The sequence below is a fragment of the Marmota flaviventris genome, chromosome 1 (assembly GCF_047511675.1).
Source record: "Marmota flaviventris isolate mMarFla1 chromosome 1, mMarFla1.hap1, whole genome shotgun sequence".
In the NCBI taxonomy this organism is placed as follows: domain Eukaryota; kingdom Metazoa; phylum Chordata; class Mammalia; order Rodentia; family Sciuridae; genus Marmota; species Marmota flaviventris.
In genome coordinates this window covers 176,899,328-177,476,043 of record NC_092498.1, presented here as the reverse complement: position 1 = coordinate 177,476,043, position 576,716 = coordinate 176,899,328, and the positions used below count along the sequence as shown (strand labels likewise).

At 38.6% G+C, this 576,716-nt stretch overlaps 4 protein-coding genes, 2 long non-coding RNA genes and 4 pseudogenes across 38 annotated transcripts; 3 read left to right on the top strand and 7 right to left on the bottom strand.

Annotated features, from left to right (window-relative positions):
• Positions 1-103,461: 103,461 nt before the first annotated feature.
• On the bottom strand, positions 103,462-105,377 carry LOC139705073 (uncharacterized). The gene is made up of 3 exons (XR_011706957.1): positions 105,305-105,377; positions 104,665-104,760; positions 103,462-103,593 (listed from the first exon to the last, which is right to left on the bottom strand). It is a non-coding gene; the product is annotated as an uncharacterized lncRNA (long non-coding RNA).
• A 417-nt stretch (positions 105,378-105,794) lies between these two features.
• Ankrd28 (ankyrin repeat domain 28) lies at positions 105,795-308,332 on the top strand. Of its 9 annotated transcripts, XM_071619269.1 has the most exons (31): positions 105,795-106,068; positions 106,864-106,923; positions 107,995-108,081; positions 144,524-144,596; positions 171,558-171,641; positions 201,993-202,071; positions 209,740-209,810; positions 215,988-216,188; positions 217,883-217,970; positions 222,878-223,020; positions 226,431-226,643; positions 233,915-233,993; positions 235,380-235,494; positions 236,814-236,896; positions 238,764-238,827; positions 241,049-241,117; positions 243,400-243,540; positions 257,973-258,084; positions 259,284-259,310; positions 259,649-259,723; positions 264,099-264,300; positions 265,868-265,955; positions 266,196-266,313; positions 266,847-267,066; positions 271,989-272,076; positions 272,168-272,251; positions 273,129-273,274; positions 274,146-274,228; positions 274,782-274,864; positions 276,130-276,221; positions 285,086-286,986. In XM_071619269.1, the coding sequence occupies exons 4-31, from the start codon at positions 144,579-144,581 to the stop codon at positions 285,370-285,372; spliced, it is 3,153 nt and encodes a 1,050-aa protein (XP_071475370.1). In that variant the 5' UTR covers positions 105,795-106,068; positions 106,864-106,923; positions 107,995-108,081; positions 144,524-144,578; the 3' UTR covers positions 285,373-286,986. The 9 variants fall into 9 exon arrangements, 8 of the variants coding, with proteins under 8 accessions (XP_071475370.1, XP_071475374.1, XP_071475366.1 ...); XR_011709138.1 differs by lacking the exons at positions 105,795-106,068; positions 106,864-106,923; positions 107,995-108,081; positions 144,524-144,596 and adding exons at positions 168,733-170,282; positions 287,282-290,411; positions 307,101-308,332 and having other exon boundaries at positions 285,086-285,533; XM_071619273.1 differs by lacking the exons at positions 106,864-106,923; positions 107,995-108,081.
• On the top strand, positions 247,964-254,211 carry LOC114081727 (palmitoyltransferase ZDHHC6 pseudogene; annotated as a pseudogene).
• LOC117794859 (biotinidase-like) lies at positions 287,314-325,408 on the bottom strand (annotated as a pseudogene).
• LOC139701366 (biotinidase-like) lies at positions 312,018-314,474 on the bottom strand. Its single transcript, XM_071619348.1, has one exon. The coding sequence runs from the start codon at positions 314,309-314,311 to the stop codon at positions 313,664-313,666; it is 648 nt and encodes a 215-aa protein (XP_071475449.1). The 5' UTR covers positions 314,312-314,474; the 3' UTR covers positions 312,018-313,663.
• Positions 325,409-326,983: 1,575 nt separating the features above from the next.
• Positions 326,984-353,752, bottom strand: LOC139707700 (uncharacterized). 5 transcript variants are annotated; one of them, XR_011709160.1, is made up of 6 exons: positions 353,669-353,752; positions 345,967-346,063; positions 340,537-340,595; positions 340,380-340,449; positions 337,235-337,653; positions 326,984-327,674 (listed from the first exon to the last, which is right to left on the bottom strand). It is a non-coding gene; the product is annotated as an uncharacterized lncRNA (long non-coding RNA). The 5 variants fall into 5 exon arrangements; XR_011709156.1 differs by having other exon boundaries at positions 340,577-340,595; XR_011709159.1 differs by lacking the exon at positions 326,984-327,674 and adding an exon at positions 333,577-337,135 and having other exon boundaries at positions 340,577-340,595.
• A 66-nt stretch (positions 353,753-353,818) lies between these two features.
• Positions 353,819-420,605, top strand: Dnase1l3 (deoxyribonuclease 1L3). Of its 21 annotated transcripts, none has more exons than XM_071619310.1 (14): positions 353,819-353,984; positions 354,144-354,223; positions 358,095-358,182; positions 383,514-383,549; positions 387,630-387,664; positions 388,378-388,498; positions 394,056-394,289; positions 400,922-401,010; positions 405,438-405,527; positions 406,088-406,200; positions 411,823-411,935; positions 415,292-415,449; positions 418,883-418,979; positions 419,285-420,605. In XM_071619310.1, the coding sequence occupies exons 7-14, from the start codon at positions 394,149-394,151 to the stop codon at positions 419,399-419,401; spliced, it is 918 nt and encodes a 305-aa protein (XP_071475411.1). In that variant the 5' UTR covers positions 353,819-353,984; positions 354,144-354,223; positions 358,095-358,182; positions 383,514-383,549; positions 387,630-387,664; positions 388,378-388,498; positions 394,056-394,148; the 3' UTR covers positions 419,402-420,605. The 21 variants fall into 21 exon arrangements, with proteins under 21 accessions (XP_071475411.1, XP_071475401.1, XP_071475412.1 ...); XM_071619300.1 differs by having other exon boundaries at positions 384,404-387,664; XM_071619311.1 differs by lacking the exon at positions 387,630-387,664.
• Positions 420,606-453,361: 32,756 nt separating this feature from the next.
• Positions 453,362-455,259, bottom strand: LOC139707666 (solute carrier family 25 member 36-like). Its single transcript, XM_071619264.1, has 2 exons — positions 454,719-455,259; positions 453,362-454,615 (listed from the first exon to the last, which is right to left on the bottom strand). The coding sequence occupies exons 1-2, from the start codon at positions 455,101-455,103 to the stop codon at positions 454,065-454,067; spliced, it is 936 nt and encodes a 311-aa protein (XP_071475365.1). The 5' UTR covers positions 455,104-455,259; the 3' UTR covers positions 453,362-454,064.
• A 4,462-nt stretch (positions 455,260-459,721) lies between these two features.
• Positions 459,722-460,632, bottom strand: LOC114083625 (U6 snRNA-associated Sm-like protein LSm4 pseudogene; annotated as a pseudogene).
• Positions 460,633-532,499: 71,867 nt separating this feature from the next.
• Positions 532,500-533,192, bottom strand: LOC114082385 (ubiquinol-cytochrome c reductase complex assembly factor 6-like; annotated as a pseudogene).
• Positions 533,193-576,716: the final 43,524 nt, after the last annotated feature.

The following is a 576,716-nucleotide window of genomic DNA, read 5'->3' as shown; positions in this document are numbered from 1 at the left end:
CCCATACCCCCCTCTCTTCCTCTCCCACCCCTCTGCCTTATCTAGAGTTTGACTATTCCTCCCATGCTCCCCATCCCTACCCCACTATGAATCAGCCTCCTTATATCAGAGAAAACATTCAGCATTTGTTTTTTTGGGATTGGCTAACTTCACTTAGCATTATCTTCTCCAACTCCGTCCATTTACCTGCAAATGCCATGATTTTATTATCTTTTAATGCTGAGTAATTTTCCATTTTGTATATATGCCACATTTTTTATCCATTCATCTATTGAAGGGCATCTAGGTTGGTTCCACAGTTTAGCTATTGTGAATTGTGCTGCTATAAACATTAATGTGGCTATGTCCCTGTAGTATGCGGTTTTTAAGTCCTTTGGGATAGTCCAAGGAGAGGGATAGCTGGGTCAAATGGTGGTTCCATTCCCAGTTTTCCAAGAAATCTCCATACTGCTTTCCATATTGGCTGCACCAAATTGCAGCCCCACCAGCAATATATAAGTGTACCTTTTCCCCCACATCCTCATCAACACTTATTGTTGTTTGTCTTCATAATAGCTGCCATTCTGACTGGAGTGAGATGAAACCTTAGAGTGGTTTTGATTTGCATTTCTCTAATTGCTAGCGATGATGAACGTTTTTTCACATATTTGTTGATTGATTGTACATCTTCTGAGAAGCATCTGTTCAGGTCCTTGGCCCATTTATTGATTGGGTTATTCATTTTTTTGGTGCTTAGCTTTTTGAGTTCTTCATATACCCTAGAGATTAGCGCTCTATCTGATGTGTGAGAGGTAAAGATTTGCTCCCAAGATGTAGGCTCTCTATTCACCTCACAGATTGTTTCTTTTGCTGAGAAGAAACTTTTTAGTTTGAGTCCATCCCATTTATTGATTCTTGATTTAAATTCTTGAGCCAAAGGAGTCTTATTAAGGAAGTTGAGGCCTAATCTGGCATGATAAAGATTAGGCCTACTTTTTCTTCTATTAGATGCAGAGTCTCTGGTTTTATTCTTAAGTCCTTGATCCATTTTGAGTTGAGTTGTGTGCATGGTGAGAGAGGCTTAATTTCATTTTGTTGCATATGGATTTCCAGTTTTCCCAGCACCATTTGTTTAAGAGGCTATCTTTTCTCCAATACTTGTTTTTGGTGCCTTTGTCTAATATAAGATAATTGTAATTTTGTGGGTTAGTCTCTGTGTCCTCTATTCTGACCCATTGGTCTACCAGTTTGTTTTAGTGCCAATATCATGCTGTTTTTGTTACTATTGCTCTGTAGTATAGATTAAGTTCTGGTATAGTGATGCCACCTGCTTTACTCTTCCTGCTAAGAATTGCTTTAGCTATTCTGGGTCTCTTATTTTTCCAGTGAATTTCATGATTACTTTTTCTATTTCTATGAGGAATGTCATTGGGATTTGGATCAGAATTGCATTAAATTTGTATAGTGCTTTTGGTAGTATGGTCATTTTGATAATATTAATTCTGCATTAAAAAAAAGTCAAGTACCCTGCTCAAAGTAATTTTTCATATTTAATAAATGTGTTTCCTTTGCTTCTTTTCCCTAAATTTCTCTCCCTCTTTATTTTACCTCAGTGCCTACAGATCTCATTTTTGACTCCTATTCTTCAAGGGACCTTCTATCTCTTAAACCCTCTAAGTCTGCTAATCATCAATTTTGTTCCAGTCCTTAGACAGCCAGCTTCCTGCTAAACAAGCACTGGGTATTACTGTGTATCACAGAGAGAAAGGCAGTGTGGAAAAACAGCATTTGTTTGTGTTAATGGAAGATGCTAAAGAAACAATGAACATTTGTAATCTCTTGAGGTGAAAGTTAACCAAAAACATCACCAAAATTTGGAAACTGGTTTATTTTTTCTGGCAAAGAGGTATTGGAGAAAATTCAGAAGCTTAGGTATTGGGGAAAGTTTTCTTAATTCAGAAAGACCATCTCTGGGCATGCATTGGTTTTCTCTGAGCAGGCTCTTACATCAAATGAGGGACATCATGTGGTCAATTCACTGTGAGAATGAAGCACTCTGGCAATTCTGGAAAGGCCAAGGGCAAGAACCACAGCTATTTCCAAGTTTCACTGATGATGAAGAGAGGATTCCAGTCCAAAGAGCTACCCAAAGTCTGCCAAAGGGAGGAGTACCAAAGAGCAGATGGACAACAAGCTCCAAACAGTGATAAGAATCATTAGGCTGGGAATATAGCTTAGTTGGTAAGTGCTTGCCTCCCATGCACAGGCCATGGGTTCAATCCTCAGCATAACAACAAAACAAAACATTATTTATTCTCACTTGCTTTGTACTCTTCAATAAATTTTATTCTCTCAATAAATCTCTGAGGTGAGTATTATAGATGGGGAAAATAAAATTCAGAAAAGTTAAACAGGTTGCCCAAAGTCACTGAGCAAGTAAGGGGCACAGTACAAATTTAATCCAAGGCAATTTCACTTGGCCTTAGCTCTGAACCATTGGACTGAACTTCCTCCCTGGACCACTGTTAGGGGTCAATAGTATCCTTACCAAAATTCACAGGTTGAAGTCCTAACCCCCAGCACTTTTGAATGTGAATTTATTTAGAAATAGGGTCTTTGCAGATGTAATTAGTTATGATTAGATCATACTAGAGTAGGGTAGTCTCATAATCTAAGATGACTGGTGTCTTTACATAAAAGGGGAACTTGGACACACACAGGAGAAGGCCATGCAAACATGATGGCAGAAAGCTGGGTCATGCATCTGCAAGCCAGGGAACACCAAAGACTGCCCATAAACCACCAAATGCTAGGAGAGACACAGGAACAGATTCCCTCACTACCTACAGAAGGAATCAATCCTGCTGATGCCTTGATCTTAGATAATAATTTTCTATTGTTTAAGGCACCCAATTTGCAGCATTTTGTTATGGCAACCCTAGAAAACTATTTTAGTCACTAATCCCAAGTGCATACGGAAGAAAGAAAACAAATATAAATAGGTCAAGTCACAGTGTTTAGGAGCAATGAACCAAAAGTTTAAACAAATGTTTGGGCTTCTACCAAAAGAAGACATATGTATCTTGAATTTGACTCTTTAGAATGTTCTCATCTGATCTCCCTCGGGGCTAGGGAAGCAAGAAAGACCTGTGGCTGCACAGTTATTTTTCATCCCTGGGGGTCCAGGACAAATTCACTACTCCCTTCCCATTAATCCTGAAGAAGGAATGTCATCTGGACATTGACTCAGAACACACTTCTTTCCTGGCAGGTGACATCAACTAGACACAGGGCAGCAAGAAAGAGTCTGTCCATGGAGCCCAACTGAAACACACAGCTCTTCATATCAGCTCTCCTTAAAATGAGGATTGACTACATATGAACTCTAAGTCCCCATCTCCTCTAAAATTTCTGCTCGGTCACTGGCTCAAGTCAATACCTTGTCTTTTATTAACTCCATTATTATTATTATTATTCAATACTCATGCACACATTTTGTCTCTACAAATCATCATTAGTTCCTAAGGGCAGGAGTTGTGAATTCTATGCATTATAGTAACCCTTCATTTTCCCCATTTTTTTCCTTGTCAATAGAATCCTAATTTTGTTCAGGTTGTCAATGTACCTAATTTTGGACAGTGAAGTCTATAGGTAAATCTGCTGTGAGGGCTTCTAGGAAAGCTTTTGCCTCCCTTATAAGATGTAGGCATAGCTGGTGTTGCCATTTCCCCTTTTCTACTTTTGTTGTTGTTTGTTCTTTTTTTTTTTTTTTGCACAGATACTGATATTGGTAAATCATGCACCAGCCCAGAAATTGCCTACATCCAAACTTCTTGCTGTATGAAAAAAATAAGCTCCTCCAAGTTTAAACCACTTTGGTTTGTTTTCTACTACTTGCAATTTAACAACCCTGCTTGACAGAAGAAAAAGTAGAAATAAAAAGAACATGACCTCCGCCTCACTATGCTCGTTTCCGCTTCCCAAATTCCACACAAGTACATCTGCTTGGCAAAACCTTCATTTTCTCTTTGAAACTTTAACTAAATAATTGATGTTTTGCCAGGCTCAGTGGCACATGCCTGTAATCCCAGTGGCTTGGGAGGCTGAGACAGGAGTTCAAAGCCAGCCTCAGAAATAGTGAGGAACTAAGCAACTCAGGGAGACCCTGTCTCTAAATAAAACACAAAATAAGGCTGGAGATATGGCTCTGTGGTCAAGTGCCTCTGAGTTCAATCCCTGGTGCCAAAAATTTTTCAAAAATGGATGTTTTGGAAATATCATTGGATTTTTACAGATTAACTTGCTCTCTACAAAGAAGTTAGAATGGAGTTCAGTGAACCAACCTGTAACATCTGCTATAACATTCATGATAAGTAGAGTATTCTTAAGTGCATGTATTTACACCAGGGACTGAGGATTTAACTCAGTGGTAGAGCACTTACCTAACATATATAAAGTCCTAGATTCAATCCCAAGCACTACAAATTAACAATAATAATAACTACACCAATTAAAAGACAGAGATATATCACAGTAGATCAAAAACAAAATCTAACTATGTTTCTTACAAGAAACCAATTTTAAATAAATAAGCATGAAAATGGAAAAAGATGTACTATACTGATATTAATCAAAATAAAGCAGGAATACCTATATTTCAGACAAAATATTTCTCAGATTAAGGAAAGTCATCAGGGATAAAGAGGGCATATCACACGATGATTACATGCTCAGTTCTCCAAGAAGATATAACAATCTTCCTAAAAACAAAATTCAAATACATGAGGCAAAAATTATAAAAGTGCAAGTAAAATATATGAATCCACTATTACAGTTGAAGTCTATAATGGACAGGTCCAACAGGCAGAAAAATCAGGAAATATTCAAACTCAACAACACTAATCAATCTAAATATAATGAGCATCTAGAGACTACTTCATCCAACATCAGAATACACATTCTTCTCAAGTTCATGTGAAACATAATTTGAAACACAATAGCATTTACATTAGCACCCCCAAAATGAAAACTTTAGGTATAAACCCAAAAAAGTATGTGCAAGATCTTTATAAAGAAAACTACAAAATTCTAATAAAATAAATTGAGGAAAAAACTAAACACATGGAGAGATATTCCATGTTCATGGATAGGAAAAATCAATGTTGTTAAGATGGTGATCCTTCCCAAATTAATCTATAAATTCAATAAATCCCAATCAAAACTCCAGAAAGCTATTTTATAGTTGTAAACAAAATTATTCTAAATTCTATACTGGGATATTAAAGACCCAGAAGGGCCAATACAATACTGAAGATGAGTAAAGTCAGAAGATTGACACTAACCAACTTTATGACTTATTATAAAGCCACAGTAAACAAGACAATGTGAGTTTGGTGAAAGCATAGATTAATAGATCAAAGGTACATAATATAGAGCTTAGAAGTAGACCCACATAAATATAATCAACTGAGCTTTGACAAAATAACAAAGGCAATTCAATGGAGAAGAGACAATTAATCAATGGTGATATAACAACTAGAATTCCACAAGAAAAAAGAAAGAATCTGTACACAAACTTACACTCTTCGTGAAAATTAACTTGAAATGAATCATACACATACGGTAAGCAAAAAATGATTAAGATCCTAGGAAATAACCTAGATAACCTATAGCTGGTGGTGATTTCTTAGATGCAACACTAAAGATGTGATCCATGAAAGACAGAATTGATAAGCTAGAATTCACTTAAATTCAGTTTTTTTCCATTCTGTAAAAGACAGAATTCAAAAGAATTAGTAGACAAGTCACAAACCAGGAGGAAAACCTTGCAGAAGACATTCTGATAAAGGGTTGTTATCCAAAATATACAGAGAAGTTTTAAATTCAACAATTTTTAAAAAATGATTAAACCCAATTAAAACTGAAACAAAGACTTTGACAGTCACCTCACCAATGACATAGAGATGGCAAATAAATACAGGAAAAGATGCTCCACATCACATGTCATCAGGGGAATGCAAATTTAAACAACAACGAGCTATCACTATGAACATTTTAGAATGGCCAAACTCCAAAACACTGACACCACCAAATGCTGGTGAAGATGTGGAGCAACAAGAGCTCTCTTTCATTACTCTTGGAAAGGTCAAACGATACATCCACTGTGAAAGACGGTTTGGCAGTTTCTTACAAAACTAAATAGAACTCACTGTCTCAATCCCACCTTATAAGATACAAGGGGCAGGGACATACAGTCCCTGGCTTGGCATCCACTTTTCAGCAACAAGTCTATGGAAGGAAAGAACAAACCTTTGGTGACAGCTAACTGTCTGCCATCAGCTAAGCTTGCTATAATCACTATGGATGGTTCTATCCCTAACATGGGGCATCGGTGTTCACTAAATCCTTATTAGGTAAATGGATCAATGGATGAGTCTCTGTATCTTGAGTCAATTATTCTAAAAGGACATTAAAATATTTTTAATGGCAATGTCTACATAAGTGATTTTTTACAGAAATAATATATTGTTAATTTTTGAAGCAAGGGAAATATTTGCAGATAACCTTGAATATATTTTTCTAAATCCAGTTTTTATGCCATTAGTAAATGATAGAAGACAAGAGGTTCTGTTGACCAGCCCTGGATAACTTTGGCCAACCCAGTCTGTGACCCTCACCCCCATACTCCCCATCTACTTCTTCCCTATAGTTCTCAGAGTAACTGTAGAATACACTGGAAATGTAATATCCTGAAACAGGGAGGAACCGACTGAAACAGCCCAGACTTTGTTCCTCTTTCCCCTGGAAGCAAGATGTCCTTCAAAGCTTTTCTCAGTAAGCCACATCACCCCTGAGGTATATAACCCAGGGAAGGATGCCTTCTGGGGGTGGGAGGGAGGGTTTCCCATCTGCTGTGCAAATAGAACACAAGCAGTCAAGACTCTGATCGCCCTGAGCAGCTTTCCTTGAGCCTCTGGCCACCAGTTCACAATGGATCCTAGACTTCTTTTGTCCCTTGCTGCCTATCTATAAGTAAAAAATCTGCTTCCTATAAGGCAATTGATAAACTGCAGCTAAAAATCAGTAGGCCTGGACTGGGGTTGTAGCTCAGTGGTAGAGCACTTGCCTAGCATGTGTGAGGCACTGGGTTCAATATTCTCAGCACCACATAAAAATAAATAAATAAAATAAAGGTTCATCAACAACTTAAAAATAATGTAAAAAAAAAATTAAAAAAAAACAGTGGGCCTATTTGTCTGGATTTCTATTCCTGATGGTTAGCATGGTGATAATCTCTGCCATTTTCATACAGCCAGGACTCTTCCCTTGGGATTGGTTATTAGTGAACCTGCTTCATAGGTTCTTTTTTTTTTTAATTATTTTTTAGTTGTAGTTGTACATAATATCTTTATTTATTTATTTTTATGTGGTGCTGAGGATCGAACCCAGGGCCTTGCGCATGCGAGGCGAGCGTTCTACGGCTGAGCCACAACCCCAGCCCCCTTCATAGGTTCTTAACTGGGAGTCTGTACTTAGAAGGGAGGAAATATGTAAATTTGAATAGGAAAAAAAATGCATCTTTATTTTCACTAACAACTAAGGTTAATTTTGCATTTCCTTCCATTGTGAATATAGTTTAATCCCATGGGAAAGTTAGCAACACCTGTGACTGTCACTAAGGGAAATCCCAGGTATTTTTAATATGACATTACAATTATTGCAGGTGCCTTAAAATACTGCCTATGTTCATTATTGCTTTGACATGATCAGAGCTATTGGGTTTTGATATTTCATGTTAGTAAAGAAGTGTAATTGCTACCATATTACATTTTAAGTAATTTGAGAGTTGCCTTTTAATATAATATTATATACCATATATTATATATTTAAGATTTTATTCTATTAAATAATAGTGTGTCTTTTTTCTCTTCCCTTTCTCTTGACCCCTCAGCTTAGCCCCCTTCTTCTGGTTTTTTCAGGGGCTTGGGTTGTCCCGGTCTCTCCTCGGAGGCTAGTAGGATGTCCCGAGACTGTACATTCAGAACTCATGATAGCCTAAATCCGGCAGTGCCCCAAGGAAAAGGGAAGAAGGAAATTTGTTCTCATCTGATTGCTCATCTCACATCCAGTCACTCCTCAAGCCTGAACTGTGTGGACACTTTTCCAGATGACCTGAAGGCACCAAAGCAGCCTTTCAGTTTCAGCTTCATTCTTCCCTTCCAGCAAGCCCAGTGTTTTTCGCCTGACCAGACATGCTTTTGCAGTGAGGTGCACAAGTGTTGCTTTCCTCCCTGGCAAACATTCAGAGCATCTCTCATTGCAAGGTGCCAGGAGATGTTAATAAGTGCTATTAACTGGGGCCTAATTTGCATACCTTGTGTATTTGTGGTTTGTAGCTAGTGGGGATCAAAGCTTGCATATACAACTTCTCCCCACCCACCCCTGCAGGGCCCTGGATTACCCCCAATCTGTTCCTCCATGTTTAGTGAGAGCAGGGGAATAACAGGTTTATCATGCTAAGGCCCAGAGCGCCTCTGGAAATGGAATTGACACACTCCCTCCAAATCCTGCATGACACAAAGAAAGCCCTTCCTCAGTGTATGATTGGGAGGGTGGTGCATGACGTAGGGGGCTTGTGTGATTTAGTCAGCAATGGGAGGTTTTTGCTGGCACCCCTGCTCTTAACTAGCAATCACAACCACGCTGGCATTAGAATTCTGAAGAGGTTTCTTTTGTGGGGGGCAGGGGGTTATTGCAGTCTTTAAGTGCTTTGTATTTATAATTAGTCATAAGCCCTGGGATGGCTCAATTCGCATCACTGTGCAGGCGCCTGCCCCCCCTTGCTTGTGCTGTTAATTAGCCCTGCAAAGATAGGCAAGCCTGATTGGCAGCAGCTTTTGCAAAAGGCGCCCCAGCCGGCCCTCTCAGAAACAAAGAAAACCATCCTAGCATCTCGGCATTATCGCTGTCGTCCGGATCCTTTGCTTTTTTCAGTCTGCCACTGCTGAGGATTTCATGGAGGCATTTATTTATTTTGAAATGTTAGCCCTGGTCTTTTGGTAGAAATTTGTAAATCTTGCGGGAAAGAGTAATGTCATGCTTGAGATTTGTCACAACTCTTAAGAAGGAACAGAATGGGGATGGGAGTGTTCAGTTTTTGATTAAAAAAACAGGGCTAACAGTTTGGAAAATGGCTTGGCAGGATCACTAAAGCAAAGCACAGGCCTTGCCTGTAACCCAGCAGCTCCATTGCTAAGTAATTCCCATAGAAATGTGGCAGGTGCTTTCCATTGACAAAAGTACTATGATGTGCCTTGCTGCGCTATAGATAATAGCCCCATACTAGAAAATGCCTAAATGCTCATCAATGATATAATGAATTTCTTTAATTGTGATGAATTCACACGATGAAACACTATACAACAATAAGAATGCAAATTATAATTACACATAGATGAAATCTTATAAAGTTGAGCACAAAAAAAAACTTGACACAAAACAGAACATACTGTATCATTCCATTTATACAAAGAACAAAAATTGGTAAAAACTAATCTATACTCTTAGTCTAAATAGTAGTGTTAACCTTTGGGGAGATAGAGCAGTAGTGACTAGAGGGTTTTCTGGTGGCTGGTAATATTCTGTTCCTTGATCTGTGGGTTGATTAGGTGAATTTCAGCATATGAAAATGTATAGAGTTGCAAATTCATACGAGCACTTTTCTGCATGCATTTTAAACTTCAGTAAATAGTTGGTGGTGGGATTTTCGGGGGGCAGGGGCAGGTACAGGGGATTAAACTCAGAGGCACTCAAACACTGAGCCATATCTCCAGTCCTATTTTGTATTTTATTTAGAGACAGGGTCTCACTGGGTTGCTTAGCGCCTTGGCTAAGTTGCTGAGGCTGGCTTTGAATTTGCAATCCTCCTGCCTCAGCCTCCGGAGTAGCTGGCATTATAGGCATGTGCTACCATGCCCAGCCCATGGTGGTGTTTTCTGTTTCCTTTTTTTTGTTTTTTGGTTTGCTTGTTTTTTAATGGGGCTGAGAAGCTTTCTCCAGTAGGAGCTTCAAGGTTGAACTGATTGGAGTACCAAGGTTGATTTTGCCTCTCTGGCCCCTGAACCCGCCTGGAATGTGGTATACTAGAGAGAGACATGATTTGCTTTCAGGGATGGAGTCTCTCAGCCACAGGTTGTGGTTCTGAAAAACCAAGGGAGTTGTCTTAGTAGCCACCTCTCAGGGAAGAACTCCTGTGACAACCAGAGAGATGATCTGAAGAACTTTCATTGTGTAAGGCAGAGTTAGGGATTAGAAGGGATGCAACTATATGCAGAATTTACCAAATACATCCCTGGAACACTCCTGACATGGTATCTAGGACCTAGGAGCATCTCAAAATCTATGAAAACGGTTAAAGATTTTTTTTTAAAGAATAGTGATCCCAAAAAGTGCATCAGAAAATTGCACAATCAAAATCAATAAATGTTTAATTAAATATCTACAAAATATATCATAAATCAAGTAATTAAACATTAATAAGCATAAAAAACATCTGGGAAGTATTTTGACTATGGATTCTGATTTAGTAGATCTGGGGTGGGCCAGAAATCCTACAGTTCTAATAAGCTTTCAAATGATGCTTCCAGCCCGAGGACTTTCAATAACAAAGAGTTAAATATAGCCCAACTCAATACTTACATACTTATCAGTATAACGAATGCTGCAAAAAAGTAACGTAAGTAATATACTTTTACAAAACTCAAAAAAAAAGGAATTTTTATTGTGGTAAAATACACATAAGAAAATTTACCTTTTTAAACAATTTTAAGTGTACAGATCAGTGGATCAAGCACATTCAAATGATTGTGCAACCATCATCACTATCCAACTCCCCAGCCAAAAGTCTCTATCCATTAAACAATATCTATCATTCCTGTCCTCTCTCCAGCCCATGGTAGCCACAATTCTACTTTGTCTCCATGAATCTGGCTGTTCTAGATACCTTATTGTTGTGGTTTGATATGTAGTATCCCCCAAAATCTCATGTGTGATACAACGCAGCAATGTTCAGAAGTGAAATGATTAGATTATGAGAATTGTAACATAATCAGTGCATTGAACCATTTGATGGATTAATGATTCGAAAGGGCTACCATACTGGGTGGTAACTATAGGAAGAAAGGGTGTGGCTGGAGGAAGTAGATCACAGGGATTTATATTTTGTCCCTAGAGTCAGTCTCTCTCTCTCTCTCTCTCTCTCTCTCTCTCTCTCTCTCTCTCTCTCTCTCCTTCCTGGCTGCCAATGAGCTGAGTGGCTTTCCTCCACCATGCCCTTCTGCCATGATATTGTTTCACCTGAGGCCCAGAGCAATAGAGTTGGCCCACCATGGACTGAGACCTCTAAAACCATGAGCCCCAAATAAGCTTTTCCTCCTCTAAGTTGTTCTTATTGGGTACTCTGGTCATAGCAACAAAAAGCTGTCTAACATACTCACATAAATAGAATCATACATTATTTGTCCTTTTGTGTCAGGCTTATTTCACTTAGCATAATGTCTTCAAGGTTCATTCATGTTATAGTACAGGTCAGAATTTTAACTCTTTTTTAAGGCTGAGCAATATTTCATTTTATATATATACTGGCTCTGGTTTGAGCACTTGTATACCCCACAAATTTACATGTTGAAATCCCAACACTCGGGGCTGGAGTCGTGCTCAGTGGTAGAGCACTTGCCTAGCATGTGTGAGGCACTGTGTTCGAGTCTCAGCACTGCATATACATAAATTGATTAAATAAAGGTCCATCAACAACTAAAAAATATTAAAAGAAAAAAGAAATCCTAACACTCAAGTGACAGCAGGAGGTAGGAACTTTGGAAGGTGATGAAGTCTTAAGGCCCATAAGTGGAATTAGTGTCGTTATAAAGGACAACTCACAGAGATGGCGCATCCCTTCCACCACATGAAGACACATTAGAAAGCAGTTCTCCACAAAGAGGGCCCTCACTACATGCTGAACTTGCCAGCTCCTTGTTCTTGGACTTCCCAGCCTCCAGAACAGTAAGAAATAAATTTCTGTTGTTTATAAGCCACCCAATTTGTGGTATTTTGTCATACCAGCCCAATGGACTAAGACAATACATTTTGTTTCTCCATTCATCCATTGAAGGGCACTGAGGTGGTTTCTACATTTTGGCTATTGCAAATCATGTTGCTATGAATGTGGATGTTCAAGTCCCTGCTTTCAATTCTTTTGGATGTATACCCAGAAGAGGAATTGCTGACTCATATAGTAATGCTATGTTTTGCTTAGGTGAAATACCAAAATAATAATTACCTTAAAACTTGTCATCACCCATTGTTTTGATAATCCAGAGGAATGCATTCCCCAGTGTCATGCTCTTATGTGATTCTCTCCCACGCTGACTGCTGGCCGGCCTTTTCACTGCTTTGATGTGAAAAATGTAAAGGAAGTGATACTATGCCAATTCCAGGACTATTTCTTAATTGACCTGGCAGCTTCTGTTTCTTCCTTCTTAGAATGCCTACTCTTGGAATAGACCTTCTTGGAATTCAGCCACCATGTTGTAAGGCAATCCAAGCAGCCACATGGAGAGGCCCACATAGAAAAGTAAAAGGCCTCCAGCTGACAGACCCTGCTAAACTCCCAGTTAAGATCCATCTGACTCCTGAAGATAAGGCATTCCAGACATTTCAATCTCAGCTGACCTCCTGGTGAAGACTTCACATTACTGCAGACACCACTGTCCCGATTAACACCACCTGAAGCAGAAGACCCACCCCACAAAAGATAATCCATTGTTATTTTGAACTGCAAAGTTTTGAGGTAATTTGTTACACAGCATTAGTAACGGACACAAATATTTTAGAGCCAGAACAAAGTGCATTATATCTAATATGAAATGTGGGTAGAACTTATAAGATATTCAACATAGAGGGAAGTAGGCCTGAGGTTTTCAAGGACCTTAAATATCTCAGGACTTCACAAAAGAGAAGATACAAGGCAACTAGTAGAAAATGGGCCTTCAAATAACCCCAGATGCTAAAAACCAAAAAACCAAAAGCTAGAGTCTTTCCTTCCTTCCTTCCTTTCTTTCTTTTTAGATGTTGTGGCAGTTGTTGTTGTTTAATATATATATATATATATATATATATATATATATATATATATATATATATATATTTTTTTTTTTTTTTTTTTTTTTTTTTTTTTTAAGTTGTTGATAGACTTTTATTTATTTATTTATATGTGGTGCTGAGAATCTAACCCGGTGCCTCACACATGCCAGGCAAGTGCGCTACCGCTGAGCTACAGCCCCAACCCGCAGTTGTTATTTTGCTTCAGGTAGAAGCCCAACTGGCCCAGAGCAGATGCCACTTAGCAGATGCCACTTATACCAGAGGAGGCAGCCTGGGATTGATTCACATATGTGGCTTGACATAGAGCTTCTGAGGGAATTGAACTCTTAATTACAAGCTTCCTTGTGCCCAGAAGTCATTGTGCAGCTGAGTGATAAGAATGATCTGATCTTAAGATTCCCACAGGTGGGGAACTCCCCACCTTAGGTAGGGTGGCTGAGAGGGGCTGAGGATGTAGCTCAGTGGTGGGCTGATTGCCTGCTTGCCTGGCACACACAACACACAAGGCTCTGGGTTTCAATCTCAAGTGTTTTTTTAAAAAAGTAGGTAGGAGCAAGGTGGCTGAGGCGCGATGCTCAAGGACCCAGTCCCTGAGTCCCCGATCCTCTCTCACTGCCTGACTTGTGGGGAGATCAGCTTCCGTTTCACTCCATTCTCCATAGCTGAGGCCCCAGGGCCCACACCTGCAGGAACTGCCCTGACCCTAGGCAAGAAGGACACCAGGCAAAGGTTCACTCATTATTCATTAACATATATTGAGCACATATCATGTGCCAGAAGGACACTATGCTGGGCGCTAGGAATATGTTGGGAAATAAAATAGACATTGTCCCTCCTAACCCAGTGGAGACAGATTTGAAAAAACAAGTATGCCAAGAAGACATTACAAAAGCTGTGTTTGTTCCTGCCTGGGAGGCCATTTGCATGACTGCCTCTTCTTGAAGTGCCCTTATTCTTACATTTTTTGTCATTTGGATGTCAGGTTACATATCACCTCTTAGCAAAGGCCTCCCCTTCCACCACTCTAGTCCCTCGCTATAATCTCCTTCTAGTACCTTCTATCATCAGGTATTTTATTATGTATTCATTGGTTTGTTTATTAACTTTCTTTCCCAAAGAAGGTAAACTCCAGAAAGAAAGGATCTGCATTTTATTCACTGCTATTTCTGGAGTTCCTGAAAGAGCCTGGCATGTAATAGGTGCTCTCAATAAACTTGAATAAATGAATGAGTAAAGACATAAAACTGGTGCCTCGGTTTTACCACAAAAAAATTTTTTTTGTCCTGTGCAACTTAGCCTGTAGTTCTATTTACTCCTCCTCACACAAAACAAAAATTAATGAACAAAACATATTATGCACTTATGTGATAATTTGCACATTAGAAAAAAAAAAGAACAAGTGTATACTCACAATACTCACAATTACATCTTCTCTCTGAGTGTGGTGGCACATGCCTGTAATACCAAACTCCAGAGGCTGAGGCAGGAGGATTTCAAGTTCAAGGCCAGCCTAGGCAACTTAGCAAGGCCCTAAGCAACTCAGTGAAACCCTGTCTCTAAATAAAATACAAAAAAGAGCTGGGGATGTGGCTCAGTGGTTAAGCACCCCTAAGTTCAATCTTCAGTACCCCAAAACAAAGGGAGGCGGATGTAGCACAGTGGAAGAGCATCCCTGGGTTCAATCCCCATTACTGCAGAAAACAAAAACAATCGCATCTTCTGTCCCTCATGAAAAAAAAGTGGGATCATCAGAGAGAGAGAGATGGTGGAATTCCAGCCAAAAAACAATGAGTGAACATTTCTGTCAGAGGATGAATGTGTGTCATCCAATGAGCATCTAGATATCTTGAAAATAGTGCCCAGCTGCTTACTACTATTGTCACAATCTCTTGGTGGGTTTGACACAAAGACCTCCAGCCAACGTACTAGAATTCATTATCAGGCATCTCAAAGTCATGTTCTATCCAGCCACCTATCTGCCTGCTGTGAACTGGGTCCTGTATTAGACCTAGGTGAACAAAGATGAACAAGACACAGCCTCAGACTTCAAGTTGTTCAGATACCATGGGGGACACTAAGCCCCAAACCAAAAATATTTTATATATATATATATATATATGGTGATTCATGAAAAGATAGAGCTCAGCAGAGAGTATCATTAGGAACCCACTGGCAGGACACCTGACATGGTTGGACTGGTACTGCCTGGAGGAGGCATTTCCCACGTTTAACGTTAAAGGATAGGAAGTGGTAGGGGAATGGAATGGCGACAGCTGGTCAGGAAGGATACAGGCACAGAGGGAAGAAATCACTTGAGCAGAGAGCAGCTCAGGCTGCTGAAGCAGAGAAAGGAAAGAAGGAAGAAATAGAGGATGCAGTTAGCCTGCAGCAGAAACCACTCGGAACAATGCTAGACCCCGGTTGTAATGATCAGGCTCTATCTTGTTCCTTGTATCCTCCCTGTCTTAATATCCCTCTTGGGACTTAAAACATACAGTATGAGTACCAGGGTTCAGATTTATGAAGACAAGCATGGGCATTTGTGTTTAAGATTTTGTCACCTCTATTAAAGAGACAGAAAGTAAAACACATTTTCCTTTTTTACTTCTTTTTGCCCCTAGTAACAGATAGCTTTTAAAAAGTCAGCATATGTCCATTAACCTTAAGAAAATGCAGCACAGAATCCAGGAAATTTCCATTGTTTGGACAACTGGCAAAAAAAAAACTTAAAAAAAAATAGCTCTCTCCCAGTTCCAGGCAACAATTTCACCCATACTGCAATTAGATAGAAGAATAGAGAGCAAATTAGAGGAAGAGATTAGCATTAATGGAAACTGTTTTTTTTTTCTTGGTTTATTAGAAACCTTGGAGACTCAAATTTTGTTTTCCTTTGTTTTAATTAAATTTGTTTTTAACCAATACATAAAAACATAAAAATTGCATAGATTAGTGGAGTACCATGTGATGTTTTAATACATGTATACATTGTGTAATGCTAAAATCAGATTAAACCCATCTATCTCCTCCAACACTTATCACTTCTCCATGGCAAAAACAGTCAAAATCCTTTCCTTTATTTTGTTGAAAACGAACAGTACATTATCATTGTTTCATTGTTATAGTAACCCTACTGTGCAAAGGCACATCAGAATCTCTAACTCCTATTCAGCTGTATAATTTAGTACCCACTAATCAACCTCTCCCCACTCCTTCCTACTCTCACACTGCCCAGACCCTGGGAGCCACCATACTATTCTCAATTTCTGTGAGATTAACTTTTTTAGAGTGGGATCATGAGTGGGATCATGTGGTACTTGTCTTTCTTTAACAGAACGATCTCTAGTTCTATCCATGTTGTCATAAATGATGGGATTTCATTCTTCTTAGGGCTGAACGCTATTTGTTGTGTGTATGTACCACATTTTCTTTATCCTCTCATCAGTTGATGGACACTCAGGTTGTTTCCACTTCTGAGCTATTATAAGTAATACAGCAATAAACGTGGGGAAAATGCAGATGTCTTTTTGACATACTGATTTCATTTCCTTTGGATAGATACCCAGGAATGGCATCGCTGGATCTTTTGGTAGTTCTATTCTTAATTTTTTGAGGAACTTCCATACTGTTTTCCATAATGACTGTACTAATTTACATTTTTACCAATAGTGTGTAAGGGTTTCCTTTTCTCCACACCCTTGCCAGCAGTTATTTTCCCCTTCCGCAATGAAAAAGTGAATATTTCTTATGGTTTCATCTGCTTTGTTAACCAAAAAACAATACTGTGAAATCTGAAAGAGAAATTTTGGAGGAAGCCATACAGGGGTAGATTTTTAACTACCTTCCCAGGCTGCTCACCAAGGATCAAACTAAATTCCCTTTTAACATGAACTATTCAGCAAGAAAAGTTTTGCACACATTTAAACCCATACCCAGAGCCCCTCTGTAGTCTCGAAATCTGTCTATCATGCTGGATTTACACACTCAGATCATGGATGCTTAGAGACTTGTATGGTCAGAACTCCAGAAGGCTAGAGTGGGGTCAAGTGCCATGGAGACTAAACATGTTGAGGAAACAGAGGCAGCAGGACCTCAGGTGAATGTGCAGCATCTTCTCCCTTAAAAATACAGGACTCTCAGATTTGAAATTGCAGAGTAATAGCAATAATGTTTAGTTTCAGTGTATATCATGTATTATATCAGATACACTGATACTGAAATATTTTCTATAGTTTATCTGCGATTCAAATTTAACTGAGAGCCCTGTATTTTTATTCACTAAATCTGGCCATTCAAATTTAACTGGATGTCTTTCCTGTATTTTATCTGGCAACCCTACCTTGTCAGGTCTCAGGCTCATCAATTCCTCCCTCTACCTGCCCAACCCACCCCCTACCTCCAATCGTTTCCTTTCTCTTTTCCCCTCTTCTGGCTCCTGTTCTTCCTCATTCCTGCATCAAAACAAGAAAGAAATCTGACAACAGGTTCAATGTAACTGAAACTCATTCAATACAAATATGTTCTCTTGCTTCCATTTGCACACTCTTTTGTTGTTATTGAAAATGTAAAGACTTTATTCCCTACTAAAATTACCCCAAGCAAAATGCAACTGGCAGGGGAGATCTAGGGGCAACCCGCTTTAATAATTCAAGTAGACCACTCTGAAATATGAGCAAGTTTGAACTGTTCTCACCAGGCCCTCTATCAGTACCTCCCTTGAGGAATGCAGCTGTCAGCTCCCAGCCACTCAGGAGTTTTCATTTGGGGAGCAGGGAGAAATGGAAAAGACTGAGAAGAAGGAGGCAGAGGCGAAGCATCTAACTGTCGCATGGTGCTAACTAGAATCTTTGTAATTTGGTTTATGTGAGTGTCAGAGTTTGCACGTGGGGTGATAATTAAATGGTAGGTGGTATGGGAGAAAGCTATGAACATGGAAGCTGTTGAGAGATACTGGCGACACAAACAAATAGGAAGAGAAAAGTTAAATAGATTTGGTTGTGTAGAAGTCATACTAATTATTGTCATTTCGGTGAGTTTTCTACCACATGGATGCCTAATTACCATATGGCGCCATAATACTTATGGGTATCATTATATAAGCCTTAAATTAACTTTCTGACGAAGTGTAATTGGATTAGAACAGGAGTCTCAACACAGACCCAACCGAGCCTTCCCAGTGTGTTAATCCATGTGCCAAACAGCTACCACTATTTCTAAAAGGTTAGTGCCACTATAGTGCAAGTCACAGCAAGAAAGGCAACTGTGGTAGGTGGCCTCAAAAACGGCTCCCAAGGACCTCTGTTACCTTGAGTCTGTGCTTTTGTGTAACCCCTTCCCTTTGGTAAGGGTAGGACTCCAAACCAATCCTTTTATACTCAGCTTTGGGATGCTGGGACAGGGACCCTGCAAACCAAATTCCTGTGTTGTGGGCGGCTCTCTTGCTAGGCTTAGCTGAGTGTGGGTTGAGAGGGAGGCTGCAAGGCTGGAGAAGGCAGGGACTAGCTCCCAGAATCCTTCCTAGGATTGCTTCCGTTTCTAACTATTCCTGTAAGCATCACTCCAACAACACATATTCATAGCAGCAACTGAATTTAGTTTGCAGTTTCTTCAACGCTCAAGAAAACCAGCCTCATGTTGACCAGGACACTAGCACCAGCTGAGTATCCTGTTCCTCCGAAGTTTGGGGCCCCAGTCATCAATGCCCTCCTCCGAATTTCCAAGTATTAATTATTTCAACTGCTTCCTTGTGTCCCCCAGACTCTACAAGTGGAGGCTGCTTCCTGGAGATACTATTTCCATGAGTCCTTAGAGGTCTAGTTTGTTTTTTTTCAGGTAGCCCATTTACAATGATTTTTCTTAAATTTCCTCTTTTAAAAAGCAAACTGCAGTGATTTGTCTCCTGGTTATTCTGCTCTACTCCTAGCCAGGCTCAGTCCCAGCTTCCCTGTTAACCATCTAGAGAGAGCTGCCCGCCCTGCAATTGCACAGCCTTACAAAGTGAAGGCATCCTCCTGGGACAGCCAAGCTGTGACATTCATGTCAACCTCCTTGATCAAGTTCACTCTGTTTCAGATCCTTTAGGCCCCTGGGGACTCTTTATCAGATCCCTCCACCATGCCAGGGAATGGGGAACCTTCAATCTAGCCTCCGTGCAAGCATTCATTCATGCCTGGAATGGTCTCCCGACATAATCAGCTCAATCCTTCACCTGATTTAGGTTTATGTGCAAATATCAGCTACCCGTGAACAACAATCTTCTCTAGTGCCATATATTACCTTATTTTTCTCCAAGGTTCTTATCATTGACCAGTTATTTACCATTACTTGTTAGCCGATTGTATGTATCTTCCCACCCAAGAGCAAGGAATTTGGTTTTTGTTCCTAGCTGTCTAAACACAGTACCAGTGTGTAGCACACAGCATGAGTTCAATCAAATTTGCTCATTTATTCATTCACAGAGTGTCAAGCCCTATGCCAGACACTGATGATGCCTTTGGAAAATTCTGGTATAGGACAAGTAGAAAAATAATTCTACACAATGTGGTGTGTGCTATTGAGCACTTATCAACTGATGTGACCAACACAAGCTTCTAGGGGAAAGCTTTAGAGAGCAGGTGGTAGGGGATTGGCCTTCAAGAAGCAGCTCTGGCCTGAATGAACCACACTGTGGTATGGGAAGATAGGCAGGTGACAGCACAGGTCTCAGGAACATCAGGGGTAAGAGGATAGTGAGGCAGGGAAGTCAGGCATGCCCTGGAGTCCAGCACTGCCCTTTCTGGAAAAATGTCCCTCAGGACACCAGCTGGCATGAATGTGCAAAGATTCATGTATTATGGACTTCCTTGTTTATAATTGCAAAAAAAATAAGGAGCAACATAAACATTGTCTAGGAGGAAAAGAATGAATAAATAAAAGAACTTCCATAATTTGGAATACTGCCACTATTAGGAGTTACGTCAGTCTATATATACAGACTTGCAACGAGGCACCTGATAGAATGTTAAATGAGAAAGGGGATCACAGAACTACATGGACATGTTGATACCCAATTTTTTCAAATAAGCAAGCTCACATGCGTGTTTGTATAAACATGGGAAATCATCTGGAAGGAAACTGAACTGCTTAACTGTTGACAGTAGAACTGGAATAAAGGTAAGCTTTTACTTTTGGGTATTGAGTTTGTAATAAACAATATGGATTAGCTTTCAAATTAAAGGAAAAAAAGAAAAAAAAAAAAAGGAGCTTTGGCCACCAAGCATGAGGGATAAGCCAAAGGTCCATAAGTCCAGAGAGGTCAGGATAGGTCATAAAGGTTAAGGCAAACAATAAACAGGAGTCAGGAAAGTGAGCTAATTCAAGACAAGGTCACTGGCAGGGTGTCGAGGAGCGGGCAGAAATGTAAGTAACCTGATTCCAGGAGAGGCACTGTTGACCTGCTGGCTTTGCAGCTCCTACCTACAGACCACAGACGGGAGCAGAGGCCTTGGAGGTCAGCGCCACCCCCAGTAATGCTATAACCCTGATGGAGAGAGGAAGAGCAGAATTCAGATGAGGAGAATGTTCTCTTGCAGGGCAAAGCCTTCTAGCTGTCACTAATCCAGTACTCCCTTCATGTACCCTTGAGAAAAGAGGATGGGTACCATTTCTGCCTTTTCTCTCCAGCTCTTTCCACACTGCCTAACATGTAATTCATGATACATGTATTATAAGGAGAAGAAATTGTGGAATATTCATACAATGAAACATAATAGTAAAAATGAATATTGCTACACCAAAAAAATTTTTTTTCTTTGCTCCTCCCAAGACTTCTCAGAGCCTTAAAGTTTTTTGTTTTTATGGGGGTGGTGTTATTGTTGTTGTTTGTGGGTTATTTTTATTTTGTATTGTGTGTTTTGCTCTGGGAATCTCCAAGAGGAGCTATGGGCAGCATTTCTCAAAAGTATGTGAGCACAGAGTATACCTTTGTTGGTTAACATGTCTTCATTATCACCGAGTTTTAGTTACACAAGTCTTACATAGATGCTTTCTCCTTGGAAAGAACTTCATCTATCTTGTTGGAAGGGAAAAAGAAGATCTGAAGAATGAGAAACCACATAGAGAAAAAAGAGGTGTGGAGAGTCTGGGGCACCCCAGTCAACACACAACACCAAGGACTCAGTCGACTCCAGCCCAGCCCAGTTGAATGCAGACATGAGTGAGGCAAATGGTTCAGTGTGGAACAGAGGCAAGCCAACCCCTCTCTGAGCTGTGCTGGAAGACTTGACCCAGAGAATCTACAGCAATAACTGGCTGTGTTTTATACCACCAAGTTTTGGGTTGGTTTGTTATGCAACAATAATTAACTGATGCATCTTTCATCTTATTCTCAATATCAATCTCTCCTTCCCCCAAGGAAGTATTATTTAGGGGAGGTACTTAGGATTGAACCCAGTGGTACTTTACCACTGAGCTACATCCCCAGCCCTTTTTATTTTTTTGATTTTGAAACAGGGCCTTTCTAAACTGCTGAGGCTGGCCTTGAATTGGCAATCCTCCTGCCTCAGCATCCCAAGTCACTGGAACTCAGGAAGTATTAACTTGAGGACAGTTTCTTTCATTACTTTCTGTTTAATGAGAGCTCTATCAAGTATGTCAATATCTTACACAATCTATTTTATAATTTTGAATTGTTTTTGAGTTTTACAAATATAGATTCATGTTACATGTATTAAAAGGAGAAGAAATTGTGGAATATTCATACAATGAAACATAATAGTAAAAATGAATATTGCTATGCACAATATCATGTTAGAAGCATAGTGTTGAATTATAAACAGCAAGTTGGAGAAGACTACAATACAGATCATCTTTACATATGATTATTGTCTATTTCCTCTTCTTTGAGCTTCTGTTTTATTTCCTGTGTCCATTTGTCTTTGTTTTTTTCTCCCCCCTTTTTCTTACTGATTTATTAGAGTTATTTATATATTTTAGGAAGTGTCCCCTAAGAGTAAAGTATTAGGAATTGCTTGAATTTTGAGAAACACTTTCTAGAATAGAGTTTAAAATTAGCAGACAAGCCAAAAAACACACCCTGGATGATTTTGGGAAAAAAAATGAATTAACAAAATAGTGACAAATTACACAGGCTCTTTGATTTCTTGCCTGAAAATTCCAAAGGTCAGAAACTCCACAGAGCTTTTAGGCCCTATTGCCCAGGAAGGAGCCATTACATAAACCCACAGTGCACAAAGGTACCTATTTCATATTCTTTGCTACCAATAGGAAATGCATCATTTAACTTGAGCTATGACCCCCCCTTTATATGTTCCTAGGATAGACCAATGAATTATTGCTCTTCCTAGCAGTGAATTTAGATCGCACTAAGGAAAAATAGACTCCTTTAACCTCTGAAGAGTCACATTTCTTTCACTCAGGTCACTTGATAGGGCCATTATAGACTCAGATAAGACATGTGGGACTCTATTTAATATCTGGCAATTTTCTTGTGCCTCTTCATTTATTAAAAGAATGTATCCATTAGCAGTCATTAGTATGTCCTGTCAAGATGGGGGTTAAATTATCCTCAGCGGCTTAAGAGAAAATGTGTTTTCAAGAAAAACAGTGGCATTAATTGCTCAGTGGAATAGATAGGGCTTTCTTTGCCATAACCTCCCAACCCTCCCCCCCGCCACCCCGGAGGAATCGGACACTGCTTACCTCTGTCAAAGATCCAGGCCATTTACTCCCTACCCTATGAGTCAGCTCCCTCACTCCAGCCTGTGGCTCACTGGTGGCAGGCCACTATCCACGGGGAATAAATAAAGCTCCTCAGTCTGTCACAGTGAGGATCCTCAGACTGATTCTTCTTGCTCTCTAATTCATCCAAGGGAGAAAGGGGAAGGAGATGCCTCACTTAGCAAACAATCTCATTTGAACAGACTGTGTTTTAGCAACAGGAAGCAAATCACATAGAGAAATAACTACCCTCCTGTAGCTTCAAACTGAAACTGATCTCCTTTTTGACCTTTCATTTGAAACACAGCTCTCTGGAAAATGCACTAGGAGTGGTTCAAGAGGGAGGTTGCCCTGTGTGTGTTGAGGGAAGGCAGGGAGAACATGACTTCAACAAGCTTTCTCTGTAGCTTTTAGAATTAAAAACTTTGGGCTAGGGATACAGCTCAATTGGTAGAGTGCTTGCCTAGCATGCACAAGGCCTTGGGTTCAATCCCCAGCACCACCGCCCCCCCCCAAAAAAAAAAATTGAAAACCTTAAAGTTTAATTAGCAAAAGTCTCCTGTTTCCTAAATCTGAGTCTATCTCCAGGCTTTATCTTACTCCTCCTCTAAGGTCACATCCATTCTCACAGGCATTAATAATTACAACAGTAAAGATACCTTCAGCCACAAGTAATAAAATACCAACTAACCATGAGTTCATAAAGGCATTTAACAAATACATGTAGCTATTTAGTCTGGAGGTAGGCAATTCCAAGCTTGGGTTGGTAGATCCACAAGGCTATAAGTGACCACGGTTCTTAAAGTTTTAGTGCTTTATCACCAATGTGTCTGTCATAGCCCTCAAGAAAGGGGAAGGAGATGGCTGTCCTCCACCCCAAAAGATCCTATGGTCCTCTGACAGGCTTACAAGCAGGAAGGAAAGAAATGGAAGCAAAATAGGCCTTTTCATGGAGGTATCACTTATTAGGAAGAAAAATCCTTCCCAGAAGCCCTTCAGAGACAACAACTCCAAGATCTTTTTTCCAGCCCTGACTGTTCTTCTCACCTCCAATTATTTCTTTTAGTCAGCTTTTTTGTTGCTGTAACCAAAAGATCTGTCAAGAACAATTAGAGGTGGAAAAGTGTATTTTAGGACTTACAGTTTCAAAAGTCTCAGTCCATAGAGAGCTGGCTCCATTCCTCTTGGCTAGAGGGGAGGCAAAACATCATGGCAGAATAGAGTGGCAGAGAAAAGCAGGTCAGGATATTGCCACCAAGAAGCAGAAAGAGAGACTCCACTTGCCAGGTATAAAATATATACCCCAAAGGCATGCCTTCAGTGAACTACCTCCTTCAGCCACACCTCATCTGCCTTCAGTTACCAATCAGTTAATCCTACTAGGGGATTAATTCACTGATTGGATTAAGGCTCTTATAATTTAATCATTTCTCCTCTAAACCTCCTTGCGTTGTCTCATATATGAGCTTTTGGGGGACACCTCATATCTAAACCATAACACTTCCTGAGCCATGATACCTCATTTTCTTACTATCACCTCAAACTCAGTCTGTCTGGGAATAAATCTCTTTTCTCACCTCCTAATTCTAACTCCCTTCTCTGAATTTCCTGATTTTTTCCAGTAGTGTTGTCCACTCATCATGGAGACTGCAAACTTCAGAATCTTCTTGGATTCCTTTCCCAGTTGGTCCCCAAGAGCTGCCAATTCTTTTCCTTCCTAATGTCTCCCATTCTGGCTCCTCCCTTCCACCCTTCTACTCCTTCAGTCAGGCTGTTCCTCTTGGACGTGGACCATGTCGTTTCATCTGAAATGGACACCAGCCCCCAGGACCATGCACTGTGCCACCAAATTCACTTTCTTGAAACCCTCAACCCTCCCTCTTGCCCTCTTGGGCTAGACTCCCATGTATCTACAGGAGAAAAAGAAATATAGACTTCTTAGTTCAGGTTTTAAGATTTTCTGCAACATTACCTTTCAAAAAGGATTCCCCATTATCCTCTGCTCCAGCCAGACTTGTGAACTGAGTGTTCCCTGAAATATGTTGGGTATATTCCCCTCCCCAAACACATATCCACACCATCCTCTGGATGAGAAGACCCCTCTACTTTCTCCCTCCTACCTGAATCCCATTAGACCTATAAGGGTAACTGCTAAAAACTTCTCAAGTACACTAGGGTTCAGTGAGAGTTTTCTCCTCTGAAGTCCTACATGTTTATTGTCCTCATGGAATTATGAGTCATTTTCTTAAAAGAAACTTTAGAATTAAGTAAGTAGGTAAGTGTAACTCTGCAGTGTTTTACAATGTACACAATAATACTTGCATGATAAACAGTGATAAAATACCCATTGTTGAACGCTGAGAAAAGTTTTTAAAAATATTCTGTTCTACTAATTAAGCCTCAGGAAGTTGAGAGCCTTTTTAAAAGATAAACATATAACACTCTAAAACAAAACGGCAACAGATTGTTCAAGAGAGTAGCAATGTATCTATACAATATGATGTCATCTACCCGTGGAGAGACCATCCATTTGTTCATTCATTTGTAGCCAGGAAACTGCAGTTGGATTGCCTGACAACTGCCACCAGAATTCTTGGCAAGAGAACTCTCTGTATTTAGGAAAATATCTTGACAAATTGCTCTGGGATAAAGAATGAGGTCAGATAGAATTGACTACCTTATTTGATCAGAGTGACACATTCATGTGTAGACAAGTGGAGGACTTAACTTCTTAACCATTTCTTCATAAAGAACCATGAAGCCACTTAAAGAAAAATGAGAAGATTATCAGGACAGAAACTTGTGTAGAAAAACAAGAAGACATCACAGAACTTTTTTTTTATTATTCAACTATTTCATAGGAATCATAGCAAAAGAGAAGGCCTTGGGCTTAGTTATTAAGATTAAGTGGAGGTAGGCTCTGATATGAGTTTGCCCATAGAGCTTCTCTGGAGGAATTTGTCCGAGTATAGCATTTTTTTTTTTTAAGCCTTGCAGGAATTCTGACTCTGCCATTTATAAGCTTTGTCAAACTCTCTGAACTTGATTCTTTATTTGGGAGAGAGAAGGAGGGAGGACTCTTGTTTTATTCCCTATATGCACCCACACTTGTATGTTTGTTTACTTCATACAATTGAGTTCCCATTTTATGATTCACATTTCTTTGATAAAATTATCTATGTTGGTAATGATGCTTTTGGCTCTGGGTAACAGAAAGTTTCATTTCAATTGTGTCATATCTTAAAGGGGATTTATTGGTTCATTTAACTGAAAATGTCTACATGCTGGGTAATCACCAGGTATAATTCCATCAACCTTCAACTCTGCTTCCCTTCTTGCTCTCCCGTTCTCACAATCTGGCCATAACAATGTCCACAGGGAGAGAGACCAGTTCATACAGTAACATCACTTTTTTTTTTTCCTTCGGGTTGGATATTCTGTTGCTGTTTGTTTAAATGCATATTAATTGTACAGAATGTTGTGTTTCACTGTGGCATATTCATATATGCTGATAACATAGGTTAATCATTATCAATAAATTAAATAATAAATTATTTAATTTATTATCTATTACCTTTCTTTGCACCCCCATTCCCTTCCTCTACCCTAATAGTCTTCCATTTAGTAACATCACATTTAAGAATAGGAACTCTCGGGGCTGGGATTGTGGCTTAGCACTCACCTAGCATGGGCAGGACCCGGGTTCGATCCTCAGCACCACAGAAAAATAATAATAAAGGCATTGTGTTGTGTTCATCTACACCTAAAAAAATTAATATTTTTTTAAAAAAAGAATAGGAACTCTCTTACCGTGAAGCTCCTACAAAAACCTTCCATTTTATTTCATTGGCCAGAATGGTCACATGTCCACTGCTGAAACAATCCATTGCCTGAAGAAGGTCATTCACTAATTATTTAAGGTCTTAAATTTCTAAATTAATCTCTGTGGCAAGGAAGTAGGGTTACCTATAGACCAATCAGGTGCACGATGTTGCAGGAGGCAGGGCCAGCTTCCCTGAATCTCAGGTCTGCATGGTATGGACCTCTTGCTGTTTCCTGGCAAGAGGAAATGGATGCTGAATTGCTCTTCAAAGTTCATTCAGCACAAAACTGTAGACTACGCAACTTCATCCCAGAGGCCACTGAACAGGATATAGCCACGTCTCTGATAACCAAAGGTTGGAATACTTACAAAGTTGGAGTCTGCCAGATCGTTATCTAACAAAGTCTAAGAATTTCCACAAGGAAATGAGAAACATGTAAACAATTACAGCTCTGCGGGTAACTGTACACCAGCATACGTGAAACCAATTGTTTCCACTCCATATGGGATACTAATCAGTTTAATTGCTTAGAAAGAGAAAAAAATAAAAACTTCAAGAACCAAAACTGCTCCATTGTATCGTGGGGGGGGGGGGGACTTTAAAAATATACTCTCTTCAAATGGAAAAATATGTAAAATGTTGGAAAGGATTAATCTGAAGTGAAATCATCTTTAATTGCTATTTTTTTCACCAGGGAAACATAGAAGTTGGAAAATATACTCTCTTCAGATAGAAAAATAGATTAAATGTTGGAGAAGATCCATTAGAAACAGAGCAGTTTTTAATTGCTATTTTTAATCATCGATCAGAATATCCATTTTCATTCTGTCACTGAGTTTATACTCAGAATTTACTTGTTTTTAAAATGCTATGCTTATCAATTTTGTGGGTGTGGTGGACAGTCTGTCATCCCTCCTTGCTTTGAGCTCAAATCAATTAGAAGTACCCATCCTTGCTGTGTCTGTTGAGGGCCTCTGATGTCCCAGGCTGCCCTGTGCCTATCACAGAGCCACATGGTCAGCCAGCTGTCCTTTCTCCCTTCCAGAGGAGGAGAGTGCCTTTAAGGCCATGTCCCTAAGGACATTAGATTCCCTAATTATGAGATTCTTTTTCTTTTTTTTTAATTATTAAGTCTCCCAAACCTGGCATATATTTCATACCTAGGGCATATCTGGATTTGGATTAGCAGCTCAGTCCTTCCTCTGATATCAGCTCACAAGGGTTACTGACTTACTGAACTCCCACTACCAAGAAAGAATTATGTGGAGAGTAAGACAGAAGTCATGATGTAGCTCTTGCTCCTGGTAACCTCACAACTTTCCTGGGGATAAAGCACCATCAGGAAAGAAAGAAAATCACATATGTATCAGAGAGTTGATGAACGGAGCCCTGAAGTGCAGGGAGAATGGGAATGAAATGCACCTTCTACTTCCCAGGTGGTGGGGTGTGTATGCAGGATGGGGAGGGAGACTGGCTTGAGTGGAGAACACTGGGAATGAGGATTAGGATAAAAGGTCAATTATAGATGGGCTTGAAAGTCAGAGAATAAGAACAACTAGCTAAAGGAAAAGGGGAATAGTCTATATATCTCAAAAGAGGGAGTGTGACACAAGTGCTTCCCCTCTGCCACTCAAAAATCATGCCCACTGATGCAGCCAATGTGGTGTAGTGGAAGAGCAACTTGGGGTTTAATCCTGGCTCAACCACTTACCATCCATGTGACCCTGGGAAAGCTACTTACCTTCCCTGAGCCTCAGAGTGGACACAGTTGAGTCTGTATTCTCAAGTTGAGCTGTCCAGCATGAGAGCCTATTGCCACATACAGCTGTTGCACTTCAAATGTAGCTAATCCAAATCCAGATATGCCCTAGGTATGAAATATATGCCAGGTTTGGGAGACTTAATAATTTTTTTAAAAAAAGAAAAATAATCTCATAATTCTTTATTTTGATTACATGCTGAAATGATAACATTGGATATTATGAAACTTAATTTTACTTATTTCTTTTTACTTCTTCATACTTTTTTTTCATAGATAGCACACTACCTTTATTTTATTTATTTATTTTATGTGGTGCTGAGGATCAAACCCAGTGCCTCACACATATGAGGCTCCACCATTGAGCTACAACCCCAACCCTCTTTTTACTTTTCTTAACGTAGCTATGCACAAAATTTTAAATTACTTAGCAATACTATTAGGCAAAGTGGAAAACAGGGTGTTTGGGAGGCTTGGGGGGGTTGTTTGTTTGTTTTTTCCTAATGGAAATTAGAAGTAGAATTTTGTTTCCTAGTGTCTTTAAAACCAGTGCATATGGTAATTTGTAATCAAGGCCACAATTTCATTCACGATCATTGACCATGTCCTCCCTCTCAGATTCTGGGCCAGGCTTGCTAGTTGCTTTACCAGTGGGATGTTAGCAAACACAAGACAAGCAGAGGTTGTCAAACTGCTTGCACATTAGGACTTGCTCTCTTGCTGCTCTTGGGAGCCTTTAGGCAATCACCACTTGACGATGTCCAAGCCAACCTGCTGGATGATAAAAAACATATGGCCAAGGATGTCCCCCACCCCAGCTAACATTTAACCAGATATATGAGGCCATTTTGAACCATCCTTAATTGTGCTGTCCTTCTGATATTTTTTAAAAATGATAAATAGTAAAAGTTTATTGTTTTAGCATAAGTTTGGGGATATCTTGTTCTGCTATTGGTAGATTGTGGATAGATCCATGATAATCCTAATATTAGCAGAACCTTCAGTGGAATCTGGGAAAGATAGAAACTGGTAAAATCCAGCTACTCTGATTCTACTGGGTAAGGACCTTTGCAACCCCTTTTCCTCTCTTTACCCCTTCTCCAACACGCGCGCACACACACATACACATACACACACTCAAAAGTGAATTAGAATAAATCTTGCTCAGGGTTTCCCAACTCTTTGGGATATAAATCAATATCTATCTCTCTCTATCCTCAACCCCCTCTCTCTGTCCCTTTCTCTCTCTCAGCAAAAATAACTTGGACACTTGCATTCTGGTAGCTGTTTGTTAATATTTGTTGATTGGAAATATACATAATACCTATAGACTCCCCAATGCTATTTGCATGTCTTTATGAAATTGAAGTAAAAGAGGACTGACTCTACAGATGGATCAATTAGAAGATTGTACAATTTCCTCTCAAGGCTGATATAGTCTTAAAGTAGGCTCGGGGGGGGGGGGGGGACTTGGGGCTGGTTTTCAGCCCTTGTTGAACCTCCTTCAGCTGAATGACCTTAGCCAGAGCACCACTTCTGCAGCCATAGGATGACCCTGATGACCCTAAAATGTTATGAATTCAGTAAGACTTTGAAGTGGAGTTCTTTGTGATTCATAATTGTACCTGTATGCATTTTTTAAATAATTATTCTTTATTCTACAAACAGATCTTTGGGGGTTGAAAAGGACTCAGACTCCTTGCCACAACTTTTTACCTCCCCAAGGGTAAATAGTCCACAGCTGGGTTCAGACTACTCCAAGTTGTATCTAATGACCACAAGTAGGAAGGATTCAGGAATAGATAGTGTCTATCTCTAGCCCAAACTCACAGTTCACAACTGCAGGTAAAGGGTGAAAACTGGGGTAGATAAGTGCCACCTTATCACTTTATTCCAATGAATAAATCACAGGATTGGGTGCTAAATGAATACCTTCACATTTTGTTCACACTTTTTTTAGTGCAAAAAAAATGCCTACAAATGAATAATTTTAACATAAAATTCGGAGTTATTAATAACCCTTAGCTTTAGCCAGGAGTTAATTTAGGTACTCAGTTATCCCAGGATAACCACAACATGCCACCTTAAAAGCTGCTTCAGTGCATCAATGATTCCCATAAGACACAGGTTCCAAACATGGCCACAAGAAAACCATCCTATCACTCCTCTCTTCCAGTCAGACATTGAGGCAAAGAATATAGCAAAAGTGAAAAACTTACATTTTTTATTTTCTAGCTTCATGTCTTCATATCTGCTAACTGTCCTCTTGAGACTGTATGATCCATTGCAACAATGGCTTGTGTTGGTATGAAGTATGAAGTACTTCACTTTTTGAAGCCCTTTCATTAAACCAAAACTCATAAACCACAGAACTATTTTTAAGAGCTAAAAATGAAGTATTTTGTCAATAATGCTATAGAATAACTGGGGAATGTATTATGCTTTTGCCTGCTTCAGAGATGGAAGAAATTGAAAGACAGAGAAAATCTTCTCAAATTATTAGAACTAGTCAAGGCAGAGCTCTCTCCACTGTCTGAAGTTGCTTTATACAAGGCAAAAACAAAATCCCAAATACTATATTTTCCAACTTTTCTGTTAATCCAAGCAAGTGGTATATGAAAAATGCTTAACAACTGGATTGCCAAGTGAAAAAGCACCACTGCACCTGACAATGTCCACAGTGTGAATACTCCCATTGCCATATGATATCACTGAATACAGAGTGGGAAGTAGGTAGCATATTATCATTAAGAGTTTCTAACACAGAGACATAATAGATGAGGCTGGAGATGCAGCTCAGTAGTACAATGTTTGCCTAGATTCAATCCCAAGACTACAAAAATCAAAACCTTTACTAGATGCAATAGATATAAATAACCTCGAGACAATGACAATAGCAGAATAATTTTAGAATTTATTACATTTGTTAATATAATTCAATTGTAGTTTTATCTAATTGAACTTTTAATGATGCTGCGTTTCACAAGCACTCACCAAATTCTTGAAAGTTGAACAATCAGGGGCTGGGGTTGTGGCTCAGTGGTAGAACGCTTGCCTTCCATGTGTGGGGCACTGGGTTCGATCCTCAGCACTGTATATATATATATATATATATATATATATATATATATATATATATATATATATATATAATTTTATTTTTTAAATATATATATTAAAAAAATAAAATTGAACAATCGACTCTCACCAGTCAATAAGAATCAACTCTACATGCCACTGATCCAAATTCTTCTTGAATTCTTTGAAAATTAAAATAAAATAAATGTCACCCCTAGCAGACCTAGCTATTTATATATCTTAATATCAATCACTCTCCCCTGTCAACACACACGTTTTGGAAATTTCTGGATTACACAAAGAAGTTTTACATATGGGGCAAGAGATGGTATGGCAATTTCTAAGTGGCCTGGGATAAAAGTCAAAGAAAAGTATTGGAGCTAGTGGGCATTGAACTGTTGATAAAACTAAGGTATAGAGTGACTGAGCATTGTCCTACAACTTTCCTGAGCTGCAGAGCAAAGAAAAATCTACCCTCTTATTGTGGAAAAAAGAGAGCATTTTCCATTTGCATGAAATAACATTTCATAACATTCCATTATTTTCATAAAGGTTATGAAATAACATTTCTGAACAACATAACAACTTTGACCAAACACAACCTGATAACTGTGAGTCTTATTTTGACTGGTTCTATGTTGGCCTAAGCTTTAGGTGTAGGACATAAAGTATAGCACTGGAAAAGATGATAGTCAAGCCCAACTCCTCACTTTACAAATTGAGCAGACAGTAAAACAAATGAGACACTGGGGCAAAATTTAAGGAGGCACTTGTTTTCAGGATAGAGTCAGTACAGTCAGCTCTGAGAGTGTCTCCTTAAATTCTTCACCATAGTCACCTTCCCTTACTTTTTGCCCTTGCCCGACCCTGAAACTAATGCCCAAAGAGGCCAAGTTCACAGGGCTAGTTGGCATCAGAGCTGGAATCATTTTTAACTTCTGGTCTGGAATCTTCCCCCTACTACAGGGTGCTGCCAGATTTGCACAGTACTCCAAGGAAAGCCTCCAAAACTAAGCATGAAGATATGTGCCCAGCTGGAATAGTGGTTCTCAACTAGTTGGCACACCAGAATAGTTTGGAGAGTTCTTTAATTTTCTAAGTCCTGGGTCCTCCTCTTGTGTGTTTTTATTCCATTGTTCTAGGTTGAGCCTTAGGATCATTTTTGTTTGTTTGTTCTCAAAGATCCTTTATAATTATTATATGCAGCCAGATTTGAAAACAAACATTATACCATCATAATCATCACCATAAGAACGTTGATAATAATAATCTTTAAGTCAGATGGGGTGGTGCATGCCTATAATCCCAGCAACTCGGGAGGGTGAGGCAGGAGGATCCCAAGTTCAAAGCTAGCCTCAGCAACAGTGAGGTGCTAAGCAACTCAGTGAGATCCTGTCTCTAAATAAAATACAAATAGGGCTGGGGATCAGTAGTTAAGTGCCCCTGAGTTTAATCCCAGGTACAAAAAAAAATCCTTAAAATGTAAAAATCCCACAAAAAGTTGAAACTATGCTAATAAAAGACCATGTTAGTTAAGAAGGGACAGATTTTAATTATGCAAGGAATATTGAAAACGTGCCTATTTCCATTGTTATTGCTGATTAAGTATATTTTCTGTATATACAGGAAACTATCTCATTTAAGAGAAAGGAAAATAAGCAGGGAGGAACAGGGAGCACCGTAACTTGGATTAAAGCCCTGGGCCCAATTTGGTCATAATACAGTGATCCATAAAGCATGGTGAGACCTCACCCACGACAAGGAAACCAGTGTGCAAACCAGCTGCCTCCAGAACGCTGAGTGGGAAAGATGCTCACAGGACAAATAAATGTGTATAAACAAGAGAGATGTTTATTTTCTTAAGAAGAAAAGCCAACAGACTATTTTTAAGTTCTTAAAAATTATTTTGAATGAAACCACTGTGAGCAAATGATGATTATGTTAATTTACAAATCCCTCCTCCTATTGATTGAAACACAAAGAAGATCCTCCAAGGCATAGAATAAATTTTCCCTTTATGTCAGTGTTTGTCATATGTATTATTAGTCAGGATTCTCCAGAGAAACAGAACCAACAAGAGATATATATGTATAATACTGCATACATTTGTATACTGTAAACTAGATAGATAGAGATATACATATACAGATATATGGAGATTTATTATAGGAATTGGCTCATGAAATTATTAAGACTTAGATATCTGCTGTCTGCAAGCTGGAGAACCAAGACAGCCAATATCCAAGAAAATGGAAGTCCCGGCTCAAAAAGAAAGTGCAAATTCACTGCTCTTCGTTCACTTTTTAACTCTACTTGGACCTTCAGTGGATTAGATCATGCTCCTCCATGATGGGAAGAACCGTCTGCCCTATTGAGTTCACCAACTCAAATGCTAATCTCTTCTGGAAATACCTTCACATTCACACCCAGAAACAACATTTTACCAGCTATCTGGATATCCCTTAGCCAGTCAAGTTGACAAATACAATTAACCATCACATCATAGATTTGAGAGTAATTGTTCTGCATTTACTTAAGAATATCTAAAATGTAGGTTTTTTGTACAACACAGGTAGACCCAGAAATCCAATTTTACTCAAAAGAAATGTAAGTTTTACTGAGTTGTGGTGATGTTTACCTGACTATATGCATTTGTCAAAACTCATAATAGAGCTGTACCTTAAAAAGGAGAGATTTCACTACGTTTAATTTATACCTACTGGGCTACTTCCACAATCATGTGTACCCCATGCTAAGCACAAACTATTCATCTTTGAGAATCAACAAAAGCTCATATTAGAAATAACATAGTAGAATAAATGGCTCTTAAATTTAAGTGCAACAATAACAGTTAACAAAATTAGAGTATTTGATGTGTAACAGACACCGTAATAGACACAAGAATCCTGAGGGATACAAAGTGATGTTACTAATCACTATGTGGAGAATTGGTTACAAGTGTGTACAGTGGGGATGGATAGCAGTGGACAAGAGTAGAAGCAGCGAGGCTTATTAAGAGGCCACGGCAATAACCCCATTGAAAGATGGTGGTTGGGTCCACAGTGGAGGTAGTGAAGATGGTGAAACATGTGGTTGCATCTTGGATATTTTTAAGAGAGTCCATAATCATTACCAATGGATTAAATTTGGGATATTGAGAAAGAGAGGAAGCAAGCATGACTGCTAGGTTTTGAGCCTCTGAGCAACTAGAAGGTCTAAGTTACTGTTTCCTGGGATGGAAAATATGGAAGAGGAACAAGTTTGAGAAGGCAGATGTTTATCTTAGCATGTCAAGTTTGAGATCACTAGCCATCCAGTTGGATTTTCAAGTGGGTGACTGGAGTTCAGGGGAGGGTCAGAGTTGGAGGTGACTAGATTGTCTATTGTCTAGATTGACAGTGGATAAATTACCATTGGGTGAGGGAAATAGGAAAGAGAAAATATCCAAGGACTGGAATCTGGGACTCTGCAACATTTGGAGTTTGTGGAGGTGTGGACAAAGTAGCAAGAGAGACTGATTAGGAGCAGCCAACAAGGTAAGAGGACAACCAGGAGACAATGGTGTCCTGGAAACTGAAGACCAGAGTATAAAAAACAGAGAAGAAATGGATGTATCTGAGATCAAACTGGTGATGACGCAGCAATAGGGTTTCTAAACCCCAGTTCAAGAGGTCACTTCCTCTAGGTCAACATGCCAGTTCCTAACTATCATAGATTTATTATACTCTTTCTGTAATTGTTAGCTCCTATTATCTCTCTCCAGCTTCTCTTGCTCATTTCAGTTACCAGCACATAACAAGTGCTCAATAAAAGCTGAATAAATAAAAACTGAACGAATGAGTGAGTGGTTATATCACAGGTTAGGGATAGGAGCTGAGCCAGGGAGAAGTTTAAATGCCTGCCATCACTGCCCCCCATCCAGACTATCCAAGGAAAACATGACCTTTTGTCTTTGAATTGTTTGGGTTCATATGAGTATGTAATTGTCAACCTTTCAGGAATTCAGAGAGTTGGCTGTTAAATTTAGCTATAATTAAAATTCAAATGATATAAGCTACATCTAAAACTTGTATTAAAAATAAAGTTAAGGGCTAAAAATAGTAGAGTGCTTGCCTGATATGCATAGGCCCTGGGTTCAATTTCTAGCACCACAAAAAAAGAAAGAAGGGAAGGGAGTTAAGTTAGGTGGGCACAGGGGCACACATCTGTAATCCCAGCAGCTTGGGAAGCTGAGACAGTAGGATTGCAAGTTTGAGGCCAGACTCAGCAACTTAGTGATGCCCTGTCTCAAAATAAAATATAAAAAGGCCTAGGGAATGTAGCTTAGGAATAAAGCACCCCTACGTTAAATCCTCAGTATCACCCCCCAAAATAATAATAATTTTAGGGATTTGGGGTGTTGCTCAGTGAAGAAGGCAGAAAACTTGCCTAGCGTCATGATGCCCTTGGTTCAGTCCCCATCACTGAAATAATAATAATAGTAATACTGGATTAATTATAGTTATCAATACTCCAAATGCATTTCTTTCTGATTATTTTACTGCATTTTATAATCTCTGCTCTTTTTTTTTTTTTTTTTTTTTGCCCTGGGGATTGAACCCATGAGCACTCTACAACTTAGCCACATCCCCAGTCCTTTTTTGTATTTTATTTAGAGACAGGGTCTCACTAAGTTGCTTAGTGCCTCAACATTGCTGAGGCTGGCTTTGAACTCACAATCCTCCTGCCTCAGCCTTCCTAGCTTCTTGAATTACAAGCATGCGCCACCACTCCTGGCTCATCTCTATTCTTGAGTTGACTCACATTCACTGTATCTGGGTGGTGGAAACACCATTAACTGCACATGCTCCGGGACCATGCTCAATGAAGTCATGCTGGTAGTGTTGAGAAATGAGCAATTTCTACAACTCAGGGGCCCCTACTCCTCAGAGTCTGTTGTTAAAAATTTGCCATTACACTACTTGTTATATTTCCTACAAAATCCTCCTGTTAGCAACCTTTCTTCATTGAGGAAAAAAAACCACTCCAACCTCCAAAAGAGAGCAGTTTCCTCTGCTAAAGTGAATGAACTGGATTTTTCTCTCACCCACTGGTCATTTGATGGTGTACAGACCATCAATCCGAAGGGTTTCCACATCACCACTGACGACTTCTCACCTGACCACCACCCGATAGCCTTGGGTTCTATAGATTTATGAAAATCTACTCTTTATTATTTAACTGGTTATGAAACATGTGTTTGGATCAGAAGTGTGGGTACAGAGTAGCAAGCTTTAAAGAATTAGGAGGAAACATATGTGGCAAATGTAGAACAGAGTAGAGTTATTCCCTTTGAAAGTCTCTAGCCTGATCCCTCTCAAGGTCCCTTTCCAGTTCCCTGATGATGCAATCTATCTCCCCACTGGGGTGCATTAAGCTCTCTTGAAAGACCTGGAGCTAATGGTTTACAGAGAAAAATCAATCCCTTCTTATTATGCAGGCCTGCTGTTTGGTAAATAGAAAGCAAATTCTTTTCTTCTCTTAAGTAGGCAGAAAGGATCCCTGGGAGACACCTTGATTACACCCTCCTCGTGTCCTGAATGAAAATCCACCCACCAGTACTGTGCTTAACATACATACATGTAAAGAAGCCAGGTGCATATCCATTCACAATTCCATAAGAAGGCAGAGCTTCTTTTTTGCCCCTTCCTCTCCCACAGAGAGGGAATACAGTGCTTTAAAATATCATTTTGTACACCATAAATATAATACCATAACACAATGCTTTTTGAATAGACATTTTCAATTGCTATCTAACATCCATAATGTTTGCCATTCATGAAGCATTTGTTCCATGCCACGCATCATGTTTTCGACACAATCTTTGTTGTTGTTGTCAAGGGCCTTATGAGATAAGTTTCTTTTTTATCTCATTTTCCAATTGATCAAACTAGTTGACATAAATGGAGCAAGATCATTTTAGCAGAGACTGAATTTGAACCAACTTCTCTTTGACTCTAAAACCAGGACCTCTAAATACTTTGTTTCTTGCTGATGATTATGTCTCCAAACCAGAACCAAAGGAGAACTAGGAGCAGTTCCAGGCTTAATATACAGTTGTCTACTAGGGAGGAGAATATCCAGATTTGCAAGATAAAGAGCTCTCTGACACTTGGCATCTTCAAGCAGAAATTGAAAGAACACTTCTCAGTGTGGTGGATCTCTTGCCTTAGGAAAATGGTTAATCAAATTTGCTGCTTATTGAACTTTAGTCGTTCACTAGAGAAATAGCATGTTTAGGTAAGAAAGTAGACTTGTTTCACAAGCCCAGATAAGAAATGAGGGACAAAATGACTTGGATCATCATAAGGAAAGGCTTCTTTAAAATTAATTTTTTAAATTAACAAATAAAAATTACATATATTTATGGTGTACAATATGATGTTTTAAAATATATACACATTGTGGAATGGCTGAATTTAGCTAATTAACATATACTCTACTTCCTGTACTTTTTTTTTTTAATAAGAACACTTAAGGGCTGGGGATGTGGCTCAAGCGGTAGCGTGCTCACCTGGCATGTGTGCGGCCCGGGTTCAATCCTCAGCACCATGTACAAACAAAGATGTTGTGTCCGCTGAAAACTAAAAAATAAACATTAAAATTTAAAAAAAAAAGAACACTTAAAATCTATTTTCTTGAGGACGTGTCAACAATATAATACATTGTTAGTAACTAAAGTCACCAAATTGAACTACAGATCTCTTGAATTTCTTCCCCAGTCTAACTGAAATTTTATATCCATTGACTAAATTCCACCCAATCCTTGCTTCCCCTCCAAGCCTGGTAACAGCCATAACTACTGTCTCCATGAGATCAACTTTCACAGATTCCCCACGTGAATGACATCATGCCACACTTGTCTTTCTGTGCCTAGTTTATTTTGCTTAACACACTTTCCTCTAAGTTTGTTCAACATTGTCACAAATGACAGAATTTCCTTCTTTTAAAGGCCATATAGTTATTCCGCTGTGTCTGTATGCCATATTTCTTTTATCCAATCATTCATCGATGGACACTTTTGTCCCATTTGGCCACTGCTCTAACACCAAGAATGAACAATAGTGCCTGGCACATAGAAGGTGCTCAGTGAATTAATGAATCAATCCACCGTTTTATGAATGATGACAAAACAAACATGGGAGTGTACAAACAAAAATGTAATCGCAGTACTGGTTACATTTCTTTGAATAGATACACAGAAGTAAGATAGCTAGATCATGTGCTAAGTTCTATTTTTAATCTTTTGAGGAACCTCCATATTATTTTCCATAAAGACTGTACTTATTCACATTCCTACCAACAACAGTATATCAGTTTGCTTTTCTCCACATCCCTACCAACACTTATCTTCTTCTTGATAATGGCAATTCAAAGAGGCATGAGGTGATAGCTCATGGTGGTTTTAATTTGCATTTCTCTGATATTAGTGATTTTTTTTCATAAATCTCTTTTCCATTTGTATGTCTTCTGTTGAGAAATGTCTGTTCAGGTTCTTGGATCATTTTTCAATCAGGTTAAGCACTTCCTGGCTCTAGGAAGTGCTTCTGGCAGATGACCCTTACTCTCAGCCCTTTTTTGGACTTTCTCTTTTCCAAGACATCTACCTAAGAGAGAGCTGCCTCTCAAGAAGGCAACTGCCTCGGCCAAGCTGAATAGTTCCAGGCACTATTGTTTTCTTTCTTTCTTTTTTTTTTTAATATTGCTATTTAGTTCTTTATATCACTATTGCTTTCTTAACATTGAGTTGTTTGAATTCCTTATATAATTTGAATACTAATCCCTATCAGATGAATGTTTTAGAAATATTTCTTCCTATTCCATAACTTTGCTTGGTTGCTGTTTTCTTCAATGTACAGAAGCATTTTAGTTTGAAAATAGACACCATATGTCTATTTTCACTTTTGTTATTTAGGGAAAAGGGCTTCTCTTTAATGACATGCTGAAGACTAGGTTCCTCTGGGAATAATGACTTTCTCTCTATGAGGATATATATGGAGAAGCTGATGACCACACATAGAGTTGGTTTTGCCTATATTCTTGTCCAGACTTCACTATCTCTCACCTGGAATCTTGCCCCAGTTTCCTAACTAATCTTTCCTCCAGTATCTTTCCAACTTAGACCATCCTCATACTGATCTGAGTTAACACCACCACTACCCAAACCAAACTTTTCATTCTCTTGCTTAAAGACTTCTTAGCTTCCACTGGCAGGCTGAGTTCCCAGGGAAACAATGAGACAGAGACCAGAATGCAAGATGTTCATTAAAGAGCATTCTTAGGATCAATACCCATGAAAGAAAGGGAGGGAAGGAGGCAGGACTGGACCCATAGAGAACTTGAACTCACAAGTTATCACAACAAGCTAACGCCATGAGAGTTCTGATCCTGGAGCATTCCATACTCCTATGAGGACCAGTCATTAAATGTAAGGTACCCTAGGGAGCTAGCAGGAGCTTGGGCCAGGCAACTGTGTGCGGAAAAGAGAGATTCCAGAGAAGGGATGAGAGTAAGGGTCATCTGCCAGAAGCAGAGACAGGAAGAAATGCTCTTCAGGATTAAAGTACAATCTAGATGGCACATCACAGCAGTCACTGCACTCACCCCTTTGCATGACATGCCAGGTCTCCACAATCTAGCTCCTGTTACCTCTCCAACCCCATCTTTCTCTACTCCCTACTGCCTAATCAAGCCAAGAACATTAAATTTCTCAGAAAATTCTTTCCTGCTTTATACATAACAATTGATTCCCTCTTACTAAGATTCCCTTTTCTTCTGTACTAGTTTCCTATGGCTGTTATAACAGATTATCACAAAGTTGGTGGCTTACAACAACACACGTTTATTCTCTTGACAGTTCTGGAGGTCAGAAATCTAAAGTCATTTTCACTGAACTGAAATCAAGGGGTCAGCGGGGACTTGTTCCCTCCAGAAGTTCAGGGAAGAATTTGTTTCCTTGCCTTTTCTAGCTTCTAGAGCTGCATTCTTTGCATTCCTTGGCTGGGGGGGGGGGGGGGGTTGGGGCTCCTCCCGCCATCTTTAAAGCCAACAACAAAGCATCTTGCTTTAGCATTATATTAATTTCTGCTGCTGTTGCTGCTAAATCTACCCTTATGAGGATACTTGTGGTTGCATCTAGGGGTCCCCAGGTAGGTAGAATTGGCATCTCTTCTCCAGCACTTTATCCTTATATTTACTCTATCACTTTCCTTGGTATGCTATAAATTTCATTCCGGTAATGGTGAATTCATTCATTCACTGAGCACCTTCTATGTGCCAGGCACTAATTGTTACTTCTTGGTGTTAGAGCAGTGACCAAATGAGACAAAAAGTCCTGCCTTTGTCTAGCCTCTATGTTAATGAAGGGAGACAAACATTTTTTAAAATGAAAAATAAATGTTGTGTTAATAAGAAATAAATGTTAAAGGGAAAAAAGGAGGAGCAGGGTATAGTTTAGGGATGTAATGGGAAGATGAAGGTAGTTATAGTTTAAAATAAATGGTCAAGGAAGGCCTGAAAGAGATGGTGACATTTAATAAAGCTTTAAAGGCAATTATAATGACTGACAGAAGACCCTCCTAGATAGAGGCAACTGCCAGTGCAAAGGCCCTGAGGCCTACATATCAGGGAACAAAGAAGAGATCTCCTGAAGGGTTTTGAGCAGAGCAAAGACACAATCTGACTTTAAAGGGCAGTTTCCTAGAACTGTCATGTATAGCCAGGTAGAGTATACATTCCACAGCTCAATGGGTGGGGCAAGAGGCAGAGATCCATCCTTTCAGACTATACTATGTAACACAGCAACTTTAAAGGCTATTTCCTGAGGGAAAAAAGTAGAGGAAAGGCCAGGAGTTAGATCTTTATAATAATACAGGTGATCCATCTATTTCCAGGATGATTGCACCCCCAACACTAGAACAGCACTTGGCACATAGTAGGTTCACTAAATGACTACATTTTCCCACTGCAGCATAAGCAAAAACCAAGGAGAAAAAAATCTTCTTAGTATTTCAGGGCATTGAATGGTTACTTATTAGAGTCATAGTTCTTGAACAAAGGGGTAGACCAGATGCTTTTTCAAAACTAAAATTCTGTCAAGCCAGCCTAATCTGGGCCTCTCCACTAGGACTTTCCACTCTCATCTCCAATTCCACGTGTTTAATATTTAATGCATTTCTTTCTGTCCTCCCCTCCTGAAACAACTTCTCCCTGGCCTTCCTCAGCTGTTGATGGAGGAAACATTTTCCCATCTAGGCAGGACACTTGTGATTATTATGAATCTTGTCCAGACAGGCTCCAGCCTTGAGACATCTTGTCTTTCCATTTTACTGCCCATTTCCCAAAATCCTGCCCTCACCACATCTTCCTAGGAGCCAGCAGTGGGATCTCATCTTAATCCTACTCTCTGTCTGCTACCACATTTCTGCATCTTGCTATCTTTTCCCCTTCCTGGGGTATTTGCTTATCTTTTCTCTACCTCCAGTCTGACTCATTTGTTAGTCTTTACTGACCCCATTTCTTCATGGGGTCAGAATTCTCCCATTCATTTTGATCTGGCTTTGGGCAATATTTAGGGAGGAAACAATGGATAAGGAAACGAATGCTAAGTTTTGGCGGCATGCAGATGTGATTCAAATCCTAGCTCAGCCACTTGGAAATTCACTCATCCTTCCTTGGCCCTAGTTTCTTAATACTGAAGATTTTTAAAGGATTAAAATCTTTAAAATTTCCTTCATTGATCTTTGTGCATATTCAGAGATAGTGTTTACAAAGCTCCTGGTAATATGCATAAGGTACTAATAAATGCTGCTTCCCTCTTCCCTGTCTACCTGTCCCTGGCCTATAGCTCCATGCCTACAGGTGGCATTTTGATTCTTTTCCCTATGGCCTTATTACATTTAGTTATTTTATTTCTAAATATATGTTATTAATACATCTTATTCCAGATCACAGCAGACCAAGTAAGAACAAGATTATGGGGAAACCCTTTTTGGGCAATTATCTACTTGGATGTGCATGAAAAGCTCCTGTATAATTGTTGACATCAATTTTTTAAAATTATTTAGAGTTGGTAAAGCACTTCCTAGCATATGAAAGACCCTGGATTCAACCCTCAGCATTGCTAAAATAGGTAAAATATATTTGGATATTTCCAAACACTCCATAGTAGAAGAGAATAGTATATGAACCTCCATGCACCTGTTACCCAGCTCCAATAATCATCAACTCCCAGCCAGTCTTTTTTATCTATCCAGCACCCTCTATTTTTGTTTCTGGAGTATTTTAAAATAAAACTTAGGCATCATATTGTTCCACTCATAAATTATTCAGTAACTATCTCGGCTATAAAGACTTGTCTCGGTGTGCTGGGACTGCTCTAACAAATACCACAGACAGGTGGCTTAAACGACAGAAATGTATTTCCTCATGGTTTCTGGAAGCTAGAAATTCAGACCAAGGTGCTGGCAGGATTGGTTTCTCCTGAGGTTTCTTTCCTCAGTTTGTGGATGGATGGCCACTTTTTACCCTGTCCTCACATGGCCTTTTCTTGATAGGATCCGCATCCTTCCCATGTGTCTTCTTCTTCTTATAAGGACACTAATCCTCCTGGATTAGGGCCTTACAGCTATGGCCTCTTGAAAGGCCTGCTATGATGTGCATATGATTAGTGTTTCCCAAAGATCCATCTGTTAAAAGCTTAGGTCCTCAGGTTGGCATTGTTGGCTGGGGCTGTGGACCTCTAGGACATGGGGTCTAATGGAAGGTCATTAGGGGTATGCCTCTAAAGGGGATTGTGGGACCCCAGCCTGTTTTCTCTCTCTCTCTCTCTCTCTCTCTCTCTCTCTCTCTCTCTCTCCTTCCTGGCTGGTGATGTGAGCACTGGCTCCAACTTTCATTCCTGCCGTGATGTGCTGCACTTGCCAGAGGCCTAAACCAGTAGGCCTACCCGATCTTGGGCTTGAACCTGCAGAGCCATAAGTCAAAACAAACCTCTCATATTACTTTATAAGTAGTCTATGTCAAGTACTTCATTATAATGGCACAAAGCTAATATAAAACCCTTCTCCAAATATAGTCACATTAGGAATTAGAGCTTCCAAATATGGACTGGGGGGGGGGGGGATACAATTCAGTCCATAAGAAATCTTTACAAAACACTATTATTATACCTAATATAAATAATAATAATTGCTTTATAATCTCCAGCATCTTATCCATGTTCAAATTTTCCGAATCAGCCACAAACTACTGTTTTTTTATTTGGTTAGTTTAAATTTGGGTTCAAAAGGTGAAGGATTTGTTTGGAAGTACAGATTCCCAGCCCTTTTCCAGATGGTGATTTAGCTTCCGCCTGGCTGCCTCTTCATCAGGCAGATCCTGTGGGGGCCACAATATTTTTTACTGTTATTTTAACCCAGTGTAAATTTGACTATAAACATTTTCATCGGAATTATGCCAACATTGATAGATTACCATCAAGAAAAGAGTCTCTAGAAGAAATGTCATTAAGTTACAAAATTCATTGACTAGTTCTCCATACAACACAGTTAGCTTCACATTTTTACCATTTTTGTTAATACTTCAGTGAAGTTATTTTCACTGGCATCAATTATTTTTCTGTCTAAATTTTACCACAAAACTTGATTATCAGGTTTTTGTCTGTATCAACTTTTACCAATTATAGAATCTGCTGTGGTGAGTTTACTTTGTGACCATTAAGTCTACCGAATCCAATTTTTCTTGATCAGATTTGAATGTCTGCATTTTGTCAAGATTTGGTTCTTCAGGGAATTTTCCATCAATAACCATTTTCTCTATATGCAGTTTTAACTGTTGTTAATCTTTGTGTGTGTGTTGACTGTGTCTACCAGTCATATTCATTATTACTTTGATGAAAGGCTGAAAGCTTGGCTCTATACCCATACATATCTATGAAAAAAAATGTTGTGTATCTAAGAGATAGAAGGGAGATGGTGTGGGAGTCAGAAAATGACAAAAAGGGACATGGAAACAGATTGAGAGAGAAGCAGCAGCTGTCTTGGGATGGTGTTTGCAGAGCTCTCTGAGGGACCCAAATGTCTTGGGGGTCAAAATGGCAAGATTAAAACAATATGGAGGCTACAATATGGTTGGTGAGGATGGACCTTACAAATAGTTCAAGGCTTTAAATCCTGGAAAGTTAAACACAGAGCTGTCACCTTGCCACTCCTACCCGCTCTGCTTCCCTTTTTTATTGCTCTTTATTTCCTTCCTATTTTTATGCCCCTCTTTTTCTATTGCCATAAAGTACCCTTAGGAAAGATGACCTCCTATTTGAGTTTAATCAGTGCCTAGCACAGTGCTCTGAATTCATGGAATGTTCAGTAAGTACTCCTTGACTGATTCATCTTAAAATATCACTCTTATGATTTAAATTCCCATAATCTAGGCTGCTGTTAACAAATCAAAAAACATTGAACTTGACCTACCACTTCCTGGGGAGTGGGGAAAGTGGGTGGATGGAGCCAGATTCAGCAATTCTGAACTGTTGGGAGGCCTCTCAATCTGTCGGCAGAATTGAAGCTTGAAAAGTTTTATTTTTTGCGGATGTTCCCTAGCAAAAGCCTGCTGCACACCCACACACTTAGCCAGCAAGAAAAGAGAAGAGCTGCTGGAAGAATTATTCCCTCTGAGACCAATAATCACAGAAGCAGTTATCCCCAAAGCTTTCATCCAACCTGGGCTCCCAGTTTCTCAAGTCCAGTCCCACAGTTGCCAGGGGCTGAAATCATAGGAGGGAGGTATGGAGAGGGGTGTAGGAAAAGGCTGCAAATGGGAGCCCCATAGGAGTGAAGTCCTGAGGGGTAACCCTGTGGAGCTCAGGAGGAGGAGGGCAGAGACCCAGCCAAGCTGAGAAAGAGAGACAGTAGATAAGGGCTGGGGATTCAGTGGTAGAGAGCTTGCCTAGCATGTGTGAAGCTCTATGTTCAGTCCCCAGAACCACAAAAACAAATAAATTTTTTAAAAAAAATCAGAGAAAGAGGGCTGGAGTTGTGGCTTTGTGGCCGAGTGCTTGCCTAGCATGTGTGAGGCACTGGGTTCAATTCTCAGCACCACATATAAATGAATAAAGTAAAGGTCCATCAACAACTAAAAAAATAAATCAGAGAGAGAAATAGATGAGTAAGAAACTATAGACTAAGTGTTTATCCAATGTCTTTAAATGGCTTGGAATGGTAGCATTCCAAATGCAAAGTATGTGGTTACAGCATTAAAACCTGAGGGTTAGCAAAAAGAAAAAACAGAGCAAGAGAAGATTCTAGCCTTCAAGATAATAGCAAACTAGAAAGAAAAGGGCTAAAGTCAGTGTTTCTTAAACTTAGCTGCAGACTGGAACCACCTAGGGAGCTTTAGAAAACTGAATGAAGCCTGGGCCCCACCAGAGACTAATTTCATTGGTCTAGGGTGGGTTCTAGGCATCAGGATTTTTTTAAGAGCTTCCTAGAGAATGTGCCTGCAGAGCTGAAACCAACTGGGCTAAATCACTGAAGATGGAAAAGAAAATGTCTTCTGTGCCCTAGTAATTCAGGAGAGCAGGACTTTGTGCCTGACAATCCCATGGTATCTCTGTGAATCAAGTGGTTCAGGGCAAGGACCTCGGTATGTGAATCTCAAGGCTTGAGTTCTAGTTTCAGATTGACCTCTAATCACTCAGTGACCTTGAGCATACTGGACAGAGAGGACCTGAGTTCACTAATTCACTGTGTGCTGGACTGGGCATTTCCTCTGCCTGCTCTGAATTCCCTCATGCAAACTAAGGGTGTTGATCTCAAGCTCTAAAACATTCTAAATCTCTACTTTCATTAAAATAGCCCAGTCACTTCTAGTTCAACAGATTTTTTTTTCATGAATTATTCAAACTTGAGAGTTGAATGTTGAAAATAACATGTTCGTGGTATCCTCATTAGGAAGCTTTCAGCTGTGAATCTCCTTTCTTCCACTATATTTACAAAGCCCAATTTCTGTAGAATTTGGAGGATGAACACAGTCAATCACTTACAAAATCTCTAAAAAATGCCAGTGGATATAAAGTAATAAACACCCACCTGCTAAACAGAGATGGTATAATAAAGGGAGCAAGAGAGAGCAGCTGGGACTCTCACAAGAGTTTCACAGCCTTCAATAAGTCTTCCAGCTACGTCCATAAACATCTACTTGTCTGACTTCCTAACAGGAGACATAAATGGATAATTTACCCGGTGGACCCTCCCACATCTGGGCAACTGAGGCAGAAACCTAAATACCAAAGATGTTAGAAAATGTGATTAAGAGGTGGAATATGGCACAAGCTTTTTGTTTATTTGTTTGTTCCTTCCTTTTAGATATACACAACTGAGAGTGTATTTTGACATATTAGGTACAAAGTTTTAATTTCTGGCTTTCCCCTTGACTTTTAACCATCAAACAGGAAATTCAATAGAAGCAGAAGGTAAGTCTGAGTGACAACACCCCTCCAAGGAGCCCAAAGTCTCTGCCTGTGGGACATCATGACAGCATTAGAGATGTTGCCATGACTCAAAACAACACAGGGCTTCATCTTGACCAATTCTAGAGATGGGATTGTGAAGGTGTGGAAATAAAGACCTAGTGATTTGTATAATTTTAATACATTTATAAGTATATTGTAACTCCAGCAGGAAGATATTTCTAAAGAACAGAACTGACAGCAGATTCATTTGCTTAATGTTCAAAATCATTCTCCTACGTTACTGCTTCATGATTAAGCAAATGCCACATAAGGCAGTTGGGGAAGTTACACCTGGTAATGGCTTGTGCATGGCTCTGCAAGAATCAGCAGACAACAATATCTGGGAATTTTCACAGTATGTATGTGACAAGGGGGTAAAGAATTTAAGATGCTAAGACATTTATCATTTTATTTTACTTTCCACTGGAAAAGGGAATTATAAACTGGCATGATGTAAACGAGTCATTCCCAAACACTAGCACGCATCTGAATCCCATGGCTCCATTCCTAGGGTTTCTGATTCAGCAGGTCTCGGTTGAGGTCAGAGAATTTGTACCTCTAACAAGTTCCCATGGGATGTCAATACTGCTTATCAGGGACCACACTTTGAGAACCACTGATATGAATCCATAATTTTGTTCTTCAAAATGCTGTTCAAAGCAGAAAAGTGCATTTAAGGACTCTCAGCACTGTGCTCCTTCTGCTCTACTGTATTCTCTCTCTCTCTCTCTCTTTCTCCTTATTCTGCCTTCTCAGTTCTATAACCCATAGCACTGCTCTGTGGCTGATCAGCTATAGAGAAATGTGTCCCGTCTCAGCCAACATCACTGCAAGTTATCATTACTATATAGGTGTTATTGTAAAATCTGACACATGGTTCATTACTGCAGACTCCATTTCCCTCCAGTTTCTTCAGCAATAAAGATGATCTTGTAAGAACTTGCCCGAGCCTAACATCCCATAATTTTATGATGCAGTAATTTTAAAAGCACTGTCCATTTGTTTTGGAAGAACAACAGTCACTTACATAGAGCATCTGAATGTTTGCTCATCCACTTAAATAAGTCTTGTTTAATTCTCTCAGAGCCCTTTGAAATAACAGTCATTTATAAGCAGAGGCACAGAAATTCAGAGAGAAATACAGAGGTTAGGTGCCTGGGCAGGCTTTGAACTCAGGGCTGTCCTTGCCCTGTCCAGTGTGCTGTACACTTTCTTGTTGTGAGGGCAAAGTGAGAATAATGTCAGGGAAATACTACCCCCCACAGACTGCTCTTCTGCTTCCAAATACCACTGACACTTGGGTGCTTGCAACCAAGAGGGAGGCTTTGGCGCCAGGCCCCCTTGTTTACAGATCTGGAATCCCACACACAGGAAGAGTGAATTCAGGGCCAAGAGGGCGGGAGGAAGGCAGGAACAAGTTTAGATGGCACAACTGTCAACACAGCAAAAATACAGGGAAAGGCAAAAGTGTTTCAAAACTATGATCAGCCATTTTCTTTTTTATAGAGTGAGAGAGGGAGGGAGGGAGAGAGAGAGAGATTTTTTTTTAATATTTATTTTTTAGTTTTCGGCGGACACAACATCTTTCTTTGTATGTGGGGCTGAGGATCGAACCCGGGCCGCACGCATGCCAGGCGAGCGCGCTACTGCTTGAGCCACATCCCCAGCCCAGCCATTTTCTTCTTGCTAAAAACAGTAGCATTTGACCCACTATTTGACTAGGTTTTTAATTTCCCTTAAAAAAACGATTCTATTTATAGCTCTCTTAATAATTAATTAATAATTAATGTTCTCCTAATGACAAGGTCACAGGGATGATAGGAAAAACCTCTTATGACACAGACAGGTCTTGCCAATCTTAACATCCAGTAATTCAAAATCACAGGCTTGAAAGACACTTGGGAAATACAAAGGATCTCTTACCCAAATCTGACCATTGGTGTGAGGGAAGTGACAGCTATCAGCTACTGCTAACAAGAGTCCCTTAGGGGCCATCTGGTTTTTCATAAGCGGTCTTTAAGTTGTTTGCAGAGTCAGAAAGCCCAGCGCAGTAGACCTCACAAGCTGCTAGAAACTGAACCAGGTAACTTCTTGGATAATCGAAACCAGAATACAAGAAGCAGATGCTCAAGAGGGATTTGAATGATGGCTACCCTAGGAAGAAAGCTACTCAAGAGCAAGTGTGCACACACAGGTTCTGGGGAAGGTCCCAGTTCTTAAACTTTAAGGAATTTTGTCCAGTGCATATTCTGCATCAGTTTCTACCATCTTATATATAAAAGTTTCTACCATCTTATATACCTAAGAAAGAAGGAGGTCAAAAGTTTTTTTAAGTTCAGTTTTTTTTTCTTATAACTTTATTTTATTCATTTATTTTTTATTTTTTATATATGATGCTGAGGATCGAATCTAGTGCCACACGAGTGCTAGGCAGGTGCTCTACCACTGAGCCACAACCCCAGCCCCTTAAGTTCACTTTTACAATGGATTTCTCTCCACCTTTACAGAGGTAAGGCACTCCTCTTTTCCATCCCAAATCTTATAATGGTGCATTTCCTCAGGGTGCAAAAACCCCAGGTTTCCAAAGTAAAGCCATGATTTGGAAATACTGGTATCATTGTTGAGAAAGTGACTAACTCTAATAATCGGTTACAAATCTTTTCACAAATCAAATGGCATTGGTTAATTGCTCTCAACAAAGTTGCAGGATATATGAATTCTTCCTGATAACTGTTTTAAAATAATTTTGAGGAAAAAAAGGTCACTAAATTCTTTTTTGCTTTTTAACTCAAAAATAATTCAAAGAGGGCTGGGGATGTGGCTCAAGCAGTAGCGCGGTCAACTGGCATGCGTGCAGCCCGGGTTCGATCCTCAGCACCACATACAAACAAAGATGTTGTGTCTGCCGAGACCTAAAAAAAAAAAAAAAAAATTAAAAAATTCTCTCTCTCTCTCTCTCTCTCTCTCTCTCTCTCTCTCTCTCTTTAAAAAAAAAAGAATTCAAAGAATGACATTTCTACAATAAAACTTCCAATCCCACTGCTTAAACATGAACAGAATTCCTCAGCATTTATATCTATTAAGGAAAAGAATGAGAATATAGATACTGAATTCTGTTTGGTTCTAGGAATAAGTGTGTTAGCTTTTCATTGCTGTGACAAATACCTGAGGGAAAAAAAAAAAAAAAAACATCTTAGAGGCATAAAGATTTATTTTGGCTCCCTGTTTCGTTCCATGGGTGGAGGGATCTGTTGCTTTGGGCCCAAGTGGAGGCAGAACAACATGAGAGAGGGTCTAACAGAGCAAAGCTCCTCAGCTCATTGCAGCAGAGAAGCAGAAAGAAAGAGACAGAAGGGAATTAAAAAATACTCTTCCAGGTCATGCCACCAGTGACCTATTTCCTCCAACTAGACCCTAAAAGTTTCTACCTAAAGTTTCTACCACTTCCTCAGAATGCCATCAAATTATTAACCCATCTATGAATTAATACACTGATGAGATCAGAGCCAAATGATCTAATCACTTCCCAAAATCCCACCTCTAAACATTACTGCATTGGGAATCAAGCTTTCAATACATGAGACTTGGGGTGGGTGAGTGCGGGGCACTTCATATCCAAACTATAGTAGTAAGTAATAGTCAATGATAAATATAACTAATCATCTTTTTTTTAAGGCGAGGAAAAGCTGGACATGGTGGCCCATGCCTGTAATCCCAGCAACTCGAGAGGCTGAGGCAGGAGGATGGCAAGTTCGAGGCCAACCTCAGCAACTTAGCAAGACCCTAGCCAACTTAATAAGAATGTCCCAAAATGAAAAATAAAAAAACAGGTGGGGATGTGGCTCAGTGGTTAAAGGCCCATGGGTTCAATCCCCAGGAACTAAATAAATAAACAAAAATGAAAAGCAAAACAAAGAAGAAAAAATCCTACTCTTCTCATTTAAGGGTCAACTTCCATAAAGGTTATGTCCACAATCATATATTTGTGTTGTCTTGACCAACTGTGTGCCAATTGTGATGATTCAATCCAGAGATGTAGAGCCTTATGGACTATGAGTTTTTGTTTTTGTTTATGTTTTTGTTTTTGGAGGGGTACCGGGGATTGAACTCAGAGGCACTCAACAACTGAGCCATATCCCTAGCCCTATTTTATATTTTATTTCGAGACAGGATCTCACTGAGTTGCTTAGTGCCTAGTTTTTGCTGAGGCTGGCTTTGAAGCCTCTCTTTTAAGACCCCTGCTGCAGTCTCCAAAGCCTCTAGGATTACAGGCATGTGCCACTGCGCCCGGCTTGGACTATGAGTTTTCATATATATTTTTTAACTACAGAGAAATATGACACAATGTGTGTTTCATAAAGATACTTCTATAAAATAAAGGAATGAAAATACAAATCGAAGAAGAAAGAATGATATAAAATTTAAGAGAAGAATTTATTCCATTTCTAAAGAATGATAATATCAAATCACTTAGTATATAGATTTCATTGGGAATCTTTTTAAAAAATGATATAAAAGTCTTATTTGAAAATGTCAATATTTTAAGAAGAACTTGTTCTTGTATTTTAAAAAAAGATGAATATATACCAAATTTCATATTACATTTTAAAACATTTAAAAAATTATATTCCAGGCTTGTTTTAAAATGTCAATGTATATAATAAACAGGGAACTGCATTCTTTATAACTACTTAAATTTTAGATGTCCACATAAAAATTGTGAGCAGTACATGGCTTTTCAGATTCCTTTAGTAATACACGACCAACCAAAATTTTGAAGCCCACATGTCTGAAAGCTTTTCCTCTCTTTTTTTTTTAATTTTTAAAATTTTTTGTGAGCTGTAGATGGACAGAATGCCTTTATTTTATTTTATGTGGTGCTGAGGACCAAACCCAGTGCCTCATGCATGCTAGGCAAACACTCTGCCACTGAGCTACAGCCCCAGCCTTTTTTCTCTCTTTTAAGACACATCAAAACACAGAGCCTCTTGCCTGTGGGGGAAGCCCTCTCTGGTCTCTGGGCAGGCAGAGAAAACTCCCTGTGACCTGGTGCCCAGTTCTGTCGGAGACCTGACTCCAACCTTACGCCATCATCCTGCCGGGCACTGGCTCTGACTTCTGTCCTTGTCACCTTCAGCATCTCCTTACCCGGGCATAGAGGACAAACTCAACAAATGTCAGAAGAAAGATAAAGAATGAATAGGTGGATGCATGATTGGATGTGTGTGTACATGGAGGAATTCCAAGCTATGCAGACAGCCATGCTGAGTTATTCTGAGCAAAAATCATTTACTGCCGGACTTAGAAAACAAAAACAGCAACCTCTTCACACCCTGATTCCATCCACTACCTTTCCCAGATTATCACCACCAGATGCTCATATCATATAATGCAGGGTACAAGTGGCTGTGAAGAGTCACTGTCATGGCTGAACATTTTCCACATCCTCTAGGAGGGTAATTTCTATTTGGTTTTACAGATCAATTTTTCAAAAAGTGGGTTTGCTTTTTAAAGGACTGATTCTACCCTTATTACAGGTTATTTATATACTTATTTTGTTGTATTAGGTTTTTGCAGCAGGATGTAGCAGGGATGGGCAATGTTGATACAGAAAAGAAAAAACTGGGTTGGTATGCCCAAAAGATATCACTTCTCATCTGTTATCTCCATCTTTTTCTGTATTTGATACTTATAAAAGCACATGAAATATCTAAGGTATTAATAATGATGATAATGTTATCCCCCACAGATATACAGCTATGCTCAAGAAAGAGAATATTATCATTTCTGTTGAAGACCCTCTGTGCCCTTCCTCCCTGCCAGTCTCCTGCCTTTCCTTCTCCCAAATGTAATTTTATGTTCATCATTACTTTTGGGGGAGACATATTAATTATACAGAATGGTGGATTCCATTGGGGTATGTTGGCACATGTATATAACATTATTTGATCTATTTCACTCCCCAGAAACTTTCCTTATTCTCCCCTCCTCCCTGACCCTTGGTCCCCTTTCTCTATTCAATCAGTTTCCCTTTCACTTTCATATCATTCCATCACTTTAAAAAAATAGATTATCACATCTTAAACAATACTCTACAGTTCACTTTTGCCTGTTTTTGCACTTTATATAAATGTTATATTGCATGTGTTTTTCTTTAACTTATTTCACTTGTCATTTTGTTTGAAAGATGTATCCACATTGATAAACACAACTGAAATGCATTCAATTTCACTGCTGCAAGGCATCCATTACATAAGTACAGCAAAATTACCCATTCTTATGTGGATAACAACTTAAGTTGTCTGCTTTTGCTACTACAAAAAAAAAGTTACTATGAACATTTTTGTATATACCTCAGGTTGTATATGTGCAAGAGTCAGTCTAGGATGTGTTTGTATAGGTGCACACATGTATGCATGTACATACAAATCCCTGGGAATTGTTGGGTCATGGAACATGGCTATGCTTATTTTGTTAGATAATGCCAAATTATTTCCAAAAGTGGTTGGAATAATTTATATTCCCACCAAAAAGTGCACAGAGTTTCTGTTATTCCAAAAATTCACCAACATGTTTTTAAAATATTTTACTGACTTGGGCATTATAATATCCATTCTTGTTAAACTTACACTTCCCTAATTATAAATGGGCTTGAGCACATTTGCATATTTATTAGACATTCATGACTTCTGTTCTGAAGAATGCCTTTCATTTATTTTCTCAGTCGAGTTTTGCCTCTGTCTGTCTCTCTTTCTCTCCCTCTCTTTGGTGGTACTGGAATTGAATCTACCACCTGAGCTACATTCCAAGTCCTTTTAAAAACTGTTTTTATTTTGAAACAGGATCTCACAGAGTTGCCCAAGCCTGGCCTCAAATTTGCAATCCTCCTACCTCAATCTCCCAAGTAGCTGGTATGGGCCACCAGGTCTACCTGAATTTTGACAATTTTTTCTTCTATACAAACATCTGATCGCTGAATGGTTCATATTTTCATTAACAATCTGCAATTATATATTCTGTAGTAAATAAAGTTTCTACCCGTGCATGGGCTGCCACTGTGATCTCTTCTGCTCCACTGATTTTTTTTTTTAATCTCTCTTTCCCATAGCTTCTTTCCTACTGTGCCTCAGTCAGTGTAGGGAAGTCATTCCATTATTCCTAGCTTGGCTAAGTGTTTTAGGGATATCTGGTAACTACCTATTTCATAGCATTGGTATAAAGTAATCAAATAAGATAGCATATATGAAGTACTTAATAAATTGCCTGGCATGGAATAAGTCCTCAATAAACTGCAATTATTATTATCATAATGTCTTATAAAGTCCATAATTTGTTTTCTTTAACATCACAATAGCTAGATTCCTTAAAAAGAATTATTTGAGCTACTTCAGGAAGGGCCAGTTATGTAGCATGAATTCCCTGCTTTGTGCCAGGAAAACTTATTAGAGAAAAATAGTTAAGCCATGAAAATAAATGTGTGTGTATTGTGAGGAGGGATGTGAAAAGGAGAGGTAAACTTCTCTGCCAACAACAAACTACAGGCCAGATCTGAGAGTGAGAATTTTGTCAAGATTTAAGTTTAAGTATCAGTGATTGGGGCAGTTTTAAAACATATCCAAAAATTCTTTAACACTCTTCTCTTCAAAAGGTAGAGGCGAGCTGGGTGAGGTGGCACACACCTGTGATCCCAGAGGCTTGCAAGGCTGAGGCAGAAGGATGGAGAGTTCAAAGCAAGCCTCAGCAACTTAGGGAGGCATTAAGCAACTCAGTAAGACCCTGTCTCTAAATAAAATATAGAAAGGGACTGTGAATGTGGCTCAGTGGTTAAGTTCAATCCCCAGTACCAAAAACAAAACAAAAGGTAGAGACTGATTCCTCTTTACTTCTTTGTAGACTGGACTTAGTGGCTTGGTCCTAACAGAATGTGCATCAAGTGATAGCATGTGACCTCTAAGACTAGGATTCAAGGCACTATGGTGTTCTTCTTGCTCTCTCTTGAATCATTCATGCTGGAGATGCCAACTGAAGTGCTGTGAGGACATTCACACAACCCTAGGAGAGTTCCAGATGGTGAGGAAATAAGAATCCCTCCAGCAGCCATGTGAGTATGCCATCTTGGTAGATCACTCAGCCCCAGCATAATCTTGATTGGACCTCATAAGAAACCCTGACTCAGAACCACCCAGATAAGCTGCTTCCAAATTTCCAATCTCCAGAAATTGTAAAATAATAAATGTTTATTGTTTGAAGCCACTAGGTTTTGAGCTGATCTGTTACACAATGATGGGTAATGAATACATGGGTCTTCTGCAAGGATGGAGAACTGGGATAGACAAGGCAGTGATGAATGTGAGGAATAACTTGTGTTTGGATCTGGACTGCAGGGCCAGAGATTTCTATATTCAAATGGTATTTGCCCCAAAGAAAAAGTACTCTCTCGTTTATTTATTTTTCTTTCTTTTCTTTCTTTTTTTTTTTTTTTTTTTTACAAAGGAGGAAGAGTAATGACTTGGAATTAACAAGAGATTTAATTTTAAAAATGCTCCTGGGCTCCATGGCAAATAGGAAAAGGGAAAATGAGCAAATTGTGTTCTTAAGTGTTACATGGCAGAGTACACTGAAAGGGAGACCTTCCTGGATTTCAGTTAAGATGTTTGAATGCATTTTATGTGCATGATGTCATTTCATCTTTATCAACGAAGATCTCTATGACCAGTAAGTGGGGGAGTCCTCCCAACTCTAAGGCCCACATTCTTAAATTTATGTTATACTAAAACCTTCTATGATATTATAGTCAGTCTCATCATAGAGAGTCAATTTCTACTGTCTAATTGCATGAACACTTATTGAACACAATGTAGGCACTTCACTACTCATTGTGATCCCAAATTAAATCTTGGGCCAGTTCTGACCCTTGAGATGTGCACAGTCTCAAAACATACCTAAGAGTTGTCCATTTAACTCCACCTCTGCTGGCACACCCTAGTCCAAGGCACTGGTATTTCTCATCCTCACCTCTACAAATAGCCTGTCTTGCTTTGCTGTGTTCCTGACTGGCTCTCATCTATTTTCCACATTGCAACCAAACTGTTTTTGGTTAATTTACCATTTGACCATGCCATTGACCTATTAAAACCCACTAGAGGATTTTCCTGGCACTCAGAATAAAATCCAATCCCTTCACCACACATGCAAAGCCCTGTGAGATTGAATCCCAGGATATCTATGACTCCCTTTTCTGCCCACTGCCCTCACCCTCCAGCCATTCCAGCCACCTCTACAGGCCCCAGCTCTCCCAGGCTTCCTTCTTCCTGAGAAACTTGTCTCATTTCTCCCTCTTTAGGATGTCTGCTGAAGTGTCACCTCCTCAGGAAAAGTTTGCCAATCATCTATTTCATTTGGGTCCACCTTACTCCACCCACCACCCCACAGCACATCCTGGGTTTCCTGGCAACACTATACAATCTGATACATTAATACACGTGCTTGTTTATTTATTGCTTTTTCATTTTCTGTCTTTCCCACTGCAATGTAAACTCCTTGAGGAAAAAACCTTGTTTATCCAGATCACACTACCTTGTGTCCCACCTAATTCTGTGCCTGCACACAGTGGGTGCTGAATAAATACGTGTTGAATGAATCAATCAACAAAGCAGGAGAGAAGATCAACAAATAATGACAATACAGGTGTCAATCTCAGTGGTTACCATTTCCCAAATGCTCGTGATGTGCATTTAAAATCTTGATTTATTATTCCTATAACAATTAACAATTAATTATTCCTATATAATTAATTATTCCTATAACAATTAATAATTGGCTGAGATCAAATCTTTACATCATTGTCACCCTTTTCTAACCACCAAATAAAGAACCAGCTATAACCAGAAGAGACACAAAGTGTCATACACTTAATTTCCTACATACACTTAATGAAATAGTTACATATCTACATGTATTTATGTACATGAAGCTCTTGCTGCACAGAAAACAGTCTCTCAACAAGTAGTTACTACAACTGGGAAACACTCTCAAAGTAGTCAATGGCATGAAGCTTGGCATAAAATAAATCTGAATTTAAATACTGATCTCTCCAATTTACTGGTTATGTGAGCTTGGATAAGTTATTTCACATCTCTGAGCCTAAATTTCTTCATAAATTCTCTGTAAAAATTAAATGCATTTCAATTGCTTAGCACAGAACCTAGCCCATGATAAGGAGCCAATGATCAATAACATTTATTCTGTTGGCTATTGAAGTGTCACAGAAGGGCTTAACTCTCCTTAGAGAAGCTGCCTGCTGTTACCTGATGTTAGCATTTCTGCAGTGCAGGGGTCACACATAGCACACAGCCCATAGATGCTGCTCCAATTTCCTTGACCTTGTCTTTTTTCAGTGTATTTCCTTCTTCATTATGATCTAGAGCATGGTTTGCAAATTGATGGTTTAATTTGGGCCACATGGGGTATTGAAACCTTTTGAGTCTGTTGTTAACATTTAAAACTTGGCAGATAAATATTAACACTGTTGAATGACTTCCACCCTCCTTGAGGTATGTTTTCACTAGAAGCATTGGAAGGCAGTAGGTATTGTACCCTATAAATTAAACATTATGGAAATAATTCACTTTTGAGAATCAGTACTGCGGTCCTCTCCTCTAGGAAGATATATTCCTGGGTGGCCAGATCATAATCAGGATTTCTTAGTAAAAAGAAAATCAAAATAAGGGAAATGTTGAACAATCCCAATGGCCAATGACATTAATCTAGGATGAACTCAAACTATCAGTTTTTCAAGTCTTTTCCTCTCTAATGGACAGCTCCAGAGACTACCACCAACCTTTTTTTATTATTCTTTACCCTTAACTCATTTGTCTAGGTTCCGTGCAGATGTACAAGTACAAAGCCCTTTTATTTAGCAAGATTTAGAAGTATAGCTTGTCAATAAAATTTTAAAAATTAAATTAAAAATATTAACTAGAAAACAATGAGGAAATCATTTAAAGATACACACAATATTTTATTCTAAAACATTTAAAGGCAACTCAATTCCTATCTTAGGTCTAAGGTTTTTTCCTTAAAATCTATCTCATTTCTCTTGCATAAAATCCATCCCTGTAGCATCCTCTATCATTTCCAGTTCCTAAACTTCTTTAAAGTGGAACAAGAACATGAATACCCCTATGAAGCCACTTGAGAGCTGAATCCTTCCAGATTTTTATGCTTCTTACCATAATCACAGTTGTCTTATATATTACGTATCATTCAAAAGCAATTTTATTTTAATCAAAATATTTTTGTCGACTCTTTTCATAGAACCCAACTTAATTTTCATAAAAACAAGAATTCGTGGTCAAAATAGCACAACTGGTATAAACAGGTTTGGGAGCAACTCCAGGAACCAGCTCTAGGAGAGTGTTTAGCATAATTGGTAGAAGCAGAAATTCCAGGCATAAAAGAGACTGAACTACCTGCCAGAAATTTTAGTGAGACGTGGACAATCATTAGTATATTTTACAGAGAAAACAGCACATCTGTTAAGCTGGCTAGTCTATTATTAAGTGGAAGTCAGTTCAAGGGGCACATTTTATAAACATTCTTATTCTCTGCTACCCCCTCCCCCCAGCTCCAGATCAAATCTCATTACTGTTTGGATTTAGCTCTCATACATAGAGTCACAATTCTCTCTTGTCTTCCTAAGACTACACCCACCTCTTTAGCCACCCAATGAGCCATTGTTGGGGAGATTTCCTCCGAGTTTATCAAAAGCTCATTTGATAGATCCAGGTTTGGGATTTACCTTGCTGTATAGTCTCCATATGCTGCCGCCAAGGACAGTTATCATGATCAAATGAAACTGTATATGTAAAAACACTTTGTAGACTCAAAAGTCCTGATCTAAGAACAGCCATTTGTGATGAGGATAGGAATAAAATCACAATTATATGTGTATGCCAGTAGTCTTGAGCGCCTAGAGAGGGTCAGGTTTACTTGGAGATTGATCTTATATGGATACACACAAATCTTCTTTTTGTCCTTATCTGCCAGGTAAAGTACATACCGACAGAGAATCCCATCTATTTTTCCTGTCCCGTGAATCCTGAAGCATTGTCAGTGAACAACAACAACAAAAGAATTGTACAGGATCCTCCACTTCAGAAGGAAACATGCTGACAGTGCCTGGGAATTAAAAAGGGATGACAATGCAGATTGACAAGGAGGATGAAAATGTGGTTTTGTCTGGGAGGAAAGGCAGGCAGGTTCACATAAAACCACAGTTCAATTTTTTTTTCCACATTTTTCTTTGCTCTCTTCCTATTCTATAAAAAGTCTGTTTTAAAAATCATTGAATATATATTTTTACGGTCAAATTTTCTGTTTTTTTTTTTTTTCAGGAAGGAAAACAACCTGTCATTAATGATTTATTTTTTACTGGTCACTGGTAATACCTTAGGATGCTTTGTTTCTTTGTCTTCTTCCCTCTCTCCCGCTTTCTCTCTTTTCTTGTCAAGGGTTGGAGGGAAAGGAAAAAAGATAAGGATGTCTATTACAGATTGAAAAACAAAAAAGCAGCTGAGCCAGGCATGGTGGTATGTGCCTATAATTCCAGTGACTCAGGAGGCAGGAGGATTGCAAATTCAAAGCCAGCCTTAGCAACTTATTGAGGCTAAAAGCAACCTAGTGAGACCCTGTTTCAAAATAAAAAAATAAAAAGGGCTGGGAATGTGGCTCAGTGGTTAAGTGCCCTTGGGTTCAATCCCTGGTACCAAATAAAAGCAGCTGAGTTCTTGATGTCCCAAAGGAGACTCAAGCATATCTTTTTCTAGGATCAGATACCCTAAAATAATGGTTCTCTAACTTGTATTAGAATTTCCTGGAGGCTTGTAAAAGCATGGATGCTTTATTCAACTTCCATAATTTCTGATTCAGTAAGTCAAGGGTGAAGCCTCAATAACTTGCTTCTCAAACAGTTCCAAGTTCATGCTGATATTCCAGGTCCAGGGACCAGGCGTTAAGCATCGCTGCCCTAAGTCTTAGAATGCTAGTTCAGCTACCATACGTTGAATACCTACAATGTACCTTCTAGAAGTTCATGTTCAAGATCAAAACACAGGCACGGATTTTTACTTGTTCATCAACAGTTAAAGGAACACAGTGTCAGTGTTCTTTCTCTGTACCTCAGTTTCTCTCCCCACATCCTACGCCTCCAGTAGTATTGTTTATTCTATCCCCCTTTTCAGCATTAGCTCTTCCCTTCTGATCTTTATATCTTCATGTTCAAAGGTCACCTTTAATCTAAGGCTTGTTTTAGATGCCATCATTTCTGTGAAGCTTTTCTTGACTCTCTATCCTGCACTGTTCCCAATGATAGCCCAACTCTGAACGGTTACGTTTTATTCCTACCTCTTCTGTGGCAGCTGTTGCTTCTTGTTTTATAGAATAATCCAGTCTTACCTCTCTTCCTGTGAGTCAGTCTATTCTCAGAATTCTCCACTGCACACATAGCACCATGTCTGGCATAGCACCCAATACACATCAGAGAATCAAAGTAATCTTTAATCCTGAAGAAGTCTCTGTTTTAAAGAAACAGAGAGTTCATGCTACAGAAATTACTTACATCCCCAAATCCACAGCGTGAACAAGAAAAAACAACAACAACAGAAAGCAGAAGGGAAATTGGGATAGAGAGAAGAAATGGAGCAGGCCAGTTCCAAAATTTGTCTGAAGACTATATAGAAGTGATTGCAGATTTTCCAGGGATCATCATTAACTAGTGGAGAATTATAGAAATTCCAAGATTCATTCATTTATTCGTTTGTTTGCTTAGTTTTCCCTTTATCCTCTAGTATTTCAGGGATAGCCAGGCTCCCTTAGACAGCATCTACTGTCATCCCAAGTCCTCCTTGAAAAAGAAATCAGCATTTGATGTATCCCTCAGAAGAGAGCCACAATGCATTAACAAAAGAAAGGATTTACTGAAGAATTTTTTTTGGAGAGACAGAAGAGAGGATTGACTTCACATACCACATATAGCAAAAATTTATCAAATTCCCTATTAGATTGTCAACCTAATAATAAATGGAGAGAGAGTCTCCAAAGATAATGAGTTTATTCCAGAATGAACATTGCAATGGGAATACATGTGGGCGTATCCAATAAGATAAAGGAAGACAAGGGCTTTTAAAGATAAAATGAAATGGTTTACATAAGATTTTCTGAAACATTTATTCTTGGCCTCAAAGAGCAATAATAAGGGTGGCATCAGCTCAAGATTGAACAGGCCGTTTCTAGGAAGATATAGTTGCAGAAGTATTTTTTTGTGTAAGTTTGCAAGGCTGTGGTTCTAGAAGTCTTTTATCAGAGTTCTTGTTATCAAGCATACATGCATGAGATACCCTTCTTAGTCATCACCTGGCTTTATTCATTTACTTATTTTTGTTGGGGTTTGAGCTAAATAACTCCATTTGATTCTGAAAACTTTTATCAGAAACCTTTGTCCCCTTCAGATCCTCTCACCTCTCTCTCATCCTATTTTTCTCTAAACAGCCCCTACAGCAGTACTTCAGCTCTTCTCAGATGCAACACTCTACCTTGAAAAATGGAAACCTAAGTTTAAGTGAAATCACAATTATCTATGAGTCCTAGATCAAGTCGCTTTGAGTACCTGAGCATCCCTCCCCCACATTCAGTGGACACAAATATATGAGCTCTTCTTAGCTTCCAAAGCTAACGATCACTGTAATCAAAAATAACTGAAAATTGGAGCACACCTTGGATCAGCAAGCTGTCTTTATTAGGCAGCGGTCGAATGGCACGTTTTCAGGGGAGAAGATGGTGACTGATTCCAAGAGGGAGAGGTCTGCTTTTGATAAGTTAATGTTTAGTGCAACTTAATCCTTAGAGACTTGGGACATGCCAGCTGGGCAGTCAGGAAACTAGTTGTGCAGGCTAAAAATCTAACTCGGGGCTGGGGATATGGCTCAAGTGGTAGCGCGTTCGCCCAGCATGCATGAGGCACTGGGTTCAATTCTCAGCACCACATAAAAATAAAGATATTGTGTCCACCTAAAACTAAAAAATAAATATTAAAAAAATCTAACTCAGGAAAACAGCTATAAAAACTGGAAACTCATTCTAACTCAGGGAAACAGTTGCAAAAGCTTGAAACTCATTGTTACTGGGATGAAAATCCAGAGCCCAGAGTGCATTTGTTTGCCTTCCCCTCTCCTGTTCCTGGACCACATTGTTCTCCTTTTCTCCCTGGAGGTGGTCATTCCCCTTTTCTTGGGGGATGCTATTTTTCATATCCTTCAATCATGCCTTTGGAAGTATACTTTCCAAAAAGTTGTCCCTGCGTCACTGAATTTGACGGAAGTATACTGTATAACTTCTGGAATTAGATCAAAATGGCCTTGAAACTCTCACTTTGTTCTCCTGGAGAACCTGCTTCTGGAGCCTGTACTGTAGGAGATGTCCAACTATACTGAAGTCACAATGAGAAACTTTACAGAGGGGCCCTGACTGAGTCTACATGAAGAGAGAATAAGATGCCATGTCATCCTAGTTGAGGTCCCATACATGGCATGAAGTGGGGCAAATCATTTCCTCAGCCTCTGCCCAAACTTCAGATTCCTGATTCTGCTGCTTTAAGCCACTAAATTTTGGGATGGTTTGTTGCACAGCAGCAGATAACAAGAATATTCTCCTACTTAACAACCCGCTCATTGGGCACTGGACACAGGGTACAACTTGGAAGATCCCACTGCTATCCCAAGTCCTCAAAGCAACTCCAGGGGCCCAGAGGGAAGATGACCCTCCTCCCTGCTCCTTCAGAGCCCTATTTACCTTCACACTTCCCTTAATTTCCACTCTAGTCCTGAAACAAGTTAAGCTCCTTGCTGAGACTCTCCAATGGATGCCATAACTCCCAGAATAAAATCCAAACTTCTTACTATAGCCTAAAAGATTTTGCATAGTTCTGTCCCTGTCTAGTCTCTAAGCTCATCCCAGATATTTTACTCCTTGATTTCTCAAATAACCACACTCAAATAATACTGGTATCTTCAGTTTCTCCAACAAACCAAACTCTTTTCCACTGTGTAGCCTTTGTCCATACTGTTCCCTCACCTGAACCCTCTCTCTGCACTGTTTCTGGGGCTGGCTCCTTTTCCCCATCTTATTGGTCTCAGCTTAACTGACAGCTCCTGCAGATAGACTTATTCTAGTCTCTATCTAAACAAGCTGATCCCAGCCTTTGTTGTTTTTACAGCAATTATTTTAACTCAAAAAGTAATTTAAAAATCTAATAATCAACTTGCTTTTAATCAATTAGACCAACTAGCATGTAAGCCATGAGGGGTCAGGGACTTTGTCTGTCTTGTTGGCAGTACCCAGGAGTATGCTTCTCTTACCAGATGCTTACTAAGTGTTTATTGAATATTAATGCCAATAATTCTTCTTGCACATGCATTCATGAGAGCTTCCATACATCCAACACGACCTTTCTGGCAAGATTGCACTTACCTATAAAATCTTGTTACTGCCAATACATTATAGATAGATTGTATTTTTTAGACATTTCTGAGACCAAGAGTAAACTATTTTTCTAGTTTTTGTAAAACCATTATTATTTTTTGTTTTTCTTTATTATGTACAATCTCAAACATGCACAAAAATTGAGCGAACAGGTTAATGAACCCATACAAACCCATCATCAGCTTCAACAACTATTAACTCATAGCCAATCTTGTTTCATTTATTCTATCATCTGTTACCTGCCTCCTTCCTATTATTTTAAGCATATTATTTTATGCATTTAGGCATCATATCATTTTTTCTGTAAAGATTTCACCATATAACCTAATACATTTTTACAAGCAAACATAACAACTTGGTTACACCTAAAAGAAATAATAAAATTCCTTAATATCATAACATATCCAATCAGTCTTCAAATTTACAATTGTCTCATAAATGTCATAAGTAGTGTATTTATCTCTTTCTGTCTCTACCTCCTTTTCTTCACACATTGCAACTGGTGGGTGAATCTTTTAAATCTCTGTAATCTTTGGGGTGTATTTTCACCTGAGGTTTTCTCCCCCCACCTTTTTTTTTTTTTTTTTTTTTTTTTTTTTTACTGGGGATTGGATCCAGGGATGCTGTACCACTGAGCTACATGCCTCAGTTCTTTTATGAGACACGGTCTCAAATTGCCCAAGCTGGCCTCAAACTTGCAGTTCTCCTGCTGCAGCCTTCAGAGTTGCTGGAATTACAGTTGAGCACAGCCATACTTGTTTATGCACTGGCTTGCTTTCCTTTTCACTGCAATTTATTTGTCAAAGAAACGAGGTTTGTCCTATGCAATATCAGTTCTGCCCTGGCCGCCATAACAAAATGCCACATATAGGGTAGTCTAAACAGCAGAAATTTATTTTCTCATTGGTATTGAGGCTGGAAGTCCAAGATCAAGATGTAAACTGGATTGGTTTGGGGTGAGGCTATTCATCCTGCCTTGCAGGACATTTCCTTTGTGGGTGCAAGCAGAGGGGTGGGGGGCACACTCTTCCTGGTGTCTCTTCCTCTTCTTCTAGAGACAATAGTTAGGTCAGACTAGGGCTCCATCTTTATGATCTCATTTAAACTTAATTACCTCCTTAAAGGCCCTATTGTCAAATACAATCACATGGAGATTAGGGCTTCAATATGTGAATCTGGGGGAAATACAGTTTAGCCCATAACACCTGCAATTTTGACTTTGTAGATTACAACCCCATGGTGTTCCCTAACATGTTCTAATATCTTCTATATTTTCTATGTCTCAGTGATTGATTTAAGAGTTGATATGGTGAAGATTTATTTTCTTGATAAGATGATTTTATTGCCATATTATATACCTTCATCTATAATATTGATGTATATAAATGAGTCCCACATATAAGCAGATTTATACATTAACTGTCCAAAAATGGAACCAAATTCCTCAACACAGTAACAATTCTGAGTAAATTTATTCATTATTTTATTTTATGTTAGCTACTGGGGATTCAACTCAGGGGTGCTCTACCACTGAGCTACACTACTAGCCCTTCTTAGTTTTATTTTGGGACAGGGTGTCACTAAATTCTTGATGCTGGCCTTGAATTTGTGATGTTCCTGCCTTAGCTTCCTGAGTTGCTGGGATTACAACTGGCTCTGAGTGTACTTTTTTTAATCTTGCAAATTTTTCAAAGTTGAAATCATACATAACAATAATGTTAATAATATTTATTGAGCATCATGTGCCACTATGTGTTTATTCTTCAGAGCAATCTTGTCAAGTAGGAATATTGTTCCCTGGTTTTTCCAAAGGAGAAATAAAATCTTGGGAAATTTTCTTTAAACTGTGTTATGGTTTGGATGTGAGGTATCCCCCAAAAGCTCACATGTGAGAAAATGCTAGAAGGGTTGGAGATTGGGTTACAGCCTTAACCTAATCAGTGAATTAATCCCTGATGTGATTAACTGAGTGGTAACTGAAGGCAGGTGGGGTGTGGCAGGAGGAAGTGGTTCATTAGGGGTGTGGTTATGGGGTATATATTTTGTATCTGAACTCTCTCTGCTCACTGATCAATGTGAGATGCTTCCCTCTGCTACACTCTCCCATCATGATGTTCAGCCTCACCTTGTGCCCTGAGGAATGGAGTCAGCTTTCCATGGACTAAGACTTCTGAAACCATGAACCATCAAATAAACTTTTTCTCCCCTAAAATTGTTCTGTTCAGATCTTTTAGTCACAGCCAAGAAAAAGCTGACTAAAACAAACTGGCTCTTTTAAGATAACTCAAATATTTAGTCAAGCACCAAGTAAACTGAATTCTTTTTTGAAAAAAATACTAATTTAGTGAAGCATTAAATCTTGAGAGACTTTCCCTGGGAGAATTACAGAAAGTTGTCAATAAATATTCACCAATTTAATATCAAATTTTACCATAGCAGATTGATTCATGGTGAAACTGAAATGCAAAAAATAGATGCAGATGGATACATCTCCTCCAATAGGATTCATTATACTTCCTGTTATTTGAGTTCCCACCACCTGTCTACATTTCCTTTCATTTTAATATATTTTTCACCAGTTTTTGGTAAAACAAAACAAAACAAGAACCCTCATTTGGTTAAAACAATAGCTTACAAGTTTTTGAAATTTTGTTTTTATATGGTGATTACAATGTACCAGAGAAGATTCAAAAATCTACCTTGTGAATTAACTCACTTTGTCCTCAGAACAGTCCAATGAGGTGGATACTATTATTATCCCCATATTACAGATGAGGAAAAGGAGGCTCATAAGAAGTTAAATAACTTGTCCAAAGTCATCCAGCCAAATACAATCACATGGAGATTAGGGCTTCACTAGGGCTTTCAGCCGAATGGTGGTATTTAGAGTTGAAGCAATTTTGGTTCTAGATTCTGTCCTCACAATGCCAATGGCTTTGAAACTTTTTTGACATTCAGATACCCAAGGTGTGAACCTTGTTTTTCAGAAGACCTTGGTGCCACTGGTATCACAGGTATCGTGGAACAACACCACTGCCTCTCTCAGTCTGAACTTCTCATCCTCCATCACCAGGCATGGCCCACATTCAGCTTTACACTGGAGCAATGCAAATCTTGAAGACTGGCTTAACATCCAGAAAATTGACATGAGAGCATTTCAGGATCCTCTTGTTGCCCAGTCCATTTTCTTCATAGCAGAGAAGCCTCACTGGTAAAAAGAACTTTAGGTCAGAAAACTCAAGAGTCTGAGAATGAATTATACATACATATTTGAGAATTACAGCCTAGCACATGGAACTGAACTGGATTGAAGAAGAAGGTCTGTCTAGTATTACTAGGATGGAAAGAAAGAACTAGTGTGATTCTGTGCTGATTACTCTCTTCTAGATCCCTGCCATCCTCCACATACTTTTTACATTTCTCTTTGCTGTTCTTGCTAAGGGAGGCTGACCCCACTGGATTCCCCAGTTCCCCAACTGGCATCTGGATTCAGCAATGAGAAGCACTAGCAGGTGACTAGAAGGTGAGAGGAGAGAGCATGCAGGGTATTTCTGCTCTCTTTCTCCTTTGCACCACATCTCTGGCCTTGGCAGTATTCCTCCACAGGTACACAAGCTCCAGTAACACTCTCTCTTCCCCTTCCCCTTTCCAAGTCTGCAAAATGGTAACAGCCTCTCACTGCTGCTAGTCTCTGGGTGCCTCAGCATCCTGTTTGTTTGCCTGACCTGGATCATACCACTGTAAGCAGTTCCTTCATTAAATACTTCATTTATACTGTCTGGGGTAAACTTGATTTTATCCTAGGACTCTAATCCAGCCACCAAAATGATGCCCATGAACCTGGAGAGACTAGGCAAAAAATGGTAGGAGGATCTAGCAGCTGGTGGACTGGGGTGAGAGTATAAGTGTGTAAGATCCTCTCCAGCTGTGGTGCTGCCTGGGCCTGACAGGTGATATTAAACAGCCTTATTTATCATCTACCCATGTTGACAGCCTGTTCCTCTTATATGAGAATGACGATCTCAAGCCTTTTAAGGCCCTTACTGTGTCTGGCAAATCCGTCATTATTCAAGGTCAAGGCTGGAAAAATCCTCACTAATGCTTTTGTTTTGGCCCTAAACATTGCAAGACACTCTTTCTAATGTAAAATTGTGATGACCTTTCAGTTCATCACAGGGACAACCTCAGTTCACACCATGGCTCTACCCCTTACTAGTCCTGTGATTTTTAAAAAAATATATTTTTAGTTGTAGATGGACACAAGAACAATGGTACTGAGGATTGAACCCAGTGCTCACACGTGCAAGGTAAGCTCTCTACCACTGAGCCACAACCCCAGCCCTAGTCCTGTGATTTTGAATAAGTAGGTAATCCCTCTAGGCTTCAGTGTTCTCATCTGTAAAATAGGGATAATAATTGAGTTGGGGCAGGGACTAAATAGCATAGAAAGCTCTTAGCACAGTATTCAACACCAGCAAATACTCAGAATTAAAACAAAAAGTTATCTTCACCAATTTTGTAGCCACACAACCTTAAGAAATTTACTTCAATTTTCTGTGCCTTCATGTCCTCCACAATAAACTGGGATAACAACAACAGCTCAGACTGGATTGTGTGGAGATGAAAATGAAGAAAATATCAATGAAAGTATTCTAGAAAGTAATAAAACATCTTATATGAATGCATGATTTTTAAAATATATATAATAATAATTATCAAATTTAAAACTAGCACAGTCCCTAAGCAATATTTCAATAAGCTTTAGCACCAATATCCATAATAAGATAAAGAAATTTAATAATAAGGTCAAAAGAAGTTGTGAATTTAAGAAGAGACAACTTAAGAAAAAAAGTCAAGAGAAACTTTGAGAAATGGATTTGATTTCATTCTGAGTCTAACAGCTTAAAAGTAACTATTTGAGCCAAGCACAGTGGCACATGCCTGTAACCCCAGCAGCTCAGAAGGCTGAGGCAGGAAGATCGCAAGTTCAAAGCCAGCCTCAGCAAAAATAAGGCACTAAGCAACTCAGTGAGACTCTGTCTCTAAATAAAATACAAAATAGGGCTGGGGATGTGGATCAGTGGTTAAGTGCCCTTCAATCCCTGATATTGCCCTACCCCTTAGCCAAAAAAGTAACTACTAGAAAATAATTTCTATCACAAAATACGTTATTCAAATTAAATAATCATTAAACGAACTATACAAACTGACTTTAAATATACTGGGTATATGCATTGAAATGAATGTAGTCACTCCCAGAAGAACTCCCAGAGCCCACTCTTACTTCCTAAGCATCCAGAGAAGGCCATTCTTCTCTTAAGAACATGAAGCCTCTCTGCCTGCACCTGTCCTCATCTCAGAGAGCATACAGCCACAGTCCAGGAACCATGACCATGACTTTATTTGGAAGATTAGACTCTCGAACTACACTGCTTTGGTTTCCCTGCCTTTCATTCTCTATCTTTATTTTCCATACCAAAAGCACTTGATTTCATAGCCACCTCTTGCTACTTCTAGCAGAGTTGTGGACCGGCAGTATCAGCATCAGCTGGGAACATATTAGAAATGTAAAACCTTGGCTCCTTCCCCAGATTTATTGCATCAAAATCTGCATTTTAGACTGGGGTTGTGGCTCAGACTCAGTGGTAGAGTGCTTTCCTGGCATGTGTGAGGCACTCGGTTAGATTCTCAACACCACATATGAGCAAATAAATAAATAAAGGTCCATCAATAACTAATAAAAATATATATTTTTTAAAAATCTGAATTTTAAAACTATCTCCAGGTATGCTCAGTAAGGTCTGAGAAGCACTTTTAATCTTTCTGAAATGCATACTTATCTTGCAAGACTATCTGAAAGATTAAATGCAGTCAAAGTACCTGGCAAACAGTGGGTGCTAAATGTTATTATTATCCTTCACCCAGCACCTGGCACTGCCTTTGTCAGTGCCCTTCTCCCTGGCCTGGGCTTCTGAACACTGACCTTAACTTGCTTTCTTAGCCTTTGCCACTTGGCCAACACCCCAGACTCTGACTTCAGCTCTTCCCTTGGAGTCCCTGGCAGGCTGGTTGTGGCCTATTGCTGTACTTTTCATCACTACCGGCTGACCTACACACTCCCCAAACCCCACTTCTCTTGGCTTGTCCCTTCTTAGGGACACTTAAGCTCTGTAGCAGCACTTATTTTAGTCAAACTGCCATTGCTCAAAATGGCCTTGGAACTACTCCTTGGAATTTGCCTTCACAGTCTCACACAGTACCGGGCCCAGCAGAGGCACTCAACTGAATGTTTCTTAGGGGAATGAATGAAGAACAAGGATTTGCTTCTCACAGAGCTGTGGTGTTAGGGTTTAGTATCTTCTTTGGGGATTCTTTTGCTTTACCTTATTCTGTGTGATACAGAAGGCTGATATTTAATGTCTTATCTAGGAAGAGAGTGTTATGGAGAATGCCTGACCTGTTTAAATTCTAGACTTTAGGCCTCTATGCAAGCAAGACTGTGTGAACCCACAGGGTCTAGCCCTGCTCACTATGAATTTGCACTAAGACTTGAGGCTAAATTGCTAGTAGGTAGTAAAGTGTTTCTGGTCCTGGCATGTTCCTCCATACTTAGGTCACTATAGGCTGTTAGTGTCCTGCCCAAATCACCTCATTAGACAGTAGACCCATCTCCCAGCTGCTGCAAGTGCTATAGCTAAGTTTCCACCTGCAACCTTCTTCGGATAATTGCTCTTGGATAAACTGTCTTAGCCAGAAAACCTTGGAATGCATCACCCCCACTTTCATCCCAAGTAGCCAATGACTGATGGATACAGGGGCATGAAGGCCTGGTCTCCTTTCCTCAAGGTGGGACAAATCAGTAGTGCAGTTTTTATTCCATAGTCTCCACCAAGTAGGCCAAGGCTAGAATTTGTCTGAGAATACATCCCTGCTCAGTTCCTTCCCCTGCCTAGACTGCTTCCCTTACTCTCTTACAACTTCCTTTCCAGAGCATCCTTCAACAAATTGTGTTCACTGAAACTGTCTCAAGTTCTGTTACTAAGGAAGTGTTAAGATAGTATCTTGGAATTTAGTGGATGAGTGGCAGGACAAGATTCCTAGATTCCAAGAACTCATCAAACACCATGTTAACACCACCAATGTGACTCACATGGGGGTCTCCTTCACTCCTCCATTCACCCCACATGGTACCAAAGCTAAGTTCAAGGGAAAGGGATGAGGATCCAAGGTTGCACTCTCTCAAATGGTAGCCACTAGCTACAGAGGCTGATGAGCACTTGAAATGTAGCTAGTGCAACTGAAAAACTGAGTGGTCAATTTTATTTAACCATAATTTATATTTAAAAATTGATACTTGGGCTGGGATTATGGCTCAGAGGTAGAGCGCTTGCCTAGCATGCATGAGGCACTGAGTTCGATCCTCAGAACCACATAAACAAATAAAATAAAGATATTGTGTCCACCTAAAACTAAAAAAATAAACATTTAAAAAAATTGATACTCAATTCAGTTATTGAAAAAATTTCAAGCATGTTTGGAACAAATCAAGCATGTAAATCTACATCTTTCTCAACTATAAATTTAGGAAGTCAAGTACAGATGAAGAATCTCCAGGGAAAATTTAGTGTTCAGGTTGAGATATTCTGTAAGTATAAAAAAAAAATTACTGAATTCCAAAGATCTAATGTTAAAAAACAATTTAAAGATATTATTAATACTTTAATATTGGTGTATTATTGAAATAATAATGTTTTAAATTAATTTTTAAATTTTTAAAAATTTTAAAAGTGTGGCTACAAGAAAATTTGAAACTACATATGTGGTTCATATTAGATTTCTATTGACAACTCTGGTTAAGAACCTCAGCCTGCACAGGCAGATGGTAAGGGAAAGAAAGCTTCTATTTATTTCACAAATATTTGACATATGCCTTTCTGGATCCTTCACTCCAGTTAGCATGTTAGGGAGCTTGAGATTCCTTAACTACTAAAGCCAGTAAGAATTAACACTGACTATCTAAATTTAATATTTTAGCCATTCTCTTAGGTTGTGGTTAGACTGAATAAACAAAATCATTTTTTGCAGCATTGTCAGGTGTGGTAGGCTGTTAATTTGGTGGTCCCACAGTCAATCATGGATCCCAATATGTGCAACCTTGTAGTCTGTTTCCCATGAATCTGAGCTGGTCATGTGACCTGCTTCAACCAATTGAAGTGATGGTGAGTCACTGGGCCTAAGCCTTAAGACGTCTCAGCTGCATCCACTTTGGCATTAAGCTAGCCACCATGTAAAAATTTGGAATCAACGTTCCTGGCCATTGACTCCCAAAAAGTCACCAGGCATGTGACTGTCAGGGATGTGGCTGAGGCCGTCTTAGAAATGGATCCATTAGGCTGGGCACACCTATAATCCCAGTGATTTGGGAGGCTGATGGAAAAGAGGAAGTTGGAGGACAACCTCAGCAATTTAGCAAGGCCCACAGCAACTTAGTGAGACCCTGTCTCAAAATAAAAAGGCTGTAGATATATCTCAGTGACAAAGTGTCCCTGAATTCAATTCCCAGAACAGAAAAAAAAAAGATCTGTCAACTCCAGTCAAGTCACCTCACTTGACACCATATGGAGCATACGGGAACCTCCCCACTGAGTTCAAACTATAGAATCATGAACAAAGAAACAAAATAGCTATTGCTTTGAGCCACTAAGTTATGGTGTCGTTTACTATAAAGCAGTAGATCAACTGAGACATTAAGCGTCCTGACAACAAATTTCTGTATATATCACTGATGATTTTGACCTGCCTTTTGAAAACCTGATGAACAACTCATGCTCTTGAACTAACACCATCTTTGATAAAAATTTCACTTTAGCATACCAAGGAGCCCATTTATATTCATACTATATATTCTATTGACCATTGCTTCAGGTACCTATTGCATGGTATCCTTCTTTTGTTCGTGGCCCCTCTGCTTCTGCAAGATACCCCAAATGAATACTTGCTGTTAAACTTTTGTGGACTCATAAAAGCTATATGTCCTCTGCTCAAGGTCTCACAAGGCTACAATCCAGGTATTAGATGAGGCTGTGGTTTCAACAGAATTTTAACCGAGAAAAGATCTGCTTCCAAGCTTCTTCAAATTGTTGGGAGAATTCACCTCTTTGGAGTTATAGGACTGAGGTCATGTTTTGTTGCTGGATGGCAGTTGAGGCTGCTGTCAGGAAATGTTAAGTCCTCCCAGACCTTGGCAGGTTACCTCTTCAAGGCAGCAATGGAAAGAAAGTCTCTTCTATGAACCCTGGGGGTGATTATCCCATTACCTTTGCCACAGTCTATTTGTAACAAGCAAGTCCTTGGTCCCACCCACATATAAAGGAAGGGAATTACATGAGTCACGAAAATGGGATCACACTAGGGTCTGTCTACCACAATAGTTAAGGAGGGAGGATGTTTAATGGGAAGCTTCATGGTCTCCTAACTCTTCCATTTACTACCAGACTATCTTAAGCAAGCAAGCCATAAGGTGTTTCCTTGTTTATCCTGAATGGCTTTGCTGCACTACCTTGCTTTCTGACCTGCCTTATCTCCGTGTATGTATGTATTGTCAAATACATACTTACCTGTGTCCTGACCACTGGTTCCATTGTGGGCTTTTCCTGCCTAATTATGTAGACTTGCTCTACCTCAGCATTCTTATAGTCACCTCTGGCCCCACGCTGATAACTTTTTAAAAATTTCCTACCTCAGTTTTCAAGTATTCTATCATATCTATAATATGGTAAAAGCTCATTGGGTCAAACATAACACATTGTAATAATTATAATTATAGTTAAATTAAAATTATAGTTATTAAAAATATTCTTCAAATTTATTTAGGTAAAAAGAAGTTATTTTAGATCATCTGTACTCAACCGCCTTGATAAATTTGTCATTATTTAAATTTATTTTTAGCCTAATGGTCATTAAAAAAAAACCTATAGAACACTAGCTTTAGGGAATTTGGCTGGCAAATCACATTTTCCTGAAAATGTGTTGGATTTGTAGCTCACATTTTATATAAAATTTAAAGACTTTGATTCTTAATGGCTCCAATTTATCATCTATTTTTCTAAGGTTTTAAAGTATCATTATACTTTATTTCATCAATGGAGGCAGTAAATAGTAAACATTAGGAACTGAATAACACGATATACATCCAGGATTATCAGGGGGAAAAAATCTAAGAATTCATCAGAGAAACAAAAGGAACTTGAGAGTGAAGATCACTTCAGAGACTGACTAATCAGGAATGGCAAATATCCAGCACAGATGCTTCAGCTCCCCATCCTGTGCTCATGACAGACATCATCAATCATTATATTCTTCCTCTGAGTCTGAATAAAGCTTCAGAGTTCTCAACTCTAGGAAACCACTACTGATTTAGAAAGGCCTCTTCAGCTGCAAGTAACAGAAACCAGACTGGGCCAGCTTGAGCAAATAAGGAATTTTATACAAATATACAAGAATGACCCAAAAAAAGTTCAACATAAGAATGTAGCTAGGCTTTGAAAATGAGAAACCAGAAAGTCATCAAGACTCTGCTCCTGTCTCTGCCTGTGTCTGCCTGCTTACTTCACTTTTTCAGTCTGTGGTCTAGCTTTCTCTGTATCTCCAACTTGCTTAATGTCTACAACCCTGCTTAGCATTCATTAATGTATTCCAGTTACACTCTTCTCCAAAGTCTGTTTCTGAATCTCAGCCCCAAATTCCTGAGGAAGATTGACTGTAATTGATTGTGCTTGCAATCTGCCCAATTAGTTCTAATTTAAAAGGAAGCGTCTAGAGGCTGGGGTTGTAGCTCAGTGGTGGAGTGCTTGCCTTGCACGTGTGAGGCACTGGGTTTGATCCTCAGCACCACACGCAGATAATAAATAAAGGTCCATCTACAACTACAAAAATAAAATAAAATAAAATAAAAATAAAAAATAAATAAATAAAAGCAAATGTCCAGCACTCAATATGGCTACCTAGAGTTCACCATTGTGAATTGGAGAGCAATTCTCAAAAAGGGCAGGGGTGGTTCACAGCCAGAGCAGACAACCCAGAGATGTTTTTCATTATTATTACCAATCTGTAGGTGGTGGCATTAAAGATACAACATATCAGGGTCTAGATCACTATAGATCAATGGAATTTTTGTGATAATGGAAATAATTTTATCTGTACTTTCCAATGTGGTAGGTACTTACCATATGAGCTATGGAGCCCTTGACATGTATCTGAGGAAAACAATTTTAAATTTTATTTATTTTAAATTATTTCAATTTAAATAATATGTAACAACTGGCACCATATTATATAATGCAAATCTAGACTTTTTGGGTTTAAAGAGAAGAAACCAATGTCCTAGATCCCATAGCTAATTAATAACACAGCAGAACTATAAGTTTAGTTTCCTCTCCCTTTTCAAATTTCCATCCTATTAATTGGAATTAAAGAAGTCCACATAAGTGTTTTCTTTTTTCTTCAGATAATTCCAATTTGTCATTTTAAATGTCCATACCTAACCATTCTTTGACATAAAAGCTTTCTAAAATGTATTACACACTTCCCTGCCTTGGAAAAAAGCCATGTACCCTTAATTGTAGACTGCTCTTAATGACACAGGGTTATAACTGTGAACCTCACTTGTCATTCTGGGTTATAATAATGATGCCCTTAAAACAGGACCTAGTGAGGCTTACAGGACTGTCTTCCCCACAATTACGGCTCTGCAGCTGGGAGTCATTTGGCTGCTTCTCTACCCTTGTCACATCTTGATTTGGTAGCTTCTGACAGCATCTCTGCTCCTTCCACTAGTTCAGCAATGAACCAACTACAGGAATTTGATCCCTCATTGGGCTTAATTTCACCCACAATTCCAAACCATCATCTGTGGGGAGGGGCAGGTATTCACTACAGAGTCAGGTACACAGAGTCTTGTGCCATAATGTAGAGATTTTTTTTTTTTACCATATGATTTATTTTTATTTTTTTAGTCATACATGACAGTAGAATGTATTTTGACATATAATACATACATGGAATGTACATACATCAATCATATTGTCTATTCTATTCTGCTGCCCTTCCTATCCCCCCTACTCCTCCCCTCCTCTCCCATCCTTTCTCTCTATCCAATCTAATGTGACACACTTTTTTTTTCTTTTTCTCATCACAACATCATATATGTATTCTGTATAACAATGAGGTTCTCCTTCCATATTCCATGCAACTCCCCTTCTCCCTCTTTTTCCTTCCCACCTCTCTTCCCTATTTAGTGGTAGTCTTCTTCTCATGTTCTTCCTCCCTATCCCATTTTGAGTCACCCCCCTTATATCAGAGAAGACATTCGGCATTTGTTTTTTAGGGATTGGCTAACTTCATATAGCATAATCTGCTCTGATGCCATCCATTTGCCTGCAAATGCCATGATCTTGTTATTTTTTAGTGCTGAGTAATATTCCATTGTGTATAAATGCCACATTTTTTTAATCCATTCATCTATTGAAGGGCATCTAGGTTGGTTCCACATTCTAGCTATTGTGAATTGTGCTGCTATAAACATTGATGTGGCTGTGTCCCTGTAGTATGCTCTTTTTAGGTCTTTTGGATATAGTCCAAGAAGGGGAATAGCTGAGTCAAATAGTGGTTCCATTCCCAATTTTCCAAGGAAAGATTTTTTTTTCTTATAGGTTTATAATGAATGACACAAGTCTCCAAAAAGCTGATTGTTGAAGACATAGTATGGTGCCTTATTTTACTTTAATTATGACATGATGGATATTCTGATACTGTGATGTCCAAGATACCCAGGCAGATCAGGATTGTGAGAAATGAGACTGAAACGAGGTACAGACTATTTTAGATTAGCTTTTTCACTTCAGTAACTCTCAACTTTATAAAGGTTAGATGTGCAGTAGTTACATCTATCCAAAACATATATAAGTGCCTGGGACCAGAAGGGACTCAAAATAAGGGAAATAGTTGTCACAAAGTCCAGGCACCATTAGAGCCCATGACCTATAGCCAGGCAAAACAAGACACCATAATGGCCTTAATGCCTGCTTTATGTCTGGAGACCAAACTGAGGATGTATGAGAAGGGCGCTTGAGAAGAAAATTCAGATTCTAGCTGGGGATATAGCTCAGGTGGTAGAGTGCTGCCTCGCATGCACAAGGCCCTGGGTTCAATCCCCAGCACCACAATAATAAATAAATAAATAAATAAATAAATAAATAAATAAATAAATAAAAAGAAGAAGAAGAAGAAAGAAAATTCGGATTCTATTACTGAATCCTGGACCACCAAAAGCCAATAAATGACAAGGCCCACTGTCCATCATCTCTAGGGAGAATATAATTTGTTTTAGAAAGGTGTCCCTGATGCAACTAAAATGTTGGAAGTTTTGGCACCAGCAAGGTTAGCTTCCAGTTATCTGGAAAAAGCATTTATGTAAAGACACTGCCACCAAACAGGTGCTCCTATATTTTTACTTGGACTTCTAGAACAGCTTGAGGATTTGCTCAAGGAAAGCACTCATTTTGTCTTATACACTGCTTTAGAAAATAACTTCACTAAACACATTCGTTGTTCCAATAGTTATTTATAGTCAAGTTTTGATTATCCACTAGGCAGGTTCCTGGCTTGGTTTTCAGCTCTCTGTTTGCCTTTCTCACTTCCCACTGACACACACTTGCTGCAGCTTGTAGCGACTTAGAATTTCCCCTGAGTCATAGCTCTCCTTCCCCCAGTTCCAGCTCAGTCACTACCCCCACCCTCACTGCCCAAGATGCCTACAAACCAAAACAACAGTTACCTTCCTCTGTCCCATCTTTCACCCAAATGGTACCAGGTCAAGGGAAAGAACATAGCTCTGGAATGAGGCTGTTGGGCACAGAGAACCCAGGGTCCATGTGTTCCCATAGCTTTGAAGGCTGGTAAGGGGGGACATCAACTAAGGCAGGTTAGAGATATTCAAAGCTTCCCATCTCTTTTCACAGCGTGGCATCCTTTTATTGTTTGAAGTGTATGCATTCCCAAGACATGTGACACACCCTCCCCTGCTCAAATTTCAGATGAGTACAAAAACACACTCCTAAGTCTCATCAGAATTATTTCTTTTCTGACTATCTGCACTTTGGACCTCAGTGAAAGTGGCGCTGGCAATTTTTGGACTCAAAGCTTTCTTCTAGATCTCTTAATTAACCAGGCGGTTTCCATGTTAGCTTAGAGCAGTGGTCCTTAACCTTGGAATTTTGATACCCTGGCTCAACTCCTGAGATTCTGATTTTAACTGGTCTGAGGTAAAGCCTGAGCACTGGGATTTTCAAATGTTCCCTAAGTGATTCTATTGTGCCAGCCAAGGCTGAGAACTACTGGCTTGGAGCTCCACTTGGCTTAATAATGATTTCGAGTGTGGCTTTTTGATTGTACAGCTGTGGCTCCACTGATTTAGAATAAATGTTTAAATAGGCAGGGAGAAGATATGCATACACATAGACCAATTCGGGAGTTGCTATGCATCATTGCCAAGGTCAACATTTCATTCACTTCTTCATTCAACAAACATTTATTGAAGGCAACTGCTAGGATGTGTGGATGTGAAAATGCATGATGAAGTTATTGCCCTCAAGACCTTTATAACTCCCTGGAAGAAACATTCGGACATATTCTCTATGCCCCTGATTCCCCATGAGCAAGGTCAACTTTAGTCCTTCTGTCTTCCTCATTCATCCCCAGTTAGTGTTTCACAATTCCCCTACATTTTCATATGATTCGACTGAATGTGCATAATCTGGATGTATGTAGTCTCTGGTTGCTCTATAGAGTGCAACTGCTTGGATTATGACAGTTATCTCTGCTAATGAAGTTCACTTTTTTTTTTTGCTGCAGAGTTATAAATATATATGCCGTTTGCATATTCGAGGAGGCATGTGGGAGGAAATGCTGAGCTGTGGGGCCCTTGTAGAACAGAAGCCACTCCCTGGCACCTGCACATACATAACTTTCCTGATAACCTCCAAAAAGGCTTGTTCTCGAGTCTTTCTTATTAAAAAGATTATCATTACACAGCCGTGGTGGAAAATCAGAAATTAGCATCCTTGACATTTGCATTCTTTCCTCAGGCCCCCAAACAGATTCATAGTCCTCAGCTTTCCTTTTCCTAAGGGAAAACTAATCCTGCAGTATCTCAGGAAACTGGAATGAAATGAAGTGGGATGTACTGTGAGGACCAAATGAAAATCAGGAAGATCAGCAGCAAGAGAGAGGATGGCCAGTCTTGTAAACTCCAGCCATGCAAATAAGTTCATTAATTCGAGGATGTGCTGGGGAGCTGGTAAGGCATATATTGAAGCAGCAGGCCAATAAATCTGGTCTGTTATCTGAAGAAGAGTTAATGGAGGAATTTTCTAAAGAAGCTTTAACTTTTAACTGAATAGTAACCCTATAAATTAACAATCAGCTGGCTATGATTTTATGATTTAGCCTGAAATTTGAACTGCTTGTAGGAGATTGTACCTTTTGGGTAATAACAGATATGTATGGTGAATGTTATAATATGTTATACAGCATATTTCTTTAAAACATATAGCTAGCTGCTTTAGTAACAAATATGTCTATTTGCAAAGAAAATTATGATTATGCTGTGCTACATAACTTTTTTTTTATATATAATGTATATAGCACTACTGGTTTTCTAACCAACAGCTTTTTGTTCATTTTCCTTGCTAGTCAGGACCTGATTTGGGAGAAAAGTAGGTGGGTCTCAACCATTCCCTATGTGACAGAGGTGAGACTGACCATACCCCATGTCCAGGATCAAGGGTAAATCCTGATGGATCCAACCTATCCTGGCAGATTTTCCCCTTGTTGGGGCTGGTTTAGTGGTGGATGTGCTGTCTGTTGCCATCGTCCTTCCCATTATCCTTCCCTCCTAAGTCTAGGAACTATGATTCCACAATCATAGTCTCTGTACCATTCCAGGTAACTATTCATGAGAGGAACTGAGGCAAGATTTGGAAAGAGAAAGGCATTATATCTCTGGATAGATATAGTCACATAGATGGAAAAGGAGAGACTCCCAGTAGCTTTCTAGCCCAAACTCGAGGAACCACACACCTAGGTGTTTCAGGCTAAAATCTCTTAGGGTTAACTCCTCTCTTCCACAATAGAATTCAGAAACTCTCCTCTCCCAGCCATCATGTATGACCCTAATTTTGTATTATGCCTTTTATATCAATAATGCATACTGATTGCTACAGTATTTAGCCAATAGGATGGGAAGGGAAGCTTCCCTTACTCCTGAAGAGGCTCTGGAAGAGCCAGCCCCTATCTGCATTTGGATGTAATGCCTGGTACAGCTGTCACGATTTGCTGCCAGCAGGAAATAGAGCCAATATGCAAGTAGAAGGCAGAGTCAAGAGAAATGCTCAGAGAGAGGAGCTGGAGTCCTGAGGTGTCTGTACTCAAATGACCTTCTAATTGGTGCAGACTCATGCCTCAAGGAATTAAATGTTTAAGATAGTTTGATATTGGCTGCCATATTTTCTGATAAAAGATTATAGTGATTCACGCCTGTTCATCCATTTTCAGGCAAATGAATACCCAGATAATCTCTGCCTCACATCTATCACACACCATTGTAATAGCTATGTGAGTTACTGCTTTGCATTGGCAGATGTGTCTACAATATTACAGTTCTTTTGCCATTTTTTCAAACTCCAAATATACTTTAAAATATACTTATGTTGCTAAAACACAGTACAGTTACGTTGTTTTGAATTTCTTCTTGTTTTACCTACAACCAGGTAGTTCCCACTTGGTGTGGTCTAATCATAAAAATGACCACACAAACTGAAGCTGTGCAAGGCAATCTTAGTAGGAGAAAGCATCAGTGCTCCATAAAAAAATTTGCCAAAACATTGAAAACTCTTTTATCGTCAGTTGTAAATGTATAGGGAATTTTTTAAAATATAGCTAATATGTATGTTATAAATTGGGATTTAAAATATTAACAACATTGATAAAATGTTTTATTTCTCTGTTCAAATCTTACCAAGAGTACTTTGAACAGCGCTTACCTTCAGAGCATCCCTTCTGTTTTGGCACTTTGTCATACCATTTCTAAGTTTGGAACAGCTTCCAACATTTTATCCTTTGCACATTCAACATCCTGAAATATCCTTGAGAGTTCCTTTAATGTGAAGTTTTTGTCAGTGTCACTTCCTCATGGACATCATCCTTTTTTGTCACAACCACTGATTTATGTTGATAGTTTCGCCTTCTGATTGCATTCTTTGATTTTTTTAAAATGGCAGCAGTGTCAGCATTCCCACTGTAGAAATGCATACCCATGTGCACAAATGCACATACACACATAGACTACTCAGGAGCTTGGGCCCTGGAGTCAGATCTGGGATGAAATATTTGCTTTTAGGATTTCATTAATCTAATTAACCTTCCTTATATCCCTAGTATCAACTAGTTGCTAGTCTTGAAGAATACAACAGGATACAATCATTGTCCTCCAACAGAAAATTATCTAGTGAGTTAGTTACTTATCTGCTCCGAGAAACTGTTAAATGAAGAAAGTATCTATCCTCCTAGAGTTGTGAACAGTAAATAATACAATACATGAAAAGTGCTCAGCAAAGTACTGGGCTCCTATTAACTGACCGTGGCGTTTAGTTGTCCACTCACCATCCATTATTCCCTTCTTTCTCATTAACTTAGTTTCAGATCATTGGAGTTTTCAATGTGCCCAGGTTTCTTCGCAGTCATCTGTGGTCATATGACTTACTTTTAACCAATGAGGTGAATTCTAGCTAATTTGCAATTGGAATTTTTGAGAGGGATCTCTGTAAAAACTTCAGTTACCTGTTTTCTATTGCTGCTGTAATGAATATTGCTGCTGTAATGAATTTACTGGCTTAATACAACATAAATTTATTACTTTGTAGTTCCGGAGATCAGAAGTTATCTTAGTCTGTTTGGGCTATTATAACAAAATACCTTAGACTAGATAAATTATAAACAACAGAAGTTTATTGTTTACAATTCTAGAGGCTGGAAAGTCCAATGTGGCAGTATCTGACGAGGTTCCATTCATCAAAGATGGTAACTTCTTGCTGTGTCCTCATAAGATGGAAAGGGTGAATGAGCTCCCATGGGGCTCTTTTATAAGGGCACTATTCTCTATCATGAGGGAAGAGCCCATATGGCATAGTTACCTCCCAAAGACTTCACTCCTTAATGCCATTACCATGGAGATTAAATTTTAAAATATAAATTTTGGAGGATTCAAACATTCAAACCATTGCATTCACCCCTGGCTCCCTCAAATTCATGTCCTTCTCAGATGCAAAAGACATTTATTCCATTCCAATAGTCCCCAAAGTTATAACTCCGAAGTCTACAGTTTAGAATCTTATCTAAAAGTCTAAACCAGATATAGGTGAAATCAAGGTATGATTATCCTGATGCAAACTCTCATCTAGCTGTGAGCCTGTGAAATCAAACAAGTTATATAATTCAAAATACATCACTGTGACTGGCATTATCATAAACACTCCCATTCCAAAAGGAAGAAAGAATTAGGAAGAAAGGTGTAACTGGTCCTATGTAAATCCAAAACAATAAGTGTTTAGAGCAAACATTAAGTCTTAAGATTTAAGAATAATTTTATTTGTCTTGATGTCCTACCTTTTAGAATGCTGGGGAAGAGGGTTGGGCCCCAAGGCTCCAGCTGGCTTCCCCTCAATGGCTGTCAAGAGACATATTTCATGGGTTGAAGTCAGGCTCTCCCAGGCTGGAGTTGTGCTGGGGGAGCTACAGTTCTCGATGTTGGGTGTGGTTCCACTTCCACAGCTCCATTAGGCAGTGCCCTAGTCGGGGTTCTATGCAGTGGTCCCACCCCTGTGGCAGTTCTCTACCTGGGCCATAAGGCTCTCTAGATATACTTTGAAATCTAGGTCAGGGCAGCCATACCCCCACAGCTCTTGCACTTGGTATGCCTTTAGAAGTAGCACCAAGTGGATACCACCAAAGTTTCCCTGCTTGTGCCCTCTGGAAGAGTGGTCCAAACCATACCTAGGCTCACTTGAGCTGCCGCAGTTGGGATTGAGGACTGTATTGGAATGTGGACAGCAGATTGCGGTCATTATGTGACTTTTACTTTCCTACCAACATTCTGATCATGACCACTTTCTCTCTCTTTTTTTTTTTTTTTTTTTTTAGAGAGAGAGAATTTTAATATTTATTTTTTAGTTTCCGGCGGACACAACATCTTTGTTTGTATGTGGTGCTGAGGATCGAACCCGGGCCGCACGCATGCCAGGCGAGCGCGCGAGCGCGCTACCGCTTGAGCCACATCTCCAGCCCCCATGACCACTTTCTCTACAGCTCTCCTCTTCTTCTGAACTCTTGAAACTGGATTTTCAGCTTCTGCTGCTGTAGTGTTGCAGCAGACCCCAGCTGCCCACCAGTGTCTCCTTTCTGGGTTCTTGTCTCACAAAATTAGAAATTTTGAAATCTAAAGTCAAGGAAGAGTGAGCATAAAAGGGCAGGATTTATTCCAGTGAGAAGAAAAGGGCAGAGTTCCTGCAGGGTAAGAGGGCCCTGATAGGGGTTGCCACTTAAATGTACTAGGCTAGTGACTTACATAGCTACTGGGTAATCAGGTCTTAGAAAAATACCAAGGATATTGGTTAAAATCTATGCTAAACAGGTATTGGAAAAGTATTGAGGCTATTGGTTTGGCCCATGACCTTCTAATTGGCTGTGCCCTTTTAGTTTTTGAGTTTGAACTTTTCTGTAACACCATTCAGGTCTGTCTCCACTTAAATTTTCCAGCCACTCCAGGACAAAGGCTTGGGGTGAATGTTTGGACTGTATCTGATTATTTTCATGGAGTGGCCTTTACATGTGAAAAAAAGCCCTAATTTTATCCATTACCTATTCTATCTTATCTACCCTCAACAGATTATGTATTCCCATTTATGGAAATACAGACTTTTTCTAGCAAGCACTTCAAATTTCTTCTAGCTCTGCCAATTACCCAGTTCCAAAGTCACTTCTACATTTTCAGATATTTGTATAGCAACACCACACTCCTGACACCAAAACCTCAATCAGTGATGGTTTCACAGAGAAATAGAGCAATAAGATGATAGATGAACAGATAGGTAGGTAGGTAGAGAGAGAAGATTTATTATAGAAACTGGCTCACACCAATTATGAAAACTAAGAAGTTCCAGAATATTCATTTATAAATGGAGAAACAGGGAAGCCGATTGTATAGCTCAGTCCATACCTGAAGTCCTGAGAACCAGAGGAGGTGATGATGCAACTCTCAGTATGAAGCCAAAGGTCTAAGAAATTGGTGGGCCACTGTGCAAGTCCTGGGGTAGAGAACCTGGAGTTCTGATTCCCACGGCAGGAAAAGATGGGTATTCCATCCCCAGAATATAATTTCATCCTTCCTCTGCCTTTTTATTCTATTTGGGTCTTCAAAATATTAAATGATGCCCACCCACATTGATTGAGGGTAAATGTTCTTTACCCAGTTCACTCATTTAACTCTCAATCTCTTCTGGAAACACCTTTACAGACATACCCAGAAATAAATACTATACCACCTTTTTAGATATCCACATACTAGTAAAGAACCCAGTTGAGTCGATAACTAAAATTAACCATCACAGAAGTCTAAAATGGGTTGTCAGGGCTGTGTTCTTTCAAGTCTCCGAGGAAGAATTTGTTTCCTTGCTTATTCAGCTCCTAGAGGGCACTTACAACTTCTGCTTCTGTTTTTACATCTTCTTTGACGCATGCTTCCCTTTTATAAGGACCTTTTGATTATATTGGGCCTACCCAGATAATGCAGGATAATCTCCCTATCTCACATCTCTAACTTAATCAAACCTGTGAAGTCATTTTTGATAAAGTAAAATATTCATTCTAATGGACATCATTGGATAGTCACTATGCTACCTACCACAATTTCTTAAATAGAGAACAGACAACTGGATAAATCTGTCCTTCCTTCTTTCTTCCTGATGCAAATGTGTTTTGGAAACTAACTTAGCCCATGAAGTGACCTACAAATAGAAGCTACAAACTAAAATGGTAATCTCTATACAAGTCTGATAATCTCTATACAAGTCTAACCTTACCTTCCTCTTAAGTTCTTTCACATGAAAGAAAAAAAAAACTACTATATTTAAACCATCAATTTGGGAGTACTTTCTATTATATACAGCTGAAATAATCTGAATATGGGAATTAGTGTTATTATTTTTGTAGTGAATCCTAGACTGAAACTTCCTGGTGAGTTCTAAAACACATATAGTATTAGAATTTAAAGGGACCTCCATGCGGACCTTTGAGCTTGCCTCTGGAAAAGTAGAAAAATGTCATCCTATTGAGACTTCCTAAAATGTTATTTTTCTTTCTCAGGTCCCCATTGTGTACCCAAACCTTCTGGATTAACATCAGAACCTATTTATCATTTGGGGAAAAAGAAAAGATGAGAGTGAGGTGAGGCTGGACATTGAGGAAGATTGATTTTGTTAGGTCACTACATAGGCCAGCAAAACCAGAGGGTCTCATCGGTCACGTGGTAGCAGCTTCCAGAGCATTGTGTCAAAAAGGACTTTGAGGCTATCTCTAGGCTCAACAGGAAAAAAAAAGTATTGAAATTGACTGACAATGTTGAAGAGTGTGAGCTCTGCAGCCTGGACTGCAGTGCATCTCTCAGTTGTTGGGTGAGATACCAAGTTTGCCGGTATATTAAAGGCATTTGATATCTCAGTGATGGACATATGCCAACCAAACTCACAAGACAATGATTCATAAATCAGAAGGCCAGTTTGTTGATCTAAATTAGAAATAAAACTAAAAATATGTACTTGTTATACAGTGAGAATCTGCATTTTCTTTATTATTATTTTTTTCTTTCTGTACTGGGGAGTGAACCCAGGGATGTGTTACCACTAAGCTACATCTCTAGCCCTTTTTATTTTTAATTTTGAGACAGGGTCTTATTACATTGCCAGGCTGGCTTTGAACTTGTGATACCTTTACCTCAGGCTCACAAGTAGCTGAAATTATAGCTGTATAATACTGTGCCTGGCAACAAATCTATTTTTCTAGAATTTGATAAACCACTTTGTGAGGACACAGATATAAAACATGTTTCTGCATGATTTTTTATGGTTTGTATTATTAAGCTATCTCCAAAATATAAACATAAGGGCTGGGACTTTGGCTCTGTGGTAGAGCACTTGCCTAGCAGGCATGAGGCACTGGGTTAGATCCCCAGCACCACATAAAAAAAAATAAACAAAATAAAGGTATTGTGTCTATCTACAACTAAAAATATTTCTTGAAAAAATATATAAACGTAAATGACATGGGAATAAGAAATGGTGGTTTGTGGTTCTGGATACTCAACTGCCTTGGTATCATTTGGTATTAATACAAGTATGAGTAGAAATAAAATGCAAATCAGAAACAGAGAGCTATATAGGCTATTTTATTCCATGTAGTCACTTAAACTAAGTGAAAATAAATAGACATGTTTTTATAATAATTTTATCAGTTTTATCATCCATAAATATATTGTCCTATGTACCCTCATTCATATAACGACTCTTTTAAAAACGTAACTACTTTTATACTTACTCTTTGGCCTCAGTTCTCCCTGGCTAAAGATTGGTATCTCAGAGAAAGATCCTACAGGCCTGGTCCCCATAAGTTTAGATCTCTCTGACCTGCAGTCACTCCTGGGTGGCAGACAGCAGCTACCCAGGCCGGTGTTTGTGGTTCTCTTTGTGGAGAATGGGTTTCTCCACAACCACTGCTCTGTCAAGATCTCAGTAAAGCTTAACTATTTTTTACCTTATAGTCTCTCAAAATTTCCCCTGTAATCAGCATTTTTAAAAAACTTGATAAGAGACTAGGCTTCTTTCTCCTTCTTTAAATTGCATTTATGGAATCCTGACTAATTTTCTCTAAACCAGAGGTTCTCAAACTAGAGCAAGCATCAATGCCACCTGGAAGGCTTATTAAAACATAGGCCTGTGGTCTACCTCCAGAGTTGCAGGTTCAGTAGGTCTGGGGTGGAGCTCAAGCATGTGTATGAACCACTTCCCACGGGAGGGTGATACTGCTGATCCACAGACGACACTCTGAAAAATGCTGATCTATGTTATTCATTTTGGTGCAGAGAGGAGAGGACAGGTATTGGAAAAATGAAAGAATTTTACAAACAAAAAGGCATCAGGTTACATCTTTCCTTCAAAAAAGTCAACCCTGATTCTGTTATTCTTTCTACCTCTTTCCAAAGGACAAAACAACCAAGCCCTTCCTCTGTCCTTTCAATGTCCTGAATTATGACCCTTGACTACTCCTTGGTTATTAGTTTGTTTTGTGTTGCAATAATACAATATTGAGTCTGGGTTCTCTATAAAGAAAATAGGTTCATTTAATTCACAGTTCTGGGGGTCCAAGTGCATGGCACCAGAGTCTTGGTGAACTCTCCATCCCATGCCCTGCCCAGCTGTGTCATAAATGACAGAAAATCAGAAAGAAAACCAGCTGCATGCAGTAGAGAACCAAGCTTTCAGCACATGAACCTTTGGAGGAAACACTCAAGCCATATCCAAAGCATAGCAATGGCACTGTAAGCATGCAAGTTTACAACGGTGTGTGGCTGAGCTGGTGACCCTTTTGGTAGCATCAGCCTCTCCTTAACACTAGGAAGTCTCATAGTCACTCAAAGGGTGTGTTGATTGAATGACAGAATTATACATGTTTGGAAGAGGATAAGGGGACTATGCACACGTTAGCTAAAACTTTTACTAAGTGTGCAAGAAAATAAAGACACTGGAAATTATTTTAAAAACAAAAATAAAGCAAAACAACAAAAACAGTTGATCCTCTTAGAACTCATTATAACTTTAATATCACTTACATGGCATCAATCACACACAGTTCTATAGACTCATCATGATTTTACTGATACAATCTCCAACTGATACAGACATTGTATCTGGAACAATGGATCAAGATCAAGAGATGACACTATAATGAAAAATGGATTCAGAGCCCTTTAAAATGTTGAGTCTTAGAGACCCTCCATTTTTTTTTTTTTTTTTTTGGTACCAGAGATTGAACCCAGAGGTGCTTGATCACTGAGCCACATCCTCAGCCCCTTTTATTTTTTGAGACAGGGTCTCTCTTAATTGCTTAGGGCTTTGCTAAATTGCTGAGGATGGCTTTGAACTTGTGATCCTTCTGCCTCAACCTCCTAGGCTGCTGGGATTACAGGCATGTGCCACCTGGTCCCAGACCTCCCTCTTTTAAAAAACTTTTTAATTTGAAAGATTTCAAATATAAACAAAACTAAAGGGGACAACAGAATGAACTTTCATGAACCAATCATTCAGATTCATTAATTGCTAACTCATGGTGAATCTTATTTTATCCATAATTTCACTAACCCATCTAATAATTATTACAATTATTAAAATTATTATTGCAGTACTAGGGATTGAATCCAGGGGTGCTCTACCATTGAGCTACCCTAGCCATTTTTATTTTTTTGAGTCAGGGTTGCATTAAGTGTCCAGGACTGGCTTCAAACTTGTGATCATCATGCCTAAGCCTCTTATGTCACTGAGATTGCAGGTGTGCACCACTGCTCCTGGCCCCATTTAATTACTGTGAAGCAACTCTCAATGGAATATTGTTGCGTTCCTCGCAACAAAAACACTAAAGATCACTCCAAGGGAACTGGGCTGCGGGAAATAACCACACAAGAGACAGAGGTACCTTTTTCTTTGGGGTCCTGTGATGGCTCCTCTGACCTTAAGGGTCCGCAGAAAGAGAGTGAGCAAGTATGTGCTAAACCCTTTTATTGAGAAAAAGCCATTCAAATGAGGCAAGGGGTCAGGTTTCAGAGGGCTGAGTCTAGCTTCCTGATGTCTGCTGTCAGCAGGCTGAATGACATCTAGGAAGGCCACACCCAAAGGCAGAGTAAGAGAAGGGGACACACAAAGGGTGTTTCCATGGAACATTCTATCCCAAACAGGGCAAAGGGGTAATATCACAAAGGAACAGGTAAGAGTAATTTGACCCATGGGGCTGCAGGAAGGCATGCCTACGTCTGAAGACACATTATGCTACTTCAAGGATCAGGACAATCAATATCCAGGTCACTACACAAGTGACCGACAGAGCCTCTTCCAATCACTGGAAGGAGAACGCCAGTCATTCAGTGAGACCACTTCCCACAGCATATAATTTCATCCATAAAAACTTCAATGTGTATCTCTAATATGTAAAGACTCTCTTAAAAGCATAACTATACTATCATTATTATAAAGAAAATAATTTCTTTATATAATCAAATACCTGACAAGTGTTTAAACTTCCCCCACTGTACCCTCAAATGTTTTATTTAATTAAAAAAATATAAATAAAGTCATAAATTACAACTGGTTGATATGTCCCTAAGTCCCTTTTCTTTACTTAATTAGAGACAGGGTCTCACTAAGTTGCTTAGTTCCTCCCTAAGATACAGAGGCTGGCTTTGAACTTACAATCTCCCTGCCTCAGCCTCCTGAGGCACCACATATGGACTTAAGTCCCTTTTTATATCATTATATTCCCACTCTATTTTCATTTTCTGTAAGTTTTATTTGCAGAAAAAAAAATGGGTTTTTAAGATACAGTTTTGCATAGTCTAAGGTTTGTGCGTTATAGTCCTATGTTATCATTTATCCTATTCCATCCCTCACCCATAGGTAATAATTACTTTTAAAATTTTTATATTTTGTCCTTTCATAAAAAAAAATAAACAACCAGGGGCTGGGGTTGTGGCTCAGCAGTAGAGCGCTTGCCTGGCATGTGTGAAGCCCTGGTTCGAATCTCAGCACCACATATAAATAAATAAAATAAAGGTCCATTGACAACTTAAAAAAAAAATCATCCTTTAAAAAAATTAAAGAAAGAAAGAAAGAAACAATCACATACATATTAAATGTGCTTTTCTCTGCCTTTTTTTCTCCTTCATTCAACTGTATATCCTGGTGATTACTCTACGGCAATTTGTTTGTTTGTTTGTTTTGGTACCAGTGATCGAGCCCATGGATGTTTAACCACTGAGCCACATTCCCAACCCTTTTAATATTTTATTTTGAAACAGGGTCTCACTAAGTTGCTTATGGCCTTGTTAAGTTTTCTGAGGATGGCTTTGAGCTTGCAATCCGCCTGCCTCAGCCTCCCAAGCCACTAGGATTACAGGCATGTGCCAACATGCCCCGCACTCCATGACAGTTCATAAAGGTAGTCCTTGTCTGTTTTTTATGGCTGCACATTACTCTATCAAATGAATGCTTCACAATTTATTCAACCAGTACTCTACTGATAAATATCTGAGCTATTTAAAGTTTGTGGCTATTACAAATGGTACTGCAAGGAACAGTCAATGTATCTCTTTGTAATTTTACCAGGTTATCTTTCTAGATTCCTAGAAGAGAGATAACTAGAACAAAGGATAATTGCTTTTTAAATTCTGCTCCATCTTACAGAAGCTGTTTTTAAATGCAATGTGTTTCTGAAAGATTTGTTATAAAAGGGATGCTAAAACAGACCCTACTTCAGTTGCCTACTGCTATATAAAAAATCACCCCCAAAGTTGTAGTTTAATAAAACAAAACAAATATTATTTTTCAGATTTACACACTTTGGGTGAAAACCTACAGAGTTGGCTCATTCTTGCTTCATATGGTTGGCTGGGACAGCCTGACTAGGGGTAGAGACCCAGGACTGTTTTATTCACATTTCACACCTCACTTGCAGTGCTGTAGTGGCTGAGCATTAGCTAGTCTTTTTTCCATGCAGTTTCACATCATCTAAAAGTCTAGGCTTCTCAATAAACATGATACTTAAATTGCAAGAGAGCAAAAAATGAAAGTTCCAAGATCTCTTCAGTCCCAGGCCCCAAAGTCACAAAACATTATTTCTTCTGCATTCTATTAGTAAAAGACAGTCACAAGGTCATCTAGATTCAAGGGGAGGGAAAATAGACTCCACCTCTTTTGGAAGGAGCAACATATCCATAGAGAGATGAAATAAATTGTTGATGGCTGTTTTTACAGACAACTACACAGACCATAAATATAAGCCCTATTTTCATCTATTCCAGTATCAGCAGAACCTGTGGAGGGTCCATAAAGGTAGTAAGAAGTAAAACACTTCTCCATATGGCAGTATTAGTGTCTGTAGTAGTCAAGCTCATAGGGATCAAAAGTGGAGGTTATACTTACCAGGGAAAAGGGAGAAAGTCTTTCATTGAGGCAGGACACCTGATCACCTATCTAGATTTATAATTTATCAACAGATATTGTATTCATTCATTCTGTTTGTGCCTATTCGAGAACACTGTTTCAGGCTCAAAGAGTAGAGTGATAGGGGGCTGGGGTTGTGTGGCTCAGTGGAAGAGCGCTTGCCTAGCATGTGTGAGGCACTGGGTTCAATTATCAGCACCGCATAGAAATAAATAAAATAAAGTCCACTGACAACTAAAAAGCATACAAACAAATTAAAAAACAACAACAACAACAACAAAAAAAAAAAAACCCAGTATAGTGATAAGTAGACAACCAGCCCTTGTGGTACTTACATTCCAAATGGAGAAGTTCAGAACCTGATAAGGGATAGAAAGATATATAAGAATATCCTGCCCTCCAGAAAGTTACAATGTTGTTAAAAGTAGGGATGATAAGCAATCACAACCTAGATAGATCCAAATAGAGAGAGTAGAAAAACAAAAACAATTTTGTATAAGGAAAGGGAAACATAGAGTAGAGCATTTGCTCTGCTCAAGTAGCTACAACATAGGGATAAATGTCTGCTGAGGAATACAGATGTTTGGAGAAAGAGGGCCCCACAGTGGCTTGGGGGAGTCAGGAAGACCTGTGATGGGAGAGAGAGGCATGGTAGGGACTGGAGCCTCTCCCCATGATCGTGATGACAGACTGGCAAGTCCTAGGGGCTGCCGTGTGATTAGTGCTTCACACCAAGATGGCTTCCTTCCAAGATGGCATCCTACTACTTGCCGAGAGAGAGGTAAAGGAAGTGCTGTTTTAAAACTGACTAATTTACCTATAATGTAATGCATTTCTGTATAAAATATTATATAATCCAAAGACAAAAACTGAAGTCCTGTGACAGATATTCAAGGAGTCCTTGGAGCTCATATCTGCACGCCCTCCCTTGGTGATCTCAGCCTTGTAGCTTTATATAGAATATAAATGTAATGACTCATAAAAAAGATAGCTTCAGATCTGACATCTTGTCATGTTCCTATGTCAACTATTTAATCTACATATCCACTTGGAGGTCTAGTAGGCACTGTAAGTTTCAGAGGGCCAAAAACACATTGTTAATTTTTGCCTGGAAAAACTCTGCTCCTTTCCCAGTTTCTCTGTCAGTAGCACCAAAACCACCAAGTTACTCAGGCCATACCACTGGAATCTTCCTTGTCTCTCTTCTTTTCTTTACATCCACCTCCAATCAGCTAGTCATGTTATTCTATCTTCAGAATACAACTCAAATTCAGCTACTTCTCAATACTTCTTCCCTTGCACTAGGCCCCACCATAACTTTTCTCCTCTTGACTGATCTCTTGCTTCCTCTCATACTTCCCTCAGTCTATTCCCCACATAAATTCTGGAATTGACTTTTTTTTTTTTGTACCAGGGTTTGAACCCAGGGGCGCGTAACCACTGAGTCACATCCGAGCCCTTTTTCGTATTTTATTTAGAGACAGGGTCTCACTGAGTGACTTAGAGCCTTGCTAAATTGCCGAGGCTGGCTTTGAACTCACGATCCTCCTGCCTTAGTCTCCCAGTGGAATCAACTTTTAAAAATAAAAATGAGGTCATATAACATCCCAGATTAAACTCTCCAATGTCATACCTTGGCTAAGCTATTATTCTATCCCTTGCCTCTTGTTCTAACCTCACTTTCTTTCCTTTATAGCTCTCCAGCCACACTGGCTTTCATTATGTTTCTCAAACATGCCAAACTTGTTGCTTCCTTGGGAATTTAACATTGTTCTTCCCCCAGAATTCTCTGTCTCTGGATCTTTGGCTAGAACTACCCACTACCCGAACTCAGCCCCTATACTGAAGATTGAACCCAGGGCTTCACAGATATAAGTACTCTACTACTGATCTACATCCCCAACCCTCACTCACATTTAAATTTTATTTTGAGGCAGAGTCTAATTAAGTTGCCCAGGCCGGTCTTGAACTTGAGATCTTCCTGCCTTAGCCTCTTGAGTAGCTGTGATTACAGGTGTATACCACCATGCCTGGCTGAAACTCCTCCTTTTTTATTTTATTTATTTTTTAATTCTGAGCTTAGATGGCACCTTACAGATACCTTTCATAATAATCCTACATAAACAATCACACAGTCAAATTCAATAACCAAGCAAAGTAGGTACACTGACAAATAGACAAGATTCTAGCTCTTGTGGTATTTATATTCTAAATGGGGGACCACAAAACCTAGTAAAAGATATGTTTTACTCTGTTCTGTTCTTCATAGCATTTGTATGCTGAAAAATATCTTATTTATTCATTTTATTGTTTATGTCTATCTTTCCCATTCAGTGTTCATTAGCAAAGAAAGACTTTCTCCACAATACTCTCAGCTTTCATAATGGTGCTCAGCATATGGTTGGGTCTTACTGAGATTTGTTCAATGTATGACTCAATATGTTTACATGTATTATAGATGTAGGCTTGGCATTACCTTTACAGAGGAAAAACTGTTAATGTTTCCTTCATCTGAATAATAGCCTTCCAAATCTTGCTCTCCAATCTGACCCTGACATTATTCTAATGTTAAGGGTTTACCAAGAAAATACAGGTCAGCCTAATTACATCTGAGCACCTTACATTTCCTGAAGGGCAACATACATCTTTGCTTCCTATAAAAATGTATTCTTTCTTGCTTAGCATGCATGAGGCCCTGGGTTCAAATCCCCCAGCACATACACACACAAAAATGTATTATTTCAAGGCTGTTTTCAACATCGGTATTCCAGTTAGGGATTCTTATGGTCTCTTCTTTGTTCCTTTGACACAAGCAATAATAACCTGATTAGACCCAAATAGAGATAATGAACAAATACAACTTCGTAAAAGTGAATGGAAGCAAATGCAGATTAGAATACATACACTGCACTCTATACAATCTAAAACAATAACCCAACTTCACATTCTAATGATGGATAAATCATGGTTCAGTTTCTTCTTTCTGGGAAATTTGAATAATTATGTGTATTCTTCCTAACTTCCTGGTGAAATAGTTATCATTTTATATCATAGAATTGTGGAGTGTTAGGATTTGAAAGGGAATCATCTCATCTATTTCTAATGTGGAAACTGAGACTTGATGAGATTAAATGATTTATACAAATTTACAGCTTGTTATTGGCAAAACCATAACTATAACCACAACTTAGTTCTTCTGTCCTTTAGGCAGGTGTTCTTTCTTCCTTACGATGCTGGTACATTTTTTAAAATATATATATTTTTAGTTGTTGATAGACCTTTATTTTATTTATTTCTATGTGGTGCTGAGAATCGAACCCAGTACCTCACACATGACAGGCAAGTGCACTATTACTGAGCCATAGCTCCAGCCCCACCATGTTGCAACATTTGCATTATCATTTAGTTTTTGATGGGTATATATGTATTATCTTCTAGTTAGCACATATAACCCTTGAGGGTAAGATGATAATTTTTTCTCTCACTGTTTAGTTAGTCATATGTAAATAAAATATTTATCAGCTGGGTATGATGGGACATTCCAGCATCTTCGGAGGCTGAGGCAGGAGGATCTCAAGTTTGAGGCCAGCCTGGACAACTTAAGTGAGACTGCCTCAAAATAAAAATTAAAAAGGACTGGGAGTGTGGCTCAATGGTAGAGGATGCCTGGATTCAGTCCCCAATACTATAAATGAATAAATAATAAAAAGGCACATATGATATAGTATCTCTTACTCAAAAGACAAAACCAACTTTCCTTAGACTTCTCATCCCTCTCCATCTCCTGACCCATTTCTCTGCTGTCCTTTAAAACAAGACAGCTTGGAAGAGTTGTCTGTTTTCCTTTTTCCCATTTCCTTACTTCAAATCTCTCCCCAACTTGTTTAAATTAGATTTTTACTTATACTATTTTCCCCAAACCTGGTCTACAGTTGTCAGCAATCTCCACATGACCTAATCCAATGACCAGTTCTCAATTCTCTTTTTGCTGGAATTAGCAGAACTTGCCCCGTTGAACATACCCTCTATCTTGAGATGCACTCTCTCTTGGCTTCTGTTTTCTCTTCCAGTTTCTTTCGCTGTTCTACTCAATTAAGAAGACTGTGTGTTTATGTTTTGACCCTTATTCTACTTTAATACATCAATTGATTTTCAGATGTCAAAGTCACCTTATATTCCTGTGATAAATCCCATTTGGTAATATAATTTAATTTTGTTTCTGTTGCTGAATGCAATTTGGTAATATTTTGTTGAGGTTTTTTGCATCTCTTCTCATGAATCTAGTTTTAATTTTTTTTTTTTTTAGCTGTTGATGGACCTTTATTTTATTTATTTATATGTGGTGCTGAGAATCAAACCCAGTGCCTCACATATGCTATGCAAGTGCTCTACCACTGAGCCACAACCCCAGCCCTTCAAGGTAATATTGAACCCATAAAATAAGTTGGGAACTTCCTGTTTTCTGAAAGAGTCTGAGAAAGACTTATTTTTATCTTGAAAAAATATTTTGTAGAATTTTCCAGTAAAACCATTTGGTCTTGGGTTTTTCTTTGTGACAATTATTTAAATCACTAAAGCAATATCTTTACTTGTTATAGGTTTTTTTTTTTTTTTGTCTTGAGTCAGTTTTGGTAATCTGTAATTCTAGAAATTTGTCCATTTCATCCAAGTTGTTTAATTTGTGGGCATTAAGTTATTAATATTTTCTTAAAGTTTTGTAGAGTTGGTTAGCAATATCCCTCTTTCATTCCTGATTTTGGTAATGTGTCATTTCTCTTGTTTTCTTGGTCTTGTCAATTTTATTAAGCTTTTCAAAGAACCAACTGTTGAGGTTTAAATTTTTTTTCTCTGTTCTCCTGCTACAAAATTAATTACTTCAAGGCTGGGGTTGTAGCTCAATGGTAGAGTGCTCACTTAGCATGTGTGAGGTCCTGGGTTTGAGCCTCAGAACCACATAAAAATAAGTAAATAAAATAAAGGTATATAAAAAAATTCACTACTTCATCCCCTTTGCTTGCTTTAGGTTGAACTGGCTGTTTGTCTTCTGGTTACTTTCTTTCTTTTTTTTTTTTTTTTTAAATAGAGTCCAAATTTATTCATCTCTCTCTTTTTTAATATTTTTTTTAGTTGCTGATGGACTTTATTGTCTTTATTTTTATGTGGTGCTGAGGATCGAACCCAGTGCCTCATGCAAGCTAAGCGAGCACACTACCACTGAGCCACAACTCTAACCCTGTCTTCTAGTTTCTTAAGGTGGAAGTTTAAGTTCTTGATTTAAGACCTGTTTTTCTCATATAAACATCTAAAGTTATACATTTCTCTTTAAGCACTGTTTTAGTTGTATACCATAAATTTTGATGTTGTATTTTTATTTTCATTCAGTCCAATTTAATTTACTTCAACTCATGGGCTATTTGGATGTGTGTTTTAAAATTTCCAAATATTTGGTGTTTTCTCAGATTTCTTTCTTATAGATCTATCAATTTCATTGTAATCAGAAAATATGATTTATATAATTTTAATATTTTCATTTTTGAGACTTATTTTGGAATCTAGCTTATGGTCTATTCTGGAGAATGTTTCACATATACATGAAAAGAAGATGTACTCTAAAGTCTAAAGTTGTGTGTTCTATAAATATCAATTAGGTCAAGAGAGTTGTCTGTTATCAAAGTCTTCCATTGTTCTATTAATTATTGAGAGTGGAGTACTGAAATCTCTTCTTTCAAAAATAAGTCTTATTGGCTGGGCACGGTGGCGCATGCCTGTAATCCTAGCGGCTTTGGGAGGCTGAGATTGGAGAATCGCGAGTTCAAAGCCAGCCTTAGCAACGGAGAGGTGCCACGCAACTCAGTGAGACCTTGTCTCTAAATAAAATACAAAATAGTGCTGGAAATGTGGCTCAGTAGTTAAGTGCCCCTAAGTTCAAACCCTGGTACCAAAAAAAAAAAAAAAAAAATCTTATTTTGCATATTTAAAGTACACAACTTGATGTTATGAGATACAACTATATAGTAAAATATAGAGGAGCAAATTAACTTACCTCTGATCTCATACAATTACCTTCCCCTTTTGTGGCAAGAACAGTTACAATCCATTATTTAGCAAGAATCCTGAATATAATGCACTTTTATTTATATATTTATATATAATATTTTTTTCTTAGTTGTCGATATACCTTTATTTTACTTATTTATTTATATATAGTGCTGAGACTCGAACCCAGTGCCTCTCACATGCTAGGCAAGCATGATACCACCAAGCCACAACCCCAATCCCTTGCACTTTTCTTAGTAATAGTCCTTGGTCAGGTGCAGTAGCACACATCTGTAATCCCAGTAATTTGGGAGGCTGAAGCAGGATAAGTTCAAAGTCAGCCCAAGCAAGGTATGGAGGCCATAAGCAATTTAGTGAGATACTGTCTCAAAAGTTTTTTTAAAAAGGTTGGGGGCTGAGGGTGTGGCTCAGTGGTTAAGTGCCTAGGTTCAATCCCCCAGTATCCCCATCCCCCCCCAAATTGTCCTGATGTTTCACATTGAAACTCTAGACATTTTCATTCTACATATCTGCTACTTTGTATCATTTGACTTAGATCTCACAGTTTCTCACCTGTTCCAGCCTCAGGTAACCACTGTTTTATTCTCATCTCCATGTATAGCAGTGGTCCACTTTATGCTTTGGTACCCAGAATTGAACCTGGGACACTAAACCACTGAGCCACACCCCCAGCCCTTTTTATATTTTATTTAGAGACAGGGTCTCTTTAAATTGCTTAAAGCCTCACTAAATTACTAAGGCTGGCTTTGAACTCACAATTCTCCTGCCTCAGCCTCCTGATCTGCTGGGATTACAGGAGTGCGCCACCGTGCCCAGCTGCAGTTTGTTTTCAAAATGGACATGCTTCTTTCTCTACCTCTCCTCCAGCTCCTCCCCAATCTCTGCTCCTCCTTAATCTCAGGGGAGGGGGAGAACAGTATTACCTTTCTTCCCTATCCTAGACAGTTAATCTGTCTTTGAGTATATACCCACCTTAGGTACGAAGTAATTGAGACTTTGGGGAAGGTACCAGAAGATCTTGGAGATAACTATCTTCAAGATTTCAAGTGAATTACAACTCCAACAGAGAACTTGTGGAATGTAACCTCTGAATTGAATCACCTCTTTAAAAGCCCCCTGTTTCTGCTGATGGGCAGAATCACAGCCTCTGGGACAGGAGTCTCTGTGTTTCTCCTTTGCTAGCAAAACAATAAACCTTCTTTTTCTTTTTTCTGAAAAGTGTGTCCTCATTATTGGATTGGCATCAGGGACAAGGACCAAGCTTTCGGCAACACATATATTTGACCTTTTTTTCCCTTAATTCTCTATATAAGTGAGACCATGTAATTTTGTTTCTTTGGCCCCTTTTCCTTAGCATAATGTCTTTCAAGTTCATCCATGACAAATGTCAAGATCTCCTCTTTTTTAAAGACAGAATAATATTCATGTGCATGTGTATGTGTGTGTGCTGTCATATTATTTCCAGTTTATTTATTTATCCACTGATTGATACTTAGATTGTTTTCATTTCTTGGCTATTTTGAATAATGCTTTAATGAACATAAGAATGCAGTTATCTTTACCAGGTGATGACTTTTATTTCCTTTGGGTATATGTCCAGAAGAGGGATCACTGAATCATATGGGTAGTTCTAATTTTTAATTACTTTAGGAACTTCCATAACGTTTTCCACAATGGCTCCACCAATCTACATTTTCATAGTGTATAAGGGTTTCCTTTTCTCCACATCCTCACCAACTCCATCTATCTTCCGGCTATTTTTATAATAGCTGTCCTCATGGGGGTAAGGCGGAATCTTATTATATTTGATTTGCATTTCCCTGATAGTGATTTTGAGCAGCCTTTCATAAACCTGTTGGACATATTTATGTCTTTGGAGAAGTATCTACTCAGGTATTTTGCCCATTTTAAAATAAAACATAGCAAAATATTTTAAATAAGAGGTGTGTGCACAGAGTTAAGCATACCTATAATTCCAGCAACTCGGGAGGCTGAGGCAGGAACAGTGCAAGTTCAAAGCCACCCTCAGCAATTTAGCAATGTCCCAAGCAACTGTCTCAAAATAAAATATAAAAATGGCTGGGGGTATGGCTTGGTGGTTAAGCAACCCTGGGTTCAATCCTTGGTACCAAGCAAAATAAAAATCAGGATATATATTTTCTTGCTGGTCTTATGCTCAGGTCTTTTATCCATCCTGAGCTGATTTTTGTGTACAATGTGAGGTTCCAATTTTATTTTGCATTTGGAAATAGGTTTCCCTGTGTCACTTATTAGACACAGTCTTTTCCAATTGTACCTTTTTGGTGCCATTTTCAAATATTACTTGACCATGTATGCTCAGATTTGTTTTTCAGCTTTTTTTTTGGGGGGGGGCAGTGCTGGGGGTTGAACCCAGGGCCTTGTGCATGCAAGGCAAGCACTCTACAAACTGAGCTATATTGCCAGCCCCATTTTTCAGCTATTTTGTTCCACTGGTCTGTTGTCTTTCTTCCATTACCCCAGTGTTTTGATTATAATAGTTTTGTAACATACTTTTAAGTCAGTTAAGTATGATGCCTCCAACTTTGTTTTTCTCTTTCAGAATTGCTATGGCTATTTAGTGTGGTTCTATGAAATTTTAGAACTTAAAAAAAATGTGATATGCCATTGGGATTTAATTTTTTTAAAGTTGTAGATGGATAGCATGCCTTTATTTTATTTTTATGCAGTGCTAAGGATTGAACCCAGTGACTCACACATGCTAGGAAAGCACTCTGCTACTGAACTACAGCCCAGTTCCCCCATTGGGATTTCCATAGGGATTGTATTGAATGTGTATATTGCTAGTAGTAAGGACATTTTTTTAAAAAATATTTTTTGTAGTTGTTAATGGACCTTTATTTATTTGTCTATATGTGGTGCTGAGACCCGAACACATATGAGGCAAGTTCTCTGCCAGAGCCACAACCTCAGCCCAGTATGGACATTTTTGACTATATTAATTTTTCCAATCCACAAGCACTGGACATCTTTTCATTTGTGTCCTTAATCTCTCTCATTGATATTTTAGAGTTTTCAATGTCCAAGTCTTTTACTCACTTGGTTAAATTTCTTCCTGTTTTTTGATGCTATCATAAATGGATTATTTCCTTACAAAATTATTATTAATGATGAATTATGTATTTTTCCTTTCATTTCTGCCAGCTTTTGCTCTACATATTTTGGAGGTACATTCTTTGTTTTTGTTTTTTTAATTTTTTAGTTGTAGATGGACACAATATCTTTATTTATTTATTTTACATGGTGCTGAGGATCGAACCCAGTGCCTCACACATTCAAGTCAAGCACTCAACCACTGAGCTACGACCCCAGTCCCTGGAGGTCAAGTTCTTATACAACTTTTATAACGGTTATATTTTCTAGATGTATTAACCCTTATCAAAATGTTTCCAGTAGTAATTCCTTATTTTGTCTGACATTACTATTAAGTTAAGTTGGAAGAAAATGTCTGAGAAGCACCTTCTGTGTCAGGATTCTTGGTGTGATTATACTTGGTTTTAGCCCCTTACTTTGTAAAACAAAATAGGGAAAGCATTTTCTCATTTGTTTGGATTCACCTATAAAATGACTGGACCTTGCATCTTGGGACAGTGATGTGTTGTACACTTTTTTAGTATAGATTATGTATGTGTGTGCATATAATATCACATGATGTCAACCTTATTGATTTTGTGGTATTCAATCCTTTTCAGGCTCATGCATTAATGTTTGAAGGTGCCTTTGCTAACTTCCTTAAATAGTTCCATGAAATTTTGTTTTATGTGGTTAAATGTACACAAGTTTGTGACTATGTCTTCTTAGTAGATAGTTCCTTTTATGATTATGACATATTTATTCCCATCAATCCTTCCTGCCTTACATTTTTATATTAGATAAGCAATCTTTTGATTAATATTTTATTGATACATAGCTCTTTTCAAAATTCTTTCCCCAAACTCTTAAAAGGTTTTAATCGTATATTTTGCAAAGAGCACATAGCTATTTAAAAAAAAAATCTAATTTGAATTTTTTTTTTCTTTATTTGTACTAGGGATTGAACTCAAGGGTACTCAACTGATGAGCCACATCCCCAGCCCTATTTTCTATTTTCATTTGGAGAGAGGGTCTCACTGAGTTGCTAAACACAGCTCCATTGCTGAACTGGCTTTGAAACTGCGATATTCCTGCTTCAGCCTTCCAAGCTACTGGGGATTACAGGCTTGTGTAACTGAGCCTGGTGTGTTTCTTGTTGTTGTTGTTTTTTAAATACAGTTCTAATCCATTTACATTTACTGTGATAAATTAACTGCCTTTTTTTTTTCCTTGCCTACTAATCCATTTACTAAGTTTTCTCTAGTTTTTTTTTTTTTTTTCCCTTTTATAGGTTTGGAAGTTACACATTTTACTCTCTTATTTCTGTATCTTTAAATGTTTTACATGCACATTAGAAAATTGTTGTATTCAAGGCTCTCTAATCTTTTAAATAGCCTTTCTATCATAGGATGATTCACTAATTATAGATCCTACCTCCTTGGTACAGAAGTCAGAAGTGAAATTCCCTGCTTCTCTTGCGGCTAGGATGTAGGCCTGTGATTCAGGCTCTTCTAACTAGAAGTACCCACTGAAATGTGATCCTGATGCTGACGTTAGGAGCAAATGAAGAAAAGCGGAACCCCTGACATTTGGTGCTTGGTGGGTACAGCAGCAGTTTATCAGACCAGTTCTTACACAGTTTGTGGCACTTTTTCAAGCTTAGCCTAAGCTGTTTTTTTTAGTTTTCCCAATGATTCTGCAAGCTGTTATCATTTTAAGAAATTCCTGCATGGATTCTTAACAAATATAATGGCTTGTCAAAAATCTAAAGTCAGAATATTTCACTTCATCTGAATAAAAGTTTAAAATACTTTAATTCTGAACTGCCTCTTACCCAAATCTACTATATTTCAAAGGCTCATATTTTAATTTCACCTAGTTTTAAAATTCCAAAATGCTATCACTTAAATACTACTGATTTACATTGACCAAGATATTTCCTAAATCATCTGTTTATCCTTCTCCCAACTTACTTCTTTCTTCTAGACTTAGCTTTTCTCTGTTGGAGTATATTCTTTAAGACTTTCTTTGATGAGCATTTTTGAGTCTAAATTATGAAAACATGCTTAATTTGTCTTTTCCCATGAAAGACTGTTTAGCTAGTTATAGAATTCTAGTTTCTCAGGTAAGTCTCTCAATACTTCAGGGATAGTTTCCATCACCTTTTGTCATCAAATGTTGCTGATAAATCTGCTGACCAGATGACTGTCATTCTTTTTAGGGGAATCTGACTTTTCTTAGTGGTAACCTTTAATATTTTCTTAGTGTATTTGACATGTTCTAACTTCACTACTATCTGCAGTGCTTTTTAAAAATTTATTCCTATTGAGACTTAGTTTAACTACCTTTTATCTGATAACTCATATTTTTCAAGTCTGAAAAATTTACAGAATTATCTACATGGATATTGCCTCTCCTTCATTCACTATATTCTCTCCTCCATAAACTCTTTAGATATATGCTGTGTCTTCTAATGATATCCTTTAAGATCTCTGAACTCAGCCTTGCTGCTTTGGCAGTCAACTGTATGAATTTTTTTTTGTATTTTAGGCTCTTCATAAAAATCATTTTTATAAGAAAGGGATTATCTGGCTCAAAACCCCTCAACAGTTGTTCTGTCTTTTACCATATAAGTTGTTCTTTTGGCTGTCAAGTACCTCATGCATCAAGGCCCTGCCATTTATTAGCTGGATAATCCTGGGCTAACTTAAATTCTTTGGGCCCCATTTTCCCAACATAGAGAGATTAATATCAAATTTACATGAAGTAAAGCATACAAGGTACAGATTAAGTGTCCAACATCTGTTAGTGCAGTAAATAAAATTTGGTGTGGTTGTGTATCTCACAGAAATTTCCCTGGTGGTCACATCTGTATTTGTCATTCATTTCAGTTATGAATTCTGAAAGAAGGCTACCATTACTTCCAAGATCTGGCACACGGATCTAGATCAACCAATCAGCTACTTGTTGAGACTTGATAGGAATACTGGCTCTTTTATGACTTCAGACTATTTAATGTATGAGCAGAGTTGCTGTTTTTTAGTATAGGAGAATAAAAGTGACATGTAGAAAAAAGGGAGAGATAAAGGAGAAAAAAAATTAGTGACATCATTTAAATACCTAGCACCATTGACTTCCATGATGTTGCACTTTGCAGTAATGTAGATTCCTTTAATACTTAGATATGTTATAATAAGCAGGAATAATCTAATAATAAAAAATTACCAGAATTTGAACATGAATCTTATATCATTTTATTGCTCAATTATATAGGTTTTTTTATTTCTATTTTCCAGAGTAGTTGTTACCCTCCTACCAGCCATGGAAATATAGTTGCTGCAATACTAATATGAAATTTGAACAGTCCCTCAGAGTTACCAGTCTTACATATCATTATCTTGATTGTGTGAGATGAGTAGGCCAAGTAATAAGCTTAATTCTTGACAAATGGTGACACTGAAACACAGAGAAGTTAAACAGAAGAAGGGTGAAAACCCAGTTAGATCTAAAGCATCCTCATCCTCTGTCAGGACAGCTCATAACTACCATGATGTAGAGATAGTGCACATTTTCATTAATTACTGTTAATTAGAAATTTTCAGAAGAGTACTGAAAAGTTTCATTAGCTCAATCACAAAACCTATTAAAATGTATATTCAGTCTATAATTTAAATTTATACTCTCAAAAACCCTTGTGTTCCTAAAAGTCAATCTTTGCCATGCTCCTAATCAAGCTCCTGTTGCACTTTTAAATTCTGGAACTTTAACCCAGAGAATACTGGAGTTGGGGGTGTGTTTATGTATGAATTCCTGGCTCAACATCCAGTGTCTAAGCATATGTATAATTGTGGGTGAATTCTTACACCTTCTAAGGTAGAATTCTATTGGATACAGCACATGGGTAATTATTTACAAAAGTGACTTGTAATCACAAACTACTCTAGTAATATTGTTACAATACTTTTGTTTTGGAGAACACAAATGCCTTCACAACAATAATTCATTCACCTTCACTGAATTGATAAGTAGAGGTTGGGTGACAAATAGTATTTTATCTGCCAGAATTGGCAAAGTAAAGGAGAAAGGAGTTAGGTATTTAAGAGAAAGCAAGAGCCATTTGACTTTCTTTTTAGCCTCATCATAATGGTAACATTGCAGTTAAGAGAATTCCTCCATTTTAATTAGGAAATATCTATGATGAAGAATGTAATTTTAGAAAAATTGTTTCAACAGAGTCATGACATGGATATATCAAAGAATAATGAAAGGATTGTACTACTAATCATTGGTGCTTTTAATCGTGTACTCTAATATTTTCAATTTTTATGGGGCTAAAGTTTATTTTTAAGTTCAGCATTACAATAAACTGACAGTCCTGGTATAGGTCCTCATTTCTCTAGATTGCCATTAAGCTCAAATCGATCCTCTAAATAAAGTCTGTCCCAAGAGACACAAGTGATGTAGGGAAAAAGGGGAGTTTTAGAAACCAAGCCTGACGTCACACTTTTGTGTTCTAACCATCTGTACCTTTTTAAACTAGGGGCTGGAGCCGCTCAGGCGGAGAGACACAGGCGCACAACAATCTTCTCCCACACAAGCCTGGAATGGCAACTGTGTGGCTGCCTAAGAAAGAAAAGCCGTTTCAGAGCTGTGGGGTGGCGTGGGGGTGTGTGTGGCAGGGTAAGAGAGTCATTCCTCTTCTCCATCCAAGGATGCTATTTATTGGAAATCCTGCCCATCTCCCCACCACCACCACCCTTTAAATTGATTTCTCTCGAGTAGGAGGCAAAACCGTTTTGATGTGAAAGAAGAAAGGAAAAAATATGCAAGACTGGCAGGGAAGCTTTGAGGAGGAGAATCACAAGCAGCATTGCTTTGGATATTGGGTCTGCGGGCAGAAAAAGGGTTCCGGCGTCCACAACCTGTTCGGCTTTAAAGACGACGCCCTTCCGTTCAGCGTGCTAACCCCCTCCCCTCACTCGCTCTGTCCACCGCCGCTGAGAGGGTAGCAGCCACCCTGTGGCCACCTCTCCCCCCACTCCCTTGGCCCCTTCATCTTCCACAAACTCAAAAGGCGCATTCTCACTGTCCTTCTACATGCGAGCCCGGCTCACCCCTCTCCCCTCGCAGCTCCCCCCAGGTGCCCATCTCTCACACGGCCCCTCACCAGGATCCTCAATCCTCCCCAGGTCTAGGGAAGCGTCTCCACTCAGGTTCCACGTGCAAATCCTAGGTTGTTACCCTGCTTTTTAGTTTCCCCCACCTCCAGCCACGGGCTCCGCCCACCCTGCCTGGGGCGCGCGCCCAGACGCCGGGACACCTGGCCGCCCCTCCCCCGGCCCCGCTATCCTCCCGACTCCCCCGCCCTTTGCACCGCAGCTCGGCGCCCACCCCTCGCTGCTTCCTCCTCTTCACCCCCTCCCTTCGCAGGAGGCGAGGACTGGGGAAGGGGGGAGGCAGAGGGAGCGCGGCGGCGTGGCCAATGGGCGCACGGCTTACTCTGGCCTCTCCCCCGCGTGGCCGCCAATCGCGGCGGGCGGTGGTGGTAATATTGTGGAGTGGAGTTTGGATGCCGCCGCTGCCGCGGGCTGGAGCGGCGCGGCGGCGGGGGCTGCCAGGGTATTTCGGGAAGGGGGCGTGAGGAGGCGGTGGCGGCAGTGGCGGGGACTGCGTGTGGAGGCAGCCCAAGGAGAGAGAAAGAAAGGAAGGAAGAGGGCGGGGAGTGCTTTGAGGAGGAGGCGGGACGGCCAAGCTCCTCACCTCTCGGCGGCGGCGGGTGTCCGGGGAGGCGGTGCCGCCCCCTGCCCGCGGTCTCTTCAGCGCAACCGGTCCCCGACCCGCTGGCATCGGGCAGCGGCCGAAGCTACTGGGGCGGGAGCAGTGGGCCGGGCGGAGGCGACCGCCATGGCGTTTCTCAAACTCCGCGACCAGGTAGGTGAGGGGCGGCAGGGCGGGATCGCGCCGCTTGGGGAGGAAGGGAAAGAGGCGGGCCAGAGGTGTGGGCCGCCAGGGCGCCCGCTCGGCAGTGTTGCTGCGAGGGAAGCCGGGTCCTGGGCCGGGGAAGGGCGCGAGGCTGCGGGCTGGGTCCGCGAGCGACTTGCTTGTCAGGGTAGCTCGGGCCCGGGTAAGCCCACGTGCCGCCCAGGGTCTTGCCGCCGGGAGAGAGGGGCGGGTTCCGCGCTCGCAGCCCTCGCGTCGGGCTCGCTGCCGGGTAGGCGCCTCCTCTTGCCTGCCAGGTGAGGCTCGGGCCTAACAGGTGGCTTTCCCCTGCCAGGCTGTAGCTGTGCTGGCGCCGTGACCTGGGGTAACGACCTTGCTCTCCTGTTTGCTTCGTGGTATAGTTGGAGATATTTACTCTCTCCGGGAAAGAAAAAAATAAAAACTGGTTGATTCAGCTAGGGACTAGTTGGTGTGTAAGTCCCCAGACTTGTTTTCTTTTGACATTTTGTGCACCATCTTGGTTACTTTTCTTGACTTAGGAAGAGCTGATCTAATACCCGAAGTGCTAGAGACACTTGGGGACTGAAAAGTACTTTGTGTCTAGGAATGAAATCGCAACTATACCTGAAAGATTAGTACACCTAAAAACCTGGGAAGAGATGCAGACGTTTTCTGATATTTGTATCTGTCTTTTAAGGAAATGAAAAATTAACACGTGAAATTTACTGAGTCGCGGGAACTTAATGATGCTGAAAACTTATTTTTGCTATTTGTTTTTCTGAACAGAAGATATTGAACAGATTTGAAGGGAAAGTAACTTGCATACGTTGGGAAACTGTTCTGAAAGTGAGTACCCCTTTTTACAGAAACAATGGGGTCTCTTAGCAAATAGCATACCTTAAATTATGAATACAGTTAATTCCATGACTTCTCACTTCCAAAGTGACTTTATCTTTAGAGTAATGATTGGCCCTGTGTATCATTTCGTATCAGGAGAGCTTTAGCTGGTGTTAATAACATCAGGGCAAGATGTTTTGAAAAACTGTTTAAAATTTATACTTTGTGTTTCAAGTTAGATATTAAAAGTCACTGTCCAGTATGTTAACCACTAACAACATGTGGCAACTTAAATTTAACTAAAATAAACTGAGTTCCATAGTTATACTATTCATATCTCAAAAGCTCAACCATAATAGCTATTGATTATTGTATTGAACAGGACAGGTAAAGAACACTTAGGGTGTTTCACAAAGTTTTATTATTTACCTGTTAATAACAGGTAAAGCACAGTTAAAGTATAAACCTTATCTAATTCCCCTACAGTCAGTACGCATTATACTCTTAACAGAATGAAACTCAAAGTGTAGGTTTTCTACTAACTTTTATCAATTTAGTGGGATTTTTGTGCTTTCATTTCTATTTCTAGTCCTTTGCTTTTGAAAGAGTTATTTTTGTGCTGTAGATTATTGTGTGCACTAGGAATGCAGTGGACTTTTAGGAGGACATCCTCTTTTATTTGCCATAAGATTTAAGCAGAAACAGGATTTCAGTTGGAAATGAAGTTGCATCTTTGCACTTGAGTATTTAGAAATTACAATTATAGAGCAGTTGTGATACTACTCCAGTTTTACATGATGTCCACTTACAGTGGTAATACTGTTCTTTAAAATATAATCTGTAAATTTGAGAATACTTGGACAAGTTAATTAAATGGGATGACTGAGAGAAAATAAGAGGTTTATCTCTATCCTATCTGGTTTCTCTTTTGAAAGATTTTGAGAAATGAGTTTGTTTTGCCTGGTTTAAAGGGAATAGCTGTTTCTAGCAATATCTTATATGTTGATATTTTATTAACTGTTAGAAGTGAGAATAAAAATGAAATGGAATGCAAATACTCTTAACTTTTCCCATCTGCAGGAAAAGCAGTTCAGCTAGATGAATTACTTTATTTGGAGGAAAGGAGGAGAAGATCTGGATAAGTACACAGAATTTTAAACGTGGAAGGTACTTGATACAGCTTCTATCTCAAAAGCCTTATATACACTTGAGATAGGAAGTAGTAGAATCTGCTTTTCTAGGTCTGTTTTATTATTCACCTTGTATTTTGTTTTCTTTTGGCTTGTAAAACATTGTTTAATACATAGAAGCTGCAAGTGGGGAAGAGTTTTCTTTGTGCAAGGAAGCCTTAGTTCTTAAATATGAAACAAATGAATAAATAAAGGAGTTCTCCTGTCCATTCAATTTGAATTAAAACAATATTCTCTCATTTTATGCTGACACATAATGGGTATAAGAAGTAATTACTGTCCTACTTTCTGTTTACCTGTAGATGGAAATAATTTTTAATTGTAAATAAAATGAAAATAATTTGTTTTCTGTCTATAGGAGTTAGGCACATGATTTTTTTTCCCCTGAATTATTTCACTTTGGTTTATACAACATGAATTAAGATTCAAATTGTAGGGTGTTGTTTCATTAGGTGTCACTGTCATAATTTTTATTTTTTCAATTAGTAAAAAATAATCATACATGATTACATTGAAATTTTCAGCAGTAATAAGAACAGTAGAAGGTTTTTGTTTAGATTAGGGATTACAAACTCCCAAACTGGGAAACTAAATGACAGCTAACACTTGGCTTTATTTAGTATTTAGAAGAAAATGATGAATGGTAGAGATGATGACCATGGGGATCAAGTATGTTAGTTGCTGCTCTGCTCCAGGCCTTTGTTGCTCTGCAGGTGTAATAGTAGTTTTAGAATACAAATTTTTTAAGAAGCCAGTAATCCAAATTGTTATGCAAAATCTGTAAATGTTGGCAAGTTGATAACCACCAATGGCAGTCAATTCTGTGATTCTAAAAAGGGGCCAGTAAGAACTAGTTTGTAACTGCTAATTTAGATCAGTTGGAGAAAACAAACTACAAAATAAGATTCCTATTAAAAACAGTTTTCAGGGCTGGGGAATGTAGCTCAGTGGTAAGAGTACTTGCCTAGGATGCACGAGACATTGGGTTCAATCCCAGCACCAAAAAAAAAAAAAGTTAAAAACAGTTTAAAATAGGAAGCCAAGCATGGTGGTGTCCTCCTATAATCCCAGTGGTTCAGAGGGCTGAAGAAGGAGTTTCACAAATTCAAAATCAGTCTCAGCAATTTAGCGAGGCCCTAAGCAACTTAGCAAGAACCTGTTTCTAAAAATAACTAGTCAGTCAAGGTGGCACACAACTGTAATCCCAGTAGCAGCTCCAGAGGCTGATGCAGGAGGATCAGGAGTTCAAAGCCAGCCTCAGCAAGGGTGAGGCACTAAACAACTCAGTGAAACCCTGTCTCTAAATAAAATACAAAATAGGGCTGGGGATGTGGCTCCGTGGTTGAGTGCCCCTGAGTTCAATCCCTGGAACCCCCCCAAAAAATATAAAATTGCAAAATGATCATAATTTTTTTTTCCCTTCTTTGTAATGCCTGTGATTGAACCCAGGACTTTGTGCATGCTAAGCAAGTGTTGTACCACTGAGCTACACCCCCAGCCCCATTCATAAACTTTTGTATCATATTTGAAGAGTTCTTTTAAAAAAATTCATGTATATGTTTTTTTACTTACAGCATATATGTGTAATCTTAGTATTTATTTCTGTTTTCACAGTTTGTTTTAAAACTGGAGTTAAACTTTGTTTGTAGTAGTACTAAAGGATTATAGCTTTTTTTTTTAATATTTTTTTTTTTTTTTAGTTTTCGGCAGACACAACATCTTCGTTTGTATGTGGTGCTCAGGATCAAACCCAGGCCTCACGCATGCCAGGCGAGCACGCTACCGCTTGGGCCACATCCCCAGCCCGCTTTTTTTTTTTTTAAGTGGGGGGGAGAGAATTTTTTTTAATATTTATTTTTTTCAGTTTTCGGTGGACACAACATCTTTATTTTATTTTATGTGGTGCTGAGGATTGAACCCAGTGCCCCGCGCATGCCAGGCGAGCGCGTTACCGCTTGAGCCACATCCTCAGCCCCTATAGCTTTTTTTTTTTTTTTGGATTATTTTTTTTTGCCCATTTGTATATAGTAAGTAGATTTCTTGAAGTCTTGTTTTTCCCCATTAAAATTTTTTTGATTGCTACATAAACTACATGTTTATGGAGATACAGTGTGACATTTCGGTGTATAGTACAATGTATAATGATTACGTCAGGGTGGTTGTGTAGCATTCATTCACCTTAAATATTTATCATTTCCTTGTGTTGGGAACATTCAGAATCCTCTCTCTTATTGGTTGTAGAAATATAGAGTTGTATATTTCATTTTGCTATAGAAATATTTTTCTATAGCAAAATAGAAATAGATTTATTATTGTCAACCTTAGCATACTGTTATGGAGCTTTAGGAGTCATTTCTCCTATTGAACTGCACTCCTGTACCTGTTAACCATCCCTTATCACCTCCCTTGCTTTCCAGTCTCTAGTAACTACTGTTCTCTCTAATCAAATCAGCTTTTTAAGCTTTCATGTAAGTGAGAATATGCAATATTTGTCTTTCATTTGATTTTGTGTGTGTGTGTGTAGGAGCCATCTTTGTGTGTTCCCTTCTAGATTTGGTTATTATGTGAGGATTCTTTATATGTTGATGGTTTTTTTGTTTTGAACAGGGTTGACGTATATCAGTGAGTAAATGTTGAATGAATGAGAATAGTAATTTAAGCACGATTTTGGATAGTAAAAAGTTCTCACATGATCAGGTACTTGCTAAGAGTGGAGACTTGTTTGACTTTTCAGTAAGGTGGCAGAGAGAGAAAGAAAAAAAAACTTGAGAAATCTTACTAGATTTATAGAATGCATGAAATGCTTGAAGAACACTGGTGCCCACCTATTTATCAAGTGTCTCCCTGCTTTGTGCTAGAGACTGTGCAGGGTCTAAAGAAAAAGCAGCTACCATCTCTGCCTGTAGGGGGTCTTATGGCTAGAAGAGGAGAAAGACATACATAAATATAGGGTGTAAGATATTTCAGATGAAAAGGTTTGTTGAGTTGAAGGAAAACATGGAGCCTGTTATTTGAAAATGTTGATGAACAAACATTTCAAAAGTAAGTACCTTGTTTTAGTCTGCTTTTTTGCTGCTGTGACCAAAAGATTGACGAGAACAATTTTAGAAGAGGAAAAGTTTATTTGGAGCTCATGGTTTCAGAGGTCTCAATTCATAGCTGGCTGACTTCATTCCTCAGGGTCTGAGATAAGGCAGAACATCATGGTGTTCTTCCTAGTGCCACTTCCTGAACTGCCTTCCTCTATCAGGTAGAGGTAGAGGAAGGCAGTTCAGGAAATGACACTAGGAAGCAGAGAGAAACCTGTGCAACAGGAACAATATATAAACCAAAAAGCACACCCCCAGTGACCCACCTCCTTCAGCCACATCCTACCTGCCTACAGTGACCACCCAGTTAGTGGATTAACATACTGATTATGTTAAGGCTCTCATAACCCAATCATTTCACCTCTAAACTTTCTTACATTGTCTTACACATGAGCTTTTAGGGGATACCTCATATCTAAACCATAACGTCCCTCCTGTTTTCTCACTTTTTGGATATCTTGTTTATATAATACAGATTACAACCTGGTGGGCTCCATAACTGATGGGGATTACATGTTTTAGAATTCAGAAAGTATCAGTTGTAGGGAGAGAAATCTTGTGGCAAAGGAGAGAGAGATTTTAGGTTCACCAGAAGGATTTGACAATATTGAAAGCAAATAGCTGTACTTGAAAGCAACAAGAGGGAACTGTGAAGTTAAGCCCGAAAAGAGGACGGTATTCTTGTTTTTTGGGTAATGAGGATATAGTCCTGACTGGTGTAATTGAATGGATGGGAGTTAGATTATCTCAGTACTAAGTACATTATGAAGTACTTTGACTATGAGGCTAGAATTTGATGATGAGAAGTAATAGCTGGGCCTTCTTAAATAGGAACCCATGGGGGTTTTAGCAATAATGTGCATATAGTGCACTTTTCTGAATAGGGTTTATGGGTTTTATTGGGTCCTCAAAGGGTTTCACAACACTGAAAATTTAAATAACCACTACAGGTTTTAAAAGGGTAGATTACAAAAGATGGACAACAGGGACCCCCAAAATCAGTGAGGTAAATGATTCTGTGGTTTAAAACACAAAACATTTTAGTACAAACTGAGCACATTAAATACTGAGCAGGGGGAATGAATATCTTGGAAAGATTCCTTATAGCTGTATTGATGGCTTACAGATCTGTATAAATTAGAGTGTCCTGTTTCATAGTCCCACTAGGTTAAATTAAACTTTGAAAATATACTTAAACATTGCTTATGGTGATTAAAAAATAGTAAATAATCCAAGTAATTAGATTTGGGTTGCACAAAGTTTTCTAGCATTTTGTCATGTCTTGTTTTTCTAGTCTTATCTAAAGTTTATATCCAGTCAGTGCTGGGATGGGATGAGATGCTCCTGGAAAATGCTCTGTGCCTGGAGAAAATAGTTCAGAATTAAGTCTTGATCTAGGTAATGTCTCCAGTAGGTCAAAGCAAATCAATCATACTACTCATTTACAGCCAAAATAATGAAATCTCCACTTAACTTAAACCAGTAAAACTTTAAACTGTTATTGGGATATGGTGTGTAACTATAGTTGAAATAATGAAAGTAAAATTTCCACTCCCATCCTCCACAATTAGTATTTAGTTATACAGGTGTGCCTTAAGTGATACTATGGATTTGGTGTTCCAGATCACTCCAGTAAAATCAATAGCTCAATAAAGCAAATCGCATGGATTTTTTGGTTTCTCAGTGTACATGAAATGTATGTTTACACTTAGTCTGTTAAGTGTGTATTATGTTTTAGCATTATGTCTAAAAAAAAAAGGTGTATGTACCTTAATTAAAATACTTCACTGCAAAAAGATGCCGATGATCATTTGAGATTTTGAAAAAATTGTGCCAATAGACTTGTTTAACGTAGTTGCTACAGACCATCAAAGCAGACTTTAGTGAAAAGACTAGTTTTGCCTAATAAATTTAAGTTCAAATTTTTAGTTGGCAAGGGTTTATTCATCTGAATTTATTATAAACTTAAAGGCATATCTTTCCTACACTTAAGAATTTAGGGCCATAGATAATATTAAAACATGTAGCACAGGACAATTAAAATACTTTAAAAAAGGAAATCTTCAATTGTGTACAATGAATCAAAAAGCATTCTGATGTCATATATGCCTTAATAAAATAAATTAATTAATTTAAAAAGAGGAAATTTTGTTTTTTAAGATTTTGACTTTTATAGGTTACTTAATTAATATTCGCATATTAAGTTTAACATCTGCTTGTCAGTTTCTGCCAGAAAGACAGTTGGAATTTTGACAGGTATTGTGTTTAATCTGTACATCACTTTGGGAAATATGTTGTCTTCTTACTATGTCTTTTAGTCTGTGAACATGGGATGCTTTCCATAAGATTCTTTAATTTTTTTTAATGATCTTGTAGTTTCTAGGTTATAAGTTTTGAACTGTTTGTTAAATCAGTTGCAAGGATTTTTTTTATGCTTATTGGAAATTAATTTTTAAAATTTTCACAATGTTCATTGCAATGTATAGAAATACAGTTCCTTTACATATTGCTCTTATATCTTGCAACTTTGTTGAGCTCATTTGTTAGTAGAAATGGGTTTTTAGAGGATACATGAGACTTTTCTATATAGAGAGTATGTTATCTGTAATTAGAGAGATAATTTTACTTCTTTCTTTTTGATCTCTGTGTTTTTTATTTCTTCTGGCTTACTTGCCCAAACTAGAACCTCCAGAATAATGCTAGAAATGGTGGAGAGTTGGACACCCTTGTGTTGATCATGATCTTCTGTCTGTCTTCTCTAAGTATGATGCTACCAATGAGTTTTCTGTAAATGACTTTTATTAGATTAAATAAATTTCCTTCTATTCCTGGTTTGTTGATTGGTAAATTCTTTTTTTTTTTTTTTTTTTTTTTTTTTTTGCGGGGAGACCAGGGATTGAACTTAGGGGTCCTCGACCACTAAGTCACATCCCTAGCCCTATTTTGTATTTTGTATTTTATTTAGAGACGGGTCTCACTGAGTTGCTTAGCACCTTGGCTTTTTGGCTTTTTGCTGAGGCTGGTTTTGAACTCTCAGTTCTCCTGTCTCAGCCTCCCAAGCTGCTGGGATTACAGGCATGTGCCACCATGTCTGGCTGTTGATTGGGAAATTCTTAAACATGGATATTAAATCAAGTTCCCATGTTGGGCATTGTAGTTTTTTGAATAAAATGAACGCTTAGAAAGGAATAGTATCTTGGTTTCAACCAAGATCACATTACTCAGAGAACTTTCCCATTCTGAAAACTTACAAATATTATTTCTTCAATGGCAAGTCCCAAATGTTATGTTTTTAATTAGGTTCAAATTTCTTTGACATTTGCCTATTTGATAATTTCAGTTAGCTATATGTATGCTACCACCCCAAATTTAACATGACTGTTTAGGCATTTATTTGATTCTGATTTTATTGTGTATCAGGTGCTATGCCAGACTCCAAAGGACCTAAAAATGTGTTTGAAGAATTGTCAAAGAATACCTAGGGTTGCAGTACAGGGCACTTGGTGTGTCAAGAAATTACCATGTTGGAGATAGAGTCAAAATCATGAAAATCCTGAGCTCTAAAGAGATAAATCTTTATTCTGAAAGCAGTAATGAGCCACTGAAAGATTCAAAGTAGGAAATCAGTATAAGATTTGTATTTTGAATGAATTCTGGAAAAGAGATAATATAGAATATGAATCAGTATGTTGAGAGTGAAACTGGAAGCAGGAGAACAGGTGGGAAGTTAAATCCATTTGAAAAGAGGTTTGATCTAAGACACTGGCAGTGGGGATGGATTCTAGAAATATTTTGGAAGTAAAATTGATAGGACTTGCTGACTGGATTATAGGGACTGAAGAAGAAGAATGAGTCTTCAGTGACAACTAGGGTTTTGAATAGGGGACCTGAGTGGATAGGGCATTGCTAGAGGAGGAGTTGGTTTGAAGGGAGATTAATTTGATTTTGGAAATATTGAAGTCCTTGTAGAACATCTAAATGGAGAAATATTGTTATGGTTAAATGTGAAACTGGACTCAGATAAGAGTATTTTAGGTGGTGATTGAAGTGAATGAGGTCACTGAGAGAATGGGAAGAACTCATGGCCAAGGAGGATATAATAGATAATATGGAATGAATAGATGAAAATATATGAAGTGCTACTAGAGTTAAGAAGAAAGCCTTGAGAGACTGATGTCACAGGCCAAAGGGGAAAAGAATTTCTCAAGTTGTACCTGTATTCTTTTAAGCTTGAAGGTTTAGTTAAATTTTCACCACTTTTTAGTTTTCCTTTTATCTCAGTACATTGTTTTAAGCTTTTCTGTGAAAATGTTTTTCCTATTTGCTGCATGTTCTTTACTTCCTAAGGCACTATTTCCCAATTTGGGCACACATCAGACTCACATGGCAAGCTTATAGATTCTTGGGGTCCAGTTAGACCTGCTGAATGAGAATCATCCTGGATAATGCTCTAGACTTAGTATTTTAAAATCTTCTGGGCTGGGGATATAGCTCAGATGGTAGGGAGAGTGCTTGCCTTGTATTCACAAAGCCCTGGGTTCTAATTCCCAGCACTACAAAGACAAAAACAGAGATGGGGCGGGGGTGCTGGGGTTATGGCTCAGTGGTAGAGCACTTACCTAGCATTATGTGAGGCACTGGGTTTGTTCTGTTCTCAGCACTGCATATAAAATAAGTGAATAAAATAAAGGTCCATCAACAACAACAACAACAACAAAAATCTGTGATGAAGATTAGTTTTGCTCTTTGCCAACTTTTTTCTTCTGTGCCCCAAACTAACTTAAGTTTACTACCCCTTTTTGGATTTGGAGGTGGCCATATGTTTGAGATCTGGTAATAGACAGTTAAGCAAAAGTGTTGAGTGTCACTTTAACCCTGGCAAATACAAACCTACCTTGAGTAAATTCTCTCTCCCCCCACCTATTGCTAGATAAACTTTGGAAATGATGAGTTAAGAGCACTAAACTTCTGTCAGCCTGGGTCATCTCCAGCCTCCTCAGGTCTTTAGGTGATCATTAACAAGGATATTTGGACTTTGTGTAAGCATGAAACATACTGTTGTGTTATATCATAGTTTGGGGATTTATTTATTATAATATCCACTTTTATTTTAATCAGTACATTTCCTTAGATTATTGTTCAAGGATCAGAATTAGGGAACCATTGCCCTTGGTTACCTTTTGTTCTAATGTTGTTTTTAAACTCGATATATAGGAAGTCTTCAGCTGTTGACTTTAGACCTTCCATGTGTTTTGTTTGTACTAAGTTTAATAGAAATGGTTATAATTAACATTCTGATTATTTTATTAGATAAAGATATCTATATGTTTACTACCTATTGAACCTTGATACTGGGGATACATTTATGTTTAAAACAAGGTCTCTACCTCTTAGTATGGAATAAGAAGGAATTAGATAAGGGAATTATTTTACCTGTGCTTTGGGGACATTAAGGTAGAAGTGGTTAATTGAACCCAAGGGTGAAGTTAGGAGGGTTACTTGTTTATCAAAAAGGGATTTTACTTACTAATGTTCTTGTAGTATTTTTCTCTTGTCTTTAGTGGACTGGAGCCATACATAGGCTAAATAAAATGTCCTTTTAGATCTACAAGTGCATTTTTTTGATAATTTTTATTACATGGGAATATTTTGATTGAGCATGTGCTTTTTCTTAATCTCTAACAAAAAAACACTGCAAATCTTAGTCCTGATGCAAATTATATTATTAAAATTTTCTTGCAATTAACTAAAATGTTGTTGTTTTTTTTGTTTTTAAAGAAGTATCTTATTGCATTTCCTTTTCTCCAATTACATTTCAGGGAAATTTTAGATATAGCAAAAGTTAGGAAGGTCCTACTTATTATCTTTGGTATTAAGTTCTTAATCAGTGTGTGTGTGGAGGTGGTTAGGTAAATTTCTATATTGAATAGCTTTAGGAATGGTGAGGTATTTCCCAACTTTTTTTTTGATAGGTTTTATGCTAGGCAGTGTGTAGCTCCAGAGTATTAGACTGAATGTGCCAAGAGTGAGATGAGAAATGTTAACAGCTGGGCAGTGGACAACCACATCTGAGAGAAATAGGTGTGTTCCTGGACTTAGTTTGACTTGGGTGTTAACAAATAGCTGACTTAGGGGATGTATAAACAAACTGCACCACTAGGGTAAACAGTGAAATTTAAACTGAGTGAATAGACCAGAAGAGCAAGTGTAGTATTGTCAAGTAGGTCTGATAAGTAACCTAAGCCAAGGTATAGGAAGGTAGTTAGAAACTAACAGGTCTGTGAGAGCTTGAATGATTCAAATAGAGATGTCTAGAATTAAGAGACTTCAGTAAATAATGCCAGGGAGCTGTAACCTTTCAGATATTCTCATTTGATGCTATAGCAAGGACAATGAGAGAAACCTGGTTGGACTGTTTCCAAATTGAGAAGCTTGTCAAGAGGGTCAAATGAAATACAGGATATATGTACTGTAGAAGGTCAAGGGTTGTAGGTTTTCTCTCCTTTGTAGAAGCAAAAGGGGGAAAAAAAGGTATGGGGGATCTCATGAAAATCTAAGGGAGATCAGTAGAGTAGATGAAAAGGAACTAAGGAGAGGGAGAAGGGGAGATACTGGGAAATGATATTGTCTAAGTTATATTGCCTTATTTTGTGCATATACAAATATGTAACTATGAATTGAACCATTATTCACAATTATAATGTACCAATAAAAAAACATGGAAAAATGTCTCTAATCAGTTTTTTTTTTTAGTCATTATTAACAATATTCTCTTTTCTGAGTCTTCCAGATTCTAAGTTATATGAACTCTTAATCTCCTTTTCTTGTTCCTTTAGCTCCATGGAGCCATAGTTTCAAAGTTGGAATTTCTTTTCCCTAACCACAGCTTCTTTCATTGCCTGTTCTCCCACTTCAGCCACAATGAACCTGAGCCTTGCTGTTTTGGAACCTATTGCATATAGTCTGTTAGGTTCAAGTTGGCCACATACTCACTTTTTAGAAAACTTGACCTCCTGATTTGTTTATAGTAATGTTTTTTAAAATGTGGATAGCTCTTATTTGTGTGTTTATTAAGACTTTATGTGGGTGACCTGTCTACTTTGATTACCAGATGTTAACTGACAATTCTTTGTCCTCGGTCCAGACTCAAGAGGATAGGTAGCCTGGTATGATAGACATGGTTATCCAACTCCTGCTTTATTCTCATTTCCATCGGGCCAATTTTGGGATATCCCAACTCATACTTTTGCAGTCCTTTATATTGATTATTCTGTAGCTTTGTTTTTTATTTTGCTTTCTTCAATACTCATTCCCCTTTCCTTCAACTGTCACCCTACCTTTACCTACCTTTTAGCTTTTATTTCTGCTTTCTCACTGCCGCCTCTCTCCCTTTAGTCCTTTTGGCACAAACTTAATACACACCTTCAGTCCTCTTCCTTTTATTTCCATCTTGTGCTACTGGCAACTTGCCCATTCTTTCAGTTCCTGCTCTCTAATTTACTAAGCAAAAAGAGTCTGCTGTTTATGTAAACTTTTTTATTGATCTTCTTTCTTGCAAATCATTTACTTCTCTGTGAACTTTGTTTTCTGCTTTGTTGTTGTTGTTGCTGCATATTGAATTTAGTGCCTTGTGAACACGAAGCACACCCTCTACACCACCAGCCTTCTTTTTTCTTCTTTTTGTCTCAAAAGAATTAACATGCATTTTTCTTTTGCAAGCTATGCTTCTGCTGTACTCCTAATTCTGTCCTGAACTGAAACTTAGAGATATTGTTTCTCTCTTGTTTTTATTTATTCCTTTGCATTGTCCTCTCTGACCCTGCATATTGTTACCTATTGGTGTCTAGGTGAACACCATCTAAGATTCTGATAACTCAGATTGAGCAAATCTGACCCAGACAGCTTTCTCTTTGAACCACATTGATTCTAAAATGTGCTGAGTTTATATAGTTTTTATTGGCTTCACCTTCCTCGGCACCTAATCTCCATGTCTAAAAATTATCTCGTTTGCCCAACTTAGTACTTTTCAATTACAGTTGTTTTCTATTATTTTGTCTATAACTTAAGATCCTGAATAGCTTATCAACTTTTCAAGTTGGGTTAAGGGAGCTCATGGTTGATAAGACCAATAGTTTATTTTTGTATAATTTATTTGTTAATTTTAGCACATTTGAAGAGTGGTAAGAGTAGTAAACTCATCACCATTATCCAATTTTAGAACATTTTCATCACTCCAAAAAATTCCTTGTACCCATTTTATAATCAGTCACTCCTGATCCCACTTCAAGCCTCACGCAACTACTGATTAGGAATCTATCAAGTGTTTTTCTGAACATTTCATATAAATGGAATCATAAGATATGTGATCATTTTTGTCTTTTTTTCCATTTTGTATAAATGATTTGGATTTAATTCATGTTGTAAACTTCATTAGTTCTTCATTGCTGAATAGTATTTCATTGTACGGATATACTACATGTTACCCATTTCCCAGTTGAAGGAAATTTTGAATTATTTCTCATTTTTGGTAATTATGAATAATGATGCTGTGAATAGTCACATGTAAATCTTTGTGAAGACAAAATTTTTCATTTATCTTGGCATGATTTCTAGAAGTGACATTGCTGGGCCATATGGCAAATTTTTGTTTCAAATGTTTTAAGACTAAACTGTATATGCTTTATTTAATGTTGCTGGATTTGGTTTGCTATTATTTTGTTGAAGTTTTTAATATCTCTGTTCTTGAGATGTCTTTGTCTTGCTTTGGTATTGTCAGAAGCATATTGCTGGCCTCACAATATGAATTTGGGAAGTATGCTCTCCTATTTAAATATCTACATGAGTTTGTGAAGGATTTTTATTTCTTTAAGTGTTTTGTGAAATTTACCAATGAAACTGTGTGGGCCAGTCATTTTCTGAGATTTTAATTACTAATTCAGTTCCTTTACTGATATATATAGTAGATCTGTTCAGATTTTTTTTTTTGTCTAGAGTCAGTTTCAATAATTTGTTTTTCTAGGAATTTGCTCATTTTTATCTGTTTATATTGGTTGGCATAAAATTGTGCATCTGTTCCCTTATAATCCTTTTAATTTTTCTGTTTTGGAGTAATTCCCTCTTTCATTCCTGAATTTGGTGATTTGTATCTTTATTTTTTTTCATGGTCAACTGATCTAAAACTTTGTCAATTTTTTGGACTTTTCAAAGATTCAGCTTTTGATTCCTCTGCTACTATTTATTACTTCTGCTTGCCTTGGGTTTCGTTTGCACTTTTTCTAATATCTTAAGTTGGAAACTTATTTGAGATTTTCATTTTTAATATTGGTATGTAGAGCTCAAACTTTCCCTCAAAACATTGTTAACTCTATCCTATATAACTTTTTGTATGTTTTGTTTTCATTTTCATTCAGCTAAAAATATATTCCTTTGTGATTGTCATCTTTGTCCCATATTTAGAATTATTTTAATTTCTTAAACATTTGTGAATTTTTCAAATTTCGTTTTGTTGTTATTTCTAATGTACTTGTATTGTGATTGAAGAACATTATTGTATCACTTCACTTCTTTTAAATTTGAGACTTGTTTCATGGCTGTAATGTATGGTCTATCCTGGAGAATATTCCCTGTGTACTTAAGAATAATGTGTATTCTGTTCTTGGATAGAATCTTTTGTAGGTGTCAGGTCAGATTGGTTAATAGTGTTGCTCAAGTCTTCAGTATCCTTGCCAATTTCCTGTTTACTTGTTTATACATTATTGAGGATGAGATATTGAAGTCTACCTATTATTATGAATTGTCAGTTTCACCCTTAATTATGTTGTGTTTTTGATTTTTCTATTTTGGAATTATTAAGTAACTTTATTATTTTTGTTATATCTTCCTGTTGAATTGATACTTTAATATTGTAAAATGTACCTCTGTTTTTAGTAACTTTTTTTTCATTAAAGTCTGTTTTTTCAGATATTAGTATAACAGTCCATCTTTTATGGTTATTGTTTACATGATACATCTTTTCCATCCTTTTGACCTTTTTGTGTATTTGAATCTGAAGTGTCTCTTTGTAGTATATAGCTTTTTAAAATGCAGTCCAACAATGTGTTTTTTAATGGAGTGTGTAATTCTTTTATTTTTAGTATTACTTTTGAAATGATTGGATTTATGTTTGTGCTTGTTTTTTTTCTATACATCTCCTATCTTTTTTGTTTCTCTCTTCTTCTATTAACTTTTATATTTTGTTTTATCATTTTAATTTCTCTTGATTTATAGAAAACTACATTTTTCTTAATTTTTGCTTTATGGATTTATTACCATCCACTTGAGATTATTATTAATAATGCTCCAGCTATTATTGTATATATTATGTTTATGTATGAAACTCATTGTACAGTTTTAATTATTGCTTTGTACAATATTTGTCATTTTAAAGAATAGGAGAACAAAATTTATAGTCTTATTAAGTTGGATAGTTACCATTTCTCTTGTAGATTCAGGTTATCATCCGGTGTAATTTCTTTAATGTAGCCCCATTCCCTCCTTCCTTTTTTGTGCTATGATTGTCATATATATTATATCTTTATATGATAAACCAAATGATATAATTTTGATTTTTTTATGCAATTACCTTTTAAATTACTTTCTCCCTGTAATCACCTTTTCCATTGCTTTTTTTCCTTCATGTGGAATGTAGTTTACTGTCTGGTGTCATTCTTTCATCCAAAAGAATTTCCTTTAGTAGTTAACTTTCATCTTTATTCTCTGAAGAATGCATGTTAGATTAGCCAGTTCTCTCCTATCTTCTCTGTTTGGGATCACGTACATCTTATGATCTTATACATGATATTGAGTAAGGATTAAGAAGTATGGCATAAGGTGAGTCTAGGAGAAAGTATGTAGGAACCAATTCCTGAACTATCTTAAGTTCTAAGCTGTAGAATTTCATCTTTATTCTTACAGCTGTGAGAACAACAGCAAGAACTGGAAGGTTTTATACAGTTCTTACATCAAGGAAGGTTTTATACAGAATTCTGTTATCAAATTTGAGCCTTTGAAAGGACTTTGCAAAGATTAGGTCCTGAAGGCTTATTTAGAAATGGGTGGCGACAAATCAAGCCTCCAAGAAGATGAATCTGCCTTTTTTTTCTCTGTCGCTTCTTTATTCTTTTAAGCAATCAAAAGCTATTTATATCCAAGTAGCTATTTTCTTGCAGGCTTAAAATATTCACAGGTTTGTGGAGAACGCTATATAGTTTGTAGAGGGAATCATGGTAGCCCTCTGTAAGGTTTGTGAAATAACAGTTTGGGAAATGCTGTAATAGGATGAACAGATTGCTTACTGTTTGTGTTTATGAAATGGGTTGTATTGAAAGATTAGAAAAACATCCTCTGGCATGCTCAATCTCTCTTAAAGGAATGCTAGGCATGTATCAGTACCTTTTAGTAATTTTAACATAATAAGAAAGTGTTTAATTCTTTTCTTACTCACTTGGTTCCCACACATAATTATTATTTTTAATCATAGGATATATAAAAGGCTTTATTTTTGCTTCTAAGGAAAAATTGAAGAACAAAAAACTTATTGATTCTTGATTTTTTCTGCCAGTTCTTTAGAATGTAAAATGAAAGAGAAAAAATAGTCCCTTCCTCCGGTCTTGGCAGATTTTGTTACACACAGTTCTTGTCAATGGGTTTTTTTCCCCCCTTTGAGTGACTACTGCAGAAGACCTTGTTTGGGGACTACACTCATTATTCTACAGTTGCCCTTTTGAATGCAGGAGCTGTTTTTATCCTTATTTATGAAGTCATTTAAGTGCTCCAGTTTTCAAGAGTTTAGCACAGTGTTTTCATTGAAATGCTAGAAGTTAGATTTGAAACTGATAGGAAATTACTGATTTAGTCTTGAGCCTAATATTTACCAAAGAATTGGAGGTCACTTTTTTTTTTTTTTAAGGTGGACACAATATCTTTATTTTATTTTTATGTGGTAATGAGGATCGAACTCAGTGCCTCAGGCATGCTAGACAAATACTTCACCACTGAGCCCCAACCCCTAGGGTCACATTTTTGCCCAGTGTCAAACACAAGGAATTTTGAATTTAGGTACATAATTCTGTCATGGGCTTTCTAAGTAGTAAAATTCAAAATAACATTTTCACCTACCACAGTTCATACATACATACATATTTATTTGTTTGTTTATTTATTTATGTATTTGTGGTACTGGGAATTGAGCCCAGGGGCTCTTAACCATTGAGCCACATCTCCAGTTTTTGTTTTGTTTGTTTGATTTCGAGGCAGGGTCTCACTAAGTTGCCAAGGCTGACTTTGAATTTGTGATTCTCTTTCCTCAGCGTCTTGAGTTGCTGAGATTTATAGTCATGTGCTACCATGCCCAACTCACATTCAATACTTTGAAGATACCTTTATTGGTAGTGTTGAGATGTAGGGAAATTGGTACCATAATTCTGTTTTATTTCCAGACAGCACTGTCTGAAGTGGTCATGTTTATTTGTCTACACTATGATCTGTCTCCCTCTGCTGGTGTGTGAGCTCTTAGAGGGCAGGGCCCAGCTGTATTCCTATCACCTGTAACAATGCTTTGCATATAGCAGACAGTCAAATAATTGCTGAATAATAAATACTGATTAGATATGTCTGAGATGGGTCATAGCATCTGTATTTTTTAAAAAGTACCTTTAGTTATTTTGTTAGCACTTTGTTAATATTCTGAAGGTTAAGAAATTGTCTTCACTCTGTGGCTTACAGTGATATATATAAGATGCAGAAGATACATATTGTGTCCTTACTGAAAAGTAATTGTTAGGGATTTTCTCTACTCTTCAAATGGTAACCTGATGAGTTCCCTAGAAGGAAGAGTTTAGTTCAACACTGTTACCCAAATATTGTTGGTAGATAGGACTCCAAATGAATAATCACTTTTCATCAAATAATTAAATTTAGGGAAGATGGAGCTAAAAATGAGTTTGTTCTTTTGTTGTTAAAATAAAAAGGCAAAGTCAGACTTCCTAGATGATTTTCCTCAAAAACATCAGTTCCCAATGTTGGAGGGTTGCTCTTCAGGTGTTTTTGGCAGTGTCTGGGAACATTTTCACTTGTTACAGCTGGGGAGAAAGAAGGGAAAGATGTTACTGGTCTCTTTTGGATAGAAGCCAGGGATACCGCTAAAATCTTGCTGTGACCAGGGCAGTCCCCCACAGCTGAGAATCATCTAGTCTGAAATGTCAGTATTGCCAAAGTTGAGAAACCCTGATCTAAAACGAGCTGCTTTAGAGAAAGGGCTACTAGTTAATACAGAATTTGGCAGTGCAGTCTGAATCCATGAATACTCTATGCATGTGCTCATGGACTTACACCCACACACCAGTTTTTAACCTTGGACAAAACTGAATGTTTTATGTAGAGAAATTTGCAGGTGGTGGATTGGCTTTTATGTACTGAGGAGTCTGATTGTGACTAACTCTGTACAGTTTGGGAGGGTCCTCAGGACCATTCAGTAATTTGCCAGAAGGACTTATAGAACTCAGCAAAACAGTTCAATTCATGGTGTGGCTTATTACATTAAAATGGTACACATAAAACCAGCAGTGACTAAAGTGCATAGGGCAGGGGTCCAGAACAGTTCCAGACACAAAATTCCCGTTGTCCTCTCCCAGTGAAGTCCTGTGGATCATGCGTACTTTTCCTAGCAGTAAATGTATGATAACACATGGAGTGCTGCCAACAAGGGATATTTTCCTGAGCTTTGGTGTTTAGAGTTTTTATTGGGGGATCAGTCACACAGGTATAGCCAGCCACCACCATGGCTAATCTCTATACCCTCCCAAGATCAGGCTGATAAGCCATGGCCTAAACATCCCACCATAACTCATACTATTAGACACTCTGGCATGTAGATCAACATGGCCAGGTAAGCAAAGACGCTTTTTATCAAACAGAATTTTCTAAGGGCTTAAGTGTTACCTGCCAGAGGTAGTAACAAGGGCCAGGTCTTTGGCACTGGTTAATTCTTTACACTTTGGATTTCAATGGATTCCCACCCCCTCCCGTTTAGAAATAAATAGCTACCTGAGTAATTAGAAGTAAATTTAAGGTGTTATAGAATTTAGGACCAGTAATTTATACCCAACTTTTATTTCTTAGAGACTTGTTTGTATATGTAAACCATTGTTTTCCAAACTGTGGTCCATGGACCCCTGGTCCATTATTCTCTAAGGTAAAAACTGTATTCATAATAATAACAATGCAATATGAGCCTTTTACATTACACTAATGGTATGAAAGTAGTGGTGTTTATTATGAATATCTTGATAGAGATCAAGGCAGTGGCACAAAACTGGCTGGTAGTCTGTTTTTCATACCCTGCATTCACAGTGGTCAAAATAGGCAAATGATTATGGGAGAAAGCATTATCTTATGGCAGTCTTGGAGAAACAAGATAATATTTAACAACTTCTTGAAGGTAAGAGATTTAATGTTAAATAAAAGGTAACACATTGGAGTGTTTTAATTATTGGTACATTACAACTTTAGTCTAACCTTAACAGAAAAAACTACTAGTTCTTTTTCTTTTCTAAAAACCCTGAAAATAAAATGAATTATTGGTAGGTGTTGTGGAATAATTTTCAGGCAACAGTTAGGAGAATGTTACAGGAAATGACTTGGAGGAAAAGAGACCTTTCCACAGATGATTCTTTATCTGTATAAAATTAGTCAGAATCACTGGCCTTATTACACCTTTCCAAAGGTTAAGTTTGGTACGTGTTTAGATAGATCTTCGAGAATCATCTGTGAAGTCATTGAATAAGTATGTTGTTGGAAGATCCAGAGAAAATAGGGAGAATTGGTCAACAGTTGGGTTAAAAACTTAAAGAATGACAATGATTTCTACCAAGATAATAATATTTTGATAAGCTGATTCTGTAAATATAGTTTTCATATGTAATACTGTAATCCATGGAAAGTTCATGGAGGTTAAGAACTAGAATAGTAGAAAAAGACAATTTTAAAATTTTTTGTTCACATTTTGCTTTTTTAAAACATTTAAAAATTTTCAGTGAATTACATTGTTTTTTCAAGTGCTAGCACAAATTATTAATAATTAACATTGATATTTGTACTTGAATATTTTTTACTAGTTAAATTCAGGTAAGTTCTTGCTTTAAGAATATGCCTAAATTTTTTTTTTTTTTTCTAATCGCCGGTATACTTTTTGAAACATTTGAGTAGATGTATTTATCTTTTTAAATTCCACATTAATTTTTCTTTCTTTTGCTCTCTACTTTCTTTGAGATAAAATGATTTATGATTACATTCTTATCCTATCTGAAAAATGACATGAGATTTTTTAGGGGCACATGTCTTGGGTTTTGTTTTTTGTTTTTTTTTTTTGGTGTGTGTGTGTGTGTGTGTGTGTGTGAGAGAGAGAGAGAGAGAGAGACAGACAGACAGAGACACACACACAGAGATGAAACCCATTAGAATACTATTTTACCTTAGGTTTAAAAAATACTTGCTGGGAATGGTGACACACTTGTAATCCCAGTGATTTGGGAAGCTGAGTCAGAAGAATCACAAGTTTGAGATCAGCCTCAGCAACTTAAGGAGATCCAATCTCAAAATTAAAAAAATAAAAAAAAATTTTAAAGAGGGAGCTGGGGGTATAGCTCAGTGCTAGAGCACTCCTGGGTTCAATCCCCAGTACCGCAAAAACAAAACCAAGCCCAAATAGCTCTTCCTAAAATTAATCAAACAAAAAATATTTATTATCCCACCAGGGAGTTCCACAAGAACTTCCTTCCAATGTTACATCCCCAGTCATTTAAGGACCTCTCAGTAAGGCCCCATCTCTCAACAGTTCCACCCTAGGGACCAAGCCTTTAATCCTTTGGGGGACACTTAATTCAAACCCAGACTATAACAGGTGTGTATTCAGAGTGGAATTGTCTGGATCCTGTGGTAATTCTGTGTTTAATATTTTGAGGAACCACCTTACTGCAAGGTGTGCATGAATGGCCATACCATTTTATTCGTACACTGTTTTAGTTTCTCTTATCCTTGTCAATATTATCTTCCCTCCTTCATTATGTCTGCAGAGAAATAGTTTTACTTCCTAATTTAGACCCCTCCCCCTGCCCTGCCCCATCTGTTAGTTTTAACTAAATAAGAAATTAAATAGGAGGTGCTGTTAGATGGTTATTAACTTTGAAATTGTTTATCAAAAATTTACCATGAAAAATATATATTGAAATTTTTTCATGTTATCTGGAAATCTGTGGAGTTTTTATTTACAAAGTGCTAAAGATGGTCAAGTTGCAATGAGAACTTAATGCTTAGTTTCTAGATTTACAACATCGTTTATTTGGGTTTTGTTTTTTGCTTTCTCAGATAAAAACCTAAGCACAGATACAGTTCTAGTCCTTGATACTGCATGCCTTTGATATTTCTGTTTCCTGTTTGCTTTTGAAGGTAATTGTTAGTATTTGGTTTTGGGGTTAAGATATTTGTTTAAGAGATAAGGATACTGAAATTGACATAACTACATAAAATGTATAGTCATTAAAGATAGATGATACAATGGAAATAAATTTTAATCATCAATTTCAAACCTTTGATAAGAAAACTGAGGCCTGAGGAGGTATAACTTACATAAATTTCTGCAGTGTTTAGTCAGAACCAAAGACTAAATATTTTTTGGTAATTTTTTTCTTATTTTATTGAAACTTGAATTATACTGGGTGTGTATTAACAGATTCCAAGCTTTTTATCTGTTGATTTCCCCCTTTAAATTATCAAGGTTGAGAAGTTTTTTGCAAACCACACAGAAAAATTTTAAGAAACTTATTCTTGCCAGGTGCAGTGGCACACACCCCTATAATCCCAGAGGCTCTGGAGGCTGAGGCAGAAGGATCACAGGTTCAAAGCTAGCCTCAGCACTTAGCAAGGCCCTAAGCAACTTGGTGAGACCCTGTCTGAAAAAAGTAAAAGAAGCTGAGGATGTGGCTGACTGGTTAAGCACCCCTGGGTTTAATCCCCAGTATCAAAAAAGACAAAAGAAACTTATTCTTTGAGGTGTACTTGGAGGATGATAATTTTTAAGCACGTCCTTACTTACTATGATTCATTTATGTATGCAGAATATCTGCCATTCAAAATAACCTTTATCATATTCAAAATACCTATTAAGTATATTTTGCTTGTATTTGATTTCTAATTTTAGTCCTCTCATTTTACAATTCATGTTTTTTATTTTAAATCTTAATTTAACTTAATTCTTACACTAAGATCATGGATATTCCTGTTTTCTAGAGACATCTCTTATGTCCCAATATAGTATTCAAATTTTACATGCCCTAAATTGAGTTTTTTGCTTCTTTTTTAAAAAATTATTTATTTATTTATCTTAGTTTAGGTAGATACAATATCTTTACTTTATTTTTATGTGGTGCTGAGGACCAAACCCAGTACCTCATGCGTGCTAGGCGAGTGCTCTACCACTGAGCCACAACCCAGCCCATTTTTTGCTTCTTTCTGAAAACTGCGTGGCCCTTGTTTTTTCCACCTTGAATTAGTTGTCCTCTCATTTGCCCAGTTCCATAAGTTGTAAATCTAGAAGTCATACTTTAACTCTTCTTTTTCCCTTATTCTCCCATATTGTTGACCATTAAGTTCTGTTGATCCTGTCTTACTATATTAGACATCCTTCCATCTCTCATCCTTTCTGCTTCCGTGAGCCATTGATTAGTACAACAGTCTTTTAAAAGTGATTTTCTGCATTTTAGGTCCACCCTTTGTCAACCTGATTATGAACTGTCAGAACTAATTTGTTCTTGCTGTTGAATTTAAAACATAATATTTATAAAATAAAAATTTCATTGGTCATACTTAAATTGTTTGAATTATTGAACACTTCTTTCAGGATAATAGCATTAAAATAGCTAAGTCCATTAGTTTTGTTGACTGATTAGTGCTTTAATAATCCTTTGCCTTTTTTTTTTTTTTTTTAATGTGATTTTTCAGATGAGGAAATTGAGACCAGGACCTAAATCCAGGACTGTCTGATTTTAGGGTTTATGTTCTTAGGCACTATATTATTTAAACTTAAGTAGGACAGTCATAACCTCTATTGTTGTCCCTTTTATCCTCTCTCTGGTATTTACTTGGCATTTTTAATTGTTAAGGTCCTTGAGGGTAGATTATGTCCTAGACCAAGCAGTTGCCTAATAGATAGTAAGTACTTGGTAAATGTTTTTGGAGTAGATTATTTTCAGCAGTGAGTGCATAGCAGAGAACAGAGAGACTGTCCCACTGACTGTAACATGTATATTACCTCTGAACTAAAGGATTTCTCTCTAACTGTGTTCATATAAGGTCTGCCTCTGGGTTAAAGCAGACTAGTGAGAGGTAACAGAATGAGGAAAATGAAATCTAGAGGGGTGATTAAATTTAGCAAGTGTTCTTTTTTTAAAATACATTTTTAGTTGTAGATGGACACAATACCTTCATTTTATTTCTTCTTTTTTATGTGGTGCTAAGGATCAAACCCAGTGCCTTACATGTACTGGGCAAGCGCTCTACCACTGAGCCCACAACCCCAGTCCCAGCAACTGTTTGTTCTTGATTTGAAAGAATTATATATCCTATGGTTATAAGAACTTGAAGTTTTTAAATCACTTTTAAAGTTTGTGGACACTGTTGAGTTAGGGAAACAGGTGCTGAACAGTACAGAAGGGAAGGATTATTCTGTTTTTCAGAAAGGGAAGAAAGTAGATTATGAAGCTTGATGTGGCTTAAAGTGAGACTCTAGAATAAATTGTTTCCAAGAGAGGTGAAGTTCTAATCATTAAACATTAACTTGAGGGGCTGGGATTGTGGCTTAGTGGTAGAGTACTTGCCTAGCACATGTGAGTCAGTGGATTCAATCCTCAGTACCACATAAAAATAAAAAAGTGAAATAAAGGCATTATGTCCATCTACAACTAAAAAAAGAAATTTTTAAAAGCTTAACTTGAATTCATCAAGAACAAATCAAAACAGCCTAACCTCTGAGCGTGTGTGTGTGTGTGTGTGTGTGTGCAGCACGTATGTACGTGTGTGCCACACTCATGGATTGCATTAGGTTTAAGGAATGTTCATCAGATTTGTAAATGGGAAGGATAGCATGTTAGCCAGGATGGGCTAGATTTTGCTGTAGTAAATAACAAATCTCAGTGGCTTAAAAACAAAAATGGTTTATTTACACTTCACAGTCAGGTTGACAAGATGTTCTGCTTTTTGTTGTATTCATACACAAACTGAGACTGGAGTTTTTATCTTCTGGAACATTGTAGCAGGAGAAAGGGACCCTGAAAAATGGCATATCCCACTCTCAAAGGCCTCATCACTTCAACTCACATTTAACTGATCAAATCAAATTATGTGGCCACACCCAGCCTTAGTGTTGGATGGGTAAGGAACTGTATTTCTTCCATACTCTTGGAAGGAAGAAAACCAGAAATACAGGTGGACAGCAGTATTGACTAAGATACTGAAGACTTTGGATGGCAGATTAAGGAATGAAGAGAATTAATTTTAATAAACCAAGTTTTCATGGAAATTTGACAAGGGAAAATTGAAGAGGGAAACGGTAAGATCCTGTCCTTCTATCCCCCAACTAATTCCAGTAGCATATTGTTGGGGATGAGATCACATCTTGTTACCAGTAGCATATGGTAAAAAGAAATGTAGAGGTTGGTGTAAGGAAAGTGACAAGGATGCCTCTATTTTGACATCTGAATTATCACACTTGGGGTAGAGAGGAGATATGGTTGAAATCATGTTCTATTGTATGGTTAGGACAATAAGGAACATAAAGCTGTGAATATTAGCCTAGGCATGGGAATGGGAGTACAGGCATCATGGCTGCTTCAGATACTTCGAGGTCTTTCACAGGGAAGCAGAATGGACTTTTATTGTATATCAAACTAGAAACTAATGGATGAAAACCACAGGAAGTGATTTCAGTTCAGTGTATGGAAGAATTTATTCTAGTTTAGCTGTGTCATAGACTACTTCTTCCAAGACATAATTAAGCATCACATTGGTTCCCCTTAAATTTTAAAGTTCTGAAATACAGAAGAATATTGTTGTTTATTAAAATGAGTTGATTTATTATCTGATATTCTGCATTTGTTTTTGGAATTTGCAGTATTTTTTTTACCTGTAATCTATCTCAGTTCTCTACTGAGACCAAATTTTGAGGTGCTGTAGTATCTATAGAGTTTTTTTCAGGTGATGATTAGAGATTAATTTTAGACCTTGTGAGCTTCCAGCTTTCATATGATAACACAGACAGTGAAAGTGACAAGTTTTGGTGCAAGGCTGACAAGGACATGCCCTTTGGTCCATTGTATTAGTAATACAGACATGATAATGCTGTGAATCAGGTTTAATAATTAGTATTGCAGAGTTTCTGGATAGAGGTTCGTTAGGCTTTGATTTTTTACTAAATGTTTTTGTAGAATGGCTTCCTAATTTCACTTAACTCTTAAGTTGATATAATTGAACCTGAATGTTTTGAGAAAACAAAAAGCAAACCAATATTGGGGACTTTTTGACTTTTTTTTTTTTTTTTAGTGTATCTGCAGAGTATTTCAACAATGTAATATAGATTTCTTATTTATTAATGGACAAATAGATGTTGTACATACTGATGATGTACAAAATGATTTTAAAAATATGTATACATTATTGGCTGGCTAGATTGAACTAGTTAACATACATAATGCCTTTCATACTTTGGGGTGTGTGTATGTTATGAGAACACTTAAAAGCTACTCTCAGCAGTTTTCAGATATAATATATCAGTAACTGTGGTAAACACAGTGTAGTAGATCTCTTGAAATTATACTTCCTAACTGAAATTTTGTGTCCTTTGACCAATATCTCAGCCCTCCTTTCCCTTTGCACCCCATTTCCCATTTATGTGAAACATACATGTATTTTGTGTTTAGAATCTGGTCCTATCCCCAAGAATCTCATTATGTATATATATGCAGATATTCCAAAATCCAAAAAAATCTAAAATCCAAAAACACTTCCAGTCCCAAGTATTTAAGATAGGGGCACTCAGCTTATACTATAATTTTTAATCATCCATTTGTTCACAGGCACTTAAGTCAATTCCACATTTTGGCTTTGTAAATAATGCTACAGTGAATATGAGGCTGCAGATCTTTCTTTGACATATTGATTCCAGTTCTTTTGTATATGTACACTATAGTAGAATTGCTGGATCATATAACAGTTCTATTTTTTTTAAAAAATTTTAAATACCTTTATTTTATTTATTCATTTGTATGTGGTGCTGAGGATCGAACCCAGGGCTTCACATGTGCTAGGCAAGCACTCTACTGCTGAGCTATAGCCCCAGCCCTTATTTTTAATTTTTTGAGGAACCTCTGTATTGTTTTCCCTAATGGCTATACTCACTCATGTTCCAACCAACAGTGTATAAGGATTCCCCTTTGTCCACATCCTCACCAACATTACCTTTCTTTGTCTTTTGGCAATAGCCATAAAGACAGGTGTAAAGTGATAGTTCATGGGTTTTATTTTCCTTTCCCTGATAGTTAGTGGGTTTTTAGCATTTTTTTCATATACCCAGTGGCCATTTGTATATTTTCTTTTGAAAAACGTTGACTATAAGATTTTAAAGACAGAAAATGATCCAGATATACCATGCTCACGTAACTGAGGAACTTTCTAGTCTTAATTCATATGTACATGTAATATTGATCTCCTTCCCACTTTGATAGCCATTCATGCTGCTTTCATTTTATACTTCAATTAATGCTGTAGTTGGTTCTCTGAGTGGTCTGCTTTTCTCCAGTCTTATTGCATTTCAGTTCAATCTTCTATACTCAAGCCAATCAGAATGTTCTTGAAAAATGTTTTAAATTAAAATGTTCAGATACATAAATAAAATATAATTCAATAAAAAACTAAGTATCACCTGGAATAAACAGGTGATGTTTATAGATGTTAAAGATGTCAATACTTTAACATATTTGCTTTATATATATATCACTAGAGCCATATTCCCATTTTTCTTCTAGATAGCCACCTTAAAAATGTCTTATATCATTGAAGCTTTTTCAGTCATGCTGTATTTACATATTCATAAACAATGTAATAAGCAATGTGTGCTATCATTTTTGTTTTCTAAAATTTTAAATAAATGGTATAGTTTGTGTATCTCTTGCAAGCAACACTGCTTTTAAAATTCATCCATGTTAAGATAATAAAATTGCTATGTATCCATACACATAAACCATAGTTTATTCCTCTGAAACACTGTAGTTAGGTAATGTCCAGTTTTGAGCTATTAAAAATAGTGCTCCAGGGCTGGGGATATAGCTGAGTTGGTAGAGTGCTTGCCTCTCATGCACAAGGCCCTGGATTCAATCCCTAGCACCACCAAAAAAAAAAAAAAAAAGTAAAAAATAGTGCTCTGGTAGAAATTCTTGTATATCTTTTTGTGTACAACATTTCTAAGATTGATAAATGAATTAGTTTCTTGTTCATAGGGAATATACATGTTCACCTTTACTATGAAATTATGATTTTCTTCAAGGTGATTTTATCAGTTATATTGGCTAGAAGCAATTATATTAATTCCTCTTTGCTCTCAAACTTGCTTTGAATTTTTACTTTACATTTGCCATGTGGTGTATGTGAAGTGGTATCTTAGTATAATTCCCTTTTCCTGTAATCCTATTGAGGTTTGATGTATTTTCATATATTTTGACCAGTTTGATTTTTTGCCAGTTGCTCATTTTTTTTCTTTACAATGCAGTCATAAGCATATATCTGTATCTGTCTGTCTACTATGAATCTTGTTGGTTTTGCTATACATCTTCATGTATGGCTAGACTTTTTATTTTGTTAGAGGTTTCTTTTAGAACGTTTTGATCTTAATGTAATTATATTTATAAATCTTTTGTGGCCCCTCCCAAACTTCTCATGTAATAAACATGTCAAGGTCTTTAAAATATTCCATTATTTTCCTTCTAAAAAATTTGCAGTTCCTTTTCCTAATTGGGTTTTTTTTTTTTTTTTTGGACTAACCTGGAATTTCCTTCCTGTATATGTTTTTGTTTTCTCCCAAACTGACTCTTTACCCTGTGCTTTTATATATAAAATTAGAAGAAAAAAAAAAATCACAGTGCTTTGAGAACTCCTTTTGAGCTTAACTGGTTGGTATTCCATTGAGATTATAGATTTAATTTAGAAAATTGACATTGTACATTATTGAGTATGGAAAAAGCAAGTGATTTTCATTTAACAAACCTAATGCCACTTCTCTTCGTATGCATTTACTTACAGTTATCATCAGACAGTAATAATCTGCTTTCATTTTCTCTTGCATGAGTGTCCCTTATTGGCTATCCTTGAATCATTCAAGAAAAGAGATTCTGGGAAATGTGGTTCTGGGTATCTGCCTTGTTGCAGACCGTAGAAGGGGTATTGGTGATGTAGATTTCCAGTGAAGCAAATTTCTTCTTTCTTTTCTCACCCTTTTAACACACAGGATGGCTTACTTGATTTTTGTGTACTTTCTTAACCCCCAGTTGATAAATCTTAGAGATCTTTTTCATTGGGGTGTATATGATTTTGTTAGTAGTTGCTGTTGCCCTCCACAGAGGTTGTATCAATTGATGTTCCCACCAGTAGTGTGTCACAATTGTTGTGGACACTAGCCCATTTTGCATCCTGCTCTCTTTTTCAGGAATAGCTCTTTACCAGTGAGTTAACTCTGCTGTATTAATAAAATGACATTAGACTAGCTAACAACAGATGGTGTATTTTCTCCATTTTAATAGGAATTAATTGCTTAATTTAGGATTGTTCATTGGTGGTGTATGGAAGGAATAGATTTTGTGAATTGACCATAAAGACTACAAATTTGCTAAATTCATTCATTAGTTCTGATGGGTTTTTATTCTAAGATTATATGTAAGGTCATACTTGCAACTAGAGGACTGTTTTTGTTTTGTTTTGTAGTTTTACTGCTTCCTTTCCAATTTGAATGGATTTTATTTCATTTTCTTACATAGTTAACTGGCTAGAATTTATAGCACAGTGTTACATAGAAGTGGTAAAAGTGTACATCCTTATCTTGTAACTGATCTTTGGTGGGGAAAAAGTCGTTGAGTTTCTTACCTTTAGGTGTGATATTAGCTGTACACTTTGTTTATAAATGTTCTTTATTGTGGTAAGGAAGTTTCTTTCTACTTTAAGTTTGTTGAGTGTTTTATTATGACATCGTATTTTGTCAGAAGCTTTTTCTCTACATTATTGGAATTATTGTGTGCTTTTTCATTCCATTCTATGAATATGATATAGTATTGATTTTTTTTTTTAAATGAAATGTTGAACCACCTTGCATTCTTGTGATAAATTCCATTTGGTCATGGTTTATAATTCTCTTTTTTATGCTGCTGAATTTGATTTGCTAGTATTTTGTAGATGTTTTTATATCTATTCATAAAGGATTTTGGTCAGTGTTTTTTTTTTTTTTTTTTTTTTTTTTTTAATAATGTTTTTTTCTAGCAGTGGTATCAGGATAATAATGCTGGCCTCAAAGAATGTGGCTGTCCATTTGTTCCAGCTCTGTTCATTGAAGAAAGTCATTCTTCTATTTTCAGAAGACTTGAGGTTAATTTTTGGTAAATTTTTAGTAGACATCATCAGTGAAGCCCTCTGGTCCTAGACTGTTCTTTATAGGGAGGCTTTTGATTACTTACTTGATCTCTTGTTGTTGTTGTGGGTCTGTTCAGGTTTTCTATTCAGTGTCAGGTTTAGTAGCTTATGTGTTTCTAGAAATTTGTCCACTTCATGTAGATGGATATATAGTACTACCCTAACAGTAGTAACTTTTTTCCTCTTAAGATGGATAGTAATGATTATGCCCACTTGTTTCTAATTTTGGTAATTTGAATCTCTTCCCCTTTTTCTTGGTTAGTCTAGCAAAAGGTTTTGTCAGTTTTGTTGATCTTGTCAAATAACTGGCTTTTTTATTCTCACTCTAATTATACTTTTTAGTTCTAGAATTTTTATTTGGCTCCTTTTTATAATTTCTGTTTATTGATATTGATATTCTATATTTGGAGAGACATTTTTCTGGTTCATTTTAGTTCTTTGTCCAGCATTTCCTTTAGTTCTTTGAGCATATTTAAGACAGTTGATTTAAAGTCTTTGTCTAATACATCCAGTATTTATTGCCTTCCTCAGGGACAGTTTCTATTAATCACCCGCCCACACACACACACACACACCTTTGAGCAGGATCTACGTTTGTGTTTATTGCATGCCTTAAATTTTCCTGCTGGAAACTGGGACATTTTGAATATTATAATATAGCTGGAAATCCAATTCTCCCCCCTTCCCCAGGGATTATTATTATTGCTTAAGGGTTTTTTAATGACTCCTAAACTTTTTTTGGTTTTGGCAGTCTATATTCTTTATTGCGTGTAATAACTGAATTCTCTGTTCCCTTCTCTGAGTTGACAGTTTTGACAGAGATTTTCTTAAACACCTGAGTCAAAAAACAACCAAACCTCCCCTGATCTTTGTGGAATGCTTCTGGGTTAGGGCATTCAGTGCTCAGCCAAACAACTTCTAGCTCTGCCTTATACAGAATTGAAAGTTCCCCCGGAAGTTAAAAATAAATAAATAAAAATTGGATTTTTTGGGTTTTTTTTTTTTTTTTTGATATTTTCTGGGCACGTGTCTAGCCCTAGGCATGTTTGTGCCTTCTAGATTTTATGATATATATAGAGTGTTTCCAGAGCCTTTATTCCCTTAAGTATCTATCTCCTATCCTATCCCCTTCCTTTCCAGGTTTTTAGATCTGTTTCTTACCCCAAATGTTATATCTTACCACATGTGGCCATGGCTAAACATTTCCCTTTAATACTTTGAACAAATACCATTGGGGAAGCTGCTTCAGTTTTAAGAATATCCAAGGCTTATGGAACTATAAGTCCTTGAGACAGTTCCCTATATAGTTCAAAAAACAACTACAGATCTTTGAGCATAAGGTCCACGTTGGTATCTCTGGAACCAACAACTGCAACAATGTGAGATGCTATTATCATGGCTGCAGCCATTTAGAGAAGTTTTGGAGTAGTAAGTAGGTAAGTAAAATGCCACAGAACTTGCAGCAGTTTCTTTTTTCACTAGGTGTTCTGATATTTTTTGTAAGATTTTGATTAGACTCTAATGTGTGAAAATGTTGATTCTGATGGTTTTTGCCAATTTATTCCTTGCCTTGGAGGGATGAAGTCCTAGAGTCCCTACTCTGCCATATTTTGTGATGTCACTCCCACTTTTTTAGAGTGAACTGAATGTAAATGGATGTATTGTTCATTTTCTCAAGTCATTAAAAGCTTACTTTGCTTAGTATATTGTGTTTAAAAGTAATGTATATATTTACACTTTTTAAAAAGGTAAATCTTAAACAATTTGAGTTTTGTACTGATATTAAGATAGAGAAAATACCTTGTCTGTTGCTGGCTAGTCTGATGTCGTTTTATTCAAGTTATATTTGAAATTTTTTTTGTCTTTTTTAATATTTTTATTTTGAGACAGGGTCTTGCTAAGTTGCTTAGGTTCTTTTTAAAAAATTTTATTTATTTTTTTATTAGTTGTTAAAGACAGTACAATGATCTTGACATATCATACATTTGATTCAAATAGGGTATGAATTGTCATTTTTCCACGTGTACAGATTGTTGGGAGACTCCCTGAGAACTCCCCGGGCCTTTCAAACATGGCAGTGGGCAAATTGCCAGTGGGCGGCTAGAACTCCCTGGGCCTTTCAGTTAAGGAGCCCCTAATGCAACATGGCGGCAGGCAAGTTGCCAGTGGGCGGATAACAAGTTGTTTTGAAAATTTTCTAATTGGTCTTCCCGTCTTCAGTGATCGTGGCCAGCTCGTGCCCCCCATGAATCTTATGCAGGGTGGACATGCGTGCACCGTAGGTGATGATCTGACCTTTACTATGATTGGCCCTGGGAGCTTCCTGGTTTAAGATAACTGACTCTCACTTTCTATATAAACTAGCACCAGCTTGCAGTAAAGTGCTTCATCTTTGTCACTGCTGTCTGTGTGTGTGCATTTTAATCTCCGACACGAACCTTGGCCTTTCACAGATTATATATTTGAAATTTTGAGGAACATAACTATTGCTTTTTTTTCTGCTTTTTATAGTATGACTTATTATTCTAAGAAATCATTAATTTAGTTTAGTGTTTCTCAACAGGGGGCAGTATTGTTCACTGGTAGCCTTTTTGTCAGTATCTAGAGACATTTCTGGCTACCATATTGGAATGAGTTATACCTTGTAGGTAGTATCCATAGATTCTTCTAAATACCCTACAATGTGTGGGACAAAATTCCATGACAAAGTATGTCCTAAAATATTGATAATGCTAATACTGAGAAATCCAGATTTAGATTTATCATATCTCTTAGATTATTTTAATTGGCTGATACATGCAATGCTATAAAATATAGTGAATAAATTTTGGACCTAAGTGCTTTAACATTTTTTTTTTTTGTCAGGGAAGGGGATCCCTTTATAAAATAGTGTTATCTGTGAGTAGAATAATTGTATTTTATCATATATAACTGACTTTCTTACTTTAATTTTTAATATAATTCTTTCTCCCCTCCCTCCTTCTCCCTTTCCCCCCTCTCCCTCTGTGTGTGTGTATGTGTGTGTGTCTCTCTCTCTTTCACTCTCTCACTCTCTCGCTTTCTCTCTCTCACTCTCACAGGGTCTCACTATGTTTTCTTGAGGGATGGAGGATGTGTGCCTGCATGCTGAGAATCAAACCCAGGGCTTTATGCCTTATGCATGTGAAACAGTGTTTAAGTAATCTTACTATTGATATGCATCTGACTCATCTGTATAACTTTTAAGATTAAATTTTAGCTGGACAAGGTGGCATGTACCTGTAATCCTAGCAACCTGGGAGGCTGAAACGGGAGGATCCCAAGTTCGAGGCCAGCCTCAACAATTTAGTAATACCCTGTCTCAAAATAAAAAGTAAAAAGGCATGGGGGCGTAGCTCAATGGTTAAGTGCGCCTGGGTTCAGTCCTCAGTACCCCGTCCCCTAAAAGAGTCAATTTTCACAATCATATAATTGCAAAGGAATAGGAAGGTTATGAATATAAAATTGTTCTCCTTCACTTCCGTCCACACTATCCCTGAGTTATCTGATTCCCCTTAATATAGCCAACTAAGTATAATTTGTTGATACCTAGAATTTATACAACTATGTAAGCAAACGTCTCTGTTATTCTTATTTTCTAAATGTGTTGTTCATTTGTTGGAAAAAGTATTCATTTTTAAAATAATTATTGTTGTACTTTTTGTCAAAAATCTATTGGTTGCATTTGTATGGTTCTATAGATCTATCTGTCCTCTAGTACCACAGTGTCTTGATTGCTATATCTTTCTGATAATGTGAATCCTCCAGCTTTATTTATCCTTTTTTCATTTTTGAACTACTGGGGATTGAATCCAGGGTTGTTCTACCACTAAACTTAAACCCCAGCCGTTTTTTGTTGTTGTTGTTGTTATTTAGATACAGGGTATTGCTTTGTTGCCCAGGTTGACCTCAAACTTGTGATCCTTTTGTTTCATCTTCTTAGGTCACTGGGATTTCATGTGTGTACCACCATGCCTAGCCTCCCCAGTCATTTTTATATTCAGATAGGGTCTTTTTAAATAGCTGAGGCTGGTCTTGAACTTGTAGTCCTTCTGTATCAGCCTCCTGAGTCACTGGACTTACAGTGCCACTATGTGCCTTGCTTATTTATTTATTTTTTAAAGATGTTGATGGATCTTTATTTTATTCATTCATTTATGTGCGTGCTAGGAACTTTCAATTCACACATGCTAGGCAAGCTCTGTACCACTGAGCCACAACCCCAGCACCCCAACCCCAAACTTTTTTTTTTTTTTTTAATTTGTTTTGGGCTCTTTAAGGTCCTTTTCCATTTAGTGTTTTGTTTTGTTTTTGGTGGTGCTTGGGATTGAACCCAAGGCGTTGTTCATGTGAGGCAGGCACTCTATCAGCTGAGTTATATCCCCAGCCCCAGTGTGAATTTTTGAGTAACTTTTAATGATTTCTTCCCCAAGAAGCCCACTGGGATTTTGAGTGGGATTGCATTTCATGTATGGATTAAATGAGGAAAAATTGACATTTTAAGAATATTGAGTCCTCCCATTCATGAGTATTATATTTCTTATAAACACATTTTCTTTGATTTCTTTCACCAATATTCTGTAGTTTTTTGGTGTTTGTTATTTATTTTTTTTTTTTCATTGTTGGGGTTAAACCCAGGACCTCAAGCATGCTAAGCAAAGGTGCTGTTTCACTAAGTTATACCCCCCAGTCTCTATTTTGTAGTTTTTAACATAAAGATTTTGAACACATTTTGTTAAATACCATAGTATTTCCAGGTTGGGTCTTTTGTTGTTTTGTTTGTTTTTGTTTTTTTTGGTGTTATTATGAATAGTATCATTATTACAAGTGATACTTTAAATTTTTATTTCTAGTTCATTAATAGTATGTAGAAATAAAAATTATAACCTATAAGTTTGCTAAATTTATGTATTTACCTATAGGAACTTTTATGTAGATTCCATGGAATTTTCTACAGAGACTCTCATGTTTACAGTTCTATACTTTACTTTCTAAATTATTGGTCTTTTATTTCTTATTATAGCTGTATTACAGTTCTAGATCTTCTATGAGCGGTAAGAGAGAAGAACATCCCTGCCATGTTTCCCATCTTAGGTTGAAATCAGTCAGTACTTTCCTGGTACTTTTATTATATTTTTTAAGTATGTAAATCTCAGTTTAGTGATCACTTGGCAAAGGAATTCTGTTGAAAGGAATTTTTTTTCAGTTGCTTACCAATTTCCTGATATCATTTGTTGACTAGTATATCTCATGATTTCTAATACACTTGTATGCATGTATGTATTTCTCCTTCTTACAGACGTGTATACATAGGACTTCTATGAAGGTACTTATTACACTGCTTTGTAGTTTTACCTTTTACATTTACTTCTTCCTGAGTAGATTGGATGGGCTTTTAATGGGAGTAAGTAGTGGTACCTACCTTCTGGGAATTTATGTTATAAATATTTTGTATTAGTTTGGACTGTGTGAAACTGATGATATTAGTTTATAACCTACAAGAATCTTGTTTCTAGTTGGGACAAAAAAACGAAACCCAAAAAAAGTACTTCTGCCAAGAAGGTAGAATCATTAGTATGTGAAATGTTCATTCATGAGAAAATGTTTGTCACTTGTCACATGTTTAAGCAAAATCATAGAGCTGTGTATACTGATGTGAATGAGATACAACCCCTCCTTGCTTTGAATGCTCACTCTGAGGAAGTTTGGGCTTTTACAGCCTTAGGATATGTTTAATTCTGTGATAAATCTATTATGTACAACTTTAATCTCAGTTTGAATTCATTTGTGATCCTCGCCTCTTGACACTTTCTTTGGCAGTAATTATATAAATTACTGAGGAGTGAGGCATACTTTGCTTTGTGATAATTTTGTGTGAGAAGGTTATCTGCATACTTTTTTAACTTAAATATTTTAGTTGAAGGGCACCAAACATTTTTCCTTCTGAAATAATTCAGTATTTCAGCAGAAAACTATTAAGGAAGTCATAATAGGGGGAAAAAACTGTTGTATTTCCTTACTCTAATTTTTTTCATGTGTGCTTGTTATTTTTTTCATTGTAAATTATAGGTGGAGGGCTGGTGTTTTACTACCCCATATTTCAAATCAGGACCAAAGACGTGAAGATTTTGTGTAAGCTTCATGAAGCCAGAAAAAATTTCTCCAGTTCAATGTTATAATCCTTGCACTTAGCAAAAAAGTAGTTATTAACAAACAGTTGTTGAATAAGTATTTGTGACGGTAGGATGCTAAGCTAGCTAGCTGTCTTTGGTTAAAGGGAGAAAAATGTAATTTTTACAAAAGAATTTTTACAAAAAGTTTAGTACAGAGGAAAAAGTCATTGAATTTACATGCTGTTTGATAAATGTCAAGAGTCCCATAATATTTGAGGTAATTAAATTTTATTGGTAAATGATGTTGTACAAGAAGGTTGATCAGAAATTTGCCCATGAGATTTCAGCTTAACTGTTAATATAAGATTAAAATGAATTGTGAAAACCTATAAAGCCCCCTTTTGCATTTGAAATTCTTGTATAAAATATGGAACTCCGGCAATATTTTGCCTTTGTGTTGCTAATAATGCAATAAATAGAGAGGAAATTTATTTTATATTTGCCACCACCAAATGGCAATAATTATATTACTTGGTGTATCACATACTGTAGAGCATATACTAAAAATAATATTCATGTGATTTTTTTCCATAAACTTAATTTGCTCATAAATAATTTTGACAAAAGAGAAATAACATATTTTAGTATATTTAGAACTAAAGCTAACCTTCTTTCTCCAGAGTGAATAGAATGGTTTCTTCTTATTTTGGAAAAGCATGGGAGGGCATTAGCAGATAATTACTATGATGAAGATGATTAAAAACCCATGGTTCTTCTGGACTAATAACTGTGATTGGAAGCCTCTTTTTTGTTTATTTTTAAATAGAGAATTTAATTCTGACATTTGTTCTTTTCAGGTCATTGCACCTGAAAATTAAGGCTTTATAATTATTTAAGGCCTCATTTTATTTATTTGAAAATAAGCTTCAGTCTGGCATGGTGGTGCATGCCTATAATCTCAGTGGAGGCAGGAGGATCATGAGTTCAAAGCCAGTCTCAGCAAAAGTAAGGCTCTAAGCAACTCAGTGAGACCCTGACTCTAAATAAGATACAAAATAAGGCTGGGGATATGGGTCAGTGGCTGAGTGCCTCTGAGTTCAATCCCCAGTAAAAAGAAAACAAACTTCACTAAAATTAGCTGGTATGAATTTTACTTTTATTCTGGGATAGTTATTGTATAAAATATGTTATTCTTAGAAAAATTATTCATTATATATTTGTTTAAATATTTTTTAGTTGTACTTGGACACAATACTTTTATTTTTATTTGGTGCTGAGGATCAAACCTAGGGCCTCATACATGCTAGGCAAGCACCCATATTTTTTTTTTTTTTTTTTTTAAGCAACCCAAATATTTAATCTTAGGAAATAAATTGGTTATATACAATAAGCCATTACCTTTTTTAGGGGGGTGGTAGTGATTAAACTCAGGGGTGCTTTACCACTGAGCTATATCCCCAGCCTTTTTTTTTTTTTTGAGACAGAGTCTCACTAAGTTGCCGAGGCTGGCCTCAAACTTGTGATTCTCCTGTCTCAGCCTCCATAGTTGCTGGGCTTACAGGCATGTGCCACCATGTTTTAGTAAGCTATTACTTTTTTTAAAAAATATATTTTTTAGTTGTAGATGGACAATAATACCTTTATTTTTATTTGTTTATTTTTACGTCGTGCTGGCACTGAACCCAGGGCTTCATGCATGCGAGGCAAGTACTCTACCACTGAGCTATAACCCTAGTCCAGTAAGCTATTATTTTTTAATAGAACTTTATGTAGTCATTCAGAGTGTTATAAAGGAATATTTAAGGACATGAGTAAAATTCACATTGTTGAGTGAAGACAGCTGGGGAAAAGCCCATTACTAAATAATACATTATCCCAGAATTTTTAAAAAGAATATACATAGAAACTACCAGTGTTTATCTGTGGGAGATGATATTGTGATTTATTAAATTTATGTATTTCTAAAATGAATGTTTTACATTTTGAGAACTTTAAAAATTGAATATTTTATTATACTTCATAGGCAGTTTCTTAGGTTGACATCCCATGGATAAATAAACAGTTGTTAATTAGTAAGTAGTTGCATATATTATTGAATACATTTAAATAGGTTTTTGTGTGTATGTGTTTTTAAGAATTTTGAGGACAATTTGTTAAGAATTTTAAGAAATTCACCTTTACAGTCTCTTCTGGGAATCCAGTAAAGATTGTTTTATGTATAGAGAAAGCCTTTTTTTTTTTTTTTTTTAAGTCTTACACAGAATAGTAATTTTCTTTCTTGATAAGAGGATAAAGTTAAATTTCTGAATTAGTAAAATGCAAAGTAAATTTTAAGTATTATGTAAAAATTCAGGGCTTTTAAAAGATAGTAGTTATTTGTAACATAGCCCTTCATTTCTAGCATCAGCATATTCTCGCTTTTGATATCTGTTTTCTGCCACAGGCCTGTGATTGGAATTGAAACAATACAACTACTGCTTCTACCAGAGGAAAATAGTATGGGAATTCCTTTTATGGTAGGTTATTTTCTAGTAGTCTCTGAAGTAATACAGGCAGCTCTTTGTATTTCATTAGTATGTTGCTATTTATGCCTCCTACAAGGTAAACTCATACCTAACTAAATGTGAATAATTACTTAGTATCAGGCAAAATCCTTTGTTGGAGACATTTTATTTTATGTGTAATAGTGGGCCCAGTGGTAATAGAAGACTTACTGATATATAGCAACTTTTAAATTCAAATTCTGTTTTCAGCGGAGGAGGTTTATAAAGCTGATATTTCTTTGTTGTGGCTTGGAGAATAAAATGTTAAATAGCTGAAAATGATGAATGGTATTACGACTAGTTGATTAGTTTTATTTTGTCCTGAAAAATCTAATAAGTTGCTAAATGTTTTCATCCTGTTATCCAATGAGCTTAAAGCTCATTCTCTCGCATGTTAAATGTTCTGTGGTGCACACACTTTATCAGTCATTTAGTAATCATTGGAGGACCTTGATGATCTGAATGACCCATGTATTTTTATGAAAGTAGTTTTAAACCCTAGAGATGTTAGTCTGAGAGCACTAGTAAAGACATCATATGTTTGTTTGATAGCTTGGGTATCATTTGTTAAGCTTCTCATTTGAAATTGAAACATATTCAAAGATTTATAGAATATGAAAGAAGGAATTATGGCCCAATAATTGGTTTCTCACATCATTACAAAGCTGTAGTCCTTTAAATTTAAGAATCTTATAATTGCCAAACAGTAATACCATTTGATATTAAATAGACTTAAAGCAAATTTTTTTTTTTAAATCACCTTTACTGGTTTTTGTTATAATTTATTCTTTGTTGTATTAAACTTTTTGTTTTTAAGAAGAGGTGATTAGAAAGCTTTTATGTTGAAGATGGAGAGATTTTATCCATCTATTGTAGGAAAGTATGAGATTATTGGAACATTAAATTGTAGTAAATATGATCACACTCAAGATTTGTATTAAAAATTCTAATGTCTGTATAACTGAATCTTCCTGACCTTTGTTCAAAAAGGCTTAGATTAACTACCACATGACCACATTTGTTTGTTTGGTTTGGTTTGGTTTGGTTTTTTAAAGTTCATAGGATAAAACTCATTTTTATTACCTGGGGTGGCTGTTGGGTTACTAGAAATCTATTGAAAATTTCTCTCCTAACACACTTTATTTTATATAGAAACCATTTTACAGCCTCTGTCTTAATAAAGGCTTTGGATGAATCTTGTAATGGCCCTATCCTAAAACTGGCATTTGAGTCATGAGTGGACAAGACAGAAAACCAAGCAGCCTGTAAAACTTTCAATAGTAGGGATGATATTTGATTGGAAAAATAGTAACAAATAGAAAACACCATCAATTTCATATAGCCCATTTTTTCTTTACTGATAATGTACGTTGAAGACCATTTAGAGTCCTGAGATGTAATTGCTTTTTCTGTCATCTGTGTATACACATTGCAGTTACCGTATTTTACCACTTGATGGTGCTTTTGCATTGGTTTTTGTAAACTAAACTTTGTTAAAGGGAACGAAAGGACGACCAAGAGAAGGTAGTGGGGAGGGTGGATAAAATGACAGCATGTGTGCATGTATGGAAATGTCACAGTGAAGCCTGTTAATCTGTACATTTAGTATGATTGAATACTTATGATTTTAAAACAAATTTCAGAAATTCATCATGCAATTAAGATTGTGGTTATATGCAGATAAGCAAATTCAACTAGTAAAATAATCAGCACATGTTATAATATGCAAGTTAAATGTATGTACTTAAAAAAAACACTTGTATATGAAGTGACTAAGAGCTATATCTGACTATTTTCTAATATAATCCTTGATCTCTCCTTTAAATATTTTAGATGTTTCAATTTTTTAGGCAGTATTATTTTTTTTGTGCTTGGTGTCAAAATCAGGGTGTTCACATGTGAAACAAGCACCCTATCGTGACTTAAATAGGTAATACTAAATGTCATATAATAAAACCACCATTTTTAAAATTTGTGATGTTAAAAAATACAATTAGCTCTGGTTTTGAAAACTGTCCTTGATGATTGATCATTTGTCTTTTTCTCCTAACCAGTAGCCATTCAAACTCCTTCATTGAAGCCTTGTTTTTCACAGATATTATATTCAAATTCTGCATTTTAAGCTACCAAATGACTTTTTGCCAATCATTCTGTTTGAATGAGTTGAATACTTAGATGTGTGTAGAATTCATTTGAGGTTGTAACAAGACTATGGAGATTTTCAGTTCAGGGAAGAAACAAAGTTATGAAAACAAGCATCTTAAGTTACCCTTCTTATAGTCTCTTCGCTAGCTATATTTGATAGCTTTGGAGGAATGGTTTTATTTTATTTTATTTTTTTGCTTGCAGTACTAGGGATGGAACCCAGGGGTGTTCTGCTGCTGAATTATATCCCCAACCCTTTTCTTTTTTGAGACTGGTCTTCCTAAGTTACTGAGGCTGACCTAGAACTTGAGATCCTCCTGCCTCAGTATTCCAAATTGTTGGGATTGTAGTCATGTGCTATTGTGTCTGGCTTGAGAAAGCTTAAAGGCCCAACAGCCTTGGTTTGTCTTCAAGGTTCACAGGAGCTCTGGGTTAAATAACTTTGGCTTTATCAGTTTGCTTCATAGCAGTAATTCTTAATATAGGCAATGTTTTAAGTTTTGGTAAAGATGGTAGAATGAGACGGACAAATGGTGCAACTCTGCATCCTGTAAAACCATAGAAATGAAAAGTTGTGCTCCATTTGTATACAGTGAAATGAAATGCATTATGCTATCATGTATAACTAAATTTTAAGAAAGTTTTGATAGTGGACACTTTTGTCATTTAACCCTTTAGGCTGTATTTTTCTTGCCCATAAGTGATTAAGTTTAGCAAATAAGAATCTTGATTAAGAACTAAAATTTCTTAGGAAAAAAACTAAATATGTGAACATATGAATGATAGAATAAATTACCCGTAATCTTGATGCTAGCATAACTGATCTATTGTTGCTTTTAAAAAAAACTTTGCAGTGCGGTGGCACACACCTGTAAAATCAGGTGGTTCAGGAGGCTGATACAGGAGGATCAAAAGCGTTCAAGCCAGTCTCAGCAACTTAGCAAGGCCCTGAGCAACTTAGATCCTTTCTTCACTACTTTGGGTGGGGGGTGCTGGGGATTGAGCCCAGGGCCTTGTGCATGTGAGGCAAGCACTCTACCAACAGAGCTATATCCCCAGCCCTAGTGAGACCCTTTCTCAAAAAATAAAAAGGTCTGGGGTTGTGGCTCAGTGGTTGAGAGCCCCTGGGTTCAATTTCTGGTACCAACAACAACAAACAAACCAGAAAACCTCTTTAATTATTTAACATAATTAAGATTATTTTGTATACAGAAGTATGATCCCATGGTTTTAGAAACCTTTTTAAAAAGTGGTTTATAGGGGCTGAGGGTGTGTAGTTCAGTGGTAGAGTGCTTGCCTAGCACATAAGACCCTGAGGTTCAGTTGCCAGCACTGCAAAAAAATTTTTTTTTTGTTTTATTTCTAAATATAATATGTGATTCCATTGTAAGAGTATATATTATATTTTAAATCATTATTTTATTGGTCAACATTTAGGTTGTCATTTAAATCTTGATTTATGGGCTGGGGATGTGGCTCAGTGGCAGAGAGCATTTGTCTGGTATGTGAGAGATCTTGGGTTCGATCCTCAGCACAGCATATAAATAAATAAGTAAAATAGAAGATCCATTGACAACTAAAAAATATTTTAAAAAATAAATCTTGATTTGTATATTTTAATAAGAAATTTTTTTCTTATATATATATATATATTTTTTTTTTTTTGCAAAAATTAGAGATAAGTGGGCTGAGGTTATAGCTTAGTGGTAGAGCACTTGTGAAGCACTGGGTTTGATCCTCCGCATCACATAAAAATACACAAATAAATAAATAAAAGGTATTGTGTGCATCTACAACTAAAAATACATATAAAAAAGTTAAAAAGATAAGATTAAAATATAACCACTAGCTTAATGTCTGACAAATTTATTGATGCTACTTATAGTTGTCCACAGTTTATTTCCCCCTAGAAAAGTCCCAGTTTACTCCTTTCATTATCTTTCCATGGGCCTTTTGTAAGAATTTTTGAAATAGCTTATGTAAGGCCTTCTTTGCTGTTAGCGTCACCTTATTTTATGTCACGATACTGTTTCCACAGTAATTTCTTCACTGTACAAGTTTGATTATGTCATTTTTTGACTTAAAATCTTTTAATGACATTCCCTTTATTCTGAAGGGTATGAAGGGAGTGAAAATGTATGCTTTACTGTGGCATTCAAAACCCCTTTCCAATTTATTTTATTCAAATACCGTATCTTTTGTACGTAAGGAGGTAAAAGGAGAGCACAGAGAACAATTTAACAGTTGCAGAGAATGGTATGTTATATTTGAATTGCAACAAGCACATTGCTGTATGTGAAACTTACAGGTATGGTAGTGGTGGAAGTCATTAGGATACTGTACTTTAATTGGCTAAATAAAGGCAGAGAAATAATGTAATCTCTATTTTAGAAAATAAACTTGTGATACAGAGTTGTTAATCAGCACCCTGGCTAAAAATAACAGGAATCTAATTCAAACTGGCTTAAATGTAAAAGGAATTTATTTATTGGTCAGGCGGAGGTAGATCCAGGACTTGATGATAGTGGTATTCTCCTCTCTACTTCTATGGGCAATTTAACTTACATTTTTGTTACCCACAATACCAAAAGAAAAGAGTATTTTTCATGACAGCCTTGGCAGGAAAGTGAAGTCCTGAAGAAAACCTTGTCTATTTTCAGTCATGTGCTCATTCCTAAAGTAGACATGACATGTGGATGAGGTTAGGTAGTATTCTCACCAGGCCTGGGTTTCTCGTGTGTCTGCAGACCAGAGGCACTCCTTAAAGGAAGGAATGCCACAAGGATGTATAGAAATAGAAGGACAGCCAAGAGTTGGGGAGCCAGTTAAAAGGTAGTTATGATAGCTCAAAAGAACCGAAGTGGGTGTGAAGTAGATCACTGTGAGTAAAGAGAGTTTAGGAAGATAATAAGTAAAATGCTTAAAACTTAGTGATTGGAAATAGGAGATAAAATTAAAGGAAGTATACTGTGTGTTGGATTATTGTGTATATGATAATGCCATTACTGTTAATCAACGTGGAGATTCAGAAAAAGAACACTTTGAAGGGAGTGAAATAGAGACGATAAGCTGAATTTTGGCATGAGATTTTCTAGAAGAAGATTGTAGATGAAAAGAAAGAAAAGCAGCTTTCTGAAAAGAACTGGTATTTTTGTTTGTTTATTTATTTTTGTTGTTTTTAGATATACATGATAGTAGGGTGTATTTTGACATATTATACATATGTGGAGTGTAACCCATTCCAATTTGTATCCCATTCTTATGGTTGCACATCATTTGGAGTTACACTGTTCATGTATTCATATATGAGCATAGGAAAGTTATGTCCAATTTATTCTACTATCTTTCCTGTTCCTATTCACCTTCCCTTCCCTTCATTCCCCTTTGTCTAATCCAGTGAACTTCTTACACTTTCTTACCCTCCCTTGTTGTGGATTAGCATCCACATATCAGAGAACATTTGGCCTTTGTTTTTTGGGGACTGGCTTAGGATAATATTCTCCACCCATTTGCCAGCAAATGCCATAATTCCATTCTTATTTATGGCTGAGTAATATTCCATGTGTACATATACCACATTAACAACTAGAATTTTAAAAAATGGGTGATAAAAGAAAAACCAAGTGAATGGATCCAAAAAAGAAGGCTTAGAAAAATAGGTGAAAAAAAGAAAAAGCATCAGGAAGAGAATTTATTAATAAAGGTCATTGATATTCAGTACTATAGAATAGTTGAGTAATAATAATTTTGCAGTAGATTATCATTGGTAACCTTAGAGTAATTTTACTTGATTAGTTTGTAGGAAACCAGATTATAATGGAATGACATTATTAAAAAATGTAGTGATAGCTTGATAAGGAGGCAGAAATTTTTTCTGTAAGCCAAGACAAAAGAACAGAGACAGCATTTAGGGCTGATTTTTTTTTTTAAGAGAGAATTTCTAAATATTTACTTTTTAGTTTTCGGTGGACACAACATCTTTATTTTATGTGGTGCTGAGGATCGAACCTAGCGCCCTGCGCATGCCAGGCCAGTGTGTTACCGCTTGAGCCACATCCCCAGCCCTGAGGGCTGATTTTTAAAATCCAAGTTATATAGGAAAGAAATCAAAATTAACAAAGTAAGATCTATAAGAAGTTGGATACTTTTTTTTTGTATGTGGTGCTGGGGATTCAACCCAGGGCCTCATCCATGCTAGGCAAGCACTCTACCCTTGCCAGCCCAAGAAATTGAATCCTTTTAAAAATGAACTTTCTTTTTTTCCCTGCAAATGGGGAGACCATTTGCAGATTTGAGTCTCCCTATCAAATCATTATTGGGGTTTGGTACTTGGCTTGTCCAAGAATTGTTTTAATAAATGACTGTTGAATAAATGAAAGAGCATAGGGGGAAAATTGAAAATACAGGCATGTTTGGAGGTAAAACAGAAGGAACTTGCTGTCCTTTTTCTCTCTGAAGTTTAGAATGCCAAGAATTAATGTTATCTAAACTTAGCTTAAATGAGAATAGATGTGAAAGCAGTTTTAAACTAGAAAGTATTAATACAAATGGAAGGAAGTAATACTTTTTTGTTTCTGGCATCTTAACTTTGAATGGGTCTTCAAATAGGTAATACTTGCTTCTCACCAATTTAAAAACTCTGCTTCTTTAACAGTGACTTATGTAACTTCTCTTAGTTGTGTGATGTGTAGAGACTGATAAACCTGGATTTGTTTTCCCTACTTCTTAGCTTTGTAATTTCAGTATTTAATTTGTTTAGCTCAGATTTTGATCCATGAAAACAGGATTAAAAACTACCCTGACCCTCCCCACCACCAAAACAAAAACAAAACTACTTTGCAGGCATGTTGTTACAAGTGCCTCCAACCATGGTAGCTATGGTTTATCTGGGATGTACTTTCCCCGTGTGAGTATCCAATCCTTTTCCATCTTCAGATTTTAAAAAACATTAGGAAAAAGTAGTGTCTTACATTGAACCAGATTTTTATCCTCTTGTTTGTTATTTGTGGATCCTAGTCTTCTCTTTAGAACTGTAGAATCTGGTATCTCTTTATTGTGATAATACTTAATATGTTTCAAAGCTGACATATTTCACTGACTCCTTTCCCAGCAAAACTTGTTTAACTTTATTGGCTCTTATGAAATATATGGTTTCTAGATTTCACTGTCATTCTGGCTGCCTTCCTTGAATATCTTCTAGTCTCATTCATCACTCTAGATGGGGTCTGGCCAATGTCTAGTAATTAGTCTTGCTTTTCATAGAGGAGAAAAAGAAGAATAAGAAGAAACATTTGAAGATAAAATCTTCATTTTAGTAAGTCAAATTAAGGTGTAATTTTACTATTTCATGCTCTAAAGTATACTGTTTTCTTATATTTGACATTTTATTTTTTATATAAGTGACATTTATAAAATGATTTCCTTTAGCCTGTTTTAAGATTAAGTATGAATAAGTGATTTTTCCCCTCTTTTAAAAATCTGCAGAGCCTTCAGAGTATCTTCCAGTGTTAGTGTGTTGTGATTAGTTCATAATGGTGGAGAAATTAAGCCATTGGAAGAAAATGCCAAGGTTTTGTTTTTCTGATATATGGCATGCTGTTTGTTAGGACCAAGTACAGATGATCACTGGGGTGGAGGTTGTTAAATAGATAGTATGATGTTCAAAATGTTATCTATAAGGAAATGAGATAACTTAGATGACAGACAGCTATGATCCAGGTGAACTGGGGAATAAGAAATGAAAAAAGGGTTACCTAGTCAGGTGGCGTATACTTAAAAAGAAGCAGTGTTTTTACAGGCAGACAGACAGGTAGCATTTTAAAATTAAAATGGAGGGCTAGGGGAATACTCATTCTTCTCCTTTCCTTCCTCCCAACATATACACATAGGCATTCCCAAGATATAAAGAACAGCTAATGCTAGAAAAGTATGTGCTTAGGAAAATAGTAAGTTTCAGTTAAACCAAATGTGGAATGGGCTTTCTAGGAAAGCATAGATTTAAGAGTTATGTACAAGAACTTAAGTAAGGTCTTATTCAATATTTCGGTGACTGTTTGCAGATTTAGGTCTTTAAAAGGTAATTCTTTCAAAAGAATAAAAACAAAAAATTTAACAAGTCAAACAGCACAAGTTAAGTTTTCTGGAATATAGCTAATATGCCAAAAAGTGAAGGAAAAAGGAGAAATATTTTAACAAGTATATATATAAATTAATATTTTTTAAAATGATTTTTTCATAATTTTATTACCTTAAGAGGTAGTTTAAACACAGTCACTCATCATTCAGACTGGATTGAAGGCCAGTTTGAATTAGAGGTTTCCTTTGATCTCTTTTAAATTAAGAATAATGTTTAGCTAAGGTTTATGTGATTAGCAGCACCTTTAGCATTTGACTTGTGTTTTATCAAACCTAGGATAAATAAAATTTAAAAATTTGGTTTCTAAGGGCTTGGGCGTGGGTATAGTTCAGTGGTAGAGTGCTTGTCTATGATGTATAAGACCCTAAAGTTCATTTGCCACCTATATTAGAGAAAACTTAGCCCCAATATTACAAATAATATAGGGTGTAAAATTATTTTAAAGAGGCAGAATTTTTGCCCTTCTTAAAAAAAAAAAATGAGACAAGGTTTTTTACAGTTCTTTCTGGTTTCTATAATGTGGTGACCCTGGGGTAAATTTAGTATCAAGTTACTGCACTATAAAAGCTGAAGGGAGAAAATCTTTAATTTAAAAATAAGTTGCTATGGTTACCCAGTATTTACCTTTATAAGCAATAATTATATGAGACATCCAAGAAGTTCTCCTGAGTGCAGAAAGATCAGTAGCTGAAGTGTACACTGGTTATTTCACATACAAATTGGGAGTGCATATATCATTTCTATTCCAAAGTAACTATCGTTTGGGAAATACTTATGATTCATGTCTTTCTGAACCTTAGAAGGGTGGAGACAAACACTGAACATACTATTTTAAAATTCAAATAATGACTCAGACTGTGTAGAACATTATTTATATTCTTTAGTTCCTTTTATCAAAGAGTGCTGTAATTTTATATAGCAATTTCTATTGTTGAAAGAAAGAAAATATGATTCTAATGTGCCTCAGGTGTGGAGTTTCTTTTTTTTTAATATTTATTTTTTAGTTTTTTTCGGCGGACACAATATCTTTGTTTCTATGTGGTGCTGAGGATTGAACCTGGGCCGCACGCATGCCAGGCGAGCACGCTACCGCTTGAGCCACATCCCCAGCCCCTGGAGTTTCTTTTTAAAAATATGTTTTTATGACCCTAATAAATACATTAAAAATCATGCTTGTAACTAAATGTCAATTCATAGTTAAGCTCTGCTAATTCCTTTTGTTATTTTTGTGGTGCTGGGAATCAAACCCAGGTCCTTGCATAGGCTAGGCAAAATCCCTACATCCCTAGCTCTGTCGATTACTTTATATGTAGTCAGTTTTGAATGTCTTTTTTTTTTTTTTAAATTTTTTATTGTGGGTTGTTCAAAACATTACAAATTTCTTCACATATCATATTCCACACTTTGATTCAAGTGGGTTATGAACTCCCACCTTCACCCCATACACAGATTGCAGAATCACATCAGTTACACATCCATTGATTTACATATTGCCATACTAGTGTCTGTTGTGCTCCGCTGCCTTTCCCATCCTCCACCCTCCCCCCTCCCCACCTCTCCCCTCCCCTCCCCTCCTCTCTCTCTACCCCCTCCACTGTATAACCCTGAGGGTCTCCTTCCATTACCATGCAATTTCCCTTCTCTCTCCCTTTCCCTCCCACCTCTCATCCCTGTTAAATGTTAATCTTCTTCTCCTGCTCTTCGTCCCTACTCTGATCTTAGTTACTCTCCTTATATCAAAGAAGACATTTGGCATTTGTTTTTTAGGGATTGGCTAGCTTCACTTAGCATAATCTGCTCTAATGCCATCCATTTCCCTGCAAATTCTATGATTTTGTCATTTTTTAATGCAGAGTAATACTCCATTGTGTATAAATGCCACATTTTTTTTATCCATTCGTCTATTGAAGGGCATCTAGGTTGGTTCCACAGTCTTGCTATTGTGAACTGTGCTGCTATGAACATCGATGTAGCAGTGTCCCTGTAGCATGCTCTTTTTAGGTCTTTAGGGAATAGACCGAGAAGGGGAATAGCTGGGTCAAATGGTGGCTCCATTCCCAGCTTTCCAAGAAATCTCCATACTGCTTTCCAAATTGGCTGCACCAATCTGCAGTCCCACCAGCAATGTACAAGTGTACCCTTTTCCCCACATCCTCGCCAGCACTTGTTGTTGTTTGACTTCAGAATGGCTGCCAATCTTACTGGAGTGAGATGGTATCTTAGGGTGGTTTTGATTTGCATTTCTCTGACAGCTAGAGATGGTGAGCATTTTTTCATGTACTTGTTGATTGACTGTATGTCCTCCTCTGAGAAGTGTCTGTTCAGGTCCTTGGCCCATTTGTTGATTGGGTTGTTTGTTCTCTTATTGTCTAATTTTTTGAGTTCTTTGTATACTCTGGATATTAGGGCTCTATCTGAAGTGTGAGGAGTAAAGATTTGTTCCCAGGGTGTAGGCTCCCTATTTACCTCTCTTATTGTTTCTTTTGCTGAGAAAAAAACTTTTTAGTTTGAGTAAGTCCCATTTGTTGATTCTAGTTATTAACTCTTGTGCTATGGGTGTCCTATTGAGGAATTTGGAGCCCGACCCCACCGACTGTAGATCGTAGCCAACTTTTTCTTCTATCAGACGGCGCGTCTCTGATTTGATATTAAGCTCCTTGATCCATTTTGAATTCACTTTTGTGCATGGCGAGAGAAAGGGATTCAGTTTCATTTTGTTGCATATGGATTTCCAGTTTTCCCAGCACCATTTGTTGAAGATGCTATCCTTCCTCCATTGCATGCTTTTAGCCCCTTTATCAAATATAAGATAGTTGTAGTTTTGTGGATTGGTTTCTGTGTCCTCTATTCTGTACCATTGGTTCACCCGCCTGTTTTGGTACCAGTACCATGCTGTTTTTGTTACTATCGCTCTGTAGTATAGTTTGAAGTCTGGTATCGCTATACCGCCTGATTCACACTTCCTGCTTAGCATTGTTTTTGCTATTCTGGGTCTTTTATTTTTCCATATGAATTTCATGATTGCTTTCTCTATTTCTACAAGAAATGCCGTTGGGATTTTGATTGGCATTGCATTAAACCTATAGAGAACTTTTGGTAATATCGCCATTTTGATGATGTTAGTTCTGCCTGTCCATGAACAGGGTATATTTTTCCATCTTCTAAGATCTTCTTCTATTTCTCTCTTTAGGGTTCTGTAGTTTTCATTGTATAAGTCTTTCACCTCTTTTGTTAGGTTGATTCCCAAGTATTTTATTTTTTTGAAGATATTTTGAATGGAGTGGTTGTCCTCATTTCCATTTCAGAGGATTTGTCGCTGATATACAGGAATGCCTTTGATTTATGCGTGTTGATTTTATATCCTGCCACTTTGCTGAATTCATTTATTAGCTCTAATAGTTTCTTTGTAGAGCCTTTTGGGTCTGCTAGGTATAGAATCATATCATCTGCAAATAGTGATAATTTAAGTTCTTCTTTTCCTATTTTGATGCCTTTAATTTCTTTCGTCTGTCTAATTGCTCTGGCCAGTGTTTCGAGAACTATGTTGAACAGAAGTGGAGAGAGAGGGCATCCCTGTCTTGTTCCAGATTTTAGAGGGAATGCCTTCAGTTTTTCTCCATTCAGAATGATGCTAGCCTGAGGCTTAGCATAGATTGCTTTTACAATATTGAGGTATGTTCCTGTTATCCCTAGTTTTTCTAGAGTTTTGAACATAAAGGGATGCTGTACTTTGTTGAATGCTTTTTCCGCATCTATCGAGATGATCATATGGTTCTTATTTTTAAGTCTATTGATGTGGTGAATAACATTTATTGATTTCCGTATATTGAACCAGCCTTGCATCCCAGGGATGAATCCTACTTGATCATGGTGTACAATTTTTTTGATATGTTTTTGTATCCGATTCGCCAGAATTTTATTGAGGATTTTTGCATCTAGGTTCATTAGAGATATTGGTCTGTAGTTTTCTTTCTTTGAAGTGTCTTTGTCTGGTTTAGGTATCAGGGTGATGTTGGCCTCATAGAATGAATTTGGAAGTTCTCCCTCCTTTTCTATTTCCTGAAGTAGCTTGAAAAGTATTGGTATTAGTTCTTCTTTAAAGGTTTTGTAAAATTCTGCTGTATACCCATCCGGTCCTGGGCTTTTCTTAGTTGGTAGTCTTTTTATGGTTTTCTATTTCCTCAGTTGATATTGGTCTGTTTAGGCTTTCTATATCCTCCTGACTCAATCTGGGCAGATCATATGACTTAAGAAATTTATCTATGCCTTCACTATCTTCTAATTTATTGGAGTATAAGGATTCAAAATAGTTTTTGATTATCTTCTGTATTTCTGAAGTGTCTGTTGTGATATTGCCTTTTTCATCCCGTATGCTAGTAATTTGAGTTCTCTCTCTTCTTCTCTTCGCTAGCATCGCTAAGGGTCTGTCGATTTTGTTTATTTTTTCAAAGAACCAACTTTTAGTTTTGTCAATTTTTTCAATTGTTTCTTTTGTTTCGATTTCATTAATTTCAGCTCTGATTTTAATTATTTCTTGCCTTCTACTTCTTTTGCTGTTGTTTTGCTCTTCTTTTTCAAGGATTTTGAGATGAAGTATGAGATCATTTATTTGTTGGTTTTTTCTTTTTTTAAGCAATGAACTCCAAGCAATGAATTTTCCTCTTAGAACTGCTTTCAATGTGTCCCATAGATTCCGATATGTTGTGTCTGTGTGTTCATTTATCTCTAAGAATTTTTTAATTTCCTCCTTGATGTCTTCTATAACCCATTGATCATTCAGTAACCTATTGTTCATTCTCCAAGTGATGTATGCTTTTTCCTTCCTTCCTTCTTTTATCGTTCATTTTCAGTTTCATTCCATTATGATCAGATAAGATGCATGGTATTGTCTCTACTCCTTTATATTGTCTAAAGAGTTGCCCTGTGACATAATATATGATTTATTTTTGAGAAGGATCCATGTGCTGCTGAGAAAAAAGTGTAACTGCTTGATGTTGGGTGGTATACTCTATATATGTCAATTAGGTCTAGGTTATTAATAGTGTTATTGAGTTCTATAGTTTCCTTATTCAACTTTTGTTTGGAAGATCTGTCCAGTGGCGAGAGAGGTGTATTGAAGTCTCCCATGATTATGGTATGGTGGTCTATTAGACTCTTGAACTTGAGAAGAGTTTGTTTGACGAACATAGCTGCACCATTGTTTGGGGCATAAATATTTATGATTGTTACGTCTTGTTGGTGTATGGTTCCCTTAAGCAGTATGTAGTGTCCCTCTTTATCCCTTTTGATTAACTTTGGCTTGAAATCTATTTTATTTGATATGAGTATGGACACTCCTGCTTGTTTCCGAAGTCCATATGAGTGATATGATTTTTCCCAACCTTTCACCTTCGGCTTGTGTATGTCTTTTCCTATCAAATGCGTCTCCTGTAGGCAGCATATTGTTGGGTCTTGTTTTGTGATCCATTCTACTAGCCTGTGTCTCTTAATTGGTGAGTTTAAGCCATTAACATTTAGGGTTATTATTGAGATATGGGTTGTTCTTCCAGCCATATTTGTTTATTTCTGTTACTAGACATGGTTTGTTTTCCTCTTTGATTATTCCCCCCCCCTTTACTGTCCTACCTCCCACTGTTGGTTTTCATTGTTATTTTCCATTTCCTCTTCCTGTAATACTTTGGCGAGGATGTTTTGAAGAGATGGTTTTCTAGCTGCGAATTCTTTAAACTTTTGTTTATCGTGGAAGGTTTTAATTTCATCTTCCATCCTGAAGCTTAATTTCGCTGGATTCACAATTCTTGGTTGGAACTCATTTTCTTTCAGTGTTTGAAATATGTTATTCCAGGATCTTCTAGCTTTCAGAGTCTGTGTTGAAAGATCAGCTGTTATCCTGATTGGCTTACCCCTAAATGTAATCTGCTTCCTTTCTCTTGTAGCTTTTAAAATTCTCTCCTTATTCTGTATGTTGGGCATCTTCATTATAATGTGTCTAGCTGTGGATCTCTTATGATTTTGCACATTCGGCGTCCTGTAGGCTTCTAGGATTTGGGATTCTGTCTCATTCTTCAAGTCTGGGAAGTTTTCTCATTATTTCATTGAATAGACTGCTCATTCCTTTGGTTTGGAGCTCTGTACCTTCCTGTATCCCAATGACTCTTAAGTTTGGTCTCTTAATGTTATCCCATATTTCTTGGATGTTCTGCTCATGGTTTCTTAACAGTCTTGCTGAGCTGTCTATGTTCTTTTCCAGTTGAAATACTTTGTCTTCATTGTCTGATGTTCTATCTTCTAAGTGTTCTACTCTGCTGGTAGTATTCTCCTTTGAGTTTTTAAGTTGGTTTATTGCTTCCTGCATTTCTAGGATTTCTGTTTGTTTGTTTTTTATAACCTCTATCTCCCTGTATAGTTGATCCTTTGCTTCCTGGATTTGTTTGCGTAATTCATTGTCGAAGTGATCTTTCATTGTCTGATTTTGCTGTCTAATGTCTTCCTTGATACTCCAGATCATCTGAAGCATGTATATCCTGAATTCTTTATCTGGCATTCCATCTGCTGCAGCTGTTACCTCTTCTAAAGTTGCGTTGACCTGCATTGCTTGTGGTCCTTTCTTTCCTTGTCTTTTCATACTGCTTGCGTATCTTTCCTGCAGGCGCGGGCGGCGGCTCTGCTCTCTCCTTATTCCAATTGGGGTGTCGTGGCTACCACACCGGCAGGTCACTGGGCCTGTTCTGGGCGCTGGCGGCGGCTCTGTTCTGCCCCTACTCCAATTGGGGTGACGAGTGTACCACGCCGGCAGGCCACCGGGCCTGATCCGCCGGTCGGTTGCAGGTTTGCCTACCCTGCAGGCGCGGGCGGCGGCTCTACTCTGCCCCTACTCCAAATGGGGTGACGTGTCTGTCGTACCGGCAGGCCACTGGGCCTGTCCCGCTGGTCGGTCGCAGATCTGCCCACCTTTCGGACACGGGTGGAGGCTCTGCTCTGCCCCTACTCCAATTGGGGTGTCGTGACTACCCCGCCTGCAGGACGCTGGACCTGTTCCTGGCACGGGCGGCGACTCTGCTCTGCCCCTACTCCAATTAGGGTGGTGTGTGTACCACGCCGGCAGGCTCCTGGGCCTGATCCGCCGGTCTGTTGCAGGTCTGCCTACCTTGGAGGCGCGGGCGGCGGATCTGCCCTGCCCCTCCTACCATGCCTGCGGACCCCTGGGCCTGATCTGCAGGTTGGTCACAGGTCTGCTCACCCTGCGGGCACGGGTGGCGGTTCCGCTCCGCCCCCACTCCAATTGGGGTCACGTGACCACCACACCGGCAGGGCCTGATCTGGGCGTGGGAGAAGGATCTGCTCTACCCCTACTCCAGTTGGGGTGACGTGTGTACCACACTGGCAGGCCACTGGGCCTGACCCGCCAGGCTGTCACAGGTCTGTTTACCTTGCCAGCGCGAACGGCGGCTCTGCCCTGCCCCTCCTACCACGCCCATGTACCACTGGGTCGCGGGTCTGCCCACCTTGCGGGTGCGGGTGGCGGCTCCGCTCCGCCCCCTCTCCAATTGGGGTCACGCGGTCACCACACTGGCGAGCCGCTGGGCCTGTTCCGGGCGCTGGCGGTGGCCCGGCTCCTCCCCTCTGGCTCGACGACAAATTGAGGAGACTCGGGTGTCTGTGCCTCACCCCCCCTACCAGGAGACCAACTGTTTATGTCGCCGCTGGTATTGATGAAGTTCTCTCCTCCGCCGCTTTCTGATGACATCAGATCTCTGCCATGTTGGTATCCTATGCGAATGGCAGCATTTCATTCCCCTTGCCGGGCAACCAAAGCACCGGGTGAGTCCTGACCGGCCCTCAGCAGGACCCGGACCGAGAAGCAGTTTCCGCTGGCTCCTAGCCCCGGGCCAGGGAAGTTCCGGGAGCCGGAACTCGGCCACTCCGTGCTCGGTGTAAGCTCCTATAAGTGTAGGCTCCAAGAAGCAGTCCCCGCGGGCTCAGTTCCGGGAGCCGGAATTCGGCCGCTTAGTGCTTGGTGTATGCTCTGATAGGAGCAGGGTCCAAGAAGCAGCCTCCGCAGGCTCCGCAGCCCTGGGCCAGGGCGGTTCCGGGAAGGTTCCGGGAGCCGGAACTCGGCCGCCCCGCGCTCGGTGTTCGCTCCGATAAGATCAGGTTCTAAGAAGCACCCAGGCACTGAACCCTAGTTATCTGTCTGCAAGCCACAGGCGAATGGCAGCCTGAAATTACCTGTTCTATGGCTGAATGAGCTGCGGTCAGTCGAAAACAGGGATGGTGACGTCAGCTTTCCAACATGGTGGCTGCTGGCCTCCTCTGTGGTCTGACCGGTGTGGAGAACCGAGATGGACCGCTTCCTTCCCCCGTCTCGAACCCAGAATTCAGCCCTGAGTACGGTGCTTGCACGGCTGGCAGAAACTGCAGCGCTGTATCCCTGCGTCGCTATCTCCTCCAGTTTTGAATGTCTTAAAAGGAAAAAAGAAGTTCCTGTCAGATTGCTAGTCCATTCCTGACTCATGGGGTTATTAAAGTTCCTATCAATTATTGTAGAAATTTTTGGACTTTTGTCTATATTCAGTATTGCAAGGATACCTATAAAACTTTTGACTCAGTATAATTCTGATGTTAATTCTGAGGCTTGGGGCACATAATCACTGAGCCACATCCCTAACCCTTTTTTACATTTTATTTAGAGACAGGGTCTCACTAAGTAAGTTGCTTTAGAGCCTTGCTAAGTTGCTTGAAGCTGATTTTGAGCTCCTTTTTTTTTTTTCTTTTTTCCTTTTTTGGTGGTGCTGAGGATTAAACCCAGGGTCTTGTTTATGCAAGGCAAGCACTTTCTCTACCACCTGAGTTATCCCCATCCGCTGGCTTAAAATTTTTGATCTTCCTGCTTTAGATTCCTGAGTCGCTGGGATTGCAGGCATGTGCCACTGCGCCGAGTGAGGCTCATCATTTTATCTTAATGGACTTTCCACAGAATGTCTACTTTTCTGTGTAATAGAATATTTCTTCTTTAATATCAGGACTTTCTAAACTGAAAATACTTTATAAAAACAATAAAAGGACTTATCATAAACAGCAAGATTTTTTAAAAGGTGACTTTAGAGTGACTGATTCATTTACTCAGTGCTGTCACACAGAATCTAGGCTTCTTTCAGCTTTTCTCTCTATAAGACCCAGCATAGACTGGATAGGATAACTCTTCACAGTCAGAAAATATCTGCCATACCAAGTGGCACCATCAAGCATACACCGTTGTTCAGGACAAGGGGGAATTTCTTTGTTTCCCTTTTTAGGTACAAGGAAGAATTTCCTAGAAGTTCTACAAGCTGACTTTCCCTGACTTATGTAGCGCCAAGCTGGCTCAGATCACATGTTTCTTCCCAGATGAGTTACTGTTGGGTTGAATAGGATTACTGTGATCAGCTTATATTATTCAAGATTTCCCAAAGTCTTATGGGATATAGAAATGGATATCCAAACAGACTTGGGGTAGTCTGTAAGAAGGAAGGGGTTGATGGCTGGTAATTAGATAACCAGCAGTATACTATGTATTATATAGAAAAATTAAATCTCAGCATCTCCCCACCATTATGAATTAATCTCAATACACTATTGGGATACTCTGGGGGCTGAGGAGATTTTTTAAAGGGGGAAAAGTCACTAAGCAGTAATTCATCTTAAAACTGACTAAAGAAAATCATTTCATAACAAGAAAAATGTAAGAAATGTCAAATGTAAGAAAACCATATACTCTAAGAATATGAAATAGTAAAACTACATCTTAATTTTGGCCAACTAGAAGTTGTATCTCCAGATGTTTCCTGTTGATCTTACTTTTCCCCCAATGGAAAGCATGTCCCTTCTCTACATCTTTGTGCTGTTCCTTTACCTGTCAGTCCACTTCTTTCTTTCATTTGTCCTTAAAAAACAAAACAAAAAAACAGTGTTATACCCTATGGTATTCAGTACCTAAATGTAGCTACCTAATGTAACTGAAGAATTTGATTCTTAATTTTAATTAATTGAAACTAAAAGTGATACTTGGCTTAATCTTTGAAAACTTTAAATACATTCAAACAACTTGGGCATGCATGTACCTCAACAGCTATAAATTTGTAAAATCTAAATACAGATCATCAGTTACGTATGTGAAAATTAATTATTAAGTGTTGAGATATGCCATACTTATAAAATAACAAATTTAAAAGACTATAAAACATGCAAAATATCTGATGATTTTGATTTGTAAAAAAACTTACAATATCTGATAACTTTTATATTGATTACAAGTTTAAATAATATTTTGAACATGTTGAGTTACATTAAGTATTGCTAAAATCAATTTTACCAGTTGTTTAAAATGTGGTTACTGAAAATTCAAATTATAAATGTGGCTGTCATTGTATTTCTTTTAGACATGCTGTAAGCTTTGGGTAGCTAAACATTCATGCTTTATAAAGCATAGTTTTAAATTTTCAACTATTTTCTTTAAAATGTGGTAATCAGGAGTGAGTTTTGATGTTAAATGGTTCCTCTGAGAAAGCATCTTTCCAATAAATTAAAGGAGGAAAAATAACAGTGAAGTTTACTATGGATAGCTTTAGAAAAGCATTCACTTTTTTAGAGAATGGACAGTTAGAAAGTGTTTTGTTGTGTTTTTTTTTTTGTGTGTGTGTGTGTGTGTAGTGCTGGGGATTGAACCCAGGGCCTTGAGCATGCAAGCCAAGCACTCTACCAACTGAGCTACATCCACAGCCCCTAGAAAGTATCTTTATATGCTGTTCTCTTTCTGATGATGGTGGAATTTGTGGCATATACAGTGTATATTTAATAATATGGTTTATTTTTCAATATATTTTGTGTATTTACTTCATATTGGTTAGTTTTTCTCTTATTATACCATTAAAGTTGGCAGAGGCCTTTGAAGGTGAAGATGATACATATTTTGTAATGGCTTGGTGTGGTGTATATAGTAGAAACACGAACATTAAATATTTGTAGAGTCAATGCTACAGTATTTTTGGTGAATATTTTTAAAATAAGATATTCTTGGCTAAGTATTTTCAGATTATTTTAGTGTACTAGACTTCAAATAAAATTGAGGAGGGTCTATAAGGGAGGCTGAGAAAGGTAGTCTATTCTGGGAGGCTCTATATCTACTTAAAAACTGGATTTTATAGTTCAATGGATGACCCCAAAAAAAGGATGCATAATAACAGTATTGCAAAAAACACATGTAATATTAATATACGTTGACAATATGCAATATATAATGGTAGTATTGGAAGGGCTAACAATCTGTTACTTATTACCATTATAATGTACCAATGAGATCTAATCACTTAAGATCTTTAAATGACATTACTTATTAGCCATTTGGGAAGTATAGCTTGTATAAAGTGGTGTAGTATTTGTGAATAACCTATGCACATCCTTGAAGTGTGCTTTAACAACTCTAGATTGCTTATGATACCTAATACAATATAAATACTATGTAAATAGTTGTTATGCTGTGTTATTTAGGGAATAATGTCTGTACATGTTCAATATAGACAGAATACCCACCACCCACCCTCCCTTTTTAATTTATAGTTGGTTGAATATGTAGATGTGGAACTTACAGCTACGGAGAGCCAACTATATATACTTGGAGAATAATTTGGCTCTTGGTACTGTCATTCATGACACTCAAGAAGTTTTGAATTACAGAGCATTTCAAAATTTGGATTTTGACAGTTTACTTTTGGTAAAATCTATGCAAATATTACAAAATCCAAAGAACTCTGAAATCTTAAACACTTCTGTTATGCTGTATTGTTTAGGGAATTGTTAGGTAACAGAAGTGTTTAAGATTTCAGAGTTCTTTGGATAGAGATATTCAATGTTTATTCCATGATTATCAGTATAGAATTTACAGATATGAAAGGGTAAGTTGAAGTTTAGTTTGAATCTTTTTTTTTAAGTTGTTGATGGACCTTTATTCAATTTTATTTATTTATCTTTATTTATTTACAGTGCTGAGAATCGAACCAAGTGCATCACGCATGCTAGGCAAGCACTTTACCACTGAGCTACAACTTGCCCCTAGTTTTAATCCTGATATAGAAAGGAAAAAAAAGAAATTTTAAAAATAATCTTTCAGAGGGCTGGGGTTATTATTCAGAGGTAAACCACTTGCCTAGCATTTGTAAGGCACTGGATTTGATCCTCAGCACCACATAAAATAAAAAATAAAGATATTGTATCCACCTGTAACAAAAAAATAAATATTTAAAAAATAATAATGTTTCAGAGCCTTGTGTTTTTATCAGTAAAATTCAGGTTTAAATAGGTACTTTAACATTACATAATTCTGTGAATAGTAGGAATAAGCTCCTGATAGGATACATTTTACATAAAGAATGGAAGGGTTAAATTATTTAAAAAAAAAAAAAAAAAAGAATGGAAGGGTTATGAAGTTGTTAGGATTGAACCTGTTTGTTTATTAAAAACTTAATCTGGCTGGGCACAGTGATCTATAGCAGTAGTTCCAGCTACTTGGGAGGCTGAGGCAGGAGGAGGTTCACTTAACCTCAGGAGTTGGAGGCCAGCCAGGGCAACATAGAAAGAACTTGTCTCCCTTCCCACCCCCACCCCCCCAAAAAGAAGCCTAATCTAATTTGACCTAAAGAAAAAACAATCACATTCTCCTGCAGTTTCACTCATTAGGGGATACAAAAATTGTTGGACTTGGAGTTTGAAAAATCTTTGTCAGTAATTTTCCCTCAGAAATATCTCCTTCATTTCTAATTTCTTGAATATGTATTCAGTACTAAGTAAGCACTTGCCTGGTTACTGGAGTCTTATGACAAGCTTTTAGCCGTCTGTTGAGGCTTCTGGAAAATGGAGGAAAGTTTTTAATTTCACAGCTATTATATTCAACAGTATGACAGTGACATACTGTTAATATTACTTAGGTGTTGAACATAGAAGTTAAGTAACTTGCTCAAGGTTGCAAGGTCAGGTTAGTTAGTGGGAAGTGGATTTGAATTCCAGGCAATTTGACTACAAAGCTTACATTCTCAAACATCATGCTATTAAAGTGTTTTTCTTCATAAAAATCTCTGGAGGTTGTTGTTATAAGTATGAAGAAACGTGGGCTCAGGGATTTTAACTTGCCTTAGGACACAACATAGCTAGTAAATGATGGAATCAGAATTTGAACTTGAGATCTAGGCTGGCTACTTATCCCTTAACTTTAGCCATTACCCTTTATTGTTTTTATTTTTTTGGTCTTTCACCTCTGAGATTTAGTTCACTTATTAGAAGTATTAAACTCATGGTTTTGCACTTTAATGCCTCCTATGTCTTCGGATTGCCTTTTTTTTTTTTTTTTTTTAATAAAAATGCCACTCTAGAGTCTTGTAACATCGTAGAATGAATTTCAATGAAATTATTTACAGGTGGAAGAAAGTGAGAAGGAACAAACATTATATATAACAAAGACCCTGCTTTTAAGGAACTTGCTTTTATGGTAGGCAGAATCTAAATACTGAAGTTGATCTAGAGCAAGGAATGGTTTGTACTTGATTAACCCCGAGTAGGTGAACTTAGGTTCTAGATACTTTGGAACAGGTTTAAATTATCTATACAAAAAGACATTCCATTTGGGGGATAAAAAACCCTGAGGTGACATAGAGGATAATGCTGTTATATGGTTTATTTTTAGATATTTCAAATGTTAAGATGATATGTTTGACCCAGCCAAGGTAGTATGTTAAAATATTCGTATATCTGTAATTTGGTTTAAAAGTATTTTAGTTACCTATTTATTTTTGGTACTAGGGATTGAGTCCAAGGGTGCTTTTCCACTGAGTTATATCCCCAGTTCTTCTTATTTATTTATTTATTTATATTTGAGACAAGATCTTGCTAAATTCCTGAAGATCTCATTAAATTGATAAAACTGGCCTCGAACTTGCTATTCTCAGCCTCAGCTCCCAAGTTTCTGGGATTGCAGGTGTGCACCATCAAACCTGGCTTCATTTTATTTATTTATTTATTTTTATTTGTTTGTTTGTTTTTTAGTTGTGTAGATAAACACAATACCTTTATTTTGTTTATTTTTAAGTGGTGCTGAGGATTGAACCCGGTGCCTCACACACGCTAGGCAAGCGCTCTACCACTGAGCTGCAACTCCAGCCCCCATTTTATATATTTTAAAATAGCTACTAGAGCCAAGTATGGTGTCAAACACCTGTTGTCCCAGCTACTTCAGAGACTGAGGCAGGTGGATCACTCCAATCTAGGAGTTCTAGGTCAGCTTAGGCAACGTAATGAGAACCCATTTCAAAAATACAACAACAATAAAAGGTAAAATAAATAGCAAACCCATAAGAATGTTATAGGTTATGTTATAGACTGATACTCTATATCTTTCAATGGTTTTTCAGTTCTTGGCATTTTTAATCTATCTATATTATGTTGGTTTTATTTATTTATTTTTTCTCATAGTTTGATAAGTAAACTAACTTAAATACATGAGATCAGATTAACTCTGAAATAACTCATTTAAAATAACTTATTTGGGAATATTTTTGCAGTAGATGACATTCTTTTGTTACCTAAAAATTTCACAGCCATTATAGGTTACCTGTCTTTCAAGATTACTTTTATAGGCTTGTATTATAGGTTGTAAAAATCGGGGGGTTGGGTATGGATGTTTGGGATAAGGCACAATTTTAGTAATTTGAATAACTTTGGGTAAGAAACTTTCTGGGTCTTTTTTTTTTTTTCTTCTTCTATTAAATGGGAGTATAATGGGGTTATTCTGAGTATTAAATGAGAAAGTACAGCCCTTGACACATAAAACTGTTAAGTTTATTAATAAAAATACTGATAGAAGAAAAATCCAGGATGAAGGTATTTTTGTGTTATTTTCCATTAGGGAATATTCCCATCATCTGGTAAACAGAGAAATGGTGGAGGAAGCCAACTACAAAATGGTTAGGCCTTGCACAAGCTAGGCAGGAGTTCTGCCACTGAACTATATACCTCCCCGCCCCCACCAAATAGTTTGAACACCTATTTGTAGTTTTGAGAATATTATTTTTATAGGGGAAGGAGAGTCTTTTTCTTTGTATTGTCCTGTGCCCTTTTGACATGTTGATAATTCAGGACTAAGAATTTTAGGCATTTGTTTTATAGCTATTTAACAGACATTTAATGCTTTATTACAGTTCCAGTTAGAAAGGTCGGATTATTTAATTTCTTCACTGAATTTGGACTTCTGTAAAGTTTGTATTTTTTTTTCTTTTAAAAATATGAGTCAGTTGGTAAATTCAACAAACTAGAAATTGGTAGAAAAATCTCAAATTTATTTTGTTTAAACTAATTCGAATCCTTTAAAAAAAAAAAAAAGGCATATATCTTGGGCAGGGGAGATCTTGGCAAAAATAACACCTTAACTTAGGTTCTTGGTTTTTATAGCCTCATAAGGTGTTTTTCCTTTGTCTCTAAATCTCTTTCTATGAGTTCACTGCGACATCCTTACTGCAGCCACCATTATAGGGTTAAACATTTGCTATATTGTAGCATACGAAAGCAGTTAAACTGTTTGAAATTGTTTACTTGCTAAAACCAGTGTTAGTCAGCAGAGGCAGTACACCAGATTTCCTTGTGGCTTTTAGTGGAAAATGTTAAAAGCACACTCATTTTTCAGTTATAGAATTTTTTCAGTTTGATCCGGATTAGTCACAGAACTGGCATGAACCTTCTAATTGTGAAGGCTGTCCAAAGGCACTATTTTTTTCTCCTGCTAGAGGAAGTTACATCCTGAGCAGTAGCTCAGCTCTCTTGGTAAGTGTAACATGTGAGCATTACTAGGCATTTCATCCTGCGGGTCTGCAGTCTTTGCTCTTCAGACTGTTGGAATGCTTCTGAGAGGCCGATCCTGAGATTCTGTAGATATTTTCTACAGACTATTCATTTGGGGATGTCATTGGCATTTTGCAAGATCATCTGAGGAAATAGGAAAGCATCTGAAATCGACTGAGAAGAATAACTGTGGCGGTTTTCTCTTGTGGAAGGAAACTATATTGGCACAGAGGCAGATGATTGAATAAAGTAGTTGGCTCAAAGAAGATGCACAGTCTGCTATTTTTTTTCCCTCTGAATGAAGACTGTTAAACGGAAGCTGTATTCATGTGGAGATCAAATGAAACACAGGAATGATAAACTGGTTTTTTTTCTTCTTCTCTCTCGTTTTAAAATGAAAACCCTGAAGCAGTAATTTGAGCTCAAATGCCTTCTAATTCCTTCGAACAGCGTGCTTGTTCTATTAGGATTCTCCACTATCACCATTTCTGCCTGGTGCCTGTGCCCTTTTGCTGGAGCAGCCACGGACAACTGCCTGATAGAGAAAGAATGAAAGCTCTGCCTTGCTTATTCTATCGATGGGAATAAAGCTATCTGTGTTTCTTCTATTATATGGGAAATCTGGATTAATCAAGCTGTATTCTAGTACCAAGAGTCCTATTGTCTCTTGTGGTCTGACTCATCACATGTAAATGTACTGCAGCTTTGCTATTAATGCAGAGTATTTTTCCCCCTTTTCCAAACACAGAAACAATTGTTAACCTCTGAGCTTCATTTTCAGGATTTGTGCTGAGCTCTAGATCTTTATTTTTTAAATTTCCTGGATAAGATCTTTATTGAATTTGTGAAACTGAAGAAATGAAGACAAATTAGAAGTGGAAACAGAATAGTGAGGTTTTATTTTTTATTTTTAATTGAAAGCAAGCCAACCTACTGGTTACTATATGACCTTGCAGGCAAGAGTGGGTATAGCTGTGATCATCTCTGTCATAGCAGTTGTTTCTTACTTCATTCTGTATCGTGTGGTGTTGTGTCACCAAAAACAATAATTGTTTTGTACAAGTAAATTTCAGAGAGCAATATTATTATTTTGGTGGGGGAAATATTTTAAAATGAGCTTGTACTGGACTCAGTTATAATTATTGACATGTTGATTAAAAGGTTTTTTAAGTATTATAGTAACTAACAGAAAACAGAATTTTGTTATTTTTAGTAAGTTTCAAGTTATATATCATAATTTTAAATTTCAGTTTCTGTGATAGTACTTAGTAACTTTATAAAACGAGCTGCGCTGTTCAAAGAATGTTTGTAAGTGTTGTTCAGAAGAGGAGGAAAAACTACTTGTGCTCTTTCAACTGTGGCTTTTATCACAAAACTTGGAATTTAATGTTTTAAAAGAGCGAATGAGTCGAGTGTGTATTGTTGTTTTGGAGGAGGTAGAAGATGAGTCTCCTGAATTCATTTCTAAATTGCCACAGGAAAATAAATCCCTGCATTCTCTACCTTCTGGAAATGTATTGGTAAGATATGAGAGTTTATATTTCCTATATTATGCTGAGCTTAAAGTATTATAAATTTTATTTTTAAGAATAAACTTGATTTAGTTTCCACTAGTTTCATTTTGTCAGTAGGATACAATATTCTGTATAAAATAGAAACATTTCTGATTTTTACTTTTTCAAGTGTTTAGATAACATTTCAGACTTTAGTATTTCTTAATCTCTTAAGACTTTTTTGAGAAATAGTTTTGGCAGCCACATTTCTGTTTTTATTTTGTGGGTTTTAGAAGTGACGTGACAAGAATCAGGAACTGCGTATTTTAAGAAAGGTTGAGTTCTACTAGCAACACCAATGCATAGTTGTTTCTATAAAGAATATTTATATATTTACATGTAAAGCTTTATATGAAAAAGACCAAGACTTTATCCTGAATCTTATTTTCAATACTGTTGTCAAACTGGTTTCTTATGTGACTAGTATAATATGATACTTTAGAGAGTCTATGTTGTTGATTAAGAAATTATATTTAGACCTGCATGTGTTTGTCTTTTCATGTTATTCACGTTTACAATATTTTTTGGTCTTTTAGTAGTAGTTATTTTTATTAGCTGTCAAGTTTACTTTCTTGGGATTTATGTCTTGTGTTGCTAACCCATGCATATTATTTTTATGCCCTAAACAGGCCTTTTTAAAGGGACATGCTTTCATGGGCTTCAGTGTGCGCTGGGTATTGCTATTTGACAAGTCTTAATCCACAAGTAGATGTTGAGATATCAAACTTTTATTTGGTAGTCTTTCTTTTGATCATATATAAACAAGAAGCTTCCACCAAATAAGAAATAAACCTGATTGTGTTTATTATACTGCTTAATTTTAATCAAACTGAATTGACATATACATTTTTGTTTAAAAAATTAAGCCCTCTCCCACCCCCAAGGATGAATTCTGTACTTTGATATGATTTGACTTCATGAAACTTCTGCCACTTATTATTAGAAGTTATGTGTCTCAGCATGGTGGCACATTCTGTAATCACAGCTATTCAGAAGTCTGAGGCAGGAGGATCACAAGTTTGAGGCCGGCCTGGGCTCAAATATAGCAAGACCTTGTCTCAAAAAATAAATAAATAAATAAGCAAATAAAAATAAGGACTGGGGATGTACCTCAGTGGTAAAGTGCTCCTGGGTTCAATTCCTAGTACTGCACCAGAAAGAAAGAAAGAAGTTGTTTATGGAATGGAAATAAAATTATTCATGAGGTAGAACTAATGTTTTTATTATTCTTTCATATTTTAGCCGTCACTGGTGCAAGCTATTTTTAATGGAGATCCCGATGAAGTTCGAGCACTAATATTTAAGAAAGAAGATGTTAACTTTCAGGTAAAACAATTAATTCCCTGATTCTAGCCTTTAAACTTGCTTTTTAAAACTCCTTCCTGGAATAGTGATTTTTGTTTAAAATATATAACCTAATTCTGTTAACAGCGGTCTTAAATGAGGACAGAGGGTCTTGCAGAAAAAAGGGAAGCACTGGGCTTATATTCAGGGCAATAAAAGTAAAGAGTACTGGACACCAGTGACAGTCCTTTGTTCTCCCAACTTTTTACTTTGAAATTTTTGCTTTTAATTTGAAACTCAGGAATGTTGAAAAAGATACTCTCAACACCTGTGTACCCTTCACTTAAGTTCAGCATTAATAACATTTGCAACATTAAATTTTCATTCATATTTGCAAAGATTTATATATATATACAAATATGTGTGTATATGTATGTACATTTCTTTTGTTGAAACCCATTTAAAAGTAAGTTTCAGAAACCTAGCGCTTTACCATGTATATTTCAGTTGAGGGTTCTTTTTTGTGAACTTGAGATACCAAACATTACTAATAAATTTCTAACATATGTGACTTGATTATGAGATTAGATTTGCTTTCCATAAATCATGGTAAGCATTTTACAAACACTTTTCAGTGCTTTTTGTCTGATTAATTTTTAGTTAATATATACATAGTAAATAGTATATAGTAAATATATATAGTAAATAGTAAATTTACTATATAATCAAATTTGTTAATGTGTATATTTTTACTGGAAACAAATGTACCTCTGAATTATCAAGGGGTGAATGCTTATGATTCATAAAGTTGCTATAGCAACACCAAAATAGATGATATAGAAATAATTATAGTTCTAAGAAAGCATACCCTGCAAACTCATCTTGAATTCATCTTTCTGTTTCATCCGGTACTACTGACCACTTAAAGTAGATATAAAAAGTTTTATCTTATTTTAAAATTTTGAATTATCTGAATAGATTGAAATCATTGGCTAAAATGGCTACTTCTAATATCGAATATTGACTAGAATGCTATCATTATATTTTTCCTTAAATCCTTTCTAAGTGAATTACCTCCAAGTTTGTATTTAGTTGTAGGAATATGCACCTAATTCAGGATTTTTGTATTTATTTTAAAAGTGCCTGTTCACTTTACCTAATCTGGCAAATCTGCTTTTCTTAAGACTGGAAATAGGTATAGGAGTATAGATTTATGAAAGAGAGGAAAACAGGCTTTCTCTTCTGTGTAACTCTTAGGGGTTCTTTTATTTTACTTTAATAATACTAACAAATCTTACTTTGAGAAAGTTTGAGCCATAATCTCATTTACTGTAGCTAATTTCTCCATTATTACAAAGCTTATTATAGCTTACACTGTTTTTCTGCTATAATGAAAGTATGTTAAATTTTAAAATATTACTCATTATTTTGAACATCAGTTATTCATTGATGGCCCTTCTTGAGGATGACTCTGTCTTCATGGATTACATATTTGAAAATAACATCCATCTTTTTGAAACTTAGCTTTGTGCATTGTTTGAAGTTTCTTTCTTTGTTGTTTTTTTTTTTTAATGTTTTTAGGATGGGTTTAAATTCAGATTTATCTACTATTTAATAGTCATTGTTTAATTTTCATTTTTTTTTAGTCAAATGCTTCATTGAATATATTGCCATATCTGGAGTAAACTGGGATTTTCATAGTAAGGAAATATATCTGGGAAAGTAGTCGATTTGGATTGGAAACTTATAAAACATAGATTATTGGTTGCCTAAAAATAATTGAAAATTGAAAGTTACTGGATATGGAAAAAAAAAAGCATGGTAAACCAAAAAAGGGAAATAGAGTTTAAACCATAGTGTAAAGAACATATTTGGACTACAATTTGAATCTTCTTACATATTGACTGTACAACTTGAGCACATCTATTTAATTTCTTGAGGTCTCTTTTTTTATTATTATTATTTTAGTTGTTGATGGACCTTTATTTTATTTATGTATATGTGGTGCTGAGAATCGAACCCAGTGCCTCACACATGCTAGGCAAGCATTCTACCACAATCCTAGCCCAGCACTCTTTTTTGTTGTGATATGTGGGGTCATGTAATAAATCTTTTTAAGATTTTTCTCCACCCCAAGTTTAGGATGCTTTAAAAATTAAAAATTATGAATAATTTTTAAAAAGTCATAATAAATTATGACTACCTGCCTTTATCTAGAAGCTTTTATTTGTTTTTCTTTCTTTATGTAGCCAAAATAATAATAACACCTTTCCTTAGGATTTACTAGAACTTAATGGCATGTTGTAGAACCCAAATAATTTAATCTAAAGTATTAATAATACCACATTTTGGGAGAAAGATTTGATTCTTCTGAGAAATTTTTTTTTTTTAATAAGTAGAATTGTTTTTCTCTATTCATAGTGATAAAATTGGTTTAATTATAGATTACTTCTGACACAGATATATGCCTGAGACTTTTTACCTCATGCAACAATATTGTAAAGTAGTTGAGTGACATTTCCATTTCATCAGTAGGTGACAAAACTAAAAGAGAGTTTTAAAAACATCAGGAACAAGAGGTATAGAACAGGAATTTAAACCTTTGTCTGAGTTAACTAACTGGGGAAATAAAGCAGGTATTTTTGCCAGCTAGTACTATGAAACAGAATGGTTCAAAATAGGTATTTTTCCCTCAATGAGGTTAACGTATATGCCCTGTGGATACCTGCCTTTTAGACAGTGACACAAATATGATCCTAATTTTCATATTACCAAGTACAGTTAAAAACTAGCATTGCAAACAAATGAATGCACAAGCCTCTGTTAGTGCCTTATTTTTTGGGTGAACAAAAATTTCATTCAAGGTAGTATTATACTAGGGGCAATTATAATCTGGCCAAAATGGGTTCTACTGTTTAAACAGAGGAAGACCTAGATTAAACTCAAAAAAGAGCTGATTTAAGTATGAAGCAGTAAATTTTTTAATATGTGCCTATTAGAAACTGATAATACCATAGGAAAAACAAGCTGCAAAATTTTAACAAAGAATATATATTTCTTTGAGTTTGTTTGTTTAGTTATTTTATTAGTTAGTTTATTTATTTATTTTAAGGTACAAGACCCAGTACTGCAAAACAAAACAAACCCAAATATAATAGCTTGCTTTTAAAAAAAAAAAAAATTTTTTTATTAGTCCCAGTGATTGAACGCAGGGAGGCTTAACCACCGAGCTGCATCCGCGGCCCTTTTGATTTTAAATTTTGAGACAGGGTCTCATTGAGTTGCTGGCTTTGAACTTGCCATCCTCCTGTCTCAGCATTAGCTTAATGTTTTTGAAAATGCTGCCTGTGTATTTTGCTCATTGGCTTCTGAATTTAAAAACACTTTTTATTCTAAATGTTTTTTTGCTCATTTTTCCCAAGTTGCCTTCTAAACTATTACTGTCCCCTAACTTCTCAAAAGTATTTTGTGGGATCCTTGAAATGTTGTTGATTTTACTTGTCATCAAATAAATGTGTGTGTGGGTGTGGTGTGTGTGTCTAGCATATCATTAGCTTTCTTTTACAATAACATAATTGGTAGTTAATATAAAATAGTAAACTCTAAGTTTCCACAGGTTCCCTGAATATCACCTACCCCATCCAATGTGTTCTTTGGTTGTTTCTGGGAATTAGCATTAAGTGTTCTAACCTTCAATAAATCTTTCCTGGAGGCCACATGCCTGTCAGTATACCAAGCTATTGATGTTCTGAGCTTTAAAAAGCCTCTTCGCTCATTACTTGAGATTATGTGCACTGTCTCCTGAAACCATATGTGTATAATAGTATTCTATAGCTATAGTAATTGAAATTGGAGCCCTTAGTCCCATATCAGATGTGTCCACTCAGCTTCCAACTACTTGTATGGAATACAGAGTATAGGTTGGGAGCATGGATGAAGAACCCAACTCTACTCTATCTAGGAGAGAATTCCAGGTAGTTCCCTCAGGCCTAGGAATGACACTTTCCCAACTTTAACCAGTGTCTTTAGAGTCCAGCTTCAAATTTTAAAATTTTCTTCACCAGTGTTAAGTTTTCCCCCAAGATCCAATAATGAGTGTGTGTCGCCTATCAGTATGACTAAATCACTTTTTTGGTGCTTCTAAAACAAAGTAGTTAGAAACTTTTTATAATTCATTTATATATTTATTTTTAGTTAACACATAATATATATATCCTAGATTTTTTTTTTTTTCATCTCTAATGTGTTTGGAGAATTGGGGCATAGTAGTCTTTAGAGTGTTCCCTTTTTATAGTTGCATATTAGTTCATTGTGTGCTTATACCGTAGTTTATTTAACCAGTCCCCTTTTAGAGGGTATTTGGATTATTACTAATCTTGCTCATTGGAAAATATGAGATATTTTCACTTATTGAACAAAAATTCTGCTTCAGTGGGTGAGCAAAAATCTTAGAATACTTGAATCATTAAACATATTATCAACTTCCCAGAGAGATTACACGTTCTCTACATGGTGTGTTATAAAGTAATTTTAGCATCCTTGTATACATGAATTGGCGAAGGTAATTGATCACCTTCAAGACAGTATTTTAAAATCTAGTGAATATGCCATCAGATCTTTTCAGGGATAGTTTCTGATTTGGGATATTTTTTGTCATTCTTTCCTTTAAATGTACCATACTATCCTATTTCTTTGTATGACGTGTGATTCCTGCTGTGAATTGGACATTTGAATCTAATTGAGTGTTAATTTTGGATGTCAGGTTGTCCCCTTTCTTCAGGGTTCATTATATTTGCTGTTCTTGACTTGCCCCTGCCCCCTTTCTTTCTTTTTTCTTTTTCTGGTTATAGGCTGTTATTGAACTTAGGATCAGGTATAAACTTAAGGTCTTCACAGGTCTTTTTCTGAGCCTGCATCTTTCCCTGAATATGTATGGTTATTTTCTAATTTCAACTGTGTATTTGGGTTTTGACTGTGTTAGTCTTTATTATCAGTTTCCTGAAAAGGGTGTGGAGAAAAATGAAGGGAGGGAGAAAAGGATCCTTTAAATCCTCTGAAAGTCAATAGTGTGTAAGAAGGCCTTATTTTAATGAGGCCATGTGCAACCATAGTTGCTACTGCCTTGTGTTCTCTGTGAACAGAATTGTCAGTGAGAGCACAGATCCCCACATATTTGGAAGATAGCTCATTTTTGCCCAGAGAAGCTCCAGGAAACTGTGTGCAAGCTCTTCCAAGAAGAGCACAGCTGCCTGTCATGATGTGGGGGATGGGTAGTCATTACTGCAATAAGGATTGAAATTAACCACAGTGTACCATAACCAAAATAAATCACAAATTATCCATTTAATCCTTCCCAGTGAACATTGAATATCTTCTATAGACTATAAAATCCAGTATAGTTCCATCATAGAAATTCTGCCAATATGTTTTTTATTTGGGGAGAAATTGTTGGTGCTTTCTACTCCACCACATTGCCAGAATTCACTCCACCCATTTACTTTTTGGAGTTCTGTCTGTGTCTTTCTATTTAAAAGGAATTTTTAAAATTTACATCCCATATAGTTAGATATTTGGGTTTTGATCCAGTCTGACTCTTTGTCTTTTAATTGGATATTTTAAGAACAATGGTACTCAAAGTGATTGTTAATATAGATGGATTAATATTTATGGGTTTTGTCAGCTTTGTATTTGTTGCCTTTGTTCTTTGATCCTAGTTTGTTTTTTCTTCTTTTTTTTTTTTTAACTTTTGTGATTTTAACTGAGTGTTTTATTTTATTCTATTTTCTTTCCTAGGATATCAGTTATACCTCTTTTTTAACTTGTTTAGTGGTTAAACTCTACTACTCTTCTCAATATACACTTAACAACAATTAAAGTATATTTTCAAATAACACTAGAACACTTCGCTGATAGTTTTAAGTGCCTAATAACAAAATAATCCTAATTCCTTCTTTTTTTAAAATCTTTTCTTTAGTTGTAGATGGACACTATGCCTTTATTTTATTTATACATTTTTTATGTGATGCTAAGGATTGAACCAGTGCCTCACACATGCCAGGCGAGCACTCTACTGCTGAGCCACAACCCCAGCCCCCTAATTCTTTCTTTGTAACATTGCTGTCATTCATTTCACTTATATATGAGTTTACATAAACAGATGTATACACACAAAGAGCAAATAATTTTTGCTGTTATTTGGAACAAACTGTTAATCTGTTAGATCAATGAAGAGTAAGAAAAATAAAAAGTTTTATTTTACTTTATTGCTTTCTTGAGTTTATTTTCTTCCTCCTTCCTGTAGAGCTAAGTTTCTGACTGGATCATTTTTCTTCTAAAATTGTTTTTGTTTTGCGGTATTGGGAATTGAACCCAAGGACTACCACTGAGTGACATCTACAGCCCTTTTTATTTTTATTTTGAGACAGAGTCTTACTAAATTGCCAAGGCTAACTTGAACTTGTGATCTTCCTGCCTCAGCTTCCTGAGTAGCTGGGATTATAGGCATGTTTGATATTTTCCTGGATATGTGATTTTCTGTTTTTACATTCATTTGGTGAAATTTCAGTTATAATTGCGTCAGTATTTCTTCTGCTTTTTTAATTCAGCATACTTGTTTTGAGATTCACCCATGTTGTGGCATGTATTAATAGTTGATTCCTTTCTGTTGATGAGTAACATTGCATTATAATACACACAATTATTTAAATCCATTCCCCTTCTCTTTTTCACCCATTACAAGTAAAGCAACTATAAACATATACATACAAGTATTTGTATGAACATATGCTTTACTTTGTCTCAGGTAAATATCTAGTGGTTGAATGGTTGAACTGTATGGTAAGTACGTTTTTAATTTTTAAGAAATTGCCCAGCTGTTTCCCAAACTGCTTGTACCATTTTACATTCTGATCAGCAGGATTGAGAATTAATTTTTTCACATCCTCACTAATAGTTGGCATAGTCTTTTAAAAATATTACATATTTTATTAGTGGTATTAAATATTATTTATTTGTATTTTTATAATGAGTAATGTTGAACATCTTTTCATGATATTATCAATTTATGTATCTTTGGTGAAATGTCTCTTTAGATGTTTTTGCCAGGTTCTCCCCCCACCCCCCCACATTGGATTATTTTCTTACTCTTTAGTTTTCTGCATTCTTTATATGTTCTGGATATATATCCACAATCTGTGGCTCTGTTTTCATTGTCTTGAGAATATTTTTGAAGAGCTGAGTTTTTAGAAGTTCAATTTATCAATTAACTCATTATGGATGTTGATTTTAGTGTTATATTCGAAAATCTCTATCCAGTGTCACATAGTTTTATTCTGTCTTTAAGCTCCACATTTAAATCTACAATGTATTTTGACTTCATGTTTCTGTATGATGCATGCTATATGTTAGAGTTGACTTTTAAACATGTGGATATGTCTAATTGTTAAAATCATTTATTGAAAAGACTATTTTCTTTATTGGATTATCTTTGCATCTTTGTTAAATTTCTTATGTCCATATGTTTGGATTAATTTCTGGACTATTATATACCATTGATGTACTTATATATCTTGATACCATTGCCACACTTGTGATTCTATAGCTTTATAATAGGCCTCAAAGTCAACAATTTTATTCTTCAAAATTCTTTTGGCTAGTCTAGGCCCTATAAATTTCCATATATATTTTAGAATTAACTTGTCAGTTTCCTCAAAAGAAGACAGGAGAGAAGGAGGGAGAGAGGGGTGAGGAAAAGGAAGGAAGATTGGGATTGGGTTGTATTTATACATCAGTTTGGCAAGAAATAGCATCTTAATAAAGTATTGTTTTTGTTTTGCGTGTCTGTTTTTTTGTTTGTTTTTTGTCTCCTCAAGGGCTTTACCACTGAGCTATATCCCAAGCCCTTTTTATTTTTTTATTTTGAGACAGGATCTCACTAAATATCTAAGGCTGGCCTTGAATGTGCCATCCTCCTTCCTCAGCCTCCCAAGTTCTGGGATTACAGGATTGTACCAATGATATTTTCTTCTGACCAATGAAAAAGTTATATCTGTCCATTTAATTAGGTCATTTTATATTTCTCTCACTAATCTTTTATAGTTTCCTTTATGCATGATTTGTAAGATTTATCCATATTCGAATTTTTATCCTAATATGAGTCTTATGTGATTTGAAAATAGCCCAGTTATTCTCTATTATTAAAATTAATTTTTCCTGAGTACCCACCTAAGTGGAACAGGGCACTTGGTTCCCTGTAATCCATGCATTCCCATTGGAGATTATATCATTCCCAACTGAGCAAAAATATATTCTTTGTAAGGATGTGTGTATATGTTTGAAAAATCTTACCATGTTTCAATAGTTTCTGGCCCTCAAAAGGGCCTAAGTGTACAAATTAGAAATAAGGCACATTTTTATTTTCATAGACAGGAGTTAGGAACAAATTGAAAGGGGTGACTGGAAAAGAAAGAAGATTGAAAATCACTACTGTAATGATTTTGGATGGTTCTTTCACTAGCCTCAGGAAGTATTCTTGCACACGTGCAATGTTCAGTACTCAGCCAAATACCAGTGGGAGTTATTCTACCAATCTTTGGGATTCTCTCATTCTACCAGTCTTCTTCTCTTTATAACTGAGAATTCTAGCCCTTTTGTTCTCTCCAGATTGTCTCTTCAATGCAGGAAATTTAAAAAACAACAAACAAAAAATACTTTGGCCATTAAGAATAATTTTATTTATTGAAGCAGCTGATATTTCACTGAATGTTTTCAAACTTAAACCTTATATTTTGTGAAATGAACATTTTTCTCTATATTATAGTCCAGCAGTATTTTTCAACTAGAAATTCTACACAGTAGTTTACCAAACAAGTATATTTCATAGCTCAGTTATAGATGGTGTCATCTCTACTTCCTCTTATTCTTTTAAAGGGCTGTTAATGCTAGTTTTAATTGGCAAATCATAATTGTATGCTTTTATGGGGTTCATTGTGGTTTTTGATAAATGTTACATTGTGGCATGCTTAAATCAAGTGGATTAACTTGATTAATTGATAAAATCCATCATCTGAAGTATCTTTTTGTGTGTGTGGTGAAAATTTGAAATTTACACTCAAAGCTATTTTGAAAATATAGCCAAAAACTGAATTATTATTGACTAGTCACCCTGCTGTGCAGTAGAACTCAAAGTTTCTAGTTGAAACTTTGTATCCTTTAACCAATAATTCCCTATCTACCCTTTTCCTCACTTTTCTACTTACATGAATTCAACTTTTTTAGATCATATTGTTCAAGGACTTGCCTTTCTGTGCCTGGTTTATTTAACTGAACATAGTGTTTTCCAGAATCATCCATATTGTCACAAATAACAGTTTTGTTGTTTTTTTTTAAAGTGGCTGAATAGTGTTTCAGTTTTGTTAGCATTCCATAATTGTAACAAATACCTGCCATAAATCAGCTAATGAGCAAAAAAGGTTTATCTTGGCTCAGAGTGATGCTGTTAGCCAGTGTATATTGATATACCTCCTTTGGCCAGAATGCAGAACTACCCACAAAGGTCCTCACACTAATTATTGTGAACTCACCAGTCCACTTATTTATTTGTAACTCACCCCGAAGGATCTGGTCCTGCTCATATTCCCAAGGTTCCTCAGGGTGTGAGACAGAAGTGGACCTCCTGACAAGAATCCTAAGATGCTGAAGAAGTTAATTGTCTACCTCTAGCTATAGAAAAACCATGGGCCCGGAGAATCTCCTGTGTGGTGCATTGCCATCTTGGCGGGGGCATGTTACAGGTAAAATGAAAATGTTCCTCTTACTTTTTTTTTTGTACTGGGGATTAAACCCAGGGGTGCTCAACCACTGAGCCACATCCCCAGCTCTTTTTTATATTTATTTAGAGACAGGGTTTTGCCAAGTTCCTAGGGCCTCACTAAGTTGCTGAGGCTGGCTTTGGCCTCACAATCTTCCTGCCTCAGTCTCCTGAGCCACTGGGATCACAGGTGAGCGCCAGCATGACCCCTCTTTCTAATGTGGCTTTTCTCAGTTTTGCCATCCAACAAGGTGTCTTAGCCTCACTACTGAGTTCTGGGATATTTACAAAGTTGGTATTCTCTGTGAATAGTTTTTAATAGTATTAACAACGAGACAGGTAGGTTTGGGGGCAGTCACCTTTGCTTTCTTACAGTTGCTGCCCCTTTAGATAGTTTTTAACACTGTCAAAAGTTTTTGTTTCAGATAAGACCTTCCAGAGAAACTTACAAGGAACCAAAATCACTAAGTCATTCTGACTTACTCTTTTTAGCTGACCAAGAATAAACTTTGTTTCTCATAATACTAAATTCAACCAGAGGCCATTGTTTCTGGGTGTTGTGTTTTGTTTTGAAGATGGGAAGCATCACCTCAGACCGAAGCATGACCTATGAATATGTATAAATTTCTCCTAAAAGTCCTTTGCTTTCTTTGTCCAGAAAGATACTGTCTTGAGAATTACTTCCAGTGGGCTCCTTACTTGCTGCAAATAGTAGACCTTTCTTTAGTCTTTTATCTCCTGGTTGGGCTTATTGGCTTTATATTCACCAAGGTTTGAATCCATTGTGATTGGTTGTACTTGGATTTCTCTGAGCAGAAAACTGGAGCTGATGTCACTCCTGCGTCCTCTTATTCTTATAGGACCCATTACTGATGTGTAATTTTGTGTTCTTCTAAATTTGTAGAATGGAAATGAATTCAGTATACAATGCTCTGTGTATTTGTCTTTAATAATATGAATAGTGGAGTAATGTCATAAAATATGAATTAATAACCAGATTTTCAAAATGCCTTTGAAAACTTTGTCCTAGGACATGGCTTCCATTTTGTAGGATAGTTAGCACTGGAAAGGGATCTTAGAGCTCATGTAATTAAATCATCTCCATTACAATGAGGCACAACTAACACTCTTGTAATTATTTAATTTTTGTCCCTTCCATTTAGCAGAGATCTCATAAGAACCCAATTTTCTTTTGTGTCCAATTTACTTTATTGTCATTGTTTTTGGCTTCTCAGTTGTTACCTCTCACTTTTACCTAGTGGCTTGGTGTTTTAAGAAATTTATTTTGTCTTGTAGCTCTAAGCATACAAACTCTTTATCCAGAGCTGGATAGTTTATTTGATCTAACTATGTTAGTTCATTCCCTTAACAGTATGCATCAGGTACTCTTCTTGGTCCTGGGAAGGCAAGCTCATTTATACTACAATTTTCCCAGTGCTTTTCCATGCTTGATTGGTTCCAGAATATCAGTTATGCCTATATTTATCCCAACTCCTTTGCCCCATTTTCAATCTTTGTTCATTGTTCTGGCTAGAGCCTGTGATAGGCAGAATTCTAAAATGGTCTACTGTATAATCTTTGGGAGTATATAGTTTGATGAATATTATTCATGTGATAAATTTATGTCATCTGACATAGCCAGTTTTACAACAGCAAGATTTGGGTGGGCCTGCCCTAGTCATGTGAACTCTTTATATATGAATGTAGAGTTAGAAACAAGGGGACCAAGAGATTAGAAGTACTAGAGGTATTTGATGTGAGGGCTATTCTCTTGTGTTTGTCTTTTACATTGGAGGGAACCACATGTCAAGGACTGTTGGTGTAGAAGGTGACCTCTTACTGACAGCCAGGTAGGAAAATGGTTATTTTAGAACCAAAAAGAATTGAATGAATCTTAGAGGCAGATCCTTCTTCAGTCATTGCTTCAGGTGAGAAGAAAGCCTATCAACACCTTTATTTCAGTTTGAGACCCTGAGCAAAGAACCCAGCAACACCATCTCTGAATATCTGCCCTAGAGAACTGCAAACTAAAAAATGACTTTTAAGCTGAGCTTGTGACAATTTGTTATGAAGCAATAGAAAACTAATACATGGTATATCTCTCTGAAACACCTTTCTTGGTCTCCTCAGTATTACTATATCAGTCTTTTAGATGCCCATTGTATTTTTTTTGTCAGGGGAGGGGGTACTGGAAATTGTACCTTGAGTGCTTTAACACAGAACTGTATTCTCAGCCCTGTTTATTTTTATTTTTTGTTCTTTTTGTTTGTTTGTTTTGGAAACAGGGTCTTGTTAACTTGCTAAAACTAGCCTTGAACTTGCCATCCTCTTGTTTCAGCCTCCCAAGTCTCTGAGATTACTGGCATTCACTCAGCCCCATTGTACTTTGAATTTCTCTTGTAAAGCATTTATGTTAATTGACTTCTGTCATGTTTAGTAACTTTAGGTCTCTGGAAACAGGCACCTTATTTGAATTATTTTCTGTATTTATATCCAATATGTGGTAAATAGTAGTGGATTAATCCGTTTTTCTTTTTTTATATTTGTTTTAATTAGTTACACATGACAATATGACATATCATACATTTGAATCAGATGGGATATAATTTCTCATTTTTCTGAGTGTACAGGTTGCAGAATCATATTGGTCATGCAGTCACATATATACACACAGTAATAATAATGTCTGTTTGATTCTACTATCCTTCCTATCCCCCCATCCCCTCCCCTCCCATCACTTCTCTCTACCTAGTCTAAGGTAACACTATTCTTTTTTTTTTTTCCTTACATCTTCATACATGTATTTTGTATAATGATGAGGGTCTCCTTCCACCATCCATGCAATTCCCTTTCTTCCTCCCACCTCTCTTCCCTATTTAGAGATAATCTTCTTCCTCCCTATCCCATTTTGAGTCACCCCCCTTATATCAGAGAAGACATTTGGCATTTGTTTTTTGGGGGGATTGGCTAACTTCACTTAGCGTAACATTTTTCTTAATATAACAAAATGCCTAAGTACAGATTAAGTTTATAAGGAAGAGGTTTATTAGCTCAGTTTTGGAAGCTGAAAGTCCGAATGGCATGGAGCATCAGGCCCTTGTGAGGGGGCTGCCCTTGGCTGTTTCACCTTATGGTGCGTGGCCATGGTGAACATGTGTGGGAAAAACAGATCATCTCTCAAAGGAGAGAGAGAGGAGTCCCATAGTCCCTTCTGAGATCATTCTTCCATTAACCTAAGGAACCCAAAGTAGGCCCCACCTCTTAAAGATTTCATCATTTCTCACATTGCCACACTGGGACATTTAACAAGAACCTCTGGAGGACAAACCATATCTAAATCATAGCAAGTAGCCATTTCAAAAGTGTTAGAAATGAATAAAAAGAAATTACGAAATAGACTGACTTTAGCAAGTTTATAATCTAAAGGTATTTGACTGTCTTGTCTGTGTTTTTGTTTGTGGAAGGGAGCTTTTTGGGTATGTATATAGTGGGTATTTTTGTTTTGTTTTCTTTTTTTGATTGGTAGAAGTCAAAGTCTTTATTATCTGTTTACACTGGTATATATACACAACTGTTTTGACAGCATGATCTGAAAAATAAAGCCCATGTTATCAAAAGTGTTGGTTGCCCACGTGCAATTAGGAGCTGAAAGTCCAAATGGCCTGAATACCTTATAAATTAACTTGATGTAGAGAGAGTGAGTTTTATTAAAACAAACAAAAGCAAGTGAACTGGAAATTCTTATGGAGATAGACAGTATTTATGAAGTAATACTTTGTTATCATTTATAGCTTTTTATTAATGATCTGTTGAAGCAGTGATTTTGAAGGGGTGAATGAGAATAAATCTATGTTAAAGGGACAAGTTATACTGAATTCCATTGTCTTCATTCATTTGTACTGCTGTAAAAAAAATAGAGACTGCATGGATAATTTATAAAGAACAGAAATTTATTTGCCACAGTCCTTAAGGTTAGGAAGTCAGAAGTCACTGGTTTGGTTGTTAGGTGAGAACTGTGTCCTCTGGGAAGAGGAACACTTTCCAGGAAGTGGTAAGGCAAGAGAAACACTTTGTGAAGCCTCTTTTATAGGGGCTTTAATCCCAGTCCTAAGGGAGGGGTTCTCTTGGCCTAATCTCTTAGAGGTTCTATCTCTTATGACCACCTCATTAGCAACATCTGAATTTTAGGGAGAACATATTCAAATAATCTTGCCTTCAGTATCCAGAACTGCAGCTGGTTCTAGGAAAGGCCTTTAGTAAAAATTCTTAGCATTAAAGCTTTCCTTACAAGTTAGAGTTGTGTTACAGATCTAAAAGTATTACAAGATTGCTGAAAATGGCACAAAAGCAACTCAGAAAATAATGGAAAACTCAAGGGTGAAGATGAAAGGGATGGATGCTAGATGCTGCCATTCATTGTGAACTGCTGTATAAGCCAAATATGTGGTTTCTGATAACATGTGGTTCACTTTTCAGATCATGCTGCTAAAATAGTAGCACATATGAATAAGTCTAAATAGTTGATACATTGATAATTGTGTAAATCAAAGTACTTATACTTTGAGACATAATTGAGAAAGAGAAGTTCTTGTCCCATCCAAATAATGTATTCACAAAGAAAATATTTTGTATTTTATTTTAATTACATAATTTTAGATTATCTATTATGAAATGTATAACTTAACAATAGATTAATTAGTAAACAAATATGCAATTTTCGTTAAGTTACAAGAATAATTAGAGCTGTTTTTAATATCTTTTTTTCCTAATATTTATTTTTTGTAGTTGAACACAATAACTTCATTTTATTTATTTATTTTTATGTGGTGCTGAGAATCAAACCCAGGGCCTCGCATGTGTGAGGCAAGTGCTCTACTGCTGAGCCATAACCATAGCCCTATTTTTCATGTCTTTATTGTAATCGTTGAATAAGTAATGCAACTTATACAAGCATTTTAAACTAATAATGCGCTGGCTTTTTTTTTTTTGGTAGTTATTATAGAGAATCAGTGATTTGAATATAATTCACCAAAGTGATATGAAGCATGTCATCTTATACCAGGTAAAAAATAATAATCATTCTAATACACATTAGTCTTTGCATATGAAAAAGAAAATAAGTTTTTATCATTGGTTTGAAAAATAAACAGTGAAGGTTTTTGGATTCTGTCTACATGAAAACTAGATTACTTTCTTTCCCCACTCCACCCCCAAGATTGCCTTGCACAGATCTCTTGTAATAAAATTTCTGCCTTTATTCTTAAGTTCTTTCTAGAACCAAATTGGTGGTTGGGGAAGAGAGGAGCATGGGTGCAAAGGGTGAGTAACTTCTTCAATTTTTAGGTGACTTTTTCATTTTCATTTTGAACATTAGTTCAAAAGAACCAATTTTCCTAAACCAACGAAGGAAGCTTCTGTTCTTAACTTGGAAATAACCATTTCAGTGACTCTCTTCTGTCAATACTTTGATATATTTTCCCCTTTAGATTTAATGTGTATTTCGTGATTTTTTTTTTTAGTTTTATTGATTTTTTTTTTAAATACACGACAGCGGAATGCATTACAACTCTTATACATGTATAGAGTACAGTTTTTCATTTCTTTGTATATAGAGTATGTTCATGTTAATTTATGCCTTTATACATGTACTTTGTTGTGTTTTTTTTTTTTGTATTACAATTCTTATTACACATTTTTACCACAATTTTTCATATCTCTGTTTATATATAAAGTATGTTAAAACCCAGTTTGAGTCTTCATACATGTACTTTGGATAATGATGTCCATCACATTCCACCGCCCTTGCTAATCCCTTTCCCCCTCCCATTCCCTCCTACCCCTCTTCCCTATCTAGAATTCATCTAATTCTCCCATGCTCTCCCTCCCTACCTCACTATGAGTCAGCCTCCTTATATCAGAGAAAACATTTGGCATTTGTTTGTTTGTTTTTTGGAATTGGTTAACTTCACTTAGCATTATCTTCTCCAACGCCATCCATTTACTTGCAACTTGATTTTTTTCTTTTAATGCTGAGTAAAATTCCATTGTGTATATATGCCACATTTTTTTTTATCCATTCATTCATGAATGACATCTAGGTTGGCTCCACAGTTTAGCTATTGTGAATTTTGCTGCTATAAACATTGATGTAGCTGTGTCCCTGTAGTATTCTGTTTTTAAGTCCTTTAGGTATAGTCCGAGGAGAGGGATAGCTGGGTCAACTGGTGGTTCCATTCCCAGATTTCCAAGGAATCTCCATACTGCTTTCCATGTTGGCTGTACCAATTTGCAGTCTCACCAGCAATGTATGAGTGTACCTTTTCCCCCACATCCTCTCCAACACTTATTGTTGTTTGTCTTCATAATAGTTGCCATTCTGACTGGAGTGAGATGTGAGATCTTAGAGTAGTTTTGATTTGCAATTCTCTGATTGCTAGAGATGATGAGCATTTTTTCATGTTTGTTGATTGATTGTATATCCTCTTCTGAAAAGTGTCTATTCAGGTCCGTGGCCCAGTTGTTGATTGGGTTATTTGTTTTTGTGTGTGTGTGTGTGTGTGTGTGTGTGTGTTTCCGTGCTTAGCTTTTTTCACTACTTATATTCAATATACTTCATGAAACACTGGCCAGAGCAATTAAACAAAAGAAATCGAAGAGATACATATAGGAAAAGAAGAACTTAAATTAGCACTATTTGCTGACAATATGATTCTATACCTGGAAGACCCAAAAAACTCCACCAGAAAACTTCTAGAACTAGTAAATGAATTCATCAAAGTAGTAGGGTATAAAATGAACACCCATAAATCAAAGGGATTTCTGTATATCAGTGACAAAGCTTCTGAGAAGGAAATGAGGAAAACTACCCCATTCACAACAGCCTCAAAAAAAAAAAGATACTTGGGAATCAACTTAAAGAAAGAGGTAAAAGATCTATACAATGAAAACTACAGATCCCTAAAGAGAGAAATCAAAGAAGACCTTAGAAGATGGAAAGATCTACCTTGCTCTTGGATAGGCAGATTAATATTATCAAAATGACCATACTACCAAAAGCACTATACAGATTTTATGCAATTTCGATCAAAATCCTAATGCCATTCCTCATAGAGATAGAAAAAGGAATCATGAAATTCATCTGGAAAAATAAGAGACCCAGAATAGCTAAAGCAATCTTTAGAAGGAAGAGTGAAGCAGGTGGCATCGCTATACCAAACCTTAAACTATACTACAGAGCAATAGTAACAAAAACAGCTTGGTATTGGCACCAAAACAGACCAATGGTACAGAATAGAGGACATAGAGACTAACCTACAAAATTACGGTTATCTTTTATTAGACAAAGGTGCCAAAAACTTGCAACTGGAGAAAAGATAGCATCTTCAACAAATGGTGCTGAGAAAACTGGCGATCCATATGCATCAAAATGAAACTAAACCCCTATCTTTCACCATGCACAAAACTTAACTCAAAATGGATCAAAGACCTAGGAATTAGACCAGAGACTCTACCTCTAATAGAAGAAAAAGTAGGCCCTAATCTTCATCATGTGGGATTAGGCCCCAACTTCCTTAATAAGACTCCTGTGGTGCAAGAATTAAAACCAACAATCAATAAATGGGATGGACTCAAACTAAAAAGTTTCTTCTCAGCAAAAGAAACAATCCGTGAGGTGAACAGAGAGCCCACATCCTGGTAGCAAATTTTTACCCCTCATATCAGATAGAGCGCTAATCTCTAGGATATATAAAGAACTCAAAAAGCTAAGCACGTGATGTTTTTTGAAAGGATGATCACTCACATCTGTTTCTCCTCCTCCTTTTAACCTTTTAAAAATAGTTAAGTATTGCATACTTAAATTATGTAAGACAGATATAGAATTTAATAAAACTAACCACTGTACATTACAAGAAATAGCATTTCGCTAACACCACAGAATTGCCCTTTATGGTCAGAACTTTATAATCAAAACTTTAAACTTCCATCCCCAATGTAACCAGTAATCTGACTTTTATAATAGTCTCTTTGTTGGTTTTCTTTATAATTTAGCCACCTAGTCATTCATCCCCTAAGCAATATAATTTCGTTTTGCTTACTTTGAAAAAAAATAGATCATATGATATGTTTTCATTTGGATCTGAATTATTCTCCTCAACAGTATTTCATATTGTCCTTATACAATTTAATTGCTCATATTTTGTTGGTTTGTTGGCTCATTTTTAGTTTTGAGAGTGTCTTACATATTCTGAGTCCAACTTTTCTGTTGGATATGATTTTGCAAATGTTTTCTCCCAATGTATGCTTTTGTCTTTTTATCCTCTTAACTGTGTCTTCCTAGGAGCGAAAGTTTCATTTTGATTATGTTTAATTCATCATCTTCATAAAATGTGCTTTTGGTGTGGCATCAAAGAGCTCTTTGCCCAGCCCACAATTCTCTCCTGTTTTTTCGTCTAGAAGTTTTTATCTTTTTAGATTTGACAGGTCTATGTAATCCTTTTTAATATATGTGTAGGGTATTAGGTATAGATTGAGGTATTTTCTGTGTAGGTCCTTGTCCAAGATCACTTGTTGCAAAGATTGTTTCTAAATTGATTTACTTTTATCAAAAATTAATTTATCATATAGTCACAGATCATTTCACAACAGGGTTATGTTCTGAAGCGTGCATGGTTAGGCAATTTCACTGTGCAAACATTGAGTGTTACATGAACTAAGGTTGCTGCATCATCTTATTGGGACTGCTGTCTATATACATGGTCCGTTGTTGAACAAAACATTGTTAATGGAGTGCATGACTGTGTAGTTTTATTTCTCAACTCTATTCTGGGAGCGTCTGTCATTTTCCTCATATCATACTGCCTTATTTGTTTCATAGTAGTTATTGAAATCATATGGCATGAGATTCCCAGCATTGTTGTATTCTTTCCAAATTGTTTTTGTTCTGGTTTCTTTACATAAAATTGTGTGAATTTAAATCTCTAAGGAATATGGTTGGGATTTTTATTGGAATTGCACTAAATCAGTACATCAATTTGAAGAATGTCTATACAATAATGAGTCTTCCAATCCATGAACATGGCATCTTGGTCTATATTTATGTTTTCTTTCTCAAATGTGTCAGTTTTCAGCATATAAATCTTGCAGTTTTTTGGTTAGATTTATGGCTAAGCATTTTTTTTCCTTCTACTCTTACTTTTTGGTGCTGCTGTAAATAATACAATTTAAATTCTTTTTTAAAAATTTCTACTTGTTAGTAGGTAGAAATGGGATTGGTGTACATTGGCTTTGCATTCAGCAACTTTTCTATACTAATTCTAGGATCTTTTTGTAATGTTCTTTGGGATTTCTCAAATAATATGCCATGTACAACTAAAGTTTTATTTCTTCCTTCTCCGTTTATATGCCTTTTAATTCTCATTTTACTGACTAGGACTTGCAGTGAAGAGAGTAGACATTCTTGTCTCATTATTGATTGGCAAAGGAAAGAACTTGGTCGTTCACCATTAAATAGCATGTGTAGGTTCTTATAAATACCATTTATCAGATTAAGGAAGTTTCCTTCTTTTCTGAGTCTGCTAGGAGTTTTTAAAATCAAGAATAGGTTTGTAATTTTATTAAGTATGATAATATCATTCTTAAATCTATTAATATATTGAATTAGATTAGTTGATTATAGTTGAATGAAACTCTCAATTCCAGAAAAAATCCCAGTTGGTTGAGATGTCCTTTTCATATATTGCTGAATTCAGTTCACTAATATTTAGTTGAGAATGTTTATGCCTTCACTGATAAGGGATATTGGGTACTCTTCTCAAAATATTTCTGTTAGGTTTTGATATTATAATGTTGGCTTCATAGTGTGGAAGTGTTTCCTTCTCTTCTCCTTTCTGGGAAAGATATACAAATTGGTATTATGTCTTCCTTAAATGTTTAATAAAATTCACCCTTGAAACTACCTGGGTTTGAAGGCAGGGGGGTTGTTGTTGGAAATAAAATTGTATGAATTTAGTTTCTATGATGATCATAAAACTATTTGGGTTATCTTTTTTCCTGAGTAGTTTTTGCATCTTATATGGAGTTGATCTTTTCCATCCAAATAGTTGAATTTATATGCATAGAATTGTTTGTGATATTCTCAAAATCTTTTTGTGTATCTGAGGTTTTTATTGATTGTGCCCCTTTTCATTCCTGGTACTGGTCCCCTCCCCCTTTGGTCATTCTGACTAGAAGATTACCAATTTATTGATCTTTTCAAAGAGCTAGTTTTTGGATTCATTGATTTCTTTATTGTTTTTCTGTTTCTCCTTCATTGATTTTTATCATTTCCATTTTTCTGCTTACTGGGTGGTTGTTTTACTGTTTTCTTAAATGAAAGCTTAAATCACTGATTTTAGACCATCTTTTCTGATTAAAGTATTTTATTGGTTAGTAATTTTCCTCTCAATACTGCTTCACATTCATTCTACATATTTTAATATGTTGTATTTCATTTTCATTTTTTTCAAAATATTTTTATAATGTTCCTTGATACTTTCTCTTCACATGAGTTTTTGTACTTTACTATCAACTTAATTTTGTGATTGTCAGAGAATATAATTATTACTTTCATGTAGCCTGAAGAACATCTTTAGAATATATACAGATGCATAGTTTATAGGTGATTAATGGTTCCCCTTGTATGTTTAGAAGCATTAAGCTAGATTAATATGAGCATATGCAACTAATTAGACTACAAAGCTTATTGACTTCTGGCAATTTTTGTGAAAATTTAGTTCTGAGAAGACAGTGTGTGATGTGGTAATGGCAGTAGTCTTTATGCATGTTTCTGTGACATTTTGTTTCATATGTAGTTTTATTTAGCCACCAGTGTATTTAAGATACAGAACTATTGCATCACTGCAAAGGAACTTCCTCATGATTTCATCTACTTGTGTACTTCTTTGATAATGCAGCAGCCTGGCATATGCCAGTGACCCAGTCCCAAAGTAGTTAGCAATCATTGGTGTTATTTAACCTAATGTTTTCTTTCAGGATAATCAGTTATAAAAGGTAAAGGTAGTTTTTGCTTGCTTTCATTTGGGGACAGTCACAAATCACATTTTTATGGTTCTAATCATATGTGCAAAATACCTTTTCATGGCATTTACGTGTAAGAAAAATGTATTTACATCTAACTAAGAAAATTTTTACTTTTTTAATGGTCATCAAGTACTTTTGAAATGCCTGACATAGGAAATTGTTTTAGGATTTTTATTAAAACGATTCTTTGTTGATTAAAATAAGTTATGTAAAATTTTGTTTTTATTTAAAACATTTTTTAGATGAGCAAATTATGTGCATGTGTGAATATTGGCATAATGAATCCACTATTATGTGTATTAAAATGCACCAATAAAAAATAAATGTTAAAATATGTAACATAATGTGCATATTTGTAGGTTCAGTGTGGTATTTCAATGCATGTATATACAGTGTGTAATGATCCAATCATAGTAATTGGCATATCCATCACCTCAAACGTTTATCATTTCTTTGTATTAGGGACGTTCACTACGAACTATTTCAAAATGTACTATTAATTGCTGTAAACTGTAATCACCCAACTGTGCTAAAGAACCTTAGAATTGATTCCTTCTCTATGGCTGCACCCTGTACCCATTTCCATTTCATCCTCTCTCTACCTGCCAGGCACCCACCCCTTTCACAGCGTCTGTTCACTTTTTTCCTATAAAATCAACTTTTTTTTTTAGGTTTCTGTGCTTGGTTTATTTCACAGAACATAAAATCCTCAAGTTCCATTCATGTGTTCTCAGATAACAAGATTTCATTCTTTTTATGTCTGAATGATAATCCATTGGGTATATATGCACCTCATTTTTAAAATTTATTTATCCATCAGCGATTGATTTCAGATCTCAGCTATTGTGAATAGTGCTGCAATAAATATAATAATGCAGATATCTTTTTGACTCTTATTTTTTTGCTTTGTATATATACCAGTAATAAGATTGTTGGATCATATGGTAGTTTAAATTAGTTTTTTTTTTTTTTTTAAGAGAGAGAATGAATTTTTTTTGTAGATGGACACAACACAATGCCTTTATTTTTATGTGGTGCTGAGAATCGAACCCAAGTCCCGCCCAGCGAGCGCTCTACCACTGAGCCACAATCCCAGCCCTTAAACTAATTTTTATCTTTGATAATGGCCATTTTGAGTGGGGTGAGATGATGCCCTGTTGTGGTTTTGATTTGCATTTCTCTGGTGATTAAGTGAGCATTTAATCACATACTCCTTGGTCATTTATATATCATCTTTTGGGAGAAGTCTCTTCTGATCATTTGCTCATTTTTAAATGAAACTTTTTTCCTGTTTTGAGTTTCTTATATATTCTGCGTATTTATCTCTTCTTGGATGAATAATTTGTAAATATTTTCTCCATTCTACAGGTTGTCTCTCTTGTTTCTGTGCAGGAGCTTTTTAGTATGGGATGTCTTTTTTTTTTTTTTTTTTTTTTGTTATTCCACTGTCAGTCAGTATATGTCTTTCCTGATGAGGTGTGTTTCTTGTAGGTAGCATGTAGTTGGATCTTGGGAATTTTTTTTCCTGTTGTTTTGTTTTAATCTAGTTGATCTGTTTTTTAGTTGGGGGATTTAACTCATTTACATTCAAGGTTATTGATTGGTAATAACCTACTCTTCTCATTTTGTTAATTTTCTGGATCTTTTGTATATCCTTTGTTTTTTTCCTCCTTTCATTATTAGTCTTTGTGATTTAATGGTTATTTGTAGCAGTAAAGCTTGATTACTTTCTCACTTGTGTATCTATTCGACCATGAGTTTTTTTGCCCGCCCCCCATAGTGGGGATTGAACCCAGAAACACTTTACCTCTGAGCTATATCCCCAGTCCTTTATCTTTTTTATTCTGAGACTTGCTAAGTTTCCCAAACAGGCCTTAAACTTGTGATCCTCCTTGCTCAGCCTCCCAAGTCACTGGAATTGCAGGCATGGTTTTACATGTTTACCCTTTCTTCCTTCCTTCCTTCCTTTCTCCCTCCTTCCTTCCCTCCTTCCCTCCTCCCTCCCTCCCTCCCTCCTTCCTTCCTTCCTCCCTTTCTCCCTCCTTCCTTCCCTCTCTCCCTCCTTCCTTCCTTCCCTCCTTCCTTCCTTCCTTCCTTCCTTCCTACCTTCCTTCCTCCCTTTCTCCCTCCTTCCTTCCTTCCTCCCTTTCTCCCTCCTTCCTTCCCTCTCTCCCTCCTTCCTTCTTCCTTCCTCCCTTTCTCCCTCCTTCCTTCCCTCTCTCCCTCATTCCTTCCCTCTCTCCTTCCTTCCCTCTCTCCCTCCTTCCTTCCTCCCTCCCTCCCTCCTTCCTTCCCTCTCTCCCTCCTTCCTTCCCTCTCTCCCTCCTTCCTTCCTTCCCTCTCTCCTTCCTTCCTTCCTTCCCTCTCTCCTTCCTTCCTTCCTCTCTCCTTCCTTCCCTCACTCTCTCCTTCCTTCCCTCTCTCCTTCCTTCCTCTCTCCTTCCTTCCCTCTCTCCTTCCTTCCTTCCCTCTCTCCTTCCTTCCTTTCTCCCTCCTTCCTTCCCTCTCTCCCTCCTTCCTTTCCTCTCCTTCCTTCCTTCCCTCTCTCCTTCCTTCCTTCCTTCCCTCTCTCCTTCCTTCCCTCCTTCCTTCCTTCCTTTCTCCCTCCTTCCTTCCCTCTCTCCTTCCTTCCCTCCTTCCTTCCTCCCTTCCTTCCTCCCTCCCTCCTTCCTTCCCTCTCTCCCTCCTTCCTTCCCTCTCTCCCTCCTTCTTTCCCTCTCTCCCTCCTTCTTTCCCTCTCTCCCTCCTTCCTTCCTTCTCTCCTTCCTTCCATCTATCCATCCATCCATCCATCCATCCTACATTTTTATGGAATCCATGGATGAAGAGAGAAAAATAAAAACAAGATGATGTTGAGGTGCAGGCACAGTCACTAAGGTGGTGAAGTTTCCAGGGAGGCGAAGTGGAGTTAAAGACCTTTTGCTTATATAATGAACATAGAGAGTGTGTTTGTGTGTTCTTGGAAATTATTCGGTGGAGATGGGTAAATGGGTCCCAGTTCCCTGAAGCAATTGCCTTTGATAGAAGCAGAGAGATACACAAGTGTACTTTCTGGGGAGAAGGTGGAAAGTAGCAGATGAATGTGGTGAGCTTGCGGTTTGGTGATGGGAGTTTTGGTTTCCTGGGAGGCTTAACTAGAGGGATCTGAGAAGTTATCTGATAGCGGGAGACATAGCCTCCTGGAGAAAACCACGAGATTGCTTGGGAATGTGAAGTTCTTATTCTGAGTTTGTGGTCAATGGTTCCAACAGAAGCTGGTCATTCTGGTTGGTGATGTTTCTCCAGCAGTCTCAGGAGAATGGCCAGACTTCTACAGGCAGGTGAGCACAATGCAGAGCAAGCTGAAGCCACGGAGCAGGAGTACTCATCCACATGCATTGGGGTACAGTGTGATATGACTCAGGGGAAGTGCAGAGTGTGAGTCCGATGTGACCCTCAGGCAGCAAGCAGAGGTGCGGACCGCCTCAGCAGGGTAGGTGGGTCTCCGTTCCCGTGCTTTTTCTCTCATTGTTTCTCTTGGTGTTGAAACAGGTCTGACTGAAGACCAAATGCTGTGCTGTAGTGGAGAGCTCCCGAGGTTTCATAACCTTATTGCTAGAAATATAAGTTAAATACAGTTTGTTTCCTGAGTCAAGGAAGGGGGAAATTTCAGATGCAGGAAGCTCAGCATGGTGCAGGCATGTGAAATTACACCAAATATACACCGGGACGTGCCAGGAATTACCCATATCATGAGCTGAGAATCATGGGTAGCCCAGGTGTCTTGAGGGCCCAGTGAGCGTGGTGCCCTTTACATGTTTTCCTGGCAGTAGTTACCATTGTTTTACTTCTAGATTTGAGTCTCCCTTAAGCATTTCCTGTAAGGCCAATCTAGTGATGATTAATTTTCTGTTCTTGCTTGTCTGAAAAATACTTTATTTCTCTTTCATGTCTAAAAGTTTTCAGTTTGGGGGGAAGTTTTCTGCTGTTAATTCATTAGATAAGTTTTCTGTGACTTTTTCCATTTATCCTCCCTCTGGAAATTCCCATAATGCAAGTATCCCTATTCCCTTAATTGTGTCCCAGAGGCTTTCTTTGTTTTTCTTCTTCTTTATTAACCTCTGACTGCATTAATTTGAAAGACCTACCTTCAAGTTCAGACATTCCTCCTTCTACTTCATGTAACCTGTTGTTGAGGTTCTTAATTGATTTTTTTTTTTTTTTGCACTGGGGATTGAACTCAGGGGCAATGGACCACTGAGCCACATCCCCAGCCCTATTTGTATTTATTTAGAGACAAGGTCTCACTGAGTTGCTTAGGGCCTAACTGTTGCTGAAGCTGGCTTTGAACTCTGCTCCTCCTGCCTCAGCCTTCTGAACCACTGGGATTATAGGTGTGCACCACCACAACCAGTGAATTTTTATTACATTCATTGAGATTTTCAGCTGCAACCCTCTTTTGGTTCTTGTTTGTTTGTTTCTGTTTTATTTATTTATTTTAATCTTTTGGTTCTTTTTAAAATAAAGTCTTTGTTGAATTTCTCATTCAGGTCATGAATTGTTTTCCTGATTTCATTGATAAATTTTTTTTGTCAGTTTTCTTTTATCTCACTAAGTGTTCATGGATTGTTTTGAATTCTTTTTCAGACATTTTGTAAATGTACTTTTTTTTGGCTTAGACACTGAAAAATAATCTTTGAAGGTGCCTTGTTTCTTTCTTATTCATGTTATCTGTTATCCCTACACTGTTATCTGTGCAACAATCACCTTTTCCGATTTTGTTGGTATTTTTTTTTCTTCCACAAGGATAGGGTTTTTTTTTTTTTTTTTCCTGGTATGGTATATAAACTTTGATTTGGGGTGAACTCAGTATTGTTGCCTCTGAAGTTTCTTGTAATTCTTAACAGTGATGCCTATAGTTACACTAATGGCCTGGGCTGCAAATGTGTATTTGTGGTGGAGCTGTGCTGCCACCTGGATGACTGTCAGACTAGGTTTGGGTGTGCATGGGTGCTGTGGTTCAACTAGCTATGCAGTGGGCTGTCTGGTCAAGCATAAGCATAAGCACACACAAGCCACCCCTGTGTTTTGACTTCTCCTCTGTGCAGTCTGCTGGCTCCCTGTTTGGAAACTGGGGGCTCACCTTCTCTACTGAGCCTAGGATCTGAGCAGCCAGGATTGTGGTGCTGCAACCCAATGTATGTAATCATGGTGGAATGATAACAGTCTCTAGTATGGGGTTATCCTGTGACTAACGAGCCCCTTGCAGGAGGTATGTGCTCTAGAGGTGGATCTGTTTTCATGATGATACCAGATCATAGCAGCTTATATCATGGTTGTAGAGGATATATACATGGGCTGTATTCTGTGGCAATACAGTTGGATGAATTCTCAGCAACTCTATAAACTATCCAGGGACATAAGAGTCTCCTGGGTAGTCTTCAGTGGCAGTAGGGACTTTTGGGGTCTCCAGCTTACCATGCCCCATAAGGAGACATCTTGGTTCCTAGCCAGTCTGGGGAGAGACAGTTTACCTCATTTTTCTTTCTGAGGTCCTATCTTGGGTTTGATGCTCCACAGGGATCTTGTCACTTCCCTGCTACTTTACAGTGTATTGCCTCATTCACACCTGTCAGAATATCTTACTCTTCAATATGATCTGTTTTAGTGAGCGGACTTTTGGGCCATCTTTATCTTTTACTTTTTTGAAGCATGTGCATTGTTAAGAAACCTGAACAGTACAAAATGACTCTCATACTTGAAATTCTACTCAACCAGCTTTCTGACTTCCTCAAAGTCAGTCACTGTGTTCGAGTATTTTTACTCAGAAATAGTTAATATATATTGAAGCTTAAGCATATATAAAACTTTATTTATATATATATATATATATATATATATATATATATATATATATATATATATATATATACAGTTGCTCTGCTACATTTAACACTGTGCAGTAGAGATTGTTTCATTGATAGGAATTTTGAGGTCTGTTCCTTATTTTAAATTAGAAGCATAATATTTCATTGTGTGGATCTACAGTCCTCTTATCTAATAATGTTAATAAGTGGTAGTTGGGAATCTTAAAAGTGATCTCTAAGCATTTCAGGGTAACAATGTATGTGCACTAGCTGATTTTGTTTTTGTGTGTATTTGTTATGTATCCATGTGTATACACTAGGGATTAAACCCAGGGATGATTTACCATGAGCTGTGGCTCCAGACTTTTTTTTGTTTAATTTTATTTCTAGACAGGACCTCAATGAGTTTCTGAAGTTGGCTTTGAACCTGCAGTCCTCCTGCCTTGTCCTCCCTTGTTGCTTAAATTATAGTTATGTGGCACCCAGTCTGGCTTGATTTTTTTTTTTAATTGATTCTAGACTTTTTCATTGATAATGTATTGTCCACTGATGGGAGTCCTTTGTCCTCTTTCTTGCTTAGATCATACCCACAATGCATTATTTGTGCCTTTTGAGTTTCTTTAAGTGATGTGAGAAATTAGGTCCTTAGGAAACAAACTTAAGGCAAACCCTTGAGACTTTTACTGTTTGTTGTTCGAATTAGTGTTTCCTTGTTTTAGCCATATGCAGTAAATAGCACTTTCTTTTTTTGGTAGCAAGTCTTTATTTGGTCTATTTATAGTATTTAGCCTGGGATAATGAAATAACAGCCTTTTTTTTTTTCTTTTAGGATTTTCATATCATCAGTTTGTAGGCTGTTAGATAAATTATATTGCTAGGATAATGGATCCAGTTAGCACAAACAAAAGTGTTCACAAACATATCTTACCCTTGATAAACACACAGCCATTGTGTCAACAAAAATGTGTGTGTTAATAATATACTACTAATCAAAATACTTAGTGTATCAAAAACATCATTCATTTTATTCAAGAGTATTGATTAATCATGTGGATCTGTTAAATGAAGATTAAGAGCTTCTTCTGTACCATAATTTTAGGTAACCATTTGAGAAGCATCAATATTGTTTCCAGCATTTTGTTTGAGTCAGTATAGTTAATCATTGATTCTGTGCACATGTAGAAATATCTTTTATTTTAAAAATTTCTTGACATGTAATTACTTTGTATCAAGAGATTATCTTTTTTTAAACTTTATCTTAACACATTTTGATGATGGGAATAATAAATATTTTATTGCCTTTTTTTTTTTTTTTTAAGTTGAGATAGACACAGTACCTTTCTCTTATTTATTCATTTTATTATGTGGTGCTGAGGATCAAACACAGTGTCTCACATATGCTGGGCAAGTGCTGTACCACTGAGCAACCCCAGCCTTTAATCAGTTCTCCTTTTTTAAAAATTTTATTTGTAAAGAGGAAAAATTATGTTCATGTGAGTCATAAAATACATTAATAGGATTTGAGGCAATGAATCACAGAATTCCAGACATCTCTCACATACAAATGACTCACTTTATGTGTCATTGTGTTATGTGTTTGTTTTCCCCTGTGTGATAGATATATTTCTCAATTTGACTAGATTGGATCATATTTAAACACTGAGAAGTTTGCTGTTTTAGTGATTAGCATTGAAAAGCCTAGACCAAGAATCTCTTTTTAAAAAATGACTAAATCAGTACTCAGCTTTGATAGCTAGATATTTCTGTTAGCTTTTTTTTAGTAATTATTTGTTGAATAATTTCTGTGCAGTGTATTCTATTTCTTGAGACATATCTTAGAATAAAAAACATGGTCTTGTTGAAATTAACTATGGTTAGACAAGAACTCTTTTTAGCTTACTAAGCAATTTAATGTTAATAGCAGTATACCAACCTCCCTTATAATATATCATCATTATTATTACCTGTCAATGTTTAACCCCTGTTTTGCCTGGTATTTTTTTTAACTCCTAATTTATTCTCAGTCTCTCAACTCTCTTAGAATAATTGAGTGATTCCCCAAATAGAAAATTATTATAAAATAAACTTTTTATTTTAAAACAAATCTTGAGCTATAATAATTATTCCCAAATGGTAAACTGCATAAGTTTATTTCTCTTAATAGTCTGGAAGTTAGTGGTCCAAACTGGTGGGCAATTTTGTTCTATGAGATCATTCAGAAACTTGTTTCTTGGAAGTCAGCTAGGATTTTGGTCTACATCTACATGGCCAAAGCGTGCTCAATTTCACATCTGCTTTCCAGCCTGAAGGAAGTGGGAAAATATTAGTCCACCTCTGAGGTAGTTGTCTTATAAGTTGAAGATGATCTGGAAGTTGTTTGCCTATTAACTTGCAAGCATATACCATTGTTCTGATCATAGGTAACTCTGTAGGGTAGGAATGTATCCTTTTCTGTGGCTGAGTGACTAGCTGAAACATTAGTTCTATGGACAAAGGGGAGACAAGGCAGAAAACAACTAATAGTCTGTCATAAAAGCCTACATCAGAAACATTGGATATGAACTTAAAAAATAAGTATTTCTAAATTAATAGTTTTCAAATGTAGTCAAGTCAGCAATACTTCATTGGAACTTTAGATGGGATCTGTTAATTATAAAATCCCTGAATGTGATATTGTCCTAAGACCTTGCTTCTCCAACTAGAAGACAGTATTGTTCGGGGGAAGGAGGTCCATGAAGCATAATAAATGTAATTTTCTTTCCTGGAGGAAGATTTGGAAGAATGTGTTTTCTTATGTTTAAAAATGACATTCATGTTTTGGCTGTAAAAGTTAAAATGGCAAGAACATTAAGGAAAAAACCTTAATGGACAAAAAAGATAATTTCAAATCTCTAGAAACAGTTTCTTTGTGCCACTGTGAGTATTCCTGTTGAAACATTTTGATAAGCAAGTCTCTTAGTTTGTTAAGATTTGTTTTATTAAGTCAACAACTAGACTATATAAAACTGAAATTATATTGGAAAGGGAAAAAAATATTGTATAGAAGAATTTTCCCGTGTATAATAGCAGTGTAAGAAAGACTGAGAAGCAGTTTTTTTGTCATCTAAATTTTTGTTTTTATTCTTTAATGCACTTTGTACAGATTGAGTGTTCCTTGCCAAAATGCTCCAGTGTAATTTGGATTTTAGATTTCCAATTTTGTAATGTTTGCATATACATAATAAGATTTCTTGGGGATGGGACCCACATCTAAACATGAAATTCACTTGCTTCATATAAACCTGAAACACATACCCTGAAGATAATATTTATACAACATTTTTAATAATTTTGTGCATGAAACAAAGTTTCTGGATATGAAATTTTCTATTTGAGTCATTAAAACCCTGAAAAATATTTGGTACTTGTGCACATTTTGGATATCAGATTTTCAACATAAATATGCTCAACCTAGACTATTGTTTCAAGGCCAAAAAAGAAAAATTTTAAGGCTTTTCTTATCAAGGAAATAACCTAATAACCTATGTTTTGTCAGTGGGACTTGCATGCTAGAGTTATTGAAATAATAAGTTGAAAATTAATAATATTTTTCTTCATTTAAGCTGTATAAAATAAACTTCATTTTGAAACCAATATGCTGTCTTTCCTTTTTTATTACAGGACAATGAAAAGAGAACCCCATTACATGCTGCTGCCTACCTTGGAGATGCAGAAATCATTGAACTCCTTATTCTATCTGGTATGGTCACCCCTATGTAATAAGAATACATTATGTGTATTTTTGTTATAATGTGTCTCAAAAATAGTTATTCTTCATATTTGTTTCATATCTGAAACTTATTTATTCTTACTATAAAAATTTTGATTACTTAGATCCAGTTCTGGGTGCTAAGAGTACATTAAAGAATGAAACAAAGATTGCTGCCTTTACAAAAATTTATGATCTAATAAGGATGAACAGATGAATATGAATAATAAATACAAATAAAGCTCACAGTATATTAAAAGATAAATACTATGAGAAAATGAAAAATATATCAAGATAATAGGAGTAGGGGATAAGCATTATAAATGTTATTATATAAGTTTCTGTAATAGGCCTCATTGTTACCTCATTTTGGTAACAAGTGCAGCAGTAGAAGTGGTTAAGATATAGTCTGATTATAAATGTATTTTTCAAAACAGTGCCAGTAGGTTTTCTGTCTTTGAGTAGTTTTTATCTAATTCTATTTGAGAGTCTATAATGTTCTTCAAGAAATTATGCTTTTTTTTTTAAATTTTTGCTCAGTTCTTTAACATTGTTTATAATTCGAAGTAATGCTAGAACTGTATTCAAATAGCTCCAATTGTGGTTAGACTGCCTACATTCCTAAAATAAGTAGTCAAATAGATCTTAGAAATATTTTTGCTAAAAACAAATTTAAAAAAAAAATAGGACAAAAATTTTGTTAGAGCTAGATTTTTATGATATTTGTTGGGAAAGAATACCTGCAGTTGAACAAATTTTGGTGTTGCCAGATTGCACAGATATATGCATAGTGAATTTGGAGAAGTAGTAGTATTCCTTTGATATTTTTAATTAGGATATTCCTTTGATACTGTACTTCTCTCAGTTCCTAAGAACAGAAATCTTACACAAAGATCCTGTTAAATAGTAGCTCCCATAGAATTTTGCCATTATAAACCCATAAAATTTAAAAGTCTATGCTTATAATGAACTTCATAATAATTAGAATCAATATGGGTGGGTATGGACTCAACTTACATTTTTTAGTTTATGAATTATTTCATTTGTGATGTATTTCCCTGAAGATATCTGTTCATCTATAGATGCTCGCTGGTTTTAAGCTAAAATTTAACAGAGATAAAAACTGAGGATATTAAAGGAAATAAATCCTGTTTCTTCTTAACTGGGGCATCTTCTCTAATAATGTAAATTGATAGGCCACAGATTTATATGTGAATGAAAAGTTTTGTCACAAATATTGTCCAAGAAACAGTTTCTTTTTTTACACGGAGAATTAGTCATGCTACAAACAGTAGAGTTCCATTTACTTTATTTATTCATTCATTCATTTATACCTTTTTTGGTACTTGGGGGTACTTTACAACTGACCTACATCTGCATCCCTTTTTATTTTTACTTGAGACAGGGGTCTCACTAAGTTGCTTTTAGGGCCTTGCTGAATTGCTGAGGCTGGCCTTAAATTTGCTGTCCTCCTCCCTTAGCCTCCCAAGTCACTAGTTTTATGGGGGTACAGCACCATTCCTGGCTTTCATTTACTTTAATGTTGATGACTTTGGTAAGAATTGTATTGCTATATTTCTTTATTTTAACATAGAATTCTAATTGTTACTTTTTGTTTTATCATAGACATTATTTTATTTGATTCAACATGAAAGGGTTTTTTCCCTCCGTTTTTAAGTTCTGGGGATTGAACCCCCAGAGCCTTGTACTTGGTAGCAAACACTCTGCCACTGAGCTATGTCATTTTAGATTTTTATGCCTACAAGAAACTTTCCATATGTTCATGGTCAACTTAATCCCCTCCTTTTAAATGTGAATGTTTGCAAAAGGATTTTCAGTTTTTTGTAGAAGATTGACATCCTTTTCTTTGTAAGTATGATAGATGAGTCCTGTGTGTTCAGATGTCCGCATTTGAGAGAATGTATAAAATTAACTGAAGTATGTTTATAAAAAGCTTGTTCAGCTTGCCTTTGAAAAATATTTTAATATGATATTTTATCAGTTTCATAAGGTAAAATAGCTCATGTAGCTTCTTTTCAAAGGAAAAATAAAGTTTTAAATGAATTTAGTTATTCACATTTCTCCTTATAAAAAGGTAAGTTTTTGCAATTGGCCTGAACATTTTGTATGTACCTCAGTTCCCTACCCCCGATTTTTTTACTTCAGTTTTTGTTACTCTCCTTTTTGCTTGCTCTGCTCTGACCCTCCGGCCTGCTTCTACCTTTGGTGTTTGCACCATTGTTTCCTCAGCCTCAGACTTTTACTTAGTTAGTCACATGACTTACTCCTTCACCTTTTTCATGTCTTTGCTCAAATGTCACCTCATCAGTGAGGCCTTCTCTGATCACTACCACCACCTCCACTGTCTAGTCTCTCCTTTGTTATCTTTTTTTTCCTATTATAGTTATCTGAGATCCTTTTACTATTATACCTGTTTTTTGTTATTCTCCGTACTAGAATGTAAACTCCAAGAAGTCAGGGATTTAGTCTGCTTTGTTTCCATAGCATATTTATTCACATACCTAGAAGGCTCTGAGTGAATATAATCACTTTGTACCAACAGGAGATTAGTTTCAAGACCTCTACCCCTATTATATATCAAAATCTGAAGATGCTCAAGTCACTTATATAAAATGACATAATATTTGCAATATAACATTTGTACATCTTCTTGTATACTTTAAACATTTCTAGATTATTTAAATAATAAAATATAAAAACCTATGTGCATAGTTGTTACACTGTATTGTTTATGGTGGGCTTTTTTTCAAGATATATATTCCTGTTTACTTTGTAAATTAGGCACAGTAAGAGATTAACAACAATGGATTTTAGCTGTAGATTTTAGCAACCTCAGCATATGATTTTTTTTTTTTAAATTATTGTCAATAACTTTGACTTTTTCACATTATGGCTTCTTTTGGCATATCCAAATTGTGAGCATCACTACTCTTGTAGTTTGGGACTGTATCAAGTAAAGTGAGAATTTCTTGAACACTAACACTGCAATACTAAAACACAGAACCTTTGATAATTGAGAAGTTGAATTATAAATTTGTGTTGAAACTATACACTTAATTTCTCTGAAACTGTTGATTATTTTTATTGGGACATAATGTGAATGTGCACTTAAGCATTTTTAGATTTTTACTTTGTGTGTGTGTGTGTATTTATGTTTATGTACTGGGATTGAATCCAGGGGTGCTCTATCACTGAGCTATGTTCCCAGGCCTTTTGATTTTTCATTTTGAGAGAGGTCTCACTAAATTGCCCAGGCTGGCCTCAAACTATCTCCTCCTTCCTCAAGCTTCCCAAGTAGCTAGGATTACAGGCATGCACCACCACACTGACTAGATTTTCTTCTGAGTGTCTGTGTATATACCCTTTAGGCCTTACTGTCAGGGCTTGCCCTTCTACTATGCATGTATAAAGAACCACTGAAGTCCTACGCAGATAAATGAATAAGACAATGAAGGACCTTAGTTTCTGTATCACCCTTTCACTAACTCTGGGACTCCAGGCTTCCATCCAGTGGGTATTTCAAATGTTTCTAGTATTTTTATTCTACCTCCTACCCCAAACAAATGCTGACCTTACTGTGTTCAGGCTATCTGTGTTTTAACCATCTTCTGTAAGATGGTTGCCAAAGTATTTATTTCATAAAGATACTACTCTCCATCTGAGATGTAGCTCAGTGGTAGAGTACTTACTAGCATATGTGTGGTTCTGATTTCAATTTTTAAATCAGAAAAATTTAAAAATTTTAATTTTAATAATTCTTTCTCTGGCTGGGTCTTTGTTTTGCTGATTTTTCTTTTCCCAAAGTCTAATTCTGAGCATTCTTTTTTTTTTTAATTGTAGATGGACAAGTACCTTTATTTGGTTTATTTATTTTTATGTGGTGCTCAGGATTGAACCCAGGTGCCCCGCACATGCTAGGCGAGTGCTGTACCACTGAGCCACAACCTTAGCCCCTCTGAGCATTCTTGAAAGCTCACTCATCAGTGTCTTCTCTGTTACTACCTACTTTGAGAATTTTCACTGCTTCATTTGTGGATATTTCCTAAACCCTCATTTTCTCTCATGTTAAAGGCTTTTAAGTGTACCTCTAATATATTTACACTGTGTGTACTAGTTTTATTACATGTTAATCTTTATAGCAAGATATAATAAAATCTGTTTTTTAGATGAAGAAACACAACTAGTTATTACTGGAGCTCTAGGCCAAAGTCCTGACTCTTCAGATACCAACAGATCAGGCCCGCCACTCAAAATGGAAAAAGTTTGGTGAAAAGAACTCTATTGATAGCCATATTGGAAAGACAGAGTGACATTAAGCATCTCAACCTTGTCTTTGGGGTATTGACATGAGTTTTAGGTTTAAATAGAAGAAGAATTGGGGTAGGGGTAAGAGATATGCATAATTAAGCATTATTGGTTAAACTGTGATCTGATCAATCATCATCTCAGGTCTCATTCTGTGAATCTCCAGAAGTCCTTTTTTTTTTTTTTTTTTTATTGTTGGTTGTTCAAAACATTACATAGTTCTTGATATATCATCTTTCACACTTTGCTTCAAGTGGGTTATGAACTCCCATTTTTAGCCCATATACAGATTGCAGAATCACATCAATTACACATCCATTGATTTACATATTGCCATACTAGTGACTGTCGTGTTCTGCTACCTTTCCTATCCTCTACTATCCCCCCTCCCCTCCCCTCCCCTCCCCTCCCCTCCCCTCTTCTCTCTCTACCCCCTCTACTGACCTTCATTTCTGCCCCTTGTATTATTTTTCCCTTTCCCCTCATTTCCTCTTGTATGTTCTTTTGTATAACCCTGAGGGTCTCCTTCCATTTCCATGCAATTTCCCTTTTCTCTCCCTTTCCCTCCCACCTCTCATCTCTGTTTAATGTTAATCTTCTTCTCATGCTCTTCGTCCCTACTCTGTTCTTAGTTACTCTCCTTATATCAAAGAAGACATTTGGCATTTGTTTTTTAGGGATTGGCTAGCTTCACTTAGCATAATCTGCTCTAGTGCCATCCATTTCCCTGCAAATTCTATGATTTTGTCATTTTTTAATGCAGAGTAATACTCCATTGTGTATAAATGCCACATTTTTTTAATCCATTCGTCTATTGAAGGGCATCTGGGTTGGTTCCACAGTCTTGCTATTGTGAATTGAGCTGCTATGAACATCGATGTAGCAGTGTCCCTGTAGCATGCTCTTTTTAGGTCTTTAGGGAATAGACTGAGAAGGGGAATAGCTGGGTCAAATGGTGGCTCCATTCCCAGCTTTCCAAGAAATCTCCATACTGCTTTCCAAATTGGCTGCACCAATTTGCAGTCCCACCAGCAATGTACAAGTGTACCCTTTTCCCCACATCCTCGCCAGCACTTGTTGTTGTTTGACTTCATAATGGCTGCCACTCTTACTGGAGTGAGATGGTATCTTAGGGTGGTTTTGATTTGCATTTCTCTGACTGCTAGAGATGGTGAGCATTTTTTCATGTACTTGTTGATTGATTGTATGTCCTCCTCTGAGAAGTGTCTGTTCAGGTCCTTGGCCCATTTGTTGATTGGGTTGTTTGTTCTCTTATTGTCTAATTTTTTGAGTTCTTTGTATACTCTGGATATTAGGGCTCTAATTGTAGTTTGAGGGGGCAGTCTCTGTTTGCTATTCAGGGTGTTAATCAGACCTGTGATCTTGGAAGGGGGCAATTCAGTTCTGTTAAGATGATTGCTTCTTAGTGGTGGGGGGGGGCAGCATTCTCATCAATCGGTGATCTGCCTGCAATACTCTGCTCTTTCCTTAGAAGGTGTAGGGCAGTGACTACAGACTTTTAAGTCCCACTCTGGTGTCTGGAACAGGATGTTGTAAAAGTTGGTAGGTGAATGTCCCTGCAAATCCTGAAAATACCTTAGTTACTCTTAGTTACTCTTTTAGAAAGATAGGTCAAGTTTGATAAAATTGGGGCTAATAAACCTTGTATTAGCAGTTTTTGGATGAATACTGCTTAAATGATTAGCATGCCTATGTACAGAGCTGAGCAGGAATCCAAAGACAGAAAATGAAGTCAGAGATATCAAGCCATTGAGCTTCTGCAGACCCAAATAAAGACTTGGTACTTTTAGCAAAAGCAGCTTTTAAATTCCTGTTATAGTTAGGGATCCATAGTTAATAATTGTTGGAGCTATAATATGGAAGTCACTGCACTTGATTATCCCCCAGATCCTCATACTCAAAACATAGATGTAATGTAAACATTAGAGGTATGAATTCTAGACTTGGTTCTGCTATAACGACTGATGTTGGACTGTTCATTGTACCTTTCATCATCCAGGAAGTAAGGATTTAGTTAGGGTTTGGGATGTAAATAGGATTATTTACAGGATAGGACCTGTCTGCCAATTCCAAGAGCCAGAACTGTTTCTTATCTACTTATAGAGTGATCCTGTGTAATATTTCTTTTTGACTGGGGCTTGAGTACAAATGAATGCATTTCATGTAAAAGGTAGATTTTTTTCCCTCATGATGTAACAGTGATCCACTTCATGCTTTTAAAATAGCCTTGCTACTCTGCAACTGAGGCTTGTTTTAAAATGTACATGTTTTCTTTTCCTCCTCTTCCTCTTCCTCTCCCTAACCTGAAGGTGAAAGGCCACAGGATCACCTTTGTCCCATCCTAGGCCTAAAGTTATCTGTACACACCCATAACAGGAAGGAGATGGCACCAGAAGATACAGGAAGTGACCTCTCCCAAGTTAGTATGTGAATTTCAACCCCCATCAGAGCACATGTAGAATCCCATCTTCCCCAGCCAGGACATCTGGAATGAATCCCTTCTCTAAAAACTTCTCTTCTCCCAGATAGGGAGAATTGCAGCCTCTGAGACAGGAATCTCCAATACTACTTCTTTGCTAGCAAAACAGTAAAAATTTCTTTTTTCTTTTTCTCAAAACCGTGTCCTCGTTGTTCAGTTGATATCAGGGACAAGGACCAACTTTTGGTAACAATTATGTAGTACACTTTTTGTCTTAATAAATGTGTTTGTATCCTGGTAAGGGTAATTTTTGTCCATTGACTTAATAATTTCTAAACAGTTGCACATACTTGATTTTTTTTTCTAATTCCTCCTTGAAACCTTAGTTAAGGTATAACCCAAAAAGACATGTGGATTAGTTCCTTTCTAGTCCAGACATTTTTAGTTATAGCTGTAGAAGTATTTTGATATTATTTTATTACTTTATGACATACTTTCATTAGCAAGAAATGTAATGAACACGTTGGAATAATCTGCTATTTATCTCCAAGTAGTATTATGTTCATTTATTTGAGTATTTCAGTTTTTAACTCATATTTCTAAGTGGGATCTGATCTTTCTTGGATATGCTCTGTATAAAGGTGGCTTATCTAGCATATAAATAAATGATTTTTTTATTTTTAATAAAAGCTATTACCTTGTTGGATAATTATATCAGTATTTAAGAGATGATTTTGTTTTATGACTTAAGGGTAATTTAAATTAGAAAGTATAAAAAAGTAGTTTTTCAATTGTTTTTTATTCCAGTTTGGATCATATATAACTCTTATTTCAAGAGATTTATTTTAAGTATTTTATGTAAAATATTTCAATTTATTTTTTTCTTGTTGCAGGAGCTAGAGTTAATGCCAAAGACAGCAAATGGTTGACACCTTTACACAGAGCAGTTGCATCTTGTAGTGAGGTATGAAATTTCTCTTAGTAAATGTACTGTATGTAAAAACAATCAAGTAGGCCTGCCTGAGTCCATATTCAAATAATGTTTTTAAGTATCTAGACTAGTCATTTTACTTGAGAATTTATACAAACCAAATGAATTGTTCCATATTTTAACTATTAGTCTTCTTCAAATCTTTTTTCTTCTGGTTCACAATAACCTGTTGCAAAGATTCTGTTGATTGTAATGAAGACATAATCTCATCAATGTGTAATGATTATTTGAACTGTTGTTTAGTTAAAACACTGAAATTAGTTTTAATACTACTTGATTGCCCATTTTACCAGTTTGAAATACATAACCCTAAAATGTATAAGGTTTCTTAAAAGAAGGAACAGTTCCATCTTGTAACTTTATATATTATATATTCTTCAAAATAAGTGACATTTTTAGAGAATGTTTATCGTTTGCAAAGTATTTTTGTAACTTTCGTATTTTCTGTCTTTCTTAACAACTTTATGGGGATAGACATTTAAAGGCAACTAGAAACTACTCAGCTGGTAGTGATGAGACGAAAGCCTGGACCTTTTGTCTGTCATTTTACTACTTTATAAAGTATACTGTGCCTTTCTAAAATACATTGTGTCCAAAGCACCTCTTTTACCTAGTTTGATATCAGGGCTTGTTTGAGTTTTTAAAATGTGAAAGTATGTGATTGTGTTAATTGATATTAACTCAGTGTTTCTTCAGTTATTCAAATTGAGAAAGATAAGAAAGGAACTCCTAAATGAAGCAACTGCTCCTGCTCCTGTCATGGGACCAAGTAGTTCTAGAGAAGGAAAGGCAGCTCTGTCTAGTGCCTCGGAAAAAACTGGGAGAATTCCTGCTTCTTTATTCTACTTTGTATTCCTCCTTGTAACCATATATTGAACCCAGTACAAGAGCCTGGCACAAAAAGAGAAGTAGAGGGAAATAATGACTGGGACAGATTACAAATCCTGTCATATGACAGAGGCATATAGTGTAGTGTATTAGCTGAAGCCTCCTGATAAGGAGAAGGAGGAAGGGTCCAATCTGAGACTTTGATGTGCTGTGGCTGATAAACTTATGGAACTTAGATTTGAAGAAGTAGCTTCAGATATCACCTCAAGTTTTTGTGTGATGTTGTTCTAGTTAGCTATTCTTCACTGTGACTAAAAGACCTGACAAGAACAATTTAGAGGAGGAAAGGTTTATTTTGGCTCTCTATTTCAGAGGTTTAGTCCATGATTGGTCATCTCTATAGCTCTGGGCCTGAGATGAGGTATAACATCATGGCAGAAGGGCGTGGCAGAGGAAAACAGCTCAGGACATGGGAACCAGGAAACAGAGAAAGAGCTCTGCTCACCAAGAATAAAATATAAAACCCAAAGACACACCCAAGTGACCTACTTCATCCAGCCATACCCTACCTGCCTATAGTTACTGCCCAGTTAATCCACATTAGTGGATTAATCCACTGATTAGGTTATACCTCTCATGGGCTAATTATTTTGCCTCTGAAAATTCTTGCATTGTCTCATGAGCTTTTGGAGGATATTTCGTATCTAAATCATGAACAGATCTGGGGGTTATTATGAAAACTAAGACATTAGCCAAAATAACTTTGAATTTGAGATTTTGTGAAAAGTTTACTTAGTGTCTTTCTGGGTTAGTCCCACATAAGGATGCTTCTTTAGCAATCAAAATAAACATTACTCTTAGTAAAACCTATTAATGTTAGCCATATCTACCCATTTTTCAATATGGCTTTTGTGAACATAACTATTAAAAGTAATGGAATTTACCAGAATAAAATAATCAGAAGGTACACTTTCTATTTTTGCAGTGGTTATAAAACAGACCAAAAGTTCTTAAAAAAAAAAAAAAAAAAAATTAGCATTTGAGCATTGTGGCAGATTCCACCCAAAGACTTTACTCCTGGTTTCTTAAAACTATATACTCGTACGGGCTGAGGTTGTGCTCAGTGGCAGAGTGCTTGCCTCACACATGTGAGGCACTGGGTTCGATCCTCAGCACCACATAAAAATGAATAAACAAAATAAAGATATTTCTTCCGTCTATAACTAAAAAATATTTTTTAAAAACCTATATACTCACCTGATCTTAAGTCTGCTTTTCTGCCTAAAAATGAATGAACTGTGTAGGATTAATACTCTTGCAGGATAATGGGAAACAGCTATAAAAATGTGGTTGATACAAGAAAATACCTTCTGTAAACGTGGAACATTTTTGTTTTAAAAAGAAAATCTCAGAATTAAAAGAACTGCTATAGGGTGGGGCTCTAGCTCAGTAACAGAGCACTTGGCTAGCATGTGTAAGGCACTGGTTCAAGCCTTAGCACCACATAAAAATAAACCAATAAAATGAGGCATTCTGTTCATCTATAACTACAGAAAATTTTTTTTTAAAAGGACTAATACAGAACCTACTCAAAATTATCAGTTTCACTGTGTTCCTTTAATTGTTTTGATTACATCCTAAGAGCAAAGTGAGTTATACTTACTGGTTATATAGCTGTGGGCGTAGAGGGATATGTAAAGAGGTGGGTCTTTCAGAGGCAAAATTTTAAGTAGCTTTTAGTTTAGGTTTTTGACATACCACAAGAAAAACCCTATACAAAATAATTGAAGTGATTGTTTTCTTCTCTCTCTCTCTCTCTCTCTCTCTCTCTCTCTCTCTCTCTCTCTCTCTGTCTTTCTTTCTCAGATTGGTAGTAGGAATTGAACACAGGGATGCTATACCATTGATCTATGTCCCTAGCCCTTTTTATTTTGAGACAAGTGCTCACTAAGTTGCTGAGACTGGTCTCAAACTCCAGCATCAACCTCCCAAGTTGCTGGGATTACAGGCATGTACTACCATGCCCAGTTGGATTATCATTTTCTTAATTTCCACAAGGACATGAATAGCTAACAACATGTTAAGATGAACAGGAGAGAAGTTAATTTATTACAAAAATTAATCCTTTATGGCTCAGTTTCTTCAGTGAACCTGAGTTGAGAATGACTGCTTCAGGGAAAATACTCTTTACTCTTCTTTGGTGACCTGGTTTCCAAACACCATCTCCTTACTGGCTACCTAAATCTTTGTCACTCTGATTTGTGACAGCCATGCTTTAAGAGCAGCATATAGTTCACTTCTCTATAAGTACTGCATATCCTTCTGAAAATAAATTTTATTAGTATTAAGGTTTCTTTTTAATTTTTTTCTTGTGTGTGTGTGTTTTTTAAGAAGCTACATCACACTCCTGAACCCTCTATAGGGCTTATAACTTATTTTTAACTTAAGACCAATCAAGAGTTCTGTCAAGATAGCTGAGTTTAAATTATATAATTATATTGTATGTTATTGGTTCCTCTAGACTTTGTATTTATTGTAAATCTGCTAACCCTTCTTTTTCCAGTGCCACCTTCAACTCAATGGTAAGAATTGCTTTTAAAAAAAAAAAAAGGCAGACAGAACCAAAGAGCACTAGTTATTACTGTGGAATCTTAGTCTAGATTGTTCCAAAGATATTAATACAATGAGGACAATTATATAACCTTTTACCATAACTCTATATTTTACAATGTTACTTAAATTTCGTTTATTTGTTGGTTTTTTCCCAATCAAGGCACACCAGCAGGCATTTCTTACACATACCCTGTAATAACTGAAAAATTAGAATTGAGGTTATAGTAATATTTATTGTTGGTGAAACATTTATGCCCTTTGTTATCCCCACATTATTGTCTTATGTACCAATAATATGATCTAGAATTTTAGTAGGATATGACATTGTGCTCTTTGATTTGTATTTCTGAAATTTCACCTTTTTAAAGGTCCCAGCCTTTAGAAATTTTCTTTAGTTTTCTCTGAGGTTGCTACTTAAATAAGTATTACTCTGAGTAGTAAGTAAATTAAACACTAATCTATTTTGATTATGAGTCTTAATTGCTTTATTTACAGCCTTTATTAGGTGCCACTTTACATATCCTTACTTTTCACAAACTGGATTTTTTTTTTTAAAATTGGTAGTTTAGATAGACAACTACATTGTAGAATTTTTTTATTTTGTTTGTTTCTTTGTTTATATGCAGTGATGAGGCTCAAACGCAGTGCCTCACACATGCTAGACAAGCACTCTGCCACTAAGCTCCCCATGAACTGGATTTATTCTTGCTTTCCAGTGAAACAATAGTTTTGATTTTACTGTTCTTCCTAATAGAGCATAAATATTTCTGCAGAAGTTTTAATGGTATTATTTCCAGCATCTTTACTAGGCGTGTTGGCCCTGCAATATATGCAGTAATAAATTCTTCATTTTATTTTTAATTATTTTCTAAGACATCCACTAACATACCTATCACCTTTTTTCCCCAATAAAGTGTTTATTTTATCCCCAAGTCATACTGTATCCTTCTTAGAAGTGGGGATGGGCAACCTCAGAGGCAACCAGTGTTTTGATTTTTCTCATCATGGAGTAATTTTCTGTATTATAGAACTTCATAAAAATGAAATCATTCAATGTGTATTAATTTCTTTAACATAACATTTTTAGATTCTATAATGTTACATTTATTATTGCTTCATTCCTTTTTATCTTCTGAGTTGTATTGCACAAATGTATTTCAGTTTGTTTTTCATTTTTCTATTGATAGACATTTGCATTTCTGGTTTTTGACTTAAGAAATGTTATGAGGTTTTTGTTTTGTTTTTTGATAGAGTCTCACTATCTAATCCTCCTGCCTCAGCCTCCCAAGTTGCTGGGATTATAGCATATACCACCATACATGGCTTGCTATGAGCATTCTTAGATGGATCTGGGGTGGGTTTTTTTGTTTGTTGTTTTTTGGGGGTTTTGTTGTTGTTGTTTGCTTTTATAATTGAGCAAATAAGTGGAGTGGAATTGTGGAGTCATACCTCCCCCATTTTTGATTAGCTAATTGGCTTCCTTAGCAGGTAGGATGCCCATGAATTACTACGCATCTCTTCAGTTTTTTGCCAACACTATTAGGTACTTGTGCTGTTTCGTGATTTTGATTACTTTTTAATTTAAGGGCTTAAAAAGCTGTTAGTGATTGATAGACAATAGTATTTTGTTTTGTCTTCCTTGATACTTTGTATACTTATAGCAATTTATACTTTAAACTTGATGTACATTAATTTATTATGCCTTAAAGCAAAATTGAGATTTATGATACCACCACATCACTCCCTACTTTTATAGATAAAATCACCAGGAGTCAGTTTTATAAGATTGACTAGTATACCTTGTAAGTAACAGAACTAAGATCCTATTTTGGTTCTGGTATTTTTTTTCATACATAGTTTGGTATTTATCTACCAAAGATAGGATTATCACTGTAAGGAAAAATTTTTTTGCAAAGTTTATTTCTGATTATATTGCTTAATATTGATTACATACTAAAATCCTTGGAATTCTGCCATGAGGCTCAATTTATTAATGTGGTGGTGTGGGGTTTTCCATGTACTTCTTGGAAAAAAAAATAATTTAATGAACTAGACGTTGTGATTTTTTTCATTTTTAAAAATGTAGCATGTGTAATACTTTGAGAAATATTATACTTCAAATTTTTATGTTTTCACTGGAAAAATAATAAATCTCCTAATACTGTTCAGTATGTAAGTTGTGTCTTACTAACAGAAACATGATATTAAAAAAATGAATGTTTTGAAGAACGCTTGTCAATCTTTAATTTTGTAATTTTGTGTGTGTGTTTGAGTGTGGTACTGAGGATTGAACCCGGGGCTTGCACATGGTAGGCAGCATTCTACCACTGAGCTACATCCCAGGTCCTTTTTTATTTTATTTTGAGGTAGGATCTTGCTGATTTGCCCAGGCTGGCCTCAAACTTGAGATCCTCTTGCCTTAGCCTTCTAAGTAGCTGTGATTACAAGGTGTGCCACCACAACCTGGCTTGTTTCATACATTTTGTTAGAGATTGTTAGTCCTTTAATGGAAACATATGTAAAGAGAATGTCTCAGCTGTAAATTCTGAATTTTTTTCCTTTAATAAATTTCATCTTAACATTAAATAATAGCAGAATTTTCTCATTTCCTCAGGAAATTTTATTTCCTTCATGCATATACATATATGTAAACAATTTCTAAAACTGTTAACTATTTTGTCTTTTATAACTTATCTTCATATGTTTTAGGAAGCAGTTCAGGTACTTTTGAAGCATTCTGCAGATGTTAATGCTCGAGACAAAAATTGGCAAACCCCTTTACACATCGCTGCTGCTAATAAAGCTGTAAAGTGTGCTGAAGCTTTGGTACCTCTTCTGAGTAATGTAAATGTGTCTGATCGAGCCGGAAGAACTGCATTACATCATGCAGCTTTCAGTGGACATGGTGAGGTAGGTGACATTTTTTCCTTCCACAGTACTGGGAATCGAATCCAGGAGTATTATACTCCTAAGCCCCATCCCCTGCCTTTTTTTAACTTTTATTTTGAGACAGGATTTCAGCAAGTTGCCCTAACCTCAAAACTTGGAATTCTCCTGCCTCAGCCTCCTCCCAGTCTCCTCAGCTGGGATTACAGGTAGGCACTACTGTGCCTGGCTGAATTTCCCTTTGTTAGCCATTTATAAGTCCATAGTAAAAGGAAATAAAAATATCTTACTCATATTTGTCAAATTTTGCCCATAGCAAATCTTCAAACTTTATTTTCCATGATAAAACTTTCTCAAATTTGGAAGTTTGTTTAGTTTGTGCTGCTTATGCACTTTTATAGTCAACCTGGAGTAACAGCCTGCTAGCTAACATAATATGAAAAGTGTGTTCTATTGTGGGAAAAAATGAATCTGGGAAGACAGCAATTTCTTTGTTCACTCAGAATGATAGTGGCAAAGAATTTTTTTCTTAAGAGAGAGAGAGAAATTTTAATATTTATTTTTTAGTTTTCGGTGGACACAACATCTTTATTTTTATGTGGTGCTGAGGATCAAACCCAGTGCCCCGCGCACATGCCAGGCGAGCACGCTACCGCTTGAACCACATCCCCAGCCCAGTGGCAAAGAATTTTGAAACATGCTTTCTTATAAATTAGTTTCAGCATTTAGTCAAGAGAGTTCTTCAGTGACAGACCATCAAAAGAAATCAATTTAAGCAAATTAGTATTTAGTTGTCTTCCAGCAAACATCACTTACAATAGTTGTCCTATCAAAGAGTGAGGTTTATAAGTACATGAGGGTCAGGGAAGAACCAAACTGTTACAGGAACCTTTGAGATGAACTTTTACAGCCTTTTTTTAAAAAAAAAATGAGACAGGATCTTGCTATGTTGCCCAGGCTGGTTACCATCTCCTGGGCTTAAAGTGATCCTTCTGCCTCTCCTGAATAGCTGGGACTACTGGCATATGTTACAATATTCAGCTCCTAGTCCTTCATTTTTGTAGACACAAAAATTCCAAGTGGTAGAGAATTATTCCCAAGATTCCATAGCTGGGGAGCTATCGGCTGCAGTGTTCTTTCCACTATACTTCTCTGATTTTGCAGCATAAATCCTTGCCTCCATTATAATTAAGGTCACAAAATGTGTCCTAATTTAAATCTGGAATTCCTTCAACAAAGAAAATATTGTAAATATGATTAGGTATAATTATTATTCTTGGTACTTTGTGAGATAAGTAGACTATGTAGTAACCTTCAAGTTTAATCATTTTGTAAATGTTAAGTTTGTACCTAAGTTAAATTTAAGACATTTCTGGGAAGAGTATTCACTTTGCATTTTAATAACAGTTGGGCTATGAATAGGAATAAAATCTCTTGTTAAATATTCTAACTTTAGACCTTCTTATTTATACCTAGTTGTTCATAAAATACCAGGACAGAAATAAATGGTTTCTAGAAAGATATTACCTGACTTCAGTAACACCCACAGTGAACACATTTTTCCTATTTTATCCTGTTATGTTAAAAGGCCTTAAATATTCAATCTGGCTCCTTTTCTATCAGAAATATAGTGCCAGAGAAATTAAGATAAGTACTCATCACAAGGCTGAACAATTCTACTTCTGAATTTCATTGAAACTGTGTTTATTTTATTGTAGATGGTCAAGCTACTCTTGTCCAGAGGTGCCAATATTAATGCTTTTGATAAGAAGGATAGGCGTGCTATCCATTGGGCAGCATATATGGGTATGTACTTTTTGAATTTACTTTTTCACATTATATATTTAGGAAAGTAGTACATTTTATTTTTTGCTATTTGTGTTAACATTTCTAACACAATTAAAAGATACACCATATCTGATTTTCCTGCTCAGGTGGAACCATCTTGGTAACAGCGAAATTTTGCTACAAATGCTATTTGAAATTATTTATAAAGGGAGGAAGATCTCAATTATGGGCCTCTGATTTTAATTTAAGATTGGGGTTTACTATGAGCCAGTTGTGGTTATGTTTTCATTCTAATATATAAGTTATGAAGATGTATTAAGAAATCTTATGTTGGGCCAAGCACTAAGTTTCTTGTGCATCTTCATTTTTTATTTGATTGCCCTCTAAAACTAGACCTCATGATAGAAATGATAGTAAAATGACTCAAACATTATTATTCTATGTACATATATGATTACATGGCCTGTATAATTCTATATTGTGTACAACCAGAAGAATGAGAAGCTGTACTCCATTTATGTATGACGTATCAAAATGCATTACACTGTCATTTATAACTCATTAGAACAAATAAAAATAAATAAAACTAGACCTCATGAGGAAAATTATCCTGGGATAGACCACCCAGTACTTTATGCAAATTAGTGATACAAGCACTAACAAAACATTGTTTGATTCTTGAGATAATTTGGAAAACTAAAGAGGCAATTCAGCCTATCGTAGAATATTTTTAAATGCATAAAAATAGCATTCCTACTCTGTTGTGAGTGCTGAGACCATGCAGATAGAAACAGATCTCTAAGCATGGAGGAAATATAACCTGCCATGAACCTTAGAAGTCTTATAAGGCTAGGTTTTACCTCTTGGAGAAAGTCATGGGTGTAGATATGTGGTTTTTGTTTTGTTTTTGCAGTACTGGGGATTGTACATAGGGCCTCACACATATTAGGCAAGTGCGTAGTGAGCTACATTCCCAGCCCTTGATTTTTTATTTGAGACAGGCACTCTATAAGTTGTCCAGGCTGGCCTCAAACTTGTGATTCTCCTGCCTCAGCCTCCCTAGTAGCTGGGATTAGAAGTGTGTACCACTGTGCTCAACAGACATTTTATTTTTGAAGTCCCTCCCTTTGCATCCATGGAGCTCAGGACTTCCTCTCTTTCTGCCAAAGGTTGTAATTCATTTTTAGGTTCCCCGCCAGTGCTGTGAGTTGAACTCAGGGCCTTACACATTCTAATAATTCTGCTTTTGCTATTGTGTCTCTTCTAATTTGGAAGAATCATGTGATAGTTGTAGCTTTTCCTCATTGTTTTTCTATTCTTGGTTTTGTCTTTTCCTATCTCTCATTTAAAAATTAAAGATTAAGTAGAAGATGATTAACCTTAAAAACCTATATAACATTGTAAAATGGATGCAAATCAGTTGTAACACTCCATGTATGTGTATCTTTCTGTATCAAATCTTATGTATCATCTTTATCAAATTTTAGTACAGATACTTCTAAGGTCTAGCAAAGTCCATTGTCTGTAAAATACCCAAAAGCAGAAGAATCCATGCTGAATTGCAATTCTGAAATTTTAGTATAGGTGCAAAGAATGATTAAAAATGAAGATTAACATTTTTGTTACATGTCACTATTTTGATAGCCAGAATAGGTATGGTAGCAAACTCCCATAATCCTGGTGACTCTGGAGCCTGAGACAGGAGACTTACAAGTTGAAGTTTAGCAAGGCACTAAGAAACTTAGTGATACCCTGTCTCAAAATTAGATAGATAGATAGATAAAATATTTTGATAGCCAGAGGCTGAAAACTTAGTGTTTCATACCAAAAGTATGTGCCTTTAGATATGTAATGGATATTTTTTTTTTTTGAGGTACAAAATGCAGAAGCAAGCCTTCTGTGGTATACTAAAATTTCTTCCTCACACCTGATAGTTTTCTACTTTAAGTCTTGGAAACTTTCTTGAATATTCTGTTGTAGTTTATTTTTCAAGATGGTTTAGAAACAATGCTGTGATTTAAAACTAATACTGTATATTAAAAAATTTACACATTAAATAGAATGCATCAGGCCTTTTACTCCTGAACGATTAGTCTTAACAGCTATTTGTATGAAATGGAAGGCCAGAGTAATTTTGTAGTTTCCTATAATTGAACTCCATAAATAGTTGATTATGTGTTTCTCAGGTTATCTAGCATAGCTTTGTGGTCACTGATATAGTATCATATTTTAGACCTTTCTATTATGGTTGAAAAAGGTAATTCAATGTTTCTTGGAAATCACTACATGTCTTGGTCCATTTTGTGCTACCATAACAATACCTGAGACTGGGTAATTTGTAATGAACAGAAATTTATTTCCTTACTGTTCTGGAGGCTGGAAGCCCAAGATCAAGGCATAGGCATCTGGTGTAGGCCGTGCCTCATCATAGCATGGTACAAGACATCACGCTGGTTAGAAGGGAGAGTTAAATTCAATGTTTATAACAAACCCATTCCCACACAAAATTATATCTTAACACTGTTGCATTAGATATTAAGTTTAAGTGCTGGGACACATTGAAACTATAGCCCTGGCCATTTAATTTTTGAGCATAAGCATTCAGATTTATAACTCTCCTTTCATTTGCAAGCATTGCACAAGATGACACATAGCTTCTAAAACTACTGTAGGCATATGGGATTAAAGAACTAAATAGTGAAAACAGGAAACTGCTGATGGGTCACCCATCTTAAAGACAAGCCTAAAGTATAAACATTGTCACCTCTAGATTATGTCCAGAGAATCCATTGACATTAGTGTAAGAAGCCTGGTATGGTGGTATATGCCTGTAATCTCGGCAGTTCCGTAAACTGAGGCAAGAGGATTGAAAACATGAGGCCAGCCTCAGCAAATTATCAAGATCCTAAGCACCTTAGCAAAAGATCTTGTCTCAAAAAATAGCTGGGGTTGTAACTCAGTGGTAAAGAATCCCAGGGATCAATCCCCAGTTCCACCCTTCAAAAACATTACAGTAGATACTAGGGATTACATGTAATCTTGTGATTTATTTCTCACAGGCTTCCTTTCATCCACTGGTTGAGGTTCCCTAAATTTTCCATTAGGTCCCACCTCCTTATACTGTTATTGAAGTCTCTATCAGTATTCTCTAGCCCCAACCCTGACCCCAAATAAATTGCCATTTCTCTCCTCAATTTATGCTTGCTTCTGTCATCATCCTTCCTCAATCTTTTCAGTACTTTTAGCCTTATCCAGGCATGTTCTGCCTCAAATCCTCTTACTATGGACTTTGATATTGAATAAATATTTCTTTTCTTTTTTGGGGGGTGTGAGTACCAGGGATTGAACTCAGGAGCACTCAACCACTGAGCCACATCCCAGCCCTTTTTATTTTTTGAGACAGGGTCTCACTGAGTTGCTTAGCACCTCATTTTTGCTGAGGCTGGCTTCGAACTTACAATCCTCTTGCCTCAGCCTCGCTCCTGAGCTGCTGGGATTATAGGCATGCTCCATCTTGCCCAGCTAATATTACTTGATTAGCAACTTGTTAACTTTTTTTTTCCTTCTTGAAGCAGTGCATAATTTAAATGAATATGAACTGTTTTTTTCCTCCTCCTTTCCCTGAAAATAAATTCTAACACAACCTGTTTTAGTTTTCTTGTCCACTCCTGAACAAAATTAAAATGTGGAAAATGTTCTTAATTCCTAAGGGAATTAAATTAAAGATGGTGTTTATTATTTTCTTCTGAAATCTATATACCATAATGTCTCATGGATGCCACTCAAAAAAGAGCTCTAGAAGCCACATATGGTAGAACATACCTGTAATCCCAGCAACTTTGGAAGCTGAGATATGAGGATCACCAGTTCAAGGTCAGCCTCTGCAATTTAGCAAGGCCCTGACTCAAAATAAAAAAGGGCATGGCTGTATATCTGGAGTAGAGTGCCCCTGGGTTCAATCCCTTGTACTGGGACTGAAAGGGTAGAGAACCCTATGGGAATTAAATTCTGGTCCTCAGCTTATCTTTCTATAAATTGACTTTTTTTTTTTTTTTTTTTGGCTACAGCCACCCAGGCAAAGTAATATAATTTGTTTCACTCTAGAACTTTTCTCCCCTTTTTTCTTTGAAATGAATCACCTCCAAACTGGCTATGGAAAACCCTTTCTTAATGTTTTTAGTGGTTCACTTCCCTATATATAACCCCCTTTTAAAATAGGGCTTTATCTGGATGCAGTGGCGCACACCTGTAATCCCATCAACTCCAGAGGCTGAGGCAGGAGGCCAGCCTAGGCAGCTTAGGAAGACCCTATCTCAAAATAAAAAGGAGTGGGGATGTAGCTCGGTGATAAAGCGCCCTTGGGTTCAATCACCAGTATCAAAAAGAAAACCTAATTTCTTGAAACAAGCCTTCCAGGTGCTATGGCATCCCCTTGAAGAGTCAGGAGGATCACTTGTGCCCATGCATTTGAGCTTTGGTAACATAGCAATGCCCCATCTCAAACATGAAAAAGAAAAATTAGAAAGAAACAAACCGAAGTCACTCCCAGATTTATAAGAACAAGATTCCAGTAAGGCTGAGAAATATAAACAAGGTTAAAAATTAAAACTAACTTAAGAATGCATTAAGTCAATCTGTGAGGTAGGAGGGGACCAGAAGATCTAGGCAAAAGATTTATCAGTTGTAGTGTTGACACTGGACAAATTAAATAAAGTGCATCATATTTAATCTTCCCTCTACCACTATTTATAGAAATAATTATGAAATCTTTTATTCTGTGCTTTTTCAAATTGTAACGAGATTGATTGTTGGTTATCATGCATTATGTGATGAATATGCATATTTGTCTTTCTTTAAATATATTCAGGATTATATTTAATATTTTATATATGCTCATCTCTATTTTTTCTTCAACACATTTCCAGGTCATATTGAAGTAGTGAAATTACTTGTGGCACATGGAGCTGAAGTGACATGCAAAGATAAGAAGTCTTATACGCCTCTTCATGCAGCATCTTCCAGTGGAATGATCAGTGTAGTCAAGTACCTTCTAGATCTTGGAGTAGATGTAGGTATATAGAGCAATATAAAATAATGGAATATTTTATGAATTTTATTACACTGGCAAACACTTTCAGATTTAAAAATATTTCAGAAGCCAGGCTTGATGAATCATAGCTGTAATCCCAGTAACTCTGGAAGCTGAGACAGAAGGATTGCAACTTCAAGGCCAGCCTCAACAACTAAGCAAGGCCCTAAGCAACTTAGTGATACCCTGACTCCAAATTAAAAAGAGCTGGAGATGTGGTTCAGTGATAAAACAGCTCTGGGTTCATTCTCCAGTACTCCCCCAAAAAAAGATTTCTTACAATATTTGTCATTTAACCAAATGATTGTAGTTCTTTAAACAGTGTATTAATTTATAATCAAGGTAATATGTCAAAGTATGTGGAGGTAAAGTAAATCCCAAAGGTGATTTTCCAGAAGGTTTTCTTTCCATCACGTTTCAAACTCTGTAGCTCCATTTCCTCCAGTTTTGCATAAACCAGCAGGTCAGGCACACTTGGATTATGTGACTAGGTTATTATTAGTCTTATTCACTTAATTAGTCAGATATTCCCTTTTAAATGGCTGTCACAGAACCCATTATAGGATATCAGGTAGGCAGGAAGACAAGAGACTTCTTGCTCACCAAGTTTAAGTGTTGATTAATATATAATTCTCTTTTTTGAGGAAGGGGTACTGCTGTATCAGGGTATATTTAATTTCTAAACTGAGACAACTAATAGTACCTGTAGTTTTCACAAGTGATCCTTTAAACACATATTCTTTAGTCCAAATATGTTTACTCTTATTTTTTATATGGTTAAGACAAACGTGGTTGTTTTTCAAAGCAGCAAATTAGGAGGAAAGAGAAGGCAAGGATCTACTAAAAGGAGGCAGTTTTCAGCTGCAAAAAAAAAAAAAGTAAGTGATATCCTGGTTTGACACTACAGAGTTCATTCAGTGCAATAGAGCTGAAAGGACTGCTAATTTAGGATATAGGGAAACACTTTGCTGAAAACAAGTAAGTATGGAAAATGTGGGATTCAGAAGAGGTTTAAAAAACCAAACATATTTGTGGGCTCTTGGAGAGGGCAAAGTAGAGAAGTTCCATTTCAGCTCAATAGTTCTTAATAGCCCTGTTTCAACAGAGTAACTTAGTGTCTTAAAAGACCCTTAACACAAATAAAGGCAAAATCATTTCTAATCACTTTTAAATTCATCCTAGCACAATTTAGAAGCTTATTTTATTGACAGTAAAACGAACATTTGTAAATTCTGGTGGCAGAATGTTCTTTAGAATAAATGGTCCAACTTGGGATCTTTTAGTGACATATGATCTCTTATTGCATGGTTTTTTTAGTTTCTTAGGAATACTGTAACAAATTACCCTGAATTAAAACTTTACCATGAATGAAACTAATCTCTAAAAATTCTGGGATATAGAAATCCTAATTCAAGGTTTCTGCAAAGTTAGTTCCTTTTGAAGGTTTTGAGAGTGGCAAAATCTACTCTGTTACTTTTTTATTCCTCCAGTTTCTATTACCAGTCATCTCATAAAAGAAAGTATCAAAATTATGACAAACTGGGGCCAACTACATGGTTAGAGGGATGTCTCTCTCTACACAAGTCTGCCTTCACTTCTGACCAACCACAAGTGGTGGTGGGGCTTCTAGAAACATTGAGGTTTAAGGTGAATATAGTGGTACATGCCTGTAATCCTTGCAACTTGGGAGGCGGAGGCAGGAGAATCATGAGTTCATGTCCAGCCTGGGCAACTTAATGAAATTGTCTCAAAATAAAAAATAAAAAGGACTGGGATAGGCTTAATGGTAGAGTGCACCTGGGTTCAATTCCCAGTACCAGAAAATAAACAGATAAATAAATGAAACCATTCAGTGACTAGGATGACACAAAAAAACTCAGTGAAAGTTATTACATTCACAATCATGGTTTATTATACTAGGAAAGTACAAATTAAGAATAGCCAGAGGAAGGGAGACACATAGGACAAAGCTAAGGAGTTTTCTTAAGTTGTCCTCCTCATAGAGTCAGGATGCATTACTTTCCCAGCATCAGTTTATAACAACATACACAAAGTTTTGTCAACTAGGAAAGCTCATCTGAGCTTCATTTTCACAGGTGTTTTTGTTGTTGTTTTGGGGTTATTTTGGATGCTAAGGATTGAACCAAAGAATGCTTTATCACTGAGCCCATCCTTTTTATTATTAATTTAAAAAAAATATTTTATTTGGTTGTTGATGGACCCTTATTTATTTATATGTGGTGCTAAGAATCAAACACAGTGCCTCACACATGCACTCAACCACTGAACCACAACCCCAGCCCCTTTATTTTTAATTTTGAGACGGGGTCTCACTAAGTTGCCAAGGCTGGCCTCAAACTTGCAATCTTCCTGCCTTAGCCTCCTGAGTTGCTAGGACTACAGATGCATGCCAGTGCGTACACTAATTTCTAGTTTTTTAATGGGGCCCCATCATAGGCATGATTAATTTGTTGCCCAAGTGGTTGATTTTAGTCTCCAATTTTGCTGATACCTAATGACCCAAAACCCCCCACCCTGAATCACAGTGTTGGTTTAAATCTGGTATGATCGGCCCCTACCCTAGTATCAAGTGTCAAACCTATTCTGTTTCTTCAACCTAACCTGAGGTATGGGATATGTCACAGATTATCTCCCTAAAGTCAAGGATAGACTAGATCTTTTTTCAATCAAGGTAAAACTTTACTACACAAAAGTTACATAAATGTTAAATTATTGCCCTATTTTATTTATTTGAAATGAATTGGTGGCGGTAGCCACCTGAGTTGGATGGATTATTTCTCATTATTGAGCATTCTTCTGCCTTTTGATAAAAATGTCAACATGTGAAACTGGAATGTATTTACAAGTCTATAACAAAAATAAATAGAATTTCATTTATTTTTAAAAATCCTGATCTCTGTTAGTAACCTTAGTCTTGTCACTGCAAAATGAAAAGCTGAAAATAACATGATACCGAACTGAATATACCTCAGTCTTCAGATTGTTAATTTTTTCATAATTATTAGAGTTAATTTCATATCAAGTCCCTAACTTTGAAGCCTTTTAAAAATAGATTATGCTTTTCATTCTCCTAAAAATATTCCTTTTGGAATCATTCAGTTTTGTCTTGATGTAGACATTTTATATGTATAGACATTGCCTATGTGAATTGCCTATCTCTAAATATACAGAATCCATTTAACACCAAAATGCTTGTTATATTCATTATTTTAAAGGAATTTTAGCACTGTAGATTTCATCTATATTTTTCCTTTTTTTTTTTGCTTTAATAATTTGATGACAACCACACGAAAATTCCTAAAATAGTTCACAATAATGATAGTCATCAAGACTACTTTAACATTTGCACATTTTTTTCCTACCAATAGATGAATGAACCAAATGCCTATGGAAATACACCTCTTCATGTGGCCTGCTATAATGGACAAGATGTTGTCGTTAATGAACTGATAGACTGTGGTGCTAATGTAAATCAAAAGAATGAAAAAGGATTTACTCCTTTGCACTTTGCTGCTGCATCAACACATGGAGCACTGTGTTTAGAACTTTTAGTTGGCAATGGGGCTGATGTCAATATGAAGGTATGAAATAAAATCAGAATCTTTGAGGTATTTCATTTACTAAAACTATCTCTAGCAAATACCATTTAGCAATAAAAACTATCTACTAATAAACTCAAGAACATGGATGAATTTTTAATATATGCTGCCTAAGGTTAGGAATATATATACTGTTTCCATCTATGTAAGGTTCTAGAACACAGGAAATTCCATTTCTGTGGGGTTCCAGAAGCTGTAGTTAAAATATCAGAACAGTTGTTGCTTCTGAGTAGAGGGATCAACTGGGAAAGGGGCATGAAGAAACTTTATGGAATAATGGTAATGTTTTCTATTTTGACAGGATTTTGTATTATATAGATAAGCATTTATCAGAACTCATAAGGTGATAATTTAAGATTTGATACACTTTGTTGTATGGAAATTTTTTCTCAGAAGGAAGAAAAACCCTAAATGTTGACTAGTGATACGCATATTGAGGTGTGTAGATGTGACACATAATGATGTCTGTGATTAACTTTAAAAAGCATCAAAGAATTAAATGGATGGATTGATAATGTGATAAAAAGACATAGTAAATGTTAGTGGCAAAATTCAGATGGTCCATATATGGAAATTTACACTACAATTCTTTAAGATTTTTCACAGTCTTGGGTGGCAGTATCTGTGTTTTACATACAAAGAATAGTTGGTTTTTGACTTTTTGGTCATGATCACGTTCGGTAACAAGCATTTGGATTTTATAAATTTGTCAAAATTTTAGAGCCAAAATATAATTTATGTATTTATTATTAGTTACATATGACAGTACAATAATCTTGACAGTTCACACATTTGAATCAAATGGGGTATAATTTCTTATTTTTCTGATTGTACAGGACCACCAAAAAAAAAAAAAAGTCAACTCTTAATTTACTGTATTTAATTCTGTGAGAAAGCACATGCGACCAAGATTTTGAGCATCACTATTATATGGTACATAATCGTTTTAGATTTTTCCAAGGTACTCTCACTTGTTGCTTGCAGACTATATTTTGTATTAAGAAGAAAAGAAAACCACAGAACCATTTAAGATTATTAAAAATATTTAAGCTTAAAACATGGTTTACAGAAACCCATTTGTTGTGGCGCTTACCTATAATCCCAGCAACTAAGGAGGCTGAGGCAGAAGGATCGCAAGTTTGAGGCCAACCTAGGCAGTTTATTGAGACCCTATATCAAAAAAGAAAAATGTGATTTACGGGGAGTTTTACATAAGTGCAATTTTAGATCCTTTGCTAGGTATGATGGAAAATGTCTTTCAGACTACTGATAGGAAGGGAATCCATTTTTTTACCTAACTTCATTGAGGCCTTTAATGATGGCACTGACTCACTCAGATAGCTGTAGCATCATCAAGCCCACCTATAATTAGATCATTGCTTTACATTGTCTGTTCCCAGCAAATGGATAAAATTTATTCATATCACACCCAAGGAAGGAGAGGCATGAGGTATCAGTAAGAACTTCTATTATGCTTGGAGCTAAGCTATCTTTTAAAAAAAACAAACTAAGCTGGGCATGTTGGTACACAGCTGTGATCCCAGTGACTCTGGAGGCTGATGGATGAGGATTGCAAGTTCAAGCCAGCCTTAACAACTTAGATAGACCCTGTCTCAAAAAATTAAAAAGTAGCTCAATGGTAAAGAGCCCCTAGGTTCAGTCCCCAATACCAAAACAACAAAGAATAAAAAAGGAATAAACATTTAAGGCTTTCAGTTTTTGAACAAACCAATAAGTGACACCTTTTTAATAATTTAACTAATTACTCTAAAATGTTTTGATAAGTTTGAACAGCTTATTATAATTTGAACAATTCTTGGTTTTTTGAATAATTGAGGCCCAGAAAAATAGCTAAGCTTTTTAGAAAAGGAGAATTGGTTTTTTGCCGCTGTCTGGCTGGGCACAAAATAACCGAGCCGCCAGGAGGCACTTGTAGGTTCAAACAGGAACTCCTTTATTTCCCGAACTCCCAGGGATGCCGGCTCTTCTAGGAACACCCCCAAGTGGAAATCCCTCCTCTGGAACTTCACCAACCAATGCGAACTCCCCAGGAATCCCTGCAAGAACTCCTAGCTGGCGCCCCAGGTGGACAGCAGGGGTCTATATACAACTGAATACGCAGCTTAACTTAACCATTATCATCTCAATGGCTTGCTGGAGTCACCTCTCAACCACTTCCTTCTGGCAAAAATGCCATGCTCATCCCAACTTGGCTCTGGCCCTCAACACTTCCCCTCGGCCGCACCCCAGCCCCCTCAAAGATCCAATAATTAGGTTATATCAAAAATTTTTAAAAATCTACATCATCTTAACATTCCTTAGAAACAAAGATTAAAACCAAATTTTGGTCTCTGTGGGACCTGTTTATGATTAAAATGGCTATAGTTAAAATCATCTTTCAGGTTGAACATTAAGTATCATGGAAATAATGGAGGCTTACCAGTATCATTAGGTATTATTCTTGTGCATGGAAGTGTGTGTGTAAGAGAAAGATAAATTGGGGATCAAACCCAGGTGTGCTTTACCACTGAGCTACATCCTCAGCCCTTTTTAAATTCCTTAATTTTGAGATAGGGTCATGCTAAGTTGCCAGGGTTAGCCTTGAACTTGTGTTCCTCCTGCCTTAGTCTCCTGAGTTGCTGGGTTTGCAGGCTTTTCCACTATGCCCAGCTATTATACATTTTTCTATTACATGGTGCTGTCTTTAAATAACAAAGATTAGGCTTCCTGATTTATACACTGACATTTAGGAATGAATATTTAGTATAATTTGATAATGAATCATTGGGTTCATATTACAGTCTACATAGTTAAGTTTAGTATCTGTGATTACATTAAGTGTATATTTTCTTTTGAAATTTGCAATTTGAGTGTCAGTGCCATAAGAGGCCAAGTTATGAAATACTCATAACAATGGTCCTATTTGAAGTTATGTCCTTCATGAATTTGAAAATTCATACATGACAGGGAATTTTTAGCAAAGGGTTAAGATTTATCCTTTAAGTAAATCTGAATGCAACAGCCTATGATGTTAATTTAGAAACAGATTTTATAAAAGTTGCTTTAATGTCTCTGAAGGATGTGTGACATCCTACTAACTGTCCAGTTATTTTATTGCCAAGTTCCAATGAAACACATCTACCATGTTGATGACTTTCCTCTGACAGAAATTGTTGATAGCTCTCCATTTTCAACCAGAAAGAATAAGTATTCATTTCTGAAATCTGTATTTAACTGCATTTGTCAATTAGTATTTATTAAATCATTGATTGACTAAAAGGCCTTGTTCTTAATACCCACATTTTTTTTCTTAAGCACTAGGGTTTGAACCCAGTACCTCACAAATGCTAGGCTGCTAGGCAAGCACTCTTCCACTGAGGCTACATCCTCAGTCCTTTTATTTTTTTATTTTAAGACAAGTTCTCCTTTAGTTGCCCAGGCTAGCCTCAAACATGTGATCTTCCTGCCTCAGCCTTCCACTTTTCTGAGATTATAGATATGCACCTAGTTTAAAATTTTAAAGTTAAACTTTTAACCTAAAATATAAATTTTAAAATTAAATTTTCTAATGTTCATGTTCTCTTTTTTCCCCTCTTCATTTATTCTGTCCCTCCTACGCTAGTCTCCATATTGTTTTTTTTTTCCTTAAGTTGTAGTTCACTAAAAATTGTAATCATTTAATTTATAAAAATTCAGTTTCTAAGGTTTTAAGTCAGTTATTCTACAAGAGTGGAAGAGGTAAATGAGTGGACTTTAAAAGGCAACATAGGTCTGGTTTTTATAAATTTGCTTAACATGAGCCCTTCTGTATTGATTGCTTTCCCCACCCACTCTGTTCTTTAAGAATAAAGTTGAGTCAGCTAAACGGAATACATCAAGTACTTCTTTTAATATTTAAACTTAAAAATTGTAAAATTTGTGGCCTTTTGTTATTACTGGGTTTTGGTCATATTCAATATCAACTCTTAAAATGTTTGTGGGTCTTTCTATTTATTTGCTTTGAGGGGTTAAGTAAAACTCCATGTTGCTTCTTCAGTACAGAGAGAAATAAATATGCCTTCCTAATATGTTAAGGCAGACTTCTTATTTGGTAATGCAAAGCTCTTCTTCCTTTGTATATTTAGAATACTTTTTATGATCAGTATGCAGAAAGTAAAAATATTACTCAAATGGTGCCTGTAGGCTTACAATAAAGGACTCTACCACTTACTAGATCAGACTTGGTTGAGTCCTTTAACCTCAGGGCCTAGTTTACTTTTTCTATAAAATAGGATCAATGGTATCTTTCTAATAGGATTGTGAGGATTAAATGACTGATTTTATATGTATATCTAAGTGTTTTAAAATTGACCTGAAATATACTGATTACTATGTGTATAAATGTTAACTAGTGAGATCATCCCAATTTCATCATTTTATGAATCCTAGGTTTGTTTTAAAATATTTATTTTTATTTACAATCCCTTTATTTTTATTTATTTATTTTTATGTGGTGCTGAGAATCAAACCCAGGGCCTTGCAAGCACCAGGTGAATGCTCTACCACTGAGCCACAATCCCAGCCCTGAATCCTAGTTTTTATTAGAAGTCTTTCTTTGTTTGGTGGTGTTTTTGTTTTTTGTGGGAACCAAAGCTGTAGAACTAGTATCCTATGCCTATAATCATGCCTATAATCTCGGTGGCTAGGGAGACTGAGACAATAGGATTGCAAGTTCAAGGCCAGCCTGTGCAACTCAGCAAGGCCCTGTGCAACTTCTAAGACCCTGTCTCAAAATAAAAAGTAAAGAGGATTACGGATGTGGCTTAGTGGTAAAGTACCTCTAGGTTTAATCCCCAGTACTTCCCTCTCTCTCTTTCTCACATATATACACACACCCCAAATAAAAAGACTGTAGATAAAATTGGCAACATAGGAAACATTTTCAAATAATGAATTAGAATTATTTTATTAAAATGGTTTTGTTTTTTGGTTGTTGTTGTGCGGTTTTTGTTTGTTTGTTTGTTTTGTTTTTTCCTGACTGAAAGAATAACAACTGGGGGGCTGCTGTTATAGCCCAATGGTAGAGCTCAGTGGTGAGCTCAGCACCACATAAAAATAAATAAAGATATTGTGTCCATCTATAGCTTAAAAATTAAAATTTAAAAAAAAAAAACTGACATACTTTAAAACATCAAGTAAATTGGGGTACAACGGATTATGCCTATAATCCCAGCAATGCAGACAGCTGAAGCAAGAGGATTGCAAATTCAAAGCCAGCCTTGGAAACTTAGTGACACCCTATCTCAAAAGAAAAAATGTAAAAGGGATGTGGAGGAAGTAGCTCAGTGGTAGAGGCCTCTGAGTTCAATCTCTATTACCCGAAAGAAAAAGAAAAAAGCTTGAAGTAAAAATGATAATTTTATATTAAAATAAGCATTTATAGTATGTATGGTATATGAAGTTTTCCAAAAAGTATCATATTTACTCTGAACAACAGATCTATGATGAATAGATGTTAGTTATTATCTTCATTTTCAGTTGAGGAAGTGAAGTCTCTAGTAGGAAACTTGTCCAAATTTTTGCTTATGGCAAGTAGCAATGCAAGCATGTATCCTCTCTCCCTCATCCCTTTTCAAATTTCCTCCAGGGTTGAAAATTTTTTTAAGATTACTTGGTTTTAAGATTACTTGGATCACTTGCTTGTATATGTGAAAATTTTATATAAAATTATGGACTTGGGCTGGGTTGTGGCTTGCCTAGCAATTGTGAAGCACTGGGTTTGATTCTCAGCACCACATATAAATAAATAAAAATAAAGGTCCATCAACAACTAAAAAAAATTTTTTTTAATTATAAACTAAAACACCTAGGTTTATGTATTTATGATGTGCTTTCGTAATAGTCCACATGGCATGAGGCTTTCTTGAGGTCTCCATTATAATGGTGTTAGTATAAACCTAGGGCTCTTGTCACATTTCAGTTTCAGTATGTACACAATCATATAATATGCTGGGTATTGCTCAGCAGTTAGAACTACAACACAGTTTCTTTTCTTTATATGTTTTTATTAATCAAAAGATTTTGTTTATTTATTTATTTTTTTGGTACCAGGCATTGAACCTAGGGGTGCTTAACCACTGAGCCACATCCCCAGCCCTTCTTTATTTTTTATTTTGAGACAGATCTTGTGAAGTTGCTTAGTGCCTTGATAAATTGCTAAGGCTGGCTTTAAACTAGTAATTGTCCTACGTCAGTCTCCCAAGCAGCTAGGATTACGGGCATATGCCACTGCACCCAGCCAACCTAAAAGTTTTAGGGGGAAAAAAGAAATTACCTAACTCTGAAGAAAAGTTATTACCTACATCAGGGATTATTTTTCTTCATATTGAGAATGCCTTTAGAATTTCTACAGTGTTCATAACGCACTTGAATCTAATGTATGAAATATGATATGTCAAGAGCTTTTTAATGTTTTGAACAACCAATAAAAAAAAATAGAATTTCTACAGTATATAAATGCGCAACCAGTTTAACGTATTAAGTGATTTGAGAAAATGATTAACAATGTTGATTACAAATAATTATAAACAAATTATTATATATAGTTTTTTAAATGATTTATAGTATCCAAGTTTAATTCCAATATTCACTTTTCCTTTGTCAAGACCCTCCTTCAAGCTAGACATGGTGGCACACATCTGTTATCCTAGTGACTTGGGAGGCTGACATAGGAGGATCATGAGTTCAATGCCAGCCTTGACAGTATAGCAAGACCTTGCCTCAAAATAAAAAACAAAAGGGCCTGTTAAGTGGTGGAGTACCTCTTGGTTCAATCCCCAGTGTGTCAAAAATGATAGGGCTTATGATTTCATAGAATGAAAGCATTGGAACTGTATGAAATTTTGAGTCTTAAACTTAGGAAGCACATCTTGATTGTGTCATTCATGGTTATGTGCCTCAGTTTCCTCACCTATGAAGATTAATATTAAGATCAGATCATATGGACCATATAGAGTTTTTTATAAACTGTGATTATGGAGTTTTTTGTACATTTGTATAGTATGATATTCATGCTTAAAAAATTATTTCATAATTTTGAACAGAACAGCTATTTTTATCTCCATAGGTTTCAACTAAACTTAATGCTTGAGAAATAGTTGTAGAAGATGAAAATGAGGATATTCAAAATAAAACTAAACATTACATATTCTAATAGTATTTTTTAATATAATAATAGTAATTTTTAAAAATTGTTTTTTGTTCAATCATTTCAGAGTAAGGATGGGAAAACCCCTCTGCACATGACTGCCCTCCACGGTAGATTCTCCAGATCACAAACCATTATCCAGAGTGGTAAAAAGTATTTCTGTTTGTTTTTTATTTCTTTATTTTAGTAAAAACATCCACAAAATGAGTGGTATTAATTGTTGTAATCCATAAATTTTTAATATTTGACTTCAGATCTCTTAAAAAATCAAGTTATAGAGTATAAAATGCTATGCATGTGTATCTTTCAGAATTTTAATTTTCTATTTATACATTTTCCATAGCAGTTAGTTTTCATTTTTTTTTTTTTAATCAACATTGCTTGGTAGAAAACTGCCTTTTCCATTACAAGTATTATATATATTAACATATATTATTTTTTTTTGCCTTTTGAATATTTTAAATTTTTAGAATTTTAGTTGATTTTTATGAACTTCTTTCATTTTGTGTTTGACTTTTTTATTAGGCAAGCTAAACTTTTAAATAAAAAACTTTTAGGTATGTTTAAGTCATTATTTCACAAACCATGTTTGAAGGAGCTGTTTAATAGTCCTCAAGATAGAATAAGTACTATAGGTTTTGCTTGTGTTTTTGTTTGTTTTTCTGCTTTTTTATTTTTGGTACTGGGTATTGAACCCAGGGGTATTCTACCACAGAGCTACATCCTCAGCTCTTTTTTTAACTTTTTGAGTCAGAGTCTGGGTAAATTGCTGAGACTGGCCTCAAAGTTGCAGTCCCCCTGCCTCAGCTTCTTAAATTGATAAGATTACAGGTACACACACTCAGCTGGTACTATAGTTTTGTAGGTAAAAACTAGGAACAAATTCATAATCAAAAAATTTTTCGAGCAGTATATACAATCTTCTTAATGGTGCAGAATGTGCACATTGAAGCTATGAAAAATTTTGCTCTAAAGAAGTGTGCTTGATTTTGTTCTAGCATAATGGTTTTTAAATTTTGCTAGACCCTTGAAGTCTTTTGTCAATTTTAAGTATATTAAAATGTTTTTTTTTTCTTTTAATAAGCAGTACTGTAGATTGAATCCAGGATCTTGCACATGCTAGACAAGTATACGACTACTAGGCTACACCTAGCCCTTTATTTTTATTTTATTTTATGATTTTGAGAAAGATTTTTACTAAGTTGCCCAGGCTGACCTCAAACTTGTGATCTTCATGCATTGGCCTCCCAAGTAGCTGGATAGCTGAGTTACAGGTGTGTACCACCATGCTTGGCTTTAAAGTATATTAAAATTTTATGCTCAATTTACAAAACTGCTTCAGCCATAAAACCTGTAACCCCAACTTCCTGACCCAGTAAGTATGGTATGAATAAAATTTAGTTAGAAGTGCTGTATCCATTAGTTTCTACTTAAGAGGTGTTTTATATTACATTGCACGTAATAAGTTGGACTTGATCTTTATATAGTCCAGGGTCTGACATTGTGCCTTTTTTTTTTTTTTTTTTTTACAGGAGCTGTAATTGACTGTGAAGATAAGAATGGAAATACCCCTTTGCACATAGCAGCACGTTATGGCCACGAGCTGCTGATCAACACTCTTATCACAAGTGGTGCTGACACTGCAAAGTAAGTAGTACTTACAGAGGTGTTGATAGCTATCACAGGGAAATACAAAAGGAGGGTGAAGTATAGTTTTCTAAATACTTCAGATGGAAATGTAGATTTTTGTCCTCAGTATTATACTTGAATTTTTCCTTATCCTTTTTATTGCCAGTATGGTATATAAATGTATAAATATAATTTTCTTGTCAAGTCAAGGTAGCATATTTTTTTTTTACATATTTTACATTTCTTTTTCAAACATAACTAATTGCAATTTTGATCAGAGATTTAATTTTTGAGATCTTTATTTTTAGTGTGGAAGTATTTAAGAGACTTGGGGGGAAAAGTTAACAGGTGTGGTGGCACACATCTGTAATCCCAGGGACTTGGGAGTCTGACAAAATTGTACACACTTTTTGTTTTCATCCAAATACTATCTAGATGATTGTTTTCAGACTGTTATGCAGAGCTCATGGATTCCTTGGTTGCTACTACAGTGTGTCCCCTGCTTCCCACTTTAGTCAGATCAGTTCACTTTTATTTATTTTACATAATAAGGTTTCCTGTGAAATTTTACTTGAAAGATGAGATCTTTTGTATGGACCTTGCAGAAATGAATATTGTACTTAAATTAGTGTTTATTATTTCTGTGTATCACATTTATCTATTCCTTAAGAAATTTTCTATCTTCTATACATTTATAAATGGCATGCTGTACATATCTACTGTACATCTTTTTTGCAACTTTTATAAAAAATTCACATTGACTTACTGTGTAAGATATAAATTTGGAGCTGATTGATGTCTCTACCAGTAGCTCTAGTTCTTTTATTTTTGTGGTATTTAATTATTATATGAATGTTTCACACTTTATCCTCCTTACTTGCAAACATAATTTGCTTCCTACTTTTTACTTTTAATAAGTGTGATGAACATTCTTGAACATCTTGCCTTGTGGGAATGGTTTTAAATGGTAGGGCAAAAATGGGAGTTAGTTTTGCTCCCTAAGCTAAAGTCCAGAGACATTTTTGGTTGAGAAGGAAGGTGTTACATCTAGTAAGTATAACCCAGGAACGCTGGTGAACATTCTGAACGTAAAATGTATACTCCAACAATGATAAAGTTTGTAATGACAATAGTGCTGAGGTTAAAAAACCTACTCTAGGAAAAATATAACTATGTGGTAAATTCTACCTATTTTCACACTCTGACCATATTATTCTCCAAAGTCTGGGGAGTTTTGACTCATCTGGTATCTTTTATTTAAGTAGTCTGTATGTAATTTATTTAAATGATTATATTTTTCTTGTGTTGTAATTAATGTATTATTCTGTTAACTTTAGGCGTGGCATACATGGAATGTTCCCCCTTCACTTGGCAGCCTTAAGTGGTTTTTCAGATTGCTGCAGGAAACTTCTTTCTTCAGGTAAATGGAGCCTTCACAGACCAATTCTTTTGTTTTTCTGTGGGTTTTTTCCCTCCCTTCCTAGTGTTAAGACAATGTCTTTATCTTTTTTTTTTAATTACTTATAAATAGATCCAAGTATAGATTACTCATTAATACCTCTTAGATGTTTGACTGTTCAGTTTTTTTGTTTGTTTTTTTGGTGCATTATAATTATACATAATAGAGGAATTCATTGTTCCATATTCATACATGCACATAATTTGATCAGTCATAGTTCCCAGTACCTTCCCTTTGCTGCTCCTCTTCTTTGCCCCATTTTCTTGCTCTACTGACCTTCTTTCTAGTAGTAGTAGTAGTACTTGTAACAGTACCAATATTAATGTTCTTACTTCAATTAGTGTATTATAGTTTTATATAGATGTGTACATACACAGAATTCATTTTGTTATATTCATACATAAACATAGTATAATTTTAAAACTTGATTTTTCTCATCAGCTAGAGAAAATATTTTATTTTTATAATTGTTTCCTCTTCTTTTTTAGCTGGAGTGGGGTATGGGATATTTTTAGATATTTCTTCTGTTCATTAGATGGCAGTCTTCTTGGATTGTCCTTTAATAACTGGAAGCAAAAAATCTTTATTTGTATGTCTTATTGGTCTTGACTTCCATTTCAAGAAACAAGTATGTTCTGTGATCTGATGAAATTATTTATGCAGTATATAATTAGTAGTTTAAATTCTAATAGTCTGTTTGAAACAAAACAGGATCTGGGTGCTATGTCTTACGCATGTAATACCAGCTTCTCAGGAGGCTGAGGCAGGAGGATCACAAGTTCAAGGCCAGCTTGGGCAACTTTAGTGAGACCCTGTATCAAAAAGGAAAAAACAAAACCAAGATGATAGATTTCTAAGTTATTACTACCAATTTATGATTCTTATTAAGTGCTTTCAATTATTAAATACATAATGATAATAAAATACTAAATAGTATCTCTTAGCAGTAATAATGTACAGGTAACAAACACTTATTGCTCTTTGAAAAAGCCTTATGATTTCCCCTTTAAAGAACATAGTTCGGGCCTGGGGTTATGGCTCAGTGGTAGAGCATTTACCTAGCATGTGCGAGGCCCTGGGTTCGATCCTCAGCACCACATGAAAATAAATAAATAAAATAAAAGGTATTGTGTCCAACTACAACTAAAAAATAAGTATTAAAAAAAATAATATAGTTCAATATATTTTAGTATGTTGGATAACCATCATAACAAGCCATTTTTAAAAATCTTCAATCCCTTGTTAAAAATAAAAAAGGAACATTAGCAATTATTCTCCATTTTTGCCCTCCCCTATCCCTAAGTAACCACTAATCTACTTTCTATGTCTTTAAATTTGCCCATTTTAAATAGTTCATAGAATGGAATCACTGTGTTCATAAGGGTCATCTTTGTGTCATTATCAGTATCTTTTTATTGCTGAATAATATTCCATGGTATCCTGTGGCCTTTTTAGAAGTCTGAGTTGTTTGTTTGAGATAGGATCTTGCTAAATAGCCAAGGCTGACCTCAAACTTCTGAAAAGTGATCCTCCTGCCTCAGTCTCCTACATAGCTAGGAGACTAACAGTTCATGACACCATGCCTGGTATGGCCTTTTAAAAAGAACACTCTAATATTTGTTTTGAAACACCAATCTAATACTGGTAAATTTTTTTTGGTAATATTGTACATTATTAAAAATATTTTCATTCATTTGTTCATATTCAGAACTCATAGTTTTTATTTAGGATTGGAGGAAAAGTTATGATTCTTGACATTTCTTGATATAATACTTTAAAGTAACACATCTATAATATTATATAATCGATAAAACATACATTCTTACAGGATTTGAAATCGATACCCCAGATGATTTTGGCAGGACTTGTCTACATGCAGCTGCAGCTGGAGGGTATGTAAATACTATTTTTATTTCTTTAAAAAAAAATAGGAGGGGAGGCTGGGAGTATATATAATATAGCTCAGTAGTAGAGCACATGCTTCTTGGAATGTGTGAGGTCCTAGGTTTGATCCCCAGCACAATGACAATGACAAAGAAAGCTGGTCATGGCAGTTTTTCTTGTTTTTGTTCCTCTTACTTATTTCTGGGTCACCAAAAAAATAAGAAAACGTAAAAGGAATGATTGGGGGGGAGTCCTGAGTGCAGTGGTACATGCATGTAATCCCATCAACTCTGGAGACCAAGGCAGGAGGATTTCAAGTTAAAGGTCAGCCTAGGAAATTTAGCAAGGTCCTATCTCAAAATAAAGAAAAGGGACTGAGGATTTAACAGTGGTGGAGTGCACCTAGATTCAGTCCCCAGTAACACACACACACACACACACACACACACACACATATAAAGGAAGTCCAAAGTAGCAGAAATCGCTTGCGCGCCCCCCACCCCCAATCCTCTCTTACCTAAGTCATAGATTTTAACTGGGGGAAGGAGAGAAAGCCTACAAAAGGAAGTATATATATATTTTTTTAAGTGAAAACAATTCCTGGATAAAAGAAGAAATGAATATAGTGATTCCTCAAGTAAAAAATGTCTTCTATAGTCAATGAGAACAACAAACCATTTAGAATGTTCTCTATAATACTAATGCTCGGGGCTGGGGATGTGGCTCAAGCGGTAGTGCGGCGTGCGGCCCGGGTTCGATCCTCAGCACCACATACAAACAAAGATGTTGTATCCGCCGATAACTAAAAAATAAATATTAAAATTCTCTCTCTATCTCACTCTCTCTTTAAAAAAAAAAAAAAAAACCTATGATGGAAATCAATGATGCTTTAGATTAAAAAAAAAAAGAATGGCAGTTTAAAAAAAAATACTAATGCTTTTCAGATACTTTTTAAACCATATCTTAAGGGAAAAAATGTTGGTGGTGTTTATGTCTTGATACTACTGGGAAAAGAAAATTTTGAGATTGGAGATTTTGGACTGTTTTAAAATAGCTTATGGGGAAACAAGGCAATTGGTTCTGTTGAATGACAAACTTCAATTAAAACCCTTAAGTCTCTGAAAGCATGTTGCTAATCTGATGCTTCTTTAGATATGTGATAAGCTACTTTTAATTTGTGATTGTTAGAAGGACATTTTGCAAGAACTTTATTTCCAATGATAATTCCTTAAAAATTTCCAGAGACTTCAGAAGACAAGTGTGCTCTAAATCAAGAATACCACAATCCATAAATGGATTGTGAGAATGTGACTGACTCCCTTATTCTTTTGTGGTCTCCAGAGAATGGTATGGTTAAAAGCTAATTTCCATGTAACTTGCCCTCAGAGAGAGGACCAACAGACTTGTCTGATTATTTGGCAGTTACAGTTTTCAACTTAATTGATGTTCAAAATTATAAAAATTAAATTTCAGGAATACCCATGAGTATTATGTTTTCTCCTGTTATTTTAATTGAGGCATGTAAGTAAGCATTAATGGTATAGGAGAAGAGACCTGGGGTTGTGGCTCAGGGGAACAGCGTTTGCCTACCATGTGTGAGGCCCTGAGTTTGATCCTCAGCACCACATAAAAGTAAATAAATAAAGGTATAATGTCCATCTACAACTGAAAAAAAAAAAAAATAGTATAGGAGAAGATAATGGAGAACTGACTTGGGTATGTTTTTAAAGTTTTTTGGTTTTTTAATCTATTTAAATTTGGTATTGAAAACCACTTAAATTTAAACCATTTAATTACAAGCATATGGTTTCCTAAAATTTCCTTAGGCCCTCTTTTACAAATGTGCTCTTCCTAGAAGGAAGAAAACAATGATATGAGTCATTTGTTATTTTCTGTGAATGTACCAGTATTTATATACATAATTTCTTAAATTTTAGATAAGATGAATTCTAATGTTTTATTCTTCACAGAATGTAAATCATGCTATTTTTTTCATATTTATCCTCATTTAAAAATTTTTATTTAGGGCTGGGGATGTGGCTCAAGTGGTAGCGTGCTCATCTAGCATGTGTGAGGCACTGGGTTCGATTCTCAGCACCGCATAAAAATAAAATAAAGACATTGTGTCCACCTTAAAAAATAAATAAATACGAATAAAAATTCTTATTTAAACTTACCAATTTTACTGCAAAATCTCTGACAATTAAGTTTTTTTCTTTTACCTAATAGGAATTTGGAGTGCCTAAACCTCCTGCTGAATACTGGTGCAGATTTCAACAAAAAGGACAAATTTGGGAGGTAGGTCATGTTATATAGTTTCTCTGTAGAAACTGATTTTATTTACTTAACAATTTGCTTTACCTTCTAATTGATTTCTAAAAATTAACAATTCAGAGATGGGCATAGTGGCACATGCCTGTTATCCCAGTGACTCAGGAAGCTAAAGCAGGAGGATCACAAGTTCAAGGATGGCCTTAGCAACTTAATGAGGGCCTGTCTCAGAATTGTTAAAAAACCAAAAAGAAGACAGAATTAAAGATTCCATATCTTTGGCTTTGTGATCATGATTCATTGAGAGTCCTATCTAAAGTCAATATCTTCTAAATATTAGTTCTCATTCAGTCTCCTTCCACTTGGTCCCCTCCCAAAGCCCTAGAATACTAGCCACAGTCTTACCCTTGTAAGTAAGTGCTTTTTGATACCACTTCTCCCATAATTATGGCGATAAAAATTTTGATATTCCTTGGTACCTATGGTCCTTCAAGAAATTCATAGTACCTAGGATACAGTAACAATTCTTGTCGGAAATCATTCCCTTGTGAGACATCCTACTTGCTATTTCTGGTTACAAAGCACTATTAAAGAGAGGAAATAGGTTTCAAATATGTGTGTGTGTGTGAGTTTTCTTTCTCTTCTATGTAAATCTCATACACCCATTCACATATCCCACTGAGAATAATCTTCAGAAAGTTAGCTATGAAATGACCAGATTTCTTTGTTGTTATTCAGCCAGTTTTCTTACTGTTCAGCCCCAGGCTTTACTGTAACTAGCATTTGTGGTAGTGATATTTGAAGCTACCATTGTATATTCCTGTCAAAGCACAGAATGTATTAAGACTCTACAGGAAAGAATTAATGGGTGGTATTTGTTTGAAAGATAGAAGTGGCATTATGAACAAAATTACGTGTCAACAGTTGAGAACTGTGCCTATCAAAGTCTGTGACAGGGAAGAGTGTGTATTAGAAGGAAATGTGCAAATATCAGTGCATGTGATTGGACCATTTCAGAAGAAAAGTAAAAATAATTATGTATGTAGGAAATAAAAAATGAATAGAAGAAAAAACTGCTTTGAATAACAAATTGATCTCATAAGCCTACTAATGGAAGGAACTAATGACCCACAAAATTATAATCATTTTGTTTGGCTTTGGAATACAATATTTTATAGTTAATTTGCTTTAATAATTATACTTTAATCTGTCTAAAATAATTTTATTGCATATCAAGTACTCTGTAGTATAAATAGCAGTGGGGACTTCTGAAGCAAATTCTGACCTTATAAGCTTTAAAGGAATTGAGGGTTAATTGCATTTTTAAATATATATCTATATAATGTACCATAGACAGAATAATATTTTACTAGGTAAAAATTGTACCGTGAAGACTAAACTGTACTTTACAATCATATTTCTTGGTTTGGGGGAGGGTAGTGAAATTATGGAATCATCAGTTTTGTGATCCTAAAATAGTTTACTCATAAATTTAGTAACATTCTCTTTCACTTTATTAACCACAAAGAAATAAACTACAGCTGGAAGCTAGTGGCACACGCCTGTAATCCCAGTCACTCAGGAGGCTGAGGCAGGAGGATTCTAAGTTTAAAGGCAGCCTCAGCAATTTAGCAAGGTGCTAAGCAACTCAGTGAGACCCTGTTTCTAAATAAAATACAAAAAGTACTGGGGATGTTACTCAGTGGTTAAACACCCCTTGGTTCAATTCCCGATGCCAAAAAAGGAATCAACTACAAATACTCAGTCTTTAGAAATTAAAACAGTACTCTAACTCTTCTGAGTAGTGAATAGTCTTCAAAATTGTCTTTATTGCATGAGAAGTCTGATACTACTACTATGTAGGCTTATCATGCAGTTGATATAATGGAGCATTCTTTATAATGCTTCTGTTTTTTTCTCTTATACTTTATTTCTCTACTGAGACTTGAGTAGAGACTTCTGCTTCTATTTTTTTTTTTTTATTAGCAGTAGGAGAAGCTTTGTTAAAATGAAAGCTTTCCAGTTTCTGATCAGAATATGAAGATTATAATCCACTCAGGGGACTGGATTACAGCTGTTTAAGAACCATTGAATAACTGTTTTGATTATATTTTTTATACCAAAACATTCTCTACCACTTTGCTTTCTCCTCCTAGTTTTATGTCCTCTAAAAAGACTTGGTGTATATTAGAAGTCATTGAAAGGCCCATCATAAACACAGTGTTTATAAATGTAGAGTAAAAGTCAACTATGCTCTTGTTTACTAGTGTATGTCCCTGGCTTTTATCTTTTATTAACTTGACACACAGATCTCCACTGCACTATGCTGCTGCCAACTGCAATTACCAGTGCCTGTTTGCTCTTGTGGGATCAGGAGCAAGTGTGAATGACCTTGATGAAAGAGGCTGCACACCCCTACATTATGCAGCTACATCAGACACAGATGGCAAGTAAGTATCATGGGGTAAGAGTGAAAGATGATTATTTCTGTAAACTGGCTTCTTCCATGTGGAAGACTGTTTTTATTGCATATTTGTATTTCCTTTTTATATTGTTTTTGTTGTTGATTACCTTTCCCTGAGTCTTTAGTTTAAGAAATAAGTTTGATTTTATTATTATTCCTAAATCATAGTTATTACTACCTACTCAGCTCAGTAACCTGCCTTTTTGACTAATGTGGTAAAAAAGATAAAGGTCCCTTCTTTTCTTCCTCAATAGTTTATAGTAAATAGTTATAGTAAAACAATAGTTTTAATGTCATTTTCATACTTTTTAGTTTATAGTAGTTTATAGTAAATAGTTATAGTAAAACAATAGTTTTAATATCACTTTCATACTTTTTCCATTTGAAAGGTTAAATTAGATGACAGAGTAAGTAAATGCTGGCCAAGAATGAATGAGAACAAAAGAATGAGTGATACATAAACTTCTATAAGCAATACTCAATTATCAGACCATTTTATATTACCTTAGTATAGTTTTTTCTTCTTGGAAGAAGTAAACTCATTGAAAACAGAAAAAAGCTCTTCAGTGTCTTTGGTATTCCCCATGCTATCTAAAGTCAGTGAAGAGTAAAAATAATGCTAGGAAAAGTAATGACTCCTTTGGAAAGATGTTTATAAACATACTTCCTGGAAGTTGCATTTAGCATAGAATTATTTCTTTGGCTTTTAATATTTACTTTCTATCCTCAAAAAACATAATTTGGGCCTGGGGTTGTGGCTCAGTGATAGAGAAGATAGACTGTAAATTAGAAAATACTTTGGTTTATTAATTTTGTAATTTCAGGGTTTGAATTATGAGCCTAGCACATGTAAGACCCTGGGTTCTTTTCTCAGCACCACATGAAAATAAGTAAGATAAAGGTATTGTGTCCATCTACAATTAAAAAAAATTTTTTTTAAAAAGGCGTAATTTGGTGATACAATTCATAAATGTTTATTTTTGTGTTTTGTTTTTAGTTGGTTGGTTGGTTGGTTGGTGAAGGTACTAGGGATTAAACCCAGGACCTCATGCATGCTAGGCAAATACTTTATCAACTGAGCTGTAGTCAACCCTGACAAATGTTAATTTCGTATATAAATTCTGTAACTAATTTCAAATCATTTCTGTAGTTAAGTTGTTGTTGTTGTTGGTTCTGTGGCTAAAATTCTAATCTTCACAGCATTAGTAAAATATACTTCTTATTTTCAGGAATATGTCATTTTAGACTATTTGATATATATGCAGAAAAGTTGTCAGAGATAGACTTTGGGAAGAGTATTTGAAGTATGTTTTTTGATAATAGCTATTTAAAGAAAATCTGTGATAAAGACTAAATTAGAAAATACTTTGGTTTATTAATTTTGTAATTTCAGTGTTTGAATTATAGCTATTTGTTGCTTTGTTTGTTTTTAGTACCAGGGATTGAACCCCAGGGGTGCTTAACCACTGACCCACATCCCCAGTCCTTTTATTTTTTTGAGATAATCTTGCTAAATTGCTTAGAACCTCAGCCTCTGGAGTCACTGGGATTATAAACGTGTGCCACCATGCCTGTCTAGATATTCTGAAAATAGCTTGTATCTATAGTGATTTTATCACCATCTATAGTTTTTTACCATTTCCACAGACTGATTATTAGATATAACTCAGCATAATCTAATTTCTACTGAAGGACAAACATACCACCCCCCTACAGATTGTGCTTTGTTCCTCTTGCCCTTAGACAATTGCATTAAATGTGAATTCTCTCCCAACCCCAAGGGACTCTGAGAGATAATGAGGTGTTTTGTTATGTATCAGTAGCAGAATAGGGTTTGATATCTAAGTCGAGTCCTGCATTATAAAATGACTGTGGCAGCAACTGGAATGTGGCCTTGGGGGAACTTGGTGGATCTTGAGGACCTAGTAATTCAAAGTCTAGCTATTAAAATCTTTGGCAATTGTGGAAGGGTCTTCTAACTGCAGTTTCAGAGGCCTCAGTTCATAGATGGCTGACTGTTGCTCTGGGCCTGAGGTGAGGCGGAACTTCATGGCAGAAGGGTATGGCAGAGGAAAGCTGCCCAGGACATGGTAACAAGGAAGCACAGAGAGCAAACCTGAATTCTTATGGCAGAAGAATAGCATATTTCAATGCATAGTATTGGGAATTTGTGGTTTTTAGCCAATATGCTTTTTCTATACAATTATGTGAGTATTAAAATAAATTAAATCATTAGTTTTCTTGCCTAATATAAACTTTTCTGAGTAAGTAGGCTAGTGGCTTTAATTATTTAAACATTTATTGTCAGAGTATCTGTTAAGCAGCCTGATGTAATAAAAGATTATGAACTTTCAGAATCAGAAAGACCCAAATCTTGTGATATCCATATTGAACCTGTTTGAGCCCAAGACAGGTAATTAATTACTAAGCAAAGGTTTCTTTCTCTACAAAATTAAAATGGAACTCACTTAAGAGTTGTAAATGAATCTAAATGAGATAGTATGTATAAAAGAAATTTGGAGCATCTGATTCATGTCTTTAAAGTATCAGAATTCCAGAGGTCCTGTCTAAAGTCATCATGTATTGATTCATTGATGTATTCATTAGGAATCTTTGTGAAAGTATAAATTCAGGTTTTTATTTTTTTTTCTTCCCCCCATCCTTGTTTTTTGGGGGAGAAGGTACCAGGGATTGAACTCGGAGGCACTCAATCAGTGAGCCACATCCCTAAACCTATTTTGTATTTTTATTTTAGAGACAGGGTCACACTGAGTTGCTTAGTGCCTCATTTTTGCTGAGTCTGGATTTGAACTCTCGATCCTCCTGCCTCAACTTCCCAAGCCTCTAGAATTACAGGCATACGCCACAACGCCTTATTTTTTAATAATCCCCTGTCAGCATCCCACTTCTTGCCTTTAAGTCACACCAGGCAAAGTTGTTTATATGTTCTTTTGGTAGTGTTGTTGTTGTTTGTATCAGGGATTGAACCCAGGATTGCTTAATCAGTGAGCCACATCTCCAGCCCTTTTTTAAATATATGTATTTTATTTTGAAACAGATTCTTGCTAAATTACTTAGGGTCTCACCCTTCTGAACTGCTTGGATTACAGGCATGCTTCACCATACTAGGCTCTTTGGAATTTTTGATGCTCTGACATTGATATTTTACTATTTAGATGGGACATATAGTAATTACACTTCTCTTATGCCTTATGTTCCTCTGTCCTCACTTTCAATAAGTATTGGAAACTACATGACATCATTTCTGATCCATTCTAATTATTCTGTTAGTTGCCCTCCTTATTCTTTGTAGAAAATTGTGAGTTAGCAAATCCTCTGAAGTGCCTTATTTCCACTTCATATTAGAATCCAAAAACAACAAAAAAAATCGACTCCTCTTAGAAACATAGTAAGCACATTAAATATTCATCCGGGTACGGTGACATATGCCTATAATCCCAGTAGCTAGGGAGGCTGACAGGAGGATTGCGAATTTAAAGCCAGCCTCAACAACAGTGAAGCACTAAGTGAGACCTTGTCCCTAAATAAAATACTAAATAGGGCTGGGGATGTGGCTCAGTGATCAAGTGCTTCCAAGTTCAATCCCTGGTACCCACCCCCCCAAAAAATGCAATTCTCTTTGCCAGTTGAAGAGAAGTAAAACTGTGCTTGAGCAAGAATGGTGAGGGTTCCCTCATTCCTATGTGTAATGTGTATTAGACAAGGGAAAGGTTGAGATGGTTTTTCTTTCTTTTGTTTTTTTTTTTTTTTTTTTTTGAGATGGTTTTTCTTGATTATACCATACATGAGGAATGAATCTTCCTTGTGCCAACTCTGAGATAACCATCATTAACACTTCTATTTATATTTATGTTATAGATTATTTCATGTTATCAGTGTTAAAGGCCTTGCATGTGCTTTGCTTTTTCATTTTTTGTATGGTGATTAAACCCAAGGTACTTAACCACTGAGCCATAACCCCAGTCCTTTACCTTTCTAGCTTCTGTTATTTAGCTCTATGGCCCCTTCCATATTTTTAGATATTTGTTATAGTACTTCTCAGTACCAGTTTTTTTAGTCTATTCAGGTGTTGTAACAGAATATCATAAATTGTGGGTGGCTTATATACAACAGAAATTTATTCTCACAGTTCTTGAGCCTGGGAAATCTAAGGTCATGGTGCTGGTAAATTCAGTGTCTCACTAGGGCCTACTTTCTCACTGACCACCATATTGCTTTAACCTCCCATGAGGGAAGGCAGTGAAAGAACTCCTTCAGGCCCTCAGATGTTTAATAAGATCACTAATCTTATTCATGAGGACACCATCATCACCTCCTAAAGGCCCCATCCCCCATCTCTTAATATTTTGGGGTTTGATTTAGTTAGCTTTTGCATCCCTGTGTCCAAAATGCGCAACAAGGAGAAAAAGTTTATTTGGGGTTCACAATTTCAGAGGGCTCAGTCCATAGATGCCCAAGTGTTTTACTCTGGGCCCAAGGCAAGGCAGCACTTGTCCGGGGAGGACCTAGCAGAGGAAAGCTACTCAGTTCTTGGCAGGGTCAGGAAGCAGAGAGGAAAGGAGAAGGGAAGGGGTCACAGGGAAGATGCGCCTTTGGAGGGCATGACCCACTTCCTCCAGTCATACGCCACCTGCCAGCAGTTACTGTCTAGTCAGTCCGATCAAACTAGGATGGACTGACTAGGTTACACCTCTTGTGATCTAATAATTTCACCTGAATATTCCTGCATTAACAGGAGCTTTTGGGAGACATATACCCAAATCATGACAGGTTGAGATTTCAGTATATGAATTGGGGCGTGGTGAATATAAACATTCAGACCACAGCCAATCTTATGAAATGGAATCACATTTGGAGGTCTAACACCATTGTTTGTCTGTTTTTAAACTTTATTTAAATGGAGTCACGCAGTTGTTCTTGTGTAGAGATTTTATAATTCTTAGATTTATTCCTAAGTATGTGAAATTTTATTGCCAAAACCTTTAATTTCTTTTTGTTTGTAATGTTATATAGAAAATATACTTTTGATTTTTATGTGATTTCTATCAGCAAAGCTTGTTGTACTCATTTTGTATATGTTTGTAAGAAAGCACTGTGTTTGATACAGGCTCTGCTGCCTACTGTGTGGACCATTGAATAGTTTACTTAACCTCTATGCCTACTTTGAAAGATGGAGATAATAACCTGATCACATTCGTAAGCCATGTGAGATTTAAATGGGTTTAATATATTAGCTGGGATGTTATAATTTTTCTTTGAAGGATAACTTTATTTTAAATTAACTGTTTGGTTGTTTTTGTAAGTACAGCCACTATTACACACCATTATAGGAAGGAAGTCCTCTGGGAGTAACAATGCTATGTCCCTTTATCTGGGTGGAGTAGTCCTTAGCCAAGACTTTGACCAGCCATGGGACATGAAGTTTTAAATCAGTTCAAGTTTGTACAAACTTGAAATTGTCGGGGTTCATGAGTGGTCAGGGGGAAAGTAGGAGAAGTTTAATCTGAAATGCATTCTTATTTATTTTATGTGCTTAATTGGGATAAAAATACTCAATTTGTTTAACATATTAAATGAGAAAAACAAAACTATAACAGCAAGAATAGTTGTGTTTTTTTAAGCCATAATATTCTTTCAGATTTTGCATACTTATTTTCATTTTAGGGGAAAGAAAGAATGTAGAGAATCTTCATGTCTTAATTATGTTGGCTTTATAAGAGTATGTGTTAATTTACAATCTGAGAAAAAAAGAACAGTCACTCACCTCCCACACTCATTTTCATGTTAAAATTTAAATCCAGATTTTTTGTAAAAAATTAGTAAAAAATTACTAATTTTTTAATTCAGTATTTTACAAACCACTTAGTTTAGCTTTATCATTTACTGATTAGCCACTGCACTGAAGTTTTATAGGACCATATAAAGAAAAAAATGGGTGAAGATTATAAGACCAGAGGTCTGTCTATTCCTTGCTTTACTTTATTCTAGCAAAAATTTGGGACAAGTCACTTAACTTTCCTAAGTGTCAGTAATTTTTTTCACGTGTTAAAGATAATGCTTACCCAGCATATCTAATAGTGATGAAAATGCATATTGCTTGGTGAAATCCAAAGGCATTATCAGTAAAAAGAGTTTTATTAATATTAATTAACTTAGTTCTTGTTTTGTAGCATAAGGTTTACCATCTGTGATAATGTGAATGCTAAAAATTAAAGAAATGTGGTTCATTAAGAACTACTGCATGTGTAACAATTATTTCAAACCATTTAGTGATATAAATTTTGAAAAGCGTAAATAATGCATTGGAACATAGTCTCCTACCTCTTTGTGTTTGGGGGGGCTTTGAGGAGGGGGGATTTGTTTTGAATACTGGGAATTGAACCCAGGGCCGCTGAGCTACATCCCCAACTCTTTATTTTTCATTTTGAGACAGGGTTTAAGTTGCTGAGGCCGACCTTGAACTTGCCATCCTCCTGCCTCAGCCTCCCAGGTCGCTTGGTTTACAGGGTTGTGCCACTGTGCCTGGCTGTCTCCTACTTTAGAAAGTAAACAAGAACTTGTTTTGATTTCCTTAAATAAATCTTTTATTCAGTACTCATATATCAGTGAGTTATCTTAAAATAGTTTGTTCTGCTGATAGACTGTGCCTTATACTCCGGTCTCACTAAGGGAAAACTATTTCCTCACATCTGGAAAACATAATTAAAGAGATATGGACAGAGATATATATCTTATTTATTTTGTTTTGTAATGCCTTCTGGTAAAATGTTTGTGCCTGGGATGTGATGAAACTAACCTACAGACTGGCAAGCCTTTTCTACATTTCAGTGAGCTAACTGGGCACATAGGAAGTCAACAAACAAACAACTTACACGTGGCCTGAAACATTTGCTGTTCTTGAAACTCCCTCAGGGCTATTTTATGAAACTGAAAAATAACAGTCTTGTTACTTTAGAGCCAGATTTGGGCTAAGTTTTTTTTTTTTTTTTTTTAAATCATAATGGTACCTATTTTAACAGTCTTCCTTATTCATCATCCTTGATTCCTAACAAGTTTAGCTGTACATAAATATCAAAATTCCACTTTAATGAATGAACATGAGGGTATTATATCGAATCAAAATTCCAAAAATAATTCTAAAGAGTTTTACGTAATTCATTAAAGAAATAAGGGTTTGCATTAAAAGGATGACCCTTATGTATAAATGTGTGTGAGTGTGTGTGCGTATGTCACACATATAGAGTTTATATAATTATACAATCAAATTTATATATGATAGAGTTCCTGAATTATCAGTTACATTGCTTTAGAGCTGCTTTTTTCCTATTTTTTAAATATTTTAGTTGTATTTGGACACAATACCTTTATTTTATTCATTTATTTTTATGTGGTGCTGAGGATCGAACCTAGCGCTTCATACATGCTAGGCAAGTGCTCTACCCCTGAGCCACAACTCCATTCCCTCCCATGTTTTATTATTAGTACATTAATTTTTGGTCTAATTCCTAGGTCTTTGGTCCATTTTGAGTTGACTTTTGTTCAGGGTGAGAGATCAGGATTTAGTCTCATTCTTTCCTGTACCATTTTTTTAAAAAGGTTATCTTTTTACCAGTGTATGTTTTTGGCACCTTTATCAAGGACCAGATGATTGCCAGTACCATTAAGTTTTTTTTTTTTTTTTTTTTTTTTTTTTTTTTTTTTTTTACTACAGCACTATAGTATAATTTGAATTTGAAGTCAGTTATTGTGCCTCTAGCATTGCTTTTTTGGCTTAGAATTGTTTTGGGTTTTCTGCATCTTTTCCAAATGAAAATAGAACTGTTTTTTCTAGTTCTGTAAAGGATATCATTGGTATTTTGATGGGGAGTGCATTGAATCTTTGTATTGTTTTTGGTAGTATGGCCATTTTAACAATATTAATTCTGCCTATCCATGAAAAGTGGGGGGGGGGGGGGGCAGGTCTTTTCATCTTATGTCTTCTTCATTTTCTTTCTTAACTGTTTTATATAGAGATATTTTACTTCCTTGGTTAGTTTTATTCCTAGAGGTGTTTTGTTTTGTTTAGGCTATTGTGATTGGGATTTTTTTTTTCTTCTCAATAAATTGATTATTGGTGTATAAGAAAGCTATTGATTTTTTTTATACATTGATTTTGTAACCTGCTACTTTGCTGAATTTATTAACTCAGTCTTCTGGTGAGGATTTTTGGGTCATCTATTATCATACCATCTACAAACAGTGAATTTTATTTCTTCCTTTTTTATTTTTACCTTTTTTATTTTCTTCTTTTTCCTAATTGCTCTGACTAGAATTTTTAGTATTATGTTAAATGAGAGTGGACATTGTCATCTCATTCTAGATTTTAAAGGAAATGTTTCCTGTTTTTTCCCATTCCCCTGATGTTGGTTTTAGATTTGTTGTATATATCCTTTATGATGTTGAGGTAGGTTTTAGTTTCTTCGGTGTTTTATCATGAATGGGTACTGACTTTTATTGAAGGCTTTCTCTGCATCTATTGAGAAGAGTATGATTTTTGTTTTTAATTCTGTTTATGTAGCGAATTACATTTATTGATTTGCATATGTTAAATTATCCTTTCATCCCTGGGATAAAACCAACTTGGCCATTATGTGCAGTTTTCTTAATATGTTGCCAAATACAATTTGATAATATTTAGTAAGAATTTTTGCGTCTGGGATAATAGACTGTAGTTCTCTTTCTTTGAAGTGTCTTTAACTGGTTTTGCTATGAGTGTGATACTGGCTTCATAGAATCAATTTTTAATTTCATGGAATAACTTGAGGAGCATTGGCTTTAATTCTTCTTTAAAGCTCTAGTAGAATTCAGCTAAAAATCTATCTGGTCTTGGGTTTTCTTTGTTGGAAGGCCTTTTATTACTTCGTCTTCTCATGCTAGTTATTGATCTATTTAGGTTTGTTATGTCCTCTTGATTCAGTTTTGGCAAGTCGTGAGTCTAGAATATATTCATTTCTTCTAGGTTTTCCAGCTCATTGAGTATAGTTTTTGAAATAGTCCCTAATGATCTTCTGGATTTCTGTGATGTCTGTGGTGATTTTTCCTTTTTCATCTCTAATGTTGTTAATTTGGGTCTTCTCTGTTTTGGGGTTAGTTTGACTAAGGGTATATCTTTTCAAAGAACCAACTGTTTATTTCATTGATGCTTTGGGTTTTTTTTTTTTATTATTATTATTCTCAAGTTCATTGATTTTGATTATTGCTTTCCTTATACTTTTTGGAATTGGTTTGTTCTTATTTTTAAAGACCTTGAGATGCATTGAGTTGTTTACTTGAGATTTTTCTGATTTCCTTATATACTGGAGGAAGTATGAACTTTATGCTGATAAATTGGACTGTTGAAATTTATAATTGCTTCAATGGAATGTTTTTAGTTCTGGGGATTGAACACAGGGGTGTCTTACCACTGAGCTATATCCCAACCCTTTTTATTTTTTGAGACAGGGTCTCTGTTGCTTAGGGTCTTGCTGAATTGCTGAGGCTGGCCTCAAATTTGCAGTCTTCCTGCCTCAGCCTCCTGAGTCACTGGGGTTACAGGCATGCATCACAGCACCTGGCTCAACTCCATGTTTGTCTCTCCCAGCTTTATTCCTTTGGGGTGGAAACTGGAAAACTCAGGTTAGCTTGTTTGCCAAACATACAAGGCACTGTCTTTATATCATTGCAGAACATGTAACAGATGTCTGATGAAAATGGACCATCACCATCCTTGGATCAATAACTGTTGTTACCAAAATCATGCTTTGTTCATACTTTTTTTTCTTTGAGCACCACTGTGTTTTATTCATGCTGCTTTCATTTTTGTTATGACTGTGTACATTCAACTTATAATTGGCTGTCCTTTGAGTGGAACACAGTAAAGATTGATATGAGTGCAGCCCAGACAGAGAGATCCTCTTCCAGTTGTTCCCTTCGAATTAGTTGCATTTGCTGCCACCTTGTTTGCCTTGGGATTAACTTTAGAAACAACCATAGCTATTAGGATTGTGGTTTTTATCCACGTGAAAACAAAAAATCAGAAACAAAACATTTTGAATCATGGACTGAAGAAAAGGCTAAAGATCAAATTCAATATTACCAACTAGATGCAGTCTTTTGTTTTCCCCTATGATGTGGAAAGTAGTTGGAAGAACTTTAAAAAGGTATTTACATAGTCAAGGGTCCCAGAAAATGAATTGGAGTAGCCAATAAGAGAAGACTGTTGCCACTACAGTTTAATAATAGAACAGTGGAAACAAAAAGTGTATGAGAGGGTCAGAAGTGTTTGCTATAAAGTCATAGAAGATTATAGTCATGCCTACTGTCCATTGAATAAAGGAAACAAAATCATCGCAATCTTTTACACTGAAAACCCTCAAATACAGCTACAAAAAAAAGGGAATTCGTTTTAGCCACAAGAGGGTTATGATGCTGCTTATGTGGAGACAAAATTCTGGGTGATTCCTTTGTAGATGTTCCAAGAATAAGAGGATGGTTCCCTAGAAACCATGTGGAAAAGTGTCCCTGTCATGCTGAAGCAGATCTAGCCCCAGAGGGCAAGAAGAAAAACAATATAGCCACTGTTAAAATGAAATTATTCTTTACATTTACTTCAACTTGAAAATTGTACTTATTACTAAAAACTATGCAATGAGCCTACTCTGTTTAAGGTATTCTTTTCCTCAGAGGTTCCCTGGTGCCATGATTTAAATATTTTTATTACCATTTTGAAATGGAGAATCCATTCTACATATGCCTTTGAATTCTTGCCTCTTTACCACTTCTTCTTTCTTCTTCCTCCTAAAAGGAAAAACATTTCACTCAAGTAAGCTAATTGTGTTTTATCTAGGTGTGTGTCATTGGTTGGTTGGTTTTAAATGTGCTACACATTCTGGACTTCACCTGCAGATTGAGTTCCCCTTTTACCAGAAGCATGTGATAATTTTGTTTGCCCCTCAGTTGGTATTTCTTATGTAATATTATAGATACTTAAAGAACTTCATTTGTCAAATTCATGATAAGCTCAATTTTTGTTACCTATCTTTCAATAATGTGGATTCTGTCAAATCAAAGATCAGTGGGTATTCTCTATTTTAAAAATTCTATCTTTTTTAATGTTAGGCATTTTAATTATAATGTGATATAGAGAAGTTCATTTTTGATCTTGTCTCTTTGGGGTTCTGAATGTGTCGTGCTTCTGGATGTCCATCCCATTCTCAAATTTTAGTATTATCTTTTCCCTGAAAAAGTGATCCATGCCATTAGTCTGTATCATACAGCCTCTTCAATAACAATAATTCTTAAATTTGGTCTCTTAATGTTGTCCCAGAGTTCTTGTACATTCAGATCTTGGTTACTTCTTTTCTTTAATACTGTTTTTGTGTTCATGGGCTGGCCACTATCTTTCTCTTATATTCTCTCCACTTCAATATCTTTAGAGTCAGTTGCTGGTAAATTATGAACTTTAGGAAATGTTGAGTTACCTGTTTCTTCATATTTCCTGTGTTGGGTTTTATGTACCTATTGAGGTGGATTTCTCTTTCACTCTTTTGTGTGGGCTTTTTTAGGGCTCAGCCTTCTCTTGCCACTGTTTCCTAGAGAGATCTAGATTAAGAACCCTAGTAGGTGAGGTATCCATAGCCTTTGTGTGTATTCTGTTTTTGCTGTAGGAGTAGACATCCATGAGTGGGAATTTCTGCTTGGAAATGGCTTGGAGGTTTTGTCTGTTCTGGTCTTTGTATTAAAATATCACTGAATTCTGAGTATGGTTAATTTGTGTGTGAAACAAATTGTGCTATCCTTTGGCTGGATTTTATTCAGCAGCAGAATCTCTATTCAGTGAACTTGTGATGTCCTTGTAGATTTCCAGAAACTTAAGAAAACAATATATAGCATTAAAATAAATACCTGATGCCTACTATGACATCTGCAACACTAATACCATAAAAAAAAAAAGCGATAGAGGGTCAATAATTGCCAACAGCAAAAATAAGAAATAGCTGTGAACTAGACCTGACATTGAAACAAACTGCAGGTGTCAACCATGTCATCCACAGTATTAATAACTGCAGCAACATAAATGGATGGGGCAGGAGTTTTATGAACCACGTAGTTCTAAAAGATGGTAAACATATAGATCATTTAAGAGAAAATAATGTAATAGGAAGGTTAAAAAATTTAGAATGTTCAGAAACAATGAAGAAAAGACAGCAAGTGAAACAAAAAATTCTAGCCCTCAAAAGACAAGGAAAAATAACTATTATAAAAAGAAAGAAATATGTATGTATGTCCACAAACCAATTAGCACAGCAAGAACATCTCCCACCTAAAAAAAAAAAAGATTCTTAATGAAAAATGAATTATCTCCATTGGTCAGCTGCCTATGCCCCACTGTCTTTCTTTCCTATTCTTCTTAGGCCATGTGCTGAGAGGATTTGTGGGGTGGGGATTGTTAACCCCTTTCTCTCTTTGTGTTGCCTACTGGGGTAACCTAAAACTGAAACTGGTTGAAATAACTGAGTTCCCTTCCCACCAGTATAAAGTAGAATGGCATAGGAAATACTGTAGATTGGGGGTTTGTCCACAAATGCCAGATTGATGAAATCACAGTGGCCACCTGTGCAAAAATCTGAGGTGGAATTTCTGGTGGCTGGGGCTTAGGTCTAATCAAACCTTAGGAACTTTGTTGGGTGGCTTAGTCTCTGAATGAATGTATCCATGCCCACCTCTTAAGTTTCCCAATCTTCTTGAGCTGTTCATGTGAGCCACCAGACTCAAAGGCAAGTTGTACTCCCCTCCATTTTTCTAGCTTTAATCCTCCTGAGTAGTTTTCTCTATGCCTGTTTCACTCACATTGTTCTAGGTACACCCTAGGCCACAATGTAGATGCTTGTGGAGACAGATTTTTGCTGTGATTACCTAGCTTCCTAGCAGCAGCTGCATGCATGCATACATGGCCACCTCATGATGGCTCCCACCTCATCTCTCTTCTTACCACTTGAGAAATGTGTGCACAGACACCAATTGGCTGCATAGCCTCTAGATCAGCTAAATTTATGCTATTTTCTGATGTACAGGTTTTTCGTGCTTAATTTGTCCATTGTTTCTATCTCTGTGTTATCTCTCCTTTCTGTGATGAATTAGTGCCACTGCTCCTGCAGCTAACTTGGCTCCAATATACTCTTTTGTTCTTTGTTCGTTGCACACAAACTTTTGAGTCTCTAAAAGACTCTGACTGCCTTTTCTACCTTGCTGAGAAGCAGTACTCCTGCTGCTTGAATCCCAAGCCATAGAGCAAGTGGAAATTCAGCCTTCCTTTAATCTGCCATCTTGAATCTCCTTGAGTTCCTTTCCATTTGTTTTTAGATAATCTCAGTGTCATTTTTTAATTTATTATTTATTTTTCAAACTGGGGGTTGAACCCAGGGCTCTACAGATGTTAAGCAGGTGCTCTACTACCAAGCTACATCCCCAACCCTTTGTTTTTGTTATGTTTAATTGGAACAGGATCTCACTGAGTTGCCTGAGTTTGCCTAGAATTTGGAATCCTCCTGCTCAGCTTCCTACATAGCTGGAATTACAAGCATGTACCACTGCACCGAAATGAACACTTCAGTTATTTTTTATTTATTTATTTATTTTTAGTTGTAAGTGGACACAGTACCTTTATTTTATTTAATTATTTTATGCAGTGCTGAAGATCAAACCCAGTGCCTTATACGTGCTAGACAAGTAATCTACCATTGAACTATTAAAATATTTTTTTTATTTTTTTATAAATAAAAATGAAGGCCTTTTTTGTTTCCTCCATACCATTTTTACTCTCTTTCTACCCTTCTTGGTTTTCTAATTCAAGATCGTTGAGTTCTAATCTTTGTTTCTTACAGGGGTTTTTTGTTTGTTTTTGTTTAAATATCCTTTTTTGAGCTTCCTGAGACATTATATTTACTCTGTGTTCTTGAGGAGTGGTAATATTACCATCATCATATGCTTAACACTACTAAGAGTTTAGTCCTGTTGTTTTGAGTAAATGGTGCCATAAATAGTGGCTATTTTAAAAATTTTCAGGCATACTGATCATTCTGATATACTTTAGAGTTATTCATGTTGAAGGATGGAGATTCTTGTATGTACATTACATTGGTATTTTTATACTTCCGTGAATGTCATTCAAATGACAGATTTTTATAGTATAGATATGGTTGTGATATTTGCATTAATCATGTGTTAGAAAAATTGTCATTTTTGTAGCTCAGTGGTAGAGCACTTGCCTCGTATGAGTGAGGCACTGGGTTTAATCCTCAGCTCCACATAAAAATAAATAAATAAAGATTATTTTTTATGCAGGGTTTAGAATTTTCATTATGTTGTTACTATATATAGGTGCCTGGAATACTTATTAAGAAATGATGCAAATCCAGGGATCCGGGACAAGCAAGGATATAATGCAGTTCATTATTCAGCTGCTTATGGTCACCGTCTATGTCTGCAACTGGTAAGATTTCTCAGTTGTTATTAAAGGAATAATATGAGCTTATGGTCTAGTTACATAATGAAAAGAGAATGAGAATAAATGATTCAAGAAACAAACTTTCTTTTGCTTTTTAAAATTTTCAGAATCCATGTAACTCTTAAAATTCATCTTTGCCTTCTTAGTAAGTTATCACTCATTCTCTTCCTTTTCAAAAAGCAAGGTGAAAGGATAAAATTAAGTCTCTGGTGAGGATTTGGGCACAGTGCCACACACCTATACTCACATCTACTCAGGGAGCTGAGGCAGAAGGAGCACTTGATACAGATGTTTGGATTCAGCCTGGGCAACAAAGCAAAACCCCCAACTCAAAAATAGCAAGTCTCTAGGCTTTTTAGGTTTCCGGTACGTGTGTTAAGAATTGTGTACAAAGTGAAATGTCTGTGTACTGATTCTCAATACAGCCAAATTCTCAATCTCAAACACGAAAAAAAAAAAAAAAAAGCAAATCTCTGGAAAAGTCTACTTATATCCTTACCTTATATTACCCCACATGTGTGTCTGCAGCATTTATAAATGTTTTCTGTAAGCTTCTAAAAAATTAACCATGTCTCATGTGAAAAATAAAAGCTCCAGTGAGAGAAAGCTCTCTACCCACTTATTCTTAGGAAATTCTGAAAGACTGTTTCCTTTCACAATACCTCTTAATAAGGGAGACTCTCCTCTGCCAAAGAAATTTTCATTTCCACTGTGGTTTATCCTGGAACATGTACCATTCACCTCACCCCACTTTGCCAAAAAAAAAAAAAAAAAGCTAAGGGATAAGTTAAAATGTACTCCTGTGTAATAGATGCTTCAGGTTAAAGGTTCCTTTATATAGACTTATAATTCAGATTACATTTAACTTTGCTTCCCTTCAAGAGGCAATAAAATTGAAGAAGAGAGGATATAAAAGAAAATCAAGGTTAATATATCTTTAACCATTTAGAATACTGAACAAAAATACCACATATTTTTTAGGTTATGGATCTTTAGACTAAATTCTTAGACATACATATGTAGATTTGTGATCTATTTATAATTGTTTACTTAAAAGGTTTAATCTTTTAGACTCAAAGAAAATATGGTTTTAGAACAGAAGTTTAAAATGCCCTGTGTAAATAGAGACTTCATATAAATATATTTCATAAACTAAATATTTTGTTTTTTAACCTTTATTTCAGATTGCGAGTGAAACTCCTTTAGATGTTGTAAGTATTAGTTGATTCTCCCCTACCATTCTGAATGTTGTATTTCTTTGCCTTCATTAGAATTGAAGCTGAAGATGTATTCACATATCCCTGAGAACAAAGATAGTGGCAGAAATTATATATATATGGGGGAATGGAGATATTTACTGGTGGAAGGTAAATAATATTTCCCCAAAGTCTTGGTTTTACAGCCTTCCTCAAAGATCTTAGTATGTGGTCCTTACCATACTTTTGTAATAATCCTATTAGCTTACTGAATTGTGGATTTGAACAGGGTGGTGGGAACAATAATTGCTATAGTTTCATTCCTGACATTAAAAACGCCCCTTCTTTTTCAGTTAATGGAAACCTCAGGGACAGACATGCTGAGTGATTCCGATAACAGAGCAACAATCAGCCCTTTACACTTGGCTGTGAGTACTACCTTCACAGCCAATTTGATGGCTGCTTTACTGAAATATCTAATATCTGTTTATGTTGACTCAAACTAGTGCCCTAAACTTTTTGGTCCATGTAGTAGTTTTCATGCAGTTAAAACTTTAAGAACTTTTTTAATCTAGAGAATTCTTTACTTAAATGTTTTTAATTTGCTGCTTGATTCTTTCTTTCTCCCTCTCCCTATCCCTCTCATTCTCACTCTCACTCTCCCCTCCCCCTCCCCCTTCTTCTTTTTCTCCCCCTCCCAGGCTTCTCCCCAGGGACTACTCTAAAATAAAAAGAATATGCCTGTGACATAAACTTTCAAATGCTGTCCTGGTAGAAGGACTTCTAACTTGCTAAGCAGATAATATACATAAATAAACAAAAATTCTATGGTATTTCTACAGTTTTTTGCTTACTTTGTGATCTTGGGGTTCTAACTAGTTGTGTGTTCAGTGCTACTTAAGTTATTCACACTATAGGATTTGACAACATGATCTATAATGTCCATTCCACTTTAAAGATTGCTCTGAATTTTCCTCTCAATATCAGTCACTAACAGAAAGTTAGGGAAGAATTTCACCAAAAAAAAATTTTTGATCAAATATGGGAATGAATTACCTTAGGAAAATCCGGTGGGAGGTGGAATGGGGATACTGGGTATTGAACTCGGGCACTTAACCACATCCCGAGCCCTATTTTGTATTTTATTTAGAGACAGGGTCTCACAGAGTTGCTTAGCGCCTGGCTTTTGCTAATGCTGGCTTTGAACTTGCGAGCTACAGTACCTTAGGAAATTTTAAGTAAAGCCCAATCTAGCTTTTTCTTTGAGGTTTTTGTATTATCGTTGCTTTTCTTGGCTGGTGCTGGGGATTGAACCCATGGCCTCATAAAAGCTAGGCAAGTGTTTTACCACCCAGATACATCCCCAGGAAAAAAGAATTTATTTTTTAAACTAAGTATATTATAGTTGGTTGGGTGGGGGGATCTTTTTGATAATTAGGAGACAAGGATACTATCACTAGATATTATGACACGTCTCATGTTAAATATACTAAAATGCTTTTTAGGATATATGACTTAATGGGGATCACTACAAGTTCAGTGACCCATTTGTTTCTTTTCATGTGTATTGTTAGTTTTCATCTAAATGTTCTTATATATGTTCTAACACTGACACACTGAATTTTCTGCTTTCTTTCCCAATGTACTATGAAATAAATTTATGAATATTTCCTATCCATATGAAATATTTTTACATTCATATGAAATTGTATAGAACTATGGAAGTAGTAATTCCTGTTATGGTCTAAGTAAGAAGGTATATTAAAGCTTTTTATTCCTTATCATTTGAGTCCTTGGAAACACTTATCACCTCTACCAAACTTGAAGAATAAATAATCCTGAAAAGGTAAAACCAGTGTAGAGAAAGTAGCCATTGGTGTCAAGAAATGACAAGGCAATTCTTTTATCGATTTGTAGGATTCTCTTAATAGTTTAATGATGTTATTTCCTTTGAAATTTCACATTTTTCTTTTCCGCCCTTCCCTGTATGCCCCACCAACTTGGCAAGTTTCTCTTTTTGTGCTTGTAGGTGAACACTATGTTCTGCATTAAATAGTGGGTGCTCCCTCACTCTCACTTTGTCTCCCCTCCACCCCTGTCTCATTTATTGTTTTTTGGTGGTAGTTAGGTTTGGTTTGGTACTGGGGATTAAACCCATGGGCAATTTACCACTGAGTTCCAAGCCCTTATTATTTTGAGACATGGTCTTTCTAGGTTGCCACTAATTTACCTAGGCTGACATTGAACATGGAATTCTCCTGCTTCAGCTTCTTGAGTCTCTGGGATTATAAACATGCAGTGACTGATTAGTGATTGGTTTTGTGGGGTGGGGGGGCACGAATATATGGTTTTTTTTGTTGTCGTTGTTTTCATTTGTTTTTCGAGGGTTGTTTGGTTTTTAATCAAGGGTTTTGTTTTGTTTGTGGTGGTAAGACAACAAAAAATAATATAAAGTTTATGGGGTTTTTTTGGTTGGTTTTTGTTTTTTGGTACTAGGGATTGAACCCAGGTATACTGAACCATTGAGCTACATACATCCCCAGCCCTTTTTATTTTTCATTTTGAAGCAGTGTCTCACTAAGTTGCTAAGGCTAGCTTTGAACTTGGGATCCTCCTCCCTTCTTCAGCCTCCCCAGTTGCTGGAATTACAGGCATGCACTACTATGCCCAGCACAATGTTCTGTCTTAGAGTACAGTTTTAGTGTTAAATATTTTCACGTTGAGAGTTAAATACTTTTGTGTTGTTGTGCACCCAGTCTCCCAGTCTCAATTTCTTACCTTGCAAAACTGAACACTGTATATAGTCATTAAACAATAGCTCCCTATTCCCCCCCTCCCTCTAGCTGTCCTATGATTTTGACTAATCTAATCTAGAAAACCCATATAAGTTGAATCCTAAAAATACTGAATCCAGTATTTTTTGTAACTGGTTTATTTCACTTAATATACCATCCTCCTCAAGATTTATCCATCTTGTCGATCTGGGGTCGTAGCTCAATGGTAGAGCACTTGCTTCACACATGGGAGGCACTGGATTCCATCCTGAGCACGACATAAAAATAAGTAAAATAAAAGTATTGTCTATCTAAACTAAAAAAGAAAGAAAGAAAAACAAAAGATTTATTCATGTTGTAACAATGGCCAGGATTTTTTACATATTTAAGATTAACAATACCCCATTGCATGTATATACATTTTGTTAATACATTCCTATATCACTATACACTTAGGTTGTTTCCATCTCTTGGCTATCTGAATAAGTACTGCTGTGAACATGAATGTGCTAGATAGTGTTTTAAGCTGAAACAGTAGCAGTTTTATAATTTACTAATTAGGCTCAATGAAATGTGATTGATTATACTACCACCTTTGCATTTCATGTCTAACCCTAAGACATCCTCAAAAATTAGTTGTATTATTTTTCACGCTAACCTCCCATTTGAGCTACTGATACAGTTAAAACACTAACCTGAGGTTACAGAAACTAATCTTGATTCCTAACTTTGTTGGTACCAGACATACACATTCTTTTTCCCAGTCCTTTGTGAGGATGTGATGGAGGGTAACAACCCTATGACCAAAGCCTCATAGCTCTTATTTTCTCTTTTTGTACTTTCTTCTTACACATTCAGCAGTGTTCCTCAAAGTTCATTCTTTTAGTAATGTAATTTCAGTGATTGGGTGTTTATGAAAAAAACTGGTGTGATAATAGAACCAGTAGTGTTCTATGATGTACAGTCACTTTAATCTTTGAGGTAGTCAAGCTTATATGTCATTGAACTTCCTACACAGAAGCATCAAAGAGATCACTTAGACCCAGAGCAACTTCATCTCTTGCTGGTACTTTCTAATATTTTGTATAAGAAATAGCTTTGTAGTCTTTTAAAGCGTATTATTGTCTAATGTCCTGCTCAACATCCAGTCCATTGTAAGTGTTGAGTACACATGTTGGCTTTTTAAATGAATTATTAAGAAAGCCCCCTATTATACTATATAAAGAAGAGACTTCAGCCAGTGTGTCACATGCAGGCCCAGCTACTCTGGAAGCTGAGGTAAGAGGATTATAAGTTCAAGGCCAGCTTCAGCAACTTAGTGAGACCCTATATCAAAATTTAAAAGAAAAAGGGCTAAAAGTGTAACTCATTGGTACAGTGTGTTCAACCTCCAGTACTGGATTGAGAAAAGGAGGGAGTGGGGAACCTTCAGTCTGACAATCTTCATATATAACTCTTATATAGCTAGGACAATGCCTGGCACAAGGCAGATGTTTGAGCAGAGCTTGATTAAGTATTTTTGTGCTAAGAGAAAAGTTTATTTTTGAACTATGGCACATTATGGGATGGAGTGGTCAATTAAATTTGAGAAATCAAAAGACTGAAATATTGATTCAATTCATTACTATAGCTGTCCCTCTAATATTAGTAAAAGTCTATCAGGGAATTAATGTGAAACACTGAACTATGATTAAGAATACTTTTTTGGAACCATAGACTTTAATTAATTAAACTTTTGTTAATTGCAGAATACCTGTTTCTAATCAACACTGTAGCGTGCTGTGTTGTTTTAAAAAATGTATAGTTAATTTTCTGAATTCTCAGTATAGAAGTTTGTATATCTCAAATATAATAATGATTGAAGACAACTTTGCTTACTTTACATTTTTCTAAAGTGTTTGGTCTTGAGGTTACAGCTCATTGGCAGTCAAGCACTAAAGAAAAAAGAAAAGAATGTAGAAAGTGTAAATATGTTAATTTTATTGTTTTTTAAATATGTATTTTTATTGACTTTTTTTTTTATTTCTAGGCATATCATGGTCACCATCAAGCACTGGAAGTGTTGGTACAGTCTTTGTTAGATCTTGATGTAAGAAATGGTAGTGGAAGAACTCCCTTAGATCTTGCAGCATTTAAGGGCCATGTTGAGTGTGTGGATGTACTCATTAATCAGGGAGCCTCAATCTTAGTAAAAGATTACATTTTGAAGCGAACACCTATACATGCAGCAGGTATGCCAAATTCTATGCTATTCATCTAATGTTCTTTTTCAGTTTCTGGTATATAATATTCCTGATATATATCTTGATTTTTTTTTAACTTAAAATGGTCAAATGATTGTATTTTCAGAGGAAAACCAACAGCAAGTTTAAAAAACTCAATATGTGCCTTAGAAATTGGATTTATGTAATAATCTACCTTGTGAAATATTTTATCACAAAACAGTACAGTATTTCTTTTTTTACCTTCTGACGGGAGCTATTTCAGATTGGTTTGTGCTTTCATTTAACAGTTGATAAACATTTTTAGTTATTTTTATCATTGTACAGCAAATTTATAGAGCACCTACTTTATGCAAGAACTACTCTAAGTTGTAATTTTTTTGTTTTCAAATGTAAAAAATGCTAAAATCTGTAAGTCATTCAGATAATTTGGTGCCAGGAATGTATCACTAGAAGATACAGATTTCACAACTCTGAAGGAATTCACAACTCTCTAAGGCAGTGTTTATTTTAAATAGCCAAGAGTAATACAATTGAAGAAATCTTTTACTGAAATCCAACTAGGCTGCCTTTATATTATTAGATTAATGCCACTAAGTCTTGAATTTTGCATATTTAACTTAGTTTCAAGGCTGCATGTTTTCTTTGAGCTACTTCTACTTGCCTGTTTTATGCATTTGGACATATAAAAATATTCTTTATAGATGTGTCGTTTTTCTTATATACACACACATGTATACGTACACAGCATTTGGAATTCTTTCAACTATGAATAACAGGGTACCCAACTGAAAGTGACTAGTGACAGGGGTTTAGTCGTCTCTCACATAAAGTAATCCAGAGGCAGATGCAGTTCAGAATTGGTTGATTCCACAGTGATGTCAGACTGCCACCAGATTCTCCGTTACTCCTCTTGTCTTTGTATTTATGTTGCAGGATGCTGGCTATTTCTTTACAGGGTCACATCCTAAATCATGAAAGAGGGGGGCTTTCCATTATCCAGAGTTAAAAAGGGTTTCTTAGAAGCCTTCTAGGCCTCTCAACTTCACAGTGGTCAAGTTGGGAAGTAGTACTCATCTTGCAACTGATCACTATCAGAGGATATTGGGGTTCTTATGATTGACTTGGTCTAATGTAATTTACTTCATTTTGGCCATTGACTGGAGGCAGTTCAACCTTCTCTTACTTAGAGCTAAGTGCAGTAAACGTTCTATTAGTATGGCACATGTTGAAGAATAGGTGCTGGTAGGCAGCCTGCCTGCTCTGATCAGGAATTCATATCTGTTCAGCTTTAATAACAAAAGCAAGTAGAAACCTACTTTGTACATGTAATTTTCCTTCTTATGTATTGAATTCAGTGAAATTATCCCAATGTTACATTATAGACTTTTTTTTTTTTTTTTTTAATAGCAGGGATCAAACGCAGGGTCCCAGTCATGCTAGGCAGGCATTCTACCACTGAGCTACATATTCAGCCCCCAAAGTTACATTTTAAATGTGCTCTAAAATAGAAAATGTTTAAGATGGACATTTTCTATTTTATTATTTACTGAATTTTTTAAATTTCACTTTACAGCAACAAATGGTCATTCAGAGTGCTTACGGCTGTTAATAGGAAATGCAGAACCACAGAATGCAGTAGATATCCAAGATGGAAATGGACAGTAAGTTTCAATAATTTTTAAATTACTTTTAAGGTGTTTGTTATTCTACATACCTTGGTAAGTCTATCATAGTAATGTAACTGAGTAAATCAAATAATAGTTTTTAACAAAAGTATACTTACAGTTACACCCAACAAGGAATATTTAGAAAACAGGCCAACACATTATTATTATTGTTGTTGGTTTTTTTTAAATATAGTACAGTCTTAATAGCACTAAAACTGTTCTGTTGTTGCTCAGGACACCTCTCATGCTGTCTGTGCTCAATGGGCATACAGACTGTGTGTACTCACTGCTGAACAAAGGAGCAAATGTAGATGCCAAAGATAAATGGGGAAGGACAGCATTGCATAGAGGGGTAAGCTATCTGTTTTCTTTGCCAAAAAAAACCTCTTATGACCTCATATTACCTAGAACTAAACCAGACTGTGTTTATTTTCTTTATTAAATTTCTACCAAACAGTAAGTGCTGGAGTTTCTTAATTAAATTTTTAAATACTAATTTGGAATACTTATAATATGTAACAGTCTAGAGAACAATAATGTTGTAACAACATTTTAAATACCTAAAACCTTGAATAAAATTAATATGTTTTTGGCATTTTTCCATTATCTTGACTATTTTCTTAGACTTTTATCACATTGACTCACAGGTATTTCCTCTGTTCTTGTTTTTCATATTACTAGTACTTTATAACAGAATTACTACTTTACCTGAATTTTTAAACCACTTCTAATAAAAATATACTGAATTATTTGGAATATAATAAGTGGCCCTAGTTAGCAGGAAGATATGAGGAGTATGTACTTCAAAACTTTTAAATTAACTAAAGTTGCTGTATAGCATCCAGCATAATACATTTGACTACAAGTAAATTGTTTTTCTTTTAGGCGGTTACAGGCCATGAAGAATGTGTAGATGCATTACTTCAACATGGTGCTAAGTGTTTACTACGGGATAGCAGGGGTCGGACACCTATACACTTGTCAGCTGCCTGTGGACACATTGGTGTTCTTGGAGCCCTTTTGCAGTCAGCAGCATCTATGGATGCAAATCCAGCCATAGCAGACAATCATGGATATACAGCACTTCACTGGGCTTGCTACAATGGTTAAGTAATAGATAAAAATTGAATTAAGTGCCTATTGTATATTGCATAGAGACAGTTAACTATAATACATTTTGATATTAATATATTTGTAAGCTTAAAATTTAAGTTTAGTAGGAAGCCTGGGAACAATCAGATATAGCTACGTCCTATCCTTTAGCATACTAAAAGCCAGGATAGTAGTTGTCAAAGTTCTTTGAGATAAGCAATGATAGCTTTTAAAAAATTGTTCTTAGACCTTCAATAATTTGCATTTTAAGAGGTTTTATATATTTTCTGTGTCTTTTGTATGGTATGTTTGTTTTTTTATTATGTACTTTTACTTTCTAAATGTTCTTATATTAGGAAAAAATTAGTAAAGTGGGGAAAACAATGAAATGCATCACATTCCAAATTGAAGTCTATGTATGTTTCCTGAGCACATCAAAAAATAAAATCCTTATTATCACCACTAACATGCATGCTCAATGTTTTAAAGCAATAAAACCCTAGAAGATGTTTTAGAAACTTTCATAGGTTAACTTTTCTGCATTATTAGAACAGAATATTTCTAGCTTTCTAGAGACTCAGTCACAGTCATCTCTTTTATAGATAGACCCACAAAAGGTCATTCAGGGTAGCAGAAAGCTATTTTTGAGATACTAATGTTAAATATGGAGTTTGGAACCAGGTGCAGTGACATATACCTTATACTCCAAACAGCTCAGGAGGCTGAGGCAGAAGGATCACAAGTTCAATGTCAGCCTCAGCTGTTTAGCAAGGCCCTATGCAACTTAGGGAGATCCTGTTTTCAAAATTTAAAAAAACGAACTGGGGATGGAGCTTAGTGACAGAGTAATCCTGGGTTCAACACCCATTACCAAAAAATTGTTCAAAAAGGAGTTTAGCTTATAAAAATGTTCACTAAAATAATTTACATTGTGAAGTTTATTGATTTTTTTTCCTTGTATAGACCATAGATTTGATCATCTTAGAAAACATTCAGATTTATTACATACAGTGTGATCATCAATCCTATCAAAGTTTGGGCTTAAGCCTTTCACAGGTAGAGAAGTTTTTAAAACTTGTTAGGAATTTCACTTATAACATTGAGATTAATGTTAGTTGTAACAGCATGTCCACAAAGCTCTAATTCAAGTATTGCATCTGTTCTGAAATCAGCTGAATATGTTCACCAAATAATTGAGGTTTTCCCTGCCTGTAATCTGTGGCCTTGTGGTTTTTACTGTGAGAGCCATTGTGACAATGCCACTGAATTATTGTAAAAGGAAAAATCTGAATCTTTAAAATTACAGTTTAAGTAAATGTTCATAGGATTTCCTAGATTGCATTTTTATACCAATTCTTGTGCTAGACTTGAAAGTTTCATTCTTTCACTGTCAGAAATTTTTAGATTCTTCTCTTTTTGGTGTGGAGATGGGGCTTATCCTATAGTTGGTCATCCTTCAACTTGGAGTATGAATAGAACCATTAAAAAAACTTAAATAATTAAATCTGTTATGAATCCCAAAAGCTTAGCTTGGTCTCTTTTTCTTTTTTACTACCTTTTATCTTTAACTAAAATAGTTTTGAAAACTATAGGCTTTGACTTTTCTTTTTCCCTTTCAGCTCACTGAAGTTTGTATTTAATGATTATACTGTAATGGCCAAAGATTAGTCCTAACTCAAAGAAAATACTGTAGTTTGACATTAAAATTTAATTTGTTTTTATAATGTGACTTGACATTTATGAATATGAGGAAAACCTAAAATAACTAATATAGTGGGAAAACATCTACCAATGTGAATTTTGTTTGTGTAAAAAGTCAAGGAGGAGCTGGGGTTGTGGCTCAGTGGTAGAGTACTTGCCTACCATGTGTGAAGTACTGGGTTCGATTCTCAGCACCACATATAAATAAATGAATAAAATAAAGGTCCATCAGCAACTAAAAATTGGAAAAAAAAAGTCAATGAGATCAAACTCTTATGAATCCGGTTTGTTTACTTTTTTTTTTCTTCTTCTTGTACTGGAGATTGAACTCAGGGGCACTCAACCACTGAGTCACATCCCCAGCCCTATTTTGTATTTTATTTAGAGACAGGGTCTCACTGAGTTGCTTAGCACCTGGCTTTTGATGAGGCTGGCTTTGAACTCTCAATCCTCCTGCCTCAGTCTCCCGAGCTGTTGGGATTACAGGTGGGTGCCACCGCACCCAGTTTATTGTTATTGTTTTAATGTATCGATGATACCTGTGATTTTTTTCCAAAAGTTATTTTTTCTCAGGTAATACATTTAGTCATAAATAGAAAGTTATTCTCTCGTAATATTTCTTTTCAGGTCTATATATAGACCTGAATTATTTCTATTCTATGATGGCTAACTTCAAGTCCTAAGTACATTTTTTTTATAAGAGATAGAATTTTGCACAAACTTCATGCATGGTTGCCATTTAAAAATCAACAGATGTGTCTGATCTTCAGATTGTAGAAAAATTGTGATTCTGAATTGAGTTGGAAGAAATTAAATGTGTTTTGGTTATATGTAATAAGACTTTACAGTCTAAAATTAATACCATATTTATAGCCAAAAGACTGCTTTATAATTCAACATTCTGAAAGTCAAATATGTAAAATGGTTTTACTTTGACTAGTAATTGTATGGCTGGAAACAAAATTGGGATCACTCCAATAGAACAGAAAACAACCTTTCTCTCAAAATTAAAATGAAATGATGGGGCTGAGGTTGTGGCTCAGTGGTGTAGTGCTCGCCTAGCACATGCGAGGCCCTGGGTTCAATCCTCAGCAACACATAATAAATAAATAAAATAAAGGTATTGTGTCCCAAGTACAACTAAAAAATATTTTTTTAAAAAATGAAATGATAGCCAAGTCTTAAAAAAGAATTGGCTGTACATACTATGCTTAGAGTTCTAAATTTCAGTTTATATAATTCTTTAATCACAGAATTTAGAGTACTTAGATTATCTCATTTATTCTTTTAAAAACTTATTGAAGCTGTAAGCTTCCTCAGAATTGCCCTCTGAAATATCAGGAGGCCTAGTTCTGTCATTGTTTCAGTTTGAATATTGCCCAATAATGATTTCCGAAGGAGCCAGAGTTCCCTTTTGTCAGGAAAAACCATTTGATCTATAATCGTGAGTTAAAACTATTGATAGTGTTTTTAGAAATTGGAACTGAGAAGTTTTAACTGTGCTTATTTTTTTTAAATAATAAATACATTAAATTTAACATAAGAAACATTTTCATGAAGAATGTTTTTGAAACTTTTTTTAGTGGGAAGAGTTGGCAAATTTCTTTAGTGTCTAGTTTAAGAGAATAAATGGATTTTCATCCTATACATCTGTTTTCACGCCTTTTCAAAATCACCCCACATTTGCCCAGGCCACACTTTAAGAACCCATGTGCCAACATAATGAGAAGCTTTTCAGTCAACATTGAACATCTTTCCATTGATATTTCTTAGTAATGAGTTAATATTCAAGGAGATGGAATTAAAAGCAGTGTCTCAAACTAAGCATTTTGAGTGAGATAATTCTTTGTTATGAGGGACTGTACTGCACTGCAAGATACTATAGTAGCATCCCTCTGCCCATTCAAGGCCCATAACACTTCCTACCCCCAGTTGTGATAAGCAAAAATGTCTTTAGACACTGCCAAATACTTCCTGAAGGGCATAGTTGTGCTGTTTGAAAACCACAGAATTAGAGAAAAGATCTGATAAAATATGGAGCACAATCACAGATTTCCTAACAGTTACAAAACAATTTTAAATAGTTGAGCTATTATTTGAGAGTGTTAAGAGTAATTAACCAAGTACAGCATCGCTTAGCTAGCCAACTATTAAACCATGAAAGTAGACTGTAGAAATCTAAATTTGTTCCTAAAACAGATCCCAAATGAATAACAGGATAAAAGAAGCAGGTTTTTTTGTTTTGTTTTGTCTTGTTTTGGGGTACTAGGGATTGAACCCAGGCTCGCTCTACCATTAATAACTCTACTCCTTTTTATTATTATTATTATTATTTTATTTTAAAATAGGGTCTCATTATGTTGCTCAGACTGGCCTGGAACTTGTCATCCTCTTGCTTCAGCCTCCCAAGTAGCTGGGATTAAAGACATGCACCTATACACCCAGCAAGAAGTAAAATTTCCTTTCACAAATATTACAGGTTGAGCATCTCTCATTTAAAAAGTTTGAAATTCAAAATGCTTACATTACAGTTCAGGTTTCAGAGCATTTTGAATTTTTGAGTTTCTGATTAGGGATATTCAATCAGTAAAATATAAAAGTATTCCAAAATCTTAAGAACTCTGAAATGTAAAGCAGTTTTTCAGATAAGAGATACTAAACCTGTACTACAGGTGGGTGGGTAGGTTATTTGTTTTACTAATCCTTGGCTTTGTAAAAGGGACCAGAATAGATCATACAGACTAGTTAATAATATCACAAAGTGTTGTTTTTTAAGTCATAGTTGGACACAATATTTCATTTATTTATTTTTATGTGGTCCTGAGGATCAAACCAGCACCTCGAACATGCTAGGCAAGTACTCTACCACTGAACCACAACCCCAGCCCAGATCAAATCATGTTTGATACACAGTGATACTGTGAAGTCTTTGAACTTTAAAGAATAAGATTTGTATACTAAAAAAGGACATATGTAGTTTATCAAGTAAAAAGAAAGTTGCAGGGAAAAAAATCTCAGTTTACATAAAAAAGAAAGTATGCATACACTTGTAGTCATATATGCCTAGAGATTTTCTGGAACTCTTAAGGGACCAGTGGTTACAGTCTAGAGTAGAACTGGGAGATGGGATGGAGACGGGGATTTGTACTTTTTCCTTTTAGACATTTCTTTGTATTTGAGATTTTTGCCAGTACTTTTTAGATTTTAATAACTGGTTCTTGTTTATCTACTTAGGCCATGAGACATGTGTAGAACTTCTTTTAGAACAGGAAGTTTTCCAGAAAATGGAAGGAAATGCTTTCAGTCCTTTGCATTGTGCTGTGTAAGTGAAGCCTAAATAAATCAAATTTATTTTGAGTGTTTTAGAAAATTTACCATTGCTGTGAGAGTGATCACCTTGTTACCTTACACAGGATAAATGACAACGAAGGTGCTGCTGAGATGTTAATTGATACATTAGGTGCCAGCATTGTAAACACCACAGATTCAAAAGGAAGGTAGGAATTCAACTATGTAGTTTTTCACTTAGTAAAGCTCTAAAGGAAAAAAATTTTAACAACTAACCAAGTGTGGAACAATAAATAAAATAAATTAATTAATTAATTAAAAAGCCATAATTAATTGAAAATTGAATTTCATATTTGCAAGTATAACTTATTATAAAATCCTTTTTTTCCCCACTATTACCAGGGTTCTTATAATTATTTTTGGATTTTAGTCAATCTTTTTTAATTTTTTTAAAATATAAAGATTTTCATCCTCTTTTAAGAAGTATGTTTTTACAAAGTTAACAGTTTCTGAACAGGAATAAAAGCTGAAAGAAGAGTCCAGCAGTTGAATATGTAGTAGTTTTGGGGTCAGGATCTATTTCTTTTTGAAGTTTTCTTTACTAATGTAATTTTATTTTAGTGGTTTTATTTTTTTTTTTTATTGTTGGTTGTTCAAAACATTACATAGTTCTTGATATATCATATTTCACACTTTGATTCAAGTGGGTTATGAACTCCCATTTTTACCCCGTATACAAATTGCAGAATCACATCAGTTACACATCCATTGATTTACATATTGCCATACTAGTGTCTGTTGTATTCTGCTGCCTTTCCTATCCTCTACTATCCCTCATCCCCTCCCCTCCCTGTGGTTTTATAATTGATGCTTATTTTAGACTAGTTCTAGTTTACTTAAGCCTCTTACATTACTGAAAGTGCAGATTTCTGTGGCAGAAATTAGTAAGCTCCATTGATCCTGTTTGTATCCAGGAAATGCCTAATATAAACCCTTAAAATTGCTTGTTATAAGTAAGGAATAAGGAATAATTTTTTCCAATGTGTATAACATTTAGTCATGCGTTTCAATTTCTCTGTGTTACAGAACTCCTCTGCATGCAGCTGCCTTCACAGACCATGTAGAGTGTTTACAGCTATTGCTCAGCCATAATGCTCAAGTCAATTCTGTGGACTCTTCTGGAAAAACACCTCTCATGATGGCTGCAGAAAATGGACAAACAAATACAGTTGGTAAAGAAACTGTTTAAGAATTCTGTTTTTCTAAAATATGTAAGTTGCTTATATGTAACTTAGGTCCCAACCCTGTTTTCCACTAATTATCTCACTATTCCTGAGATACGAAAGTCTTTACCTGCTTCAGTCCACATTTTCACTTAGGGGCACAATGTTTTACTTTGCCCTTATTGATATAAAGAGTTAGTTTAGCAAGGCAACATAACAAACCAGTTAAGAACAGTGAATGTCAGTGACCCGGCAGGGTAAGGCAGGATGATTGCATGTTCAAGGCCAATCTCAGCTACTTAGCGAGGCCCTAAGCAACTTATTGAGACCCTGTCTCAAAATAAGCACCCTGGGTTCAATCTCTGGTACTTAAAAAGAAAAGAAAAAAGAACAACTCTGACTCTGCTAGGCACAGTGGTACATGCCTATAATCCCAGCAACTTGGGAGGCTGAGGCAGGAGGATCACAGGTTCTGGACCATCTTGAACAACTTACCGAGGCCCTATTTCAAAATTAAAAGAGAGCTTGTGCCTTAGTTTTTTCATTTGTAAAATGAGAAAAATAATGATACCCACTTAGGATTGTTGGGGGGGGGTGGGTAACATAAATCACTATAAATCCACAGCACTTAAAATAGTATTTTAGTAAGCACTCAAAAATGTTAATTGCTGTTGGTAGTGTCTGATTTACACAAGAATATAATTGTTACATACAATTATATCACATTATCTTACGTATGTTATGAATTACGATATTTTTCTTGCACTTAAGATTTTGTGAGGGATATTTTTTGCTCTGTCTTCATCTCTCTACAGTGAGTTATTGATAATCTAAGAAACATATTCATAAACATAAGAACTGATGCACTTTTTCCTCCCAGAAATGCTGGTTAGCAGTGCTAGTGCAGATCTGACATTACAAGATAACAGTAAAAACACCGCCCTCCATTTGGCTTGCGGCAAGGTATGTACAGATTTTAAGGATATATTTTCATTGTTATAAATCAACAGTGGCATTAGAAGTTTTTCGACTTCACTTAAGTGAACCTCTGTAATGATGGCCAATATCATATTTCTTGAAAAGAAATATTGGCTCTGCCAGGAATTGTGGCACACTACCATTATCCTGGCAACTTAGGAGGCTGAAGCAGGAGGATTGCAAGTTTCAAGCCAATCCAGGCAATTTAGTGAGACACTATCTAAAAAGAATTAAAAAGTGCTAGGGGTGTAGCTCACTGGCAAGCACCCTGGACTTAATCCCCAGTATGGGGGAGAGGGAAAGAGGCGGGTGTGTATTAAATTTTGGAAGACAAACCTAACACAGTTTCTTAATTCTTCTTGTCCTTTCCCCTTACTTCCACTCCTAACAAATGTTTGGGCAAATATTTAAGCGATTGGCCAGGAAAATTCATATGTATAGTATTATACATAGTATGACCTACGTTTAGGAATTGTTGGATGTTTAAATTATTTTTAATGGTACTCAAGTTTTTAAGAGTTGCTTGCCACAATTTTAGGGTCATGAAACTAGTGCCTTGTTAATACTGGAAAAGATAACAGATAGAAACCTCATCAACGCAACCAATGCAGCCTTGCAAACGTGAGTACTTTCAGTATCTAGTGTAAATATTGTTATTTTTATAATTATTAAAATGACAAATGAATTTTTTAAGTATGTAGCCAATGTGTCTTACAAGTCATAGAAGCAGTTAAAAAGTGAAGAACAGTTTTTACAACTTACAAAACTTATTCCTGAAATCATCACAATTGAAAACCTTATTACATGCCAGGTGTGGTGACATATGTTTGTAATCCCAGTGGCTCAGGAGGCTTTTCTCAAAAAATATAAAAAATGGCTGGGGATATGGCTTGGTGCCCCTGGGTTCAATCCCCAGTACGAAAAAATAAAAAATAAAGCCTAATACTAGAAAAGCTATTGAACTGAAACTGTATTAGAACATTGGCAATAATGTATATTTTCACAACCTATTTAACCTGCATAATTTTCTGAAGCAAAGTAGTACTATTTTGTGTATTTTATTGAATTCCCCTGTAAAAATCTTATTTGACGCTAGGAATAAATGATAATCTAAAGAGGTTTTGGAAGTAGTCAGTCAAGTTGAGCCGGGTCGGGTGGCGCATGCCTATAATCCCAGCAGCTCAGGAGGCTGAGGCAGGAGGATCACAAGTTCAAAGTGGCCTCAGGAATTTAGTGAAGTGCTAAGCAACTTAGCAGGAACCTGTTTCTAAATAAAGTATAAATAGGGCTGGGGATGTGGCTCAGTGGTTAAGCACCCCTAGGTTCAATCTCTGGTACCAAAAAAGAAAGTTTATTTTCCTTCAATTATAAATATATCACTATAAAAGCATGTTCAAAAATCAAGTTCTTAATAATACAAACAAACCCACTTTTTGTTAAAGAAAAAAAAATCTTTAAGAGTACTGGTTCACATTCAGAGGTCAGTCAGATCCCTTGAGGGTCCAAAAATTAGTCACAGGGTCTGTGAGCTGTTTTCAAAGTCTGTGCTACTGCAGTTTCTGTTATGTATGTTTGTCAACCTTATGTTTTAGAACAACTTTAGAATGCCTTTTCATTGATTAAATCTTTTAAACATTGTGTTTTAGAGTGTAACAAAAGGGTTTAATGAAGATGGAAACCTGTGGCTAAGCTTATACTCATTGGGGGGGTATGACACTACATTGTACAGAAGATCTGCAGTCCTCACCCCCATTTCATTATGGTTAGAACTAGATATCTCAAGTTTATATCTCTGGGTCTTTACCACTTGGCAATAATGCTCTTTACAACCAGGCATGTGTCTTTGTGCACTGCTCATACATGTACATGTACGATTTTTCCCCCAGACCTCTGCATGTTGCTGCCCGAAATGGGCTAACAATGGTGGTTCAAGAACTTCTGGGGAAAGGAGCAAGTGTCCTTGCAGTAGATGAAAATGGTAAGTAGGCTCTGTATTTCTGTATTCTCTTCCTTTAACCTATATATTGCTAAAACTTTACATCTTTTTTGCAGTACTAGGGATTGAACCCAGGGCCCTATACATTCTAGACATGTGTTTTACCACTGAGCTTCAGTCCTAGCCCTTTTTATTTTGAGACATGGTCTTACTGAGTTGCCCAGGCCAACCTCAAACTTGCCGTCCTCCTGTCTCAGCCTCCTGAGTAGTTTGGTAGCTGGGATCACAGGTGTGCACCACTATGCCCAACTAAGCTTTTATCTTTTGATGGTACATATTTGAAGTAAAATAAACCTTGGATTTTTTTTTTTTTTTAAAGAGAGAGAAATTATTTTTAATATTTGTTTTTCAGATTTTTTTGGTGGACACAACATCTTTATTTTATTTTTATGTGGTGCTGAGGATCGAACCCAGCGCCCTGTGCCTGCCAGGCAAGCGTGTTACCGCTTGAGCCACATCCCCAGCCCTGTTATTTTTTTAATAGGGCAAAGAAGAAAGCTGAAATTAATATTGAGTTGTACTTCATGGCAAAGGAATAAGGGCAAGAGAAACAGGAAAAGTTTAAGAGATGAACCTCTGAATTTACATATTATCTGATAAATATATTATCTGTTAGTATTTACCATTTATACTTACCAATATTGTTCATCTTAGTAGCCATAGTTTTTGTTCTTTCCATAAATACTTATCAGGGCCCTACTTAAGGGTCTTATTATGCAAAGCCAGTCTTTCAACTCATACAAGTAGAGCGTGTACCTTTTCCTACCAGAGAATATCACCTTCAATAGTTCTTCCCTTTTGTGTTCTGCAAGAATTCTTTATTCTCTTCCTAGATATAATTGGTTCTATATTTATTTTTCAGTTATAGGTGGACACAATATCTTGATTTTTTTTTTTTTTTAGTGCTGAGGATCAAACCCAGTGCCTCATGCATGCTAGGCAAGTGCTGTACCACTGAGCCACAACCCAGCCCCTCGTTCTATTGTCTTTTGAAAAAAATCTTTTAATATCCTGTTGCTGCCAGCTGCTGCTTTTTCTGTTTTCCATTGCAGCAGAACTACTCAAGAATTGGCTTTCTATCATCAGGCCTTTGCCTCTACCACACTGCAAAACTGTTTTCATCAAAATCACTAATTGACCCCATGATGTTAAGTCAATTCCTAGGTCTCAGTACATTTAACAGATCAGCTTTTGGAAAAAAATTGATTATCTCTTTATTTACCTTTGGTAAACTTTCTTTCTTTTGGGGGCTTGATACTCCCTTGGTTTTCCTCCTACTTTACTGTTTACTCTAATTTCTTTTACAAAATTTCTCCCTCTTCCTAACTCCCCCTCTACCCCTGATGGGGGCTTGAAGCCAGAGCCCAGAAGCCTTTTTCCACTGAATCTCCAGTCCTTTTTTATTTTGAGATAAAATCTCCATAAATTTTTAAGGCCTCAGCCTCCCAAGTCACTGGGATTACAGGCATGCACCACAGCACCCAGCCTCCCTAACTTCTTAATATTGGAGGATTTTAGGAGCCAGTCTAAAAACTACCTAATGCTAAGAATTCCAAAACTTATGTTACCAGCCTAGACTTTTTATGTTCTCTATTTTCCTATACCCAGCTGCCTAATGGACAGTAGCACATATAGGTTCAAGAAATATTTCAAATCTAATAAGTCTAGGTCTCAACTGTCAAATGTTCACACACACAAACACACACATCACAAAGCCTGTTTTCCCCACAGACATGCTAATCTAGGTTGAAGAAAATTCCTCTCCTGGGCTGGGGTTCTTGCTTAGTGGTGGAGCGCTTGCCTACACATATGAGGCACTGTGTTCAATCCTCAGCACGATAGATAGATAGATAGATAGATAGATAGATAGATAGATAGATAGATAGATAGATAGGGTCATGAAAACAACGGTAGTCATCCTGGGGGAGGATTTCTCTCAACGCTACATATTAATTAATTAATTAATTAATTAGGTCATGAAAACAATGGTAGTCATCCTGGCGGGGGGGATTCCTCTCCTTAATATTGCTCTCAAAAATTTAAGAGTTGTCCTTGATTGCTGTAATACCCAGTGTACACTTTATCAGCATGTACTAGTGAGTCCATCTCTAAAATGTATCTACAATTTGCCTACTTTTTTTTCTATTTATACCGCATTGGTGGGTTGTTGCTGAGGTGTGTGTGTGTGTGTGTGTTTTGCAGTACTGGGAATTGAACCATGGTCTCACATATTCTGGACACATACTCTACCACTGAGCTACATCCTCAGCCCTGTTGGATCCTTTTTAAAAAACACGAGGTCCAGGTGTGGTAGCATATACCTGTAATCCCAGTAACTCAGGAGACTAAAGCAGTGAAGCAGGACGATCACAAGTTCAAGGCCAACCTTGACACCTTAGCAAGACACTGTCTCAAAATAGAAAATAAAAAGGACTAGAGATGTAGCTCAGTGGTAAAATGCCCCTGGAATCAATCCCTAGTACTAGGGGAAAAAAAAAAATTATACAGTAAAATATATATATAAGAACATGTTTTTCTTCTGGATGTCAGTTTACTCATAGTTCTTTTGTTGTTGTTTTTAGATACACGTGACAGTGTATTTTGACATGTAGTACATATGTGGAGTATTATCTATTCCAATTAGGATCCAATTCTTGTAGTTGTACATCATGTGGAGTTACACTGGTCATGTGTTCATATGTGAGTAAAGGAAAGCTATGTCCGACTCATTCTACTGTCTTTCCTATTCCCATCCCCCTTCCCTTTATTCCCCTTTGTCTAATCCAATGAACTTATATTCTTCCCCTCCCTACCCTCCTTTATTGTGGGTCAGCATCTACATATCAGAGAGAATGTTCAGTCTTTGGTTTTTTGGTACTGGCTTATTTCACTTAGCATGATATTCTTCAGTTCCATCCGTTTACCAGCAAATACCATAATTTCATTTTTCTTTATGGCTGATTAATATTCCATTGTGTATATATACCACATTTTCTTTATTCAGTCATCTGTTGAAGGACACATAGGTTGTTTCTATAGCTTGGCTATTGTGAGTTGAGCTGCTGTAAACATGAATGTGAGTATGTCACTGTAGTATGCTGATTTTTAAGTTCTTCGGTTTAGACCAAGGAGTAGGAGAACTGGATCAAATGGAGGTTCCATTCCAAGTTTTCCGAGGAATCTCCATACTGCTTTCCATAGCGGTTGCACCAATTTGCAGTCCAACTGGCAATATATGAGAGTACCTTTCTTCCCACATCCTTGTCAACATTTATTGTTACTTTTATTCTTGATGATTGCCATTCTGACTGGAACGAGGTGAAATCTTAGAGTAGTTTTGATTTGCAATCCTCTAATTGCTAGAGATGTTGAACATTTTTTCATATATTTTTTGACCATTTGTATTTCTTCTGTGAAATGTCTGTTTAACCCCATTGCCCATTTATTGGGTTATTTGGGTTTTTTGGTGTTGAGTTTTTTGAGTTCCTTGTATATCTTAGAGATTAATGCTCTATCAGAGGTGCAGGGGGTAAAGATTTTCTCCCATTCTATAGGCCCTCTGTTGGCATTCTTGATTGTTTCCTTTGCAGTAAAGAAGCTTTTTTATTTAATACCATCCCATTTATTGATTCTGGATTTTACTTCTCATGCTTTAGGGTCTATCTTATTGAAGAAGTTAGTTTCCAAGTCAACATGAAGGAGCATTGGGCACAGGGTCTCTGGTCTAATGCCTAGGTCCTTGATCCACTTTGAGTTTTGTGCAGGGTAAGATATAGGAGGTTCAGTTTCAATCTACTACATAGGGATTTCCAGTTTTCCCAGTAGCATTTGTTGAAGAAGCTATCTTTTCTCCAATATATGTTTATGGTGCCTTTGTCTAATATGAGATAATGAATTCAGCAAAGTAGTAGGATATAAGATTAACACCCATAAACCAATTGCATTCCTGTATACCAATGATGAATCAACTGAAAGAGAAATCAGGAAAACTATCCCATTTACAATAGCCTTAAAAAAATAATAATAATAAAATACTTGGGAATCAGTCTAGCAAAAGAGGGGAAAGACCTCTACAATGAAGATACAGAACACTAAAGAAAGAAATTAAAGAAGACCTTAGAAAATGGAAAGATCTCCCATGTGCTTGGATTAGGCAGAATTAATATTTCAAAATGGCCATACTACCAAAAGCAATGTACAGATTTCATTTCTATTAAAATTTCAATGGCATTCTTCATGGATATAGAAAAAACAATTATGAAATTCATTTGGAAAAATAAGAGGCCCAGAATAGCCAAAACAATACTTAGCGAGAAAAGTGATGTAGGAGGCATCACTATACCCAGACCTTAAATTATACTACAGAGCTATAGTAACAAAAACGGCATTGTATTGGCATAAAAACAGACATGAAGACCATTGGAACAGAAGACACAAAGACATACCCATATAATTACTTATAGTTTTTATAATGACCTACATGGTCCTTTACTACATTACTTTCTTATTCTTCCTTCTCTCTCATCATTCCATTACATCGATTCGATTGCAGGGTTCTGTGTGCATTATAATCTTTATTCTGGCTCTTTCCTTTGTCTGGAACACTCTGTCCTCTAGGCATTCTTTGACTTAATTTTTCACTTGTTTCAAATCTTAGCTCAAATTTCATCTTCTTAATTAAACCTCTTGTAACTACCTGTTTTTACTACAACTTGCTGCATGCTCCTATCACAACATTCTTGGTCCTTGTCAACCTTCTCTATTCTATCCTCTTAATTTCCTTAGAGCTTACTTTCTCACGTATTGTGTATGATTTATTTTATTGAGTAGAATGAATATAAGCTGCACAAGATCAAGGAATCTTTGTCATTTGTATTCACTAATGTATACTAAGTGCTTAGAAGAATGTCTGGACATAGTGGGAGCTCAGTGAATATTTTGTTGCATGAATGATTATGCCAAGCACTGCTAAGTTCTAAGGATGCAGTGTGGAATGAGACATATTCTACTTCTATAATGACAGAAGTATAAACAGGTTGTTACAGTGCACTTGAAGTTCTCTAATTGGAGTTAACCTAAAGTTCAGTGAGAATACATCAGAGGTTCTTCAAACCCTTTCTTATAAAATCAGAGAAAAGGCTTCCCAAAAAAAGTAATTTCTAAGCCAGAATGTAAAGGATAAGTGTAAAGTGGGGAGGGCAGTTTTTCAGCTGAGAGAGTAAGAGATATAATGCGATGTGAGTATAAATATTGGGTCAAATAATAAGGGATCTATCTGTTCATTAGAAAAATAGTAGTTAGTCTGAAGGGGAGCAAGACTAGAATGGGGAAATTAGTTAAAAGTTCAGATGTAGATGGTAGTCAGAATTAAGGTAGAGGCATCTGGGATGAAAAGATGTAAATGGTTTATAATGATATTATGATAGGTCAGGTGTGATAGCACAGGCCTGTAATCCCAGGAGCTCAAGAGGCTGAGACAGGAGGATCACAAGTTCAAAGCCAGACTTCAGCAAAAGCTAAGCAACTCAGTGAGACCCTATTTTTAAATAAAATACAAAATAGGGCTGGGGATGTGGCTCAGTGGTTGAGTGCCCCTTAGATCAATTCCCAGTACACCCACCACCACCAAAAAAAAAAAAAAAAGATCTTAAGATAGGCTCAATGCTCAATGGGTCTTGGTCAAGGAGAGAAGAGGTTTGGGGGATAAAAAATTCACAGGCCATCCGACTTGTGGTGCTTGTGTGGATAGACATATCATTAATTGAGTAAAGAATATAGGATAACAGTTCAGTTGGGGAAAATGAAGAAAAATTCAGTGGAAACCCTAAGAAGGAAATTAGATATTTGGATCTGGAGTCCAGAAGCAAGATCTAGGTTGGACATAGAGTTTGAGGCAATAGCATATGTACTTCCTGAAATCCATAGAGGCAGGGATGTCATCTACAAACACAAATTCAAACACACCTAGCTTTAAAAGAATCTTGCATTATCGGAATTAAGTTTTTGGAGATACAACTACTATATAGATTAAAATGAGAAGCCTAAGCCATGGCACATGCTCATGCCTATAATCCCAGCACCTATGGAGGCTGAGGCAAGAGGATCTCAAGTTCAAAGCAAGCCTCAGCAAAAAAAAGCAAGGTGCTAAGCAACTCTGTGAGAACCTGTCTCTAAATAAAATACAAAATAGGGCTGGAGAAGTAGTTCAGTGATCAAGTGCCCCCAAGTTCAATCCCTGGTACCACCCCCCAAAATAATATAAAATGAGGAGCCTAATGCTAACATATATAAGACATTTGGCCACATAAGGAGACACTGAGTCAATCACTGATGCCTGCTGATATGAAGATCTGCTGACCGTTTTTAAGATTTTGTATATCTGATTTTATCTTTTTATGAAATTAAAAGAATAATAAAACATGAAGGTAAGTGGTGGTGATGGGGATATCCTCTAACACACTTCATAGTATTTTATAGTAATTGTGGTCCTGAGATGACAAGTTATGGTAAATACTAGTCTCATTTTATAATTATTTCTAGTGATGTGGTTATAAATTGCTCAAGTAACCACTGGAGTTGATGATTAATTGGGCTCTGAAGTCTAAATAGAGATGAGATGAAGGGGCTAGTACATCCTGTGCCTGTTATTCACTCTCAGAAGGAGATAGTGACATTTTGGTGGTTTTTCTGGAGGAGAAAGAACATGTTACATTTGCACAGAATGTCCTCCAAGAGTGTGCTGCTTTTATATTTCTGTTTAGCAGACTACATCAAGAGAGGAGTGTGTTTTTAGTCAAATTCTGTTTAGAAAACACTCATGAGTCCGCTTGCCAGCAAGAGCATCAGCAGCCAGCATCTTCAGCTCTTCAGAAGAGCCCTTGAAAGAAGTGCGGGCAAAGAAACACTATCCTTCTCCTAGTCATTTGAGCAAATATGGTTTAATTAATTAAAAACATGTACATCCTTCAACTATCCCTGCCAGTCTTGGCAGGGTAATTAGTTGTTCCTTTGACAAAAATGGGAATTTTTTTAAAAAATGTTTTTTATACGATACCTCTTTATTTTGTTTATTTATATGTGGTACTGAGGATCGAACCCAGTGCCTCACTGGGTTGCTAGGTTAGCAACCCCAGCCTGACAAAAATGGGGATTTCATAAAGGGAAAAATATTATTGTGTTTTCTTTATCATGGCTAACATAGCATGAATGAAATAATATGTATTATCCAGTTTATATTAGATTTTTTAAAGCTCAAAACTAATAATAGTAGACTGAAATCGGACATTATTACCTTATGTGCATATATGATTACATGATCTGTAACTTTACATCATGTACAACCAGACAAATGAAAAATTATACTTCATTTATGTATGATGTGTTGAATGCATTTTGCTGTCATGTATAACTAATTAGAACACATTAAAAAGAAAAAGGTCAAAACTAGTATTTATGACCAGAAGTAACAAGAAAATGGTTAACATAGAAGGCTAGGATTGTGGTCACTATGGTGGGAGAAAAAAGGGGTAATGTTAGGGAGTAGGTATATGGGACTTCTCATCTGTTCATAATGTTCTCTTTCTTGACCTGTATTACAGTTATACAAAAGTTTATTTTGTGATAAATCAATCTGCTATTTAAAAAACAAACGTGGCTTTTGAAATAAATATGCACATATGCGTATGAATACTAAAATGTAAAAGTAGTAATAGGGAATATTTAGATGTGCAACAAATCATAATAGATTAAAATTTTTAAATATTTGCAGCTTAAATGCCTATTGACTTCACATAAGTTAAAACAGTAAATGTGAACTAAAACTTCCACGTGGAATAATTGAAACTGGCCATCACATAGTATAGTCTTTTTTTTTTTGGTGGGGAGGGTACCAGAGATTGAACTCGGGGGCACTCAACCACTGAGTCACATCCCTAGCCCTGTTTTGTTTTTTATTAGAGACAGGGTCTCAGTGAGTTGCTTAGCACCTCGCTAAATTGCTGAGGCTGGCTTTGAACTCACAATCCTCCTGCTTCTACCTCCCAAGCTGCTGGGATTACAGGCATCCGCCACCATATCTGGCCTTCACACAGTATATTATTAACATCTTCTCTCTTATTCCATCCTCAAGGCTGGGTTTTATACCAACAAAGGTACTAGATCTTTCCTCCTGCGTTTGCTGTATTAATACTTATAGGGCCTGTGTCTAATGTCAGTTGTCTTCTGCTTTAAAAAAAATAATAAAGTTATAAAAAATTCATTTGTCTTGGACTAGAGGTTTTTAAAGTTTACCTACTGTTTTGTTCAATGGATGAAAACTCCCAAGAGAAAAGTTAAATTGACAACCAAGTGTCATTCTTTTAATATATATTTTTCTAGTACCTGCCTAGTGCCTTGTTCATGGATCTATACACATTTAGATTTCTCAGCACATAAAGATTTACTTATATAATTCTGAATTAATAGTATGCCTTTGTTCACCATCTAATGAAAGATTTATTGATCTTGGGGATTGTTTGTTTTGTTGTTGTTTATTTGTGTTATTTGTTTTCCTTATTCTAACCCAATATTTCTGTGAATTTAGTTAGATATGGATATATTGTGAGATCTTTAGGAAATATGTATCTCTGGCTCAGCTTCTTCTGTTAGTCTGTAAGGTCTCCTCCCACCCTAGATTTTTACGGTGCTTTTCTTTCTATTTATTGGAAAGTTGCAAATCATTCTGGTGACAATTTATTATAAACCAAATACTTTAAAAATGTCCCAAGTTGGAGACCATTAGACATGTTCATATATTTAATGAAGTACATCTCACAATGTTAATTTTTTAATTTTATCTTTAATTCTAGGCTATACTCCAGCTTTGGCCTGTGCTCCCAATAAGGATGTGGCTGATTGCCTGGCTCTCATTTTGGCCACCATGATGCCTGTCTCATCTAGTAGCCCTTTATCATCCCTGACGTTCAATGCTATTAACCGTTATACCAACACCTCAAAAACAGTGAGCTTTGAAGCCTTGCCTATCATGAGGAATGAACCTAGCTCCTACTGCAGTTTCAACAATATTGGTGGGGAACAGGAGTACTTATACACCGACGTCGATGAGCTCAATGACTCTGATTCTGAGACCTACTGAGAGGCTAAGCAAAAGATCTAAGGAAGGAGTTCTGACACTAAAGCTGCAAACTGTGCTTTTTCAGGAAAAAAGCACTGTTATTCATATTCAACCTAAGAGGAAAGAGCGCACAGTGAGCAAATGTAAGAAATGCGATGACATTAGGAAGAAGAATTTTAAAGGCAAGTTTTGCAAAAGGAACTTCTAGATTATTGAAATAGACTTGACCAGAGGAAAACACATTGATGTCAGATTGCTTTGTGGAATTTTTAATTTGGCTTTGCAGTGCCAGAAATAATTTGGGACACTGTGCACCCTAACCTGCTTACACAAGCAACACTATTGTAAAAGAAGAGATAAGAACACTAGATTTAAAATTATCAATAAAAGTACAACTAAATTTAAAGGCAATAAAAGTTTGGTACAGTAGGCATTATGTGCACAGCAAATTGCCAAAGGACCAAATAACTTAAAGATTTTTTAATAGAATGCCATTTTGTGGAAACTGGAGTAGGTGAAATGAGACGTTACCTAAACCAAACTTCAATATTTCTGAAAATGAAGTCAAAATTTGGTTTTAAATGTGGATTTTTTTTTTTAAAGAAAACATCTTGAAAGCCTTCCAATACTGTATTAAACCATGAAAGAAAGCAGATGTATTTTTGCATTTTTTCTTTTGCATAAAAATTTTAAAATTCCAATTTTTATAATATTAGAATTGAAAACCAGCTGACTGGGTGCAGTACGGGTGAAAATACTTGTGAAATAGACATGAGATGGATTGGGGTTGGGGCTGTTGGACAGATTTCAGTGGTTTGGGTTCAAAATGGAACTATTTTTGTTTAAAAAGGTAAGGAATTTCCTAGAATAAAAACTTCATGGAATCAAAAGGTAGATTATTTCACCCTATTGCAATTAAGTGGTCCTGGGGAATGAAAGTCAACTTCACTACTTTGAATGACACTGATTCGTCACTTACATTACTTTTGTACCTCCATAATGGGTTAGAGGATTTTTGTTATCATTTATTTGATCTTTGAGTTTTGAAAAAGTACAGAATCAAAAAGAAATATTCCCTTGTTATTCATAAATTAAACATCATCAAGTCTCTTGGAAGGCATTTCTGTATTAGGCAAGGTTCAGATTTGGAGTAGCATGTTGGTAACTTGTTACTCTTTGGAGGGAGAAGCACTTGCCTGCCAAATTGAAGGCTACCTTTCAAGTAACAAAAAAAGAGAAAAGGCTGACATTTGGACTAATACTTTATGTGGTTCTGATTTTACTGTAACTGTCACTTTCCCAGTAAAAATGATTTCACCTATGTAGGAGGTCTTAGGGGTCTGGGTAAAGTTCATAAATTGCAGCAAAATGATACCCAATTTTATTTTATCCTTTTGTATTGTGAAACTGGAAACTTTATGACATTGTAAATTATCAGCTGGTTTTCTGAATATAAAGTGTGAAAACACAGAACAGTATTTTGATCTATTTGATAATTTTGTGGGTTTTTTGAAAAATTAATGAGCATGTACATAGAAATAGTAACTGCTTGAATACTGTATTTACTTGCACTCTTTCAGTACATCAAGATTCCTGTATATTTTAGAGTATAATAAAACACAGATGTGAGTTGTATTTAATGAATAATGTATTTGTATCTGTGAATATTATCTAAAAAAATCTATAAAGTTTCTAGGGCATTGATTACTAGATTTTAAGCCTTTTTTCTAAAATATTTACAAAGATTATAATCATCCATTTTTCTTTATAATAAAGAAGTCATAATTAACCTTCCTAATTATTAGTGGTAGGAAGGTAAATATGCATTTTAAAGACAGTAGACTACATTTTCTATTGTACCTTTTGAAAAATAAGAAAACTCAAGAGGATTCTAAAAGTATACATATGTGTGCTTTCTCTTTCCTTTTAGGAATTCTCTTCTGAATTCCCTGAGGGAGTTTTCTAGAATCTCAGAATTGAAAGAGACCTGAGGTTCATCCAGTCTAACCTCTTAACAAATGCAGGAGTCCCTTCTACAAGGGTGATCTTTCCACCTTGAATACTTCCAGTGACTCTACCTCACCAAGCAGTCCATTCAGTTGTTGAGCAGCTCTAACTGTTAGAAAGGTCTTCCTTAGATGGAGTTGACGCCTCCCTCCTGGTAACTTCTGTCCTTGGGCTCAGGTCTGTCCTCTGAGAGAATGTTGGAAGGATGAGTCTCCCTCCCTCTGCCATGTCTTCTCTTTCACAGGTTGACTCCTTTGCTGAAGTGATTTCCGAAGGACTCATCAGACACACTCTTAGATTTACCACATCTAATGAAATCCAAGGTGTAGCTATAAAGTAACGAGTCTTTTTCATTTATATTCACACATACTAGAACTAGATCCTGCATCACAGTATGTAAATGATGCCTTTACTGAAAACATTTGAGTAATTCTTGGATTTCCTGCCCACTAGGACAACTTTTCTGTTGCTTTTTAATCACACATGTGACAGTCTGTCCCCCAACTTGTGCAACCATTTTCTCTGATACACTCTTGATGAGGGGGATTGCAGTGTACTGTTCGAGATAATATTTAAACTGCATCAGTATTTGGAATAAGGACATGAGCTACTTGAATGAGCAGACATAGAACCACAGTAAGTTTCTTTATAGTTACACCTCATGTGTCAAAAGCATTCAGGCCCTGTTCTGTTGTGTTTCTTATCTCACACAGAATGGAAAAGCCTGTTTGCTTTTTTTAACCTCTGCATGAAAGGTGACATCTGAAATCTCTGATGTGTATTATAATACCAGCTTCTACTCAGAAACAACTTGGGGAAATGATGGTAAAAGCAAAGACCTCCTTTAAAAGGACATTCAACTCAAAACAGTGCCATTTAGTTCAGAAGACCTCAAAATGTAGCTGTAAATTTGGGGTTTAATTTGGCTTATATTGGATCTTTTAAATAAAATTTTTAATGCAATTTAAAAAAGTGTCTTTTTTCTTTACATATGAGCAACTTTTCCCTTGTCTTACTGTGTAATTAGTGCTCATTTAGGACAATTTTGTTTTTGTTGTTGTTTGTACCAGGGATTGAACCCAGAAGTACTTAACCACTGCCCTTTTTATTTTAAGACAGGACCTCACTGAATTGCTTAATCTGGCTTTGAACTTGTAATCTTCCTGCCTCCCAAGTTGCTAGGATTATAGGCATGCATTACCATGTCTGGCTGTGACAAGTTATATCTTTCTTTAAGATTTAATGGCTTCTCATTAAAGCTGTGTAAGACGTTAGATGAACCTAACTGAAATTTTCAAATATATTAATTAAAAAGAAATTTGTTGCTTACCTGCTGTGTACTTGAGGGGTGAGAATGGACAGAAAGTCTAAAAATTGTGATGGTGTCCTTTAGAAGCTTACAATTTTATCAAGGAAAGAGAAAAGTAATAAAAGTATGATTGAGGTAGAAATGAATTGCTAAGGAAGATTAGAAAATAAAAAGATAAAAAATATCACTTTGAGAGGGAAGAACAGAATAGGCATCATGGAAGAGGCCACAAAGGCTGGACATCAAACAAGATTTTAGCAGGTCGAGAAGGTCAAACAATATCCTAGGTGAAGAAACCAAAACCAGAAATTTTTAAAATGATTGGTGGAGTGTCAGTTTGTGATGGAGTACATACCAGTACCTAGCATTCCTTAGCATAGAAAAAATCATGAAACTTACAAAAGAACTGGTTTAAAATATGTATAGAGATTAGATAATAGAAGTAAGAACCCATAGATATAAATAGGTGATTGGAGGGGCAGGTGAAAAGAACTCTAATTACTTAAAATCATCTCTGTGCAAGTAATAATATGAAAATGCCTATACAGCATTTATGATGTACCAGGCAAGGTTGTAAATGTTTGAAATACATTATCTCTTAATCCACACAAGTGTCTTATGAGGTAGGTACTATTAATAACACCATTTAACAGATGAAGAAAGAGAAATAATTAACTTGTACCTAAGATCACCTGGCTGGTAATTTGTGAAACTAGACAAATCCAAGTAGTTGTTTCCATAGTCTGTTTTTAAGCTGCTGACGACTTCTCACAGGCTTTTTGGTTGAAATTGGTCATTTTGAAGTTGGGACACATAATCGACTACTAAATTATATAAGTTCCTTCTGTTTTATTCTCTGAGGTTACTGTCTTTAGAAGAAACACAAATCTGACCACAACAGATGTTCATTGAATACCTGCTGTGTACCAGGAATTGTTCGAGGCTCTAGGCATACAGTAGTAGAGCAGGAGTCTTAGCTCATCCTCAAAGAACCTACTTATGTTTCAGTTGCTGTCTAACCACCTGCATCTCAATTGCCTAAAATAATCATTCTCACTCATGCCTTTGCAGGTTGGCTGACATAGGCTTATCTGAGTGACTCTGCTTCAAGGTGGGGCTTTGCCACCCGTTAGAAGGTGGACTTCAGTCTGCTCCATCTGTGCACATCCTTGGACCTGGGCTGAAGTACAAAAGTTATACAGAAGCTCTCACGATCATGGTAGGAATCAGGAAGGCAAGCTTGACCACACACCAACATGGTTTGTACCTCTGTGTGCATCACCTCTGCTGATGACTTTGCTGGCCGGAGCAAGTCATGTGGCCAAGCCAGTCTCCATGGGGTGGGGCAGTATTCTTTACCATTTGGGGGAGGATAGTTTGGGTTCAGTTTCCACAATTTACATAGCCCTGAACTGAGCCAACCAGTTTGTTGCTGTTTTCAGTTTTTTCATGGGCATGCTCAGTAGTCTTTCTTTGTGCCTGTTCCTACCCTTTTTGTGCTATTCTTCTAGTGTGGGTGGTCCAGATATAAAGCATGATAGCAAAAATGTATTTTGAGTTGGAAAGATCATTCTTGGCAGTGCAGGACTGACTGATCAGTTAGTTGTTGAATCTGCTCTTTTCCTAAGGTAGAGGACCGACCTCTTGTCCACTTCGGTCTCCAGAAGAAAGTAACATCAGTCCCCTCTCTGGTGTCTTAACTGTGGCCATCCCTCCAAAGCAGATCCTGCTCTAAAGGAAGATGGTAAGGTTTGGCCAGTGACTACTTGTTAAGACCAAACAAAACAAAAAATGCTGATAATATAAAATTGTATGTTCTGTCTAGATCATTTCTTCCATCCCTCTGCTTCATTCTTCTTTTGTGCTATTTATCATTTCCTTGTGGTTATCCCCTCTTGATTTTGTCTGCTATCTTAATGAGAACTGAAATACAGAAAAAGTTAATTTGAGAAAGTAGTAATTCTTTCTCTCTTTACCCTTTTTCCCCTTACTGAGATTTAAACCCAAGTATGCTCTACCACTGAGCTACATCCCCAGTTCTTTTTATTTTTTTATTAGTGAGTCTCACTACCTCACTGAGGGTCCTGCTAAGTTCCCCAGGCTGGCCTTGGACTTACTTTCTTCTTGCCTCAGCCTCCCAAGTTGCTATAATTATAGGCATGCACCCCCATACCTGGCTCTCTTTGCCCTTCTCTAAACTTTCTTTAAATTAAATTTTCATTTTTGAAGCCTGTTTATTCCTTCAATAAACATTTCTTAAGCACATGCTCTGTGGCAGGCACTGTTTAAATATACTGGAGATACCCTGGGGACCTAATGGGATGAACCAGATAAAGTCCCTACCCTTGGGACACTTACATTTCAGTCAGGAATACAGACAAGATGATTCCAGGTGATTGTTAGGCAGAGAAAGATGACAGTAACTGAGAACTGTTTGGGTTCTAGTGTTTGGGAGAGGTCCTTGAGGATAAAACGATGGCTTGTGTTTATGCATTATAGGATTACACAAACACATTTCTGATGGAAGATGAAATGATTTTTTGCTAAGTAGAGTGTTTGAAGTAACAGACTAATAAAAGCAGGAAAGGACAGATGAGATGCTGAGCTTATTCACCAAAGCAAACCTGAGGATTCTGAGTGAGGTTAACCCAAGTACATATAATAAGTTAACCCCATAATCATTTGTCCTTTGACTAGAAAGGAGGACTGGTTTATTGGTTTAAGCACCAGTTTCTGTCACTGAGACAGCAGGACTTGGCATATGTGAAAGAAAAGTTACTTGTGCTTCTAATGTTTTAAGTCTCAAAAGGGAATGCTGAAATTCAAGAGAATGTGAATGAAGGAATTCAAGGAGAAGGTGCTACTGGAGGAGAGCTTTGTCCCTCCCTGCACCTGAGTAGCCAGTGTATGTGTTAAGGACATGGAGGAAAAAGGACCTCAGCTGCCTGCAGTTTAGTGATTAAGAGGAAAACACCTAAAACACCATAAATAGTCAGAAGTTTTTCCAATGATATCAGTGAAAATGACAGAGTAAGAACCTCAAATTTTGCCTTGCCACAAAAATAATGATAAACTAGTAAAAATTTTCAGAATTGGACCGGGGTTATGACTCAGTGGTAGAGTGCTCGTCTCACATGTGTGGGGCCCTGAGTTCCACCCTCAGCACCACATAAAGATAAATAAAGGTATTATGTCCATCTACAACTAAAATATATAGATATTCAGAATCTACTTTCACAGAAGTCTTGCACCTTAATGGCTGTCAGCAACCTTAAGACATTCATTTAAGAAAAACTTGAGAGACTGGGTTTATAACTTAGTGATAGAGCACTTGTCTATCATGTGTGAGGAACTGGGTTCAATCCTCAGCACTTCCTATGAATAAATATTTAAATAGAGTGTCCATTGACAACTAAAATAATATTTTTAAAAAACTGTTAAATATCTATAAAAATGGTCGTGGTATTTTAATTTGCACTAATTACATCTCTTACTCTCCAGCTCTGTAGTAGCTTTGAAAACCAACAACTCACATTCCTGGTATAGCATAGCAGCCACTAATGGGAGCAAAACAAAGTTAGACCTCTTTCACAGTCTGATTCCCAAATGTACCTCATTCCCATTCCCTTTCATTTGTGTGCCTCATTCAAATTCTCATTCTCATTCATTGGTCAATGCATCTAACAACAGAGCATTAAAATGTGTGATGTGCTGGGCCCAGTAGCATGGGCCTATAATCCCAGCTACTCAGGCTGAGGCAGGAATATCACTTGAACCTCAGACTTTTTAAAGACTTCGTCTTTAAAAAAAAAAAAATAAAGTGATTCAAAACCTAATACAACTGCAAGGAGAAATATATGAATATACTTTTATAATTGGAGATTTCCATATCCCTCTTATCAGTAATGGAGATAAAAATCAGTAACTCATCATCACCAACTGTACTTAATGGACATCTATAAACACAGTAGCAAAATATACATTGTTCTGAAGCTCACATGTAACATTCTCCCATAAAACACATTCTGAGCCATAAAACACACTTCAACAAATTTTAAAAGGGTAGAAAGCATACACTACCTGCTCTCAGACCATGATGGAATTAAATGAGAATAAGAGCTCAAAATATTGAAGATTAAATAGCATTTTTAAATACAACAAGTGTCAAGAAAGAAATCTTGAAATTTTAAAATAATTGAATTGAGTGCTGGGGGTATATATCAGTCATAGAGTGCTTATTCAGCATGCACAGGCCCCGAATTCACTTCCCAGCATCACAAAAAAAACTAAATGAAAAACTCATCATAATTTGTGGGATGTCACAAAAGCAGTACTTAAATAGAAGTTCATGGCATTGAATGCATATATTAGAAAATAAGGAGGATTAAAATCAGTTTCCTGGGCTGGGAATGTGGCTCAAGCGGTAGCATGCTTGCCTGGCATGCACAGGGCGCTGGGTTCAATCCTCAGCATCACATAAAAATAAAATAAAGATGCTGTGTCCACCAAAAACTAAAAAATAAATATTAAAAAATTCTCCCCCTCCCTCCCTCCCTCCCTCTCTCTCTCTCTCTCTCAAAAAAAAAAAAAAAAAAAGTTTTCTAAGCATCTACTGAGGAACCTAGAGAAAGAACAAAGTAAGTCCAAAGTAAACAGAAGATTTTTTTTAAAAGTAGAAATAAGTGAAATTGAAAACAATTTCATTATAGAAAGTTACTGAAACCCAAAACTGGTTGTTTTAGTCAGGTTTTTCACCATTATGATCAAAAGACCTGACAAAAACAAATAGGAGAGGTTTATTGGGGCTCATAGTTTAAAAGATCCAGTTTATAGATAGTTGGCTCCATTGCTCTGGGCCCTAGGTGAGGCAGAGCATCATAGCGGAAGGGTGTGAAGGAGGAAAGCAGCTCTGGACATGACAGTAAGGAAGTATAAAGAGCTCCCTTCAGGAGTACAAAATGGAAACCCCAAAGGCACACCCTCAGTGATCCACCTCCTCCAGCCACACCCTATCTGTTGCAGTTACCGCCCAGTTATTCCCTATCAGGGGATTAGTACACTGATTAGGTTATTGCTCTCATTATCTAATCTTTTACTCTCTGAACTTTATTGCATTGTCTTACAAATGAGCTTTTGTGGGATAACCAATATTTAATCATAACACAGATACTTTGAAAAAAGATTGATGAAAGCAATAATCCTCTAGCCAGCCTAAGAAAACAAAGAAGATATAACTTAAAACAGAAAATAAAGGGCTTCCACTCAGAGCCCAGGGACATTAATAAAAGGTTTCTATGACAATTTTTAATCCCACAAATTTGATAACCTAAATTATTAAATGAACCAATTCCTCGAAAGGTATAATCCATTAAAAAAATTAAACAAATCTATTAGAGAAATTTTCAGTAATACTTTCTAAAACACCACAACCAAATGGATTTTATCTCAAGTGTGCAAGTTTAGTTCAATATTTAAATATCAAAGATGCAATCCATCCCATTAATAGACTAAAAACAGTCACATGACTGTATCAATAAATGCAAGAAAAGTATTTGACAAAATCTAGCACCCATTTTTATAATTTTTTTAAAAAATCAGTTAACTGAGAATAGGGGAATTTCTTCAACTCAAAAATCCTACCACTGTACTAGCTGAGATGAGGTGGCATATGCCTATAATTCCAACAATTCAGGAGGCTGAGGCAGAAGGATCACAAGTTCAAGCCTAGCCGCAGCAAATTTAGCAAGATGCTGTCTCAAAAGGACTAACAATATACTTGTTCAATTTGCAGTACCCCCACCCGAAAAAATTCCTACTGCTAATATTAATAGTGAGAACCTCAAAACTTTCTAAGACCAAGAGCAAAACAAGAATGTCCCATCCCATCTCCCACTGCCTTTCAGTACTATCCTGGAAGTTGTACACAATGCAAGAAAGACACTAAAGAAAAGAGAAAGTATGCAAATTAGGAAGGGAAAATTCAAACTTTCTTTGTTTACAGATGACATGTTGATCTATGTAGAAAATCTGAAAGGCTTGACAAACTTCTAGAATCAACAGGAGTTTATAGTAGGGTTATAGGATGCAAGGTTAATCCACAAGTCATTCGATTTCATATACCAGCAATGAACAGTAGAATTTGAAATTAACAACAGTATCATTTACATTTGTATCTACTATAAATGGGAGGGAAAAGTACAAATATAACCTGTGTAAGAACCACATGAGGTAAATTACAAAACCAATGAAAGAAAGCAAAGAACTAAACAAGTGGAGCAGTAGTCCATGTTCACAGATATTCAGTATTGTGAAGATATCAGTTCTTTGAACTTGCTTATAGATTCAGTGCAACCCAACTAAAAATTCCAGCAAGTTATTTTGTTAATAAAGTGATTCTAAAGTTTGCATAGAGGCAAAAGACCAAAATAGCCAGTATCATAAAGGAAAACAAAGTTGGAGAACTAACACTACCTGGCTTCACAACATACTGTAAAGCTATAGAAATCCAGAGAGTGTGGTATTAGCAAAAAGAAAGGAATAAAGACAAATGGGTCAGTGGAACAGAGAACCCAGAAATAGACCCACAGTATAGCCAACTAATCTGGAGCAAAGAAGTAAAGCTCTTTAATATAGTAGAACAAAGGTAGACATGTCAACAAATGGTGCTGGAACAACTGAACACTTATCTGCAAAACAAAATGACTAGAAAAACTTCATGAAACATGATTCAAAATATGTCACAGATGCAAATACAAAACTACAAATCAGAAGATAACAGAAAAAGATCCTATATAGCATTAGGTTTGGTTATGACAAGACACAATCCATAAAGAATTGATAAGCTGGACTACATTAAGATTTTAAAATTATGCTCTACAAAAGATAATGTAAGAGAATGAAAGATAAGTCGTGAATTAGGAAAAAATATTTGCAAAAAAAGGCATAGTAGAAAACTGTTATCCAAAATATATGAAGAATGCTTAAAACTCAGTAACTCAACCCATTTTAGAAAATGAACTAAACACTATAACAGACACTTTACCAAAGAAGATATACAGCAGTCCTCCTTATTTGCAGTTCTATTGAGGGACAAATGTATTAAATGTAAAATCTCAGAAATAATTCATAAGTTTCAAACTGTACTATTTCTTAAGTAATGGTGAAATCTCTTACCAACCCATTCCATGCCCCTGGTTCCAGCATTTCCATGCAGTGTGCACTGCCCACCTTTTGTCACCTGAAAACCATCATGGTTATCAAATCAGTTCCTGCAAACCTGTGTTCAAGTAACCTTTATTTTACTAAATAATGGCCTCAAAGCACAAAGAGCAGCCATGCTAGCAATTCAAATATGCCAAAGAGATTGTGGGCTTCCTCTGAGCAAAAGGGTCAGTTCTTAACAGAATTAGAAAAGGGGGGAATCATATGCTAAGATTAACAATATTTTGAGAGAGTACATTCATATAACTTTTATTTCAGTAGGTTGTAATTGTTCTATTTCGTTAGTTGTAAATTTCTTTTTAAAATTAATTATATTTAAAATTAATTTATATTTAAAATTAATTATTTTAAAATTTCTTTTAAAAATTAATTATATATAAAATTTATAAATTAATTATAGATATGTAAATATAGGGGAAAAAAACATGAGGTTCAGTATTATCTACTGTTTCAGACCCATTGGGGACATTGGAATATATCCCCTGTGGATAAAAAGGGAATCACTATAGAGAGAGGAAATAAGAAGATATTATCCATTCATCTATTGAGGAACACCTAGGTTAGTTCCATAGTCCAGCTATTGTGAATTGAGCAACTATAAACATTGATGTGGATGGTGTCACTATAGTATGCTGATTTTAAGTCCTTTGGGTGTAAATCAAGGAGTGGGATAGCTGGGTCAAATTGTGGTTCCATTCCCAATTTTCTGAGGAATCTCCATACTGCTTTCCATGGTAGTTGCACCAATTTGCAGTCCCACCAGCAAAGTATGAGTGCACCTAATAGAAGAAAAAATAGGCCCAAATCTTCAACACATTGGTCTAGAATCTGACTTCCTTAACAAGACTCCTAAAGCACAAGAAGTAAAAGCAAGAATCAATAAATGGGATTTAAATTAAAAAGCTTCTTCTGAGCAAAGGAAACAATCGATAACATGAGGAGAGAGCCTACAGATTGGGAGAAAATCTTTACCACATGCACCTCTGATAAAGCATTAATCTCTAGGATATATAAAGAGCTCAAAAAACTTAACACCACAAAAACAAATAACCCAATCAATAAATGGGCTAAGGAACTGAACAGACACTTCACAGAAGAAAAAAATACAATTGATCAACAAATACATGAAAAAGTGTTCAACTTCTCTAGCAATTAGAGAAATGCAAATCAAAACTAAGATTTCATCTCACTCCTGTCAGAATGGCAATCATCAGGAATACAGGCAATAATAAATGTCGGTGAGGATATGGTGTAACATTATTTTTACTTGCTCTATTATAATTTTTTGTGTCAACACAGAACATACCTATGGTCATGTCAGTATCAAAATATACATTTGTATAAACACAAAATAGTAAATAAGCATGGTGCTTAATAACTTCCTGCTGTTCCATTTTGAGATACTGGATACATAGGCTGTTATATGGGTTTAAATTGTGGGAAATCAGAAGATCCTGTGTTCAAAAGCAAGACTAGAACCAAATCTGGCTAGGAAATCAGGGAAAGGTTAGTTTCCCAGGTTGAAAGTCCTTCCTTTCCTGAGTAGCAGCAAACGAAAGCAGAATTACATAAACAGCAGCTACAGCAATCACCTTTTCAAATGGCTTTGACAGTGTTATGATGAGTGGAAGCCAGACTGCCCAGCAGGAATTCTGACTCCTTCACCTCCCAGCTGAGTGAACCTGGACAAACCTTTTGATTTCTCTCTACCACTTTTTTCTTGGCTGTGAAACAATACTCCTCCACCGTAGTATTCTACAATACTCTCTCAGGTTGTGGTTAAGAATTCAATGAAAAGACATATTGGAGGTATCCAGCACGTAATATGCACACAGCAAATGTTAGCAATTTTCTTTTTTTTTTTTTTTTTGGTACTAGGGATTGAACTCAGGGGCACTCAAACCCTGAGCCACATCCCCAGCCCTATTTTGCATTTTATTTAGAGACAGGGTCTCACTGAGTTTCTTGGCACCTCACTGTTGCTGAGACTGACTTTGAACTTGTGGTCCTTGTGCCTCAGCCTCCTGAGCTGCTAGGTAGCTATAATTATTCTTACATAATCCATTGAATTATGGGAAGGATAAAGTATGTTAATGAATAGCCTAGAATCGGAACCTCTGCAACTTTCTGACTGCCACTTAATGACCTTCGGGCAAGTAATTTAACCGCCCTCCCCCCAACCTCAAATGTCCCATTTGTGAAATGAGAGAGATCGTATATGCATCCCAGGGTCATGGAGAATGAAAGAAAGGCTGCATAGAAAGGACCTGGCATGTGGAAAGCATTCTTGAAGGGCAGCTCAGAAAGGGCTTTGCTGCTGTGAAATTCTATTCCCTCATCTGCATGGCCTCCGAGGGAGTAGAACTAGTCTCTGTCATTAATAACAACCACACAAAGATTGAAATACCTATAGCATTAATCTGGGTCCTCCAAAAAGATGTCAAGATAGGGTTAAAGCTGCAAGAATTTGAACAGAGGAAATGCCTGTGTGAAAGAAGATAGGGATTGTGGAAGCAGTGATGCCTGAGAAGCTGTTAAACCACAATGCAAGTCTAACCTCAAAGTGATAGGGACCAACGGTTGATCTTTTGTTGTTGTTGTTGTTACTGGGGATTAAACCCAGGGTGCTTAACCCCTGAGCTACATCTTTTTTTTTTTTCTTTCTTCATTCATTACTTACTTTTTTAAAAATTATTTTTATTTGTTTTAATTAGTTATACATGACAGTAAAATGCATTTATGCACTTTGATATACATAGATGGGATATAATTTCTTATTTTTCTGAGTGTACATGTTGCAGAATCATGTTGGTTCATTATTGTACTTTATCCTTCCCATAATTCATGTAGTCACATATACATACAGTAATAATGTCTGTTTCATTCTACTATCTTTCCTATCCTCACATCCCCTACCCTTCCTTTCATCACTTTCCTCTACCTAATCTAAGGTAACACTATTCTTCCTTAGAGCCCCCTCCCCCCCCCCCCGCCTTATTGTGAATTAACATTCACATATTAGAAAAAACAATCAGCCTTTGGTTTTGTGTGATTGGCTTATTTCACTTAGCATGATTTTCTCAAATTCCAACCATTTACTGGCAAATGCCATAATTTTACTCTTCTTTAAAGCTAAGTAATATTCCTTTGAGTATATGTACCACATTTTCTTTATCCATTCATCTATTGAGGGACACCTAGGTTGGTCTTATAGTCTAGCTATTGTGAATTGAGCTGCTATAAACCTTGATGTGGCTGTGTCACTATAGCATGCTGATTTTAAGTCCTTTAAGTATAAACCAAGGAGTGGGATAGCTGGGTCAAATGGTGGTTCTATTCCCAATTTTCTGAGGAATCTCCATACTGCTTTCCATAGTAGTTGCACCAATTTGCAGTCCCACCAGCAATGTATGAGTGTACCTTTTTCCCCACATCCTCACCAACATTTATTGTTGCCTGTATTCTTGATGATTGCCATTCTGACAGGAGTGAGATGAAATCTTAGAGTAGTTTTGATTTGCATTTCTCTAATTACTAGAGATGTTGAACACTTTTTCATATATTTGTTGATCAATTGTATTTCTTCTTCTGTGAAGTGTCTGTTCCTTAGCCCATTTATTGATTGGGTTATTTGTTTTTGTGGTGTTAAGTTTTTTGAGTTCTTTTAAAAAAAATTTTTTTTTAGTTGTAGTTGGACACAATACCTTTATTTTTTATTAATTTTTATGTGGTGCTGAGGATTGAACCCAGGGCCTCACACGTGATAGAGTGCTCAGTGGTACAGCACTTGCCTATATAGCTTAGAGATTAATGCTTTATTGGAGGTACAAGTGGTAAAGATTTTCTCCCAGTATGTAGGCTCTCTCCTCAAGTTTTTGTTTCCTTTGCTCAGAAGAAGCTTTTTAACTTGAATCCATCCCATTTATTGATTCTTGATTTTACTTATTGCACTTTAGGGGTCTTTTTAAGGAAGTCAGATCCTAGGCTGGTGTGTTGAAGATTTGGGCCTATTTTTTTCTTCTATTAGGTGTAGTGTTTCTGTTCTAGTGCCTAAGTCTTTGATTCACTTTGAGTTGATTTTTGTGCAGGGTGAGAGATAGAGGTTTAATTTCATTTTGCTTCATATGGATTTCCAGTTTTGCCAGCACCATTTGTTGAGTAGGCTTTTTTCCAATGAATGTTTTTGGCACCCTTGCTTAGTATGAGATAACCGTATTTATGTAGGTTAGTCTCTGTGTCCTCTATTCTGTACCATTGGTCTACAAGTCTGTTTTGGTGCCAATATCATGCCGTTTTGTTACTATAGCTCTGTAGTATAGTTTAAGTTCTGGTATTGGGATGCTTCCTGCTTCACTTCTCTTGCTAAGGATTGCTTTATCTATTCTGGGTCTCTTATTTTTCCAAATAAATTTCATGATTGCTTTTTCTATTTCTATGAAGAATGTCATTGGGATTTTAATAGGAGTGGCATTAAATCTGTATAACACTTTTGGTAGTATGGCCATTTGACATATTAATTCTGCCTATCCAAGGTCATGGGATATCTTTCCATCTTCTGAGATTTTCCTCAATTTCTTTCTTTAATGTTCTGTAGTTTCATTGTAGAGGTCTTCACCTCTTTTGTTAGATTGATTCCCAGGTTTTGTTTTTTGTTTTTGTTTTTTTTTTAGGCTACTGTGAATGGAATAGTTTTCCTAATTTCTCTTTCAGTGGATTCATTGCTGATGTATAGGAATGCATTTGATTTATGGTGTTGATTTTATATCCTGCTACTTTGCTAAATTCATATATTAGTTCTAGAAGTTTCTGGTGGGATTTTTTGGATATTCTAGATATAGAATCATGTCATCAGCAAATAGTGATATTTTGAATTCTTCTTTACCTATTTGTATCCCTTTAATTTCTTTCTTTTGTCTAATTGCTCTGGCTAGAGTTTCAAAGATGATGTTGAATAGAAGTGGTGAAAGAGGACATCCTTGTCTTGTTCCAGTTTTTAGCAGGAATGCTTTCAATTTTTCTCCATTTAGAATAATGCTGGCCTTGGGTTTAGCATAGATAGCTTTTACTATGTTGAGGTATGTTCCTACTATCCCTAGTTTTTCTAGTGTTTTGAACATGAAGGTGTGCTGTGTTTTGTCTAATGCTTTTCCTGCATTTTTCTGCATCTATTGAGATGATCGTATGATTCTTGTTTTTAAGTCTATTAATATGATGAATTACATTTATTGATTTCCGTATGCTGAACCAACCTGGGATGAGTCACACTTGATCATGGAGCACTATCTTTTTAATGTTTTTGTATGTAATTTGCCAGAATTTTATTGAGAATTTTTGCATCTGTGTTCATCAGGGATATTGGTCCCGGTCTTTTTTTAAATATTTGTTTAGGGGCTGGGGATGTGGCTCAAGCGGTAGCGCGCTTGCCTGGCATACGTGCAGCCCCGGTTCGATCCTCAGCACCACATACAAACAAAGATGTTGTGTCCGCCAAAAACTAAAAAATAAATATTAAAAATTCTCTCTCTCTCTCTCTCTCTCAAAAAAAAAAGAATGGAAGTGAACCCAGATGGTAGCCAGGATTCCTTTAAAAAAATAATAATAATAAATAAATATTTGTTTAGGGCTGGAGATGTGGCTCAAGCGGTAGCGCGCTCGTCTGGCATGCATGCAGCCCGGGTTCGATCCTCAGTACCACATACAAACAAAGATGTTGTGTCTGCCGAGAACTAAAAAATAAAAATATTAAAATTCTCTCTCTCTCTCCCTCTCCCTCCCTCCCTCCCCCCCCCCTCTCTCTCTCTCTCTCTTTAAAAAAAAAAATTCATAAAGAACCAATCAAATACAAATTAATAGCCGAGCCACAGGAACTCTAATAGAGGAAGGAGAATGGGAGAGAGGAGGGAGGATGGAGGGAAAAGGGGATCACAAACTGAAATTGAATTCCAGGCGTGTATGAGTTTGTTGGGATGAACCCAAATGCTCTGTGTAACTATAAAGCTCTAATAATTTTAAAAAGTTTTTATTTAAAAAAACAAATTAATTTAAAAAAATAAATAAATAAATAAATATTTATTTAGAGACAGGATCTCACTGGGTTGCTTAGGGCCTCGCTAAGTTGCCAAAGCTGGCTTTGAACTTGAGATTCTCCTGCCTCAGCCTCCCGAGCTGCTGGGGTTACAGGTATGTGCCACCAGTGCCACCACACCCAGCCCAAAGGTTGTTTCTAATGAAGGTTTAACACAGCACCTGGGACTTCTTGAGCCAAGGTGGCTACTGACCTTGAGTGCCTTCTTTCCCAGGAATGAATCTGTCTTCACATCCCTGCTGTTCAGTCATTGATGAAAAGCAGCCTATGTGGCATGGTCCCATTGCAAGCACAGTGATGGATTTCAAACTACAGCAGTGGAAACCTGGGTCAGTTATGCTTCCTAGAGTAGGAGTTGTGTAAGACGCATCGACTTAACTCTGCATTAGAATTCTTAGACCATGCAGCCCTGGAGATGTTGTCAACTTAAAAAAAAAAAAAAAAAAACCTAAAGTCCTTTCTTAGGTGTTGGGAATCTTGCCTGGCACTAGGCCCAGCCCTGGTGGGGTTCAACTGCCTAATGGGGAACTAGGCTTGGAGACAGAACATGTTTTGTGCTGGGGCTGGGGGCAGCAAAGCTGTGTGACCAAATTCATGGATTGTAGAGGCAGGCAAGACTAATGGAAAATTCCCTAATCTCTCTAAGCTCTTATCAAGCCATCAGATGTGGATGGGCGTACTCCATGGTCCTAGGGAGGACTAGATAAGTTGATAGCCAAAAGTGTTCAGGAAAACGTGAGAGACAGCAAGGACTCAATAAGCCATCCTAGAGGATGCCTTGAGTACAGACTGCAGAGCAGTTGGTATTCCCAACGGGGTCAGGGAAAGCTAAAGGTACGAGGTAACTTGTAAGGTGGGAGGACTGAGCTCAGTTCCTAGAAGTGTAGAGCACTGTGGAGTGTTAGGAGACTGGGGATTAAAGTGGCTTGACTTCCATAAAATGCCATCTGAGCTGGGCACAGTGTCTCACACCTGTAATCCCAGTGACTTGGGAGGCTGAGGTAGGAGGATCACAAGTTCTAGGCCAGCCTGGACAACTTAGTGAGATCCTGTTTCAAAATAAAAATAAAAAGGTCTGGGGATGTAGCTCAATGGTACTATGCCCCTGGGTTCAGTTCAGAGTACTGCAAAAAGGAAATAAAAAATGTGATCTGAATATCGGATTAAAAAGTGATGCTTGCTAGCAGGTGGGCAAGGTAAAAAGTGGGCTGTATACGGAGGCTGTACTTGAGCGCCTGACAAGAGCATCTTGGTGCTGATCACTTTGGCACCCAAACACACTCTTGCTTTGTCTCTGGGGGGCAGCATGGCATTGCTTAGGTAACAGGTGTTGAAAGGAGACACTCCTTTCATTAACCAGGTAATAGCCATCAAAGGAGCCAGCATAAGTGTTCCATGCAGACCAGGGATTTGTTAGTTGTGCCATCTGTCACCTCTCTACAGGAGATCGTGACCATGAGTGTGCCAATGTAACTGGTATTCTCTCTAAAATATTCCCTTCAGTTGTTTTCTTTATCATACCAATTATATCCTAGGCCCTGGTACTCTTTTTTTTTTTTTTTACAGCTAGTTGGAGACTTTTTTATCATTTGCAAGATTTATACCTAGAGAAGCCAACAGATTCTGGTGGCAGATGCCCTTGAGCAATCCTTTACTAAACACTAGGCGTGACGCATGACTTAACCATGGCAAAATGGCAGCTGGGACCATCCCCACCTGAGAAAATATGGAAAGGCTACCTCCTTGCATAGTGCTCGTAATATGCTTTGATGATTCTATAATAATGATTCATATAATATATTAAAACTTTGTATTTGTTTTACAAAATACTTTTTTTCCCTAAACTACTGTAAGAATTGATAAAAATAAATAGCCTAGTTAATTCATTGATTTCTCATGTACAGTCTGCCCAAGCTCAAACCCTAGCTTACATGTAGCTGGGTAGTCTTGGGCCAGTAATGTAGCCTCTCTCTGTCTCAGTTTCCTCATCTGTAAAATGGGGATAATAAAAAAATGACTATATAGTTATTAAAAAGGTTAAGTGAGATACTCTGCCCAAGAATAGTAACCTATCAGTAAATAAAATGTGTTATCAGTATAGCAGCCAACTTTCAGGAAGATTTAAGATAGCCACAAACTCTTTTACATTCTTTCCACTGACAGTTGGGGTCTATGTTTCTTCCTCTTGAATCTAGGAATCTTTTGTGGCAATTTTAACCAATAGAATAAAACAGAAGTGGCACTGTGCCTGTTTCTGACCCAAACCTTACTTAATGCATTGGCAGTTTCCTCTTCTGTCTTTTGTAACACTGTTTCAGGGAACCCTGAGATGAGCTGTTAGAAGTCTGACCACACTGAGATCAGCATGCTGGAAGAGCACATGGAGAGACCCAGAGGAACGCCCCCACTGTCCCATCACTTGGAAAAACTATGCTGGGCATGCTCTCCAGCCCTGCCAGTCCAGCTGGAAATAGATGAGCAGTACAGCTGATCCCTTCCCAAGTTCAAGAGCAAAATAAAATGGTTTTGGGAGCCATTGTTTCAAAGGAATAACTTCACTTAATAGATAATCGCAACACTGATTGTGAAAATCGAAACATATTAAACAGATGAATGAGTTGGAAAAGAGTGGGTAGCCTCCAGACTGGAAGAGAGATGACTCATATAATAAGTTGAAACTTTGTTTTTGTTTCGTAAAATATTCTATAATAAGAGCCTCTCTGTCTGTCATATGTGATACTGTTTACCTCCTTTATTTACTATCAGAAAATACAGAAAGCTGGGCAATTGCACACGCCTATAATCCCAGCGGCTTTGGAGACTGAGACAGAGGGATTGCCTCAGCAATTTAGTGAGGCCCTAAACAACTAGTGAGACCCTACCTCTAAATAAAATACAAAATGGGCTGGGGATGTGGCTCAGTGGCCAGTGCCCCTGAGTTCAATCCCTGGTACCCACCCCCACAAAAAAAGAAAGAAAAGAAATCCAAATGGGAAAGAATGAAAACATCAGAGGGCCTCTGAGCTTGAATCATCTAGTTTAGTCTCCTCTTTCAGGACCTTAGGCCTAGGGAGGTAAAGGCATGTATGTGCCCAAGGTCACAGAGAAATTCAGGGGGAAGCAAGTCCTATCTCGACTCCCAAGCCAGCACTCTTAAAATCAGCACTCTTAAATTTTTAGACTTTTACTATATTTACTTTTTTGTAATGTTCTAGTTTAGATTTGTAGTGTCCCCCAGAGTCTCATGTGTCAGACTCAGTCACCATCCTGGAACATTATTGATAGATCATGGAAATGTTAGAAGGTGGAGCCTACTGAAAGGAAGTTAGATCATTGGGGATGTGCCTTTGAATGAGTACATTAGGACCTCTGCTCCTTCTTTTCTTTGCTTCCTGACCTTGAATTGAGCAGGTTGCTCAGCCACTTGCTCCCCACCTGTGCTTCACCACAGAGCCAAAAACGTCAGAGCCACCTGACCATGGACTGAGCCTCTGAAAGCATAAGCCAAAATAAATCTTTCCTCCTTTTAAGTCATTTACCTCAGGTATTTTGCCACAATGATGGAAAGATGACTAACAGGAAATGTATACCAGGATACCAGGAGTGGAGCCACTGCTTTAATTATACCTGACAGTGTGGTTCAGAAACCTTTGGAATTGATTTGTAGGAGGAATTTGGAGACGTTCAGAGAAGCAGACTACGACTACAGAAAGCTTAGAACTGTGTAAGCAGAGCTCAATGGGGGATTCTAGTTGGAGCTCAGGAGACAGGATGCTGAGAGGAATGTGAACAGTAAAGACTGTACTGATGAAATTTCAGATGGAAATGAAGGCTCTATTGGGAATTGGGCTAGAGGCCATTCATGTAATATGCTGACATAGAACTTGTCTACATTTTGTCCAGACCCTGAGACTTTATGAGAACCTGAGTTGAAAGGTCATGGAAGAGGAAATTTCAAGGCCACACAGCATTTGGGCTGTGGTATGAGTTATTTCTAGCTTGCTTTTAGCTAAATTTATAGTGAGAATTAGGAGCAAAAAACAGAGTGTAAAGATTTTAAAAACTCACAGTTCGGCCAAAAAAAGGAGTCCACTGTGGCCAGGAAGGGTGCATTTGCTGAAGAGATTAGTGCTTTTAAAAAGAAAAGCTGGACATGGTGATGCACGCCTATAATCACAGTAGCTCAGTAAGCTGAGGCAGGAGGCTTGCAAGTTCAAAGTAAGCCTCAGCAACAGCGAGGTGCTAAGCAACTCAGTGAGACCCTGTCTCCACATAAAATACAAATAGGGCTGGGGATGTGGCTCAGTGGTTGGGTGCCCCTGAGTTCAATCCCCAGTACACACACACACACACACACACACACACACAGTACTCTGCACTGGGGTAATAGGAAAGATGCCTTGGGTGTATTTCAGGAATAAAGACCACATCCACCTTAGGCTCCAAGACTTTCATTTGAGAAGACAGCCATGGAGGAACCCTGATTGCACAAGGCCTCAGGAACTGCTTCCCTGGAATTTGTTTCTGGTGTTCAGCCATCCACTCAGAGGCTGCTGCAGCCATGGCCCCAGTGGGCCTGGCTAGTGCTCACACCTGCAGCAGACCTCAGCATCATCCATCTATGCTGATTTTACAGACATGGAGTTCTGGGGTAGTGGAGTCTAAAACCAAGATTTCAAAGGAAAGTTTGTAAAGCCAGGCAGTGTGTGACTGGGGCAGTCCCTACAAGTAGCGCCTGAGAGGATGATAAGAAGCTGTGAGAGTGAAGACAAAGCTGCAGTGGAGACTCCAGAATATCAGAGATGCCAGAAATGTAGAACACCTGCTAAAGGAAGCCACAGGCAGCAAGCAAAGCCAGCCCAAGCAAATGGCCTTGTGGGCTGCACCCAGCAAGTTCATAGGGGCAGAGCTACCAAAGTTTTTAAAGGCCCACATCCCTCCACTGTGTGCCCCAGATGCTAAACATGGAACTACAGTATTTTAAGTTTGCCCTGCTGGGTTTCATTCTTGCTTTGGTCAGGTTTCTCTTTGTTATTTTCCTTTTTCTTCCTTTGTAAATAGGACTGTTTACCCTGTGCACCCATTGTATGTTGGAAGTATATAACTTGTTTTGTTTTGTTTTTACAGGGGCTCATAGTATCTGGGAAGAGACTAGATTTGGACTTTTGAGCAAGGCTGAAACTGTTAAGACGTTGGGGACTCTTGGAGATGGACTGAATGCATTTTGCATTGTAAGATGGACATAAGTCTCTGGGGGCCAGGGGTAGAATGTTACCGTTTGGATCTGGAATGTCCCTCAAAAGCTATGTGTTGAAAGCTTGGTCCCCAGCCTGTGACACTGTTGGGAGGTGGATCCTAGTGGAAAGAATTTAGGTCACTGGGTGCATGCCTTTGAAAGGGGATATCGAGACCTTGTCCTCTCTCTGTCCCTGTTTCTTTGTCTTTCTACCTCCCTCACCACCCCTTCCTGCTTCTTAACACCATGAGGTGAGTAGTTATATTTCCACCATGTGCTTCCTGCCATGAAGTTCTGCCTCACACAGACACATAAACAATGGAACCAGCTGACCATGGACTGAAAAACCTCTGAAACCATGAGCTAAAATAAAAATTTCCTCCTAGTAAGTTGTTTACCTCAGATATTTTCTCACAGTGACAAAAAGTTAATTGACAGTTACTTGGCAGGAAAAATCAGTTTTGTGGCCCTTGTCTGTTTTATATGTTCAACATAAACTACCCATTCCTACCTCTCGATAAGCACTCTAGCAAAGTTCTAGAAGAGTAAGTGGGACTAGAAATACTGTTTCAGGCATTTGGGGAAAATACAATATGCCACATTGTCTTTCACCAATTCATTTTGGGGTACATGTGTGTATATTTAAATCCTGTATTTATGTGAACAGTAGGTCTGAAATGAAATTTTTCAGGGGCTGGTATGATATAGGAGTCATACTGTGGTATGTTAATTGCAAAGGAATGAAATTCTTCACCCTTTCAAGATTCATTTATAATGCCAAAATATTGGCTCTCCTTTTAAGCATATCTTTGTCTTTACAGTTCATCAATCCAATAATTTTCCTTACATACGTCAAACTCCCAGCATGGTTCACCCTCTCCCCATGCACAGCAGTTTAGATGAAAAGCATATTCAATTCAGAGGACACAACCCTCTTTGTTCTTTTGATGGTTTCTGAAAGATTCGGATTGCAACTGTTCTTTGAAGATGTGTATTTTTACTGAAAACAAATGCCTTTCTGTTATCTATGAATGTAAGGGTTTCTTCTTCTTTTGGTTTTGATGTGTCTATTCATCTTTTTAAAAACTGACACAGGACTATATTAAAAAACATTAAGCTTAAATTGGCTAATTCCAAAGAACTACTGTCTTTTTTTAAATCTTGAATTGCTATTTATTATAAATTTTAACAAGTGCTATTTTTCCCTTAAGTTGCCATTCATTGCACTCCCTCGTGCTGCATTGAATGGTCTTGACTGGTCACGAGGTAAGACTTGGAGATGGGGTGTATGAAAACCCAACAGCATCCAGAGGAGTCATTTTAAATGACCATGTCATTCTCCTGATAAGCACCTCCAGTAGCTACCCAGATAGACCCAAATTCCTCCTCAGCCTGCAGGACCTGGGTGACACTGCCGCCTCCCTCCCCTGAGTTGGAGTCTTGCTAGCCTTTGATGTTTTTAATTTTTTAGTTCTTCAAACATGCCAAAACTGTGTAGTTGGTTGATACCAGTTCTGACTATTGACTGATATATAACCATCACAAAATTTAATGGCTTAAAACAATAATCACTTCTTTTATTTAGTGACATATCTGCAAGTCAGGCAATATAAAGTGGGTAAGGCTTGTCCTTGACCCTCACCTTAGGCGGGGCAGTTCATCTGAGGCTGTGGGACTCAAGTTCACAAGGATTCATGCAAAAGCCTGACGAGTTGGCTCTGTTGTCATTGAGGAGCTGACTGGGGCTGAGGGTTGGAGGCCATAGTTTCTTACCATGGGAGCTCCCACACATAGCCTGCATTTCCTCAGAGCATAGTGTTCAGGTTCTACGTGTAAAAGCCCTAGAGGACAGACTTGAATGGTTTGGAAGTCATACATCATCACTTCTGCTGCATTCTGGTCTGTGAGGCAGTTGCAAAGCCCTGCCCAGGGTCAGGAAAACAGTGTAGACTTCCTCTTAATCAGGACTCTGGCAAAGTTCTAGAAGAGTAAGTGGGACTACAAATACTGAAATACTAGAAATACATTTGGGGAAAATACAATCTACCACAGTGTCTTTCACCAATTTCTTTTGGGGTACATGTGTGTATATTTAAACCCTGTGTTTATATGAACACTGTGTAACAAGCTCTCTATAAAGGTCTTTTCTTATGTGAATACAGATTCCACATTTGTATCACAGTATTTAACACAGAGCTAATGCTTAATTTTCATACCTGTATACCTGAGTTGTTTTTTGTTGTTTAAAATAATTTTTTTAATTTGTTCTTTTTAGTTATATACATGACAGTAGAATGTATTTTGACATATCATACATAGAGTATAACTTCCTATTCTTGAGGTTGTACACAATGTGGAGTTATACCAGTGGTATATTCACATATGAACATAATAAAGTTATGCTCATTCTACTGTCTTTCCCATTCCCGTTCCCTTTCTCTTTCTCTCTCTTCCCTCTGTCCAATCTGATGAACCTCCACTCCTCCCTCCTCACCACCTAATGTGAGTCAGCATCCGAATATCAGAACAATCGGCCTTTGGGATTGGTTTATTTCACTTAGCATGATAGTCTCCAGTTATATATTCATGAGTTTTTGAAATTTGCAAAGATATCAATAATTGGATCAACAATTTTCAAAGAATTAACACCCCTACAGTTATATCTTAAAATCACACTGTACATAATTTAGCACTTTTTAATTTTTCAGGAATCACTTTAAAATCTTTTAAGTTCTTGCAGCTCCATTGTATGAATTTCATACTCAGAGAAAATGTAAAATTCTGGTCATCCACACCATCTAGGGTATAAGCGAGAAAGGTGGTATCTTTGCTTTTAGCAGAGTGGTTATCTTCAGATAACATATTAGAACCCTAGGGTGACAGACTTGAGACTCATGTGAAGATTAGAAACCACATCTTGTCTTGGGGTGATTTGTTATGTGGGAATGGACAATAGAAGGCTTGACAAGGACATAAGGCTGAAGCAGGGAGAGTGGGCCCTCCTCTGCAGGAATAGCAGCCTCCACAGCAGTCCTCAAGCACCTCCATGCCACTTCTAGGCCTTTTTGCACAATACGACATTTTAGACTATTCTAACTTCATTTCTATCTATCTTGCCATTTGTAAAGCAATTTTGTTGACAAACCGTGTGTTCCTTCTGTGATAATGTGAGCAGTTCTGAGTTTCACTGGGCATCAGGGTTACAGCTCATCACTGCCCCTCACCTCACAAGCTCCCAGCCAGCCCTCTTGTTAGCTGGTCTGAAATCAGGTGCCTGCTTCTAGTCCAGGGTACGGTGGCCAGAGGGTAGGTAAGGAATGGCCAGGTGCATTTCCCCTCAGCTGGGGCTATGTACAGTCTGGCCTTCTAGAGAGGCTGGCCAGTGCTGGGACTGGACAGTCTGTTAGAGGACATAGTTTTTACTTGATAGGGAGCAGGTATTTTAAGTGCAGCATAATGCAGCTCACTGTGGCTCTCACTTCCTTTGTGAGAAAAATTGAGAACCAGGCACAGCTGCACCTAATCAGAAACCACACGGACTAAGCTCCTTCCCCAAGTCTGATTCAACCAAAAATACACTTCATTTCCTGCCTCTGTGTTATGGTCAAGATTACCATTTGCTTCCTGAATTTTAGACTCACAGTTCACAAAAGCATGTCACAACCGTTAGTCATTATTTCAGTATATTTTTTTCCATGAAAATTACTTTATTCATTTTCCACTGTCCTGCACTTTGTTCTGCCATCTGGCAACCACTTCTTTCACTTATAAAAATTACTGTGTACCACCATTATTTGATTTCCCCCTTATTTCAGTTTCATGAGCAGTTCATTATCAATCATCAGGAGAAAACAACTTTAGAGACCACCCAGTCACCTTGCAATCCCAGTAATTTGTGATGCTGAGGCAGGAGGATCTTAAGTTCAAGAGCATCCTCAGCAACTTAGTGAGAACCTCAACAATTTAGTGAGGCCATCTCAGAATAGAGAGCATGAGAGGAGAAAGGGGAAAAAAAGCTCAGAGAAGGTGTGTGAACTTTGGGTGGAATATGGATCCAGCAAATGCTTACAAGTTTCTTATTGAGTAGAGTAGTTCCACCAAATCTGTATTTAGGAGTGGCTTTTCTCAGGCTGAACAGAATCATCTTGACATAAAGCATTGATATGCATTTTTTAAATATTTGGGTCTCCCTAGGGTCTGGGGCAGGGAAGCAGAATAGACTTGGACTACCACATCCGGCCTGCCAGCTCACTTTTTCTGGCAAAGTCTGCACTGGGAGGGCAAGGGGGACAGTCATCTGTGGGAGAGGTCCTGCTCCTGCTCCTGCTCCAGGGGAACTTCCCAGGGCACAGGGATCTCAAGGCTTCCTTAGGAATTCTGAGTCATGCTGCTTATTTCCTGAAAATGTGACTCATTCCCAGCATTTTCAAGGGAGCAGTGAGTTAGCAGGGGCTGGGGACGGCTTTGCTTCTTTCCCAGTTGGCATAGTCCATATGCATTCTGCACATGAGCAAAGAGGACACAAGAAGGTTTAAGTAAGTTGTCAAGGTCTACCCAGTGAAGACTGAACAGAGAGGCCATGTATTTAAACCCTGTCAGACTGATAGTATCCATGCTCTTAATTGTCCAAAAACCAGATGAGGGTTTGGAAGACTACACAGCCAGAGAATGGGGAGAGAAATTCATATTTTATGTAAGTCTGTGTTTTTCTAGCATACACTCTTTTGTTGTTGCACCAGGATTGAACACAGGGGCTCTCAAAAATTGAGCCAATCCCCAGCCCTTTTTTTTTTTTTTTTTTTTTTTTTTTTTTTTTTTTTTGAGACAGGGTCTTACTAAGTTGCTGAGGCTGGCTTTGAACTTGTTATCCTTCTGCCCCAAGCTGCTGGGATTACAACTGTGTGCCATCACACCCAGATCTAGCATATACTTTTTTTTTTTTTCAGTTGTAGTGGACACCTTTGTTTTTATGTGGTGCTGAAAATCGAACCCAGTGCCTCACATGTGCAAGGCAAATGCTGTACCACTGAGCCACAACCTCAGCTCCCATGTACTGTTTTAATAAACAACAACAACAAAAAGAGATAAAACTAAATAGCTACAACATTTAAGAGGCAAATAAGACTAATCATCCATTCTGCACTTAAAATTTTATCTGCAACAGTTATGAGGCACAGAATAAAAATCCTTTAAAAATGCCTTTGAAACACTGCTTACAAATCATATAGAAATCAATGGCCTAAAAATGTCTTCACCATACTGAATATAATTTTGCATCTAGAACTAATATCCTGTGAAGCCCCTCTGCAGCTTCATGGGCACTCCAAAACCACCTGCTGAATGACTAAATGCTTGACCAAAGTGGGCTTACCTCCGGGGCAGTTCCTGACACTTAAATTTATGGGGTGCTTTGCCTCCCTGCAAAGGAGACACCCTCTGTGGGACTGCAAACAAATGGAATTATACCAGTGTCACTGTGTCCTGCACAGTTGAACAGCTTTCCCAAAGCTAACATGCAATTTAAGAAGGCCCCTGGAATCCCTGGATGAGATGTGCTGTGTGCTGTACAGAAAAATTGTTACTCATTCCTCCCCCTCACTGCGCCTCTCTTCAACATTTTCCATTCCCCACCCCAGAGTGCTGCACTTTCTCTCCAGTTATTCCAAGTTCTGCCTACACATTCATTTACTGACAGAAAAGCAGACGAGAGGAAAACTTTTCTATTTTAAAAAGCGGTTTCCAGTTCTGTGTTTCTGATGTTGCTGATGGCTCTGGCATTGCCATTTCATCTGGATAGAGTTCAGCTGACCAGAACAAAAAAGGTCCCCACAGCAGCCCTCTCTTGCTCTTGAGAGTTTGTTTCTTATTTTAGAGAACATTCAAAGCTTGTGAAATATTTACACATCTGTGTGTCACTTGATTAAATAAAATATCAACTGACGTTTATTTTTTGTTTTGGCTCTTAAAACCAATTGTGTACTGAGAGATGTGCTAGAGGAAGACGTGGCTTGAAAAGACAAATGTTAATAGAAAATACCAGGGGCTGGGGTTGTGGCTCAGTGGTAGAGCACTTGCATAGCATGTGTGAGGCACTAGGTTCGGTCTCTGGCACCACATAAAAATAAAAAAACAAATAAAATAAAGGTATTGTGTCCATCTACAACTAAAAAAAAAATTAGAAAATACCAGAAAACATCTCAAGCACTGACGTGTAGGAGGAAGAAGGGAACCTGCCTCTCCCACCTCTTCCCACAGTTCCCAGGTAGGATCTGGTGCCCCATAAGTGGGTGGCAACCCCCAGGGGGAGGTGTTCCTATGTACATGCTCTGCGGCCTGTGGAGGGGCGGGGCTGCCATGTGACAGCCAGCGCCCACTCACAAATCACACACTTGTCCTAGTTCTTCTCATACAACCGCCCATAGAGAACCACTGTCACCAGACCAGAGGACAGTCCTCACTTCTTCAGGAAAGAGTGGTCATTCTCCCAGCCAAGCTGGTCAGAAGATTCCAGGGTCATCCCTGAGGTCAGAAACAGAGGAAAGATATAGGAAGTGCTGAAGTTGCCCCACAGGTGAAACTCCAATATCCCAATGGCCTCTGTGATCTCCTGCCCACAGGTGTGGACGCCAAGACCCCCACACTTGACCAGGGCGCACACTTGGATGTAGTAAGTGCCATTCACAGTGTGGAAGCCATCAAAGACCCCCAGGGTATACATCTCTTGGGACAGGGTGGGCCTGTCATATAGCAAATGGCAGCAGAGGCTGTTGGAACAGACTTGGAGATAGCCTTCCTTTCCCCAGATGGGGACCAGGGTAAAGTTGTCATACATCATCTCAGAGTGAAAGGTGGGAGGATCATCCATGTTCCACCTGGCAGCTTTGCAATGGACTTCCTGAGCATCCTTCTCACAATATGGCTCACCTGACACGATTTTTAAAAACCTACTGTGGGAAGGGTCTGTTTTACCTGTTGTGTTCTCCGTACCAGCAAAACCCAGTGGATTTTTGGCTACCTGGGCAATGATAAGGTGACTTTTGGGGCTTTCCATGTCATGGTACCAGAAGGACTTGAGAGGGGTGTGTATGTCACTCCCTGTCATCCCCAGAGATGGGTGGTGGATGTTGGCTGCCAGGACATTGACACCAAAGGCCAAATGGCAAAGGCTTTCTGAATCTTGATGGCCGCCAAGAGCAGGAGCTAGTTCATCCAGGCACTCGGGTACACCACGTGCTTCACCTCGGGGTCTCTCAGCAGTCTGACGGCAGGGTCGAAGAACAGTATGTCAAAGCAGGTGAAGATGCCAAACCTGCCAGCAAAGGTGGTATCGAAAGTGACGTGATCCACTTCAAGAGGGGTATCAAAAGCTGCCTCGAAGTAGAGATTGTGTTTTCAGTAGCGGTCAACAAGGGTTCCATTATTGCTGAAAATGACATTTGTGTTAAACTGGTATCTCCCATCATTTGGGCACCCTGGGTCATTGCTATGACATGGCTATTTTGTCCCAAGGTTGGCCACTAAGAACATCTCTCCCTTGATGGCCATGTAACTGAGGCACTGGAGGACCTTGGAAGGGTGGGCGGAAAAGAGCATAAATGTGGATTTTAAATATTCTGCCTTTTATCTCATATTTTTAATAAAAAATTCTTCTTTGGGTCCATAATATATAACAGCTCTCATAAGTCAATAGAAAAAAAATCACCACTGAAAACATGCAAAGGAGATGAACAGGTGATTCAGGAAGAACAAAATAAATGGCCAAGAAATAGCTGAAAAGAAGCTGAACCACATGAGTTACAGGGAAATGCAAATTAAAATAACAATGAGATATTTTTCACCTTCAGTAGATTGGCAAAAATTCTAAAAGTCATACTATTTGCACTGACCAAAGGATGGGAAAACGGGCCTTACTATTATTGGGGATGGAAAGTGAAAAACCTCTTTAGGGAGAAGTTTGATACTTTTTTTTTTTTAACATAATACCTTTATTTATTTATTTATTTATTTTTATGTGGCTGAGTATTGAACCCAGTGCCTCACACGTGCTAGGCAAGTGCTCTGCCACTGAACCACAGCCCTAGCCCAATTTGGTACTCTTTAATTTAAAATTTGCACAGCCTTCAAGACATGTCATTTCTAGGAATTTTATCTTACAGAAAAACTTCTATATGCTTACAAAAACTTTTACCTTTTTACTTCTATTTGGCTTGTTTAATAAGTTTATGTTCATGTATTTCTTGTGTAGATAATAAATGGAAAGATTCATTGATGGAAAATGCCTAATACCACCAGACAGTCTTTTAGCTGAATGAATATATGGCACATGGAATTTGGGTTTGATTTTTCAGGTCCTTGGGTCTCCTTTAGATCTCAGTTAGCATGCTTGGCTTTCGGGTGCTAGCTTGGTTCATCTCCCCATGCCCTCAGCCTGCTGAAGAGGAAGACTAAGGTCCTCACGTAACTCTGTGTCATTGAAACAGTGGGGCTCCAGGCACAGGTTCCACTTGAATAGCTGGGGGAGATGGCATGAAGTCCAAAAATGGGTAAATGGACGTTCTTGTGAAGTTGAAGCTGTGGATGCCATCTTCTGGAAACACTATGATCTGCACGCCCTGCAAGTCAGAACAGCACAGTGTAGTCTGGTATCAGACATCGAGAAGCACCACTTCATTCATTAGCTCACACCCTGGGCAACCACCGAGGCGTTAACTGTACCAGAGCCAGAGATACAGAGCTGGTGGCTGGACTTTCATCAGGGATCCTAGTGCTGGGGATGCTGGCTTGCTTAGTCCAACCCTAAAGGCACAAAGACAAAGTCCTCCAGGAACATGCATCATTTGTGCCTGAGTGTGTCAGGGAAGGAGGGTGAGTAAGCTGCTGAAGGAGCAGAATTTTACTCGGCAGGCCATTAGAAGGGGTCTGGAGTACTCAGTGGTGAAATAGGAGGTGGAGCTAATTACAAAGGGCCTCAAACTTTGGACCCATTAACAGATGAGGTGCCTCTCTACTCCAGTAGTTCTCAACTTCATTCTGTTCTAAATCAGTCAGGGAACTGGGTTTGTTTTGTTTTGTTTTTGGTATTAGGGAATAAACCCAGGAGTGTTTAACCACTGAGCCACATCCCAGCCCTTGTTATTTTTTGAGACAGGGTCTCACTAAGTTACTATGGGGCCTTGCTAAGTTGCTGAGGCTGGCTTTGAACTAGTGATCCTCCTGTCTCAGCCTCCCTAGTCACTGGGATTACAAGTAGTTGGGGAACTTCTGAAAAACCAGTGATCCTGGGGCCTGCCCCTAAAAAGTCTGATTCAATTAACTATGGATGGGGTCCTGGCAACAGCGTTTGTTTAAAGGACCCCCAGGTGATTCTAATGTGCAGCCAAGGTTGGGACCAATGGGTAAGAGTCAAGTGTGTTGATTTCAACATGGAAATGAGGACTCACTTGAAATCTCAGTTCCCAACTGGGAATTAGTAGGCTCACATTAAGACTCTGGCACCTTACAGGCCTTCTCCCACACCTGGGGGCACCCTGAGTTCCCTGTGATGTCTGCAGCAACCTAACAAAATACAAACGGGTCAACCCTCAGCTCTCAGCACCAGGGCCTCATTCTGCTGTTGCTCTCCATTCACATGGATTAAAACATCAAGCCTAGGACTGGGGCTGGGGCTCAGCAGTAGAGCACTCACCTAGCACGTGCGAGGCCCTGGGTTCAATCCTCAGCACCACATAAAAATAAATAAGTAAAATAAAGGTATTGTGTCTAACTAAAAAATAAGTAAAAAATAAAAATAAAAACATCAAGCCTAGAACACAGCCCCTGTGCAGAAGGTGGACAAGGTTGGTGGTTCTAGAAGGTGTGAAAATCTAACACAGCAAGCAAGTCTGAGACACTTATTTCTGAAGTGCACTGGAAACTCTGTTTTGTTTTCTGGTTATAAAAGCTTCAAAGTTTAACTGTAGAGAATTCAGAAAACAGAAAAATGAAGAATTTACAACCCTAGCCAGGGGCAGTGGTGCACACTTGTAATCCCAGTGACTCAGGAGGCTGAGGCAGGAAGCTAACAAGTTCAGGAACAGCCTGGGCAATTTAGTGAGACCCTATCTAAACAAAAAGCATGTGTGTGTGTACACACATATCTCCATATCCATTTGTAATGCCCACATTAAGAGGACACCATACTTCCTCCTTTGTTATTGGATATTTGAATTGTTTCCAACTTTTTATGATAAAAAGAAAACTCTGGTGACCATCTGCATACAGCATACTCAAAACATTTACTTAATGAGGTTTGTACACAAGTCTTAGAATCCTTGAATGTTTCTTTTTTTTTTAAGTTTTTGCATTTTTTAACATTTTTTAGTTGTAGTTGAACACAATACCTTTATTTTGCTTATTTATTTTTATGTGGTGCTGAGGATCGAACCCAGGGTCTCTCACATGCGAGGTGAGCGCTCTACCATTGAGCCACAACCCCAGCCCAAATCCTTCAATGTTTCTTTAGAATGAAGTTTTATAAGTTAAATTTCTGGGTTAAAGAGTATGAAAAATTATATTTTTTTCCTTTTTGGTGCTGTAGATCAAACCCAAGGCCTTTCACGTGCAAGGCAAGCCCTCTGCTACTAAGCTATATCCCCAGTCCCAATTTTAAGTTTTTACCAACACACATTGTCAAATAGCTTTCCAGAAAGGTTACACTAAGGTATAAGACCTGCAGCACAGTGAGACTGGCCATACCCTACCAGTTGATTGTATAAAGAAAAATTACTGCAATTTTAGAAGTAAAGCAAGATGAAGAATGAGTGCTTTTCCAAATTATACTGGAGTATTGATTAACAGGATCACTTAAGGCTTATTTATCTAGAGAATATACCACTATTATTTAAAAAATGACCCCAGGGACTGGGGTTGTGGCTCAGTGGTAGAGTGCTTACCTAGTATGTGTGAGGCCCTGGGTTCTATCCTCGGCACTACATAAAAAGATAAATAAAACAAAGGTATTGTGTTCATCTACAACTAAAAAAAAAAAAAAAAGTTTTTAAAAAGATGATCCCAGCAGCTAAGGCTGTGGCTTAGTGGTACAGCGCTTGCCTGGCTGTGTGTGAGGCACTGCCAGCACCCCATATACATAAGTATAATAAAAGTCTACCAACAACTAAAAAAACAATATTTTTTAAAAGATCATCCCAAAGATTACAATTGTGTTGTCCTATATGATTTTAGTCAGTTTTGTATCTATTAGCAGATTCATTTCACTATTCCATGGGCTGCTGATAGATACATTTTCATTCCTTATATTCTCCTTTGAACTAGCTTTACCATGTTACTGGTTACTTCATTAGTTAATGAGTTAAATAAATACTTTGTTCATTTATATTTGTAGGCATGCTTTCACTGGCCATGGTGGCACACATCTGTAATCCCAGCAACTCAGGAGGCTGAGGCATATTTGAGGCCAGTCTCTGCAACTTAGTAAGATCCTTTCTCAAAATAAAAATAAGGACTAGGAACTTAGCTCAGTGGTAGAGCACCCCTGGGTTCAATCCCCTGTACCAAAAAAAAAAAAAGGTCATACTTTAACTTTTTGAAATTTATGTGTAAACAGATATTTTCCTTAATGCAAATCAAAATTTTGAGAGCACTGGATGGTTCCTTATGGATTTTTATACATATTAGATTAATACAAAAATTAAATTGCAATCCCTGAGTACACAGCAGCCAGGAATGAGGCTAGGAACTAAGCCTGAGCTGGGCAGAACTTTGGGTCTGATGTGACAAGCTGTCAGCACTCCTGATGAACATCACCAGCCATTTTCTGATGATAGACTTTGCTGAGATCAAGAATTCCCTCTAAGGAATGAAGGAAGGTCACCAACCCAAGTGCCTGACCAGCTAATCATCTGTAAACTCCTATTTCCCCGAGTGCCTCCGCGAAGAGAGCAACACTTCAGTTGGCTTGTTTAGGAACCTGTGCCCTTAAAGCAAATCTGATGGACAACTCTGACACATGCTCCCCATCAGTTTGTCTAAGCAGCTGCTTTAACACACGCAGCCATGTAGAGCAGCTGAGCAACCAGTGAGCACCAAAGGGATCCTCTGATAGCTCCATCCCCGCCCCTGGACCACTAATAATGCAATGGTGCCTTGCAGCCTGTGCAGTCTCCTCAAAACCATGGCACCAGTTTCCATTAAAACTGGAAAGCTGGGGAATCCTACTCACAATCTCTGGGATTCAGTGTTGCATCTACTGAATGTCCCAGGACGGTCTTGGGAACAGGATGGAGAAGTAAGAGAGGGTGAAACTGAGGTGCTAGACTCAGTGCAGTGGAGCAAACACCTCCACCCAAGGAATGCTGCCCTTGACTGGATCGGGGGCAGCAGGTCGTCTGTGGGCATGGCTGGGATTTTTTTTTTTTTTTACACTGACTTCAGCAGAGACATAAATGAGGTATGTACCAAATGTGTGAATGACGTGCAGGAAACTGATATGTGGGAGGTCAAGTAAAGATCCCTAAATCACCCTCAGGCTGGAATGATGACATTTAATGACATTAGTGTGAAGGCTTGCTCTTGTGCTCAATCAGCTTCCTAAGTACAGGAAGTAATGGCAGCACATGTGTCTGTGTGAGAGAAGGGCACCGGAGTTTTAGTTGACAGCAAGAGCTCTTTGAATCCACAGAGAGAAACCACTGCCAAGTTTGCAGGGGACAAGGTCTGGAATGAGGAAGGTGAGAGTGTCCTGCAGCCTGCACTGTCAGCCAGCACCTGGAGAGCAGCACACAGCTGTGAGCACAGGGCTGGAGACGGAAGCCCCCAAGGAACTGGGAATAACAGCCTGGGGGTAAGATTCTGGGGGCCGTTGCAGCCAGTCTCAAAAGATGGCACTGTGGTAAGGGACTTGGGCTCTTCTCTTAGCTCCAGGACAGAACTGTGGTAGCCATTATAGTGCTACTCACTGAAAGGAAGGCCTATCCAGAAGTTCCCACCACTGGACGAGTGGACCTACGAACAGTGTGTTCTGGGCCCCTGAAGGTGTTCAAGGAGAAACGAGTCAGTTGGGACAAAAAGCAGTGTGTCACCCATCAGAAGCTCCCTTCCTATATCAGCTATGTGTACATACACATACATATCCTGTGTGTGTTATAGCACAGGAGTTTACTTCCCCTGGAGGCAGAGCAGGACCTTCTGAAGCAGCAGAACTTGTCCAGGGTTAAAGCCCAATCTCCTCTGATTATGGGTTTCCCAGAAGGGAATTGCTCACTTCTGACACTGACATTCCCCTCTGCCCTACGGGGCACCTCTCCTCCATCCTCAGGCTTCCTGGCAGGAGAGGAATGAGGCCAAGCAGTAAGCCATTACAAAGGCTGGCACTGACCTGCCATTTGTCTTGGAGTGAGCTCTGTCTGGGCGAAGGTCTCTGACTGTTCAGTCTGGCATAAGAGATGAAGTGAGCCCCAGATAATCTGCAGGCATCAAGTGGCAGTTCTTTGGACATTTGACTATTTCAGGTGATCTGTGAAAGCCTCATAGTGTGGGAGTTCATTATAGTCGGCAGTTTTCAAATTTTTCTGCATAAGAGAATCCCCAGGGAGCCTTAAAAAAATATTTCCCAGTGCCCCGGTGGTACATGCCAGCTCCTCATGAGGTGAAAAGATCATAAGTTGAAGACCTGTACAACTTAGTGAGATTCTGTCTCAAAAAATTTTTAAAAATTGGCAGGAGTAGGGGGTTGGACTGAGGATACAGCTCAGTGGTAAAGCACCCCAGGTTCAATCCCCCAGTACTGAAAATTTTTTTAAAATAAATAAAATGCCCAGATCATACCCCATCCAGACCAATTATATAGCAGATTCTCAGGAGCCCAGGCACCCACATTTGTTAACAACTGGCCCAGGCATTCCTGTGCACAGCCATATGGAGAATCTGTAACTGAGCCTAGAGCTTCTCAAATTTGAGGGACAAAAGCATCGCCTGAGGATCTTGCTAAAATGCAGATTCTGATTTGGTGGGGCTTGAAATTCTGCATTTCTAACTGAGTGCTGCTGATGCCACCGGACCACGGACCATTCTCCAAATAGCAAGACTCTAGCCACCTACGTCAACTCAGGCTTACATGCTGAAATGATTTCCACAGAGATTATAGAAAGTGTAGGGCCACCCAGCCACTGCTCCAAGGTCAAAGCACACTTTGTTCTGTTCTGTGACAGGAGCCCAGGTAATAACTTCTTGCCTTCTGGGCTGCAGTCATCACTTGCTTTTCATAGATGTCGAGGTTCTGGTTCATGAGCTCCAAGGCCTGCTGGTGGGTAGTGAGAGCTAGAGGGTTGGGACTCAGGACTGAGTGGTGCTCATAAAGGGCTGCCATGTAATATTAAGCCCCTGGACTCCCAGGGCATCAACATAACAGACGAAGAAGAAAAGAGCAAGTTTCCTACTGGCTCCAGACAAGATACAGGCCGTAAATCTGGAATGTAATGGGGCAAGGGAAAAACAGCTGAGTACGGAATCCTGCCAAGAATCTAACGTTTGCAGCTGTGATTTATTAGTCCCAGCAATTAAACTCACTCACATGATACTGTAGCTCAAAGAGTTTGTTTCATGTTCCTGAGGAGCGTGTTTCTTTCCAAACACGTACCAAGCTACGTTTAAAATGGCTCTGTGTTCACAATCTCATTTTAGAACATTTCCAAAACAGACTTGATGTTTGCCATGATTTTCTTACCCAGTGTTCAGCAAGGCTGTAATGGGTCACTACTTTCCTAGCTGTGCAGTTAAATTTTAAGCAATAGTAATTATTCTGTTTATTGGATATAACTCTGATGTATTTCATACTCCACCTCCTGCCCTCTGTGTACACACACACACACACACACACACAGTCAAATATCTATACCAGCTATGATTGTCATGATGATCCTAATAATACAGCTCTGCTTTCCTAGCTGTAAAAACCAGAAAGATTAAAATTCTCCCTTTGGTTAGTAATGAATACAATGGAAAATGCTCCCTTTAATCAGCACAACATTCTTTATTTGAGGCCAAGAAACAGCAGACTTCTACTTAAATGCCACTTGTACTCTCTGTTATGGATAGGCAAAAAGCAAAAAGCAGTCTCCTAATCAAAGCACAGCTTTGTTTTCCTCCTTGACTTAAGAAATGCTATCATACATACTCACTTGGAAATAAAATCCTTTTTTTAAATGCAATGATCAAATAGAATTTTCTAGAAAATAGACTGGAATGTTCTAAGAGGTAAATTCCATATTGTAGTTCCTACCATAAGAGACCAGAAGTGAATGACACTTCTCTGTGTTTCCCCACTCCTCCAAGAATAGGAATGTTTACTTCTAATAGTGTGTGGTACTAAGCATTTTTAATTCTATCCTGAATTCTAGCCTGGCCTCCCAGCTCTAGCTCCTCCTTCCGCACACAGGTTGACCAGGTGGTGTGCCATGGCCAGACCACCTGCCCTATGGAGATGAGCTGGGGCTGACCAACTATTGCAGAATCCAAATTAAACATCAAGGTAACAAAGACAAATCAAGGAATCATACTGCTGTCCTTTAAAAAAAAATAACTCTTTGTCCAAATCTCAACTCCTAACTCTAGTGTTTGCAGTTGAGAACAAACTTCCTAGGTCATAAATTTTTTTTTTTTATTTTTTTGTCCAAAGTTCTAGAAACAAATTATTTTCAGCAATAGAATATGACTAGGGATCCTCATGCAGAATTCTTGCAAAATCTAATACTTCTCAGGATGAGAAGCATTCTCCCTCCCATCCCTGCCCCATCTCAAACTGTTACTTCTTTCCCCAGGGAATAAATGTACCATCCAAACACCAAATGCCAGCATTTGATGCCATTCATCTGGGACACTGTCAACAATGTTTTCGGATAAGAACAACGAGCCTTTGAGCAGTGTTTTTTAGTAGAAACAAAAGTATAATTGATAAGCTCTCTTATCTGAATTTTGTCTCTAAAGACAAGTAAGGATAATTTAAAATGCCTCAAAAATGTATTTTCTATTCCATCTCTACTCTCATAATGATGACTGTGGAGTGGCTCTGGAGAGAACTTTCATCTTCAAAGTTATATTGACAGTATTGTTAAAGTGGAAGGCTATGGCCCCACCAGGAGACATGGAAACTGAGGCTGGGGTGGAGGCAGGTCAAGAGTTCCTGGGGCTCAGAGTGACATTCCCCCTTTCTCAACTGACAGTTCTGAACCACTCATTTGGGGACACAAAACATTTAAGAAATTTGTAATCCAGCAGATGGGCACAGTGGTACATGCCTGCAATCTCAGCAACTTGGGAGACTGAGACAGGAAGATCATAAATTCAAGGCCAGCAAGTTTGTGAGACTCAGCAACATAGCAAGACCCTGTCTCAAAATGAAAAATAAATTTTTAAAAAGGGCTGGGGATGCAGCTTTGTGGTAAAGTGCCCCTGGATTCAATCCCCAGTACAAAAGAAAGAAATTTAAAAATCTGTAATCCAGGAACATAAGGAAACTACCAAACCAGTAAGATATCACATTTCTTTCTATTTTGAGAAAATGAAATTTATATTATTTACAAAGTGAGCCTGGTAGGAGAGCAGTAAGTGGCAATCTGTGCGAGAACAAAGGTAGGTTGATAATAAGAGGTTATGCAGATTTTAACCAGGTATTCAGGCTTGAAAGATGGCAAGCTTAATAAGTTAGGAGAGAATGAATAATTACAATAAAAATAGGTACAACAGTTTGCTCTTCCCAAAGAGCGGTGAACCAGGAGACATTTTAACTAGAGCTGCAATTGCTGACTTGCCCTTTATTTGGCATCATATATACGTCCCAAGGGAAAAAAAAAAAAAAAAAGAGCTGGGGCAAAGACTTTGAAGGGCTCAGCAGGCAACAAAAGTGGGGGCTGCTCAATTTTAAAGTGGCAGGATTGGAGGGGGCTGAGAAGACCCCCACATTTGACACAGGTTGCTCACAACAGTATGCACAGGTGGACTGGGGTGTCTGACTCCCAGGGAACAAGGAGCTCTGGAGTCAGAGAGGTTTTGGAAATCAAGCAAATTGACTGATCTTTAGTGATGGTTAGGACCTAGATCCTAAAGCAAATGGTGAACAGAGGTGTGCCTGGCCTGATAAGGCAGTACAAAGTCTCCTTTATTGAAAGGCATTTGACATAGGAGACTGAACTGCAGGGGGACCTGAATGGATGCATAATTGAGGTGACGATGTGCTTGTCCTGTGTGAGCATGCTCTGCTCTCTGAGATGGAGTCCTTGGCTAAAGGTGTCCTGAAACCCACTGCCAGGAAGTGGCAGGGCCAGGAGGGCACTTGTTTCAGACATCTGCAATACCTGGCTCTGAGCCAGGCCCAGGTGTAGGCATGAGGGGATACAGCAGTGAACAGGTTCCCTCACAGAGCTCAGTCTACCTAGGGTGAAACCAAGCGTGATCAGATAAACATATGTATGTCAGATGGTGACAAGCACAAAGCAGAAATAAAGGCAGAGAAGGAGTAGGGAGGGTGGAAGAATGGAAGGGGAAAATTCTAAACACTGAGTGGGAAAGGCCTTAATGAGACGGTGATGTTTGAGCAAAGATCTGAATGGAAGGCATTCAGGTTTCTGGAATAGGAGGTTCTGGCAGAGGGCCTGAGGCTGCAAGGACAGCAGTGAAGGTGGGGTCAAGGAAACTAGGTGAACAGTGAATGCCAAATGGAATCACAGAGAAGTAATAGGTCAGCCCACTGGCTTCCTAACCCCTCCCTGCATAGCCCTTGTCCTCCTCTAGATTGTCTCATTAGAAAAGCCAGTGAGAGCCAGAGAAAACCTAGGTCAATCACAGTACCTCCTCATAATCTTCTAATGACTCCCACTTTTCCTACAGAGTAAAAGCCAAGGTCCTTGCAACATGCCAACAGGAAGTATCCAGTGGATGGAAGTGATTGACAGGGTTGGAGAAAATGCTGGAATGGCATCTTTAGGTGAGCAACTGATGTTTGCAAAGCCTACAGCTCTGCTACTTGGTTCATAAGGAAAAGTTTTCCTCCAACACCAATCCTGATCAGGGAGGTTCTTTTGATCAAGGAAAAGAGAAATCAAAATTGAAATTACATAAAAATCTATTTCATAGATATTTGGTAACATGTCAATCACTAGATGTTTTTATATGTAAGGGACATTTTTCCCTACCTTGCTAAATGATTCATCTTGACAATTAGCTGTATTTCCTTCCAAGCCACACTGTTACAATGGTGTCTTTAGCAATAAAAGGATTATTAAGTCATTCTTAATAAGACAATTTCAGAGGCAGGTATATACATTTAAAACATTATATATAGACCTATTAATCTTTGTAATAAAAGATCTTGTCACACTTTACTTGCCAGGTAGAATAAAGGTTCCATGATTGGAAAGGGAAACAAGGAAAAGTAGCACAGGAAAGGTCAAATCCTGGAAAAACCCTGATGGACCTGCTAAGACATCAGGAACCTGCACAGTCTATGTGTAGCTGGCATGATGCCAAAAAAAAAAAAAAAAAACACTACAGTTTAATTTAAAAACTATTCTTAATGGGTGCAGTGGCTCCCAGAGGCTTGGGAAGCTGAGCCAGAAGGATCTGAGTTCAAAGCCAGCCTCAGCAACAGTGAGGCACTAAGCAACTCAGTGAGACCTTGTCTCTAAATAAAGTACAAAATAGGGCTGGGGATGTGGCTCAGGGGTTGAGTGCCCCTGAGTTCAATCCCTGGTACTCCTCCCCACAAAAAAAACTATTATAAATTTTGTGATTTCCTCATCTAAGTTCTTTTATATAGGAAATAATGTCCATCACCACCTAATTTACTTAATCTGAATGTATAGAAGAGACTTTTTATTTCCCAGAAAGCTTTATAACTGCCTCTTGTTTTCTGGTTTTCCCATCTGAATATGCTGGTCATGAGCTTGTCTGTAACAGGCCAGCTTGGACAGCTTTATTCAGACCCCTCCACCAGCAAGACTTTTGACATCAAAGTTGGAAAGGTCAAATGTGAAGACTTGGGTGACTGGTAACTGATGATGATGAAGTCAAAATCCAAGGCTGAGCACACAGGAACCATAAGTAAATTACCAAGCCACTGGATTGAACTAATAAATTGTGCTTTCACTTAAAAAAAAAAAATACAGCTTTTATCTTCAAAAAAAAAGAATGATGTACAGAAGTAACTTTGTACTATGCCTTTAAGGCTAATTTCTACTGCATTAACTAGAATAATTTATCTTAAACTAAATAAATAATCAAAGGATCTTGAAATAGTAACTTAAATATCCCTCTTCTCAAGTGGGAAATTATCTTCATAATTTAAGGAAAATAAAACTTTTCCTGGGCTGGGGAAGTAGCTCAGTGGTAAAGCACTTGCCTAGATGTGCAAGGCCCTAGGTTCAATCCCTCAAATTTCAAACATTTTCTTAAAATTCCAAGGTATTTTACCAAAGGTTTTTTTGCCCATGGTAATTGGATAAAAGTCATGGTCTTTTTCACATTATACAGACAGAACCCCAGCTATGTCAGCCAAGATTTCACAGGTTTGCTACTGCCACCCTGTGGTTCAACTGAGTATCGTAATTCCAAGTGGGTATTTTAAGAATCACAATAGCAGAGCAAATTTTTTGTTGTTCTTTTTGTTATACCCGACAGTACAGAGCACAGAGATTCTTAAGCAATAAATAGAAATTAAAAGAAGGAAAGGAGGAAAAAAACCTAACACTTCATCTATCTCTTTTACAATAAGAAAACCAGAAACCATGTGCTTTTCCAAGATTTGGTTTCATGAAAGCTTTTATTATTCACCATATTCCACAATGATTACATCTTTTATTCACAACTTCTAAATTTATTGCAACTTCTTTTCTTATAGTTGTAACAGTCCATAGAATGTGACTGGATTTAAAAAGTGATCCTGATCACCTATACAGCACTGTTTAGGGAAATATGGCCAAGTTAAGCATCTGTAGGAACAAAAGTTTGTATCAAAGTTACATTGCAATTTACATGCCATGTAAACTATTAACATCCATCCTTCCTTCCTTCCTAACTCAACCACTGAGCCACATCCCCAGCCCTTTTTTGTATTTAATTTAGAGATAGGATATCTTTGAGTTGCTTAGGGTCTCACTAAGTTGCCCAGGCTGGCTTTGAGCTCACCATCCTCCTGCTCAGTCTCCAGAGCTGCTGCTGGGATTACAGATGTGCCATGCCGAGCAACATCCATTATTTCTTTTTATCTTCCTGACATGCAAAGCCATGAAAGCAGATGAGAAAATTCTATGTTCATGGTGAGAATGAGACTGGACTCCTGGCTTCTAGTCCATCCCTCCCACTACCTGTTGAAGAACTTTGGCAATTTATTGGTCAAATCTTTGGAGTCTTCAATGTAGGAGAAATAGAAATGCCAAGGTAGCACTCCTGAGGGAGATTCAGAACAGGACAGGGGTCACCTGAAGGAAAAAAAAACCCTTAAGCAACTCAAGGAAAAAGAGTTTACCTTTAATAATAAGGTGATTTGAGCAACAAACAGAAGCAAGATGATATATTCAAAGAGCTGAGAGAAAGTACCTTGATACAGAATGGCCTTGTTCACCTCCCATATAAACCTCCTGCAAATAGAGGGTACTGCTTCTAATAAAACAACTTGAGTTAATTTGAAATAATAAGCTATCACCTAAAGGACAGATAGTATATAATGTTGACTTCCAGTACTAATACTTACCCCAATTAAATCAAAGGGGAATCTGTAAATTATAGATATTGAAGTTATAACCTGTTACTCCCACTTTAAGGCTGGTGAAACTGGCCTGTGGATGTTTAAAACCAAAAACTTTGGAGACCAAAGACAAGGATGTAAAAGGACCAAGGAAAAAGCAGCCAACATTTTGTCCCTTACCCTCTAAAGTTGGCCAGGATCCAGAGAATGACAGGACCCCTCTCTGGGCCCTGAAACTCTGGTGAGTCACCCAATCTGCCAATCAGGGAGATTGAGAGGACCCTAGAGAACAGGAAGCCAACCAGTGCACATTCTGCAAAGAGAATCATTGGAGAGGGAAAAGTCCTCCCTGATGCTTCCAAGAGAAGCTATGTATGGTCAGCAAGACCCAGACCCATCCTGGCAGATAGCACCACTGGTAAAAGAAAGCTGAAGGAGCCAAGAAGCTTCACATATGTCCCAAAGAGTTATGCCTGAGGAATCTCAACTGACTCTTAAGAGTAGATAGGAACAAGATCAGTTTTGACCAACTTGGTCTTAAATACCCAGCAGGAGAGTATAACCTAAGCACAGTCCTTAAGATGTATACTTTTCAGCCCTACCAAAAATAAGTAAAGCTGGAGGCAATAAATCTTCCAGGGGAATGATATCGTATCAGGGGAATAGGGTCCCTCTCTGCTGCTGGCAAATTGGGCACTCAGCAGTGGCTGTAGCCAGATCAGTCTTGGTGAGTGGAAGTCCATGCTGCTGAGCCCAGGTGTAACCACCATCTCCGCCACCATGACCACTTTGTTCATGAGCCCACTGGGCAATGACAGGGGTAGCTAAGGAAAGAGGTTGACTGCTATCTACAGATCAGGTCATCCTATGTACCTGATTATATTAAAGTCCTCCTCTGCTGAGAAACCTTTTGGTGGACATTTACATGAGACACAGATATCTTCACATCCTTTGCCTGTTCAGAAAGGTCTATCCACATACCTCTTCCCAAAATGTCCTTGTCACCAATTTTCCAATTATATTCTTTCTAGGTTCCTGACCAGCCAGCCAAACCATTGTCTAGGGGCCATGAATCAGTATATAGTTGCACATCTGGCCAATTTTCCTTCCAGCCAAAATGCACAACCAGATTCGCTACCCAAAGTTCTGTCCATTATGAAGATTTCCCTTCACCACCATCCTTCAGGGTTGTTCCAGAGAGGGGAAGTAGTGCTGCAGTATACCCCATAAAGCCACAGGTTTATGCTGAGGGACATAAGGCACTGCAGGAGTAGGAACTGTGGGCAATTGGGCCACTTCTTCATGCAACCTACTTGTACCTTTGGGTCTGGCATACCCAATCATGTGTGTACCACTTCCACTTGATGATACAGTGCTGCTGTGTACATTCAACTTTATGACATGGTGAATCCAGTAACACCTAGTTCATGATGGGCACCTCAGGTCATGTAGTAACATGGTGGCCCATGGTCAAGTGTTCAATTTCCACTATGACCCAGTAGCAGGCCAAGAGCTGTTTCTCAAAGGGAGAGTAGATGTCTGAAGATGATGTCAGGGCCTTGCTCCCAAAATCCCTAAGGCCTCCTCTGTGATTCACCTAGGGAAGCCTGCCAAAGGCTCCAGAAAGCATCCCTATCTGCCACTGACAACTCAAGTAACATTGGGTCTGCCAGATCATATGGCCCAAGTGGCAGAGCTGCCTGCATAGCAGCCTGGAACTGTTGCTGAGCCTTTTCCTGTTCTGGACCCCACTCAAAACAAGAAGCCTTTCCAGTAATTCGGTAGATGGGCCAAAGTAACACACTCATGTGAGGAATGTGCTGCCCCCAAAATCCAAATAAGTCCACCAGGTGTTGTGCTTCTTTCTTATTTGTAGGAGGGGCCAGATGAAACAACTTATCCTTTACCTTAAAAGGGATATCTCAGCAGTCCCCATGCCACTGGACTCCTGGAAACTTTACTGAAGTTGAAGGCCCTTGAATTTTAGTGGGATTTATTTCCCATCCTCTGATACACAAATGCTCCACTAGCAATTTCAAAGTGGTTGCTACCTCTTGCTCAGTTGTTCCAATCAACATAATGTCATTGATATAATGCACCAATGTAATGTATTGTGAAAGAGGAAGGTGATCCAGATCTCTGCAAACTAAGCTGTGACACAGTGCTGGAGAGTTGACATACCCATCAGGAAGGACAGTGAAGGTATTCTGCTGGCCTTGCCAGCTGAAAGCAAATTGCTTCTGGTGGTCCTTATGTACAGGAACAAAGAAAAAAAGCATTTGCCAAATCAATAGCTGCATACCATATACCAGGAGATGCATTAATCTACTCAATCAAAGAAACCACACCTGTTACAACAGCAGCAAATTGGAGTCACCACCTGATTAAGCTTACAATAGTCAACCCTCATTCTCTGCTGCAGTCTGGCTGGGCACAATTCACGAGCCACTTGTCAAGCAGGAACGAACTTTATTTTTAGAACGCACGCTGCACCACACGAGCTCTCCAGGAATTTCCTGAGAGCCCAACTGCCACCACCAGCTCTTCTGGCGAGCACCTCAACCAGAACTCTTAGGTCCCCGCTTTTGAGGCAGATTGGCTGGGTCACATGGGTGGAGCCAAAAGAGTCCCCCAATGAGCAGCTCCGTGGTCTGAAAGGGCAGGGAAACAGCCCAATGAACATCACCGCAGAGGAGCCAATCATCTGGAAGTTTGCTGGGGCCGCTTCACTGCGGCTCTCAATATCTCCCCTTCTCTGTTTAATTAAACAACAAGCATGTGGCTTAGGGACTGTGCCTGTATTAGGTTGTCCAATACTACATATGGTCCTTACCCGTCATTGGATGAGCTGACCTCAAGGCATCAGCCTCCTGTCTTAGGTTGGTACCATTGCAATTGGATCTTACCCATCATTGACTACCGGTCCAGCGTACAGCCACACCTGTGGATAGGCCTTTGTACCAGTGGGGGGGGGGGGTGAGGTTCTTTGCCTCACCTCTGTTGGCCCCCAAATTTTAGCTGAATGACCATCACAAGCAGAAGGAAGAAGGATACAAAATGCCACGACACCAAGCCAATTGACGGCTCCTTTTGGAATAATTGTACCACCGATGACATCATCAGCCCAAATACCCCGGCACTACCACAAGTCACTGCACCAACAGATAGTTCACAATGCATACAAGTGATACATAGTCCAGGCAAGTTTTGCAAGCAGTTCAAAGCAGAGGAATCCATTAATAAGTCCATTTCCTCCCAAAGCAAATCATTTGTTGTGATAGCTATTGCAGAAGCTGTAGTTTGGTTTTATCTTTGTCTTCACTGGCACTGGGATGAAGATAGGAATTCTGGCAATGATGGCTAAAGAAAAAATTATGTAACATTCCAGCAGGCACTAAAAGAAAGCAATTTTCTGAACAATTTACATTATCCTGAACAGAATTATTAAATAAAATGAAAAGGAAAGATGAAAGTAAACAAACAGATCGGTTAACCTCCTTTTTTGTTCACATATTAAAACAATCCTCAACAGCTGTTTACCCAATTTAAATTAAACCATTTAAATCACGTGAATAAGAAAAAAATATTTGGATCCATTTTTTCATGAGCGCTCGTCATATCTGATATATGGACATACGCACATACAAACATACAACACAAAACACAAGTGTGCACATATAATATAATACATACAACAGAAAACATAATAGTAAAGGCCTTGTAACTTTTTACAGGTGAAATCTCCATTGCAATGTTTAAAAACTCCACAGTCAAAAAATAGAACTGATCAGCAAAACATTAACCTAGGTCTGTATGAGCTCAAAAAACAAAATAGAACTTCATGATGTGGGAAAGGGCAATAATAAAATAGATATTGAAAAAAGCATCCTGGTTAATCACTGTAGCAGATGTAAGAATAGCCAATCTGGAGCTCTGGATATCAGCTGTTATGAATTTGAGCCAAATCATCTTCTTTTTGGTCTGTAGAAATTGCTTTAGTTAGTCTCTCTGGAATCCAAATTGGCTGCTGTTCTCCCTGTGGAAACACACAAACAGACCCCCCCCCCCCCGACTCCAGACAATCACTGGGTCAGGACCTTTCCATTGTCCTGTTAGAATATCCTTCCAAAGTACCTTGGGCTTATGTACATTTTTTGGACACATATGCCTTTCCGCAGCACTAAGCCCTGATGAATCCAAATTTTAAAAGTTTAGAGTAAAAAGGGTTATTTTAAGTTTATCTTTGAGGGACATATACCCCTTCCCAATTCCCTCTTTTTGCTTTAATAAGTACATTTTAATAGTTTGATGAGCTCTTTCAACTATGCCTTGTGCCTGTGGATTGTATGGGATTCCTGTTATATGAGTAATGCCAAATGATGAGCAAAATTGTTTAAAAGAGGTAGAAGTATAACCAGGGGCATTATCTGTTTTTAACTGTTTTGGAACGCCCACAGTGGCAAAATTTTGTAAGCAATGAACTATAATATCTTTAGTTTTTTCTCTGGCATGAAGGGAGCCCATCAAAAATCCGGAAGAAGTATCAACTGTAACATGCAAATATTTTAATTTTCCAAATTCTGGCAAGTGTGTGATGTCCATCTGCCAAATATGGTTAGGTATCAGTCCTCTAGGATTGACTCCAAGATTAACTTGTGATAAAAAGGTCACACAATTTTGACATTATTTTATTATTTGTCTAGCTTGTTCCTTAGTTATTTTAAAACGCTTTTGTAAAGTATTAGCATTGACATGGAACCTTTTATGAAAATTTGTAGCTTCTTCTAGTGTAGAGAAAATATGTATGTCACATGTAGTTTTATCTGCTAAATCATTGCCCAAACTAAGGGCTCCAGGCAATCCTGTATGTGCCCTGATATGTCCTATAAAGAATGGATCTTTTCTGTCCCAGATTAGACTTTGTATAGTGGAAAGCAAAGAGAAAACAGTAGAGGAAGGGGAAATCCTACCCGCATCTTCAAGGGATACTATAGCATTAACTATATACTGACTATCGGAAAATAAATTAAATACAGAATCTTTAAACATCACAAAAGCTTGTAATACTGCATTAAGCTCTACCTTTTGAGCTGATTGTTTGGGTACTAAAAATGTAAAAGTTTTATCAGGGGTAACTACTGCTGCTATACCATTATTTGACCCATCAGTGAATATATTTGGAGCATTCATGATAGGTGTTTTTCTTGTCATTTTTGGAAAACCACAGGATGTGAAGGCCAAAAAGACAACAAAGGATTAGATGGTAAGTGGTTATCAGATGAAACATTAGATTTGCACATGATTATTGCCCAAGTATTTAACTCATTAGCTAATTCATCAATTTGATCCATAGTATATGGAGTAATAATTTTATTGGGAGAAATTCCAAACACTCCCTTTGCTGCTTTTATTCCTTTGAGTATTAATTGTCCTACAGCCTCAGGATACCTAGTAAGAATAGTGTTAGGAGAATAAGATAAATGTATCCATAATAATGGACCTTCTTGCCAAAATACTCCTGTAGGAATATTTTTTGTTGGTAGTACAATAAATAATAAAGGCAAACTTATATCAATTCTATCCAAATGCATATTTTCCATATATGTTTCAATGATTTTTAATGCCTTTCTTGCTTCAGGCATTAACATGCGGGGGGGAATTTGGATCTGATGGACCCTTTAGGATATCAAATAAAGGTCCCAACTCTCCTGTTGGTATGCCTAGATAAGGCCTTATCCAATTTATGTCTCCTAATAACTTTTGAAAGTGGTTAAGTGATTTAAGTTGATCTACTCGTATTTGAATTTTTGGTGGATGGACCATGGTTGAGGATAATAGAACTCCTAAATAATTAATTGGAAAATTTAATTGTACTTTATCTATTGCTATCTCTAGATTATATTTTTTAATAAGTTTGTAAGTGTGGCATAACATTCTAGCAATGTGTTTTTATCTTTGTGTGCTAATAATACATCATTCATATAGTGAAATATTTGTAGTTCAGGATTTTGATTTCTAAGTGGCTGGATTGCTTTGTTAACAAAAATTTGACATATAGTTGGGCTGTTAGCCATCCCTTGAGGGAGTACTTTACATTCATATCTCTGATCAGGACCTTCATGATTCAGTGCAGGGATAGTAAATGCAAAACGTGGGTTATCCTCAGGTTGAATTGGAATTGAAAAAAAAAACAACCTTTAATATCTATAACTAAAACATACCAAGTTTTTGGCAAAGCAGACAATTGGGGAATCTCCAATTGAGCAGGTCCCATAATAACCATCTTATTATTAATGGCTCTTAAATCTTGCAATAATCTCCATTTACCAGATTTCTTTTTAATGACAAAAATGGGAGTATTATGGGGAGATACAGAAGGTTGTATATGTCCCTCTGCTAATTGTTGTTTGACCAGGTCATGGGCTGCTTGTATCTTTTCTTTAGTCAGGGGCCACTAATTTCCAAAATTATTTGGAAATTAGAAAAACCCATACTGGTTTTTCTGATTTCCAAATAATTTTTATTGTCTCAGTGACCCCTCCTGAAAACCCAATCCATGTCTATCTATTTCTTGATCTATTTGTATTGGTGCCACTATACTTTGTCCTTTTTCTTCCAATCCTTTTCCTTTCCTAAAACCTTGTCTAGCCATAATAGTGGACGCATTTGAATTGATGTTATTTGTTAATGTTAGTCCTAATTGATCTAGGACATCTCGTCCCCATAAATTTATAGGAAGATGATCCAATACATATGGCTGTATAGTTCCTTCACATCCTTCAGGATCCTTCCAATCTAATACCATTGCACTTCTATGGGGATTAGTTGCCATTCCTAGGCCTCGAAGTGTTTGAGTGGCTCGTTGTAATGGCCAATGTTTTGGCCATTCTTGACGAGAGATGATGCTAAGGTCTGCACTTGTATCCAGTAGCCCATTAAATTCATGTCCTTGAATATTTAGTTTTAGCATGGGGCAAGAATCTAAATTTAAAGAAAGCATAGCCCAATCTACACCTGTGGAGCCTAATCCCCTGGAACCTCTTTCTACAGTACGACTGGAAAATTTATCATGTAGGCTGGGTATTATTAGTAACTGTGATATTCTGTCTCCTGGTGAAATTACTGATATACCCTTTGGAGAACTGGCTATAATTTTTATTTCACCTTCATAATCGGGATCAATTACCCCAGGACTTATCATAAGTCCTTTTAGAGTAGAAGAACTGCGTCCCAATAATAAGCCTACTGTTCCTTGGGGAAGAGGCCCTTTTACCCCTGTGGGAATGATTTGAACTCCCATCTCTGGAGTTAGTACTGCTCTGGCGGAGGCGCAGATGTCCAATCCTGCGCTTCCTCTGGTTTGTCTAGTGAGGGTCCAGTGAGGGATCTAATGGATAATGTGTCCTGGGTACTACCCTGATGGTGTTGCTGGGTTCCTCCAGTGCCCCGTATATTTGTGGTCGTGGGCCCCGGAGCATTGGGCCCCCCTGTTCGTTTTTTGGCAATGGAGCCCAATGCCTTTCTCCACAATATTGTGGGTAAACACCTGGTCCTTGTCCGTTTTTTGATAACAGAGTACCCTCTATAGTGATTTGAGAACGGCATTCATTAGCCCAATGTCTCCCTCTATGGCATCGTGGGCAAATACCCGGTATTCTACCCCTTTGATACCTAGTTTTGTTAAACCCTCCTCCTATGGGGCAATTCCTTTTAAAATGTCCTGTTTGTTCACAATTGTAGTATGTTTTTTGCCTGACATCTAAAGCCTGTTGTACTGCAGCTGCCAAGACTTGCCCTGGTTCATTAATGTCTCTACATAATTTAATATATGTGTTTAAATCTTTATGTTTCCCTGGTCTAATGGCCTCTTTGCACCATCAATTTGCTTGCTCAAAGGCTAGCTGTTTAATTAATGGCATTGCTTGTTCTGTATCCCCAAAAACTCTGGTAGCTATTTGAATAAGCCTATCTACAAATTCAGCATAAGGTTCATTAGCTCCTTGTATTACCTTAGATAACTGACCTTGTAAATCTCCATGTCCTTGTAAAGTCTTCCATGCCCTAACCGCATCTGCAGCAATTTGTGAGTATATGGCAGGATCATATCCAATTTGTTGCTGCTGACCCTCATAAGGTCCCTTTCCTAACAACATATCTAGATTTCTCTGAGGATAACTGGCTGCTGCATTTCGTCTAGCCGTCTCCTTGCAAAATTCCTCATTGGCAACCTTCCAATACAGGTATTGTCCTCCAATTAACACAGCTTTACACATACTAGTCCAATCTGCTGGCGTCATGTTCAAGTTGGTAATGGATTCGACCATGCTTACAGTGAAGGGTGCTTGAGGACCATAGGTTGTTACAGCCTCTTTTAGCTGCTTCACTGTTTTGAAATCTAAAGCATGGTGAATTCACTGCCCTCCTGTGTGCTCAAATACAGGGCATGCTAATCTTTGAGGTCCTGTCTCAGGATCCCATCTATCAACTACAGGGGTTGAGGGCCACTCAGCATATGTTGTCTCCATAGGTGGAGCTATTGGTCGGACACTTACGCCCTCTGGTGATAGAAAGGTGTTAGTAGCTGCCTCCTGTTTTAACTTTTCCCCTGATAGCTTTTTCTGCTCTAAACTTTCTTCGCCTTTCTGACTATCTCGAGAGGCCTCCTCTTTTTCCTGATCTAATATGTCTTCTACCATAATCTGCACTGAAAGCTTTGGACTAGGCAAACAAAGTCGTATCATCATCCACAATGTCAATGTGCCAACTGGCAGAGTTCCTGGGTTTTCCTTTTCTATCCTTTTAAAATCTTCACCATGATGGTTCCATTGTGATATATTTAATAACCCCTCTTTAATGAACCATGGGCTACACCTTTGTATCGTCTTATCGTTTGCCCTAACTGTTCTTGATTTTACTGAGATGCCTCCTTCTTCTAACAATTTACTTAACATTTTTTCAGTTTTTTACTAATTTTTAATTCCATATTTCCGACGAAGATACCCCTCACTAAGATAATGCAAAAGAAAACCAAGACAAAATGAAACAAAAATGGAATAAAAATTCATTATATCAGCCTTTCTATCCTCCTGAAATGTCCATCCATCCTTTCTCCCTATCTGTTCCTCAGACGCAAATAGTTTTTCCTCAGATGTGAGCAGTTTTTCTTCCATCTCACCCATCTCCAGGGACAGGCAACTTAAAACAAAAGCAAAACAAAATGAAAGAAGAATCTTTAAATGGTTACCCATCCTCTCACACTGCCCTCAGGAGCGAGCAGTTTACCTTATCACTTACCCTCAGTCGTTCCCCGTATGGGCCACCAAATGCCGCAGTCTGGCTGGGCACAAATCAGGAGCCACTTGTCAAGCAGGAACGAACTTTATTTTTAGAACGCACCCTGCACCACGCAAGCTCTCCAGGAATTCCCCAAGAGCCCAACTGCCACCACCAGCTCTTCTGGCGAGCACCTCAACTGGAACTCTTAGGTCCCCGCTCTTGAGGCAGATTGGCTGGGTCGCATGGGCGGAGCCAAAAGAGTCCCCCAATAAGCAGCTCCGTGGTCTGAAAAGGTGGGGAAACAGCCCAATGAGCATCACCGCAGAGGAGCCAATCAGCTGGAAGTTTGCTGGGGCCGCAGTGAGCCAATCAGCTGGAAGTTTGCTGGGGCCGCTTGGGCTGTGGCTCTCAACAATTCTCCAAGACCCATCTGTATTCTGCACAGGCCAAATAGGAGAGTTAAATAGGGATGCTGTGGAATCACCACCCCTGTATCCTTCAAGTCCCTGATGGTGGTACTAATCTCTACAAATCCCTCCAGAAATGTGGTATTGCTTTTCACTCACTATTTTCCCAGGTATAGGCAACTCCAGAGGCTTCCATTTAGCCATTCCCACAATAATAGCCCTCACTCGAGAAGTTAGGAGAACCAATGTGGGAGTTTTGCCAGAGTTCTAAGTAAATCTATCCCAACTATATATTCCAGGATTGGGGAAATAACTTCAAGATGAGTTTGGGGGCCCACTGGACCCAAACTTCATTGATCATCTGACTTTCATAAGCCCCTACGTTTACTGGAAGGCCACATGATGTTTCAGGCCTTCCAGAATCAATGTCAATTCAGAGCCTATGTCTAATAGTCCCCAAAAGGTCTGATCATTGCCTTTTCCCCAATGCAGTTACCCTGGTAAAAGGCCTTAGGTCCCTTTGGGGAAGGATGGGAGAAAGATTAACAGCAAAGATTTTTGGTACTGTACCAGGGTCCTTCCTCAAGGGGACCTGGCCTCCTCTTCATTCAAGGGGTTTGGGATTTGTACGTTGACTCAAATCTGGGAAGTGGTTGAGGGGCCATGATTCTCTACTGCTATGATCCAGGGCAGACTTTTGTACATTTGGAATTTTTCTGCTTATAAGTCAATTAAGAATTTGGTGGATTTCCCATCTATTTCCTTCTAGAAACACCAGAACATTTTGTTGATTTCTTCCCCTTTGCTGTCCACTATGGTAACTATGGCCACCCTGTCTTTGGTGATTGAGGGCTGCCACTTGGCCCCTTCCTCCCTGAGATCCAATTATTCCCATTGTATTTGAGTTTCCCAATTAATTGACTGCAGCTCCCACAGCAACGTCTGGCATGCAAAGAAGAGCAAAAACAAAAGCTCTTCAAGGATGCTGGCGCTCCACTCACAAATGTGTTTCTTATAGTTTTGGTAAAGGGCACATCATCTGGACGCTCCCAGTATAGAGAAGAAAGTCTTACAAGACAGATTCATTCCAGCATTCCAATCTCTCTGAGCCTCTGAACTCCTTCATCAACAATAAACCAAGGGATGTCAGGCATTTCCAGCTCATTCATAGTAGGTCATCTTTGGATCCACACTTCAGCCAATCAAACAAACTATTGGTAACTTTTTTAACACTGTGAGCTATTACATTAAATCTAGAATTTCTGCTTAATAGGCCAATATCAATAAATTCAGCCTGATTTAATTTTATGTTCCTTCCACCATTATCCCACACCCTTAAATTCCATTCCCACACATGTTCCACAGACCTCTGCTTTTTATATATTTATTTTAGTTGTGGTTGGCACAATATCTTTATTTACTTATTTATTTTTTATATGGTGCAGAGGATTGAACCCAGGGCCTCACATGTGCTAGGTGAGCACTCTACTGCTGAGCCACAACCCCAGCCCCCAGACCTCTGATTTTATGAATTAGAAAACTGAAGAATGCTGGAATGAATCTGTCATGTAAGACCTTCAGAGAGCAGTGTACCTCCTTGTGGGCCACACTCTGTACCTCACCTCTAGGGGCCTGCTTAGATTTGGATCTAGTTATAGCCTGGAGGCAAAAGTGAGTGGTGAGGCTGGATCCGGAGGAGTATCAACATTTTCAGCTGAGTAACTTAATCACAGAAGGCTGTTACTGTTTCCATAGGCAACACAGGATTTATTCCCTCCAAGGGAGGTGAAGAAGCCAAAGCCACAGAGGGTGGGAGTAGGGATACCTCAGTCATGGTTAAGGGTGAGGACTTGACAACTTCTGGCAGAATAAACTCATCAGAATATGGTAGTTCTGGGGCTATGGTTGTGGTTCAGCTACATAGCACATGCCTCACACAGGTCAGGCACTGGGTTCAATCCTCAGCACCACATATAAATAAATAAAATAAAGGTATTATGTCCACCTACAACTAAAAAAAATTATTTAAAAAAAGAATATGAGAGTCTCAATGTCCCCAGCCCCTTCAGGCGCTTCCCATACTCGTGGCCATCCCAATATACAGTATCCTGTTCTCCAAGAAGTGCCCTCACTTTAACCTGAGACACCTTTCCAGGCTGAGAGTTAAACTTTCATCTTAATTCAGCCAATTTCAGGATGAGGGTTTATGTTTGGTTTTCAGCTACCTCAGCCCTAGAACTGTAAGAAAGAAGATTTATCTTCAGAGCACTTAGCAGCTTTCGAATCAGTTATGCACATCTGCAGTTGAGAAACTGAATTTCTGAGCTCATCATTCTCCTTTGTTACTTTGTCCAGTAAAGGCCAGAAGCAACCAACCAACATCATCATATTTCTTAGTTTTCCAGAACTGTTCAAATGTATCATTTATAGAGTTGCTAAACTCCTTGCTTTTTACAAGTGGGCAAATTGGAAGCATCAAATGTATTTACTTTATGAATCTCTTTAAACAGTTCATACCATGGATTATCAGTGGTCTCCATAGTACCAGTAGGAGAGACTTTAGCAACTTCAGGCCTAACCAATTTAGACAGCCAACTCCAGAAACCACAAAACCAACTAAGGAAATTCATCCTTTCAGTTCTGTTACTCTAGAACCTCTCTGGTACCAATTTCTGTTTCAGTCAGCTTTCTCACTGTTGTGACTAAAAGACCAACCAGAGGGGCTAGGGATGTGGCTCAAGTGGTAGCGCACTTGCCTGGCATGCATGCAGCTGGGTTTCGATCCTCAGCACCACATACAAACAAAGATGTTGTGTCCGCTGAAAACTAAAAAATAAATATTAAAAAAACCTTAAAAAAAAAAAGACCAACCAGAATAACTGTAGAAGAGGAAAAGTTTATTTGAGGGCTCACGGTTTCAGAGGTCTCAGTTCAGAGAAGTCCAGCACTTTACCTTGGGGTTCCAGGTGAGGCTGAAGATGACAGAAGAATGTGGGAAGCGGTCCACATGATGATCAGGAAGCAGAGATAGAGATCTCCATTAGATACAAATATATACCCCAAAGCCACGCCCCCCATGCCCACCTCCCCCAGCCATACCCCACCTGCCTTAAGTTACCACTCAATTAATCCCATCAGGTGATTAATTCACTGATTGCATTAAGATTTATGTAACCCAATCATTTCTTCTCTGAACCTTCTTGCATTGTCTCACATGTGAGCTTTTGGGGGATACCACACATCCAAACCGTAACAAATGGCAAGAGGGAAAAAAAGAGCAGGGGAAGGAGGGGAGAAGATGGGGAAGGAGAAATGAAGTGTCATCTGTCAGAGCTCAGATAGCAAAAAAAAAAAAATAAGGCAAATATGGAAGCGGCACACATGAATCATATTATACTGTAAATAAAATGAAAGGGGTTCAGGAATTAGAAAAGTGAGCAACATGAATGTGAATAAAGAATTATAGAGAGAATGATAGGAGAGGACAGGTAACTGACCTCCATCATATATATAGTGGGATAATCGGTACAAGAAGGAGGAAACAATGTGTACTGGCCACACTGTGAGGACTCCTCCTATCAACCTTTCCTTGAGTACAGGTAAAAACTGCTTTGCTTTTAGCTAATGAGTATGGTAAAGGTGAAGGGATTTCACATGTGTAATTAAAAGTCTCAAGTCAGTTAATTTTGTTAATCAAAAGAGATTATCCAAGTAGACCTGGTTAAAAGCCGGGTCTGACTAATGTTCCTCCAAGCCAAAGATCTGCATCCCAACTCAACCACTTGTCTGTCATAGGCAGCCCAGCCTCCTCACAGTGTGTGGCCCATCTCCAGAACTCTCATCTGCAATTGGGAAAGGCTTCATACCCGGTGAACAAACAGCTCCTCATTTTCCCCTCCCCAACAGTTCTTGCTCATTGCCATTCTGTTTTCCATTTCTAAATGGATGGGGGGTTGGTGCTAATGTGGAAGCATATAATATCCATCCTTTTATGACAAGCTTCCTTCATTCAGCTGAGTGTGATGGTGCATATCTGTAATCCCAGCTCCTCAGGGACTGAGGCAAGCAGATTGTAAGTTTGAGATCAACCTTAGCAAATTTGTGAGACCCTGACTCAAAATTTAAAAAATAAAAAATTAGGGCTAAGGTTGTAGCTCAGTGGTAGAGCACTTGGCTCACACACGTGAGGCCCTGGGTTCACACCTCAGCACCATGTAAAAATAAATAAATAAAAATAAAGATATTGTGTCCATCTACAACTAAAAAAAAATCTAAATAAATAAATATTAAAAATTAAATTACAAAATAAAAAGATCTACTCAGCAGTGGAATACCTTGGGTTCAATTCCCAAATAAAATAAAACAGGGGGCTTGGTTGTGGTTTAGTGGCAGAGGGCTTGCCTAGCACATGAAGCACTGGGTTCTATCCTTAGTACTGCATAAAAATAAATGAAACGAATACATGCTGTCCGTCTACATCTACAAAATTTTTAAAATCTTAAAAAACAGGATATCATAAAATAAAATCATAATTTCCTAGAAAAATTATTTTACCAAAACTTCAGATAAAAGAGAAAACCAAACCAAGCCAAGAATCACAGAAGAAATACTTAACAAACTAATATTCCTTCTCATTCTTCACCTTCTAAACAGGCTCAGATAGGTTCTACAGGAATTCTTCTAACCTCAAAGGAACAAATAATGCTGATGATACTTAATGTGTCCCAGAATATAGTAAGAGAAGAAATGATAAAATTCTGATAACAAAACCTGACAGGTGGGAGCTCGAGGACTTCAGGTGAGACCTGAGTCCTCCTCTCTTTCTGCCTCATTGTCCTTAGCACGTGTCTTCATCTTCAGGGTCACCTCGTAGTAGCAAGATGACTATATAACTCCAGTTACCCTGCCGTGCAGAGGTGGAAGGGTATCTGCTAGCTCCATCAGCCTTCCACAAAGCCCTGCCTGGTGACCTTCATTTAAATTGATTTGATCCATGCAGAGACCCAAGACTACCTCTAGCTTCAGGGAGGGTTGAGGCAGGTAAACCCCCATCTTGAACAAAATTATGCTTTGCCAAATGTAATACAGGAGGCCTAATTAAATTTGAATTTCATATAAACAAGTATGTTAGAACATACTAAAAATTATCACTATTAATCCGAAATTCAAATTTAACTGGGAATTTGGGTATACTAGTTTTCTGATTTTGTTTGGTTGAATCTGACAACCTTACCCAGAAGTGACCAAGTAAGAATAACCCTGACTCTTATGGTCATTGCTTCCTTATTTTTAAAAAAATATCTTTGTTGTGGGCAGAGTGGCACATGCTATAATTCCAGTGACTCAGGAGGCTGAGGCAGAAGGATCATGAATGAGGCGCAACTCAGTGAGACTCTGTCTCTAAATAAAATACAAAATATGGCTGGGGAAGTGGTTCAGTGGTCAAGTGCTCCTGAGTTCAATCCCTGGTACCAAAAAAAGGACATCTTTGTCACCCAATATGTATCCCTCGATATTATTGTTTTATAGTCTTGCCCATTAAAAAAATTAATATTTCTTTTGTGTTTTAATCTATAGATTTCCATCCCTTCTATTTCCTTAAAACTAATACAAGAGACAAGATGTTTTCAAAAGAATAAAGCAGAGGAACTACCTATTTCCAACATCAAGACATTTTCAAAATAAACAAGATAGGTGAGGATAGTTTTACATATGGAAAGTACATCAATAGATAAATACATATGTATTCTTTATTTTTTTATAGAAACTAGATAGATAACATTATGTTTCATTGGAATAAGAATATACTATATTATCATTTTTATTATATACTTTAAGTATATTACTATACTTAAAAAAAATGAATGAACTATATTATAAAAGGTGCTTGGATAACTGATAAACTGACTATTACAAAAATGGCCAAAAATTCATCCCCTCTCAGTCTCCATGATTCCTTATCCATATATAAGGAATCATGGAGACTGAGATTTTATATATATATATATATATATATATATATATATATATATATATATATATATATCTTTAGTTATAGATGGACATAATACCTTTATTTTATTTATTTTTATGTGGTGCTGAGGATCGAACCCAGTGCCTCACATGTGCTAGGCAAGTGCTCTACCACAGAGCTACGACTCCAGCTCCTTCTCATATAATTTTAATGCCTTAACTCTGAGTCTGAGATCAGTCATGAAACTGCCATGGCTAATGGGATGCTACCACACATGACATACAGACTCTTACACAATGGGGCTTGTTCCTTTTTGCATTCTGCTGACATCATATGAACAAATCCAGGTAGCTGGATGATGAGGGATACATGGCAGATATGACAGATGCCCAGGAGGACAACCTCCCAGTTAATCAACCCCTAGTAGCAGAGCGATTTACAGGCAACTTCCCACAGACCCAGAAGTGAGCCAGCTGAGCCCAGCCTCACAGGAATGTAAGTTATATAAATGGTAGTTGTTTTAAGCCCCTAAGTTTTGGATAGTCAGTTAGCCAGCAAATCTAATTGATAGAGATATTATACTGGAATCCTACCTCCCATAATATAAAAAAAAAAAAATTTCAGGTAGACTATAGACTTAAGTATGAAAAATAGTGGCTCAGTGATAGAGTGCTTACCTTGCATGTGTGAGGCCCTTGGTTTGATACCTTTATTAATTAAATAAAGGTATCGTGTCCCTCTACAACTAAAAAAAAAATTTTTAATAAATAAATGAATATGAAAAATAAAATTTAAAACTTTTTGATACAGAAAAAGACTTCATAACCTCAGGTGAGAGGGTTTTCTTAAAATACAAAGAATTTAAAACAGAAAGGAAATTGTCACATGTAGCTACAAAAAACACATCTCAAAAATAACTGTAAACAAAAATTTAAAAGAATTAGTATTCTGAATATATAAATAACATCCATAAATCAATAAGAAAACAAATAATTTAATAAATAAATGGGCAAAAAATAGAGAAAATTCACAGATGAAGAAGACTGCAGGACTGGACTATGGCTCAGTGGTAGAGTGCTTGCCTCACACGGATGAGGCACTGGGTTCAAACCTCAGCAACACATAAAAACAGATAAATAAAATAAAGGTGTTATGTCAACTAAAAAAATTAAAAACAAAAATACAAAAAGAGGACTGCATACTAGAAATTAGAAAGAAACCATTTCACATCCATCAGAGTGGCAAAATAAAGTTTCCAACAGAGGACACACAAAAAGGGGAGTTCTCATACACAGTCTGCAGGAGTGATACTAAAAGCTTGGTCCTTGTTCCAAGTGCTGATTCAAAAACTAGGACAAGGTTTTGAGAAAAATGAAAGAGAAGTGCAGAAGACTCAGGTCTCAAAGCCTGTGATTCTAACTGCCAAGAGGAACACAGTACTTTTAAAAGAGGAACACAGGGGCAGGGATCCAAATATTATCAGTAGACATAATTAATTAAAGTCCAGCTGGTGTCCTTGAGAGAGCCCTTGCTCCAGTTCCCATATTTGGTTTCTTTATTCTTGGGAGCATTGAAAGACATGATAGATTTCCCTGGGACAGGAAAATGTTTGTCTTGACAATTTCCCCTATTGTTAGGGAGAAGGAGTAAGAAAGAAGGGGGAAAAAATGCCAGTTTTGAATAAGTGACCTGAGCAAGGTTTATATAAGCAGCAAGGTTTATACTCAAAGCCTACAGTGGACCCCATTATAGAAAGTATAAATTTGGAATCCAACTGGGCATTTTCTAGTAAAATTGATAATGAGCTTCCACCTAGATATCTATACATAGAAATTCTCATACACACAATAGGGAAACATGCTAGGACGTTCAGAGCACACTGGTTATATACTAAAAAGTTAAAGAGGATCTAAATATCTGTTACGGCTTGAGCATGTTCCCCAAAATGCATGAGTTGGAACCTTAATTCCTCACTGCAGCAGTGCTGGGAGGTGGGGCTCAGCAGGAAGTGTCTGCTCATAGGAGCAGAGCCCCCATGAATGGATTCATCCTTTTCTCTCATGAGTGGGTTCACAATCTCAGGGGTTCTGCCCTCTTTCCTTTTTTCCTCACATATCTGCTTTTTCTGTCATGAGGCCCTCATCAGAAGCCAAGCAGATGCTAGCACCATACTCTTACAATTTCTAGCCTCAAGAACCATGAGGCAAAATAAACCTCTTTCCTTTATAAATTATCCAGTCTCAGTTATTCAATTACAACAACAGAAGATGGATTAAGATAATGTCCATCACCTTAAATATGGATAATGTGGGAATTATAAACATCAAATTCAAGACAGTGGTTAATCTGCTGGGCCCAGTGGCACATACCTGTAATCCCAGTAGCTCAAGAGGCTGAGACCAGAGGATTGGAAGTTTGAGGCCAGCCTCAGCAACTTTTTGAGGCCCCAAGCAACTTGGTGAGATCCTGTCTCAAAAAATAAAAAAAAAAAAGGGCTGGGGATGCAGCTCCTGGGTTTAATCCCCAGCACCCCCCATCAAAAAAAAAAAAAAAAGAGAGAGAGAGAGAGAGAGAGAGAGATAGCTATTAACTCTACGGGATAGAGAAGGAGATGCAATGGGGGAAGAACACACCAGAGACTTATTGTATTTGTAATGCTGTATTTCTTAAGCTAGGTGCTGTGTATAGATGTATTAATCTCTGTTCCTTTCATTTGTCTAAAAGATGTCATAAATGTTAAATGTATGAAACAACAAATCACAGCTAAGCTCCAAAAAGAAACTCAAACTTTACGATGAAAAGACAAGTTTCTGGGCATAAATTCTTAACCATGAAGATGTCTTTCACCTGGCATTGTACCCTTTCACCTCCACACCCTAGGAATCACTCAGAGTCTGCCCTAGGGTTGAGTCTTGTTTTGCTGACACAGAGAATAGATGAAAAGCAAAACAATGCAATAAGGTACAATATTTTTTCAGGACTGAACCCAGGGCCTCACACATGCTAGGCAAGTGCTCTACCACTGTACACCCCCACCCCTTTTTTATTTTACTTTGAGACAGGGTCTGGCTAAGTTGCCCAGGATGGCCTTGAACTTATGATCCTCCTGCCTCAACATCCCCAGTAGCTGGGATTACAGGTGTGCACTACCATGCCCAGTAAAAAGGTACAATTTTAAAAATTGAAGAAAGGGGCTATAATGCATGCTAATGGCTAAACAGATGAAACAGAAAATATTTCAATACTGGTGATGCTGGTACCACATTTCATATGTGGCAGCTGTCCCCCTACCCTAAGGGCCATTCCCAAGTATGGAGTTCCATCACAAAAAGAGAAAATACTGTATCACAATTTTTTATTATTATTGTATTATTATTATTATTATTAGTAGTAGTAGTAGTAGTAGTAGTACTAGGGATTAAACCAAGGGGTGCTTCACCACTGAGCCATATCCCCAGCCTGTTTTTATTTTTATTTTTAAATTTTGAGACAGTCTCACTTAGTTGCTTAGGGCTCACTAAATTGCTGAGGCTGACTTTGAACTTGGGATCCTCCTGCATCAGCTTCCTGAATCACTAGGATTACAGGTATGCATCACCACACCTGTCTATATCATGATTTCTATGCCATTTGATATGAATCTCTTATGTCCTCACAACACAACATACAATTGCTGCCATTTCTGGCACACTTCACACAAAATAAATGTCCTTGTCAGTGACGTTTACTGCTGATGTCAAACTATGCCAAATGTATAGTTGAGGGTGCAGCTCAGTGGTAGAACACTCGCCTGGCATGTGCAAAGCCCTGGGTTCCCTCCCTGCCACCTAAAGGGGGAAAAATTTTGCTTAAAAAACAAAAATACTTAATGGATGAAGCAAAACTAAAACAGGGAAACAACATTCCTCCCATCTTATTCCCATAATGCTCCCTATTCCAGTCCTAGGTTTCACTGGTATTAAAATACAGAGCAAGGGTTGGGGCTGTAGCTCAGTGGTAGAGCACTAGCCTAGCGCATGTGGGGCCCTAGGTTTGATCCTCACCACCAAATAAAAAGAAATAAATAAAATAAAGGTGCTCTACCGCTGAGCCATAACCCCAGCCCCAGAGTTTCTTTCTTGTTGCTGGCTTTTGTTTTAAAGATATTCTACAACTAAAAAATATTTTTACAAAATTCAGAGCAGGGCTGGGCATGTGGCTCAATCGGTAGCGCGCTTGCCTGGCATGCGCAGGGCTCTGGGTTTGATCCTCAGCACCACATAAAAATAAAATAAAGATGTTGTGTCCACTGAAAACTAAAAAATAAATATTAAAAAATTATCTCTCTCTCTCAAAAAAAAAAAAAAATGCAGAGCAAAGGTTAAGGGCTTGTCAGTGTAAGCCAGGGGCAAAAATCCAACATTTCTCTAGGTTAGAGGGCACTGGGAAAAACTCTCAGTGCCTGTCACCCTGTAACAGGCATTGGGAGTTCTTATGATCCAGTTATTGTCCACTGTCACTGATGGCTCCATTATAAAGTTGCTTTTCACCCGTTTTGCTTCAAGACTATCCCTGAGCTTTCGTACTTTGCAGTCCATTAATGAGAAGAAAACAAAATCAATTAAACCTGTTTTATTCAAAGAACCATTTTATTGCATTATTTTATGTCCTGCTTTGTCTCTTTTTTTTTAATTTTTTTAATTATTATTATTTTAGTTTAGTTTTTTTAGTTTTTCAGCAGACACAACATCTTTGTATGTGGTGCTGAGGATCGAACCCGGGCCGCACGCATGCCAGGCGAGCGCGCTACCACTTGAGCCACATCCCCAGCCCGCTTTGTCTCTTTTGACATGTTTCCTACATCACATTTCCTGCTGTATAGTTTTAAGTGTTACTTTTTTAATATTTATTTTTTAGGTGTAGTTGGACACAATACCTTTATTTTATTTATTTATTTTTATGTGATGTTGATGATCGAACCCAGTGCCTTACACATGCTAGGCAAACACTCTACCACTGAGCTATGACCCCAGCCCTAAGTGTTATTTTAAAATACAGTGTGCCTCACATATTTTCTTTTTTTTAATTATTTATTTTTTAGTTGTAGTTGGACACAATACCTTTGTTTTATTCATTTTTATGTGGTGCTGAGGATCGATCCCAGCACTGCTAGGCAAGTGCTCTACCGCTGAGCCATAACCCCAGCCCCAGAGTTTCTTTCTTGTTGCTGACTTTTGTTTTTAAGATAATCCGTTTCAATTTTTTCATATTTCAGCCAACTTCATTTTCAGCCATTTTATAATGTCATCACAAATAACCCTGATTCATTTCTTCATTTGATAACCATACACTTCCCTTTAAAATATATTTTTTTTTAATTTTTGGTACTGGGGCTTGAACCTAGAGGCACTTAAGCACTGAGCCACATCGCCAGCACATTGGCAGTATTTGCATACTTCATTTTTATTTTTTTATTTTGAGATAGGGTCTCACTAAGTTGTGGACACTGGCCTCAAACTTATAATCCTCCTGCCCCAGGCTCCTGAGTCACTGGGATTACAGGCATGCACTACCAAGCCAGGCACAGTTCACATCTTGATAAAAGATTGTTTGTGAGGACATTTCCCATAAGTTCATCTAGTGTTATGCTTTAAAATAATCACAAGGATTCTTAGTGGAGTTTACTCAAATTAAGATGTATTATCATAATTTGTGGGTCTAAGCAGTTACTGCTTATAGAAGCTGCAGTCTTCTGATAGTATATTTTCTCTAGACACTGTATTTACTATTCTTACTAAATTACCTGGGGCCTAGATCTTGTCTCCACCCAGATGAAAGAGAGTTGTCAAATAGCTCCTTTCCTTAACTTGAAATCTATAACCCCAAATAATTAACATGCAGGTTTGGATGACTGGCTCTGCTTTTTGGAGAGGATGTTATCAATAACAGCCTTTTCTTTAGGAGAAAAAAAGGTTAGTCTTATTCCTTCTTTAAAAAATAAATAAGTCAACAAAAACAAATAAAAAACCCATGCCTATTGCCAACAAAAGTAATAAAGAACATGGTCAATGCTTATGAAGTCCATTCAAAGGGCCTTGGATAAATTCCAGATCCTAGGATCTTTTAACTACAATTGTATTGAAAAGGAGTTGCTCCTTGGTCCTGTTAATCCTGGGGGGTAGGATTCACCACTCCTGCTGAATCATCATAGGCCAGTGAACAGTGGATGGCTGCACCCTGAACTGAACTGAAAGAGGTAAAAGTAAAAGCAAGAACTATCTCAATGACTTTTCTCTTTGCTAACTGGCAGTATATAGCCAGGTAAGGAATTCTCCTTTTACAAAACCACTTAATTTGAATCCTAGGGAATTGTTTCAACTCAGAGTTCAGTTTCCATTGCACTTCATAGAGTATTTCTGTTAGTGATTCTTTTGACAGGAAAGCAGACACAAGATCCCATGAATTGACAATCATCTATACAGCTTGTGCTGCCAATGTGAAACAAGTTTGGTCTTGAACCTGTAAGTCCAAATTAATCAACAGTACTGCGGCAGAGAAAAATAGGAACTTTAGCAGCTTAAGAGCTGACAGGCTGTGGTTTTGCACACTGACACACAACAGCTCTGCTTATTGACATTTAACCATAGAGGCTTGCAGTGTCTAACCGATACCTGTAAAAGATAACTGCAGTAGCAGAAGCAGGAAACAAAGCAATGGGGACAGAACAATCCCCCTTTAGGCTTAGTGCAGTAAAGGTCTTTAAGTTGTATGAGCTAAGATTCCCTAGGCTGTTGACAAGCTTGCATCCATGTAAGGAATATAGAATGCACCCTCCAATAGAACTGCACCAACTCCCTTGCCTTGAGGTACTCAAACTTGCTTATGTATAAAAGTAAAAGCTTTGTGGTACTCAGGACTCAGACTTTGGAAATTATCCCTCTGGGCCACAGCAACACTAATAAAGTATTGCTTCCAGATCTTTTGTGTCCTGACCCTCATTCCCTGCTATAGTATTACTTGGTAATAGTTAGGAAATCAGACATTTAATTATAAACTCCTGCCTTCAGCATTAGTATAGAGGTAATCGTTCTCACCAAATCAAAATCAGGTAGCTGCTTCAACACACACACACACACACACACAGAGCTGCTGTTGTAGCTCAGTGGTAGAGCACTTGCCTAGCTCATGTGAGGCACTGAGTTCAATCCTCAGCAACACATAAAAACTAAATTAATAAAATAAAGTTACTGTGTCTATCTACACCTTAAAAATTAAAAAACAAACACACACAAACAAGTACCTAATTTGTCCCAAGAAGCTGATTCACAATGATATACCTAGCCTAATTCTCTCTTTAGATCAGAAGCCAGCTTGTCACAAGTTATGAAGGATTCATTTCTGTTTTCTGTAAAAATATTAGGATGTCTGTATGGCCTGGCCATTAGTTAATGTTGTAAAGCTGATTGGAATGCCTGCCCCTGCCCTGAACTCACCCATGCCCGGTTTTCCCTGACCAGATAACAACCCTTTCCTAAACCTTAGTGACGCCTCATAAATTCTGGCCTTCCCTGGCCGGATAACAACCCTCTATGAGTCTCTAAGACCTCCATAAATTCTGATGTTGGGGCCAGCAAAAATGTGAACTTGTGTTATGCTCCTCAGAGTTTTGTTATCTGTAACCCCCCTTTGTGTAACTTTTTGGGCTATAAAACTGGGCTGCAAGGAAGCTTGCCCGCTGTCCTTGGCTCCCACGATTTTGATGGGAAAGACAGCCCGGCCGGTAGAAATAATAAGCTTGCTTTAATTTGATTTTAATTGGAGTCAGTGGTCTTTTCTTGCGTCGTGGTCTAACAACAAGTCCTGGGGTAGGACCAAGCAACCATGTTTTCAAAAAAGGTTTCTAAGTGATTCTGATGCACAGAGAGTTGAAATTGTCATGCAATGCTGATATAAACAATTGTACATGATGGAGGGGAATGGGGTTCATGTATCTCAGAGGCAGGATAACCTGTGCCAACGATTATTCAAAGTACAGAAAAATATTTTGCATCTTTCTGGAATGTCAATTTTGCTTGAGAGATAAGCAGTTTAAAATATTTTTATTTTGGGTAGAAGTTATGTAGGTGTACATAACTGTCAAAACTCATTTGACTTTTGATAGTTTTACATTTGTGTTTATTAGATTTTAATAAGTATCATTTATATGTCAAAAATCACATTCTACTCTGGAGTAGAATGCAAAGTTTGCATTTACTCTTTAGATGAACTCTAGAGACTTAAAAAAATCTCCCTCTTAGATGGGCCCCTTATACAGGGTGGCAACCATTTAATTTTCCTCTGCTTAGGGTTGGGAGAAGAGTTTTTGAAAGGAAAAAGTTTTTGAAAGAAAAGTTTTTGAAAGAGGGGAAGGCTTTTTGAAAGGGCCTGAACTACACTTTGAAAATCTCTAGATTTAGAAATCCTTTCACTTCAGTGCTTCTCGTTCGTTTCACTGACCTGACTTGTCCCCCACTCATATTGGCTCTTTGCCCTCTATCACTGACGTTTTTGTTTAACAATATTACAAAATCTCAAAAAAATTGAATTCCACTTTTTGATATAATTGGAGACTTTGTTTGTTGGGGTTTCTTTAACTTTTAAGTGACCTTAATTTTTTAAGCTTTTTAAGCTTTTTTTTTTTAACTTTTTAGATTAGCTATTTTTATGTTTATTGATACTGAGGAAGCAATCTAATAACTGAGACAGCCTCAGAAATTGCACACCGAAACATCTTTCCCACTGTAGTGTTTTGAAAGGCTATGGGGATCAGAGACTGAGAAACTGATGTGATTCCATTTTTGAGAAACCAGCCTCTACCTCAGAGCAAAGCCTGTCTAAGGAAGGGGGTGTGGCCCTTGTCCTTGGAAAACCCCACAGAGCACTCCTAAGCACATACCCACCCTGCTGAGTTGTTTGTCTGCAAATAACAGGAGAGATCTGTGGTGCCAGAGGTCCCAGACTCAGTTAGGCTAGGTGAGGACCCATAGCAACCCCCTAGCAACCACCAATCAGCATGAGACAGGGAAAATACCTGGGATGCCAAATGACCCTCCCCTTAGTTTATGGTGGTTGATAACATGTCAGGAAACCATGTAATTCAGCAGTACTCCCCTCGTGGCTTAAACCAATCAGTTCGAAAGAATCCTCCTCTTGTACTAACCAATTACCCCTGACGAACTTGTTTGTGCCAGTGAATGTGCTAATCAATGTTAAGAGTTGTTGTTTGATTTTCCCGTGGTGTGTGATAATTTGCTAAGAGATGCTATGATGTATGTAAAGTCCCTGCCTTCCCCCAAAGAGTGTATAAAACTGCTGCAAACCCTGGGCTTGGGGGCCTCTCAGTGTCACCAGTTGCTGTGTGCGCAGAGGACAGAGCTAGCTCACAATAAACGCCTCTTTGCTGCTTACATGATCTTGGACTCTGGTGGTCTTTTTGTGGTCTTTTGGGGGTCCCGAACTCGAGCATATCAAGACTGGTTGTAGGTAGGGACTTGCCTAAAAATTGTGAAAAGCTGCATTTTCTGAATTGGAAACACAGTATTGGAGAGTAATGGGTCAGCAGCAAGGGTTGAATTTCTCCTATCCCAAGGGCCAAAGAGTGGGTAGCCGACAAGAGTAGAGTCTGAAGAGTAGAGTCAGGGCCTCAGGGCTTTGGGCTAGTTACTTTCTCTCCTCATGGAATCCCAGCGTCACCTACGAAACTGGGATAGAGTATATTTCTGCTTGCGGATTTAAGTAACGTGAATTACTATGATTTATGGAGTGCAATGGCACAAGCTATGAAGCCAGAGGATTTAGCAGCAAGACAACACGACCCACAGACCACTTCTCTGTTAGACGTGCTCCAGCCACTTGAGTTCCCGCAAGCTCTGCGCAGGCCTCAAACCCCTAGAACAGCCCAGGTGGGTCCGGGAGCTGGCTTGCGCCACGCCCCCTTCTCGGGGAAGCCCGGCCCTCCTTCCGCCCCACGTGCGCTTGCGCTACCGGTGCAGAAGCGTGTCAGGACAGTGGAGCGGGGTGTAGGCGAGAAGCTCCCGAGTTACGGCTTCTTACCTTCTCAGGATAGGCCGAGGCCTCCTAGTAGTCTTGCCTCCTTCTCACACCCTTACGCCGGGAAGAGGGCGGTTCATATCACACCTCGCCTGGAGCAGACTGGTTTAGACCCGCCTTTTCCGTCCCGTTATATAAAGCGGTTGGCTACCCTGCTGTCAGTCAGAGGCAGCAAGAGCGGCCTGAGAAAGGCTCTGGGTTTGTTTTGCTGGGCGACTTTATGTCAGCTTGGCTGTCAGCTGCGAGAGTGCTTTGAACTTTTAGGTGGAAAATGCCGGAAAGTAACTTCACAGAGTGGAGCGACATTAGCGCGGTGCAGGTGGCCGCCGGGTACCCAAGCGTTGTCTTGGAGACAGGAGATCGTGGGGGCGGTGTGGGTGGAGGCTTACAGAGGTTTCCTTTTGGCGTCCCCTAGGTAGGGGAGGATGCGGCGAAGTGGGTGGGACCGGGAGTTTATTCCCTGTTCTCTTGCCGGCAGGATGTGGAATTCGTGTTTGGCGTCCTAGGCATCCCGGTGACCACGGACATCCCCCTTGCATCCCAGGAGCTGGACATCAGGTATGTCGGGATGAGGAATTAGCAAGTGGTAAGGACTCTGGTAACCGAATGCATTATGGGAATGATAGATAATAGTAGCACCTGTTCATTGCAAACACTCAGTGTTTACCATTTCTCTAGTGCTTTCCAAATGCATGGTAGGCCAGTTCTCTCCCGCTGAGCTATACCCTTACTTCTAACTTTTAGTCTTCCTAGTTGGGAGAACCTTCTGTTCTTTTATCGAGAGAAGATGAAGTGATTGATCTATTAATACGAGCTATATTTTACTGTTTTTCTGGAAGTGAGTTTACCTGCCACTGCTGTCTTCATACAGAAAACATTTATTGAATGTGTACTGTGTTTTGGATACTGTGCTCCATAACTGGTGGAAGAGAGAAATATAAAGAAGGAATGAGGTGTAGTTTTGACCTTCAATTTGATCGAATTCTGAGAAGATAAAGGCAAGATATGCAGGAAAAAAACAAGATATACTTAAATAGGAAATGTAGTAGTACAGAATGGGTGACTGGTTCTCTTTGGGATTTGCTTGACTATGTGGACCATAGTGCCGCTGACTGAGACTGGGAAATATACAGGGAAGAGCCAATTTGGAAGGGAAAGGTTATGAATTCAATTTGAAATGTGAGTTTGAGATGCATGTGGGACATCCAGCACATATGCCCATTGGGCAACCAAGACTTAGTGCCTGAATTAAAGGAAATGACAGGATGATTCAGAAGGAATATGACAACAGGATCAGAAGACATTCAAGAGTATGTTTGTGTTAAAGAGAAGGGTGTAGTTGGGTATGATTTGATTGTCTTTCATCAGATTCTTGGAGTAATCAAGACATAATGATCATATTTGGCTAGCAAGTAGGCAGACTGTTGTAAAGTCAACTGTTACTGAGTTTACTGTGTTCAGACACTATTCTGAGTGTTTTACATGTATTAACTGATTTCATCTTCACAACAATGCTCTGAATTATGTTCACTTTATAGATGAGAAAGCCAATTTACAAGTAAGTTGCCAAAATTACACAGTAGAACCCCATAAAGTGGCACACACCTATAACCCCCAAGCTATTCTGGAGACTAAGGCAGGAGGCTTGCAAGTTTAAGGGCAGCCTTGGCAATTTAGTGATCCCCTGTCTCAAAAAGGAAAAGGTTGTAGCTCAGGGGTAAAGCACTCCTGGGTTCAATCCCCATTACCAAGAGAAAAAAAAGAGAGAAAGGTTTAAACACAAGTTAGGTATGGTGGTACATGCCTATAATCCAGCTACTTGGGAAATGGAAGCAAATGGTTGCCATTGGAGGCCATCCTAGGCAATTTAGGAATATCCTGTCTCAATTTTTTTTTTTTTAAAGCTGGTGATGTAGCTCAGTGTAGAGCACTTGTCTGGCATGCTTAAGACCCTGGGTTTCATCTTCAGCAGCACAAAAAGAAAAGAAAGAGAATATTCAAGCGTAAAGATGTGCAGTGCTCTTAATACCAAAAATTATCCAGCAATTGAAAAGAATATTTAATTGTGGTATATGTGTAAAAAAAATGTAGCCTTTAAAAATTTTAAGAACTAATGACAAAGTAAAACATTTATAATAAGTAAAAGTGTATGAGCCAGTATTATATAAACTCATTTATAGAAAAAAAATTTGCATATCAAAAAAGACTGTATGAAAAGAGCCCAGGGCACTAATAATAGCTTACAAGTTGACATTATTATGGGGTTATTTTGGAGTTTTCTTTATACTTTCACTATTTTTTTCCACATTATCTAAAGTGAAGGTGTTAGAAACATAATAAACAAATGAAATAAAATTTACAGTTTCTGTCCTAAGAGAAACACTACCTATGTGGCAGCTCACAAACCTGTTTGCCCTATGTGGTTTGGCCCCATCCCTTTTGATGTTTAATGAGTTATCTGCAATTGCTATTTTCTCCCCACCTACCATATTTATTCTACTTAGTTCATCTTGTACATTAGCATTTACACAGAGTAGGATTTTTATTACTTTAGTTTAAAAGATCAGATTTACCCTTTAAGCTAATTTGTAAGCTTAAAGTATAAATGAGCTCCAAACTATTTAGACTTCAGAGATAGTTGCAGAATAATTTAACTAAGAAATACAAATATGCTTTTTTGTGTTATATCAGATTTTTTTAAATGGGCCTCTGCAATTGGAGAGACTAAGTTGGATTTTACATTTGGGCTGCCTCCAACATAACAGCCATGTATTAAGTTTACACAGGTACTCAGAAGAGATTTCAAATGAGAGCTATTTGTGGTTCATTGTTCTCCTTCTCAGCCATTATCAGCTCTGCTTTCTTCTTGGCTTTTGTAAGGAACCTTTTCTATTTTTACAAAAGTAGATTTTATAAATTTTCTAACATAATTACTGGTACCAAAGTAAGCTGCCTTTTCAAACCTAGAAAATGTAGTGTTACACTTCTGACCAGAAAACCTTTCAAAATCAAGTTTCAAATAGTTTGAAAAGCACAGTTTGCCTCTTCTTCATGTTTAGATATATTTAAGGTAGAGAAAAGAATTTTAAGTAGGATTATAGATTAAAATGAAACATTCAGCATTCTCTTTTTTTTTTTGAGAGAGAGAGAGAGAGAGAGAGAGAGAGAGAGAGAGAGAATTTTTAATATTTATTTTTTTAGTTTTCGGCGGACACAACATCTTTGTTTGTATGTGGTGCTGAGGATCAAAACTGGGCCGCTCGCATGCCAGGCGAGCGTGCTACCGTTTGAGCCACATCCCCAGCCCCAGCATTCTCCTCTTGATGACCAAGGTCTTCAACCTAAGACCTGTACCATGCATCACCTCTAGGGAAGCTAAATTATTCCTTTTTGCAAAATCCATTTTCATTTATCCAAGGCCATCCAGAAATGGAACTTATGAGCAAATGGAATAATCATGCCATATTCTAAGAGTGGTTCTCAGAATGTGGTCCCTAAGCTACCAGCATCAGCATCACCTAGGAAACTTGTTAGAAATGCACATTTCTGGACCCCATTCCAGAATTAATGAAATCAGAAACTAAGGTGGACTCCTGCAATGTATGGTTTAATAAGCCCACTAGGTAGTACAGGCTCAAATTTGAGAGCCCCTGCTCTAGGTAGGAATCCTTAATGATGTAATTCAGTAGAATTTTTTCTTTCTTTCTTTTTTCTTGTTTTTTTTCTTTTTGGTACCAGGGATTGAACTCAGGGGCACTTGACCACTGAGCCACATCCCCAGCCCTGTTTTGTATTTTATTTAGAGACAGATCTCACTGAGTTGCTAAGCACCTTGCTAAGTTGCTGAGTCTGGCTTTGAACTTGAGATCCTCCTGCCTCAGCTCCTGAGCCACTGGTATTACAGGTGTACGCCACCAAACCTGGCTCAGTAGAGGTTAGATTCAAAACTGTAATTGATCAGCTCAAATGGGACAATACCAGAATTCCATAGAGTAGATTTTAAAATGAGGGAAGATGATGAGGTTCTCTATACTATGATACTTGAATAGATCTAAGGATTTTTACTTTTTTTTTTTTTTTGAAAGTACTAGGGATTGAACCAGGGCCTGAAGCATGCTAGGCCAGTACTCTACCACTGAGGAGCTACATTCCCAGCCCTTTTTATTTTACTTTACTTCACTTCTTGAGTATCACATCTTCTTTATTAAATTTTACATATAACACAGTCTATTTATTCAGCCTTTATTGACTTCTTGGTGTTTTTTAGTTTGGTTTTTGATTTTTTGGTGGTACTGGGGATTGAACCCAAGACCTCATACATGCTAGACAAGTTCTCTTCCACTGAGTTATGTTCTCAACCCCTTAATTGACTTGTTAAATATTTTAAGAATAAACATGACTTGTTCTTCAGCTTTTTCTCTTTTTTAAGTTGACATCTGTGCAGAAGAATTGGAAAATAATGGTCTTCTTCTGGTGCTGTGACTTTGCTAGGAGACGTAGATGCTGTTACTAAACAGGTAGGAACTTTTGCCTAGGTTTTTAGTTTGTGTGAACTGGTCTTTTAAGGAATGGTTCTTGAAATATTAGTGTCTATTTTAAACCAAATTTGAAAAGGGAAACTATTCTAAAATATAACTTTCGAACTTGGTCTTTTTATACTTAGCTCGTATTTCTGTAAATTAAGCATTTTTGGAAGGCATTTAAAAATTTAAAGTCATTCAGAATGCAAATGGATTTACTAAGTAGGATACCACTGTCTGAAAAATTATAATGCAACTTCCAAAAGGAGTTTTGGGTTACAGCCCAAAAAATAGCTTTACAGGATGGAAATTTTTTTAGGTTTTTATTTTATTTTATTTTTCTAAGTTAATAAAGAGCTTTTACTCTCCCAAATTGCATTCAGTGATTTGTCCAGGTTCTTATTTTTGTATATATCTTATATATTCACTCCATTATGATAGGAGATTTAAAATATTGTCACATATATCACTTGATTTTGGATATTTGTTATCATAAGTATGTGATATTAAACTGCATCTCCAGTCACATATGAAATCACTCTGGAGCATTTGATCTGTATCACAAGACTCTGTAGGTGTTTATCAGCCTTTCTATAAGGGTTCTATGGAGGGGGTGGTTTTCTTTAAGTGTCAAAGACTAAAGAGGGCTTAAGAGCTCTTACCATAAGATGTAGAGATGGTGGCACTTCACTGTGTCCTACAGGAATCCCAGCATCTGGCAGAAATCCACACTGACCCAAAAAAAAGCTTACCATATTATTCATTTATCAGTCTTTTCCTGACTAAAGGAAAAGCAGAGAGTATGAGCACTGTGAAGGGTAGAATAGCATAGTAAGCAGTGTGTTTTCTTTAAGAAGATATATTAATGTGATAAAATTGATTTTCAAAAAGGAAAGAAAAATTGTGGTTTTTTAGCTTTTAGAACAATTTGATAAGACTCCATGGCAGTATCCTGCAGAGAGGCTGCATTGAAGGTTACCTTAGACCCCATGAAACTAGACACTTCAGGTTCATGGCTCACTTAGTCTGTGACATACATGTTCCTAGAAATCACAATGCTGCGTAGTCATACAGTAAAAACCACAAAGATGTAGTGCTGGGGCTAGTTGGGACTGTTTCTGTTAATGCCCCAGGTGGTTTTTGTTGAGCACCAGAAGGCATATGGCTAAACAAAGGCATTTACCTTGCTATTTTTATCTTCATTCAGGAACTGTAGAATAGTGAATATAGTGTACCCTTATTCTCCAGCATGTGGAGGGAGAACTATATTTCCAGACTGTCTTCTGTAGTCCTTTAATTTTAAATTTAGCGCCACATTTCAGATGAAAATATTCAGGGATAAAACTTTTTCTAAGGCACTTGTTTTCCTAAGAATACTCAGATTAAGGTTATTTAGTTTTGTTTAACCCAGTGTTTCCTAGCAATCTTTACTATAGGACTTCTTGGTATCTTTAATATGCTAGTATGCATTGTGGATTTCCAGGAAGAGAGATATTCTATGGCTTATTTGATTGTGTCCCAAATTAGGACTATGGGATAAGTCCCCCACCCACAGGATTGTTCAGTTAGCTTCTGAGGGTGGCCATGAAACAGCCATTTGGGAATCTTATAGCTTATAGTTGTTACCTATTTCCAATTTAGTTTGGTAGTGGCTTACTGAAATTGGTTATTTTCATTGTATCTCAATCTAATGTAGAGTATATTCCTCTTTATTGTTTTAGTAATTAGTTTCCCCAAATCCCTGCCTACACAGTATTCTACCATGTTCAAGAACAACTGCCCTTGCCAAGCAGAGTGATTCATGCCAGTAATCCCAGCAACTCTGGAGGCTGAGGAGGGAGGATCACAAGGTCAATTTAGCAGGATCCCATTTCAAAATTAAAAATAAAAAGGGCTGGGAATATGACTCAGTGGTAATGTACCCCTGAGTTCAATCTCCAGTACCAACAACTGCCTAGGATTTTAGGCTAAGCAAAGGAGCAAATACTATGGACATTTGTTGTTGCTTCAAAACTACCTTCCTTGTCAAAGGTAAGACTTCCAAAAAAGAGGGCTGAGATTGTGGTTCAGTGGTAGAGTGCTCACCTAGCACGTGTGGGGTGCTGGGTTCGATCCTCAGCACCACATAAAAATACATAAATAAAATAAAGGTATTGTGTCCAACTATAACTAAAAAAGAATATTTTTTTAAAAAAGACTTCTAAGAAATTATAGTGTTTTTAATTTGAAATTATAATAATGCAGATTAAGGAAACATTTGAAAACTATACATGCTTAGTGTAAAAGAATATATTTCATAATGTATTCTTAGATAAGGTTTTGTAGAGATTTTACACTTGATATATCCCTTAGTGTCCATGGGATAATTTGTATACTCAGTGTTCTAAGGATACATTTACAGTCCTCCAAATAATCGAGTAGCTTTTTCCTCTCATACTGCTATCCTTGACAAATCAGTCTAAACATTTTATATACATATCCTTTGGTACTGGAGATTTAACTCAGAGCCACTTTACCACTGAGCCACATTCCCAGCATTTTTTTTCTTACTTTTTATGTAGAGACAGCATTTCACTAAGTTATTGAGACTGGCTTCAAACTTGCAATCCTTTTGCTTCAGCCTCCCAGATCTCTAGGATTACAGGCATGCACATAACATCTAGCTTAAAAATTTATATTAAAGAAAGAGAATGTCTTTACATTTCTTTATTTTTCTATGATCCATGTAAATATGACTAAAAGTTTTGTGCTAATCCCACTCTCTGTGACACGCCCCTGAGTTTTATTTTAGTTTTGTTCTTCAACAGGCTTGATGCTCATACCTCTGGAGCAATAGGAATTGGTTTGGGATTTGTTATTGCAGTTGCTATAGTGGCTAAAGATAGTAACTCTTGGTTTCTGTGAAAAGGGAGACAGTGCACTTGAGTTTTCTGCACTGAAACTGGAAACCATGTACAGGTAAAGCAGTTCTGAACCAGATCATCTCCTTTTCCTAAATGTGAAAAATTATACATGAGACCCATTTGCCTAAAAATTACCAGGTGTTCTCCATGTGGCTAGGCACTCTGGGCATAGCACTGCACTAAGTGTTGACAATCCTAGAGTAAGGGTCTTTACTCTTTCAGAATAATGTGTTCATGGCTTCCTCAACTGCATACTAAAAATTTGCAAAAGTGTGGAAAATTGTTTTGAGGTCACTGAAAAAAAATTAGTACTAAAAGAAGCTGTTTCCCTTTACAAAAATAAAACTTCATGTGGGCCATGGTGGTACACACCTGTAATCCCAACAACTTGGGAGGCTGAGGCAGGAGGATCCTGAGTTCAAAGCCAGCCTCAGCAAAAGTGAGGTGCTAAGCAACTCAGAGAGACTCTATCTCACTGATAGAGTCTCTAAATAAAATACAAAATAGGGCTAGGGATGTGGTTAGTGGTGAGTGCTACTGAGTTCAATCCCTCGTACAGAAAAAAAGAAAAATAAATAAACCCCGCTGGGATGTGGCTCAGTGGTAAAGTGCCCCTGCGTTCAATTCCTGGTACTAAATAAATAAATATATAAATAAATCTCAGCATATGTCTGATTTCTATTTGAATGCTTTCACCCAAAACATTAGATCATTAAACTATACCATTCATTTTGATCATGGTTTGTGTTTCTTGGGGACCATCTTTACTTTTAGGAAATATACCCTGAAGTGCTTAACAGTAAAGTATCACAATATATGCAATTTACTTTCAATTAGTTAAAAAATGTATATTTATAGAGCCAGTTAAAGCCTTGTTAACAACTGGTGGATCCAGCTGAAGGATACTGTATATTTCTTCAATACTCCTATAGGATTGAAAATTAACCAAATAAGGGAAATATGTCACTCAATGAAAACACCATTGCCCAACATGCTTTTCAACATTCTTTACACTACTAATCATAACTGTGTGCTCTTTGCATGATAAGTATCACAGTAACCCATGTATCACAAACAGATGCTTATATTTATCTGTGATATCCCAGTGCAGGGATTCCTACATTCCTTGTTATTTCATAATCCTTTCATAGAGGATTATGAAATAACAAGAGAAATAGGACTGCGCTTTTCTGGATGACACTTTTCTCATACTTTCAAAGACTCTTATGACCTCAATTTAAGAACCATCATCCTAAAAGGACACAATCCCTTAGGCCACAAGGACCTAAGTTTAATAAAGATGACACAAAATCAATGAGGATATCAAATCTTGTAAAACAGTGTAGAAAATGAAAACCAGAGATAATTTTCTACCCTTTACTTTGGAAAACTCTTTTAAGGGTGACTTTGCAGGGTGTGGTGGTGCACGCCCATAATCCCAGTGACTGAAGGATCACAACTTAGACACTGTCTCAAAAAATGAAAAGGGCTGGAGATATCGTAAGGTCCTTGCTTAGCATTTGGATGGCCATCTTAAATGACAGTCAACATTTTAAGGAAAAAGTTTCACTTTCCTGCCCCAGGGCCTTTCTGAAAAAGACTCACCACTCCCTCATACCAACCCAACCCTAACCATCTGCATTAGGACCCAGCCGCATTAGGATCCAGACTGCTCTGAGCCTCCCCCATAAAAGTCCCAGAACTCAAGCCTGTTTTGCCTTTCTCTCCTATAGTGAGATGGCCTTTATTTGTCAGCTCTGACAAACTCTCATGTGTATCTCTGCCTGGTCTCCATCTTTCATGTCTCGCTTACCCATCTCTCATTCCTCACTTTCCCTTCAGTAGTGATGCACCCCTGCATTCAATCCCCAGTACTAAAAGTAAACTAATTTATGTTTCAGGTTTTTTTCCACCTCTTCTATAAAAATCGCTGAGTGATGAGACATGCGGTCTCATGTAAGAGTAGCTACTGATGGCTACCAACAGAAAGTATGACTCTATTAAAGAACTTCATGGCAGTATCTTCCCATTATCACACTCCACAGGGCCAGTGGATATCTTACATACTTCTCTAATTCTCACTACCACCCTCTAAGGGTGAGGTAGTGAGATGAAGAAATTAAGTCTCAAAAAATTTAAGCAAATTATTATTCGAGGCCATGACAGTTGTCCCCAGCAAAGCTCTGAAACCTGGCCCTCTCTATAGTTTATTCAAATATATGTCATAATTTTTCCACCAAACTCTATATCATGACATTTCTAATTTGTTTCTCTTGTGAAGGACTTTAACCTCTGTACAGCTTAGCACAGTTGCCTTCAAATGTTCACACTAACCTTTCCATTTCTAAACCACCAAAATATACTTTTGTAACAGTGGTCTACTTTATGCTTTGAATATAGCCTTTGCCACCGCAGCTTTTTTTTTTTTTGTACCAGGGATTGAACTCAGGGGCACTTGACCACTGAGCCACATCCCCAACCCTATTTTATATTTTATTTAGGGACAGGGTCTCGCTGAGCTGCTTAATGCCTTGCTTTTGCTGAGGCTTGCTTTGAACTCGTGACCCACCTATCTCAGCCTCCCGAGCCACTGGGATTACAGGGGTGCACCAGTGTGCCCAGCTTGCAACTTATTTTTAAAATAGACATATTTCTTTCTTCCTCTCTCCCTACTCATCCCTAATCTCAGGAACAGTGGATTACCTTTCTTCCCCATTTTAGGTAGATTTGTGTGTCCTTAAGCACACACACCTAGGAAGGAAGTAATCCAGACTTTGGGGATGGTACCAGATCTCAGAAATTACTATCTCCCTAATTAACAAGTGAATTAAAACTCCAACAGAGAATTTAAGGAAGGTAGCCTTTAAATTACCTCTTTAAAAGCTTCCTTTTCTGGGCTGGGGTTGTGGCTCAGTGGTAGAGCACTCACCTAGCATGTGTGAGGCACTGGGTTTGATCCTCACCATCACATAAAATAAATGAACAAATAAAAGGTATTGTGTCCATCTACAACTAAAAAATGTGTGTGTGTTGTGTAGGTTTTTTGTTTTTGTTTTTGTTTTAAGCCTCCTGTTCCTGCTGATGAGCAGAATCACAGTCTCTGGGACAGGGGTCATCTGTGTTTTTCCTTTGCTAGCAAAGCAATAACCCTTCTTTTTCCTTTTTCTCAAAACCTTATCCTCGTTATTGGATTGGCATCAGGGACAAGGGCCAAGCTTTCAGTAACACTTTTACTCTCTAAACCTTAAGATTGCCTCTTCCAAAAAGAACTCCCAAATCCCCTCAATCTGTCACTCCCATGATGCAATAGGGCAATACTTAAAGCCCAACATTATTTGGGCTGGGATTGTGGCTCAGCAGTAAAGTGCTCACCTAGCATGGGCGGGACCCGGGTTCAATCCTCAGCACCACATAAAAAAATAAAGGCATTGTGTTGTGTCCATCTACACCTAAAAAATAAATATTTTTTAAAAATAAAATAAATTTAAAAAATATGAGTGTTAGTCAGCACTTCATTGCTATAACTAAAATACCTGACAAGAACAACTCAGAGGAGGAAAAACTTATTTTTAGATCACGATTTCATATGTTCAGTCCATGGTTAGCCAACTCCATTGCTCTGGGTGCAAGATGCAGCAGGATATTGTGGCAGAAGGGCTTGGTAGACAAAAGCTGTTTCACTCCAGGTGGCCAGGAAGCCAAGAGAGTTGGGGAAGGGTCCACAGGGAAGATGAAGAACCCTTAAAAAAGGGCACTCTCTCAGTGACCCACCTCTTCCAGTCACATGGCACTGCCTACAGTTACCATCCAGTTAGTTCATTCAAATGAGGTTGTACATATTAGATTTAGCTCTCATAATCTAAACATTGCACCCCTGAATATTCCTATATAAAAACAGGAGCTTTGGATCAGTGGGTGAAGGGTACTAGCAGGTATGTACACCCATGTGTAACCTCAGGGCAGAATTCTTCACACTGAGAAAACAAAAAACTTTCAAAGATTCTAGCTGGATGCCTCACTGGTTTCATTTCATCATCCAATTAACTGATGTCATTGTACCTGGACCTCTCCCCCTTAGCTGTCCCTGGTATCTCTCCTAGGGCCCTTGAGGGACCCTACCAATAACTACTTAAATATGAAAACACACACACACACACACACACACACACACACACACGTTTTCTCTAGTTTCGTACTTTAGGGATTGAACTGGAATGTTCTGGAATGGGAACACACCAAATGGAGGGTATAGGAATTAACTACCCTGATCAGGTGGAGAATACATGGTTCTACTCCACTCACTATGTGGGGAACATAGGGACCACCTCCCTCATGGGGTGAATGACACAGGGACCTACTTCCCTCAGTGGGGAGGGCATGGAGATCTACACCCCTAATCTAGCAGAGAACACAGTGATCCATTTCCCAAACTGAGCCAAAGGCACAGGGATATCCATATATATTTTCATATATGGGTTCATAGATTCATATGTAGTATATTCATATATATGTTCATATACACACACACGTTTTCTCTAGTTTCGTGCTTCAGGGATTGAACTGGAATGTTCTGGAATGGGAAAACATTATAAGGAATGTACAGGGATTAACTCCCCTGATAGGTGTAGGATGCATGGTTCTACTTTACTAACCAGGTGAAAGACATGAAGATCCCTCCCTTCATGGGGTGAAGGACACAGGATCCTACACCCCCTATGGGGACAATTCCTAACACAAGGTAGAGGGCGTGGAGATCAACTCCCTTCATCTAGCGTAGGGCTAGATACATATACATATATTCATGTATATATGTATGAATATATTAACGTATCTATACATATAGCTACACATATGACATACTTATGTCTTCTTCAGTTTCATACATTGAGAGTTGAACTGGAATATTCTGGAATGGGAAATCATTAGATGGGATTAACTCCCTGATTAGGTAGAGAATACATGGTTCTATTCCCCTCACCACGTGGAGGGCATGGGAAAGTATTCCCCAAATGGGCTGAAAAACATTGCAACAGCACTACACCAACGGAGAAATACTCCCATTATGGGGCAGAGGGCATGGACTCACATAGTCTAGCAGACAGCATGGTGATCCATTCCCTATTCTGAGCAGAAGACACAGGTATATAATTCACATAAATATTTATATATATTCATATTGCATGAAATGAATATGTATATATAAAAATGTGGACATCAATATGAATATAAATATGCACGTGAATATGTGTGTGAATATATGAACATGAATATGAATATTATGTATGAATATTGTTATTAATACATACATGAATATTATCATAAACGTGCATGAATATGAACATGAACCTGTATGTGTGCATATGAATATTTGTACATATGAATACAAATATGAACATGATTATTAACATAAATATGAATATAAATGCATGCGTGTACACAAATATGAATGTATATGAATATGAACATGCACACAAATATGAACCCATGTAGACATACCTGAATGCATGTATGAATATGAACATACACATGAATATGAATATGTACACATACCTGACTACATGTATGAATATGTTCATGCACATGAATGAATATGAATGAGTACATGAATATGAATATCAGTGTGCATAAGATATGTACATGTGCATATAATTACATGAATATAAATATGTACATATATTTGTAAATGAATATGAATATGTACATGTGCATGAATATGCACATGAATATATACATGAATAGTATATACTAATATGAATGTGAGCATGTACATAAGTATTGTGATTTTGATATATGAATATAAATGTATGTATGAATATCTTTATGAATATACAAATAAATGTACATGTATATGTAAGCAGGTATATATGAATAAAATCCCAGTGCTTTTTGCTTATATGGGGAATGGATCACCCTGCCCTCTGCTGGAGGAGGTGAGTATTTATCCACACCCCCCACATCAGGAGGACTATTGGTTCCCAAGTGGGAGTAGGTCTCTGGGTCTTTCACCCCATGAGGAGAGTAGATACCCATGAACTCCACCTAGTAAGTTGATTTTATCTTCCACCCGAGAAAGGGACTTTCACTGTATGGTCTACCTGATAACACTCCAGAATATTCCAGTTCAAATCTTAATAGTATGAAGTATGGATAGATGGATCTATATGTGTATCTACAGATGAATCTATAGATAGGTCTACAGATGGATCTACACATGAATCTACAGATCAATCTAAAGATGAAATATTCCAGTGCCTTTTGCTCAGTATGGGGTATGGTACGCTGTGCCCAAATGAGAGAATAGAACTCCGTACCGTCCCAAAAGTGAGGGGAGTAGTTTCTCAGGAGAAATAGGTACCTGTGTACTACACATATTGAGGGACACAGGTTCCCATACCCTCCATGGGGGTGGGGGGTGGGCGGGTAGAACCATGTATAATCCACCCAATCTGGGGAGTCATTTCTGTGCAGTCCTAAAGATTTCACATTCCAGATTATTCCAGTTCTACACTCAAAAGTATGAATGGAAAAAGCATTAATATGTATATGAATATATTTATCATATGAATTAATATGAATATGTATATATAAATATGTACATCAACATGAATATGAATGAGAATATGTACCTGAATATTTATGTGAATATACATGAACCTGAATATGAATATGTGCCCCAGTCTGGCTGGGCACAATTCAGGAGCCACTTGTCAAAAGAAACAAACTTTATTTTTAGAACACACACCACACAGCTCTTTAGGAAAAACCTCAGAGCCACTTGTCAAAAGAAACGAACTTTATTTTTAGAACCACACCACACAGCTCCTTAGGAAAAACCTCAGAGCCCAACTGCCACCACCAAGCCTCTCAACCTCCCTGACCCCTCCTGCTCTTGAGGCTGATTGGCTGGGTCATGTGGGCGGAGCCAAAAAAGTCCCCCAATGAGCAGCTCCGTGGTCTGAAAGGGCAGGGAAACAGCCCAATGAGCATCACTGCAGAGGAGCCAATCAGTTGGCAGCTAGAAGTTTTCTGGGGCCGCTGTGAGCCAATCATCAGCTGGCAGCTGGAAGTTTGCTGGGGCCCCTTCGACTGTGGCTCTCAACAAATATGTATGCATGTAGATTTGTACATGAATATCAATATAAAAATATGTGAATATGAACACACATGAATATTCATGTAAATATGTACACAAATATGCATATAAAATGAACATAGATACTAATATGTACAAATATAAATACATGCATGTACAGATACATGTATGTTATAAATATACATGTACAGATGTATATTTATATATAATATAAATACATGCATGTACAGATACATGTATGTTATATAAATATAAATATGTACATGTACAAAATGTGCATATGAATATAAATATGTTCACAAATATGAAAATGTACTTGCACAAATAGACAAATATGAGAGTATATGTACATGTACATGTAAAATATGCATACGAATATGAATGTGTACATGAATAGGAATATATGTACAAATATTAGAATGTACAAGTATATGAATATGAAAGTATACATGTACATGCAAACATGCATACAAATATGAATGTGTACATGTATATGAATATGAACATGTACAAGTATGTGTTCATATACATGTACATGAATATGGGTGCAAATATGTACATGAATGTGACCATGTGTATGAATATGAATATTGCATGAAAAGTGTATGAATAGGAATATGAAGGTACATGTGTACATGTACATAATATGATAATGATAGATACATTTATATGTATATGAATGTTAATGTGAATATAACCTCCATTTGATGAGATCCCATTACAGAATGTTCCAGTTCATACTCTAAAAAGATGAAATTGGGGTGGATACTGGGGCAGATACTATTACAGATGGATCTAGAGAGATGGATCTATATAGAAAGATGAAACTAGTTAGATGGATGAATCTAGATAGATGGATTGATCTACATAGATGGATTAACATCAATAGATGAATCTAGATATATAAATAAATCTAGATAGATGAATCTAGATAAATGGATGAAGATTTGTAAATGAATCTAGATAGATGAATCTAAATGGATGAATATAGATGGATGAATCTAGATAGATAAATCCAGATAGATAAATTAATCTAGATAGGTGGAAGGATTTAGATAGATGAATCTATATAAATATGAATACAGTATACATGTACAGTCCTTCTGATGATTTCCCATCCAGATTGTTTCTAGTTCTATCCTCAGAGTATGAATGGAGAAGGCATAAAAATTTATATGAAGATAATTATTATTTATTGGAATATTAATATCTATATTTGAATATGTACATTAATGTAAATATGAATGAGTATAGGTACATGAATATTTATGTGAATATATGTGATCCAAATATGAATATGTATGCTTACAGATGTGAATATGTATATTTGTACAAGAATATTAACATGAAAATTATGAATATGAATGTAAAGACATGAATATGTGTGATCTATAAATAAATATGAATATGCATGTGAAATGAATATATGTATGAATATGTCCATGCACATGTACAGGTATATGAACATAAATATTAAGTGCATATGTGCATGAATATTAATGTGTTCAAATAGAAAAATGTACATGTGCATGTACATAAACATGAAAGTGTACATGCATATGTACAAAAACGTGTATGAATATCAAAGTGTACATGAATATGAATGTGTACAAATGTGAAAATATACATGTACCATACATGATTAAGAAAGTATACATGTACATGCAAATATATGTATGAATGTGTACATAAATATTTGTGTGTACAAATATGAAAATGGACATGGACATGGACATGGATATAAAAGTGTACATATACATGCAAATAGAAATATGTATATATAACAAGAATTTTTACATGTACACAAACAGATAAGTATGTGTACATATCAATATGTACATGAATAGTAATATGAATGTACACATGTACATGAATATGAATATTTGTGTTAATGTGTATGTGAATATAACCTCCATTTGATGACAGAATGTGACAATTAATGCCCTAAAGAGATGAAACTGGGATGGATACTGGAGCAAATGCTATATAGAGAAATCGATATAGATAAGGCTGTGTAGATGAATCTATATGAATATGAATATAGTGTACATGAAGAGCCCTTCTGATGAGTTCCAAATCCAGCTGTTTTCAGTTCTACCCTCAAAATATAAATGGAGAAGCCATAAAAATGTATATAAATATATTTATGATTATTTGTATGAATATCTATTCAAATATGTATATTAACATTAATATGAGTGAGTATAAGTACCTTAATATTAATGTGAATATATGACCCAAATATGCATATGTATGCATATGGATGAGGATATGTATTTGTACATGAATATTAATATGAAAATGTATGAATATGAATGTGAACCATATATGAATATGAATGTGTGTATGATCTATACATAAATATGAGCAGGCATATGAAAAGGAACATGAATATAAATATGTGTATGAATATGTCCATACACACATACAGGTATATAAGATGAATATGTGTTTAAATATAAAAATATATATGTGCATGTACAGAACATAAAAATGCAACATACATGTACAAAAAGATGCATACACATATCAATGTATAATGAATATGAATATGTGTACAAATGTGAAAATGTACATGTACATGAATATGAAAGTATACATGTACATGATAATGTGTACAAATAAATATGAATCTGTACAAGAAAGTATAAATATGAAAGTTTGTTCAAATATGAAAATGACATGTTTCAGTACAAAATGTCCCAGTTAAAACCCCAAAATGATGAAATCAATAAGAATGAGTACGAATATGAAAATGTACATGTACACAAATAGAAATCTAGAGAGGAATATGAACATGAATAATTGCAAGAATATGTACATGGATATGGATATGAATATGAATGAGTATATATGCAGACAAATATGAATATGTATAATATATGGATGTTTATGAATATTAATATGAATACAGTGTACAGGTACATAAATGACTATATACATGTACAAGTATATTAATATGAATGTGGATGTATACATGAATGAGTAGGTACATGTGTATTAAGAGAAATATGAACACAAATATATGTATAAATATAAATATATACATGTACATGTGCCTGTACATAAATATGTACATATACACATACAGGAGTATGAAGGTGTGCAGAAATATGAATATGGAACATGTATAAATATGAATATGTACATGTGCACACATAAATATGTACACATATGCACACATTCAATTTCATGTACATGTATATATTAATACATATTTTCAGGGCTGGGGATATGGCTCAAGTAGCATCGCGCTTGCCTGGCATGCGTGAGGCACTGGGTTCGATCCTCAGCACCACATAAAAATAAAATAAAGATAATGTATCCACCTAAAGCTAAAAAATAAAAAAATACATATTTTCATATTTATGTGCTTAATATGAATATGTACATGTACACATGCATAAGTATGAAATGAATGTGTAAATATATATGGATATTGGTATGGTATGAACATGTAAATGTACACATACATGACTATGAATATTAAGGTGTAGTGTACATAAATATGAATGCATGTGGACATGTACACAAAATCGAATAAGTGTATGAATATGCATAGGTACATGTACCTTAAAAAGTACATGAATAGGAATATAAACATCCACACATACATATGCATGAATGATTGTGAATGTGTGCATAAATGTTTAATCATATGTATGTGAACATCAATATAAATAAATATACCATCAATCTGATGAGATCCCACTCCAAAATGTTCAAGTTCAAACCCCAAAATGATGAAACTGGGGCAGATACTCTAGAGATGAAATCTCTAGAGATGAAATCTGCATTCTAGCTCAGTCATTGTAGTGGGGAATTTTCCTCCTAGTATGCTTCAATCCCCTAATAGAAAATAATAAAACCATCCAAACACTTATGTTTGGGAGTCATCACCACACTATTTGTAATTATCTGTACATTAACCCAAATAATATTAAGAAAAAATCGTTGCATTCTCCACCTGAAGTCAACTGGAGTTAATAATAGTGACTATTGGTATTAATCAACCTTAGAGACTAGCAGTTCTTCACATTTACACAAATGTATTCTCTTTTTTTTTTTTAAAGAGAGAGACAGAGAATTTTTTAATATTTATTTTTTAGTTTTTGGTGGACACAACATCTTTATTTTATTTTTATGTGGTGCTGAGGATCGAACCCAGCGCCCTGCGCATGCCAGGCAAGCGCGCTACCACTTGAACCACATCCCCAGCCCACAAATGTATTCTTAAAGCTATATTATTTATGTGTTCTGGATCAATTATTCATAACTTAAATGACAAACAAGATATTCAAAAGATAGGAGGACTGTTCAAAATCCTGCCATTTACCTCTTCCTTACTTATTATTGGAAGACTAGCACTTAGGAATGCCTTTTCTAACTGGATTTTACTACAAACACCTAATTATTGAATCTGCATACGGGTCGTATACCAATGCCTGAGCCCTAATTACACTCATTGCTACCTCCCGTACAGCCATCTATAGCATATGAATTATCTTTTATGCCTTCCTTGGACAGCCTCGATTCTCTACACTAATTTCTATTAAAAAAAAACAATCCCCAACTAATTAGTTCAATTAAACTCCTTTTAATTGGCAGTGTTTTCAAAGGATTTCTCCTATCTAATAATATCCCTCCCTTTTATAAATACCCAACTCATAACTATACCTTTATATTTTAAAACTACAGCTTCACTAATCACAATTGCCATATAATTAAATCAATTAACTCTTAATCTTAAAACTAAATACTATTCCAATATTCCAAATTCTCAAACATATTATTTTCCAATTACAATGCGTTGACTATATCCCCACCTAAACCTCACTACAAGTCAAAAATCAGCATCAACCCTATTAGACTTAATCTGATTAGAAATAACAACTCCAAAATCAATTGCAAGCCTCCAAATTATAGCCAACCATAACTTTCAATCACAAAGTTTTAATTAAATTATTTTTCTCATTCCTACTATTATTGTAGCATTAGCAATTGTAATCTAATTACCACAAATAATTTCAGTTACAATAAAGATACTAACAAAGATCAACCAGCAACAACCATCAATCAACTCCCATAATCATATAAAGTAGCCACCCCACGAAATCCTCAAGAATTAACACTAATTCATCACCATCCAACATTACGCAGTCCTCTAAATTTTTAAACTCAATTACAATCTCCACTTCATCATACAGCACTGTTAATAAAACAATCAATAATTCTATCAAAAAGCCTAATAATAACACTCTTCAAGTTACAACATTAGACCCCCAGGTCTTAGGGTATTCTTCTGTTGCTCTAGCAATTATATATCAAATACTACTAATATTCTCTCTAGATAAATTAAAAACACCAGTAAACCTAAAAAAAAGACCCACCAAAATATAATACAATTCCACACCCAATCCCCCCACTAATAATCAATCCTAATCCATCATAAATTGATGAAGGTTTTGAAGAAAACCCAACAAAACCTAAAACAAAGAGCATACTTAATAAATATGTAATAAATGTCATAATTTCTACATGGAATTTTTTAAAATATTTTTTTTTAGTTGTAGATGGACACAATACCTTTATTTATTTATTTTTATATGGTGCTAAGGGTCGAACCCAGTGTCTCACATGTGCAAGGCAATTGCTCTATCACTGAGACACAACTCCAGCCCCTCTATATGGAATTTAACCATAACTAATGCCATGAAAAATCATCCTAGCCAGATGGAGAAACACAGGTTAATAATCCCAGCAGTTCGGGAGGCTGAGGCAGTAGGATAGCCAGTTCAAAGTCAGCTTCAGTAAAAACAAGGCACTCAGTGAGACCCTGTCTCTAAATAAAATACAAAATAGGGCTGGGGAAGTGGCTCAGTGGTCAAGTGCCCCTGAGTTCAATCCCTGGTACAAAAAAAAAAAAAAAAAAAAAAAAAAAGAAAGCTTAACTGAATAGAGTAATAAAGCATGTACACACAGCCGGTCACCCTCTTCAAGTACTATGAATTATAAACTAAAAATTTTGTTTCACCAATGATATAAGTAGAGATAAATCATAATAAGGTAAACATACTGGAAAGTATGTTTGGAATAATCAAAATGTAGCTTAACGATTCAAAGCATCCGGCTTACACCCAGAAGATTTCACACAACTCTAAACATTTTGAACTAATGCTAGCCCACAAGCCTCAAAACTCTAATATCACAATTTTATTAAATAAAACATTTACCTTTATAAAAGTATAAAATATAGAAATTATCAACTGGAGCTATAGAGATAGTACCATAAGGGAAAGATTACAGAATAATTAAAAGTACAAAAAAGCAAAGACTAAAATTTTTACCTTTTGCATAATGATTTAATCAGAATGAACTTCACAAAAAGAATTTAATCCAAGAACCCAAAACCAGACAAGCTACTTACCAGCAGCTAAAAGAGCTAATATGTCTATGTAGCAAAATAGTGGAACAACTTATAAGCAGAAGTGAAAAGCCAATATAGCCCAGTGATAACTGGTTGTCTAGGTTAGAATCTTAGTTTGATTTCAAATTTACCTAAAGAACCAACAATCTTAATGTAAGTTTAAATGTTATTTGAAAGAGGGACAGCTCTTTAGAAAAAAGGAAATAAGAGTAAATCTTAAATTTCCACAGTTGGCCTAAAAGCAGCCACCAATTAAAAAAGCATTCAAGCTTAACTAAACTCTGACTAAATTTACTATTAGTATTTTAATTGACCTACTAATTCTAAACTGGACTAATCTATAAACTTATAGTGTAAGGGACCGGCGAACGACAGAGGAAGAGACCACCAAGAGACTGCCTCATGCAACAGCAACAGGGGTTTATTGAAGATCCAGTACGCTGGGGCTCCATGCTCACTCAAGAAGGGAGAGCGGCCAAGAGCCCCGAGAACAACTTGAGCAGGGTTTATATACATTTTTTTAGAGAGGGCAGGGACTTTACATACATCATAGTCCCCTTTAACAAATCATCATACACCGCGGGAAAATCAAACAACTCTCAAACATGATTAGTACATTCATTGGTGGGAACAGGTCGGGCAGGGGTGATAGGTCAGTCCTAAGGCGGGGTATACATTTAAATCGATTGGTTTAGGCCCCGGGGTGCGTACCTGAGCTACACGGGTAGGGTTATTAAGCAACTAGGTAGTCAAGGGGGGGATTTCGACACACATCTAATGGGCAGTTCCGGGAATTATCTTAACTGCCACAGGAATTTCAGACCTTGAGTGCAGCTTAGAAACTTTACAATACCTGGTCCTTTACATTTTACATTCAGTTTCTTTTATCCTTTCAATAGAAGCAATAATGTTTTTTTTTTTTTTGAGAGAGAGAGAGGTGAGACAGAGAGAGAGAGAGAGAGAGAGAGAGAGAGAGAGAGAGAGAGCGTGAGCAGAGAGAATTTTTTAATTTTTTTTTTTTTTTTTTAGTTTTTGGCGGACACAACATCTTTGTTTGTATGTGGTGCTGAGGATCGAACCCGGGCCGCACGCATGCCAGGCGAGCGCGTTACCGCTTGAGCCACATCCCCAGCCCCAGCAATAATGTTAATATAAGTAACAATAAATAATTTCTCCCTTGCTGCAGTCTGGCTGGGCACAAAATAACCAAGCCGCCACAAGGCACTTGTAGGTTCAAACAGGAACTCCTTTATTGCCTGAACTCCTGCAAAGGCCACCCACGCGGCCCCTCCAGGAACACCACACACCAACCGGAACTCCCTCCACCGGAACTTCACCAACCAACACGAACTCTCCAGGAATCCCTGCGAGAGCTCAACCGGAACTCAATGGGAACTCCGTGAGAACTCAAAAGTAGCGGCGCCCTAGGCAGCAGGAGCCTCCCTATTCCCGGACAGCAGGGGTCTAATATACAACTGAATACACAGCCTGTTTCAATCCAGCATTATCCAGTCACAGCAATTATACCCAGCTTAACTTAATTATCATCATCTTAATGGCTCGCTGGCGTCACCTCTCAACCATTCCTTCTGGCAAAATGCCAGGGGCCATTCCGACTCAGCTGTGGCTCTCAACATTCCCTGTCAAAGTTTATATCAGAATAATTTATTGATAGTTAATGACCTTATAATATAATATGAATAATTCAACCATTAATAATTATATTGTTAACCCAACACTGTGATGCATACAGATTTAAAAATGCAAAAGGAAGGGGCAGAGGCTGTGGCTCAGTGGCAAAGTGCTTACCTCTCATATGTGAGGCCCTGGGTTCAATTCTCAGCACCACATAAAAATAAATAAAGATATTGTGTCCATGTATAACTAAAAAAATATTTTTAAAAAAATGCAAAAGGAACTTGGCAAACATCAACCTGTTTACCTCACCTGTTTACCAAAAATATCACTTCTAGCATCAACAGTATTAGAAGCACTGCCTTCCAGTGACACATGTTCAACCGCCACAGTATACTGACTATGCAAAGGTAGCAAAATCCTTTGTTCTTCAAATAAGGACTTGTATGAATGGCTTGACAGGGTTTGACTGTCTCTTACTTTTAATAAGTGAAACTGACTTCCATAAGAAGAGACAGGAATAAGTTAATAAGACAAGAAGACTCTACAGAGCTTAAATTTATTAGCCTAAGCATTTTAAATCAATTTCTACAAGAAATAAAATTTCACCAATAAGCTTGCAGTGACCATGGAGTATAAATTAACCTACAAATGATTATAATCCAGACAAAGCTTGTCCAAATTTAAATTCATCAATTGATCCAAATAATTGACCAATGCCACAAATTACATTAGGGATAACAGTGCAATCTATTCAAGAGTTCATAATCATAATAGGGTTTACAACGTCAATGTTGGATCAGGGCATCCAAATGGAATAACCACTATTGATGATTCGTTTACTCAATAATTAAAGTTCTACATGATTTGAGTTAAGACTGGAGAAATCTAGGTCACTTTCAAGATGTTTCTCCCAGTATAAAAGTGCCTTAAAATAACAGATTGAAATAATCTAAATCTAGTATACTATTATATACCCTTCCCTAGAACAGAGTTTGTTAACATGGCAGAGACCCATAATTGTGTAAGTTTAAGACTACAACCAGAGGTTAAATTCCTTATCTTCTTGTTTTTTTTTTTAATTTTTAGTTTTGATGAACATAATACCTTTATTTTGTTTATTTACTTTTTTTTTAATGTGGTGCTAGGGAGTGAACTCAGTGCCTCGTGCATGCTAAGCAAACACTCTACCACTGAGCCACAACCCCAGCCCTCAATCCCTTTTCTTAACATAACATGTTTCTAGTAAATTCACTTCTCTTAATTATCCCAATTTTACTAGCTATAGCATTCTTGACTTTAATTGAGTAAAAAATATTAAGTTATATACAACTCTAAAAAGGCCCAGATGTTGTCAGAACCTATGGTTTACTTCAATCATTTGCTGATGCAATAAAATTATTTATTAAAGAACCACTTAAGCCCTTAACATTCTACATCATACTATTAATTATTGTCCCCTCCCTAGCCCTTACCCTGGCATTTATGATGTGAATTCCCCTACCCATGCCATTCCCCCTTATTATTATAACCATAGGAATATTCTTTTTTTATTTTTTAGTTTTTTCAGTGGATACAACATCTTTATTTTATTTTTATGTGGTGCTGAGGGTCGAACCCAGCGCCCCGCGCATGCCAGGCAAGCGCGCTACCACTTGAGCCACATCCCCAGCCCAGGAATATTCTTTATTCTTGCAACATCAAGTTTAGCTATTTATGCAATCTTATGATCAGGATGAGCATTTAACTCTAAAAATGCCTTAATCGGAGCACTATGAGTTGTGCACAATCTCTTACAAGGTAACTCTAGCCATTATTCTAGTATCTGTTCTACTAATAAATGGGTCACTTATCAACCCTTATCTCAACCCAACAATATATATGACTACTATTAAGCATCATGACCCCTAGCAATAATATGATTTATCTCAACATTAGCAGAAACAAATAGAGCACCCTTTGGGAGATTCAGAACTGGTATCAGTATTCACCACAAAATATGCCGCAGGACCCTCTGTCCTTTCTTCATAGCTGAATATACTAATATTATCATAATAAATGCTTTAACCACAATCCTTTTCATAGGAGCCTTTTTCAATTCATGAATCTTTGAAACTTTTACATTTAGTTTTGTTATAAAAACCTTACTCCTGACTTCAATATTTTTATGAATTCAAGTATCATATCCATGATTCTGATATGATTAACTCATATTCTTATTATAAAAAACTTTTACCCCTAACACTAGTCTTATGCAAATAACATATGTCCCTACCTATTATTATACCATGTGTTCCCCCTCAAACTTAAAGAAATATGTCTGATAAAAGAGTTACTTTGATAGAGTAAATAACAGAAGTTTGAGCCCTCCTATTTCTAGAACCATATATGACCTAACATAAGAACCCAAAATTCTTCGTGCTACCCTATACACCATGTCCTACTAGTAAGGTCAGCTAAATAAGCTATCAAGCCCATATCCTAAAAATGTTGGTTTATATCCTTCCCATATTAATTAATCCCTTAACTTCATCTACCATTTATTTTACTTTATTCTCAGGAACACTCATTCAACTATTTAGTTCCCACTGACTACTCATCTGAGTAGGACTGGAAATAAGCATATTAGCTATTATTCCTATTCTAATTAATAAAGCAAAATTTGCAGCCCACAGATGAACATCAAAATACTTTCTAATTCAAGTCACTGCAACAATAATATTAATAGCCATAATTATTCTTTTCATAAATACAGGACAGTGAACTTTAATATTTCCAACCAAATTTCATACCTAATATTTGTCACAGTCTTATCAATAAAAATAGGATTAGTCCCATTTCATCTATGAGTGCCTGAAGTTACTCAATGAATTCACTAATATCACGTCTAGTCCTATTAACATGACAAAAAATTGCTCCAGTCTCAATCATATTTCAAACTGCGCCATCAATTAACTTTTCCCTAATAATAGCAATAGCAGTCTTATCTATTATATTAGGGGGCTGAGGAGGACTAAACCAAAATTTAGTATATTCATCAATCGCCCATATAGGTTGAATAATATGTTATTATAGTTAATCCCACATTAACTATATTTATCTATATTATTCTTACAATCAATATATTTATGTTATTCAATTATAACAAAAAAACTACCACCCTGTCATTATCTAGTATATAAAATAAGTTCCCTCTACTAATTTTGATAATTCTCATTGTACTCTTATCCCTAGGAGACCTTCCTCCACTAACCAGAGTCACCCCACAATACATATTGAATAGTTAATATCAAACAATGATATTATTATCCATACATCTATACAATTACAGCATTACTAAACATAATTCATTTACTCAACATCACTAACTCTATTCCCAGCTCTAGAGATGAAATCTCTATAGAGATAAAATCAATAAGAATGAATAAGTATGAATATGAAAATGTACAAGAAGGAATATGAATCTGAAGAAGAATATGAACATAAATAATTGCACAAATATGTACAGGTATATGTATATGAATATATGCATGTGTATATATGAATAGGCATATTAATATGAATGTTTATGAATAGCAATATGAATTTAATGTACAGGTACATAAATATGACTATGTACATATGAATGTGTATGCATACATGAATACATATGTACATGTGCACATACATATATCTGTACATGTATACATACAGGTATATGAATGTATGTAGGAATATGAATATATGTATAAATATAAATATTATGGATGTGCACATATTCATGCACACTTTCAATTTCATGTACACACAAAATTCATATGCATATTCATATTTATGTTCATGAATATGAGCATGTACAAATGTGTGAATATGAAATTGTGTATGAATATGTAAACATATATGGATATGGATATGGTATGAATATGTACATTTACACATACATTAATATGAAGGTATACATGTACATAAATCTGAATATGTGAATGGACATGTTCCTGTACAAGCAATTGAATATGTGCCTGAATAAGAAAATGTACATGTACATGAATATGAAAATGTACATGTCTGCATGCATAAATATGAATATGTGCATGGACATGAATGTGTACATGTACACATAAAAATTATGAATTGCTCACAAATATGTATCTGTACATGAAAATGTCTGAGAACAGGGTCCTACTCCCCCAACCAGGACCTACTCCTATTATGGGGCAGAGAGCAGGGATATCAACTCCCCTCATCTAGCAGAAGGCACGGTGATCCATTCCTCATAATGAGTGGAAGGCACAGGGGTATAATTCTTCATATGTATATATTCATATGTATACTCATATATATTATATATAGTTATTCATATTCATATATACTCATATATATTCATATACATAGTCATATATAGATGTCTTCTCCTATTTTGTACTTTGAGGGTTTAACTGGAGTAGGAGGACATCAGATCAAGTGTACAGAGATTACTCTCCTCATTGGGTGGAATATGCATCATTCTACTCCACTCACTAGTGGAGAACATGGATATCTAAACTCCTCATTGGGTGAAGGACACAGGGAGTGACTTTCCATACTGGGACCTACTCCCTTCATGGGGAGGAGGGCATGGATCTCCTCTCCTCAAGTAGTGGAGGGCACATTGACCCATTCTCCATACTGAACAGACAGCACTGGAATCTACTTCCCTGAAGGGGTGGGCACAGGAACACATGCCCTTCATACACACACACACATGCACCCACATGTGCGCACACACACATATATACATATTCCTATATATTCATATCAACACATATATTCATGTTCATATTCATATATGTAAATATCAATATATATTAATATTCACATATTATTTATGTATTCATTTTTGTGTTCATATATATTCATACTCACATTCATATATGTATTCATGTATACTCATATTCATGTATAGATTCATGCTAACATGCTAATTAAGTCATGATGCTTTCTTTTTTTTTTTAAATAATGACATTTTCACTCTTTTTTTTTTTAAAGAGAGAGAGAGAGAGAGAGAGAATTTTTTTTAATGTTTATTTTTTTTTTTTAGTTTTCAGTGGACACAACATCTTTGTTTGTACGTGGTGTTGAGGATCGAACCGGGGCCGCACGCATGCCAGGCGCGCGCTACCGCTTGAGCCACATCCCCAGCCCAGTCATGATGCTTTCTGATGCTCCTAATTCATCTCATGGATAACACATCCTCATTTTTTCCCCATGTCCTCTCTTCTCTGAGCTGCTAAGGTCATGCACAACTAGGGTTATGTATTCATAACAATGGGCCACAGATAGTGGTCCTGGTGCTTAGATTGAGGTTCTGGGGATAAAGAGTTCTAGAGTCCCAACAGGGTCAGGAGCAGGAACAATCAAGATTAGTCATGTATCTAGGTGCTGTGATGCACGCCTGTAATCCCAGTGGCTTGGGGGGCTGAGGCAGGAGGATCTCAAGTTCAAAGCCAGCCTTAGCAAAAAAGAGCAAGGCGCTAAGCAACTTAGTAAGACACTGTCTCTAAATAAAATACAAAATAGGGCTGGGCATGTGGCTCAATGGTCGAGTGCCCCCAAGCTCAATCCCCAGTACCAAAAATAAAATAAAAATTAGTCATGTATTGCCAGAGACCCTAAAGTATCTGGGAACAATCCAAAGAGTCAAAAGTAGGATGGACATTGGGACAGAGTAGAGCAAGATGAGGCAGGCTGAGCTAGAAGGAGAAGATAGTCGTGGAGAATAGATTGGCATGCAAAAATACTTCTGTAAGGATGTCTGCCCTCCAACTATCTGCTCAACTATCTCTCAGACTTGGTGCCACCTTTGTTAGTGGCCTTGTGATTAAGGATTATTGTTTCAAAATATCTTCTGTAATCCAATCCCCTCATTTTACCTTGAAAAACTTCCCCTTGCCTCAGCCTCTTTGAGCATGCCCATGTTTACTATGGCACACATATTCTCAGAGCAGTGTTCTGCCATTTCTAAATAAATGAGATTACTTTTTGGAGAATCTCTCTCCAATTGAGATTTAGATTGACAAGTATGAACTAAGTAGGGGAGTTCCAGAATATAGAGAGAAATCCCCATCTTCTGGGAATCTCGGGAGTGAGACATACATTGTTCTCATTTGGAATGGTAGCCTGGCAGCCCTTGTTACCTGCAGAAGAGAAATGGGTAGGAACCTAACCAGGTGATCAAACATCCTGGCTCTGCCTCTTACTGTGAGAACTGATGCAGGTAATTTACCCTCTCTGAGGCTCATCTGTAAAATGAAGAAGATAGTAGTATTCAGGGTGGTTGAGACTTAAAGCATCCAATCCACGTAAAGAGGATGTTGCATGTGAATCCTAATATAGCTAAGCACCTGCAGCCACTATTATTGCTTTATAATTGTTGTGATCCAACAGAAGCACCTCACACTGTACTGTTCCAAAGAGAAAATATCTCCCAAGTCATGGAATGCAGAGTATCAGTAACTTCAGCTAATATTATTAGCAGAATTCAAGTCATAATCTGCTTCCTGCATATCAGGGTCACCCTGCTACAAAAGACACTCAAGAAATTCTGTGTCAGGTGTGGTGGCACATGCCTATAATCCCAGCTGCTTAGAAGGCTGAGACAGGAGGATAGCAAATTGGAGGCCTGCCTCTGCAAGTTAGTGAGGCTTTGTCTCTATTTTTTTTTTTAATAAATGAAAAGGAATAGGAATGTAGTTTAGTGGCAGAGCACCCCTGGGTTCAATCCCCAGCCCTAAAAAAAAAACAAATAGAAATTTCATGAGAAGACACATCTCCTAGGCAGTTTCTTGCCCCAAATGTATCCTCTGAATCCAATCATGAGGAACCTCAGACAAACTCGGATTGAGGGAGATACAGCTAAATAAATAGCTTGTAAAAATCAAAAATATCAAAGTCATGAAATACCAAAGAGATGACTAAGGAATGGTTCAGATCAAAGTAGAGCCAGAGAAAAGAGGTTAAGTCAATGTTTATCCTGGATTGAGTCCTAGACCAGAAAAAAAAATTATTGTAAAGAACATTATTAAAACCATTGGTAAAACTGGAATAAGACTAGTGGATTAGTTAATAATACCATATCATTGTTAAACCCTATGGTTTGGATCATTGTTCTGTGGTTATATACAAAAAAGTACTTGTTCTTGAGAAATACATCCTGAAGTAAAGGTAAAGAGTTACAATGTCTCTAACTTACTGCTGAGGGGCAAAAGTAATACCTGTACACATAGCAAACTAATGATTTTTTTTTTTTTTGTAGTGATGGGGATCAAACTCAGTGCCTTGCACATACTAGGTAAGTAGCCTACCACCAAGTTATATGCCCACCCTATAGCAAGCTAATGAAGAAGCAAATGTGACAAATGTTCCTTGGAATCTAGGTAGGGGGTATATAAGAGTCCTTTGTACTATTTTTGTGATTTTATGCACATTGTAGGTTATTTCAAAATGAGAAGTAAAAAGTAAAGCGAAGCTAAGAAACTATTAAGCTCTTAGGAGAATAAGGAACTCGCCTGCACTGGGCCCACCAAACAGGTGGATCCCCCGATTAGCAGCCTTGTTGCCTCACTGCACCCTTCTGTGGTCAGCCTGGAAAGGCCTGCTTGATAGTAACAGGCTGCTTTAGGATCGCCACAAAAGTGGTGACATGTCCTGCGAATGTTTACACAGAAGGCAATGAGAAAGGTGCAGCCAGTGAAAAGGGACGAGGTGGGGGTAGGGGTGCTACACTGTCATCGTTAGACCTGCCCCCGCCTTTTAACCTAGCAGTCTCAGGGTCAGAAGTGTTGCAATGCTGAGATGCTGCCTTTAGGGGATGATAAAGGCGAGCCCTGCGCCATGGAGAGGAGCAGTGCTCCCATTGGCCATAAGAGGGCGCGGTCTCCCCATCTCCTACTCTAGCAGCAGCAAGCTTGGACTGGCTGCTTTTCACAGATCTGCAAAATCCCAGAAGCAGGATCAGGGCAAGGTGAATGAGACTCTGTCAAGTGTAAGGGCAGGGTCAAATGGTGTCTTTATTTAAGATGTATATACCCTATTCATCGTGGATTTTTTTCTGCATTGATTTTTATTTCTACAAAATATTACATGAGATTATTGACCTTGATTACTGAGTTGTCACTCCCTTAGGTTTTGTTTCTGTACTGACAGATCTATCCATCTGTTCATTGCAACACCACCAGCTCTGGGCCTGCACTTGGTCAGATGAGGTCTGAAGTTACATGGGCCCTTTTGCACCTGTAAAGAAAAGCCTTGCAAAAGGAGTTAGTCCTAAGAACCCAAATGCCTGCCTCTGATATCACTTCATAGCCATCCAGGATGATTTCCAAGTCTTCATCTACAAAATGGAAATAGCACAATTTATTCTGAAGACAGAATATCAACCTGACTGAGTACCACAAAAGGCCAGACACTGTGCTGAATCTGCCCTTTAATTATCAACTGGCTAAATCTTCACAAGTTCTACCATTTTAAAGGCGAGGAAATGGCCCCAGAGAAGTTTAGTTGTTTTTCCAAGGTCAAACAGCCAGTAAATAGAACCGCACATGCTTTAACCTCCACACCAACATTCTCAACATAGAATGATTCCTGCCCTCCTGGGACAGCATTTATCCACATCTGATGACATTTTTTGGTAGTCTCAACTGAGGGATATACTGGAAACTAGTGGGTAGTTACCAGGAATCCCATTATACATCCTATACTAAGGTCAGCCTCTACAACAAAGAATTATCTAGCCCTGCATTTGTCAGTTTTCCATCACTATAACAAACACCTGAGATAATCAACCTATAAAGAGAAAAGGTTTATTTTGGTTCACAATCTGGGGGTCGGGGTTAGCCCCTGGTCAGTTAGCTGTATTGCCTTTGAGCCTGTGATGAAACAGCATATCATGGTAGGAGTATGTAGTGGAACAAAGCTGCTCATCTCCTCAGTGAGGTGCAAAGAAGAAAGAGGAAGTGATGGATCCTACAGTTCCTTTTGAGGGCACAGCCCCAGTGACTACAGCCTCCCATCAAACCCCACCTCCTAAAGTTTCTACCACCTACTAATAGCTGCAAGCTAAGGATTAAAAGCTTTAAGGACCTTTGAGGACATTCCAGATTCAAGCTGTAGCAGGACCCAAGATGTCAGTAGGGCCGAAGAAGAGAAGTCTGCTCTATGCTCTACTCCTGAATCAGGGAGTTAGGGCCAGAATTGGCACTGAGAGCTCCATAAAAGGAGGCACTATTGTGGCTGTTGTCACTGTTGCCTTTTGTGGTGTGTGTGGCAGGTTCCCTCTCCTTACTCAGGGAAGCTGAGTTCCTCTGGCTCAGCACCTATGTGGTGGTGGAGAACTTGGGCTCATTTTTTTTATCCAGTATGGGGATTGAACCCAGGGGTGTTCCACCACTGAGCTATACCCCAAGTCTTTTTATTTTATTTTTTCTAGAAATAATCTCACTAAATTGCCCAGGCTGTCCTTGAACTTATAATTCTCCTTGCCTCAGTCTCCCTAGTAGCTGAGATTACAGGCATGTACCACCATGCCTAGTATCACCAGCTGGCCAGACTGGCAATATCAGCTGGGTTCAAAGGAGCTGGCTGTATCAACAACTAAAAAAATGGCGAAGAAACCACGCATCACATGAACATAAGTTTCTAAGGCATGATGGCTCAGTGACCCAAAGGTCAGTTCCAATGCTGGCAGGAGCAAGAGAGCAAGCACATCCTAAACCTTCTGTTTATTGAGGAAGAGACATTGGAGAAAGTTCCACCCAAATAAGGCAAAGGATTGGGTTTCAAAGGGTGGAGTCTTGTTTAGTGATGTCTTGTGGTCAGCAGATTGACTGACATCCTGGCAAGTCATGCCCATCTCAGGTGCTGTGTGGGATCACAGGCAGAGCGAGAGGAAAGGCACACATACATCGAACAGCCCAATTAGACAGTGACGTCAGGCCAGTACCCTCATACACTCAAATGTGCATAGCTCACACACACAGCCCATGATGGCTTGCAGACAACCTGGCAAGAATCTGGGTTCTGAAGTCAGAGCATTATATCTTGCGTTCAACAATGATTTAGTGAGCATCTGCTACATTCCCAACCTGTTCTGGTCAGCACAGACACATGGAGGTTTCTCTACTACCACCACCCCCCAGAGCTACCTAGCAGGGAGATAAGACATTAGGCAAGGAAACATATACATACACACACACACACACACACAATGATACATTATGATACATGTCAGGCAGCAGAAGACCTGGGTGCCATAAAATAGAATAAGAGGAGGGAAAACCCTGATGAGCTAAGGGGGCCAGGAAGGCTACTGAGGGAACAACTTAAAGCCAACAAGTGAAAACAGAAGACACGTACAGCACTGCAGGTAGGAGACAGCTAAGCAAAGGCCCTGATGTGGGAACTGAAAGCTGGGCAGTGTGAAGGGAGGCACTGGGAGAGGAAGTGGGGAGGGAGTAGAGCACATGGCCTTGACAATGTGGGTAGGTAGAGGCCCCATCAAGGAGCTCAGTCTTTCTATAATAAGAGCCTCTGAAGAATTTTAACTGGAGCAGAGACACATTCAGGCCTGCCCTTCATAGAATGTCCCTCTTGAGGTCCAGGCATAGTCCCATATAAAAGATGCTGTGTGAGGCTGAAATCCAGAGCCTGTTTCATGAACTGAAAACCATCATACAAAAGTGAAGTTGTCCCAATTACACAACCTTAAATAATGCACCTTCCTCACCCCAATGCCACAAGCTGGTTGTGAAACGTGACCACGGAGCAATCTGCATGCATTATGAGATTATTGCCGGGGCTCATTCATCATTAGACAGAGGGCAGCACCCGTCACTGGAAACACCTGTTTGGATCACATGGCCCATCCCTGCTAGTAGTGAGGACTTTCCTGCCGGCCCCTTGTTTCTTTGCTGGTTTTGAATGATTCAGCCTGTGACACTTTTGCTCCTCCTGGACTCTGTATCTTCCTCAGATTCCAAGGTACCCATCCACCAGGGCCTGGGCAAATGGCTGTGGCTGCTGGTGATGTTTGGGGTCATGTGTCTTAACTCTCAGCCCTCATTTCTGCCCATTCACCTAACATGCATAAGACTTACCAACAAGAACAAGATCTTGAGGCTTTGAGGTCATCTGATTAACCCTGAAGAATCAAACATATTTCCCAAGGTGATGTTGCTCAAAATATTCAAAGCAATCTTGAAGAAAAAAGTACAATAGGACTGGTGATGTGACTCAGGGTAGAGCACTCGCTAGCATGTGTGAGGTCCTGGGTTAAGCTCCACTAGCCCCATGGGGGGAAAAAGGGAAGTAGAAGGACAATAAATTTGGAACATCCTGTCTCAACTCATTTAAGCAACTTTTTTTTAAATTACAGGTCATCTCAGAACATTTGATGCACTAATAGGCATTGTAAGTCTCTTGAAAGGAGCGATACATATTTATCCTTTATTCCATGAGCATCCTGCACACTAGTGTTTGAAAGTACATGCAGCAGGAAATGTCATGCACAGCCACTAAATGACAGAAGTAAGGAGAGCCTAGAATGGTCTGTGAGGGTCAGGCCAGTGTCTAACTTTCCTCCCAGGTTCTCAGCTGTCAGGGAACCCTGAGTCCCAGCACTAGGACCCAACTTCAGAGCAGGAGGAAGGGCTCCTCTCTCCCTGGGTCCCCAGGACTACCCTGTTCAATACTTTCTCTCAGTCTTTCTATAAAAAAGAGCCTCTGAAGAATTTTAACTGGAGCAGAGACACATTTAGGCCTCCACCTTCTCAGTAACTCCTGAGAGCAGGAACTTCCTTTGACTCTGTGGCACCCGGAGACAGAAATGTGTTTTTGCATGGGCATAGTTAGTATGAAAAGCATTTAGCACTTGCTTCTTTCTCTTCAATGACTAAAGTACATGTGTTTGTTAAAAAAAAAAAAAAAAAAGGAAAGAAAGAAAAGAAAAAAAAAAGTCAAACAATATACAAGCTCATATAGTCAAAAGTGGAAGTCCCCCTTTCAGCTCCTTCCCACAGCCTCTCACTCCACAGTGTAGATGGTTCTGAGAAACCTAGCTTGGGATGGGAGAAGGCCGGTGTGAGTTAGAGGGACTGAGTTCAAATCCCAGTTCTGTCTTGCAGAAGCTTTGTATCCTTGGGACTGGATGAGTATCGGGTAACTTGAAACAGAAAGCTCTGGACACAGCACCTGCACTGAGTTGGATTCAGTTAAATTTGACTCAGGATTTTCTCTAGAATCCAGGTACTTTTTTAAAGTTTAATTTTATGCAGTTAGTGTGCCAAGTATAAAATTGTGTCCACCTCTTCAGGCTGTTTATATCAATTTTTTAAGTCCTCAAGGGCATCTTCTATATGCAGAAATCACTAAATGTTGACTTAATTTTTCAAATTAATATTCAAATTATTAGTTAAGAATTCAAAAACTAATTAGTTGACTCTCTTTATCCTACAGGTTAGCTAATTAATTATTCACTTATTTAGTATAGTACTGGGAATGGATGTAAAACCTCAATTGACTAAGCACCCCAGCCCAGGTTAGCTTGTTTTTTGATGCTAGGAACTACTTCTACAATGACTGTTAAAGATTTGGGCAGGAAGAGAGAAAGTGTTGAACAGCAAAAGAAATGAAAAATCCAATCAGGTTGTCTTTGTGGAAAATTCTGTAAGAATAAACTCCAAGCTAGCCTTGGGATTTCCAGACCATTCCCCTGAAGCAAGTGACTGGGGCTGTAGCCATAAACACAGGGCAAAGTGCACTTGCATTGCAAACATAGAACATTCAGCATTCCAGGCACTCACACCCAGGAATTCTAAAAGATATCCCAAGTAAAGTGCGTGGAAGGTGATTATGATTTACTGAGCCCATGGTGAGATGAAATGGAGCTGCAACCTCAGCTTCTGTCAGTACTCTTACCAAATGCCACACTTGTAGGTTTAGCTTACAAAAGTTCTTATTCTTTTTATAAGTCCAACTAAAACTCTGAAATAAAACAGAAATCATCCAATTAAATTTAAGTTATCTAGCTGCGCATGGTGGCACACTCCTGTAATCCCAGAGGCTCTAGAGGTTAAGGCAAGAGGATTGTAAGTTCAAAGCCAGCCTCAGCAAGGCAAGGCACTGAGTATCTCAGTGAGACCCTGCCTCTAAACAAAATAAAAATATAGGGCCAGGGATGTGGATCAGTGATCCAGTGCCCCTGAGTTCAATACCAAGTGCAAAAACAAACAAACAAAAATTAAATTATCTAAAATTCTAATCTATATACCATTTTGTGTTTTTATTTGCTAAATCTGGAAACCCTAAACCCCATAACTTAAACAATTACTTTCAAGCAGTTTTGGACCTATTTACAAACACTCAAAATTTCTTTTACAGATTTAATATGGCCTATCTTTCTTAGTTTTTAAAGTTTTTCAATTGTTTCAGCTAACAAGTGTTTAAAAGTCACCTTTTTTTGGTACTAAATATGTCTAAGTCTGATAAATTAATCTGCAAAGATAGTACTAACCCAAAGTCCTTAAAAATGTTTCAGATCTGTACATAAACTTGGCAAGGTTTCAACTTAAAAAGTCACAAATCTAGCCAGGTGTGAGGTACTATTATCCCACTAGCTTGTGAGGCTGAGACAAAAGAATTGAGAGTTCAAAGCTAGCCTCAGCAAAAAAAATGAGGTGCTAAGCTACTCAGTTAGACCCTGTCTCTACATAAAATACAAAATAAAACTAAGGATGGGGTTCAGTGGTTGAGTACCCCTGAGTTCAATCCCTGGTACCCCCCCCAAAAAAAACAAATAAAAATTAAAAATAAATAAATGTCACAAATCTAATAATTCATCCACCTAATTGCACACTTTATATTGTATTTACAAAATTCTCAATTTAACAGGCCAAAAATTTCTCAGATGTTATATAAGTTCTTAAGATACACATGTACAAATAGGAAAAGAAGAACTCAAACTATCACTATTTGCTGATGGCATAATTCTATATTTATAAGATCCCCCAAATTCCACCAGAATTGTTCTAGAACTAATAAGTGAATTCAGAAAAGTAGCAGGATATAAAATTAACACCCCCATAAATCAAATGCATTCCTATATTTCAGTGGTGAAGCCACTGAAAGAGAAATCAGGAAAACACACCATTCACAATAGTCTCAAATAAAATGTTTGGGAATCAATCTAACAAAAGAAGTGAAAGACCTCTACAAAGAAAACTACAGAACACTAAAGAAAGAAGTTAAAGAAAATCTTAGAAGATGGATAGATTTCCTATGCTCTTGAATAGGCAAAATTAACATTGTCAAAATGGCCATACTACCAAAACTGTTATACAGAGCTAATGCAATTCCTATTAAAATCCCAATGACATTATTCTAGAAATAGAAAAAGAATCATAAAATTCATTTGGAAAAATAAGAGACCCAGAATAGCCAAAGCAATCCTTAGCAAGAAAAATGAAGCAGGAGGCATCACAATACCAGAACTTAAATTATACTACAGAGCCATAGTAACACAAATGGCATGGTATTAGCACCAAAACAGATAAGTAGACCAGGGAACAGAATAGAAGACACAGAAACAAACCCACATAAATACAGTTAGCTCATACTAGACAAAGGCGCCAAAAACATTCATTGGAGAAAAAAATAGCCTCTTCAACAAAAGGTGGTGGCAAAAACGTAAATCCATATGTAGCAAAATGAAATTAAACCCCTCTTGCCCAGCACAAAAATCAACTCAAAGTAGATCAAAGACTTAGGCACTAGAACAGAGACAATGCAATTAACAGAAGGAAAAAGTAGGCTCATGTCAGTTTAGGAACTGACTTTCTTAACAAGACTCCTAAAGTGCAAGAAGAAAAATCAAGAATCAACAAATGGGATGGAATCAAACTAAAAAGCTTCTTTTCGGGACTGGGGTTGTGGCTCAGTGGTAGAGTACTTGCCTTCATGTGTGAGGCATTGGGTTCAATCATCAGCACCACATAAAAATAAATAAAGGAAGGAAGGAAGAAAGGAAGGAAGGAAGAAAGAATGAATATAACCCAAGGTACTGAGGTTATAGCTCAACGGTAGAGAGCTCGCCTAGCAAGTATGAGGCACTGGGTTCGATCCTCAGCACCACATAAAAATAAATAAAATAAATAAAGATATTTTGTCCATCTTTTTAAAAAAAGAAAGAAAGAATATAACCTGATATTTTTTTTAAAAAATCTTCTCAGCAAAGGAAACAATCAATAACATGAAGAGAGAGCCTACAGAATGGGAAAAATTTTTTACCTCATGCACCTCAGATAGACCATCAATCTCCTGGATATATAAAAAACTCAAAAAAACTTAACACCAGAAAAACAAATAACCCAATCAATAAGTGGGCTAAGGAACTGAACAGACACTTCACAGAAGAAGAAAGATAATCAATCAAATACATTAAAAAATGTTCAACATCTCTAGCAATTAGAGAAATGCAAATCAAAACTACAGAGATTCCATCTTACTCCAGTCAGAATGGCAATCATCAATAATACAAGCAACATAAATGTTGGTGACAACGTGGAGAAAAAGGTACACTCAAACACTGCTGGTTGGACTGCAAATTGGTGCAACCACTATGGAAAGCAATATAGAGGTTACTCAGAAAACTTGGAATGAAATCACAATTTGATGCTGTCATCCCACTCCTAGGTTTGTACCCAAAGGACTTAAAATCAGCATCCTATCAATATTTATAGCAGCTCAATCATAGTAGCTAAGCTATGGAACAAACCTAGGTGCCCTTCAAAAGATGAATGGATAAAGAAGCTGTGGTATATATACACAAAGGAATATTATCCATCCTTAAAGAAGAATGAAATTATAACATTTGCCAGTAAATAAATGGAACTGGAGAATATTATGCTAAACGAAATAAACCAATCCCCAAAGAACCAAAGGTCAAATGGATGCTAATTTATAATAAGCAGAGAGAAGAGATTGAGGTATTTTGGACTAGACAGAGGGGAGTGAAGGCAGGGGGGGGCATGGTGGTAGGAATGATAGTAGAACAAATTGGACATTATTACTCTATGTGCATGTATGATTACATGACCCATGTAACTCTACATCATGTACAACCAGATGAATGAGAAGTTATACTCCATTTATGTCTGATGTGTCAAAATGCATTCTACTGTCATGTATAACTAATTAGAACAAAAAAAAATACACATATACAGTTTCCACCTTTTTATGAGGGTGGGCACTAGGGAGCAAACCCAGGAGCATTTTACCACTGAGCTACATCCTCAGCCATTGTATTTCATTTTGAGACAGGGTCTCATTAAGTTATCAAAGCTGGCACCAAACTTGTGATCCTCTTGCCTCAGTGTCCTGAGTTGCTAGGATTACAGGGGTATACCAGATTTCATCTTTAAATGCAAAAGCTTGTATTATGATTGAGTTTCTTAAGCATTTTTACACTTAATTCTATATCTTCTTCTGGCTGGAAGAAATCCATTCATGGAGGGAGATACTTAACCATCCAATTAAATTAACGAGAGCTACTTCTTACCAGAGTCTCAAAAAGGCCTGAGGTTGAAGTTGAAGACAGTGGGGAAATTCATCTTATCCAAGAGCTCAAGAAAACCATTGTCTCCTTCCATGTACAATTTCAGATTCTCTCTTAGATACCCTGGGCATGAGTGGTCTTCTGAATGCTGACTGATGTCATGTTTGCAACCTTCATATGCTTTTCCCTGTGGATATAGTCACAGCCCTGCCAATTCAGAGGGATGGTCTGGAGAGCCCAAGGTTAGCTTTGAGTTATTCTCTTTTTCTTGCAGAATTGTCCTTGCCAAACTTCACAAATATAACCTGAGTAGATTTATATTTCCTTTGCTTTTCAGATCTTTGTATCTTCCTGACCAAACTCTAAGAAAGTTTGGGCTTTTTTTTTTTTTTGGTACTGGGGATTGAATTCAGGGAGCACTCAATCACTGAGCCACATTACCAGCCCCATTTTGTATTTTATTTAGAGACAAGGTCTCACCGAGTTGTTTAGTGCTTTGCCATTGCTGAGGCTGGCTTTGAACTCGCAATCCTTCTGCCTCAGCCTCCCGAGCCACTGGGATTACAGGTGTACACTACTACGCCCAGATGAAAGTCTATAATTCTTGCAGAACTTTTCTTTCTTGGGGTCAAAGAACATCCCACAAACATTAAAGTAATATCAGGCTTAAACAGGCTATTTGTCCTTGAAGTCCAAGGATATTTAACTGGCCCATACTAGCAGATCAGCATTGCCATCCCTGGCAACACACTGTGTACATAGTAAAATTGCCTTAAAAATTATGTCATTCAAACAATTTGAGTTTAATTTATGCCCATCAGGGTATTTAGAGAATAACTGCCTGGGTGTATCTAGGGACAGCTGGCCACCAAATCCCAATGATTTATATAAAACTCAGCAGGATTTCCCACTGCCCACTGCCTCATTGTCCCCCAGAAGGCTCCTCTGCCCCAGGTGTCTCTGAGTAGATTGCTTCCAAGTTGATGAACTGTCAGGGAAAGGTCCATAGCATGCAACCACAGCAGAGAAAACCAGTGGTCAGAGCTGGCTCCTGGTCTAGATAGGAGTGACTTTGTAGAGGATGGTGCCTAAAATAGGCATGCCAGTTTTCTCACCAAAGTGACAATAACAGGGGCTCCTAAAAAGCTAGCCCAGTATCTTCATTTCCTTGGGGATTGAAACACATGATCTTCAGTTCCTCAGAGAAGTGAAAGTAGCAAAGAGGAATCCAGTCATTCCTGTTATCCACAGGCTTTATAAGTCAAGTGTGCCGGGAGGTGGCGGAAGCCTGCACTCCCAGCACTGTTGTCTTCTCACCCAGCCTGAAGCCTGAGTAGTGCCAGGATGTCCCTGAGTCTGTCCACCCTGCTGCTTCTCGTCCTCACCCTCGACAGTTCCCTGGCCCTGAGGCTCTGCTCCTTCAACGTGAGATCCTTTGGGCAAAGCAAGAAGGAAAACCAAAATGCCATGGATGTCATTGTGAAGGTGAGCCCCTATTTCCATCAGTGGGATCCTGGACATGCCTCATGCCCTCTCCTCTGTCTTCAGACTTTAGGAGACTCTGAAGGAATTTAAACTTTGCCTTCAGGGAGAAGGTAGCAGGTGGCTTGGAATTGGTATTGATAAGAACAGCAGTAGTCACAATAACCACTTCACCTCTTAGTACCTCCTGTCATCATCTTAAAATCTTAAAACAAGGCTGATAACAGTGCCTCCCATAGGAGCACTCCACTGCCTGCCCCCCTAAACAGGTAAAGATAAAGCCTATTAATACAGGTATCTGGCTCGTAGTAAATTCCAGAAAAGGATTGACTGGCTAAGATGATTTTAGGACCAGTTATTGAATGATTGTGTCAGGCACTGTAAATACATGATTTTTATTTCATCATCTCATGAGCAAGGATTATTATTCCCCATGCAGAGATGATGAACAAAGAAAGGTGAAGCAGCACAAACAGCTGGTGAGTAGGAGAGGGAGCTGGGATGCCAGCCCAGCCTGGACTTCCAGACCATCCATGAAGTATACTTTCTGATTTCCTCCCAACTCTCAATTCTGTTCTTTCTCTGCACTTAGATAATGAATGCTGTCCTTGGTAACATGGCCAGTATTTGCAGATGCCATAAATCACAGTTCTCTAGAGTCAATTTATTCTTTGTTGGACAGGTTAATTTTGTTGTTTTTATGCTGGGACTAAAATGTTTCCCAGGACTCTGGTGTGGTGGTTATTGCTTTAAAAAACCTAGAGGTGGGCTGAGGCTGTGGCTCAGTGGCAGAGCATTCGCTGCGCACATGTGAGGCACTCAGTTCGATCCTCAGCACCACATAAAGATAAATAAACAAAATAAAGATATTGTGTCCATGTATAACTAAATATATATATATGTATATATTTAAAATGTAAATATATATATATATATATATATATATATATATATATATATATATATATATATATATATATTTTTTTTTTTTTTAAACCCAGAGGCCCCATGGTGTGGTGGGAGTGCAAAGAGCCCTAGGTTCAGATCCCACCTGTCAGGTGCAAGAGCTCTGGAGTCCCTTCACCTCCCTCAGCTTCCAGGCCTTTCCCATAAAATGAGGCTGCACCACCTACAGCACCAGCACCAGCTGGTTGAGAATTCAGGGGGGTGAGACCCCCAGCATAGCCTGCCACAGGCAAGTGTTTGTGTTGTCAGGAGAGATAGTGTTGACATACTCTGTTCTTCCTTTGATGGTCCTCAACCCTGGTCAGCCCTGTCCCTTGAATGGTACCCAGGGACCTCTAGACCTTGTTTAAACAGGACAGTTGTGCCAAGCCTGTGGGAGCCAGGACATGTGGCTCAACGGGGAACTCTATTTCCTCACTTCTTCACACATGGCCTCATGGAGCCTGGGAACCAAGTTCACTTATTCTACCCTGAAAATGTCACCACAATCTTACAGGCTTTTTTTTGCTGTGGTGATTCTACTCCTACACAAAGCATCTCCCTTGGGCTATTGTATCCTACCAAGTGTGTATAAAGTCTTTATCAAGGCTGCCTTACCCTCCTAAATACTGCAAAACCATCCTGTAAACAGAGGCCATTCTAAAGCACTGTTAGAGCCACTTAAAAGAGCACTCAAAATTAAAACCAAATGCCAGGGATTCAAAATAGTATTGCCTTCAGGATCTGTCAACTGGGCACCTATTACAGGCCAGGAGTTATATTCTTATTTAATATTATGACATAGGTGGCATTTCCCCCACTTTAACTGAAAAAACTGAAGCTCAGAGTGATGAAGTGACTCTCTAGGTTTCCATAGCCAGTGGGGAAGAGTCTGCGCCAGATGCAGTCACATAACTCACCCATGTAAGCTGGGATGCCTCTTCTACTCCTCGTATGGACTTGTCACTTTGGAGGTAACTCACCATAACCGCATTGTCATTCTCACCTTTACTGGGAGGTTGAAGAATGAGGTAGGCCGTCTTCTCCATCTGGGTTTGCCCTCCCCTACCATGGGCAGTTTTCCAGATGCTACACCCTGCCCAGGAAAACCTGCTTCTGCTTGTGTTCTTCAGTTTGTGCCCTTACAGTGCACAGCTTGTTCATCCAACAAATATTCATTGAAGGCAGATGATGTGGCAGACACTCCAAGGCACTGGAGGTGGGACAGTGGACATGGAAGGCACTCTCTTCCTCTTCCCAGAGCTTACTGCACATGATAATTATGGTTTCTGAGTGCTTCTGATGTTCTGGGCCCTTAATAGGTAGTATCCAATTTCAGCCTCCCAACTACTCTAGTTGTTAGGCCCATTTTATAGATAAGGCACCAGGAGCCCAGGGAGACAAAGTAAGTTGCTCAGGGTTGTGAAGCACATATGTGGCAAGGTAAGGGCTAGAACACAGGGTTTTCCCCACCATGCTATGCTGCTCCCTGGTTAGAGACATGAAGTATGATTTCATGAGCCTTACTCTGTCCATGATATTTCTAGAGTCCTCCAGACTGTCCCTTCTCCTTTCCCCTGGCCCAATCATGACACCCCTTGCCCAATTCCATCCATGCTAGCCACACACAGCCCTTTAAATTCTCACTCCTTTCCTATAAACAGTCAGGAATTTTGCTTTGATCAGGGAAATCTCAAGAGTTTCAGGGCTTGGCTCTGGGGCCCTCATCCTTGCAGGTTTCTCCCGAGGAGATGAAACCAGGAGAAATACATTTTTTCCTAATCCTCTGGTCTGAAATTGGAATAAGGAAAAATGTGTCAAGACTGTATTTGAAAACTAAATATTCAATCATAGTGGGAGAAATGCTTACAATATAATTTTAGTCTAGAGAGGCAAGAATAAAACTATATGATAAATGGCACCACTGTTTGCTGAGCACCTGCTCTGGGTCAGGGACTAGGTTGAGCATTTTACATACATTATGTCTTTTAATTCCTATGAGGAGTCTTTTAATTCCCATAGGAAGGGTATTATTTTTCCCAGTTCACAAATAAGGAATCTGGGGTTTCAGGGAGGTTAGGTGAACTTCTTAAGGTCACATAGCTGGTAACCTTGAGTCAAGACATGAACCCCAAGGCCATTTAACTCAAAGTCCACAGTTAGAACCAATGGGTTAATCAGTATGATGGCAATCTTGTAAATAAGCATAGAAATCATGAGAAAAGTCTGGGTGGTGGGGTTTCAGGTCATCTGTGACTTTTACAATCTTCTTTCTTCTGAATTTTCTAGACTTTCTACAAAAAACACCATTATTTTTACTATTAGAAAAAATTACAACACAAACTTTTTTTTATGGTACTGGGGAGTGAACCCAGTGCTTCACATGTGCTAAGCATATATTCTATCACTGAGCTATATCTGCAGCCTAACAAAATTATTTCTTAAAAAAAATAAATAGGGAAATAATTCCCATTTTTTCAATGCTACAAGGAATATTTAAAAATTAAAAGATAATGTGTGCTTCATGAATTTGCCCCAACTGGTTCTAGAGTGGTTCTCTCTCTCTCCTTCCTGTCTTTCTTTCACTCATGCCAGATGCTACAGCAGGAGCTGGGGATAAATTTGTGAATAAATTAAGGACTAGCATGTGCTCTGGCACACAGCAGACCCATAATGAAATTTAGTTAGATGGATGAACCAACAGATGGAGAGATGGGTGGGAGTGGGAGGATACATACCTGGATGAATGAAGGCCCACTGGCTGAAATTACAGGTTCCATACTGAGAAGAATTCTAAAAATAGGCTCTTGAGCTACTGCTCATTGCAGTGTAGATTCTTGTCTATAAGAAATATTCCTGGAGATACCAAGGAGACCAGCCAAGGGAAGTAGAAATTATTAACAGCTGGAGATGTGGGGCTCAGAAGTGCTTGTTAAGCAACACATGGATTGTAAACAGGAAATCTGGAGGCTGAGCTCTCTCTCTCTCAGCAAAGGGAGACTGAACTCATGGCCTATGTTTGCTTTGTACCAATGCCAATAGGTCACACAAAAAAGGACTTTTTTGTTGTTGTTTTTTGGGGATCTGGGGATTGAACCCAGCAGTGCTTTACCACTGAGGTACATTCCCAGCCTTTTTTAATCTTTTATTTTGCGACAGTTTCACTAAGTTGCTTAGGGACTCACTAAATTGCAGAGGCTGGCCTCAAGCTTATATTCTTGCTTCTGCCTCCTGAGTCACTAGGATTATAGATGTGTGCCACTGTGCCCAAAAAGACCTTGCTCTTTGAGAAAGAGCTATCACAAGTACGTGCTGATCTCCTTGGCTTCTGAGCGTAGTGGTCAAGAAGGGGCTCAAATGTGATGTCCCTTTATCCCATATTCCTTTGGTGTTCAGATTACAAAAACTCACTGAGCTTCAGAGTAGCCAACTATATAGTAGGGACATTAACAAGACCACTTCAAAGGGTAACAATGAAAATTTAGTGAGTCAGTAATAAAAACTACCTTTTATGAAGATTTCACTGTGTGCCAGCCACAGCATTAGGTTCATTATATAGGACAACTCATTTAACTTCTGTCTAATAAGTTAGGAATGTACCTGTCGTGTCCTAATAAAATCTGGCCATCATCTCCTCCCCACAAATTCCTCCCTGCAATGGTACTATTCTTCTAAAAGATGACTTTTAGGTTCAATCCCAGTATAAAAACCAACCAACCAACCAACAACAATAACAAAACAAAACAAAGCAAAAGCCGAAACAAACAAACCCCGCTTCCAAATGTCCTTTTTATAGTACTGGGGATTGAACTAAGGGTGTTGCACATGACTTAGGTGCAAGCACTTTACCACAAAGCTATTTCTGCAGTCCCAAAACATGACTTAATGTTACATAATGCTCTGTCTGATATTTGTAACACCTTAAATTGAATGCTTTCTTATTTGGGGATGCTTAAGTTGTTTCCATTTTTTTTTTTTTTTTTTGCAGTGCATCTTCCTCTTTGATCTCCACAAGTGATCATAATAATCTACTATGTGCCTCCTACATGGCTGGTGCTGTTCAAAATTCTAAGTACTTAACCCTTTAGCAACCCTGTAAAGAATGGACTGTTTTCATCCCAATTTATAGATGAGGTGCAGAGAAGTAGTGGATATTTCCCTATAATAGAAGATATTCTTCAAAGTGGGAAAACTGAATCAAAGAAAATATACATTTTAAAGTCTCTTCCAGAAAGATGTGGCAGTTGCCAATGGCTAAACCAGCAGGGTAGCTTGACCAGTGGCACCCAGCCCGTTAATCCCTTTGCAGCTAATGCCATGGATTTCAAGCCTTGCTGATAGAAGGATCCCAGCTTGGGACACAATCTTCCTCCTCATTCAATACACAGATGGTTCTTAACCCCAGCTTCTTAAAGGCTGAGTCCCTGGTCACAGGGCAATCTAGACAATAGGGTGCTGCTATCTCTTCATGCTCTACCCCTTGAAGACAGAATTAAAGCATATGCTGTGGAAATGGAGGGACAGTGACACAATGCTCATGTTTCATGTTCTTTGGTGGCCATGTAAGAGGACAAAATTACCTTAGTGGTGCCTTATCCTTGAGCAACAAGTCACCAGGATCCCATACACAGAAAGGCCTGTGAGGTCACCAAGCGGTGCAATCTTGATCTGCACCTTGGATAAAAGCTGTTGATCAACCGGAAGGATCTCTCTTATATTAATTTTCCAATGAATTCCTTCTCACCATCAGGGACTTTTCAAATGCTACTTCCCCCTAGGAGCCTTCCCTGATTCTCTAGGCAGAAGCAATTCACTATTCCCCAACACCTCCCACAGAACAAATTCTGTTTTCCTCCCATTATTGCTGGTTGTTTGCATTTGTCCCTCTCACTGTACTATAAGACTTTGACAGCAGAGCCTTATTTTAAGAGGTTAGCATGGTGGACTTTGTAGTCATATATCTGAGGTCAAATCTCCCATCTATCCTGGCTGTGTGACTTTAGGTAGTCACTCAACCACTCTGAGCTTATTTTCCACCTGTTTAGTAGAATGATAACCAGTCATTTCATAAGGTTGTTGTGAGACTAAGTAGGTTCCTGATATAAATTTTAACTCTTAACATTATATCTTTTAATTTCTGGAGTACCCAGCTTCGTATATTTAATTACCAAGGGCTGCATAAGTATTTGTTACCATTATTACTGGAATTATTCAAGCAAAGCCAAGAGGTAGGATGTACAGGGGGTCATGATTATGGGCTCTGGATTGCTTGGGTTCTAACTCTGTGTTGGCCACTTTCTAACTGGGTGGCTGTGTAATTAATCTGACTTTCCCTGAACCTCAGTCTCATTATCTTTAAAATTGACATACAAAAAATAATAAAAATAAAAAATACCAAAAACCCGCTGGGCACAACTGTATCTATGCCTATGTTCCAGCTACTTGGGAGGCTGAGACAGGAGGATCACTTGAGCCCAGGAGTTTAAGTCTAGCCTAGGCATCATAGGAAGATCCTATCTCAAAAATGAACTTAATAAAAGCACTGACTTTACAGAGTCCTTCATTTAACTCAGGGAAGAAATTATTTTAACAAGCATTAATGTAATACTCAAAACACAATAAGTGTCTAATAAAAGGTTTTATAATTTACAGTAAATGGTCTCAAGCCTCTGGGAATTCTCTCTCTGCAGGTCATCAAACGCTGTGACCTTATACTCTTAATGGAAATCAAGGACAGCAACAACAGGATCTGTCCCATGCTGATGGATAAGCTGAATGGGTAAATACAAGGGGGAAGGGACAGAGGTTCTGAAGGAAGTCTGAAACTGGTGTGAGAGCCAGCACTTATTCTGACCATAAAAATCAGATGGCCAGTGCTGGTCAGACTTCTTACTCTCTTAGCCATGGTCCTAAACTGTTACCTGACAGGTTTTAATATGATAAAATAAAACAAGGGGAATAGGTAATGAGTTAATACAGAAATGAAAACAAGATTCTGAGCTAAGAAGTTCTGTTATAAAGATTGAATGTTAACAATAGAAGTAGGATAAATACAATTTTAATGTATTTTCAGACTGGAACATCATGCAACTATTAAAAAAAAAAATCCACCTACTACAAGGCAGACATGATTACACATACCTGTAATCCCAGCTCCACAGGAGGCTAAGGCAAGAGGATCACAAGCTCAAGGCCAGCCTGGGCAGTAGTGAGACTGGCTCAAAATAAAATAAAAAGGGCTGGGGATATATAGCTCAATAGAAAAGCGCCCCCTGTTCAGTCCCTAGTACTAAAAAAAAAAAACATGCTTACAAAATAAGTAATATTCTAGCATGAAAAGATAGCTGAAATATATTGAAAATACAAAGTTTAGAACTGTAAGTACAGCGACCCATTCTAAACCCCATGTTATATTTTCCATGAATAAGGGCAAATTTGTGTTTGGGAGAGCACAGAAGAGACTGGAAGGGGAGCTCCAGACTGTTAATAGCTCCAGGGGGGCGTGACTGAAAAGGAATGGGTCACTTAAGGAATGGAGAACAGTTATTTTTTAATACTTCTGTATAATTTGAATATTTTATAATCAGTCCAGGTTGATTTTTATAATTTAAAAATAAAAGCAACCTGGGGTTGTGGCTCAGTGGTAGAGCACTTGCCTAGCGTATGAGGCACTGGGTTCAATCTTCAGCACCACATAAAAAAGTAAATAAATTAAGTTATTGTATCCATCTATAACTAAAAAATATTAGCAACAAAAAAGTAGTGTCTTCAAATAGTTTTAAATGACATTAGCTGATATTTACGGTTTATATTATTTCTGAATGATCAGCAGATTCAACTCACTAGTTAGCTTGCAATCACTGTACCAAATACCTGAGATAAACAATTTATAAAGATGAAAGGTTGGGCTGGGGATGTGGCTCAAGCTGTAGCGCGCTCGCCTGGCATGCATGCGGCCCGGGTTCGATCCTCAGCACCACATACAAACAAAGATGAAAGGTTTACTTCATCTCACAATTCTGAAGGTTTTGGCTCATGGTTAGTTGGCTGCATTGCTTTTGGGACTGTGGTAAGGCAGAACATGATGGTGGGCATGTGTGGTTGGGGAGGCCTATTGACCTCATGGCAGCAGGCTAGCAAAGAAAGAGAGAAAAGAGACGGGACTAGAGTTCTAATAGCCCCTTCAAGGGCATGCTCCCAGTATCCTAACTTCCGCCTACCAGGCCCCACCTCTCAAAGGTTCCATACATCACGATAGCTCAACAGGTTGGCAACCAAGCCTTCAACTCTTGGGCTTTTAGATGACACTTCTCCAAACCATGAGAACTGAACCTACCCAAACCTACCCAAGTGACCACCCCAAAGTAAGTTTAAAATGTATATTCATGCTCCCCACCCCAATGAATAAGAATATCTGTGAAAGAGAATATGTATTTTAACAAGCTTCCTGGGTGATTCTGATGTTCCTTAATGTTTTGTTTATTTATTATAATATTGAAATCCACAAACCCAGGGCCTTGTGTATGCTGGGCAAGTGCTCTACCACTGAGCTACACCTCCAGCTTGACGTGCCTTAATTTTTTAAAACTTCTAATATAATGGGTGTGTTTTGTAAATAAATAATAAGATAAAGCAACAAACTAGAGTACACAATGAGTACCATGCTCTCTCAATTATTTTGTTTGGTACCAGGGATTGAACCCAGAGGTGCTTATCCAGTGAGCCACATTCCCAGCCATTTTTATTTTTTATTTTTAGACAGGGTCTCACTAAGTTCTTTAGGGCCTTGCTAAATTGCTGGGACTGGCCTCAAACTTGGGATCGTCCTGTTTCAGGCTCCTGAATTGCTGGGATTACAGGCGTGCAACATCATACCCGGCTTCTCTCATTTGTTTTTAAAAAAGCAAGATTCAAATGAAATACAGCAAATATTGGCAGTACCTATTTCAGGGTACAAATTTATAAGGAATTTAAGAGTAATTTTTTTACATTTTCCAATAAGAATGTTACACTCCCCTTTCTTATGAAATTTCTCAAACATACATAAAAGCCCAAAAACATTCTAATCAAAAACTGTGTTTTAACAAACAGAAACATCTGGCCATTATTAGACTTTGATAGTTAGGAAAACTCACATTGTTCTTTAGCAAGGAAGGGTCAATTTGGACTCACTAGACCTGGTAACGGAAAACTTGCTTCCACAGAGCCTCTTAGACTTGCCCCGACCCTTCTCTAAGCCCTAGTTTCTTATCTGAAAATAGTCCAGATAAGCGTATCGTTTTTTAGTCTCACCAGGTCTTCTGTTTCTGGATCTGATCTTTGAAAGGTAGAGACAGAGACATCTCATAGGGGTTAGGAGCCCATGCTTTGCTCAGACTACCTGGATTTTGATCTTTGCTGTGCCACAACCTTGGGCAAATTAGTTCTTTGTGCCTCATTTCCCCCAAATGTAAAATGGGGCTAATGTAAAAGTCATCCAAGGATGATAATTAACTCCTGCATGTAAGGTGGTTGAACAGTGCCTTCTGTATAGGCATGATCAGTAAGTACTAGTGGTGTCTATAATTACTAAATGAAAAAGAGTTATAATGGCAGGTGACATCCAAGGGGCCACACTCAACTCCTGGTCAGGCAGCTGCCAATCTGTTTACGTTTGCTGTTTCATTTACTCCCCAGAGAACCCAGTGGAGTGGGTACTATTACTGCTTCCCTTATAGCTGACGGAACTGAGGCACAAAGAGGAAGGTCCTGCCCAAGGTCACCCAGACAGTAAATGGTTGAGCCTACATTTAACCCGAATCATGTTAGACTCAAAACAAGTGCTCTGTTCTTATCCCCCTCCGTCTTCCTTGGAGTGGCCCCAGTCAGTTTTCAGGAGTGTGGGGTACAGGTGGACTCCAGGCATCTCCCCACAGTCAACCTAGGGCACGTCTTTCTACCACTAGTGCTCCCCAACCTGCCTTGACTGTGCCATGGATTCCGACTCCCCTCGCCCCTTTTGCTTTCCTCTCCCCCCCCCACCCCACTGGAAATGGAACCCAGGGCCTCCCACATGTTAAGAGTACACTCTGTCACTGTACTTAACAGTCACCGAGGCTATCTTTTTGTCCTCCATAGGCAGGAAGAGCCTTAGTCACCTCACAGCTGAGTCACTGCATACAATTTGCAACTCAGGCCTTGACAGGCTGGATTCAGGAGAGAGCCAGTTTTCTGAACTGAGAACCTATCCTCACTCCTGAGGCCCCATTACCGAGTCTGGCTTAGAACATGTCTTTGAAGCACCAGGAATTTCTGCAGAGTCCAAGCTGGCTCTGAATAGCCACTCTGCTCTTTCCCAACGGACACTGAGACTCTGCCACAGTTGTAGATAGCTCCTAGATCTTTTCGTGAGTAGATGGAGTGAAACTGTGTCAGGCTCTGCCCAAAGTGGAGTCACCAGCTGGTTTGGCAAAGGCACAAGGAGTAGTTTCCCCGATGTAGGCGAGAGGTGGGGCTCATGGGCTGTCATGACTATATTCCCATCTCCAGGACATGAACAAGAGTGACTTGAAATCACAGTCCCCATACTTGGGAGAAAATGCCTGAGTTTCAGAGGAGAGAATTTTCTCACATGTGATGAATGCTTAGGGGCTGCCACAGACAAGGCCACGTGATAAGTTGACTCCACAGAAAGGATGAGTGGCAGCCCAGCAGGTTTTCTGTGCCGGCCTGAATTACCTATGGTCTCAACAGTTGCAGGCCACAGCTTGTAGGTTTGGGAATGAGTCAGATCTGTGTTCAAATCCCAGTTTTGTACTCATAAACTACAAAAGGGGAGGTTAACAATAGTACCCACTTTCTCAGGCTAAGAAATAAGGGCCAGGCTGAGATATAGCTTGGTTCAGTGGTAAAGTGCTTACCTATCATGCTCAAGGCCCTGGATTCGATCCCCAGCACAACAAATAAGTAAATGTAAAAAAAAAAAAAAAGAAACCAAAAACAAAGGCTGTAAAGGTCTGGCAGATCACAGTTCCAATCAATGGTGGCTCCTCTTATCAGACTGAAAAGCTATAATGATCGGTAGCTCTTCTACACAATGCCATAGGGAATATGGAGGCAAATTGGAGTGAGGAGAATGTATGCAGCACAGAATGTTCATTCTTTTGGGGGGTTGGGGTGGGGATATTCATTCTTTAAGATACAGTGTGAAATCTTTATGTTTTCTAGAAATTCAAGGAGAGACATCCCATACAGCTATGTGATTAGCTCTCGTCTTGGAAGAAACACATATAAAGAACAGTATGCCTTTATCTACAAGTAAGTATAATCTATGCTGTCTGGTTCTACTTAAAACTGTGAACACAAATTCAGTCAAAAATTAATTTTTTTTCAAAACCAGATTTTGATTTCTAACCAATTCTCAATATCAATAAAAATAATTGCTATCAAAATTGGGATGGATTCAAAACATTAAATCTTCAAACTGGAAATCATGAGCAGCTTTCTAACACCTAATTTGTTGGTTGACTTGATGGTTGCCTGGGACAGTACTTTATTCTTCATGGTCAAGTCCTGGCCTGGGGCTGGAAACCAGAGTTGCCCAGCATGACTGACTCCTGAACTTCATAGTCTTCTCTTTAGTCATTTCTGTCAGAACATTCCCTTGTGGGAGTCCTAGATGACTAGCACAGCCCAGATCTTCAACTCCCCAGGGCCCAGGCAATATGAAGAGTTGACTCAGCCTTGTTTTTCAGGCAAAAGATGCTGCCAGTGCTGGAGCCTGCTCTGAAGGCTAAGGGGACCTAAATCTTTACTTCTTCAAAGTAAGCAAACAATAGACTCTGTTTTTTTTTTGTTTTTTTTTTTTTCTCTTCTAGGGAAAAGCTGGTGTCTGTAAAGGAGAAGTACCTCTACCATGACTATCAGGATGGGGACACAGATGTGTTTTCCAGGGAGCCCTTTGTGGTTTGGTTCCAGTCACCCCACACTGGTGAGACCCCCAGGGCCCTCTTATCCATGGACCTCCTCGGTGGCCCATGAGAGGGCGGCAGACCTGAATACCATATGGACAGGGTTCCCGGGGCACATGCAGCATCTTCAGGGAGGCAGACACTAGGCTTGAGATGAAGATGTGCTGTTGCTTCTGATACCTTGAAGGTACTTTGATGACACTAGGCTTGCTTCTCAGAATATTAAAATGCGAGACCACCCAACCTGGATCTCATCTCCCAGGATCAATGATAAATATTCTATTCTTACTTTCCATGTAGCATTTAGGCTCGTGGAAATTATTTGCTGCAATTCCATGGTCCCTCTCAAATACAGTATTCCTTCATTTTAAACAGCCCCAGGGAGCCAGATTAGGTGGCACATACCTGTAATCCCAGTGATTTGGGAGGCTGAGGCAGAAAAATTGCAAGTTCAAAGCCAGCCTCAGCAACTTAGTGAGGCCCCAAGCAATTTAATGAGACTCTGTTTCAAAATAAAAAATAAAAAGTGATCAGAGTGTGCTGGGATTTGTGGCTCAGCGGTAGAGCGCTCGCCTAGCACATATGAGGCACTGGGTTTGATCCTCAGCACCACATAAAAATAAATAAATAAAATAAAGATATTGTGTCCATCTACAACTAAAAAAAATATTTTTTAAAAAAGGAATGGGGATGTATTCCTTGATAGAGTACTCCTGGGTTCAAACCCCAGTACAAAAAGTCTAAAAAGTCCTAGTAATGACCACCAAAGGTGAACCCTGGCTGAAAGTCTCACTCTCCTTGCAGTCATTAGGTAGCAGTCTCACCCATGAACTACTGCCAGGAGACAGGAAATCAAAATCATTTCTACCCTGAGCTCTGACAACAATATTATTGATCCCTGATTGAGTGTTGGCTTCCTATAACCCTTGCAACACAATATACAGTAGGGACTAGGATTGTCTCCTCTTTACATTTAAGAAAACTGAGGTTCAAATAGGTGCAGCCACATTTCCAGGTCACCCAGATATTGAAGTGGATGACCAGGATTGTAATCCAAGCCACCGTCTCAGGAGCCCATGTTCTTAACCACCATGCAGCACTCAATGGAGAGACAAGAATTAAATTTGGTTTGAAGATTGCAACAACACAGAATAAATTATATTTTCAGTACCTATTAAGTACCAGGCTATGTTGAGGGCACCAGGCAAGACAGAAAAGCTCCTTGCCCCCATGGAGTTATATTTTAGCAGGGCATACAGATCATGACCAAATAAATATATGCTGGGTTAGGGGTATGCTCCATAGTAGAATGCATACTTATAATGCACAAAGCCCTATATTCAATCCCCATTACCAAATATATGTAGGTTTATAAGTTCACCTACATGTACACCTGTATCATCTATACTGTCATATAAACAATATAAACACCAGTACAAACATCCTGAATCATGAAGTTTTATTTCTGCCCAGGGCTAATTCTTTCAGGGAGGAACATTTCCAGAAAATAAACATAGAGAAGGAGGATACTGAGGGTGGTAAATGCCCTTCAGAGAGCATGTACAGTAAACCTTTTTTTGTCATATAAACAATTTGTATTTGGATGACAAGGGAAAGCTTCCCCACCCCCAAATAATTACTTCTTCTCAAGAGCCCTGAACCTTTGTGAACTACTAAACAAACCAGTTTGCCCTGAGCCTCCATCCTACCCCTTCCCTAGCCATCCCCTCTTTTGAGACAGCACTCCCTCTATGGAGTTTTCTCTCTTGAATCAGGAAATCTATGTTCCCTTGATCTGGGATTGAAGATGGAAAGACTTAGTTATTTCATTCATTCATCTGTCTATCCATCCACCAATCCACTCATTCATCCATCATTTTGGATCACCTTCAGTGTGCTGAGCACTGTGCTAGATAATAGAGCAAAGAGGGTAAACATGACAGACAAGTCTGCTCCCACCTCTAGTGGATTAAATACAGAAGAAGCAAAGAAAATTATTTCAGAGTATGAAGGAAATAATCACAAGGGTGCACTGGATAGTGGAATGGGGGGGCCTACCTTAGATGGGGTGTCTAGGGAAGGCCTCTTGGAGAAGACAAGGAATGGGGTGACTAGGGATGGCCCCTTGGGCTCTGACTTGTCAAAGCCAGCCATACAGAGGGCTGGAGATCAGAGAGGTTGGGAAATGAAGCAGAGGCTAAGGAGGTGCCCAGCAGAGGTGGCTGGGGCATCAGCCTGCCCCTTGGAACCTCTTGCTGGTCTAAGTGATGGCTCCCCAGTGTGGCTTGAGCAGTGATCACCCCACAGTCTCACCTTGAGGCAGGATTGGGGACCCAGTCAGAGGAGGAGATGCTCAGGACAACTGATATTGGCAGGCAGGCAAGCAAGATTCTGATGTTTGCCTTCATGGTCACACAGATCCCTAGTGGTGGGGGAAGGTTTTCAAACACTCCACAAAAGGCTGTCTTATTTTTTAAGTAACTTTTTTTAGGCTTTTTTCTTGATTACAAAAGGAGTATGAACTGGTCGCAATTTTTTTCAAAAAAAATTTTTAATTAGAAAAAAATTTCCCTTTATATAAAATATAAAAACTTAAAAAATTTACACTTTTAAAAATATAAAATATAGCCTAGTGTGGTGGTGTATGCCTTTAACCCCAGCAACTCAGGGCTGAAACAGGAGAATTTTGGTAAGGCAGACATGGGCACTGAGAATATAAGGTTAAGGGAATAATTCTATAAGCTGGGCCCACTGTGCTGACCCCCACATACCCAGCCTGAGCCACATACACAGCCCTTTTTATTTTTTATTTTAAGACAGGGTCTTGCTAAGTTTCTTAGGGTCTCCCTAAGTTGCTGAGGCTTACCCTTGAACTTGGGATCCTCCTGCTTCTTCCTCCAGAGACACTGGGATTACAAGCATGTGCCACCACACCCAACTATTTTCTTAAAAAAAAAAAAAAGGCAATTTCCCCACAGCTCTGCTAGCTTAAGTCAATAGGATATGTTAAATTCCTCAGCAAATAACCTGTTATCTGCAGGAGGGATGCAGGCTTGAAATGCCAATAAGTTACCCTAAAAGGGGGGATTTTTGTGATCCTTACACAAACCAGACCCCACAACTCAGGCAGCTAAGGATAATTCCCCTTAACCATAAAAATGTGTAAGAACTGGTTCCAATTAGAACTGATCAGCATGGGCCAAAGTGACCTAGAGTTTTCATGCACAGTAGGGACTTAAAAGTCTGTTGTCATCCTGCTGTCAAAAGTAAAGAGGTGGACCTGGGCAGAACTCTCTGGAAACTTCCCTGGAACCCCACTAAATCTGGAGGACAGGAAAGACAGGAGGTCAGGGGGTCCTGAAGGATGAGTGGCATCCAGCACAAAGAATGAGACAAGGAGTCATTCCATTGGAGCAACCTCTAGAGAGAGAGCTATAAAACTGCTTTCTCTCTGTCTCCTTTTATTTTGCCTTTCCTCATTAATAAAAGAATCATTAGTAAAATGTATCATTAATTTACAATTTCCAGATTTTCCCAGGATGTAACATTTCCTTGTTTAACAGATGCCAAACTATGTAACCAGACTTTGTCTCATAACCTGTCATTAACCTTTAAGTTTAAAGCACACCTGTACTTTATTTCTAATCTAGGATCCCATTTAAAAGTCCCCTTATAACAATCTTATAGTATATTCTAAAAGCATCTAAAAATGCCAACATTTATTCTCATAAAACTGGTTGAGCTGCTTTCTCAGAGAGTTTTTTTTTTTTTTCCTTAGTCAAAGTACACCAGTTCCTTACTAATCTTTAACTAAAGGGCAGGCTCTGTATGTCAATCCCCCTGCCACTAACATTAACTATGCTTATCATAAATCCCTGTGTAAAGTAAAGGAGGGTCTATTAGAAGGGAAATATATTTTTATTAGCCTTTTCTCCTCTGTATGAATACCATAGCCTATCCTTAATCAAATAGGCTACATATAGTGGGCTTCGTACAATAGGCATAACTATCTGCTTAGGCTCTTTGAGAGACGGAGGATATGAATTTGGATTCTTGGTTGATATAATCAATTGTGGTACCTAGAGTTCCTGTAACATTTCCCAGAATGATTGATTGTTGATACTTTTCTGTTTTGTCCTCAATGTCCTGATATTAAAACAGCCTTTTAAGTCATGAACCACCTGTTATACTCTAGAATTTAATTTGGTTTAGCAATAAGTATACTCATGCCTTCTATTAGGTTTATAAAATAAAAAGTCCCAATTACATAAAAAAGGGTCTCATGGTTTCTGTTTCCAAATGTGCAGCCTTGCCAAAGACTTTCATCCTCACTGTGACCTTGTCAAGACAGTGGGAGGAGGAACACCTTCACCAGAAGTCCTTCTCCTTTCTAAGAGTATCCACTCTCTCCCTTGAGAGTATCCCCCTTTCCCCTCTCCTATCCCTTCTAATAAACTCATGCCTGCTATTTTTAAGTGACTCATCTGAAATCTTTCTAACATGATCTCAAGAGTCAAGGTAAAGAAAAGGCCTTTGGGGTTGCCTCAGCTTTGTGGCAAGCCTCTGCCCTATAACAAATTCCAAGTGTAAGGCCAGTCTGAGCAACTTAGACAGACCCCGTCTCAAAAATAAATAAAGGAGCTGAGGACATAGCTCAATGTTAGAGTGCTCCTGCATTGAAGAAGAAGAAAGAAGAAAGAAGCAGCAGAAGAAATAAAACCATAAATATGTATAATTTTTACTTACAAAATGAACCAGTAGAAAAACACAGATTTCCAAGAAAAAGGGAGACAGAGAGAGGGAAAGGGATGGAGGGGTAAGGGGAGGAGGGAAGTAGGGGGGGGAGGGAGGGAGGAAGAGAGAAAACATCCACAATGCTAGCAAGGAACACTACCTACCAGCTTTCTTTTTTCTTTTAGCAATGAAGGGCAAGTGGTAGAAAAGAGTTTTGTTGTGGTGGTGTTCCTGCTGAGGATTGAACACAAGCATGCTCTACCACTGAGCCACATCCCTGACCCTTTTTAGTTTTTGAGACAGAGACTTGCAAAGTCTCACAAAGGCTGTCCTCAAATTTGTGACCCTTCTGGGGCTGGGGTTGTGGCTCAGTGGAAGAGTGCTCACCTAACATGCATGGGGCACTGGGTTCAATCCTCAGCACCACATAAGTATAGAAATAAAGATATTGTATCCACCTAAAACTAAAAAATAAATATTTTTTAAAAAATTGTGATCCTTCTGTCTCTGCCTAGGGAGTAACTAGGATTACAGACCTGTGCCACGGCACCCAACAGAAAAAGTCTTTCATGTACTAAAAATAAGCAGCCCAATGACTCAAGATCATTAAAATCTTTTTTTTTTTATTATTATTTTTTATTGTTTGGCAGACACAACATCTTTGTTTGTATGTGGTGCTGAGGATCGAACCCGGGCCGCACGCATGCCAGGCGAGCGCGCTACTGCTTGAGCCACATCCCCAGCCCAAAGATCATTAAAATCTTAGCCACTGGCTAGACCCTATGGGATCTTGGGACCCACACCATACAGCTCATGCCTTCTAGAAGGGAACACCTATTTCCACAAGCAGTGTTGGAGGGTGCTGGGCAAGGAAAGCCTGAGACTTCTGATGCTTCCTGTTTTGCTAGCTGTCAAGGACTTCGTGATTGTCCCCCTGCATACCACCCCGGAGACATCCGTTAAAGAGATTGATGAGTTGGCTGAAGTCTACAAGGATGTGAAATGGCGCTGGAATGCAGAGGTGAGCATCTCTGTGTTTGTCAAAGTCCTGTCCATGTGAAGGAGGATGAGGGGGCAGGCATGTGCAAGCCACCACCATTTCATAGCCTCACTTTAGATCTTTCCTCAGCCCTAAACATCCTTCTTTTTTAAATACACACACACATATAAACACACATGAGATGGACACAAATACCTTTTATTTACTTACTTAATCTGATGCTGAGAATCCTCAAATGCTAGGTGAGTGCTCCACCACTGAGCGACAACCCCAACCCCTAAACATCCTTCTTGCTAAATCTGCCTGGGCACCATCCATGTAGGACTAGGGAATTCATGCTCTGAACAATTTATAATGGATGCCAACATTTTTACTGAGTGACTCACTCATGCTAGGCACAGTGCTGAGGCTTCACAAGAATAAGTGTACTCACTGGGTGCAGTGGTGCATGCCTATAATCCCCGTGGCTGGGGAGGCTGAGGCAGGAGGACTGTGAGTTCAAAGCCAGCCTCAGCAAATTATCAAGGCCCTAAGCAACTCAGCAAGGCTCTATCTCTAAATAAAATATAAAAAAGGGCTGGTGGTGTTGCTCAGTGGTTAACCACCCCTGGGTTTTAACCCTGGTACCAAAACAAAAGTGTACTCAATCCTCCCAATAGTCCCAGGAAGTTACTGTCATGAGTCCTACTTTGTAACTAAGAAGAGAGGCACAGATAAGTCGGGGGTGTTTCCATTGCAAGTGACAAGTTCTCAAAGGGGCTCATTGAATGGAGGAGCAAATTATGTCTGTCATCCCTCCTGGGCCACATTATTTCCTCATCTGGAGGTCAGGAACAGGACCACCTGTGGCCATGAGGGTCCCTGGAAGCTTTTGGCAAATGTGGAAGTGCTCTGGAGACTGTTCGCCACATTCCTCTTTTCTTCTTTCGAGATGTGCCTCCTATGATGGCCCTTCCTCCTCCTCAGTTCCGTGCTCAAAGTGCAAAATGAGTGAAATGTGAACACAGTTGATCAGAGTTGGAACATGGAATGGACAAGGGCCACATTTTAATTATTTATTTGTAAATAGCAGGACAAGGGAAAGTCTCATCTATTCATCCCCCAAATTATGAAATCATTCATTCATTCAACAAGAATATATTGATCATCTACTGAGCATCAGCCCTGGGGTGGTATCAGTGCCCAAAGGTAAACAAAAGGGGAAATTTATGATGAGGAGCCTTTAGTGAGGCAGATTGGGTTTCTCTACCACTTGAACTATTGATCTATATAGCCTACAGCAGGTCACTTAATCCCCTTATCCTGTTTCTACTGGGTTTAATGATGCCTCCTACCTCCTAGTGTTTGTTGTTGTAAGAAACAATTTGAATTTTAGAAAACACTTAATGCTGGCCCTGCTTTATAGTGAATGTTCAGCAAATCACCCCTGCATTAGAAGATATTGATCACTCAGGTTAGGTAGGGATATCATCCTTTCCTCAACTGTGCCTATTAATCTCAGGGGAAATTCTGATTGCTGAGGTCAAGATGAAATGTTCTTGAAGAAAAAAACTCAGAAGTCAGCAACTACCCCAAACAATAGCTCAAACAAGGAAATCTGACACTTCCTCTGTATTATGGAATGTTAAAATGCTATTCCAAGAGCCCTGCAGGGAAAAATACTTCCAAAATAGAAAGTTTCTGTTGGTGGCCTAGGGTGGGGATGAACACCTCACCCAATGACCCACTCCCCTTAAACCTCCTCCCATTTCCTCCAAAGACTGAATTTCCACAGGAATAAGTCTCCAATCTCAAAACAATAGGAGAGAGAGAGTGGCGCCAGCACACCACCCAAGTACATTTTTCTGGCTTGGAAACAAAGATGTTGATTCATTCATATGTTTATGTCCTGCAGCAATGTGGGCCAGAGACAAAAGATGCATGAGAATGTCTTAGCTAGATGGTTCTATTCCTACCTACTTCTGCAGCTGAACTACACACATGGTGACTAAGAACAAGAGGGAGCAATGAGAGCAAACATCCTTCTTCCCATTAAGAACACCCTACTTGGGCTGGAGATATAGCTCAGTGGTAGAGTGCTTGTCTAGCATGCACAAGGCCCTGAGCCCATCCCCAACACTGCAAACAAAACAACAACAACAAAAAATCTCACCTTCCTTGTACTCACTTGCCAGGTAGTCATCAAAACTCAGACTCAAGGGGCTGAGGTTGGGGCTCAGTGGTACAGAATTTGCTTAGCATGTGTGAGGCACTGGGTTTGATCCTCAGCACCACATAAAAATAAATAAAATAAAGGTTAAACAAACAAACAAAAAGCCTTCAGACTCAGTTGTAAAGCACCCTGTTCTTTTAAAAAGAAAACTAAGACAAGCCCATTATCAATCTGCTAAGGGCTGTCATAGCAAAGTACAAAAGATTGGGTGGGCTAAACAATACAGTTATGGAGGCTAGACATCAAGATTAAAGTAAGCAGGGCTGCTTCCTCCTGAGGGCTTCTCTCCTTGGCTGGTAGATGATCATCTTCTTCCCTTATCTCAACTGTCTTTTCTAAGTGTCTCTCTGCATGCTAATCACCTTTTAGCCTCTCCTTGAAGTGCTAGATATGGAACCCAGGGCCTTGTGCTGGCATGAGCTAATCCCCACCACTCCTCTTTTTTTAAGAAGGCCAATCCTATTAGATTAGTGAGACAGGGATTTAGGATAAGGAGAGAGAAATATGGAATCTTAAGGGAAATACCCACAAGCTGTTGATATGCAGAGTCAAGCCACTGAGATGGAGAAAACAGTTGTAAACCTAGACCCATGCTCTTGTAAAATGAGGGAAAACTGGAGTTATATTGTGCAGCTCCCCGCTGGATCTACCTCCAGTCCAGCCCTTGATACAGTCCTTCTATAAATACTGGACCAGTAGCCCAAGTCAGGGCTGCTTCTCACTCTGGAGACAGCCCACATTCTCCCTTGAATGTATATCTACCTTCTTAAATAAACTTCTGTCTATGCCTTTGGCTCATGCTGAAACTCTTTTCTGTCATGTATGCCAAGAACCCCACTGGTCCTGAGTTGAGCTCCCTCTCTCTTCTAAGAACTCCTTGGACCCTTCTTTGGAGACATCTCTTCTCCCATGACATTAGGGCCCACCCATCTGACCACATTTGACGTTATTTACCTGTTTAAACACCCTATCTCCAATCATAGTCATATTACTCCTTACTGGGGGTCAGGATCTCAACGTATAAATTGGAGTGGGAACACAATTCAGTTACTAAAAGACCCCTTTGTTAACTGGGCAGGTGAGGTAATGTTACTGCTTGTAATCTCTGGGAAAAATGTTGTGTAGCAGTGACCACCAGCTGATGCTCCCAAAATGTGCCTTTCAGAATTTCATTTTCATGGGTGACTTTAATGCTGGCTGCAGCTATGTCCCCAAGAAGGCCTGGAAAAACATTCGCTTAAGAACCGACCAGAGGTTCATCTGGCTGATTGGGGACCAAGAGGACACCACAGTTAAGAAGAGTACCAACTGTGCATATGACAGGTAGGTGGCTCTGCAGGCCTGCTAGCCCCTACAGTGTTTGCTGTGAGCTAGAAAGACCAGCTCCCTCTAGGCATATGTAGCACATAGCTTGAGAGCCAAGTCACCTCCATTTCAGAACCTGCCACCACAGACCCTGACAGTGTATGAACTGCATGACTCTTTGCCCTAGGCATTAACGCTTAGCAGTAACCAGCACTGCCTTTTTTGCGGGGAGGGGAGCAGTGCTGGGGATTGAACCCAGGGCTCTACATACAAGGCAAGCACTTTATCACTGAGCTATACACCAAAGCCTCACAGCACTGCTTCTGACGTCAGACAGGTTGGGTTCAAATCCTGATTCTACCACCTAATGTATCTGTGACCAAATTATTTAAGCTCTTTGTGTCCTCATTTCCTCACTTGTAAATTGGAGATTAGTAGTTCCTCACTTAGGAAGATGAGGATTAAATGAAGTAACATATATAAAGCTGTTAACATGAATTGGGGTATGGAAGTGCTCAATCGTTCATTGGCTGTTCCCTATACCATCACAAAGACACATCACAGTTTAGTGACCCAGTCTCCTTCACTGGTCATTAGATATTACCAAGAGTTCACTGTTGAAACTAACATCCTATATATTCATTTTGTGCAAATATTTCTGATTTCCTCAGGGTATAAGCATAAAAATGAGAGCAATTCCTGCAAAGGATTTGCATTTTTAAAGCTTCTGCTATACATTCCTAAAAGTGAGTGAATACATTTTAAATAATGGCATTCTAAAGTCTGGCTGGGAAAGTTTCAAGGACTTTCACTTTTGCTTCTTCAATGTAGAGGGAAGTGGGAGTGCCTGAAGCATTAAACATCAGTGATTGTCCACATCAAAGACCACAGGCAGGGAAATCCCTGAGAGTCTGGTCCAGTGGGTGGCCGCAGTTCCCAGAGCTCAGCCTGTTGCTGAGTGAGCATGAGGTGTCACAAGATGGCCATCTGTGGGAAACAGCCTGAAGTTCTCACTTCTCAGTCTTTAGGTCTGGATTTCATTTCCATCCCCTGGCCTCCTTTGTTCCTCTTGGGACTTTCAGGGCTAGTGTTTCCTTCGTACACATCATCACTCCAACTTTCAAAAGTGGAAACCTGAGTGGGAAGTCAGAGGAGACTGAGCATCCAGACCTCTTTCCCTCATTCAGGAAGAGCCTCTAGCCAAGCCAGTTTTGGGACCTTGGACAGGTCACATCCCTTCTCCAGTCCCACTGATCTGCCAATGAGAGGGGAGTGATCAAAAATAATGATGCAAAAGAGTAGCTAATCACAAGGAAAGATATCTACTGCAGATCAGGTTGGATGGTGAAACCGGTTAAGAAAAGATGTTTCAGCTGGATATGGTGGAGCATTTCTGTAATCCTGGTGACTCAGGAGGCTGAAGCAGGAGAATCCCAAGTTTGAGGCCAATTAGGGCAACTTAGCAAAATCCTGTCTCTAAATTAAAAAAAAAAAAGGACTGGAGATGTAGCTCAGTAGTAGAGTGCCTGTGAGTTCAATCCTCAGTACTGGGGGCGGGGGAGATGCTTCCTAAAAAGACCCTCATTTATACACATGTATGCCAAAGGATAGTGGGATTACACATAATTTTTTAAAGATTAGTTTTTTTTATCTCGATGCTATAGTTTTTCTGGCTTCCATAACAATGTATATTTTGTGGTTTACAAATGATGTTTAAAAAATGGACTCAGGCCAGATGCAGTGGCACCTGTCATCCCAGATATCTGAGAGGCTGAGGCAGGAGGATCTCAAGTTGAAAGCCAGCCTGAGCAATTTAGTGACATACTGCCTCAAATTTTAAAAATTTTTTAAAGGGCTGGGCATGTAGCTCAGTGGTAGAGTCCCCGGGGTTTAATTCTCAGTACTGGCCCCCAACCCTGCACAAAAAGGATAGAGACAAGATGGTCTTAATTCAAGCCTTTGTTTTGTGTTCAAATATTTATTGAACACCTCCCATGTGTTAAGCACTGGTGGACAAGCAAAGATGTTCAAGATTTGATCTGTGCCCTGACCCAGAGTGGGAAAACAACCTGAAGAGCAGACCCGTACATATCCCTAGAAGTCAGAAACAGAAGAGCTTTAAATATGTTGCTCATTGCTCTTTGCTCAGTTTTTAAAAAAAGAAAAGAAAAAGCTTTCGCCAGGCAGGGTGGCACATGCCTGTAATCCCAGCAACACAGGAGCCTGAGGCAGAAGGATTGCAAGTTCAAAGCCAGCCCTAAGCAACTTAGCCAGACCCTGTATCAAAATAAAAAATAAAAAGGGCTGTGGATGTAGCTCAGTGGTAAAGTACCCTGGTATCAATCCCAGTACCAAGAAAAAAAAAAAAAAAGGAATTGGAAAAGCTCAATGGAGTAGCATAGAATGGCAGTTTGTCTTACCTTCTATTCCTTAGTCAGGACCTTGTATATCCCCACCTGGTTCACCACACTTAGGTTAATATTAGAGTCTGCTGCCAAAACCCATTTTAATAACAAATTTCCAATGGTGTCATCAATACAAAGCACCTATACTGTGATTTTTCTTTATATTTTTCTTTAAATCCATTAGTTTCTTAGTGAAATAAATTAATTTTAAAGGACATAATTACATTTTTTCTTCACAGCTGAATATTGGCCAAATTATATTGTTATATTGTATTCATGTACAAATATGTAACAAATCCCATCATTATGTAAAACTATAATGCACCAATAAAAAATGTAGAAAAAAAAGAAGCTCAGTGAAAACTGCCCAGTATTAAATTCTGTCTTAAATTTTTTGCCTTGAAGGTGGCAGTCTGTCCTTTTTGTCAAACTGGGGCCTTAGGGAGGTTTTAAGATAAACCAGCACCTACCTGAGAATTTCTCCATAATCAAATCAAAAAAGTAAAAGAATGACAGAAAGGGGAACATTCTTAGTATGCAAGCCATTACTACATGGTAGGTACAGTGTCAATGGATTTTAAATAAAATGTGCTCCTAAAGCTGGGCACAGTGGTGCAGACCTGTAATCTTAGCATGTTAGGAGGCCAAGACAGGACAATTTTAAGTTCAAGGCCAGCCTCAGGAACTTAGTGAGACCCTGTCTCAAAAATAAAAAACTAAAAAGGACTAGAGATGTAGCTCCATGGTAAAATGCCCCTGGGTTTAATTTCTAGTACTGGGAATAAAAACAGCTCTTGTATCACCAAACACCTGCCAACACAGGGGACACTGTCCCGGTGCCCATAGAGCCATAGCAAGCATAGAACCTATTTTACAGTTGTAGGCACTGTCCTGTAGGGTGCAAACTATCACAAGTATTGACTTGAAGCACCACACGAAAGGGCCAGGCTGCTTAGACAGTTTCTGATGTCAAACACAGATCTTGGTTTGATTTTAAAAATCAACAGCATGGAGTAACATGACTGTCCTCCCTCCCCTTGCTCCAGGATTGTGCTTCGAGGGCAAGAGATAGTCGAATCTGTGGTTCCCAGATCAAATGGCACCTTTGACTTCCAGAAAGCCTACAAATTATCTGAAGAGGAGGTAAGGCTGCCATCTTGTCTTTCTGAGTCACCATCCTGGAAAGATGTACAGATAACCCTTGGAGATCACCAATGAAGATGTCACATTGGGCCACTGGACCTGCAGTCTCAATACTTATGACTCTCTGATTTGAAGGCCTGCCAAAATTTCTAATGACACCAGACCAAGGATCATTCTCAACAGTTCTATTGGGTGACTTCAGGCATTTCATCTCCCCTCTCTTCCTGAATTTGCTTATTACCAAAATGACAACATTATACCAAGTATTTTCTAATTCTCAAACTAATTCTGTTTTCTTCTTACAGGCCCTGGATGTCAGTGACCACTTTCCAGTTGAATTTAAACTACAATCTTCAAGGGCCTTCACAAACCGCAAAAAATCTGTTGCTCCAAAGAGGAAAAAAAAGACCAATCATTCCTAAATACAAAGGCACCATTCAATTAACTATTTCTTGCCTCTAAATAAATGGTCCTAACAGGTATTAGCTGATCCCTGCACACTCTAGAAAGATGACTGGTCCATCTGCTTTTATTTTTTTACTTGAGTTAATTCTGCCTTGAGCCAAATTGGGAGGAGAATTTTCTGCCATCCCTTCTGGCTCATACCTCCCAAGAACTGTCCTAAAGGAAAAGTTGGTCTTTGTGATGCAAAAGAATGGCCTTAGGTCCCCAAGCCCCATCCTTTGTCACTAGTCCTTACTCAACCCTGTTCTGCTGGAGGCTGCAGGAGGATGTCAGACAGACAGCTTTCCAAGGGTCCAATCCTAGGAAATGAGCAGAAATGCCAAGGCCCCAATTGCACCACATAACCTGGGCAATTAACTGGTCTAAGCCTTCACCTTCAAGTCCTTCAGTCTGAGATCAGGCCTCCATCATATCTCACAGGGATGGATGAGGCCACTCCCACTTGTTCTCCCTATCTCCAGACTGACCTCCTTCAAGTCAGCCAGCGCAGTAAGCACCAGTGTCATCCTCTGATGTACCAGTCAGTCCACAGCTCATCCCCATTCTTATCACCTCCCTATAATCCTTCAGGGGCTCTCATCACCATGAGCTTAGTCTTTGGGCATCATAAAGGTCTCTATTAGCCTACATCTGACAATACCTTGCACTGCATACTCCAGCAGGACAACTCTTCCCTGCCCATCATATGCTCTCCCTCCCTCCAGGTCTTGGCTCCATCTTGGGTGCCCAGCCCTGCCCCACAGACTGGATTAAGGGCCCTTGACACCACTTCCTATGCCTCCACTGGAACATGTACCACATTGTATTTGTCACCAAGGCAGTACTAGAGTTCGTTGAGGGTCTTAGTGTGACAAATGCCCTGTTGGCTGGCTGGGACTTTATTTTTTCTGCAAATGTGCAGAGCAACATGGAACTACTTTGCCTATACCAAGATATGCATTTTTATGTTTTGATTTGTTTTTATTGATATTATGCCTTTGTTCAAGTAGTGACACGAGCAAGGCTAAATATGCTCACAGTGCCAAAGCAGCAGCAGAAAAAGAAATGTCACATGGCAACGCTATTCCCTAGTTTCCCGTCTCACAAGCAGCCCCTCTGACCAGATTATGTGTACTTCCAGAGTTTGTGAAAAAATGAGCACCATATGTAATTAAAATAAAGTGTGGCATACCACATGAGTTCAGCTCCTTGCTTTCCCCCTTATGTCAGGGTCAGTGTGACTAATGCAAGAAAAAAGAGACCATAGGCCTGTGTTTGCTTTCTGTCACTGTGACAGAAAGTTGAGATAAATCAAAGGTAAAGGAGTGAAGGTCTATCTCGCCTCACAGTTTCAAGGGTTTCGTCCACAGTCAGTTGGCTCCATGACTCTGGGACCTGCAGTGGAGCAGAACATCGTGCAGGACACGAAGCGTCGCACAAGACTCACCTCATGGCGTCCAGAAGCAGAGAGACAGGAAATGGTGGGGTCCCAGTATCCCCTTCGCGGGCTTGCCCTGCCCCAGTGACCCCACTTCCTCCTTCCAGGCCCCACCTTTTAAAGACCCCACATCCTCCCAATAGCGCTGCACTCCAGATCCAAACTACAGCAGCCTGGTATCCACAATTATGAAACATCTGAATGAGGGAATAAAATCCAAAGGCCTAATTAAAAGAAGCCATCTTCCCCACATGTCCAATTAACTTCAACAATCTCAGAAAGGCTGCTAACATTTGTCACCGCTTTTCTGAGGCACGGACATCCCAGGAAACTTTCCAATCTCCAAGGCTCAAAATGGTCAAGCAAGCATTTCACAAATGAGCTTATCTTGGAGAGAGGGCATCATTCTTTTTCCATAAAGGGTTGAAAGTTTTGATAGCTGGCCCAACTGGGCAAGGGCCCTGGCCATGGGCTCCAGACTCTGTTCAGTGGGGAGGCAAGGACAAGGTGGAACAGGTACTAAACAGGAGCCTAGTCATAGCTCTGACCTGGAGTCAGCAAATCCTGATACCTTGGGGCTTCCTCCCCAGCAAGATGTGCCCCTCTTCTTGCCCCACAGCAGGTTATAAAGCCAGAGGCACCTGCCAGCTATTATTCTGTCAAACTTTGCCAGACAAGAGGCAAAGAACAGAACTTGTCCTCATTGTCCACTACCTAATGCAGCTACAAACCTCCCATCCATTTGGGTCACCTGGCCTAAGCAGGGCAAGAAGTGCCAGTGGTTTTCAGGAAGGGGTGTGTACCCTGGTCAAACTCACCCTCTCAGCCTTGACTTTGTCCAAAGTTTCTGAAACTTTTCATATACCAGAATCCCAGAGAACCAGTTACCATGCCAATTTGCAGGCTGTAGGTGCCCGAGTCTCTCTTAGAAGATTGGGTGGGTTCCAGGAACCTCCATGATTTAGTTAGTTTGTTGCAGTACTAGGGATTGAGCCCAGGGACACTTACCACTGCATATATCCCCAGTCCCTTTTTAAAATAATAATAATTATTATAATTATTATTATTATTATATATTATTATTATTATTATTATTTTAAGACAGGGTCTTGCTAAGTTGCTGAGTGGGGTTGACTTCTAATTTTCAAATCTCCTGCATCAGCATCCTAGGATTATAGGCTATGCCACTGTTACTAACTAGGAACTTGCATTTTTAAAAAATATTTTTTAATTGTTGATGGACTTTTTATTTAATTACCAACATGCGGTGCTGAGAATCAAACCCAGTGTCTCACAGGTGCTAGGCAAGCACTCTACCACTGAGCCACAACCCCAGCCCCAAGGAACTTGCATTTTTAACAGGTACCACCCCCACTTGAACCCAGATATACTAAAGGCAGGTAATCTGAGGACCAGATTTTGAAATTCCTCTACTAGCCCTCCTTAGAAGAGGCATAGCATGGTCACTTCAGCGCCATATTCTGTACTGCCTTCTTGCTGTACAACCCTAAGCAGGTAGGTCACTTCCCATTTCTAAATGAGCAAAATGGGGATGAGAAGGGAATTGAGCTCACAGGTAAAGTTTAAATTGGGTGATGAACATTGAGTATGAGCATGACACTAAGTCCTTGATAAATGGAAACTCTATTTTTATCAGAACTTGTTCTGTCACAGTAGACAGCTTTACATCTTTGGGTTCATGTTGCTCTCATTTAATTATTCAGAATGCCTTTTTGCCATGGAAGGAAACCTGCCAAGTTTCTGTTGCTTTATCATTCACCACAGTAGGTATTTTGGCAACCAAGCTCTGAGAAACGAAGACACCCCTATTTCTAGTCCTTGTCGTGTCCTCTTCCTTAGTAACATCCCTTTCCTGCCTCACACACACACAAACCTTCCCTTATTGACCTTTACCTTGTCCCTGTTACCAGGTTGGGGATGAGGAGGGTTTCTCCAGTTTAGCAAGCCTGGCTCATCTAGGAGAAAGCAAGTATAAAGGGCAGTTGCCAAACCAGTAAAGGGTGACTAACTTGGAGGCCAAAGCCCTCATCCCTTCCAGAACAAGAAAAGGCACTGGGCCCAGGCAGGTGTGGGTGGAAATCAGATCCGCTAAGAGAGGCTTACACCTTCATCTGTTGCCAAGTCTGATGATGATGATCTTGAAAGAGTCAGCATTCTGAATAATCCCCCAAGCTTCCCTGAATGATCCTGAAGGAGTCAGCTAACCCACAGGACCCTGGTACCTCTGGCTTCAAGATTTAGGAGTCAGGGAAGTTACTGAAATAAAGTAAAACAAAGGAAATGTAAGGAAACAAGGATATATGTATGCAACATGCATGCATGAGTGCATGCACACATACACACACATTTCCCAAGGATTCCCTTTTCTGGTACATATTCTCCAGCTAGCTCAGCTTCTGGTTGGGTGGTTAAGCCCATGTTCCTGCCTCACATGAGTTCTCTGAAGGCAGGAGGGAGGTTGTGTTCATTTGCAAAAACGTCTGTTGCCACTCTATTCTCTAGAAAACTCTTTACTTTCTCCATCAAATGCCCTGGAAACTTCACTTTATTATTCTGAGATATTTGCCTTGAGATTCCTGCTTGTTCTGAGATCTGTTCATCAATTCACAGAGGTTAGAGTGGAAAAGAAGACAAAAATAACAAATAATAGCCGACATTTGCAAAGCCTCCTCTGTTCTAGGCTGTGTTCTAAGAAGGCATGCCTACACTATCTCACTGAATTTCAATCCTAGCACTAAAGGGTGAGGTTTGATATCATCCAAACTCTGAAGATGAAGAAACTGAGGCTCAGAAAAGTTAAACAACTTGCCTAAGTTCACACAACTAAGGCAGAGGAGGACAGAACTGACTCACCCATTGGGCAAGGTAGGCACAACAGTAATTTTAGGAGCCACAGAAATGATAAACTTTTAGTTGAAGAAAAATTTTAATATGCAGTATTAATATTTTTCTTTATATCAGACATCATTATAAAATGTAATTTTAAAATAATTTTGATGGAGGAAGGCACCTAAAAGGAAAAGTATCTGGGACCCACAAAAGTCATACTGAGGTGCTGATGAAGCTGGAATTCAAATTCAATTTTGTCTGCCTCCAAAGTTCATGTTCTCACTAGTCTAGTCTAACTCCATTTTACAAGGGAGGAAATTGAAGTCCAAAAACCACACAGCAAAGTGGTGGCAGAGCCAGGCAGAAACCAAGTAGACTAATAGCATCACCTGGTGGCCATTCAAGGAACTTCCCTTTAATCCCAAGGGAAATCTAGGACTAGAAGCCTCAGGTCAAGATATTAGCAGGAAGCAGTCAGGAGTGCTCCAGGGATCCACACTCAGAAATGGGGAACCAGGCTAGGGAGCTCTCTAAACTGTCATGAGAATTCACACACCATACACCCCACCTCATCCCTCTCCCAAGGTAAGTTAACCCCCAGAATTAAAATTGTAAAATGCTTAACTTAGCTCTGTCCAATACTGATACACTGTGAGTCAATATGCAACCTAGAATCTTCTAGCAGACACATGGGGCGGGGGGTAAAATCAACTTAAATATATTTTTAAAATTTAACCCAGAGTACATCAAAATGCAGTCTGTGGATCAAAATTAACCTACCATCTTTTTTTTTTTTTTTCAAATAAAGTTTAATTGGAACACAGTCAAGTCCACCTTGTTTTATATTGTCGTCCATGGTTGCCTCTGCACTGCAACAGCATTGTTGAATAGTTGGGCTTTGGGACCTAGTGGGGATAGAGGAGGGTACCACGATGCTCTGATTAAACAAGATGTACCAACGCATGAGCATTTTGGTTTTGCAAAGAGCTATGCACAGAGATGACTATTTGGGCTCCCTATGCCCAAGGCCTCCCCCATCCCCTGTTACAGAGGATGAACTCAGGGGCACTCTACCACTGGGCAACACCCTTGGCCCTTTTAATTTTTTTATTTTGAGACAGGGTCTCACTAAGTTGCCCAGGCTGGCCTTGAACTTTCAATCCTATTGCTTTAGCAAGCGGAGTAGCTGGGATTATAGGAGTGTGCCACCATACTTAGCTATGCCCTGAGGCCTTTTAAGCTGTGAAAGGCTATGGGCATCAACATCCAATGGACTTGCATGGACCTTTACATGATCTGGGATTCGGCAAAAGACCACTTACCAAGAAAAAGAGGAAGGACCATCAACACGGTCCCAGTAACCAAGGCTTAGCTGAATTGTGTCCCTCCACAAAGGTTGTTGAAGTCCTAACCACCAGTACCTCAGAATGTGACCTATTTGGAAATAGGGTCAGTGCAGATGTGATTATGAAAGAGATCATACAGGAGTAGGTTGAGCCCTAATCCAACATGGCAGATGTCCTTATAAGACAGCCATGTGGTCCAGAGTGGTGGCACACACCTGTAATCCCAGTGGCTAGGGAGGCTGAGGCAGGAGGATTGTGAGTTGAAAGCCAGCTTCAGCAAAAATGAGGTGTTAAGCAACTCAGTGAGACCCTGTCTCTAAATGAAATACAAAATATGACTGGAAATGTGGCACACTGGTTGAGTGCCCCTGAGTTCAACCCCCGGTATCCCCTTCCTCCCCAAAAAAGACAGCCATGTGAAGACAGACCACAGATACACCATTATGTGATATGAAGGGGTCAGAGAGATGCAGCTTCAAGCCAAGGAACATTAAAGATTGCCAGCAAACCACCAGAGGCTAGGGATGCAAGGAAGCATCCCTTACAGGTTTTAGAGGGAACATGGCCCTGCGGACACCTTGGTTTTCCAGAACTATGATATAATGATTTTTTGTGGTTTTGAGACACTCAGATTGCAGTAGCCTGAGGAAACTAATTCAGGAGATGACTGAATTTAGGATGGTGACTGTGTCTCAAATTCATCCTCAGAAGAGCATGAGAAAAAGATTAACATTAAACAGGGATGAGAGGTGGGAGGGAAAGGGAGAGAGAAGGGAAATTGCATGGAAATGGAAGGAGACCCTCATTGTTATACAAAATTACATATAAGAGGATGTGAGGGAAAAGGGGAAAAAAACAAGGGAGAGAAATAAATTACAGTAGATGGGGTAGAGAGAGAAGATGGGAGGGGAGGGGAGGGGGGATAGTAGAGGATAGGAAAGATAGCAGAATACAACAGTCACTAGTATGGCAATATGTAAAAATGTGGATGTGTAACCGAAGTGATTCTGCAATCTGTATACGGGGTAAAAATGGGAGTTCATAACCCACTTGAATCAAATGTATGAAATATGATATGTCAAGAGCTTTGTAATGTTTTGAACAACCAATAAAAAACAAAACAAAAAAAAATCCATCCTCAGGGAAGGGACAGGCTAGATGTTTGGGAATCTTTTCTCCTCTTTTTCTGGGCACACAGTGTTATGGTTTGGATCTGGAATGTCTCATGAGTTAAAGACTTTGGTCCTATGGACACAATGTCCAGAAGTGGGGCTTTTGGGAAGTGACTGGATCATGAGGACTAAAATCTAAACAGTGGATTAATAATTTGAATGGATTATTGGGAGACAGTGGAAACTATAAGCAGTCACATAGTTGGAGGAAGTTGGCTATGGGGGGGTGTCCTTGAGACTATAATTTGTCCCCCACCCCTTCTTTTTTTCTCCTCTTTCTTTCATTTATTTGTTTATTTTTAATTTTGGTTCTAGGGGTTGAACTTTTAACTCAGGGGCATTCGACCGCTGAGACACATCTCCAGCCCTATTTTGTATTTTATTTAGAGACAGGGTCTCACTGAGTTGCTTAGTTGCTTAGTGAACTCATCCTCCTGCCTCAGCCTCCTGAGCCGCTAGGATTACAGGCGTGCACCACCACACCCAGCCTCCTCCTCCTTTCTCTCTTTCTCTCTCTCTCTCTCTCTCTCTCTCTCTCTCTCTCCTTTCCTGCCTTCCAGCTGCCATATGCTGAGAGGTTTCGTCCACCACTCCCTTCCACCATAGTGTTTGTATCTTGGAGCCAGCCAACCACGTACTGAAACCTCCAAAACTATGATCCAAAATTAACCTTTTTTTTTTTCAAGTTCTTTTTCTTAAGTATTTGTCACAGGGACAAAAGGCTGACTGAAACACAATTATAGACCAATCCAGGCTTCTTCTCACCTAGAAGTCATGTGACTTGTTCTCACCAATAGAATGTTAGAGGACATGGCATTTGTCAGTTCCAGGAGAAGGCCAAGGTGGTTAAGACTGAGTGCGTGTCTCTACACTCCATGTTTCCTTGTCCCCCAGTTGGATGTAGAGGACTCTGGGAAGGATTCTGAGGCCCTAGGCAATGGCCAAGACAGCAGACGAGGGAAGCCTTTCCTAGATCAGCATCTGGACCCTTGTCCACTGAACATCAAATTGGATTATGGTGTAAAAAATACATCTTTATTGGTTTTAACAACTGGGATTTAGGAGCTTTTTGTTACAGCAGTGAGGCTATAACAACCTGACTAATGCAGGCTCCTGGGTGTGAGAGAAACAGTAAGAAGAAATGAAAACTATTTCTTCACTAAACTGTGGGATACACTGGGATAGAGCAACTCTGATTTGGATCCCTACAACAGACTGTAGAGAAATAAAAAGCATGGAGCTATTCACACACACATCCCCATTAGCACCTTAAGGACTTGGTGAGCCCCTCCCCCACCCCCAGGTGTGCTGATAGAGCATAGTGAGACTCTGTTGATTCCCCAAGAAATGAGCACCAGTGCCCAGGCCTTATTGATGATGGTAGGGTATGGGCAGGTCTGCAAGGAGTGAAGGTCTGCAAGCACAGACAAGAACCTGTGGGGTTAGGGGGGGGTCAACTGTACATCCCAGAGGTCCATCTGCATTAGAGGCACACTCATGCCCATCCACACATAACCAGGGAGGTAGGGCTTAGCAAAAGGCAGAGTGAAGGGCAGGGTTAGCTGGTAGCATGTCCCCTGGAGGATCCAGATAGATCAAGGAGGAAGGAAAGTAGCAGCTGAGGGCCCTTCCCCAGCCAACTTCACATGAGCTGGTCTGTTCGCCGTGGTAAATGGAAGATGCTACTTTTGAGGTAAAATGTCTTTGCGATGGTCTGGGTCCTGGCATACGGAGATGTTGTGAAGTTCTTCATGGCATCCCCCGGAACACAGCAGAGACCTGGGTGACCAGGGTTCACCATCCTCCCGCCAGCACCACCCCACCCAAAGAACTGGGGGCCAGCAGAGATATAGTGTAACAACTATGGAAATACTTCTGTCACTTAGGAATAGTCACTGCCCTCTTATGCTTCCTGACCTCTATCCCAGGCCTCCCTATGATCCAATAACTGAAGGCTAATACCTCAGATAGCATGAGAACCCCAAGATCCTGCTTTGGCACCATGAACAGAATTTTCGCTGATGGATAACATTGATGTCATGCCAATGGTTAACTTATTGGACCCCTCTCCTCACTCCAATCCATCATCACATTTCTCCCATTATCAGGGATACCCCACTCATCCCAGTGCTCCATAGTAAGAGCTCTGATGTCTGATCCAAGGCCAAATTGGCTCCCAAATGCCTGTAAGCTGTAAATACTGCCTCTTGAGTCAATAATAATACCAGATATCATTTATTCAGCACTTACTATGTGCCAGGCACTAAACTGACACTTTATAAGTATACAAGGGCATTTTGTGGCTGACCTAGTTGGAGCCCAGACAATGCCTTCAACTCCTCTTCCCTGTGTCTATTTGTATCCACTAGGTTGATGTAGTTCCTAACTGTGGTAGGAAGGGGAGAAGTAGTCTATCATCTCTTCTCCAACTCATCCATGAACTGGACTTGGGTTCGGGGTGTGAGGCCAGGGGCTTACAGAATGATCCAGTGATTCTGGCTGCAACTGTGGGCTTAAGTAGAACCCCTAGAGAGGTAAACAATCTCTCTACCTCTGCCTAGAAACTGAAATTGCCTTAGAACTCAGGGAGCATCCAAGATCAGGCCTTCTGATGTGGGTATTGGCACTCCAGTGATTGGGTTGCAGAATGTCCAATTACGTTGGAAATGCAAATAGCTAGTGACTAGGGAGGCTGAGGCAGGAGGATCACAAGTTTGAGGCTGGCCTCAGGAACTAAGTGAGACCCTGTCTGAAAATAAAAAATAAAGAAGGCCCGAGGATGTGGCTTAGTGGCAGAGCTCTCCTAAATTCAATCCCTAGTACAAAAAAAAAAAAAGACATGCAGATAAACATGACTCAATTTTTATTAGAGTTGTCATGCAGTATTTAGGATATACTTGCACTAAAAAAGGTTCAGCTATCTGAAATTCAGATGAGACCAGGTATTCTGCATTTTTATTTGCTAGAGCTGGTGACCTTTCACTGGCATTGGCTTCACAGGCTGTGGATATGGACCCAGGGACTAGAGCAGAAGAGGAAGATGTTGCACAACACTTAAAACAGAGACCAACTGTGAACGCAGGCAGTCAGGCCCTTCCTCCAGAAGTCCTGTGCAGTACATCCTATCCCAGGACTCAGCTTCCATGTCCTTTCCCCAGAAAGCCATCTACCAGGACAGTACCCTTAGCCACAACCTCTACATCCTCAGTTAACTCCTCTTAACAGCCTTAGACACTACAAGTGTGGTCTCCAAAGCAGCAGCTGCAGCATCTGAGAACTTGTTAGAAATGCAGAATCTTCTTCCATAGCCCCTCCACTTACTGGATCAGAACGTGCCTTTTAACAAGACTGCACTGATGACCTCATGCACAGTAAAGATCCAAAAGTGTCACTTTGCAGCATGGACCTCACTGCCTGACCTACATTGTGTATCTATTTGTGGCCTGACCCCTTCGAGTGCAGATTCTGGTCTAATCTTGTTCTCTGATATATTCCCAGGAACAAAAGTTCCTGATACATACTCAATAAACATTTGTTGAAACATTTGTTGAATGAAAGAATGAATGAAGCCAGGCGTGGTGGTGCACACCGGTAATCCCAGTAGCTCCGGAGGCTGAGACAGGAGGTTTGAGAGTTCAAAGCCAGCCTTAGAAATGGCAAAGCATTAAGCAACTCAGTCAGACCCTGTTTCCAAATAAAATACATAAAAGGGTTGGGGAATGTGGCTTGTAGTCGAGTGCTCCTGAGTTCAATTCCTGGTACTAAAAAAAAAAAAAAAAAAATGAATGACTGAAACAGAAGTCAAATCAAAGTCTCCTAATTTCAAACTGAGTCATTTTTCAGAGCTAGTTTTTGTTTGTTTGTTTGTTTTTGTACCAGGGATTGAACCCAGGGCCACTTAACCACTGAGCCACATCCCCAGTCCTTTTTTATATTTTATTAGAGACAGGGTCTTGTTGAGTTGCTTAGGGCCTCGCTAAATTGACGAGGCTGGATTTGAACTTGTGATCCTCCTGCCTCAGCCTCCCAAGTTCCTGGGACAGAGCTAGTTTGGGGACAAAGCTGGCATTCAGTATTTTCAACTCTTCCTCTACAGGATGTCCCAAATTAAGTGTCACATTCAGATCCCACTGCACAGGGTTTTTTTGTTTTGTTTTGTTTTAGGATAATTCCTATTTCAGGTGCTTTCCCCAACCCTGCCCAATTTTTCCAAAAACTCTGTGACATAGGAAGGAAGGTACTAGCTTTTTTATATTTTACAGATATGAGAACTGAGGCCCAGAGAATTTCAGGTTCTTGCCTAAAGAACACACAACTCAAAGAATCAGGATTTGAACTCATATCCCCTGATTCCAAATAAAGTTCTCATTCTCTAGTCCATGTTCATTCATTTGTTCATTCATTACACACCACTGAGAACCACTCCCAAGTTTGGAAGCTGAGGGAACATTCCTAAAGTTAACTAAGAAGTCTTGGAACTCAAAGGGCTCTCCAGACTGGAAGGACAAGGAATGGGGGTACAGTTGGCTTGGTGCTTCTATAGACCCAAAAAGCTGCAGAAGCACAAAGGTGAACTCAACAAATCTGCCTGGGACTCTTGGAAGACTTCTCAGAGGAGGTGATGTGAAATCTGGCCAGGACAGAGGAAGGGGTGGGAGGAACATTCCAGGTGGGGAGGCCAGGATATGCACATGTGTACATGAAAAGGCAGGGTTGGTAAGCCAGTTTGATGTGCCAGGAGAGATGGATGATGAAAGATGAGGCTGGCCCTCCCTGCCAAAGGTCTGAAATGGCAAGAGAATGGTGCCCTTATCCACATGCCAGCCATACTCCCAGGATGACAGGATCGGGTACCGGAACTTCTCCTCTGGTAACTGCTGATACCGCTCCTGGAGGTACCGGGCCCGGCCTTTGCCATTGTGGGAGACACCTTTGAAGAGCAGCTTCAGGGTGCTTGAGGGGGCCTGCCTCATCACTGAGTTCTCTGGCCTGCTGTGGCCTGCTGGGCCCTGAGTGGCTCCTCTGGCCTTCCTTATTCTGATATCACTGGGTGGAGGGACCTGGACACCCACTAAACTGGACAATTGGTTCTGGACACCCTGGACCTGTGGATGTCCCACCTTCACCTCCTTGCTGACAAGGGAGCTGCTGGCAGGCACCTGGCCTGCTACTGGGGCTGATCTGAAGGGGGCCTGCTTGGGCTGCAATGAGGGCTGGGTTGACAAGGCCCCATTGGAGAGGAGGGGCTGGGCTGGTGAGGGGACTCTGGCCACCCACAGGCAGAAGCACAGAGCAGGCTAGAAAAAGGAGCAGAGCCTGGCTACATAGGCTCACCCCAGGGTGTCTGGAAAGGAGCCTTGTTCTTCCCCCAAAGGTCTCAGGCCCAGGCCTTCACCTCATGCCCAGAGTCCCCAAGAGGTGGATGGGGAGCCAGGGCCTCTATTCCTTGCAGCAAACCTTGATGTACATCTACTATGCAGTAGGCACCCAAGGGAAGCCCAAATGCCACCTTCAGGAAGCTTCTAGAAACATAGCAATTCTGCAGCTCAGCTCCTAACAGAGTTCTGCCATTTGGTTAACCCAGTGGACTCAGTACACAGGGGAACAATATTGAGAACTCCCCTTGGTATTGGGAGAATGAGTTGACAGTGTTATGCAACCCTCCATCAAAATCAGCTGAACTTTAACAAGCACCAATCGGGTACCAGTTGTCTTCAACCATCACTGTGTTGCTAGGGTATCCATGGCTCCTTCCAGATAGGGAAATGGATGTGTGGAGAAATGCCAGGGCCCACTGCTGGTGTGTGGAGGGAGCCACCCATTCTGTGACAGACCCTAGGCTGGGGCTTCCCTGCTTTATCTCAGTTCTAGAGTGATTTGCAGACAGGTTAACATCACATTTCTCGGTGAGGAAAACTGAGACTTGACAATGTTAAGTGGTTGCTTTGGGATCGACTCCCAAACCCATGGATGTCATAGACACAAAACTCCCGGGGACCGTGACAACCACAAGAGGGCACAGGCAGGGTGGAGCAGAGGAGGGCTCGAGGAACAGAAAAAGGGTGTGAGGGGTAGGTCTCCCTAAATTCCACACACATGAGCTGTCCCCGTGGGCTGCCCCCAGACAAAGCCTTCAGAGACCTCACGCCTTTCCTATTGCAGAGACTGCCCTCAGGCAATCTAAGGTGAACCCTGGTAGACAAATCAATCCCGCGAAGGGTAGAGAATTGGGGAAGGTATAGAAAAGCATCCTCAAGGGCTGGGGTTGTAGCTCAGTGGTAGAGCGCTTGCCTCGCATGAGTGGGTTTGGTCCCCAGCACCACATAAAAATCAACAAATAAAAATAAAGATATTAAAAAAATAATTTCGGCTCAATACAATTTCTTTAAAAAAAAGAAAAGAAAGATGTCCTCAAAGTGATGCCTTCCAATGGGCCTAAGGACAGCAGATGGTCCATGAGGAGAATTGCTTTTGAAATCTGTTCCCTGAGTCTGGGAGCAGTGTAAACTTCATGGCCCTTTTCCTAAATTGAGGCTTGACCATTAATTACTACCTGTGTGACTTCGGGCAAGTCACTCAACCTGAGTTTTGGTACACTCCTCTAGGAAAAAAAAAAAAAAATAGGGATAATGTGTCTCTGAGCCTACCATTAGTCTTAGTTGTGAAAATTTTGATACTTGGAAAAATTAACTTGTGAAGGTCTGTCTCTGGTCTAGGCCTGTATTAAGGGGAAAGGGTGACTGAAACTCTAAAAGGACAAAGGTTGTGTGTGGGGGGGTTAGTTTTCCAAGTACATCTGACTCAATTTTCCTCCCACCATTGGGGCCATGCCCCCAGGCCCTGACATCCCAGCTCAGAGTTCTGTGGTTGGCCCATCCCAACCATTCCCACTGATGAACAATTATAGTCACCTTACACCAATAACATTTTGTGAGCCTCATAACGGACTGGACACTGAGATTTGCCCTCTATACAGATTTTGTTGTTTAATGCTCAGAACATTCTATGGGGTGAGTCCCACCATCCCATTTCACTGGAAAGAAAACCGAGGCACAGTTTTCTATGAGGATGGTGAGCTGCCTGAGGTCATGGCAGAGCCAGGATGGGAAGCCCATGCCTGTACTCATAACCACTGTGCTCAATAACTTCCCTGCTAGCCACCTTTCCCCACCATGGGTCACCCCTTCCACTCCACTTTGGGATCACTCAGGCAGCCCCTTTCCTGACAGTTCTGAGTTGAGGGTTTACCCAGGTCAGGCGGGGGGCTGGCGGGGGGTGGCGCGGGTGAGAAGGGGAAGTGTAGGTCTCTGATTTTTGAAGTTTCTTGTTATGATCCCATTATACAGATGAGGGCACTGAGGCAGAGAGGGCATTTCCTGAGAGATTTCAGCTGGTAAGCAGCAGAGCTGGGATTGGAATCTAGACTTGAGCTGTAGCATCTGAGCCATCATTTGCTGAGCACTTCTCAACACGGTTGTACTGCTGCTGTTAAAGCAGCTGCTTGTTGCTCCATCGGAAGTCTAACTTTTCCAGGGCCTGGCACCTCTGCCAAGGCTTCCTTCTCCTCTGAGAACACCCTGCCAGGATCCAGCACCAACTTTGCCCTAAGAACGTCTACTGCCTAGAAGCAAGGGCAGCTCCAAGCCAGGGGGAGGTGTCCAGGTGCCTTGGGAAGGCAGTGGTCAGGGCAGAGGGGAAAGGGTGAACATAAAAGGCCCGCAGTCTTTGTCCTGGAAAGATAAGCAAGTGGAAAGGTTGGCTATGTGTCCCACATCAGGCTCCTAAATTCCTCCTGCCTTTAATGCTCGAGGAACAGAAAAAGGGTGTGAGGGGTAGGTCTCCCTAAATTCCACACACATGAGCTGTCCCCGTGGGCTGCCCCCAGACAAAGCCACAAAGCACAGAAGGATTCCTTTGTTTGGGGGGGAAAAATCCCTCCCACCATGTGTTTGGGCAGCATCCTTATGACAAAGCCAGAGAAGAAAAATTGAATCCAGGCAAGCCTGGGGCCTTAACTCCCTGCAATGTGGTATTTATGAGAAGGAAACAAAACAAAACAAAACAACAACAAAATTAAGTAAGATACATTTCTGAGAAATTTTTCATTAGTGAAATAATCTAATTACACATCGCAGCCCCCACTTCCAGCCAAGTTATAGAGATCTGAAAAGACTCCATTCCTTTCCTGACCCTACTGGATGAGATGAGGCCAAGTACCAAGGTTAATAGACATCACAATAAATGATCTTCCTCAGTTTAAAGACAAACTTGAGCCAGGCTTGTTGGTGCACACCTATAATCCTAGCAACATAGGAGGAGGCTGAGGCAGGAGGATCCCAAGTTTGAAAGCCTAAGCAACTTAGTGAGACTGTCTCAAAATTAAAAAAAAAATCAAAGGGCTGGGGATGTGGCAGAGCACTCCCGAGTTTAATTCCTGGAACCAAAAATAAATAATTCATTATTTATTGAGGACTTGGCAAGGATTGAGCACTCATTTTGCCACTAACCTTTATTCTATTTTTCAAGGCTGAGCAATTTTCAAGGGAAATTAAATCCCTATGAACCCAACTCATTTTACACCAAACTCATCAGAATGTGGCTTCCTGGGCCCCTTTGAAGTCCTAGCATTAGACCTGGGGTCAAGACCCCAGGTATTCACAAGAGCATTAGAAGCAAAGACATGGTAATAAAACATTTCCTTCCTGGCAGCAGTTGGTGGGTGCAATGTTTATAGCAGCTCAGTTGACAATAGCTAAACTGTGGAAATAGCCTGGATGCCCTTCAATAGATAAATGAATAAAGAAAGAGTAGTATATATGCCCAATGTAATATTACTCAGCCTTAAAAAAAGAATGAAATTATGGCATTTACAGGTAAATGAATGGAGTTGGAGAATATCATGCTAAGCGAAGTAACCAAAGGCCAAATGTTTTCTTTGATAAATGGATGCTGATCCATAAAGGTGGGTGGAGAGCAAGGAAAGAATGGAGGAACTTTGGATTGAGAAGAGGGGGAAAAGGAGGTTTATGTGTTGGGGAAGATGGTGGAATGAGATGGATATTATTATCCCTATGTATATCTATGACAGCACAAATAGTGTGACCCTATATCATGCACAATCAGAGAAATGAAAAGTTGTACTCCATTTGTGTAAAAAAAGTAAATTAAATTAATAAAAAATTATTTCTCACTAAAAAAATAATAAAAATGGAAATGACTTCCACCCTACAGAACTAAAGGATGTGAAAACATCCTGCTCAGTCCTTATTTGTTTCCCTCATTTCCCCTCTGTGTAGTTAGACACTGAAAGCAACCTCCTCCAAGGCAAAAATCTGGGGGTCCAGCTGTTCTTCCTCTCTCTAAGCAAGGAGGACAGGGAAGAGCCTTCTATTCAGACTTGAGTCTTTGCTGGTTTCTCTTCATTTACGTATTAGCAGATAGTTGACAGGCCCCAAACCCAATGCCTGAAAAACAGCCCTCCTTATTCATACCATGTAGCTTAGATGAACTCCAGTCTCTTGTTCACAGGCCTGGAAAGATCTCTAGGGACTCAGATAATCCCCTCTTCTGACATTTTCACAGTACAGGGATTTTAAAAGATACACTCTGTATATCCCACAAAGAAAGCTTAAGACATTTCATCACATATGTGTACATGCTAGATGTATTCAAGTAGGAATCCTAAGAAAGGGTGCTTATCTGTGTGTGGTGGTGTGCACTTGTAATTCCATTGACTCAGGAGGCTGAAGTTAGAGGATCACAAGTTTGAAGGCATCTTCAGCAATTTAGTGAGGCCCTAAGCAACTTAAGGAGGCCCTTTCTCAAAATAAAAATTAAAAAAGGGCTGGGGATATAGCTCAGTGGTTAAACACCCTGGGTTCAATCCCCAGTACAGCCTCCCCCACCCCACCCCCCCAAAAAATACAGGGTATTTTGTCTATTGTGAATTGGTTCTTCCTTTAAGCTTGCTGACATGAGGGACATTTTGTCCTGTAGCTCATGTGAAATTTGATGAATTTATACAAATGGAGCTAGGTCTAGCACAGTGGCACACACATGTAATCTCAGCAATTTAGGGAGTTGAGGCAGGAGGATCACAAGCTGGAGGCCAGCCTAGGCAATGAGCAAGACTCTGTCTCAACGTAAATTATAAAAAGGGCTGGGAATGTAGCTCAGTGCTAAAATCCCTGGGTTCTATCCCCAGTATAGAAACAAATAGAACCAGGGAGGGGTCAGGTGGCTGGCCAGGAGTCTTGGGGGCCCGTTGACATAGCTAAAGCTGAAGGGTCTAGGACTGTACCTACAGAGAGTGTAGTGGACTGATGGAGGGTAGGGAGCACTGGAGGAGCTCAGTGGAAAGAGCTCCCATGAGCAACAAGGGGCCTGCAGCCTGCCACTCACCATCTGTACAACTTTGGGCAAGGTATAACATCTTTGGGGGCCTCCATTTCCCCATCTGCAACATGAAGGGTCTGGACTACTGTGTCAGACCGTCTGGGGCTATTGTGAATATGACATGATATGATACATGGAAAGTGTTCCCTGGACCATAAACACTGCACATGCGTGAGACAGAGCTAGGAGCCCAGGACTGCTGGGCCTCTGCTCCGGGCCACCTCTTGTGCTGGGAGTGCAGCTCCACACAAGAGCTCTCCCTGGACTGCTGCGCTGGGAATGCTTTGGCATCAGGGAGAGGATCTCCTACTTCTCTGTGTGCCCTTCAGTCACCCAGCACTGGGCTTGGCAGTGCAGAAGTAGTCTTGGTACAGTTATTAGCCAAATATACAATCTCATCTGCATCCACACAGCACAAAATGGGACAGTCAGAATTAGGATTTTTTTTTTTTTTTTTGGTCTGTGACTCAAATCCATTCTTGCTTCAAGACACCCATCTGCTTTTCTCACTCCTGTCTAACTCTCTGTAATGCCTTCCCGACCTACTCTCTGGCTTGGTGGGAAGGACATTGGGTCAAGCAGAGACCTCAGAAAGCAGGTTGAAGCCAGGTGCGGTGGTACACACCTGTAATCCTAGCAGATCAGGAGGAGGATCAAAACCAGCCTCGGCAAATTAGCAAGGCCCTAAGCAACTCAATGAGACCCTGTCTCTAAATAAGATACAAAAAATAGGGTGGGGGATGTAGCTCAGTGTTTAAGTGTGCCTGGGTTCAATCCCCAGTACCTCCCTTACCAAAAGAAAGGTGTAGGTGGAAAAAGTTCTGACCATCCCTGGCTCCACTTGGATCCCAATTATTCTGTTGGTCACAAGTGACCTTATGTTTCAGATCCTGCTAGTGGTAGGAAGGAATGCCTTGGGGGTGATAGGATATTGAAAGATGAAAAGGGCAAGTGCTGAGAATATCAGAGAGAGGCACTAACTTGGACCTCCCTTGGTTACCCATTGTACCTAAAAAGCCTTATTCTGAGGAAGTTCTTCCTAATGCCATCCCAAATCCTTCTTGCTGCCATCTAAATCTCCTTTTTTTTTTTTTTTTTTAAAAAGTTATAGTTGTAGATGGGCAGAATGCCTTTATTTTATTGATTTTTATGTGGTGGTAAGGATTGAACCTAGTGCCTCACACAGGCTAGGCAAGTACCCCAACACTGAGCTACAGCCCCCTCTCCTAAAACTCATTTTTGTCTAGTTTTCTTGCCTCTAGGTTTTCATACAAACAACTTCTCACAACCCTTCAGATAACTTCTTTTCAGGGGCCCTTACTAGCAAAGCTTTTATATTCAAGAGTGAGGAGAATTTCCCATCAACTCTACCCAAGGGAGTTAAGAGGGACCTGGAAACAAGAACCCTGGAGTCAGTTTCTGGCTCTAGCAGAAGTCTGTATCCTCTGGACACACTCCCTGTGCTTCAGTTCCCCCCATGGAAAGTGTTCCTCCCGGCCTAGCAAAAGGTTTGTGCTCAATAAACAGAAGTAGAGTCTAGTGATAACATTCATCTGCAGTTTTGGTTTCTCCTATTGGAAACCGAGGCCTCACCCATATTAAGCAAGCATTCTCCCACTGAGCTGCATCCCTAGCCCTAATCCAATCTGGTACCAGGGATGGAACCCAGGGGTGCTCCACCACTGAGCCACACACCCAGCCTTTTTTTATATTTTATTGAGAGGCAGGGTCTCCTTGAGTTGTTTAGGGCCAAGTTGCTTAGTGGCCAAGCTAAATTGCTTAGAGCCTCACTAGGTTGCTGAGGCTGGCTTTGAAGTGGTGATCCTCCTGCTCCAGCCTCCCAAACTGCTGGGATTCCAGGTGTCACCCTCACACCCGACTCTCCTCTGCATCTTGATGGTGCTCTGATCATAGACTCCCATACCCCACGCACCCACCCACAGCCTGACTCTTTGGCCTTCCAACTGCCCAGGCTGGGAGTCTGCACAACCAAGTCCAGGCCTCAGTTTGCTCCTGCACAGTTCTGGGAGGCCTGTTGCTGTGCCCTGCCCTAGCAAGGAGCCACCGATGTCCTAGCACCACTGCCTTCCATCTTTTGGGAGCCACTTTCTTTTCCAGTGGTGCGCCTGGTTCCAGGCCTTGCCCAGCGGCTCTCAGAGCAATCTGGACGCCACACCTTCTGTTTCTCCTAAGGCTCCCGGGATTCCTTTTCAGCCAGGTTCCCCGGCAGAGCCATACCCCCAGGCCTCTAGTGTTCAGAAGCCATGTCAATGCAGCCAGCTCGCTGTTTACATCTGCATTTCCAAGGCCCAATTTACATTAAAATTAAATTAAATTATAATGCCTCCCTCAAATACGGGAGACTCCACCCGTATTTGAGGGAGGCCTTTTGGCCCACTATAAGGACTGGCAGTCACATCCTACTGGGCCTCATTCCTTGGCTTCTAAGGGTGACCCCACATGACCTCACCTTTTCTTCTTGTCCTTGCTCCTTCCTTACCCAGGTGGGAAGTCCATCCAGGCCACTCTGTAACCTACAGGGCTAAGTGCACTTTGAATAGCCCCTGTCCTGGTGTTCCACCCTATTGCTAACCCCAGCCAAGTGAAATATAGGCAATGGAAATTGTTGTCTGTCAATTTGGCAAAAAAATTGAAAATAGTAGCCCAGGTTGCAGAGAGAGAAGCCATCTGACACACTGCTGGTGGAAGTGTAAATTGGTGTCACCTTTTCAGTGAGCAGTTTCAAGAGCTTTAAAGCAGGTCTACACTCTAATGCAATAATGATTGTTACAGGAATCTGCACTCAAGTAACATTTGCAAATCTGGATTAACACATACGTAAAGCTATTCATCAAAAAATAATAACTTAAGGGGCTGGGTTTGTGGCTCAGCTTTAGAGAGCTTGCCTAGCACATGCTGGTTCGATCCTCAGCACCAAATAAAAATAAAATAAAGGTATTGTGTCCAACTACAGCTAAAAAACAAAATATTTTTTAAATTAATAACTTAAATGTTCAACGTTAGAAAACAGAATAAATAAACTATGTACAACTTGTAAGCATGTTTTGAAAGATGTATAATGATGTGGAAAATGCTCATGCTATAATGTCAGTTAAAATGTCCCAGGAAGAATACGGGCTGGGGTTGTGGCTCCGTGGTGGAGTGATTGCCTAGCATGTGAGGCACTGGATTCGATCCTCAGCAATGCATAAAAATAAATAAAATAAAGGTCCATTGACAACTAAAAAAAAAAAAGTAGGCAGAATACCAAGTCATATACAGCATGATCCTTAATGGATTTGGGTACAGTACTGGGGATGAAACCCAGGACCTTGAAATGCAAGGCAAGAACTCCACCACTGAGCTACACCCCCTAGCCCTCTATAAAGTGTTGAGACAGAGTCTTACTCAATTGCCCTGGCTAATCTCAACATTATAATCCTCCTTCCCCAGCCTCCCAGAGTAACTGGGATTATAGATGTGTGACACCATGCCCAGCCCTGATTGTTGTTTTTTTTTTTTTAGGAAAATTATAAATACTCCAATAGAAAAGCTAGAAAGAAATCAACCAGTTGCTCACAGCATCTGACTATGTGTGTGATTCTAGTGAATTGTGATAATGAAAAATACTTGTACAGCACTATGATGGGCCAGTCACTCTTCTCAGCACCTTACATACATTTATGTATACTTACTCCTTACAACCACCCTGCAAAATAAATATCACATTATCCCCATTGTACAGATGAGGAGACCGAGGTGCAAAGAGGCAAAGTGATTTGCTCCAGGTCACACAGTTAGTGTTTTCCTTCTTTGTCTTTGTTGTGATTTTCCAGTTTCTCCACTAGGAGTATGTTTGGGTTTTTTAAGCAGAACCAAAGTGCACAGGGATAAAACTTGTTAAGAATCATCAAAGGGCACTGCTGGCTTGCAGCATCTCCCTTCCTCGCTGGATACAGCTGTACTCACTGAGCAGTCTGCTTGGATGGTGGCCCTCCTTGTCATGTGGACAGGGCCCTAGTCTTTGATGTCTTCTCTGGGTTCCCATCCAGATGCAGGTACATACTACTAGCCACAGAGTGTCCAGGGACTGCCCCTGCCCCTGTGGTTTGAGCCTCTTGGGTCCTGACCCACCACACCACCTACTGGCCTTGCTCCCTGCACAGAAGACCCGCTCTGCCAGCTGCTTTCTGGTTGCCCAGCTCCGCCCTTTATAGCTGCAAATTGCAGAGGCTGGCAGCATGCTGCTTCACTGCTCAGCCTCTTCTCAGGGATGGTGAGGCAGAGGACATACGTCCTCGGGAATCTGCCTCTCTCTGAGTCCCACAAAGATACAATGGGAGCCGGACACAACTGTGTGTGTGTGTGTGTGTGTGTGTGTGTATACACACATGTGCCTAGAATTCCAGCTCCTTGGGAGACTGAGGCAAGAGGATCGCAAGTTCAAGGTCAGCCTGGGAAATTCAGCATGAACCTCACCCTAAAGGAAATAGAAGTTGTGGGGGTGCCGTGAGGCCTTTGGCAGGCCAGAGCAGGACCATCAGATCCTACTGGAGGGAACTTTGCCAGTTATCCTTCCAGAAGCAAGAACGAAAAATGGAGTCTAGGAAAAACTATCATTGAAAGCCTGGGATCTAGTCCTGGCTTATGATCTAACAGATGGTGTGACCCTAGCAAGGCCCTTCCCTTCTCTGTGCCCCCATATATTTCTCTGGAAAATACCAATAACAGTGACCCATCATACCAGGCATCCTGAAAATCAAGGGACAGCTACATTAGGTGGGGATCACATTTTGCATATGTAGTGACAGGTATGGGTGTGTCACAGGAGGAGTTCCCATAAAGGGAAACTCGATTCAGGACAAGTGGGGTCCTTGGCATAGATAACAGAAAAGAATTTCAGCATGCACCAGTCAGAGATATAGATTGATTTAGGAAATCAGAGACACATTCACGAGAGGATAAGGACCATCTCCAGAGGGACAGTCAGCAACCTGTTAGTATGGGGTGTTAATATTTACAAAGAGACAGTTACTAGGGACTGAAGTAGAGGTGGTGTCAGGACAGAATGGCACAATTTCACACCAGTTTTCCCTGCACTCACATATTTCCCTTAAGTTACTTTTCTTCCCAGGCCAGGGTTTGGGTCAAGGGTGTGAGCCAAGGCTGCCCGCTAAGAACAGGAGCGCAGTTGCTCATGGATGCTTATTTTGTATTTCAAAGGTTCATAGGCATTTCCTGCATTCCAACGGCTCTTGGGAGCTTCTCTTTTGAGATTCTATATTTTTATTGTACCCCCCCAAATTCCTGGCTCACCCTGGTTAGGAAGCTGAGAATTTGGAGCCAGTATATCCTCCTTTCCAAGGCTCCTTTGCCTTACCTGTGTAAGGCTGGGGTGGCACATCTTGAACAACCTAAATAATGCCATTGAGCGCACTTCCTAGAAAAGTGCATAGTACTCCAGTATCTTGTGACATTTCAAGAAGGCCTTTCACTTCATGAGTCTCTGTCACAGGCTCCCTCCAGGCTAAGCAACCCTGCCACGGCAGAAGGTTTTTGTTTGTTTGTTTGTTTGTTTTGGTTTTGGTTTTTGAATTAAACCTAGAGGTGCTTAACCACTGAGCCACATTCCCAGCCTTTTTTTATTTTGAGACAATTTTTTTTTTTTAAATTTTGAGACAGGGTCTCACCCACTTGTTTGGGACCTTGCTAAGTTGCTGAGGCTGGCTTGAGACTCTCATGCTGTAAGGGTAAAAGAAATTGAAGTTAAAGCGTAAAAGTTAAAGGGTAAAAGACCGGGTGTTGTAAAGTTTCTAAGCTGCAAGGTCTGAGTTAAAATGTAAAGGATTAGGTATTGTTAGGTTTCTATGCTACCTGCAAAACCTGAAATTTCTGTAGCTGTTAAGACAATGCTTGGAACTGCCCAGTAAATATTTCCCCTATTTGGATTGTTTAATAAGGGCTCTGTGTGGTCGCACATAGGCATTGCAGTGCCTGGACCAATCAGTTTAAATGTAACCCCCTCCTTAGGAATGACCTATCACTCCAGCCTGACCTGTTCCCGCCAATGAATGAACCAATCATGTTTAGGAGTTGTTATCCAATTTTCCCGCGCCTCATGATGATTTGTTCTGATGTATACAAAGCCCTCCACCCTCCCCAAAAAGTGTACTTAAGCAGTGCTCAGCCGCTGCTCGGGGCTCTGGGCTGCTCTCCCTTCTTGAGTGGGCACGGAGCCCCAGCATGCTGGTTCAATAAATCCCCCCCTTCTGCCAATTGCTTGAGTGGACACTTGGTGGTCTCTTTCTCCGATGTTTCGCGAGATCCTTACAATGCTTCAGCCTCCTGAGTAGCTGGGATTCCAGGTGTGCACCACCACTCCTGGTTTATCTCCTTCCCTAGCTTGCCTTCTGGGTGAAGCAGCCTCTGCTCACACACCTACATTGATGGGGATCTCATTCCCTTCCAAATGATGGGGTTCCAGTTTCTGCAGAATTCTGACTTAGGCTCAGCTGAAACCCGCCCCCTGGTGCATTTGTTGGAGGCTTCCCTGCCGAAGTAGCTTGAGAAATACCTGTTGCTAGGTGTGCACAGGACTCTGGGTTATCTGGATAAGAGTTAACATTTCTGCTGCTGCTCCTAAGAGTGTTCTGCTTCATAAAGTTGTCTTCTAGGTAAGAAACACTGCAGCCAGATGATCTGTCTGTTCACCTTCTCCCTGAGGAAAGGGGGCAGCTGGGGGAGCTTGACCAGCCATCTTTCCCCCAGGATGCAAACCTCAAAAACTCTCCCCTCCCTGACCCCAGCATAGGATAACATCAGGAATCCTAACAGTACCTCCCACTGGGGCACAAAGGGTTAATGAATGAATATTTAAAACCTAGGATGGATCAAGCATTAGTTCTCTTCCTGTCCCACTTCCTATGCTATACATTTTCAGTGGCACAGAGTTAGTGAGAAACAACTAGAATGAGCCATTATTGACCATTTATTAGGATTATGTTCCAGGCATGTTAAAATTTTTCCTTATTTCTTCCTTTTTCTTGTTTTCTTACTCTTCCTTTCCTTTCCTCTCCATCCCTCCCTCTCTTTCTCCCTCCCTTCCTCCCTCCATTCCTTCCTCCCTCCATTCCTTCCTTCCTTCCTTCCTTTCTTGTACTAAGGATTGAGTTCAAGAACCCTCTACCACTGAGCTACATCCCCAGCTTGTTTTATTTTGTATTGGTTTATTTATTTTCTGGTACTGGGATTTGAATCCAGGGGTGCTCTAACACAGCCCCTATTTAAAACTTTATTTTGAAACAGGGTCCCACCAAGTTACCCAGGCTGGACTTGAACTTGTGTTTCTCTTGCCTCTGTCTGCCAAGTGGCTGGAGTTCCAGATGTGCACCATTGCACTGAGCTGGGCATGTTTGCTTTAGAGAAGAAACTCATCAATAGAGTCAACTTATTGCCAAGCTTACATAGCTGGTAAAATGTTACAAGGGATCTGAACCCAGGTCTGGCTTCCCTAAGTCCATGATTTTTTTTTAATGTTTATTTGTAAGTTTTAGGTGGACACAATATCTTTATTTTATTTTTAAGTGGTGCTGAGGATTGAACCCAGGGCCTTATGCATGCTAGGTGAGCACTCTACCACTGAGCCATAACTCCAGTCCTAAGTCCATGTTCTTACATCTGCTCCATCAGCGATTCCCGGTCATGGGAGGGACGATGATACTTTGCTGTATAAAGCAACTTTTCCTTTAAGATTCCTTAAGGGCCACTATTTAGATGGTTCTATTAAAAAAAAAGAAAAGGAGTAAAAGGTCAATGAATTCCCCTACTCCCAATCCTCACCAAACTGTGTTAGGAGTAACTCCCCCAACCCCCTTCCTGACTTTCAATCCTTGGCTTTCCCATGGGTGAGAATGTGGCTGTGGAAAGGGTCTGGGCCTGACTTCTAGGCCTGGTGTGTAATGGCTGGATCCATGCATTTCCAATAAACAAGAGGCCCCTCCTGGCTTGTCTGGAAAGGACCAAATGGCTTGAGCATTCAGGTAGGCCAAGAAGGCCTATGGAAGGAAAAATTTGCTCAGCTCATCTCAAGAGAAACACATACTTCTTGAGTGGCCGGTGAAGCATTTGGTGGCCTAGGCTGAGGGGAGAACAAGGTGGAGTGTCAAAGAAGCCTTGGAACAAAGGTGACACAGAGCTGGAGTACGGTTTGCATGAGGCCTCTGGGGCCCTGTGCTGTGAGGGAAATGGGGCTGTGGTGTCTGTCTGGGCTGCCCTCTAAGGCGCTCTCAGTCAGCCTCAGCTTGGAGGCTCAGAGGTTTGGCCACAGCCTCACTCAGCTACCAGGGAGGCATTCCCGTGCCTCCCCAGGGCAGACCTGGCAGGCTGCTGCCTGGAAGCTGGGGAGAAGTGACCTGGGGGCAGTTCCTGAAAGAAGGCACTTCCCAGGTCCTTGGGGGCCTGTCCTGGGGGAATGCTGCTCTCTGTGTTCCAGGGATGGTGATTGAGGCTAAGGCCTCCCTCAGCCCACCCAGGGCCAGTCTCCCATAGGAGCATGGGAGGCGTGTGTATGTCTGTTGATCTGTATATGTATGTGGGTCCACAGATCCCTGGGGGGACACATGTGTGTATGCATCACTGTGTGTGTATACACTCATGTGGACACACAGAGGCCCAGTGAGGGTGAGGGCTGTATGTGTGCGTATGTCTTTGTGTATGTTTCTTTAACAGAAGGGAAAGGAAGAAGAAAGTCCAAAGCTCTGAAAGACTTTGGCTTTGGGAGGAGCCAGACCGGTGGGGCAGGTGTAGGGAGCAGGCAGGCCAGGGGCCTGATTGGAACCAGACTCAGCAAGGAGGGGCTGTAAATGTTTTTTTTACTGCCTGTCCTGACAAATTTATGTCACAGCCACTCCATTATCCTGGGGGGGTGGGGGGTGGGCAGCCTCTTGCAGGTGCCTGTGGTTCTGGGCTTTCCTGGGCATCCAGCAACCACTGTGGGGGTCCCCTGGGCCTCTCCCAGTCCCGGGATTTAATGGATCCCATCCTGTGATATCCTGTGGCTGACAGGGAAGCTCCCTGCATGGGTGGATGATGACAAGAAAGAACTCCTTCAAATAACAGCCTTCCTTCCCACAGAGCCTGGATGTGGTGGCCAGGTTGGGGGCATTAGGGACCGAGAGGGAGGAGGGGTTATGCTCCGCTCAGCAACACATACTGCCCTCTCTTTTCTCAGTGGATGTGTGTGTGTGCAGCAACAGAGCCCACATCAGAAAAGGTCAAGATGACCCCTAAAGTAGATTTGGAAGATCATTTGGAATGCAGATGGAAACCCAAGCCCACATAGGGGAAAGGAATTGCCCAAGGTCATACATAAAGCAAGGGAGTCAAGGGCGTGTGCATGTGTGAAAACTAGATTCTGCTATCTTGTCTGATGAGGCCTTCCTTCCTCATCTTGCAGTTTGAAATCTGCCTCAAACCTACAGGCTTGCCATGTCTCTTCCCTCCCTGCCCATCCAGGACCTCCTTCCCCATATTTCCCCAACTCCCCACCCCTCTTATTGAGGATTGAATCCAAGAGCATTCTACCATTGACCTACACCCCCAACCATTTAAAAAACAAAACAAAACAAGATCTCTCTAAGTTGCTGAAGCTGGCTTCAGTTTTCCTGTCTCAGCCTTCCCAGTAGCTGGGACTACAGGCAAATGCTACCATATCCAAGTAGTCTTTTTTCTAATCATGTTACAGTGTCTTTAAATTTTATCCCTGGTTATCTTTTGTTCTTAAGAAAGATAAGGCCTGAATTACAGGGTCTGCTTTGATTTAATCCCTGCCTACCTCTCCATCCACATCTTGTACCAGGCTCCTAAGCTCCATCGTACCACAGGGCCTCTGCACATGCTATGCCCTCTAGAACGATCTTCTCTTCCTTTTTCTGTTGGTCAACTCTTACTGTAGAACAAAATTCAAATATCTGTCACAGAGATGTCCCTGAATTTTCCTGGCTAGAACTGTTTCTCAATTTTTCACTGTCATGTCACTGTGGACTTCTTCCCTCTATTTCTCATTCTTGCAATTTTACCTGGTTGGATTCTTTTGTGACTAATAGCAACCTTCCCCCCAAAACACAAATCTCCATGAGGAGAAGAATCACAGTTTCTTCTGCTTATTGATACTGTCCTAATGCTCAGCCCAGGCCTGGAAAATAGCCACCACAGTGACAAAGACATCAGAAGCCAATGTTTAAGACTTACCATGTGCCAGGCACTCCACCAAATGCTTTATGTCAAATAATGGATCTAATCTTCAGTTCTTCTTGAGGTGTTTACCATCATTATTCCCATTATTCAGATGAGCAAATTGGGAAACAGAGAAGTTAAATAACTATACCAAGGCCACACAGTGAGTAGCAAAGCTGGGGTTTAAATGCAGGTAGCCTGGCTCAACCTGTTCTCAACCTCTATCACTGTAAGAATTTGATGATAAATATTTGTTGACTGTATGCTCTTATCTGAATCTCCCCAACTTTAACTGTTGGGGGGGGGGTGCTAGCCCTTGAATACCTCCCTGAATCTTTAGGTGGCCCCTGCCCTAGAATTCCCTGCCAGCTGCCCATAATCATTCCTTCTGTGTCTCCTATCCTAGACTCCTCTGCGTATACTGCTTGCCCTCTTCAGCCTCCTTGGATGAGATGCAAAGTTGTTAGGGCTGGTGAAGACCCCTAAACACTGGCTCTGGTCTGGCTTCTCCAGCAGTCTATCAAGCTGCTCTCCTGGACTCAGGCTCCCCTGTGTCCCAGCCACTGGACAGGTTACTTGACCTCCCCCAGCCTCACTTTCCTCTTCCATATAACCCAGTTCCTCACAGTATTGCAGGTGGGTGAATGGGATTCAGTGAGTTCATAACCTGGGGATGTTTGGTGACTGCAAAGCACAAGATCAATACTAATTCTCACTTGTGTCATTATAAGTAACAATAAGTTTCATCGTAAACAGAAACTCTCCATAGCTGGGCGCCCCAGAGCCCAATGGAGACAGAAAACAACACCGCCTAGTATTAGTAGGTCCACTCCATGTCCCCTTCCTGACCCTGGCCCTGTGACTGCCTTCTCACTCCCACCAGAACCCAAAACAGCTTTTGGGCTGCTTAGGAATTCCAGGCCCTGCATGGTGGGGCACAGGTGGAACCCTGTCCCCCAGCTTCACCTCCCTGTCAGCTCCCCCGCCAGCTTTGCAGTTTCTCTGCCAGGCCAAGGACAGGGGACACACTGCCCCCACAAGCCCCCAGGCCCCAGAGCCCTGCCCCTCCCCCACCGTGGCATCTTCAACAGAGCTCAGTCTAGGGCTCTTGGTGGGGGGGTGGCAGTGGGCTGGGGAGGGCCACCGAGAGAAGGGGGCTACAAAAGCTGTGCCTTGCTTTCCCAGTGGCCTCCCCAGGGCCAATGAATGCACAGAGCCACAGCCAGGGGGGGCAGCCATGTGCGTTCATTTTCCTCTGTGTGTTTTCTGTTTAGATCGATGGCTAAGTTCTGTTTGGGGCATCTGAGGGCGGATGGGGTCTGGCAGGTAAGGATTTCTGGGGCCACCCATCTCTGCCAGTCCCTGCAGCAGCAAGAAGATCCCTTCTCTCCTCCATGGCTGGCCCTTCTGTTCCCTTCCTCACTCTTTTCCTTTCCTGTTTTCTTTCTTTCCTGCTGTCTCTATCTATCCCCCTCCCCCAGCCCCACTCATTCTCTTGTGTCTCTGTCTCTTTCTCTCTGTCCCTGATTGATTCTGTCTCCAGGTGTCTTTCATTCAGGGGTTCTCTCTGTCTGCTTTATCACCTTCTATTTCTATTTCTTCTTCTCTGTCAATCAAAAAGAGAAAAGGAAAACCAAGTCCTCAGCACTGGAAGGACCAGCCTCTGCCATTAACTCTCCCTGAGTGAACTTCAACGTAAACATTTCCGAGCCTCAGTTTCCCCACCCCACAATGAAGGCTCTACCTTAACTGTGCACTGAAATGGAAGTGGGGGAATCTCACCAGTGTGTCTTCATTCCATGCAGGAACTCAGAGGGAGGGCCAGGTCCCCTTCTCCGCAGGAAGCAGGGTCCCCACCGTGCAGTCTGGACAAGAGAGGGGGAGGGCAATGGAGCACCTCCTTGGGTAGTGAGGACTTATGGGAAAGGGCAAAGATGGAGGAGACTGCTTCAGCCAGTACCAGAACCTAGTCCAGAAAGTCCAAGGCACAGATTTGGAGCTTGGAGTCTGGAAAGATTGAGGTGCTGATCTAGCAATGGCAGATGGGATTACAGAACAGAGGACCTGGATTTTTTGTTTATTTATGTGGGGGTGGTACCAGGGATTGAACTCAGGGGCCCTCGACCACTGAGCCCCATCCCCAGTCCTATTTTTTATTTTATTTAAGACAGGGTCTCACTCAGTTGCTTAGAGCCCCACTTTTGCTGAACTCAGCCTCCTGCCTCAGCCTCCCATGTGCCAACAGGATGACAGGTGTGTGCCCGGCCAGAGCACAGGTCCTGACTTTGATGGTTCTTCTACTTTGCATACCACTCTGGATTAGGCCAAAGGACAGGTCCCTCCATCTTAAACCTTACTTCTCCTCTCCTCTTGGCATCTACCCACTACTCTGTAGTGACTTGAGGGTGAATGAGTCTTAGCTATGCAGTGTCCCACGTCTCTGCATTGCTTTCTCATTTGGTCCCTCAGGCACCTCCAACTTCACTATAGACCAAATCAAACTCACTCTCCACTCCCACCCCCACCTCTTCCTCCTCCCTGGTTTCCTCCCAGGAGCTCAGTCTCAGACTCTGCCTTCCCCATCCCTTCTCAAATCCAGTCCAGCCCTGTGCCATGCAGACTTGGCCTCCTTCCTCTCCTTCCACAGGACCCTGCTGCCCTAGCTCCTGCTGGCACCATTCCTGTGTCACCATCCCCAACTCTGCCTCCATACAGTTGCCAAGGCAACCACAATTTGGGGTACTAGGAGTAATTTCAGGGTTTTGGCTATTACATATAAGATAGTTAGAAACATTCTTTTGTGTGTCCTTTGGAATAGAATTGTCAAGCCACAGATAAGCACAGAGTCATCTCTTGGTATCCACAGGGCATTGGTTTCAGGACCCCACCAATACCAAAATGCACAGATGCTCAAGTCCCTTATGCAAAATGGCATAGTGTTGCATATCTTATTTAAGTCATCTCTAGATAACGGCAATGTCAATTCTATGTAATAATTAGACTGTGTTGCTTAAGGAATAATGCCAAGAAAAAATTTTCTAAATGTTCAGAGCAGATGCAATTCCCCCGCAATATTTTGGATCCTCAGTTATCTGAATCCACGGGTACACAACCCATGGCTATGGAGGGTAAGCTGTCTTCGGCTTCAGCAGATGCTGTCTCACAGGTTTCCAAGAGTGGTACTGATGCCTACTCCTGCCAGCAGTGTGTGAGCATTTTGGTGGCTTCTCGGTCATTTCTGTTTTCTTTCATCTTACTCACAGCAATGGGTTTATGGTGGCATCTTATTATGGTATTAATTTTCATTTTTCTTTTTGATTAAGTGGAGCACATTTTCATATGTTTATTGACTATCTATTTTTTAGTTGTAGTTGGACATGATACCTTTATTTTATTTATTGATTGATTGATATGTGGTGCTAAGGATCGAACCCAGGGCCTCACACGTGCTAGGTGAGTGCTCTGCCACTGAGCCACAAGCCCAGCCCCTATTGGTAAATCTTGATATTCCTTTTTTTGTGAAGTGTGTCATTCCTTCACACATTTTTCTATTGTTTTGTCTAATATAATTTGAATTGTGAGTCTTTTATCAGATATGTCTTTGCAAATATTTTATCCTATTCTGTGGGTTGTCTTCACTTTCTTAATGCAGCCTTTTGATGCACAGAAATTCTTTCTTTTAACATAGTCCAAATGATAAAATTTTTCCTTCATAGATATCATGTTCCCATTTTGTTTAAGAAAAGTGTCTACTTCAGAGTTGCAAAGGTGTTCTCTTACGTTTTCTCTTTTCATTAGTATTATTTTATTTAAAAATATATTTTAGCTGTAGATGGACAGAGTACCTTTATTTTATTTATTTAATTTTATGTGGTGATGAGGATTGAACCCAGTGCCTCACACATGCTAAGCAAATGCTCTACCACTGAGCCCCACAATCTAGGCAAGTGCTTTACCACTGAGCCCCATAATCCCAGCCCCAGCCCATTCTTATTTTATTTTTTGATTTTTTTCTTTTCTTTTTCTTTTTTTAGGTACTATGGCATTCTACCACTGAGCTACATCCCCAACCATTTTTTTCTTTTTTTAATTTTGAGACAAGGTCTCCCTAAATTGCTAGAGTCTCACTAAGTTGCCCAGGCTGGCCTTGAACTTGTGATCCTCCTATCTCCACTCTCCAGAGTTCCTGGGATTATAGGCACATACCAATCTGCCTGGCCTTAGTTCATTTTTAATTGACATATAATTGTACAAATATATGAGACACGATGTTGAGACCTAATATATATTCTGTAATGCTCAAATCATAGTAATTAGTATGTGTACCAAGTCAAATATTTATCCTTTCTTTATGGTGAAATATTAAAAATCCTCTTTTAACTATTTTAGTTTTTAGTTGTTTGTTTGTTTTTTATTTTGAGTTGTGGTCTTACTAAGTTGCTTAGGACCTCACTAAGATACTGAAGCTGGCTTTCAACTTATGATCCTCCTATCTTAGTCTCCCAAATCACTGGGATTACAGGTGGACACCACTGGAACTTGATGGATATTATTCTGAAAGCTTTAATGTGCTGCCTTTCACATTTACATCTGTAATTTATCTGACTGTGTGATGTAAGGTAAATATCAAGAAAAATATTTTTTTCCATGTGGCTATCTTACTGATGAGCACCATTTATTATTATTTTTTAAAGTATCCAGTGTCATCTGGTGTGTTGGTGCACACCTGTAATTCCAACAACTTGGGGAGCAGAGCCAGGAGGATAGTAAACTGAGGGTTAGCTTCAGCAAATTAGTGAGAACTTGTCTTAAAATTTATAAATAAATAAATAAATAAAACATCTGGGGATGTAGCTCAGTTGTAGAGTGTCAGCCTAGGACACCTGAAGCCCATGTATTAAATCCCTAGTATCAAAAAAAAAAGTATTTAATATGCTGCAGTGTTATTTTTTGTAATAGATAATAAATTAAGTGGTCATATATGTGAAGTTCTGTCTTTGAATTTTCCATTCTTTCTGTTTACCCATGTATATATCCTTGTGCCAGTATTATGATGCCTTAATTACTCAAACATTCTGGGTCTTGGTAGCTAACAATGAGAGTATTATAGCTATGTTCTTCTCCTTTAAGATTACCTGGGCAACAGGGGTGGTAGTGCATGCCTGTAATCCCAGCAGCTCGGGAGGCTGAGGTCAGAGGATCATGAATTCAAAGCCAGCCTCAGCAAAAGGGAGGCATTAAACAACTCAGTGAGATCCTGGTTCTAAATAAAATACAAAATAGTCCTGGGGATGTGGCTCAGTGGTTGAGTGTCCCTGAGTTCCATCCTCATTGCTCCCCAAAAATAGATTACCTGGGAAATTCTCAGCCCTTTTCAGACCATTCTGAATTTTAGGACCAATTTATCAATTCCACATGGAAAACTAATTGCTGGGGTTTTTGAGTTCATGGATTCATATGGGGATAAATGAGAATTGACATATTTATAATATTTCTAATTCATGAGTACAGTTTATCTCTTAATTTAAGTATTTTAAAATTTCTCTCCATCATGTGTTGTAGCTTTCAGTGGGGGAGATTTTCTACATCCTCCATTAGGTTTTATTCCTAAGAATTTGATACATATGATGTTAGAAATGGAAAGGTTTTTAAAGCCTTCTTTGTCTATGTTCTGGTGCTAGATAGAAATATAATTGATTTTTGCATATTAACCTCTTTTCTTGGCACTGAGGATTGAACCCAGGCCTTCAGGCATGCTAGATAATCATTCTACCACTGAGATACATCCCCAGCATGAGTCAATGCACCCAGCATGCATATCGACCTTCTAACCATTGGTCTTGCTAAATTCAGTTATCAATTCTTTTTTTCTTTTTTTTTTTTTCTCAACTGTAGAAGTTTTATAAACCAGTATAGCAACATCCATAGGCAAAAGTCCCTTGACATGGTATAACAGCAGACATCTCATAAGGGCCATATATAGAACACATTTAAAGTCTTAAAAGGTGCAGGTTACTTAATAGCAAAATTTAAAAGTTACATCCTGTCAACATATTTCACTCTAACTTGAATCTTTCTATGATAGACCATTCGAGAAAATAGGACAGAATAAATTTCCATCAGAAGTAACTGTTCATTTATAAACTCTAAGTCAATTAAGATCATTACCTTCTGAATCAGAGGGCTCCTCTTCTATAATGTTTATACTGTCCCACATTAATATCAGCTTTAAAAAAAAACTCATAAGGGCAAAACTGAAAATTACCATTTTCTCTACAAATAAATCTAATCTATACAGATCTGGAAATGATTCAAAGGTTTAGATTCTTAAAGTGATAGCAAGTAGAGAAAGATTCAGAAGTAGTAAAATTTTCTATTTAACTAAGTGATACTTAATTCAAGTCCATAACAAGTAAATTACTGAAAAGGCATTTGCATTCATTCATGTACCATAAAATTAGGTAAGATTTGAAGACACATTCAAGTCATTGAAATGGCCAAGAATTAATGTTTTACTAGTTTATTTTGCCAAACTACTGTGAGTTTGATATTCTAACAATTTAAAGTCCACATTATGCTCAACATCAAGCACCGGTTAGTTGTGGAAACCAAAACATCTTAATGCTAAAAGTACACAAGGTATTTAGACACAATTTCATTGGTTGTCAATAACAGTTAATTATTGATGCCAAATAGTTAAATTTAAAATACTGTGCCAGGTCCTCTCAGGAAAATGGGAAAATAATACTCAGGATCTATCTATTATTATTATTCTACAGTATTATAGGGATTAAATGCCAGAAGTTAGAAATTATGACTGTCAAATACTATATCTTTGGATAGTTGTAGTACAGTATATAATTAGGGATGGCTTTGTTTAGAGACTGAAAAAATGCTGATGGAACAACACTACACTCTGAATGCCATTACTCAACAAACACAACTGCATCTTGTGGACATGGTAGAGAAAATGGCAATTTTGAGAAGGAGTGCTTCTAAAGGCATTTCCTCAAGGGTAGCCAAGGATTGTTCACATTACTGAGAGACTAAGTAATGTGACATGGTTACCACCTCAATCACACTGCTGCTGAGGCACAGTTACATGTTCCCAACTACTTTCCTTCTGTCCACCATGCTGGCTTTGCTACTCCATGGTCCACTGTAATCTTTTTGGTCTTCCCTCTTTGTAGTGTGGCAGCCTTTGCTGCTATCCATTGAGTAGGTAGACCACCAATTCATAGGTGGCCATCATAATGGCTGTGTTTGGAATCTGTCTCACCAGGTGGGTTGTTAGACCACGGTAGAGAGATCCATAACCTTCTTCTTGAACAACCAAAGACAGTGTCTGAAAAAAAGATCTGTATTTTGTTCCCTCTTCACGTAGTCTTGTTCTTACAACTTCATGTGGATATGCTATAGTTGTGGCACAAGTTTTTGAGGTGGCAGCAGCTAGCATCATTCCCACAAAATCTGATGCTTCTTTCACCGACTCTTCACCATTTTCCATCACAGAAGCAGTTTTACATTCCAGTAGTTTTTGCTTTATACTTTCATAAATAACAAAATGGATAACAGTCTCTGATATGCCAGCGTATGAAGCAGACATGCCCCTATAAAATCCTCTGAGTCCATCTGTCCGATACACTTTACGAACACATTCAAAAGCACCCATTCGCTTTTCCCCACGGTTCCTTACATCTAGCTGTAACCGAGTCTTTATAAGCCAAATGGGGTTGGTTGCCGTGATTGCAGTAAAACGAGGTTTAAGTTAGTCCATATTTCTACAGGAAGTGACCTGCGGATGGGGAGCATGAGATGACACGATCTCACTCTTTTCTCGGGAGAAATGTACAGTAAATGCCTGCCACAGCAGCCGAAATCATGTGTACCTGGGTAGAATCAGGATCAAACACACCATTCAACGTTTCCTTGGAGTTTGAATAAGCAGCAAAGTATATTGCTCTGGAAGGGGCCACCCCCACTAAATTAGGGCCTAGTCCTCTGAACAAGGAGCGAGGCCCTTCTTTTTCCAAGATCACCTTTAGGCAATGGAGGGGTCCAGGAGACACGATGCGGTTGACGCTGGCTCCAGCCATGGTGTTCAGCTGAACTTCAGAGATGTAGAGTGTCACAGAAGATGACTGTAGCCATGTTTTTACAACTTCCAGTGGACATGTCAGAATGGCTCCCACTGTGCCGCCACATCCCCCAGCAAACAGATGCACCAGCGTGTCCCTCTGGCTCATTCTCTCTCCTGCATGTTCTCCGGGCGCTGAGGCGGGACGCGGATCCAGGTGCCCGCTATGGCCGGCGGCTTCGGTCCCCGAAGGAGCCGCACGACGCCCCCGTGACTGCGAGGGGAGCTGGCGGAGTCGCAGCTGCAAAAGGAACCCAGCGCAGCGCTCCCTCTCAATTCTTTTTTTCTACAGAGGCTTTTAGGTTTTCTGTGCACACAGTCATGTTAAATAGAAATAGCAATATTTTGGTACCAGGAATTGAACCCAGGGGTGCGTAACCACTGAGCCACATCCCCAGCCCTTTTTTATATTTTATTTAGAGACAGAGTCTCATTAAGTTGCTTAGGGCTTCACTAAGTTGCTAAGGCTGGCCCTAGACTCAAGATCCTCCTGACACAGACTCCCAAGCCACTGGGATTACAGCCATGCATCATCATGCCCAGCAGCAATTTCAATTTTTCATTCCAATTCATTTATTTATTGCATATGTGGGCTGGAATATCTAGCAAAATATTGAAAAGAAATGGGAGTGGGTACCCCGTCTCACTGTGCAGAAGCTTTCAAATTTTCACCACTAAGTATGTTGTTTGCTGAAGGGTTTTCATAGCTACTCCTTATCAGGTTGAAGAAACTTTCTTCTATTCCTAGTGTGCTAAGACTTTTTTCATAAATAAACATTGAATTTTGTAAAATACTTTTTATACACCTATCATGATTTTCTCCTTTTTTCCTATTATATGAATTATAATGATTGATTTTTTATTGTTTCACTACCCTTGAATTCCTGGATTATAGCTCACTTGGTCATGAGGAGTTATTCTTTGAATATATTGCTGGATTCTATTTGCTGATGTTTTAAATTTCACTTTATTTCATGATAATTGTGAATTCTAATGCAGTTGGTTACAAGAAATAATACAAAAATATCCCATGTACCCTTTCCACAGTTCATCCCAAGGATAACATCTGGCAAAAATATGTCACAACCAGGATATTGACATTGATATAGTCAATTTACAAAACAGTTCTATCACCACTAGGACCCTTTCAGATGGCTTTCATAGCCATACATACTTCCTGCCTGGTTCTACATCCTTTTAAACCCTGGTTAAATCTAATCTGTTTTCCAGTTCCAAAAGTTTGCCATGTCAAGAATATTACATGATGGCATAATAACTGCATGTAATCAAAGTGTGATTGCTTCTTCACTCAGTAAAATTCTCTGGATATTCATGGAAGCTATCACATAAGTTCCTTTTAATTGCTGGGTAATATTATGTGATGTGGGTGTGCCATTGTTTATTTAATTGTCACTCTTGGAAGGACATATGGACTGTTTCCAGTTTGGGGTTACAATAAAGAAAGCTGCTATGAACATTCATACACAAATTGTTTTGTGAAGGTTTGTTTTAAAATCTTTGGTATAGCTTGGCATGGTGGTACACACCTATAATCCCAGCAACTCTGGAGGTTGAGGCAGGAGGATTGCAAGTTTGAGGCCAGCCTCAGCAACTTGATAAGGTCTTAAGCAACTTAGTGAGGCCCTGTCTCAAAGTTAAAAAAAAAAAAGTACTGGGGATGTGGCTCAGTGGTAAAGTGCCCCTGGGTTCATTCCCTGGTACCAAGAAATAAGTAAATAAATAAGTAAATCGGTATAAATGCCTAAGAGTACACTTGCTGGGTCATATGGTAGTTGCATGTTCAATTTTATAAGAAACTTCCACAACTATTTTTTGCAGAGTGTACCATTTTATATCTCCAACAGCAAGCAATGTATGATTGTTTTAGTTTTTCTGCATTTGGTATTGTCACCATTTAAAAAAAAAATTAGCTATTGGATGGCTATGTAGTGATATCTCATTGTGGTTTGAATTTGCATTAATTTGCATTAATGATGTTGATTAACTTTTCATGTGCTTATTTGCCATCTGTATATCCTCTTTGGTGAAATGTCTCTTGATGTCTTTTGCCCATTTTCTAATTGGCTTGTTTGTTTTGTTTTATATTGTCTTGTTTTGTTTTGTTTTACTGTTGAGTCGTAAGAGTTCTTTATATATTCTAGATATGAGTGCTATGTCAATACATTGTGTGTAAATATTTTTTCTCAGTCTGTAGTTTGTCTTTTCATCCATTTTCAATTGCAGAGCATAACTATTTAATTTGATAAAGTCCAATTTATCCATTTCTTTACTTTCATGGACAATGCTTTTGATAAAAGCTGTCATGTATTGATTTTTTTAGTACTGAGGAATGAACTCAGAAGCTCTCCACCACTGAGCTACATCCCCAGAGCTTTTTATTTTTTTATTTTGAGATAAGAGTCTCACTAAATTGCCCAGGTTGGCCTTGAACTTGTTATCTTCCTGCCTCAGCCTCCCCAGGAGCTGGGCCTTTTAATCCCAGCTGCATCCACTTTATGTTTTATGTTTAATTCTGTGATTTGTTTTCAGTTAATTTCTTTGTAAGATTTTGGCCAAGATTTTTTTTTCCTGATAAATGTACAATTGCCTCAGCCTCATTTGTTATGTCTCTTTCCTCCATTGTGTTGCTTCTGCATCTTTGTCAAAAATGTGTTGGGCAGCCAGGTGCAGTGGTGCATGCCTGTAATCCCAGTGGCTTAAGAGGCTGAGGTAGGAGGAGCACAAGTTAGAGGCCAGCCTCAGCAATTTACCAAAGCCCTAAGCAACTTAGCAAGAATATGTCTCAAAATTTAAAAGTGCTAGGATGTAGCTCAGTGGTTAAGTGTCCCTATGTTCAATCCCAGTACCCCCCTCCCAAAGCAAAAACAAAACAAACAAACAAAAAAACGAGTAGGGCATATATATGTGGATCTGTTTCTGAGTTCTATATTCTGTTCCACTGACCTATCCATCACTCTCTCTGTCAGTACCACAGACTTAATTTCAGTAGCTCTGTAATAAGACTTAAAATCAAGTAGAATGATTCCTCCCACTGTGTTCTTCTTTTTCAAAATTGTCTTAGCTATCTTAATTCCCTTGCCTTTTCATATAAATTCTGGAATAATCTTGTCTATATCTACAAAAAAAGCTTGTTGGAATTTTGGTAATAATAGTATTAAAAACTGTATATCAATTTGGGAGAATTGACATATTTATTATGTAAAGCCTTGCAACCCATGAACACCTGCATGTGTCTCTCCATTTATTTCAATTTTCTTTGATTTCATTAGCATTTTGTGATTTTCAGCATACAAGTCCTGGATGTGTTTTGTTATATTGAAACCTAATTTTTTGAAGGGGGTAGCAGGGATTGAACCCAGGGGCACTTGACCACTGAGCCACATCTCCATCCCTTTTAATTTTTATTTAAAGTCAAGGTCTCACTAAGTTGCTTAGGGCCTCATTAAATTGCTGAGGCTGGCATTGAACACAGATTCTCCTGCCTCAGCCTCCTGAGCCACTGGGATTACAAGTGTGGTGACACCTGACTGAAACCTAATTTTTGTTATTGTTAGAGAGATTAGAAATGACATCACATTTTTAATTTTTATGTTCACACATTCATTGGTAGCATATAGAAATATAATTGACTTCTATGTTTGTCTTGTATCCTGTGACTTTTCTGAACTTATTTTTCCGTCATTCTAGGAGAGTTTTTGTAAAGTCCTTCAGATTTTCTATGTAAACAATTATGTCTTCTGTAAATAAGAACCAATTTACAGCTGAATGAGGTGGTGCATGCCTATAACCCCAGTGACCGGGAGGCTGATGCAGGAGGATGGCAAGTTTGAGGCCAGCCTTGGAAACTTGGAGAGACCCTGTCTCAAAATAAAAAATAAAAAGGTCTGGGGATGTAGCTCCATGGTTAAATGCCCCAGATTCAATCCCCAGTATCAAAAAAGGGAGGGGGATTAACTGTTTCCTGTCCAGTGTCCAATACATGTGCCCTTTCTTTTCTATTCTTTGCTTTGCTTTCTTTATTACTTTAAATCTTCCAGGATTATTTAAAAGAAAAGCAATGACACCAGACATCCTTGTTTTGTTCCCCAATCTAAGGTGAAAAGTATTGAGTCTTTCACCAGTAAGTAGAAGTATAATATCAGCAGTAGGAATTTGTAGATGGTCTTTCTCAAACTGAAGAAGTTCACCCACCTCCTAGGTTTTTTTAGTGTTATTATTATAAAAGGGCATTGCATTTTGTTGAATAATTTTTCTGTATCAATTGATGAATTTGTGGGATTTTTCTTTGTTGTTCTGGTAATATGGAGGGTTACACTCACTCATTTCTGATCATTAATCTAGCTTTGAAGTCCTAGAATAGGCCCCTCTTGGGGCTGGGGCTGTGGCTCAGTGGTAGAGCGCTTGCCTAGCATGTGTGAGGCACTGGGTTTGATCCTCAGAACCACATAAAAATAAATAAAGATACTGTGTTCATCTGCAACTAAAAATATTTTTGGAAAAGAATAGACCCCACTTGGATGTAACATATAATTCTTTTTCTCAATAAATATCTTTTTTTATTTTATTTTTTAAAATAATAATGCATTACAATTCTTATTACACATAGAGTGCAATTTTTCATATCTCTGTATATGAAGTATATTCACACAAATTTATGCCATTATACATTGTCTTTTTTTTGCATTACAATTCTTTTTTTTTGGTACTGAACTTGTCTTTGTTTTTATTTTTATAACACAAAGAGAAAGGAAGCAAAGGGGAACAGGCTCTGTGGCATCCGTCCTTTGTCCCTGCTGTTTGGAAAGGCGACCTGGGGGCTACGTTCAAGACGACTGGGGGCTGCAGACAAAAACTCGCCTTTCTTGGGCTCGAGGGGCTGGAGGCGGAAGGCTGAGCCTCCAGGGCCCTTGCCGCACCTTCCCCTCCTAGGGGGCTTCTCCCAGGACCAAGAACATCAGCGACATTCCCAACCGTACAACGACAACGTTGGTTTAAAAGACAAACAAAAAACCCATGGGGGGACTTCACCTAAAGAGGATCCCGCAATACAACGCGCACTGTCCCCGTGCCTGGCTCTTCCCTCCTCTCCGGGCCCGGGAGCTTGACAGCCACACCGCTGCCCGCGGCTTGGTGGGGAGGCGCTCACTGCTTGCCCGCCTGCCTGCCCGGCTTCTTTTCAGGTTGGCCTCGGCCCGTGCCAGGGATCCCGCCTCGGCCCCGGCCACCAAACACACCTCGCCCAGCGCCCCCCATGCCGCGGCCTTTCTGCTGCTTCTGCTGCTGCAAGCCACCGCGGCCCAGGCCCTTGGCCACCACCTCCTCCTTGACCATGTGGATGATCTCGTCGGGGATGCGCAGGTACTTGATGGTGCTGCCTCGAATGTAGCACTCGGGCATCCGCCAGAACTTGTCCCCATCCCTGGACGTGCAGATCACCTCCCGCAGGTTGATGTTCATCCAGTTGTCACAGCTCACCAGGTGCCCATTGTACGTCTCCCCATTCTTGAGCTCCACCAACATGGGGTGGTTCTGAGCTGTCTTCAGCAGCGATAAGGGAAGCATGTTGTCGGCGGGACCGGCTCGCCGGCCACTTCCGCCGCTGCCACAGCCGCTCACGCTCCTCCATTACAATTCTTAATACACATATATACCACAATTTTTCATATCTCTGTTTGTATATAAGATATGTTGACACCCAATTCAAGTCTTCATACATGTACTTTGTATAATGATGACCATCATATTCCACCATCCTTGCTAATACCCTTCCCCCTCCCTTTCCCTCCCACCCCTCTTGAAAATAAATATCCTTTATTTTTAAAAAAATCAATATTGTTAAGCACCAAAACTGTATGTGGTTACACTGCATGAAATATACGATTTTTTAAATATATTGCTGAAGAATAATTGTTGATACTTTGTTGATAATTTTTCTATTTTCATTTAAATATATATATATATTTTGTTTTTTTGGCGATGAGATCTTGCTAAATTTTCCATGCTAACCTTGAACTTGCAATCCTCCTGACTCAGCCTCCTGAGTTGCTAGTGCTCCAGGTGTGCACTACCAAACCCAACTTGCAGTTTTCTTTTTGTGTACTGTCTTTAATTTGGTCTTCCATTTTATGGAAGAGATAATATGGAATTTGTGTTAATTTTTTTTAAACTCTTGGTAGAATTGTCCAGTGAAAACAACTGGGCCTAGAGATTTCTTTTTCAGGTAGTTTTAAATTTCAAATTCAATTTTTTTGATAGATATAGGGCTATCCAAATTATTTCATATTGGATGAGTTGTAATCTTTTGTGGTTTTCGAGGAATCGATCCATTTCTTCTGAATTGTGAATTTTATGTGTGTAGAGTTATTCACAGTATTCCCTTATTTTTCTTTTGATGCCTTTAGGGTCTGTTATCAATATCCCCTGTTGTGTTCCTGATATTGGTAATTTGTGTCTTCTCTCTCTCTCTCTCTCTCTCTCTCTCTCTCTCTCTTCTGTCAGTCTTCCTAGAGATTTGTCAATTTGATTGATTTTTCAAAGAACCAGCTCTTTCCTTTCATTGATTTTCAACCCTTGAAGTCCTAGAATACACCTCACTTGGTCATGATGAATCATTCTTTTAATATGTTCTCCAATTCCATTTCCTAGTATTTTGTTTTTTTTTTATTTCACATCCATGTTTACAAAACAGATTGGTCTGAAAGGGTTCCTTTCTTTGAATGCCCTTGTCTGGTTTTAGTATCGAGATTTGTCTGGTTATTTTATTGGCCTCTGAAAAAGAGCTAAGAAATATTATTTTTTTTTTGTTCTATTCCTGGAAGGCATGTGTAATATTAATGTTACAAACACATGGTTTTATGCACTTAGATGTGCTCAGAGGCAAATAGCTTCTTCTCTGTGTATGGATCTAGGTGGAGCAGGAAAAAAAAAAAAAATAAATATATATATATATATATATATAATTTCCTACCATCTGCCTGACACCATGCTAAGAATTTTACATTGATTATCTCATTGTTTCCTTATTAAAAAATCTCATTGGGTGATTATTTTGAATCTGTCTTTTAGCTTAGAAAATTGAGATCCATTGACTTGCCCAAGACCACACAGATGTGAAAGTCAAAAGTAAGACTCATTTATTGAACTCCTACCATGTACCAGGCACCATGCTCTGAGATCAGCATCTGCCATAGCACTGACTCCTTCCAGCAGCTCAAAGAGATAAGAATCATGTCTTTTTGTTGTTGTTGAGATGAGCAAGCTGAGGTTCAGAGAGGCTGAGGAACTTGTCCAGAACTAAACAGCTAAGATGTGATTCCAGCTAGTCTCCAGGGTGCTATATTGCTGTTCTTCAATTGAAAAGTATGTTCTTTATGTGCTGTATCCAGAGTGTTTCCTTCACAGCAGTGAGTTCATTTTTGTTCATTAGTGACTGCTGCTATTGTTAACAGCTCAGAAAAGAGAAGAGTGACATGATCAGAATTCTGACGGGTCCTAGACTTGAGGCAAGCAAAGAATCAAAGTGGAATGCCCAGCACAAGGACACATGCCTGTAGTCCAGCAACCTGGGAGGCTGAGACAGGAGGATTCCAAGTTTGAGGCAAACTTCAGCAACTTAGTAAGACTGTGTCTCAAAATAAAAAAAAAGAGGGCTGAGGATGTGGCTCAGTGGAAAAACATGAGCCAAGCATGTGCAAGGCCCTGAGTTCAGTTCCCAGCACCAAATTAAAAAAAAAAAAAAAAAATTAAAGCTGAAAACGAACTTAGGAATAGATTGCTGGGCAGGTGGAAGAAAAGAGCCCAGGAAGAGGGCTCTAAGTGTTGAGGCTGGGAGACTGGCATGTGGCTCTCCAGACCCCACACACAGGCCACCAGATGAACTGACTGCTCGAGTAGTTCAGTGGAGGGCTGGACTTTGATTGGCCCTGGAGCCTACTCCCTTGTCATGGGAAAGAGCTTCCTGGGCTAGACCTGGCCAGACTGGATTTCCTCTGCCTCTGTGCAGACCAAACCTGAACCTCTAGTGACTGAAGTCATGGGAAAGGACAGATTGATAGGGTGAGGGAAGAGAGGTGTCCTGAGGCCCTAGCCTCTGACCAGAGGCACAGAGGGGGCCTTGACTGGGGCTAATATGGCAGAGCTGGGGAGATGTCCTTACAGATCAGCGGGTCCAATTACTCCATTGTATAGGGGCAAACCAAAGCTCAGAGAAGGGTGGCTGAAGGGACAGGCTTGCCCAAGGATACACAATCTTGAAGGGCCATGTGGGGGAAAGCACAAGCCTCAATTGAGCTGTGTAGAGTTGGGGGCACCCAGGGGATATTTGTGCCTGTGAGATTGCATCCTTCCTTCTTTAAGGCCTAACCCTTCTATAGAAATGCCTGTTATGCACTGTGTTGAGGATCAGTGTGGCCCTGAGGCCTGCCTTGTGTATTAGCTGATTTGTGTATGCCTTTAGGAGCAAGTGACTTGAATACTCTGACTTTCAGGTTATTCATTTGTACCTCATGATTGTAGCTACCTCATCGTACTGAGCTTCAGATTAAATGAGTAAATATACCCACAGGAAACACTTAGGACAGTGTCTTGCATGTAGAAATACTGTGTCAATGCTATTGTTATTATTGGAGGCCTTTGGGTTGGGTTGAAAAGATAGATGCTCAGAAGTCATCTGCCCCGGCCAGGCATGGTGGTGCATGCCTACAACCCCAGCAGTTTGGGAGGCTGAGGCAGGAGGATTGTGAGTTCAAAGTCAGCCTCAGCAACTTAGTGAAACCCTGTCTCAAAAAAATATAAATAAATAAAAAGGGCTGGGATGTGGCTCAGTGATTAAGTGTCCCTGGTGTAATCACTGGTACCAAAAAAGAAAGAAAGAAATAGTTGTCTGCCGTGATTGCACTCTAGATGGTGTGGCACTGGCTGTGTGAGTTTGGGCAACTCTCTTTCCTCTCTGGCAGCTTCTTCTGCAATATGTGTAACATGAGACTAATAGGACTCCCTCCTTGTTCTCAGGGCTGTTGGAGGCATTCAACACAACCACAGGGATAAATCACCTGGCTCACAGAAGGTCAATGGTAAAGGGTGGCAGACATTCTAAGTGCTGTTGAGACCCAATGAGAGAAAGAGAAGCCCTCTCTATGGTTTCTAACTCCCAGGGCCTGTAACTTCACACCTCCTAAAGCTGGTTTCACCGTCTTCCTCACCAGAGCTGGGCAAGAGCTCTAGTCCTCCAAGTTTCAGGCCCTGCTGTCTCTCTGTTCCTGTCCCCAAGCCAGCTTGCTGACTTAACTTCTCCTTTCCACGTAACAGTAGGGGCTATGAAATAAATTTTTTGGTACCAGGAATTGAACTCAGAAACACTGGACCACTGAGTCACATCCCCAGCCCTATTGTGTATTTTATTCAGATTCAGGGTCTCACTGAGTTGCTTAGCACCTTGCTACTGCTAAGGCCAGTTTGGAGCTCACGATCCTCCTGCCTCAGCCTCCTAAACCGCTGGGATTACAGGCAGCATGCACCACGGCACCCGGCTTGTGAAAGCAATTCTGAGGGGGCCCTGAGGCAGGGAGGGAGCCAGCTGTAGGCCCGACCTCTCACAGATGGCCTTACGTGAAGACACAGAGCCTGCCTGCAGCTCTTCCTCCAACCTGGCTGGATCTATTTGCCTCAAAGCCTCCCCTCCATCTGACGCTGGTCTTGGGCTCAGTGGCAGGGAGCAACAGTTGGAATGAGAATCAGAGACACCCAAGCTTCTGAGTAGAGTCTACTGCAGCCCCTCCACTCCATGTCCCCACACGGTTTAGTTTAGGGGAGGAAGAATATAGCTCTACAAAGAGGAAGGAAGGGAGCCAAGATTCTGTAGCAATGATTTCCATTCTGCAGAACAGGAAGCTGCAGCTCGGGCATGTTGAATGCAGAGTTAAGATCACAATTCTCCTTAGTGAGGCCCTAAGCAACTCAATGAGACCCTGTGTCTAAATAAAATATAAAAGCAGGGGGGTGGCTGAGAAAAAAAAGTGGCTGGGGTTGTGGCTTAGTGGTTAAATGCCTTTGGGTTCATTCCCCGGTAACCCCCCTCCCCCCCAAAAAAAAAAAAATCACAATCCCTGTCTGTGTTTTTTTTTTTTTTTTTTTCCCCCTACCAGGGATTGAACCCAGGGGCACTTAAGCCCTGTGCCATATACCCAGCCATTTTTTTTTTATTTTTTTCTTTTGAGATATGGTCTCACTAAGTTACTTAGGGTCTCACTAAGTTGCTGAGGCTGGGTTTGAACAGGCAATCCTCCTACCCCCAGCCTCCTGAGCCACTGGGATTACAGGTGTGCACCACCCATAATGCAGGTTATTTAAATGTTATCTTTTCTAGAACCGTGTATGCCAGAATTCAAAAAACAATCCTTGTTTAAGGGATATTTAAGTCTCCTTCCATTTTGTCAATGAGTAACAGTGGGGCTCAGAGTGGAAAAAGGACTCGTCCAAGATCCAAAAAGAGCTAGTGGCTACTGTGAGAGCTAAATCCAGACTCTTGATTCCTTGCACCAGCCTCTTCCCAGCCCCCAGATGCAGGAGAGGGTCTAGGTTCAAGGCTGCACCTGGGGCGAAGGGCCTCCAGCAAAGAATGGTGTGCTCTTAGTTCCTGCCCGATCAGAACTCTGGTCTTCACACTGTTTTGTAGCTCTGAGGACCCTCTCACCTCCCTCGTTGGTACTCTGAGGAAGGCCTTTCCATGTGACTGAGCCCTAAACAGATTCATCAACCCAAGTTGAAGGGTGAGTGTCCTCCGCTGAGCCTCTTCTCTGTGGGCCTCTGCTTCTGCAACCGTAAAATGTCATGTGTGCTGTGGAAAGCAACGTAGGAGCATTTGAGTGTGAGCATTCGACTTCCTTCGAGAGCTGGTGAAACTCCAAATGCCCAGACCTTACCCCAAATGGCTGAAGTCAGAATCTGTTAACATAGGGCCTCCTCTTGGGGTGGGGAGTAGGTGTCCAACCACGAGGAGATTCCAGTGAGTGGGTGGGAGAGGGAGATATCTAAGGCCTCCTCTGCCTCACTTTTGCTGAAATTCTGTGACCCATTCAGAGTGTCTTGGGATGGGGCAGGGAGGAGGCCTTGTCAGCTCCCCTCTCACAGCCTCCACACAGAGCATGCCAGCCCAAACTCTAGGCCATTTTCCCAGGGTTAGGAAACTGCTTTGGGGTTTCTGGCCCTGTCTGAATTCCTACTGGGACACTGCTCTGTGGTAGGAGTCTACTGGTCCATGCCCCTCCGCTGCCTCTTTGTCTGACATCCCCCTCTGGTCTGGCTGACTCCATGTGGCAGGCTCCGGAATCAGAACAGACTCAGGGTGTGAGTCCTCCTTCCTCGGCCTCCGTTTTCTCACTGATAAAGTGGATCCGTAATGGCGCTTGGAACTACTGTGAAAATGGGCTGAGCTGAGGCGTAGAGTGTGCCTGGCACTGGGTGGGGCCCAAGGGAGCACGTAGCAAAATCAGTTCCCTCCCCTGATGCCACTGCTCAGCCCTGGGGACAGCCTGGTGTCTGCCTTCCTCAGAGAAACCTCCCAGAACCTGACTGGCCCTCAGTCCTGCTCATGCCCTGTTCTGAGAGAGAGCAGTGAAAATCTGCAGCCTGCCTTTCTTGCTTCCTAGTTGTGAGACATGTTCATTTCCACTTGCTTTGTGCCACCTTCCCAGAAGCCCAGGGGGAAGGGGGTGAAGTCAGAACTCAGAGAGCACGAGTCCACTGCCCAAAGGTGCTCTGGTTAGAATGGGCAAGGCTGGGGTGGAAACCCAGAGGCGTCTGGCTCTGGAGGCCCAGATTAGGGAAGGCTCTGTTTTATGTGAGGACCAAAGCTAACATCAGCACCCCTCATTGAGGCACAGATGCTTGCTGAAGGTGCTTGTGGGGCCACCAGGGCCAGATATTAGCTGCACATCTGTGTGAGTTCACGATCACACCTGTATGCACCACCTGCATAGCTGAGGTCGGGAAGGACTATAACAAATACAAACAATACTTGGTGGGCTTACCGTGTGTGTGTGTGTGTGTGTGTGTGTGTGTGTGTGTGTCTGTGTGATACTGGAGATTTAACCCAGGGGTGCTTTACCTCTTAAGTAAAGTCCCCACTTTTTTTTTTTTTTTTTTTTGAGAAAGAGTCTCACTAAGTTGCTTAGAACCTCACTAAATTGCTGAGTCTAGCCTCAAACTTATGATCCTCCTACCTCAGCCTCCCAAATTGCTGGGATAACAAGCGTGCACCACCATGCCAAGCTCAGGCTGACCATTTGAAAGCAGGCCTTCCATACCAACCACCACAGAAAGAGAGGGAACAGCTGACATTTGCTGAGAAGGATGTTAGTGGAAATGATAAATGATATTTCCAATCCCTGAGCACAACAACAGCTTCTTCCACACATACATACACATGATAATAAAACTGGCGGTAGTCTGTACTTGTATGTATCTAGATTTACAACATAAGCAAAGCTTTCTCCTCTCATTTCCTCCAGTGATGTATTTATTCAACCCTTATTTAGTGAGCATCTATTATGTGCAAGTACTGTTTGAGAGACATCAGTGAACAACATAGAAAAAGATCCCTCTCCTTATGGAGTCCAAAATGCAGTGACAGGAGGCAAAAAGTAAATAACATATTTAAAATATATTGCATTACTAATGGTGAAAAAGTGCTACGGGAAGAGAATAAGATCATGGCATTTGCAGGTAAATGGATGGCACTGGAGAAGATAATGCTAAGTGAAGTTAGCCAATCCCCCCCCCAAAAATGCTGATAGTCTTCTCTGATAAAAGAACACTGACTCTTAGTGGGGTATGGAGGGGGAGAATAGGAGGAGTACACGAACTCTAGATAGGGTGGAGGGGTGGGAGTGGAAGGGAGGGGACACAGGCTAGCAGGGATGGTGGAATGTGATGGACATCATGATCCAAAGTACATGTATGAAGACACGAATCGGTGTCAATCTACTTTATATACAACCAGAGATATGAAAAATTGTGCTGTATACATGTAATAGAATTGTAATGCATTCCACTGTCATTTATAATGGCTGCCATTAAATAATGATAGGCGAAATGGCCATTGAGATGTATAGTGAACAAATACAAATAAAAAGATTCAAGCATTTAATAATAATGATAATAAGATGGTATACAAATATTTTCTTTATCCTTTTATTCTCCTTCTTTTGCTTATCTCCACATTTACTTTATAATATGAATATCTCTAATGATATTTTAAGTTAAAATAAAACAGCATTGTGTTCTAAAAAAAGTGCTATGGGGGAAAATTAAGCAGTAAGAAAAAGATTCAAGCTGTTGGAGGGGAGGTTACAAGTTTAAGGTCACAGTGAGAAAGTGACACTTCAGAAAGCTCTGCAGAGATGGCAGCAAAGCAGCTAGATGTCTTGGGGAAGACCATTCTGGACAGATAGAACAATCCATGCAAAGTCCCCATGCGGATGACATGCTGCACCGCCAACAGACCATGTGTCCTGTGCCATGGGAGCTGAGAGGAGAGGAACAGGATTTGAAGGCAGAAAGGAATGAGGGCCCCAGGGTGAGGGCTTTTGGCCTTTTGCTTGCTCTAGGCCATAGGGAGCCATGGAGGAATCTGACTTGGATTAACTAGGACCCCAGGCTCCGGGCCTTCAGGCAGAAGACAAGGCTGTGCAGAACAGGGGTCAAGGGTCGCCTGCAGGGCAGACAGAGAGGTGCTGAGAAGGGGCTGGTTTGGGGAAGGGTTCTAAAGATACGGACAAGAGGCTTGGGGACAGAAGGGATGTTGGGTGCTTAAGAAAGAAGAGTCAAGGAATACCTCAGATGGATGAACTCCACTGTCTCCACTTTTACTGCCACCACCCTGGTGCAAGGGAGGTGCCACCTCTTCTTTCCTGGAATTCAGAAAATGGCTCCTTGTAAGGACTTCTGGTCTCTCCCTGTCCCTGCCCTCTACAATCTACTTTCCACCCAGTAAGGGATCCTCTTAAAAATGTAAAGCAGGTCAGATCCCTTTCCTGCTTCAAATTCTCCTTTGGATTCCATGATATTTCAAAAAAAGCTGAGCCCTGAGCTTACTGCTGTCTGCCATTCCGAGGATTTTTTTCCTGACTCCACCTCCATCTCCGCTGTAGATGACTCTGCTGTCCTAGGGGCTCACCAAGCTCAATCCTACCTCAGGACCGTTGCATTTGCTACTTAGTCTGCCTGGGATGTTATTTCTGTCTGCATTGTCTGTTTCTCATTCTTAAAATCACAGCTGAGATGTCATTTTTTCAAAAAAATCATACTTTGCACCAACACCCCATCTAAATTAGATTTGTCATTCTGAGATTTCTCTCTTGGTTTTGTTTTATGCCCTTTATAACACATTCCATGGACTCTCTGTTGATTTCTATAACTTTTGTGTCCTTTACTCAGCTCCCTGATGGTGAAGCCAGGGACCACACAGACTTGGCCCACCCACGTGTCACCCTGTCTGATTCCAGGACAGGCATTCAGCGTTTGTGTGTGTGTGTGTGGGGGGGGGGTGCTCAGTGATTTATAGGCCTTTTAACATCAACAGCCATCTTATGAAAGGAGTGTTTCCTCATTTTACAGATGAGGAAACCAAGGCATTCATGACCTCTCAGTGCCTCGGTTTCCTCATCTGTAAAATGGGAATAGCAACACTTATTTCACAAGCTGGCCAAGATTGAAACTCACTTCTGTCTAACCCCACTCATTACCTGTACATACACATACACAAAGAGGGGAGAATCTGGAAATAAACACACACACACACACACACACACACTCACACACATATTTGCATATGTATACACTAGGGATTAAATCCAGGGGTGCTTTAACACTGAGCCACATCCCCAGAACATTTTTTAAATAACTTTATTTATTTTTATGTGGTGCTAAGGATCAACCCCAGTGCCTCAAACATGTTAGGCAAGTGCTCTGCCACTGAGGTACAACCCCAGCCAAGAACTTTTGATTTTTTTTAAATTTTATTTTGTGACAGGGTCTCCCCTAAGTATGTTAGGGCCTTGCTGAGTTGATGGAGCTGGCCTTGAACTTGCGATCCTCCTGCCTTAGTCTTAGTCTTCTGAGTCACCAGGATTACAAGCATGTACCACGGTGTCCAGCTACAAATATTTTAAATGAATAAAAGACTGAAAATGTTACAGTGGCCAAGCATGTGCACACTTGTAATCCTAGTGGAAGGCTGGGGAAAGAGAATTGCAATGTTGAGGCCAGACTCAGCAGTTTGGTGATGTCCAATGCAACTTAATGAGACCTGTCTCAAAAATATTAAAAACAAAATGACTGGGGATGTGGCTCAGTGGTAAAGCTCCCCTGTCCAAAGAAAGAAAGAAAGAGAAAAAGGAAAGAAAAAAGAAAGAGGAAGGATAAAATAAAATGTTAACACATAATAGCCAGGCTTGACAATGTAAAAAGTCCCTATCTCAAAATTAAAAAAAAAAAAAAAAATAGAAAGAGCTGGGGATGTAAGTCAGTGGCAAGGCACCCCTGGGTGTATTGGTAGAATGTCCCAGTATAGAAAAAAAAGGAGGGAGAGAGGGAAGCCAAGGAACATTAAACCATTAGTCTTAAATTTGGGTTTGTCAGACATAAAATCCATATTTGATCTCCACCTCTTAGAATGATATGATGGGATACCCATTCAATTTTTGATGGGAGATTGTGGAGAGAACATGAGCTTTGGGGCCAAGCCATCCTGAGTTGAAATCCCTGCCTTGCTGATTACTAATGCTACCTCAAGCAAGTCACTTCACATCCCTGAACCACTTTTTGCTAATCTGTAAAATGGGGAGGATAGTTACCCCTGATTCTTAAGGTGGCTGACTGAAGTGTGACTTTGAAAATGCCTCTGAGTCTGTTTTTTTTTTTCTCTACTATTCTTTAATTTTATGACATTCCATGATTTTTATTGACCTATGCTACTACAGCTTATTAGATCCGTTCCACCTGCCTATCTGGCCATACCTCCACCTCCTCAGTCCTTGTAATCAAACACCCATCCACACTCTCTCCCACTCCTAACACGCACATACACACATACATGCATACACACACAAACACATATATCCACCCATCCTTTTTCCATCCATCCACACATTCATCCATTCATTTATCCAATCCATTGATACTTATGAGGCCTTCTGCTATGTATCAGGTCACGGGCTGTGATAGGTCATGTGATAGGTCATGGGCTCCAACAGAGAGTGCAATACTACCTTAGTCTATTTTCTGTTGCCATATCAAAATACCTGAAACTAGGGGCTGGGGATGTGGCTCAAGCTGTAGCGCGCTCGCCTGGCATGCGTGTGGCCCGGGTTCGATCATCAGCACCACATACAAACAAAGATGTTGTGTCCGCCGAAAACTAAAATAAATAAATAAATATTTAAAAAAAAAATACCTGAAACTAGGTAATTTATAATGAAAATAGGTTTTATTTAACTCCTGGTTCTGGAGGCAGGGAAGTTTAAGTTTGGGCAGTCACACCTGGCAAAGGCTATTCCATAAGTGTTGCAAAAGTTGGAAGGGAAAACCGACATGTGGAAGAGAGAGGACACGGAGGGGGCCAGACACTACAACAATCTGCTCGCAATAGAACAAATGCACTTCTGTGAGCACTAATCCAGTCTTTCAAGAAAGACATTAATCCCACTTAAAGGACCCACCTTCCCACACTGCTACACAGGCAACCAAGTTTCAACAAGTTTTGACAGGGACAAACTACATCCAAACCATGGAAGACACTAACGAACTTGTAGCCTAACTGTCCAAAGAGTAGTTGAGGTCTCTATTGTGTCCCCTGGTGTCCCAGGGAGTAAGGGCCTAGTGCTGCATATTGAAGAAAGACAAGCTAGCTGGTCCACACGTTTTGGCAGGGACCTTTTGAGAGCTGAAATGGTGTTGGTTCCCCTTTCCATCCCAGTGCCCAGCATATAAGGACCACCATGTACTGACTTGCTTCTGAACTATGAGCATCACCTTGAATGTACTTTGAACTTGAACCTATAACTCACAGAATGTGCAAGCAAGATCAGATTTGCATTTTTTGGATGACTTTTCCGATCCCTGGTGGCTACTGGGTTAGGAAGGGTGGAAGTCGAAGCAGGAGGACAATGAGGAGGCTGTTGTATCAGCAGTAATAAGACACGGTGGGCAACTAAATCTGGGTGACAGCCTTGGGGCCTGGAGGCAATGTGGAGGGATTCGCTAGCGAGACTCTTTTTGTTGTGTTGATCAAATAGATGTGGGGGTGAGGGAGACAGAAATATAAAAGATTGCACCCAGGTTTGGGACCACCAGGGAATTACCTGGAAGACTTGAAATGCCATTCCATGGGGCCAGAGACAGGGGGGTGAGAAATTAGGTGCTTATCTAGTGGCTTTGACCTTCCCAGAGAAGCCTGCTTGGCATTTGCCTCTATCGTTAGCAAATATTTTTCTTTCTTCAGAGCAGCTCTGTCTTTCTTGGCCACAGAGGTAAGTGGCATATTGACGGGTCCCAGTTGCTAACGCACCTTCTTTAAAAGCGCTTATCAGCCCCAGGGCAACCTGGGAAAGTTTTACTTCCAACAGTCAATCTCTGTCTCTGTCTTTCCTCTCACCTGTTTCTCTTTCTTCCTCTCCTCACTTTCTCTTCTCTTTATTACACACAGACATCCTCACACCCCCACTTACACAATCAGACACACCCCCCACTGGGGCTTGGGAGGACGCCTGATTATATATGTGTGGCAGTCTGTGAGTGTACACACAAGAGTGAGGTGTGGAAGGGAAAATGAGCTTGAAATGAGAAATTTTTTAAAAACCTAGATCTCTCCTAGTGGCTCAGGAGATTGAGGCAGAAGGATCAGGAGTTTAAAGTCAGCCTCAGCAACTGTGCAAGGCCCCAAGAAACTCAGTGAGACCCTGTCTCTAAATAAAATGCAAAATAGGGCTGGAGACGTGGCTCGGGGGTTAAGTATTACTGGTTTCAATCCCAGGTACAAAAAAAAAAAAAAAAAAACACACACACAATCAATAACACAACAACAATAACAAAACAAACCCCAGGTCTCAGACCATATGCTTAGTTAACAAGCAAAAGTAGTTCATAGAAAATCGCTGTCTGTAGGCAATGGGTAACTCAGGCACTCATTCAGCAGATGCTTTCAGGGGCCTTCTGTGTGTCCAGACTGGGTGGGCTTGCCGGAGCTCCAGTGGCGCAATCGGTTAGCGCGCGGTACTTATAAGACAGACTGGGTGGGCCAGTCCATAGAGATCCCAGAGAAGCTGGTGAGAGGGACAGCCAGCTCCCTCAACTCCCAGCCTGTGGTCTGAGAGGTCACACCAAGAGCAGTGAGAAGGGAGCCACCCATGGTCTGCCAGGATGGCAAACTCAGAAAGACTGCACCCAGAGGCACTGTTTGAGGTGGGCCTTGACATAGGAGTAGAAGTTTATCATGCTGTAAGAGAGTAAGGGTATCCCAGGGAGGAAAACCCAGCAGAGTCAGAGATCTGGAAGCCTCAGGAAAAAGGGTAAGTAGTGCACGGAGACTGAGTGATAGCCTAGAAATAGGAGACTGTACTGGGAGGTGGAGGATGTGGAAGTTGGGGCCCTGGTGGCACACACATGAGCTTGCATGGTGGACTGCTAATGAGTACAGCTCCCTCAGAGGGCACACTGACAGCTATCATCAACATTTCAGATGCCCACGTCCTTTGGCCCAACAGTTTCACATGTTGGTGTCTGCCCCAAAGAAGCACTTGGCAAGGGGTACACACAGGAATCAGAGCACTTTGGTAATATAAAAGGAAATGTAGCCAGGCACCCTGGTGCACACCTGTAAGGCCAGGGCCTTGGGAGGCTGAGATAGGAGGATTGAAAGTTGGAGGTCAGCCTTGGCAACTTAGCAAGATCCTACATCAAAATTTAAACAGAGAGAAAGAAAAGAAAAGGTCTGGGAGTGTGGCTCAGTGGTAAAGCACCCCTGGGTTCAATCCCCAGTACAGAAAAAAAGAAGAAAATGTATAATAATATGAATAGCCACCAATCAGGGACTAGTTAAATAAGATTTTGCTCCATCCCTGCCAAGGAATACCATGAGGCAGTTACAGGAAATGAAGTAGATCTCTTGAGGGAAGAACAAGAGTAAATAACACTTTTTAATTGCAGCACAATGGGCTAGTATATACACACATGTTCCCAGCTCTGTCAGCGGCGGGGACCTAGAAGCAATGACATCCCGGTATCAGTGACCACATCAAGCATCAGATCTTGGTTTCTAATACCATTCCCCAACAAGAGGGAACAAAGCTCCTTGGAGAAATGTCTGAATCCGGACAAGGGCAAGGAAAGATAAGGCTGGACTATCTTGTGGTGCCAGAGAAGAAGGAAGCATTCTCAAAAGTGGGGCATGGGACTTGTCAAAAGAACACAGGAGCTAACTCAAGAAAAGTTCTAGTAGCCAAAGCAGGAACAATTTGAGCAGAAAATAGATAATGAAAGTACTGGATATTTATTGATTGATAGATTGCAGAACTGGAATTGAATCCAGGGGCACTCTTCCTCTGAGCCACATCCCCAGCCCTTTTTAGTTTGAGACAGGGTCTCTCTAAGTTGCTGAGGGTCTTGCTCCATTGCTGAAGCTAGCCTTGAACCTATGATTCTCCTGCCACAGCCTCCCACGTCACTGGAATTACAGGTGTGTACCCTGGTTCCCCAGCCTGAAGTAAACATCTCTTGATCCATACTGATGTAAATAATTGAATGCACAAATAAATAGAGAAGGGTTAGCTTTCCCTTATAGTTAAGGGGAAAAGAGGGAAATAAAATATCACTGCTCAGATGTCACCACAGCAGTGAGTGGTGATCCATCAACAGGTGCTATGATTCGTGGGTGAACATTTGAAGGAAAATGGGGATCAATTAGTCTCAAAGTATTTTCCCCAAGATATTTAGTAATTCAAAAGGAAAATATAGTAACTTTATAGTGGATAAATGTTTTAGACATCAACTTAACTAAGTGATCAAGGTCAACACCACCAGTCATCAGACATGTTGATGATGTGAGCCTCTTGATATGGTGAGCTGAGAAGGAGCCAGCACCATTTCTGTGGTATTGCCAAAACTGCAGAGCATCCCTCTGATCTTGAGAAAACACCAGGAAACCCACAGTTCTACAAAACACCTGTTCTTCAGTGCTGTCAAGATCATGAAAGACGAGTATAGACTGAGGGACTGTCACCAATTTATCAGGGACACAAAAGAAAAATAACAACTAAATGCAGTGTGGGGTCCAGGATGGGGTGATGGAACCAAGAAAGGATCTTAGTAGAAAAATGGGAAATTCCAATAAGAGCTGTTTTGTTTTGTTTTAGGTACTGGGGATCTAACTCAGGAGTGCTTTACCATTGAGCTTCATCCCCAGCCCTTTTTTATTTTATTTTATTTTTTTTTTAATTTTGAGACTGAGTCTCATTAAGTTGCTTAGGGCCTTGTTAATTTGCTGAGGCTGGCCTCGAATTCCCTATCCTCCTGTCTCAGCCTCCTGAGCTGCTGGGATTACAGACATGCGCCACTGTACCCAGCTTCCAATAAGATGTGAAGTTCAGGTGATAGTACTGAACTAAGGATAAGTTCTCAGGCTTGATCATTTACTAGGGTTATGTAAGATGTGAATATTAGGGAAGGCTAGGTGAGGGGTGTACTGAAGCTATCTGTTCTATTTTTCGCAACTTTTCTGTAAATCTAAAATTAGGTCAAAATAAAAGGTTTAAAAAGTTGCCACATCGAAAATTTAGGGCAGATGCCTGGAAGGCCTCATGGGAAATTTCACTGCTCTGCCTGTCTTTGGATTTGAGATTGGGAGACCTCCTGTCCTCAGAGCACTAATGCACCCACAAAGATTTATTCCGTCATTCTGGCCTATGGTTGGCCAAATGGCTTATATCATTAGGCCAGACAGACCCCCTTCCTCCTCTGCAGTATGGAGCCCTGAGCCCCCCACCCCACCTTGGGACTCTCATCCTGGCTGGCGGAGGCTGTGGGGTGAGGCTGCAGCAGTCTGGGGAAGGCTTGGCATGGAGCAAGAGGGTGCTCCAGAGGGAGGGAGGCTCAGACAGTGGTTAGCTGCAGAGTGGGGCTTAGCAGAGGCGAGGGGGAAAGGGAGGGAGCTCTCCTTCTCAAGGGGCCCTTTCATGTTGACATCAGCCAGCGGGAATGCTGGCGGCCCAGGAGCCCAGCCGGGGGCAATGTGAAAGCCCCCTTCTCTCCCCTCATGTCACAGTGCCATCTGCGGTTCCCAGCCGGCCAGCCAGGATGCATTAGGAGAAGTGTCGGTGTGCACCGGGTCGGGGAGGGTCGCATCAAGACCTTGACCCACTCAGGGAAGGGAGATTTGAAGAAGCAAGTTCTAGACTCTCCTGGTGCTGGAGGGGAGGGTGGACTGGGCACCCTGTGGGCTTCAGGATCAGGGGTTGGGCAATTGGCAAGAATCCAAAAGAAGGCTTCAGGTCCCCCCGCCCCTTTGCAATGCCCTGAATAGCCTGCTTCTCACTAGCTCTGAAGGTGCAGACCCTGCTGACATACCTCCAGGGACAAGGAGCTCAGTCTGTCCTGGGAGAGTGTAGTGGCATTGGTCCCACCTCTGGATACAGTTTTCATTCCCAGCCAGGAAATCTGGGACATTGGACAGGGGAGGCTGTGGGCCACCTTCCCTGGGACACTCTCAGCCCAGGAGTGACAGCTAGGTGTGCACGGATCATGCTGGGTGGCCCTGCCAGCCCCCTCCCCACCCCAGGGAGGTGGTGTATCGCTCTCTGCTGGCCTACAAGGTTCTCTTCAAATGTTCTGCTGCAGGAGGGATGTGGGTGAGGCCAACATCTGGACCAAGGGGGCATCGTTGGCCCCCACAGCTGGAGCTATCAGCAGCCAATGTTTTCCCAGACATTATTTGCCTTTGTAAGTTCCTGGCCCCCAACATGCCCCCCCCTGTGGAGAGGGTCCTGAGCCTCCTCCCCACGACTGGGCAGGGAGGGACCCGAGAGCGCCCTGGCTGGCTGGAGTTCAGATCCTTCCAGCAGCTTCTGCTGCCTGAGAGAAGAAAGGGCTAGCCAGCTGGGCTGTCCCTGAAGAGGGGTGGGCATGAGCAGGACAAGGCCATAGAGAAAGTGTGAGGGGACCCTGGACACAGCATGGTGCAGAGAGAAGGGGCAGACCTCTGGAATGTTCCAGAACCTTGCTGGCTGACCTTGGGTCAGTCTGTTCCTCTGTATCCTGTGCCACCAAATGGGAAGATTTCCTTGCCACCTGATTGAAAATAGTCTCTGTTTTAGTCAGCTTCTTTGCTGCACTATGGAAGGACCCAACCAGAACAATTGTAGAGAGGGAAACGTTGCCTTGGGGGCTCAGGGTTTTAGAGGTCTCAATGCGCAGACAGCAGGCTCCATTCCTCAAGGTTTGAGGTGAGCTGAACTTCATGGCGGAAGAGTGTGGTGGAGGGAAGGGGCTCACATGATGATCAGGAAGCAGAGGGAGGCTCCACTTGCCAAATACAAATATATATCCCAAAGAATTGGCCCATGACCCTCCTCCCCAGCCACACCCCACCACTTCAGTCACCACTCAGTCAATCACTATCAGGGGATTAATTCACTGAGGGGTTAAGACTCTCACAACCCCATCACTTGTCCTCCGAACCCTCTTGCATTGTCTCACAGCTAAGTTTTTTGGGGACCCCTCACATCCAAACCAGAACAGCCTCCTGCCACACCTATCCCCTCCCGTGCCTGTTTGCCCTTTGTAGCATATGTTCCAACATGCACCCCTCTGCTGGAGCACGACCCCCAGGAGGCCAGGCAGGGCCTCACTTTACTGTCACTGCTCCCTGGCATCCAACCAAGCTTCCACAGCTCTTCCCTAGCTTGCCCCTCTCATTCCATCTGCTTCAAGTGACATTGTGGATTGGGGTCAGAGAAGGAGAGACCATGTTCTGTGGTGGCAGGCTCTGGCCAGAGGAGTTTTCTCCTGGAGCACAGCGAGTCCCAGGTGGGCACTAGGGTGGGAAAGACTATTATGCCTTCATGATAATAGAGTACGCATTCACATGAGGAACCAGATTCAGAGATGTTCAGTAACTTACCTAAGGTCACACAGCCCCAAAGTTACAGAACCAAGATTTGAGCCCAGGTCCATGGTTTCCTCTTTACTCTGCTGCCTTCTGTAAAAGATGTTCGAAGTTCTCATTTGATTTCCCAGGACACTTGGGTCCCACACTCCATTGTATCTATACATTCTTGCTATATCATTGCATCCTCAACCCCAACCTGGTTGATGAGCACAGAAGACAACATGAGCCCGATTTCACAGACCAGAGAGGAGCCTGTAGCCACGCAGCCAGTAAATGGCAGCATCTGAACTAAGCTCAGGTCAGCCTCATGTTGGCACATTGCCCTTAACCTTCTACCAGGCTGGGACTAAGCTTTCAGGTCTCATTGGCTGGCACGGGGCTCCTGACCTCCCAGCCTGCATCAACACACTGTGCTAGAGGCTTCCCAGGGACCTCACCCTGGACAGAACCTGCTCCCTTTACCCCATCCACAGGGTCATTTCAAAAACCCCTGTTGGCCCTCCAGTGAAGAGGCAAAGGGTGTCCAGGCTGCCAGGGCCCAGGAAACAAGGTAAACCTTAGGCTACTACGGAGCACCTACAAAATACTCAGACTCAAGGCAGCTGCATCTTGACTCTTGCTGAAAGCCAAGCATCAATCCAAAGAATATTTACTGCATCTCTGCAATATGCCTGACATTTCATGAAATCATTTTTTTAATTTTGTGGAATTGGGGATCAAACCCACAGGTGCCTTTATCACTGAGCCTTATAACCCTGGCCCTTTTTACTTTTTTATTTTTATTTTTTATTTTGAGGATCTCACTAAGTTGCCCAAGCTCACCTGAAGCTTTTGATCCTCCTACCTCAGCCTCCTGATTCACTGGGGTTACCAGGAATGTGTTTTTTTGAATCTGAAATACTTTTATGAAAAGGCATGAATTAGTCCAGTGCTTGCTATGTGGGACAGAGTCACTGCACACGATCCATGTGAATCTTTACAGAGTCTTGAAAGAGGGACTACAGATATCACCCCCATTTTGCAGATAGGTAGAGTGAGGGTCAGAAGATCTCCAAGGTAGCAAGTGGCAGGGCAGGCAATAGAACCCAGGTTTTCCCAAATAAAAAGTCTATGTCCTTCAGGCCTATAATCCCAGCAGCTTTGGAAGCTGAGGCAGGAAGATTGCAAGTTCAAAGCCAGCCTCAGCAATTTAGCAAGACGCTAAGCAACTCAGCAAGACCCTATCTCTAAAAAAAAGATAAGAAGAGCTGGGAATGTGGCTCAGTGGTTGAGTGCCCCTGAGTTCAATCCCCAGTACAAAAAAAAAAAAAAAAAAAAAGTCTCTGTTCTTAAGCCATGAGCTGTCTGTCCCTTCCTATGAGTGGGGAGCTCTGCACTTCAGCCTCACCTCCTCAGACATACTTTCAGGAGCACATTCTACTTTACCATGTCTCCACATCCTCACTTGACAAGTGGGAGGCACCCTGGGGAGGCTCCTAAGCAGGCCCCCGGCTGTGGGGGAGGACCCAGGATGCCCACCTTTGTCACACCAAGTTCAACCAACAGGTCCCACTCACTTTACCCCAAGGCAACTGCAGTCTGAGTAGAAAGGATTCCCCTTCCTGATGGTCCCTCAGGGCTCCCAGGGCTGCCTGGTGGCGCCTAGGCGGGGGCTGGGGGGATGTCCCTCCCTCTGGGCATTTGGGAGCCGGTGCCCAGGGAGCCTCCAGAGGATGATGATGTGGAACTGGAGCTACTGGCCCTTCCCTGTACATGATGAGCAGGGAGTGTGTGGATGGATATGCTGATTTCACTATCCCGCACACCATTACCATCTAGAAGTTGGCAGCCTTCTGGGTGGGGAGGGGAGGGGAGGGAATTTACTAACTTCCTCATGTGTGTGGTGGCGTCCTTTACTCTTGAATGAAGACCAGGGTCTGATTCACTCCTGGAGGCCCGAGAATAGAGGCGCCACACACTCCCTGGGCCTCTCCCTCCCGTCCACCCTCCTCCTGCAGAGGTCTAGCCCTTGGCTAGGTCTCCCCCGCACTTCTGGGGGTGCCAAGATGATGGGAGCCCAGCTGTCCACCTTCCCCATGACTCCACTCTTCCCCATCCCATGGTCATGTTCAGGGAGCAAGAAATGGACATCTTGGTGTGAGAGGGGACCAGGGAAGAGGTGCAGGCAGCCTCAAGGCCACGAGGGAAGGGAACCCGGAGGGCTTCCTGGAGGGGGTGGCTAGGGGTCCTTGCTAAGGGGCGAGCTGGGGGCGGGGAACAGCCTGGACAAAGGCCGAGAGGTGGGGCCACAAGCAGATGTGAGGGGCTGGGCTGGTGGAGAGGAAGGGGAGGGACGGGCGGATGCTTCTAGAACAGGCCTCCCGAGTGGCAGCCCCTGTCCTCTCTACACACGCCCACTGATAAGGCCTGGGCAAGGGCGACTGGGCGAGGAGGGACACCCGAGGCTCACTCATTGCCCAGGGCCCTGGCGGGGAAGCCAGCTAGGAGGGCAGGACAGCAAGGTCCCCTGAGCACTGAGCGCTGTCCTGGTTGACAAAGGTGGGCTGGGGGCAGGCGGGGCTGGAGCGGGTGACATTCTCCATCGAGGCCGCCCGTGGCCTGCTCCCCCAGCGCTCAGGGGACACAGGACAGCTGTGCAAACACTGTTCAGGGAGTGGGGCACCACGAGGTGGGGTCCCAGGAGGTGGGGAGGCCACTGTGACTGCGTGCGTGACTCCCAGTGGGTTTGGCCTGTGCTGGACGGGCAACTGGCTGGGAGTGTGGGACATGGGTCAGAACGAGGGTCTGTCACCGTGTGTGCACGTGCGTAAGACAGAATGGACGTGTGTGTGGGGGGGGGGAGGGGGTGCATGCATCACGGGGTGGGTGCGCATGGTCTGCGCATGTGCAGGTGGACGCCCCCTGACAGCCCCTCCTGCGCGCAGGCGGTGATGCTGCTGCAGGTGTGTGACATCCACCTTGTGAGCATGCGCTGGCCCATGTGCATGCGTGTGTGTGTGCACGTGTGCGCGCTTGCTGCACTAGGAGAGCAGTGTGAGAGGCCGTCACGGTGGAGGCCCGAGGCTGGGTTCCGTCCTGGAGCCCACGAATCCCCAGGGCGCTGTCCCTGTCTGTGCCCAGGGAGTCCCCGGGCCCAGCCCCTTCGCCCCTCGCCTTGGAGAGAGCGCAGGGGTGTCCCCAGGTCCTCCCTAGAATGGCTTCAGTGTGGACATTCATCCCACGCCGCTGCACCCCACCCCAGGCTGCGCTCACTCCAGGGGTGCAGGTGACGGTGGGGGCAGGTGGCAGTGGTGCGGGCAGCGAGGCAGGGTCTGTGTGCGTCCCTGAGCCCACAGCCTGGCTGGAAAGCTGAGGGGATCTGGATCCCTGGTCTCCACTGGCCAGATCCCCTGCCTGCCCTCCCAGGACAGTCCCACAGAGCCACCAGAGCCCCGCCAGGGGGGGGACCTGAACTAGGAGTCAGGGCACCCCAGGCCTGTGGCCCTGTCCCCTGCCCGCCCCTTCCCACCTCAACCTCCTTCTTGGTGAAGGGGACACCCAGCCGCAGCTGTTGGGCGACAGAGGATCCTGAGCCCTCCAGGTTAAGCGGAGATGAAGGGGACAGATGTGGCTCCTCTCTCCTCCTGTCTCTGGGTCTCTCCAGCCAGTCATGCACCCTCCTGCTCACACACTTTTTAAAATGTCAAATGTGAATCACTTTTCTTTTTATACTTCTTAAAATGAGGGTTTCCTCTAGTCGATGGCGGGAGGTGACACTGGAGTCAAGGGCTTGGCTTTATTCCTGTAGAGAGGAGATGGACTGTGGAGAGCTCATCCAGCTTTTGTAGGAGAGAAGGGGGGCTGAGCATGGCTGAGTTGGGGTTGCATTTCTTTACCCGAAGCCCAGAATCCTAGAGGAAGTGACCTTCAGCAGTGTAATGCAAAGTTTCTAATTGCACACTGCTGGTGGTGGGGAGCTCACTCCCGACCTAGATGGCCCATCTCAGGTACAGCTCCAACCCCTTTCCTACCCTCACGGGCCCTGGTTCTGTTCTCTGGAATGAGGGAGGAAATCTCTCCAGAGTCCCACTTAGGGTCCTCCTAGGGATCCCTTCCTGCTCTGAAATAGCCCCCTTAGTCCTTTGAATCTCTCTCCATCCCTTCACCATCTTACCGAGTCTCCAAAATATATCCAGAATTCTCTTCCCCAAGATCAGGAAGACCACTTGAAACTTCTGCTAGTTACCAAGACCAGTGTCTCCCAAGGTCACTTCTAAAATGTCTTCATTCTGGTCACACTTATAAGGATCTCATGTTCAAATGAATGTTGGAAGTGCTGGGTTAAAGAAATATTAGAAACTTTCTTTGCAGAAGGACTTATCAGGGCCTTATATGACTCATGTACCTGGGACTCTCCAAACCAGTTACAGGAGGTTGAGTTTGGGTGGGTCTGGACTTGTCAGAAAGTCAGAAAGTCATGCTAGAAGGAACAGGTAAATTGCTCTAGAGACAGACCTGGGTTAGAATTCCAGCTCGGCCATGTATTACCTTCAGCACCTGGAAATGCCTATACCACTCTGACCTTCAGACTCTGTAATGTGAAAGAGCTTCATCTCTGTGCCTCAATTGTCCAACAGGTGGAGCACAAGGGAAAGAAGTCAATCAGCTCCCAAACTGCCTCATCTGGTGCAGCTATCCCCAGGCACATGCTGGCTCAGGCCAGCCTCAACTCCCCACACAGCCTCAAATGAACCAAGCCCACTGCTGCCTCAGGTCCTTTGCACATGCTAAAAATCCACTTTCCAGCTACATCCACATGATGCGTGGTAAGGGCTCAACAAACAATGCATAAACTGCTGTGAGATGAAGGCCCTGGATGTCCTTCCCTTTGTAGAGATGACCCAGAGCAGGGTCCAGGGGCCTGGGGCACAGCCTGGGCATAGACCTGGTGGCTCCCAGCTGACATCCTCCCTTCCCGGGAGCTCCCGGAAACCAGGTGAGGCAGCCCCCGAGGGGGGACACTGTCTGTGTCACTGGAAGGCTCCACTCACCTGAGTTTTCTCCTGCCATAGGTGGATCGTCCGTCTGATGTTCTCCTCCCACTGACTGCGTCTTTGGTTTGAGGGGTCTGGAGTAAAACCAAATGGCCTAGGTTGAAAACCCCACTGGTCCTGTTTTGAGCTGTGTGACCATGGGTAAGTTAATTAACCTCTCTGTTCCTCAGTTTCTTTCTTAAATAGAGGAACTGGTGTGTCTCATGGGGGGTTTTATGCAGAGCGGATCCTAGCACATAGTAGGTGCTGCATCAACGTGGCTGCAATGACTATTAAGGCCATTTTTGGTTGTTGTGGGCAAAGTGGGGTGGGGAACTTCAGGGAGGATCAGTGTGAACTCTTTTTTATTCATTCATTTTCTTTTTTTGTGGGGGGTACGGGGGAATGAACCCAGGAGCCCTTGACCATGGAGCCCCATCCCCAGCATTGGTTTGTGTTTTATTTAGAGACAGGGTCTCACTGAGCTGGTTCACACTTTGCTGTGGCTGAGGCTGGCTTTGAACTCGCCATCCTCCTGCCTCAGCCTCCTGAGCTGCTGGAATGGCAGGTGTGCGACACTGCACCTGGCCCATCTGTCCACTCTCGTGTGAGCAGAAAGCTTTGCTCCAGGGAACCAATGTTCGTGTGGGTGGCAGTCAGGTGTGTGTCCCCCGGAGAGAGTCCGAGGGGCTGGCAGAGCCCGCCCTGTCTGTTCCTGGCCCAGAGGCCACAGAGAGCGGGTGCAGGTGAGATGTTGGTGAATGACTGAGCGAGAGTCTGGGTGCTGGTGTGTGTGTGTGTGTGTGTGTGTGTGTGTGCTCATGAGGACTGAAGGCCAGGGTGGTGCACACAGGCAGGGGTGTGGCCCAGCGAGGCTGAGGCTGTGTGCACGCCGGTGAGCTCACCGCCCACAGGGTCCTGGGGATGTGCGCAGGTGGCTGGGGACCGGCCCCACGGCCCTGAGGTGGCCTCCCAGTCTGCCAAGTCCTTACCGCGTGGCCTGGACTCTGGAGTCTCCCTGGAGTCTTTCCTCATCTGTAGGTGACAGGATCCCGTGCCTCGGCCTCAGGGAGTCACCAGGATGAGGCTCGTGTACAGTAACGTGGCTGGTTCCCAGCTGACGGGATCTGAAGATCTGGGCACTGCCTGAGTCTTTGGCCATGGTCCTCGTGTGCATCCACCCACCCATCCGTCCATCCACCCATCTGTCCATCCATCCGTCCACCTATCCACCCATCTACCATCTGTCCATCTGTCCATCCATCCAGCAATCCATCCGTCCATTCTAACTGCCTGGGACCCCTGGGTACCGGGCAGGACCCAGGAGGGCAGTGAGGAGAGGAGTGAAGTCTGACAGTCTGGTGGGGGAGAAGTGGGCACGAGCTCCTCCAAGTCATTGTGATAATGTCTCCCTTACCAGGGAGCTGAGGCCTAATGGAGCACGAGGTCAGACGTGGGACAGAGAAGGCTTCCCCAGGAAGTGGCACTCTCCCTGGAATCCAAAGAATGAATCATCTGTAAGGGAGTGAACAGGAGGAGGGTAGTGCAAGGCAGCCACTGGGAGTAGCATGTGCAAGGGTCCTGTGGTGACCAGAAGCCTGCTGAGTGGGCCCTCTGAGGAAGAAGTTCCACCGTGGGTGGTGGGTGGTGATGGAGGGAGCGGGTACCAGGGACTGGTAGGGGTTGGTCTTGTGATTACAGGAGAATTTTGGGCTTTATTCTGAGATTCTAGAAGCCGCAGAAGGATGAGAAAGGTCAGACCCCGGTTTTTGAGATCTACCCCCATTAGCCCAGACCTGGGGTGAACAGTGGCCTCAGGATGGGGGACACACACAGTCTATCTTTCCAGGTCAAATTGCCTGCCAGGGCACCCCCAGGATACGGCTGCAGCCCTAAGAGCCCGCTGGGAGACAGGGAGCCCAGAAGCCCCAGGCCTGAGGGCTCATTTCCATGATGGCAGCCTAATTCCCCAGGGGTATGCAAATGTATGCAAATCACCTCCAGGAGCAGGAATAGCAGAGCATTAGCATCCCCCAGGGGATGGCCTCATACAAATGCCCGGGGCCTGCTGAGCCTGGGAACCAGAGGCCTCCAGGGCTCCAGGGAGGCCAGCCTTCGCCTTTGCTCTGGGCCCCTGAGTCCTGGGCCAGGCCGCTGCTGGGAAGTGGACTCTATGTGGGAACTAGGGTGGATGGAGGGTCCTGGCTGCAGGTGTCCAGGCTACGTAGGGTCCCCAGGACAGGAGGACCCTGTCCCCAAGGTGACTGGGACCCTGCAGAGCCCTGGCCTCCACCTCTGACCCTGGCACTCCTTCCTTCCCCCGCCTGCGGCCTCCCCTGTCCCTTCCCCTGCCTCCCTCCAGGCTCCCCTGGTGGCCTCTGGCCTTTCCCTCCCCTACCTTCCTCCAGGGGCCGTCTCCTGCTCTCCCTGCCCGTCCTGTGTCCTCCGGGTCCTTGGTCCTAGCTCTGTGCTCTCGGGCCTCTGTGTCTGGGCTCCGCCGTCCTCTCTCCTGAGCCCTGGGCCCCGGCTTTGTTCTCTGTCCCTTATTCTCTGCTGCCAGGGCCCTCGTGCTGCCTGTCCCTTTCCACGTCACCCTCCCTGGTGACAGTCCTGGGTCACCGTGTCCCCTGCTCCCATGAGCGTAGGGGCTGCTGGACTCGGGGAGCAGTGGACACCCCTCTGCCCCCCCTCCCCGTGGGCCCCGGGGCACCCAGCCTGCCCAGCCGTCCCTGCTGGCCTGGGGTTCTGGCCGGGGTGGGGCAGGAGGACCGGCCTGTCCCCTCTGGGCAAGAACGTGCCTTGCAGCAGGACGTCCTGGCCGGGTGCTGTCCTCACCCCTGCGAGGTGGGTCCTCACTGGTGTCCGAGTCTGGGGCTTGTGGGCGACCTGTGGCTGAGATGGCCCGCTGAATCATCTGGGTGACTGTCGCTGCCCCCAGGGTCCTTCCTGTCACCTCTCCTGTGTCTCCAGGGATACAGATGGGGGACCACACTGCTCCTGCCCCGGGTAGGAGTGATTGGTGGGTGACCCACACCGGGGCAGGAGGTCCCCAGGAGCTCGGGTGGAAGGCTTGGTCCCTGGGGCAGCAGTGTTCAGAGGTGGCTTTGGGGAAGGGACAGGACATGAGGGTGCTGACCTTGATGGAGCCGGGGTGAGTTAATGGCTGCTGGGCACGTGCCCTGAAGGGGTCGGTCCCTCTGGCCTCCCCGCCCACCCACCAGGGGCCCTGGGCTGGCCGCTGCCCCTCGCCACAGCCCTCTGCGTGGCCTCCCTGGCCTTTGGCTGAAGCAGAGGAGCCAGCCTCCATCTGGGAGCTAGAGTAGATCTCCCCTTGCGTGGAGTCGGCCTCAGCCCCCTGGTCCCGGTGGTGGGGGCGGTTCCCAGCACAGCACGTAGTAGGTGCTCAGTAAACTGCTTTCTTCCTCCCAGACCAGCCATGTGGCTCAGGCAGGGCTGGCCGTCCCTTCTTGATGCCTCCCCCTCCTCATATGGAATAAGGTCAGCACAGAGCACCCTCTGAGGCCTCCCAGTCAAGCTGGACTGGACTGGGGTCCCCCGGGGTGGCTGCCAGTCAGTGGTGACTCCACAGTGCCACCAAGCAGCCACCGGGGATCACCATGAGGCAGGCTTGAGGTCTGGGGTTAGGGACAGGGGTGTGCCTGACCTCTCCAACCCTGCTGGAGCCCCCAGACCTTTATGGCCATGTAGCAAGGGCCACAAGGGAAGGAATCTTCTTGGGGACACATGGCCACCACGGGAGGACGAAGACCAGAGCTCCGAGTCCTGTGCAAGCCTGCCTCAGAGTGCTGTGTGGCCTTGGGGCAGTGTATTACTCTCTCTGAGCCTTGCTTTCCTCACCTCAGACCACCCTGGAGGCCTCTGGCCCTCGTTGTCCCCTGTGTCCCTGTGGGTGTGTCAGGGCTGTGTCCAGCTGGCAGTTATCGGTTGTGCGGAGCCTACTCTTCAGTCTACACAGCACAAGCAGCAGGACAACTCACTAAGTAACTGTGAAAGTTCCTTCCGGCTCAGGCCTTGGGCTGGGCACGTGGACAGTGCCAGCTCATGTGACAGACATGAGACTGACCTTTCTACATACCTTATGGCCACTCACTCCTTTACCCACAGCACAGAGACCTGAGCGCTGACTCCACTGATCAGTGAGTTCACCCAGCAGTCGCTTTATTGAGCACCTACATGCTAGGTCTGTGGTCAGCACTGGAGCCCTGGGGAATAGTGTGGGACCATCTTGGACCCTGCTGGCTCTCTGTTGAGTGGGAGGCCCTCCAGTGAGCAAAGGAAACACCGTGGAAGTCAAATTAGGAGGTTCAATAAGTGACCCTGAGGAAGTGAAGAGGAGCCGTAAGGGTAGGGGAGGAGGGCAGCCCGGTTGGAAAGGCGGCTGGAGGGTGAAGACCACAGGCAGCATTAGAAGTCTCAACGTGAAGGCCAGGGGAGCCGCCTGTGCAAAGGCCCTGCGGCAGGAATGAGCTGATATCACTGAGGGTCTGAGAGAAGGCCCACAGCACCCCCTCTGCACCTGCAGATTCCAGGGGGTTCTGATGACACTGGAGCTTGAGAAGGTCCCCCAGGAGACTAACAGAAGAGCTGCACCTGGGCCTTCTCTATGGCCACCTAACAGGCCCTGTGGACATAGAGCTGGCTTGGCTGTTTGCTGTCAACTCCTGGGTGACAACAGTGGGTAGACTGGGGTTCCTCAGACCCCAGATCTGGGTTTTGCTAAACTCTCTTGACCCGATGACTGAGTGTATTTATCTATTTATTTTGGGACAATTATCAGTATTTTTTCTCCCTGTTGGCCCCGCCCTGGCCTTGGGTCCAGTTACACTAGGACACTTCTCTATGTTACACATTGCAGGTGACAGTGTGGCTGGCGAGTTAGTCTTGGGGACCTCCTGGGCCAGTGTCTGCACAGGTAACCCCCAGGGAGGCTAAAGCCCCCCCCAAGCATGACTCAAACAGCCTTAGCCAGGCCCTTCTGAGCTGAGCCCAGGGAAACCTGTCCCCTGTTGGTCCACCCAGAAGGTGCCCAGCTGGAGAACAAGGTGTGGCTGGTGGAGTGCTGTGGGGTGGACTGGCAATGTCTGCCCTGGAGGCAGCCTGGGGGTTTGGTTCTGGGGAACCACCTGAGGGTGACTCCCACTGTACTCAGGCCTCACAGTGGGGTCACCCCCAGGAGGTCGGAAGGACCCACCCCTGGCTGGGTGATAGACTGAGGGCCCACTGAGGCACCAACCTTCACACTGTGTCTTCCACCAGGAAACTGACTCCCGGGACCGTATGAGTCTGCGAGCGCTGCTTTAACAGAGCATCCCCGGCCGGGTGGCTGGAGTAATGGGGATCTATATCCTCCTGATTCTGGGGGCTGCAAACCCAGGGCCAAGAGCTGGCAGCGTGGGCGTCTTGGGAGGCCTCTCTCTTTGGCTTGTAGAAAGCCACCTTCTCCCTCAATGTGTCTCCTTTTTATATCTGCTCTACATGGAAGAACCTGCCATGCTGTCTTCGATGACCTCACATTACCTCAGTCACCTCTTTGAAAAATCCAAACACAGTCGCATTCATAGGTACTGGGGTCAGGACTTCAACACAGGGTTTGGTGGCAGTTGGAGGGACCTGATTCAGCCCATAAAGGATGGAGCATTCACCTTGGGGGAGGGGGGAGACCCTTTGAGAACTGCCCATCCACCCAGTTGTCTGTCATGAGGTTATAGACACATGTCCCCAAAGTCAGCAACTTAAAAATGTGATTCATGTTTAAATTAATTATCTTAAACATATTCAGTGATTTTTCATGATTTTATGTGTTAATTTTTCTCGGGGATCTGTGAGTTGCCACAGCCTCCTCTGTCTCGGGAGGCACCTCTAGGGTGGCCCCATGGGTAGGAGTGGGAGGTTCTGGGGGCTGGTTCACTTGCAGCCCGGGAGTCGACCCTCGCAGCGGCTGTGGGGGCAGAGGCTCGTGGGTGGCCTCTGCGTGTGGTCTGGGCTTCCTCACAACATGGCAGACGTGTTCCCAGGACTGTCTCAGGGGAGGACCCCAGGGGGAAGCTGTGCACTCTTGTGTGACCTCACCTCACAGCATCCCTTCTGCTGCACTTATCTGACCAAGAAGTTGCCAAGAACATCCCTACTCCTGGGGAACGGGGGATCTGTCTGTATTTCCTGTTTGGCAGACTTCTGGAGACGTCTCTATACTCCTCTACAGAACACAGCTTTCCAGAGGCAGAGGGGACTCAGAGGAGGAGGTTCTGCCCAGGCCCAGCATGGGATGCCCTTGTTCACCCCAGACAGTCCCTAGGAATGTGGGGCTCCCCATGCAGGGCCAGGGAGGTGGCCTCCTTCTCCCAGAACCCACCCAAAGGCCCACAGCTGGACCTTAGTCGGCCTGTGGGATGGATTGTCACCTGGGAGGACAGCACTGATTTTCTGCTTTTTTTCCCTAATTCCTACTAATGTGTTGGTTAGTGGGGTGTCCTCAGGAGTCACAGGTCCTCCAGGACCCCTTCCTTTTCTTTTTCTCCTCTACTTTCTCTCTCCTTGTCTCCCTCCTCTACCTCTCTGACATTTGGGTCCTGCTCAGACTTGCCCTCTGGAGGCAGCTCCTTCCTTGGAACCAGGCTTTATGGCCACTTAACAACTGGTACAGCCTCTCAGGACCATGTCCTGCCCAGCTTTCTGTCAGCCAGGCCACATCCAGCAGGAAGCAGGGAGGGAATGAGCCTGGTGCATCGTTGCTTTGTTGCTTAAGGACTTTAAAAAAAATAAGATAAAATTCACATAATACAGAATTAAAATTTGGTTTTATCACATTCACAGAGTGATGCAAACACTGCCTCTATCAAGTTCCAAAACTGTGGCGCTCGGCCCTGGCAACCTCTGATCTATGTTATTTTTCTCTGGATTTCCCAATTCTTGTATATTTTGCAGAAATGGAATCATGTCATATCTGACCTCATGTGTGTGTTTTATTTCACTTAGCATAATGTTTTCAAGGTTTATCTAATCATAGGATGTGTTAGTACTTCATTCATATTCATGGTTGAGTAATATTCCATTGTATGGATATACCACAATTGTTTATCCATTTGATTGTTTTTGAACTTTTGGATTATTTCCCCCTTTTCAGTGAACATCTGTGAAAAATAATTTTTTGAGGGGGAAAGTTCCTATTTTTTATTATTTATTCATATGATAATTTTGTGGTTAGCTTTTTGGGGGGACTTCTAGACTTCCTTACCATATTGCTGTGCAGAAATTGATCATGTGTTTAAAGGACTCAAGTTGCATCCTGAAGTCTTCTGCCTATAGTCCTGCCAGGTATTATCTGAGTGAAAGCGTTTAGAGCCTTTAAATGTGCCCTAACTGTTCAGCAGTGAAACCCTGGATGGACCATGAAGGAGAGTTTGGTGCAGCATAGGACAGGGGTGGAAAGTCAAGCCTCAGCCACCCCTCCATCCACTGATTCACCGTCCACTGATTCACCATCCACTGATTCACCGTCCACTGATTCACCGTCCACTGATTCATTGGTAGAATGTCTATCACATACCTACCCCAAACCAGTCCCTGTGCTGGACATGGGAAGAGGTGCATAAGGTATAGGTGACTCCTGAAGAGGCTTATGACCTTGGAGTGGGGGAAACAGACACACAAATGACAATCAGCCCATGCGTGGTGGCCTCCACCTGTAATCCCAGCTCCTCAGGAGGCTGAAGCAGAGATCACACAGCTCATTTCTGGGAAGGTAAAGCAAGGGACAGCGAACAAGTGTCTCTTCTGGGGACAGGGCTGGGTCAGGGATGTGGTTCTGCTCGCCTCTGTAACTTGAGAGCCCAGCACATAGTAGGTGCTTAGTTTTGCCTGGCACATAGTAGTCACTCAGTAAACGACTGTCAGTTGTGTGGATTCATGTTTCCAGGGAGGGACCTGACCTTTAGTTTTCTGCCCTTCTCTGTGGTGGTGATTGGTTCTCATCATGGGTGAATACAAAATAAAGGTGATTCTCAGTTTTTGAGTGTGATCCTTCATCTTCTGACCTTCCTTCCCCATCACTGTGCCCAGGAGGATTCCAGCTCCCGTTCACATGACGATGCGCAGCCATCAGTACATAAGTGTTGCTCTGAAAAACGGGGAGAGAACTGGCTGGCCAGCCGCAGGTCTGTTTATTTAAAAGGGAAAACTCCCGGCAGGTGAGCGAGGGCCTCCCGGCCTCCCTGCCTCCCACCTCCGCTCTGGGTTCTGCGCCAGGATCTGGTGCCCAGGGCTCTCCCAGGCCCCGGGTCGCCTCACAGAATGAGCCTGGCAGGGGATGGGGAGCTCCTGGCAGGGACGGGTGGTCCCCACCGGCTCAGGCAGGACCTCCGCGACGTGCGGGGAGGCCACGTGTGTACCCCAGCCTCAGCCTGGTTGGCTTTTCTAGGCCCATTTCGTCCCTGCTGCAGTACCACGGACGGGACCTTGGCTTCCCCATGGGTGGGAGTGACCAGAGTTGGGGACTGACTGCTGGGGACAGGGGCCCTGGCGGCCTGGGTTCCTTTCCCGGCCCTGTGGGGACCCTCGACAGCAGACTCCCTCACCGGCCTTGATTTTCCCTTCTGAAAAATGGGGCCACTGCAGTGCGAGGGAGAGACGGCCTTGGGGGGAACTCACTGCCGCCTTCATGCGCCCACCCCCAGGTCACCCAGTCCCACTCACCACCATGCAGACCCAGCCACCGCCCCTCACCTGTCCGTCCCCAGGTCCACCCTTTCACCCCACCCACATGGACCCAGTCACACACCCACTGCTTCACCCACTCACCCCCGTCCATCTGGCCATCCATCAGTCCATCTGTCTGTCCATCCACCCGTCCACCTTCTACCCACCCATTTGTCCACTCAGCCGTCCACCGTCTCTCTTCTCTCATCCGCCCGCCATGCCGTCCCCAACCATTTTCCCCGCCCACCCCGGGGTTTGCAAGGTGACCCCAGCCCTGGCTGTCCCATTTTACAGATGGAGGAGCCTCCATCGCAGGAGAAATGACAGAGAGCTCAGGGTCACCGTCAGGACCCCCGTTGGCTGGCCTGCCTTGGGTGACCAGTGCCTCTGAGGGGCCTGCTCTCTGGGAGGCGATCTCTCTGGGCACCTGTGGTCAGGGGGAATGACAGGCTACAAACGACACAGCACTCAAGGTGGGTCTGGCCTGTGACACCGTTTGGCCTGTGACACACCTACTGTGTGTTCCCCAGGTTTGATGGGACTGTCCCCATTCTACAGAGGAGAGGATCGAGTCCCTGAGAGGCCAAGTGACGGGACAGAGCCCAAGTCCAGAGCAGAGGGTGGGACTCTAAATTCCACTTGTCTCCGCTCTGCCACTTGGGTCCTGGTTTCTGCCCTGCCACCGCACACAGTGTGGCCTCAGGACACGCAGAACCTCAGTGTCCCCGTATGTCCTGAGAGTTGCCTGCACGGTTTCTGGGGTTGACCGCAGAAGAAGAGGGGAGAACAGGAGCCAGGGGTCGCCACAGCCCTCGATGACCCCGCTCACTCACTCATTCAACAAACACTGTGTGCCCTGTGCTCCTACTGTGTGCCTGCCTGAAGCTCAGCATTGGGAACACAGAGGTGACAGAGAGGGACAAAGGCTTCCATTCTCTGGGGAGGAAACAGTAGCCAAGTCCACACTTATGTTCAGCGATGGGGTGGTGACAAGACTTCTATGAGAAGGGGACAGCGTCAGGAGGGTGGAGGGGACAGCCCTCCAGGAGGACATGCTGCTTGGTCTCAGCACTGACCCCATCAGGGGAAGAGCCTGGTGTCAGGGCTGCAGGGAACAGAGGACCAGGCAGAGGGAACAGTGAGTTCCAAGGGCTGGTGTGGAGTCAGCCTGCTGGGGACATGGAACTGGGGTTGGGGACCTTGCCAGCCTCTGCTCGGGACTTCTCCACGTGGCTCCTGTGACACCACATTGACTCTGGTCATTAATGACAGTGGCATCCCTCCTGCTCTCTGGGAGAGTTGAGCGGCGACTCTGCCTTATAATTCTCCTTCCCTCCAACGACCTGTGTTTCAAAATCATGTCCCCGCGTCCCGAGGCCTCTGGGGACCAGGTATATTTCTCCAAATCCCAATAAATAAACATAGTCAATCCATGGACTTCAGGGGGTTATGGGCCACTCTGCCAGGGAACTGGGTGGGTCACCCCGCAGGGCCGGGCTGAGTTATGGGGGCACTTGAAGCCTCATGATGGGGTCATGGCTCCGTGGTAGAGTGCTCGTCTAGCACGTGCAATGTCCTGGGTTCAAGTCTCAGTACCACATAAAAATAAATAAGTAGAATAAAGGTACTGTGTCTGACTACAACTAAAAACAGAATATTTTAGAAAGTCTCCTTTTAAGGTATTCACGCTGTTGATTCTTGTCCATTTTCTCCAAAGCCGGGACTCTCGCCTGACGGTCTGGCTCCTGACTGTCCCCTCCGCACCTGGCACACAGCCTGGCCCACACAGGGTGCTCCGTGGATGGGGTGGGACCAACCTGATGTCCTCACTCCTGTCCTTCCAAGGGTTGTGCAGGTGGGTCCTGATCATTGTCACACAGGGACAGCAGTGACAGTGCCGTTGGGTCCCCTCCAAGCTCAGAGATAGTTAGTAATGAACCGATTCATTTCAGGAGGGGTGGAATTGGGCTGGGGACAGAGACGTGAATCAGGGCATCAGGCCTGGGAAGGCTGACCTGGACCCAGGTGCCCATTTTGCCCAAAGCACAGGGTCGACGGACTGGAGGGACCAGGACCCCTCTCCAGGCTGACCTCTGTGCTGCAAGGGGCTTCATGTTGGGGGGCATCATAATTTCTTACAAAGAATAGAAAATGGGGGTGGGTGGGGGAGAGGAGCCGCAGACCGAAGCTAATGGAACCCTTCATTTCCGTTTCCACCCGAGTCCCTGGAGGGTGTGTGTCCCGTTTCTGTTTTCTTTTGTACCTGACCTGGCCTACATAGGGCTGGGGATGTGGCTCAAGCGGTAGCGCACTCGCCTGGCATGCGTGTGGCTCGGGTTCGATCCTCAGCACCACATACAAACAAAGATGTTGTGTCTGCCGAAAAATAAATAAATTAATAAATAAATAAATATTAAAAAATTATCTGTCTCTCTCTCTCTTTAAAAAAAAAGAATTGGCCTACATTGCACATGTCCTTAGAATTCATAGGAGGCTTATTTAAAGGTAAGAGACGGTCATACTTTAGATATGAGTTGTCTCTGGAAAGCTCAGGTATAAGACAATGCAGGAAAGTTTTGAGGTGAAATGATTGGGTTTTGAGAGCTTAATCCTAATGAGTGCATTAATCCACTGGTATGGACTAACTGGATGGTAACTGTAGCAAGTAGGGTAGACCTAGAAGTAGTCAATCAGAGGGGGCATGCCTTTGGGGTTCATAGTTTGTCCCTGGTGTGCAGAGTTCTCTCTCTGCTTCCTCATTGCCGTATGCTGAGCTGCTTTCCCACTCCCTACACTTCCCCCACTATGTTCTGCCTCACCTTGGCCCCAGAGCTACGGAGTTGGTGGTCAGTGGAGTGAGACCTGAAACTATGAGCTACATAAACTTGTCCTGCTCTAATTGTTGTTGTTAGGTTTTTTTGTCACAGTGATGTAAAAGGCAACTAAAACACAGACTAATTTATCCAGCAGGGAATATTCAAGGCAGCACAGCATTTGAGATATGGCCTGGGTATTTCTAGCTGCTTTCAGCCTGATACACCATGGGGCTCAGGAGCAAAAGCCAGGGTAGAAAGATTTAAAATACTTGCAGGTTTTCCAGAAAAGAAAACTTGGTAATGTTGGGGCCAAGGATGGTGTGGTTGGTAAAGAGATTAGTTCCATTACACAGAAGCCACCTTTAGGCATCTCAGGAATGGGAAGGACACCACCCTTAGCAGGCTCAATGACTTGTGGAGAGATTATCAGGGTGCCCTGCTTGCAAAAGGCAGCCTCAGAATCCTATGTCCAGACTCATTTTGCTGTGTAACTAACATCATATGGGCTCACAGAGGCCATGGTCTAGGTGGGTCTGGCTACTGTCCTCATTCCCAGCTGACCTTTGTCCATGTGATGCTGGTTATCAGGCTTACAGAGTGAAGAGTTGAGGGGTTGTGAAGGTTTGCATTCATACTTCAGAGGAAAGGCTGGTGACCAGGATGTGCATATCACATTCAGAGTGCAACCCAGTAGCCCCAGAAACAGTGATTTATCAAACTATGAGAGTGGAGCCAGTGTTGTGGTGGAGAGCTCAGTAGGTTAGCAGTGGCAGGCCTATGAACACCTGCTCAGGTAAGTGAAAGTGAGTGAGCACAGAAGCTCTAGGGAGTGGTCCCACATCAGACCAGGCTGGAGGGTAAGGAGGCTGAAGCTCTAGGGGACCCATATTACACCACCAGGTGCCCTAGTTTCCCACCTGGAGCACTAGACTTAACGTGTGCCCTGCTGTGCTTTTTCAGTTTCCTCCTTACTACTGTCCTCTTCTTCCCTTTGGGGCTAATTGTGTTTCCCCTGCGTAGTTGTATCTTTGAAATGTGTTAACTTTCTTTTTGATTATTAATGATTGCAGCCAATGCAGCTACAAAAGGTTTGATTCTGCTGCTTTGCTTCCACTCATGAAAGTCAGTAACTGAAGAGGCAGAGAGGAGGGAGAGGAAAAGGCTTCACTGGGAACAATTCAGCATTTCAGAGATGAATGGTAGCTCCTGGTTTCATCTTGCTTAGTACTTCTGAGTGAAAGTGTATACAGTGTGTTATGTGGAATTGTCCTCTCAGTCTTGGGCAGGTGGACACAAGCACAGTTTACTAGTGTTGACAGACTGTCCTTTAGAGGGGTCTGGGGTCATGGCTCAGTGGTAGAGAGCTTGCCTGGCATGTGTGAGGCACAGGGCTCAATTCTTAGAACCATATATAAATCAATAAATATTCATAGACAACTAAAAATATATATTAAAAAATGTCACTAAGGAGCTGGGGATGTGGCTCAAGTGGTAGCGCACTCGCCTGGCATGTGTGCAGCACTAGGTTCGATCCTCACTCTCTCTCTCTCTCTCTCTTAAAAAACTGTTATTTAAAGAAGTTGGGATTCTGTGGGTTATATCTGGGTCCAGTGGACCCTGATACATCCCAGACCTGTGAATCTAAGATAATGTGATTTTTTATATGCTTGCAATTCTGAAGGTGTATGTGTGTCTGGTTTCCCTCCTAGTCAGTATCTTTTGTACACTTCTGCCAATACCTTTTAATTTGGACATTTCCTGTGATATAGTAAGGTGGAGTGCCCAGTGCAAGGGCCCTTTTAACTGACTTTAGTGCTTTTAACTGACTCTATGGTTAGTCATTAAGATAGGGTTGAGGGTGTGGGGAGAAAAGAAAGCTATACTCATGAATTAAAAAGAAGAGAATTGCAGAAAAAAACCGTTCAATTCAGGGTTCAGCATCACTGTGTTCCCTTGAGTCTCAGAAGAGACTTTGGACAAAAACTATTGAGAATGCACTGTTGATATTTGTGGACTCTTGGAGTCCAAATGCTTGTTTATTTATTTATTTATAATTATTTATTGCTGTGAGACAGACATGAGCTTTTGGGGACAAGGGATAGATGTTCTGGTTAACATTTGGTGTTCCTCAAAGGCTCACCTCTTAAACATCTGGTTCCCAGCTGAAGTCATTATTGAGAGGTGTTGGAAGCTTGTGGAAAGTGGGGCCCATTTGATGAAAATTACCTCATTGAGGATATGCCACTGATGGGGTACTGGGACCCTAATGCACTTCTGTCTCTGTCTCTCTCTCTGCCTCCTAGCAGCCATGAGGTGGTTAGTTTTCCTATGTCATACACTCTTGGCAAGATGTTCTGCTTTGCTACAGGTCCAGAGGTAAGAGGGCCAAGTGACCATGGACTCTAATCTCTGAAATCATGAGCCAAAATAAATCTCTGCTCCTTTGAATGTGGTGATCTCAGGTATATTATCACAGGTTTGGAAAGTGATTAGGACAGCTGCTGTCCAAAATATAAGAGGCCCCAGACCTTCCTCTAACCAGATTCACCCCTTCTGTCTGAATGTAACACAGAAAAGCTGACAATTTACTCACTAATTTTTTGAGCAACAAACATGCCAGTAATATCTTCAGGTTAGAATTTGGGCATGTAAGGATGCCAAAGGCCTCTTGTGTGAGAACACTGCAGACCCCATTCAGAAATTGGAGCTGATGTGGCTTAGGGAGGAGCCCAGGTGAACATGCCCAGCCCTAGCATGGGAACACACATTGCACAATGGTCTGGCTTTCCAGCTAGAAGACATCCATCTGGGCTGACGGTGGATACTCAAAAGAATCTATTTGGGGTGATTCTCTCTTTTAGAAACCCCTTAAATGTCCCAGAGTACCTTCATCTCCAGAAGCATTATCTGAGAGTACTCTCTTATTATCTGAAGAGTTTTTTCTCTATATTGAGCAGTTACTGAGTGGCTGGCAAGTACCTTTCAGTTTTATAGGAGGGAATGTGCTCTCTCCTTTGCACTTTTATATTTTCTTACATTTTCAACAACAAGGTATGTGCCTGAAATCTGCATCTTCACCCCTCTACCTCTGTGTGCAGGGCCCACAAGATAATATCCTTGAACTGGGTGTGTCAGTGTTCAGATTATGTATGTAATGTTCTGTGTGTGTGTGTGTGTGTGTGTGTGTGTGTGTGTGTGAGAGAGAGAGAGAGAGAGAGAGAGAGAGAGAGAGAGAGAGAGAGAGAGAGAGAACATAAGAACTTGTCCCTCTAGCACCAGGACTTTGTGCTCTCATGTGTTTCATGTGTATAGGTATGGAAAGGATATGAAACAAGACACCATAAATTCTCCTGTGTGGGACTGTTTGGTTGTTGTGTGTAAATATTTTCTGAGTGATTTCTTTGGTCAGTGTTGGCTGAGTACCTTTCTGGCAGGACATGTGTTTAGGGTTTTAGTGGTGCGTCTGTAGGTGTTGTTGGCATTGTGGACTATTGTGAACATAACTATTGTGAATGCATTTGAGAGGAGTTAGGATGTTGTCTTACTATTATGTGTTGGATCTGTGCATTTTCAGATTTTAGAATGTATGTGTATGTTCATGATGTCTACGTCAGAATTTAGGGTCATAATCTTTGGTGTTCAGAGATTTGGAGAGAATGGAATCATGGGGTATGTTGGGGTGTTTGGAATTATGTATATGTGGCACATAGATGTGTATAGATTCTGTTGATAATGTCTCAAGTGGACTGCTGTGTATTTTCTTGTTTAGGGCTTTGAGGTGATCATGTTATTCTTGGGAATGGAGGGGTATCCTTTGTGAGTATGTAGGAAGAGTTAGCAGTGTCTGTACATCTGAGATTTGTTGTTGAACTTCATATTCTGAGGCATTGTGTGTATGTGCAACATAGAGGTAATTGTATATGTTTTCATTTGAGAATACAAATTGTTGTCATGTTAATAAGTAATTTGTTTGCTCCATTCAGTTACTGAGGGAGTGTTTGTGTGATTGCTTTTTGGGTGATACTGATTGATGTGTGGTCTAAAGATATGTGTATCTGAAGCGCACCAGATACTCTCAACCAAAAGACCCTTGCCATAATTAAGCTTCTTCTCTTGTCAGATCAGCAGCAAGTATGCAAAGGTTACTGTGGTTGGTAGCTTCCTCTTTCTTGTAAATGCCAGATTTTTTTTTTTTTTGTAAATACATGTGAAACCTCTCTCTGGCCTAGAGAATGGAATGAAAAACACTTGTCAAGTGAATCTTCAAGCCCTTTTCCCCCATGGGACATAAAAGTCAAAATATTTTGAAATTATCTGTCCATAGAATGTTTCAGGCATGAAACACACTCTGGACTGGTTGGCAATAGCCAATAAACCTGCTTTCTGAAAATTCCTCTGGTATCCAGCCTCTTCGGTCCTACTTCATATCTATTTTAAGTGTTTCTTGGAGGCGACTGGAATATGTATGAGACTTTGTAAGGAAGGTTATTGATTGGAATTGTTTGGATTTTGCTGTGTATTTGTTTTAATTTGGGCATGAGAAACTCTGGGTTTACAGTCAGGCATCTGGAAGATAGGAAGTTTATGCTATTGAGGATTTTCAGAGCTCCACAGTGTTGTATGCTGTTGACTGAGTATATCAGAAAGTATGAGCAGTTTTGTACATTAATAGTGAGTTCTGTGCCCTTTAATAGTGAGAGAGTGGCTGCATGTACTTTGGGTCTGTGGGAGTACTGTGGATTTGTAGATTCAGATGGACACGTGTGTTCCCAGACTTGTATAATCTAGGACTGTGAATGTATTTAGGAAGTGTGATGGCTGAGTATTCATTCTCAAACTGTAGATGGGTAGTGTGTGTTTCCACTGAGAGAATATAGGAGTTATATTTATATGGGAATACAAGTTAGGAGGATTGGGTACTGACAGTGTATATGGGTTATTATGACATGGTGGGACTTGTGAATAATTATTAAGAAGAGTGTTTGAATGGAGTATTTTGGTGAATACATTTGATATTCACAAAATATTGATTTTTTAATTGAATTTAATTTTTTGTTTAGGGAAGGGTGTGACATTAGAGTGCAGGGTAAAATATGTGTATTAAGGCCACACATGTGTTATGTATGTATTTGGGAAATGACAATGAGTAGATTGTAGGTGACATCATTGTTGAGTACATTTGGAAAGGGTTGGGAAACTTTATGTGTTTTGGGGAGTTGGTGTTTGCATATCAAGTGATTCTGGGAATATGGACTCATGTTTATGTGTGTATGTTGGTGGTTTTACCTGTGTCATTTAGGGTTAAGGATGTTACATTTTTGTAATCAGGGTATTTCTGGTTGCACTCAATCTTGTAGAAGTTCAAAGAGATTTTTGTGTATATTGTATTTCTCATGAGAGGATCAAGTCTGTGAGATTTTCCAGAGTACTTAGGGTTTTGTTTATGTGACTTCTGGTAACAAATAGGGTTTATTTTGTGTGTGTGTGTGTGTGTGTGTAGGGGGGTTGTATGTTGTATTTCGGTGTGCATGCATACTCAGTGTTTGGTTATATCATGTGCATGCCTTCAGGAAGTGTAGAGTATATAGAAATGTATAAGCCTGCATTTGGAAAAGTATTCATTATAGTTGCATGTCCGTCAGTACCTGGGTGATAACAGGCATGTGTATTTGTGGGTATGTATAGAGTATATTTTTTTTAGAAAGGAAGTGGTGGTGTGTGTATTCAGGGAAAGAAGGGATAAAGGTGATTTATGCATCTGTGTTTTCGGTGGGATGGCAGTGAGTTGTGGGTCATGCACCTGTTTCTAAATGTGAGGTGTTTAATGATATCTGTGGTGGAAGGGGTTGTAATGAGTGTGCATCTTTACATGTACGTGCCTCAGCAAGAGGTGTTCACAGGTCTCTGTGGCTGGGTGGCATGTGTGCATCTGTGGCTAAAGGGGATGGCAGGAACACATTGGTGATGGCAAGCCTTTCCCAAGTGCACTGATGCTTGTTCCTGTTGATCTGGAGCTCCAACAGTGATTTCTGCGTTCTCATTCTTATCTGACATCTGTCTACATTAGTTGTGGTGGTGGGTGGATGTGCCTTTTGGATCCTGGGCTGGTGGATGGGAGCTGATCAGGGATGGTCCCTCAGGAGTGGTTGGGGGAGCTTTTCCTCCAAGATGTGAGGTATGGCCATTGTGGTTCAAAGGGACTGACTCTGGAAGGAAACTGCCAGGAGTTTCACAGATCCAAGGACAATTGTTGAGGGAGATGTTTGTTTGTTCACGTGTTTCATCCTCCCTTGCATTTTTCCCTCTGCCAAGACAAAGACAGAGACCCTAAGCACAAGTCTCCACAGGGCCCTCCCAGCTTGGTGGTGTCCTTGGCCCATATGTGCACATGACTGGTCTCATGGTGTGCATGCTCTGGCAATATCACGAGCTCTATAATTATTACACCACTGCACCTCAGTCAGATTAGGAGAGGAGTTAAAAACTGTCTGTACAATGATACTTGCTTTAAATTTTCCTGAGGAGCTACCCTCTTTGTATTCTTTATTTCTTGGCATGACCAAGTTAGTGATTCATCCTTTCAACCTGAATGATCCTTTCACATTTCTACTCATAGAGAACTTCCTTCTGATCAGTTTCTACTAGTGGAGAATTTACTTGGTTTTTATTTGTGTGGAAATAAGCAGAATGAGTTTAATTTTATATACATTTTCAAATATTCACAGCAAAGTTTTGCCATGTCAGCTATTTGGGAAGGCACATCAGTGGTGTCCATTACACTTATTTTTCCATTCTTTTGAAAGCAGCATGCAGCCACAGAACTTTTCTCATCTTGCAAATTCGAAGCTCATTTGTTAGACAGTAATCATCAATTTCCCTCATGCTCTAAGAAGTCACCATTCTCCTTTCTGTATTATTTTAATTACTCTGTGTACTGTACTTCATATAAGTAGGATCGTACAGTTTGTATTCTCAAGGTCCATCCTTACTCTACTATCAGCCAGGATTTTCTTTGTTTTTTAGACCAAATAATACTTCATCATGTACTACACTTAAAAAAATCTTCCTTGGGATAGGAAAAGGGCAAAAATGTAGAATGAAATTGACCATACTATCCTATATACATATATGAAGAGACCACAGTAAGTTTTATTTTTATGTATATCTGTAAAGCACGAGTTAAGAAAACTATAAATACATGGATGGAAGACCAGTATAGAAGAAGAAATGAAACCGGGTCAGGGAGGAGGGGAGGGAAAGGGCAAGTTCTCGAGACTGACTTGGAACAAACTATATTCCATGCTTATGTATAACTATAATGCACAGCTAAAAATAAAAATATTCTTCCTCAATGTACCCTTGAGTATAATAAATAATCCTGTAGTAATTATAAGCATATAAATATCTCTTCAAAAGAAGTAGAATTGAAGGGTCATTTGAATGATCCTTTTGATAATTTGGGGAACCACCAATCAGTTTCCCATAGAGCCTGCACTACTTTGCATTCTAACCCACTAGGGTTCTGGCTCCATCACATTCTCAGCAGCACTGGTGTTTTCTGTTTTAGTTGTGGTGGTGGGTGGATGTGCCTCTTTTTTTCTGGACTGGAGAATGGGAGCTGATCAGGGATTTTTCTGTTTTCTGTTTCTTTCTGTTTCATCATGTGTTTGAAACTGGATCTCATTGTGATTTTCATTTTGATTTTGATTCTCCACTTATTATTGATATTGAACATCTTCCCATGTGCTTCTCAGCCATTTGCATATCTTCTTTGGAGAAACATCTGTGGAAGTCATTTGCCCATTTTAATATTGGTTTGTTGTTTTCTTCTTATTGAGGTATAAGGGCTCTTTATATCATAGATCTTAAATTCTAATCAGAAATATAATTTTCAAATGCTTTCTTGCATTTAGTGAGTCATCTTTTCACAAATGACTGTGTCGATTGATGAATCAAAGTTTTGGGGGTTGATGTAGTTCAGTTTGATTCTTCCTTTTGGTGCCTGTGCTTTTGATGTGCTGTTCAAAAAGTCCCTGTCAAAATCCCTTGTCATGGGCTTTTTCTCTTGTGTGTTATGAGTTTTATATTTCGGATCTTACATTTAGGTCCTCTATTTATGTTGAGTTAATTTTACTCCATGGTGTCAGATAAGGGCCCAACTTCCTTGTTTGATGTGTTGCTATCTATTCAGTTTTCTCAACAGTATTTGTGGAAAATACTGTCCATTTCCATGGAATGCTGTTGTCAGAAATCACTTGAGAAATTTTTTTTTCATTTCTGAATTTCTTACCATGTTTTATTAATCAACATTTCTATCTTTTGTGTTTGTATGACTGGTAACTTTATAACATGGAGTTTTGAAATTATGACAGGTTAGACCACCAATTTTGTTCTTGTTCAAAATGTTTCTGTAATTGGTTGTTTTCACATTCCCTATCATTTTAGGAGGGAATTTTAAATTTTTGCAATGAATAATCTCTGCATCATGTACAAAAAGACTGGGATCTTAATTAGAATAAGATGTATTCCATGTTTTTATGAATAAATCAAAATATTCTCTACTTTCATGTAAAATGAATAAGAGTAAATAAAAATATGAAATAAAAATGGTATTCATGAAAAAAAAAAGAAGTTAGGAATTTTTTTAGGGATGGAACAGAAACTGTAGATTTCTTTGGATAGTGTTGATATGTTAACAAGTTTAAGTGTTCCTGCCTATGATCATTTGATATCTTTCACTTTTTGGTGTTATTCTAAGTTTCATTGCTTGTTTTAAAGTCTTCACGTTTGATCTACTTGATTGGGTAGTATTACATTGGGTCTAGTATTACATTTTATTTTACTTGTCAGATGAAATTGTTTTCTTGATTTTCTTTCCATATATATTTTTTTATTATTAGTGTATAGAAACACAGTTTAGGTGTGTGGGGTTTTGTATTGGCACCTTTGCTGAATTTATTCATTGTGGTGATTATTTTCTTGGAATCTTGAGATTCTCCAGATATAACTTTATCTCACTTATGAACAGAGGTTATTATACTTCTACCATTCCATTTGGCATGTCCTCTGCCTGTACTTCTTGCATATTGATCTGGCCAGGATTTCCAATATGTTAAAAATAACAAGTGAAAGCATGTAAATTTGTCTTCTTTCCATTTGGGGAGGAAAATATTTTGTTTTTTGATTATTTAATGTATTAGAAGGTCATGTCTTATGTGTGATCTTTATTTTGTTGTTGTTTGCATTTTTCTTTTTTTTTCAGTATCAAGAATTGCATTCATGGTCTCACATATGCTAGGCATGCATTCTCCCAACCACAGAACTAAATCCTGACCCTTTTAAAAATGTTGAGACAGAATCTGGTCAAGGGGTTCAGGGTGGTTTAGAACTTATGTGTTTTCTGCCTTGGACTTTGAATAGCTGGGATTACAGGTATACACCATATCATCCAGCTGTTTTTTTTTTTTTTTTTCTTCTATTTCTAGTTGTTTTCAACTTCTAATCATGAAAGCTTTTCTTGCAAGATGGATGCAATGACAAGGTTTGTAGTTCAAGGTTCTTTTGTGAACAGATAATTGAAGGAGACACTCACTAGACAGAGCATGAGGAGTTACTGAAGTGAGAGTACACTGCTTTAGACAAGGGCAGTGGGCTCACCCATGGGAATGGGAGGCCTTGAGGCAGAGAAGGAACTGGGAAGCTGGCTTTGACAAATAAAGAGACCAGATCTGGGATGCTAAAGTTAGTGATAGGATATGACTATCACTCCATAGGATATGACTACAACTGAGTTTGGCAAATAAAAATTTCTATCAACAGAGAATGTTGATAGAAATTTTGTTTCTGTAGCTTCATTGGGAACTTGACTAATTTTAGATGAGATTAAGTAGAAGACATTGTTTAATACTGCCCTACTTCTCAAATTAGAGGCCTACTGACTGCTGGGGGTAGATTTTTTATGTGTTATGATATGGTGTATACCTGTTATCCAAGCTATTCAAAGTCCAAGGCAGAAAACACAACCACTTATATGCTAGCTACTGCAGGGCTTGGAACACCTCATTTGACCAAAGAATCCCTTTTCGAACTAAATGGAGGTCAGGAGACTTACCAGAAATAGGTGAGAGACTTAATCCAAAATTACTGTTCTTTTCTGTAATTTTAGTTTTGGATGGACATATGGGATCTTTATTTAGTTTCATGGGGTGCTGAGAATCTAATCCACAGCCTCACACAGTGCCAAGAGGTTGATTCAGACACATCCCTTCACAAAGCACTTTACCAAAGAGCCACAGGTGAGGCCCCTTCATTTCCATTTTGAAACTGTTTTCTTGAGGCTTCACAAAGTGGTGGTCTGAGGCGAAGACCTTCCTGTCATGCAGGGGAATTGAACAATAGGTAAGAAAACAGCCCGGGGACAGACTTTTCCACAAGATGAACACTAGGGCATTGACAGCTCCTGATCATGCTACTTAGGTTGCTATGTAGCCAAGTAGGGATTCTCCACTGAGACCCTTACCGGTCACACTGATTTCTGAGTTTTCTGAGATGCTTGGCTTTCCTTTCAACAATCCAGGACATGGCCATTTCACAGAGCTTGGAGCTGGTGCATATATTGGACACAAAACCACGAGCCCCTTCTGGAGAGTGGCCAAAATTCAGGAAAAATACAGGAACTTAGGAACATAGTAGGTGTTGCCCATCTGCAAAGCAAGCAGCAATCTATTCATATATTCACCAGGATGAGTGCTGGAAAGCTTTCCACTGATGCATTCTGTTTCTCAATTCTTTGTTTCCAGAGACTCAGTAAAAACTACCTGAGATCAGTCTTTGGAAGGGCACAGCCAAGAGTAGGAGTGATTAAAGGCTCAGTCACTGTAATCTCCTCTGCCACCTACAAGGTTGTGAACTGCTGAGCATTTTCCATTCCAGTATGTATTCACAGATATTCTTCTTCTTCTCCCTCTAATTGTGTATAACTTGGGGTGATGGTAATGTCAAGGCATTGTTCTGGATGACAGTGGGAAGTGATATTGTGTAGCACATGTTCATATACACATTGGATTGATTTTAATATTTTCTCTTTGAAGTACTGAATCTCTGACCATAACCCATACCCTACTAGACTCTGAGTACTAATCCTCACATATGCATAAAAGCAAACCTAAAATTAAAAAAATGCAGGCAGTTCATAGGAGGAATTGTGTATACTTTGATTTTCCTTTTGCTTTATCAAGGGTGTGTGTTATAACACTAGTCACATTTTCATTCTAATACTTCTGCATGGATTGTCAAATTTAACAAATATATAACTTATGGATTCCCTTTCTCTGTAGGCTGGGTCAGAACATGTATAGTTATATACATATATATTGCCCTTCCTGCTATCACAGGTAAATTCATGTGTGTACTCTGACTTTGGCAAATACAAATTCCATGAACAGATCACTCCCCCCAAACCCCAGGGCAACTGAAAGTTCAACCAATGGTGAGCTCCGTGGTTGAACAAGTTTATACATAACCCCATGTAGAGTCAAATGAATATTTTTGTGATCTTTGAATGATATATGTTCCATTAAGAATTTGGATTTGCATATCTATTGCTACTTTTACTTGTATTATATATATATATATATATATATATATATATATATATATATATATATATATATATATATATATAATTCTTTGAAATATATATCATTCTTTGAAAGGAGTTTTCTCACCCCTTAATGGTTCCTGAAAGAATCGAGACCCACAGTGCCACCTACTTCATCCTTGGATGGTGGCTAGACCGATACAGTGAAATATTTGAAATTCTCATGACCAGGAAGCACTGGAGATCCATCGGATCTATGTTGCTCATCATGAATGAACCAGATAGTGCCTTTATTGACTGGAATTCATGAAAATGGTGTAGAACAGAGATGCCATTGAGTTGGAGCCTACTGGGAACTGGGCCTGGAGCAGTGGAGTGCAGGTGTATGATAAAACACCTGTGGTGGAGCCATGAGGATCTGTCATTGGCTTCCAAATGACATGTGACTGACATGGGGCAGTCAGCAGACCCTTATATGTAAAGGCCTCTTGTTGTGGGGAGAGGCTTTGTGGTGATAATCAGAATCAGATTGCTACTCTAAGTGGGAAAGATGTATGGGATAGCAGCCCAGTTGGTGTTTTCTCTTGCAGAACCTGACTCACCACCTGTGACAGAACTCCCTCCAGTGCTGTGTCCCAGTTTGTTGTAGGGACAAATGAAGCAAGGCACTGAAGATAGCAGGAAACAGTTTTATTTGGCTGCAGCCAGGTTCAGAGAGCACAGCTTTTGCTGTTATCAATCAATCTCTCCAAGTTCAGGGAGTTTCAGAGTTTTATACCCAGCATGTAAATAGAGGGGCTCAGAGGTTTACAGTCTGCAGAAGTTCACATAAAACCAGCTTTTTCTTTCACTGTTCTGGGCAAGTTAACCCTTCAAGGACAACACTTGAGAAGAGGAGAACTTCTTCTTCCCTTTCTTCCTCCCTCTGCCAGCTGTTATCATGGAGCCCATTTGTAACTTTTCTTAAAAATGTAGACATCTCTGTGAAGCCCAGATCACGGCCAGAGGCCTTGTTTGCACTTTTCTTCAAAGTACTACACTGGATATATTTGTGAAAATAGTAAGGGGGTGTCCAGCACCTGGAGTGCTGGTATCTTCCTGGCCAGTGGCCAAGTAAACAGGGCAACACAAAAATAGAAAGTTTATCTACATTGAACTCTTTTGCAGAGACTCTTTGGCTGACAGTCCCTAAATCAGTCATGGTGAAGTGGACTTTTCTGTGGAGAACGGGGGTTCCACTTCATTGGGTCCCCCTCTTCCTCCAGGGAGAAGTCTTTTCTGCTGTCCTTTAATAAAGCTTCAACTTTCCACTCTAAACTTGCCTTGACGTGCTTCTCTGGTGTTATACTTCAGCATTGGGAAAGCAAGGCCTCATTACCAGTAAACAGCAGTATCAATAACAGTCAAGGGACAGAGATAATGCCAAAAGTAAAGTCAACATTTAGAATTGAAGATAATAATAATCTTTAGCGATAAGAATTCCTTAATTTAATACTTTAAAAATAATAACAATATGTTGCCAGGGAGCAAATTTGTGACATATGCAGTCAAGGGGAGAAATAAAGAATGTCCATGCATTTCTGCCCCTTTCAATTCTTTATTCACTCAAATTCTTAATACAACTTTACAGGTTCCTAATAAAGAAAACAACAATCCTTAATGATAGGCACTGCAGTGGAGATAATCAAATAACACCAAGCAATTCTAGATTAATTAATTCCCTGAAAACAATTTTAGATTAATTCTGAACATTGCAAAACAGATTTAATCATGACAGGCTAGTGGCAGACATTTCCTCTGAATGCTAAGTTCAAAACTCTCAAGCCTTAGGCTTTATGTCCTGTAGATGCACACTCACTCAGACAGCAGTGATCAGGTCCCAAATCAAAATAGGCTTTTTCTGGTGGGGAGTGGACGACCAGTTGAGGAGAGGGTCACAGAGAGAAGTTGCAGCTCTCACAAAGGTCCAGACAAGGCGGTAGAGTTTGAGAGCAGGGAGGATCACACAGAGAATAGGAAAATGATGGCAAGTGATGGGATGTCAGTGTAGGTCCTCATCAGGCTCTCCAGCTGGAGTACATACTTGTTTAGGCTGGCTGAATCCATGTTTATTAGCTCTACTTTTTTATACTAATTTTTTTTTTTTTTTTTTTTTTTTTTTTTTTTTTTTTTTTTACCACACCTTGTAATTATCAGGTGCCATCAGATTTCTCATTTACCCTGAGGTCAGAAATATCTGGTCTGGTGGTCTCCATCCTGATATTCTCACCTTTCACTCTTATCAGGAGAGGAAAGCCTGCCAGAGGCTTTACTCAGTTTATCAAGGTGAGGGGAAGTAATTTGTCTGAGGCCATATTAGAGGGCTCTGTGGGTGTGTCTGGTGATAAATGACCTCTAATAATGACCTCAGGTTTCAAAATGGAGTTTTTTTAAAGGGAGTGAGAAACTGATGTGACTCCATTTTTGAGAAACCAGCCTCTACCTCAGAGCAAAGCCTGTCCAAAGGGGGTAGTTACCCTTGTCCATGGAAAAACTCAGAGTGCTCCTACGCATATACCTACCCTGCTGAGTTGTTTGTAAATAACTGGAGAGATCTTCCATGCCAAGTGATCCTTACTCAGTTGCACTAGGTTAGGACCCATAGCAACCCCCTAGTTACCACAAAAAGCATGAGACACAGAAAATACCTGAAACACCAGGTGACCTTCCCAGTTGTTTTGTTGATTGGTAACATGATTAGGCAAGTTTATCATATACACTCTTGCAACCTCTCATGGCCTAAACCAATCAGTTCAAATGTATCCACAACTTGAACTAACCAATCACCCTTACACAACTTGTTCCTGCCAATGAATGTGCTAATCAATGTTAAGAGTTGTTGTTTGACTTTTCTGTGATGTGAAATTATTGGCTGTGTGATGTTGTGATGCATACAATATCCCCAAAAATCTATTAATCCTCAATGAATTAAGGGTCAAGACTCACTCTTTGGGACCACTGTATCTGAAATGGTTGTGAGTCCAGGCTTGAGCTTACAATAAACACTCTTGTGTGACTGCATCAGATTCAGCTCCTGGAGGTCTATTGGTGTCCCATGAATCTGGCATTACAGGAGTTGCTTAGGCCCAGGCCTAAGGCCATTCTCACACAACCCCTTTCACCTTGACAGCTCTTCTGCAGATAAACAGAAGCCATAACACATAACTCCTGTCTTCATAAACTCGATCTCTTGAGTACAGTGTCATTTCAAGTTCTGGGTTTAAAAAGACATATTCATTTTCTTTGATGTTTTCAATAAATCACACAGAATTCTTAGAAATGCCTTGGAAGGATAACAATGTTATATTGCAAAACTTCATGAACTTTCAAATTGCTTGCTGTGTGTGACTGACCAGTATGTGAAAGGCCTTGGGAATATATGAATATATTATGAATATAATAGAGAGAACTCTTGAGACTTTTTTTCTTACTGTACACACATCCTGAGGCCAAATGAGGCTGTTTACTAGAGGTCATTTTTCAAAGAAGAGATAATGATCATAAAGGAATAAATTAACCTATATATTATAAATAAATCTAATATATATTTGATTAAAATTGAGGACATATATGGTCATGCCAAATAGTTTGCTGAATCATTTCAATTACAGTTATTTAGATATTTTAATGTTTTGCTTACTATCTGCATTAGAGACATCGTTGACCTGCAATTCAGGAAAACTGTTAATTCTAGCACTGAATTTATCAGGTTTTGACACTTTGATATATTACTTATTGCCATAGGATCTCTTGTTTCTCAATGTGTATATTTATAAATTTACACATTCTAGAAGGTTTTAGAAAGATAAAAGAAATTATGTATTAAAAGAGTAGTTTAAAAAGCTCTTTAATATACCATTGCTATGGTTATTAAATAGCATTTTCTTTTTAAGAATGTATTAACCTGGGGCTGGGGATGTGGCTCAAGCAGTAGCGCACTTGCCTGGCATGCATGCAGCCCGGGTTCGATCCTCAGCACCACATACAAAGATGTTGTGTCCACCGAAAACTAAAAAATAAATATTAAAATTCTCTCTCTCTCCCTCTCTCTTTAAAAAAAAAAGAATGTATTAACCAGCAATATGTATACAACAATAACATAATAAATAAATATGGTACAAATAAACATAAATTAATAAATGTTATATGATTTATTTTATAATAATATTGGTAAAATATACCCAGAGGTGAAAATAAACATTTGAATAATGATACATGTACATGTCCATTTTTATTAAGGTATAGTGAAATACATCTATTTTTGTAATATACTTTTGTTCATGAAAGCATCATAAATATTATTACCAAATATTATTGTAGCTGCACAAAATAAAAAATCCAAATTGTACATATATCAGTAAATAAATGGCTTTTAGTGACTGAAATTTCTGAGTCTGTTATTGTGAAACACAAATATTCAGTAAAATATGCTCTGAAGAAAACCTCAATTTGAAAATGTAAAAACATAGAAAGGAGTATTTAGAGTTGTTTTACCATGAGATTAATTTAAAATACTTTTGATACCCAAACAAATACTCTGAAGTTTTTACTCTTAAGAAATACATATGAAAGAGTACAGCAATTCTGTCTCTGAGTAATGCAAGCATAAGAGAAAGATGATAAGAATATTAAGTAAGCCTCAAAAATCTGAGGATCATGAAATAAATAAATTCTAAACTAATTTGCATTCTAATTTACCAAATCTTAATGATTTTATATATTAGAGAAAAGAAGTCAGAATTTTAAGCAAATACTTGAGAAATGGGTGTGCACAACAAGGTTTAACCTCAGAAAATTTTATACATCCCCTGTATCTGTCCATGTGTCTCTCTCACGTCTTTCCAATGTGACATCAAAAAAAAAAAAAAAAAAAAAAAAAAAATGAAGAACAAGTTTTTGAGTAATTATATTTAGGTCTTAAAAAAGTTAAAGAAAATAATTAGCTCTCTTTATCTATTTTTAGAAGTAATTTGCCTTCGTATTTCTTCAATAATTAATGATTACCCTGTGCTTGATGCTCATAATACAGAATGTGTAGAACCACCCAGAATGAGAGCACTATTTAAATAATGTCAGAACAAAAAGTGCTACAGAAGAGTAGGAACTGAAAAACAAGGCCAAAGCCAGTGCAGGACCACACAGCATTTAGGGCTATATCAAAGAGGAATGGAGTTGGTCTTAAGAGGTCTGACTTCCCTTCGCCAAGACAAAGAACTAGTACATACTGTCTTAAAAATATTTTTCTTCAAATCTTATATTTTAATGGATACATGGTAAGAATCCAGAAGTTAAATGTAAACTAGCAAATTTACATTCATTTCTGGGACACTTTTACTTCTAGTTCTATAGATTAATTAATTTTAATGCCTTTCACCATATTCTAGATATGGTAGATAACTTTTTCTTATTCAACATTTATCAGGTAATTTACAAAGGACTCCATTACAGAATACAGTCATTTTTAAAAATTCATAAAGCAACAGATGAAATTGTTTAAAACACAGACACAGTAATATCACAGGATATAAAGTCTGTGTAGACACCATGGTCTTTATGTTTAGCTCCTAGTTTAAAGAAAGGTTGACTGGCTTGGATGTTTAGTTTTAAACCTTATCTCAAAAAACTTGAAACAACTTCTCCTGTGTCTTTAGACAGGGAGACTGGTGGTAACTCAGGGACAACTGTGGGTTTGGCACCTTTATTCATGATCACTTTTTACTTTGAAGAAAGACTTTAAACTCTTTGAAGATTCACATTCCCACTCAGCAGTAGGGAATTTTATTTTTTCATGTTCTCCCTCCCCTTTTCCATATCTCATTTCTCTCATTTTAGAATCATGTTAGGAAAATTTAATCTCCTTGTCCAATCTTCTGTTTTCATTCTGAAGGATCTTTTCAACATTATCTTCCAGGTTTTATAATAGCCATCTATTTAAAAAAAAATTTTAATCTTGTTCTTAATATACAAATTCTCTGCCTTCATTTTTGAGTTTTGCACCTGGTGAGGTGTGATTCATTGAGTTCAGGTTTGAAAAAATAATCTTTAAGTTATAAAGTTTCAATCATATATATTAAGATAAAGAAACAGGTTTAAAGTTACCGTATTTGCTATATTTTAAGTACAATAATTTTAAATTAAAATTTTTCAAATACATTAATTTTCTTTCTCATTTGGCAATCCTAATGAAGGCATAATGGCTCATTCTATTTTTACTTATAATTTTATCCTATTAAATATGCCTTTTCATTTATTATTCATGTAAAATTATTAATATAAATTCATCACTGGTTAAGAGACATGAGTCAGCCAAGAGGCAAGTTAAATAAAAATTTAAGTTTTTCTCCATACACAAAATAACTATCTAAGCATACTTTATGCTGGACAAATCCTTCAAGATGGCAAGTAGCACAAGCAAGTGTGCTGAAGGCTGAAACTGATTCTGAAAGCTAATGCCTCTCCCACAGCACACCATCACAAAGTGAAGATTTCTAAAGTCTGGGAGACTAAGGTGGATATTTTGGAAGAAAACAAGTACTCTTGTGATACTAACAAATTGTAGAGGAAAAATGATTCATAAAACCCATGAAATGCAGGAACCTCAGAGTTCTGAGAACGATCTCAGATGTAAGCCACCCAGTAGACCTGCCTGACCATTAGATTTTGTTCACTTTAGACCTTTTAGAGTGGGAAATAAACATTGATTAAATAAATCACTGAGATGTGAGGTTCTAAACAACATTTATTTTCTCAACTATACAGTCTAAAACATTACTCCTAATGGATTAAAGCACAAGAATCTGGGACATATTTTTCAAGGCTTTTTAATTTTATTAGAATATACATTTAATGTGCCACATTCTTTTCCAAATTTCTTATGTAATTCAAAATTTCTTATGGAACAATATCAAAGATTTGACATTATGCTTGACCATACTTAGGGAGTCCCTTCAAGAACTGTAGAGTCATTCCACTCATGCCAAGATGATATCATATTTACATAAAGAGTGAGTTTTTAGGTTATTTGTGGTATAAGGTACAGATTCTATTCAAAACATTAGCAAAAAGAAAATACAATCATTGTCAGATGAAGTTCTGATATATAAAAATAAAATAACTTAAAAAAATTCCAAGCTGGGCATGGTGGCGAATGCCTGTAACCTTGGTTGGCTCTAGAGATTAAGGCATGAGAATTGCAAGCTCAAACCCAGTCTCAGAAACTCTGCAAGATTCAGTCTCAAAAAACAAAAAAAAGAAAAGAAAGAGCTGGGGTTTGGCTCATTAGTTAAGCACCTGTGGGTTCAATTCCTGATTTAAATAATAATACTAATAATAATTCTAAATGACATCATGAAAAACACAATAAAAATTTGTAACTGAACTTTTTTTGGTGGTAATGGGGATTAAACCCAGGGCCTTGTGCATGTGAGGCCAGCACTCTATCAACTGAGTTATATCCCCAACCCTATAACTGAACATCTTACTAGACTCTAGTTTCCTTCTGTGACTTTTGTGCTTTTGCTATTCCTTCTCTTATTCTACACTTTCTGCCAAAATTTTCTTCAGAAACAAAAGACTCCCTCTTTACACAAATTATCTTCATAAAGGAAAATTTCTGGACATCTTCACCCCTTTGGTAAGGATTGTCAAGTCTTCTATTATGAGTTAAAAACTCTATCCTGTTCTTTAATTCGGTACTTCTGCCTGTTTTTCTGTCCTTTTGTTTAAAATTGTGATTTATAACTGCATAGTTACAATTATGGTTTACATTGCTTCCTTGCCTTAGAAAAATTAAGCCTTTTGCACACTTATCTCTAAATCCCAATACTCATGCTTTGATTTTTCTTTGTGTTCAGCTACATCACCAAGGTGGTTACAGGTCTTAATGCAAGCAGTTTCTGTTTGATCTGGTCCTGGCTTCCTCCTCCCATGTATGGTGCTCAAATTTTTTGTGCTTGGTGAGACTTTTAGTGAGGTTACTTCTCATATACCAGTTTTGATGTAATGAGATGTCTTTTTGCAAATGTGGTGGATGTGATAAGTGGATGTGATATTGGGACTTCATGGAGATAAGTGACTGCAGTGTCTACCTGTCCTGCTATGAGGTCTTCTTCATGGTATAAAAACATTGTCTTATCCCTTGTTTACAAAACTTGAATTGATGGAGTATACAAACCAAGCTTCATGTAGTTCTGATCTCAAAAGTTATGACCACAACATGTCTACATTATATAGAGCACTTGCTTTTTTTCAGGGCTACTTTACTTTAGAGAACTCTGAAAAATTCTTTTATAACACATAAGTAAAGAAAACAGGGCTGGGGATGTGGCTCAAGTGGTAGCACGCTTGCCTGGCATGCGTGTGGCGGCCCGGGTTCTATCCTCAGCACCACATACAAACAAAGATGTTGTGTCCGCCAAAAACTAAAAAAAAAAAAAAAAAAAAAAAAAAAATTAAAATTCTCTCTCTCTCTCTCTTTAAAAAATAAATAAATATATAAATATTTTTAAAAAAGAAAAAGAAAACAATAATATTGGGCATGTTCAAATTTTCCAGAAAAATCTGAGAGCAATTATTAATGATTGACAGATAATCACACTGAGATTCCCAGAGTTAAGTGATATATCATAGTTTATAAAGTTACTAAGTGAGAAAAGCTAAGATTCAAATGAAATATAGCTAAGGTTTTACACCTAAAAAATACTATAATATTCACAAAGTCTTCCACCTAATACATTATGAGGCAAGGCTATTACTTTATTGGCTTCTCCATTTAATATTTTCATTTTAGAAACATTTTATTAGTAGAAATAATAGTATTTCTGATGATAAATATATAAGAAAATATTCAACACCTTCAACATCCACAATGTTCAATAGAAACCATGTAGAATTTTTATACCTTTATATCAGATTTTTAGAAAAAGCATTTATAATCTGATAGTTAAAACCTTTTTTTAAATTGTGCTACTATAAACATTGTTGTAGCTGCATTCTTGTAGTATGCTGTGATGCCCTTCAGTATATGAATTGATAAAGAAAATGTTCTTTTTGTACAAAATGGGATAATGCTCATCATTAAAGAGAATGAAATCATGGCATATGCAGGTAAATGGATGGAGCTGAAGAATATTATGCTAAGTGAAGTAAGTCAATCCCCCCAAACCAAATGCTGAATGTTTTCTCTGACATAAAATTGCTGATATGTAATGGAAAGGAGGGAGAAGCATGGGAGGAATATACAAACTATAGATGAGGCAGTGGGGAGGAAGGGGAAGAAAGGGAGCATGGGGATAGGAAAGTGGTGGAATTAGATGGATGTCATTACCCTAAGTACATGTATGAAGACATGAATGGTGTGCCTCTCTGTTGTGTACAAGAGATATGAAATATTGTACTCTATTTGTGTAATATGAATTACAATGCATTCTACTCTCTTTTATAACAAATTAGAATAAAATCTAAAAATTACGTTATAAAAGATTGTGAGCAAATTCAGAGGAAATAAAATATTTAAATACAAAAATAAAAAAGCATGTTTATATATGTTGAAATGTTTTATATATTCCATTGTGGAGTTTGTAATACTCAAGAATAACTGTAACATATTATGAAAAAAAGCAAATACTTTTGAAGCAACTAAAATATATTCATTTATTAAAAAAGTAATATATTGTCTCATTTAAATCTATTCTTTGAGTGAGAGAGAGAAAAACAGAATACAAAGAGTGATTAAGAAAGTAAAACAAAATAGGTAGAAGTGGAAAACTAAATATACAAATGAAGAAAGAAGTCTTAAGTACTAGAGAATCCATGCTAAAAATAAGAAAATTAGTGAATGCATGATAAGACTGTGAGGAATGACAGATTATTTATCCTCTGATAAATCTCTGAAAACTTATTTTCTTAGGATAAAGATAACATATGAAACTATTTCTCACAAGTTTAGACATGATTTTGAAATTACTTATTCATGAAAGTTTATTAAATAATATCAATACTAGATACTTCCTGGAATTTTTCTTGAAGTCGATGAAATATTTTATATATTTTAGAATATGTATGTGCATGTGCACTCTAGAACACTATGTATAAATGTATATATGTTTTATCTAAGGTTAACTTTTATATGTATGTGAAATAATTTGATAATTTTATATTTTTCTAAATATAATGGTAAACAAAATATTTTTTGTAGAAAATATAATGTGAGTGATCTGTTTATTTTAAAGTGTCTGAATTTTTTTTACATAACTGGCTTTGTGAAGCCAGTCATTTCTATATTTTAAATAAAAGGTGTGTTTGAGGGGGCTGGGGATGTGGCTCAAGAAGTAGTGTGCTCGCCTGGCATGTGCACGGCCCTGGGTTCTATCCTCAGCACCACGTACAAATAAAGATGTTGTGTCCACAAAAACTAAAAAAATAAATATTAAATCTCTCTCTCTCTCTCTCTCTCTCTCTCTCTCTCCAAAAAAAAAAAAAAAAAAAAAAAAAAAGATGTGTTTGAATAAAAGCATTTTAAGAAAGCCTCCATTCAATGATGAATAAAATTCCCTATTAAAGAGTATTGGCCATTTTTATCTTTTTAGTAGAAAATGTTTCATTTATATATAAATAAAAGAAGCAATGGATGTTAGCCCACCACAGTACGCTAAATCACCTTTCACATAAACCTATGGCAGGGATGCTAAGAAGATTATATTTCAAAGCACAATGGATCTCAAACATCAAATAAAACTCTAGGCTTCATGAAACCAAAAGAAAAGATTTTACCAGCACTTTCTATTTACCACAGAGCCTTCTCTCAAAGAAGTAGGCAGTCCTATGCTAAGTATTTGATAGCATACCCTTGGTGTCAACATTTCCTATTCTTCTATAACAATCACTGGAGGTCCAGATTTCCCCTCACAGTCAGAATTCTATTTTCTTCTATAGGGTATGCTCACAAAGCAAAACAAATAGGAGTTCATGGAAAAGGACTTTTTCACTCATATTTTCCTTACTGTCTTTTTTCTGGAAACAAACAGAAGGCATCTGTCTTCAAAATTGCTTTCACCATAGTTTACTACAATTTTCTAATCCCAATATTGGACTGCAGGAATCTCTTTTGTGAGAGCCAGTGTTGAGGGTCTTCTGCTGCCAAACAGAGGCCTCACAAGCCATGCGGAATGTGGATGAGCCATGTCATGTCTTGTGAGCTGCATGGCTTTCACATTTGCTTTCCAAAGGAGTCAACCTGATGTGATCTAAAAGGTCCTGTATTATATAAAATATGATTTTCTTTGAAATTGGCCATCTTTATTCAGCTCAGCTAGTGTGCTGCTCCTAATGGTCTCTGCATTAATATTAGTGAAACACACAAGGGCAGTGGGCCTCAACCATTATTTTTCACCTGTTTCAATCCAAATATTCTTCAGGACTACTTCAGGATTTTTTGTATAAAAAGCCCAACCATCTTATATAGGTTAATATACCAGTGGATTAAAAGGCCCTATTCTTATAGCTTTATGACTCTAATTAGCTTGAATGCTTAAAATTGATTTAAGTTATAAACCATGCTGTTTTGTTGCAGTAAATGGTATTGTGTATGCACATCAAATCACTGTATCAGTGTGAAGTAAATGTATGGATACTTAGATCAAGACAGCAGAGGCATGGGTGAGAAATTCTACACATCAAGAAAGAGCTGAAAGACCTATGTTTGTGCCTGGAGCTGGGATTGTGACTCAATGGTAGAACACTTGCTTAGCATGTTTGAGGCACAGGGTTTCATCTAAGCACTGCATATAAACAAAATAAACAAAATAAAGACCCATCAACATCCAAAAATGTATATAAATAAATAAAGTGCTTAAATACTTTCTCAGAAAGTATTTCTCAGTCTATGCCTTTTTTAAGAAAATAAGAACAAAATGAAATGTTTCACCCCTTGTAGAAAAGCTATTACCTTCAATAAAGTGCTGCTTATAAATTTATTTCTTCTTTGTTATCCTGTGAGGAAATTACAACATGTTGAAAATTCAGTTGTATGTTATCAGCCAAAAGAATGATTGAATATCAGAGTTTTTCTTCCTATGCAAAAATCACCACCCTTACTGTTATTGTAGGAGAAATTAATAAACACAGAAAGCTTGGCTATTCTCACAAAGTTTATGTAAACATGTTACTCTAAATTAAATTTATATAATCAATTATGATTTGCTACCAATGCAGATGTCTTGTTACCATTTGGAACACATGAAGAGGTGATGAATTGATCGCTATTTCAGTTTCAAGAGAAACATTTCCTATAAGGGTGTCTGTATTTTGTCAAGAAGATAAAACAAGAACAGTAAGGACTCATTGATTCCTGATCCATGCAAAAATAACTGAGAAAGAAGGGTGATATCACTTAGAAAATGTACACAAGTCTATAAACTACTTTTAAAAAATCATATTAAAAATACATACAAACAACTACAGATCCAGTTAAGAAAAAACCAGCTACTCCAGGCAATAAAACTACAGGAGATATCACAATATCAATACTTGAGAAATAGTGCCACTTGTTATCTGATCCTATCACTCACTGAAACATTACCCAGGAGAGTCAGAGCCAGTATAAACACTCCAAGAACCATTTAGAGCACACTATTCTTTAAGACCTCAGAAGTAAATGTAGCTAGAACCTACTGACATACTAAAATTGCTTATTATCACAAAGGTGAACCAATATATTCTGCTTTACAACTCTCTTGGCAGGCCAGAGAACAGGGTAAATTTATTATCTACAGCACCATAATGCTCACAAAGATCTCTGTATTATTCATAAGACTGCATATAAATTATAAAAAAAATATATTTTTTTCCAGTTTATAACATTGTTTTATACATATCAATACATTATGTTGTGGCCAGCAAAGTACATATTATTACTGACAGCTGTTGACATGATTCAATAAAGCCCCAAGGGGTTTCACTGATAATCCTAAATCACAACTACTTTTCCAAATAAAAAGCCACTTCTATCTCTCACAATATTTAGAGGAGGTTTGCAGAAATGTCAGTGGTTCATAAGGAAGAAACTTGGGCAGAAGCCCCAAGAAACCAGTGTAATTTTCTAAGTTTAGTGGGGAGGAGAGGGGGTCTTGTATATTAAAAAATAAGCCCTCTGTAGAAAATGGAGTCTCTCATGTGAAGATTAATAAGTCTAATTTTGGAAAGAGAGTTTCTGTCAGACTTTGCAGTATTTTATTTGGTTTCTTATCTTTCTCTTCCTGTGTCAGATGGTGAGGTGCCTAATTTTAAACCACATTTTGAGATGAATGTCCTTAAAAAAGTTTAGAGATTTTTCTATTGACTTTGAATTCCTCTGCAGTTTTCAATTTTGCAAGTCATAGTAAAATAGGCAGACTGCATAACCAAATGTTATTCGGATGTCTTCAAATAAATTTAATAATTTCTTTTTTTATTCCATGTACAAAGGAATAATTTAATTACAATGAATAAAAGTTGAGAGTAGTTGGTTCTTTTCATAAAGCAAAATTTTTTAGACATCAAGAACTCCATGAATACAATTTTGAGCTGAAATATGGGTGGACTCCTCCTGCCCTGGCTGGCCCCAGCGCACCTCTGGCACACATGTCCACCCAGAAAGTTAAGTCATGGGGGAGCGAGATTGGCGCCTCTGAGGCCCTGGCTCCAGCTCCCCGCCCCCGGCTCTGGCTCCCCGCCCCAGGCTCCCGCCCCCACCGCTGCTGGACAGGCTCCCATCCGCGGACTGGCCTGCTCTGCCAGAGCCTCCGCCGCCCTGCCTGCTGCAGCTCCTTCCTGTCAGGCCCTGTAGTGCGGCGCCCCTTGTCCCCGCCCCTGGCGCTGATATGGGCGGCTGCCTGCGGGGCGGGTCTCCCCTCCTTCTCCTTCTCCTCCTAGAGGCTCAGCTGGTGGTTGCCTCTGACACTCCGCTTCACCTTCACACACCCCCAGCACTTCCCGAGTCCTGCCTCCCCTCGCTGCCCTGGGGAGAGCTGGAGCCTAGGCTGTCTCCAACACCGCACCAGTCTGGGCGGCAGGCGCTCGCTTCTCCAGTGGGGGCCGCAGCTGCGCCCGCCCCCCCCAACCCCCGCCCCTCCCCGCCTAGACACTCACCTCTGGCCTGCACCAGAGGCTGCAGCCTCCCGCCGCCTCGCGCTCCAGGACTCCTCTCCTGAGTTCTCCCGAGGCGCTGGAGCGCCTCCTTTCTCTCCGGGGACTCCGCTTCTCCCTCGCCCCTTCCCGCCCTCCCCACCCCAAACCCCAACTTCCCAGCTCCACGGCGCCTCCAGGAAGCAACTCCCCTTTTCCGCACACTCGGGCAGCGGTGCTCGCACCCAGAAACAGCCCTCTTGGGGGCGCTCAGCTCCTCGGGGCTCCGCGTGGGCACTCACAGCCCAGGTGGGGACCCGGAGCCCCCGCCTACTTCCCATCCGCCCTCGCAGCCCCTGGGGAAGGCGCGGTGACTGGCTCCAGTCATCGGTCCCTCAACAAATCATTTTTTCCTCCATTAAAATCATTAGTATTCATTCAACGAATTCTTTTTTGTTATTTTAAAAAAATATATATTTCCCATGAACTGAAAGCATCTCCTGTTAATATTCTAACCTGAGAACATAGTGACCTAAGAAAAGAAAAAAAAAAAAAAAAAAGACTTTTGTAAAGAAACTAAAATAAAAACTATTTAATTCAATAATAGTTTGCATCTACCTATACTTGGAAACTAATCTTTAACTAAGAAGTCAAAATGAGAAACTTTGTATTAAGGACTATCTAATTTAAGATCTTGGATCTGCTGACAATGGTGTCAAAATGTGAAAAGAAGCACACCTAAAACTTCTGAGTCCAACAATTAAAAACATGAGAGTATAGCAGGCCCTCAATATTAAAGAAAAAAAGGGTCAGAATCTTCTGGTACAGTGCTTTTCTATTATGTGTGAGGTACTGGGTTGAACACTCAGCAGCACATTAAAAAAACAACAAAGAAACAAACTAATAATGATATTATATCCATCTACAGCAACAAATAAAAATTCAAGAAAAAAAGGACTGTGTCTTAGACTTGTGTACCCTCACTACTTGTATATATATGGAGAGAGAGAGAGTATAAATTTTTCCTTTGATGCTTTCTCAAGTAACTTATATTACAGGTGTGCATCACAATTCTAGAATCCCCCTACCCTTGTTCTTATTATTATTATTTTGAGTGGCTGTGAATTGCATTAAATGCCTTGGGTTGACTTACTTTGAGGGAGAATTTCCTTCCAATAGTAGGACCTAACCCAGACAGAAGTGCATTAACACTTATCACTGTATATAAGGTTAAAGCAATTTGTGAATAAATATGTATATATTTTTATTTATGGAAATGATATCACAGTTAGTTTAAATTTTTATTTCACTTTTCTGTTCACTGATTTTATGAAAAGCAGCTTGAGGTTTAAACTCATTAGCAATTTCCTTAGGCATCAAGGTCCCCATATCTCTCACCCCTAAAAAGAGACTCACAAGTATAATTTTAAAGTTTTTCTATTCAAATTAAAAATGAAAAACAAAAGTTAGGCACAGTGACATACATCTGTAATCCAAGTGGCTCAGGAGGTGGTTGCAGGAGAACTGTGAGTTCAATGTTACCTTCAGCAAAAAGTAAGGCACTAAGAAACTCAGTAAGACCCTGTCCTTAAATGAAAAAAAAAAAAAGGAGGAGGAGGAGGAAGAGGAGGAGGAAAAGGAGGAGAAGGAGAAGAAGAAAATAAGAGCTTAAACAAATTGTAACTAAAAACTCTATATTCAATATATTATCACGGATTGACACTATGAATTTATTAATACATACATGCACTTTTGGAAAACCATCTTAATATTCACTATTTACCTGAAGTCTCAGGCATATCTCAGTTTACTGTGTCCAAATTTCACATTGAGAGCTATGGATTCATTGACATCAGCAAGATGAAAGGCCTGAACCACTCATTTTTATGTCCTAGGTGATGGAAAACACTTCCTGGACATATTCTCAATAGGGCCAAAGAACAGGAGAGACAGTGCACATTGAGACAGCTGGCAGCTCCAACCCAGAACTGTACAAATGTGGGCATTATTTCTCACTAGATTCTAAGAACAGATTCATTCCCATTTCAGATCCCACACGGTAAACATAAAGAATTGGTGTCACAGGAGGTGGATGGTGCCAGGTCTTCAGATATTTCAGCAGCCCAGACTCTATAATATAAATACATTAAAGGGAAACTTATTTGCAATTTTACCTTGACCCTAGAGGCAGGATTGAGATATTTGGCTTTTATAATTGTGCTAATATTCAACCAAATTTATAAGGTAGTGGGAGAATATTTTCACAATTAAAGGCATATATGTCTATAAATATTTTTCTATAGTTCAATACAGTTTATTAAGAGAATCAACAAAATTTTAATGAAGAAAAAATAAATCACTGTCTATAAGATGACTGCTGTTTTTCATACAACCTCTGCACATCATGTGATTGAATCTTGGCATCCAGCCTATAGTGAATAAATTAACTAATTATCTGTCACTAATTAACTCATTCTAAAACTTATTAGCTCATATTTTGGATGGTCATCAATTTAGGCTCAGTTCACCTGGAATCTTTGCTGCATATGATTAGCTGATGGTTGGTAAATACACTGAACTTTAGAGTGTAATCTGGCTGTCAATAAAACACCCTGATATTTTTTCCCAAAATAAGTCATGATTTAAAAAGTATTGTGGGCTTGTTCTCATGGAGGTAACAGTGTTCTGAAAGCAAAAACAAAAACATTCAAATGTTTCTTGACCAGATACCTGACTAATACTCTTTCATAGCAAACAACATTATATAATTCATAAAAAATAATAAGAGACCATATTCAAAGTTTTGGAAACACATTCTACATTTTTCTAGAGTAGGAGTAAAAACATATCATCTACTTTCTGTATATAAATGAAGCTGAAGAATTGTTACATGTTGGCATTTATGATTATTGTACCTTTTATAATAGATGAGGTTCACATAGGTATTCAGTGTGAAAGAATATTTGCTAAGTCTCACAAGAATATTTGCTAAGTAACTTTACTGGAATTGAGGTTCAACTTAACCTTATCTCAAAGCCCAAACTCACCTCCTCTAGGTTACATGAGTTATCAATATTTTCATATTCTCTTGGATGTTAGATAGTGACACTTGTTGGAGACCAGCTCCAACAGGGAGTCTCAGGAGATGAACGGATGGTGACGAGTCAGCGAAAGAGGGGTGGAAAAACAACACAGACACCAAAGTGAAGGTGTTGATCCCAATCTTTACTTGTGAAGTTGATCATATATATTTTTCATTTTGGCAGGCTCACAGTACTTTGTAGTTACAAAAGAGGAATCATTATTCAAAGAAACAAAATATTACGTAGCTACAATTAGAATAGAAGAATGTATCTTGGCTTATGCATAAGCAAGCATTTGTACTTTCAGTTCGCGTTTTGCTTTGAGCTGTTTCTGCTTAGTTAACTTTTAATAATAGTTAGAAATGTCTCAAACTATGGGCCTATACCCTGACTATTCTTTCTTGACTTACTGACTGGAACTGGTGCCATGGTTACGGCAAGTGGTTGACTTGTTATTAATTTTAATCAAACAAGAGTAAGAGCACAAACCATTGTGCACAGGAACAAGAACAAGTTGCCCAGTACTAAGCATTAATCTGTCTTCTTAAGATTAATTTTTTCTTCTCTAGATATTAATTTATTTTTTCAAAAACTTCCTTGACAGGAATACAGGGAGTTTTTCATTAGACATTAACAATTTATGCTCCACAGCTGAATCATTGCATTTAGAGCAAACAGATCTATTCTTTAGAAGTAGTTGCATTAATTGGGAAAGTCATGTTTTTTTCCTTCATACTTAATGGTCATATGAGAAATCGCAACTATACTTATTAAAGGAATACAAAAACAAATCAGCCCATTCCCAGAAACATACTGTGCTCCTCCAGAGGATGGACACCTTGCACCATCCACCTCAGTAGGGCCTTGCCATTGCCTGAGTCAGGGGAGGGGCGCAGCAGACACTTATTCAAAAGAGCAGAATTTTTGTTTCTTTTGTACCAGAGATCTTACCCAGGGGCATTTTAGCAAAAAGTCACACCTCCAGCCCCATTTTATTTTATTTTATTTTTTGTACCAGGGATTGAAGCCAGGGGCACTTAACCCTGGGCCACATCCCCAGCCCTATTTTGTATTATACTTAGAGACAGAGTCTCACTGAGTTGTCTAGGGTCTCACTTTGGCTGAGGGTGACTTTGAATTTACCATCTTCTTGCCTCATTTTCCCATCCTTCTGGGATTATGGTTGTGTGCACCTTGCCCAGCACAGTCCTGGCTTAGTTTGTTTGTTTGCTTGCTTTAGTATTTTTTTTAATATTTATTTATTTAGTTAGTTAGTTAGTTTTTGGCTGACACAACATCTTTGTTTGTATGTGGTGCTGAGGATCGAACCTGGGCTGCACACATGCCAGGCGAGCTCACTACCGCTTGAGCCACATCCCCAGCCCTGTTTGCTTTAGTATTTACTCAGTTGCTGAAGCTGTCCTTGAATGTGAAATCTCCCTGCGTAAATCTCCTGAGTCACTGAAATTACAGAAACACATCACCATACCGGTTCTTTTCAGTTCATATAAAGGCAGAATTGGGATGTCAAACAGAAAGACAGCTGTTAAAATCATCCCATCTTAAATGGTGTCCTATTTCCTAATATTTAAACATTGGACTTGTTTTGATACATAATGAGGAAATATTATTTTAATCAGGAGTCTGTTGATTCTCATTTTATCTATACAATTTGTTACAGTTCAAAACTTGATTTAATTTGAAAATATAATTCATCCTGTAAAATTTCTGTGCTTTCTCTGCTTTCTGTTAGAACATTGGTTTCAATGCCTGTGCAAAATTATGATGAATTTACAGCTAGAGAGAAGTCTATATAATAAAATATTAATAGTATTAATTTTAATCATATTTTTGTTTAATATTTCTAACTTAGTTAGCAATATGAAGAATTGAACTCATAACTCCTCTATCACTGAGTTATACTCCAAGATCTTTTTCTTCTTTGTTTTATGACAGGGCTTTTCTCAGTTGTCAAGGCTAATCTCAAACTTTTGATCCTCAAGCATCAGAATCCTGTATCACCGGTATTGAAGTGCATGACCATGTACATGGCTATTTGGTAACATTCTTAAAGTTGAGTATACAAACTCACCTAATGGTGCATTCCTGTAACTCTACTCCCAAGGATGAGGTACTTTTTTTTTTTCTTTTTTTAAACTACTCCCAAGGATGAGGTACTTTTTTTTTTCTTTTTTTAAATTCATCCATGGTGACTAAGATGCAGATAATTGCTTTGAGAGAGCATACAACACAAGCCTTAAGTCATAGAATGAAGCATCTATTTCTAGTGAATGAAAAAAAAAATATCAGATATATAATATTGAGTTGCATAATCACATTTTGTTTGTTAACAGCAGCAGAATGATGAGTCTGTAACAGATTTAGTTGCATATGTATTCTAGATGATTAAAATAATATTAGTATGGCTTCAGTACATATGCTTTCTGAAGTTGCAGCTACAAAGCAACTGACCAATGATCATTTGCATGAATGATAAGCTTGTCTGGGTACCATCTGGAGGTGGCTTTTAGTAGGTCTTGGTTGTTAAAATTTATTTCTACAGTAGTCTTATAATACTCTAGATGCTGAAAAACTTCTTAACCTTTAACATTGCTTGGCTTAAATTTATGCACTGCTCTTAGGAAGGAAACCCAAAAGCCTTTTTAATGACAGATGTACTATGGAAAATTGTCCCCACAAAGTTCAGATGCTGTGTAATATCAACTCCCTGAAATCAAAGAAAGGAAATGACTTACATTCTTGGAAAGTGAAGCCACTAGTAGCTTTCTCTGAAAAACTACACCCTGTGGCAACTGGGAGTATTTCATACAAAAACTACATTTAAATAGATGCTTATGAAACCAATAAACAAATATCACTGGGTCCTTGAGGATAAGGGAAGAAATCACACATGGAAAATACAGCAAGAAATGATTTTCCTCTACATTTAGAAGTGCTAGATCCCAGACTTGAAGTCAAAATCAACCTGAGAATTATAAGTTTGTCTTCCCTGCTGTGGGTAATGCTCAGCTCCTGAGGAAAATGCTGGCAAAACTGATTCCTTGCTAAAATAAAATAAAAACAAAAACTAAAAAAGTAGAAGGGAGTCAATGACCTAATATTTCTTTAGGCACAAAGTACACAAAAATATGGTCCCAAAATTTTGCAAGCTTTCATTTCAACTTTAAAATATACTAGTTTTGATCATTTTCCATCTCTTCATCTTTTAGAAAATGCCCCTCTGTTAGACTCTGCCATCCTGGGACTGGAGGTGTTGTTTTCATTCTTTTGATCTCCCACAGGTGGCCCCAGGTGGGCCTACCTGACAGTGCCTGGCAACCAGCCCAGAGAGTAAACTGGGGGGCTTCTTTGCTGTCGTCTGGCTAAGGTCTGCCAACTCCTCCCAAGACCCACATTCTGCAAGCCATGCCCCAACTCAAATGTCCCCTGAGATCCCTTTTGGACCAGGAGCTCCATACTGGAGTCGGTTTCCCCAATGAGGCACTTTCAGGGTCATGGAGCAGATGCTGAACTCCGGTCCTTTCCAAAATCTGGGCAGCCTGGTCTCCAGGGCACACAGCAGGCGGTACCCACAGCCTCAGGAAAGCGGGCTCCAACGCTGGTCCCTTCACAGTGATGGAGAGCGACAAGAGCCCTAGAACAGAGTGCCAGAGACACCACCAAGCCTTGGAACCTGCAGAGCCCAGCGATCCAGGGACGAGGCCTGGTGCAAGGAGCCCAGAGCACAGCCTGCAGTCAATACAGGCCTCCTGCCATCTCCACAGAGGGGACTGGGAGCTCTAGCTTCCCCTGCTGCCAGGCTCTGCTGCCCGCGGGCCTGTCCTCCCGCCCTGGTGTGGGCGAGCTCCGACTCTGGAGGCAACTTGCTCGCCTGGTGCCCACCCTAGACCCAAGTGAACTAAAAGAAGAAGAAAGACCAAGAGGGGGACACTGCCTTCCCAGGACTGGGGACCTCCAGAAACCCTCTATAAACCCGTCCAGTTCAGCTGACAGGGGACCCAGCCGCCGCCGCCCGGGGCACGGTTCACAGAGAGGCGCTGGGTTCCTTTTCTTCCCTCTAGAAATTCCTGAGCACCAGGAGTCAGACCCTCCTCAGCTGTGGACTTCTTCCTGCTGGCTCCCCCTGCCTGCGTCTTCCTTGAGTCTCTCTTAATGATTATGTGACTTTTTGCACCACTTGGGGAGCAAGACAGAACACTTAGCCTCTTTTTTAAAAATAATTTTTAGTTGTAGATGAACACAATACATTTACTTATTTATCTAATATGATGCTGAGGATGGAAACCAGGACCTCACACATGCTAGGTAAGTGCTCTACCACTGATCCAGGATCCCAGCCCCACTTAGCTTGTTTTGAAACAGATCAACTCTGTTTGCATAAAAACAAGCAGGCTGGGGTGAGCAGTCATGATGCTGTTATTTATTTATTTATTCGCCTTGAAAAGCACAGAGTGTTCAGCAACTATTAAGAATGAACAACTGGATAGTGGCTTTGCAGGTTTTTTAGGAAGGCAGATGAGTGCCCAATGTCTGGGATCCATGTGACTTACCTGGAAACTGGGAAAGCACCAAGGTTGATCTTTCTTTGTGCAAGGCTGCCAATCATGAGGCCACTGCAGATATTTGTGACCAGTCAACTACTGAGCCCAGTGCCCAGCTAGGTTTGACTCATTTCTGAGCTGACTCAATTATTCTGAAATGATTCCTGTTTTCTGCCTCCAGCCAGAAAGTCATCTCAAAATATTGATTAATTTCAGAAGGAGGAAAATAAGGTTCTAATGCTGCCATTCAGGTCCAAGTCTTCTCCAGGGCACCTGATAGGCCTGCTGTGAGCCTCCGTCAAAGTGGTCAGGAATTCACTGACAAATTTCAAAGGGGCTGAAATGTCATTACTGTTTGTATAATTTTGGATTGATTAACAATAGCATAAATGACACAAACATGACAAAGGTGGAAGGTATGAAGCAAACCTCTCATTGGCAATCTTTTCTTTATTCAGTATTCAGCAGTAGAGTCAAGCAGTGGTTTACCTAGCATGGCTTATTTGGGGGGCAGAAAATGGCTTAAGTAAGGATCTGGGTTACATAAGCTTCTTTCACCATATCAATTTTCTTTCAGAAGCTTACAACATTCTTATCATGGACACTCATGCCATCCACATCTCCAAATACAATATGTCAAATCTTTCTTTTCTGAAATCTAGATTCTATTTTTTAATGTTTCATAGTCCTGCCAGTAATTATATTTCCCACCTTGGTCTCCTTTTTCCTCTATTTGCTTTCTATTTAAAAGTGAAATAAAATAAACAAAGAAAAATTTAAAAAATTATTCTGCATGTCTATATATCTCGCATTTCTTTTTGTTTTGAAAACATAGCACTTGGTGGTACTTTACATTCTATCTAGATCAGCCTGTTCTCTAATTAATAAACCTTGATTAAACTTCCAACATATTCAATGACAACCTATATTTTGTATGTAAAGGGGTGTTGAGATAAATTCTAGCTGTTGTTTCTTTGTTGAGAGCCACAGCCAGTCAGAATGATGCCTGGCATTTGCCAGAGGGAATGTTTGAAAGGTGACAGGGAATGTTTGAAAGGTTATGCCAGGGAACCATTGAGATGATGATTTGAGTTAAGCTATATCCAATTGCTATGATGCTGGATTGATTGCATTGTATATTTGACCTTTACTGTCAGGCAATGCTGTGGCTCTTGCTGCCTTGGGTGCCCGCTACTTTGAAGTTCTTGCTCTACTTTGGAGTTCTCCTGGGGATTCCTGGAGAGTGCCCATTGATTGGGGAAGTGCCGGAGGAGGGATTTCCAGTGTGGGGGATTGCTGGAAGGGCCATGTGAGTGGTGTTGGCCAAAAAGCACGTGTGCAATGCTGGTGAGAGTTGAAATAAAGTGTTACTGTTTGAACCTACAAGGCTTTGTGCCCAGACAGACTGCGGCATTTCTTCTTGATGTAAACTGTGAAGTGTATGAAAAATAAGTCCGAGCACATTACTCTAAATCTTTTGTCATTTAAAATGATAGATCTCAGCCAGAGCAAAGGAACATATACAAAAATACTTGCACCAGCCTGGTTTCAGACCCCCCCCCCCACACACACACTAATGGAGCAGCTGACCCCAAAACAATAGGCCCAGGAAATACCCTATTCACATTCTGGTTGCATGTTAATTACTCAGCTGGGATCAGTGCAGGGAAATAGGCAAATATCAAAGGTGCCAGTTTAGCTCAAGACATTATCAGCATATTTTCTCAATTACTATTGCTGGGAGTATTGTATTGTGGGTGTAATAATGTAGAATAAAGTAAATCACCAATACCCTGAGTGAGACCTTCCAGAGCCCTGGCCCAATTCTGCTGACCACAGTAATAACTCCACAACTACCAATTTCTCCTAAAAATTTTTGTTTGTGCACTGTTTCAACTTTAACAAATTTTGTTCGAGTTACTATGTTCTGAAGTTTAAAGTTTTAGATGCAAAGGTGACTGGGCATGTGCAAATATCTGTAAACTGCAAACAAATAAATTTGCATTCTTTTTTCTAGGACTTTTATGGACTATGGTTTCCAACAGTCATTCACAAAAGAGGTTAGAAAAAAAATCCCTGTTTATTCCCAAGGAATCTTTACACAACACTGTACACTGGCTACTTCACATAAACTTGCCCCAGGGATTTAATTCATAAATCAAATGAATTTCCTGCAGCCTGTACAGTGCTGTTGGAATGGCTATTATAATAATGTAAAATTGTCATGAGTGGTGAAACATGCCTGTAATCCTAGAAGTTCAGGAAAATGAATCAGGAGAATTGGTAGTTTGAAGACAGCCTCATTCACTTAACAAGGCTCCAAGAAACTTAGTGAGAGCCTGTCTCAAAATATAACATAAAAAAGACAGTGGATGTGTATTAGTGGAAAGCACTCCTGGGTTCAATACTCAGCACCAAACCAAAAATTAAAAAAAATAATAAACATAAGGATTCAGGGTACAAAAACATGTAAAAAATGTTGGCAACAGCATACATTTAATAAATATATTTTTGATAAAAGTGTTAAGGTTCTTTAAGCCCAAAATAAAAAGCTACATAATACACTAGTAATAATTTGGAGTACTACTACAAGGTTGTACATGCCTGTACTCTCTGTGGCTTAGAAGGGTGAGACAGGAGGATCTCAAGTTAGAGACCAGACTCAAAAACTTGGCAAAGTCCTAAGCATATCAGTAAACCCTGTCTCAATAATAAATAAACAAATAAAAGTGGTGGAGACTGGGTATGTAGTGTAAGGGTCCTGTGAAACGTCGGAGAAAGAGACCACCAAGTGACCACTCATGCAATTGGCAGAAGGGGGATTTATTGAACCAGCATGCTGGGGCTCCGTGCCCACTCAAGAAGGGAAAGCAGCCCAGAGCCCCGAGCAGGGGCTGAGCACTGCTTAAGTACACTTTTGGGGGAGGGTGGAGGGCTTTGTATACATCAGAACAAATCATCATGAGGCGCGGGAAAATTGGATAACAACTCCTAAACATGATTGGTTCATTCATTGGCGGGAACAGGTCAGGCTGGAGTGATAGGTCATTCCTAAGGAGGGGGTTACATTTAAACTGATTGGTCCAGGCCCTGCAATGCCTATGTGCGACCACACAGAGCCCTTATTAAACAATCCAAATAGTCAGGGGAAATATTTACTGGGCAGTTCCAAGCATTGTCTTAACAGCTACAGAAATTTCAGGTTTTGCAGGTAGCATAGAAACCTAACAATACCTAATCCTTTACATTTTAACTCAGACCTTGCAGCTTAGAAACTTTACAACACCCGGTCTTTTACCCTTTAACTTTTACGCTTTAACTTCAATTTCTTTTACCCTTACACCACCAAGTTTGCTTTCAACTGAGTTTTTAAATATGTAAAACAACTTTATTAAAGTGACATTTAGAAGCATTCCTAATATTCAAGCAAACTCCTTTGTCCTGGTGTGGCAGGAAATAAAAGTGGAACTGGACTTTAATTTAAATAACAAGAAAGTTAAATTGCAAGGGCTTAATTAGAACACAGATAATTAGAAGGTTACAGGCCATAGCACTGTTGTACTTTTTTAAAATATTTTTTTCTTAGTTGTGGATGAACAAAATATATTTTTTATTATTATTATTATTATTATTATTATTATTATTATTATTATTGTTATTAATGTGGGTCCAGTATCAAACAGACTGCCTCATGCATACTAGCCAAGAATTCTACTACTGAGCAACAACCTTAAATCCTTACCTGGTATTTTTTTTAAATATTTATTTATATTTAATTTATTTATATGGGGCACTGAGAATTAAGCTCAGGGCCTCATATATCCTAGGCAAGCACTGTACCACTGAGCCACACCTTCAGCTCTTTCCTGGTACTTTTTAAATACCTGTTTTACAGAAATTTTAATTAGTAGCTTTAACCCTTTTCCAATATTTGTTTGGATTAAATCAATAACCTATAAATCGGTGAAGTAAAGTCTAGTTTTATCTCAAACTCGGATTTTACTTCCTGTTTTTTCCCCAGACCAGACACCTTATCACAGTGCCTGAATTAAGATTCCCCCTTGAGGACTTTACTGTATGTCCACATTTCAAACTCCAAAATTTACCTGTTCCTTAGTTTTGGAAAAGTCTTACAGAATTTGTCCAGAGGTAGCAAAATTTCTTGGAGTACTCAAAAGAATCCATATCAGAGTCTTGCCTTTTAGGGAGCAGTTTGAATTATAAGTATGCAGACTTTAAGGCAAGTAGATGGATTATCTGCAGCTGGAAGAAACCTTTTCATCAATACCTTGCATCTAAAAGGCACTTAATTTGATTCCTTTTATTAGATACTGTGAATAAACCTACAATAAAAATGGAAGTGAAGTAATATCTTTAATAAAAGTGTTCCAATTTCTTTTTTTTTTCATTGCCAGTATCACTTTTATTATATTTACTTTATATTTCCCATTTTACCACTGCAGTGAAGCTTATTCAGAAAAACAAACCAGAATTATAATGGCAGGACACCCTGCCATTATAATTAAGGCACAATTATATTCAAGGCTCAGTATCTTCTAAACCATGTTCAAGAAGCTGATGATGTATACTTTGGCAGTTTACAATAGAGTCTGGTCAAATATAAAAATGTCACCATATCAGTCAATATTTACTGATAATATAGTACCTCTTTCTGAAGTTGGCATTGGTAGGTACTTAAGGACAAGTAGTTTGACTCAATAAATTAAAAAAATACATATTTAAGACATTATTCTCAGAGTTCTTAGCACAGTTGTATTTTGAAATTTCTATTGCTGAGAAATTTGAGGTTCATGCTTAATGCGCTCTCTCTCTTTCAGTCCCAAAAGCTCGGTTTTGAGTTCTCCAGGCTTTGGTGGAATATCAGGTATGGTCAGGTCAGGCCGGTAGTACCTGTGCACCACTTCGGCCCCGCGAACATGGCCAGGAGGCTAGCCGCGAACATTTTCAGGTAAGTGGTCATGGGCACGCCGGCGGGCATGGTCCGAGGGCTGCACGGGGAGGGGAGAGGCAGCGTTAGAAGGCCGTCGGCTCAGGACCACACCGTGCGGGCCGCGGCGCCCAGGTTAGCGCGGAAACCAGCGGGGTGTTCCAATTTCTTTAGATATTTATCCAGAATTATAATTACTGGGTTATAGGGCATTTTTTAAACCAAGAATTGTTATTGTTATTTATTTGTACTTATTTAGGCACTTTACCACTGTTACATCCCTATTTTTTTAATAAGACAGGATATCACTGAGTCACTTAAGCCATTGCCAAGTTTCTGAGGCTGTTTTTAAGTTCCTCCTGTTTCATCCTCCCAAGCCACTGAGAGTACAGACATTCACAATGATACCCTGCATCAAAAAAAATATTATTAGTGGATTATATGACATTTTTATTTTGAGCTCTTAAGAACCATGATAGGGGCTGGGAATGTGGCTCAAGCGGTCGTGCACTTGCCTGGTATTCATGTGGCACTGGGTTTTATCCTCAGCACCACGTACAAATAAAGATGTTGTGTCTGCCAAAAACTAAACTCTCTCTCTCTCTCTCTCTCTCTCTCTCTCCCTCTCTCTCTCTCTCTCTCCCCCCTCTCTCTCTCTCGCTTTCTTTTTAAGAAAAAAGAACCATGAATTTTTTTTTCAAAAGTATCTTTATTAACTTTATATTGTAACCAAAATTTTTATCTATGCATATACACCTATACTCTGGAGTCCCTACTATCTTTCAGATATTTGTTTATTTTGGTGTGGTTTGGTGCTAGGAATTGAACTCTGTGGGTGCTTACCACTGAGTTATGTTTCCAGTCCTTTTTTTTTTTTTTTTTTTGAGACAGGTGATATATCACTAATCTCTCAATAGGTTGCTTATAGCCTTTCTATGTTGTTAAGGCTGTCTTTCAAATCACAATCCTCCTGACTTGCCTCTCCAGCCTCTAGTATATTGGCCACCACACCTAGCTCTTTCAGATTATTATAATAACCTTTTCAACAACACTGCCCAGGCTACAGAAAATCTCTTTGACTGATGCATTTTATCCCTGAGGAAAGTTTATATGAAGTAGCCAATGTAGGACTATTCTGTACAGATTTGTTGGAATAAACAGGGATCATTGTTTTTTAAGCTCCTTTCTGAACAGCTGTTTGGTATCATAGTTCATAAAAGTGCTGGGAAAAGAATGTAAATTCATTTGTGTGAAATCTACAGAGATTTACATAAGCTCAATCACCTTTTGTTCTAGAGTTTGGGACTTCAGGACATAGTAAGGTAAATAAAATATGTTAAAGTTGAGATATTCAGTACACGCATCGACACACACATCCACACATACACACACAAAAAAACTTTCTAGGAGCAATTGGTACTTCTGGCATTATTACTAGTGTATCAGGGACATAGTAACATAAACAAAATATGTTAAATGTGAAACATTCAATACACACATACACACACCCACAAAAAAAAACAAAAAATTTTTCTAGGAGGAATTGGTAGTTCTGGCCTTATTACTAGTGTATCAGGGTTGGGGCAGGATTCAGGAAGTGCTAAGATCTCACTCAAGATAAGAGTAGTTTACTGGATTCCTCCCTATTTCACCTATAATACAAGCTAGAGTGAACTTCATCTGTCAGCAACAGCAATTGGTAAAATATGCTGGCAGATTTTTTTTTTGAGATAAATTGACAGCTTTGATATTTGGGTATTTTTGTGTCTTGGTCACAGCTGATGAAGCACTTGTGAAAAATTTTATGGCACCTACATATCACCATTTTTTGTATCATTTCTTTCATATTTCCTTCTTTTTTTTTTTTTTTTTTTTTTTGTGGTGCTAGATATTGAACCCAGGGCATTGTGCATACAAGGCAAGCACTCTAAAAACTGAGCTACATCCTCAGCCCCTCTCTCACATTTCTGTTCACTAGAGATGATGATGGTAATTGGGAATTTTGTCCCAAATATGGTACATTTCTTAGGCCGGACTAATATCCAGTGTATCTAAATCTCTCTACTCATTCATGATTTTGCTAAAGAGATACAGTAGTTTTTTACTTAAATTTATCTATAGATGGAGGGAGAGTGTCTCATTTAATATTCTGCTTTATTTTCAACATCATTCCTTGTTAATATTTGCTTTTTATAGTGTTGCTAAGTTTGGAACTGACTATCTTGCACATTCTGCACACACACTCTAACAGTGAACTTTGCCTCTATGTCCCAATTCTAACTTTAGGTTGGATAGATTCATTCAATCACTTCTAATGTTATTTTTCATATGGTTGCTTTTACATATGCCTTTCTATTGCTCTTAACAATACTATTGATCTACATATGATTTCAGATTTGATTTATATTATGATATATTGGTCTGTATTATTGCAATATAGTTTCATAATATACATTAAATGTGTCTCATAACAATAACTATATTATTTGTTTTTTTTATTAAAGGTTTTGGGGTATTTTACATATATTTTATTTCTAAGATAATTTTTTGGTGCCTTCTTTTCTTTTATTTGGTACTTGGAATTAAACTCAGGGGAATTGAGCCACATCCCCAAACACATTTTGTATGACATTTAGACACAGTATCTCACTGAGTTACTTAGGGCCTCACTTTTTCTGATGCTGGCTTTGAGCTCACAATACACCTCCCAAGGTACTGGGATTACAATTGTGCACCAACAGGTCCAGCTCTCTTCCTGTATTTAAAGAAAAACATGCTAAAATTTTGATAGAAAAATATTATATATTAAATTGAGTTAAAATAGTTGTCTTTATAATGATTAGTTTTATTTACACACATGCTATTTTATGTGCTTTTGTAAATTTTTATTTAGTTTGTGATAAGTTCCATATATTTTCCTTGAAATCCATTATACATGTGATGTATTTAATAGATGTAACTTCAGTATAATACTTATGTGGTATTTTGTACTCTAATTAAACCAAAAATCTTTCTGGGCTCCAGAAACCATTTTTTCTCAAACTTTATTATTTTTATTTTTCTGAATCACCTTGTCTTTCATCCTAGGCCACAGATTTCTACTGTATTGACAAGTATAGCTCTAGTCTTATGCTATCACATATTTGTACACTGTCATTGTACACACATACAATAATTTCTACAGGTCTAAGCTGCTTGGTGAGGAGTATTTCATATATATACAGTTTTCATGATGAAATAACAGCAATTTCTACTCCATCAATTGTCAATTTTAGGTATTATGTTCTTTTCTTTATTCTCCTTTTTATAGAATTACTTTTTTCAAATTATTGAGATTAATGAATTTTAAACAATTGAGTATAACAGTGCAGTCTGTAAATTTTCTTTTTTAACCTAAGACAAAATACATCCCAATTTTAATAGGCTTATTGTTATGTAAATGACATTTAAAAACCTGCATATATAACACCCTTACCTGACCTTACTCTGGACTATTGATATCTGGGTGGAGGGGATCTCAAAGTAATCCATGGAAAAAGCAGAACAGGGATGGATCAGGATGTGACATTGGTGGACTGAGTATGTAGTAGTGAGTATTCATGAATAAGTATTGGTGGAATAGGTACAGATAGAGAAAAAAGTGCTGTGAAGAAAAGAGGGAAAGAATGACCAGCTCAAGAGTTCAGATTTAAAAAGTCTAATGGTGGATCAATGATAGTATGAAGGAAAAGGGTAGTTTCTTTGGAGGCAGAAATAAGGTAGAAGTGAAAGAGGAAGGTAACTCTGGCACAGTCCCAAAGAGAAACAGTCAAATGAACACTACCCTCTCTCTCTCTCTCTCTCTCTCTCTATATATATATATATATATATATATATATATATATTATATATATATTATATATAATATATATATATTATATATATATAATATATAATATATATATATATATATAATATATATATATATAATATATATATATAATGCATACTTCTATAAAATTAGATTAAAGTCAGCCAGCCTCAGCAACTTAGGCTCTAAGAAAATCAGGGAAACCCTTTTTCTTTGTAGAATATTTTATTAAAGGCTGAGAGTGTTTCTTAGTAAAAAAGCATATCTAATTTCAATTTGTCATATGAGAGAGAGAGAGAGAGAGAGAGAGAGAGAGAGAGAGAGATCTTGCAAAAATTAAAAAAAGTAATCAGTGACACTGTTAGTGTCAAGGATGTAAATAATTTAAAAGTAATAGTGAGCTAGTTGGAAAACTCATCTAGGTTATTAACTACTTCTTGGGAAGTTAGTCTACTCTACAAAATATAAAAGTGAGAGAGAAATCCTTTATTAAAGTGTATATAAGAAAAAAGAGGAGTTTTGACATAGCTTTTAGTTGACCCAGACTGGGTCAACTTTAGCAGGTGATTAGGATTCTGCAAAGATGATAAATCCTTGAGTTTTTTGGAATAATGTGATTTTATCTAGTCTTCATAAATGAAGATTGAGGTCTAATATAAATCAGGCTTGGCAAATGAAAAACATTTCAATGAAAAGTAAATGAATGAATAAACACATAAAACAATATTTAACCAAAAGTCAACCTTCAGAATATTTATGCAATTATGTAATCACCAGTAATGTAAAAACAATGACAACTAAAGAAAAAGTGAATTAATAAAAAACAAATAAATAATGTAATGAATGAATTACTTAATGAATACCTAATAAGTGCAAAGATGTGATGTGACTGGAATTGTCAAAGTCAGCCTGTAGCCATGAAAAAGTGTAAAGGTACATAGAAATGGTGTTTTACTACTTACTGAGACATACCCTATGAATTATAAATTCCACTCCTAGGTGGGAAGAGTTAAACACAGAACCCATTCACCTGGCTCTCTCACTTGGGAACTGTGCAAAAAATTACCTTTTTCTTTCCCTCAAATTTTATTGCTGCTTCCAAGAACACTACCCTCTATATTCACGCTATCATTGTAGACTTGTAGCATGTGAACCCCTCTACTGTTCAAGTTTTTCTTCTTTTTTTCATTGCTCTTTTTCTCCCTACCCCCATATCATCCACCAATACTTATTTTGTATAGCAAAGTCTACATACTCAGCAATCACCAATCTTATCTTACTATATCCATTTCCTACCTTGTGCATGGCCACTTTGAGATCCCCTCCATCAAAACATCAATAGTCCAAAGTGATCAGAATGGGGGTAAATATTGCAGAATATTAAAGGTCAGTTACTAACAACAAGAAAGCTATAAAAGTGTGCTTCATTTAAAGGTGAAAATAAAAAGAAAATCTTTAGACTTCACTAGTTAAAATAAAAGATCAAAAATTTATGAGTCTCAATAATTTGAATTATACTTGTGAGTCACTTTTTTGGGGGAAGGGATATAAGAACATTGCTAAAGAGTTTAAAGTTCAAACTGTTTTTTTTATGAGACAAAGAATAGAAAATTAAAATATATATATATATATATATATATATATATATATATATATATATATATATAAAAGTAATTGTCATATCATTTTCATAAAAATATATATACATATTTATTCACAAATTGCTTTAACTTTATAAACAGTTATAAGTGTCAATACATTTCTCTCTGGGCTAGGTCCTATTATTGGAAGAAAACTTTGCCTTAAAAGAACCCCATACAGAGGCATTTAATGCAATTAACAGGCCTCTAATAATAATAATAATAATGTGAGGTGAAGAGGATTTCAGGTTGTGAAGCATACCTGTAATATAAGTTACTTGGAAAGACATCACAGGAGAAATTTATACATTGTCTGAAGACATATATGTATATATTATTTATAAAAAGTGTTTATGAGTTCTGTAGTGAGGGTGCACAAGTCCAATACACAGTCTTATTTTTTTCTTGAATACTTTTTGTTGTAGATGGACACAGTATCATTAGTAGTTTGTTTGTTGGCTTTTTTTAATATTTATTTTTAGTTTTTGGCGGACACAAATTCTTTGTTTGTATGTGGTGCTGAGGATCGAACCTGGGCCGCCCGCATGCCAGGTGAGTGTGCTACCGCTTGAGCCACATACCCCTCTTGGGTGGCTTTTTAATGCGGTGCTTCGTATTTAACCCAGTACCTCATGCATGCTAGGGAAGTTCTCTACCACTGATCCATAACCCTAGTCCCCAAAGTCCTTTACTTAATCTTTTTTTTTTGGGGGGGGGGCGGGGGAGTGTGTGCGTGTAGTGCAGGGATTGAATCCATGGCCTTATATCAGCAAAACAAGAACTCTACTGACTAAGCTATATTCTCAGCCCTGATCTGTAGTCGGTTAACAATGACAATGGAGCAGCCTGTCATTTAGACTTTGATTCTGTGCCCACTTGGCTCAGGTTGGAGGCAGTGCCTGAAGCCTTGACCAATCAGTCACTTAGGTGAGAACTGTCCAATCGTCAGGCAGCCAGTGATGAGGGGGAGGGCTTCCACAATCCTCTGTTCCCTTGGTGTCTGGAACCCGCCATTTTTTCAATCTTTTTGTAGCTTCTGTCCTGGATCCAGAGCCCAGGTGTCTGTGCTATGCAGAATCTGAAAAAAAACCACAGGGAGAACGCTGAGAACCTTGAGAGCCAGGAGATGGTAAGTGTGCCTTGTTATATTGAGACTGCTTAGGAAGGTGGCTTAAAGCTGACAGGAGTGGCAATGGTGGAAACTGGCAGTCATGGTTAGGGACTCCTCCTGGTTCTCTCCAGAGTCTTGTGGCCAGAGGGTCTCTCTGTGGTATCTTAGCCTTCACCTCCCTCTGACTAGTCTAGTGAGGCTTAGATCAGCAGTTGAAAACCTGGGCATTTTGTTCCATAATTGTATGGTGTTTTCAGCTTCTTTCTAAAGCCCTTTGTGGGATTCCATGTGCCATGAGTCCAGCATGTCTCCAGATTGCATGGTGAAGACTGAGATAATTATCAAGAGAGAACTCCAAATCCATTTATTGTATTTATGCATGAGAGAAGCTGTTAATTTTAGGGCTTGTCACTCAGGAGGGTTTGTTTGTTTATTTATTTATTATTATTATTATTTTTGTGTGTGTATTGTTTTTTTTTTTTTTGGTACCAGAAATTCAACCCAGAGGTGTTCATCCACTGATTCACATTCCCACCCCTTTTTTAAATATTTTTATTTAGAGACAGGGTCCCTTTGAATTTCTTAGGGCCTCACAAATTTGATGATAGTGGCTTTTAACTCATTCTCTTCATGAGTCCTGAGATTTTTAAATGTAGCAAAAGCAGTATCTCAAATCCAAAACAAAAATCTGAAATCCAGAACTTCAGTTTAGCTCTCCATAGGTCTCAGAATAAACCCCTAGTTTTCTAGCTCTCTGTTCACATATGCAAATCTAGGGTTCTCTTTTCACAGGGAATAAGTATAAAATAGAATAGATAGTATAATGACCATGTAATGTGGATAATGGGCCTCACTCAAACACACCTGGTGGCTAACTGAAAGATGTTAATGAGCACCATTAAGGCGTATTTCAAATGTAAAAGGCCTTGAAGCCTTCAACAAAGTCCTTTGTCCCAGGGGTGATTCCTGATTGAATTTGAAGAAAAAAGGATGGGTCACAGAAAGAATGAAAGTGAACCCATATGGTAGTCAGGATGCCTTTTCCAAAGCCTATTCTAAATGCATTATGCCCCATGTTCTGCCCAAAACTATCTGTAAACTTCTAAGATGGTACAGAAAAATGAGTTTTTTTTGTTTTTTTTTTCTGGTATCATTCCTCATACCACATGGTGGGCATTCTATTTCTTCTTGCTTAAATAGATTTTTTTTCTTCAAAATTTATGAGACAAGCACCCAGATTCAATTGGCAAACTGAGAAATTTTGGTTCATCTCAAAAATCCACTTTCAGCATTATGGATCATTATTTTCCCATGTTTTATTTCAAAGGTATGCTTCATTTATAATGTTTTTCTTCAAGAACTGGAGGACATTTTTAAAAGATTTTAATTTATAATTCTGAGATTTTCTCATGAGAAGAAAGCAGAATAAAATTAGGTGACATTAAAAAGAATGAATCTCTCCTAAATGAGGTTTATGTGTCCCAATTAAGGATTTTTAAAAACTGTAATGGGTCATCAATTGAGGGTTTATGTATTTATTAATTTGTTTGTTTATTTATTTATGGTCAGACAATCTGGGGTTGTGGCTCAGTGATAAAGCACACACCTAGCACGTGCAAGGTCTTGGGTTCGATCTCAGCACCACATAAAAATAAGTAAATAAAAATAAATAAATAAATAACCCACAGAAACATTCCAAATATTTCAGGAAACCCTTTTATTCTGGTGTGGCAGGAAAAAATAAAAGTGGGACTAACTTGAATTTAAATTACATGCAATTTCAGTCTCTCTCTTTCTCTCTCTCTCTCTCTGTACTGGGGATTGACCCCAGGGCCTCATGCTTAGAAGGCAAGCTCTCTACAAGCTGAGCTATTTACTCAGCCCCATTTTTTGGGGGTGGGAGACCAGGGATTGAAGTCAGCGGCACTCTATCACTGAGCCACATCCCTACCCCTATTTTGTATTTTATTTAGAGACAGGGTTTCACTGAGTTGCTTAGTCCCTCACCATTGATGAGACTGGTTTTGAATTTATGATCCTTATGTCTCAGTCTTATAAACAGCTGATATTACAGGAATGCATCACCATGCCTGGCCAACTTCAATCTTTTTTTTTTTTAAGAGAGAGTGTGTGTGACAGAGAGAGAGAGAGAGGGAGAGAGAGAGAATTTTTTTAATATTTATTTTTTAATTTTTCGGCAGACACAACATCTTTGTTTGTATGTGGTGCTGAGGATTGAATCCGGGCCGCACGCATGCCACGCGAGCACGCCACCGCTTGAGCCACATCCCCAGCCCCAACCAACATCAATCTTAAGGGCTAAAGTACACACAAATTAGATCAAAGTCCATGTCAATATCTTGGTACTATATATATAAAGTTGTTGATAGACCTTCTATTTTATTTACTTATATGTGGAGCTGAGAATTGATTCCAGTGCCTCACATGTGCCAGACAAGTGAGCTCCACTAAGCCCCAGCCCCCTGGTACATTTTTAATGGGGGATATTGGAGATTGAACTCAGGAACACTTGACTACTAAGACAAATCCCCAGGATTTTTTTTTTTTTAGAGACAGGATCTCACTGAGTTTCTTAGCACTTCGATTCTGCTAAGGCTAGCTTTGAACTTTTGATAATTCTTCCTCAGCCTCTTCAGCAACTGGGATTACAGGCTTGAACCAACACACCCAGCCCCTGATACATTTATAATAACTGTTTTATGTAGATTTTAACCAGTAGCCTTAACTTTTTTTCTAATATATATTTGATATCAATACATAACCCAGAAATCAGTGAAACAGAATCTATTTTTTATCTCCAACACTGCTTTTGGTTATGTCAGTGTCTGAGTTAAGATTCTCCATTAAAGAATTTATTATGTCTTGTGTTCTCATTCTGACCTCCCATAGGACCTAGTTCTGAGTTTTAGAATATCTGAAACAAGGTTCCCAGAGATTCCAAATTTTTTGGAGTATTTATAAAACACCACTCTCTGAGTCTTGCCTTCTAGGGACCAGTTTGAATTTTAAGTGTGTAGCTTTTGAAGGGATGGACTAATTGGATGCTTTGCAGAGGGAAGACATTTTCTGATATACTTTCTATCTAAAAGATACTTTATTTGTTTTCTTTTATTAGATACTATGAATAAAGGTACAATAAAAATAGATGTGTGGCAATACATTTAGCAAAAGGATTTCAATTTTTTACATATATACCCAGAGTTATTATTAGTAGATTTTATGGCATTTTTTTTTTACCGAGAATTATTATTTATGTCTTTTATTTATTTAAATACTGGAGATTAACCCCAGGGCACTTTACCAGTGTGCTACATACCCAGTCTCCAACACTTTTATTTATTTATTTATTTTTGAGAGAGGTTTTTACTGATTTTCTTAGGACCTTGCCAAGTTCTTGAGGCTGGACTTTAACTTGAGAATGAATCCCTAGTTTTCTACCTCTTATTCTCCTAAGCCACTGGGAGTACAGGCATGTACGATTTTGCACTGCTACCCCAAATTATTACTAGTGGATTATGTGGTATTTTTATTTTGGGCTTTAAAGAACCTTAACACTTTTATAAAAATATATTTATTTAATTTATATTGTCACCAACATTTTTACATGTTACTATGGCTGCAGGAAAATGAATAAATTTCTTTAAACTCATATGGTAATAAAATTGTTAAATGACTCCTTAAAATTTTTTTTCTGTAATATTTTTGGCAGTGAATCATGAATTCTATTATCTGGACTTTGGAATTTAATATAAAATCATATGGAATAAATTTGGCCAATCCTATAAATATTCATCCATAATTTGTTGTTTATCTAATGACATGTTGTGGAGAGAGCAACTAATGAACATATTTATTTTTAGAAATAGTTACATTTTTGCTTTTCAGTTTCTTATAAGCCTTTTAGATTTATTTCCTTACTGAGCTGAGTCACTCAGGGCCACTGATGTTGTTTTTTTTTTTTTTTTTTTGTAATCTCGAGACATTTACCCTTCTAAGAAATCTGTCCTGTGAGCTCTGTTTCTGAAGAGTTTCTTAATATGAAAGAAAAAATGTATTTATGTTGCCCCTGAAATATATTTTCAATGCACTCTCTTCAAAATGGAGAGAAAATAATATTTCCCCAGACTGACATCCCTGTGTCAGGAGCTGACAATACATTGATGGTCTTTGAAGAAATTTCATACAGTTCTGTCTCTGGGTAGTTTTCTGTGGGCTGCTGAATTGCCATTTAGTATCCAGATACCCATGTTTTTTCATCTGTACTATGGGAATAATTTTAGAGGGCACAGATGAATAATGCTCTTCATGAGGCTATGAATACCTGTATGTTCTGTAGTGCACAGCTGACAAAGCCCCTGGAATACACTGTGCAGATTCTATTTGGTTAACCATTATCTGCCACTCACATAAACTTTCTTTCAAAAGCTTGTAATAACCTTTTCACTTTAGGCATCCATGTCATCCACATTCCAAAGTATAAAAGTTTGAATCTTTCTTTTCTGAATTGCAGGTTCCATTTCTCTTGTGGTTCAATGTGGTACAAATAATTATGTTCTTTTTTTCTTTCTCTTACACTGTGTTTCTAATAAAATGTTCTCTGCTCTAAACCTATATTTCCCATGTCCAGCTATGTTTAGAAAATGACATAGATAATTATATTTGATAATTTATAAGAACTGAGAATAATTCTTGCTCGTGTTTCCCTTCATTAGAAACTGAACCAGAAGTGTTCTTGGTACTGAAAAGGGAGGACCATAACCAATCATATATTAAAAAAAAAATGTTGATTAATTGTATATTCTCTTCTAAAAACTCTCTGTTCAGATCCTTGGCCCATTTCTTGATTGGGTTATTATTATTATTATTATTATTATTATTATCATCATCATCATCATCACTATTAGTATTATTTTCTTAGTCTTTTGAGTTCTTTATGTAACCTAGAGATTAGTGCTCTATCTGATATGTGAGTGGTAAAATATTCCTCCTAAAATGTAGGCTTTGTCTTCACCTCACAGATTGTTTCTTTTGCTGAGAATAAACTTTTTAGTTTGATTCTATCCCATTTATTGATTATTTGTTTTAATTCTTGTGCTATCAGTGTCTTATTGAAGAAATTGGGGCCTAATTCCCACATGATGAAGATTAGAGCCTGTATTTTATTCCATTAGACACAGAGTATCTGGGTTAATTCCTAGGTTCTTGATACACTTGGAGTTGAGTTTTGTGCATGGTGAGAGATGGTGGTTTGTTGAAGAGGCTATCTTTTCTCCAGTGCATGTTTTGACACCTTTGTCTAATATATAATAATTATAATTTTGTGGGTTAGTCTCTGTGACCTCTATTCTGTACCATTCGTCTGCAGTATTTTTTTTTTTTTTTTTCAAATGCAATGCTGTTTTTGTTACCATTGCTCTGTAGTATGGTTTAAGGTCTGGTACAGTGATGCCACCTGCTTCACTCTTTCTGCTAAGGGTTACTTTAGCTATTCTTGGTCTCTTATTTTTCCAGATAAATTTCATTGTTGCTTTTTCTATATCTATATGGAATGCCATTATGATTTGGATCAGAATTGCAGTAAATCTGTATAGTGCTTTGGTAGTACTGTCATTTTGATAATATTAATTGTGCCTATAGATGAGCAAAGTAGATCTTTCCATCTTTTAAGGTCTTTTTTGATTTTTTTTCTTTAGGTTTCTGTAGTTTTTCTTGTATAGACCCTTTACCTCTTTCATTAAGTTGATCCCCAAGTATCTTTTTTTTGAAGTTATTGTAAATGGGATAGTTTTCTTCATTTCTTTCTCAGAAGATTTTTCACTGATATACAGAAATGCCTTTGATTTATGGATGTTGATTTTATATCCTGCTACTTTGCTAAATTTATTTACTAGATCTAGAAGTTTTCTGGTGGAGCTTTTGAGTCTTCTAGGTATATAATCATATCTGGCATTTGCAGGTAAATGGATGGCATTGGAGAAGATAATGCTAAGTGATGTTAGCCAATTCAAAAAAAAATTGTCAAATATAAGGAGGCTGACTCATAATGGGGTAGGGAGGGGGGAGCATGAGAGAAATAGATGGATTCTCAATAAAGAAGAGGGGTGGGATGAAAAGAAAGGGGACACGGGATTTGCAAGAATGGTGGAAGGTGATAGAGACCATAATCAAAAGTACATGTACGAAGACACAAATTTGTATCACCATACTTTATATACAACCAGAGATATGAAAAATTGTGTTCTATACAAGAAATAAGAATTATAATGCTTCTGTTGTCATTTCTTTAAAAAAATTGATAGAAATATGAAAAACATTGTTCATAAATTATATACACTAAATATGTATCTCCTCATATATGTTTATATATAGATCTAGGGAAATGCAAGTCTCTTTCCTGAATTTTTAAAAATCAATTAATTTATTAATTTGTTCTAACTTGCTAATAGAGCAGAATACATTTCACTTCATAGTACACAAATGGAGCACAAACTTTTATTTCTCTTGTTGTACAGAAAGTATAGTTATAAAACCCATGTAACTCTACTTTGTGTATAACAAGATTTTCATCTCATTCCGCCATCTATAACATCTCCCATCACCTCCCTCCCCTTTGTCTTATTCAAAGTTTCTTCATTTCTTCCATGCTACCTTCCACTTCCCTCGTTGTGGATCACCATCCACTTAGCAGAGAAAACCTTAGGTCTTTGGTTTAGGAGGATTGGCTTACTTGCCTTAACATGATACTCTCCAATTCCACCCATTTATTTCCCAATTCCATAATTTTATTCTCTTTTAATGCTCAGTATTATTCCACTGTGTAAATAGACCATATTTTCTTTATCCATTCATCTATTGAAGAGCATATAAATTGGTTCTATAGTTTACCTATTGTGAATTGTTTTGCTACGAACATTGATGTGGATATGCCTCTGTATTATGCGGTTTTTAGCTCTTGTTGGTCTAAACTGAGGAGTTGGGTAGCTGGGTAAATTTTGGTTTCTTTCCAAGTTTTCTAAGGAATCTCCTTATTCTTTTCCAGATTGGTGTCACAAATTTAGGGTCCTACCAACATTGTTACAGTGGGGCTTTTTCCTCACATCCTCACCAACATAATTCATCTTCATTTCAAGCTCACTTTCTTAAGGGGATTTCATCATAGAAATAAAAAGAAAATGTTATAGACAGGCCATTGGATCTAAGGCCATGTCATAAAAATAAAGAATATTCCATTAGTCAATTTAAATAATAGACTCAAATCTTTGGATCTGGGGGAAATATATATATATATGTAATACAAACACACACCATACACTTTCTGGTGAAATCTCCTTGCCCTGACTCAGGGGAGTTTCTCTCTAGTTTTTTATATCTCAGGAGAAATATTGGTAAAAAAAATAAATGTATCATTCACCTGTAGAATCAAAAGAAGTGATCATGTCCTTCATCTTCCTGAACTCATAACTCTAAAATATGGTTCTGTGAACTGAGATTTTCTGGAGTCTTGACATAGTTTTGAGGGTGCTGTTCCAAAAATACATATACTTTACTAGTAATATTTTAAATACATAATGGTAATTTTCACATAGTGGAAATTATGGGTTATACTATAAAATTCAATTTTACTTTTTATATGAATTCTAAAAAAATAATTATCTTTCCACCTCATATAATTTTAATGTTCAATCTGTTTCCATACAAGAGAAGTTAACTGAAATTTTACAGGATTGTCACTGTATTATTTCCATCCATAAATAATATATTTACATATATAATCTACACATTCAAAAGGCCTCATATGCAAGTTTAAATGCAAATGCTTTTCTGGGTTGGCTGGATTTTACTTCTCCAAGGATACCTTGCCATAAATTTGATGCAGCCTAAGGATCTGGATTTCAATTCCCAGATCCTCAAAATAAAATAAATGAATAAATAAATAAGTGTACAGACAAGACCCTACAATTGTGACATCATTTATTTCTGGATTTGAGGTTATATCCTGACTCTCAAAAAACTCACTAGGTTCAGATTGAGCATATGAAGACATAAGTTGTGTCCAATCAGGACTCCTTATATAAGCATTGTCCAATCTACACATATTCAGTAAAGAGAAGCAAGTTTTGACCATCTGGTGTCAAGTCTGCCAGAGTGGGTATCCACTTCTAGGCTTCCTCACTTATGTTCAGTGAACCTGATTTTTTTTCTCCTGTATAGGTACTTTGTGATTTATAGAGAGGACATGTGGTTCCTAAAAATAGAGTAAATGATGAGTGTGCAGTGAAATCCTGAGACTGGATGGTGAGTCTGGTTGAAACTGGCTGCACTGACTATGGTGGGAACTGGCAATGGTTGGCTAGAATCCCTGGTGTAATCTTTGGTTTCTGCATTCCTGTGTCTTCTGAGAAAGGTCAGTCATGAATTTCCACTGGCCAGTCAACTGGATCATATATTAACAGTAGACACTGGAAGTCCTATAGTATCCTATAGAATGTCTTCAGCCCCTACCTTAAATTCTATGTGAGAACATTTGTGGCAATATTTCCAAATCTTCTCAGATTGTGTTGTGGATTCTGGAGTGAGGAGATCATCATAATCACAAATCCATGTGTTTTTTCCTCCAGGAGCGGGGTGAGATACTCTATAGGTATCTCAGTTTTTCTTTCCTCCTGAATTCATTCTCCTTCTTTTTGGAGATTGTGGTATTGTGGATTGAGCCACAGGTACTGTACCACTTTGCTACATACCTGGTACTTTTAATTTTTTTTTTTTATCTTCAGACAGTTGCTGAGTGTGATTTTAAATTTATGCCCCAGTATTGTGAGTTGCATTTATATATAAAATTTTAGCTGTCTGTTCAATGACAACTTCCCCCTTTTCCAATATTATCAGTTACATTTTTGCAGTATTATCAGTTATTTTACCCATATTATATTTCAAATGAACATGGTATTTTCAATTGTTATACCAAAAACTGCATGAGACTTTAAAGTATTTTTTTCTCTCTGGGTGCAATGATACATGCATATTAATTCCAGAGACTCAAGTGGGCTAAGTCAGTAAGATTGCAATTTCCACTTAAACATCAGGAACTTAGGTAGACTAATTCGACAATTAGAAAAACCTGTCTCAAAATTTTAAAACATGGCTGGGTATGTACCCCAGAATTAACATGCTGCTGTTTCAAATCCCCAGTACCGTAGAAAAAAAATCAAAAGCAAAAATTTTTGTTGTTGTTGTTTATAAGCATTTTACATAATTGAAAAATAAAGAAGAATCACTTGATCTTGGAAAAATCATGTGTTTCTACTCTTCCTTTGTGTCTCCAAAGTCAGACAACCTGTCAGAGTGTCTTTATGCTCATTTGTGAAATGTATATGAGAGCATTTTCATTCCATACTCTGGTATTTTCCTGGAACTGTGTTTCAGAACTATGTAATATGAGGTTGCCACAGCTGGCACATCTAATGCCTCTCATAAGTCCAGACCAGTACTTGGGGCTTTTCTTGTTCAAGAGCAGTATAAATGTAGAGAGCTTAGTTTCTCAAAGAAATAACTTATAGAACTCTCAACTTCCATTTTTTTAAATGTCTTCACTAATTTTATAGTCTAGCACATTGTTTCTTTCTTCCATATTCATATAATTGGAGTACTACTAACTTTTCCACTTTTTGAGAGTAGCCATTCTAACAGCTGTGCTCATGCAGAAGATCTTATAATTGGATGGTGAACTAAAATTCTGATGCAAGCTTTTTAGATTCCAGGGTGCCTTATGCTCACTGGAAAAAAATTGATATGCACCTATTTTAGAAATAAAGAGGGATCTGTGATTGTAACCATTTTTCTTCACTAATATTTGAGATTTTAGCCCATTACAATGTTTGCACACCAATGTGAAAACACTTCTTTTTGTTCTAGGGAGATTTGCCCTTGCACAGTTACCAGTGTTTTCAATGCTTTGAGGTTTCAGATGTAGTCCATTGAATGGAAAAAGTTAATATTGGGACAAATTACTTACAGAAAGAATTGGTTAGGTCTGGTGTTATTAGTAAAGTGAGCTGGGTGAGAGAGCTCAAGAAGTGCTAAACTGCCACTTGGGCTTTCAGTGGTGGTCTGTATTTCTCTGTTAATATTTTGGTACTGTCTAGATAAAAGTTCAACTGCCAGCAACAGCTATTTGCATTTTTAGAAAATGTTGGCAAATCCCTCTCAGGGATTAAGGGGTTCCCTTAAGATTTAACACCTCTTCCACTCTGGTCTAATGGAATAAAGCCCATGGATCTTGCATGGCCATAGAAAACCACTTATTTTTTTCCTTCCTGGAGTAAATACTCATGTACTCATGTATATCTTATTCCTTCCTCTGTGTGTACAGATAAATTAGCATTTAAACTACAGGGAATTTAGAGTTAAATAATATATTTCAAACCCAAATCAATCTTCCTTTATTAATATTAACACTGGATTTGGGCATTTGTTCCAGTAATTTTGCATATTGCTCAAATTAGGAAAATCTTCAAGTGCATTCTACTTATGTCTTTTTTTTAAAGAGAGAGAGAGAGAGAGTTTTTAATATTTATTTTTTAGTTTTCGGCAGACACAAAATCTTTGTTTGTATGTGGTGCTGAGGATCGAACCCGGGCTGCACGCATGCCAGGTGAGCGCGCTACCGCTTGAGCCACATCCACAGCCCCTCTACTTATGTCTTGCTCGATATTTTTTTTTCAGTTTTCCAATTTGTGTGCCTCTAATTCCTTTACAGTTTTAGATGGATTCAAAACAGGAGTATATATTTATTTGCTGTATCCATAAATGGAGGGAGGCTTATATTCTGCTTTTATTTATTTTTATTTTATTTTTTAAAATTATCTCTCTTTATATCTGCTGTTTGGTGGATGCTTGTGTATAATTCCAGTGTCACACACATTCTGCATACAAGTCGCTTTTGTAATCTATGCCTTTTATTCTCACATCTACCTTGAGGTTGGATTGTAGCATTCACTCACATTAAATATTTTATTGATATGTTTTGATTTATACACTTATAATAATTAACAGTAAAAAGATATTTGTATACATATGAATTGCCCTAAGTTGTTTTCTGTATTGTGATTTCTTTATCTTAAAATTACTACACTGTTGTAATATTATAACATGCATTAGTGTCAGGTAATGATCACTAGTACATTTGCTCTTATATATGAGAGAGTTCTTGTCTAATTTTATATACATTCAACTTTCCAGGAAAATTTTAGAAGTTTTTGCTTTGATTTATTCTTTAACAAAAAGTAAAGAATGGTAAAATTATGACCAGTTTTTATTAAAGAGTACCTTGAGAAAAGTGATCATTTGTATAATAGTTTTATCCTTTGTAAATATGTTGAATATTTGAGTCTTTTATGTTCTTTTCTGTATTTTTATTTTCTCAAATACTGCATATTCTTTTGTAAACATACTTGCATATGAAATGCAACATTCATGTGACATCAGCATAAAATATACATGGTATTTTATTGTATTTGTCAAACTGGATATAATACATCAACAAATATTCTAGCTCCTAGAAATTACATTTTACAAAATTTAATAATTATTTCTTCCTCTTTATCCATGCCCCTTGGTTTCAACTCTGGAAGAATGTGGCTCTATTCTCATGTACAGTTGCTGTAATTTTAGTCTATGATTACTGTGTGGGTGTATCATATACATATGATTACAAAACAGTTTCTACAAATGGATAATAAAAGCTTTAATTATTATTTTCCTTTTTTTGTGAATGCATTTATTCCACATATTCATCAATACTATTTAATTCATCTATATGATGTGATTTTATTCAATGTTGTCTAATTTCTAAAGATTTTGAGTTTTTATGATTATTGAACACTTAGATATATCCTTTTTATTGTGACTCTTCAAGAATTTTTTTGTTTTTCTTTTGCAATCTGTTGTATTTGTTCTTCTTATAAGCATTTGATTATATGTGAGGAAATTAGGGTTTTTTTCCCTTGTCAGTTTTGCAGCTTTTAATGTAATCATTTGATGAATACATTTTTTGTATTAATATTTTGTAATCCATAAGTTTAAGTCTGTTATATTATATAATTTTGAAAACAACAACAAAAAAAAAAAAACTATTTTTTTTTCCTTTTGTGATATTAGGAATTCAACCAAGGTGTCTTAATGCTGAGCATATTCTCAGCTCTGTTTTAAATTTTATTTCCAGATGGGGTTTGCTCAATAACTTCAGTTGGCCTTAAATTTTGAACTTCATGCCTTAGACTCCAGAATAGTAGATATTTCAGGTGTACACCACCATATGAACCCTATATTTTGTATATAAACTTTTGAGCTTTGTACTTTCTTATACATTTCAGTATTATTTATTAATAACTTATATTCTGCATTAAATGTGTCAAAATATGTTGTTATGATTTATGAGTGAAGGGATAAAATAGCATTTTATTATCACACTCTTTTCCCAATATCCTAGCATGTTTTAAGAGTTTTGTTGTCAGTGTTTTCTGTAGTTCCACCATTTATATTATTATGAGGTTTACCCTGATTGATTTTACTTCATAACATCAATCATGTGGCATCATGGTATTTTGGTCAGCAGTAGACTTTATGTACAACCATGGATCTAGCAAATATCTTAGCCATGTACTAGTCTATACCATCTAGATTCTGTCATTGCACTCAGAGAATTGGAAAATTGCAGAAGACTCTTAGGATAAATTTTGCAGAGTGTATTTCCATGAAGTGAGAAATCATTATATATGCCTATATTTGCAATTACACACTGTATAATTGATATATTTTTTACTTTTCAAATTTGCTAGTGCTTTTTCAATTGTATCTGCTTTTTTTAAAATTTGTATTGAAGATTGAACGCAGGGGTGCTTAACAATAAAGCCACATCCTCAGTGCTTTTTTTATATTTTATTTAGAGACAGAGTATTGCTGAGTTGCAAAGTGCCTCACTAAGTTGCTCAATACAACATATATAAGACAATATTATATATAATATTGTCTTAGAATTTATGATCCATTTTTCTTATCCTCCTTAGTCACTGGAACTACAGTTGTCCATCACTAGACTGGGCTCATTTGCTTTTTAAAAGCACCAACATTGATACTGGTTACTGTATTATGTTTATCTTTGATAGCTTCTAATTTTCCTCTTTTGCTTAGACTTTCTTTACTTTTAGTTTTTAAATTTTACTTTTTAGGGGCTGGGGATGTGGCTCAAAAGGTAGCTCACTTGCCTGGCATGCGTGTGGCCTGGGTTCGATCCTTAGCACCACATACAAACAAAGATGTTGTGTCCACCGATAACTAAAAAATAAATATTAAAAAAATAACTTTTTATTGGGATGGATGATTTGATAATAAATCCTAGCCATTTTATGGCTTATAATATTTTTGTGTATGTTTTATTTTCACCTCAGGTAAAAATGAATTCCAATTTTTCCAGCTGTATGGAGGTCTAAGTGAAACATAATAACCTGTATGAATATTGTTAAAGAAATGGAACCACAATTTTACCCAGTTTTTTGACTGCACTGTATATGCCCAAAGGACTTGAAAAATGGATCATAAATTCTAAGACAATATTATATATAATATTATCTTATATATGTTGTATTGAGCAACTTAGTGAGGCACTTTGCAACTCAGCAATACTCTGTCTCTAAATAAAATATAAAAAAAACACTGAGGATGTGGCTTTATTGTTAAGCACCCCTGCGTTCAATCTTCAATACAAATTTTAAAAAAAGCAGATACAATTGAAAAAGCACTAGCAAATTTTTCAGAGTGTTATCTCTTCTATAACTACTTAGGAATTTATTTTAGGATTAACTACAAAAGAACATGTGTATCATGCGACTGAGCAAAATGTTTGTATCATTGTTTAATTTATATCAACTGTGTATAGCTGAAATATAATGGACAGTCATCTCCCAAGTGTGATGGAAAGGACTTATTTGAAATACTACTCATTTTCTCATTTTGATAATAGTAATGTTACCACTGGAAATTTCTTCTCTCAGAGGTTCTCAGACGTTATTAGACACTAATTTACTTGGGGAGCTTGCAAAGATATCCAGGTCCCACATGTAGAAGCATCTGTTGACAGATTGTCTGGGACAGAGCCTTAGTTTGGGTAATATTAGCAGCTTTTTAGGGGATTTCTGTTAACTATAAATTCTTCCTTTGGGGTATTGTAATATATTTACATGTTAGATTGAAATTGTTTTTTTTTCTAATTTATTTCTACCACACGGGGTGACTCTCTGAGAGTAATATTGACATGCTGATAATCTGGCTGCAAGCAGGGTATTGGTTTTAATGTGAGGTGATCCCCCAAAGTTTCTGTTAAAGAGAAAATTTCAAAGGTAAAATTATTAGATTATGAAACCTGTAATGTAAGAAGTCCATCCTAGTTTGGATGGACTGACTGGGTGGTAACTGTAGGCAGGTGGGGCATAGCTGGAGGAAGTGGGTCACTGCAGGCATGCTCTGGAAAAGTGCCTCTTCCCTGAATCCCCTTCCTTCTACCCCATTCTCTGCTTCTTGATCCCACCATAAGCTGAGTAGATTTTCTCCCATCATGGGCCCAGGGCAATGAAGTTGGCCCAATTCTGTGGACTGAGACCTCTGAACCTGTAATCCCCACACAAACTTTTCTTCCTCATCAGGTATTTTGGTCACAGTGACACAAAAACAGACTGAAACAGTGCTCATTGGGCAAGTGCATATGAGGGCAGAGAAGAGCAGGGGAGATACTGATTTCCAGCACCTTCCAATTTCTATTTTGTAAATTCTCCTACCATGGCTAGTTTCAAGTGACTAATGGATTAAGAACCAGCTCATGAAATATATTTAGCAATCACTTCTTGTGAGTTGAGGAGGTCTGGCTTTTGAACACCACTGAGACTGTAACTACTTCTAAGAGGGAAGGAAGATAGGCTTTGAGTATATGGTCGAGGATCAATAATTCAAGGTCAGATAGTGATATTGTGGTAAGGACACTTGGAAAGGATTATAATAAAAAGCAAATAAAATGACACGAGAGGTCTCATTTAGATGTCCAACAGAATTCTATTAGAGACACAGTTCTTGGGACCTGATGAAGAGGCTGTATGAGTGAGAAAACTCCACAGGGGTGACTGAGGTCAGGATTCAGGTTAATGGTATTATCCTGTAGGCAGCTGGAACAGGAGGCATCTTAGGACAATGTGAGCCATTAATCAGAAACTAGACAAAATCAAGAAGTAGATCAATCAAAATGCCAGAGCCAGATGAAGTAGAGAAATGAAGTGTCTTGGGCTGAGGAAAGTAAGCCAGAGATAAGACAATCCATGGGTGAAGTTGATAGATAGCACTTTAGGACAAATATCGGGAGTCTAGGTAGATTGCCTTGCCACGTTTTTAGCAATGTTGGGATCAAAAATCTTAATGGGGCAGATTCATCTAAATAACTAAGACCTTGAAATTTATAGGTGAAATTCCTATAAAAGCAAAATTCAAATTATCCCACCTAAAAGAATGACTTCCTAACCAACAGTGTTTGGCCATGTCTTCCTGATGTACACTGAACATCCTCAGTTCTTACATTCTTGTTTTAGTCAGCTGTTTGCCACTGTGAACAAAAGAACTAACAAGAAGAGGAGGAGAAAATTTTATCTGGGACTCTAAATTTTAGAGGTTTCAGTCCATAGACAGCTGACTCCACTGCTTTGGAACTAAGGTGAAGTAGAACATCATGGCAGAAGAGGGAAGCAGCTCAGGATATGGCCAAAAGGAAGCAGAGAGAGTGCCATCGAATAAGGACAAACTATCAGCCTGCAAGGTACTCCCAGTCATCTACCTCTCAAGCCATACCTGACCTGCCAAGAGTTGTCACCCAGTTGATCAGTTTAAGTGAACCCAATCACTGCACCTCTATCGTATTGTCTCACATATGAGCTTTTGGGGGACAACTCATATCTAAACCCTAACAGTTTTTGACTTGGAAACCATTTTCCAATGTAAGATTTGCTTGGTAGCTTGATATTTAAAGTTCCTTTTTAAAAATATCCTTGATATCAAAGGATAGTTTGCACAGCTTCCTGAAATATCACTAACTTATTCATTGTCAGGGATCTTCATTTCAGACATTGTCCTTATACCTAGCATGGCAGACACTTGGAATGTCCAAGAGCTTGTTTTCTTTCATCTGAGAGTCACTCAGAGAGCAAGAATGATTATTTTTCTATACTTCCTAGGGCTCTTGGGATGATGAAGTGATCTCTCTTATCCCAAGCAGAAAAACGAAGGGTCAATGATTCATGCCATCTTGAGAATACATTGGAGACACAGAAAGTTGTTGGAGGACAATCAGTTTGCATTTTCCTAAGAAATACTATAACCATATACAAATTAACACAGTCTGTTAGGATGAAGATATTTCAAGAAACAATTTGCTTCTCTGTTATAAAGAGAAGAACTTTATATTATGAATGATAAGAAATAGGAAATAGAACTGATTTGTATACATAGCAACAAATGCCAAGTGAGTAACCTTATTATAAATGTATATTCATTTTCTTATTTGATTTTGTCCAAATGATTCCTCACCCTGACACTCATCTTGCAATATAATCAAGATAAAGATTTAGAGAAAAACAGTACTGTCTTATATTGGTTTTGTATGTGAGCTGCGTCCCCAAACCAAATTTCTGTAGGAAAGGAATAAAGAGATTTGATATCACAGAATAAAGCATAATATGCTATTCATAACTACTAGCCTTTAAAATTTCAAACCAAAAGTCAATTTAAGATAATTTTAAAAAAAAACTTAAGATTTTAAGGTAGATTATTTTACTTCTGTATATTTCAGGAGCAACATTAGTTTCCACAGCTTTCTTGTTTAATTTGGACCAAACTAATTTAAATCATATAATGATTATAACGAGGGATAGAGTATAGTGTAATTTTTAGTTTATATTAACTTAGGATTAATCAGAAATATCATATTACAAAGTGCTTATGTTGGTCTGATAATTGATAATTAAATATATATTATGAAAAGGTAAAAATCTGAATCCACAAAAACAAGTATGAAATTACACCTATCATAAAGAGCAAGATAATTGGAACCTAACCTTCTTGGAAACCAGAGGAAAAAGACAATATTATTGGTTGTTTGATTATAATCAGAACTGAAACTTGAAACTAATTTAGGAAATAGAATATTATTTTCTCCTTGAATTCTAAATTAGTTTATATAGGGGACAGTGAGTAATATGTCACATTCAAAGTTCCTCGGTGATTTTATGGTAAATGTTGTAAGGGCTTTTGATGGAATTCCACAAGAGATGAATCAAATTTAGTTCATACTAGAGACCTTTTATTTGATCAATGGATTCAGTCCTCTGCAGAAGTCAAATTCCAAAGTAATTGTCAAAATTTTGTTGGAAAATAATCTATTAATTCCTTCATTCTATGCAAGTTCTCCTACTTAGAGTATTTGTCAGTGATTTTGGTATGTAACAACCTATATATATAAAAAGATAATTTTTTAGGACGCATGAAGTCTGCTTTTCCAGAAAAGTTACAAGACTTTTTCAAGGCCACTGCAATAGCCATGTAAACATATCAGTGAATTTTATGCATGTTAAAGGATAGAATACTTAATCATATTTTAAAATAAAAGTATTAGAATAAATATAGGAAAGAGACATATCTCTTTACAAATATTACATTTTTCCAGAAATATGTAGCAGAGCTAAATTTTGTGTTAAGAATAGCATAATTGTCACTTAAATTAATTTATTCAAGGACAGAAGAAAATTCCAGACAATGAGACAGATTCAGTTGTTATTCAAATAGTATTTGCATTTGTTTAAAATAGAGGACTTTGTTAAAAAAAAATTGCTAAAGGAAAAACAACTATAGATAATGACTGTGATGTTCTTATGTGTATTAAATGTTACATTGTAAATTGGTTGCTCAGTTGCAGATAACTGTGAAACACAAGGATGGAATTCCCAACTGTAAAACAGGAAAAAAATTGTAAGTTTTTTAATATTTGAAACTTTCTTAGAGACCAATAACCAGAATCTTTGAAAGAAAAGAGATGGACTTCCATCATCTTGGAAACATTTTTTTCTAAAAATATATTTGAGTATGTGTTTAATAGAGGCGATAATAAATATAGCCCAAATGTGGAGCGTTAGAGGACAGTGAATTTTTATACCAGATTGAAGAATTTAAATTCCAGTCATTTATAAATGAAGGTGGTCACCACCAAGTACCAAGAATACATGTAAATAAGGTAGCAACAGGACACTAAATGAGCTCTTTAGCCAGGTTTTAGTTCTGTGAGCAGATACTATATCAACAGTGATTATTATCTTATACTTCCTCCTTTTATGATACAATCTGGCTGATAAATAGTGTTATATATCAAAAAGTAAAAGAGCAAGGTTAAAAATGTATTTGAAACCGAAACCCAGAGTTCCAAACTCCAAATTCCAATTTGTTCACTGTAAAAGAAATGTGTCTTGTAAACTGAACCAATCTTTAATAGGATTCCATTTGTGTTTGAGATCAGAAGAGCATAGTTGTGGGTAGATATAAACAGCCATTCAAGAGTGCTCAGGCTGAAATTGTGTCTCCACAGTGGCCACTGGCACAGTTAGGGCTCTTATATTTGCAAATACCACCAATGCCACCGTATATGAGACTGTTAAACATCTTATGATGAAGAGAGTGCTGTTTATCTGAAGGACCCAGCTTAGGGGTTCCAGGCTCCCAGGGAGAGGAGGGTGAGGAGCAGGAGGGTGACAAAGTGTTCACTGTCAGTCCCTTAATGGGTGCTACTGGCACACAGCTTTATGTGTGAGCTGGGATTTCTGGCAAACAGACATGTTTGAAGGGTTCTTGCTTAAGGTGCTCGACAGACTCAAAACTTCAGGCTAAGTTCTGTGAAAATTCAAAGAACAAGAAGAAAAAAGAAATTGGCATTACTCAGTTGTCTATTTTGGTCTGAGAATTTGACTTCCAATTGTATAGTAAAACTTTCAACCATTAACCACTTTTGGGAGATTATGGTTTTCAAAGTTGGGCACACAGTGAAGTGTTTATGCACTTTGTGAACATTTCTTTTTAATTTGATTAAATGATAGAAAGTGTCATTTGTACTCAAAATTGAGTTTATATCTTTAAAACTGACTTTCATGATGCACTTTGTGAACATTTTTTTTTTAATTTGATTAAATGATAGAAAGTGTCATTTGTACTCAAAATTGAGTTTATATCTTTAAAACTGACTTTCATGTTTTGTTAACTTTTTTTTTTTTTTTTGGTTACTGGGGATTGAACCCAGCTGACTCTTAACCACTGAGCCATATCCCCACCTCTTTTTTATATTTTATTTAAAGACAAGTTCTCTGTAAATTGCTTTAGGGCCTCACGAAGTCGCTCAGGCTGGCTTTGAACTTGGAATCCTCCTGCCTCAGCCTCCTGAACCACTGGGATTACAGGCTTGTGCCACTGTGCCTGGCATGTTTTGTTAATTTTATATCCCATAGCCAGATCATTGTCAACTTCAGAGAAGTAAGAGATGTGAGAAAGAGGATGAATGGCAATGTTTTAATTAGCAATAGACCTCCTATGACTTTTTCTTCTGACTTTAGATTTTTATTGTTTTGGAAAATGCCACAGGAACTATATATCATTTGGTTTGTTTGTCCCACAGGTTCTGGTACTTTTTTGGATCTCCTGTTTCCAAAGCTAATTCATTTGTACTCCCTACCAGATACACATGAATATATACACCCATGGGACAAAATGGGGACATGAGCAGAATGGGAGTTGGGATTTATGCTTGAGTTTTATCAAATTATCTAATGCTGAAAAATAAATTATCCCCAAACTTATTTTCTTAGAATTGTAACAACAGTTATTTGTTTTGTCCCAGGTCACTTGGAACAAGTCTCTGTGGGTTGCTTCTCTCACATCCTTGAGGCATCAGCTGGGATTTCTCGAGTGTGGCCAGAGGATCCATTGGTTTTGTATGTGACGTCTTACTCAGAAGGCTGGCAAGTTGTCACTGGCTGGGAGGTGAGTCAGGGCATTGGATAGGAGGTGCATGTCTTGCCCACATGAGATACTCCAGGGTGCTTTCTTTACTCCCACAACACATGACTTCAAAAAGTTAGCATTTTAAGAGACAGGATGTGGAATGCTGATAGTCAGATATTGACCTGGATGTTATAGTCCAACTTTTACCATATTCTTATTAATCAAGCAGTCAGAGCCCACCCTACATCAAGGCAAGGAATTAACATCACCACCAAATAGGAAAAGTGTAAAATTATTTGTGACCTTTCTAATCTACCTGATATGTGTTGCCTCTGTTGGAATCACAGAACATAAATGTACATCTGCCCATATATGAAGTATAGTAGGTGACCACCTGCACTGTTTTTTTTTTTTCTGCATTCAAATTAATTTTCTCAACAACCTGGCAGGGTACCTGAAGTTTAGTTCTGAATGTTAGGGTTAACATTTATCTTAGTCTGATTCATTTTTAACAACAGAAGGAATTAAAAAAGGACATTTGAAAAATAAATGCACAGTGAGTAGATGGCCAAATCCAGGAAGAACCCAGATTTCTAAAAAAGTTTCTTCTGTCTTCTTTGGATTAGTCATTATTCAGAAAGTTCTTATTAGCATATACACAAGAAACTTAGGAAGTCTCAACATCATCACAAGGTAAATTCAGTACATTAATTAGCTAGTTGTTTCCCAGTGAGGCTCTGAGTGAATAGAGTACACACACATTGAGAAGGTAAAAGAAATCTCAGAAACACTGAAGACACATGAGTACTATGGACAGGAAGTAAGAACACTTACTGAATAGAATGAAGTAGAAGGAATAGGAGGAAATATAGAGAGATTGGGTGACTTAAATATAAAGAGGGAGAAGCAGAAGGTAAATTTTGAGGGAAATTCCTGTTTTACCCTGAGTATAAAAAGAAAAGATTTAACAGGTCTTATTTTAGTTTAATTCAAGCAAGCACTAACCAGAATGAAAGTGTAATTATGATATTTTGATCTGTATATATATAATACTGACAGCTCTTTTGCATATGAAATAAAAATGATATGCATTATGCCTGTTGAGGAATAATAAGGATGTCTTAAATATCACATAAGCTCATCTAAATGGCTTTTACACAGCATCTTCCTCTTATTCAATTCTACAGGAATTTAAAAACTGCTTTAAATTGATTAGGCCATCTTGGTTCCCTAACATAATAAAGCTTAGAAAATAGCTTTCACTGTGCTGCAGTATATTGTGATTTAAATTGAGTGATTCTCTAGCCACATCAGGTAAACGATGAGCCAAACCACAGCACGGCCTTAGGTGAACCCATTCCGGGAACAAGCAACTTAGGTGTTAACTTGTTTTAGCAGAGAAAGCACAGGAGATGCTATTTATTAACCTTGTTCTCTGCAGGTAGAGATTTTGTATGTTGCAGCACATCTGAGTGGTTGTTCTGAATTGATCAATTTGTTTAAATTGACCAGTCACCTCAGAGCTAGGAATGCACAGCCAAGTTTAATTATAATTTAGATGTAAATATCAGCTTTTTTTCCCCTCCTCTTGGAAAAGTAGAGTTGGTTTGCCACTGTGTTATATTAAACTAGGGAGAGAGTGTACCAAAGCATTCAACTATTTTCCTGTGGATAGTACAAAAATAAACTACATGTAACACACTATTTTTGGTTGGGGTATAGCCACTACAACTAATAATACTTTTAAATGCCTGTTGATATGTGTTAGGACTATTAGCTAAAAGGAATACATGTTGACTGCTATTTATTCAAAGAAATGTCTAAAAATGCTGGAAATCTAAGTTCAGAGCATTTGTGGTTAGTAATGAAACCTCAAAATCCTGCCACCTATCTGGTCCAGTATAATGATGGGGGCGGGGAGGGTGGTGGTATCCTTGGGAGCATACAACCTCCACAGTTTGCACCGGAGATATTCTAGCATGATGTCCTGAAACTAGAAAAACTACTAGGGATTGCGAAAATCAAATGAATTCTCTTAGGTCCCAGCTTTTGTGTGGACAAGTATAAATCATGAATGGAGTCAAGTTGTCTTGGTCTGTTTGAGCTGCCACAACAGAATGCTATAGACTGCATGGCGTGAACAACAGACATTTTATCTTTACAGTTCTGTAGGCCACAAAGTCAAAGACCAAGGTCTGGCAAGGGTCCTTTTATGAAGAAGTCTGTTTCCTGGATTGAAAATGGTTGTCTTCTCCTGTGGGTTCATGGTAGTGGAAAGAAAAACGGCTCTGGTCTCTACTTCTTCTTATCAGGGCAATACTTTTATATTTTTGACCTCCTGTAAGTCCAGTTACCTCCTAAAAACTGTCACCTCTAAGTTCCATCACATTTGGAGTTAGGGTTTCAACTTATGATTTCTGGAGGATCAAAACTTTCAATTTAAAGCATAAGATCTCCTGACATCAAATAATTTTAGTTGAGGTTATGAGAATGCAGTCCACCTTGGCAACTCTAAAAGGAAGTAGCTAGGAGAGTAAATATTGTGACTTCATTATCATTCCTGTTTCTTCATTCTCCATTGATCTAATGGAGCTTTCCACTGGCCTGAAGCCCCAAAGCCAAGAAAATCCTCCTTTTTGTCAAAGTCCTTATGGCTTAAACATTTTGGCCACAGAGTATAAAGGAGGAAAGTAGGTCTGGAATAACAAACAAAAGAGACTCACTCCTACTTTGTTTACTACCTTATCATAAAAAAAAAAAAAGTGTATGTGTATAAAAAGTATACCCATTTTATAAGTCTCCCTGATTTGAACTTTGTCCAGAGTCCCCACTACGCCTCTATCATACTTCACCCATCTGATCATGCTTCTTACTCAAACCCATAATTAACATAGATGGTACCTTGAAAGTGGATGGAGAAAACTTGCTCCTTCATGGTCAAAATGGCTCTAAATGTCCATCCTTTCTGACCAAATCTGTGGTGGTTGTGGCCTAAAATAGTAATGCACTGCAATCTCACACTAAGAAATTGTGACATTTTTTTCCATTAGAGTGAATTTGACTTGTCTTTCTGGGATCTCAGCACTGTCATGACAACAGAAGTTATAAGCAAAGTTCAGTAAATGTTACAACACTTTTAAACTTTACAGAGAATTTATTATTCTCAAAGGATAAATTTTACATACTCCAGTGGATTTGTTTAATATAAATATTGAAAATGTCTTAAGTCTATAATGAGGCAGAAGAATATGATTCCAATTGATATGTATTAGAACATTACCCAGTATGTATTGATTGGCTAAAAGAAAAAAAAAAAAAAACATTAATTGATTAGTTATTCATCAAAATGTTTATTAAACATAGATGCAGTTTAAATAGATTTTGAAAGCTCTTAATCGGACATAATTGACGAACTATTAAATCAAGGCATCAGTGGAAAACTCAGCATTATAAATAGAATATAATACTCTGTTTAACTCTCCAAAATCAAAACAATTGTGCCCCACATGATTAATGTTGCTTCCTAGCAAGGCAAGACCAGTAACTTTCTGATGTTTTAAAATAATAACATTTGGTTGTTAAAAACCAGTATTTGCTCATTGTTGGATACCCCCACATCTATATAAAGACTGCACCTAACCCTGTGGCACAGGAGAGGGCTCTCTGTGAGCAAATCAAGGAGATGGTGGGGCTCAAGGGGATGCAAAAGGCGCTGCATTAGGAGTAAGAAAATGGGTTTAGTTCCCAGGCTTTCCACCATCTGGGTGATCTTGGTCCAGTGCCTGAAATTCTTTATTGCTTGATTTCCTCAAATAGAAAATATTGTCATTAGATTAAGTAATTCCTGAGTAATAAAAGCAACAGCAGCCTGTGTCTACAGTGAATTGTGAGGCAACCATACTTGGATTAAAATACATTCTTCAGTTTCTACTCACTCATTTGATAATTTCATAATCCCTTGGACAGCATGTTCTCTCCTTCCAACATGTGTTACTCACTGAGAATAAAAAGTCTGCTAATAAAATAGAAAGGCAAGTGTACTAAAATAAAAATAAGAAAACTGTATAAGAAAAGCATAGTCCAATTATAAAACAATCTAAGTTATTCTTTTAATAACTGATGTCAGGAAAGAATGCATCTCATTATTTCTAGTATTCTCAAAGTCTAACACTGAGGCTGCTTTGAAAAGGGAAGATAATTCTATAACCAAGAATTGAGAAAAAATTATAAAACTGAGAAACATTTCAGAAAGATAATTTAAACATTGGTTTTTGACTTTGGTCTTACTTCTGAATTAAATTTTTTTAAATAACAAAGACTTGATAACCAGAGCATAACAACATTTAGTATTCATAACATGAGCAAATTTTAATTGTTTCAAAGTGGGAAATGCAATGTAAAAAAAAAAAGGTGATGAACAAAATAGAGGCACAATTTACACAGAGTGATTGAAATTCTGACTAGAGTCAAGGAAATATAAAGTAAGGATATTATTTTAATAATGTGAGGTTGCAAAGGAAACAAAAGACTAAAAATAATGCTACAACAAATATGGGAAGGGAGTGGAGGAGATTCCTAGAGGGAACTGAACAGATATTTTGGAATTGATAAAATGCAAACAATGAATTAATGACATTATTACTAATTTAGAAATAGAGAGAAAATAATCAGAAAAAATAAAACATAACTTGCCTAGAGGAAGATTACTTCTTAAAAATAGAAGTTCAGAGGGAGCAGGGAGAACTTTTCCTTTTCCTTTTGTTTTTCAATCCATTTAGAATTTCAACTTTTTTTCACTCTGAATAGATGCTACTGTGTATACTTGTATATTTGCATTCTCTGTACCAACTCTCTCGCTATCTAGCCATGTCTCTTTCAATCTGTCCGTTTCTGAGTGACAGATAAAATTCCATGTTGAAAATAAAGTTTGAAAAAAGATTTAGTAGGCAAATAAAGAAGTGATAAAGTTATTTCAATCTAATCTGCTGGAAGTCTGTAAGATCCTAACCTATCACTAATGTCTCTGGCTCAAAATATAAAGTTTATGTAATGGTCAAGTTAAAGGAATGCTCTCTTGAGACGAGTCACTCTTTCTGAAACAGGACTATTGTTCTTATGTATAAAAATGAGCATACGATTTTAATTAATATTTAAATAAAGAGAGAGAGAGTAATCCGGAGTCTGCACCCTGGGTGAGGAGACAGTCAACAGCAACCTGACTCAAGTAGCGCTTTCACCAGGCGAGAAAGCATTGAAATTTCTTGGCATTTAGGAGACACCAACTAAGCTGGGTGTGTTAAGACTGTAGGTTTAGAATAGTTCTCAGTGAAGCCCAAATGAGATTGAATCCTCACCATGAGTGGTTCTGAAGGGACATTGAAGTTTTTACAACAACCAGTGACCAAATTATTGATAAATCAACTTGAGAGGGCCCAATATTTTTTTTCCAGTTGCCCTGTTCCATTGGCTTGGATCATGGCTGTTCACTTCAGAGGTGAAGAAGGGCAGAGGATCCAATGCTATTGTGTACAGCTGAACAAATCCTTGCATGGTGCATGTGCCCTGCAATAAGGGGTCATGGGCCATTGGTACAAAATTGTGAGAGAAAATGAGTTGAATTTATAATTATATACTTAGCCATAATAGCGTTATAATAAAAAGAAAAGCCAAAACTATTCCAAAACATTAAGCACCATAGAAGAATGAAAATTTAATTCATGAAAAAAGTATTTGTGACAAAAAACAATGATGGTCAAAGTGATTTAGTAAATTTCACATTTAACTCTAAATGATTTTTTTGATTTATATTGAAAAATACTGATAGTAATCTTGTACTAAAAATCTAAAGTATTCTGAAAGTAACAAGAGACAGTAGTGAAAACATGCTTACATTCTAGTTTTCTTTTTCTATCAGGTTTTATTTAGTAAATGTGTTACAAATGTGAAAGTAGACACCAATACAATTCTATAAATACAGTTATACCAAATGATACATGTCAAATTTTCTACAGTATTTTGTCTTTGTGGAATTTATATAGTAGTAAGTTGTCATTTTGCCTTATGGCCCACATCATTTGCATATGATAAAACATAATTTTCCTGGTGAGTATCAGTTTAAAAGGAAACAAGAAATTGTCTTCAGCTCATTTCTTTTTTAAGATGTTCCATATTATAAAGTTGTCAGTCATATGCATTATATTTTTTTATTTTACAAATGTTACATAGTCTGAACAGTTTATTGTGCTGATAATTTGAGGTAATGAGGATTTTATTGTATATTAGTTGAAATAAATCAAATTTACAAGGCACATGATAAAAATATGAACATTATAAAGGAAAATAACCCAGTCGTGTAACTGTAAAAACTAAAGGCTGTTTTGCCTGCAAATTGTTTAGAGATGGATTTATTATTGCCTTATAAAAGTCAGGAGGCATTTGTGATTGATGAAGGGAAAAAATGACTACCTTAGTTAAGGATATATAACAGAGACCTGATGTTATGATTGAATCTAAATATTATTCATGGCATATATCCTAGTGTCTCCACTGTTGGTTTTATGGCTTGGGCTTTATTAGTTTTCTATTGTTGAATTATATCATTTGCTAAATATACCAGTACCGTTGGAAGTACTTAGCAATTTAAGAAATCCCATACTGACTACTTAGGTCCAGGCCTTAGATGTAATCATAATAGTTAAGAACTACTCCTCCTTTTAATCATCTAAACACTTTCCATCTTGACAACTTTAGTTGTTATATCTGGGTCACAGAGCTCATCAACTTTAGGATTCCATTACTGGAGAGGTTATAGTATAAATATGTGTGTGTGCACTCATGTGTCTGTAGTGCAAATTAATGAATAATATGGAAGGAGAGAAGGAGATTACAGAGGCATGAATATTTTCAGGATGTTTTTCTTATTTTCAATATGGAGGATCTTTGAGAATACAGAATTTCCCTAGTGTCATTTAACTCTCTGCAGTCTTTAATTTCTGATATCTTGACAATACTTTGTTCTGTTGCCTCAGTTTTTATTATTTTAATCAGGAAATATAGAATAGGCCAGCAGAATTCTCTAGAACTTTTTTTGTCAGTGGATGTGTAATACTTAGTCATTCTTTTCTCCCTCTCCAATCCTTGTTGGACTAAAAAAATATGGTATTTTCAGAAATGAACTACAAGGATAATTTAAGAGATAATGATAACACAGAGATTTTTGTTTATATTTGTAATGTTGACATGCAAACCCTGGTCTTGTACATACTAGGCAAGCATTCTACCACTTGGTTACACTCCCAGACTAATGAAAAATATAACTACCAACTTTGAGTGTCCTTGACAACAGGTTGTATAATACTTCTGCTTAAGACTTACATCTAGTGATGTATCCCTAGGCTATTCCAATGATATCAGTGATAATATAGCTAGGTATTTACCAGAGACTTCTACACTACTACCATTAACAGTGGTATGTAGACTGAAATTGTAGAAATATACCTATTTATAGCTGGCTAGAAAGAAGAAAGTCCCCTAAATGGCCCATAGTAAGTATTTCAAATAGGTGATTAGAGTTGCATTAATTTGATAATATAGTGGCATCACTGAAATATTATTGAAGTAAATATATTGACTTTTATATTATGTTACAAAGAAAGAACATTCGCTTGCTTCAGAGCTATCTTTGAAGTTAACTATAGACTACTTTTTAATAAAAGTAAGGCATATGTGGGTTATTGTATACAAGAAAAACGTAATATCATCTATGCTGATTAGTAGGTTGGAAGTTCTGCAGATGCCGGGGCCACTTTCTTATAAACTGTAGTTACCCAGACATCCACCATACTGTCTAGCTCATGAAACAAGTTTAATATTTTACTAAGTAATATTTCTAGAGACAATGTTTCAATACCTGCAAAACAATATTTAGTTAACAACTGGGATAAATTATAAGTATTATGAATGCTCATGAAACAACAGAACTTGAATAACAACATTCATTTTCCAGTATAGCTGTTTAGCTCTACAGCTTATGGATCCTTATGGCTATCACAAGAGGTCAAATAATTGAAAGGCCCCATAAGATTACATATATGGTTTAATAAAAGTGAAAGATACAGAACAATAGGAGAAAGAAAGCACAGACAAATATCAAAGAGCTCTAAAGACCTTTGGGTGCAGCTCCCAGAATTCTTTCTTGGTAATGCAGGAAATGCTTTATTTTTAGATTATGAACCTACAAAAAAATATACAAGCTACCTTAGTCTCAGTGATGCCAAAGTGCTGGTATAAAGAGTTCAAATGAGACTGTTAACCATATAAATGAGATGAAAATCATCAACCTACACATTCACAAGCTGGTACAGGGTGCATTTCAAGGAGTTTTGGTCTTTAAAAAAATCAAAATATAAATCACGAGATAATAAGCTTTCTCACTAACTAGCAGGAGATAAGCACAGAGCTACCCAAGGTGGCTGCAAGTTAACCTGTCCTTACTTAATCACCTTCGTGGAAATATGAGGAAGGTACATTCCAATGGGCTCAAAATTCAAAGGAAAGATAAAACTTCAACTCTGAGACCTTATCCTTAGAGACATACAATTGCAGAAATGAAGTTGATTTCCCATTTATATTTCTTCCTGTTCCTCATGACAGTCTTCTCTCTTCAGGCCACAAGCTGTATGTTATTTCATGGTAAAAATGATGTAAGAGGAATATGTGAAGAAGCCATAATTTGACAGTCAACCTTTCCCTGTAATGTAACCCATGCACTCGGGGACAAATTCACTTGTTGGCAATGACCAGAGGCTCAATATAGCAGGCATGCTTGTCAAATTGTGATTACATTGACCTCTTTCTTATGTGCAGTTGATATAAAAGAAGTCCAAACTAGGGCTGGATTCTTTCTCCCCAAAATTCATATGTTGAAATACTAACTTGAAGTACTTCAGAATGTGACTGTATTTGGAGATAGTAATAAAGATAGAACTCAATAAGAGTGAATTAAGAATATTAGTGTTTGAAGAAATTTTATTCAGCTTTGCATTGCTGTGACCAAAAGACTTGACAAGAGCAACTCAAAGGATGTTCAGTCTATGGTTGTCTGACTCCATAGGTCTGCAGAAGGGTGAGGTGAAGGAAAGCAGCTCAAGACATGACAGCCAGGAAGAGTGTTCTGCCCACTCAGGACAAATCTGTCTTCCAGCCATTCCCCACCTGCCTACAGCTATCACCCTACTGGGTGATAATCCATTCAAATTTATTAATCCATCAAACAGATCCAACCACTGATTAAGTTACAGCTCTCATAATCTAATAATTTCATCTCTGACCATTTCTTTTTTGTCTCACACATGAGCTTTTGGGGGAACCATTGTGTTCAAACTTTAACAAAGAACAAGGTAAGTAGGTGATGCCTAATTTGTAAACAATCACAACATGTTTAATATGTGTAAACAAGTATTAATGCAAGTCCCACCTTCATGCCATGTTCAGAGTCAGGACACATAATTTCAGAAGGTGTGTATATAACAATGAGGCCAGGCCTTCATTTGTAGTAACTTGATGAAGGCAGACAGGTACAATAAAGTGGTTTTAATGTAGAATAGACAGGAACCCAGTACTAGAATTGTGGTTTAAAGTGAGGCATTTAAATCCATCCAAGAAGCAAATACTAATATATTGCAAAAGATAGGCCAAGATAAACATAGAAATAGTAAACATAGCACATTGATATGTGGTTACTTATCCTAATTTGCTTTTTCAAAGTATAGCCTAATTAAAATAACATGAAATTAAAATATCATAGCAATTAAAATCTAAGGTGTGATTCAAATCTTGGCTGTGTATATAATCTGTGTGGCATAGAACATGTTTTTTAATTTTCAACCTATTCTTTGCCTCAGTTTCCCCATCTATATTCAGAATCAAATGGCATAATAGTAAATGTAAGGTTCTTGTAATAGTGTCTGATACAATATTAGACACAAGAATTATGTATAGGACACTATTTTTCCTTTTCTCCAAACCTACAGTGAAGTTAATCTGCAGTGACAACAGAGAGCCTGGCTTGTGCCTATGCCTGGACCAACAAGCTCTGCTCCAACCTAACTAGTAACAAAACTTTTCTTCTTTCACTAATGAACAGTTTGCTTTAACAGCTTTCATTTTATGCTGTAATTTCTAAGCCCAAGCTGACCTCTCTGGCTGTGGACAACACTTGTTTTTTCTTTCTGAGAATTTTAGACAGTATGTTGCTTTTAGGTAGCTGATGGGTAGCTTACTTCCTAGATCATATCTACCAGACATCCAGGCTCCACAAGGGCAGGACCCACATGTATTTGTTTACCAGTTAGTTACTAATATCTGAAAAAGCTTCGGGTATAGCTGTACCACTAGGGTTTCTTTAGAGAAAGGATCTATCTCATCACATGAACCTGGCATTTGATCTCCTCCTTTGGTGATAACCTCTGATTCTCTTCTTTGACACTATTCACAGCTAATATTTTTGTTGACTCCACAGTCATTTCTAAATTACTATCTTACTCCAATTTAGTCCCCACATTCAATCACCTTTTGTATTTTCCCAGTTGAGGACCTATGAGTGGGTTCTGGACAAGAGCAGCACCAAGATGTCAGTATGAGACTCAGGGCAAGTTATTGCATCTATAATATCAAAATGTATTGCACATTTAACAACAACATACAGTTTATTATTTTAGTTTTGTGCATTATGGTTTTATCAACTTTTATACATATTAAGTTTAATGAAGAAATATTTATTTGAAATACATCATTTCACAGATGAATGTGATACCTTCTGCTCTCAAACTCTAAGTGATTTACACACATTTTATCATTTTTCATTCTCTTTCTCTCTCTCAGTAGAATATATATATATATATTTCCATCCAAAACCTGTAACTACAGTCTTAAGGATGTGCTATCATTGCCTCATAATAACATATTGTTGAGGGTGTACTCAGAGATTATTTAGTAGATGTAGAAACTGCCCTTGAAGAGATGCTCCTTTCCTAAATCATATTAGAAGGCAGACGCAGAGTATGTTACTTATATTAGAATGCCTCCCTCTGGACTGGAAAAATAAAGAGAAATGATTAGTAATTGGGATATGTTCAGGGTATGTCTCCATCAGGATCTAGCCTTCTAGACACAGTGATCTTTAACCACTTACCTTGGCAATGAGGTTTTGTCCTTTTGCATGGGCTGCATCCTGATGCATTGTGCTTCAACCAATATCGATTCATATTTGATCCATTTCTTTTTTTGTTCCAAGTAAGGGCACACAATTTTTGGCCCTGATTTTGTGCTGTGTTAAATTAGTTGTGGTTTTGAATGAAAAAATTGCTTTCCAAGCAGGATGGATCGTTTACTTATTCCATCAGACACTTGTAGCAGTGAAGATTGAGAAGGCTTTAATGACTTGGAATTTTCTTTTTATTATGCTATTGAACAAATTACAAAGCTAATGAGATTTACACTAAATGGAAAATCTTTGCATCACCTGCTGTTTTATGGGTCTGAGGGAAAAATTGATAATTCTTCTCTTTCTACAATTAAACAAAGTTTTGTTTTTAAACAATATTTTCTCTGAATGTAAAATATAAGCTTAAATTCTTTCTACATGGGGAATAAATTTGATGTGAACAATAAAAACAGAGTTCACATCATGGGTTTCCCTGAATACTGAAATATGTGATTAAAATAATGCAGTGGTAGGAACTAAGTTTGACATGAGAAAACCTGAGTTCAAATTACAGACCTTCTAGTTTTTGTTGTTCAATTGGGCAAATTATATAATGTCTCAACTTCAATTTTAGCAAATAAAAAATGTCAATATTTCTGTGAGCTACATGTCAAGGTACACATGTAAAAGCAACTAGATCAATTTCCTGAAAGATTATAAAAATTCAGTATATCATGGTAGAGTTGAAGTTGTTGCTGATGTGGAAAACCATGTCCTTAATTACATTTTCTTTACAAGAAATAGATTGGTTGAAGATGAACAATCTTCTAGCATTAAAACACTAAATTACCTCTAATACACGATAGTTTAAGAGGGGAAGAAATTTGGAATTAAAAAAAACACGTGAAAATAGTGAAACAGAAAATATTGCCATGATCAGTCAATACTTTCATGTGGACATGATAAATAGGAAGAGGACCTTTATACATCATATTGGGCAATAGTTTGTAGTAAAAGAAAAGGAGATCAGACTAGGAGATGTGCATTGGTGGTCAGGATTCACATGGAGACCTTAGTTTATGCATTTTACCTGCCCTCACACTTACCCAGTCTTTTTTTTTTTTTTTGCTTATGTAGCTAAGGTATCATTGTTGCTCTGAAAGAAAGTCATACCAGTTAAAGAGGCTCACAAATCTCTGAATCAGATCTCAAAAGAGATGGCTCTCCCTCTTCCAAGTGCCTTCCCCATCTACTTGAATTTCTAAACAATAAAGGAAACTATTTTCTTATTACCTTGATATATATCCTATAATATTATTATTAACATATATTATTACCTTGATTTTATATATATATAAACTGTATGAGGGCATTCTGGTTACCACTGAAATTTAGATAAATGATTCAATAAAGATACACCAGCATATAATAGAGGTTCATGTGGTCTGAGAAAGATAAAACACACTATATTAACCCTTTCCATGAGAAGTAGGGGGAAAAAATCCATACACATCTATCTAAATACCTCTGGAATGGTGAGCTCAATGCATTTATATTATTGCCCAAAATATATGTCGCTGTAAGAGTATCTCCCTTGCTGAGACTTTTTTTTTTTTTATCCAAAGCAAACTACAGTTTAAAGTAGTTCTCGGTCAAGCAGCCATAAAACAGCAGAGGAAAATAAGTCTGTGAGTTTAAAACCTGCTGTTTGGTGCAGAAAATAAAATATAGCATATTCTAAAGGAGTTGTGGTGCTATTCCATGAAGAGCATCTCAGCTCCAGAGATGCGAGGTAGCCATTTGTCAAAACGAATCCCATGATAACACAGGCATGCCCCAGATTTTTCCTCAGAATGGAAAAATGGAATGGGTCCTGCTGAATCCACTCCTCCCCACACGCTTTCTTTCCCTGCTTCTTGTTTCATATTCTCTTACAGATGTAAAAGCTTTTGATTTTTTAAGACTTAAAATTGCTCAATGTGCAAATAGCCCTCTAGAAGACAGATGAATTACTTTTTAAACATTCACTTAGCAATTAAATATTCAGCACCTACTGTGTGATGTCTGCCAGGTACCCTACCAAGTCCTGATGATACAAGTATAAACAACTCTTGGAGGTCAAAAACACCTAAAGACTAATGATGGGAAAAAGAAAAGTAGAAGAGCAGAATGTAGAGAGTGAGATAGGGCTACTTTTCCAATAGGGGTAAGAAAGAGGCATCATGGGAGTGTAAAGGGCAAAGAGCATAACTTGACATTGAGAATGTCAGGAGGAGCATCTTTAAAGAAGCGACTTCTAACCTGAAATCTGAAAAGGAGAGGTAGCCAGAAAAGAGGGCGTGAAGTAGAAGGGGTAGTTCATAAAGGGCAGGTGTACTGGGAGAAAGTAGGATCAGTCTTTCAACTGAGGACATAAATACAAAGAAGCAGCAGTCCTTGCTTTGGATGAGCATGATGCAAATTAGTGTAGATGGTGCTTAGAGTACACTTGGAAAGGAGGCTGAGTGGCACCTGTGAGGGTACAGAAGGCAGCGGGGCCTGTCACAGAGGGCTCTGAAAGCCAGAGCTCAGAGCACAGTCAGCACAGTCACACTTTCAGCGTGACTTGGGGTGGGAGGGGGGGGAGTCCAGGAGAAGTGCCGAATCTGCTTCATGGGGCCTCAGGTGGGCCTGAGGCTTCCATGCCTCCACTTTCATTAGCAAGTTATAAACTTCTTCATTCTGTGAGAAATCCAAAAAGTGACTCTGGCTGAATCAAATAGGCTATATTTCTGGGCACAATGCTTTGTTCATGACAGTTAAGTGAATTAATGAATTAATCAATATGTGGTTTAATTTCTCTCCTTATAACCCCTGATGTACGTATTCTAAATTGGTTTTGTAACTGAAGTCACTTCCAGTTAGAAGCTTTTCCTATGGAGGCAGACGTGTTGAAATGTTCAGATTTTGGAGAAAAGAGTATTGTATTAGATTTATAGACAATGGACTGAATATTATGAGACATTTTCCATCCTGACATGGCAATGTAATATAGATAAAGGATTTCTTTTTATTGAGTACCATTCCTAGTTGCTATGAATTTTTCATGTGCTTCTGGTGAAAATAAGACTAGAGTTTGAGCCATCGTTGGACCATCCTGGGGCCACTGAATAATTGCCAGCTGACCATAGATAAAACAAGCTCCTTAGAGAGAGGGGAGTATCAATGTTCATCTACATTTGGAAGTTCTACTAGGTAGACTTTAAGGGAATTGGTAACACTTGTTCTGTTTTTTTCTGAGCGAGGATTGTCATGAAAAGTAGAAAGTAGGTACTTTAAATTGTTTTTTATCAAGACAGAGAGAAAATGAGAATAAGGGCACACAGCTGCCTATTTCTCAAGAATATTGCTCAACTCAGAGCGTCTGAGTCAAAGAATTCCTCCCAGGCTGTTGTTGATTATGACTTATGAAAGGGCACCTGTCCGACCTGACAAGTGTACACAGTGCTGTAGGCTTCAACTCTCCATTAGTAACAAGAGCCCCAAAAGGTTAATTTGTTTTGGCACTTCCTGATTACTTTCTGTGTTCATCTCATTCTGAGACTTCACATTCACCACCTGATTTAGGGGCTCTACTTAGCAACATATTGTCATTTTTCCCGACTTATTGCCAGCTTTGGTCCTGTGATCTCTAAATGCAGGTAAATAGCTGAAATCAATTTTCTGTTTAGAGGGGTTGATGACACCTAGAGGAATTTGCAGATCTCTCTTCTTGGATGTGTTTGAGAGTCATGCTGAAGTGTCATCCCAAATGTGTGGAATTTGAAGTCTTCTCACGTTTGTGACCTTGGGTGCAGGTCCCCTTGGTTTTGGATCATTTTAATTCCTCATAACCACTTTCTCAAGCAACCCCTCAGCTGCAAAACTTTTAAGTAACATTAATATTTTAGTCCAACTTAATTTTTTAATTTTAGTAAATTTTGTAAATATTAAAACAAAATCCCATTCAGTTTAGCCATAAATAGGACCTCTAAAATCCCCCAGCCCTCTTCTCATGCTTTTGTAAAGGTTGTCAGGTGGCTTAGTTTGGCACAGCCAATAACATCCATAATCTCACACTGGCCTGTAAAGCCTTTCCTTCAGTTGCTATCTGTTTTTTCACACACTATACATAGGTTCCTGTTATAACTTCTTTTTATTAATTATAATTTCTACTAAGAGGCAACTGAACCAAGTAAGATTTTGAGACACATACTCAGAATATAGTGATAGTCTTCTTGGAAATTTTCTCATCAGATTGTTGCTATATTTATCCATTTTCATTACCTTCCAGCAAATTCTTCATCAACTTTCATGTGAGACATGCAATGTGCAATCTTTCCAAAGCTACTTGCTGTATCATTTGATAATCAACATATTTATTTGATGATTCTCTTCTATCTTTCAAAAGAGGATTTGAATTTATACTACAAATACTTTGTGATTGTAAATAATAATGACAGTTTGTGCAACTTTTTCCCATGGGGTCTCTTGCTTTCTTATCTGTGAATTTAAATATTAGGACAACTCCCAATTATAAATTCTGCAAAAGGAATTTTCATTCTTTTTGCTAAAACACTAATGAACATGCTGACATTTTGTACCCTTTGCACATGGTTGATGTCAGGAAATATAATATCTAGAGTATTTGTTTTGGTTTGACTCTTCAATTCCATTGTCATTTACAGGGATCAAGGACATATTGGTAGCAACTTGACCTCTTATTTGTGTTATTTCATTGATTACTCAGTTTAATTTAAACCTTTACTGGTTTAGCTAAGTGGTGTTTGACACAGTTAACTGTATTTAAAGATTTATGCAGCACTGATAGAATACACCAGATTCTTAGATCAAAAATGGTTCTGAAGCGTTTTCAGAACTCATGGAATTGCTTAATTTCATCCTACCATCGTCTGAAAGTTTAAATTCTGCACTCTTTCTCATAGTCCGAAGTTTTGAATCAGGATTAACAGAAAACGAAGTCTAGATCAATTAAGCATAACAAGCATTACCCATAAGTATTTTTCTGTAGAATTTATAGTTATTGCTTGTTGGTATGTGCTTAGAATGGACAACTTTTAAAGAACAAAAAGAACAAAGTGAGAATAATAAAGTTGCTTCCTGATTTGTTAATCTCCTAACCAAAATTCAATATCAGCACTTAATTCATTATGATAGTGTTACTCCATAGTTAGTGCTGCTAAGATATCATCATGGCATTGTTAACAGTAGTTTCTAAAGAATATCTATCAATAGTAGTCTCTTTCCTCATCCTTATCTGATCTAATCATTGCTGATTTTTGATCCTATAGCCTGCTCTCAGTTGTTGCCCCAGTTGAAGAACAACAGATAGAGAATACACTTGCTTTAAATTCAATTTTTATATCCTGGCACTTTGCCCAACATTAATTGATGCAGAAAAGTTTTAACCTTGTAAAAATGTTCCCTCTAGCACTCAATTCCTTGGCTTCTTGCCTTTCAATTATTAATAACAGATAACATTTATCTATAGTATATGATTCATGTGGATCTTATTTACTTCCATCTAAACCTATGGAGTAGGTACATGTTTTGGTTGGAGTTTTAGTAGCATAGCCTCAGGCAAGGGTTCTACAGATAGTGTCCTACTGAGAGAGTAGGATAGGGCAGTGACAAAAAGCTAAGCAAATAATGACCTCCACAGGTGACTAGCATCTGTCCAATTCCATAGGAAGTTCTGGAGCACACAGCTTGAGGCAAGGAGTTTGGTGTTTTGCATCCCT

What these genes read in the sequence shown, in the direction of transcription:
- Ankrd28 (XM_027923162.3), top strand. Translation starts at nt 170,166, where the DNA reads ATGAGTCGAGTGTGTATTGTTGTTTTGGAGGAGGTAGAAGATGAGTCT. An exon ending in CCATTGGGCAGCATATATGG is followed by an intron (nt 217,971 to 222,877) that starts GTATGTACTTTT and finishes ACACATTTCCAG; the next exon opens with GTCATATTGAAGTAGTGAAA. An exon ending in CAGGAAACTTCTTTCTTCAG is followed by an intron (nt 236,897 to 238,763) that starts GTAAATGGAGCC and finishes ACATTCTTACAG; the next exon opens with GATTTGAAATCGATACCCCA.
- LOC139701366 (XM_071619348.1), bottom strand. Translation starts at nt 314,311, where the DNA reads ATGACAGGGAGTGACATACACACCCCTCTCAAGTCCTTCTGGTACCAT.
- Dnase1l3 (XM_071619321.1), top strand. Translation starts at nt 394,149, where the DNA reads ATGTCCCTGAGTCTGTCCACCCTGCTGCTTCTCGTCCTCACCCTCGAC. An exon ending in AATGGCGCTGGAATGCAGAG is followed by an intron (nt 411,936 to 415,291) that starts GTGAGCATCTCT and finishes TGTGCCTTTCAG; the next exon opens with AATTTCATTTTCATGGGTGA. An exon ending in ACAAATTATCTGAAGAGGAG is followed by an intron (nt 418,980 to 419,284) that starts GTAAGGCTGCCA and finishes TTCTTCTTACAG; the next exon opens with GCCCTGGATGTCAGTGACCA.
- LOC139707666 (XM_071619264.1), bottom strand. Translation starts at nt 455,103, where the DNA reads ATGAGCCAGAGGGACACGCTGGTGCATCTGTTTGCTGGGGGATGTGGC. An exon ending in GATTTCGGCTGCTGTGGCAG is followed by an intron (nt 454,616 to 454,718) that starts GCATTTACTGTA and finishes AACTTAAACCTC; the next exon opens with GTTTTACTGCAATCACGGCA.